We start from the raw sequence: 576,716 nt of genomic DNA on the forward strand, positions 1-576,716 counted from the left end.
CTCCTCCTCTCTTTATAACTCTGCCTTTCAAATAAAAAAGAAGAAGGATTGAAGTAGGAAGTGACAGGAGGTGATGCTGGGCATTGGAATCCCTTGGACAGGAAATCTATTATTTTGAAATAACCAGGAGCCACTGCAGGACTTTAACAAAGGAATAAAATAGTCACCATGCTCTTAAAGAAAGAGCTACATGGTGAAAGATAGCCTGGGGAAAGGCTAGATGAGAGAGTAAAGTATCATTTTCCAGGCAAAAAGTGAAGACAGCTTGGATCCTGGAGTCACAGGGAATGCATACAAATGTTAGAATTTCCTTTTACCTATTTATTTTTTAAACAACAAAATTGGAGTATAAATGAAATTTCCTTTTCAGTGGCTATTATACTGTCACCATGCATTTCTCAGGAGGGTAATGAGTACCAAGAGGCATTACATTCTAAACACCCTGGAATTAGCTCAGATAAGCTAACTTGCTGGAGGAAATAGGATGTGTAAGGCAAGTATATCATAATACAAGGATGATACCTGTTAATGAGAGTAGAGGAGGGCACTGTGGGAATTCAGAAGAGGAAAGGATCCTGAATATTAGTGAAATACAGGAAGCCCAAGCTTTATGTGATTCTCAGTTTGGATGAGTACTGATGAGATTAAGAATCCCCTTCCTGAGACCTGGAAGAAGCTCCTGGCTTCGGATCGGCGCAGCTTCAGCCATCGCAGCCAACTGGGGAGTGAACCAATGGATGGAAGACCTCTCTCTCTCTCTCTCTCTCTCTCTCTCTCTCTGCCTCTCCTTCTCTCTATGTAACTCTTACTTTCAAATAAATATTTAAAAAAAGAATCCCCTTCCTGAAAACCTTGCAGAAGATCCCCCACCCCCCACCCCAGGACTCCAATACACACTAGGAGAACAGGTAATGCAAAGTAAAACAAAGTAGAGAGAGATTCTTCCACACAACTTAAGTGTTTGAGATCTCAACTTCCAACAATATAAGCTCAAATTTCTCTTTCAAGAAATTTTATCATTGCTGGGTTTATATTTCTGCAAAAGGATATGGTTGGACATTCTTGAAAGATCTATTTATTTGAAAAAAAATACAGATATAGATATAGATTTACCATCCATTGGATCACTCCCTAAATGACTGCAACAGCTGGGGTAGACCAGGTTGAAGCTAGAAACCAGGAGCTCCATCTGGGTCTTTTACATGGGTGGCAAGAATTCAAGTACTTGAGTTATCATTTGCTGCTTCCCCAGAGTATTAGCAGGGAGCTGAATTGGAACCAGAGCAGTCAGGACTCAAACTGGCACTCCAATGTGGGAATGCAGTTATCCCAAGCCGTGGCTTAACCCACTATGTCACAATTCTCTCCTCTAAATGGGTGCATTTTAAGTGGACAGATTCTTCCTATGTGTTGATCCCAGGGATAGTATATTCAGAGAGGAAACAACATTTTACCAAAAGAAAATAATCTTACCTTCATTGAGTGCATTGCGCCAAGGCCTATTCTGAATGCCTCTCTGAGTACCCTTTCTTGAACCCTGGGTCCCAACCCCTCTCAAAACCACCCCGTTGCTATAGCTTTCCATGTTCTTGGCCCACTCTGAGAAAAATTTTCACGCAACAGTCACAGCTAATTAAACTACCAAATAGGCTTGGTCAGTGATCTGATCCTGATTAAGTTTCATTCTGGCTTCAGTGTTGTTCACCAACTGATTCTCTTCAGTGAGTAAATTGCCATCCGAACCTCAGTTTCCTGATCAAGAAAATAGGGTCGATGACATTCCCACCTTGTGGAGCTGTTGTGCAACTTGAAGTGCGACAGTAGCTATGATGAATACAGTATTTATACATATACACACAGAAGTAGGTGGTAGAATTTATTTTTTTTCTCTCCTAATAGAGTTAATATGAATAATAGCTTGAATCTAGGAAAGGGACTGGGAAAATTTGAGTTGGAACGGCCTAGAGAATTTTGATTAAGAGAAGGAATTAATAATGAACCGTTCTATGAGGTCTATCAATTGTAATAGTATCCAAAGTTTAACTCAGAAGTAGTCATGATGGTGTAATTTAACCGCATAGCAAGAGCCCCAAGGAGAAGTCTTGGCTTTCTCTGAAGCTGTCACAAACAGCTGTGACACCTGAGAGTATCTGCCATCAGACTGTCCTCACCTCATTCCCCAACCCGTGCCTCTCTTGCATCAGCTTCTTTATCTGGTTCTGTGGAGTCCATTTGCCCTTCTCAGTGCTCAGAAGATTCTCAAGAGCAGGAAGCCAGAAGCCTAGTAAGACAGGTTGTGTGTGTGTGTGTGTGTGTGAATGCCCTGCCATTGCAGGAAAGGAAGTTAGACCAATATTTGTTGAGGTGTTTTATTTAAAAAGGAAAAGAAAGTTTTTCAAGTGCAAATTATGCTGTTAAATTCGGTACCCTGGCTTCTGCATAGTCACTGATTCATGTCCTACCACAGAAAATGTCAGGAGAGCTCATGTCCCACTAGGCTGGAGAGGATGGGATGTCTAAAGTGGTCTCCAACTCCAACTCGGGTAAAGAAATTGTGCACACACATAGGTGTGTGTTATGGGTGCACAGGAAATCACCCATTTTCCTAAATGATTTATTGCTTCAATATGGCAAGAAGCATGTTCTGCATACGGGCTTCATGACAGAGTTCACCACACAGACAAATACTTATAACTAGCACTTAGGGAATCCTTATGGTGTCAGTGACTCCCCTTGTTTATATCACTTAACCATGTGCAAAATGGCTATGTATTGTCATGACTATAATGAGGAAAAAAAAACTGTTTCAGCAAACCAAATAACCTACCTTGAATGCTGCAGTTAGGAAGTAATCATGTTCCAATACAGAGCTTTAAATGGGGACAAAGTAGTTCAAACTGATGAAGACTGTGCTTCCAACTTCAGAGGATAGATGGGTGAAATGCCTCCTTTCTCCATCTCAAGTCAAAAGCTAAGTCTTACTTCCAACTTATACCTGAGTACTGAGTTCCATTTTGGGATACTGAGATGAAGAGAACCCAGCCCTTACTGCTAAGGAACTCCAATCACGTAGTCAGCTAAATATGTTGTGATAAAATTGAACATTTTGAAGTCAAACTGATTTGAATTTAAATATTGACTATGCAGTTCACAGCTAAGAAGGGCTAGACCACGTGAGACATTTCTAAGGCAAACTCAACAGCTCCCACTAATTAAAACATTCAAGTTAATTGACATTAACTTAACCTCTCTCAGCCTCACTTTCCTCTTCTGTGAAGAAGATAAACTGCTTAAAAATACTGTTGAGAAGAATAAATTCCATTATGTCTGTAAATTCATTGAGTTCTTTTTTTTTTTTTTGTGGAAGTAAAAGTAGCAAAGTTTATTAGGGTAGGGACATCTGTAAGGACGGATGGGCACCTCTCCAGACAGGACCTGAGAGAGAGTGCCCAGTCACTTGGACTGGGGGTGAGGGAGGCAGGAGCAAGGTTACATGGTTGAGTGGAGAGATTACACCTGGCCAGGCAGGCGGTGGCTCAGCAGAGAGGCAGAGGGCTGAGCGTGCAGTCCAGTTGAGGCCGGGGGTTTTTAAGATGGGTCTTTGTCTTCACACACTTCCTCCTGAAACAAAGGACTTTATGGATGCAAATGTTAAGAAGCTTCTCCCTAAGTTTTGCAAATGTTAAGAAGCTTCTCCCTGAGTTTTCTCTTCAAGGTCTGAAACAAAGGACTTTATGGATGCAAATGTTACCAGATAGGAGGAAGGGAGCAGGGTGTCTGAGATGCAGATACTGGGCTGCACCTGGGAGATTGTGGAAGATTTGTCAGACAGAACGGGTGGGGACCCCCCCACCTGGCAGGTTATCAGGTGGAAGGGGGCAGGGCAGGGCAGGATGTGAATACCGGGCTGCCCCTGAAACACCATCGGGATGACCTTGAGATGCAGCATATGCTGGACATAGATGTCTTCTCTTTAGGCCTTTATGTCACACACACATAAGCTCATAACTGTCTTCCTACCTAACATTCTCCCCTCAAGAGGAAATACCCAAAACTCTTCTTTGGGATTATGGATGGAGATGTGTTTTCTGTAACTTCTTCAAAGCTGGCATGTGGGCGTCGAGGGGGATTTGGGTATTTCCTCTTGCTATCTGTCTTATGGTGTGCAACAGTGGCCTTGGAAAGACTGTCCTGCTTGGTCCAGAGGGCTGCTCAGGTCGTCCAATGGAATGGGCTGGAAGCCTTGTCTGATGACAAAGTCTGTCAATAAGAAGTTACTAAACTGATTTACTTACACAAGTAAAGGTGGTAGCAATAGACTTTCTCATTGGAAGGCAAACTGTCACCAAAAAACTCTTTATAGTTGAAGGAAGGAAAAGAATTCAATAATTAGAGTAGTAGAAAAGGGGTATTATAGGCAGAGACCAATGTATCAGTGACATAGTGTGCCAAGTTTGAGGGTTGTTGAAGAACTGGGGTGGGCAGAGATGGAGTATATTTATAATGAGGTTGTCATTTTGGCTATTTGAAGACAATGCATTGAAAGAAGAGTTCTGACATGGACAGAAAAGCATTTTGAAATATTTGAGGGGCCAGCGCTGTGGCACAGCAGGTTAATACCCTGGCCTGAAGCGCCGGCATCTCATATGGGTGCCAGTTCAAGACCCGGCTACTCCACTTCCAATCCAGCTCTCTGCTATGGCCTAGGAAAACAGTGGAAGATGGCCCAAGTTCTTGGGCCCTTTCACCTGCGTGGGAGACCCGGAAGAAGCTCCTGGCTCCTGGCTTCGGATTGGCACAGCTCCGGCCGTTGCCGCCATCTGGGGAGTGAACCATCAGATGGAAGACCTCTCTCTCTCTGCCTCTCCTCTCTCTGTGTAACTCTGACTTTCAAATAAATAAATCTTTCAAAAAAAAAGAAGAAATATTTGAAAGGCAGAGTTACAGAGAGGGAGTGGGCAGGGAGGAAGATACAGAGAGAGAGTGAAATCTTCCATCTGCTGGTTCAATCCCTAGATGGCCACATTGGTCAGAGCTGGCCTGGTTTAAGATAGGAGCCAGGAGCTTCTTTCAGGTCTCCATTGTGGGTTCAGGAGCCCAAGAACTTGGGCCATCCTCCAATGCTTTCCCAGGTACATTACTAGGAAGCTGGATTAGAAGTGGAGCAGCCGGGACTTGAACCAGTGCCCATATGGGATATTGGCACTGCAGGTAGTGGCTTAACCAGCCACACCACAGTGTCAGGCACAGAAAAGCATTTTTAAAAGAACTTTCTGGCTTCAGAGTAGAAGACTTGGTGGAAGGGAGAGAACCTGAGACCATAGAAACTAGGTGAGGAATGGTAGGCATAGTTTAGAATGGAGATAAGGAACTTGAACCAGGGCCATTGCAATGGTGAGGCTGAGAGACCTAAAGAAGTTGACTCATCAGGAATTGCTAACAGCCCCAGTGATGTGGGTTTTGTCTTTCCCCACTGATGTCTGAGTATTAGGATGGACAGAACTAGCTGAGACATGAAGAGGATAATGAACCACATAGATTCAATGGACTGTGCATAAATGAGGCATGATTTCTACCAGGTAGTTTGAGTAATTAACATTAGAGAGACAAGAAATCACTTAGATTTTCTGGAACCATACCTGGACCCATATGTAAATATGTACAAATGTGACATGACTTCAAAATACAAGTATGTGAACCATAGTCAGGGCTTGTGGAGAGCCAGTGTAGAATTTTGTGGAAGAATGAAATGCTGGACTCAAGAAGAATCTTGGGTTTTCTTTTTCCTATTCTTCATCCTCTCCCTCCTCCTTTCTTCTTCCTTCTCCTCCTCCTTATACTCTTTCTTCTATTTTCTTCTTCCTCATCCTCATCAACATCATTACTTAATTGACTACTTACTGTATGTCAGATTCTTTACATATATATTGTTTCATATGCTCCTTACAACTAGCCTATGATGTATAAATTATAATCTCCATTTTATAGACAAAAGAAAAAAAAGAAATGAGCCTTAGGAAACTCAAGAAACTTTTAAATTTTCTTGTTTTATTTATTTGAGAAATAGAGAAAGAGAGAGAGGGAAGGGGAGAGAGAGAGAAAGATTTTCCATCCAGTAATTCACTCTCCAGATACTTGCAATAGATAGGGCTGGACCAAGCCGAAGCAAGGAGCCTTAAACTCAATTTTGTTTTCCAGCATGGGTGGCAGGGACTCAAATACTTTAGCCATCAACTTCTGCTTCCCACAAGGCACATTAGCAGGAACCTGGATTGGAAGATAAGTAGCTGGAATTCGAACTAGGCACTCGAATATGGAATGTGTGCATCCCAAGTGATGGCTTAACCCATTGCACCACTATTCTCACCCTGAGATACATTTTGGTCTCAGGCAGTTTGTATTTATTTAGCACAATCAAATTTCAGTGAAGATTTCATCTGGCTTCAGACTTTTAACTCCTGTACTTTGTTGTCTCCTACATTGGAGAGATCTGGGTTCTACTCTGGCCTGTCTAGTTGATTGACTGTGTGACCTTGAACAAACCATTAACTCTCTGCAGGCTCTAGGTTCTCCAGTGCCTTCACAATACTGCGAAGGAAATATATATATACACACATATATATGCATATATATATATAATAAAATATATATATATCTGTCATGAGGGATTTTACAAGATGATGATTCATGTACAAGCATGTTTTTTACTTCTCCTTCCTTTTTATCTTTTCTGCCTCCTTTTGTGCTTGACAATGGCAGAATTATTATCTTAATTTGGCCAATCTAGGCAGGGTCCTGTTCTCACTAAGGTTGAGGCAGGTCATGGAGGACTAGGGTTCCAGGACTCTGCTTTTTCACATCAACACATCCTTAGCCAAGTCTACTGCCCTAGAGACAACCTCAGCCCTAGTCATGGTCATACCCACCATTGGTTGCTAATGGTCCAATAGTCCTGGTTGAATGACAACCCCTTTGTGCCTTGATTTTCTCTTCTGCCAATGAGAAGAAACAGTAGTCCCTTTCATAATGTTTTTGTGAAGATTAAATGTATTAATATTATGTCAGATATTTAGAACAGTGCCAAGCATGTGGCAAGTACTATCTATCATTAATTGTTATTGTCATTCTTGCACTCAACACCCTACTTTCCAGTCATACAAAACTCTAAAACATTTCCTCTAATGCAGCCCTCTCCACCTGTGCATATGCTATTCTCTTCTTGGAATGGCCTTCCAGCTAGACACATCCAACTTAAATGTCATTCACTAGCTCCCTGAAATCTTTTGCCTCTCCCAGAAGGAATTGATAACTCTTTCCTTTGCAGTATCATATAAGCACTTTCCTCATTCAGTGTCATTTTCCACAACTCGACTATGAGCATTACAGGGACATGGTCTTGATATGGTTCTATTTAGGCCTTGGAGCCTTACACAATGCCCAGATCATAGCTAAATTCAAGAAAATGGAGCCTGATCCCTACACTGAGAGAACCCTGAGAAATATTCCCCAGTAGAATCTCGCATGTCCAGGATCCCTTGAGATCAATGTCCCTTCCAATTTGTGCCATCATTGCCATACACTGGGAGCCTGAAGAGAAGGCCTCAGCCAAACAAAACCCACAGGCTTTGTGTGGGGTGTGCTTTTTAATTGGCCTCTGCCCATAAAACTGCCAGGCCCTGAAAGGCATTCAGTGTCTGTCTCCCTTTGGAAACTCTGCTACATGTGTTTGTACCCATTACAGCCAAAGCCAAGCTGTTCTGTTTTCATGTTTTACAAGAGTTGGCAGCAGGGAAGGGTGAGGGGCCACAGGTGTGCTCTGCTGGACAAGCAGGCATATGTGCCTATGTGTATGAGAGACAAGAAGACTGGGGAGGTTGTCAGTTCAGGTAGCAGCATGCACCCCAAGAAGGTAATTAAGAATTCAGATTCCAAACCCAGCTTCTAGACCCATTCCTTTAGGAGTCTACTAGGAGACCCATTCATGGACTTGCTCAGGAACCATTGAAGGACTGAAGACAGTAACTAGAAAAGTCTATTCAAATGTAAGTCTTCAGCACTCTCCTCTTAGGGAGGCTAGCTGGGATCCAAATCAAAAGGACAAATTTTGCTAATAACAGAAGCATTAATTGTGATGAGCACTTTTCAGAGTCTGTGCCAAGCACCTTATAGCAGCATCTCAATTAGTCACCATACACACCACAAACAGTGGTTGTCAACAACTTAATTTCACAAAACAGGTCTTGAGGCTTTAGGTGATTGGTCTTGACTCGTGCCATTACTAAGGAGTCAGGACATAGTTTTAACTTAAGACACAGAAACTCCACAGCTGCATTCACATAACAATTTCAGAGGCCATAAATGCATATTGAGAGCCAGAAAGAAAAAAAATGTACCTGTCCAGGGTCATGCAGGTGGCAGAATCAAGAGTATAATATTCCCTGATTTTATTTCCAGTGCATTCTTACCCTGTGGTGTCACCAAGCCCATCCCTTTTCCTGACCTCTGGCAGGTAGGGAAAGGCAGAGAGAAAGCCTTACCTCTTCTCAGAATCAAAGCAAATGCCAAGTTGGGCCAGGATCCCAAGGCAGTTTCATAGCAAAAATACCAGCCTAGTTATGGTTTGCTAGGTTTTATGATCAAAAATGACATACTTTCTTCATTCACATGTAAGCTATTGAACTCCACAGTCAACAAATAGCCTTCCTGAAGCAGAACAAGAAGCAAGTGCTTAGACAGACTGTCTGTGGGGACCAGCAAAGCAGGCTTTGCTTTATCAGAAAATAAAAACATGACCACTTGGCTGTGTAGCTTCAGGCAGATTTCTTCCCTTCTTTGGATATTGATTGCCCATGCAATGTAACAGAGAATTGGAGTGAAACATGCAAATGGCCTGGGATCTTGGATGAAAATAGATTCTTGAGCGTCCGTCATTGAGATTCAAATCAGTAAGTCTTGGAAAAGACCCAGTAATCTGTATTTTTGCAAGTTTCCCAGTGTGGATTTGCTGCACACCATGTGTGAGGACCACTTATCTAGGTAATGTGCAACAGACTTGCCAACCAGAACTCCAAGTCTGTGAGTTTATATGGAGAATATGAGGAGGTGGAGGCCCAATCCCATTTTCAGATACTGCAATAGTAGGCATGCTGCTGAGTGGATGGACTCTTTTGTTAGGGTTTAAGAGAATAGAGGTGACTTACTTAGGAGAGTTTGTACTTTGTGGGGAGGGAGTCCTGATGAATGCTCCATCACTAAACAGGCACAAATTGAGAAGCGCCCAAGTTGAGATGCTGGTTCATATGAGAAGGAACAAAAGATCTGTAGAAAAAATTGTCAAGGGATAGAGTAATTCTGAGGGATGACTATTGATCTTTGGAGTCAGAAAAGCTTGAGTTCAAATCCCAGCTTTCTCAAACATGGGAACTTTACAGATTTGTAATTCAATTTTCCCACCAGAAAAACAGGAATCACCAGATTCATCTACCTCACTAGGGCATTGTAAGGAAGACATTATAAGTAAATAAGAAAGAGCCTGGCATGCAGTAAGTGCTTAAGGAAGGGTTGTGGTTTGCATTTTCTTTAGTTGTCTTTTGCCCATTCCCTTGGCATCACTATTATTTCCCACAAAATCTAACTTCAGGGAGAAAGAGCTTCTCACCCAACCTCTTGTTCTGTTACATAAGATACTGTGGCTTGTACTAAAAGCCAATTCAACAAACAAAAACAGAACAAAGGATAATTTGGGGGCAGTAGGGGTTTCCATGGTTGGCTGGGGCCATGGGGCATGGGCCACAGATGAAAATTGTCTGCCCTTGTTTCTTTCAAGTCTTCAAGTGAAACTTCCCAGTTGGGGATGGGCCAAGCTCAGAGCCTGCTCTGCACATCTGTAATTGGGTTAATGGTATTTGGACTTCTTTAATCTATTTATCCTACTGTCAGTGGGATGTAACAGTCACAGAACACACTGTAGCTCTTTATGCTGAGTAAAAAAAAAAAAAAAAAAACCACACAGTATTTCCAAACAGCAGTGACACAGGCAAGAGTGGCACTGGATTCCATAGCCTGCTTAATTATCCCAATCACACCACAATGAAGAATCAAGTATGGGTATTACCATTCTCTGTTCCTATCCATACCCTAAGACCTTTTGGACTTATGCCTTATACCCAAATAGCGCCAAGCTTCTTAAAATGTCCAGTCCACTATTTGTTTTGTCAGACTTCAGTACCATTGTTTCAATCTGTTGCTGTTTGCATGCATATTCTAGCCATCATATTTCCTTCTTCCTAACTCTTACTGTAGTGGACAGTAGCAATTTCTCTTACAGATATTCAGCAGCAGTTGTTCTTTTTTTTTTTTTTTTTTTTTTTTCAGCAACCCACTGACATTTAGAGGGCACAGGAGAACCATCTCTGCTCCACTGGGTATGGTCTTTATGGAACTTAAGGTGTTACATTCTCCCAATCCAGATGATTTCCCTATGAACTGCATGTGGGCAGCTGAAGTCTCACTCCCAGGAATCCTGAATCTTAAGCAAAGTGATGCAGGAAAGGAACAGTTGGAGTTTGTTGAGATGTAGAGCCTGCTAGGGAGTAGGGAGCTCTTCTGAATACTCAGCCTCTGAATCAACCTGACTTTACAACTCTTCCAAGTCTTGTTGTTTAGCCTCCCCCACCAGATGGAAACCTGTGAGCAAAGTTCCCCTAAATGCTTGCAGTAAGTCGCTTTTAAGGCCAAACTCTATTGCTGTCTCCTGCAACCTATGAACCTTGACACATACATTGAAACTCAATACAAGACTATTTTCCTGGGAAGCTTTCCTTGAACCCTCAGTTATAGGACTCACTTATTGTTAAGGAGGACCTACTATGTGCTTGTTTGGTGCAGGTTCAGGCAACACAAAGCCTAGATATCTTTTCCTACACCCCTTCTCTAAGATTCCCAAGTGCCAGGGATCACTTCTATGTTAGTCCTGAGATAACATATTGGAAAGCTCTGGGTTTATGGACTTGCCTCCTCCTAAGCCTCTGACCTTCAACAACAGCACAATGCTCTATTCCCCTCCAAATCTCTAGTACCCAGCATGGGCCCTGACAGATAATTGCTAGATAAATGTATGTTTTACTGAACTGGATTACCTTTTGGGAACTTCCTACAAAGTTGTCTCAGCCTTAAATCCTAAATTGCTTATAGAACTAACCCAGACACTTTAGTGTTTAGGAAAACAAAGAGAAAAAATGGTTGGAAAGAAAATTGCAGCGGTTGTGTGCTTTGATTCAATAAGACATTCTTTTGCTATTGGCTTGTTTTTGAAAAATTAACATCTAGCAGCAGCCATGACCCAGTAAGCTCCTTGGTGACTGGATGGAAAGATTTCATTTGAGGATGCTAGTAAAAATCCCAGTAAAGGAGATTCTCATTCTCTCTCTCCCCACCCTCCCCCTTTCCTCTAAGAAGCCTTACAGGACCCTCAGTCAAATTTGACATGGTGGAAACTGCAGAGATGGAATTTCCACACTGGATATGGAACAGAAGAATGTTATTCTTACTGTAACTTTGGAACTGGCAAGCTGCCCCTGGGTGGGAGACGGGGATATGAAGGAAAAGGAAAGTAGGGGATAACATGACGGCCTGCCAGAGTTCCAGATGCTTCTTGCGGATGAGCCTCAATGGCTGAGCCCATGCATATGAGAAATATCATGACCATGGCTCTCATGTGGGGAGCACCATGCAGGTTATGAAGTCCCATCATTGGCATATCTAATTGGAGTTCTTTAATAGATGTCATTGTCCTCATTTTACCAATGAGACTCCCAAAACTGCCACGTACCCTTGCTTAGGCAGTGATAATAGTGTAAATGACAATGATAATAATGATATCCAACATTAATGAATCACTCACTGTTGGCTAGGTACTGGTGTAAGCATTCTATACTATGAGATCATTTAATCTAAGTAAGAGGGATCTTTTTACCTCACTTTCTAAAAGAAGATAACAAATCACACAAGGATCACACAGGAAGCCAATGGAAAAGCCTGGATTCAAGTCCAGGTAGTTTGATTTCAGAATGTTCTTAACGTTTATTTTCTGCCTGCCTGCATCTTTATTGAGGTTGGGAATAGAAGCAAATCTGACTTGTAATCATACTTCACTGATTGTAGCATTATATAAAGGTAAAAGTGTGATTTTTGGTAGTGACATTTATTCATTTCAAACACATGTTGGGTGACCACATACCTGGCAATGGATTGGTCAGTGGAGATACAGGGTTGAGGGGTAATGGTTGTACCACCCTATTCTGTTTGGTGATAACTGCCATGAGCATGGTGACTATCCTACCTTCGTCTCCTGGTGTGTGCATGACAGATTTGGGGCACTTAATAAACATGACTTAAATGAAAGGATTATCCCTACTATTGAGCAGTCCATGGTCTACAGGAGGGAGACTTATAAGTGAATATACATTCATTTTTATTGTATGTCATATAGCAATAATGGTATAATTGGTATAACAGTGTTGAGAGCCACAATGTGGTCTGGAGATGGAAAGAATGAGTGTAAGAGTGTGAGACATTTCCTGGATCTGTCAACAGTTCAATATACCAGAAGTCAAGATTAATGTGGTAGAGTATTTTTTTAAGATTTATTTATTTGAAAGGCAGAGTTACAGAGAGGCAAAGGCAGAGAGAGCGAGATCTTCCATCTGCTGGTTCACTCCCCAGATGGCCACAATGGCTGGAGCTGCACCGATCCAAAGCTAGGAGCCAGGAGTTTTTTCCAGGTATCCCACATGGGTGTGTGGGCCCAAGAACTTAGGCCATCTCCCATTGCTTTCCCAGGCCATAGCAGAGAGCTATATATTGGAATTGGAGCAGCTAGTACTCGAAACTGCGCCCATATGGCATGCCAGTACTGTAGGCGATGGCTGTACCTGCTACACCAAGTGCCAGCCCCTGTGGTAGAGTATCTTATCAGATATACCTGAACAGGCAATCCAGGACATGTTCTGCAAGGTTAAACATTAACTTATAGGGAATGGGTCATGAAACTTTTTTCTTTAAAAGTCCACATAATAAGTCATTTGGGTTTTGTGTGTAAAAAGATCTCTGTCTCAACTATTCATCTCTGCTTCACAAAAGCAGTCACTGATAGTATGTAAACAAATGCATGTAGCTCTAATAAAACTTTATTTATAAACATAAACAGTGGGCCAGATATGGCCGGTGGCTATAGCTTATTGATCTCTTCTGTAGGATATCAGCTGCCATTAACAGTCTCTGATTAAATTAATTTTCCTTCTTTATGTGCTTATTAAAAACCTGTTATGCACCATGTAGAACAGCAATAACTTCACTCGTTGCTTATAGTCATGAGAGACAGAAGAAGTCAGTTACGGCAGTCTGATATGTGTGTGATGAATGGGAACAGAGGGAGTCATGAAAGCCAAAAAAAGGGCCCCTACACCAAATTTGAAAGGCTGAGGTACACATCATCCTATGTTAAGGAAGAAGTATCTGAACTCTGGCCTACCGGATTAGTAAAAGTAGATGAAATGAAAGAATGTTCCCCATACATAAAAGCTCGATAGTGATAAAGGTCTTGCTGGGTACTTATTTAAATTTTGGAAAATTGAAAAACATATATAAAATAAAAGCCTACTTGGAGCATTGATTGTGAGAGGGAGAGTGGCAGGAATTGAAGTGTAACGTTAATCATCTGTTAAATCAGTGCTGCCCACTAGAAGTAAAATGTGAGCTGCATGTGTAATTTTAAGTGATCTAGTAGTCAAATTTTGAAAATGAAAAAGAAACAAGTGAAATTAAATTTAATAATATATTTATTTATTCCAGAATGTCGTAACTTCAATACATAAAGAATATGATTGTTAGGATTTTACTTTTTCTTGTATGAAATCCTTGAACTCTATTGTGTTTTTTTCCATTTATCATGCATCTCAGTTCAAACTAAGCCACATTTCAACTGTTCAGTAGTCACATGTGGCCAATGACTACTGGACTGGACAGTGCCAGCCTAGGTCATCTAGGTCCAATGAAGACCACTTGTGGAGCTTGTGATTTGGCATCAGTGTAATGGGATTTTAAAACCTCATTCTGGTAGTAGGATAATCTATTATAAGTTAATAGTCTCCTTCTGGGTAATTATATTGGGGTGGGAAACTGAAAGAAGTAAAGCAAAAAAACACACACACACACAGAAGAAAGGAAGAAGAAGGAATTACCAATTTTGAATGGGAAGGAGAAGTATATCGCTTTATCAGAAAACCCATGAAAATTGGAAATAATGGAACCATATTTCTAACTGATCTAAGCAGGTGGCCGTTAAGAAGTTGGGTTTCTAAGTGATCCTGGTCATGCAGTGAATTCTAAGTCTAGAAGTCTGGCTAATCATCAGCCAACTTGTTAAACAGCAACCCAGTCATTCAGAACTTGTGGGTGTGAAGAGGAGACAGATAGGTCAACCCAGAAAGTGACCTCATTTTCCTTGCTGTCAGTTAGAGGTTCCAGTTATAGAAACCATCCCAGCCTGTGAAACAGTTTGGCAACCCCTCACCTCAACCCTGTGAAAGCTAAGGCCCATTTTCCACTTGTGATTCATTGGACTTACTAGGTGAGGATGCTAGTTTTGGTCATAGGTACCCTTTCTCAGGTGCTCAAATGTTCTCTCTGTTGCAATCTCCTGCCTGGCATCAAAACTTTAAATATTAGCACTTAATCACCAAAACTCTTCGTATTTGATTGTTATCCAAATATGGGCAATTAGGATGTACTAAGAATTATTATTTGTTTTTAGTTTTTTTTTTTTTTTTTTGACAGGCAGAGTGGATAGTGAGAGAGAGAGACAGAGAGGAAGGTCTTCCTTTTTGCCGTTGGTTCACCCTCCACGTACCACGTACCACGCCGATCTGAAGCCAGGAGCCAGGTGCTTCTCCTGGTCTCCCATGCGGGTGCAGGGCCCAAGGACTTGGGCCAGCCTCCACTGCCTTCCCGGGCCATAGCAGAGAGCTGGCCTGGAAGAGGGGCAACCGGGATAGGATCTGGCGCCCCGACCGGGACTAGAACCCGGTGTGCCGGCGCCGCAAGGTGGAGGATTAGCCTGTTAAGCCACGGCGCACGGCGCCGGCTAGTTGGATTTTCTATCTCTAAATACATGCTTATCTCAGGAAGCCTTAGCAATTGAAGTGTTTAGGAGAAAAATAATAAAGCTTGGTAATTGATAGATAATTTTTTGTGTGTGTTGATAGATGTTTCCAAAATGCTGAAAAACTTTGTTCTCTTTACTTTTTTACTTACTGCATGGAGTTTATATCATTAATTATATAAGCATGGATGTTCGTCATTGATGGTGCTTAACTTGGGCTCTGTCCAAATTTATTCCTATCTTCCTCAAATAATTGCAAAAGATCTCCTGCGTGCCAGGTGATACAAATTGAATGAGAGGCAGCTTCTGTGTATTTCTGAGGAATGGGAGAAGCAAACAATTATCCGAGTGCATTAAAGCAGTTGTGGAGGAAATGAGGGCTGATGGAGACTCACAGGACTTATGGGCTTGGGTAGTCTCAGAGAATGCTTTGAGGAGTATCAGACATAGCTGTGTTTAGGCATTCAGAATCTGATTGCCTGGGTTCAGATTCAGATTTCACCTCCTACTAGTAAAACGATATTGGGAAGGGTACTTAAAATGTCTTGCCTCAATTGCATCATTTATTAAATGAGAACACTGATCATTTTATCTACCATAATAGGTTATTTTGTATATTGAAGAAGTGAGTTATTTAAGTTGGAAAATGAAAACTGAATAAAGATGAGTTCTGCAAAGATAAGGAAGGTATTCCCAGTACGGGGAACAACCTTCATCCAATGCTCAGAATTAAGGGAACATGGCAGGCTCAGGTAAGTAAAGGAAATTCTGTTGGACAGGACCATAATATGAGCAGAGGGGAGGTAGCAAAAGATAGGTCTAGCAAGATAGTGAAATCTACATTGAAGAATTTAGGTCAGAGGAAATTTTGGACAGCAATATTCTTTTTTAAAAAATTATTTTAATTTCATTTGAAACAGAGAGAAATGGAGGTCTCCTATCCATTGGTTCATTCCCCAAATGCCTCTAACGGCCAGAGCTGTGTGAGACCCAAATCCAGGAGCCAGGAACTCAATCGCAGCCTCCCACATGGATGGCAAGGACTCAAGTGCTTGAGCCATCATCTTCTGCCTTTCCACGGTGCACATTAGCAGAAAGAGAGGACTTTTATCAGGCACTCTGATATGAGATGTGGGCATCTCGGTCAGCATCTTAACCACTGTACCCAGTGCCTGCCCCAGGACAGCAATTTTCTTGGAGAAGGGAGGCTATTTACAAATTTCTTGTTTTGAAGACAATTCAGATTTACAGGTGAAGGGGGTCCCAACAACTGGTACTTTGTAAGTGTTAACATGAGTTGCAGGAGAACTGCAGATGTTTGAGATGCAAGCATTTGGCAGGGAGCTTTGTGGAAAATTTTTAAAGTATCAACACAGGAATATTTATAACAACTGGAGGAAAAGCCATTCTATTAGTAGAAGAGAAACATCAAGGTTTGCATTTATGTCTTGGATGGTGCACTAAATGTCTGGAAACCAAGTTCTCTCTTTGTATCCTTGGAAAGAGATTTTGCAAATTGGTGCTTGGAAATTTCACCTCCCTGGTCTTTGCTGGTAGAGAGGATATGTGTGTGTGTATACCAATGAATAGGTGGATAGATGCATTGTGTATATCTCTGTTTCAGGGAATGGAGAAAATGGGACGTCTGGTCACTTCCCTTGCTCCATGTGGTCTGTGTTACCTTGACATGTTTTTAATCCTGGAAAGAAATGTGTTCCGTATGGTGCAAGGAAAACAAGGAGAAAGAGCTGCTCCTTTCTGTGCAAAGCCTGAACGGGCCTCTGGGAAGAGTCATACCAAGACCTTTGTAGACAAATCCATGTCAAAGGACGCCACTTCTAGGCTCCCTCAGACATTTGGAAGAGGAAGAGAAGTGAGGGATCCCTGTTCTTCAAGAATGATCTTAAGTGCTACCTCCATGAAGCCTCCTGGGCTTTTCTTCTCTAGAAGAAATCTCCTGCAATTACCTATGTATAGACAATGCTGTGAGCACACTTCATAACTTGGAGTTCTCTTAATGCTTTACCAAGTATTCTCCTACCCACCAGCTTTTGTCTAGGCTAGTCTCTCTGTCTGGAACACCCATCTCTCCCTTATTTATCTACCTAGTTTCTATTTATGTACAAACGCCTCTTAGCATCACATTCCTACCTCCAAGGCTGAGTCCTTGTCTGGCTTGGTCATTGGCATTGGACTTTAAATTTGTGTTCACTCTCATGTCTCTAACAGTATATAGAAAATTTCCCAAGGGCAGGGGTCATGCGGTTTTTTATTTTTTTAATTTCTTCGGGAATCACTATGACCTAGCTAGTATGTGTATGAGCACATGGTTTGTTGGAGGGACTGGAATCTAGTTTTCAAAGTGTCCCCATCATCTGCCAGATTATTAACAACCACATTGTGGAGAAAGTTTTTAGAAAGCAGATTCATGGGCCCCATTCCACAACTATTGAATCAGCAACTTTGGGATGGAGTCCATAAATCTATGTTTCAGTGAGCTATCCAGAGGGTTTGGATGCAAGCTAAAAGAGAACTACTGGTGTACAAGAAGGGGCTGAACAACTGTGATAAGAGGTTCTATTGAGAACAGCTTCAATAAAACCCCCAAACAACATAATCTATGGACACAAAGTTCTTTATTAAGGAATTAGATTCCCTTAAACTGTTACGACTCATGAAACCATACAGGTCTGTCATGGCATATGTTCCCTGAACTCATTTCCTCTTGACTATGAAAAAATAAATAAATTGGTATGGATTTGACCCATCATGTCTTATACCTTTCCTGGCTACTTTTTGGTCCCTAAACATTCTGAAATATATGGTTGTCCACTGCAAGTATGTGCATTTAACTAAATCATACCATTTATTTTTCCTTAGTATGCAATATCAAACCAACTACTAATTTGTACTATTTCCTATAACTCTCTTGATAACAACATCTTTTGTCCATCACTGCCCCAGCACCATGGGGCCATGTCTCACCTAGACTACCACACTAGCTTCCAATTTGGTGCTAATAAACCTTGGCTCACAACTGTGATGTTGGTCCCTACACAAAGGAATCTATCTAAAAATTGAAATTTGTCCCTGACATCCCATTCCCTGACAACTTCCATGGCTGTCCATCATTCTCAGCATTAGAGACCAATCACTTCATTGCTGCTGTAGAGCCACTGAATCCCTGCCCATATCTCTTACCACTCTATGTACTAATCTGACTTCCCATAGGCAGTATCCACATCACCCTGAGAGCTGTTTCTGGTGGCTTGAGCCCACCCTGTTCACCAACATGAAATGCAGATGTACTCGAGGATTAATACCCTAGTGGAATCCCTCAATTAGTGACTGATGGCAGTGATTGGATAAATTCCCTAACTCCCTAGAATCACAGGTGGTTGGTAAGCCTAGAGTGTTATCCACTGACTGACAGTGTTCCAAAGAGGATTAAGCTGCAGGTGCTCACTGTAGCAGTATGCTTGATATTACACCCTTATTTGTCTACCTTCCCATCCTCATTTTACATGCCATATCTTCTACTGGGTAAGTACTGGAATCATACCCCAGAAAAACTGCCTGCACTTGAATCTTTGTTTCCAAGTTGGCTTCAGAAGAAGCCTAAATGAAGGGATGCATTTACAAAGCTCTTGTCAATTTGTTCTCTATAAAACTTGGACAATACTTGGCATCTTTCTTCCCCCACAGTGGTTCCTCATTTCCCCTTCTTACCAATCCAGATCCCACTTGCCTGAATACTTTGAATTTCCCACACAAGCCATGTCCAACTTCACCCTCTTCATTTTCTCATGTGCTGTTATTGCTGCATGCAACATTTAACATTTTTCCTTCTGAGGTGGCTTTCTTCATTTATAACACCTCACAAATTGCATAATACTCTCTAAAACCAATGTCTGTGAATGTCTGTCTTGGTTACCACTTTTATCAGTGCTTAGACCAATGCATTGCACACAGTTATGCTCAATACTCAATTTATCAGCCAACAACTAAAGTTGTTTTATGTGTTTTGTGAAGTATAAAGTGGTGTATATGGAAAGAACTATTTGTAGTATGATTCATGGGCAAAGTGTGAATAGACAATAGAATGAGTACAAATTTATCCTTTTAAGTATATTGGAGTGATATCATTAATCAAGTTGGGCAAGAGGCTTTGTGATGAAGGAGTAAGAGTACTGGCCAGGAAGGCAGTATCAGGGTTCTCTGGCCCACATAGTGCATATCCTGGGGAATCCTTTCCCTAAGCCAAACTTCAACTAATCATTTGACAAAGAAATTATAATAAACACAGATGAGAAAGTATAATATCTGTACTACCAACTACTCTTTCCATTTCCAGTTATGCACACTATAGGAGGAAGAAAACTGCTTTTCCTTTTATACTCAAGCCCAATGCTTCTGTTACCAGACATACAAGAGTTTTTTGCACATTGACCAATGCTTTGAAAACAGCTTAGTATCCTGCAGATCAATTCAATTCTGACAATTAGCACAGGTCTCACAGGTAATGGGCTAAGTTCCATAAGCTGCCCTCTGCTTCAGATGTCAATTACAAATAATGAGTCTCCAGTTTTCTTGTATTCTGTCCAATTTGGCTATTGATTTCTTACACAGTCTCTATCATTTGTGAGTGTGGTTAACAGAACCCAGGAGTAGAGCTTAATTTACTCCAAAGGACATTTTATAGGATACATGTGAACAGTTCCATGAGCAGATAGACTGGGCAAGGTCTGGGAGGTCCCATGTGCAGAAGCCTTTTTTTTTTTTTTTAAAGTTATTTATTTATTTGAAAGTCAGAGTTATGCAGAGAGAGAAGGAGAGGCAGAGAGAGAGAGAGAGAGAGAGAGGTCTTCCATCCACTGGTTTACTCCCTAATTGGCCGCAACAGCCAGAACTGCACCAATCTAAAGCCAGGAGCCAGGAGCGTCTTCCAGTTCTCCCACATGGGTGCAGGGGCCGAAGGACTTGGGCCATCTTCTACTGCTTTCCCAGGCCATAGCAGAGAGCTGGATTGGAAGTGGAGCAGCCAGGACTTGAACTGGCACCCATATGGGATGCTGGTGCTGCAGGCAGAGGCTTTACCTGCTACACCACAATGCCAGCCCCCCAAGTACAGAAGCTTTAATCACCCATGGAGTTGGGATGTGCATACTCCTGCCACATAGTTGTGTTCACCAGTCTAGAAGTTCTCTAAAGTCTACCCTTTTAAGGATTTTTATGGAAACTGCACTATGGAAGCATCATTGGTTATTAACTCAATCTCCAGTTCTTCTGTTCTTGGAAGATGGAAAGTTCCCAGCTTCTATCATGACCTGGTCTTTCTGATGACCAATCCACAACTAGGAACCCATCACGAGTGACATCATTGGAACAAACGATGTGCCTATCCCCAGGAAATGCCAACAGATTTACTAGCTATATGTCAGAAATCAGGAGCTCTTAAAGGCCAAATATATATTTTATTATGTTACAGTCAGCTGTGGATGCAGAAACTAAAGTTCAGAGACTTGCCAAAAGTCACCTTGCCTCTTCCTCTGGAGATCGACTATGTCATAAAGATCTTTTTCAACTGAGCACTGCAACACTACCAGCCAATCCGTGTTGAGATGAAACAGTTTCCATTGCTTTAGGATTTACAAAATTGTGCCTTTAACTCAAGTAGGCTCAAGACAATCATAAAAAGACAGAATCAATGCAAAGTGTGCAGATTTTAGAAGTTGGGGTGTGATGCTTAGATCCTACACTACGAAAAAAATCACTGAATTCTGAGTCTCAGTCTCTCTTACCTGCAAAAGTAGCACTCCTGATCCATATAACACAGTATTTTTGTGAGAATCAAAAGAGAAACTGATCCACTTCCATGCCTTTAGGAAAGATATACCTCTCCTACCCCTGTTCTTATTGTTCTACTTCTGAATAATAAACCAAAAAATAGAATTGTGCATATTTTAATTTTAAAATTTGATTTAACTCTGAACTTGTTCAATATCTTGGATGTGCAACCAAGATTTATCTAGTTTGAGGAGATAGAAGATCAATGGATTGCAGAACCTCAGTCTTGGTGATGTAAGTGACACCATTGTTCCCATGTAAATACTAGAGGGCTAAACTTGGTGGTTGTATCTCCACCCCTACCACTCCATTTCTGCTACAGAATACAGCTTGCTATGGGAGTCAAAGGTAAGGTGAAGAGATGGAAGAGGGGAAAGTGGCCACAAACAACAGTTAATGTGCACCTGCATGTAACAGCCCTCTGCTGGGTGCTGTATTTAAATCATAACACATTTGGCTTAGAGCAACCCATTTCAGAGAATAATTTTGAACCTCAGTCTACAGAAAATGCTACTGAAACTCAAAAAGCTAAGGAACTGCTCAGGATAACACTAATGCATATGACTACGCTGCCAGACTCCACCTGACAGCATTCTAATCCCTTTCCTGGAGGCTTCCTATCTCTTCTTGATACTGTATCATAACAAAACCTGAACATAACAAAAACTGAAGAGGGATCAAGGATATTAGTGAATTTCCAATCCTACACATCTGATCACATGATCTTAGTTTATATATTTCCCTGATAGCTGGACTCAGAATATAACTAAGTTATTCTGTTTTGATATTATTTATAAATACATCCAATAGGAAGTTTATTGTCTGCTCTGCTTTTTCTGCAAACCCAAAACTACTCATGTCTGTTGATTAAAAGGAAATCTAAAATTAGTTAATAGCAGTAGTATGTGATGAGTTTTTAGAATTGCACAATGTTAGAGAATGTAATGATTATTCCATCAAATCTCTGCATTAAATAAGAATGAAAAAAATATCCTTTTCCCATCCACTATCACCACTTGCATCCAAAGAAGCATCATTATCTTTCTTGATGACACAATGTACCCTTAATACCTGAGATGTGTCTGATCATCCCTCCATTTTCTCCTTCACACAGCTATCTTATGGGTCTTTCCCAACCACAGATCTCACCAAGTAAGTTGAGTTCAGCAGCTGTTCAATGCTGTTAATACACAGTCTGAAATCTTTAGTATGACCAAACTCTCCCTCTTCTAGTAGAAACACTATTGCCCTCTCTACTGTCTAAGCGTGTTGGCCTTTGGTCAATTTCTTAAAAATGCCTTGCTTTTTCTTACTAAGGATAATGCAAGTTCTGGTTCCACTTGCTTGAACACACTGCATGCTTTTTCTTATTGCCAAATCCTCCTGTCTTAGCAGAGGTTAGTGACTTGTTCAAGGTTACACAGCAGATGGTATTTTCCTTCCATATTTCCTTCTATTCCGAACCCATGTCTTTGTAAAAAATTTCTATTTTTCACTCCAAACCTCATTCCTTTAGAATTTACAGCATTAACTCAAAGAATTGTGGCTTCTCCTCAGTTGTACTTTTGTCCTAGGTTCTTATTTCTATCTCTAAGGGTTAAGAACTGAGTAGATTTACCTATACTAGTACAGTATGATAGAATACTCTTCTCCAAGTTTTAAAATTTATTTTACTGAAGAGAGACAGAGAGACTGAATATATACAGAAAAAAAATCATCCATCCACTGGATCAGTCCACAAATGCCTGCAACACCCAGGGCTTGCCTAGGCCAAAGCTAAGAGCCTGGGATTCAGTATAGCTATAGATATTCTATGTGAGTGGCAGGAACCCAGCTACTGAGCTATCACCTGCTGCTTCTTAAGGTGCACATTAGCAGGAAATTGGATTAGGAAGGGACCCCAGACTTGAACCCAGGGCTTTTGATATGAAAGGTGGGGTATAGCAAGTGGTGGCTCAACTGCTGCACCAAATGCCTGGCCCTCCAATTATTGTTTACTTTAGTGTTATTTTGTTCATTTAGATAAACTCTAAAACTTTGATGATAAATAGATCTGAATGCAGAACATTTTTGCCTGCCTTGAAGTAACAACGCTGTTTATTTCACAGTTTATGCAACTAAAGCCTACTTTAAAATGAACAACTATTGTGTGTGCACAGATGACCCTGTGTGTATGTGTGTGTGTGTGTGTGTGTATGTTGGATAAAGGAAGAAGACACTATGACTAAGATCTTCCACAAGAAAGGTCTTTGTCCCCTGAGTTTCTGCAGACAAATATGAGTATAAAAAGCTATATTAAAACTCTCAATTTTTGTATGTATGAAATGTTTGACTCTTTTCCTGAGCCTATTCTTTAAATATTGTTTCTTCTCATCATTTATCTTACTTTGAAAACAACTAGAAGAATTTAGCAATGACTTTGGCGGGGCAGGGGGAGGGGTGATGGTTGTTTCCCTCATGTCTCTCAATGGGTTTTGTTTATAAAGAGTGCAAAAACCCATTATAGGAAGTTCTTGATTTCCTGTCCCTGCCCTTATATATTATTCACATTGATGTCCCCAAACTACCTTTTGGTTATTGTTGCAAAATTTAAAATTTCAGGGGACAGCAGATGGACACATATTTTCACCTGCCTTAGAGTTAGCACTGTCAGACAACACCACAGTGTATAACATTGCTAAGTTTATTCCATATAGATGCCTGAGTGCCTTAGCACATCTTATTCTTTTTCTTTACAAAAAGTAAATATCAGAACATTTAGTGGGGCTGGTGTTGTAGTGCATCAAGTTAAACAGTTGCCTGCAATGTCAACATCCCATATGAGCACTAACTGTTCCACTTCTGATTTAGCTCCTTGCTAACATGCCTGAAAAAGCAGCAGCAGATGAGTTAAGTACTTGGGCCCCTGCCACCTGTTTGGGAGACCTGGATGGAATTCCAGGCTCCTGGCTTCTGCTAGGCCCAGCCCCAGCCTTTGAGGAATGAACCAGCAGATGTAGGATCTCTCTCTCTCTCTCTCTCTCTCTCTCTCTCTCTCTCTCTCTCTCTTCTTTCTCCCTCCCTGTGGCTCTGCCTTTCAAATGAACAAATAAATCTTTTTAAAGCTTTTATAATTTTAAAAATATTTTATTTATTTGAAAGATAGAGTTACAAAGAGAGGGAGAGACAAAGAGAAAGAGGTCTTCTGTCTGCTGGTTCACTCCCCAGTTGGCTGCAATGGCTGGAGCTGAGCCAGGCCAAAGCCAGGGGTCAGGAGTTTCCTCTGGGTCTCCCACGTGGATGCAGGGGCCCAAACACTTCCACTGCTTTTCCAGGCCATTAGCAGAGAGCTGATCAGAAGAAGAGCAGCCAGGACACAAACTGGCACCCATATGGGATGCCAGCACCACAGTTAGAGGCTTAGCCAACTACATCACAATGCCAGCTCCTATCAATCATTTTTTAAAATAAAAATTACTCTATTACCAATACTTGTTGTAAGTAGGCCTAGTCACATAAGACTCATAATAAGAGCTAACATAATTTGTGTCCAGCACCATTATAAGCACTGCAAAGCCATCATTAGGTGGGTACTTTTATTATTTTCACTTCACAGATGGGCAAACTAAATCATGAGGAAATAAACTTCCCAAAGCTCACATAGTTACTAAATGGTGATAATATGAACAATGAGATCCAGACAGATCAGAGGCAGCAAAACTGCAGGTTCAGCTGCACATTCATTGGAGGAATGGGATCATTCAGTGTTCAAACAAGAAAAAACTAAAAACAAAGACTATTTTAAGAATATTCTAGAAATATATTGACGAGGACCGCTTCTAAAGGCAAGATATAACTGATATACATTTTAGCTCCTCAAAATGGAAATTTCTTATAACAAATAAATATGATTTTCAACGTTTGCATATGCAAAATGCTGATACCATTCAGGAATTAATTATGTAGAAGGTTGGATATATACTGGATTCAGTCTTGTGCTGTTATTAATCTTCTCATTCTTAGTCCTGGGGTTCTCCTCCATGTTAGTGTGTTGACATGACTATCCTGGCATGTTCCACGACAGACAAAAACCACACAAAGTCACATTGAAGCATACAAGCTATTATATATTTTCATAATATAGAACTTTAACATATAGTAATCAACAGTGGCAAAATATTTCTGTCTTTGACATTATTTTTGTGAGATCCAACCTGTAATTGAGACCAGAGAAAACAATATGGAAAAACAAATTCATGAGAACGGGATAAAAATATCATGAACAGCAAAATATGTCTGAGTATTTAAAACCGTATAGAAAAAATAAATTAGATGAACAATTGTGTAAATATAAATTAAAAAAGATGACATTCTTAATAAATAAAAGTTTACTATTTACATTTTTATATATTGCTGAAAGACTTAACTTAGATCCATAAAAACACATAAACAGGGGAGAAACATAAAACCAAAATAGGAGCAGCAAATTTATGCATGTGAGGTACAGAGAAAGGATTGGAATTGTGTTTGGTTTTTGGTGTTGTGTTGTTTCTCTTTGTTTTCCTTTTTTACAGTAGGCCAGTAGATTTCTTATGAGTACAGATTTTAAGCACTTCAATGAATTCATTTTTTGGTAGCTTCCAGAAGGTGCCAAACAGATTTCAACCTCAGAATAATTAGAAATACCCATAATAATTATAACAATAATAAAAAGGTATAATATGGTACATAAATATGGAAGAGCAGTTTGTAATATGATTACATTTTCTCTAGATGAGATCACAGTTTTATTTGTAAATATTACATTTAAGTATATATATACACACATATATGTACAACTATATATACATGTGCATATATATGTAAATTTATATTTATATATAATATCTTTATATAGATAGATATCTGCGGACAGGTTATTGATTACAGAGACCCAAGAAAGCAACTCAGTCATTGTTCAAAAGTCTCACTGACTGCTGGTGTGTGGTTTAAGAGGCCCCGAGCTGTCTGCACTCAGAATGCCATGTCTTCTTTTCATGGAACACTTGATATGGAATTTGAAGTCTGAGAAGTGAGGTGAAGAAGGGATTTCAGAGACTCCCTTCCTCTGAAAGTTGGAAATGGCCTGGAAGTCTTGAATAGATGACAGTAAACTGACTTTTATACTGTAGGAAAGAATTGGTTTTTAAGCAAATCATTAAACTAGGAAAGGCCAGAGTAAGGGGGGAAAATTGAACTGACATACAAAGTGAAATATCCCCCAGTACGGGACTTTCTCAAAGGGCGGACTCTCATCCAGGAGCTCCAGCATTATTCCTTGCAATATCAAATGAGCACTCCCTGTCTTTCTTGAAAGGCTACTATGCCTGTGCATTTTTGAGAAATAATTCATGTCAACCTTGGCCTTCACATATTGCCACAGGCCATTTGAACCTCAAGGCCTCACTATCCCCTGCCCTCCCACTGTGAGGTAGGTAAGTATTATTATCCCCGTTCTGCAGCTAAAGGAATTGAGTCAAATGTAGAGGCAATTTAATAACTTGTTTAAAATCATTGATCAAACTGCTGCCTGGAGTTAAAATTCTACATGCTGGGGACATAATTCCTTTCTTGGCTATCACACATTTACTCTGAAAAGAAAATCATTGATAGGAATTTGGCAAAACTGGAATAAATTACAATAGAGTTGTATTCATTTGCTATGTAGGTTCTTGCTTGATTTGCTTGTTCTTAGCTTGTTCTGTTTCTCAAAACTCATTGGAATTACCTGTCTGGTCATGTAGCAGCGTTGTAGGGAATTGGGCTGTGCAGTGTAGTTCTGAGTGCAGTCTTTATAAAACCCAGTGCTATACTGGTAAATAGAAGCATTTTATAACGTGAAAAGCACAACGACACAATATGTCCCCTTAATATTCGGAAAACAAATATCAAGCCCACCCACTCCCGACTACAACTGATTACCACCAAATAAACAAAATACCCCAACAACACCACCAACATATCAAGGGGAAAAATGTCATGTTTTCTGGACCTACCACAATGTACAGAAAATAACAGACAATGCTATAAAAATCTACTCTGTGTCCTCTAAGGAATTATTTATGCTTGTCTCTACCTACTCAGTCTGTAGAATAAGTAATTTCCTCTGGGAAACATAACAACAGATTTCTTATTCTTAATTTTAAATCATGCATTTTTATTTCATTTTAATCTCTTGGTCTTCCTATTACTCTGTATCTGTACACTTTTGTCACCACCAATTTCTTCTTTTTATTTTCCCACTTGAAGTAGTTCCAGAAAAAAAAAAAAAACATAAAAATCTCAAAACTGTTAACTTGATTTTTATTTCCTTCATTTCCTCTCCTTTCCGTCCTTCCTTCCTTCCTTCCTTCCTTCCTTCCTTCCTTCCTTCCTCTCTTTCTTCTTTCTTTTCTCTCTTTAAAACACAGGTAAGACCTATAACAAACTGACAGTTACAACCAAGTTAAATTGAACCTGGAAGGGAGGTAGCTGAGATCTGTCTCAAAGAATTATTTTCCACAACTAGCATGAATCAAGCCAAGGTGGGAATAAGACCAAGAGAACTGTCTAGGCAGTGAATCAATATGCTGAAGCCAGGAACAGCAGCTGATACCCTCCATCTTCAAAGACATACTATTCATGCCCATTAATCACTCCCTTCTTCAACACTCCAATTCACCCACAAAAACTGACTTCCCAAGGACTGTATTACTTAAACAATTGTTGGCACAAAATTTGAGGATAATGCAAATCCTCTGGGCAGGCAATGAGGGATGTGGCCTCAAAAGGCTTCCTAAGATGGGACTTTGAGAACTGCCCACCTCATCTTTTCCATTCTTGCTGCTAAATGGCTAATACTTCTTCAGATGCAGAACCCCCAAGTGTTTTAGGGCCCCTGAGCTGCCAATAAACAGTGGGCAGTCCATTGTTCTAAGCAGGAGATGACTGAAGAGATGAGACAATGAGTTAATTCCCAGGGATAAAAAAAGGATCTGGGAATCAGTGCATTGCCTGACTAGAGCTGACCCTTCTGCACTGTTTGGGAAGAGCTTCTTACTTAGACAGCTTCTCATGTGGGCATGAGGCTGGCTGCCAGTCAGGTAGCCTTTTTTGCCTAATATCCTTGGCAAACATGAAATTGTTGGTAAGAGGTTGGAATGATAATAAGAAGGAGACTGGGTAGGTCTTTACTCAGCAGGGCTCAATTCAATTTGTGAGTTAGGAGTTAGAAGTCAGTAGGGGAGGTAGAAAGATGATGAGGACTGATTTAAGGAGTGAGGTTCTATGGTCCCTGCAATCCCACCTTTTGTTATGTCATCTTTGGATTTTACAAAGCTTTTTTAAAATTATTACTTATGGGTTTTGATAGGCTACTAACAGGGCTGACACTGTTACTGTCCTTAGCTTGTACCCTCTCAGTAAGGGCAAAAGAAAGGCCTCACAAGTTATAAAGAATTCTAAGACATGGGAGAGAGATACAAAATTGGAACAATTCTAATTTCATTCTTATTTTTTGCTAAGGATTGGCCCTGGTTAACACAGGAAAAAAATGCCCTGAATATTAATAACATTATTTCATGAGGAAAAAACAAAAGATTTGAGCTGGGCTACAACCATGGTTGAAGTCTCCATTCTGTAATATGGTACAAGCTATAGGAACTATTTGTGCACTGCATCCTTGCATATGGGCACCTGTGTAAAAAGCACCTCGATATATTTCTTAATATAACTGATCACAGAGAGCCAACAAATGTCCTCAAGTGTCCTTGATCATCAGGTAAATGCTGTTTGGAATGATGCAGTAAAGTGGTTTCTGAAGTTGTTTTTGGTCCCAATAGGAAAAGGAGCTATGATGGACTAACAAGGACTGCCTTGGATGCAGGAATTTCTAGGGGCTGCACAGATGTCTGGTATTTTCCATTCCTATGCTAGACTGTTTCCTTGGTTGTCTTCACTAGACTTGAGATGACTTGATTTTCAGTAATCTTTATGTGATATCTCTAGTTTAGACCCTCCTACCTTCTCACTCCTAGCTTCAGATTTCAGAAAAGATGTCAAACTTAACCATTCTCCCCCCTTCATCCTGTCATATTCTTGTTCCATACTAATTCAAAGGGAATGAACAGGTGACTGACTGAAAACGGGTAAAGGGGCTCACAAAGAAGTTGGGGCTTCCATGCACAGCTGAATAGCTTCCACTTAGCTTATGGAGGCTGAACATGGAAGAGAGGGAAGAGTTTCCCAGCCACAGATGTGGGAGTGAGTACTGGCACCTGGAAAAATATATGGAAAACTTGATGATTATGTTGAGTACTGAGGCTGTGAACTCTAACTTCCCTCTGATGACTTCTAGGACACAATCCGTATTGATCATATCCAAGATGATTCTCTGTTTCAAAATTATGCCTAATAAGAGCAATGGTGAGGTTTCCAAGATTAAAGCCTACTACAGTCTGAAGGGCCAGGAAGAGTAGTATGAGGATAATAACCCAAGAGTCCTGACAAGTCCAGTGGCCTCTGGATGGCTCCAACATCGTAGAGATTTAACACTGTTCCATTTAGTTACCGAACCAAACACTGGCTTAGACACTGTGGACTCTCAGGAAGGGCCCCAGAGTCTGAAGTCCCTCAACTCCCTTTCAAGACAAGAAATCTACCCATGAGGGGTTTCCTCCTGTAGGAGGGATAAGAAGTGAGAAGTGGGGAAATGAGGGTTATTTGTAAGGCAGACTGATTGTGTGGGGTTTTTCCTAACCTAGTTCTATCATTTTGGGGTATTCAATGTATAGGGTAGAGCAGCAGGAAAAGTAGCAGCAAATGTGGTCCCAAGGCAAGATTTGAGGAATGGGTGTGTTCTGTAGGGATACTATGACCTCTCAAGCCTCAAGCAGGGGGCTGGTATAATACCTTGACATTGTAATCCTAAACCATTTCCATCTTGGCTTCAAACCCTGGAGTTAGGGTAAAGTTCCCAGGGTAGCAGAAGAATTTGAGGATCTTTGCGTACCTTGGAATCTTTACCTCTTCCTGGGCTTTAATTACCCAAAAGATAGGTGATCTTAGACCACTTCTCTTCCAATCCCAAAGGGCTGCACAACTGTGCATGCCCTACATATTCCAAGCCTCAGGGTGTGAATTATGTTGGCATCTCAATACTTGGTCTTAGCAGTTTCTGCAACTCTCTTTCTCCCCAGGTTGTGTTGGCTGGGAGCTTGGAAAAGGAAGGATTTCTTTCCAGTCTCTCTCTGCTCAGTCTCCAGAACTGCTTTCATACAAATGTCTGTATGGGTGCATATGCATGCATGTGTACTAACCGAAGATGTGCACACTCCTAGATATAGAACATGTTTCTCTCTGCAGTCGTGTGACAAGTGGCTAGGATTTTAGGAGGCTCCAGGACTGCTTGCTGTATATGCAATCCATTTCAGGCTTTGGGATGGAACTCCATTCCATCATTCAACGTGGTGATACTGGGTTCATTCGCCCCACTGTAAGTCCTTCCTAGATGAAATTAAAGGCAGACCGGTTGGGTGCTAAGGATCCCTGGTGTGGAGAGGCCATTCCATTGAGCAGCTGACTGTGAAATCAATACCAAAGGGATGCAGGTCCTGGCGTTGGGAATTCTCTGACAACTCTTTGTCCTTCCTTAGCCATGACTGTATCCCCGGAGGTCTTTCCGGCTGTGTTCTTGGGCATTGGGGTCCAGACAAGCACAGTCTCCTTGTAGGTCACAGGACATAGGGAAAGGAGTGACCTGCAGAGAAAGAGAAGGAATGAATCAGGTGATTTTTTTTTCTGAAGCAACAATTATGCAATATGCAATATTATGCAACGTGCAATAATTATGCAATAATTATGAGATAAGCGTGCAAGCCAGCAGCAAATCCCTGGGTTTGGGGAGCAGAAGTTTCACACTCAAGTCATGACTCTGCTTCCTGTCTGCACTGTGATAACTTTTACCAAGAACACGATGGTCATGATCACAGCCGTTTCTATTTGCAGAGCCACCTGTTATTGGCCAGCAATGTGCTGAACGCTTTCCAGAGGAAAATACTGAGTCCTTTTGACAACTCTGCAAGACAGGTTCTACAATAAGCACCCTTTTATTGATTGGGTAACAGAAGCTCATAAAGGAACAAGCATTTAGCCTTAAGTAGTAAGTGACATATATTGTGCTTAAAGTAAGATAAGCTACTTCTCTCTGAGCCTCAGGCTCCTGTGTGTAGAAATGACAGCAAAAGACTTTTTGTACACTGTTAGCTAAAAGAGTTGGATAAAATAGTAAGTGAAGAATTGCAGGGTACTATACCAAAGCTGGTTAATATAATCCTGCAAAGGAATATCTAACACATGAGATGTGGTGATAGTCAATAAAAGATATGAAGCTATTCTTTAAGAAAACACAACTCTGCACAGATGGGTAATTTCAGTTTTGGGAGTGCATATCTTAGGCAAGCTCGCTCTGCCTTCTGAGGGACCCAAAATTCTAGGTGTGGAATGTTTCCCATACAAGTTCAGTACAAAATTTGTACGAAGGGCCTTGGAACAGACTGTAGAATCCTAAGAAAAAGTGAGAGGCCTGTGGTCCAGTTCCCAGTCCAACCATTTATGTGCTCTGTGACCTTGGGCAAGCTTCCCTTTCTAGAAATGGATAGGAAGAGACCGACAGAGCAGCAGATGATCTATCTTTTCAAAGAGCACAGTACAGGCCCTGCTTGAGTCCCAGCCTGAACTAACGCAAGTAGATTTCACCTCATTGCATCATGTCATTTGCTTATAACTTTCCCCAGAGGGTCCCCCATCTGCGCAGATGAATTTAATGACCTCATTCGCCTCCTGCCTGGGCAGGGTCTCAAGTGTTCACACAATCTCAGAAAAAAGCATCTTCACTTCTCTCCCTCTCTCTTGTGTCCTTGTGAACTCATTCTCCATATCCGGCTATTTTCTTTTCTCACTGCCTCTTTGCCCTGCCCCTTCCCTCCCTTCCATCCTCCTTGCCTCCCTCCTTCCTTCCTTCCCTCCCCCTTTTCCTCCCTTTCTCTTTCCATCCTGAAATCTTGTAATAATTTAAAACATAGGCTTCAACAGCAGGAAGATTTAAATATGAACCTTGGCTCTTTCACCTACTTCAAGTGTGACCTAAGCATATGACAATTTCTCTGATATTCAGTGGACTCACTCATTAAATGGGAATAGTGTGAAAGGGCTCTTCTTTGAGGCCATAATGAGAGATAAGTGAAATAATTCATGAAAAATACCTAGCACAGTGCTTAACAGGTGAAAAGTGCTCCATTATAAACATACACATTATACACAGATGCATGGACTCATGAGTCTCTCTATATATTATTTTGGGGATCTATGTTCCCAACAATTCTGTGGTTAATAAGCAGAGATGTCTATTTTGTTCATTCTTATTTGTTCAAGGCCTAAACCATAGAATGAATGTTGTTCCATTCATTTCTCCATCTCTCTCTAACAGCTAACACCTTCTTGATTTCTCTTTTCAAATTAAATTCATAGGTGCTTGACGCTGGAGTCACCTAATAAAGATTCTTTTTCTATGCAGTACCTTTCTTCCTATTTGCTATCACTTGCTGTTCCCTGTTCAGCACACTTACTTTCTAGCCCCCACTAACTTTGTGGAATAAATCTAGAATATTCTATCCAGAATCTATAATATCTTTCCATAATCTCCAGGATACTTTCCTACAAAGTCTTCACCTTCAAAAGAAACACAGGATGTTAGAACTAAAAGAAACACAGAGAGAAACTCTACCAGTTCAAGTTGGGAAACTGATTGAGGAGCCAAGTGAAAAATTCCACAATTGGCCTAGTGGGTAAAGGAGCCACAATGGCAGCCAGGAGACCTGGGTGGGATTCTTGCTTCCCTCATATTGAAGAATTTTAGGAAAATACCTTCACTGTCATGGAGCTCCATTTCTTGATTTTTTTAAAAAACAAATAGTGTATTTCATATGGCTGTGAAGATCAAACAAGAAGAAACAGGCAAAAGTCCCAGCACACAGCTGAACACCTAGGAAGGCTCAATGCTGAATATGTATGTGCTGAATCAAATTTCTCACTGACTCATATTTCACTATCTTCCCTGTCTTTTGTCTCCTCTCTCCCACCTCCCAGACTTGGAAAAACTCTGTCCTTATTGCACCCATCTTTATATCCCTTTCTCCTACTCTGGCTCATATTCTACCATTAGAATGATCCAGTTACCTTTAATGTCTTCCCTATGACTTTTGTTTTAACTCTTTCCTATTCAGCTTTAGTGTCCGTCTTGGACGGTTTTACATCTGCTTTATCTCTTGTTCATTCTGATGCATGTTGCACAGGTAAATATCAAATGATTCTATCATAGAATAAAATTCAAAGTCTATTTTAGAATAAAATCCAAAACAAAATAAAATCCACAAGGCCTTACATGATCTGATCACTACACACTTTTCAGATCTTACCTTAATCCCTTCTTTCCCTCACTCTCTGTGGCTTATTATTTAGGTATTGGCCCCTCAAATACTCCAAGTGTTTTCTTCTTTCAAGTCTTTAGCTATTATTGTTCCTCTGCCCTAGCTGCTCTTCCTTGGCCAGTTCCTTTTCATTCTTCAGGTCTTAGATCAAGTATTAGCTGCTGCTTTGTTGGTATGGCCAAAGATGGCACCATCACCTTCACACCGTATCCCAACATGCTTTTTTATATCTTTCTAATACTAAATTACTTCTGCACTTGTATGCCAGCTCAGTCTGGACAGGGACCATGTCTGTGTTGAACTGAACCTTTGTGAATCAAACAATAGACATTCAATGGACTAACAAGTGGATGGACAAATGAATGCATGAAAAGCTCTGGCCAGAAAGGAACAGCAAGCATAGACTTTCCCTGTTACCCCTGTCCTGCATGTTCCTCTCTCTGCCTTCCCCGGTTTCACTGGCTTCTCCAACATCATGGCTAGCAGCTTCTTTCCACCAGTGGGCATCTCATGCTAGTCTGGCAACTCTATTTTTTGGGGTGATGTCACCTTTCTCTTTCTTCCCAGGGTAAGCCCAGGTAGCTTCATTATTTTCCAGAGAAACTACAAGAAGGGAACCCAACTGAAATATGATGAAGTCTAGAAGATTTGGTCTCAGGAGGCAAGAGTTCCCTTGTCTTCCTCACATGCCTAAAAGTGTCACTGCATTCACTGAACACTGGCAAGGAGTCCGAGGCTCACTTGTAGGCTCCACACAGGAACTGCACGATTTCCAGTAAGACTTTGGCACCCTGTAGACACCATTTTTCCCATTTGTAAAGCAGAGGTCTTCTTAAATGTCTCACAGCATTCTAGGGATCGGGATATGCAATCATGTCATCTCCAATCAGCACTAAGAGTGCCCAAGGTGCACAGTGTCTGATTCCCTCCACTTTGTGAACTGCCTCTTAGGAACCTGCCTTGAGGTCCTGTCATCACAAGCTCTCTCACTAATCAAGAGTCTAAAGCTGGGAGCAGAAGGGTGGAGATTCCCAGATGTTTCTAGTTCTGATCTGGAAGAGACTTGATGAAGTCTGTTCATGCAGATTCAAGCAGGGAACACCATGGTAAACAAACACGAGTGAGTCTGGAGGGCCTGCTCTGTGCCACATTTACATGTGCAGGCTTGTTGACTCTGCACAACCTTGCAAAGCTGCCATTTTTAGCTGCCCATCTTACAGACAAGGCAATAGAGGCTCCAGAATTTTAAAGAAAACAAACATGCCCCAAGCCTTGGTACCAGTCAATAAGTTGATGATACAGGTTTCTAAACCTCGCTGTAAACATTGAGAGCTTTTCAGCAGGTGAGAACAGAAGGAAGGCATTTTCTTCACAACCTGGCAGGGCTGACTGCTGCTTTGTCTTTCAATAGCCAATAGCTTTTATTCCTTATGATGCACCTGGCACCAGGCTAAGCTGTATGTGCATTATCTTACTCACTCTTTCCAGCAACGCTAAGCAGGCAGCTATTCGTACTGTGCCCATTTTATGTCTTAGAGTGAACTAAGATGCAAACAGGTGAGTCACTGGTTGGCAAGAGGCCTGGAATCTGCATTGGTGTTTGCAATCATCCCTCGATTGGTAATCAGCAGAGCAAGTCAGGGTTCTCTCTTCACAAAGATGCTGAGGCATGGTAAGGATATTCACATCCTGATAAACTCAGAGCTCTAAGCCCAATTCCCAGATCCCCTGACTCCCCAAGCTGCTTCCCACTTTCTCCCCCAGTCTTCCAAGAAAATGTACCTCCCACAGCACAAATGCTAGTGGCCAGTTTACATTTGGAAATTCCCAGAACCATGTGGCTAGGCTGTCCCATAAATGGCTTGGCCACCCACTCTAGCAATCTGTTAACAAGTGTTGGTCAATGACTAAATGCTAGGAGGCGCTCCCCATATTTTCCTCTTTGGATTTAAGATGATGCTTAAGCACAGGGGTTTTTCTCTCTCTGGGTGAGTTGCCCAGGCTAACACCTCCATCTGTGTGTGTAGTTCAGGAATGTAGTGGAGGCAAACATACCGCAAGCCCCTGGCTGCAAATCTTGTCTGGGGCTGGGAGACAGGCAAGGGCTGGATTCTGACTCAGAATCAACAGGGAGGTAATACGCAGAAAGTAGTGTGTGTTTGGCGGTGGTTGTGGTGGATAAACAAAAGGTATCCTGTGCTGAATGTCAGAAATCCTTGGCCAAACCACTCACTGGCTGTGGGACCCTGGGCAAGTCACTTCCCCCAACTGACTCTGGGTCTTTGCAGTGTTGATGGAAAGACTTAGTGAGGCTAAGTAGATGAAGGCGTCATGTCAAGTATGAGAACTCTCCTGTTAGCACCATGGTCTCAGTGTGGATCCATCGCCTCACATAAAGCATGGAGCAATGGATAAAAAGAGAGATTTATTTTTGGATAAATTTTTCATTTGGATCAATGGAGAATAAAGCTAAGGGAAATAAAGTGGGATTAAAGTGGAGAAAAGCACTGGCCTATAGGAGAAGCAGATTTGGGTTTGAGTCCTTGCCTTGTTGCTTGTTTAGTGTTTACAATGAGGCAATGTACTCCCCTTTTTTGTTTGTTTGTCTTTTTTTTTTTTTTTGCAAAATGGAAGAAATAATAGTCGTGCTACAGAGAAGTCTGAAGGTACTTCATAAAGTTTGGGGAAAATGGAATTAAAAGATGTTTGTTTTATTGCAAAAAGAATTAAAATCCAAGCCTATGAACCACCTACAAAAAGTTCATGGAAATTAAGTTTTTTTAAACCTGGAAACCTTTTATTTAAGGTGTACAAACTTCATGTATTTCACATATACAAATTTAAGGAACTATGTTCTATTAAAAATAAAACTACAAATGGATTTCAAAAGTTTTTATGCCAAAATAAACTGATTTTCATTTCCACTTTTCCACACACATTTTAAGTACCCTTGTATTTTGGATGAAGTATAAAACTTAATCCTACCAGTGCCAAAGTCTTTCTTGAGGTGGTGTTCAGCACAGCAGTTAAGTCACTGCTTTGGATGCCTACGTTACATGTCAGAATATGTGAGTTCAAGTCCCACATCCACCTCTGGTTCCATTTCCTGCTAATGTATACTCTGGAAGGCAGCAAGTGATGACTCAATCACCTGAGTGTCTATCCCTCTTGTGGGAGACCTGGTTTAGTTTCCAGGTTCAGTCCTGGCAGTTGTTGGCATTTGGGGAGTAAACCAGAGGAGGGAAGATCTCTTTCTCTGCCTTTCAAATAAATTAAAATAAAAAGTAGAAGTAAATAAAAATAAAATTCAGCATAATGTATAGCATGAAATATGTGTTCAATAAACGATGATGATGGTTCAAGTGTAAGTGGCTGCTCTCTGCAGCTCTGCTATCTTGTCTTGATAAGTAGAGAGGTATCTTGTTTGGAAAGACAGAGAATGTGTAGTATTCTCACAGTGAGGAATCATCCTTTTGGAATGTCTCATGAAAATGACCATCAATGGTTAGTTTATCTCTTCACAATCATCCTAGTTCAAAAAATTAAAATCAGATGACTGAATAGTGTAGCCACACTAACTCCAGCTGGTCTGGGATACAAAAAGAATGAAGGAGGAACCACATTTCCAGAGGTCTGACTGATGGAAATTTTCAGTGAAGAAGTGACAAAATAAAGAAGATTCCATGGGATAAGAACAGAGAAGAGACACTGCTGCAGCCAGCTACCAATGGGGGGCCGCCATCTTCCATGTCAATGTAGAAAGAAATTGCTGCGCACCCTACCATTTATAGTTTAAGCTGAAAGGAAATTCCACAGTCATCCAATGGCTTCAGCCAAGGGAGCTGACTGGAGTCTAAGGAACTGCTATGTTTGGAGCAGGGGAGCCGCCTTGCTTCCTTCACCTCCCCACTCCTGCAGACCACCATACTCTGCAGTGAAAAGTCTAACAGTCAGGAGATGCCAGCTTATTATAGAGAAGTATCTATATAGCCTATAGACTATATATAGTCTGCAGAAACCCAATATCACTGATGATATTGCCTCAGGAGAACCTTGCAGACCACACTGTCTTTGAGTACAGCCAGGAGCACTAGCTGGGGGTAGAGGCCTCACCTAACTCCCTGAATAGAGAACACATCACCTGCTTCCCATACTCCATGCAAGGGCTCACAGTGACAACCAGGGAAGTGGTACCGTCTTGATAAATCAAGTGCAGGCAGCCACAGCTCATGAACCTTCAAGTAAGGGACTTAATCTGAGAATAAATCCACAGTCCCTACTAACTTTGAGTCTTGCCTGGAGGGTTGGCAGGGGGTGGGGTGCCCACTTAAGCTTGTGAGAATTTCCCTCCACGAACACTAAGGGAGAACACAAACAGGCAGCAGAGTCTGGGAATGCCTCAGTTCTCTCCATGGAAGGAATAGGCTCATGGGGCTGAGAGTGGATATCCTGCTCCCACTGACTGTAGGAGCACTGCATGCTATGACTTTTGGAATTCTGTGACTGCACAATGGGGTGTGGGGTATAGCTGGGTCTTTGGAAAATCACTGTCTGGCTTTAGAGTCTCAAAGTTCTCTGAGTGCTTGGGGTAAGTCATTGCAGAAGGCTCTGGGCTCACATTGAGGGCTGTACAGATCATTTGTGTGGTTCATGTGCCTGTGTGGGTGGGGTGTGTAGCCACTGTGGGCTCTCCCTGGGCATTGATCACCTTGGCAGAGAGAAGGGAAGGCAGTAATCATACCAGATGATGTGATCATACCCTCCTCCCCTGCTGACATTAAAGGAGATCTACCACGCCCAACTTGGGTGTCAGCCTGGACTCTTGCACCACTCTGAAGCACTGACTGGAGCTCCCTGTCCTCACTCTGCACACATCTCTGAATATTCACTGAAGGAACAGACCTCCACTAAGGCACAGAGGCATATTTCAAAGATAAAAGCCATCAGAGGAGAAAAACAACAAGTAGTTCCAAAAATGCCTAAAAATAAATGTAGAAATATGAGAAACATGAGCAAGGAAGATAATATGACTCCCCTAAAGGAACACAACAATACTCTGATATTAAAATGTGAAGACAAAGAGATTAATGAAATGCCTGAAAAGGAATTCAAAAGGATGCTCATAGATTGCTCAACAACAATGAGGAGCAAATTCATGAGTTAAAGAAACCCATACATGACATGGATGAAAAATTATGCTGATAGAGATATTGAAGAGAAATCGATCTGAAATATTAGAAATGAAGAATTCAATATGTGAAATAAAAAATAAAGTGGAAAGCTTTAACAATAGGCTTGGAGAGGCAGAAGTAAAAATATCCAAGCTAGTAAACAAATCTTTGGAAATATATCAGACAGACCAAAAAGAAGAATGAGGAGGAGAAGGAGAAATAATTAGAAAAACTTAAAACAGTGTTAGAGATTTATAGGATACTATCAAATGACCCAACATACAGGTTGTAAGAGTTCCTGAAGGTGTGGAAAGAAAGAATTGATTAGAAGGGCTATTCAGTATATGCTAAGTAAAGATTTCATCAGTTTGCACCCACACAGAAACACAAAGTGTAAAAATACTGTTTCAGTACTAGTTATAGCATCACTTCACATTAGACAACACATTAAGGACAGATCCCACATGGGATGTAAGTACACAGTGACTCCTGTTGCTGACTTAACAATTTGACACTCCTGTTCATGGCGTCAGTAATCTCCCTAGGCTCTACTCATGAGTTGCCAGGGCTATGGAAGCCTTTAGAGTTCGTCAAAGTGGAAGTTCTCTCCTCCCTTCAGAGAAAAATACCTCCTTCTTTGATGGCCCCATTCTTTCCACTGGGAGGGTTGCGGGTGGGAGGGAAGTTATGGGGGTGGGGGAAGCCATTGTAATCCATAAGCTGTACTTTGGAAATTTATATTCATTAAATAAAAGTTAAAAAAAGAAGGGCTATTCAGTGAAATAATAGAAATTTTCAGAAATTTGGAGAAAGAAAGGGACATCCAAGTACAGGAAGTACATGGAACTCCTAATAGATATAACAGTAAAACATAAAGAAAAGATTCTGAAATGTGCATCAGAGAAATTCCAGATTACCTTCAGTGAATCCCCAATTAAACTGACAGCTGATTTATCATCAGAAATCCTACAGGCTAGGAAAGAGTGGAGTGACATAATCCAACTCCTAAAATAAAAAAAAAAATCTATCTACCCAGAATACAATACCCAGCAACGTGCTCATTTATAAATGAAGGTGAAATAAACAAATTTCCAAACAAACAGAAACTGAAAAATGTCACCATTTCCCCAGTCTTACATAAGCATGTGCTACACACAGAAAAATAGGCATCATTATGAAAAAATGTGAAGGCAGAAAATCTCCTAGTAAAGTAAAAAGGAAATCCACAGAAAACAACAGGAATAATTATGGGAAAATGACAGGAGCAAGTCATTACTTATCAACAATATCCTTGAATATAAAAGGCCTAAATTCTCCAATTAAAAGATACAGACTGACTCAATGGATTAAAAAACAGTACCCATCTATTTGCTGCCTACAAGAAACACATATTGCCAACAAAGACACACACAGACTGAAAGTGAAAAGATGAAAAAAGATATACCATTCTAACAAAAAGGGGAAAAAAGCAGGAGTATCCATCCTAATATCAGACAAAATAGACTTTACCATAAAAACTGTTAAAAAAGACAATGAAGGGTATTATGTATTGATTAAGGGAGAAATTCAATAGGAAGATGTGACTATAATAAATGTATATGCACCCAACACCAGGGTACCAGGCTATTTAAAACAAATGTTAATGGTTTAAAAGGGACACATAGATTCCAATACAATAATAATGGGGGATTTCAACACCCCACTTTTCTTCAGTGGACAGATCAACTTGACAAAAAATCAACATAGAACTAATCTACATTATAGACTAAATGAATTTAATTGATATTTACAGAACATTTCAACCACAGCTGTAGAATACGCATTTTTTTCATCAGTGCATGGGAGCTTTCTCTAGGATGGACCATATGTTATGCCACAAAGCAAGTCTCAACAAATCAAAAGAAAGTTGAAATCGTATCATGTGTCTTTCCTGACTATAATGGAATGAAGCTGGAAATTAACCACTTAAGAATCTCTAGAACATATGAAAACACATGGAGACTAAACAATATGCTCCTAAATGAACACTGGGTCATAGAAGAAATCAAAAGGGAAGTTAAAAAAAATTCCTAGAAGTGAATGAAGATAATAACACATTTATCAAAACTTACAGAAGGTGCTGGCACTGTGGTTCAGCAGGTTAAAGACCCAGCCTGCAGTGATGGCATCCAATATGGATACCAGTTTGAATCCTAGCTGCTCAACTTCCAATCCCACTCCCTGCTAAAGTGCCTCAGAAAACAGCATAGGATGGCTCAAGTCCTTGGGCTTCTGCACCCACATGGGAGATCCATAAGAAGCTCTTGGCTCCTGGCTTCGGATTGGCTCAGCTCTGGTCATTGTGGCCACTTGGGGAGTGGACCAGTGGATGGAAGACCTTATTATTTCTCTGTCTCTACCTCTCTCTGTAACTCTTTCAAATAAACTAGATAAATTAAAAAAAAAAAACTTTTGGGATACAACTAAAACAGCATTAAGAGGGAAGTTTATAGCAACTAGTGCCCACATCAAGAATTTGGAAATGCATCAAACAAATGATCTAATAATGAATCTCAAGGAACTCATGAAACAAGAACAAACCAAACCCAAAATTAGCAAGAGGAAAGAAATGATTAAATTTAGAGAAAAACTAAATTGTAACCAAAAAAAAAAAAAAAAGTCAGTGAAATGAAGAGCTGGGTTGTTTTTTTTTTTTCAAAAAATAAAAATAAAAAATCATATGCCATTGGCCCAACTAACCAAGAAAAAGAGGATGGAGGAGAAGACTCAAATTATAAAATCAGAGATGAAAAACGAGATGTTATCACATATACCAGAGAGCTCAAAAGAATCATCAGGAACTACTACAAACAGTTATATGACAACAAATTGGAAAATCAAGAAGAGATGAAAAAAATCTCTGGACACACAAGAAGCTCACCCACAACAGGGAGGGCAAAACCCAAGTCCATTGCAACAAGATGTTCAAAGGGGTTAAAAGCAGGTGTTATGACATTTTAACTCTCCAGGTTTGCATCTCATTTATACAACTTACTGGCCCTGTGGTCTCCTTTTCAGCTGCAGTTCCATCATCTAAAAATGAAGATAACAAGACAACACCTACAACAGAGCTGTTGTGCTAATGAAATGACATGTAAAAGCAGTTAACACTGTACTTGGTAGAGTCAGCTCTCAACAGATATTAGCTACTATGAGTTGTTTGGAGTTAGGAAACCCTATAGCCCACACAACACTCTGCTATCTTGTACAGATGACCCCACCTCCTTGCATCTCAATGTTTTACCTTACCAGACTGTCCTAGAGTAGAAGTGGGAATCCATGCACAGAGATCCTAGCCACAGTCCAGCACTCCATTAATGGAATCCATATGATTTTTTTTTTCTCTCTTTTTTTTTTTTTTTTTTTGGGCAGGCAGAGTGGATAGTGAGAGAGAGAGACAGAGAGAAAGGTCTTCCTTTTTGCCGTTGGTTCACTCTCCAATGGCCGCTGTGGCCAGCGCATCTCGCTGATCCAAAGGCAGCAGCCAGGTGCTTCTCCTGGTCTCCCATGCGGTGCAGGGCCCAAGGACTTGGGCCATCCTCCATTGCCTTCCCAGGCCATAGCAGAGAGCTGGCCTGGAAGAGGGGCAACCGGGATAGAATCCGGCACCCCAACCGGGACTAGAACCCGGTGTGCCAGCGCTGCAAGGTGGAGGATTAGCCTGTTAAGCCACGGCGCCGGCCGGAATCCATATGATTTAAGAAGGGGTTCGCATATTTATACTCTAAAGATGAATTTCTGAATGTCCACCTAGATGCTTAGGGGAAGAGGATTTCCCATGATATAGGACTAAGTGCAAGAGGACAGATGAGAACTAAACTGATACAATAGATAAGGGGAGGAGATGAAAGGAAGAAAAGCTCTCTGTTGGCTCTAAGTGGCTTCCCACCATAGAAACTCAAGACAGAAAGCAGAACTTCCTTCTGCCCTGTGGACGCCCAAGGGAAACTGCTGTCTGGACTGCCTGGGCTGAGATGACTGGCAAGCCTAGGAGTCTGAACTACTCCCCACCCTGTCTTTGCTGTTGGGAAAAATTGCTTTCCCATTTGCCAAGGGGAGGGTCCCACACCCAAGACTCCCTGGCAGTCTGGGCTCACAGGAAATGTCTCCAAACAGAACTGGTAGGGTCATTGCCAAGTGTGGTGAGGGCAAGGTCCTATCTCCATGAGCTTTCCTCTTCTGAGACTCAGCTTCATGTAGGAAAAGGAGCAGGATGTGGGAGTCAGAAAACTGGGTTCAAATTCAAGCCTTATGATTTACTAGCCTAGCCGACTTGGACAACTCCCAAAGGCACTCTGAGACCAACTGGGTCATCTGTGCAATGGGGATAGTAATCACAACCTGTGAGGGTTGACGGGAGGATTCTGGAAGATAAAAGAAGCCAAGCATCTGGCAGAGTGTATGACATAAGCTGTAATTCATTTAGGGGTATCTTGTGTTATTATGTATTTTTTCCACTTATTATTCATCACTCACTCTACTGCAAAGAGGAGTTGGGTTATACTAGAAAGAGGACAAAAGTTTCAAGATGTTGAATTTTATTTAGGTGCTAAACTGGGAGGTGTAAACTGTAGCAAATGTGACTTTGAGACACCTTTCCTTTCTAAAAATCAGACTTCCAGAAATCTTGAATCTGAAAGGCTGTAAACATCTGTGAATAACTGAAATAGTTATGATAAAGTTCTATCTGCCACAAGAGAGGTCTTTAGTCTCTCTGATTCACACTTCACATAGAGGTCTTACAGGATCTCCCTCTTCTGCTCCAGCCACTGTTCCTCTTCACCAAGAAGACTCCTACTCCTTCATTAGGTCTCAATGTCAATGATTCTTGACTTGCGGACTATTATCTATGAGACCCTTTCCTTCACTGCCCTTTCCATGGAGATGCAATGAATTTCATAGTTGTGGAGCCCACTGTTCAACAGAAGGCTCCCCTAACACCAGGGCAGTTGCTGCTTCTGTCAGATTCCCACTGTGTGCAGAAGGCCTAGTCCAGTGCTGGGCATGCAGAGATGCTAAATGACATTGACTTCTTTGAAGGAAGAAAACAGGAACCCCATCCAACACAGGCAATAATAATTTAAAACAGGAGAGAGTCTTTTAACACAAAAAGCCCAAACAAACTGCATTTATGATGTAGTTTCAGATTAGGCAACACATCCAGAACTGGCAACCAAACTGATTCTGGAGTTCCTTTGAGAAGATTCAGCACTTATCTCAGAGGCCTGGAGTCTGAAATTGCTGCAACTAAACCTGGTGTAGGAACACAGAGTCAAAAAGGAGACTTCCCTCACACATACACATATGTCTACATACAGAAACTAAAGTTAGTATAACAATTTGGAATCTGCACCTGAACTTTAATCTAATGTCTTCATCTCCATGCCATGTACTCTGTAGAAAGAGTCATACATTTAAGGAAGTCTCTCTAATCTCCTCCCAACTATGCCAAAAAAGAAAAGAAAAACCAAACCTTTTTTTTTTTAATGTTTCAGTACATAAGTTACAGTAGGTCAAAGAATCATTTTAATCAGAGATGCTCTATCTCCAAATGATAGTGCCAGATGATGTCACAATTCTACCTAAATTTTTCTTTAAAAGACAAACTTCATTGTCCATTCATTTTCAAAACTAGCATACTCCAGCAGTGTGAAATAGATATTGTTATAGACTGTGTTCATTTAGAAACAGGTATCAAAAGGCTTAAAAATGTTTACACCTGTTATTTCAGTAATTTTAATTCTGTCAACTTTAAAATAACTGAGGTATTAAAGTATTTATGTGCAAAGATGCTCATGATCATCATTATGTATAACTGTAAGACACTGAAGTAACCCAAATGTAAAAAATAAAAGTTGAGGTAAATGGCCACATAAATTATCAAACATCACATCCACATAATAAATAAGAATATAGCAAAAATATATAGCTAATATATCTGAGTTTATATCAGCATTAGATGATGCCTTTGCATAATATTTCCTGTACTAAGTAAACAAAGCCAAAGAAAATAAGATTCCAAACTGCAAATGCAGAGATACATACATAGAAACACATATGTTTGCACTGATCACAATACACAGGACAAAATACACCAAAAAGTGAAGCAGTGGTTATATTTTTATATGTAAGCAAAAGTGATTATTTTGTTCCCTTCTTTCTGGATTTTCCAAAGAATAGAAGATGTATTGTTTCACAATTAGGAAAAAGATAAATTTTATCAACAAAAAATGAGTTATATTCTCCTGTATTTAAGCAGTAATGTATGCCTTCAAAGTTGTATCAAAAAAAAATCAAAACCCAAAGTAAGTAAGCATGCTGCAAAGTGTTGTCTGTGCAGGACTGACTGATCCAGAGAACCTAGCACCCTTACTCATCCACAAAAAGCTGCATAAGAGTCCTTCAACGTGAGTGTATTGCATGGGCCTTTCCCTATTCGCCTCTGCATTTTAGGGTTTCAGTGTCTTTCTGGAATGAACTAACCCTCTTCAGGATGTTGTAATACAAAGGCATTTGGTTTGGTTCCTTGGAAACCAGGAACTTTGCTCTGCTTCCACCACTTACTCTGCTACAGATAATTCCAGAGGACTCATGAGCCATGGCTGACTGATTCTTTGCCTTTCCTGTCTCAAGAACTCAGTTTCCCTTTCTTGAAAAGAATTAGAATAAATAATCTTTAAAATCAACTGATTTTTCAGCTCTGATTGTAGATGCGGATAAAAATAAAAATTATTTCCTACTGGCTCATTCATCACCAAAATGCTTCTCAGCTAAGGTTAGATGAGAGTCCTATCCCTCTCCCAGTGCTGCTCCCTGCTCTGGACAGGAGGAAAATGGAGGTGATCACGTTTTGTAAGTGGTTGATGATCGTTGTAGTCGAATGCTATGACCATTACAAACACTTGGATCACTCCTCATACATCCTCCTTGTCTTCATTCCTCAAATCTCATGGCAGCTGCCACTTGCTCTGCAGAGCTTCCTCTGACAACTGAGCTGAGCCCTGACACTACTTTGCCCTCACTTCTAAAAGGACTTTATTGCACTTTTAGTGATCTGCTTGTATATTTGATCTAAACTTGGAGGACCACATCTGTAAAGATCATCTGGGGCGCTGCACATGATACTGGCTCAGTGGCTGACAAATTTTAACTATCAGCTTAGATTTTTAAAGATAGTAATGAAATTCAAAGTCAAAGCGTAAAGTGAAATTAAGCTTGGATACAGAGCACTGACACAATCAGGATGATGGGTCATGCAGCATGTGGGAGTGATTGTGCCCAGGAAGATGCAGAGGTATGTGGGAGGCAGTAGTTGAGGACTGCATACTGGCTTACCTTTTTGGTCTTCACCGTGGAGGTGCAGCAATCCCCTCCATCATAGTTGCAGAAGGCTCGGTTGTTGATGGCATCACAGTAATTGTCTCCCATGAAGGGCTATAAAGGGACAGAAGCAAGAAGGAAGCAAGACCTTGTTAGCATCCTGGAGTGAGTGGAGTAGACCCAACAATTCACTGAGATAGTATGCTATGGTTGTTGGGCTCTTTTTTCTCAAGGGTCTACAGTCAACCTATCTGGCTTCTACTTCAAATACTCCATTGAATAACTCACCACTGCCACAATTTACAAAGACTCTTACCTAGCCATGTTTTCCCCAACTAGAGCCTGAATATGCTGAGAGACAAACGGTGTATGTGAAGCCACAGGATAGATCACTTACATCCTCCTGAATAAAGGACCTATTTTATTTTTAAAAATAATCAGGGCCGGCGCTGCAGCTCACTAGGCTAATCCTCCGCCTGTGGCGCTGGCACACCGGGTTCTAGTCCCGGTTGGGGAGCCAGTTCTGTCCTGATTGTTCCTCTTCCAGTCCAACTCTCTGCTGTGGCCCGGGAAGGCAGTGGAGGATGGCCCAGGTCCTTGGGCCCTGCACCTGCATGGGAGACCAGGAGAAGCACCTGGCTCCTGGCTTCGGATCAGCGCAGCACGCTGGCCATAGTGGCCACTTGGGGGATGAACCAGTGGAAAAAGGAAGACCTTTCTCTCTGTCTCTCTCTCTCTCTCTCTCTCACTGTTTAACTCTACCTGTCAAAAAAAAAGAAAAAAATAATCAGAAAACTTGAACTCTCCTCTGTTAGTTTTTCTGGTACTGAGCAATTAAAAATATAATTTTAAATAAAATATATGCAAACATTAGAAACTTGAGTGTAAACTGACCATGAATTATAAAAATAAAACAGAAGTATTAGTAGGAATTTGCCCCAATGGTCTGTGTATAATGGTGCTGTCTTTTCTAAAAAGGAGTATGGATATATTTGATGTCACATATTTTATATGTTTGTTTTCTCCTTCTGTTCTTCAAACAACATGTGAAGTAGAAATTGTTATTCGCACTTTACAGAGTAAGAATAGAACTTGGCTAAAATCACACTGGCAGAAACAGAGTAGTGGTTTAAATCTAAGTTAGTTCCATGTTTTTTTTCTTCACGCTTGGCTGTTCTAGCTTACATTAACTTATTATTTTTGTCCTCACTGTGCTCCTCCAACATTGTGATGCTCCAAAGGTGAGGAAAGGATGATGGAGCCAAGTTATGAACCCAGAGCTATCTTAGTGGAGAGTCCAATAGCCTCTTGGTTCCCTACCACTTGTACTGCCCCATCCCAGCACTTCTCACACCCTATTTGATGGCGTGTTTATGTTCCTATAGTTGGTCCAAGATTGTACATTCCTCAAAGACATGAGCAATGTCCAGTTGATCTTTGTTTTACAGTCACCTAGTTTAATGCTGTGCACAACTTTGGCCCTTAGTAAAGTTTTTAAGATGGAAGGTAATTGTACTGGCACAGTGGAAAAAGAAATTGGCAGGGTTCTGGTCCTTCAAACGTCAGCCAACTGGCCAATTAATTGGTGATTTTGGTTAAGTGGCTTATCTCTCTGGCTCTCAAGACACCCAAGAGTGGAATAAAGAGACCAGATTCGTCCACGTTTTCTCAAGGCAATGAACACGTATCTCCCCCTTCAAATGCAACATTGCAAGACATTTTAACATAGAACAACAGATGAAAGTGAAACCAGTCCGATTAGAGTACTGATTCAGGTCTCTAATGCTTAGTGACTCATTCAAAAGAAGGAATATGTCATAATTTGTGGGACCATCATTGCCTTGAGAAAAAAGAGAGAGCCTAACCACTATAGTGTACTACCTCAGTGAATTGTTGAGTCTACTCCACTCACTCCAGGATGCACACCTTGATAAACCAATAGTCTCTCTTACCCATTCTACTGCTCTGAGAGAACAAAGCTCACAAACATCCTTGTATGTGGCATACCAAGCTTTTGCATATTATGCTCCAAATTCTTATTAATAGAACCTTTGTCCTTCTAACATTTATTTATTTATTTATTTATTTTGACAGGCAGAGTGGACAGTGAGAGAGAGAGACAGAGAGAAAGGTCTTCCTTTTCCATTGGTTCACCCTCCAATGGCTGCCGTGGCCCGCGCACCACATTGATCCGAAGGCAGGAGCCAGGTGTTTCTCCTGGTCTCCCATACGGATGCAGGACCCAAGCACTTGGGCTATCCTCCACTGCACTCCCAGGCCACAGCAGAGAGCTGGACTGGAAGAGGGGCAACAGGGACAGAATCCGGCACCCCGACCGGGACTAGAACCCGGTGTGCCAGCGCCGCAGGCGGAGGATTAGCCTATTGAGCCCCGTCACCGGCCTGTGCTTCTAACTTCTTATTCCAGATTCCATTATCACCACCTTATTGAAGTCTAAAAATTTCTTATCATAATGGAGCTAAGAACCAGTAAGAACCAAATGTGTGTGTGTGCTCACAGCTGTGACTAGCATATTGAGCACATTATCATAATTCATATTAGAGCAAAGGGACGAAAGCAATGAGCAAGTAAGCACTAAGCCCTTTCCTTTTCTCTATGCCTCGGGAGGTTTTTGCGAACTATGTTCTTTATGTTCTTCATCATATATGCCCAGAATAATGAGTTGACCAATCATCTCTCCCTTAGAATGAGAAGAACTGACTTGTTAAAGAAGTAGCTGGGAATAAGAAGAGAAAAAAAATAAATGAAAGTGATTCCTTTTTCTTTAACTCATGAAAAAACTCTCCTGTCTCATCACTGACTATTTTTCGCTTTCCTTCTCATCCACCCATCCATCCTCTATTCAACCCTAGTTATTGAATGTCTAGTACGTGTTACACATTGTGCAAAGAAAAGGGATACAACAGAGTCAATATAAATATAACCCTACCTTTAGACCTTCTACTCTACTGAAGAGAAAGACTTTATCAAATAAGCAAACATCTAAGTAGCCAATTTCAGCTATGATAAGAGGTATGGAGCAGAGCTACAGGATACTTTCAAAGAGTAGGAAGGTTTGATCTAATCAAGGAGCTCAATCAAGGTGTCCCTAAGGAAATGATATTTCAGGAGAGGTTAACAACAAGCAGCAGTTAGTTATATGGAGGAGGGGGAGTTTATAGAGATAGGGAAAGGGAATGGCATGAGAGAAGCCTTGTTACTTCAAGATTCTTCATTTCCGGTATTTCTTATGTTATTATTTCAACTAGCAATGCATTTAGGCAAACAACCTATTTTTTAAATATGTCAAAAGTCACCCATCCAAAATGCTGCACTAAAAGCTCTGAGATGTTCTGTGCTTATTCAGCTTCTTGTACTTGCTTTAGTTACAGCTCTTGATGCATTGTTTTAGAATTCTCTCTTTAATTGTCTACCTCCTTTACTTTACTGTGAATTCTTTATGGACAAGGGATATGTGTCACCCATATTTGTATCCCAGATTTCCTAAGATAAATGTCTGGCAACTTGAGAGAAAAATTATTCTATGTTCACTAAATGTTTATTTTGTGAGATGATGGATGGATGGATGGATGGATGGATGAGGGGCAAGATGATATAACAGATGACTCAGGAAAGCATAGTTACTATTTTCACTTGACTAAAACAAATCTAGAATAGTGACTGGTATACAAGGGTACTTCAAAAAGTCTGTGGTATTAATAGAAGTTTATATTGATTAAAAAGAATTTTGAAATATATGTATAGTTTTTCAGAATATACAAACTTTTAAAGTACCCCATGTAATAAGCATTCAGTGATGTTTTGATGAAAGCGAATAAATGATTGCTTTGGACACAGCCTAAGGTGATAGGGCAACATCTCAGGGATCCCAAACTCTATCTTAGCTTCTTAGACACTCAAGGCTGATGACTCCTCTCTAGTCCCAGATTTTGTTTCTCTTCTAAGCATGCTTTTCAGTTCCAGACAAAATGCAAGATATTAGCTCTTAGCTAAGGGAGAAGGTCAAGATGAGGGACACCTGCAAGGGAAAAGGTGATAAACATCATTGTCAGGATTCATATGCTGACAGGTGAGGGTCTCTGGGGCCTCACTGCTGAGTCAAAGGATGGATCAAATTCTGCTGTCACTAGTTACCCAGACTGACAACTCAGCAGAATGAGTGCCCAGGAAACTCAAGCTTCCTTTTCCCAAAATGTTGGACTGAACTAGGGCGATGGAAGGAAGCAACAGCCATGTTAGCCTTGGTTTTACCATTTCTAGCTGAAGTTTGGAAAAATGCAGATTATTCAAAGGCTAAAACATCACTAATAACCCTGATATTAGTGTCTCACGAGGGGTCCCTCACCATTGCAAAGAAATAACTGTGTGACCCAGGAATTGTTTTGGCCTACACACAGGCAGGAGAAAGCATAGGGCAAAGAAAAACTACTTGTTTGGAAGTCAGGAGACCTGGGCTGGTGCTTTGGCTCTGTGGCTTTCATACTGAGCAACCTTGGACCACTACATTCCCTCTCTGACTTTTATTTTCCAATCTATGCAACAAGAAGAAGAGCCAGATCCTTCTAGAGCCTTCCCAGTTTGGACATTCCATCCAGTTCTAGACCTGGCCACTGGCTGGATCCATTTCCAAATCTTTATTTATTTATTTATTTATTGGAGATTTATTTTTTTATTTGAAAGTCAGAGTTACAGACAGAGAGAAAGAGAGGCAGAGAGAGGTCTTCCATTCACTGGTTCATTCCCCAGTCACCACAATGGCCAGAGCTGTGCCAATCCAAAGCCAGGAGCCAGGAGCTTCTTCTGGGTCTCCCACACAGGTACAAGGGCCCAAAGACTTGGGACATCTTCTACTGCTTTCCCAGGCCATAGCAGAGAGCTGAATCAGAAGTGGAACAGCCAGGACTTGAACTGGCACCCATATGGGATGCCAGCATTGAAGGTGGCAGCTTTACCTGCTATGCCATAGCACTGGCCCACCAAATCTTTAAAATAAAAGGTTGGGGCCGGTGTTATGGTATAATGGGTAAAGATGCTGTATGCAAAACCAGCATCACATATGGCTGGCAGTTCACATCCCAGCTGCTGGACTTATGATCCAGCTCCCTGCTAATGTCCTGGGAAATACAATGGAAGATAGCCCAACTGCTGGGGTCCCTGCACCCACATGGTAGACGTGAGTGAAGCTCCTGACTCCAGGCTTTGGCCTGGCTGTGCCTGGGCTGTTGCTGCCATTTGGGGAGTAAACAAGTGGATGGAAGACCTATTTCTCTTTCCCTTACTCTCTGTAACTCTGGCTTGCAAATAAATATCTTAAAAAAATATTGCTTCTAGATTATCCAAAAGAGTCTTTCTGCTTTCCACATCCTAAGAGTTTTATCAAATACAAATCTTTCTAGGGTGTGATCTGGTCCTTTTCACCTGCATTTTCTTTGGTGGCCCTTGGGGTCCACAGAGATTTGAGCATCCACCTGCAATGGATTTGGCATCTCTTTCACTGACAGCTGAGAAGAACCACATGGGGCATAGTGATACATAGACATGTTCCATGGACAGCCTTTCCTAGGGAACACAGCTGATTTCCCAGGAACGCTGTTCCCTGCACACATATCTTCAAAAGCTTATCACTGACACACAGCCAGATTTTCATAATTCCATGCTCCAGAGAATGGTTCAACTGTGAAGTTAGAGAATTTAATGGTCAGAAAGTATCTCACACTTCAGCTCAATAGTAGAACTTAAGGCATCATTCTTACTTCTGAGGCTGAAGAAGAAGTAAATAATTAAATGCTGGGCAGATGGAAATGATCTGCAAGCAATGGGCATCAGTAAAGCAGCAAAAATTAAAACTGCCTAATGTAGCTTTATAGAGGGTAAATGTGATGATGCTGGTAAAATTCTTGGCATATGATAGGTGTTAAATCAATACAGCCTCCCCACCTCCCTCTTTCTTCTTGGAGATCCAATATTATGTACAGCACAGGTTTGCAGCCAGAGAAGCCTGGCTTGGAATCCCAACTGTTACCTAATAGATACATTTTTGAGTATGCTTCTTCATATCTCTTTAACTCAATTTGTTCATCTGTAAAATAGGATAGTTGATCTTTTTCTGGGAAGTTGTGTGTGTGTGTGTGTATATATATATATATATGTACATACATATATATATATAACATTTAGTAGATACAGTAAATGGTAACCACCATTAATATGACAATAAAAATAATAACGGTAATATCGCTTCTAGGAAGTTGTAGAGTTTCTTTGTGACTCACCTCACAGCCTTTGACACAGTGAATCAGAGCAGGGTTAGGATACCACTTGAGGCCAGCAGTGCAGACAACTCTCTGCAGAGAAATGGAGAGAGAGGGAGGTCAGATGAGTTTGGGGTTGCACCACTTTCAACCACCCCCTCTTCTTGGATCTTCCATGTTCTGACCTCATTCTGGCATTTACATAGAGAATTTGCCCATCTACTTGCAATAACAGGAGCCATATGATTAAAATAAAGTTTATGTTCACTGTATATGTCTTGATTCTGTACTTCTCTGGCAGTAACAATGGCTGGGGTAAAGCAGAATTGGGAAATGGAAACATGATCAGAAAGATCCTTCAGAAAATTCTTTCCTTGATCCATTGGTATAGTTGGGGATAAGATGGAAGGAAGAAAGCTAGGGGATATGTGTGTGTGTGTGCATGTAGACCATGTGTGCATACATGTGTGCATCTACACCAGGAAAATAGGACAAAGGTGTGGACCAGGTTGTTCTGAAAACATGAGCTGAGAACCACTTTCACCAAGATCCCTACAGGAGCACATTAAAAAAGCAGTTTCCTTGGACTTGCTTTGGACTTAATAAGTCTAAATCCTGGAGGGCAGACCTGAGACTCTGCCTTTAAAACCAAGGCTCTAAGATGATTCTTGTGCATGCTACAGTTTAAGAGCAAATGGGCTAGAGGAAGAATGAACTAACCTCTGGTTGGGAACTCTAGAGGGGCAGAGAACTCTCCCTGCTAACATCTGCCACCATGCCATACGAGTCTGCTCGCAATTCCCTGAGGTCACCCACACTTTTGAGTGTTCGTAAACTTTTTCTTGGTATGTTCCCCCTCAACAAAATTCCCTTTTGGTTAAGAAATGAACAGTCCCAAGTTGCTAAAATGTGTGAAACCCATGGAATCCATCTACAGTCACCAGGGGATTCCTAAGCTATCTTCTAAAGGTCTGCTCCTGACTTGTGCCCTCAGTAGTGCTCTGCCCAACCCCCTCTGGCAGAGCTTTAAGCTATGCTTATATGTACTTATTTATAGCCTCCTTTAGTAGTAATACCGGTGATGATGATAATGACAACTGAAATATATTGGGTGCATTTGTGGTGCTAATTACTTTATGCAATATCTTATTTATTTATTGCTGCCATTCTGTGAGATAGGCATTAATCTTGTGCCATAGGAGAATAAATCCCCCAAGCTCCTGAGCTGTTAAGTGGAGAAACCAAGATTTGAAACAATCAGTTGTTCCAGAAATGATTTAAAGCAGTTCATAACATAAAATTCAACAGGATGGTATTTTTTAAAAAATAAGTGAAGGAAGATAAAACTAGCAGGATAAAATAGTGTCAGGAATGGGCTACCACAAAAATTCTAGAAGCCTTCTTTTTTGTTCTCCATAGATGCCTTGGTTTTCATGCCAGGTTACAATTATTTCTTTGAGAAACACAACACAATGTAACAACAATGCTTAGATTTGCAGTGAGAAGTAATTGAGTAAGGGATCAGTCATGCAAATCCACACGATGAGGGGCTGCTCCCCTGGATGACTGCCATTGATTAATTTTAATTAAGAAATGAACAATTACATGGGCCAGAACATGGGAAATCCATGTGACCAGCCCATCGTCCTCCTGAGGGCAGATCGACGTAGAAGCCAAACCGTTAGGTTTCTTGGTGAGCTTGAGACAAGGGAATCAAATGTCTCCAGGCTAAAATTGGGTTGGGTGTCTTTCTTCACTGCTCTGGTTCATGTTGGATCCTACATGTCTAGAACAATGCCTGGCATAAAAGAAGATGCTCAACAAATAATTTATGAGAGAAAGGATCCATATCCAAAAAAGAGAAAATTTTACTAATGGTCAATAATTTCTTCATTTGTCCTCTCTTCTAGAGCATGAGAAGGGCTTCGAAAGCCAAGCACAATGTCTAGAGGAACAACTTAGTGTAGATTGAATTAAATTAAAGCTCTTGAACAAAGAACGTATTCTGATGATCTACCAATCAGTCTCACAATGGGAGATTGGCTATGTAGTCCATATTGCCTCTTGACCTGGTCTACCTAACCCCAAAATGCATACAGTGCATTCTATGTGCTTTGAGTGAGGACAGGTGTGGTTGCAATCCTGACTTGAAATTGCTTAAATACATTTCCACTGTGAGGCTTGGCTCTCACATGTGTAAAATGGGCACTGAAGATGCCTTAGGATTGTTGTGATAGTGCATTGAGATAAAGTGCGTGGAAATAGTTAAGGATGGATTCTTTAAGCTTCTTGAGAGCAGGTCCTGGTTTTCAGACACCTCTGTCTGTCTCCAGGATGAAGCACAGAGCACAGTATGGTAAAAGTACAAATGAAGAAATGTTAGTAGCTTCAGTATTTTTTCCTCCCAGCTAAGCTATGTTCTTCCCCTCTGCTTCACAGCCATGGGGCTAGAGTAGACAGGATTGCCTGCTTTCGTTCTCTGAGAAACTTTAACCAGGCTTTCATTTCAGATTCTGAGTTTGTTCCTGGCTAAAACCCAGGGGGTATTGGACGGCATTGGTAAAGTTTCAAGAAGTGTAAAAAAGCAAGGTTAGGATACACCAGGGATTTGATGCCATCCCCCTTCTGTTTATCTGAGAGCTAATTTAGTCCCTCCGTAGGAGTGTCTTGGTACGGTCACACAAGTATCTGTCAGTTGAAGCTTACCTGATGTGAATTCAGAAAAGAACTTTTATAGCATCTGCATGAGCCTATTTATCTTTCCAAAGCTTTTGGATTTTCCACTACTACTCAGGGCTGCAAACCCCACCTGTCTCACTACAGGGCCTCTCTGTGTGCAACAGGAACTGGGAAAGGGACAGGCAGTGGAAGCTGAAGGAAAGGCTGGGCTGTCTACACCACAGTTTAGGAGATCCAAATGGGGTCCTTCAAATGTCAGCCTGTACCTCTTGATGCCAGTGAAGCATGTAGCCCAGCCAGAGCTCATTCAAGTCAGGCTTTGTAAGAGGTCTTTCATTTCCTGCCTTGGTCAGTAAGAATAGACTGTCTTTTGTCTTGCATAAAATTACTACCCAACAGCATTACTACAACCTTCACCACCACCACCACCATCATCATTAAAACCATCAGCACTATCACCATCATGTCCACCGTGACTATCATTCTCTTCCTCTTTATCTTCATTATCATAGAACTATACTACCATCACCACCATCATCACCATCCTCATCCTCATCAGAACTAAACCCTCTATGAAATGAATATTAGGTCCAAGGTCTGTGCTCAGTGTTTTCATCTAATTTCATCCTTTCTAAAACTCTGATATAGACATTGTTCTTGATTCTGCTTTATATAAGAGGAAACTGAGGCACAGATAATTAAAACAACCCTCCCCAAATTGTACACACAGCTAGTGACAGTTAAACTTATACCAGCTGGAAATCAAGGTCTGTGCTTTGAAGATCACACTCTGCTTGGAAGGCTGATAGCCCTTGAAGTGTAAACATGAAGTATCTTACTCTTAGGCAAATGGGAAGTCCAAGGTTCAGAAAGATGGACAGGCTTTGTGACAAATGCAGGCAGGGGGAGAGATCTACAAGATGAAGCTCAGAGAAGATGGGCAGAGTCAGACAGAAGAAGGCATCTTAAGAAAACCTCCTCGTCCTGAATCCCAGATCAAACACCCTTCCGGATGTCTTCTACAAAGAGCCAACCTTTTTGCTTGATTGTAGGACCCGGTATAAGTGAATCTATCTATCTATCTATCTATCTATCTATCTATCTATCTATCTATATTTACCTTTTGCTATCAGTAATGGAGCTATTGACTTTCTTTTGGGTAAGCTATTTATAAACATAGGTACCCCTCTTGTATTGCTAGTGTTCAAAGAATACCTGCCATTTTGAGGTACATAATCAAAGTTTATTGAATGAGGGAATGAACAAATGAATAAATGAGTAAATATATGAGTGTGCCCATGAGTGAATGAGAGAGAAGTCAGTAGATTCTGCCCACCTCGCTTTGTCTTTGGGCTTCCCCTCAAGAGCACTTGTTATCTCCACTGATACATCTGATAAACTGGAGTTAACGGCCACCCAGAATTCTTCTACCCCTGACCATTAGACACTTGGCAGGATTTTCAATGATGTTGCTGCCATGGTTTGGCTGTGTTTTGTACCCCAAAGTTTCAGGTGTTGGAAGCTTGCTCCTCAGTGTGGTGATGGGACCTTTAACAGGTGAATCCTAGTGGGGAGAGGTCCTGAACTCAATTGAGAATGTGTCTTCCAACCACTAACATCCAAAAGTTGTACTTTCAAAATTTATATTTATTAAATAAAAGCTTTCTATTAAAAAAAGAGAGAATGTGCCTTCCAAAAGGATTATGGGCCCCATTACCTCCCTGGTTTCCTGTTTAGTAACCTGATCTCTTTCTCTTTCAACATGCCCTTGCTATCTGCCATGAGGTCCTTACTTGAGCCCAGGTGTTGCAGGTGTCATGTCCTTGAAATTCCAGAACTGTGAGCTAAATAATCCTTTTTGCTTTATAAAGTTAGCCTGCCTCAGATATATCACGACAGTAAAAGAAAATGGATGAATGTTGTTGCCTTGTTTTCAAGGAATAAATTCTGTATGTGCTATCTGCATGTGTCCCATTGTTCATTTTTCAGAATGTGTAGGCACTTCCTTTGTAGGATGGACTACAGAATTAGCTCATTCGACTACATTAGTTATGCAAATTGGACAGCGACAAACTCTCAAACTCAGCATTTTTTTGTCTTAAAATGATGATAACATTGACATTATTTGTATGCAAAGGAGACAAAATGAGGTGTCATATAGGTAAGGTGCCTCCCAAACAGTGCTTATATACCACACTAGTCTCATATGAAAATTCCCCATCCCTTTTTTCCTTAATTCATTACTTCCCTTTCTGTTTTCCTCTCTTTCCTTCTTCCATTCTTTTCTCAGAAGCCATTATAAAAGTCAAGACTGCAGCTACCTACAGAACCTATGTTTTGAGGCTGGAAGCTGCAATTTCTATTATGAAACTGTCCTGGCAACTCTGAGCAAGGGGGATCCCAGGGAAAGATGTGACACACTTCTTAGGAGATGGTAGGATTGGGCTGCTATCCCACACTTCTAGATACCCAGAATGGAGGAAGAGTCTTTTTAGCTGCAACCCAAGAGCTTCTGGGTTTACACCACCTACAAAAATGCTTGGTATGGCATACAAGTGCCGAGCAAAAGTCAAAAATAGTTGCCAATTAAAAAAAACGACATTTTAGGGCAGGCATCTAGCACAGTCACTAAGATGCCACTTGGGACACTGACATTCCATATCAGTGTGCCTGAGTTCAAGTCCCGATTCCAACTTCTTGTGAGTATACCCTGACAGGCAGCAAATGATGGCTCAACTAGCCAGGTGCCTGCCACCCACAAGGGAGACCTGAATCGAGTGTCAGTCTCCCAGGCATTTGTGAATGTGAGCTCTCTCTCCAGTGCTCACTCTTTCTCTCTCTCTCTCTCTCTCTCTCTCTCTCTCATAAAATACATTTTTACAAGTTTTAAATAGTTTTAAATTTTTTAAAAACTTCAAATTTCTTTTACCCAATGGGGAAAAAAACAGAGAAATGTGACCAGACTAGGTACACAGTTCCAAATTGCTGCACTTGGATAAAGTCATTCTCCTGTGGGAGCTGCCAAAAAATCTTATTTTTCATGGTCTCTACCATTGACTACAGTCTCTGCAACATCGAGTCATTTCTCACTGAGTCTGTATCACCTCACTTGTTAGACGAGAGGACGAGTTCTCTGTGCCTATATCTCTTTCAAAAGTGCATGTAGAGAGAGGAGATTTTCTTTATGGAAGTTAAAAATACGCCAATTAAAGAGCCTCATGAGACCTAAGCCTGATCGTTCCAGTTATGTGGAGTTCAGAAATAATAAAAACAAATCTATAGTGACAGAGACCAAAACACTGTGATGGAAGCATTGCCGGCCACAGGGAGGAGAAAGAAGGACTCTCCAGAGAAATGACAAAGCCCACATCCTGATGTGGGTAGTGGCTTCAAGAGTGTACAAAAGCATAAGCTATCTCTCGAGAAAAAGAAAAGAATCTCAACTCTGTAAAATTTTATTTCTTAAGTTGGGGAGTACGTACACTGTTGCTTTATTTTTCAGTGAGTCTATATTTCTGAAATATTTATAAGAAATACCATGACTACTAATAGTAGTAATAACATGGTTAGGTGTGTAATAGACAAAACAAATGATTGATCTGTTTCACCGACCTATGCCACTTGCCTGGTTTGAGGTATTTGAGGTTTGGGATCCCTGCTCTAGGCCCATCTCTCATCTCACAAATGTGGAAACTGCAGCCTGGTGCTGGAAGTACAATATACTGCAAGAAGGTGCCGGGGGTTGGGCAAGGGAGCTGGTCACCTGGCTCAGCAACTGTAAGTATTTAGTGAGCATCTACTGTGTGCTGGACAGGAAGGGAGATACCATGGTGAATAAGATGGTACTGTTTGTTGCATTAATCATGGCACATGGCCTTTATGTGGGCACTCCACTCTTCTATGTGGTCAGAATTCTCTCCATCCATGTCCAGATGTTTAAAATGCTTACAAAAGAGCTTGTCATGGCCACATGCTGCAGACTGAATAGACTCTTGAGAGCCAGCAGTGCCTGAATCTTCCCATCTTCCCAACCTTGTGTCCAGTGATTGCCATTTGGACACTTTCAAATTTGCCACAGAGGGGAGTATTTATACCATGAAAGCTGGCAAATGCTACCTATCGGAGTGAATTTCTTTGTGGGCAGCCAGTGGTTAAATGTTTGCCAGGACATCCCTGGTGATGGATCAGAAAACATTTTGCCTTTATTATTATTATTCTACATTCCATAGGGGCCTCAGGGGAAGCTGAAGTAAATCGTGGTGTCAGACTGACCTCGGTCGCCCTTGAATGCCTCTCAGGCAAGTGACGTCCATCTCTAATATTCTACTTCCTCTCTGGAAACATGAGCAGCCTGGTGCCCACCCACCTCATTGGATTGGATGCATGTGTGTGTGCACGCATGTGTGCACACAGAGGGAAAGGTGGATGGGAAGTGCCTGTCCCAGGGCCTGACCACTGTAGGTATCCACTAAATGCCATTTGTCACCTCTCACTCTTATCCTGATGCCAAAAGTGGCACGAGTTTGAGGAGAGCCTCCTCCCTGACCATCTACCTTGCCCAGTGCTCAGAGGCAGACCCATGGACCCTCAGAAAGCACCGGGGGCTCTCGAAGGCATCTTGGGGTCTGGGAAGGCCTGCACTGGCAGCTCTGTTTCTGCAGCTTTTTCCACACAAGGGGCAAGGGTGCAGCAGAGGCCAGCTTTTCTGCCTTATTCCTGGAAATCATCAGTCTCTGCCCTTCGCCCTCCTCCCTTTTTCTACGTTTTTTTTCCTCCTGGATAATGAGGCCTCCAGAGACTGGTGGAGGTCTGAACCTTGTTAGGCTCTCTTGGCAGGCCGGCATCAATAAAGGCAGGGAGGCCAGGGGACTGGGTGGGGGCTGGGGTGGGCAGGCAGCGGGTGGGCGACTGGGGGGAGGGTGGCTCACCGGCTTTCAAATCCCTGGATTTATTTCACAGTGAATTATAACTGAACTCTTTAGTGCCTGGGGCTCAGCAAGGGAAGGGTGGGAATTTATCCAGGGGGTGGATAAGGCCTCAGATGGGAGCTGGACCAGGCCAAGAACTGGGGTGAGAGAGGTCTCCTGTGTGTGCTCCCTGTGTGAACCTGCTTTTGGGTGTGTGGGATCTGAGATGGATAGAGGGAAGGAGGTGATAGGGAGGAAGAAGCTGTGGCTCAGGAACCTAGCTGGTAGGTCGAGATGTACTAACCTCATGACCCTGGGTCAATATCCTCCCTCTCTGATCCCTACAATGAGGGGCTTGCAATTGATGATGTACAACTGCTTAGAGAGTCTGAGAGGCCCTGTGCCTGCTCTTGGGTGTGTTCAGCACATCCCATACCCTGGATAGCTCTGGGGGAACCATGTGGGGAGTCTGGTTTGGCATGGGGAACAGCATGTTGTTGTTGGAGAAAGCAGATGAAGAAGATGAGGTTAGGGAAACCGGCCTGTCTTGTGGATGTACCTGGGAGTCTGAGTCACACAGCAGAGTGAGTGCAGAGTGAGTGAGGGAGTGAGTATGGAGGGAGGGAGGCAGAGCAAGCTGCAAGAGAGGTCAGGAGATGGAGGAGAGAGGGAGTGAAAACAGACAGGAAAAAAGGAAGTAAAGTTGGAGAGACAGGGATAGAGACAAGGAAATCGAGGGAAAAGAAAAGAAACAGGACTGAGAAAGGGGTGGGTGGAGGAATGCCACAGTGCCCCAGGAGGGGCAGGAGTCTAGCCAAGTCTTTCTGTCCAGAGCGCTGAGTGAGCCCTTGCAAGCGTACCCTCAGCTCATCTGAGAAACGGCACACCTGGAGTCGGGTTCCGCCCAACCCTTCGCAGTGGGATCTGCAACAAGTAGTCAGATGGCAGGGAAGCTCCTAGCACACAGGCAGAGAGGTTGGGGGAGAGACAGCGACAGCTGAAGCTCACTCTTACTTTCTCCAGCATAAGGAGTCAGTGCCCAGAGCCACACATGAGGCCCGAGAGCTACGCTGCTCTGGAGGACGAGAGTGGAGTCACAAGTCAACTTTGGGCCCCCTGACTGCTGAGTGACACATAGGAAAGTGGAACAGCCAATCTTAGTGAAATTCACACTGCCACAAGATGGGAGCCCCACAGTCATCTGGCCAGGGGCATGCCACTCCTGCATCATGGGAAGCACACAGGCTTGAACTCAGGTTTCGGTTTGAGTCCTCACTCTGGGTCCGTCAGGTAGCTTCTAACAGTGCCAATGACTAGAGAATGCAGACAATGGTTCCTCACTCACATCACTGATCATAGTCCTGTGTGCTGGGCACAAAGCCCAGGAACACAGCAGGTGCTCCATATTCAATAGGGATTCCCCATATCACACACATGGTTTGCTTTCCACCAAACAGGCACACTATGGAGAATGATATCAAAAACCTAGGCTATGGAAGGCCAAGAGGAGGGCATCTGAGAAGCTAAATAGCACCATATTTATGAGCATGGCCTTTCCATTTGGGCAAACATGGGACTGTGCCTGGCTCTACACCCATGATCCCAATGTCTCAGGTTCCCCATTTGTAAACAAGCCCCATTAGTATTCTTGGTCCCAGGCTGTCGTTAGCTTTTAGTAGTGAGGCAATAAGTGAAAGGCACTTAGCACAGTACCTGGCAGAAATAAAGAATCAAATAATTAAGAATTGAAGAAATGATTGTGAACAAGTCCCCACCCCCACAGAGTAGGTGTAATTGGTTAAATGAGGTAATAAATGCAAAAGGATTAACTTGGGATCAAGACATACTAAGTATTCAACAATGTCATTTCCTACCCCATTAGTGAAGGTGGTCACTCACCTGCACGCGTGTGGGGTTCAGCCAGTGGGGGATGTCACGCACAGACACATTTATTGGCAGGACGACAGACTCACTGTTGTGATCCAGGCATGAGGTGGCACACTCAGACCCTGAGGGAAAGCATAGAGTGAGGTATTGGCTTACTCCATAGTCTCCCAAAGCCCACAAGCTGCCCTTTCACTGGGTGGACTCTGCTGCTCCCTGGTCCCCAGTGGACTTGGCAGGACAGTGGAAAAGAAAGAGTTCTCTTGGTAGAGCCATCTCTGGTCTCCCCAACTCCACTCACCTCTTTCCAATCCAGCTGGCACCCACTGCCATGCTTTTGTCCCTGAACTTACTTTTGTCACGCTCATTCTGTGTTCAGATATCTTTCTAAGACTCTCTACAAGTGTAAAAAAAAGTACATTACCCTTTGCTACAATGCCTCCCATGGCCTGGACAATCTCCTCTACTAATAATGACTTTCATGCTTTTGTTGGTCTAATCACATTGAGTAAACTTAGTTTTCTATCCGTTTCTCTCTCACTCTTCCCCTCCTCCGTGCTCTGCTACTGTCACTCTGTCTCCTGAAACATGTACCCCCATGCCCCAGCCATCCGCCTTCCCATGATCAACTCCTATTCTTTCTACCATGGCCAGTTGGACTCTTTCAAGAAGCCTGCCCACCATTCTGCAGTTGAGTAAGCTCCCTCTATCTTCTGGATGCCTATTGAATTTGCTCTCTATCTATGCTGGGCACTCATGAGTCTCACTCTGCTGCTGACCTTATCCTCTGTGTCTCCTCTGGACATTCAGAGTGTTGCCCTAGAAGGGAAGGATATGGTCTATTCACCTCTAAACCTAATAAGTGCTTGAAACCTCATAGAGAGTTGGCAAACACTAGCCATAGATATGTATAGATTCTATTCAGTGCCCTTCCTGATGCCACCTTATCATCATCTTCAGTCTATGAGACTCACAGGTGGGATGGCCATCAGGAACAATGCCTAGAACCTCTTCTGGCCACTGAGTCCAGAAGGTGAGAGCTTCCTTCCTTTGCAGGTGGCTTTCCCATGTCACCTCATTTCCCTGCAAGTCCAGCCATGTGAGCAGATGGCATCACACCCATTACATAGATCAGGGACCCAAAGGGCACACATCCCAGGTTACAAAGCTGGTGAGAGGAGGACCATGGCTTAAAAACCACTTTTTCTGACTTGCAGGCCTAGGCATGGATAAGGGAGCTGTATGGAGAGCAGATAGGGGAAAGCAGGTGATGATGGAAAGGCGGAGGTTGGTGAAGGTCCAGAGGACAGAACAGAAATGCAGGAGACAAAAGACTAAAAGATGAGTGATGAGACAATGAGAAGGATCCCTACGCATTCTGGGAAACGCAGTCAGGGGTGCTTGTTTCATTGTGAGACCTGTTCCAAAGGCATTTCAGGCAGCAAAGATGAGACAGGTCTGGGATGATAAAATGCTTTTGCAAAGACAAAAACAAAAGATGCAGCCTCTGAGAGATAAACAAAGACTTTCTTATCCCAAGAGAGGGGGAAAAGGAAAGAAAAAAAAAAAGAAAGAAAAAACACACAGGGCACTGGTTGTCCTTGCAGCAGTCAGAGCTTCGTTTCTCCAGCTCTGCCTCTCCCCTCTTGGGGCTCCCTTCCCCCACGCCGGGGTTCTTGGGCTTCAGGATGAGGCTGCTGTGTTGTGATATATGAGCCATAATTGGCATCATTACAGAGTGGTGATCTCACCAGGCCCCCACCTCTCCTTCCTGGGAGGCAGGCACGGAGAGTGTGGCAGCCATGGAGGCGGCAGCAGCAGCAGTAGCAGCAGCAGCAGCAACTTCCTGAGGGCCAGTAAGCTGTTGTGCAAGCGTCCCCAGGCAGCATGACACCAGAATGCAACCTCCAGGCCCCATCAAAGCCCCATCCATGCCTCTCCCCTGCTTACAAAGCCTTGGTCCAGTCCCTCTCCTGAGTGAAGTGAGTTCTTCCCAGGGAGGGGTTTGGCCTGGGAGGTGGATGTGAGGAGCATTTGGAAGTGAGCTAAGGACTAGGGAGACAGGTGCTTTCCCCTCTTCCTTCTCTCTGTCCCCCTCAGCCTCCCTCTGTTGCTTTCCCTTTTCCTGTTCTCCTCCCATAAGCCACATCCACCCATCATCCACTCAGGATTACCAGACTGACAAGATGGGACATAGGGTGTGGGAGAGGGAAATGTGATTCAGTCCTAACAACATAGATTTCTTGCCCTTTCACCTCGAACCATGGAAAAGTCCAGTGAGTAGAGATAGCAGGGGTACTATGTCACGCCTCTTCCCCTGTCTCTTGATGGTTCTGCCAGCAGAGAGCTAGTAGGCATTGTGGCTCATTTACATGTATGAATGCAATATATGCATGATGTGGCCATGTGACAATTTGAATAAATGTGTGTGAGCTCTGTTTGCCTTTTGTGCCTCTTTCTTCCATGTGTCTGACTTGTTTTTGTGTCCATGGTGTATCTGTGCTTGTGCTTTGCATGTGTGCTATGTGAAGGTTTACCTGCTACCTGTGTGTGTGTGTGGGCAATGCGTAGGTTTAGGTGCTATGTGTGTGTATATGAGATGCATTTGAGTGATATTGGTCTGATGTACACGTACTAGCCATGATTGCACTGTATGATGTGTGTGCTTGATGCTATGTTAGATTATGAAGCATTTCTGCCTATTACGTGTTAATATAAGTATGTGTGAATATATGTGAATGTGCTAGTGGATATGCATATGCAGTAAATCTTTCTATAGGTTTTTAAATACAGGTCTCTTAATCAGAATTTTTCTCAGAGGGTGACTATGCCAGTCATTACTATGACTGAATATCCACTGGTACATTCTGGTTGGGTTGAGTGTAAGGGCCTATTACAGATACAAGTGTCCATAGTCATGCATGTCCAACAAGAATGATGGAGAGGACAAAGTCTTGGCCACTGCTGCTCACTGTGACAACAGCTGTTGCCCCAACATTCTAGAATAACTATACCTACAGGTCTTATAAGATCCCCTCTTTCTGCAACCTTCTTCCTTGCCAGGCCCCTTAGCTAGGTGGCTCTGTAAGACCTTAAGGTCCCTTCTGAGTCATTAGACAAAGCAACCACGTGCTTAAGTTTTTTCCAAGTCATGTGGGAGCAAGTGCCTTGACTAAATGCAAGAGTGTGGATTCCTACTCTATGTTCAGGTGAAGAACTTCTGCTCTCGAGGGTTACATGTTTCCATTCTCATAAGGAGGTGATCAGTCATCAAACACTTCTACTCTCCAACCACAGACCTTGCTTGTGGGAATGCTGTGATAACTTTTGGTGTGCTGGGTGAAGAACATATTGGCCCTGTGCACACTCAGACAATCTTCTGCACTAGATATCCCTGGCCATGGCCCCATAAATCATATTAGCCATGAGAAAGGACATTCAATTCCCTAGGCTTTTCATCATCGTCAATTAGGAAATCAGCCCAAGAGGTCAGCATCACTGCCCTTAAATGAGGTCAGACTCCAAGCACTCCAAGTTCCCCAGAAACCATGGAGCTTACGACTAATGCATTTGTCCAGACTCCTGGTTTCAACCAGGCAAATGTCTGGCATCACATCCCAGGTTGTCTCCCCTCACTGTGTGCATTTCTTGAGCTGTCCTTTCCCAACACAAACAATATTTAGGATGAGGATAACTAGGTGAAATGAGAAAAAAAAAAAAAAGCCAGGCTTTAGGTGAGACAGGATTTGGGAACATGGTTCACTGACCCTACAATTTGCAATTTCCCAATCTGCTAAGGATTACTGAGAGGGTAAGATACAATGCAGTTCAAGTGCTCGATGCAGAATGTGATGCATAGCAGGTGCTCATGAATGTTTACTATGATGCAAGTTTTAAGACTGGTAAGAACAGGCAGTCACACTGGGCAGCTGTGGCTCTCCTGAATGTGGCTTGTGCTTTCATGCTCTTTGGTCACACGGTTCTTTCTGTCTGCAATCCCATTCTGGCCTGACAAGCTTTTCCAAATCCTTGTGTAAGCATCCCTTCCCCTGGGAACCGTCAGTGTTTCCCTAGGCATCCCACAGCTTTTCCGTGCTTTCACTGTGCACACTCTCTCACTGTTGCTTCACCAGTAAGCCTGTCCCAGACTCTCTTTGGGGGCCAGGATCTCGTCTCACTCATCTCTGTTTCCTGACGCCTGTGAGGGCCTCACACAGCAGAGGTGCTCAACGGCCTGCTCAGGCACTAATCCCGGGTTCCTGGAAGCACTTTCCCCTCCCCACTGCTCCCTTCATGGGCCCATGGTACCTATGGCATAGCCGTCCGGACACTGCAGCTTTAGGTTGCTGTTGAGCTGGTTTGGGACTGAACACTGTCCTTGCATCTCCTGGCAGAGGTGGAAGGAGCCACTCCAGGTGCCATCTTTTCGGCAGTGAATGACATTGCTCCCACGTCCCTGAGTAACACAAACACACGATCAGGACCAAGAAGCACGCAGATCTCAACAGGGTAAGCCGTTCAGGGTAACAGAGCAAAAATTCTCTCATCTCCCCACACCTCTGAAAAGTGTTCCAAAATAATTTTTTTAACAATGGTCAAGACTCAAGCACCCTAAAGGAGAGGAAATATTATTAGTGTTTCCATTTTATAGATGGAGAGACTAAAAACTCAGAGCAGGATGAGCCTTGGTGAAGCCTTTCCAGACAGCCTAACTCTAAGTTTAAAGGATTTATAGAAATTTCAATGAGAGAAATTTTGGTTTTCACTTGTGCTGTTTGTTGTCGCAATTTTTTTTTTTAATTGAGAAGGTAGGACCCAGCATCAGATTCTGCACCCGTATGGAAGGACTTCCCATTGGAATCAGCCATGGGTATCCTCAGGGGACTTGGAGCAAGAACAGCTGTTAAGTGGCACTTGCCTGATGGAGGAGATTCCTTTCCCTTCCTCGTGCTTTTTGCTCCCTTCTCAGAAACAAGGGCACCAAAAGCACAATGTGTGGATACTTACATCTTTGCTTCTCCCCTCTAATTCTTTTTTTTTAAGATTTATTTATTTATTTGAAAGGCAGAGTTAAAGAGAGGCAGAAGCAGAGAGAGAGAAATCTCAGTAGATGGGCACTCTCTCATTTAAAAACATAAATTAAAAATGCCTTAAATAGTAATTTTATTTTGGTGCAAAAATCTTGAAACCCATGCATAGGTAATACACATTTCTGTGAACTCCTCGAAGAGCCAGCATATTTTTTCATGACAGTCTGTGCCCAGCTTTGTGGAGTACTAAAGAGAGCCTTATCTTCACCAGTGAGTGTGTGTGAAATGCAGTCGTGTGAACAGCCAGCCATGCTAGTGTGGCTGCTCTCACGCTCAAAAGGCAAAGGCTGTCCCAGTCCTTTGAGTCTTCTCGAAGAATAACTGATTGTGAGGAGGCAACCAGGGAAAGCCTCTTAGAGGAAATCATCTATGGAAAACGGTGTTGAAGGATGGAGAGAATCAGGCAGAAAAGGAACAGAAGCATGTTCCTGTCTTCCAGGCAGGCATGAACATAGGGAAGTACAGTGAGCACTGAGTAGGCTGGTGTGGCTCCAGTTCTGTGACTCAGGGAAGGGTGTAGGGGAAGATGAACCGGGAAAGCAAAGAAGTTGTGGGGCCTTAGACCCCAGCCTAAGGAGCTGGGACTGTACCCCAAAGGAAATGAAGAGCCATAGGTAGTGTTTCTATTTGGGGAAAATCTCTGAAAGTTCTGAGCAAAGCCATCTATGCTACCCCTTCTTTGAAACTTATAATGAGAAGTTCACAGTGAGGTTGGAGGCATGGACTGTGCTCTGTCAGGGCAAATGTCTACACAGCTCCCATTCAGATTCCTGTGCCCTGCAGCCCTCCCGGCCTTATCTCTGCCTAGTCTTCAGGTCCCTGCCTTCCATGGCACCATCAACCCTGAAATTTGGTCTCCGTTACCTGCAGTCTTGAAGGCACCATATGTCCTAACTTGGTGCTGGCTTCTCCTGTCTGCTGTGTTTCTTCCCCCTCACTTGTCTCCCTGGCAAACACCTTCTGTGGCATGACCCGTACTTCCTGATGCTACCCCATTCTGCGTGAGGCAGTACCTTAATGTCTCTGTCACTGCATTCCCTCTCGTTAACCATCTGTTCTCCAATAGATGATGAGCCCCTCAAGGCCCAGCAAGGTGCCCTGTTCATCTCTGTGTCCTCAGGGCCTTTTTTTTTTTTTTTTTTGAAAGGCAGAGTGGACAGTGAGAGAGAGAGAGACAGACAAAAAGGTCTTCCTTTGCCGTTGGTTCACCCTCCAATGGCCGCCATAGCCAGCGCACTGCGGCCGGCGCACTGCGCTGATCCGAAGCCAGGAGCCAGGTGCTTCCTCCTGGTCTCCAATGGGGTGCAGGGCCCAAGCACTTGGGCCATCCTCCACTGCCTTCCCGGGCCACAGCAGAGAGCTGGCCTGGAAGAGGGGCAACCGGGACAGAATCCGGCACCCTGACCGGGACTAGAACCCGGTGTGCCGGTGCCACAGGTGGAGGATTAGCCTAGTGAGCTGCGGCGCTGGCCCCTCAGGGCCTTTCATCACACTTGGCCACTTGGTCTATTCATGCACCACCCCACAGGGGTCTTTCTTTTTAATTGAAGAATTATTTGTTTCAGATAAGGTGAAGAAGTAGAAGGGGATGAAATCAATTTCTTTAATAAAAAATAAGTGAATGCATAGAAGAGGAAATAAAACGTGAGTAAACGAATAGATGACTGAATGATAGAATATAATGCGTACATGCATCGAGGAATGAGTAAACTGTACAAGGGCTGAATGGGGCTGGAGCTTCCCTGTCTCAGCGAACAGCTGCAGGAAGACAGGATTCAGTAGAGAAAATGGGCCCCCCTCTGGGTCTGCTTGGGCCAGCAGAAGAAAGGTTCAGTTACAGTGGAGGCCTCTCTGGCCATGTGCAAAGGGTGACCCATCCTGAACATGCAGCTGTGGGGTGCCTTGGAGAGTGCCCTCCTCGAGGCTCTGTGCAGGCTCATGACAAATTATACAGCTTCGTGTGTCTTTAGAGAACCCAGACTCTCCCTCTTGGAGCCCCAGGCTCCAGGCCCCATGATTCTGCTGAGCCCTCAAGGGAGCTGGAAATTGACCCCTATTTCCTGGAGCCTTGGCCTGGGTCTGTGATGCATTTGGCCTCCAGCCTCTGAGAGGGCTGCAGACCTCAGCACTATGTGGGCCAGTGCTGGCTGGAGAGCTTGGTCTGCAGTGGAAGATGTATTAGAACTAGCTGGAATCCGTTTGGGGAATTCAAAAGGGCAGGCCTCACCATACAAGGTGGGACAATAAATCACTCATCTTGCTGCCTCTGGTCTCTCTTCTCTCTCTTCTCTTTCTCTCTCTCTGTCTCCCTTAGCCAGGCCATCTGGAACTTTTTCATGCTAAATCTGCTTTAAAAAAAAATATGGTGCCTTGGGCTGGCACTGTGTCACAATGGGTCAAGCCATTGCCTGGGGCGCCAGCATACCATATAGGTGCACATTCTATTCAGCTCCCTGCTAATGTGCCTGGGAAAGTAGCAGAACACAGCTCAAGTCCTTGGGCACCTGCCACCCATGTGGGAGACTCAGAGAAAGCTCCTGACTCCTGGCTTCAGCCTGGCCCAGCCCTGGCTGTTGCAATCATTTGAGGAATGAACCAGCAGATGGAAGATTCTCTCTCTCTCTCTCTCTCTCTCTCTCTCTCTCTCTCTCTTTCAAGAAAATAAATAAACCTTTTAAAAAAAAATAGCACCCTTATGCTAGGTCACCTCAGGCTTCAGAACAAGGTATGGTCATGGGTTAGCACTCCAGGGCTTCCACAGTGGAATCCAGATGACCTCTTCTTATGCACATATCTTCCATCCTAGCCCAGTGATCTTCCTAGTCTCTCTTGCACATTTCTCTTCCATCCCCTTCCACTCCTCCACCCACACCATGCCCTCTGCACAGGTGTTCAGAAAACTCTGTATTTTCAAATCCTCCTTGGAACTGTTGTCGGTGCACTCAGTGTTTGCTTACCACCTGGCGCATACCCTCAGGGTGCATCTGTGCCAATTGAAAAGACCTGATGCTATTGAGGACCCAATTTAGAAAGAGCAGGGACTATTTTAGGGGTGGTGTTAGTGAACTGAGCCAATGAAGTGGGTTTGGCTTCAAATTCACAATGCTGTATGGGAAAGTTAAAATCTCTTACAAGAGAGCACTGGCACTGTTGCAGCAGGTTAGGCACCACCTGTGACACTGGCATCCTGTTTCAGAGTACAAGTTTGAATCCTGGCTGCTCTACTTCCAATCTAGCTCCCTCCCAATGTGCTTGGGAAAGAAGCAGCAGATGATCCTAGTACGTGGGCCTCTGCCATACACATGGAAAACCAGGATGGAGTTCCTGGCTCCTGGCTTTGGCCTGGCCTAGCCCCAGCCATCAAGGGCATTTGGAGAGTAACCTAGAGGATGAAAGATTTCTTTCTCTCTCTTTCTCTCCCTCTTTCTGTCACTCTGACTTTCAAAGAAATAAAATAAATATATATTATTAAAATACCTCACAAGCATCCTTCATCGATGCAGTTTGCCTTTCTATGCCTGCACACCTGTCTATGTAAAGGCATGCTACAAGGGCAGGCATTTGGTGCAGAGGCTAAGAAGTCACTTGGGATGCCTGCAGCCCATTTCAGAGAACCTGAGTTCCAGTCTCTGCTTCCGATCTCAGCCACGTGCTAACACACACCCTGAAAGGCAGCTGGCAATGGCTTAAGTACTTGGATCTCGACACCCAAGTGGGAGACCCAAATGGAGTTCCTGGATCTCAGCTTTGAGCCGACCCAGCTCTGGCTATTCTGGGCATTTGAAGAATGAGCCAGAGGATGGGAGATTTCTTTCTTTCTCCTCCCTTTTTTTCCCACCTTCTCTCTCTGGCTTTCAAACAAGTAAATACCCAAACAAATAGAGGGCTTAAGAAGGCATGGTGTGCTCTAACTCCCCTACCATTTTAGCTACACAGATCTATAGTGAGCTAAAGGTGTATCACAGTTACAATCACCTAATACATGCCCAGTTTTAAGATGTAACAGAGTAGAAATTGTCTCCTTTTAAGAGATTTAGACACTTAGGTTCAGTTGGAAAGTGAAAAAGTGAATTTTGAATGATTTAGTGTAATGATTAAAGGCATAGGCTTCAGTTATAATGCTTAGGTTCAAATCCCAGCTCTGCAGCTTGCTAGGAGTGTGGACTTGGGGAAGTTCCTTAGCTGCTCTGTCTCCATTTTCTTAGCTGTAAAAGGGTATGGAGTCCACAACGTGAGAGCATCATCATGAGAGCTTAGTGTTTTACACACACACACACACACATACACACACACACTGGGATAGCTAAGTGTTAGCTGAGGCTCTTACAGGTTCTACCGCACTGTCTCTAGGGGAAGTGCAGCTACAAAGAGAAGGCAGTGGCCTTCAGAGTCATAGAAGTTGCCTGTGCCAGAGCCACCTTTTTCCCTTTGTTATAATGGACAGAAAGAGAGAAAGAAGGGAGGGTGGGGAGAGGGAGGATTCTACTTCTCCTAGTCTAAGTGAAAATAAACTAAACAATGACAGAGGGAAGCATAGTGACATCCAAGCAAGTCAGAACCAAACCCTGTGTTACAGGAGATGGATGGTTCAGCCTGACTTCATCAGAAGCCTCAGCTCTGCCGCTTCCTAAGTATGTAACATGGCACAAACTGCTTTGCCTCACTGAGTGAATGTTAGCCTCCTCATCTGTAAAATAGGACAGCAGTGCCAGTTGTGAGTCTTAAACAAAGTGAACAGCGTAAAGCACTCAGCCCAGAGATGGACATGACCAAGTGCTTATTAAATTACCACTGCTGTTAATCATTTGCCTGTGTTTCTAGGCAATGCCTTCCTATGCATGCCTCTTGTGAAAACTCTGCTTTGTCCATGGCAGAGCCCACAGGCAGGGGCCAGCCCCATGTCACTGGCAGTAGAGATTTAGAATCATCCTCTACAGTCTGTGCAATGAATTGGCTGTGTTGCTGACTCTGCTTCGACGGTTCCTGCCTTGCTTTGCTACATTGCTGAAATCCACCACAAAGAAGATGACTTTGTCCACAGTGCACATCTAGCCTTTGTCCTCTCCAGCTGCAGGCGTCCTTTGTTGATACTGTCCCAGTTCTGAGGGTGGCTGCCCCCTATTCACCTGCCAAGCCCCCACAGTGTTCCTTACTGGAAGCCAGGCCTGAGTTATCACCTCAAACAGCTTAGGGGCATCAGAGCTGGATTGAATCCTGAGACAATTAGCACTTCTCCCCAGCCACCTGGGGATGGGATCCTTGTCCTCTTGAAAAATCTAGGAGCAATGGAAGGAGCAGGGCTTTGCAGTCAGACAGAATACCACCTGCTGACTTGGAAGCCAGGGCAAGAACCATCCACCCTGGACCTGGGTCCATCTCTGCAAAACTGGGACATTGTTTCTTTTTCGAAGGATTTTTAAGAGTTGTCAAAGTGAGAGGAAATCTGCAACACCAACTTGACACCCATCACTCAAATTATTATTATTATTATTATTAATGTTTTCTGATTGTTCAGAGCAACAAAAACACTGGAAATGCTAAAGCTGAATTGTCCAGTGTGGTAGGTGGAAGTGTGGCTATTAACATTTCAATAAGAATTATATAAAATCTCATATTTAGATGCTCAGTCACTGTAACTATGTTTCAGGTGCCACACAACCACACATGGGCAGCGACCATCAAATTGTACAGTGCAGATGTGGAACATTTTAATTACAGCAGATCCAGATGGATCAGAGGACTATCGATTCTCCTTGTTTATTTGATCAAGAGACCGGGCTTCACTATAGCTCCTTCTAGTGTCGCTACCCCATACCCAGGCCTCATGTAGCAGAGGTATCCCTGTCTCTGACTGTCTGGAGCTAGCCAGCAGACAGTGTCAATCTGCCACCTTAGTTTCCAAGTGCTTGAAGAGCCCAGAGAGTACATGAGATTCTCTCAACCGGAAGGACCTGAAAGGCAGGTCAGTTTACATGTGTCTTCCCCAGGGCTGCCATGCATGGTGGCATAGGTTGTGCACTACACAACTCCAGGGGGTACCCATAGACAAACCCTATTTTCATTACTTCACTTAGTCCTCACAAACTATGAGGTAGATAGTATTATTTCTACCCTCTCATTTTACAGACAAGGAAACTAAAACTCAAAAAGTGAAGTACTCCAGTTAACAAGTAGCAAAATCTGGATTTGAACTCAGGGCTTCAGATTCAGCATCAGACTAGCTCCCAAAGAACGAATGGAGTTGGAATTTTATTTGTTCATTTGCTTTCAGTGGCAGTGAGAGGGAGTGTATAAATTTCCCTATAAAAACCCCCATCCTGGGGCTAACTGTGGTGTAGCAGATGAAGCCACTGCCTGCAGCACCAGCATCCCATATGGGTGCCAGTTCAAGTCCTGGCTGCTCCACTCTCAATCCAGCTCTCTGTTATGGCCTGGGAAATCAGTGTAAGATGACCCAAGTGCTTGGGCCCCTGCAACCATGTGGGAGACTTGGAAGAAGCTCCTGGCTCCTGGCTTCGGATCAGTGCAGCTCCGGCCATTGCGGCCTTTTGGGGAGTGAACCAGCAAGTGGAAGAAGACTCTTTCTCTCTCTCTCTCTCACTCTCTCTCTCACTCTCTCTCACTCTCGCTCTCTCTCCTCTCTCTTTCTTCTTCTCCTCTCTCTGTGTAACTCTGACTTTCAAATAAATAAATAATTCTTTTTTAAAAAAAGCCCCCATCCTTCCTTGCCAAAATCTGGAAATTGCTTGGAAAGCAAAGAATTCCTGCTTCATACAAGCCATTTGATTCAAGATGCTCTGAGCCATGCATTCCTGCTGTGTTTACAGGCAGCAAGAGGGGATCTGAGGTGAATACTAGCTTTGGCTCTAGGGCCCCTGGTCTGAGGGTAGAGGAAATTCATTTTCAGTACAAACTAGAAACGTCAATTGTATTAGGAGCCCATTTGGCATGCACTTCCCGTTTCTCTGCACTGACAAGCAATACCCTGCTCCTTTGCGTCTAGCCTCCCTGCCAGTTGCCAAACAGAACTGCTCGAGTCGTCTGATGCATTTACATTTTCCTCCCCTTTAAATACAAACTGGCCATGAAAGTTACTTGGCAGGCCCCAGGCAGACTGGGTTTCAGTTTGATAACATATCCACAGCCAAAATATTATTTGGCTCAGCAGTTTGAATAACTGTTAGCAACAGTTTTATGTAAGGGAGTGAGAGGGAAGTTGATCAGCCTGCAAGAGGCCATGGTAATCTCTGGCATTTGCTTGTTCCGGCACTGGCTTCTGCTTCCCTGGCAATCAGAGATGGGAATGACTCCCCTCCTGAGTGTACACAGAGGACCATGTGTGTAGTAAACTACCAAGGATTTTCAGGTGGTGCTAATTGGGGTCAGTCTACCCACAGTTTGGAGGGACCCAGGTTCTGGTTTTGACTCAGCCAATGTCAGCTGTGCCACCCTTGGAGATTAAGTGACCACTCTTAGTCCTCATTTGTTCATCGGGAAAATGAGGAAACTGACTTTGATGTTCACTGACATCCTTTCCTGTGCCTTAGTGCAGCCATCATTTCCTGAGCACCTACTAGGTGCTTGGCACTGTCCAAAGTGCTGAAGTCACTGGGACGATTTCAGATCAATGAAGAATTTCACAGCCTACTGTAGGAACATGACATAGAAGCACATAATTGCACATAATGCAATGGGGGTAATCCTGGGGAGTGGTGCTGAGCCCAACAGTGGATGAGACATTGAGAAAGAGTTCCTGGAGAAAGAAATGCCTGTGCTGAAGAGTGAAGGGTGATGAGGAGTCAACCAGCTGGAAAGGTAAGTGAACTCTCTAAGGTAGAAAATGCAGAGGGCAGAGGGAGGTCAGTATTCCTGGTGATGGGGTAGAAGCCTTAAATTCCATCCTTACAAGCTGGAATTTTATCCTAGTGGAAATGGCACCTGCTAATTGATGAAGGGCTGTGAGCAGGAGGATTGTCATGATTAGAGTTATGTTTCAAACAAATCACTCTGGCTGAAATGTGAGAATCTACTTACTGCAGAGCAGTAAGGGAATTAGAGTAGGGAAACAATCAAGAAGCTGCAAACCTAGAAAGAGGAATGGTGGCCTGAGTTAGGGTGGTAGCACTGCAGACAGAAGATAATAGCTTTGGGTGTTTTGGAGGGAGGAAGGGTAAGACCTGGTGATTGCTTAGATGTGGGGAGAAGGAATAGGGGAGTTGAAGATTGTGGTTTGCTAATATCTGATGATTGGAAACGAGTACTAACTAATAAATACTGATTGACCATGAAGGATGCAGCAGGATCTGGGTAACTGAACTCTGGCCTCATGCAGCTGATGATTTTTATACATCTGAGAAACTTGGGCTTTGATTATCAACCTTAAATTGGTTGGTTCTATTAAGATAGAGTTTCTTGTGAACTTAAGGTATCCTTTGAAACAACTGTCTTTCATTTCACTTTTGCATACTTTATTGCTTTCCAGCCCTAGTGGATGGTGAGGGGTATGTGTAGGGATGAAAGAAAATTCATTCTCACAGCTCTGTCAGCAGAGATAGCAGTATTGTACTTTCTGCTAGTTGTGGCTTGAGATAAAATATAAACCCTGCTGGCTTCTTCTATTTTCCTTTTCTTCCAGTGTTCTCAAAACTAGTCCTTGTAATCAAAATATAGCCTCTTAGTTTTCAGGTACCAACTGATTTTTTTAAGCTAGTGGTACTCTTGTGATTTTAAAGACTTCAAGAACCAACATCAGCAGTGACGGTGGTAGAAAACTGGCAAAACAGCTCAGTGACTCCTACAAGAGTAACTTAACTTTCGTCAATTTCATACAATGGGATTCAATCTGTGATTTCCATTGTAAGGGTACCAATGATAAAGAAAGTTTGTAAGCCAAGAATCTCTGAACAAAATACAGTTATGAAGGAAAATGTGGATCAAAGAGCTTACAAAGGAAGGTAATTAGAGGCCATTTCTTAACTTCTGCTATGGTGATATAGCCCTTACAATCTGGGCATATGTAGACAATCTCCTGGAGAAAGTGGTTCTTAAGATACAGTGTTTGTTTTGGTAAGCAGAGAGGACAGGGACCAAAATATTAATCTCTAATTCCAGGGGGCTTACCTGGGAGGTGTCACTGTCTTCACACTTGATTCTACACTCGCTATTGAACTGGAAGCCATTAGTGCACTGGTAGAGCCCGTGGAATTTTGGTGGAGGTGGGTCACAGGTCACAGGAACACAAGCTCCCACCTGCCAGCTGCCATCTTGGGTACACTGTGTCTTGAAGGCTCTTCTTCGAGGAAGAGATGAAAGAAACGAAAGCTCTAGGACCAAATAGCTAGACCCATGCCCTTCCAAAACACAAACTTGTCCTTATATTTCTCTTTCCCAGTCTTGATTCCCTACTTGTCCTAGGTGGTGGTGAGTGTCATGTATAAGGGATTAAGAAGAATTCACTTACAGAACTTTTTCAGCAAGGGCAGGCAGGAATGTCATACTGTCTCTCAGTAACTTGTGGATTGATATAAAACACAAACCCTGCTATCCCCTTCTCCTCCTTCCATTCATAGTGTCCTGATAAGTGTTGGCACCATAATTATATTAATATCTGCCATATATTGAGCAACCACTATGTGCAAACACTTTGGAAGCACTTTGCATACACATCCTCACTGATTCTTCACAACAATCCTGTTATAGTAACTCTTAACATAATTTTCATCTTACTGCTGAAAAAGTCGAAACCCAGAGAAGTGAAATAATTTGCATGAGATCATGTAGCCAGTAGGCAGCCAACCTGGAACTTAAAGGCAGCTTTGTTTGATCAAAACTTCATATTATCAATAATGTCCAACAGGTTAGAAGAGATGAGAAAGAATGGCGAGTACTTTCTCCAAAGAAGAAATGAGTGCTGCCTTCCAATAAAGTATTCAGTCCCAACTCCTCTTCTTCCTGAAACCTGTGAGATTGTGTTTCCAGCCCCACTTACTTCTTTGACTTCCGGGAGGAGCCGGGCACATGGTATCCAGGTTTGCACTTGTACTTGCAGAAGGAGCCCACCTTGTGTTTGTTCTCTCTGCACCTGGCGGTCTGGAGTTCTGCATTGGGTACTGGGGGTGGAGCCAGGCACATGAGCTCACACAGGGCCTCTGGGAAGGACCACAGTCCATCCTCCATACAAGTAAGGAAGCTGTGGTTGCCTGGGGGACACAAGAATGCAGGATTAGCAGGGGTAGAAGTAGTATCTACCACTGACTTACTACATAGGTAACTAGATTTTACCTGACTTGAAGGACCAAGGGAACCCTCTGTGGCATTCTGACCCCTTCTACTTACAAGGAAGGAGCCAAGGATGTGGGGTGGGGGCTCAAGAGAGCTGCCACTGAGAAGAAGAAACTCCCATTTGGGAGTCAGCTTCCTTGTGTCTGTAGTGAATTGAAATCAATGCTTCTGATTCCTGACTCTGAACTGTAAAGACAGACCTTCACCATCCTTTAATCCAGCCTCCTTGCTTTTCAGGTGGGAAACCTTACCCAGAGATGAAGGGGCTTGCCTTCTGACAGTCAGCAGCATGGCTCCTCTCAGAAGCTATTCTATGCTCTGGTATCAATGTACTGTGTGACCTCAAGCTGCCATTTTCCCCTGGGCTCTGGGCTCCTGTATCTGTCCTGGCCTCCCAGTGCCTGGAAGTAACAGCATCATGTTATCAGGAGGTTTGATTTTCTGTTCAGGCCCCAGAGCTCAGTGAAGCTTTGCCAGAGCAGCTGAGAGAACAGCACTTCCCCGCAGCCCGTGCCAGCTCTGACAGAAGTGCTGATTGCCATCGGGAAGCTGGCCTGATGGGGAACATTGCAAATAAAAGTAAAACAAGGGAGTTAGGCTTTTCACTGCCAGCTCATATATTATCAAGGCACAGCCTGCCCCAAACCTCCCTGAGACAATTAGAGGAGGACCTGAAACTTGTGTTTCTCCACCAAACTCTCCTCTTCCTGGTGATTACTGAATGGTGTTGACAACCAGGCCTGGAAGTATGTGTGAGGTTTTGGGATTTGAAGGTTGGAAGGGCAGAGTGACAAGGAGGAACATGACATTTATTGAGCAGTTACTATGTACTGAGTGCTCCTGATATGCAATCTCATTTATTCTCATAACACAATGCACCTAATATAATTCTCTTCAGAATGGAGACTCAGAGGATGATGTCACCAGACCAGGTTGTTATAGTTAGTAAAAGACAAAACTGAGGTTCAGAACCAATTCTGTCCAACTACAGAGATGGTTGTTTTTAATGGGAAATTGTCTATGTATTCTCAGCAGAGGCCTTGCCATCCATTCTGGAAGTGTTAAATCTCCACTTTCCTTACAGGAACAAAACAGGTGCTCCTATCTTTCAGCATATTGAGATCAAATGCATGATATTTATGAAATGTTATGTCAATGTCCTGGTTTGCTCCCTAACTTCTTCCCTTTCTCCCTTCTCTCCTTCATCCCTTCTTCCCTTTCTTTAACCTTTAGCCTTCAAGAGCAGATCTGAGAGGACCCTGTGAGTAGCACAGAAGCCTTCACTCATTCAACAAGCTTCAATTTAGTGCTTACTATGAGCAGACACTTTTGTAGGTTAGGGTGAAAGCAGTGAACAAAACAAAACAACATTAAACAACAATCATCCTGTCATCTTGGAATTTATAATTTAACGAGATAGGGAGGACAATAATACATTAAATTAAAAAGTAATGTTTTTAATGTGATCCAGTTTCTCCAAGTACTATGGAGAAAAATAAAGCAGGATAAAAAAAGGAAAGGGGAGAGAAAACTTTGCAATTTTATGTAGGTGCCACTACTTTTTCTATCTTCATTCATCTTCTTCTCTTGTCCGTGTGATTCACCTCATTAGCATAAGAGAATAGGGTGTCTGTAAATCCCATGGAGTATTTCATGTTGATGAACTGTGAATGTGTAAGCTACCAGCATTTTCTCATGCAATAGAAGGAGTAAAGGGTGTGAAAGGGTGACTTATTTGTCTTCCATAGAAGCATAGAGGCTCCCAGAAAACCAGGGACTATCTAGTTATTTATTTTTTTCATTGCTCTTGTGTTTGGGGTAATCAGTGCTTTGGGCTACTGAAGCACAGAATAAGCTAGAGTGGGAAAGGGTTCAATCAAAGGGTCGATCAAAGATGGTGCAGGGAGCATACCGTTTTGCATGGCCTAAGAGAGAGAAAATAGCTATTAAAAAATGTTGGGATTCTTAAAATATACCTATCAACTGTGAAATTGGGAAGTCATGTTTCTTCTGTGACACAATAACATCAAAATTGCAAAATGTTAAGCAAAACAAAAACAAAACAGAAAATACATGCGGAGAGAGGGTAAACAGCAGTTAGCAGTGCACCTCGGACAAGGAAGAATCACAGTCATGCAGGAACTGGAGATTCAGGACCATGGATACGTCCTCCAACCCCACAGCAAACTAACTCCAGGAGATACAGATACTGTAAGGGGGCAGAATAAGTATTTCCATGTCCCAGCCAGAGCCACTCTATTGCATTCAACATGTGGCTTTGAAGGAAGTAGAGTATGACAGAGTCTATGCCCTTCCCTTAGCCCATTGGCACTGACCTTTATCTTCCATGCCTGAGGACTTAGTGCCCATGGAAACAGCACTTATCCAGTGATGGAGCTGGCAGATGCGTGTACCAGATTCTGGAGTTGCAATAATTCTGAGGCATGCACATCATTGGTTCTCGGCATTCCCCCCGAAAGACTATGCTCTAACAGCCCACAATAGTAACCAGCTTTAAAACAGACGCTTATTGACTCTTGTCAATTCTATTTCTCTTGTCCTCATCTCTCTACCCATGTTTCTTGGCAGGACACGAGTCAGAACACAAGGTAAGGGTGTTTAGACTTGGAGTTCCTGGAGGAAGGTAAGGGTGTTTATGCTAGAGATTAGGTTGTATTTTTATTTCTTTTAAGATTTATTTTATTTATTTGAAAGACAGAGTTACAAAGAGAGGTACAGACAGTCAGAGAGTGAGGTCTTTCATCCACTGGTTCACTCCCCAAATGGCCACAATGACTGGATCTGAGCCGATCCAAAGCCAGGAGCAGGGAGCTACTTCCAGATTTCCCATGTGGGTGCTGGGGTCCAGTGATTTGGGACACTCTCAGCTGTTTTCTCAGGAGCATTAGCAGGGAGCTGAATCAGAAGTGGAGCAAGCAGGACTCAAGTCTGTGCTGATATGGGATGCCATTGCTGCAAGTCAGGGCTTTAATCCACTGTGCCACAATGCTGACCACTTACTTGTATTTTTTAAATCAGGGAAATAAATCTTGCTTTTCCTATCTACAATCTGACTTTTGAAATTTCAGGCTCTAATGAGTATTCAAGTTTTTTAAAAAAGATTTATTTATTCATTTGAAAAAGAGAGACAGAGGTCTTTCATCCGAATGGATGCTGGGCCAGGCTGAAACCAGAAGCCTAGGTTTCCAAGCACTTGGGCTACCATCCACTGCTTTTCCAGGTACATTAGCAGGGAGATGAATTGGAAGCAGAGCAGCTAGGAGTTGAATTGGCACTCCAATATAGGATACCAGCATTGCAACTAGCCAGTTAACCTGATGCACCACAATTTTGTCCCCCAAAATAATTTTAAATCTGTAGTAATATCAAAAGCAATACCTGTTATTTCATTTAAAAGATTGCTCAGAAGACCAAGTCTCTTTGGGAGAGTCCTTAAGGAGAAACAAGTTCTAAGTAAATAGTAGGGTGGCTACAGTGAACAATAATGTAGTTTATATGTCAGATAACTAAAAGAGAAGATTATGCATGTTTTCATTACAAAAAAGAACAACTCTTTAAGGTGATGGATACCCTGGTTTCTCTGATTGTATCTTTATACAATATAAACACACATCAAAACATTACATTGTGCCCTATACATTTGTACAATTATTATATGTAAATTTAAAAATGACTTAAATTAGCATAGAGCAGAACCCAAAGAGAGGAATATCAGTCTGGTTAGTAATGTCTGGACCACAAGACAAGATGCTACATCTTGTTCACTCTTTGTTCCCATATGTCAGCTTATTGTCAAATGCACAATAGGTCTTTGACATCAATTTGTTGAATACATAAAGTATTATGAATCTTCTTGTGACCTTGAACAAGTCATCTAACAGGTCCAGACTTAAGCCACAGCTATCTCTGAGTTCCTTTCTAGTTTGTAGGATAGTAAAGGATATTGAGCACTATATTGTTTAGAAAAAAAATGCAGCTAGTGAGTCTGGAACGACAAGCAAGCACTTGGGGGCTATATTAGCCAAGGGCTTAGATAGGTGGGATTGCAAGGAGATTCAATTTCATCGTTCTGGGTAGTGAACAGATCTTAACATGAGTTACAGAAATAAGATTTTAAAGGGATAAGAGGGACAAACAGAGGAAATATCCAGGTGGGGCAAGAAGTGTGGGCAGAAAAGATTTCAGGCTGGTTGTTTCCCCAAAAATAAGCCACCAGAACGTTACCTAGTAATGGAAGTCAAGACAAAGATGATGCAGAAGAAATTGAGGCACCCACCAAGAGACACTTTTGATCCTCTACTGATTTTAGTTCTGAAAGCACATCGCTAGGCTCCTCAATCCTACAGAGTTAAAGAGCACATCTGGGCTGGGTATGGCAGGTCAGATGAATACCAACTACTTGGTCAAACTGCACTTTTCCAGCTTCAGCCAGTGTGACTTAGGTTATATTTTGTTTGTTTAGTTGCCCAATCATTTTCTAAATGTCTAAAACAAATTCTACCAAAGGGTGTCTGAAAATTGAATCCAGGGGGCTGACCTAAAAAGCATGAGCAGAGCCATTTTGATGATCCTTCCTAGCAACTCAATTCATTGTTAACCCAGTTTTGTAGGTGGAAAAACTGAGATCCTGAGAGGGTCAAACTGTTGTTGCTCAAACTAGAGTTAGGGGCTCAGTTCAGGTGACCCCTACTCCTGAGCATGGCCAAAGAACTGTTGTTCAGAGAAAATCTCTGGGCAGGAGTATCAACCAGCAGAGTATCAATGATCAGCCACATAATAACATATCACCCTCCTCATGACCTCTCCACTGTCCACTATGGTGTTCCCCACTTCCAGATGTCTTTACTAAGAAGCTTTATGTATCATCTCAACTGTTAGACCTGAAGAAAATAAAGTGTTCTAAGATGCACTCATTTTTAGGCTTAACTGATGCAGTACCTTCCTAAGAAAAGGAGGAAAGAGGCTTGAATGTTGACACTACCATGCAGGCAGGAACAGGAATAGTTAAATGATGAACACAAATTAGACTGTTCGAGGCAAGCAAGCAGGTTATTGTTATAGGATGTGGCCATTCTCCATCTCCATCCAGCTCTCACCCTATCTTCAGTAAAGTCTAAGAAATCAGAAAATGCTCAAAGGAATTGGACATCTAATAGAAACTAGTGAATACACCGAGATGTAAAATAGGCAAAGTTGAGATGGAAAAGGCAACAGTAAGAGCTAAAAGTAGAAAGCAGACCTTTTAAAAAGAGCTTTGTAAAATGGGGCATTCTTATTTTAGAAGTCCCACTTCATAATAAATATTAAATGCACTTGACATAGTTGAGTTCAGTTGGAGTTGACTAAGTGAAGGAAGTAATGTTTCATTCTTAGCTATTTACATTTCTGATTTTTATTTTGAAGTTGTCTTTTTTGAAAATTGGTCTTTTTTCCCTTTATGCATTTTTGTAGGTTCTGCCCCTGCTTATTGTGCTCATTTTATAAAGAAGCCTGGCATAAGTGATTTTAATAAGGTGAATTCTGGGACCAGTGTTGTGGCATAGTGAGTAAAGCTGCCTCCTATTATGCAGGCATCCCGTATGGGTGCTGGTTCATGTCCCAGCTGCTTTACTTATGATCCAGCTCCCTGTTAGTGGCCTGAGAAAAGCAGCAGAAGATGGACCAAGTGCTTGGGCCCCTTCCATCTATGGGGGAGACCTGGATGAAGCTCCTGTCTCCTGGTTTCAGCCTGGCTCAGTCCTGGCCATTGGGACTGTCTACAGGAGTAAACCAGCAGATGGAAGATCTTTCTCTCTCTCTCACTCTCTGAAATTTTGACTTTCAAGTAAATAAATCTTTGAAAAATATTGTGGATTCTCAGGATATTTTTCATACATCTTTAAGAGAGATTGGAGGCCAGCGCCGTGGCTCAACAGGCTAATCCTCCGCCTAGCGGTGCCGGCACACTGGTTCTAGTCCCGGTTGGGGCACAGGATTCTGTCCCAGTTGCCCCTCTTCCAGGCCAGCTCTCTGCTGTGGCCAGGGAGTGCAGTGGAGGATGGCCCAGGTGCTTGGGCCCTGCACCCCACGGGAGCCCAGGAGAAGCACCTGGCTGCTGCCTTCGGATCAGCACGGTGCGCCGGCCGCAGCGCGCCGGCCGCGGCGGCCATTGGAGGGTGAACCAACGGCAAAAGGAAGACCTTTCTCTCTGTCTCTCTCTCTCACTGTCCACTCTGCCTGTCAAAAAAAAGAGAGAGATTGGAATGTAAGTGAAAGTCAAGATAGGCAATAGATATTTGCCTGGAATATAGAGGGCAAGTGTGTTTGTGGAACTGCTTGTATTATGTTACATTTCTATGGAGTAAATGCAACTGATCATCCTGAGTGGTGATTGCTCTTTGAAAACACTGACATCTGTGGCTTGGGACTCCACAGCACAAAGAGCCTGGGCAAGCAGTCACTGCGCAGTTCTTTATGATAGTGCCTCTTGGAGGCAATGAGTATTTACTAATAAACACTGTCTCTTAGTCCTCAACATGACCCTTCAACATGGGCTCTTGTAAGTCTATTTTATAAATGACACTCCTGAGGCTCCTAGATATGAAATTGCTCATCTGAGTTCCAATAGTTGGTAGAGCAGAGCCAGGAGTGGAACCAGGTCTTTCTGATTCTAAAGCTATTTCTTTTTTGCTTATACCATACTGTGAGCAAAGGGAAAACAAAGAGTGGAAGAAAGAATAGGGAAGCAATCAAAAGAATGGGGAAAAGGTGTTTTCATCATCTCTTTACCTCCTGACTTGAGAAAAGAGACAAAGGAGATGGCATTAACAAGCTCAGAGAGAGTCAGCAGGAGCTTTGTCCAGTCCTTGCTGCCAGCAGGTCCAAGCAGAAGCCTCAGAAGAGGAATTTGAGTGCCAGAAGATGCTGACAACCAAGGGGCATGAATGTCAGTTGGTCCTGGTAGGGTCATTACAGCAAATGGAGAGACGCTTTCCTGCTTTGGAAGGGAAGAACAACACTGGGATCAACAACCATCAATATAATGATCGTCCTGAGGCCTCAACCTCCATGTGGGATCTGCTCCCCACAACCATACTCATCTGAGAAGCAGTGATAGAAGGATCGGCATCACTTTGATTAAAGATTATTATTAGCCACAATGCTATAATGATCAATGCTAATTTACACATTCCCCTTTCCCAAGGGCCTTTGATTGAGAAGAATGTGATTTCCTAGTGTTGAGTCATTGATACATCCCACATCTGGAAAAATGGGACCAAGTAGCAGTCTTTGGTTGTCTAGAAGTTAGAAGGTTTACAATTTCCACTGCTCTTCTCATCTCTCTCCAAACCAAATAATTTTTAAAAGATGTATTTATTTATTTGAAAGGCAGAGTTGAAAGAAAGAGAGAGAGAGAGAGAGAGAATCTTCCATTTGCTGGTTCACTCCCCAAATGGCCAAAAAGGCCACAATGGCCACAATGGTCAGGGCTAGGTCAGGCTGAAACCAAGAGCCTGGAACTCCATCCTTGTTATCCCAGTTCTCACAAGCTATTGGGTCATCTTCTGTTGCTTTCCTAGGCACATCAGCAGGGAGCTGGATTGAAAGTAAAGCAGCTGGGACCTGAACCAGTGTTAATATGGGATTCTGGCATAACAGCAGCAGCTTAACCTGCTGCATGACAACTCCCATCTGCAAATCATTTTTAACTCAAGAAAATATGATTTAAAAGTTACAGACATTTCATTTGAGTTACTATGAAGATTTATATTGGAGAGAGATGAAGAAGTTCATGTGAAATGTTTTTTTAGGTATTTGATAAAGGGGCACTATTTCCCTGGTGAACTAAGAAAAAGGCCCTAACATTTCAGAAAATTGGGTTAACGTCAAAATTCCATATGTACTCAACTAGAAGCCAGAAGCCTTTGTCTTGAGAGTGCTGCTAACTTGCTCTGTTGTTTTATACAAATTCCCTCCTTGGTATTGCTGGATGTAGGGTCCCCAATATTTTCAATAACACAGTCATTCCTGCTAAACTCTAAGAACCTTTCCAGTCCTGACTTTCCAGGATTCCCAGACCAGTCTCTTTCCTATTTCCAAAAGTTTTCCTCTTATCCAGTGTGCAAAACTTTCTCTTACTGCCCTGTACACCCTCACGTTTACAGTTCCATGCCCAGCAGGATGCCAGGTGGTTCCTGTTCACTCCTGCCCCCTCCACCGGACCCCGGCCAAGCCCTTCTTAAGGAGAAGCAGTTGGTGTTGAAGAAAGACAGACCCAGGCTCCAATATGGTTCCAACAACCAATAAAGATGCCTTGGGCAAGTTCTTCAAACACGCTGAGGCTGGATTTCCTCCTCTCTGAAGTAGAAATACTGACAACACCTCTTGAGGCTCCTTGAACCCTAATAATACTGAATAAACTACTCACATTAGTTCCAAATGTAACTCTCTTGTTTTTCCCTCCCTACCTGCCTCTCTTTTTCAGTTTTATCAAAGTATGCAAGGTCTTGGAGGAGATTTCACTACCATTCTTATCTATACCCTGGTTTATTTTTGTTGTTGCTGTTGTTTTTTTAGCTGCACATCAGGTGCAGTTTACTTAATTACAATTGATAGGGAAAAAATCAAGAGTACAAATGAAACCTGGCATAACCTTGGTGTCTGAGACCTCAAAGGAGGGACTGGAAGCAGCCTCTTGGTGTTCCCTAGACCAATGGGGGGTTGAGCTGTGGCAAGGACCCATGTTACCTTTCAACTGTGCAGGGTGACGGCACTGAAAAGAACATTTTCTGCCAAAGGTCGTGCCCTCGGGGCAGGAGAAGGAGGCAGCATAGACGTGATGGTGGTCTGGGAGCCCACAGTCCACCGGCTCGCATGCCACTTGCTTGTTCCACTTGCCCTCTGAGCAGGTTACTGTGACGCTGGGCCCCACCTGAAATGTAGAGATGGGCACTGTGAGGGACAGCAGACAGAGACCCAGGTGCGGGAAAAGCCCTCCTCACCCCAGCCAACAGCTGAGTCTTCTCCAGCTGTCAGAAGACAAATGCCTAATGTTTACCTTTGATTCACTTTTAATGATTCCAATAACTTTATAGGTTAGATAGCATATAGTAAATACTAATGTTTTAGTTCCCATTTGATGGCAGAGAAACTGAGGGTCAGAGCCCCAAGGTATCCAGTTGGAAAGAGAGTGAACCCAGTGATGGTGTCCTTAATTGCTTGATTGTAGTCTCTCAAGTCACTATGCCCGTTTTGCTCAGGAGAATCTTGAGATTCAGAGACCTCAAGTCATGTCACAGGGCATGAACTTCTTTCATAAGCAGACTTTGAAATGGTACAATGGTATGATAGCAAGTATTGATCCCTGTGTCTTTTCTTGGCTCCACAGGAGCCTACTATAGTGCTTGACCCACAGTTGGCACTACCTTGTGATATTTGCCCTCTACTTTATGAGACCACTGGGAGTCCCTTTTCTTACCTGAGTTCTCCCATTGGCAAAATGAATGGATTGGACCCAAAGACTGCTCCAGGAAGGACACCATTCCCTGAAATTTGATACCTCAAGAGTCAAGAAAGACATGATGAAGGGACAAGGCTGGGGAAAATGGAAGGTGTAGAGGGATTTAAACCAAACTAGAAGGTGGTGGGGCTGTGTAGCTGTGAGGGGCGAGGTCCTGCTGAGGAGCCAAGAGAAGGACCGTCATCCGCAGCCTGCAGGCTTCCATTCAAGGAGGAAGCTGCCAAATCCCAGGGGATTGGGACGCCCAATGTTGATCAGGAGTTTTAACACCAAAGGACAGTTTCTCTTCTCTTAAGCACACATCAAAGGGACCAGAGCTGTCTGCTGCCAAGGCAGTCTAATTGTTTCCACAGGAGTTCAGACCTGTCATGTCTGACACATGGAAAGTAGGTCTCCAACACAAGCAAGCCCAGGAGCTCTGGACAAACAGGCATTTCCAGCGGCAAAGATTGTGCCCTGAGTGCTGGCAGTACAAAAGCAAAGGCCACTGGTGGGGCACTAGAAAAAGCCACAGCTACTGACAGAGCTCTTGAGGCCTCAAATTCCAGAGCTGGAAAGACCCTCTAACTGCCGCCTTGTCCCACTCTCCCATGCCCCACTGGAGATCTCACGGTGACATGCGGATGAAGCAACATTCTGCCACATTGCTCAAATCCTCCATTCCCACTCATCTTGTGCAGGACACATTTATCTTTCAGGAGCTCCCTGATGACTTCCTGAGGGCCTCCCTTCTGCCGATCTTACTGCCAGGCTCCAAGTTACACCCATGTGGGCAGCCAGAGGAGCCTTTGTCAACCACGGTCTGACGATGTTACGCCCTTCCTCAGCTCCTTGTTACCCTAGATAAGCCCTAGGCATTCTGAGTAAGCTTGTAGGACCCTGCAGCCGTGAACTCCACTTGCCCTTCCAACCTCGTCATCTGAGCAGGCTTAGAGAAAGAAACGGCCAAGTTCTTTCTCCCCAGCAGGCCTCTTCTGAAAGTATATAAGTGTATTTTGAAAAGTTCATGGAAAAACGGAATTCAATAAGCTTCTTTTGGTACAAAAGTTTTCGAAATCATATATACAAGTACTTTTCCCTTCTCCCCAACACACATCCCTTTGCTTTTGTGTTTAGTTCTCATTTTGTGTGTTACTTCTTCCTAGGTACCTTCCCAGTGCTCCCCTCTGCTTCCATGACACCCTATAGCTCCCTTTACTGTGAATTATCTGCCCCACATCTCCCACTAGCCATTCAGATTCTTGAGAGGAGGGACAAGGTTACCTTAATGATTTCTTTTTCTCTAGCACCCAGTACAGCGTCTGATTTACAGTGAACAGAGGCTTTGCAGTGAATGAATGCAACCTCCACAAACACTATTGCATGGGATACTAGTCTGCAAAGGAACTGTCCTCTTGGAGGTTACGGATTGATTGCTTGGTTAATTGATTGATTCAATAAATATTTATTGAGCACCTACTATGTAACAACACAATTTTAAGTGCTGGGAATTGAGCAGAGACCATGGTCCCCATCCACTCAGACTTCTTGTGTTGAAGAGGGGTTCTGAGGTCATCACTTGTACATACCTGGCTCTTGATCAGCTCATCATCCCTCTGTATCTGGAGCACATAGCCTGTCTGGCAGCTCACAGTACACTGGGCACCATGGTAGCGGTCGCTGCTGGAGCAATTGAGGGATGCATTCTCCACAACCAGCTCTGGGCAGTCAGTGGCTTCGCATGCAAAATGCACACAGCTGAGGAGGCAAAAAAACAAGAGAGTGAGAGGGAGCTTTCTCACAGGACTACAGTACTCTGGCTAGAAGATAAAGACTAAGAATCTCTCTCCCAAAAAGTTCAAGAGGCTGAGACAAAGGAGAAGGCGGCATGCCGGCTGGAGGGAAGACGATTCTGGAGCCAATGGATAAAGTTGATCTTAAAGAGCACAAGCTGGAGCTGGCACTTTGGCACAGTGGGTTAATGCCCTGGCCTGAAGTGCCAGCATCCCATATGGGTGCTGGTTCAAGACCTGGCTGCTCCACTTCCGATCCAGCTCTCTGCTATGGCCTGGGAAACCAGTAGAACATGGCCCAAGTGCTTGGACCCATGCACCCACGTGGGAGACCCGGAGGAAGCTCTTGTCTCATGGCTTCAGATCGGCGCAGCTTGTACAACTGGGAGTAAACCACTGAATGGAAGACCTCTCTCTCTCTCTCTGCATGTCCTCTCTCTGTGTAACTCTGACTTTCAAATAAATAAATAGATCTTAAAAAAAAGAGCACAAGCTATGGAGACAGACAAATCAGGATTCAAATCTTGCTACTTAAAAAAGCTTTGTATGTTATCAAGTTTCTAATCTTGCTGTACTTCATTTCCCCACTTATGAAATGGAGAACATTATAATTATAACAAGTATTTTAAAAAAAAATTTCTTGAAAGGCATAGAAACGGAGAGAGAGAGAGAGAGAGAGAGAGAGGAGAAAGGGAGAGCGAGCGAGCAAGCACACTCATCTACTTGTTCACTCCCCAAATGCCATAAATGCTGGGATTAGGCTCAGTACAAAGTTGAGGGCTAAGAATGTGATCCAGGTCTTTCACATGGGTGGCAGGAACTCAATTACTTAAGCCATCATCTGCTGCTTTCCAGAGTCTGAATTGGCAGAAAACTGGAATGAGGAATTGTAGCCAGGCATTGAACTCAAGTATCCTGATATGGGATGCAAGCATGTTAACATCTGCTCTGCAAGAAGTATTTATTATTTCCTATCTGCCAGCACAAGGTTGAGTCTCTTCATAGTTTTTGAAAGTACCCCCTTCTGAAGGCCATTTTGTGAAATAAATCAGTTGACTCAGGAAAAGCATACAGCAGAATCAGAGAATGCTATGCACTCAATCAGTGTTACAATGCATGTAGGCCCTGCTACCTAGAAGCTGCGTGACTTTGAGCAAGGCATATTACCTGTCTGAGTTTCAGTGTAGTCAAATTTAGTCAACATCACAGAGCCATAAAATTCAACTGAAGTGATGGATGTGGAAGCCTTTTATGAACTGTAAAGTGCCTTACAGATTGTTAGTGAATTATACAGATACCTGCCTTGCATCTTACTGAAGCTGTTCTCCTCATTCATCAGACAATGTAAATTTGACCCATCCTTAAAACCTCAGCTGTATGTAAATTTCCATAGAAAGCTTTTCCTTGTACACCCAGGAGAGCACCCTCACTTTCTGGTGCCCAACTTTCTCTAATGCTTGTTCCCTTTTTCCTGAATATAATGAAAACACAGGTCCAAAGTACCTACTGTGGACTGCAATGCACACTATTTCTTAAGGATGCAAACAGAAACAACAGAAAACCCTGTGCTTCTAAGATCTTTCCCCTTATGTTATAGTTAAGCAGAAACCCAGTAACATGAGTTACTATTCATTGCTTATATGAATGAACTCACACCATCCTCACAACAACCCTATGAGGTAAGTGTTATTCATTTTACAGTTGGAAAATGGGGAACCAGGAAGGTTAAGTTACTTGTTTGTGTTCCTATCCAGATGTGTGAGCCCAGTGTTCTTGTGGTTAGCCTTGCCCCATGTTCTAAACTAGAACATCCTTGAGGATGGAGATAATGACTGTTTCATCTTGCTGTACTTTGCACAGCCCATAAACATGCTTTGCACAGCAGTTCTTTCCTAAATAGCAAGAAACAAACTACAGTAGTGCCTTGTAGTGGCTCCTAAGTGTTTTACAGAGGTAGGAATGTTGATTCCTAACACTGAAATCTCCTCAGGGGCTATTTTCTCCGACTTGCTTCTCTGACTGTGTCTACCCCAACACCTGGCCACAGTATGCACAGATGGATGGATGTGCATCTAGAACCTCAAGGCTTTTATTTACCTTCTTGTATGTGAGAGACAGGGAGAAATGTTAGCCTAACCAGTTTCAGAAGAACCTAACAATTTGTGTTCTTGGTGCCAGTCTCATGATACCGTGCTAAAGGTTTTACCAGGTCTCTCATTCCTACACTCCACTTTACTGATCTAAAGTAGAGTGGGAAATAAAGTGAGAGATATTGAACATTCAAAAGCCTCCAAATCATATCAAAGAATAATTCACTTTTAAAAATACCCAGGAAAGGGCAAGCACTTCATTCAGCTCTGAGCCCCTCACTGAGATGAGGACTTTGCACATCCCTGTCTTTGGGGATGCAGGGAGCCTGGTATTGGGACTTGCTGATGTGCTCCTATCCTCTGCCCTTCTTTCCACCCCTGCCAGCCTCAGTGTTGCACCACATGGAGGCCTGAAGAGGCTACAAGCACGCAGCCAACACCAGGGCTATGAACCCAAACAATACCTCTGTTCAGGTTGGGTAAGCACTGGGAGAATGAGCTACGTGGTTCCAATTTCAATGGATGCACTCTGTGAACTCAGCTCCCAAGCTGATCTTCTGACCTGCACCTTGCAGCTTGGCCATTCTCCCTTTGCACTCCCAGAAGGCACCTGAGCTCCCATCTTATGAAGACTTAGAGGGAAAGATAGTTTCCTTCTCTGTGCTGAAAAGCTATTAAGGTAAAATCGGTACCCTGTCCTATTGTTCTGTACTTGCTAAAGTTCTTCTTCACAGGAAAATGAAAAACAGAGACACTCATTTCTTAGAATGTAAAGAACACAGAGCTTATTGATTGGGGATATCTAAATTTAAGCTTCAGCTCTGCCACTTTTCAGCCATTTGAGTTTGAAAACGTATATAACATCCTGTGAGTCTCAGTTTCCTCATCTACAGATGAGGGGGAAAAATAATGATCTATCTCAGAATTATCAAAAGGGTAGAATGTCAACCACTCATGTAAATATTTAACAGATCTTGACTGCGGGACTTCTTGAATAGCAGGCATGTCTACACACCAGGGATATAGGCTGCCTCCCTATTTGAGGAAGTAGGAAATGTACCAAGGAAAAGTACCAAAACAGGCCATTTCAGACAGTGATGAGTGAAGTAAGGACACTGAAACAAGGTGAAATTATAGAGGGTTAGCTATTGGGCAGCACATGCATCCAAAGATCCACAGGTAAATGGCATCAGGATTAAGACCTGGATCAAACTAAAAGACGGGCTACATGCAGGTGTGGGCAGAGGGTGCCTCAGGTAGAGTGAGGAGCATCTGCAAAGGCCCAGGACAGGATGGAGTTTGATGTGTTTGTAGAATACAAAGTCCAATGTATGGACTTTGGAAACAACAAAGTTCCATAAGAAGATGTCTCCTTCCTTTCTCTCTCTCTCTCTCTCTCTCTCTCTTTTTCTCTCTCTCTCTCCTTCCCTCCCTCCCTTCCTCCCTCCCTCCCTCCGTCTCCTAGAAGAAAAACATTCACATGAATCACCTGACCAAAAGGTCCCATGATTAGATGAGAATGGGTATCACTGGGTTAATGAGACCAACAGCTTTCTCTATTGCAGGGCTTCTCTGAACCTTGAATGTTCTAGTGCACGGTGAAGATTTCCAAAAAGGGCTAAGATACTCATCTGATAAGACCATTCTAGTCTGAAATACACCGTTGGGGGTGAGACATTTCTGGTTTTTCAGCACATTTATCTGCACCCAGCTTTCAAACAGGAAAAAGTGAGGGAAGAGAGGCAATGTGTCTGAGGCATTGGCCACTATGTTTCACCTGCATCACCTTACTTGCCTCCACACAGTAACTCCTTGTGAGAGTGATAACATTCCCATTTTCAAGAATAGGAAACTTGAACTAAGAGTTTTAAATTGCTCCCCCAAGGGCACATAGCTTCAACAGAATTTCAGTGGAGATCTTCCAGTCTGTCTCTTAAGTTCCTGCTCTTTCCTTTGCTACCCTGTTGGTTGCAAAAGGTTGTGTGAACACACTGTCCGAAAATGAAAAACATTGCCCCAACTGACCCTCCCAAATAACTCCCTGACACAGCCCTGTCATTTCTGAAACACAAAAACAAAAATCAAAAGAAGAAAATGAAACAAAAGGCTCTGCTTTATGAAGACAGGAATGAGGGGAGGGGAGGGGAGGGGGGAGGAGGTGGAGAGGAGAGGAGAGGAGAGGAGAGGAGAGGAGAGGAGAGGAGAGAGGAAGGGAGAGGAGAAGATTTACAACCAACAATGGACTATCAATCAAAGTAACAACAGAAGGGAAAAAACTAAATACTTCTCTGAAGGGCGGAAGGTGATTGGATGGATGGCAAAGGACACAGGTGATTTTATCAGCCAAATTCTCACACCTGGAAAAAGGTGCAGGGCTTCCTGAATAAACAGCTTACTAGATATTAAAATGTTTTGCTTTTCTTGATCTATACATTATGTATATATGTTTAAGTTCTGACTGAAGGTAGAACCTTGGTGATCTGACAGCCAGTCTCAGAACTGGTGTCCCCATTGTCAGCTGAAATGGATTCCACGTAGGCTTTGTGGCACAGCTGGTTAAGCTGCTACTTGGGACACCAGCATTCTGTATTGGAGTGCTGTTTCAGGACCAAGCTGCTCTATCTCTAATCCAACTTCCTGATAATGCACCTGAAAAGGCAGCAGAAGATGGCCTAAGTACTTGAGTCCCTGGTCCTCATGTGGGATACCAGGATGGAGTTCGTGGCTCCTAGCATCAGCCATGGCCAGATCTAGCTGATACAGCCATTTGGGAAGTAAGTCAAAAGATAGATCTCTGTCTCTCCCATCCCCTCCTCTCTCCCTGTCTCTCTTTGTCACTTTGCCTTTCGAATAAATAAGGAACTCTTTAAAAAGAAAGAAACGGACCCTAATTGTGCACAACAGATGACTCCTGGGCAGTACTCAAGCCCGCATAGCTAGAAGTTAAAGGGTTGGGAGTTTTTCCTGGTTCTTTCCATGCACTCGTGGCTCAACTCCTGTGGCCCTGTACTTAGGGGCAATCACACCATGGAGAAGCAGAGATAATAACGGGCAGGTTGTTTATAAATCATTCTAAGTTACTCAGATGTGGACAACAAAAAAGATAGCATGCTCAACCCTGGAAAACAAAGGGTAAACTACTCTAAGCATCAACACATGGGCTGTGAAGAATCAGTTGGGAAGTGAGACGAAAGAATAGCCCAACTATCAGATCTCATTTCTGTGCAGAAACGAGGTTGTTGGGAAGTAACCCCAAATGACTAACTACTCTGTACTAAGGGTTTCCAGGAGCCAGTGTAGTAGGGAGGTGTAAACTGATTTTGAAGACTAGACAATGCAAAGTCAGGTCCCTGCAGGGTTCAAGCAGACAACCTGAATGTCAAGGTTTGCTGAGTGGGAGGTGTCTGGCAGGGAGCAAGCGCCCTGTGGGCCAGGGCAGCAGCCATCTTCCTGTACTGTCCCAGGCTGCCTACTGGGATGGGGGCCTCCCATTTGTCAATCCTCTGATTCATTTAGAGCTCCAAGAAGAAGAGTTCCAGTTTTTAATATGAACTCTCCTGATATTTAAATGTTAACAACTATTTTAAAAAGTTAAACAGAAATTGTTTGTGGGCCCATCTGTCCTACGGGATACCAGATTTGAAACTTCTGGTGAAGAGGGGAGAAAGGGATTCCTGAAAACTAGATTCAAATTATGGTTCTGCTCTCATTTGCTGGGTACCTCCAGGCAGCCTGGATCTACCTCTGTGTCCTGGACATTCGGTTTTCCATCCTCAGGTGAGGATGCAGAATGAGCAAGTCTTTGAGAGACTTCCCCACTTTCAGGTGTCATGGTTTTATGAAGACAAAACATCAGAAGTATATAATTTCAGAGTCCTTTACAATAGGAAAAATAGGCTTTATCAACCCAAGCTTTGACAAGGAAATGCAGCAAAAAAAGGTCCCAGACAGGTCCCAGAGGATTTGAGTTGGATAAAGTTTGGAAAACAGTCAGAGAGTATCCATTATGGTCAAAGGCACACACCCACTTAGCCACAGCAGTTCCGTTTTGCAAATATATCCCTCAGACTAGTGATTTCTAATCCATATGCTAAGATGTACTAATCCCTTTGTGTGTTGGGGAAATTGGATGAGGTTATGGGCAGCAATATGAGTCCTCTGGTCTTTGGCCACGAGCAGCTTCATTCAAGATTCTAAATCCATGGTGCTGGTGCTGTGGTGCAGCGGGTTAAAGTCCTGGCCTGAAGAGCCAGCATCCCATATGGGTGCCGGTTCGAGACCCGGCTGCTCCTTTTTTTTTTTTTATTTTATTTTTATTTTGTGACAGGCAGAGTGGACAGTGAGAGAGAGAGACAGAGAGAAAGGTCTTCGTTTTCCGTTGGTTCACCCCCCAATGGCCGCTGTGGCCTGCGCGCTGCAGCCAGCGCACCGTGCTGATCCGAAGCCAGCAGCCAGGTGCTTCTCCTAGTCTCCCATGCGGGTGCAGGGTTCAAGCACTTGGGCCATCCTCCACTGCACTCCCGGGCCTGGAAGAGGGGCAACCGGGACAGAATCCGGCACTCCGACCGGGACTAGAACCCGGTGTGCAAGCGCCGCAGGTGGAGGATTAGCCTATTCAGCCGCAGCTCCGGCCATTGCAGCCATCTGGGGAGTGAACCATCGGATGGAAGACCTCTCTCTCTCTGCCTCTCCTTCTCTCTCTGTGTAACTGACTTTCAAATAAATAAATAAATCTTCCAAAAAAAAAAAAGATTCTAAATCCTAGCCATGAATTCCTATATGGTTGTTTAATAGGACATTCCAAGCATGGAGTCCTATCTGTGCAGACTCTAGCGATGTTTAGCTCCATCCATCCTGTAGGCACATCCTGCAAACCAGTCTAAACCAACCCTGGCTGGAAAAAGTTAATCCAGGCACAGGAAGAAGTTATTTCCCTTCCCAAAGTTTGTCTTCTAAAAGTGAGCCATCCGAAAGGCCTGTCTCAAAAAACTAGTGTGTGAGAGGTAAAAGAAGAAAGGGAATACAAAGCAATAAAGTGGAGGGGATAGGGAAGGAGTGTAGGAGGGAGGGAGGGAAGGAGGGAGAGAGGATGAAGGAGAAGAAAGGAGGCAGGCAGGAGTGAAAGAAGTGAATTAACTGAGCACAAGTCTAAATTTGCTAATAAACTATTCAATTTCTGTTTAGAACCACAGGGATGGATGGATGTGGTGTGTGTATTGAATGTGCTGTGTGTGTGATAGGCACAAGAGGGCCTCAAAATCATAACTGTAATTTTTCTCACTGAAGAAGCCTCTTAAGAACCCTCCCCCCACCTTTTTTCTCCCCCTTTCTGCACTCGGTGTGGAGCTGTGATTTGGCTAGAATTCCACAACCGGACCTCTCATTTGAAACCTGATGCTGTTTTCTTGGGCCTCTGAATTTATACCAAGTACCACGGGGACCGAAGACCCTTGAATCTAGGTCAGAACACATGGCCTGAATTGATTTTCCTAAAGCAATGCTTCTCCCCTGGCAGACCCCTGGATATCACACTGCTCTCAGGAGAAGAGAAAGAAAATGAGGAAGAAAGAAGGGAGGGAGGAGGGAGGAGAAAGAGCGGAAAGGGGAGGAGGAGAAAGAATTAAGAAGGCAATAGATGGGGTGGAGGAGAGGGAGAGCTGGAGAGAGGAGAGGAAAGGATGTGGAAGGGAGGGGCAGAGGAGGGGAACAGCACCTTTCACTACTTGGCAGCTAGCTGAGCGTCAAGAGGGATGTTCCTACTGCAACCAGCTGAAATCCATGCTATAAAAAGTGATGCTGTTGACCTTGGTAATTTTGAGAATGAAGAAAAATACCCCGTGGCTTTTTAGAGTTGTTGCTTATTTTTCCTGCCTTTCCTACTTGTTGTTTGTGTGAATGCGTTTGCAGAGTTTGCAGAGTCCAGAGTGTTTTTGGGAAATGCCTCTGCAGCTCCCCATGAACAGCTGCTGTCCTTTCCCCCATGGGGGCATTCAGGAGGAGATCCTGCAGCCCAGCAGCCTCAGCCCCCGTCCTAGCCTTGTCCAAGCTCAGAGGCAAGACAGCCAAAGCCCCCAGGGCCACATCCTCATGCCTCCACTGTTTCCCAGAGTCAACACTCATGTGTGACATGTCTTGAAAATTCCTCTTCTCTCCTACACACGCTTTGCTCCAGTGGGCACAGCACTGCTTTCAGGGGAAGACAAAGCAGGATTTTGCCTCTTCCTGCTTTGATGTTCTTGACTCACTTACCCTGTTTCTCTGAGTCACATTTTCCCAGAACAGGAGTGATAATGAAATAAGACAATGCTCCTAACAGGGGCTCAACAAATGTTTGCCTGTCCCTCCCTCCACCCCGACCCCCAGCCTTGGGAATCAGAAAACTGAACAGAACTGGGGGGGGGGGGATGCAGATAACATGTAACACACCATCATCATTTTACAAATGGGGAAACTGAGGCCCAGAGGTGGGGAATGACTGATCCACAGTAAAATGACTCAGGACAAACGTCAACAATACATATCGATTGATTTGTTGCAGAGGTCAAACACTCCTTAATGTTTTCTTAGGGCACAGGAACTATTAATTAAAAATTCAAAGAAGTCAGGGCTGGCTCCCGTCAACTTGTGGATGGTTCGGATGGCTGGTGAAGGATGAGAAAACGTCGGGGGAAAGGTCTGATGGATTTGTAATTTCCATCGACATTGTTTTCCTGGGATCTGAGAATTAGCTTATTTTTTATAGAGTCTGGAGAGCTGGGGATAAAAAGCCCTCTTAGAGTGAAATATGACAATGAGTGATATTTAAGGAGTTCTTGCCTTGGAATGATTGCGACAGACTTTGCACAACAGAAGCTAGAGACAGTGGGTGCAAAACAATGTGGATTTTGCAACCACCTTTTGTGTCCTCTGTGGTAGCAGAGGCGTGGGAAAGGCTGGTGTCTCCCTGCACACCCCATCCCTCTCTTTGCCCCCAGGTGTACAAGGCAGGGTGAGTTGCATCTCAGAGGGCATCACTCTGCAGGAACCCACTCAGATGACAGCTCTTTCTTTGTCTGGATTCCATTAAGCACACTGGAAGATGCTATGCAACTCTGGACCAGTTTTTCTTCCCCTTTCTGGGCCCTGGGGTCCAGATGGTAGCACAGAAGTTTGGACAACTTGTGTATCCTAGGTCGTCTCTAAGGATTCTTCTAGCTCTGATGTGAAGAGATCTGCATAGAATTCTGTGCAGAAAAGCATCACTGTCCTAGATAGTGGCCATAATCTTTACTAATACATTATCTTCACACAGTGCCAAGAACACTTACAACCACGGCGAGATTCTTAACCTCACAGTCATCCTTTGGGACAGATACTATTATCTACTTGTTCCAAAATAAACAGAGACTCAGAAACATGAAGTGACGTGTGCAAGGACACAATTAGAGAGACTGTAATGTGGAGGTGCAAATCCAAGAGAGAATACTACCAGAGCTCTGCTTTCTGGAAAACACCATCCCCTTTTTAGCTCCAAAATGAGGTGCACTAACAGACGCAAGGTCAAAAGCATGGATGGAGTGAAGCGCCTAGACTGCTGGAGGCATCTCAGCAGCTGGGTTGCAGAGAATATAGACGTTTCGCCCATCACTGAAATCCACAGTAAACTGTGATGGAGTGAATACCAGCCCTAGTCCATCCCCCTCGATTTAGACAAGGTATTCTATAGAGCATAGCATTCCAATTGTACAGGGCTAAATAAGAACTCATCCATCTTCCCTCTCTGTTCAGCAGGGGACATTGAGCCCAGGAAAGGAAGTCAAATGCTTTCAGGATGACCCTACAAGCTACTGTCAACACCACAGGTAAAAGCCAGGTGTGAAGGTTCTCTTTCCACCTCCCATCCTTCCTTTCCTGAGTGGGCCAGCAATTCAGAGACCTAGTGGCCTCTCAAGTCCAAGGGCAGAGCCAGCCAGAGGTCAGAGGAAGGAGAAGAGAGAAACAAACAGACTTTCCACAACAACACGCATGGCTACCAGGCTTCACATCACATCACCTCCGCTTGGCTATAAATGGCCCGGGGCAAGTAGGCCCAGGGTCTCTTACCTCTGCTCGGCAGGGCTGTAGGTCTCTCCTCTCTGGCAGCTGCTCAGGGTGACAGGGTCAAAGTTGTCGAAGGAGCGGAGGGCCACCCCCGAGATGGCGACGAGGGGTGAACTGAAGCTCACACGCACCGCCTGGCTGTGGTAGAAGGGCTGGCTGAGGTCATGGACCACAGGGATAATCAGGGGATTGTTCCTGCAGCTCAGGACATGGAAGCCTGTCAGGGGAGACAGAGGGGCCGAGGGGCCAGGCTCATTACTCAAGGCCAGTCACGCCCTCCCCAACGGGCCCTTCCCGAAGCCCCCAAACTCTTTCATGTCACTGCACAAAAGCACCATTGGGCAGTCGGTGGGGATTTTGAGTTTGATTGAAAGATTCTTTGTCTGCCTTTTTTCCTTGGTTCCAAATCTTTCCAATCCCCCTGCCTCCCTGCCCCCTAAGCTTTCCCTTCACCTAGCGCCCACAGCCCCTTTCCCTCCCCCCATTGGCCACCCCTCAGTCAAGCATCCCTGGCCCCTGGCTCCCTCCCACGTTGCCTTAGGGCTTGATGGTCTGAGCCGCTAGTGTTCAGGCTGCCAGCCTGGCGAGTCGTAAAGGTGATGGAAATAATTCACAGCAACAGCCTCTTCCCAGGGGCTCTCATCTGTCCTCTGCAAACCCGGGGGTAGCCCTGAGAGGTGAGGACTTCGACTCCCCATGGACAGAAGGGAACCAAGTGTTGGTGGCAGGGGATGGCTCTTCAGAGGGACACAGCCCTGCCACTATACAAAGTCCTAGCAGAACACAAGCTCACCCCACTCAAGAGTTCTTAGCACTTTCTGGTATGGTCAACAGGTCCCCAGGCCTCAAGAGAGAAGGGAGAGGGAAGGGAATGATGGGGCTGCCGGGTTGGTGAGACAGATGCTGGCTTTGGTGCTTGGTAAACCTGGTTTAGCTACTTCCCATCATGAGACTTTAGCAAGCCCCAAAACTTGGTTTCCACATCTAAAAAGCTGGTCTAATCCTAACCATGTCCTGGCAGGCTTGCCTTGCTGGGAGAGTTCTCCCTATGGAGGCATGACACTCAGAACCCAGCAGGTGCCCCTCTTAGAGCAGTGGAGACTCTGTGGGTGATGCTGAGATGCTGAGGGACAGGGAGATGTGGAAGCCTGGGGCATCAGTGGCAGCATCCAAGGATCTTCTGTGGAGCTAGAATTGTCCTCACTCACTCTATTGAAGAATCACTCCTCAGAGCCAGGAAGACTATGAAAATATTTACTTCTCACTTAGGGAAGTTTCCCAGGAATCCAGATAAATCCAGAGGGGTTTTCTTTCTCTTCCTTATTAATATGTTCCCCTTTGCCTTGAAAACTAACTAAATAAATAAACATAGAAACAAAATGAAAATACGCTTGCTTCTCCCTGGGCTTCTATCTGACCCTGAAGTGACCCCTGGTCCACTTTCAGTGTAGGGACCTTTGAATTGGGCACTCTTTGGAATGGAGTGAACGCAGCTTTGAAGTGCAGGCTGCAGTGCTGGTGCCAAATTCCAAACATGCTGCACGGGTACCTGGCTCAATGTGGGGTAGAGTGGAAGTGACAGGGAATATGGGAATTTCTTACTGCCCTTGGGGATTTCGTGGGGCAGCTCTTGTGCTGAGTATGGTCACGATAGGTTTGGAATATCTCCCTCTGATTGTGAGATGATGAGATGGCATCATTGTCCTCATTATGCACATGAGGACACCAAACTGATGAGTGAGGCTTCTGAGAGGTTGAGAAAAGTGCGCACGCTCTTCACTGAATGAGTGGCAAGCACAGGATTCAACCTTGGCCATCAGCTACAGCTTTGGAGCCTGTGTACCGTGGCCTGGACATACAGAGGGGTGGTGTTTGTAAAACTCTGGCCCTTATCCTCCCATCTGGCCCCACACTCATCAATGCTTCTCAGTAGGTAGGATCCGATTCTTTTCCTGCCTCTCACTCCTGAAACTGATAGAATATTTTCTTATTCCTACTCCCACAGCATCTTCTCTGGAGGTTGCGTTGGAAACATAGTCAGTACTTTAAGGCTTTTTTGAACACCACAGAGTATAGGTTAAAGAGCAATGAACTGAGAGCTGGGTTACTCAGTCCTGGAATGCCATGAGATCTCTCCCAGTGCCTTTTTCTGGGTCTCAGGTTCTGGCACACACAATGGAGAAATGGCTCTTGCTAACTTCTTTCCAGGTATTCTGAGGATCCTATGGGGTATCTGAGGTTAAAGGCCTCCAACAAAAGGAAACTGGTGAAGGAAAGTTTGCCCATCGACCTCTTGTCTCTGTACCTGCCATATCTCACACCTTGATTTGAAGGTCACCAGAATCCCAAATAGAGAAGAAGCAAGACGGATAAGAAGGGAGGGAAGAGCCCATTCCAAGCCAGTTTTCACAACCACCTATACAACAGATGTGGAAGCAGGCACCAAGAGCAAGCCAGGCTCAAGAAAAATGCTTGCCTAGGTCGTGGCTCTGATCTTTGGTATCAACCAGCTGGACACTGATGGTCTCCTGCTTTTGGTCCCCATAGTATGTCCCATCGGTCACCAGGTGGACAATGACAGCTGCAGCAACCATTGGCTGAGAGAAATATGCCTGAAATGGAGAAGACATAGGAAGATAGATCAGTCATGTTGGGGAGGAGCAGCCACATTATGGTGGACTCTAGGAGAATCTTCCATTTCAGGAAATGGGCTGTTTAAGAGGGGTCCCAGATGGGAAGGAGAAGTTGGTAAAACCTAGCGGGGAAGAGCACAGGCTCTGAGGTCAGAAAGCTGCCCTAATACTGACCCTGTTCTTACCTACCTGCATGACAACAGAGTGGACAGCTAGACCACTTTGGGCCTAACTGCCCTTTATTCTAAATGGTGGCTAGTAAAATAATACCTGCATCACAGTATCACTGTGAGACTATAGTAAGATAATGGAAGTGAAGTGTCTAGCACAGGGTCTGGCACACAAGGAAATCATAAAAATGGCACTGTTACCTGTCATTTGTCCATGGCAGTCTCTGCACTGGGCACCAAGAAGACAAGGGTAAATAAATCACAGTCCTTGCTTTTGTAGAACTGTGCAACCCAAAGGTGGTCAATGACACACAAATCAAAAGCAATACAGCTTTCAGTCCTTAGTCAGAAACATGGGCTCATACACAGCTAATGTCATGTGACAAGCGTCATTCAACAGGTGAACAAAAATATGCAGAAGTAGGAAGGAAAGGATAGTCACTTCTTTCTATGAGGATCATTAAAGACTTCAAAGAAGGTAATTTTAAAAGATGTTGAATAATGAATAGGAGGTTCTAGGCAGACAAAAGGTATCCGAACCCTGACAAAACATAGTTGAGTGGGGACCTTCCAAGAGCAATTAAGGGATTTCATTTCAGGAAGCATTTCACTACTGTGTTGTTCCCTGTCCTACATGTTAGGGCCCCAGTGGGCAGACAGTCCATCTTGGGAAAGGGCCCTGGGAATTGGTGCTTCTTGGGGGCCACTGCCACAGATTTCAAGAACCACAAGTCTTGGGCTTACCTGGAGCCAGAAAGTGGTCTGAGACAGCTGGGAGTATGGGTAGCTGATGGTGCAAGGGTACCAGGCATGCTGGGAAATGCCTTCACTGAGATCTATCACTTTGGTTCGACACACCTGGAAAAAGACAAAGGAAAGTTGGGAGAATCTCAGAAGGTCCATGAAGTTCAGTTTGAAAACTTGGTTATCTATCCACCTAGTTTGTTCTTGGTGCAAGAGAAAACGGCGATGTACAGACAAAAATTAATTCCGGGACTCATAGCCTAGTGTGAAAGAGATAATCCTCAGTGCTGTTAAGGAAAGAAGAGAGCAGATATTTTGGTGATAGATATTCTCATTGGAACACATTCCGGAGGAGTGAACATTTGGGTTGCATCTGGAAGAGCAGGATAGATAAGAGGACAAGCACTGCAGACGGGGAAAAAGAAACAAACGTTCAGAGGAAAGCCAGAATGTTCAGGTCGTCATAAACTACCAATTATTAGATTTTGGGGAAATTGACAGGAAAGGCAAGTTCAGGAATTGAACGTCAACAGACCATTTGAGAACAAATCTTCAAATCGTGCTCAGAGCTATATTAATGACAAAGAAGACTCTGAGAGCATGAATATTTGCTTCACAATCATCAAATCAAAGAAATTCCATCCACGTCACCTCTCTCTCTCTCTCCCTCTCACACACATGCACACACGCACACATGCACACACACACGTACAACCTCTGTCTCTGTGTATCACTCTGCTTTTCAAATTAAATAAACAAATCATAAAAAGAAAAAATAGAGAAAAAATATGCATGTATTTTAAATGTTTTTTGCATAAAAATAATCTTTTCATTCCACTTTTTGACAAATATTTTAAAATTGCCTCATTATTGTAAACTGAGAAAATTTTGGTGAAGAGAAGGGATAGGAATAACTGAATTGTTCTTGGGGTTGGTGAGACAGCTGGCAGATGTTGTCTCAGAATTTGTGCTTTCTCTTTTCTCTCTAAGGTGGCTCACCTCTCAATACTTCCCTGTGAATTTGGGCCTGTCATTTCACACCTCCAGGTTGCAAGCTACTCATTTGCAAAGCAGGGTTGATCTAGAAAGCTCTAGGGATGTTGTAAGATATGGAGAAAAATGAGATGGTAAATTCTCAAACAGACTAAACAAACACATAAAGCAAACAAATGCAAAAGTGAAAGGAAAAAATAAAAAATGTAAAGATCAAGGTTATTTATTCCTGCAAAAAATGGTATATAAAGATTGGGAATAATCCACCTGTTCAGCTGTTGGAGAAAGGATACAGGAAATACCAAATATTCACCTGAAAAAATTCTATGCACCAAAAATATGAAGAGATATGAACTAGATTGCTAAACAAGGATGATACTAAAATATTGAACCCTTGTTTCAGTATGGATCCTGGCCAATCAAAACAGAAGACCCACTGGTAAGTTCTTAGGCTGCAACATGGAGAGATTTCAGGAACATAACAGAGTGAAAAAAAGAAACAATGTGCAAATGGAAATTTATATGCCATTTATAAAAATCACTCGAAGCAAAACTAATTACCCAGCGATTCACATGAATTAAAAATGGAGTTGGGGCCAGCATTGTGGTGCAGCAAGTTAGTTGTAACCTGTGACACCAGCATCCCATATCATAGTGTTAATTCAAGTCCGGGCTGCTCTGTTTTCAATCCAACTTCCTGCTAATGTGCCTGGGAAAGCAGTGGAAAATGCATGTGAGAGACCAGAATGGAGTTCCTGGTTCCCGGCATCTGTCTGGCTCAGACCTGGCTGTTGTGGTCATCTGTGGAGTGAACTAGCTGATGGAAAATCTCTTTCTGCCTCTCCCTCCTCTACTTGTCATTCTGAGTGTCAAATAAATAAATACATAAACATTTTTTTAAAGAAGCTAAAAATGGAGTAGAGGAGTGGATATTGGGTGCTGCAGTTAAGATACTGCTTGGGATGCCCGCATCTTACAACAGAGAGAGCCTGGGTTTAAGTCCTGACTCCAGCTTCCTTTTAATGCACAAGTGGTTGGATCCTTGCCATCCACATAGGAGTTCCTGGCTCCCAGGCATCTGGGGAATGAACCAGTGAGAGGAGCTCTTTCTGTCTAGCTATCTGCCTGCTGATCTCGATTTTGATCTCTCCCCTACCCCCAATAAAATAAATATCTTAAAGCAATGCTTCCATTAGAAAAAAATGGAATAGAAAAGTATACATCAAAATCAGCATGGTAGTTATCTCTGGATATCAAGGAAGAGGAATGATACTGAGAGTTAGGAACAACTAATATTTCAACCTTATCTGCAGGGTGTTATATTTCTTACAGAAAGAGATTTTAAGCAAATTTGACAAAATTTGCATACGTGTCAATTCCAGGTAGTGCATATACCTGGTATACATAAGTGTTTTGACTGACATTATCCTATGTAAGTTTATTAACTAAAGGAAAAAACTATGAAATATTGGCTTATAAACATTAAAAATAGATGTAAAACCATCAGCATCAATTCCCCTAAAAATGAGTTGCTAGACAGAGGGATTCAATGAGTTGCATCAGATTTGACTCTTCTATGACAGTCACCTTTCTTACTCTGGGCATCCTCAAGGGCTCCTTTTAACATGCCAATTATCCCATCTATAAATTTTTCTAAAGCTCAAATGCCCTTCTCTCTGCCACTTGTGGTACTTCTGGCTTCTAGAAACTCTCAGAAAATGCCAAGTCTCAGTTCTCTTAGCAACAATGAAGTATGAATCAAAGTCAAGTTGCATTGTGATTGAAAATCTCAAACACCAATTTTATTTTTAAATTAACCTTTTCATAAATTTAGACATTTTATGGTAAAATTGTAAAGATAATACAGAAAACTCCATACATCATTCACTCAATTTCCCTTCATGTAAACCTTTTCACTGATTCATTTTTGAAGCATCAACAGAGGAAAATAAAATTGCTTAACCAACTTTGGAAAATCTCCAAATGTCACCCAGGAAGTTTTATGGTGGTAACATGGCTTTGCACCATAGAGAGCTGGCTCTGGTCCTTGATCACTCAAATGTGATATGTAATTATGGACGAACTGCCTCTTCTCTTTGGATTTCAGCTTATGTTGTACATTGAATGTTGCCTGGGGTCATAGGTTTTTCAAGAAACTTTCATGGGTTCCTAGGATTCCACAGAGATGTCAGCTGGGGAGGGTTCAGATTGCAGAGAAGTTCTGCTTAGTTTTGGTTCTGCCATTTCTACCAGAGAATCTCCACTCATTTGTTATGGAGCTGCCTTGTAACATTTCACTTAAGCAAAGCACTTCACTACATTAACAACATTGAAAAGGGTCAATTGCCAAAGTCTCTCTCATCTTAGCTCTAGAAATCAGGTCCTGCAAATATGATATTAGACCCTGAATGTCACAGATAACTTTGTAAGGAGATCGAGGTCATAGATAATCAGCAATCCCATTGTCCAGGAATTAGATGATGGCTTCCATTATTCAAATTTTTAAGAAGCCTAATACCAAGGAGACAGAGTAAGATGTAGCCACTTCCATGGGCTGGAAGAGGTTTTCAAGTTTGTTTATTTTTCTGAAAAACAATGAGACTGAGCTTAGGCAGATCTGCCAATGGATTGTGTTACACTCTACAACACTGCAAGACTTTGCATAAACTATCTATGGCATTTGAAATCTGGGCCAGCAATTAGACATGTATCATTTTGGAATTCTTTCCCTTATGTTCTTAGCTGCCTGTCCCCCAGCAGAGCATGGTGGAGCTCACCTCTCAGCACTGACTGGAGGTCTTATCTCTGCATCTAAAGCATTCATGGTCAGAGAAGTCTCCAAAATGAACAAAGCCTCCTGATTGCTTAAATACAATTTCTTCTTATCTCTGTCAGCTCTATCAGCACTAGACAGGGCTTAGAGGAACATGCTGTTGTTATTTTATTCTTCTGTTTTTCTATTTAGTTTTGTGTTTGTTTCAGGCTGGCTGGGATCCTAACCAGGGACAGTCAAAGCAGATCAGAGAGGAATGAACAAATCCAGCTGAACCTTTGCCCAAAGCCCTAGTTGATCTTAAAAAGCATCTATGTTCCTGGGGAGATTGGAGGAGGAGGGAGCAAAGCCTCCTGCTTTTATAGACATTGCATAAATTTGTTCATTCAGCAGCTGTGTATTGAGGGCGTATGGCACTGGACTCCAGGGAGCTGAGAAAATGAACAGCCTTGCCAAAACCATGAGATTGGTCACTAAGGATACAAGTATGAACCACACACACCTGTATACTACGGGAATGCTCTGTTTCCAACACCCATTTGTTGTCTTTTCCAAAACAGCAAATCCAACTCCACAGAACGTCATGGAACATTGTTCTGGAGGGGACCCACAGGAGGGTCACATCACCTGCTCTGATGTGTTTGTTTTTTTTTCTGACAGGGAGAGTGGACAGTAGAGGACAGTAGAGGGAGACAGAGAGAAAGGTCTTCCTTTTTGCCATTGGTTCACCCTCCAATGGCTGCTGCAGTAGGCGTGCTGCAGCCGACGCACCGCGTTGTTCCAATGGCAGGAGCCAGGTGCTTCTCCTGGTCTCCCATGGGGTGCAGGGCCCAAGAACTTGGGCCATCCTCCACTGCACTCCCTGGCCACAGCAGAGAGCTGGCCTGGAAGAGGGGCAACCGGGACAGGATCGGTGCCCTGACCGGGACTAGAACCCGGTGTGTGTGCCGGCACCGCAAGGCGGAGGATTAGCCTAGTGAGCCACGGCACCGGCCTGATGTGTTCTTAAGCTCTCCATGCCATCACCCTGAGTTTCTCTTTGCTCATCACCTCCCTTTCTTCACCTTCTCTGGTGTCACTGGCTCAAGTCACCTTCTCAGTCTTTTCCAGCCTGCTACCTCTTCCCAAACTACACATTTTTCAATCTCCTATGGAGCCCTTCCAAGGCATCCAGCTCTAAGGGATGTCAGGGTCTAAATATGGCAAGCTTTTTCTCCCCTCTGTTCCACTGATTGACATGACAAGATCTGTTCTCTCCCTTCACATTGCTCACTGCCTGTGAAACACATCAAGGACACTCTGGAAACACTGCAGCCTCTAGGATTTGGCTTCTGTGGGAGATAAATGGGAGATTCCATATGGTTGAGTCCATTATTCTGTGCTGCTTACTCCCACGTTCACTGCCACATGATTCACACTATCCAAGAGCTGGGAAGAATCTATGCACCCATCAATGGATGAATGGATAAAGCAACTGTGGTATATACATGTAACAGAATATTACTCAGCTTTTAAAAAAGAAGGAAAACTGCATCAAGAAGAATGAATCTGTGGATATCATGCTAAATTGTTTTTAAAACTTGTCACCCAAGGACAGATAATGCATGGTTCCACTTATGTGAGGCATTGAAAACTGTCAGATTCATAAAAGCAAAGATGGAATGGTGGTTGCCAGAGCTTTCAGGAAAGTTGCCAAGTTAATGTGCACAAAGTTTCAGTGAAGCAAGATAAGCAAGTTCACCATGCATCCCTGGTCAACAGCACTGGGTGGTATGCTTGGAAAAGTTGTTGAAGATAGAGCTTGAGATATGTTCATTCTACAATAAAATTAAGTATTATTTTGAATGAATAAGATTTTGATATTAAGTGAATGGATAAATGATCAAATGAAAGGAGAAAAATAATATAATGCTGCTTGGCAAAGAGCAAATGCAGTTCGGCTGGCAAACATCCTAATTTAGGTCCTCTCATGTTTGGGGAAAGGAGTACCCAGCATCGTTTTGATTATGTCCTGGACAAAAAACTTACTTCCATTTATGGACAGCCTAATTTACTTCTGGGCCACCCTTTCCAACAGCCAGAGGGAGAGATGGTTGGCTATACTTTCTCGATCTCTTTCCTCTAAGTAGCTATGCCTATAAGCTATTTTATTTTAGTGTTACAGGGAACTTGAATAGGTTATCTATTGAGACCATGCCCTTTTCATTGGTCAAGATGGGGGAGGTGTCTTGCTCAATGACACATGGCCAGGAAGGGGCAAAATTATGAAAATGGAAAATTTCTGTCTCCCAGAATTAATGCACTTTTCTCCCAGAATTAATGTAATTTTCTCACCAATGTTTTATACCTTCACTGTATTTAACCATCTCCAGTGAAATTTCCCAATTTGCTCAAGAAATTATGACATAAGTAGCAGAAGAAATATTCATCTTTTCTTGAGGAATTCCAGCCCCATGTATTTTGGGGAATGTAGTGGTTTATTGCCTGTCACCTTCATCTCAGCACCTGTACTCAGTCACAAAACCACGTGATTGCTCCTTGGGTTTGATGGAAACCTTGGCTTCCAGAGATGGAGATGAGACACTGGTGACTACTCTTGCCCCAGATCCCTTCACAGTCATTCTGTGCTCCAAAGCAAAAACCAAACTGCATCACTCTGCTACTCATCAACCATTCCGCAGCTGCCCTTGGCTCTCCGGATGGAAAGGTCCCACAGCTTACAAAGGCTGTGGGCAGCTGGTTTCAGCCTCTTCCACCAACTTCCTTGCTGGCTGCTCTCCCTCCCCACTTAGCAGACAGGCATCAGTGGTGCTTCCTTCTTGTTGGACAAGGGTTTCTCCCATACATCACGGGCTCCCCTGCCACCAAGCTTGTGCCCAAATACATCCCACCCCCAACCCCTGCACTACTCATTTTGTGAAATACTACACACACTTCAAAGCCACTCTCAAATATCACCCCTATTCTGAAAGTCTTTGCTCACTCCCAGGGCATAATTAATTGCGCTCTCTTATATGTCTATATAGGTATTTATATATACCTTAGTTAGAATACTTGTCAAGTTGGATCATTGTTGTTTAGAGTCCAGTCCTATCCCTTTAAACTCTGAAGATTTCCAAGGTGAGAAGCATGCATTATGTAATCTTAAATAAATCCCTACAGATTTCTCAGCACATAAGAAATAAAAGGTACCCAGTGAATAAGACAATGGCAATACCAGGAAATTATATTGAGTGTTTATTCCATAGGTGGTGCTGTTTTAAAGCTTCTGGATTTACTGAATCTTGCAATTGTCATGGAAACTCTGCGAGAGAAGCATTGTTTTCATAGACATTTTACAAGCAAGGAAACTGAGGCCCAATAAACTTATCTAAGGTCACACAGCTGTTTTGTAGTAGAATCAAGATTCAAATCCAGGCACAAAATCAGCTTGTATACAGATTTTTTTTTTTTTTGACAGGCAGAGTGGACAGTGAGAGAGAGACAGAGAGAAAGGTCTTCCTTTTGCCGTTGGTTCACCCTCCAATGGCCGCTGCAGCCAGCGCACCATGCTGATCCGAAGGCAGCAGCCAGGTGCTTCTCCTGGTCTCCCATGGGGTGCAGGGCCCAAGCACTTGGGCCATCCTCCACTGCACTCCCTGGCCACAGCAGAGAGCTGGCCTGGAAGAGGGGCAACCGGGACAGAATCCAGTGCCCCGACCGGGACTAGAACCCGGTGTGCCCGGCGCCGCAAGGCGGAGGATTAGCCTAGTGAGCCGCGGTGCCGGCATGTATACAGATTTTAACATGTAAAGGGCCTGCAAACATATTGCTTAGGGCTGTTAAGAGGATCCAATAAGAAAATAGCACTATAAGGGTACTTCAAGATGTTCACAGAAAATGGAATTAAAAAATGTTTGTTTTGGGGCAAACAGAAAAGACATGCACAGATTTTTAATAATATGCATTTTCATGAAATTTGAAGACTTCTCAGGTGCATGGACTTCAAAACTTTTTGCACCAAAATAAGCTTTTCTTTTAATTCCATTTTCCACAAACTTTTTGAAGTGTCCTGGTATTTGTGCCGGAGGGATCTTCTATAGAGGGTGGACTCTGAGTTTCTCCTTGCAGCCTTCTCCTGGGGCTCCTAAAATAGCAGCTGACGCAGGTCTGCTCTAGGGCAAAGTGATATGGCATACAGAGCCCAGGATTGCAGGCAAGGGACCTGCTCCCAGGAACTGACTCAATTGCTCACTTTTTCTCTGATCCTCACCCTTCCCACTTTATGGGAAGACAGAGTAAGATGACTTCATCTCCACAAAGGATTTTCAGCTCTGACATTCTGTCAGTTCTTGGTTTTCAGTCTTTTCCAAGTGAATGCTACAGAAGAGAGGCTGCAGCTTATAACAACAACAACAACAAAAAACTCTTCTGTGTCCCAGGTGAACAGTTGACATCTGAGATTCCTGAGTGACATGTCACTCATACTCTAACTCTGAAGGCTAATTTCCCAGCAACCTTGTCTGGCAAAGACAATCAGAAGAGTAACATAGAAGTCTACTTGCTATAATTCCAGCAACGTGTTTTCTGGTTTATTTATTTACTTTTTTCTGCCTGCAATTGTGTGCTGCTAAAGAGGTGGGAAGGTTCTTCATCTGGAGCTTTGAGATCTTGGATGTCTGAGCTGGGAGGGACCTCAGAAATCCTGACTCCAACCATCACATTTGATATGTAGGGAAACAGAGCCAGACTGGCTTGAAGACACATAGTAATCTGCATGGCCTCTAGGGTATTGGTGACTGAGGTTGTCCGTCTATGTCTCCAGGACCTGGGGACTAGGATGCACTGCCAGCCACTACCTCCCGCGACTGCCTCCAACTCCCCCTCCTTTGCAAAAGGCTGCTTTCAATTAGAGGAGTTAACGATGTCTCGCTTTCAAAGGGTTTTTTAAATCCAGTTTATCTTCCACCCACACACGATGTACACAAAGGCAGGGAGACAGAAGGAGAACAGGAGAGCAGGGGTTCTGGTATTTTCCCACACAGGGACATGCCATGAGGTTTCTATTGATTTCAATTTTACAGATTTACATGCCCTTTGTCAATCAGGGGAGGGAGGAGGTGCTCCTCAAATCTCTTGCCCATCCTCTCCAATTTCCCCTTTCCATCCCGAGGGACTTGTGAATGGGTCCCCTAGAAAAACAAGGGAAAGGAGCAGGGAGGGGTTGTGTGGGAATGCACATAACAACACATAAAAGTTCAACTGCACACTCATACACATGCATGGATGTACCCATATTCATGCACGCACATGTACACACACACAACCAAGAAGTATTTCCCAATATTTCTCCTTAGGCCATCATTTAACTGCAGTCATGCAATTCCAATGCAAGTTATTTCCCTAAGAATTGCAAGGTAGCAAGAGGTGTAGATGCTGGTTCCTTGATATAAATCACCAAGATTTCAGGGTCTAAAAACTGCACAAGAGAAAACCTGTTAGGAGGCAGCCCGTTAGACTGTGGCTATAAAAGGCCTTGGGAAACCTGGATGCAGAGTGGCAGGGGTGGAAACACTGCCTCCATAAACTTAGTTTTGCTGTTCCTCTCAGGACATGTCGCTCTCTATTTGGTGTTCCCATGGAGGATGAGAAGGGCACTGATTCTTGAAAATGGTTTATTAGAACAAGGTACTGCCTGTGTCTAGTCCCATTTCACCTTCTTGATAACCCTGAGGAATAAGCACTTTCAATACCCTTTTGAGAGATATGAACTTTGGGGTTTGGACAGGGTTTGGTCATTCCCCAGGGGTTTGGGAGTCAAACCAATCTGGACTGACTCAAAGCTCATCCTCTTCCCACCCCATGACTTGACCTCCCACTTACTCCTAGTCTATATCCTTTTTATAATGCCATTGTATGTGGGTTCCTACCTGTCCATCTGTTTCTTGTGGATGAGCTCAAGAACAGTGCCTGGGGCTGATGCTGTGGCATAGTGGGTAAAGCCGCCGCCTGCAGTGCTGGGATCCCATATGGGCACCAGTTTGAGTCTCATCTGCTCTACTTCTGATCCAGCTCTCTGTTATGGCCTGGGAAAGCAGTAGAAGATGGCCCAAGTCCTTGGGCCCCCAAACTCACATGGGAGACCCAGAAGAAGCTCCTGGGTCCTGGCTTTGGATTAGTGCAGCTCTCTCATTGCGGCCATCTGGGAAGTGAATCAGCGGATGGAAGACCTCTCTCTCTCTCTCTCTCTCTCTCTCTCTCTCTCTGCCTCTGCCTCTCTGTAACACTGCTTTTTAAATCAACCAATCAATCAATAAATCTTTAAAAAAACAAAGAACAGTGCCTTCACTTCCTTTATTTTCCCTTTTCATCTGCATCAAATGAAGCTTACTGGACAGGGCTCAGCCCATGCTGAACTAATACGGCTTTTCCAAGGCTGTATATTTGGATCATTGGTGATGAATCTGATCTGGAAACTCAGGTCTGCATAGACTTAAACCAATGTGCAGAAGTGATGATAACCATGTGATACAGAGAAGGCTCCAGGAAACCCAGGGTTCATTCTGAGCTGTAAAGCATTGCTCCAGGCAACCCACTACTCCAGGACCAGGCAGAGTTGATATTTATTAATATGATGATGACAATGGTAACTGGTATACAGTATGGTTTCTCCAATTAGTATAATGTGCTCCAGAATCTGTTCAAATCCATTATTTTATTTAATTCTTAAAAACTACACTATGAGAAAGTTATTAGCATTACCCCTATTTTCCAGGTAAGAAATTGAGGCTGGTGGCTATAGGAAGTGCAAAGAACTCTTGAGCCCACTAGCTGCTGTTGAGTCAAATCTATGACATCAGTATTATCATTCTTGCCCAGGAAAGTTATAACCAATTAAACCTTGACTCCTTTCTCCTTGAATATAAGCCTCTAAATCCATCTCAAGAAAACACTAAATAGCCACTCACAATTGGTCAGAACATGCCTAGGAAATGAATCCTATTTTCAATCTTTGAACTTGACCAATTAGTTCACTGAGGACAAGAATGAAGTACTGCCTGTGAAACCTTCAGTATCAAAAGCTGAGAGCCCAAAGTAGGTGATGAGCAAATATTGGTGAAATTAAAGAACAAGCTAAGAACATTAACACTTTAAAAGCCTTTTCTGAATTACTGCACATAGAGAACAAATGCAAGGCAAATGTGCAAATTCAAGGTCAGGGCCTCTCCAATTGATTACAGAGTATCATAGACCTCTCCTACCTATATCCTCTCTGCTTCCCTCCTACGCCCCTTTTTCCAAACTGACCCTGAAAAACTTTAAGAGCAACCAAGGGTTAACTGATACACAGCACAAGCACAACATGTGCACACACATACAGGCACACACACACCTCCAACCCCTCCTCCAACCTCCTTTTTACACATTTAATAGCAATGAGGGGGGAGGACAAGAAGAAGGGGGAGCCGGGCTTTCTTTTCCCCACCATTAGAAACAATTATCACTTTCTCCAGGCCTCCAGAGCAGCTTTCCCTTTGATGCCTGCCTTAAAGAGATAGAGGGGAGGAGGAGGGGTGGGTTGTTTTTCTTTCAATTTGAGGATTTATTATTTGGCATGGACAGACAATCAAGCAAAGAAGCATTTCCTGTGTGCAGGAGAGATGCCTCTTTTTGCCTCCTAGAGTTCTGGAAATAGCAGCAGATCTCAGGACCTCCACCTCAGAGACACCAAGAGATAAGATAACCTGGCTTGGACATCCTCCAGCCTGGAGGCTCAGCTCTGGGTTGATTAGCACCTCATTGCCCACCCCATCCCCCACCCCCAGTCTCTAACCTGTTAGGCATTCCATACTCCTTAGGAGTCTAACATCTTGCAGAGCTCTGTACTTTCCCATGCAAATTTGAGATTAGGGTGCAAACCTCTGGACTGATTAAATGATCATGGGGGAACACTAGGCCTTCACGGGAAGGGAGTACAGACATCAAGCTGCCATATTTATAGGTGAGGGAAACTGGGCTTGTTAGAGGCTAAGTGGTTTAGAATCATAGACTGGATTCTTGGGGGCTACTCATTCAATGGCTTAGTTTTCCAGATAGAAGCTCGGGATCGCTGAGGGATGGAAACTGGGTGTCTCGGCCCTCTTTTTCAGGAGACCTAAGACAACCATCCATGAAGGTGGTGCCAGTATTGTCTTTCCCCTCATTTGTTGACTTCTATGGACAGGTACAGAATTCCCACCTTCCTGCAAAACCACCGGCAGTCCTCCTGCACAGGGTTCAGAGGAGACAAACAGCATGCCCAGGCTATCCCTGTCAGGAGAGCATGGTGAAGTCTGGGTCTGCATGACTCCAAGTCTGTCTCCTATTCCCAGCCCATTCTACAGATGAGGAAACTGAAGCCCACAGTGAATGTGATGATCACAATGAAGAGTGTGATAGCAGCAGCGATGGTGATACATGCCCATCATTGTGAAGGTGAAGGAAATAATCACAAAAGCTGTAGCAGGTGAGGATGCCAATGATGCTATTCACTATTATTTGCAGTGCTAGCTCTCTCCCCATTGCACAGATGGTAGAGCCAGGCACTGAGCTGAGCTTGTTCCTGGATCCTGGTGTATAGAAGGCGATGGGCAGGGTCTTGGGATCCTCCAGCTAGTAAATCCTCTAACAAGGGAGAGTGATTAGTGTCGGATGTGGAGGTCGGCTTTTGTGCTGCTGACAGCCGCTGCCATTAAAGGCCTGGCAGGGCTCATTTCACAGGGGCCCTCCACAGACCTGCTCCCGGGCTCCCTAATTATGCCATTGACTCAACACCCAGGCCCGCCTCTGAACTCCTGACCCAGCAGTGAAAGACTTGGGATCTCATTACTAATCTCTTAAGCCACCTAGTCCTCCAAAACACATCCATTTACGCTGGGGGCCAAGGCTTTGGGGGTGGGAGGCAGGCAGAAGAGAGTCCGGCACAAGGCCTTCTCACGACGCAGCCATCTTTCCTCTCCGGAACCTGAGGTCCAAGCCACCAGGCAGCGGGCACAGCTGGGCAGCTCAGCTCAGAGCAGGCCTGGCTGGGGGTCAGGCGCTGGGTCTGGAGAGGAGGAAGACCTTGGACGGGGAAGGCCAGGGCATCTGGGCCCACCTGTTTTTAATTTCAGGGGTGCGAGTGGGGGATGAGGCCTGTGTTTGTTTTAATTATTACTATTGTTGTTGAAAAGGGAGGGAAAAAATGAGCAGAAACTGCTAACATCTGGAGGCTGCCGTCCAGCTTACGCAATCTCCTGCAGCAGAGGAGGAGCACGGGATCCTGGCCAGATGGTCCGTGGGTGACTCCACGGCACAAGCGCCGCCTCCAGCGTGAGCGGCTGACGGGGTTGGGAGAGTGGGATGCAGGGCCTTCCTTGTATTCCTCAGAGCTGACGGGAAAGGGCTCCTAGGGACCTCAGTACTCTTTGGGAAGAGTTATTTTTTCTCACTTGCAGGTCTGATATTGCTTTTATGTCTCCATCATTCACTTATCCTTCCACTCATTTACTCAACAAACACCTACTTAGCACTTACTAGGTTCTTTATTCCCATGGTCCACGTGAGCAAAAGAGAGATCCCATAGGAAAGCAGCAATGCTGAGCTCCCAGACCCATGGGGGCAGGAAGGGAGAAAATTAAGCAAGGGATTGCCCATAGCAGAAATGTGCTAGGTTCTGTGTTCAAGTTTTGTGTGGGCTGAGAGAGAGGCATGGAGAAGGAAGTTTCTGAGGCAATCTGATTCTGAAGGCCAGGTCTGACACACAAAGTCTTCATGTCAAGTGGGCTCTGGAGAGTAGGAGCGGGAGAAAAGAAGGCCAGGGAAGGGGAAAAACTGGGCCACAGCTGAGCCGTGACAAGCCCAGCTTCCCAGATGATGTCACCAGCAGAGGCATGAAGGATAAACTTAGAGATGCTGAGACCTGCTACAAACACAGTTCTGAGCATGCTATTAAAAACTACATTGCTGAGTTTCTGCATTTTGAAGCATCTCTCTTTTTTACACTTGTACTGAAAGCAATGAATGGCATTTCATGAACTCTAAATCAGGATAAAACAGCAGTATAGATTCTAGATCCAATCAGGAGTGCAATGGCAGCATCCACCAGAATGTGCACTCAGCTTAAATAAGGACTCAGAGCTGCGCCAGCAGTGGATGGAGTTTTAGAGGCACTGTCAGCTCTGGGTCAGAATCCAGACACATCATAGATGCTCTTCTAGAATCCAGAGGCATTGTCAGTTCTAGAGCAGTTCATGGAGTACCAAAACACTTCCATTTCTAGGCCAGGCTCCCAAGGCACCATAATTCCAGATCAAGACTGGGCATTTCTATATCCCCAACACTCCAAAACCACCTGTTTGAGATCCAGACATTAATGACCAAAGCCACAAATCCAGATCACTTTCTCCAAAACCGGTTCCTTCATCTGGCTCTACAGTGGAACTGAGAACCACGATCAGCCCTGGAGAAAGCACTGGAACAGGGAGCCACTGTCTTCCAAAGCACCCTGACTGTTTACTGTGTTTTTTTCTGGGAGCCCTTGAGCCTTCATGGGTTAATAAGGAAGGCAGTGACCACATCCAAGCTGGGTGCCTGGTCACCTTGGTCAGGAATAATTGAGCAGTGGTTAATGGCAGTCTTGACCACAGTGGCCTATTCAAAAAGGTCAGATGAGTGATTTTTCACTTAAAAACATCTGTGGCTTGAAAGAACAAGACATTTTCAAGTTCATAAAATGAGAAGTTTGCAGGTTGTTGTTTTTGTTCTGTCCCCTCTCCCCCTTCCTCCTCTTCTCCAGCTTTCCGAATTGAGATGCGTGGGTTACAAAGTGTGTCCAGGATGACACATAAGGCACATTACCTGCAGGGAGCCCGACTAGAAACCAAGATGACCACACAGGACACAATGGTCCCAGGTCCTGCTGTCACCACAGATGTTAAGGGCTGGGAATCACTGTGTGATTGACCCCCTCCTATTTGCTTTTGAAGAGGAGACATCACTCCTGCCTTGGCTACCTTGTTTGGTTTCTCCAAGGAAGAGGCTCCAAAGGAAGTAATGCAATGTACAACAAGGAGCAAGAGGATAGAAGATGCTTATGTTTTCAGCAGTGATCTTCCAGCTCAGGCAAGGATTCTCATCCCTAAGGACAAAGGCGTCATTTCCCTCTTCTGCCCCTCCAGATGTCAGGTAGAGACAGCGACTGTGCTGTTCAAACGGCAGGGCTTTCTCCACCAGGTGTCCCACGGACATTGGTGATTTGTGTGTCCACCACCCCATCAGCAGAGTCCTCTGAGGGACAGGGACCTTCCAGAGTGATGCTTTCCCCCAAGTGGCAGACTTGGCCAGGGAAGCACACATCTGTGCAAAAGCAGGGTGTTGAAGCAGCTGTTCTGAGACGCAGTCCCTGGGAAAAACTTCAGCCAGACCTGTGATCCATGTCAACTCCCCAACAACCCCTACACCTGGCATTTCTCTGGACCTTCCATTGAGCTGTGGAAAATCACCAAATATTTTAAATTCAAAGGGACATAGACTGGCATCAAGTTGGCATGGCCTTGAAGCGTTCTGGGCTGCATTCCTTCCCTGGGGAATGGGATGATAGTGTCTGATCTGAAGGGCCTTTGGGAAGACCAAAAGGACTCTTGTGCATGCAAATGTTCATATACACCCTACACAGGAAAAACACACAGTACCTTCTTCCTTTTGTCTTCTTGGTGCTAGTGGGAGACACCCTTGAGTTCCAATTCTAAGCCTCCCTGGCCAGCCCCTGAACTAACTGCAGAAACTTGGATAAGTAGCCTATCCTTTGTGAGACTCAATTTACCCCAACTGAGCCAGTGAAAAAACTACATCTACCTTACAGAGTAGGTGACAGGTTGAAATGTGTGAAAACAGTGTAGAATTCCTGACATTAAGAGTCTTTACCCTGATAACCATGCCCTTCACTTTGCTCTAGCCATTATCATCGTTACTATTGTTATTGTGACTCTCATTTTTCATTATTGTATAGTCATTCCTTTTCCTCACTCCTTTATTTCTATATTCCGACTTCCTTTTTACTTCCTCTTCGACTTCCCCTCTTCCTTCCTTCTCATACTCCTTCACACTGTCCTGTGCTGGGCCCCTCACGACAAGATCTCTCTGAATGTGAACCACACTCTCAAGCCAGAAAGGTACCCCTTAATGTTTCCATTCATCCGTGTAGGAAGCTAATCACAGGGATACCACTGAGAGCCCAGATGTTCCCAAAGCAAGAGGCAAAAGGGAAAAGCCCTTTGCCCAGCTTCCAGAAGCTGTTGCCTACATTTTGTGTAAAGAAGTTGGCAGAGTGAAAGGAAGATTTATTCATGAATATTTAACATGAGCCTACACTGTGCCAGACCCTGTTCCTGGTGCTGGAATACACAACGGTGAGCACATAAACACAGGAACAATACTCAGGAGTGGGGCCAGCTTACAGAGGCCCAGAGCAGCAGAAAAAACACAGGTTGGGGCTCAGTGTGGGTTGGCAGGGGCCTATTCTTGCCCTGAATTGTACAGTGGGACTAGCTTCATTTAAATGCACAGAGATGAACAAGGGGCTTTCAGAAGGTCCTGCCTACTCTGGTCACCTACGGTATTAGCAGGGAACTATACTCTGGCAACATAAGGGGATCACTTGCTTTGCACATCTAATCCAATCATTAAGGAGATGTCACTCAGCACCTATCGTTTCTAACACCATTGTTCATGACTATCTAAACACCTTCTAAATATTCTCCTAGTAGCTAGGCACGGGAGATACCAAAAGGTAGAAAGGAGCCCAAACCCGCAGCCGGTTATAGATCATTTGGGATGAAAGCCGTGGACACAGGCAATGCAAGCTAAAAGCCAGCTGTGCTCAGGCCCAAAGGATGATTCCAGATGTGCACTGAGACAACAGTAGAGTGACGACTGCTCATGTGCTGAGGTTGTCAGAGGAGGTGCTATGGAAGGGGAGCCACTTGAGCTAGGCCCTAAAGGACGGTTAACACTTAAAGAGGCGAAAGGTCAAATGACAGTGTTTCCTGGCAGCAGAAAGGGAAACCCCAACGTGTGTGTGGGGTCTGCAAGCTGCTGCACTCTGCCTGCAACACACTCCTTAGCAGACGGGCTGTAAGGGGAAATTGCTACAGATTGCACAAAGCCCTGCCCATTAAAGATTCTGGATTTCACAGGCAATGGAGAATAACAAGGAAAGCTTCCCAGGTGAGTGATCACTGAGATCAATACTTCTCATGAATGATAAAGAATGTGCTCTAAAGGCAAAATCTCTTCAATGAGAATCCGTGAGACTTGAAAGGTATAAGACAGAGAATCACCAATTTATTTGTATATCAGATCTCAATCTGAGAAAGTGGGAAGTGTTATCAGAAAAAAATATTTCTGGATGGATGTTGTGGCACAGTGGGTTAAGCTTAGGACACCACATCCCATATGACAGTGAAAGCCAGTTTTGAGTCCTGGCTCCTCCACGTCAGATCCTGCTCCCTGCAAATGCACCTGAGAAAATGGCCCAAGTACTCAGGTCCCTGTCACCCACATGGGTCACTGGATGCTGTACCCGTTTGAAGAGTGAACCAGCAGATGGAAGGTGTCTTTCTGTCTTTGTCATTCTTCCTTTCAAATTAAAATAAAAATATTTTTAAAAACAAGGAAAAAAGAAATATACTTGGAACGAGTGATGTGGTGTAATAACAAGTCCATGGGCTTTGAAGCTAGAAGGAACTGAACATACTCCTTTCCCACCACTTATAGCAGGGGCCATTTTTGAACTTTTGCTTCCCTTTCTGGGAAATGGGCACACAGTTCCCATACACGTGTTAGTTATAGGGATTTAATGTGATGACTGAATCAAATGAATTTAGGAAGCACTGACTCTATGATGAACACTGTCCCAGGTGCTTCTAGGTACTATCTTATGAAATCTTCACAATAATTATCACATAATTATCCCTTTTTCTTTTTTTTTCTTTTTTTTTTTTTCTGACAGGCAGAGTGGACAGTGAGAGAGAGAGAGAGACAGAGAGAGAAAGGTCTTCCTTTACCATGGTTCACCCTCCAATGGCCACTGCGCCAGCGCGCTGTGGCCGGCACACTGCGCTGATCCGAAGCCAGGAGCCAGGTGCTTCTCCTGGTCTCCCAGGTGGGTGCAGGGCCCAAGCACTTGGGCTTTCCTCCACTGCACTCCCGGGCCACAGCAGAGAGCTGGACTGGAAGAGGGGCAACAGGGACAGAATCCGGCACCCCGACCAGGACTAGAACCTGGGGTGCTGGCGCTGCAGGCGGAGGATTAGCCTAGTGAGCTACAGTGCTGGCCATAATTATCCCATTTTCCAGATGAGGAGACTGTGATACAGAAAGGCTGAATGGTTTGCTGGAGATATCACTGAAAATGGCAGCACTGGGATATTTTAGACTCTAGAACTGCTTTGTCCATTAGGGCAGGCGCAGTCTTCACGTGTTATCTACATTTAAATGAGTCAAAATTTATAGGTGACTCAAGGCTAAAGTATGGGACCGTTCAGGTGCAGAACATTTTCATAATCCCACAAAATTCTACTGGGTGGCTGGTCTGCAGCCTGCCCTCTTAACATTGACACAGTTCTGCCTTCTCTGAACATAAGCTCCAGACCACCATTCCCTGGTGCATCTCAGTTTATATCCTCTGTCACATAGCACTGCATTGACATTCTGTGCCTGAATCCCTGGCTGGCAGGCACCCACACTGCAGATAGGATCATCACCTAAGTAGCATTCCTGTTCCTAAAAACAGTATCCTGCCAACGGACAGGATCCTTCCAAACTCTGCCTCCCCTAGGGCCCATCTCCAAGGAAAAAGAGAAATGCAGACATCAGCCAAATGTCCCCTTCTACCAGCTATACATACGATACCATTTGGGCAAGGGTCCCAGGGAGACAGAGACCCCAGGAAAATCTCTGTTGGGCTGCCCTGGCACAGAAATGTGCCTCCCAGCAGGAGCCCCTCACACAAGCCTCTCTCTGCCTCTTTCTTCTTAGAGAAGTAACAGGCACATGTGCCCAGGGCCTCCTGGCACTTGGGTTTGGCTGAAGAATTAGACAAGTTTTAAGAAATCCATGGCTGGGGTGGACAAAGCAGTAGAAAGCCTTTCTTAGCCCTGGTTCTGCAAGTAACACATCCAGACTAATTAAAAAAATAAGGAGGTAGAGGGATACAGAAAGGGGAATACAGGGCTTGAAAAGTAAACACAAACAAGTGAACGCCACACACAAACAAAACAACATCCTGTGCACAGCCAAACCCCAACTCCCCTCAAAACCCCCTGCTCTGGGCCTGGCTTGAGAAAGTTTACTTTCAGACTTGGAGAAATGAGCATGTGGTTTTGGGGACAGAATTCAATACTGCCGAAGCAGTGGGCTCAGCAAGCTTGAGTGACTTTTGCTTCCTACGTGCATTGCAGCCCCAGAGTGAACACTGTTTACATTTCTTACATGTTTTTTGGGCACAGAACATGAAACTAAATTACACAGCGAAGGCCATGCTGGCTACATGCCGGTGACCCCACTTAAAGCAAAGCAATAATAAAAAGAAAAAAGGAGGGGGAGGGAATTAAAGAGAAGAATGGAGAAGGGGCTTAAGGGAGCTGAGCGAATAGCAGGGATGGAAGGAAGGTGTCTGCTCTTGAGCCCAAGGAAAAGAGGACATGGAGGATTAAGCAATGAGATTGCCATAGCTCCGGTTGGGAGGACAGGGAAGAACAAGGCCAAGAACCATTCTGGATGGGCCGTGGAGAGGGTTGGCAGTGACAGGTCTGCTCTCCATGGAGAAATAGTTGTAGTAGTCCCAAACCACAACACCTTCCTTGCTCTTGGGCTTCAAGTCAAGAGTCAACTGGAAAATGAGCAATGAAGACTCACTCTTCAAACCATGCCCTCTCCACTCCACATGGCACCTCCCCTGATCAATCAACACATGTCTGTGGAACGCCCACAAATGTTAGACCCATCCCTCCCTCTTCCCCATTGCTTTCTTCTCTTACAAATTTTTGTTCTTCCCCCAGACTCAGTTCACATAAAGATAGCATGCTGTGGCAGGCGCCGCAGCTCACTAGGCTAATCCTCCGCCTGAGGCTCTAGCACCCCAGGTTCTAGTCCCTGTTGGGGCGCTGAAGTCTGTCCCGATTGCTCCTCTTCCAGTCCAGCTCTCTGCTGTGGCCTGGGAAGGCAGTGGAGGATGGCCGAAGTGCTTGGGCCCTGCGCCCACAAAGGAGACCATGAGGAAGCACCTGGCTCCTGGCTTCGGATTGGTGCAGCACGCCAGCTGTAGCAGACATTTGGGGGGTGAACCAACAGAAGGAAGACCTTTCTCTCTGTCTCTCTCTCACTCCCTAACTCTGCTTGTCAAAATAATAATAATAATAATAATAATAATAATAATAAGATAGCACACTGTGGTAGGAAGGTGAACTTGATGCCTAGTAAGAGGTAGGTATGCCTGGTACTCTATATATGTTAGCTCCCTGGAATCTCATGACCATCCCACAGATGATGGCCACCCATTATACAAATGGGGAAAACCAAAGCTCAGAAAAATGAAGTCATTTGCCAGGTGTCACACAGCCACTAAGAAACAGTACTCAAGCCTGGTCTTTCTGTCTCTAATATGCTTCTCTCTGCATGAAACAACAGGGCCACATTATAGTCTTATTGACCCAAAATGTCCAACTGAAAAAAAATAGTAATTTCATAGATAACCTCCCCCATTATGCTCATCCTGCCTCTTCAAAGTACATCACTCTAAGGTTAACTCCTTGTAGCACAGCTCTTTACCAACATTTGTGCTCTTACTAGAAAATCTGTTTCAAATTCCAAAACTTACTTCAGTTTTGTCTTTCCTGCAAGGGTACTCCTTGTCTGAAAATGATGGTTTTGATATAGCAGGTTCACAGTAACATTCTATTGACTTTGAATCTAAACAGTAGACCCATCCCATAATATACAGGACACCAAGGGGTTCAGGGAAGTTGTTTAATCAAAGTCAAATCTTAATTAAGTGAAGTAAGACCAAGAGACTCTCTCAGTGACTCTTTGCTTGGATTTTTGTGCCTCAAAAGCTACGCCTTAAGAAAAAAAAAAAAAACCACATATTGCTTCTAATTGGATTTATCTCTCAGTTGCCAAAACTTCACAGGCAAACAGAAGCACTTCCGAAGAAACTGTCAGTTGCTACCAGAAGCAAAACCACGTTTCTAGATCAACTATTTCATCCCTGATGAGCACTTGCCATGGAGATGTTCTTACCCCTACTGTACAGATAAAAAATTGGAGTGAGTTGAAGAGAACTGACTTGCCCAAAGTCATATAGCTAATCAGCGCTAGACTCTAGAACTGAGAACTACATGGATTTGTTCCCAAGTCTATTTCATTTCTCTTTCAATCACCCATCATTCAAAATTGTCAGGTTTAATCCCAGTTACAATTGCAGCTTCTGGAGTTTCATCACCTTCAATCACTGAAGAAGGAGTGAATGAGTGAAAGATGGAGGGAAGGGAGGATCAGGAGAAGAATCTGACAGATCCCTTTGTTGGGATCCTATAGATTTGGTAGGTTTAGTTATCCCAGCCCCAAGTTTCCATGACAAGTTTCAGGTGACTGCAGTGACAAACTTGTGGGGACTCAACTTTTCCTTTCCTGGAGGGACTTTTGGGTGCCCTATACCAATGGGTCAGGATGTAATAGAACATGGTACTTTCTGTTCTGTCTCCTTAGATGACTTGCATATGTGTTCTTGAAAAATTATCCGGAAACCACCAGGAGAAAGCAGATCCCTTGGGTATTTGGGAAAACTGCTTGGAATCTTCTCTGGCATTCCAGCAAGCTCCCTTTGTCTCTCCTCTATCACCATTGGCAGAGGCAGTCCCTTTCACTAATGAGGAGAGTTGAATGTTTTGGTGAACATAATGGGAGGCAGAACAGGTGGAGAAAGGACAAGTAGCCTTTAGATGTGACCTCAGCACTGGTATTGAGTCCATGTTTTCTTCCTGCTCTTTGCAAACAGTGTTACCTAAATTTCGCTGGAGAATTGTCAATACAAAATTTCCAAGTGGGGATGTTTTGAAGTGATACCAGTAGTCTGCTATATGATGAGAAGGAATGGAAGAAAAAGTGCAATAGATGAGGCAGTTCATCTCCATGAGACTTAGTTTCTTCCTTTTCAGAGATGATGAGTAAAATTTTCTCTGTAGAGTTGTTCTGAAATCAATGAGAAATCTTGTGCCTGCAACTTCTAGTACAAGGTCTGTCATGCAGAAGATTTCAATAGATGTCACTCTTCTTCCAGGGAACATTTGACCATGTGAGCACCCTGCTCAAAAACTCAGAAATGCTCTTCCTTGTCCTCAGGACAAGCAGGAAAGTCCATTTCCCCAATCATCTTTCCTAGCTCATCTCTTTCGACTTCTTTATCTCTTACTGGGATTTTTTTTGTATGTGTATTTGCATGTATCTGTGTGTGTCCATGTCTGTCTGTCTGTCTTTCTGTCTGTCTCTCTCTCTCTCTCTCTCTGACTCTTGCACTCACTCTCACCCTCTTTCTGTACACACACCCTTGTCTGTTCCCCAGCTTACCCTTCTGAAAAATCTTAGCAATCACTTCCCCAGGAAATACAAAAAGTACTTTAGAAAGTTTGTGGAAAATGGAATTAAGTAATTGGTGTAATTTGGTGAAGAAAGTTCTGAAATCCATGCATTGGTTTTCCATAACATATTTTCTAGGAACTTTTTGAAGATCTGGTGTATATAAAATTTCAAAAAAAATTCCACTAAAAGAAACTCATATTTCAATCCTAGTTTTCCTTGGGCATTTTGAAGTGTACTTGTATCTCTTTGGCCTCTTCTAGGTTCTCCTGTCTACCATGCATCATATCATTAATATACAGGAAGATTTCTAGGTCTTGTGTCCAGAGAGCCCTTTGGATGTCTGGTGCCTTGTTCTGAAGACAAGGATGAAAAAGACATGAATGAATGGCCCCTGCTCTCCTGCTTCAGACTCAGAGGTCATCAAAAAATGCACACGTCTTGCAATTCTCATTCATAGGCATTTTAAGGTTTCCTGTGTATAGCACATGGCTTGTGACAAAACCATAAATTGAGCTAAGTTTCCTCTTCCATCTATAATTATTCTATTTGTGCTTTTCTTCATTTTCTCCCATATCCCAGGAATAATTAGGTATACATTCCAGAATCTAAGAAATCTTTTTTACATGTGGTAGTTGGCAACTTATAACACTTCCTGTGTTTCTCTCATATTTCCATTTACTGTACATATTTTAGAAGACTCTCTGGAGAAAGCAATGCTCAGCCTAAATGAACAAGTGCCAAAAGGTGAAAGTCTGGGCACTGAGGCAGAAACAGTGGGGTGGTCTTTGGAGTACTGGAGAGGGGAAGCTCCTACTTTCTTGGTTTTTCTTCAGTGCACAGCACATATGAAAAAAGCTCCAAATGATGAAAAGACTCGAAAGATAGCATCTCTCCTAGCTTGGTCTCTCCATTAGCCACTGAAGTAGGCATCGGCTGACTCCACCTGGGCTTCTGTTATGATCACAGTGGCCTGCATCCTGACTTTGCCCTTCTTGCAGGCATGAGCCCCAAAGCAAGTTGCTCACCTATTTGAGTCTTTGTGTCTGAATCTGTAGTGAGAACACTGATGCCTATTTCTGTAGCAGCTTTAGTAGGATTCGAGGAATTTGGTGCAGAGCCTGGAGGGACTTGGTAAATGTTATTCTTATTATTTGCCCAGGTCCTTCTGGAAATGGGAAAAAGTCTTTTCCATCCTACACATTGGCTCTCATCCCTGCTCGCTGAGTAAACTAAGAGTAGCCTGATTTCTTCCTCAGGGGAACTCCCTCTGGATCTCACTTTTGGGTTTTGTTCTATTTCTAGTGTGTGCAGCTTTCTGAGGCAATGGTAAGCTCTCTGAGGGCAGGAAAAAAAAGACCAGTTTTTTTTTTTTTTTTTTAAGTTTCTCAAACTGCCTGAGCAGCCAGCAAACATTCGTTGATTTGATTATCTAACTCAAGGGACTATTGAGCTTCGGTATTGTGTGAGTCACTGTGGCCCGCTTTGGGGTGAGAGTGTAAAGGGGAGCCTCACATGAATGAGGCAAGGAATTAATATCTGCACTTCCCAATAAGTGACAAACAAAACAAAACCAACAGGACTGGAATTTTTTCTCTGAATCCTTATCTTTCACCAAGTAGATGTTATCCACCTCATTTCCACCAGGTACACGTTATCATTCCACATTCTAGAAGATGACATTGAGGTTCCCACTGGAGTTATTTATTCAAGGTCCCCAAGAAAAAATAGAAGTTGAGAGGGCGAAGCTGTATCTCCATGATTTCCCCTTTCCCTTCACATTCCTCAGCACAGGACTCAAATATATTTCTGTTTTATGAAATGGATAATGAGTCAATACATAAATTATTGTGACACATGACACATTATGTTTATAGAAAGAGTAGTATGGATATGTAAAAAATAGATAATAGCAACTCAAAGTGTAGTGCCAAAGGACTGAGACACTTGGTAATGGGTTAATGTAATATAAAGTCAGAGAATAAATTACAGATAAAGGACAGATGCCTAGGTCTCACCTGCCTTCTGATGCAGAAATCTCCTATTCAATTAATAACCCAACTTAAGGCCGGCGCCACGGCTCACTAGGCTAATCCTCCGCCTTGCGGCGCCAGCACACCGGGTTCTAGTCCCGGTCAGGGAACCGATCCTGTCCCGGTTGCCCCTCTTCCAGGCCAGCTCTCTGCTGTGGCTAGGGAGTGCAGTGGAGGATGGCCCAAGTCCTTGGGCCCTGTACCTGCATGGGAGACCAGGAGAAGCACCCGGCTCCTGCCATCGGATCAGCGCGGTGCGCCGGCTGCAGCGCGCCTACCGCGGCAGCCATTGGAGGGTGAACCAACGGCAAAAAGGAAGACCTTTCTCTCTGTCTCTCTCTCACTGTCCACTCTGCCTGTCAAAAAAAAAAAATTAAAAAAAAAATAACCCAACCTAAATGGCTCATCATGGGGAGCTTGCTTGATCACAAGGCCATCCATGCCACTGGAGATAGTTCTCTTTCTTATAAAGGTTTGCTATACTTTGGCCATTAAACAACTGCCCCAGAAATGCTTAGTCTTAAGTTTTGCCCTCGAAGGGTTAGCTAAATAAATTGGTTTGTTGCTTGAAGGTCTGAAGTCCTAGGCCAGCACTGTGAATTCCAGATAGTCTTAGTGTTTCCATGTCCTCCTCAGGCCACTGCAATGGGGGCAGGTGCTTGTTTTTACAGGAAGAAATGGGTTTCAGTGGAAACGTTAGGGGTGAAGGCTGAAGGAAGGAATATCTGCGTCTCATTTTGGCAGCCTTTGGTGTAAAGCATTAGAGAAATGCAAAACATGGAGACAAAACAAGACAAGATCTTTGCAAGCACTTAAAACCAAACCATGTCTGAGATTCCCAGAAGAGAGAGAACTTGATTCTTTCAGTTCATTTCCATTTTTGTTCTGTCTCAGGAACTTCTTGCTTCTAGCTGGGCCAGAAAGGTGCATGACCAAAACATCCAAAGAATGTCTCTTATTATAGAATGTTCAGCCCAATTTGCACAACAAGGAAGTTTTGATACTTCTGATAACGATTGGATACAAGACTGGATGTTCAGGGTTAGCTTTGCCTTAACCAAATTTGGGAATCTTGTTTGAGGGGGATGACCGAGAGAGACTGGAAACCATAGAAGTCATGAGCTACATGAAATCACAACTGAAGTGTTAATCAATATTGAATGAGTCTGTCTTCAAACTAGTCCCAAGAAGCTGTGGACTTGTTCTGTTAGGACCGTGCCACTTGACAGAGTTCTCACACCTAGGCCTTGCACATTTACTAGGTTAGAGACTGGGTCTTAAACTTGGGTTTCTTCCACAGGCTCTAGCACAGAGATAGGCACAAACCTCCAGCAAACACCTGCATTTATCAGTTTTACAGGCAAAGACAGAGAATGAGACAATACTGGATTTTAAAGAGGAAATGGGAAAACTTGTCATTCCACCATTCCCTAAGTTAACATTTTATCCTAATGAACCTAGGAGATGGCAGAATAAGGCCACCTTGGCAAGGAACAGAAATAGCCTGAATCTGAAGGTGCACTGAGTGACTACAAGTCTGCTACTGGAGAATACAAGCACCTCAGGGGTTCTGCTCACTGATACTCAACCCCACCATCTGTCCCTCCAGGGCTCCCTGCTTGTTTCCCCGTGAAGTCAACTAGGAATTCAATTACTTCCAACTTGTGTTGTGACCTCTGTTCCCAAACACTCAGTCATCTTCCATGAGATCCTTCTGTTCCTAGATTCCCTATTTACAGGTACTGTGACTTATTGGAGAAGCCACTGTAATTCATAGTTTCCCCAAGGTAGATAATGATCTCTACCATGATGTTGGGTGAAGGACCTGGCTATGAGGTGTCCAGCACAGTGTAGTGTGGCTGTTCTCTTCCATCTGTTTTCATACTCACTATCTGGATCCATACTCCTCCAGGTCCTGTTCATGTTTGAATTTTTGTGTGAATGCGTGCGTGCGTGTGTGTGTGTGTGTGAGAGAGAGAGAGAGAGAGAGAGGGAGGGAGGGAGGGAGGGAGGGAGAAAGAAAGAAGGGCAGAGTATAATTGTTCTGGGGGAATATGAGGGGTGCATGATAAATCGTCCCATATTATTCTTAACCCCAACTTCTAAGGACCTCCCAGCTCCTCATCTCAAGCCATCAACATCTTCACTGGAGATCCTGACAGGGTGAAAATTAACCACTAGTCTCCCTTAATCACTGCACAAAATAATGAAGGGCAGGGTTACACATCCTTCTCTGTTGTAGGAAGAGAACTGTATTTCCACTTCAAGAATAGCCTTTATGCCAAAATATAAAGGCTCTGTGTGTGTGTATGTGTGCATGTCTGTGCATGGTGGTGTGCTGTATATGCACATGCACATGTGAATGAGTGTCTGCATGTACATGTACACATGTGAATGGTGGGGTGTATGTGTGCATCCTATTGCGTATGTATGCATATATCCATGTGTATGCAAATTATGCATGGTGGTATGTGTGCATGGGGTATGTGTGCATGCCTGTGTATTTGGTGGTACATGTGTACATAGGCATGTAAATGGGTGCACAGTAGTGTTTGCGTGTAAATATGTGCATGGTTGTGTGCATGTATGTGCATTGCATGAACATGTGTGCATAACTTCCAGGCATTTGCTTTCAGATGAGGCACACACGAGACTTTTGTTCTGTGCCCTCTAGGCCACCCTTTGCCTGGTCCTGCACCCAGCCTGCATGCATATCCCCTCCTTTGACCCTGTATTCTCCAGGGAGCTGATCTCATTATGGCAAATTTAGTTACAGCTGAAGTCTCCTTGTAACAAAGATTATGTCCAAGCCCAGAGTAATGGAACCTAGTCGATTTCATTAAAATAAAATTGGTTACAATGAATAATTCAATAGGCTGATTTTGTTTCCTCATCTCCTCTTTGTAGATCGAAGAGCTAGTATTTATAATGATTTTTTTAATTGGATTTTTGTTTAGGAAGAGATAATCACCCATAATTCCTGATAGCCCCTCCCTACAAGATTGGAGTAATTGCCCCCATTGAAGCCTCCTTTCAAATATTAAGACCTGAAAATTCTCTCCCTCCTTTTCTCACATTAGTAGGAATAACCATTGGGTGATTTTTTTAAAGCACAGCTTCTACCTCAACTCTTGTTCACATGAGTTTCCAAGGGGTTAATAACTCCCTTTGATGCTTTAAAAACATTTCTAAGAACTGGATGCTAGCAGTGAGTTAGGAATTCCTGGTAACCCAAGCAAGACTTTCCTTGTGATAGAGAGGCTTGATCCTCCATGTTGCATTGCTGCTGTCCATGTAGCAATCTGTATGTTCTTGGATGTCAGGATTTCCAATCCTTCAAACCAAAGAAAGCTTATCCTTTTAATTTCATTTTCCACAAATTTTTGAAGTGCCTTCATATGTACGTTTGTGGTTGTACCCAGAGTAAATTAAATACACATTTCATGAGCACCTAGTTTTATCTAAATCGTGTTCTTGAAGGACAAAGATGAATAAAACTCAAACCTATCCACAAAGAGCTAGGAGCCTGATTTGAAAGCAAAACACACAAACAGATCCTTAGAGTGATAAATTGGACCATGCACATGAGTTCACTAAGTGCAGAGGAGGCACAGGGAAAATGAACACTAGTCAGACTCGCATGTAGTCATTCATTTACTCACCTGACTGGCACAATATGTACAGGGAGGCACCAGAGAATGCCATATTCCCATTTCTTTCCACTCTCCTCAGGGCATTCAGAAATAAATGCAAATGAATAAATAAAAGATCTAATCATACAAGCCTAAGCAAAAAGGTGAATGGAGAAATTATAAAATAAATGCTATAACTAACAAGTGAGGTGGTCCTTCTCATCTTGTGTCTCACCCAGTGATTCTTCCTGGGCCCTGCCCCTCTTTCATCCAGACACCAAGCTTACCCCAGTAAATCTGCATTAAGGAGTAACATGAATCAACACAGAACTGCATGGGATCACAGCTTATCTGCAAGGTCAGCAGGCAGGCTGGGCTCAGAAATGGCCACTGGGCCAGGCAGTCAGAGACGCTAAGGAGTGTCTCTGGGAAATGGGAGGCTCCAAAGAAGGCAGGTGCTTGCTCTGCAGAATAATTGGAAAGGAGGCTCTGGAGACTGCATGGCCATCCCTAGAATCACACAAGCTCTGGTGGCTCCAAAACTCCTGCTCCCACAACTAAGCTGTCAGTCCTCAGGGGAAGAACCACGGCACATAAATAGCACATTAGGAGACTGAAGAATAAGTTACAGCTTCTTAGAATTGGAAAAATCCTTGGAGACCATAAAACTTAACTACTCTCTCTTTTAAAAGATAGAGTCAGGAGGGATGGGGCCCAGAGAAGTAGGGAGAGTAGTCCAAGGCCACACAGCAAACTCATGGTAATTCTCCATTAATTCAGGCAGCACACAACTTGACATTCCCCCCAAAAGTAGAACTTCCCAAAATGAATTTGTTTTTACCCAATTAAATTTCAGTGTTACAGCCACAATGGACTTCTTGTCCCAAATAGGAGCTGCAGTCTCTACTCGACCAATGTTTCCTACCTTTAACTATTCCACGCCTAACCCATCACAAATGGTACTCACGAAGCCATAAAAATCACAGGTGGCTCAAAAGATGCTTCAGTGGCGCCATCCAGTGGTACTGGCTTTGAAGAGGGCAGCTTTGAGGGGCACAACAGAGATGCTGAGTGTCTGCAGGAAATGTCACACATGGCTGAGATCTTACCTGGGATGCTGCTGGCTGCCCGATGATGACCCAGCCTGGGCACTGCTGGTCTTGATGGGACACTGAAGCATTGGATGCCCACTGATCCAGGAAACCCTGGGGCGTGTAGACACCGCAGTCCTTGATGCTAGTTTTTTGTTCAAACTCTTCACATACCCCGTCACCATCATGGAAATAGCACCGACTGGGTTGATCTGCAGGAGATGGACATAGAAAGGAAGAGAAAAGATAGATATTTATTCCTTGAACTCAGCTATCAGCAGTAGCTATGGAACTATACTATCAAAAGCATCATCTTTAGTCACTATGGAATGTTAATCAGCCTTTAAAAACAAGGAAATCCCAGGGCTGGTGCTGTGGTGCAGTGGGCTAAAGCCTCTGCTTACAGTGCTGGCATCCTATATGGGTGTTGGTTTGTATCCTGGCTGCTTCTCTTCCAATCCAGGTCTCTGCTATGGCCTAGGAAAGCAATCAAAGATTGCCCAAATATTTGGGCCCCTGCACCCCTGTGGGAGACCCAGAAGAAGCTATTGGCTCCTGGCTTTGGATCAGCTCAGCTCTGGCCATTGTGGCCACCTGGGAAGTGAACCAGTGGATGGATGAGCTTTCTCTGTCTCTCCCTCTCTCTGTCTATAACTCTACCTCTCAAATAATAAATAAATAAATCTTTTAAAAAGAAGGAAATCCTGACATTTGCAACAATGTAGAGGAACCTCGAGGACAATATGCTGAGACAATTAAACCAGTTATTGACAAATAAGCCCATAATTCCACTTACATGAGTATTTATTTTGGAACTCATAGAAACAGAAAGTAGAAGGGTGCTTGCCAGGGTCTGTGGAAGGGGGAGGGAGAATTGCTGTTCAATGGGTAAGGAGTTTCAGCTATGAAAGATGAAAAAATTCTAGAAAATATACAATGCAAAATTGCTATAGTTAGCAGTACTTACTGTACATTTTAAAAATGTTCTCAGAAGGGTGGGTGTTTGGCCTATCAGTTAAAATGCCTGCATTCCACATCAGAGTACCTGGGTTCAATTCCTGGTTTTGATTGCTGACTCCAGCTTCCTGCTGAAGGAGACACTAGGAGGCAGTTGTGATGGCTTAAGTAATTGTGTTCCTGTCACCACATGGGAGACCTGGATTGAGTTCCTGGCCCCTGGTTCCAGTCTCAGCCCAGCCCTGGCCATGGCAGGCATTAGAGGAATGTACCCAGAGAATGGAGTGCTCTCTCTCTCTCTCTCGCTCTCTCTCTCACTCTTTCTGTATATCTCTCTCCATCTTAAATAATTTTTAAGGACTTTATTTATTTATCTGAGAGGTAGAGTTACAGACAGAGAGAAAGGTCTTCCATCCACTGGTTCACTCACCCAACTGGCCACAACGGCTATAACTAGGACTATCCAAAGCTAGGAGCCAGGAGCTTCTTCCAGGTATCCCATTCAGGTGTAGAGGCCCAAGCACCTGGGCCATATTCTGCTTTCCCAGGCCATAGCAGAGAGCTGGATCAGAAGAGGAGCAGCTGGACAGAAACCAGTGCCCCTGTGGGATGCCAGCACCACAAGCAGACGCTTAGTGTATTATGACACAGTGCTGGCCCCTTAAATAATTAAAAAAAAATTATTAGGAGGTTAGATCCCGTGTTGAACATATTTTTTTTACCACAATAAAGTTCCTAGACACTTCTGCCTTCATTACCTCAAGTGAACCTCATATCAATCTCATGAGAAAGGTATGTGCATCATTCTCATTATGGTTTTAATGTTCCAGATGAGGAACCTGAGATTGCACACCTCTTTAATAACCCACCCAAGGTCATGCAATGGGTTGATGCCAGATCCGGGTCTTCAAATCAGGCTTTCAATTTCTAAGTACTGGATACATTACTTGACACCACAGAGCTTCACAGTCACAAATGGGTTTGTTTAACTCCAAAGAGAATTTAAGTTTTGCATAAAGAGTGAACTGATACACAAGCTGGCTTCAGTCCCAGCTATGAAACTAAATTTCTCTGTTCCTTTAAACAAGTCTCTTTCCTTCTTAGAGCAGAGGAGGGGGTTAGATTACTGGGACTCCAGGAGCCCTTCCTGTCCAATGCCCTAGGCTTCTGAGGGCTTGTTGGATATCTTAGGAATTTTAGTTAAAGACCAAGTAAATTCAGGCTCCCATGTAATTCAAACCACAGCAAGGGTTTCTGGTTGGCATGATTTAAAGCTGCAGCTGGCTGCACTGATTCCCACTTTGCTGCAGGGATGAGGATCACAGAAGCACACAGCCAGTAGCAAGATGCCTACTAAGCAGGTGTGATCTATGCATGTTTCTCAGAATTTCAGCACCAAACAATACGAGAAGAAACCCGGATGTGGCATCTGAAAAAGATCACTCTGTCCACCTGTTAGCAACTGTCACCACTTCTTTACTATTTCCTCAACTTTTCTAGGCAAAGCTAAACACTCCCTCTATTGTGTGTACCTATTTCATAAAGACTTCCACCTTAAGATTTATCACATTGTGCTGCTATCATGCCTACATGATATAGCTCCTCTGAAAGATCTTAAACTCCTTGAAATATAGTCCCTTTCCAATATCTTACAGTTACATCGTAAACTGTCATCCAAACTACAGTACTTTGACAGTGATAGTGATGCTACTGAAAATTATATCCAGGGACCAGCATGATAGTGTAGTGGGTTAAGCCTCTGCTTTCAATGCCAGCATCCTATATTGGGACAACAATTTGAATCCTGGCTGTTCCACCTCTGATCCAGATCCCTGCTTATGTAACTAGGAAGGCAGCAGAAGATGATCCAAGTACCTAGGCCCCTAATACCAATGTAGGAGACTCAGATGGAGTTCCAGTTTGGACTAGCCCAGACCATTGTAGCCATTAAGGAAGTAAACCAGTGGAGAGATTCCCTCTCTCTCTCTCTCTCTCTCTCTCTCTCTCTCTCTCTGCCTGTTCAAATAAATAAACAATTAAACCTTTCAAAAAATATATTCAGACAATAGGCACATATCCTGGTAAAAAATCTTTTTGCCCTATGCAAATCAGAACATTTAGTCACCGTAAGCGTATTGTGTGTTGAAAGACATTCTTCTATAAACTCAAGTACAATGGAGTGGAAATCTGTGTAGGGCCAAAGGCCAGGGTCTGATTTCTGTCACATGTATTAGCTATATAATTTTGGACAATGAGTTTTATTTCTCAGCCTCTGGCTCCCCATTTGTAATGTAGAAATGACAGTCCCTACCAGGATACCCTCTCAGGATAACCACTGAATTCTCCCAGGAAATGAATGTAAGTGTGCTTTGTATATTCTAAAATAATCATCAAGAAAAAAAAATATTCTTCTGAGGGGCCAGTTTGTTCCTTGGTGGCTGCATTAAGTCAGCTTGTGAAGTCAGCACTCATTTCAAACAGCTTCAAGCAATATTCCCCCTCTAGAAAGAGCTGAGATCAAGGAGGAATGACTTGGATTTCTCTGTTGCTGACTGAAAAGGAGTCATTGAATTCGGGGCAACAGAATGTTGAGCTCCTTCCAAGCTCCAAAATCCCTTGTTTATTTCTGCAAACAGTTTACATAGTGAAATACTATCAAAAGAGCCAGAATAAATCAATTCATTATAATTCGATTATTTAAGGATGGGTTTGAGCCAGCTGAGGACTCCAGTGACCACTAGCATGCCTGGCAGTTCAAGTACAAAAGGAACACAAGCTCAGCACTTCTCAGTAGCTCCAACCTCTTGGTAAATATGGCCAACTTAGATATAACAAAGCTCACCCAATCCAAGAGTGACCTGCCATAAACCCTGACCTCTCTTTAGAAACCCAATAAAGGGAACTGCAAAGAGCAAAGGTTTTGAGCAGACAAAGGTAAGTTTTCAAACCTTAACTTTACCATATATAAGCTATATAGGACTCAAATAAAATAAAACAACCTGACCTTTCTGAACTTCACTTTCCTCATCCAAAGAAAAGCTGGAGAGATTTATTCACCTAGTGTTTTTGCAGTGGGTATGTGAGACAATGTGTACTATGCCAGAGCCTTCACCCATTTTACTTAATGGAAAACTGAGAGCTGCAGCAGGTAAGACATCTGCTTCCTGAGAACAGTAAGAGTTGGCAGCAGGGCTGGTAATAGGAGCTGTGCTCTTTATATGTAGCAGAGATTTTCCCCCTCCATGAAATTTCTTTAAAATGATGTAAACATATCCTCCTGAGGATACAATCTTGGGGTTGTCTGACTCTTGGTACCTCCTATTTCCTCCTTCAATATTATGAAAAACAGAGCAAGGTAACAGTAAGATTTGTTATCTATGACGATTAATTCATTTCTTCAGCAAAAAGCTATTAGGGTGTCAGAAATTTGGGAGTACAGTTGGATTCTCATGAAGACTAATTCCTTCTGATTATAATTATGATCATAATAAACCTATTTGCTTGATACTAGAGAGGAGGTAGACTACACATAGGTAGATAAATAGGTAGACGATACATAGATAGATGGGCAGAGATCAAAAAGAAAATAGAGAGAGGAGGACAAAGAGGGAGAGTGACAGAAAGAGAAGGAGAGGGAGAGGGATTGAGAGAGGGATTGGGAGAGGGATTGGGAGAGGGAGAGGGAGAGGGAGAGGGAGAGGGAGAGGGAGAGGGAGAGGGAGAGGGAGAGAGACCTGGTTTCTTATCCAAGATTCTGCTGACAAAGCTGTTGTGAGTTCCTTTTTCAAATAACATCCTTGGACTCTGCTATTCAGTTTCTTTTTCTACTAATGTCCCAAGGGCCCTTCAGCTACATCTGCCAGTCTTCGTCTGGGGATTTCTCTCTCTCCCTCCCCACTCCCTATGCCCCAAGCACTGAACAGAACAGGGTAAGGAATGGAATACAAATACATGGCCAGGAAAAACAAAGACAGCAATAACAAAACAATAAAACAAAACTGGCCTTCTTGTTTTCATTACATCAATTTGCTTGGTACTTTTTGAATGCTTTATCCTACGCATTGAACAGGTTGTAGTGAAAAGAGTTAGAAGTCAACAGCAAAGTCAAGCCATCATCCTATCATCCTACCTTACATGAAGTAACTAGGTGGCATTGATGATGTATTCTACTGGGAGGTTATTGTGAAATTACACATACTGTATATGTGTGAGCATGTGTGTGTGTGTGTGCATGTGTGTAAAAACATATTCTGAAGATCTAATCAACTTACAGCAGATATTGTTGTAACAAATGAACAAATGAATGACTAGAATTTGGCATCCCTGATGGACATACTTTTGTCCAAATATAGTTTAGACTCTGTACCCTTTGAAAACCTTCTTTAGACTTTGTTTTAGGGTGAAGAAAAAGTTGCAAGGGTGATACCGGTGTACTGTGGTACTGTGTACTGGTGGTGACTGGCTTCCATTGGGATTGCATGGGCAGTACGACTTCCCCATCTCACTCCATCTTCCCCTAGCATAAAGGAATTCCTCATTTCAGATCCTTTACCTTTCATGTTTCAATTAGAAATCTACTCTATTCAGTTAGAAGACTTGATGTGTGTGTGAAGGGGAAGTTATTAGCAAAATCCATCTTCCCCAGTTGAGTTTCCCATGCCAGAATTTTCTTTTCCTTTTGGAAGAAGTAAGCTTAACTCTACAAGCCCAAGACAGGTGGACATTCCGTAAGTGAACACACATAGCTAATGCTGTTTCTCATTGGCCTAATTTTTAACTGTCTGGAACATCAAGATTACATGTCATGCATTCCTGAGTACAACCAAAGGACACTGGATAGTAAAAGTAAGTATATAATAACCAAAATGCTTACTTAGTTGCTACTGTTTGCCAGGTACTATGATAAATAGTAATCCTAGAGTAGTAAATAGAACATCCATGACTTCTTCCTCCATGGGACTTACAATCTAGTGATAATCCAAATAAAGCATTAATATATGGTAGATGATCAATAGTCTATCATGATGCTAATGATTTTGGAAATGACACTAGTTACTTCACTGCCCCTCTGGGAAAACTGAGATTCATATAATTAAAGTCATTTTCTGAAGCCTTTAGAGAAAATTTCTAGTGCAGAATAGACTTTAATGTTGGTTCTTGAACTCATAATACAGTACCCTTTCTATTGCACCATGGTACCTTATCAGTGTGTAATTCTGGGAACAAAATAATTTCTTCCTCATTTGCAAATTTCAATATTACTTTTAAGAATCTCTGACTTAACTTTTTATGATGTCCACTTATGTGCTAAATATAACTAGTTTGAGAAGCTACTGTGGTTTCCAAGCTTCTAGTCCATTCAAAAACAAACAAAAAAGCACTTCCTGCAGATGGGGAAATGACAGCTTTCAGTCACAGGAGATGGAGCTGATTTAGGGCTCAAGGAGGAAGCAAGGAATCTGAACTCATACTCTACCGAAATGGACTGCCTTCTAAAGGAGGCGTAGATTGATGTGTGCTTCTAAATTTGTTTGTTTGTGAAGATCAGCTTTTGAGTATTCCTTGTTTCTATTTTTAGCTATTTTAGGAACAGTGATTGACATTATAATATTCCAATGATCAATATTTTTCACTTTTTTCTAAAGAACAGAAAAAATAGTATTTTTTTTTTTTTAAATTCAAGCAGTAACAACAAAAGAAAAAAATAGAAAATCTTTGTAACTAAATAATAGCTTCTTGGAACAAGGTAGTGGTGTTCTGACCTCTGAATTTTTATAAGGGGGAAGATTGGTGGTGGCAGGGGTGACTATGTTGGCATATGTTTCCTCTGGAAAAGGAATATCTTCATTTTGTATTGTCTGCCTTCCAAAGACTTCATATCAAACCCACATTGCTGACCTCATTTAATTCTATTTAAGCCAAGGTTTATTCTTAACCTCCCTCAACCAGATCAGCCTACCCAGAGCACAACAGTCAGGGAGGTAAAGGGCTCCTACAGAATCATGAACCCACTAACAAACTTCAGATGCTGATTGGGTCTACTGAAGCCAAGCAGCTTGCGTTGCTTTCTGGCTTCTTCAAGGATTGGCCACATACCAACATGGGCCACAAATTCCTTACTGTATGTCATTGGGACAACCAGGCATCAGCTAACAAAGTAAAAGCACTAGCAAAGAACAGCACCCCTGAACATAGTCTCACATTGTCACTCCAACTCCATACAGACCCATCATAGGCAGCAGGCACAGAATAGCCTACACCTACCTAGCCCTTACAACATTCTCATAGTGGATTTTGGATCTTTCCCTACTTCAATTCCTTGTCACAAAGCAGCCTATGAGTGACTAATCTAAAATGTAAATTTCATCCTGTTGAGAATATTTAATTGACTCCCACATAACTTATATAAATTATTTATTTATGTATTTATTTGATAGAGGAAGGAAGAGGGAGGGAGGGAGGGAGGGAGGGAGGGAGGGAGACAAAGCTCCCATTTGCCAGTTCACATACCAAGTGTGTGCCACAACTGCAAGGGAGTGGGGGTGGGGGAAAATCCACCTAAGTAAATGATAATACCACTGCCAAATAATGGTCAAATCACCAGGCCATTTCTCCTGTTTTTCAGCCCATGAAATCCATTAGTATATCCTACAGGCTCTTTTTAAATTTTTTTTAAAGATTTATTTATTTATTGGAAGGTGGAGTTACAGGAAGGAAGAGCAGAGACAGAGATCTTCTACCCACTGGTTCACTCTCCAAATGGCCATTCTACAAGCTCTTTTACCCCAGGAAATTCCAAATATATCCATGTTGCTCCATCAGTTCTACCCTAATCTGAGCCGTCATCACTATTGAAATGCTAACTTATAATGTCTCTGCTTGTTCTATATTAGTTCCTCTACCATCTCTCTCTCTTCTGGAACCTAGGAACAGACCTCTCTTAAAACAAACTACGCCATGCTGCCTCTCTACATAAAACTACTCAATGGCTTCTCATCTCACAAGGAGCAACATCCAAAGTGTATGTCGTGGCCAAGTCTACTTCTTTTGATCATGTACTACTACTATCCCTCTTGTTCCCTACCTTCTAATTCACTCATCCTGACAGACATGTATCCATTAACAAGTATCTAGTTCTTCAATAAGCCAAATTTGTTATTTATTCAAGATGTTTACTTTCCATAAAATGCATTTTTCCTGGCTTTTCTCATCACCTCTCATTATTGTCAGCTCAAATTATACTTCCCCAAATAACTATATTTTCATTGTTATATTTTATTTTTCCATTTCTATTACAGAGTTGCATGCCATTTTGTCTTGTTTTCTTCAGCGTTATTTATCATGTAAAAAATAATTTTTAAAAATATTTTTATTTGTTATTGTTCCCTGTCCCTATAGTGATATAAATCTCACAGAACCATGTGTAAAGTGTATCATTTTCTTTAGAATTATGAAGACTCCCTGGCTATATTCTGTGACTGATACTTAATATTAAATAAATGAATAGATAATTATATGCAGTTCTTGGATACTGAGATATTTTTGGACTGGCCCAAGTCTTACTTCTAGTTATAGTTCTAATTCCTAGGATGGAACCAAACTCATAACAGGTACTCAGTCAATGATGAATTAACAACATTCTTCTGTACTTTTAGAATTCCTGTTATTGATTGTATTGAAGATGTTTCAAATTTGATTTAAATCTGTTTTAGAAGATTTTACTATATATACTTTTATATTTTAATTGATATGTGATTTTAACTACAAGTTCAAGATAACATTTAGAGAGAAATCCAATTCTATGTAAACTAGCCCATAATAATATTTTCTTGCTATGAGATATCATGCCTCATCATCTGTCTTAAATACTGTTTTATTTTCTATCTTAACTGAATTTGAAAGAAATATAATATCTTGATAGAAAGAGTGGCATACACTACACTGAAATTTAATAAAACAATTTGACAATCTTATTAATTGGAACTTGAAATGAATTTACATCATTTTGAATTTAGGATAGTTATTTGAGTGGCCTGAAAAGATTATAAGCAAGGATAAGTATCCTTATAAATGACAATATACCCAATAAAGCAGAATATTCAAAACCCCAAGTGAGTTTCAGCCAGATCTTAGGGGGGGTGGTGCTAATGATCTCTCTCGATATGGAAGAGAGGGCAAAATTCAATATCACACAAATAACAGAACAGCTATGAAACAGGCACACAATCTAGGCACAAACAGGAGCAACAGTGATATTCAGGACATAGTGGTCTTTCTAAGCATCAGAAAGAAATAATAAATGAAATTTGGTTTGGTTTTTATAAGCTAATAAGTGGAGAAAATATTGATACGCAGAGGATATGCAAAACAAAGGGTAACAAAAGATAGTAAACTATAAAAGGAGGGATAGTAGTTTGTAGGTAATCTCATTTTTATACAAGAGAGAGAGAGAAGAAGAAGGAGAAAGAGGGAGAAGAGGAGGAAGAGGGGGAGGAAGAGGAGAAGGAGAAAAAACGAGATAGGGTACTTCCTCAAAATCCATAGTCTGGTACAATCATGAATAAGTGATTCAAGGGAACTGGAGACTATAATAGATGCCCACTAATCTACTAGGAGACTTTGGACAAGTCACTTTCCCTTTGTGGACTGCAGTTTAGAATGGCAGTTAAATCAAGTCGCTTTGTGATACTTTTCAATTATCACTCTCATATGTATTTGGTTCTTGATTTTCCCCCTTTAATCATTAAGCCAGGTCTAAGACTAAAAATGGCAAACCTGGTTGGCACAATGAAGAATGAGAAAGGTGCAGAAGAAGAGTTCATTCTCAAAAACATAGGCAAGGACCAGAATGAAAAGTAGATGGAATAATGAACCAGAAACCAAAATTTGAACCTCAAGTCCTTCACTAACTTACTCTTTGTTATCAGGCAATGTACATCATCATCATCTCACTCTTTAAGTATTAAAAACATTACAATATGACTTTTCCTACCAATTTTGGAAAGTAGCTGCAATGATTAGGTAAGACAATACTAGGGACATATTCAAACATGTGAAAACCTATAAGCAGTATTGTTTATACATTTTATTATATTAAATAATTCTTAGAACTTGTGGCCAGCATTGTGGTATAGCAGGTTAAGCCACCACCTGCAATGCTGGCATCCCATATGGGCATAAGTTCAAGTCTCAGCTGAAAAAAAAAAAAAAACACCTTAGAACTCATCTACCACATCATTACAGGCTCTTCCAATTCTTTGTTTAGGTCTCATTTCAACCATCACCTGCCCAGTGTGGCTTTTTCTTTTCTTTCTTTTTTTTTTTTTTTTAACTTTTATTTAATGAATATAAATTTCCAGTGTACAGCTTATGGATTACAATGGCTTCCCCCCCCCCCATAACTTCCCTCCCACCCGCAACCCTCCCCTCTCCCGCTCCCTCTCCCCTTCCATTTGCATCAAGATTCATTTTCAATTCTCTTTATATACAGAAGATCAATTTAGTATAAAGATTTCAACAGTTTGCACCCACATAGAAACACAAAGTGAAACATACTGTTTGAGTACTAGTTATAGCATTAAATCACAATGTACAGCACATTAAGGACAGAGATCCCACATGAGGAGCAAGTGCACAGTGGCTCCTGTTGTTGACCCAACAAATTGACACTCTAGTTTATGGCGCCAGTAACCATCCTAGGCTGTCGTCATGAGTTGCCAAGGCTATGGAAGCCTTCCAAGTTTGCCGACTCTGATCATATTTAGACAAGGTCATAAAAGACAGAGTGAGGATAGTAACCAATGATCCTAAGAGTGGCATTTACCAGGTTTGAACAATTATACAGCATTAAGTGGGGAAGAGGACCATCAGTACACACATGTTGGGAGTAGAGCCATTGGTGGTAGAGTAGAGGTTATGATTACAAAGGAATGAGGCCCAAGTGCACTAGACAGGGCTTTTTCTAACCATACTATTCAAAATATTGCTATCTTCATTCTACTTTTTCTCTACCCCATTAGTTTATTTTATTCCCTTCATAGCATTATCTTTCTTTGCAAATGTTTACATGGTCAGTGTATTTTCTCTAATATAGAATGGTAACTCCATGAGAGGAGAAACATAGGCTATTTTTGTCTATTCAGATTCTATTACATAGAAGACAATTGGCAAATATTTGTTGAATGGGTGAAAGAAGGTTTAGCACTGCCAGGATCTTTAGGAACAATTTAGTCTACATGTTTCTATTTTCCAATTTTTCAGTTGTGAAAAAGAAAGGTGAAATAACTCACTGAATGTTGAAAAATTAATTGTTGGAAGCCAAATTCTGACTGGCTAATTAGAGCTCATTATATATAAATATGGGAATGTAATGTCAAATAGAATTTGATATATGAAAAAATGCACGTATGTGAGCATAAAAAATAATCTGTGCATTTGAAAGTTGGTATATACACATATGAATATCTATTCTTCAACCCAGTAAAGCAAGCTGCCATTGTTCTGCTAAGTTATTCATAAAATTCCAACCAAGACAGTCTTTTTTTTTTTTTTTTTGACAGGCAGAGTTAGACAGTGAGAGACAGAGAGACAGAGAGAAAGGTCTTCCTTTTTCCGTTGGTTCACTCTCCAAATGGCCCTACAGCTGGGCGCGCTGCACCGATCCAAAACCAGGAGCCAGGTGCTTCCTCCTGGTCTCCAATGCAGGTGCAGGGCCCAAACACCTGGGCCATCCTCCACTGCACTCCCAGGCCACAGCAGAGAGCTGGACTGGAAGAGGAGCAACCGGGACAGAATCCGGTGCCCCGACCGGGACTAGAACCCCCGACACCACAGGCAGAGGATTAGCCTAGTGAGCTGCAGTGCCGGCCCAATACAGTCTTTAGCACAAGTGGATACTGTGCTACCAGTGGGCCAAGGACTTGAGGATAAATAAGGGTACCACATGAAAACCAAGCCAGTTAGCACAGTCTGGCATAGCTGGTCATGACTAAGATGACCTCAGTGTGCCTGGTTCTTCATTGGGTTGCCATGCAGAAGCCAGAGTGTCAAGATGGATCCCTCCCACCCCGTGCTCTGATTGGTTTGGCCTGCTACAAAGATCTCCTGCCATATGGTTCAGAGACGTTGGAAAAGATGAAGCATTCAAGTCACACAGCATCTTTAGTTTCCAAGTTGGTGTCATACATTGCAGTGCTGTGAAGGGCAGAAATCAGGCAATGGGCAGGATTACGCCTGGGTAAGTTTTCTTTCTCTTATAAGGTGACTTCAAAAAATTAATGAAAAATTTTAAAGAAGTCTGTTTTGGTGCAAAAATTTTCAAATCCATGGATCATTTTTTAAATGTGCATTTTCTATTAACATTTTGGAGATCCCTGGTTTGTGATTGGTAGGCTACATTTTTCAGCCCTTGGAATAGATTTTGAATCTCTGTGTTAGTTGGTTTGTATTCTGAAACTATATTTTGTTCTTTTAGGCATATGTTTATATGTCTCAACCATCTCCCCAACCCCCATGTATTTACTTTCTGCTAACAAGAAAAGGAGAAGGGAAGGAGAGGGGAAGAGGGCAGAGGCAAGGAAGGGAAGGAAGGAGGGAGGAAAAGGAGGTAAAATTGGTCCTAAATCTTTTGAGGTAAGCTGGGACATTTGAAAATTTCAATCCAAACCACTCTTTTGATCAGAGATGATAAATGTCATCATAACTTTTCATCTTCAAAAACAATTCCAAGGAACTGTGTCACTCTGAGGTCAGTTTCCAGCAACTGGAAGAGGTATTTGCCCAAACACAAGCTGGAGATTATAGATTGCACTCCTGGCTGTAGATCCTAGAACATAGGCTGGAGATGTCTCATTGGTCCTACCTGGACCAAACATGGCTGAGCAGATCAATACTGGGGAGCTAGAATATGTTCTAAAAGTGGAACCCTGGATAGGGTAGGGCCCTGGCTACCCACTAGCAATGCTCATACAGGTGTAGAGATGGTTAACTTGAAGGAGAAAAAGCTCAGAAACTATGGTTGATCGAAAAGGAAACTGGATGCCTCAGAAGCTAGTGAGTTTTTCATTCAACATTTTCCAGCAGAGGTTGGATGAGGATTTACAAGGTGTAATCTTGTCCCTGCTTGCCTTTGCCACCTGTTTTCTTCTTGTCTAAAACACTGTAGTCCAAGCTCCAGCCAAACTGAACGTTGTGGCTCTTCCTTAAATGTACCATATTCCCTCTCATCTCCCCTCCTTCCCACGTGCTTTCCCAGGACTATTACCCAATTACACTATATTCATAGCTTAACCAGATACTCCTGGAAAGCGCTCTGCAAATCCACCTCCAACAGAACTAGTTGCTCCTCCCTATGTGTATTCCTATAACCTCATTCAGTATTTGATACATGAATATGTGGATGACTTGTTACATGCTGGGTGCTGTGTTAAATGTTTCAAATCTGCTACATAAAATCATTTAATCCTAGAAGAGCCTTGTGTGTTTGATGCTATTATTATCCCCATTTTACAGACAAGAAACAGGTTAAGTCTTTGTTCAAGGTTTTGCAAGTGCCAACATCAAGAATCAAATCCGGAGTAGTTTGACCCCCAAATCCATACCTGTCTTCCTACCCATGCTGCCCTATTCACATCTTTTGTGTGGATGGAGACACTGAGGAGGCTCTAATGAGAGAAGTTGATCGGATTCTCTCTGGGATGCCTGGTGATTTTGTGCTACTTGGGGGCATAGGGGTCCGATGGAGCTGTCGTCACATCTTGACTTTCACTAATTAGCCGGGTGCCTCTGAGCAGCACACTTGCACCCGAGCCTCCAGTTTCCTATTCAGCAAACTGCTGAAATAACAACTACCTTCCCAGACATTAGGAGGCTGCGCGAAGCTGTATAGAAAGCACATAGCGTTATTCCTAGCATTGGAAATAATACGACACTGCTACCTTGAGCCACAGTTTACACTGCACGATCTTAGTAACTTCTGTTTTGGTTAAACGTTTTCAATTTTTTAGAAGTGGAATCCCAGTTGTTGTTAAGTGATTGAACATGAGGGGCCCAGCCTCCGGGCCCACAGTCCATTAGGGAGTTTACGAGGCGAGAGGGGGACCTTGAGCTCAAGTACTCCCTTCAGACACAATACTTACAAAGCCATCAATTTCCTTAACAAAGCGCATTGGCTTAAATGCCCCCTTAAAGCGGTGTTATTTACAGAGTGATCCACTTTCTTTTGAATTCTCAGCCTGGGGGGTAGCATACCTGCAGTTCTTCCCACTATTACTTAATTAGGCTCACGTCCCAAAAGGATGCTAGTCCTTCTGGACTGGTGCGTGCTATTCACAAGCAGCTCAATTTAGGGTGATAAGAGAGTTCTACAGGGGCGATCTAAATAACCACTGAAACCACTGGTTCTGCACACCCCTGCTTCTAGGATTCTAACGTGCCTGGTCCATGCCAAGGAGTTATGGCCACTGTCAGTACAGACAGACGAGGGTTACTATTTGAGACTGTCTCAATGCAGAGGTAAGATAAGGGTCAAAAGAGCATTAATGGCAAGCATTTGTACAGTACTTTCTAGCCCTGAGGTATATCAATGTAATAATGTTGTTGTTTTATTGATGAGGAAACCAAGGTAGTCCCCATCACTTTTGCTGCAGATCTAGGTTCTGGATGAAAGCAATCCAGCTCTGGCATCACTACCATCCTGAGGCGGCAGAGCTGGGATTTCCTGCCTACAATGATAGCTAGAAAAAAGCAAGTGTCATATTCAAACCGAGGTTTGTCTGCCTCTGACGACCAGTGAAGCTCGTCTACACTTAGTTGCCTGAAAAATAAAACTTTCTCTGAAGAAATATATCCATCTTTCACTCATTCTGTATTTTCTGAGCTGCAAATTATTTGCCACGTCTTGGCTAAATCCTAGGAAATCCGATGAATTTAAGGGAGTCTGAGCACTCCAGGACTCAGTCTTTAGTGACAAGGGAATACATAAAATATGACTGCACACTATTTTATTCTGACATACCAGAGGTTGCAGGAGCACACAGGATGGACCCCCAACGAAATCTTGTGCAGATTTGAGAAGGCTTCTCTTAGCAGGATTGAGCAGAATTTCTCAGAAGAGGAATGGGTACATGATGGGGAACATATTCCAGGCAGGGGGACTGAGAACAAATGAAAGGATGCTTTAGGGGCCATCGCTGTGGCAAAACGGGTAAAGCCGTCCCCTGCAGTGCCAGCATCCCATATGGGCACCGGTTATAGTCCCAGTTGCTCCACTTCCGATCCAGCTCTCTGCTATGGCCTGGGAAAGCAGCGGAAGATGGCCCAAGTCCTTGGACCCCTGCACCCACATGGGAGACCAGGAAAAACATCCTGGCTCCTGGCTTTGGATCATCGCAGAGAAAAACCTCTTTCTCTCTCTGCCTCTCCTTCTCTCTCTGTGTAACTCTTTCAAATAAATAAATAAACCTCTAAAAAAAAAAAAAGATGCTTTAAACAAGGAAGTAGGTGTAAACCACAGGAGATGCTGGAACACAAAATGCAAATTACAGGATCAGGCCATGAAAAGTTTGAATGACATAGTAAAGAATTTAGATTTATCTAAATGGCCCTGTGGAGCCACCTGGCACTTTCAAATAGAGAGTGACGAATGGCAGGCAAAGATGGTGAACCAGGAGCTTGTTAAGAGATTTCTTGCAATAATGTAGGCAGGAGCTGAAGGTAGCTTTGAGTATAATAATAGGAAGAGTTCAGAGCGAATGATTGGGGGAAAGGAGAATTGGAAGACTGGCGGTTGTTTGGATGTGGGGAATGACAAGGAAGGAAGTACTGAAGATGTTTTCCGCCCATCTTTCAATCTCAGGTCAATTGGTCGCACTGCCAGTTGCAGCAGATGTGGGGAGACAGATGGTTAGCTTCCTGTTCCATGTATTGCATGTGAATACCTGTGGGGCACCTATGGACAGCAGCAAGATACGCAAGTCCTTAGCTCAAGAGAGAGGTTCAGGGTGAAGACAGATATTTTGAAATCTTTAGTTTTAAATGATGAGCTCAGGGAGAGATCATAGAATGAGAAGTGTGCCCATTACATTTCTCTGGGGAGTGGTGATATTTAAAAGATGGGCAAAAGAAGGAGGTCGGTGAGCAATCCTCAGAGAAGTTAAGGAAAACAGGAGGAGGCTAACACTTCAGAGGCTCTGGGAGTTCAGAATTTCAAGCAAGAGCCAGACTAAATCAAGCAAGAAAAACACTGAAATATGTCTGCTTTGTCATGCTATTTAATAAAATCACCCTCACACTTTTCTTGAATGATGAGTCTCAAATTTTTGTCAGATCTCTTCCAGGGATGGGGTGCTCTCTACTTGTAAGAACTCAATTATTATTTTCAGTTACCGTCATAATTGATATTCATTATCTGAAGGGTAAGAAGCCTCTCAAGCATTACAAACATGGCATCCTCCGTGCCTACTATGAATCTGGCACAAAAGAGGTCTTCAATAAATAAAAGCTTATGTGATGAATAAATTCATAAATGAAGGGAAGGATATCTCGTAGCAATCCTATGATGTAAGAATTTTGCTTTCATTTCTCACATGGAGAAGGATTTATGATATTCAAGGAGGAAGTCTGGAGCAGAGAATTGGTCCCTGCACTTCAGGAGCAGGTCCACTGGCTTTTCTTCCCACTCTGTCCATTTAAGAGTTCTCTTGGCAAAAGGCATAAATGCAAATGGGAAAGTCGAGGGACTTCGGAAGCTCATGCAGCCCTTTTCTTGGTAATTAGGCTGAACTCAGCTTACATGCATGGTTTTGGACTCACAACTCGGGGCCAGCTCCAGCCAGAACCTTCTTAGTCCTGCCAATGGAGGCTGATAGTTTTATTGAACCTTATGGATAATTTGGACCTGGTTGCTGACTGGTGTTGAAAGCTAGAATCACTCTGATTTCTCTTCGGGTCAGTTTGCCAAGAGTACTTTTTTGGCCCTTGAAGAGCAGGGAGGTTGATCTTCTTAACAGTCTGCTCCCAGAACATCCTGCTTCTGCCCAGAAGCCACCATTTGTTACAGTATCAGATGCAGTCACTCATCTCTGCTTAACTGTACCTGTGAAAGAACCCTGAAGTGTTGCGCCTGGTCTTATCTGAGTCCAGCTGCCCAGAAAACATTTCACATACTCACCAACCTCACACCAGGGGTTTTACGGTGCCCCTGGCATCCTTTCACACTCATGCCTTCATATCTTTATTTTATTTTAAGATTTATTTTTATTTATCTGACAGAGTTACAGAGAGATGCAGAGACAGAGAAAGAGAAAGGTTTTCCATCCGCTGGTTCACTCCCCAAATGGCCACAACGGCCAGAGCTGAGCCAATCAGAAGCCAGGAGCCAAGAGCTTCCTCTGGGTCTCCCACACGGGTGCAGGGGCCCAAAGACTTGGGCCATCTTCTGCTGTTTTCCCAGGTGCATTAGCAGGGAGCTAGATTGGAAGTGGAGCAGCTGGGACTAGAACTGGTGCCCATATTGGATGCCGCTGCTGCAGGCCAGGGCTTTAACCCATTGAGCCACAGTGCTGGCCCTGCCTTCATATCTTTAATGATACTGTCTTTGGAAGCCCTCCAGTGAGGATATTCTACTGTCCTTTCCATCTGCATTCTGCACAGCCCAGAGCTTTGTATGCAGCAGGTGCTTTATAAGGACTAACACTAGCATGAGATGAGCAGGTTGCATTTATTTCCATAAGTCTGCTACATCACCATGGCCACTGCATGGAGGGCAGAGAAGGTGACCATGGCACTTCAGAACAGAGCTGCACACCCTGGCCAGGGGCATTTTGTTGGACTGGGAAATTAAAATAGAAAACCTAGTCCTTTAATAATCACTATAATTTTGGGTTTGCTTTATGCTAATTTCTCTTTGGTACTTCATCAGTATCAACCTAGAGATAGCTGGCTTTCAGTTTCTCCCTCTGTTAAGTATTTAATGATCTGTAAACAAACACTTCAGACAGTGTTTCTTAAAGAGACCCCAGGATTCTTTTGTTATGTGAAGATTTCCTTCATTCTTAAGCTGTTTCCTTTCTCATTATCTGTTTGCTGCCAGGCTGTTCAGCTCTTAAGAGTACACATTTTATTAGATAATCTTAATGGTAGAAATGTAGTAGCATAAATTAGTAGTTAAGCCTGAGGGCTTAACAGCCACACTTCCAGGGCTAGAGACCCTTACTAGCTTGAGTAAGTGTCTTAACATCTCTGTGCTGGATTTTCTTATCTGTAAAGCCTATATAATGGAAAGCCATCTCATAGATGCAATGTAATTAATCAAAGGAGTTAATAAAGAGCATTGAATTAGTAACTATTAATTTAAGTAAATGAATAGGGCGTTATTTGTAGCATTATGACTATTATCTGATTTGATGAGATAAAAAGCAGTGTGCATATAAATGTAAATATATAAACATATTTACACAAAAACACTCAAGTAGGCATATATATGTTTATTAGGGTACTTCAGAAAATTTGAGGAAAAAATGAACATTTTATTTTGGTGTAAAAAATTAAAATCGATGCATAGTTTTTATATAATATGCATTTCCATGAATATTTGAAGACCCCTCCTAAGCATGGATTTCAAGAAATTTTGCACTAGAATAAACTTATCTTAATTTCCATTCTCCTCAAGCTTTTTGAAACACCACTGTGTGTGCAATACCCTTGTGTATGTAATACTGGTCTTACTTGTTCTGAAGGCCTAATACTTGGAGGAGGGCATCCAGTTACTGTCATTTTGCAGTAGGGCATATAGATACTGGTCCAAATCACAACTCTGCCACTTAATAATCATCTACTTAGACTCTTCCTGTGTAGAATGAGGGCGGCGTCTCAACTTCCTGCAGCCTTGTTTGCATCAGGGAGGGAAGTGTCATGTGCTACGCTGGCCTGGCAGGGCATGTGCCACCCAGAGAAGGTTGTTTCTCCCCTGGTGGTTTCCCAGCTCAATACATACTTATTGAGTGGAGGCCACTTTTTCAAATGTCACTTGAGCCGTGATAGGGGTGGTGGTGGGAAGTGGGGTTCTGTTGTGTCAGGTGGAGAGTAGGGGTAACAAAACTTGGTTGCTGGGTGCTGTGGCTTCCCTGTAAGTATCAACGCACTCCTTCAGTAAGTGCAAGAAGCATTTGGGATGCTGCCTGTGCCTGCTAGAAGGTCAGATTTTTGCATTCTTCTAGGTACTCTGCACTCTGCCTAAGTGTCATTTGCTTCAGTGCATCAGACAATAGACAGACGTGATGACTGTTTGCTGGGGACATAGAGACGGACAAGATAACTTCCTTCCAGGGTGAAGAACACAGATGTGTAAATGGACGATGTGAGGAGTCAATAGAATTACCCTCATGATAGTATAGGCCCAGCAGTGAGAGAGAGAAGCACTCCCTGTCTCTCATGCCCTCCCATCTGACTTGATCTGTCTCATTGACTATTCCTTTATCCACCCATACTCTCATCCACCTAAGCCAATAATTTTGCAACATATCCCGTACAGGGTCAGTAAGTGTTCTGGGTTGGTGGGCCATACAAGGTCTCGGTTAGAACCATGTCATTCTGCCCTTACAGTGGCAAATATGTAAACAAAACGGCATAACTGTGTTTCAAGAAAACTTTTATCTACCAAAGCAAGCAGCAGGCTAGGTTTGGCTGTGAACAATAGTTTGCTGACTGGTATTGTGTGCCACAATGCTGACTTTGCTTTCCATCTTCCAAAGCTCATCCCTGTCTTGAAGAATGAACAGTCTGACTTCTTGCTGTTTCCACGCTGTCATCCTGCTCCACACACCCCTAATGTGTCCACTTCCTACTTAACCTTTGCATTTCAGGTTAAAGGAAGACTCTGTGTGCCCAGCATGTTAAAGAAGCTCTTGGGCTACACACTTCCAAGTATTTCTACTTAGTGGCATTTTCAATCACAACATTTAAACAATTATTGGTGTCAATTTCCCAATCTCTCTGTTCTTCCTTCTTCACTACTGTTTCCCTTGAAACCAGCACAGTGCTTGGCACACAGCAGGCATCAATAAATGTTGACTGACTGACCAACTGACAGAGCTCAGTAGCCAATTTGCACCATCTTCTGCTTGTGCCTGGCTGCACGTGTGAGAGCAAGCAACTGATTTTTCTTGCAGGCTCTCACAGTGAGTGAGGTTTTCACACAATCCTGACTGCCCATCCATCATTTTATTTTAAGCACATTACAGCTCTGTCCAAAAAAGAAAAGGAGGATACAATTAGGTCTATAGCCCTCACTTGCTTAATATTTCAATTTCCCCCAGGGCACTCCCTTCAAGTGGAGATCACAGCTCATGAATATTAAATATCTCTTCTAACCCAACATGGACTCCAAGAAACAGCAGAGAGCCAGGAGCTAGGAAAAGGCCCCAACACCCAGCCCAGAGGCCTCTTCCCTCTCCCAGTCTACCTCGGTCATAATTGGCACAGATACACACCAAGACACATGTATGTACAGATACATTTCTGGTTACTTCGAATGCCGTAAAGAAGTCCTTGGTGCTTGGCTACCCAAATTCACCTGCCTTGGACTCTGGCTGCCTTTTAAAGGTCCACATCAAAGTCTGGTCTTGATTCTTCATATTCAAGCAAGTTCCAAATGGGTTCCCTGAGCCTGACCCCTTCCTGACAGTCAGGAAGCTGACCTGGGCTGAGGGCTAGAATCCCTGCTTTCTGGCGTCAGAGGCCACCCCGTTCCTTTTCATTCCAGCCCTGACTCTCTGTGGGGTAGGCCTCCCAGGTTTGCAAAGGAGGTGGTAAACCCTTCGTCTGGGGCACGATGGGCAGCTTGATCCTAACGGTGCTGACTCAAGGGTGTTTGAATGCATCCATGAGACCTCCCTGCGGAGACCTCAGATCTTTGGTCCTGCCCGCACTTCAGCCTTCCGCCCCATCGCCTCCTTTTCCTGCTCTTTTGTCCCCTCTGTGACCCCCTTTGACCCCTCTGGGTGAATGGAATTCCTTTATCCTCCCCAAGCCCTCGTTTCTTTTAAAATGCACAGTTTTTAAAACAATAACAATCTGGGATTTAAATTCTAGAAATCAGAGCCCCAAAAAAGGCTCAGGGAGTGCTTCTAATTCACACACATCACTCTATCGCAGGAAACGGAGAACTACGAGGTGCAGTCACTTTGCAAAAGGCACTACAGGAATGTAGTGGCAGAACCCAGTGGAGAATCATTCTTGTCAGGGAAGGGTTTTGGCTCCTCTCTGGGTGCAGCAGGAGGGAGGGGAAGATGGCGTCCTAATGACAGAACTCCTTGAGTCTCCATTAATTACCGGGCTCTGTGCTAAACCTTCTAGAGGAAGAATAGACAGAACTACAGGTGTACAGAAGAGGAAACTGGGACGCAGAGAGCTTGGGAGACGTGCAAGACGGCCTGGGTAGTGACTGCAGCCGACAGACATCTGGACAAAGCAAGGCTCCTCTGTCCCCAGCACTCTGCCAAAAGTGTAGGAGTAAGTGCCAAACTCATTCTATGCTAAAAAGCAATGAGGCTCCTGCCAATGGTGATCTGTTAAAATTTAAAATACAGCCCCAAACACACAATGACTGCGTTGAGTGCATAGGCTTTATGCAGTAGAACCTTTATAGGGTGATAATAATGGGAACCTACTGCTTTTCATGATTCGTGAAAGGGCACAAGAAGGAAATATGTGCTCACTTTTGTTTCTTGCTGTGACTCAAGGGCACCAAACAGAAAGAGTGGAAAAGAGAACCTGTCTCTTGTGTTATGGAGAGTTTGGGGCAGGCAGATAGGATCTGAAGTCTTCCTCTCTGACCTACCAGGCTGCATCAATTTGAACTATGCACTTAAACCCTCAGCGCCTCAGCTTCCTGAGCAGCAAGGTTGGTATAATTATTCTGACTCTACAGAGTTGCTAGGAGAATGACTGGAATCATTTCTTTAAAGAAGAGTTCTTAGCCCAGAACTGGCATAGTCGGGTGCCTAGTAGAGAGAAACACTGCGCGGCTAAGCAAGCAGACTCTGCAGATGCACTGCAAATCCCACTTCTGCTGTTTTGAGCTGTGTGGCTTTGGGAAAGTCACTGAACCTCTCTGAATCACAGTCTTTTCCTCTACAAAACTGAGATTATACCATTATTTGTCTCATAGGATTGTCAAGAGGATTGATTATATTATTAATATAGATTATTAATGTAAATTAATTAACAATGTTAATGACAGCAGTAGTAGCAAACAGATACAACCCATTTTACTGATGGAAAAACTGAGCCCTCTAGGCCAAGCTTTCCACTTTGAATCCATTTTCTGAGCAAATGCCATCTATCACACTGCTGGTGCTGAGCACCACAACTATCCCAGTTGATTGATTATCACCATTGCTGCCTTTATCACTACCACCAAACCCCCCCACTCACGTTTCTCCCTCTTTTTTTAAAAGATTTATTTATTCATTTACTTATTTTAAAGCCAGAATTACAGAGAGAGGAGAGGCAGAGAGAGAGAGAGAGTGAGAGAGGGAGGGGAGGAGGGAGAGATACCATCCACTTTTTCTCTCCTCAAAAGGCCACAATGGCCAGGGCTGGGCCAGGCAAACCCAGAGGCCAGGAGCTTCATTTGGGTCTCCCACGTGAGCACAGGGGCCCAAGTACTTGAGCGATTTTCTGCAGCCTTCCCAGATGCAGTAGCAGGGAGCTGGATCTGAATGGGACAGCCAGGACTTCAATGGGCACCCGTATGGGATGCCAGCATCACAGGTGGCAGCTTAACCAGCCATACCACAGTACCAGTGCCTCTCCCTCTTTTTTTTTTTTTTTAAGTCTATCTTCAAGCCAAAGAAAGCTTTGTTTCATGAAAGTGTTTTGGGGAAAGTTACTATGTTTTCCACAGGGAAGGTCTGAATGAATGCATGCAGCCAAGGGAAGTTCTAATTTTTTTTATTAAATTTTAATTTTTTTGTAAGGTGAGAGGTGGATCATCTATTATGATTTCACATTGTTAGAAAGAAAAATAATAATAAATGCAGTTCCCATCAGAGCCCATTCTTCTCTACCCTCTCCCCCACCCCACCAGCAGATGCTGTTTTCCTTTTCAGCCACTGTTGTTCTAAAGTCTCCTTGGAACATGCACCAAGAAGGTCTGGCGATTCATCTTCTTGTTTTCCTTTCTCGCCTTGGCTCAGAGCAGCCAGGGCAGCCTGACAGAGGTGCCACTAGGCTTGGTGACCCCCCTGCCCTTTGCGGTAACTGGTGGGGAGGCAGATTGATCCCTGGTCCTCCCCCTTATCTGCCTCACACACTAGAAGGGAGGGAGCTGGCTGGAGGGGGTGCTAATTGAGTTACTGGCCCTGCCTGGCTCTAACACAGGGCTGAGGAAGCTGTGTCAAGGATCGGAGACAAAGTGATGCTGATGGCAGCAAATGGGGGAGCGGAGAAGCGCAGGGAGGGAGGGAGGAAGAGAAAGAGACAAGCAGGGACTGCTTGCAGGTCTGTGAAACACGGCGTGGGGGGCTCTCTTCCTTTGTTTTCCCAACTATATATCAGCATCAAGCAGGACTTGAAACCCTAGTGCCTTTACATAGCTGACAAATCAGGAACTCCTCGGTGTCCAAAGGCATAGAAGCCCAGTCAGCCTCGTTTCACAGAAAGAGAAACTGAGGCTGTAAAACTCTAAGCAGCAGGCAGGAGGAATCTACATTTAAATTGGCACCTGGTCCCAGCTGCTCCGAAAAACACAGTTGGTGAAATCTGAAGGGAGCATGGGTTTCCTGTAATGGGTTAAATGGACTCTCAGAGAGGAGCACGCTTCTAGTACTGGCTCGAGATATATGACCAAGTGTAACCCCTGTTGGGGATCCTTCACATTTTGTCTGACTAATTTGACCGTTACCTTCCCTCCTTCAGCTTTTATCAGCAGCCTGTCTGTGGTTCATGACTCAGTGCTTTGGCAACAGAGTTCCCAGCACTCTGAACAATGCCTCCAGCCAGTGCCTGTTGGGGGGGAATTATCATTTTACTGATACCACGTTTTTTAACTGGAATCTCAGGCCTGGTATATGTTATATTTTTAAAGGGGGCGGGGGGAAGGACAAGATAATTTCCACATTGCAAGGGGATGTAGCTGGCATTGCCTAATAATCCTTGTGGGTGGTGTTTGCTTGAATAAGCAACTTACTATACACTGTGAGCTGGGGGGCTGGGGGTGGTGAGGTGGGAAAGTAAAGTTCCCAGAGTGTTGTGTAATAACACACTGACACCTTGGGGATACTTCCCCATGAGTGGGCTTCTGAAAAGTGACTGGGAATGGCACCAAAAACATGCCCCTCCCTCCTCAGACTGCTGTTATTGACCTGGGGAAAACAGCCCTTCTCAATGGCCAGTAGTGATGATGAAGATGATGATGATGAGGGAGGAAGAAGGAGCGGTGGTGGGGGAAAGAGACTGAAGATGAGGAGGTGAAAAAAGGTGGAGGGGAAGAGGAAGAAAAAAAGAAGGGAGGAAGGTAGGGTAGGGAAGTGGAAAAGGGGGTAGGGAGGATGAGAGGAAGTGATTCTAATGGGGAAATAGAGTAGAAAAAACATTCAAATGGGGAGTAAAGTAGGTATCCTCCTTGGCCCATTATTCAGTATGGCTCACACTGCTTTGAGCTGTATGAAATTGGTCATGTTAATATACTAGTGGAAACAGAAAATAGGAGACCCACATATGGAAATAGGAGACCTCACATAAGCTCACCTTAAACAAAGGTGCACAATACAGAGCACACCACCTATGGGTGTTGACAAAGGGTGGTGGTTGTTCATACCTTGCCTCCCCGTCTCAACCCCTTCAACACACACACTGAGAAAAGCAAGAATTAATGTGCATCCAGAACACCCAACCTGCTAGGAATGAGGCTAGCCTAACAGTATCTTAGAATGATACTTTTATCTCGGATTCTAAGTGACAATGAACAGAAACCAGCTTGACAGAACTTCACCAAACGCACATGCATACACATGGACACACAACCCAAACCCCCTCAAACACATAAAATCTATACAAAGAATATTGGGTGCCTATGGGAGACTATGTGGGAAGGCTGAGAGGCCAGGCTCACAGACAGGGTCTGAAGCCCAATTTCAAGCGCACATTGAGGCCACACAGTGGTCTTGTGAGAAGATCCAGAGTGCTCTCTGTACACTTAGCTATGATTCTAGGTCTGTCCCTGGGACTGTCTCTGTAGTGCCAGGTCTGTCCTTGGTACTGTACCCATGGTGCTAGGTCTGTCCCTGAAAGCTGACATAGATTGCAGCCACTCCCAGCACCTTCATAAAAAATGGTTTCTATAGGGTCTCCATGTCTTATCCCCCTTAGCTACTGCTGCAAAGACTTGGATTGGTACGCCTGATTGGGAGGCATAGGGAAAGTCTAGACCAGGTGCCACTCAGGAAAAGGGGAGACTGGGAGAATGGATGCTTGCATTCTCAACAGCTGTAATGGGGACAGGTTGGGTTCTGTTTCACTAGGTAACTGCTCCCTAGATGTAGGAAGGAGAGTTGACTAGTAAGCATCCCAAAATATTGGTAAAGATCACCCACAGTTGGTTCCTGGGACTTTATTTTCTATATGAGAACATTCAGGCTTAGCCATTGGCACAGGAGCCAGGTCTATTCTCTGGACCACTGTCCCAGCAAATGTGATAACAAGAACAACATTCACCTCAGCAAAGCCTCCCACATTCAGTCGTCATTTCTCTGACTCATTAAAGTGGGATCTGCTGGGAGCCAACACCCACTGTCAGTTCTTCAGCTGTCCCCCCTAGAGGAACAGAGTTTTGTAGAGTGCAGCTATTGAGTTTGTCCTTGGAACGGAGTCCCAGAAACTCAAATCTCTGAACAGACCCCATTCTTCCTGGAATACCTATGTCTCTGTGTATGCACATAATGGGATTCTGATTGGACAGCAAATGACATAGTTGAGGTCATTCTTCCTATACAAATACCACTCATTACCCAGGGAGAGTAAAGAGGAATCTCCTGTCTATACCACCAACAGTTTTGTATCTTTTTTTTTTTTTTTTTTTGGACAGGCAGAGTGGACAGTGAGAGAGAGAGAGAGAGAAAGGTCTTCCTTTGCCGTTGGTTCACCCTCCAATGGTCACTGCGGCCAGCGCGCTGCGGCCAGCGCACTGCGCTGATCCGAAGCCAGGAGCCAGGTGCTTCTCCTGGTCTCCCATGGGGTGCAGGCCCCAAGGACCTGGGCCATCCTCCACTGCACTCCCAGGCCACAGCAGAGAGCTGGCCTGGAAGAGGGGCAACCGGGACAGAATCCAGTGCCCCGACCAGGACTAGAACCAGTGTGCAAGGCGGAGAATTAGCCTACTGAGCTGTGGCGTCGGCCAGTTTTGTATCTTATTCCATTAATTGGTTACATGAAAGTTCTTCATTTATGACCCGCCCCCGCCCCCAGCTCTTACAAAACCAGGTAACTTTATCTAGTGAGTTCTGGAATCAATCTGTTGGTTTTATTTACCATATTTATTTTTATTTTATTTGAAAGACAGAGACGGGGGTGGGGAGGAAGGGAAGGAAGGAGAGAGAGAGAGAGAGAGAGAGAATCTTCCATCTGTTGGTTCCCTTCTCAAATGCCTGCAATTGTCATGGTTGGGCCAGACTGAAGCCAGAAGCCTGGAACTCAATGTGGTTTTCCCAGGTGGATGGCAGGGACCCAAATACTTGAACTCTTACTTGCTGCTTCCCAGAGTGTGTACTTACAGGAAGCTGGGTCAGAAGTGGAGGCAGGACTCGAACCCAGGAACTCCACTATGAGATGAGGGCATCAAAATAGTGCCAAGCACCCACCCCTAGTGTCAGTCTCTTTGGGTTTAAGTTCAAGCTCTACTACTTAAGTTAGTATTCTTAACTTACCACCCACATGCCTCAGCTTCCTCTTTTGCAAAAGCAGTTCAACAAAAGAATTATTATGAGAATAAGATGTTATAAATATGCTTGGTATATTATAGGTGTTCAGTAAATAGCAGTATCAGAACACTTAAAATCTGGTAGAGAGTAACAGACTATACACAAATGGATCTATGGGTCCCATCCTCTTGCTAATACCCTCAGCTTTTCTCTTTTCCTCTAAACACTCCAGTTAACACAGTTTGAAAAACCACTCATCTGGTCAAATACAGTCATTTTCACCAAAACACAATACAAGAAGCAAGGTCTGAGGAAGAAGTAAGGCATACTGGGGCTGGACTTGCAGTCTGGTGGTATTTCCTACAGCCCCCAGGACTAAATGCTGAGAATTCAGTTCTTTTCCCAAGATTTGGTGAACAACATCCTGATTTTTACCTATTCTTTTCTTCAGGTTCCAAAAGGCCAGGGTAGGAATATCCCCCACATCCGTGGACCAACGATTAACTACATTGTAGGGAAAGGGACAGACAGTAAATATTTTAGGTTTTTAGGACCACAGGGCTTCTGTTTCAAGCACTCCATTTTACTGAGAAAGTAGCGATTGACAATGTCAATGGATGAGTGGAGAGCTATTTTCCAAGAAAACTTTGCTTACAAATACAGGTAGTAGATGGGTTCTGGCCCATGGACTACTGTTTGCAGGTGATTTCCATGGATGATGACCTTCTATCTGTAAGGGACTTTTATTGTTGCGAAGTTCTAAAGCTACATAGCACATAGGTATCAGAGCCAAGGTATCTCTTGTGGGGTACCATATCCTACCTTCACCACAGCCTACCTTCTTCCCTGAAGTCCTTGCTTACGTGCCACATTAGCGTGAGTAACATAGGCATGCATTTTCTAATATGGTGGTGTGGGAGTAACGTTATTTGCCAGGAGGATTATGGTGAGGGCTGGGATTTGGTTCAAACTGAGCTCAAAACTAAGAAATTTGGTCACATGCCTTGGAGATCACACAACAGAAAGGCAGGTTCCTAGAGACCACCTAATCCAATCATTTCCATTTGCAGAAGGTAAACTGTAGGTCAGGTGAGGAAGGCAACTTGAACAGCTTTAAGCAAGTTCTGAGCACAGCTGGGACCTGACTCTGGTTTTGTTAATATTAGTCCAAGGTACTTTCTACCGGAATACTAGACTAGTATCAAGATTTTTTCAAATCAACATAGAAGTGGAGGGTGATCTCCTTTAATTAAAACTTCCAAGCCGTGTCTAGAAACTCCCCTGTCCTTCCTCTGTCTGCCTCTTCCCGTTTTCCAATCCCCATTTTCAGAGAATCTCTATGGTGTTGCTCTGTCCTCACTCCTTGCCAAGGAGATAGTAGGTTCTCAATAAATGTGCAGTGGGAATTGAATGAAAATGAAATGGCTAATGATCTTTACCTTCTCGGAGCTCACAATCTTTTGGGAAAAGAGAGGGGCTAACACCGCACCCCTGTAATGCGCTGCAGATGGGAGGATGCAATGACATATCCTTCCCTTTAGTCCTCCTAGAAAATTGCCTTTCAGTGAGAAATCTTCCCACCAGGGTTTTCATCCCCTCTGTAGCTGCCCCTTCCTTTTTTCAGATAGAGCACCTCTGTCTTTTGTACTTGCAAATGAATTGCGATTAGTTTTCACCTCCAGCCCTAGGGATTAGCTGGAGGACCTTTGATCTTCAGGTATCGATTTGCATCTTAAAGGAAGTATGATCTCATCTGGGCCAGCTCAAAATTCCATCCCTGCCCCCCAACCCCTGTCTGTTTACCAGCCCCGGGCTGGCCTGGGCCTCCCAAGTGGGGCTGAAACAGCCAGATCAGCCAGACTCTGAGAAGGCAGAGGAAACATTTCCCATCTGACTCCGGAAAGGTGGGAAAAGGACGTTTTCTTTCTAAACACAGGCTGGTCTGCTATTTCTCCTTCTTCACATCAGAGAGACTGGCCAAGGTTCTGAGCCTGCCGAGGTGACCTTGGAGGTTCCTGGGTCCTGGTTAGAGGTTATGCCAAAAAATGGGCTTGAGAATCAGATAAAATCAGGTTCAAGTCCCACTTCTGTCTTCAATCACTTCTGACCTGTGCAACTCTGAAGTTGTATAATCTCTCTGACTTTTGCTTTTTCTTTTAACACAGGCAAAAAAAAAAAAAAAAAAAAAAAAAAGAAAAAAGAAAAAAGCCTTGCACCTCTATAGGAATAGGCATCCTAGGGAGTTGGTGTGATGAAGAGCAATAATGATGCCTATAAGACAACGCTTAATTTTAAAAAACTTCCATGGCATGGTCATCCTCTATAAGAACCTAAGCTTTCGGTGGTAGTTATATCTGCTAGCTTTTTGGTGTTGTTTGGTTTTTTTCATTGCTGCATTTCATGCAGTCTGAAACAGCATTTGGCACATAGGAGGCATTCTATGCACATGTGCAACATCAAGGAGTAAATCATCACCTAGTTGTAACTGTTGTTGTTATTGTAATTGTCCAACCACATGACTGCAGACATGACAAAGACTTACCAATGCAGTTGAAGGAGACTTCTTGTTGGCAGAAGAGAGAGCAGCCATCACCATTGATCTTATTCATATCATCACATTCCTCACCTTGATCTCTGCAGAACAGATGTAGAAGAGAAATTTGCCAGATCAGCTTCAGCATCATGACTGGACATGGAAAACTCCCTTCTCCTCCAACCCAGGCCATGAACTTTCTGTGAGACCTCAGGCAAGTCCCTCTCCTGCTTGAGTCTGTATCTTCATTTTTAAAACTGAGGTTAAGAAGAGGTGTAATTTTGTAGAAATTATTTATGCATTTATTTTAGAGGCAGACACACACACATACAAACAAAGAAAGAGACAGATAGCGAGACAGAAAGCCAATCTGCCAGTTCACTCTCCTGATGCCTAAAATTGCCAATGCTGGGCCAGGGCTGAAGTCGGGCATCAGAACTCAATCTGGGTATCCCATGGGGTGGTAGGTGCCTAATAACATGAGCCATCACTACTGCCTCCCAGGGTCTGCATTAGCAGGAAACTGCAATCAGGAGCCAGAGTTCCTGATTTAATGTGAGGTGCCAACATCTTAATTGATATGCTGGATGCCTACCCCTAAAGCTTTAGACTTATAAGATACTATTCCATTTGCCTTATGTTGTGTTGGTGATGACAAAGTAGAATTCCTATTTCAAGAGCAGTATATGAGATCTCAAGTCAGTTAACAAGTCAGATGCAAGTGAGAAATGGATGAATGAATGAACACATACATGAAAAGGCCATGTTCCCTCTGTGTCTTAAGAAATCTCATGTCACTTTCATGTTTTTGATTTTAAGATGGTGGAGTTGAAGGAAAATTTGGAAGTTCTATAAAATAACTGATATTCTTTACTTGGCACCCTCCCTACTCCGCTGATAGCCTACATGGGGAGGATTTTTCACTTGTTCCAGTATAGTGGTCTTTTTCATTGGAAAGTTTTGCTTTCTCCAGTGGGTGTGTCATTTCATAGCATCAAGAACTCCAAGGCCTGTGGCATTCTGCTGTTAAGAAATAAAAATGTCAGGGCCAGCACTGTGGTGTAAGCAGAAAAAGCCGCTGCCTTCAGTGCCATCATCCCATATGGGCGCCGGTTCTAGTCCCTACGGCTCCATTTCCAATCCAGCTCTCTGCTATGACCTGGGAAAGCACTGGAAGATGACATAAGTGCTTGGGCCCCTGCACCCATGTGGGAGTCCCAGAAGAAGCTTCTGGCTCCTGGCTTCTCTCTGGCCCACGTCTGGCTCAGCTCCGGCCATTGTGGCCATTTGGGGAGTGAACCAATGGATGGAGGGTCTCTCTCTCTCTCTCTCGCCTTTCTTTTTCTGGTTCTGCCTCTCTGTAACTCTGAGTTTCAAATAAATAAATAAATCTTTAAAAAAATAAAAGTGTCTCCATCTTGCTTTTGTTGGAATTATTTGCATTATATAAGGGGGATTTTGCAGAGGTTGGGATAAGCAGAGAATGAGCAATGCTCTCTGAGTTGGGCTTAAGCAAGGAGGGGGCAAAAACAGCAAGACTGGATGGATCATTGCCTCCTGGAAAATTCCTATCCTTTTAGAACTAGAAAACTTGGAATTAGAATCCATCTCCAAATATGCTGCATGATCATGGGTAAGCCATCTGACCTTTGTATCTGATCTTTCTATCCATGACAATATAAATTTAAATCAATTAAAATGAAACAGATTAAAATTCCATTCCCCAGTCACAGTGGCCACATTTCAAATACGCAAAACGCACATGTGGCTAGTGGCTACTGTATTGGAAAGCACAGAATACATTTCCATCATTGCAGAAAATTCCATTGAACAGTACTGAGCCTCAGCCTCCTCCTAAACAGGAGGTGATTAAGCCTACTCCTGAGAGTTTGGTGCAAGAATATAATTAATGTGGCTGGAACAGTGTGTGACCCATAGTAGATGCTCAGGGATTAACAGTTCCCATTCCAACTTAGCCCTGGGAGGTCTCCCCAGGGTGTGTGGCAGTGGTCCCTCCCTCCCTAGAGACCAGTTAGGAACTGTCACAGCATGGAGGAGGTCTCAGACTTTTCCTTTCACCCAGGCAATTCACACTAGGCAATGTTTGTTGCTTTTAGGAGGTGTCAGAGTAGCAGTTGGGTGCCTCATAATCAATCTCTAAGATGGTTAGGACATTGCATTGATCTCTAAAGAGCCATCCAAGTTCCTCTCCTGTCTGCAAACCCATGGCAAAGAAGTCCACATTTTAGTTTGTCCCATCAATCTCTGCCAGTGAACCTTACAGACTGGAAATTGCTGGTGACCTTCTGCTTCTTAGCTATTTCATGGGTTATCTGGGGAGAGACATTTTTTTCCCCCTTAAACCTGGGCTGATTGCCTAAGCCACAAAGAATATTTCCAACCTGCCTTCCACCACCACCCAAACAGTATGTTCTAATGGTTTAACCAAAACATTAGGGTCACCACAAATATCTTCTAGGCATGACAGATCTATCATTAGATAGTGAGGTTCTGAGAAACCTTCTTTGACCTCAGACTGGGGTGGGTGGCCGTTCTTCTTTGTGCTCATAGATACCTAGCTCCATTCATCACAGCACTTGTCAAACTGATTGGTTTTGATTGTTCCTTGAAAATCTCCCATACCAGGCAGTTAGATGCCAAAGGAAGTGACAGAATTTTCATCATCCCAGCATCCCCCGCCTGACATAAGCTTGGGATTCAGTAGACAGCATGCAGTCATTCTTCTACCAGTCAGTTTTGCAGGTTGTCAGGTTGCAATGCATTGCTGCATTCAGATGAGATCTGGGCCCTCAGTTCACACATTGGTTCTACTCCTTAGGGGTGTGTAAACCTGAGGAAACCTCTTTAATCTCTTTTGCATTAGTTGTCTTTTCAGTAAAGAATGACAATACTTCTTAAGTTCTCCTACTTTATAAGGAGGACTCAAGGAGATAATGTAGCATAGTGTCATATGCATAGCAGAGGCTTAGGAAATACTTATAATCCTATAGTAGTTACGATAATATTCACCCAGTGCTTTCACATTTACGCTACATATGAAATCGGAACAATTTGCTGCTGTGAATCACTCATCCACTAGGGGCCTCATTGAGTGTGGGTTGGTTTTTCTTTGCAAATTCTCCTACATAGATACCAAATGAGCAAGTATTGCCCCAAGAAAAATCCTAGTAGCTGTTATCTCTCTTTCCTCCCCCAAAGTTTCCCTTTTCTTCTCTTTTTTCTTTAGGGAAACATTCAAAAGCTACATTCAGTTTTGCATAAAATATGTCAATAAGTACTCAGTGTCTGCAGGCAAATTATCAAATATTTGAACTCTATTTAGGATATTGATTCTAAGTAAAAATAATTTAAAAAATACTAAATTAATAATTCTGTTTAAAATTAATGGTGATAATAATGGTATTAATAATTTTAGATCAGAGAGAAGGATAGTATGGTTGTCAGTATTTTAACCATGCATCTATACATCAGGCTCCAAAATGAGTAGACTGATTTGTATACCAGGCTTCAAATCTCGTGAGTTTCTTTTTTATTTTTCTTTGTGCTAACTTGAAAAATTATGGGTGGTCAGTAATGACTGCTCATCTTCCCTGGATATGCAGCCCAGTCTTGGACTAGCAAATGAAGGGCACATTCTCCCTAGAGACAGCTGCATTGCTTAGTGTTCCTTCAGACAACAGTTGCACCAAAAGGTGTTAAGTTGGTGTTTAAACAAGGGAGAGAACAGTAAATGGCTTCATTTCCCCCTGATTTTGCTGCACTGGAAGCTATATCTCTACTTTCTGCTGTGGCATTTCAGTGTGGATCTCGGACACACACAAGAACACATATCAATTTCATTCTCTAACAAATGAGGGGCTCTATAGTCAAGGTCTGAGAAGTCAAATTTTTGGCAATTAGCTGATTTGTACCTTGTCTCACTTAAAAACTTAAACCTTTTGCATTATCTCTTCAATGTTAAAATCTTGACAATTTGGATGTGAAATTATAGGTACAGGAAATTTAAGACATAAATATATATCCCTGAGATACGATTCTTCAGTAAGTCACTTAAAATGCTGCAGATAATTATTAGTGGCCTCCCCAGTGCCAATGATTTTAATGTCATTCCTTCTCTCAAGCATTTGCATTGGTACAATTTCACTGGAATACTTCAGTGGGGCAGGGGGATGGACTCTTATATGCACTACTACCTTTTTGTAGAGTAATTTGAAAAGATGTAACCCACTGGGCCTCCTTCGATCATATTTGCAACACTTACTATTTTGTTCAATGCTAAGTCATGATCAGAAAATGTATTTCTGGATAATTCCTGATGTCTATGTGCACAGATATTCATGTGTGCAAACTCTTTTTTACTTGCAGAACTGAATCACCCTTGTTGTATTCCAACTTAGTCCCTTCACCTTGAAACAGAGGTTCCAGTTTACATTATGCACACTAAATCATCAGTAACAAATTAAATTGCTCTTCCTCTCAAGCATCAGTGTTAGTGATGAATAAAAAGAGTCACCAATCACTTCTTTTTCAGATATGGCCTACACCAATGAGCTGATTCATATTCTGCACATCAGTGGATTCATCCAACTTTGAAGCAAATTCTCTCTTTATACAGCCCCTCCCCATACAGAAATAGTAATTGCAATTCCACATAGCACAGATATTATGTGACACCCAACAGTGCATTTAATGAAAGAATTTTGCCAATAGCTTGTTTTATCATCTCTGCACATAATGTTTATCATGGAATCTGTCAATAGCTTTAAAGTCTCTTAGCAATAATGTGACTTGCAAACAAATACTCTAGCAATCGAGAATATAATTTTAGCAATAAGGAACTTAATTTCGAATGACTACTTTTTCTTATATCCATATCTGTGGACAAATCTCTTAATTTTTTTTGCCAGAAAGCATTTTGTGCTTATTCTGGAGGAAAAGAACTCAAAAGCTTTCTTATTTATGTTTTTTTAAACAATGCAAAAGTCTTCATGACTTCTTGTCCCTGTCTGGCAGTTGCATAACATCTTGCCCTGAGGACAAGGGCATGAATGCACTGATAATCCAATAGAATCCATTTTTTCAGACATGCACCTTTCTATTTTCTAGTTATCATTTTCCTTTTGGACTGAAGTATTTATACTCACTGATTTATTTTCCTCAGACTCATAGTCATATTCAGCACCCGTTCTGAATTACTGTTTACTATTTATAGTTTCAACACTACAGTGAAATACCTTGCTATTTCTGTGAGCCTTTGCTGCATTTTTTTACATTGTGATATAACACAATACACAGAAATAACAAATAAGCATGCAGTTTTAACAAATGTAGATAGTAACTGGCATGGAATGTTGAAGTGGTTTAACCTAGATGGACTGTTCCCTAACTACTGAGTGTAGGGTATTGCAGAAGAGACTAGTGGAATCCATGTGGCATGCATAAAACAATTAAGAACAGTAGCAAAGTGGTAGTAAGTAGCAAAGTGGTAATAAGTACATTATGATAACTCTGTTTAATTCATCTGCTGTATTATATACTTGAGAAATGTATGTGTCCAAAAAGAGTTATTGTTTTTCTTCTGAAGCCAGGAAACTGCTAGAAGACCAGTTGAGAAACTGCTGTGGTTCCCTGGCAATTCATAGCTCATACATTGAAGGATCTATCATAAACTCTTCTCTTCAATAAGCACACTGAATATCCCCATCCTAGTTAGCATCGTCTCTCCTCCTTTTTTCCTGAGCTAGATCTACTTACTTCTGAATAATGCCATCACCACAATACCCATCTCCGTGGATATATTTGACAGAAGGTGATGGCTCACTCTCTTCAGTTCCCGAAATGGTGATGACCTGGTACTGGTACATACTGCCATGTTTTACATCCCTGGAAAGCAAAAAGAAGACTGTTAGCTCTACAAATATAATGCTGGCAAGGCAGACAAGAATAGCATGAAAAATTGATCCTTTTGGGTATATCCTATCAGTCTTGCTCATTTTTGAAATTGAAGCACATTTATTCCAATAATTATTATTATCTACTGTGGTTAAGTTACTCTGGTAAACATGATGGACTGCACTAGAATGTATTGCAATAAAAAGCAGCACCAATGGACTGATAACTACATACAGCACTGGATGATTTTTATCTTTAATTTTTAAAAAGATTTATTTATTTGCTTGAAAGGCAGAGTCACAGACACACACACACACACACATACAGAGATCTTTCCTCTGGTTCACTCCCCAAATGGCCACAATGGCTGGAGCTGGGCTGATCTGACACCAGGAGCTTCTTCTGGGGCTTTCACATGAGTGCAGGGCCCAAGCACTTGGATCATCTTCCACTGCTTTCCCAGGCCCATTAGCAGAGAGCTGAATCAGAAGTGGAGCAAACAGGACTTGAACCAGAGGTCGTATGGGATGCTAGCACAGCAGGTGGTGGTTAACCAGCTATGCCACAGTATTGGCCCCTACCTTTAATTTTTATAACAAAATTTTCCTGGTGGAAAAGTATCATACATCATGTGACCCACAATAAAGGTGTCTGGGAGAAGCCATATAATAAAAATAAATAGAAAAAGCAAAGTTTAAAGGTGGGAAAATATCTCTTCAGATTCTCTTAGGATTATCTGAGTGAGTCCCCTTGTTTAAGGACCTAGACAGAAACTCTTTCCTTACACTACCTGTGCAGTGATTCCCATCTTCCCACCACCTGGTCCTGCCTATATCCCTCACTCTTGACTGAAATAATAACAGCAGCATCCATTACTTGAACATTGGACGTGCATGGATAAGCACTTTGCATAAATTCTGTCATTTGAGAGTCAAAACAATCCTACACAGAAACTAGCATTTTCACGTTGATTTTGCATATGTTGAGCTTGAGGCAGAGAGAGGTTAAGCAACTTGTGTACAGTCATATGCTGTTGAGCAATATCCTCTATCTTGTTTCTCTTATCCCTGTTTTAGTCCTGATACAGTGTTCACATCCCTTGCACTGTGGGTTTGCTACCAACTAGATGTTTTCTGATACACTAGTAATACAAATTGACAAGTGGTCACACTTTAACCCAGACAATGTTTATTGAGGGCTTAATGCTCTAGCACAGGGGAGACAGAACAGCAAAGAGAGGTTTCACTGGCGGGCTCTCCAAAGAAAGCTGAGCCATGGTTTTTATTGGATTGGGGAGGTGTTGCTGTCCTCTGACTTAGCCCTTTTGCCACATGGCACTTTAGTTTGCACTCAGTTCATGTTCTGCACAGGTGATGTTGCTCCTTCTGCACATGGCATGCTCAAAATAGCAGTGTGCTCATCGCTGTCTCCCCAGGAAGGTCATAGATTGGTCATATGAGGCTATTCTGGACATGCCCTTGGGTTCGGGAAGTCCCTAACAGCCCTGATGAGGGCCTTTTGGGCTTGCAGTTTAGGAATTTCTTGCTCCTAATTGGCTGGTAGTTGAGTGGGATGGTCTGTGGTTGCAGCAGGTCCAGTCAGGGACGGAAATATGGTCTGGAATGGAGGAGCTTGATTTCTCAGCCAAATCCTGTTTGTATCCTGTCTCAGGGTGTTGTCCTGGAATTGCAATACCAGGGGTTTGTCCCTGTCAGGAATTTAATTTTCCTAGATTGCATATCTTTTCTGTCCTGAAGAATTCCTGAAACCACAAAATTAATATGGTGACTGCTAGTTACCCTTCAAGGCAAAGATACGTGGAGGCATTGGGGCTGGTGAGTTTAAGCCCCTGCCTATAGCACCGTCATCCCATATGGGCACCAGTTCGAGTCCTGGCTGCCCCACTTCCGATCCAGCTCCCTGCTAATAAGCCTAGAAAAGCAGTAGAATATGACCCAAATCCTTGGGCCCCTGCACCCATGTGGGAGACCCAGAAAAAGCTCCTGGCTTCAGAATGGCTCAGCTCCGGCATTGTGGGCATTTGAGAGTGAACATGTGGATGGAAGAACTCTCGTTCTCTGTCTACTTCTCTCTGTAACTCTTTCAGATAAATAAAATAAATCTTAAAAAAGTATGCCAATTCCACATGACCAAATCTCTACCGTTAATTTTTTGACTATTTTCTTTTTTTTTTATTTGACAGGTAGAGTTATAGACCGTGAGAGAGACGAGAGAAAGGTCTTCCTTCCATTGGTTCACTCCCCAAATGGCCTCCACGGCTGGCGCTGCACCGATCCGAAGCCAGGAACCAGGTGCTTCCTTCTGGTCTCCCATGCGGGTGCAGGGGCCCAAGCACTTGGGCCATCCTCCACTGCCTTCCCGGGCCACAGCAGAGAGCTGGACTGGAAGAGGAGCAACCAGGACTAAAACATGGCGCCCATATGGGCAGGCAGAGGATTATACTAGTGCGCCACGACACCAGCCCCCATTGACCATTTTCAAAGAGAGATGTCATTTCTTTCATTTATCTCTCTATATACCAATTATTTATTTTTTAATAATAAAAAAATATTACGGAAAAACCCACACAATGATAATGAAGAGAATTCCAATCAGATACCAGAGTTGAGATGGGGGGAGGATTTCATAAACAAAAGGATGATGTAAAATAAAATCTCATGTTCTGCTGTCCATCTGTTATTACAGCTGCTGTTAAGGCTGAGGCTGTTTGGATAAGACCAAGATAACAGGTGCAGGCGCAATGGACAGAGAATGTCTTTTGATTTGCAATGCAATAATGAGTTGCAGTTTATGAGTGCTGAAGGCCTCTGTTGAGAATGTTGGATGCGTTACCCCCAAAGTGAGTTTGTTTTAGTACTACTGGAGCAACTACTAATATCAGAGGTAGACCAGAAATCCATAGATATTCAGCTAGTGTTTTATCAATAGACTAATTAAGTGAATGCATAACAAATGACATATTGTATTTATGAATGATGGTTATCTTGTAAACCCTTAGAATGCTAATTTATTGAAAGAATTACAGGCTTCACAATGTCTTCAAGCTTACTGGCTATCTTATCTACTTCTAGAATAATGAGTTTAAACTTTGGTGATGTTTCTAAACTGGCACAGGATGAGGGAGGAGTATTTTCAGGGGACACATGAAGGCACAAGATAAATGTTACATGCATTTTTAATTTTTGACAGGCAGAGTGGACAGTGAGAGAGAGAGAGACAGAGAGAAAGGTCTTCCTTTGCTGTTGGTTCACCCTCCAATGGCCACTGCGGCCGGCGCGCTGCGGCCGGCGCACCGCGCTGATCCGAAGCCAGGAGCCAGGTGCTTCTCCTGGTCTCCCATGGGGTGCAGGGCCCAAGGACCTGGGCCATCCTCCATTGCACTGCCGGGCCACAGCAGAGAGCTGGCCTGGAAGAGAGGCAACCGGGACAGAATCCGGCGCCCCGACCGGGACTAGAACCCTGAGTGCCGGCACCGCAAGGCGGAGGATTAGCCTGTTGAGGCACAGCGCCGGCCTGTTACATGCATTTTATTACACACCCATTTTGCTCTAAAATATGGAGGTCTACTTTATATTAAGAATAGTATTGGGTCCAGCATTATGATGCATTAGATTAAGTCACCTCTAGTGATGCTTGCATCCCATATTGGTGTGCAATTTGAGTCCTGTCTGTGCTGCTTTTAATCCAGCTTTTTGCTAGTGCCCCTGGGAAAACAGAAAAAAATGGCATAATTGCTTGGGTCCTTGTTAGCCATGTTGGAAACCAGGATGAAGTTCCTGGCTCCTGGCATTAGCCTGGCCCAGACCTGGCTATGGCAATCATTTGAGGAGGGGACCGGGAAATGAAGAATCTCTCTCCTCTGTTCTCTATCTGTGTGTGTGTGTGTGTCTCCTTCTACCTCCATTGCTCTGCCTTTCAAATAGATAAACCTTTAAAAATAATAATATTATGGTCATCTTATAGAATAAAATAAGAAATTTGCTTCAGGTGACATTCTAGGGTATGAGGTACCTAGGGTCAGGAGGTGGATGGGGCACTTCTGTGGAAAACCATGCATGTGTAAAAACTACTTCTCTATACTTGGTTTTTCATTTGTGGTGTGTGTCACAGTGATTTGTGGCCAATAATATTTAAGGTGGTTGGCTAATGTTTGTGAATATTTTCTCCCTTCCACCCTACGGTGACCCCCATCCTCCCCTCTTCTTCTATCTCCTCCTCCTCAGTAAACACTAACTGAGAGGCGAGCAAACGTTTCTGTCCTGGATTCATCACATACTAGCTGGAGAGTCATGGACCAGTGCTTTACCTTCCTGAGCCTAATTTCAAATCACTTGTAAACTTGGTCTCAGACACTTTCCTACAAGTGGAATGCAAGAACATATCCAATTCACTTCAACAGGTTTCCTTTTTGGTGCTCAGTTAGTTGTCACCGATCAGGGAGAACATATCTCAGCCTATGAACAATAGTTAATAAGTGTTAACCTATTCCTAGTAATGGCGAATTGTCAACCTTCTCATTCAATGGAGTGATGCCACAATCTTTAAGACAAACTGGAGTGACGGATAACTACATGTAACTTTGGTTATGTAAATTCATGAAGATGGGGCCACAAACAACCGTGTGTGTCAGGGTTTGATGCTAAATTTTTGTACCACATTACTTGCCCAGGGTGCCCAGGGTGCCTAAAATTTGTTCTCTCCCTATATGGCCCATTCCAATTTCTGAAAATTCTGGATCCCAGAAGTCTGGCTTTACCCTGTGGCAAAATCTTTCCCCCAGGAACGTCCATCCTACCACATGGATGCCTCTGATTGGTGGATACACCATGATGATCCTTCTTCCAACTCTGGGTGCAAGGCTTATTTCCCATTATTTTACAGAAGGCTGACAGCAGCTTTTGGGTAAGGAGTTGTTATTCCAAGTTTTCAGATAGGAAAAGGGAATCCCAAGTCACTCTGTTAGTAAAAAGATGACTAAGGGGGAGTGGTGCAACCGCTACTAAAAAGATGACACTTATCCACTGAAATATTTGTGATAAAACATTTTCTCCAAGTTAAAGTTGAAATGAATGCTAAATAAGGGTACTTTTCTCAAGAACCTAAGTAGAACAGAATTCTTTCAGTGCAACCAGCCAATGCCTCCCAAGGTTTTGCTGGAGGTTAGAATTGGTTTCATGGTTGGTCTAAAAGTAGGACATTTATGTCAGGCTGCTCTTTTTAGCTACTCCTAAAGCCAATTAGAAAGCCTTTCACTGTCACTCTGTCCCTATGTCAAGACAGACCCAAAACCCTCTTAGTGAGACTAAGCTACCTGCATATAACTACGCTGCTTTCAACATGGGACAGAGGCTTGAACTAGTTCTAACTCTATACCAAGACAGTGCTTTCCATAGCTGGGAACCTCAGCTGTTATGACTAGAAAGTGCAGCAGAACACAAACCAAAACACCTAGTTTTGGACCAAGAAGAGTCTACATACAAAGAGGAGTTAGAGAAGGAGGCATTTGCAGTTAAGATGCTAGTTAGGATTCTCACATACCGTATCTGAGTGCCTGAGTTTAAGTACTGACTGTATTTCCTATCCTGGCTTCCTGATAATGCACACCCTGGGGTAGCAGGTGATTGTTCAGGTACTTGAATCCCTGCCACCCAAATGCGAGACCTGCAGTGAGTTTCAGGATTGTGGATTCAGTCTAGCCCAGCTGTTGTGGGCATTTGGGGAGAGAATCAGCAGATGGAAGTCATTGTGTCTGGTTCTGTCTTTCACATAAAATGAAAATAAATAAAATTTTTAAGAGACTAGTTGGAAAGGTCTAGAAGATAAGAACGACAAGTTCTCTATTATTTATTTTTAAAGTTATTTATTTATTTGTTTTCATTTTACTTGAAAGAGAGGGAGACAGAGAGAGCTTCCATCTGTTAGTTCACTTCTAAAATGTCCACAACAGCCAAGGCTGGGTCTCCCACATGAGTAGCAGCGACTCAGGTACTGGAGCTGTCACCTCCTGCCTCCCTGGATGTGCGTTAGCAGGAAGCTGAATCTGAAGCCAAACAGTCAGCACTTTCTTAAACCAGGTACTCCAAAATGGGATGCTGGCAAGCCAAGCAGCAACCTGACCACTGTACCAAATGCCCACACCACAAGTTCACTTTTAAATACCACCACTGAATTAGTGAGCATGGCTAAGCCATTTCCTCTCTCCGTCCTTGTATTTCTCCCTCCATGCAATGGAGGTAAGGGAAATATAAGAGGATCATCTCGGCAATTCATAGTTGTGAGCAATGCACTGTTGTTTCTTTCTGTTTTGAGTTTTTTCTGCAGGTTGGAAGCAGAAGAACTCTGCGCTGAAAATGTGGATAGGTCAAGACCTACCACCCAGTTTGTCAGAGCTAGCAGATACCATGATGAGACCATGTAAGATGACTCTGGCCCAGTAAGACCCAGTATTCCAGTCCAGCCTTGGCCTAGAAGTCAGAGGGTTATATCTGGGCACTCTGTATACCAGCTTCCAGTCAGTAGTTGGTAGGAAAGGGAACATCAATTTCTGAGACTGAGTGATGTGCTAGACACACATGCAGACTATTGTTATTATTGTTTAATTAGATAATGTTATAATTATGTAGAAAAATACAAGAGCATCATACTAGATGTTCATAGATTTATGGCTCAGCTTTGTCAAATGATAGTATTATTCTGTATTTTCTTCATATTATTTTGTTGGTATGAGGAAAAAAAAAATCCTAGTAATGTGTGAATCTACCTGTGTACCCTTCCTGAAACCATTTCCCTTCAATGCACATTTTAACACTTTTTTTTATACATATATGTCATCTTGCATATTTTAAATTTTATGTTTTGGTAGTATGCCTCTCATTATGCAGCTGAGTTTTTCCCCTCAGGATTGTTTTGAGATCATACATATTGATGCAAGTATGCCTAGCTCATTAATTTTCATTTACATATGTAATTTACCAAATGAATACATCACACTTTAATTAGCCATTCTTCTTTTGACAGACACTTGGGTCAATCCTTTATTATTGCTATTATTTTTATTTCATCTTTTGTTATTTCCAACAATATTGTTTTAAACATTTGTGTTCATGTTCCTTTGAAACATGAACTGGGTTTTCTCAAGGAGATATAGCTAAAATAGTATTTTTAGGAGGAGCATATTTGCATTTTCAATGTAATTACCTATTGCCACATTATATTCCAAAATAGTTGTACCAATTAACAAGTCTACCAATAGATTTCCCCATTACTTCAGGTCATTGCTGGCAGTTGATTCTGCTGAATATTTAATTTTTTTTGCCAATATGATGGCTATGAAGTGATATTTAAATATTTTGTTATTTTACATTTCCTTGACTAGTAACATGCTTGCATGTCTTCTCAGACATTTTTGACCACATACCTGTCTAGCTATTGAATTGCCTGTTCATGATTTACAAGTAACTGTTGGCTCTACTTTCCTTACAATATACCTCCTACACCATTTAAAAGGCTATTTTACAGCAAACCATTCTTTTGCCTATTTTAAATTGGATTACTTTTATTTTTCTGGTCAAACACCTGCCCAAATACAAAAACTGTTTACTTCATGTTTTGTGGATTTTAGGTCTTGCTGAATAAATGTTTCCTTACTTTGAGGTCATAAAATAGTCTCTTTTATTTCCTTATAATATGAAGATTTAAGACTTAAGATTTTAAACAAATGTACGATTTAAATAACTTGCAGTATAGTTTAAAAAATAGGTAAGGATTGGTTTTCCCCAAACATAACTGAACTGTTTGTATAGCAAGAAAATATAGCTAATCATTTCACTACTAAATTGTAATACTGCCTTTGTCACTTTAGTGTTTCCATGAGTTCTTTTCCTGGATTAATTTGTTTCATTGGTCAGTTTTGTTTTCTATCATCTCATCAAGAGCAGTCTTTTTTTTTTTTGGCAGGCAGATTGGACAGTAGAGGGAGACAGAGAGAAAGGTCTTCCCTTTTGCCGTTGGTTCACCCTCCAATGGCCGCCGCGGTAGGTGCGCTGCGGCCAGCGCACTGCGCCGTTCCGATGGCAGGAGCCAGGTGCTTCTCCTGGTCTCCCATGGGGTGCAGGGCCCAAGGACTTGGGCCATCCTCCACTGCACTCCCTGGCCACAGCAGAGAGCTGGCCTGGAAGAGGGGCAACCGGGACAGGATCAGTGCCCCAACCGGGACTAGAACCCGGTGTGCTGGCGCCGCAAGGCAGAGGATTAGCTTACTGAGCCGCAGTCTATCTTAATTCCCATGTCCATATCAATGTTCTGGTTTATGTTATGAGTTCATTCTGTATTTTGGTTTTCTCCTTCAAAAGAATCCTTTGTTCTACCACGTGAATTTTCAGTTTCATTTTTTAAGAAAGCCTTTTGGGATTTTAATGCCAATTTCACTGAATGTACAGATATATCTGAGGAGAAATGGCATCTTTATGTATTACTTCCACCAATTTATACACAGTTTATCTTTCTATTTATTTAGGTCTTCTTTTATGGTTCAGTAAAGTTTTAAAGCCATCTTCATAAAAATTATGATAATTTTATTAGGAATATATTTCTAACTCTAAGCATTTTATAAGTGTCAGTGTTGTAAATGGTACTGTCTCCCTACAAACACACACACAGATACACACACATTTGTGCGTGTATATGTATAGCTTGAGGCTGATAAAAAATTAACATATATCTAGAAATCCTAGGCTGCTTTATTAGTTATAATAATTTATAGATACTAATTTTTCTTTTTTTAAATAACTTTTAAATTTGTTTATTTGAAAGTCAGTATTACAAAGAAAAAGGGAGAGACACAGAGAGAGAGAGAGAGAGATCTTCCATCCACTGTTTCACTCCCCAAATGGCTACAATGACCAGGGCTGGGCCAGACTGAAGCCAAGAGCTACCCCCTGCATGGGCATATGTGGGTGCAGGGGCATCTTTTGCTGCTTTCCAAGTACATTAGCAAGGAGCTAGAAGTGGAGCAGCTGGGACAATAACTGATGCCCATATATGATGCCGGTGCTACAGATGGCAGCTTAACCTACTGCGCCACAGCACCAGCCCCAAAATTAATTTTTCTGTTTTACAATGAGGAATGAGGATAATTTTGTTTCTGCCTTTTTAATCTTCAATTATTTTTAAATCTCTGTTTCTTGCCCAGCTACACTAGGTAGAAACAGTTATACTGCTGTGGTCTCTTGGTTTTACCCTGGGATTAAAAAGAATATATTTTTGCATTTTACCCACCCCCAACTTTTTTTCCACATGAGGGGATCTAGCTTGGGATCCAGTTTTTTTTTTTTTTTTCTTTTCTATTCTGCGTCTAGTAAAAAAAATTCTGCACAAAAATCATTTACTAAGCCAAGATTGTGAATTACATTCATAGATCTCATGTGGGAGTCACTTACTCTCAGGTATTTTAGGTTTGGCTCAATGTTTATGTTTGTGTGAGTGTGTGGGTTTTACACATTACTGAATTATTGGTAATATTTTATGTAAGGTTTTTTTTGGTCATAAATTCTATTGATTGAAAAGTGATATTTTTATGTACTTATATGCATTTTGTTTGTGGATGTGATACAGAGTGGGTAGAAATCATGTTCTTTGTGATGTTGATTCTTTGATATTTGTTGATATAACCTTTATGTCCTAGGGCATGATAGAAAACTTTTAAAGTATTCTACATATCTGTCTAGAAAAATTCATGTTTTCTCTATATTTTACCAGATCAAATATTTTCATGTAGTTTACCATTTTCTAGGTCATTACTATATTTATTTGGTTTGACCCATGAAATTGAGAAAGGTGAGTTACAATACCAAATGTATGGTATACATTTATGATATACAAATTATACAGTTTGCCAATTCTTTTAAGGTAGGAGTTATCATTTGATTTTCATGTTTTCAGGTCATATTATTTGGTGTACTTTTTTAAATTAAAAAGTTGTTTTTTTTTTTGACAGGCAGAGTGGACAGTGAGAGAGAGAGAGACAGAGAGAAAGGTTTTCCTTTGCCGTTGGTTCACCCTCCAATGGCCGCCGCAGCCGGCGCACCGTGCTGATCCGAAGACAGGAGCCAGGTGCTTCTCCTGGTCTCCAATGCGGGTGCAGGGCCCAAGGACTTGGGCCATCCTCCACTGCACGCCCGGGCCATAGCAGAGAGGGGGCCTGGAAGAGGGGCAACCAAGACAGAATCCGGCGCCCCGAAGGGGACTAGAACCCGGGTGCTGGCGCCGCAAGGCAGAGGATTAGCCTATTGAGCCGCAGTGCCGGCAATTAAAAAGTTTTTAATTGACATATAAAAGTTGTATATATTTTGGGGTATTATGTGATAATTCAAGATATTTATACATGTATCCAATCAGGGTAAATGTTATCTGTTTCCTCATTTGTCATTTACTTATGAAGAAGACAGGCATTCAAACTTATTTCTCCTTTTTTTTCCATAAAAATATACAGTACATTAGCATTATCTATGTTGACCCTAATGTGCAAGAGAACACCAGAACTTCTTACTCTTGTCTCACTATGATTTAGTACCCTTCAGTAATCTTTCCCAACTCCATCTCTCCTGTACTTTGCCCGCATTTTGGTAACCACCATTATCTTCTCAACTTCCATGGGATTACCTTTTTTAGATTTGATGAGATCATTCGGTAATTGTCTTTTTGCACCTGACTTATTTCACTTAGCAGTGTTCTAAGTAGGATTTCATTCTTTCTTGTGGCTAAATAGTATTCCATTGTGCATATTTTTATCCCTTCACCAATGGATGATGCTTAGGTTGTTTCCACATCTTGGCTACTGTAAAAACTGCTACAGTAACACAGATGGGCAGATGTCTTATTGACAGAATTCTTTAATTTCCTTTGGAGATACATTCATAGTTGTCAAACTGCTAGATCATATGGTAGTTCTATTTTTAATTTTTTGAGATCCCTTCATACTCTCCATAATTTAGAAAGGTTCTCAGGGGCCGGCGCCATGGCTCACTTGGCTAATCCTCTGCCTGCGGTACCAGCATCCCATATGGGCGCCATGTTTTAGTCCTGGTTGCTCCTCTTCCAGTCCAGCTCTCTGCTGTGGCCCGGGAAGGCAGTGGAGGATGGCCCAAGTCCTTGGGCCCCTGCAGCTGCATGGGAGACCAGAAGGAAGCACCTGGCTCCTGGCTTGGGATCGGTGTGGCGCACCAGCCGTAGCGGCCATTTGGGGGGTGAACCAACAGAAGGAAGACCTTTATCTCTATTTCCCTCTCTCACTGTCTAACTCTATCTGTCAAAAATAAAATAAGCAAACAAACAAACAACAAAAAAACCCTGATGCTGCTTGTTGACCCAAGATGCCTTGTTCACATTTTTAATGTTTTAAATTTTGACATGTCAATTTATATTCAGTGTGCTTTAATCTGTGGCAATCATATGTCCCCTCAGCCCAGCCCATGCTCCTCTGAGTGGTTTTATGCAACTTTCTAGGTAGCTTTGGAGCATCTCTAACCTGGGACCATCATTTTTGTTCCCCTTAATTTCTTAGCTCAGGTATTCCCAACTCATGGTGAGCAGTACAAACACAAACCTTAAATCTTTGTGAGGTATAAGGCAGTGTTTTTTTTTTTTTTTTTTTTTTTTTTTTTTTTTTTTTTGGCAGGCAGAGTGGATAGTGAGAGAGAGAGACAGAGAGAAAGGTCTTCCTTTTGCAGTTGGTTCACCCTTCAATGGCCGCTGCGGCCAGCGCATCTCGCTGATCCGAAGCCAGGAGCCAGGTGCTTCTCCTGGGTTCCCATGCGGGTGCAGGGCCCAAGGACTTGGGCCATCCTCCACTGCCTTCCCGGGCCATAGCAGAGAGCTGGCCTGGAAGAGGGGCAACCGGGACAGAATCCGGTGCCCCAACCGGGACTAGAACCCGGTGTGCTGGTGCCGCAAGGTGGAGGATTAGCCTGTTAAGCCACGGCGCCGGCCTCAAGGCAGTGGTTTTAAAACTACACTAAAATCCTTCATAATAGATTTAGTTTCCTATCTTGAAGAGAATAGAGAAATGAAAGAACAAGTTGGGCTTAGAATAGAGAAATGAGGGAGCAAGTCCTAGATCGCTTGCTGACAATAGCAATATCACATGAATACTTAGCAAACAGTTTCAACCATTAGATAACAACTTAAGAAAACATTTACCAGAAGGTCCAATGCCTTCTATAAATTTTAAGAATCATGTATTTGAAAATACCTCTTAAATATCTAACATGGTGTAGTTTGTTTAACCAGCAAACTTAAGCACAACCATATAAAATGTTTTTAGTTTCTTTCTACCTACAAGTTTAAAACATATGATACATAGATTCAGGTCACTCAAATTAAAATGTATCTTTGATTGATTTTAGCAGCTTAAATTTATGGACAATCTTATCTATAAGCCATTTAAAATAAGACTCTTAATAAAATTTCCCCATGTGGACATACAATATGTACACACATTTAACATAGCATAATAGACCAATATAGCATTTTTAATAATAGCTTTTAAAATCTTTAACTCTTTTTGTAGATTGCCAATTGATTTGAATTGCTTTTTTAGTAACCTCAGTTAACCATACTTTCTCTCAGTTGGTACTGTTAATACATTATTGGCTTCATCTGTTTACAGAGCCATCCCAAAGTACTGAATACAATGGAAGTGGCTGGAAAAAGTCCATAGGAACCCATAGGAGGACAGCTACACACAGAACCAACAACGCTTTAGTTTTATGAGCAGCAAATCATATATAACTGTGGATGACAAAAGACTTTAAGTCGCCATGTTTAAAATTAAAATCCTAGATAAGGAAAGTGGATCTTAATTATCATGCTAATAAGACAAGCAGCTAAGCATAAACATATGTACACACTTTCCTCCCTGGCAAACTCTGACTAAGCATACAGACTTTCAGGATTCCTAACCTTATTTTTTGAAAGTGCCTGTTCCAATTCATCATCTATCTGAGTTGCAGGACCAAATATCCTTCCTTGGACCAAGCATGAATACTGAAACCACTTGTTTGTCAAACCTATGGCTCTCCCTTTCCCAAACTATACCAACAAAACATTAGATCCAAGGCTTATCTGTTTAGCTCACTATTCTATTTTATTTCTTGCATGTCTTGCCCCTGGCAATGTCCTTTTTTTGTTTTTCTGACTTCATTCATATATTTTTTAAAGGAGGCTAGTTATATCTGTTATGTTTTAACTAGAACGTCTCAATAGACCTCATATTGGAAATGTTTTTAGAGTTAGTTCACCAAATTTTCATATATTATTTCTAACATAAACCTCAAAGTTAGAATTTATTTCCACTGTTCATTGGAGGCTCAGTGTAGTTCAGTGATCTGCTTGAGATTATGGAGACAATAAGTGCTGTTTGAAATCCTTGATTTTCCATGATAATGAGCTTGAATGAGCACACACCAGTGAGCCAAGCATTAACTACCAATCAAATGCAGAATCCTAAAACTACATGAAGACAAGGCAAGCTCCTCTTCATAATTCTAAAGTCTTTGGGGGAGTTTTAATTAGGCTAAGGTATATTTATTTTTTATATGGAAATGTAGAAAAACTAGTTTCAACTCTAATGTCCTTACAGTGGGAGATAATTTAAAAAAAAAAAATTGAGAGGAGCTGGCACTGTGACGTAGTTGGCTAAGCCTTCACCAGTGGCACAGGCATCCCATATGGGTGCTAGTTCATGTCCCAGATGCTTCTCTTCTGATCCAGCTCTCTGTTGATGGCCTGGGAAAGCAGAGGAAGATGGCCCAAGTCCTTGGGCCCCCACAGCTGGGTGGGAAACCTGGAAGAAGCTTCTGGCTTCCAACTGGCCCAGCTCTGGCCACTGCTGCCATTTTGGAAGTAAGCCAGTGGATGGAAGACCTCTTGCTGTCTGTAACTCTACCTTTCAAATAAATAAATAAAATCTTGAAAAAAAAATTATTTGAGAGGTAGGCAGATGAGAAAGATCCATCCACTGATTCATTCCCCAAATGCCTACAATAGTCTGAGTTGGGCCAGTCAGAAACTGAGAACTCAACTCAGGTCTCCCGTGTAGGTGGCAGGGATTCAATTACTTGGATCATTACCACTTTCTTCCAGGGTGGCCATTAGCAACAAGCTGGAGTCAGGAGCTGAAGCTGGGTCTTGAACCCAAGTACCAGTGTGGGATGTGGACATCATAACCTCTAGATTAAATGCCTCCTCTAGGAAGCTGAGTTTGTTTCTTAATTAGGAGAAGATAGCAATTATCACAGCTGCTTAAATTTTTTTCTAATCACAAAAATCATCCATGTTTATTATAACAAATTCAATAACTATATAAAATAATTGAAAATAAACTTAAATCATCTTAAAATTCTGCCACCCTGAGATAGCTTTCAAACCAGTATCTTTTCATGTATATATTTATGTATAATCACACACACATGCTTTTGTTAAATTTAAGATTGCAAATCTGAAATAGTCTCATCTTTAGTGTTCATGGTAAAAGAGTATAAGAGAAGTAAATCAAGTTAGTTTATGATTCTTGACTTTTTGAAAATTCTGAATAAATATATTTATGTCATTTCATTGGTTCGTTCACTTGTTCTTCTAGATAGCATTCAGTCATTCCAGATTCTCCTAGGTGTCTGGGGATGTGAAAATGAAGATAATATAGGTCTACCTTTGGTAAGCTCATAAGTTAATAGGGAAGAGAAGACATTAAGACGATGGCTTCAACACAGACTAAAGTATGTCTGGGCTGTGGAGGCACGAAAGATTGGTACCTTTCCCTGGCTGATGAAGAGAGTTTGCGATTTCCTAAAGGAGTTGCATTGGGCAGACTGGAGAAAGGTAAGGAGAAGTGAAGCCAAGAGAAGGAGGAGAGAATTGACTTTCTAGGCAAATAGCACATGTTGGTTATGGGAAAGCAGTTTGGTAGAAAAACAGATAACCAGTTTTAGGGGGAAATCAGTCCTTGACAACAGAGAGGTTGAATATTCTCTGTGAGATACAGAATGCAGGAATAAATAGAGTATCTACCAAGGTTTGGCAATATCTTAAATGTTTCCCTATTCTATTTTCTTCTTAAATAACTAAAACTTACAACAAAATATCCTTCCACAATGAATGACTTGGAATTGTGATTAGTCTTGAAATATTTTATGTCTTATTATTCATACATTAAGGTCACATATACTGTTTTTTCCTACACATGATAACCTTAGATTCTTTAAATTCAATTTTGTCCATTATCCTGAATTCTTAAGGAAACCCCTTATTTCTGTTTTAAGCTTAATTGTTATTTGTGGTGGTGATGATGATGTGCTTGCTCAGGATTTGGGACAAAAAGTGTTGTATATCCTTGAAAAGCAGTATCTTGGAAGGCAGGCCAACATAGCAACACTTGTCAGGAAAAGGCTTTGGTGCGTCCTTTAACTTTCATTGTGATTTTAGACAGATTAGTCATTCTCCTCTTTGGACTCACCTTCAATACTCTTTTTATAAATGTGTAGAGTTAGGACAAAGAGAAAGGTGAGCTTATAAGTGGTCTTAAACAGTTTAAAGATAAAAGGAAGGATAAGCCAAGTACAGAATGGCTGGGCTACAAGGTCGATTTTGAAGGGCAATAGCAGAAAGGAGGTGAAAATAGGTTGAAAGGATGAGAAAGATTAGAGAAACTTTGGTTTTTGGCATCTGTATTAGGATCATTTCCTTGTACAGGTGTCTTTAGCATCTCCTACTTTATTATAAAACTAAGAACACTTTCTGCAATCAGATGTTGAATGCTCATCTACCCTGGTATATGCTAAGTGCTTCAAGAATAGAGAATACATTAGCCCTTATTACTATTTCTGTGCCTAGCACAACACCTGACATATACAAGGTTTTAAGTAAAATCTCTTAAAAAATATTTATTTGAAAGGAAAACACTCACAGACATAACACACCCAGAGAGAGATCTTCCCTTTAGTGGTTTACTTTCCAAATTTCTATAACAGCTGGAGCTGGGCCAGGTTGAAGCCAGGAGATCAGAACTCAATCCAGTTCTCCCACATAGGTGGTATGGACCCAGGTGTTTTAGCCATCACCTGCTGACTCCAAATGGTGTGTAGTAACAGGAAACTGGAACTGGAAGGGACTCAGCCAAGGACTTTAATATGTGATATGGGTGTCCCAAATGGTGTCTTAACTGCTGTACCAAGTCCCACCTTTTCCCTAACAAAATCTCTTGAATGAGTAGTTTGAGACAGTAGGCATGGGGAAAGTGTCAAATAGTTCAGTTATGAGTATGGTGTTCTAGCCTGAAGAGCACAAAACTGAGCATAGGTGAATATTTAGATACGGAACAGGTCATTTAGACTGAACATCTGGGTAAGCAAAGTATGTGGTAAAATTTTTACTAAAATGGTCCAGATAGAGAGTGTGAAGTAGATGAAGCAAGATGTTTGGAGCTTGAATCATCAGGTGTGAGAGAACCATTTTAAAAAGCACAGACCAGATGCAACAATTTCTCAAGCCTCTTCCCTACCTCTAGCTGTGGAGTTAGAACTTAAATGTTGCTAACCAGTTGAGATACTGCATTATCATTTAGTCTTTGCTCAGCCCAGGCACTCTCTACATCATCTTCCCTCCTTCTAGTGTCTTTCAACTTCAGATGCAAAGTGATAAGGCTGAGGTCCCATTGCCACGAAAGGATCTCTGGGAAAATTGTCATTTATCTTGCAATAGCCATCACTTACTTCCTTGTCCACTGTGTGCTTAACACAAAGCCTAGATTAAACAATAGCAGAATGAGATGGCAGGGACCTGAGAATCCACTGGGCATTTGGATTCCTTTCCACTAGGATTAGGGTGTGTCCCTCTCACACACTGCAAAACTCAATCTTTTCACACTGACAACATCACCCTCACTCTGTATAAGGCTCAGAAAGGAACAACTGTATACATGCAACTGATTAATTCCAGCAGCCTTTGATATATAATTGTGCAAAGATTTGCCCTGGTACCAATTTAAAACACAGTAGCAAATTTAATAAAACTAACAGTTTGCAGCCAAGGCCTTTGTTATTTTGTTTCAATCATCTTTTACCACCAATTGAAATGATTTTCTACTTTCTTGGTGCAATGAATAGAAATGCAAGGGAAAGAACAGAGAGACAATGTGAAAATTGTAAAAGGTCCAGAACTTCAAATCCCAGCATAAGGTAACAGCAGTCCTGAGATTTAACTGGCTATCTGTGTCAGGCTGAGATTTGAAGGAAAGACATTTACCAGTTCAGAGGAAACTCCACACCTGGATAGCATTAAAGAAAGGGGAGAGGAAAAGATCGACAAGGGACTCTTGTTTTTCCTTAATGCAACCAAAGGAGATGTGTGACAGCTTCCCCAAACATTCTACTGGTGATGGACAGGTCACTTGATTATAGAGCAGGGGCTTGTGACAAGCTGACCGGTCGCCAAGGAATCTGGGAGCCAAAACACCAGATACAGTTGGAGGTAAACAAGGCATGCTGCACAGTGTGAAAATCGAGGCCAAGTCGGGGCCAATGAGTTGAGTGGAGGGACCCAGTGACAGCTGGTGATTGAGCGGTACTAACTGAACCCAGTTGTTGAGGACGGGGCCAGTGGGGAAAGCAATCTCCTTTCTCCTCCCTGTGGCCTCTCTGGGTGGCCAGCAATTTTATTACTGGCAGAGGGTGAGCCCAACAGCATTTCTGAATTTGGCACCACATCTAAAACCATTTGGGGGCTGGGCTTCTCTTTCTTCTCTGCCCCCACCCTCCCCATGAATGCTTTGGGTTCGGTGAAAGCCGGCATGCAGTTAGCAAACTACGTTTCCCCTCAATTTTGAAACCCATGTGCACTTGGGGAAAATGTAATCCTTATGTTTCTGATTCATTTACACTTAACTCATCAAAACACGATTTTGTAAGAGCTATTTGATGTTCACGAAGCCTTCTGAGCCCTTTTGTAAGTCTTGCTTCTTAGAAGCAGGAAGTCACATTTCTGATGAAACGGAGAACTTGAACCTGAAAGGTTGAGTTTGTTTTGAAATGAGGGCTTTTGGAGGGTCACATGGACCCTGAGATTGGCCAAATGCATTCTCTCATTTCCTATTGCACACCCTCACCCATACCAGCTCTGTATGACTTCACTTTGAGAAAATGAAGGGCACTTCTCCATGATCAGAGACAGCAGAGTCCAAACTTGAGTACCAAGGTCTTGATAAACTTTAGCATGCTGTTAAGTGGAGGAAGCAACACCTTGGTTAGAAGTCAGATGCCTCATGTTGAATTCTTTGCTCTGTCATCAAATGGCTGTGTGATTCAAAAGAAGTGGCCTCCCCTTTCTGGGCTCATTTCTCTCATTTGTAAAATATCACTGCTTGCCTAAATGATCGTCAATGTTCCATCCAGATCTGAGAACTTCTATGTCTAACTCTTTAACACTGGGAGGTTTTAGGCATCTCAGAATTTTCTCCACTTACAAAGTTTTTAGACTGAGTTTGCACATAAGGAGCTTAGCTCAGGAAGGAGACAAAAATGTAGAAATCAGAGCTGGATGACTTCAGATATCATTGACTCCAAGTTTCTCATTGTGGGATGAACACTAAAGCCCAGAGAAGGGGAATAAATTGCCCCAAGTTAATTTGCCACAGCAAATTAATGGCAGAGTCTAGCTTTCCAACATTTTTGAGTAACATCTTTGGACTGAAGTTTCCAAACTTTGCAGTTCATAGGCTATTGAAGCCGGAGGGGGAAAAATCTTACTTCCCTCTCTGACAACAAGAATGTGAAGGCAGCATTAGAAGGGAAAGAGAGCTGGCACTGGGTTGCATGAGGCACAGTGAGGTGGTGTCTGGCTTGTATTAAAAGTCCATGAGTGAATGATTAATCCCGGGTAGAAAACAAAGCCAATGCCTTGTAACGTTATAGGTATTAGTGCCATAGAAGATTAACCCCACTGCCCCCCATGGGATCTTTTCAGAAAACTGGATTACATTTTGAGAATCAATGACTGACAAAAACAGGTGGTCTCAGAGGTCCTGTCTTCCCACCCCCAACATGCATGCATACATGTAGGCACACATGCACATGCAGATGGTCATGCAGGCATACATGTGTATATGCACACACACAAGTACAAATTCATTTGACTCATATCTTCATTCAGCAAAAAAAAAAGTTTTAGTTCAAAGTGAAGCTGTATGTCTGCAAGTGATTCAAAACAGCAACTGGAAGGCACTCTGGAACTCCTACTCCTCCTCTCATCCCGAACTATGCCTCTGTCACTGCATTTATTCTGTTTCAATGATGCTGGTAACTTGGGCATCTTCTTTGACCCACTCCTCTGCCTCTCTTTCTGACTGATAATCAAGGACTTCTGTCTCCTTAGTATCACTCAGTCCCATCCCATCCTGACGATTCTAAACCAGTGTCATTATCTCTTCAGTTTTGGCAACATTGTCTTACTTCCTGACCATTTATGCTCTATGCCTCCATCTTTACATCTAGACACATCAATATCAACAGATAGACTAGGATGTCCTAACACCAAATATACTCAAGATCTTCACATTCTCAAAGACATTTGATGGCTCTCTGCAACCCTCAGGTGTTGAACTCTAGTTGCCACTATGGAACCATCATGACCTGCCTTCTCTATCCTGTTTGTTTCCTCTCTCCTCCTTAAATGTTACCCCTTAGTCAAAATAAACAGGGAGCCTCATTTTGTTTGACTAAGTCCTTTTGTCCTTCTCCTAGACATCACCTCTTCCAAGAGTTTCCCAGGGACCTTTTAAGCTGAGCAAGGAACTCCTAGTACATGCACTTCCCTTACAAAAACATCTTTTTCACTACTTTGTTATCACTTCTTGTTTTGTCCACTTTTTATAGCAACTAATTTAGCTCTCCAAAGGCTGGTACTCTGCCTTATTCTCTAGTTTATCTCCACTGTCTGGTACCATGCTAATTAAACACCTGCTGAATGAATGAAACACCGATTACATCTTCTGGTCCAGTCCCTTCACCTTAAAGAGAAGATTACTGAGGCCCCCAAGAGGAGACAGGAGTACTATTCTTCAAGATTCTAAGTTTTTCTTTTAATCCTCTAATAACTAGCCCATTTTAGAATTCACAAGACAGACCTCCAATGCACCAGATATCACCTGCATTACCATGACTTTCTGATTACCCACTGATGTGTCAGTGGGTTCACTGATTCATTCAAGGATGTTGTATGAATTTACCTGGATTTATTGACCATTTACATGATGCCTCGTCTTGCATGAGAAGCTGAGGATACAGGATAATGTGGCAAACATAACCTCAGCCCCCACTTCTGCTGCCTCATTGTCAAGTCAAAATGCGACTCAGGAAAAACACAGCAGAATATTCAGAAATTATCACAAAGGCAGAGTTTTGTTAGCCCCAACAGAGAGCAGAGTTCTAGCAGGAACCTTGAGAATCACACTGTTCCTAGAAGGCTCTGTTTAGATCCGGATGGCCAGTCCCCAAGCTTGGAGTATAGAGTAACTGACAAAGTTGCATGCTATCTGTTGCCTCTATCCTTACCGAATTAGATGCACTCAGAGTAGGGGGAGCTCAAGGACATTGTGAAGAGGATGTCAGACCTGGAAATGACCTTCAAGGGCATTTACTTATACATTCATTTTTATTGACAAGGAACTTGGGCTCACAAGGGAAGAGCCAACTGACCAGGAGCACAGCAAAATTTCAGGATACCACTACTGTTATTCAAGTACCTCGATCCAGGGATAGCACCTAGTGAGTTTTATTTGCTTGTTTCTCCATTTCTCTGTCTCTCTGCTGCAAGTACTACAATGCACTTTATCTTTTCTATGTTCTAATCCAAACCTGTGTAGAGTTTATGGGAAAATGTTTCATGTGTGTATGTGCATGTCAGCTTCTGACTCTTATAGACACTCTCTGGGGTGCTGTTGGCTAGGAACAAGCCTAATGGAAACTAAGCAACAGAAAGAATCATGAACACTTACATTCTTTATAGCTCTCCAGATTGTGTCATGTTCTTGCAGTTTGGTTTTCCCCACCACCTCTTGTGGAACTGTATGGACAAGAATCGAGACCCACTCTATCTGGAGGAAGGAGCTTAGAATAAAACAACTGAAATTGGTCAAGGTTGCCTGGCAAGGCACTTGTGTACTGTTCTGGGAGTCAGATCTCTGGTTTCTAAACTCAGCATCCCTAAAGTGATGTCTGAGGTTTTCTGTTTTAACAGACACAACATAAACCTACCAAGACTTGCCCTCATGATTCTCAGTGTCTCCAGGCACAGACTGAATGGATTTTGTCCACTTTTCCTGCCAATGCCCAGTGTGAGATAAATTCCTCCATTCTTCTCACATCTGTAATTGCGCTGACAGCTGTTATTTTCTTTCTCTTCCCTTTTCATTTATTTGTTTTCTTAAAAAGTCAGGAATTAGAGCAGCACAAGCAAGTCCAATCCATCCTATCTATCCCTAGGGTGACAGAAAATAACAAAGAAGTAGGTGACACCAGGACATTCAGGACATCCATTGCAACCTTGTTTCATGAACTCATCATTTCTCAAAGCAGCTTCTCAGGAATCTTAGTCCTCTGATATGTGACAAGAAAACAGGGTTCCTTTATCATACAATGTCAGCGTAAATTGCATAAAATTTTCTGAAACCTTTGGGAGATTCACAATAAATGGTTGCATGTCCTGTTAAGGTCTGCAGAACAATACCTCTTAAAGGTGTTTAAACTAGTATTCCATGAAAACTCATAGACCCTTCCTTTCCTCCTTAAAACTGCTGTTGGTATTTCATGAAACTATTATACTATAAGAAAATGTGCACACAGAACAGTACTCTTATTTGTTTTTTCTGCTATCAGTTGTAGACATTTTTCTCCAGCAACATGGCATTGCTGCTCTGTTGGGCCCATCATCCCCTTTCCCAAGATAATAACATACATTTTCTCTCCAAATTATAATGCTGCATGTTAAGCTTGATTTGAATGGCTAGGATCAGATCATCTCTGAGGAAGGCTATCTTAACTCTAAAAAAGGGTCCTGCTTGATGGTAAGTTTCTTTCCACCCCATTTGTTCACACAGTGAGAAGCACATATTTGCAGTGAAGGATCTTGCCTCTTGGGCAGTCATTTGGCCTAAACAGATGAGATGTTCGTGCCTCATATCGGAGTGCCTGAGTTCAGCCCAGGGTCCCTACTCCAGCCTCCTGCTAATGTGAACTCTGGGAGACAGCATGTGATGGCTTAGCTAGATAGATCCTGCTACTCACATGGAAGACCTGGTTTTGGCCTGGCCCAGCTCTGGTTGTTATGGAAATTTGTGGAGTGAACCATTGCATGGGAGATCTCTGCTTGTCTGCCTTTCTCTGTCTCTGTATCTTTGCCAAATAGATTAAAAAAATACATAAAAATTTTAACAGATGTTTATTTTGGGGCAAACATTTTTGAAACCTATGCTGGTTTTGTAATAATATATATTTCCATGAACTTCTTGAAGATCCCTTGCTATGCATGAATTTCAAAATATACTTATCTCTTAATTCCATTTTCCGAGAAGGTTTTGAAGTATTTCCAATTCATTCACTTCCTTAAGCAAGTAACTATAATCTCTCATGTGGATCTTAGCAATAATCCATAACTAGACTCTTTCACCTTTTCTCAATTATTTTTTTCACAGAGCACCCACAGATATATTATAAAAAATCATAGATCTGATTGATTCCATTCCTCTATTTCAAAATGAGTAAGTCTAAACTTCTTAACACAAACCACACACTCCTGCAAATATGGCCCCTACTTATGTCTGTAGTCTCATCTTCCATATACTCTCCCTTAATTTTAAAGAGGAATTAAACGCTAATATAGTCTCTTGTAATAATACTCTTTAGTTTGCAATTCTATTTTTATATGTGCTATTATTCAGTCCAGTTCTCCTACCAGAACATAGGATTCATAATTACTGTGGCAGCAGAGATTGACATGCAGTAGGCATTTCTTATGAAGTGGATGTATTAATGAATGAGTGGATGCATATACAAATGAATACATTTATCAACAGAGCTATAGACTTGTCATTTAACTTCTGTGAGCATCAGTTTCCCCACTTGTAAAAGAAAGACTAATAACCTATTCACGTTATAGTATAGTGGTCCATCAGACTGATCCACCAAAATTTAGATAAATGATTTTGGTGGTGTGAGTGCTCAACAGAGGCCCTTCATGTTTTCAAAATTCTGAACCTCTTGGGAGACAGTCAGCACTTCTATTGCTGCAGCTGACCCTGGAGATTCATGGCCAAGCCTTATGCTTATCCTAATATTCCCAGAACCCATATTTCATTCTGAGAGGTACTTGGCCTAAGACTGGGGAGAGGGTCATAGGTGGATGATGCCCAGCTCCCAGAAATAGAGTGAGGTTGTGCTGACTATGTGTCCTCCTGATCTTAACTAAAAACAGTAGTGTCCATACTGGGCTTTGAGAAATCGCTCTCTACTGATGCTACTTATCTTCCCTGATGGGCAGGACATCAGAATGCAGGCAAAACCATGCCAGGCAGGGGTGGGAGAAGACTGCCCAGGAAGGGGTCCAACCTTTGTCATGAATTTCAGCAACAGGATACTGGAAACCATGTGGATCTCACAATGTCCACCTCTTCCTAAGTCTCTCCCTCCTCCTCATCTGCTGAAATATTAAAAAAATGAGGAAAAAAACCTTGGTACCTCTTTTCTATGTTTATTTCATTGCTTTTGGAAACAAGAAAAATATGTTTTAGAATCCATTTTCTCTATCAATCAAGATACTACGTTGTCCTTTTGGTCATAGCAATGATTATAACTTACCAGGCATACCTACGGGGCTCAAGAAAATATGTAAAGCTTGGCTCTAATATCAGTTATCTCTGAGACATTACATGAATGACTTTTATCTCTTTGAGTCTCAGCTCCCCCATCTGAAAACCAGGCATATTGATATTTACACCTCACTTATAGACATAAAATACGAAGCATGTATGAGATATCAATTACATGGTACTTATTAGTAGTACTGATTTTAATACTACTATGAGTAGATACAAATAGCATTAATTAACACACATGGGGATAGTTATCTTAGTAACTAACTTTAGGTTCTATTGAAGGCATAGACCAGGTTATTTTTGTTACCTATCATATCTTCAGAGGTGGCATGGTTCCCAGCACAGGGAGGGTACTGAGTTAGCACTTGATAAATATGTCAATTTTAATGATGACTCAGAATAACTTTGTAAATGCCAGTTCCCTCTTGACTCTGTTTTTCCTTGGATTCCAAGAACTTTGATGAGTATGCAAGAGGACTGACATTAAAATCTCATTTTCACAAAGGGGAAAATCGAGGTGTGAAGAGAAGACCTGAATTCCTGAAGACCAGATCTATTTTAAGGATATTAAGAGATAAACTATACAACAGAAGATGTAAATACCCAGTAAATATTTGAAAAGATGTTTATGCAAGAACATATCTTAAGAATATCAATGTGGAGTCATGTCTCACCCATCAAATGGACTAAGAGAAACACTTCCAATGTGAGAAATAGTAAGTAATGGTAATGTGGAATAGCAAATATTGTTACAGACTTTTTGTGGGGTCAAAGCTAATTTACCATTTCAGAATGTCAATGTTGTGTCCACTTCAGTGAAAAAGGCCACTGAAGGCCAGCCAGCATTGTAGCATAGTGGGTAAAGCCGCTGCCCATGCATCCCATGTGGGCACTGGTTCTAGTCCAGGTTGCTCCACTTCTGTTTTAGCTCCTTGCTAACGTGTAAAGAAAGCAACAGAGCATGGCCCAAGTGCTTGGGTTCCTGTACCCAAGTGGGAGACCTAGATGAATCTCCTGGCTCCTGGCTTCCCCCTGGCCCAGTCCTGGCAGATTGCAGCTATTTGGGGAGTGGATCAAAGAATGGAGAAGATATTCTCTCTCTCTCTCTCTCTCTCTCTCTCTCTCTCTCTTTCTCTCTTTCTCTCCTCTCTCTCCCTTCCCTTCCTGTAACTTGGCCTTTCAAATAAATAAAATAAATCTTTTTAAAAAGAAAAGAAAAAGACCATAGCTAATAGCTAATGATCCAACCATTCCATTCCTCAGCATCAACCTTGGAGTAACGTTTGCACACATGTGCCCACAAGAGATTTGTAAAAAAATGCTTGCTACTGGTATATTTTTTTGTAATAGGAAAAATGTGTGAAATTACCTTATATGCTCTTCATTGAGGACCTGACTAAATAATCTGTATCAATTCATTCTATGGAATAGTGTATAGTTGTTAAAAAAAATGAAATATATTTAAGAAGTAAAGTAGGTAAATATCCCAAATTACTAAATTTCTCATCTACAAGCTCTATATTTGGTCTGGGGACTGAGAATGTATTCTTGTTATGAAATACAGCATATGCATTATCTATTCATCCATTTATCAATGTTTACAAACAGCCACTTAATTTCAGCCATCTTCATGGTGGAAAGCTTCTTCTGTGATCAATTCTTCTGAAGGTTACTTCCTCCTAGAAGCCTTCCTTATCCACTCAAAGAGGTTACACACTCTTCCTATGTTTCCTCTTTTGTTTTTTAGGATTTATTTATTTATTTATTTATTTGAAAGGCAGAGCCACAGAGAGAGGCAGAGGCAGAGAGAGAGAGAGAGAGAGAGAGAGAGAGAGAGAGAGAAAGGTCTTCCATCCACTGGTTCACTCCTCAAATAGCTATAACGGCTGGAGCTGAGCCAATCCGAAGCCAGGAGCCAGGAGCTTCCTCCAGGTCTCCCACACAGTTGCAGGGAATAAACACTTGGACCATCTTCTACAGCTTTCCCAGGCCATAATAGAGAGCTAGATTGGAAGTGGAGCAGCTGGGTCTTGAACTGGCACCCATATAGGATGCCAGCACTGAAGGCAGTGGCTTTACCCGCTATGCCACAGTGCTGGCCACCCTATGCTTTATTACAGCCCCCTTCTGTTTCTCACACCATGGTACTTCTCATGCTGTAGTGTAAGCACCTGATTCCTCATCTGTTTCCCATCTTTTAACTGTGTTTATGAGACCAGGGATCACGTCTGCATTAATCAGAGCTATATGCTTAGTCCCAACACAGTGCATGGCAGACACTTGTTAAAAAGAAACAAGTATCACTGAAAATTCTTGTATTATATTATCACTTTTTGGTTGATGAGTGAATGAACAAATTTACATATACAAGAAGAAAGACTGGGTAACTGGGGGAGGCATAGAAAAAGCCACAAAAAAGAAATGGGGCTCAGAAAAAAACATATGACGTTGTGACTCAGCTTAAGATCCATAGAAACAGCAGGTAAGAGCCAACTGTGCTTTCAGCTGACCCTGATTTGGGTAAACCTTTCCAAAACCTCTGAGGCTCAATATGGCATCAGATATCAATCCTACCCAAAGAGCATATTATCCAATTAACATATTTCATTTTAGTCTCCTCCATCTACATTGTAAGAATCAGTGAAAACAAGGACTTTTTCCTGTTCTGTTCATTACTGCATTCTCATTACTAAAAAGTAGTTGGGTTCATGGTAGGAATCAATAAATATCTGCTGAACAAATGAGCTGATGAATGAGCTGATGTTTTTGGTTGAATGAGGTCCTTTGTGTTTGCAGTCCAGAGGAAAAGATCTGGACACCAAGAATGTCCATCTAGAGCATATGAATATATCCTTTTCTTTCTTTCTTTTTTTTTTTTTTTTTGACAGGCAGAGTGGACAGTGAGAGAGAGAGAGACAGAGAGAAAGGTCTTCCTTTTGCCGTTGGTTCACCCTCCAATGGCCGCCGCGGTAGCGCGCTGCGGCCGGCGCACCGCGCTGTTCCGATGGCAGGAGCCAGGTGCTTCTCCTGGTCTCCCATGGGGTGCAGAGCCCAAACACTTGGGCTATCCTCCACTGCACTCCCTGGCCACGGCATCCTTTTCTACACTTGATCTTAGCCAAAAGGCCGAGAAGTGATAATATATCCTTTTCTTACATTTCATTTTCCCCAAGCATTTTTAAAATTTTTTTTTGACAGGCAGAGTGGACGGTGAGAGAAGGAGAGACAGAGAGAAAGGTCTTCCTTTTGTCGTTGGTTCACCCTCATTGGCTGCCGCAGCTGGCGCGCTGTGGCCGGCGCATCGCGCTGATCCGAAGACAGGAGCCAGGTGCTTCTCCTGGTCTCCCTTGTGGGTGCAGGGCCCCACTGCACTCCCTGGCCTCAGCAGAGAGCTGGCCTGGAAGAGGGGCAACCGGGACAGAGTCTGGTGCCCCAAGCGGGACTAGAACCCGGTGTGCTGGCGCCGCAAGGCAGAGGATTAGCCTATTGAACCACGGCACTGGCTCCCCAAGCATTTTAGAAAAATAGTTATTTTGAAAGAGTTACACAGAGACACACACACACACACAGGAAGAGGGAGGGAGGGAGGGATGGGGAGAGAGAGAGAGTGAGATCGATCTCCATCTACTGGTTCACATCCCAGATGGCCTCAATGGCCAGCCCTGGGCCAGGCCAAAGCCAAGAGCCAGATGCTTCTTCCCAGTCTCCCATGTGGGTGGGAGGAGACCAAACACTGGGCCATCTTTTGCTATTTTTCCCATGCCATTAACAGGGAGCTGGATGGGAGGTACAGCAGCCAGAACATGAGCCGGTGCACACATGGGATGCAGGCATCAAAGGAACAGCTTTATCCACTGTGGAATGACAGTCTCTTCCCCCAAGAATTTTATTGAGGATGCCAAGGAAGTAAGGTAAAATAGATTGAGATTGTGTTGGTAGCTACAAGGTGTGAAAGTGAGAGACAAACTAAAAGGATAACAAGTTGGGATACACAAAGTGTTGTAAGATACGACTAATAGAAATGCATAAGGTGGGCAGCACAAACACACTTGCTTAATTGGAGGATGAATGAACAAGAACCCTAACTTAGGAGGTGATGGATCCAGGTATAAACCCCAGATTTGCCACTTGAAATTGTGTAAACTCTGTCACTCTCCTCACTTCTCTGAGTTTTAAGTCATCATATATAATCTGGAGATATGGTCACCTACCTCAGGGGTTAATGTCAATGTCCATGGACTACAGGTTTCAGGAGGGCATCCAGAGGCAGTGATGATTCCTTGGGAACTGATTTTATTAGACAATCCCTATTGAATTCCTTTTACGACAAAAAATAAATCAACTGTCATCTAAGACACTTCTGTGTCTATCAACAGAGAAGAGTTTAATGTGTTGTCCTTTCATGTTACAATTATAGAAACAAAGGCCCAAATAGGGGATGCGACATGTCTTGACATCATGTGTTGCTTTAGTTATGAGAGAATTGGTCTCCTTTTTTTTTGAAGGTGTCAGTTCTGATTCAATGGGAGGGATTTCCACTTAAGGGAGATGGAGATACTCCACATTTCTTCCTTGTCTTGGCCTAAAGTAATCAGTCTACTCCAAGCTTCCATGGGTAAGCACAGAAGACTCTCCCTTCATCAATGTCATACCTTGGGAAACTATCTCCAGTGCAGATAACAGAAAGAATAAATATTTTTGTTGAGAGAAAAAAATGAAGACAAAGGTCAAAGGGAATCATGTAATGGGTTGAGTAAGGCAAGAAAAAGAAAGCATTTTTTCCTCTATCCTCTTTTCCTCCAAAACAGTCTTTATATAGAACTTGTATAGGAGCCAACTTATTTGATATGGAAAAAATGTGAAAGCAGCAAAACACACACACACACACACAGAGCACTACTTATAGTGGGGTTCAGAACTCAAAATACCAGTAGATAAAGAAGTTGAAATGGTAGGCTGACTTAGAATGATATTTTTCCCTTTTTCAGAGCCTCCGAGGACATTCAGAGCAGGAACCCTAGCCCAGCTCAGCTCAGGCCAAGTCTCCAATAATCTTCTTGGGATTCAAGAAACAAAGAAGAAAGTAAATTAATGCTCCAGTCTAGCACTTGTAGGGACTAAACACATATTTGTTGGGTAAATGAAAGAAAAAATGGTGCACAAAAGTATGGACCTGAATAGCAATGATTTTGTAAGCAAACTGGCATAGTATTTTGCATTTCTCCCAAGTGGGTAATGTCTTCAGCCAAAGTTAAGAACTTTTAGGTAAGGGATTTGACTGGGTCATCTTTATAATCCTCAGTTCCTAGTGCAGACTCTGACATATAGAATGTTCTCAGGACATACTTGTAAATTGAGTCACTTAATAGGTGAGTGAAAGACCTTGGCATCATGTACAGCAGTGGCTACTAAGCCTTAGCCAATGGCAGAATTAGCAGGAGAGGACCTGCACTCACAGTTTCTGATTCAACAGGCTGGTTTTAGGGCAGCAATTCTTGAATTTTGGTTGTACACTATAATCAACTGGTAAGATTGTACAAGTCCTGATGATCAGGCCTTCTTCTTACCAATTAAATCAATACCTGGGGGTAGAAGGATGGAGCATAGAGGGGAGGTGAACTTCAGATTTGGGCCACTTTAAACTGTTCCAGGTTTCTGTAGTGTATAATTGAGTATGAGAACCCCTACCCTAGTGTAATTTCATTCTTGTAGAGTTGAGACATTTGAAGACCAGAAAGGGTAAGTGAGTCACTTAAGATCACAGAGAAAGTGACTACCTTAGCTGAGAATAAGGCTCAGGGCATTTGTTACTCATTGGCTTGAAAGTCAGCTAATTTCCATCATTCTACATTTATCAACCCATGTCAGCTCTCACAGACCAACAACTTTCACAAAATGAAAGCTGTGTTTAAACAGAGGTTTTAAAACAACTATTATTTCTTCTCTCCATTGTTTTATGAAGAAAATTTAAGTAGATGCATATTTATAGAATGTTACCACTTTAGACAAGTGAGGAGACGGAAGAGACAGGGTTATGGAATATTTTCAAGGCAAGATGATCCTTTAAATTTTAAGTACATTCTCAAACACAAACCAAGTGCTCCTTTTGAGTTCTTAAACAGATGTTCTTCATCTCTGATTCAATGAATGGGCAAGAGTTTGCTTGTGATGTGCACATTAATTGCTGGCATGTAAAAGGAAGTGCTGGTAAAGTGTTTGAAAGTGGTTCTGTCTCTTAAAAAGATTAAAAGTTTCCTCCAGAACTTGGTTTCCATTAATGATGGGCTTAGTAAATATTTTCAAGTCGACAGAGCAGAGATTGTGCCTTATATCATCTTAGAACCAAATAAAGAGTCACAAAAGGCTTATAGAAATCATGGACTTAAAAATTTTTGCCATGCAGAGGAAAAAATTGAGGCTCAAAGACACCGAGTGATTTATCTAATGTAAGTAAGTGTACTGGTTAGGGCTAGACACAAAGGATCATCACTACCAATGGCCCTTGCACATATTAGGCATTGACAATGTTCAATGATTGACTACACAGATTCCTGGTATCCAAATTATTTGGCTAAAGCTCCATCATTTTTCTGATTAAAGCAGAAGTTTCATCACATCTTTAACTGAACATTGTCTGAGAATTCTGGCTTAGGATTCAGGACAGAATTCCAACCCTGATCTCATCTCATCAAGACTGCATGATCTTAGACGTTTCACATTCTAAGCCTCAGTTTCCTTCTTTGTAAAATGAGAATAGTAATAGTGCTGTGGTTGTGGAGAGGATGGAGCAAGTAAAAGATGCAAAGACAGCCTATTTTATTATACGTGGAAAAGACACTCATGAATTATTATAAGGTAGTCTTCTTTGGGAAACAAATCCTGTCAATGTTTTGGGAAAAAGGGATAGAGAAGGGACTTGGAAATTAAATATTAAAGATAGTCACTACCTCACAGAATGCAGCTAAAAGGACTCCGGGAGACTTAGAGCTAAAAAGACACCTAAGGTTCAAAAGGGTTTTAACTTCTCCTCTGCCTCAGGAAAGAAGACAAAAAACAATGACTGTGGCTGGTGATGTTCACCTTCCAACAAACTTTTCATGCAAATGCTTAAGAGCATGCATAATTCCCAGCCAACCTGCTGAACTTCATCCCCTTTTCATTCACTGAAAACACAACCAGCATGCAGGAATCTTCTTCAACTAAATCAAAATGGAGATCTTATCATTCATTTATTCTGCTTTCATTAAGGAAATTCTGGGCAGCAGATAAAGCCGCCCAGCGATGCTGGCATCCCATATGGGCACTGGTTCGAGTATTCGTTGCTCCACTTCCAATCCATCTCCCTGCTAATGTGTTTGCTAAAGCAGTGGAAGATGCTCCAAGTGCTTGGGCCCTTGAAACCATATGGGAGACATGGAAGAAGCTCCTGGTTCTGGCATTCCAACTGGCCTAATTCTGGCCATTGCAGCCATCTGGGAAGTGAATCAGCACATGGAAGATCTCTCTCTCTCTCTCTCTCTCTCTCTCTCTCTCTCTCTCTCCCTCTTCCTCTTTTTCTCTCTCTCCCTCTGTCTCTTTCTCTATCTGTAACTCTGCCTTTCAAATAAATAAATCCATCTTAAATGAAGAAAATTCTACAGTCAAAACTGAGCTAAAATCCCTAGGAGTGAATTTGGGGGTGTTGAACCTTCTCTTTCCAGTCCAGGCCCTTCTGACTCATGCAAAGGCCTCCCCAGATCACCCAATTCATCATCACCATACCCAGAGAGTCCACTTACGTGTCCACAAATCTCCTGTTGAAGTAGAAGTTGGAGGCCTTGTCCACTTGGAGAGGAGGGTCTCGGATCACCTTATACTGCAGGAGCTTGCACTCTAGGCAGAGTGGACAGTCTGCAACTGAGGTCAACATAGCTGCATCAATCTCCAGGTGCTCATCCAGTGTGTAGATCTGGATGCCATACACTTTTTCACCCACATCTCGGAGTCTGACGGTCAATGGGATGTCGCAGAAGATGTTCTGAGGGCCCAACGAGATGTTCTTCCCACTGACTGTCAATAGTTTAATATCATTGACAGCTCCACTAGAGTCCCAGTCAGAGGAGACGAAGGTCACCCAGATGGTCAGAGACTCAGGGACCAAAGGGTAGCGGAATTCCAGCTCGAGGTAGCAGCCTTGTGGCTCAGGGCAGGCTGGAGGGACTGTGTGTGGGTTGACAGCTGAATTTGGGCTCCAAGTGCGGACACTGGACTTACAGGGCTGTTCAACATCTGGATGACCTATGGAAAAGAGAGGGAGTGAGCATGGAAAGGTTTTTGAGGAAACACCTTCATCTGATTCTCAGAGTTTCCTACAAACATCAGAAGAGATTGGTCTAATGAGAACTTAGAAGGGAAAAGGGCAGGGACATTCTCATTGTCTTAGAGATTTTGTTGCATACACAGCACCAAGACCTCAGATGAATCACAAGACATTTTGTCAAAACTACATTCAACTAAGTGTCTTGCTTTTGAGTTGATGGTGAACCTTTCCTTACTCATCTTCCATTTGAAGATTTGGTTGTGAAAAATGTTAAGAAGGAAGCAATATAGACCATAAAAAAAGTTTATGGAAAATTTGCATTATCTTTTAATTCAACTTTTCCACAAACTTTTTGAAGCCCTTTGGACCTGCTAAGCACTCCCTATATCCCATGAACTTGTTTTTAATTCTTGCAAGAACTTATTTTACAGAGGAGAAGATGAAAGCTGAGAAATATAGAATGAACTGATCAAAGTCAGGCAGTTTTGAAGTATAAAGGTTGCCTTAGAACCCACTTTTTTCTGATTCTGAAATCCCTACTTTTTGTTCTTAATCCCATTGGATGCAATAGCCACAAACATAAATTAGAAATCTTGTGGTATCTTTGCTGGTGCAACCTGCTTAGACTGACAGAAGCACTAGTAAACCTCTGACAAAGAGGAGGTGAGCATGGTTAGCAGTGCCCTTGTATGGAGGATCTGGAAGAAAACTGAATCGTTAGAAACAGAGCTGGAAGAGCAGCTCTGGAGCCATCTTATCTCTCTCTCCTCCTCCCCTTTCCTACATGATGTCACTGCATACCACTGAGATTCTCCGTGCTCTGTCCAGTCTGATTCAGGAAGGGGAGGGCTGGGTAAGGAGCAGGGAGAATGAAGGAGGGATTCTTTTAGTCTGTCCCCAGGGAGATGATGCCTCTTCCCTACTGATCTCAGCCTGAAGTGACTTCTGAATTTTTCTCTGCTGAGATCACATTTAGTCCCTCGAAGAGCTCTCTCTTGCACTGCATAGAAAAGTAATCAGGATGCCATGTAGTAGTTGGCTCCAATGTGTTTAAAGGAGTCTAGGGAGAGACGCAGCTCATCTAGTGAGGGTAGGTTGGAGAAGCTCAAATTGTGTCATTAGCCTCATGCTTTTATTCTTCATAATCAGTGATTGGCAGGGGGCAAGCGGGACATGTGTAAAGGAAAAAGCTATCTTTGTAAATGCATCATGGTAATGTTAACAAGGTAACAGGAACACTAGAAAGCCATTTGGAGAGGAGAAGCCATTCCACTGAAGACTGTACATGTCTCTAAGCTCCATACTTCTGCCCAGCCAAGCAAGGGAGAACAGAGAAGCCACCTAAAGAAGATAGAGAATAGAAAAGGAAAAGAAAAAAGGAGGCGGTAAGGAGGAATTTCCCAGACATTTTAGATACATGTCAGAATAGGAGAGATGGATATAATCACAAGATTCCTCCAATCCTTCTTGGGTAATTTCATTCAACACTCACAGCAACTGCTGGCTCAACCTGATCCTCATTTTAAGTAAAAAATACAAATAAGAGTCCTCACCTAGACATCTACTCTCCATCCACTGAGTTCCAACCCTCTTTGTAGGCTGCTGTACACATGTATCACTTATATTTATTCAGCAACTGAGTGCAGCACTTTACAGTATATGAGGCATATTCTTGAATCATTAGTTAACCCATCTGATTGTCAGCAAAATCTTGTAAGACAGTTAATTATTTTTGTTTCTAATTCAGAACTCTGTTTCACACAATGTTATATGGCCTTTACCTAATGCAATGCCTAGTCTATAAAGATTGCACATAGTAGACACCCAATAATTACTTGTTAAATGAAGAAATTTCTATCTTGTTACCACAGAATTGAAAAAGCAGTTATAGCCTGGGATATTGGAGCCTGAAACCTGATGGTTGGTGCCAGGTGAACACTCTACCCCTCATGGACTTTCTCCTGAAGTTGGCAAGGAAGTAACCCATCTTTCTCTCTTCCTTGGAGAAACCGATTGTCAGCAGTGAGAAGCCACGGGACAGCAAAAATGACAAATCTGTTTGGCTCATCCTTGCTCCCTGGTTTCTTGTTAATCAACAGAGAGATCAAACCCTTTCCAGAGGACAGGAAGGTGAGTCTGGCCAATACATTGAAGTCAGCAAACAGTAGCAGAAATTTTAGCAAAGCTGTACATATCTGGTTATTAGAAATAACTCTTAGACACAGAAAGACCTCCAGCGGTCATTGAGTGCAGCCCATCACCAAAGCAGCAGTCCCTTTAGAGCAGCAGGCTTCATGAACTGACCACTCTTTATGTGCAGGCAGTGTGCCAAGCACATTACATGCCTCAGCTCTTTTTATCCTGGCAGTTAGTCTATGATGCAGGTCTTATGAAACTCATTTTACAGAAGAGGAAACTGAGACTCGGATGGTTAAGTAATTCCCTGGTGGGGAGTAGAATATTATGTGATACTGTTAGTCCAGGCAGTGTGCCAGGCTTTGAAGCAATGAAAGTTGGGTTAAAATGTCAGCCATACAGCTTCTCATTATGTCATCTACTGTAATGTTACCTACCTCATAGTGTCGCTGTAAAATGAAAATGAGATGAAATCTCTAATGGATTTTCACAAATATATTAGCTCTGTTTCAAAAAGCAAGAAGGATTAACAAGGAAAATTTTAGTAGGAGGCATTTCAAGTGAAAAGAACAGTTGAGAGAGAAGGTGGGTTAAGATGTTTTTGAGGGTAGTGGGAACCCATCAAACACTGGGGCTTGGAAGATTATGAAGTATCTTCTATGAAAGTAAGGAAACTGAAACTTTTTAAAGACTTATTTTATTTATTTGAAAGACAGAGTTACAGAGAGAGGTAGAGAGAGAGAGAGAGAGAGAGATGTCTTTCATCCACTGGTTCACTCCCCAGATGGCAGCAACGGCTGGAACTGTGCTAATCTGAAGCCAGGAGCTTCTTCCAGGTCTTCCACTTGGGTGCAGGGGCCCAAGGTCTTGGGCCACCTTCTACTGCTTTCCCAGGCTGTAGCAGAGAGCTGGATCAGAAGAGGAGCAGCCAGGACTAGAACTGGTGCCCATATGGGATGCCAGTGCTTCAGGCCAGGGTTTTAACCCACTGTGCCACAGCACTGGCCCCTAGGAAACCAAACTTTGTACTGAGATAGTTGGAGAGCTACTGAAGATTTTCTGGCAAATAAGTGGCATAGATTTGTCTTTTAGAAAAATCACTGTTCCATGACAGATAGATATCATCAATCTATCTGTTCATCTATCTATCCATCTATCCACTGATTCATCCACCAATTCATCCATTCATCCACCCATGCATTCAAAGGCTATTTAATGAATTGCAGATCTGTGTCCACAGTTGAGGCAATTCCCTAGGAAACAGGTTCCCAGACATGGTCTCAGGTCTCATGAAACATTTAGCTTTATATGATCAGCAAGCAGATAGTTTTATATGTGTGTAGAAATAGATTTAGACATTCTTATGTTAATCTAATTTACATTTATGAAGATCTATATGGACAGCTATCATGTATCTACATGTGTATACATTGCAGCTATTGACTTGAATATAGTTCTGAAATTTTGTGCCAAGCTTTTTTCCATATAAATGTTTCAGCACACCTGAAGTATTCTGGGCAGGAAAATGGAGAAGACACTCATACAAATAAAAGAAAATGAAAACAGCTAGTGTCATGTGGTAATCTCTCAGAAAACCCAACAATTGGAATATAATATATGCTTGCATACATGTTCTAAACTGGAGTTTGAGGTGGTCAGATTCAGCTATCTAATCCGGATTATGCTATGCTCATAATCTAGGTTATAATCCTTTGAAATCTCATTTTTGCTCAACAGATAAGAGCACACTACTTCATGTGAGCAAAGGCAAGAAGTTCTTTTTTGAAATCAAGTTAATGAAACATAGTGGATGTCCAATAAACATGTGTTAAATGAAGAATATTCTGTCTTGTAAATATGGAGTTGCAAAAAGAAGTTATGGCTCCATGGAAGAACAGGCTAGGAAGGATAATAGTTCTAATGTCCATATTGTGGATTACATGCCATCTTTAGAGAGGCTGAGCACCTTGGGCAAGGGCACAGAGTCAACTGATGGCAGTTCTGGGATTGAGGTCCAATTGTACTCATCTGCCCCACCCCACACTGTGCTCTTTCCCCAACCCCACAGACATGTCTGGCATCGCTCATGAAGTTGGGAGTTTTATGTTAGTTTGGGAAGTCCAACAACTTAAACACACAAAGATAAATAGGATGAAAATGAGTTGAGAAATAAATTTCAGAGTTTGGTTCATGGAAAAGTTTATTTCTTCAAGGATATTAAAAGGGTCTGAGCCAAAAGGATCACAGAGTCTGTAATAGGATGCTCCAAAAAAAGAACAGTGTCTTTTCCTGGCCTCTGTGTGCTCAGTTTACATAGGAGGGAAACCCGGAGTGGGTGGATATCCTTGGCATGCCTGAGTCATCCCAGAGAATGGGCTCAGTGACTCTCATTGAACTCCATACTGCATATTGTACTTTAGGAGGGTCAGGGACAAATCAGGAACAGACTTCACCAACTGGCATTGGGATAGAGGAAGGTATTGGGAAATGTCTGGAAATTAGGTCATTCAAACAAATGACAGAACAAACCAAGAAGATTTTAGCCAGAGAATTCTCAAGCAGAAGTCCTACCTTACCCTACCTTCCAAATATAACTCAGATCTACCAAGTCCTCTCCCTTCTTCTTACTCTGATCTCACCCAGGCCACCACCACCCTTCATCTGGATTATGGCAACAGTTACCTGGCTGCTGCTTTTCCATTAGTATCCACCTGCCCAATCTCTTTTCTACAGAAAAGTTCATGCAGTCTCTATAACAACCACATCTTATCACATACCATACCCCCACCAAGCACATGACGTCTTCCCACTACATTCAGCATAAATCCAAATCCACACTCACCTGGTCATTATCCACCTCACCTGTCCAACCTTTCCCACTTCCATCTTCATGTTCTAAACCCATTTAAACTTGTACAGCATTATTGAGTAGTTTGTGCTTAGTGAAGCTGTATCTATTGGTAGTTAATATACTGTGCCCCAATTGTTACAATATGTAAATTGTAAACTAAATATGTAAATTGCAACCACAACTAAAACAAAGAAATTTTAAACTTCAAGAATAAATAAGAGTGTGATCTGTTAGCTACCAGAGCATTAACATAACACGTCATACACCTGATGGAAAATTCCACTGTACTCTCAGGAGAGAATGAGGGTGAAAAGGGCAAATGATCTCACATTATGAGGCTACCTCAAAAAGTTCATGGAAAACTTGAATTAAAAGATACATTTATGCTGGTACAAAAATTTTGGAAATTACATTTGACCTGCACAGGAGAAAGAACAACAAAAAGGTTGCTGAAAATTTGTATTCTGAAAATACTATGCAGAGATTTCAAAATTTGGGGCACCCAAATAAACTTATCTTTGCTTTTTAAAATTTTTATTTACTTACTTGAGAGAGAGGGAGAAAATGAATGAATGTCTTATTGCAGGTTCACTCTCCAAATGTTTTAAACATTCAGGGCTGAACCAGGTTGAAGCTGGGACCTGAAAATTCAATTCAGGTCTTCCACATGAGCCATCACCTGCTGCCTCCCAGGGTTTGCATTAGCCAGAATTTAAGATTAGTAGCAGAGCCAGGAACCAAACCCAGGAACTCCAGTACAGGGTATGGGCATCCCAAGTGGTGTCTTAACAACATCCTCCCCATAAACTTATCATTTAAAAACAGTTTATTTGAAAGGAGAGAGAGAGAGAGATCTCCCATCCACTGGTTTACTCCCCAAATGGCCACAATATTTAAGACTGGATCTGACCCAGGCTGAAGCCAGGAACCAGAAACTCCATCCTGGTCTCCTACATTGGTGGCAAGCGCTCAGACACTAGCACCATAATCCACTGACTTCCCAGACACAGGGAGCTGGATAGAAGCAGAATAGTTAGGGCTTGAAATCTTGGTGTGCTGTAATCAATATGGCATGTTGGAATTGCGGACAACGGCTTAACCTGCTGTGCCACAATGCTGGTCCCTAAACTCATTTTTTAATTCTGTTTTCCACTAACATTTGAAGTATCCTCTTAATATTATGAAAATAATTTTCACTTTAAAGATACATTGAAAAACCCTCAAGAAGCCCCGTTATTTCCTGGAACATAATTAGAAAACCACTGCTGTAAACATATTAAAGTCTTCTCACATTCTGAAAAGCACCTTGCTCACTGATGTTCAGACGTTTTGTGGGAAGCTAGAGTCTGCAGTTAGGAGAGGGGTCCTTTTTCTACTGATTCCCAACACACTATACTTCTATTCAATTGTGTCTCTTCATGCTGAAAGACAACTGTTCATTTATTTATCCACAATGGCCTACCAGATGGCCATGCATCTCCAGGAAAGTGCCCAGCACATAGTCCCTACAGGGGGTCACAGATGAGATGAGTTTACTCTACTTCAGTGTGCAAGGTGTTGTCAGGTGGAAGAGACAGATTTCTTTTATGAAAACTGAAAGCAGATCCAGTTTGGGTGGGAAAATTATGATTGCAAATCTCAGGAAGAACTTTCTAAACAATGGCGATGGAACAGGGTGCCAGGACACCTCAGTGAGGAAGTGCATAGAGGGGATTCCTGCCCTGGGTGTGACCCAGGGCTGCCTGACCCTAGGCATTCCTTCCAAGTCTGACAGCTTGTGATCCTGTGAGGCCGAATTGAGGGTTTCTCCCAGACATCCCTCTCGCTTTACATTCCAGATGGATTTGTTTAGAGTTCCCAAGTTTGACTCTCATTTTTATTTTAAGCTACTTTAGAAAATAAAGTACAGTACTATCATTTTTCAAATTCACTCTCCCCTCTGATCCCTATTCCTTACTTTAGTCTATCTCTGGCCTTTTTCTCTCTAACCTTCTTTCTAAAAATAAAGAGGATAGCAGAGTTCACTCTGAAGCTCAATGAGGGGACTGATTCCACTCCCTCCAGTGAGCTAGTGTAACAGTGTCCTCACCCAGTGACTATGGGCATGAGCAGACCTGCACAGGAGAAAAAGCACTGGGCAAGGGCATGGTGTATGTGTATGTCTCTTAGGTCCAATGGAGAGAGGATGAAAGACAAGGCTTGGGGTGCCTGTTCATCTGGCTTCAGGACCAACTGATAAAGTACAACAATAAGCATTTAGCAAAAGGTGATCTCTTAATTTCTACAGAAAACAATAATGCTGTAGGAAGCACAGGATTGTTGGCTTCTTGGGGGCGCTGGTAGACATCCTCTAGACAGAGAAAGGTATGATTGTGGATAGAGTCCACAAAATGATTACTGTGAAGTGCTTTCCTCAAGTGTCTTGCAGTTAAATGGATATTAAAAAGGAACATGTATGGAAGAAATGAAAGGAATAGTGTGATACATATGAGAGTGCTGTGGATAGGCTCGGGAATAACTAAAGAAGAATCAAAGACTACTGATGATTTGGAGACTCAAGTTGCTTAAGTGGACTCTAGCTGTGGTCTGGAGGTTACATGCACCCTTACACACTGTGTCCTTAGAAGGAGAGGCTTTGGGTACTTAATGGATATTTGTTGCCTTTGTTTGTGTGGGAATAACATCCCCAGCACAGTGCAATCACTGAAAACAAATCTTTCAAATGACTGCACGAACATTGTCCTTCCAGAGTACTCTTCAGATCAATGGAGACAGAAAGACAAGTAAAAATCATCAAACTCCAGAGACACTGAAAGAGTGGTTCCTCTGCACATGCAACCTGGGAAAATGCTTCCAGAAGAGCAGCTTACCTTCTGCTTCCCGAGGGCTCCAGTGTCCTGATGGGCCACAGGGCATTGGGGAGGAGGCGTTGAAAGCATACTGCACCAAGATTCTCCCTTCCAGGCACAGGTCACATGCTGATCCCAATTCTCTAGGAGGCCAAGGAAAGAGGGAACATGCACCGACTTAGGAACAGTTGAATGAGCAATTGACAGGAGTAGGCATTGGCATCTGCTACAGTGGCCCATCTCCTCCCTCCACATGCCAAGCCTTCTGAAAAACGTCTGTAGGTGAAATTCTTCCCTGTTGCTCAGCAAGGACATGGCCCATGCCTAAGCATCTTCTGCTCTGATGGTACACACTTCTTTGATTTCAAGCAGCACGGGAACAATAGGCCAAAGACTAACCACCTGCAATAGTTTAAATTTCACCACATGAAAAATTCCACTAAGTGGTTGTGAACAAACTGTTTACCCCATTTTATCTTCTCCTTTAGCAATATTGATCAGATGGATACTAAGAGCTGGGTGCCATTCTGTATCCTAGGCATTGACTATGAAGAAGGCACATCTCTTTCATCTGAAAATGAACGGGCTGGATTAGATGATGCCTAAGGAACTGCCCAGTCCTGACGTTCTGGGGATAGATGAGTCAGTCCTTAATTTTAACAGTCAAAAGCAGTTTCCTTACCATGCCATCTAATTCATTTTAGCAGCTTTCCAAGGGGTTAGCCAATCCCTCAATGGGGCCAGCCCCAGAAGTGGAATATTATGGTGGCTTCCCCTTCTGTCTTGTGTATCTGGATTCAATCTCCCCTTGGCCATAACAGCATCTGGGATCCTACTTGTTCTCTGGATTTGGCATCTGCTTAGGAGGCAGTTGTGGGTAAGGGAGAGTGATGAGTCCTTTTCTCCTGTACTAATGTGGAACCCCAAACTCTGCAAATCTGAGCAATCTTTGTAGGAGGACTGGAAAATGAATCATGAGAAGGTGTCAAGAAAGGTACCAATCCCAAACCATGATTTCACAAAATGTAATGTCCCTGTTGAAACATTATGAATTATTCCTAGAAGAATCTATATGCTTTGGCTATCTGAAGGCAGATGACTCCAATCTCAAATCTCAGGAGTCTATCCTTAAAGGGGAGCTTTCTTATACCTCTGAGCTCACATGGTCAGGATAAGTATGCTCATAATATGCCTACTATCAAAATATGCTGACATGTCCCATTCTCCTTCCACACAGCTGCAGGAAATGATCAAATCTCTGTCTGAATAGACCATGCCCTGCTGACCTGCTGTAGTGGCTCTAGCCCCTAATGTCCTGTGATATGGCATTCATAGGACTTGTAAAGTATCCCTCTTGTCATGCCAATTTTGGTTCTCTTCACTCTGGGCTTTACCTAGTGATTGTGGTGTGTTATGTTAACCTCATATTCCACAATTTTCACCTGTTTGATGTTTCTCACCCTTCCAGCTACATTTCAGAAATTATTTCCTCTACAAAGACTCTTTTTTGTACACAGGTGAGTTTCTGTCCACAGATTGTGAGATTTTTAAAGACAATGTCTGTGTCTTATGATGCTTTCTTTTCTCTTAGGGTCCAACACATACCCTGTTTCACAGTGTTAGTCAGTATCTATCACTGGGTGAATGGATGGATGGATGGTTGATTGGGTGGGTGGACAATGAATGAATAACTGTCACTCAGACACATTGCTAATATCCATGACTAACCTAGTCCAAACCTTTTAATTGCAGATTTTTCATCATTAGCCTTATCATTGTAAATGTGAAAGCATACGCATATAAAAATTTGCAAGAACACTAACATTCAATGGTATGAGAATAATTAAATAGCTCATGGTTAAACTGCTTTCTGGAGTGGTAAGCAGTTATTACAAAAAATAACAATAAACATTATACAACTTCATGGAAAAAATGTAAGCTATAACATTGTTTAAAAAGTAATATCAAACACTGAGTATATAATAATACCTCAATGTTGGCCAAATAACTTTAGTGATGAAATATTATTGGCAATGATTTCTGAGAGGTGGAACCTATGATAACTGATTTTACTCTCTATGTTTACTTTTCCTGGTTTTCTGAATTTTCTACATATTTTAAATAAATATGAGATACTGCTGAAGTTATTAATAATTACACAAATATTCTTGTAGGTAGGTCATCCTGGACAGAAAGAGATTTCCTTAGCATTGCTGTTGTGGGAAGAGATCTTTTCCAAAGAACACAATCCCTGAACTGCAGCTCTGAGCCTCATGACCAGCTTCGTAATAACAATGAGATTACAACTGTCACGATGGATTTAGGAACCACACTGACCTTAATAGCCACAGTGTAATTCTTTATGCTTCCTTTAAATGTTTAGTTTTGAGTGACAAGACATGAAGTCACCTGAGCTTCACAAAACTCCTGACATTCTTAGTAAATGCTTCATTAATGAGCAAATAAATAATCCCCAGTAAATACTTTGATGAATGAACAAATCTTTATCCACCTGACAGCAAATGTGTTGTATGTTATACATCTTGGGAATGTATAATATGTGTCTCCTACCTTTGGTATTTATTTCATTTTCATGGGCACTTGTATGTACCACACACACACACACACACATACAATGAAATCATAGACACACAGAATTCTAATGCTAGGAGAGATTATCTTTCTTACTCAGTTTAAAATTTGAAGTCTGCGCTGTCCAATATGGTAGCTTTCATCCATATGTAGCTATTTAAATGTAAAATAATTAGAATTAAATAAACTTAAAAATTTGGTTCCTAACACATATGTTGTCTCTTTTTAAGTGTTCTACAGCCATAGTTGGCAAGTGGCTGCCATCTTGGACAGTACAGATATAAGATATTTCTACTGTTGCAGAAAATCCAATTGGACAGTGCTGCTAAGGCATCCACTGTGCAGCATATATTACCTTCTGCCCTATGCAAAAATATATGCACCATCTTTAAGAGAATTGAGAAGACAGTCACTCAAATTATTTTCAGTGTTCTGGAATTTGGAAAAGGGACTTTGGTTGAAAAAGTTTTGGAAAATTGAGGCCCAAGAGAAAGAGGGAATTGATAAGGTCACAAAGATTTCAGACCCAGGTCTCGGTTCACAGTCCAGTACTCTTGACAATAATACTCCATAGCTACTTGTTCAGATAACTGAAACCATCCAGTCAACACATGTTTGCAAGGCTGATAAAAAATAAAGAAGTTAGAAAAACCAGGGGTGGCCTTGAATTATTTATTCAGTTGCCCATGTGTGAAGATACAGACTGTGGGAGGATCTGAATATGTTTTTTTAAGGGAAACCCTTGTATTCTCTTAGACCACAGATGTGAGAACAGCAGGAGGACATGAGCATGGCCAGGGGCAAGATGTTGGCATTGATGGATGTAGTGGAAAACACTGGAGGTTTTTCAGGGAAAGGGAATTTTCAAGTAGCTATAAAGCTCTGGAAAACATTGCAAAAATGGGAGAGAATATTTCGTGAACATATAGCCTGTGTGCTTGGCTTATTACAGATGTTATTTTGTTGAATTCCCCACAAACCCAGTGGGGCATAATTAACACCTTTACATGAAAGAAGACTTAGAGGGTCAGAAAGGTGAGATGGCTGGGCTAAGATCCCATCGACTCAAGTTATAAAACTGAGAATGGAAAATGGATGTCCAGCATCAAAGCTTGTACACGTTATATTAAGCCAATTTGCAGGAATATAAAATCCATGTGCATGGAAGAGTGGTATACATAAAATGTTGCTCTATTTCTTTACAACAGTTTATTGAACTTGTGCACTGGCTTCCTCTAGCTATAGACTATGGTCTCTATAGCTGTTAACCCTAATTAGACATGTTTCAAAAATGTCAGTTTTAATTTAACATATGATAACTCCATTATGAAATCTTAGACTGAACAGAATAGCTATTGTATGAGCCTAAAGTACTAACTGACTATAAGTTATTAAAAACATATTGATTGAAGCTGAGAGCACTATGTAATAGAGACATATATCATTACACAACAATTAACCCTCCAATAGGTTTCCAACAATCAGATGGTATCTATTTAATGGACAATAACTGCTTTATGAAATACAAATTGAATACATACACAGGAAGCTTCATTTAAAAAACTTCCATTTTTAAGTGGAATTGAGGCCAAGGCTTGACCAAAAGTCTGATACTTCTCATCACCACAGAAAAAATAAATAAACCCACAGGCTGCTGGAAAGCCTGCTCTGAAGTGTCACATGAGGTTTCCCAAACTGAGCTCTGAGCTCACAGTGAGGGTGGCTTGGGCAGGGGAGGGGAGTTTCTACAGAGAGACTCAGGAATGCATTTCTTCCTCAGTGATCAGGTTGATCCAGATGCCAGATGGAGGTTCTAGATTCTAGGACCGAGGGTAATGTGGAAAATTAGAGTCCAGATTTAAGGTGAAACCATGATCTACTATGCTTTAGGAAAATTTAAAATTTTTCATTTTTAATGGAATACAATATTTTTATGTATTTATGGGAAACAATGTGACATTTTGATACATGATTACAATGTGAAAGGATTAAATCCAGCTAATTAACAAATTTGTCACCTCTCATACTGATTTTTGTTGTGATGAAACATTTAAAATCTACTTCCTTAGCAATTTGGAACTATATGATGCATTATTTTTATTTTTAAAGGTTTATTTATTTATTTGAAAGAGTTACAGAAAGAGATGGACAGGGGAGACAGAGAGACAGAGAGAGAGAGAGGGAGAGACTGGTCTTCCATGCACTTGTTCACTCTCCAAATGGCTGCAACAGCTGGAACTATGCCAGGCTGAAGTCCAGAGCCTGGAGCCTCTTCCAGGTCTCCTATGTCAATGCAGGGGTCCAAGCACTTGGAGCATCTTCTGCTGCTTTCCCAAGCACATTATCAGGGAGCTGGACTGCAAAGGGTGCAGCCAGGTCTTGAACTGGCACCCATATGGGACACTGGCATGGCAGGGGGTGGCTTTACCAACTACACCACAGTGCCAGTCTCTCATTATTATTTGGTATAGTGACCATCTATTAAATAGATCACTAAAGCGTATACTCCCTGTCTAAATGAGACTTTCTATTCTTAGATTAACATCTTGCCTTTTGCCATCTACTGCCCTCCCTCAGCCTCTTGCAGCTCTCATTTTACCCAATATTCCAATGACTTAACTACTTTGGATTTCATATATGAAAGAGATCATGTAATATTTGTCTTTCTGTGCCTAGCTGATTTAATTTAGTAGTGTTCTTTGGGTTCACTCATTTGGTTTCAAACAAGAGGATTTCCCCTTTTTATAAGGCCAAATAGTATTCCATTGTGTGTATATATCACACTGTCCTCATCCATTCATCTGGTGGTTAGATACCTAAGTATTTTCTACATCTTAACTGCTGTGAACAATTCCACAGTGACCATGGGAGTGAAGATGTCTCTCTGGCATGCAATTTCAATTCTTTTGGAAATACACATAAAAGTGAACTCTCTGGATCATACAGTAAGTCTAGTTTTAGTTTTCTGAGGGCTCTCCATGCTGTTTTCCATGCTGGCTTTATTAATTTATATTCCCACCAACAGTGCACCACGGTTCCCTTTTGCTCCTCATCCTCGCCAACACTTATCTTTATCCTTTTGATAATGTTCATTTCTAGCAGGTGTGAAGTAACATCTCAATGTGGTTTTCATTTGCATTTTCAGATAATTAATGATGTTGAACATGTTTTTTATATTTGTTGGTCTTTCTCTGTCCTTAATGTGTTGTACTATGCAAATTAACGGTAAAACTAGTATTCAAACAGCATTTTATACTTTGTGTGTCTGTGTGGGTGCAATCTGTTGAAATCTTTACTTAGTAAATACTAAGTTGATCTTCTATATATAAAGATAATTAAAAATGAACCTTAATGAAAAATGGGATGAGAGAAGGAGTAGGATATGGGATGCTTGGCCTGTGGGAGGGTGGTTATGGGGGAAAAACTGCTATAATCCAAAAGTTGTACTTTCGAAATTTATATTTATTAAATAAAAGTTTTCTAAAAAAAAGAAGTGTCTGTTTTAGTCCTCTGTCTAAATGTTTTAACACACACACTAATATAGTCAAACACACACACACACACACACTTGTAATTAGAGCTCCTTGTCATCTTTTTGTGGCAATTTTGGGAGGAGGTGTAACACCTCCCTTGTAACTCTAGTTCTGGAACAGCTTAATGAAAGCATGTGTGGCCGGCGCCATGGATCAATAGGCTAATCCTTCGCCTTGTGGTGCCGGCACACCGGGTTCTAGTCCCGGTCGGGGCACCGGATTCTGTCCCGGTTGCCCCTCTTCCAGGCCAGCTCTCTGCTATGGCCCGGGAGTGCAGTGGAGGATGGCCCAAGTGCGTGGGCCCTGCACCCCATGGGAGACCAGGAGAAGCACCTGGCTCCTGCCTTTAGATCAGCGCGGTGCACCGGCCGCAGCGCACTGGCCGCGGCGGACATTGGAGGGTGAACCAACGGCAAAAGGAAGACCTTTCTCTCTGTCTCTCTCTCACTGTCTACTCTGCCTGTCAAAGAAAAAAAAAAAAAGAAAAAAAAGAAAAAAGAAAGCATGTGAGATTCTGAGACTAGACATTCCTGAATATCAGTTGGAGCCTAGCCTCTACCACTTTCTTTGGGCTTTGGGTCAAATCTCTTAGCCACTTTCAGCTCCACTTCTCTCCTTTTCTGGAAGATGAGGGAGGCAATCCCTTTTTGACAGGGTTAGTGGAAAGATTAAACAAGGCTCTGTACTTTTACAGAATTCATCCACATAGCAAGCACTTGATCCACAGCAGCAACCACAAGAGAGTACCACTAATTAGTTATTAGCATGGTTTTTATTTTCAACGTCATCAATGTTCTGTCACTGTTATTGAATGAAATGTCCCCATGAAAGGCTAGACTGGTTTTTCCTGAATTATATCAAAGCTCCACAATAGATGTAGACACCTTGTTCTTTCTTCATGATCCCCTGAAAGTTTGAGTTCCCTAAGGAGTCTTGCTGAAAGGTCCCATAAAAGATCATGTAATTCAGGTTTCCATCTTTAAGCCACTGTGGTATCCTTAAATTTACTTTTCAGGGGAGAAGAATAAGACACAGGGAGGGAAAACAAACTGCCTAAGGTAATATAAGTAATTAGTGACAGGCATAGGAGCAGAATTGAGGTACCTTGTGCTTTAGTTATCATTCCCTTGTCTTCTACCTTCAATTCTACAAAGAAACACTAGGTACAGTCATGACTGTGATTATATATTGTATATATGAGGATGCTTAAAAAATGTATGAAAAAAATGGAAGTAAAAAATTTTATTTCAGTGTAAAAATCTTTTGGAAAGCTATGAATACTTTTCTATAGTACTCATTTCTCATCAAGTTTTTGAAGAACTCTCATATGCATGTATTTCAAAATTTAGCACACTAAAATAGACTTATTATTAAATGCATTTCCCATAAGCCTTTGAATTATCCTTAGATATGTGTATGCATCCACATGTGTAGAACTATATGCACATGTATACCTTTTCATAAATAATATGAATTATATACAAAAAAATAGGAAGGTTGCTACTCACTAACCAGAGGCAATTTCAACTTCTGAGCTCTTAAAGATGAGAACAGTACCTCCATCTAAGCAATTTCTAGTAATAGAGTTTCCAAATTTCTAATAAAAAAGCAAATCTAAACATCCAATCATTAAAAATATGTATCAATCATTATTCATTTGTAATTGGCAAACATTCATTTAGTCCCTGAATCAAAATTTGCAAGGTTCCTATATATACAAGCTACTGTGCTGAGTGATAAGAACAAGAACTGAGCAAGAACAAGAAACACTGCATAAACCCTTTCCAAGATTGTTTCCCTTCCAAGTTTCCCTCTTGTTGGCAGGAGAGAAAGGGATGGAATCAACACTTCATAGGACACACTCACCTTTCAAAGAAGCGGCCATCGATGGGTGGGAACCACTCCAGCGTCACAGAGTCTGTAGTGTGGCCCACAACCTGGGGTGCAAGGGCAACAGGCGCCGGCTTCCTGGAGGGCTGCCAGCCCTGGTACACCAGGTCCAAGTAGCAGTGCATTCTGGCGACTTGATTGGGCGTGAAGGAGTCCGTACAGTCGTCATCTGCAAGCAGGCAGAGGGAGAGATAAGCAAGGAGCTTGTGCTCGGGCGGGCATGTGAGAGAATGATGACGTCTTCCAACAGCTGAGCACCAGCACCTCAGCCCTTCCTTGCCAACCCAAGGCTGCCTGTTCCAGTGCTCAAGAGTTAATGGTCTGTGAACAAATTAGTGTAGTCATCACTTGTGGAGACAGGTGAGAGGAGACAGGAGGAAGGGGAGGGTGCATGGAACTGGAAAATTATGCCTGCGACTGTGGAGAGGGTAGTCCAGAGGTCATGGCTAAAGACAATGTCAAGACAGCTGCCTTCCATGAGCTCCAATCCATTGTTCACTAAATCAACAATTCCTTTACTGCTTCCCTCCTTCACCAATCACTTGATAGCTCTCTCTCATTCATTCAGTTGTTTACCTGCCCATTTATTCATTTATAGCCTCACTGATCCCCTAACTCATTTTTTCACATTCATTCACCCTCTCACTCATTAATTCCACTTTTCACCAATGTGGCAATACTGCCCTTCAAAAAAGCCTTCTGCATGTCTACTACATATTCTCTGCTATGTGTCGAGTGATGTAGAAGAATAAAATTTAACAAGTCCATACCCTTGAAAAGCTACTTCTAGTTATGAAGTCGAGGCCAGCTCATTCTGAATTAAGGTTGTTCCAAGTCTGCTAAAGTCTGTGAAGTCCAACACTGATGAATGGAGAGAGAAAGTATGTGAGGATAGGAGTGTGAACCAAAAAGGCTTTCAAAGATGGAGGTACTTGAGGTCAACCAGATTACACAGCTAAGACAGGGAAAGGCAGTTGTGGGATCGGAGAGAAAGAGCTCTGCAACCACAGAGACACAGTGTCCTATACAGACCGAGCAAGTCAGAGGCTCAGGCAGACCCTGGAGCAATCCAACCTCAAAGTACTTGATAGCAGGATGAGAAGTAACATCCCCCACACTGCACTGTCATTGAGACATTCACCAAGTGCTTAGTACAAGCAAGACAGATTGGAACATGCCCTGATCACATTTAAATCTCTCTCCACCTGTTATTTGTGGAATGCATGCTACTATTCCCCCCATCTTATAGAGTAGTAAACAAGCTCGTGGAGGTGGGGTGGCTTTGCCAAGATCACAGAACTAAGAGTACTGATCCAGTGCCCTGGACTTTAACCTAGGCTGTGATGATGCCACGACAGTGATTCTAATCAAGAGAACTTCTGTGTGAGCACAAATGAGACCTTGGATGGATAAAGACTCCCACAGGTGTTGAAAAATGGGAATTCCACTTGAATCTGAGGGGGCTCAGTACACAATCTCAGGTGTTTTCTGATCCAGTGATCTTCAGTCCTATCCCCTCTTGACTTGGCTCCCAGGGTAGAAGCTGGCCTTCTATTTCTCCCTTCAACTGTTTTATTCAGCTTCTCCAGGGATAGGGAAAGGCACATTTTGGCTTGGATTCCCAAAACACCTCTTTTTGGAGGTGTCCTCCTGGTCAGGGTTTCTTCAGCTAGGCTCTAAACAGACGAGCTCAGGGCTTGCCAGATCTTAAAATAAACACACTACTGGGAATCCTGCAGCACAAATCTGCTTCTCCTCATCAAATAGAAAGTAAGTTTGGGCAGGTGCTGGATGGTTGGATACAACCTTGAGAATCCAGCTTAGGGAAGGGACTAGGGTGCAAGAGATTGCTACACAGAAGCTTCCTCAGATCCCCTTAGTAACTTTTGACAGCCTCCATTACAGCTCCCTGGGGAAAGTCTTTACTATGTCTGGAGGAAGCAGAAGAGCCTGATGTCCCTTAACAAGCACTGCATAAGAGTGACTAATCAAGTAAATCTCTCTCAAGCCCAGATGCACAATGTAACTCCTTGAATACCAAGTATTCTGTAGCTCTGCATTGCCTGGAGTCCAAGCACCTCAGTCTGAGAATGGTCAGATCATCAGGTAAATATTACATTGTTGATATGAACTTTGCACTTCACCCCTGAAAGCCTGAAAGAGCCATGGAATAGATGCAGGAGAGGGATATGATGGCTAAGAAAGAAAGTATTGCCCTGTGATTAAGTTAGTGCACGCGCGATCTGGAGGTGGTTTTATGCCATCAGTGCTTCAGTTTCCTTATCTGTAAAGTGGAGATGATGATAATAACAAGAATGCTTATCTAAGAATGGGGTTGAAATGAAGGCACATATCAAGAACGATGTCAGGGGCCGATGTTGCGGCGTGGTGAGTAAAGCTGCCTCCTGCAGTGCTGACACCCCATACGGGTGCTGGTTTGAGTCCCGGCTGCTGCATTTCTAAATTCAGCTCCCTGCTAATGTGCCTGGGAAAGCAATAGAGGATTGCCCAAGTGCTTTGGCCCCTGCACCTACAGGAAGCAGCTCCTGACTTCAGATCGGCCCAGCTCCAGCCGTTATGGCCATCTGGGGAGTGAACCAGTGGATGGAAGATCTCTCTCTCTCTCTCTCTCATTCTTTTTGGTCTACTAATACCACATTCAAGGATTCAATAGCTGCTCATGGACAAATACAGGGAAAAATACATGTGAAGGATGTTTCTTGAAATATCCCTTGTCATAGTAAAAATGTTAGAAATAATACAGCCATTCATTAACCAGGGGATGGTTGTAAATACAAAATAACTGGATATTACTTAGAAATGACCTAACTTTAAGACTTAGCTCCCTCATGTATAAATTGGGGGGGCATTTATATAAAATCTAACCAATAGAGTTGTGGAGATTCAATGAGCTGGGTCACATAAAGCATTTATCAAGATAAACAAGGTTATAAACAGCAAGATTTTTTCCTCTATAAACTTCTGACATATTCTTTTGTCTCCTGAGAAGATTTGCCCTTTATAATCTACCATTTCCATGTTTGTCATTAAAAATATTGGAAAACTGACAGGTGATAGAATTTATTAGGGGATCAGAAATGAATTTGAATTTGAAAGATTAAAGTCAGAAAATGTCTGTTCCAGAGCACATCTCCTAGAGACTCAGCTGCTATCAGAATCTTAGGTGAAATCCCAAATGATTTCCATGTATCACAAATGCTCTGTCTCAATTAGCTAATGTCTAGAGTCGGCCCCACTTGGCTTCCTGCCTCCAATTTCCTCCTCTCTCTCTCTCTCTCTCTCTCTCTCTCTCTCTCTCTCTCTCTCTCTCTTTGACAGGCAGAGTTAGAGAGTGACAGAGAGAGAGTCAGAGAGAAAGGTCTTCCTTTTTCTGTTGGTTCACCCCCCAAATGGCCGCCATGGCTGGCACGCTGCACTGATCCGAAGCTAGGAGCCAGGTGCTTCCTCCTGGTCTTCCATGAAGGTGCAGGGCCCAAGCACTTGGGCCATCCTCCACTGCACTCCCGGGCCACAGTAGAGAGCTGGACTGGAAGAGGAGCAACCGGGACAGAATCCGGCACCCCAACTGGAACTAGAACCCGGGGTGCCAGCGCCGCAGGCAGAGGACTAGCCAAGTGAGCCACAGCGCCGGCCACAATTGCCTCCTCTTGATATCTGACTGCTTCTTCCTGTCTCCACAATTAGCCAGCTCATCTCATTCCTCTGTCCCCATCTTGTTCCTAAGTGGAGAGGACTTTGTGCAGTTCACTGGGAGCAAGGGGAGGAGCCCATGCTGTTGATCAGTGCCCCGAACTTGCTATCTGGACTTTGTTTTCAAGAACAAGTCTCCACCTGTAGCTGGAAAGCCACCTTGCACAGAGGTTAAGACATGCAACACGGCTTCCACTCCCAATAGGACCTTGGGCAACAAGCTGATCTCTAATAGCCTCATTTTTACCCACTGTAAAATGAGGAATAATGATTGTTACTTGTCTTAAAATCTGATGACTACAATTACCAACCTAATTCATGTTTCTAACCCATGAAAACTAAGTGACGTTTTGGAAAAGTCTCTTTTTGTTGCTTTTTAAAATATTGATAATGGTAATGATAAATGATTATGAGAGTTACATATATTCACTGCAGAACACTAGAATATGCCAAGAACACAGAAAGATGATCAGTTTCCTGCATTCTTTAGGAGGCCTTGACTGGAGGGTCCCCCCTGAGGAGTCCCTATGGCCTATGCTCTTCAGGAAGTGGAGTTGGACTTGCTGCCTGACTACATGCCAAGGGCATAGCCAATAGCACAGCACTGCATGCTCTCTGGTGCTTTCTCTGGCTTGCTGGCCTCTGCTTGCCCCCATCATTTGTCTGATGCTTGCTTAAATTGAACACTCACATTTTCTTAGTCTTCCCAGAACTGGAAAGCCACTGGTTAATAACACACACTCTGCAGTAAGAAAGACTTGGTTTTAAGTCTCATCTTTGTCTTGATTTGTATGTGTATCCTCGGACAGTTACTTGAGCTATCTGAACCATACTTTCTGCATCTGTAACTCTTATCTCCTTAGAAGATTCAATGAGAGAAGCTGATGAAGAGTTTCACACAGGGCCAGGCATGTAAAATTCATCCAAGAATTACCGTAGGCAAGCACTAAGTAATAGGGAGAAAGCCACATATATTAAAATTAAAAAATTAAGGCTGGTGCCGCAGCTCAATAGGCTAATCCTCCGCCTAGTGGTGCTGGCACACCGGGTTCTAGTCCTGGTCGGGGTGCCGGATTCTGTCCCGGTTGCCACTCTTCCAGGCCAGCTCTCTGCTGTGGCCAGGGAGTGCAGTAGAGGATGGCCCAAATGCTTGGGCCCTGCACCCCATGGGAGACCAGGATAAGCACCTGGCTCCTGGCTTCGGATCCGCGTGGTGTGCCAGCTGCAGTGCACCAGCTGCAGTGCGCCGGCCATGGTGGCCATTTGGGGGGTGAACCAACGGCAAAAGGAAGACCTTTCTCTCTCTCTCTCTCTCACTGTCCACTCTGCCTGTAAAAAAAATAATTAAAAATTAAAATAATTTAAGGTCTCAGTCAGACTAGTTGCTCAATAGCCACATTTGGCTAGTAGCTATGCTACTGTGACAACACAGACAGAGACTATGGTCATATTTGAGCAAGTTCTATTGGACAGGGCTACACTAACTAGACTTTTTTTTTTTTTTTTGACAGGCAGAGTGGACAGTGAGAGAGAGAGAGACAGAGAGAAAGGTCTTCCTTTTGCCGTTGGTTCACCCTCCAATGGCCGCCGCGGCCGGCGCGCTGCGGCCGGCACACCGCGCGGATCCAAAGGCAGGAGCCAGGTGCTTATCCTGGTCTCCCATGGGGTGCAGGGCCCAAGCACTTGGGCCATCCTCCACTGCACTCCCGGGCCACAGCAGAGAGCTGGCCTGGAAGAGGGGCAACCGGGACAGAATCCGGTGCCCTGACTGGGACTAGAACCCGGTGTGCCAGCACCGCAAGGCGGAGGATTAGCCTATTGAGCTGTGGCGCCGGCCCTAACTAGGCCTTTTATGCAACTAGTGACAGGCTCAAGGAAGAAGCATCCAGGAAGGAAAAGCAACAGGAGGAAGTTGGCCAAGCAATATCTCCACCCTCCTTTCCTGATGGAGGGAGCCCCAAAGCATGGCTCTCCCTAGTCCTGAGAACCCAGTTCTGTTGTGCATTTTGGATTTCATCCAGCTGCTTTTGTCACCTCATCTATCAGAGATCCTAAGGAAAACAAACATTTCAAAGCTCATGGTTGCCTTGAATATGCTTTTGCGGGTGTAAGTTTGTTATCGTTGCTCAGTGAATTAGTTCTGCTGTTAATGGGTCACTGAGCTGAGGGGTTCCTTTAAAAAAACAACAGTAAATCAATCACCCCTTAGATCTGTACAAAGAGGAACAAAAAAAATCTTTTAGTTTATGGGGGTCTGGTAGCTAGTGGCAGCTTCTAGGCCCCTAAGAGGCCGGCAAACGTCCAAACTCATGTTATTGTTTATTTTCCATGTGTGCTGAGCTGGCCAAGGAAAGGTGCTATAGAAATGGAACGTAAGCAGGGCTGTTTGAGGGGATGGAGCACCGGATGTGAGTGTCAGCACTGGCTGGGAATGGGAGCCCAGTGGGAATCTGCATTTGAGGAAATACCCAGCACCCTGGTCTTTTTTTAGAGACCCAAACATAAAGACTTTCTGGTACCAGAGCTGGGCTTATGACCTTTCAAGAAGTGTCAAGTACGGGCTGTGTGAACCCTATCCCAGAGAAGCCCCAGAAGACATCAGCCCAAATAGGAAGCAAGAACCCCAAGGATCATCAAATCTTTTGTTTCAGTAACAAAATGCAATGGAGGCAAAACCCCATCAGAAAGCCAAAACAGCTGGAAGGAAACTTCCCTGGTTCCTGCAAGAATGGGTGCCTGGAACCCGCTCCCACAGCCACGAAGGCTCTCAGAGTACACACTCCATCCATGTTGGTCATTTTCCCCATGCAATCAACAGCTAGGTCTCTTCTGAAGAATGGCATAAGAGAAGAAAAGAAACTTCTAGGAGTCAGACTTCTGAACTGTGGCAAATGATGTCAGTAGTCTCAGCATTTTTATCTATAAAATAGGGATAGCACAGGTCTCAGAGATTTAGTGAGAATTAAATAAGATGGAGCATATTTAAGTCCTTTAAGTCAATAAATTGTTCTGTGGTGGAAAAAGTGTTATTGATAAGAATCAATTGTATATTCCTATAATGAGAATTTATTCTTTTTTCCCCCCTTTCTTTCTCCCCTCCTTTCTTTCCTTTCACCTTCCTAGTAGACATATAGGGAGAAACATGCCCTTTGCTAGGTTCTGGGAATATGCATGTAATAATGTATTAGATGCAATCTATACTTTCACGCAGTTCGCTAGTTCTCAGTGGAGAAAAGTAAGTTATTGAAATAGAATTTGATGCTGGACCACCACCTGCAATTGTTTCTTGTGTGCCTTACACAAGGACTCTTGACTAAACTGGCCAGTGGAGAGGTCTTTAACTAGTTTGAGAAAGGAGGGTTTTGATTTAGTTTTTCAAAGTGCTAACAGAGCAAAAAGTGGCCTTGAGTATCATGTATTAAAGAAGGGCAGGAAACCCTAGAGCCCAGAGGAAGAGCCCTTCACACTGTTGCTAATGGTATAAAAAGGCTATAATAGGGTATACACAGTTAGGGAAAAACATATCCAATATCATGTAATAATTTTCTATTTGCAATACCAAAGCATCATTTTGTTTTTTTGTGAAAAAAAAAAAAAAGCTGCAAAGGAGAGGATGACAATTTCACATTTATGTAAAGGAGACCTAAGTTAAATTAAAAATGGTTCAATAATGACCAGCTTAGAAAAATACAGCTGTAAAACTAGAAAGAACCTATACTGGGAGATCAAGTCCACACATTCGATTTTCCTGTGAAAAGTGACCCAGGGAGGGAATGATTCAGAAGTATTAGGGGCCCCAGTAGCAGAGTGTGGTCTTCTACCTGGGTTTTCTGTATTTGGATCACAGCCATTTTCTTAAAGTTTGTTTTTCTGAGGAGTTTTGAGAGAAAAACATCTTCCCTGAACTCCTCAGATTCCCATGGAAAGAATAATATTCTGAATATTTAGGACCAGTCTTAGAAAAAGTAAGCAGCTTACTCAAGACTACTATGAATCAGGACTGCAGCCCACAACAGGCATCCAGTGCCAGGCACTCTGTGGAGTGTAGAGCCCTACCTGCATAGCTCATGAAGTTGTTGTAAGGAGTGTTGAAGAAGCTATGAAAGCCACAGGTGTCATTCTCTGGCCCAGGGTCACCGCAGAACTTGTGTTTGGGAGCTGGGTTGGTGTCATTGCAGAGGTCTCCAGTCTCGAAAGAGGGCTCTGTCTCCATGCAGGGGTCACTGCAGGACTGGATTTCTGAAATGCCTCGGAAGATGTGGTAGAGACCCAAACTGTGACCGATCTCATGGATCATGGTATTGGTGTGCCCAGGAATGCCATAGAAAGATGGGTTCAAGACAATGCCACCTGCAAGAGGAAAATCAGAGTGTTAAATAAGCTGGGCATTCGGGTTCCTCGTATAAGAATCCCCAAATCAGTTAAGAATGAAGGGGTGGTGCCCCAAAATCAAAAGGTGTCTCTTCTCTATCACTTCACTTCCCTGAAGGCTATTATAACCTGTGACATAAAATCAAGGATTATCAGTGCAGAAAGGAGTTTCAAAAGTCATTTTGCGCAATCCCTTCATTTTTCATTTTTTTAAAATACCCATGTTTAAATAAGTAAAGCCACTTACCCATGATAATTTCCAACTATTTAAAAGAAGAGACATTAGGACCCAGGGACTCAGATTTCTGGGGAGTAAGCATTTCTGCTGCGATCCTTTCTTTAGAAAGCAAGGCAGGCTTTGCATGTTCTTGTTTAAATGAAGCCTTAGAGCTCAGGCACCTTGGTTCCAGTTCTTATTCTCCCCCCACTAATTCTATGACATTTAGTGAGTTCTATATCCTGTTTTTTCATCTTTGATGCTCTGTGAACATGTTTGAAGGCCAATACCATGGTGTGCTTACCATTTTAACAGTGATCCTGTGAGCTAGGGCTTCCTGAGTAATTGCTATGTATCCTCAAACTGCGTGCTGAGTATTTTATGGATAAAATCACTGTTATCAGCTCAAAACTCAATGGGAGAGGCTCCGATTCACAGAGAGGCAAGATATCTATGATGAAGAGTTAAGTGTAGAACTAGAATTTCAGACCAAGATCTTTGGATTCCAAAGCCAGGGCTCTTAATCTGCATCCTACTGCTAATTCCTATCACAGATACCAGAGTATAGTATTTCATTAAGCATGTGATGACTATTTGCTGACTGCTGATTCATCTGAAGAGTTTGTGAGGTCTAACTAAGCAATTGGAATACCACCTTATCTACCCAAGACTAAACAGCATAAACATCACCTGGTAACTCTGAGTACAAATGCAAAATCTCAGGCCCGTCCCCAGGCCTAGAGAATCACGAACTATTTTATTAAGAGCTTGAATGACTTTTCTGGTACATTCTCATTTGAGAAGCAATGGTCCTGTACATCCCAGAAGACGAGGCATTGATTAACTTGGAGAACTGGATGGAATAGATTTCAGCAGGATCAATGGGCAATATTTGTTCCATGTTCACTTAGGCAACAGAAAGACACATGCAGGCTAGGAGAAGACACTTAAATTTTAAAATACAAACTTTTTTAAAAAAAAATTGACAGGTAGAGTTATAGACAGTGAGTGAAAGAGAGACAGAGAGAAAGGTCTTCCTTCCGTTGGTTCACTTCCCAAATGGCCGCTACAGCCAGCACTGCGCCGATCTGAAGCCAAGAGCCAGGTGCTTCTTCCTGGTCTCCATTCGGGTGCAGGGGCCCAAACACTTGCGCCATCCTCCACTGCCCTCCCGGGCCACAGCAGAGACTGGACTGGAAGAGGAGCAACTGGGACTAGAACCCGGCGCCCTTAAAATACAAACTTTTAAGGAAAGGTTACAATTCAGATGTGGGAACCTTGCAAACAGGGACTTAGAGTGCAGAGTAGCTGCTTATAAAGGAATCATGAGGATATGGGGCCTTGTTGATTTGGACTGGCTTGCCCAGAACAGGTGTAGGGGGGAACTTTTATCATTCACTGCACAGACAGGGTAGTGAGCTTGCTCAGTCAAGGGGGTCACAAAATCTATTAATTCTGAATTACTAAAAGTCTTCTAACACAAAGATAAGATGTATGGGGGGGGGGGAGAATGTGTGGGTATGAGAAGAGGCAGGCAGAGAGAGGAAGAAAAGTTGAGACAGGAAATCTTTCTCAATTATTTTCTGTCAATCATAATATGAAACATAATCCTCTTTCCACCCAAGGCTTTTTTCAGGGATCATGGTGTAACATAGGAAAAAAAGGTAAAAAATATGGTTCTAATAAATTGGGTTCGATTGGGGCTACTGCAGAATTGCTTATGATCAACATCTTCCAGGATGGGGAGGAGACAGCCGGGAGGTCAGCTTCAGCAAGCCTGACATGGGTTGCAATTCTCTTTCTGCTTCATATTGGTCCTGTAATCTTGGAACATGGACTTTGCATCTATAGCATGCTCTAAAATAAGGAGTTACAATAGTGTCAGTGATTCTCTGTCTCTCCAGGAAGCTTCCACACTGAAGTAACAGGGGGCAGGACCCTGTTGTATCCCCATTTCAGGGATGATGTTAAGATTCCAGACTTAATGTGCAGGCTGGTCCTGTTTGTTTTTCCTCATCCCTTCCTATCTCACCACTTTCCACAGAGTGGCAACTCTGCACCCGAGTCCTGTTTCACTGTTTCTCTTACAAGATGAAATAGCTTGAGCCTGACATCATGCTGAAATACTATAACATGCTATGGATTTATAGCCTCCTATATTCCTGGCCCTCGGCCAGTCCGTGAAATTCATGGAATTATCAGGAGTATTTTTTTTCTAATTTTAGAAACCTGCTGTTCAACACTTCTCAGACTCTGATCATGGTATTTTTGGTTGCTTTTCCAATAGGATAGAATTTCAGAACAGAGAAGGATCCTAGGAGACCATCTAGTCAAACCTGCTTATTTTGAGGAAGCTGGGAGCTGAGTGGAAAAAGAGACTTTCCTAGAGCCATGCTCCTAAGTCAAGTCACAGCTGAGCACTCCCATGTTTTCGGGCTTTGGTCTGGGGTGATTCCCGTGTGACACAAGCCCTCATCTTCAAGTTTGTCCGAGTTGCACACTCTATTTTGCCCAACGCCTGTCTGTCTGAGTCTCTCTGTCTACTCATCCATCATCTATGTTAGCATTTCCCAACTTCAGCAAAATTCTTTGCTGTGTCCATTACAGAACATTCAGCAGCATCGCTGGCTTCTATCCACTAGATGCCAGTAGCATTCCCCCATCTGTAACAACAACAAAAAAATGTCTCTAGACATTGGCAAATGCCTCCTAAAGAACAGAATCCTCCACTTGAGAACAATTGGATGTTTATCTTTGTATTTAGCTTTATAAAAGCACACAAACACATATAAAAATTGTTTTCATTCCCTAAAAACATGTGAGAAATGAGAGCAGTTTGGAGGAACAAAGTCTGGTTTGACTCAGCATGACTTCTATGCAGAACCTCTTTTCTCCAAGATACCATAGATTTAGAGCAAACACTGAAGTCTGGACCAGGCAGACCCTGACAGTACATTCAGCACTGACACTCTGCTGAGCCCTAGCATTCTAGATGAAGATGTTCACTGAGTCATCAGTATTCATTGTTGTAAATAATGAGAACATTACACCAAGAGGAGAATGGTTAAGTGAATTGTGGAGCCCTGGTTCAATGGAGTATTATGTGGTTATTAAAAATCTTCTCTTTGGAGAGGAGGAAATAACCCAGAGGGATGGTTTTCTCTTGTGATTTCAAGTGGAAAAAACTGCATGGGAAGTAATTATAAGACTTCTGCGACATGGAAAAATGAGATAGCATAATAGTAAGTGAAAAGAGAACACAAAATTACATCTATGTTATGATTTAAAATATGCACAAGTAAAAACATCCCTGTCTACATATAGACATGGACTGGAGGAGATCATGGAAAAATCAAAATTAAAGAACTAAACTGTTTGTTTGGAGACTCTAGTTCAGAAACTGTTGTCATTTCTGACCTTTGGTGATTGGTTTGCATAAACTTATGTCTCGTTTATAGATATATATAATTTGAGTGTAAGAAGAGTTCCTGGTGTTGTCATTGGGTGGAACCTAGAGGAGCAAGGGGTTCTTACAAACAAACTCTCTCCTGCGTCTTTGATGTCTTTCAAGCCAGCTCATGACTGGTTACACCAATACAGTGTGGTTACCAGGCTGAGATGATATTTGCATGAACTGGGAGACAAGGGGTATAAGGAGAAAGCAATCAATGAGCAGATTTAAAAATCTGAATTCCAGTGTAGCTCTTCCACTGACTTATGTGTGATTTTGAATAAGCCTCAGTTCTTCTCTGGGTCTCAGCTTTCCAATTGGTTAAAAAAAAAGTTAATATTATGGTGCTATTTCCTTTAGAAAATAGCCTGGTGATCAAAATGAGAAAGGAGTGCTACAGTTCTGTCCACTAGAAAGTGACCATACATGGGCTGTTCACCCCACCCCCACTATGAGGATGGTGATGATCATTATTACTACTAAGTTTATTTCTATTCTATTTCAATTTCCTCCTGAAGGAGTTCCTAAGACTTACCCAAGTGCATTAAGGCTTCCTTGTCCCATGGCCAAGTTGCTACTCCTGCCAATTCTTCCTCTGAGGAATTTGCAAAGAAAATATTGAGATGTGTTGATCCATCCAATCTCAGAATGTTCTTCAGCTCATTAACATCCAGATAAGCTCTAAAATAGAAAGAGACCTTGCTATTATCATCATCCCCCAAAAGTACTGTTCAAATAATAGGTATGCCATTCCCCAGATAATTAAGAGCTACCATTATGTGACAGACATTTTGCAAATCTCTTTCTAAATAGCACTTTATTGTATTCCCCTGATAATGTTATAAGTAAAATAATCCCATTTTACAGGCAAGAGAAATAAGTCCTTTTGATTTTAAGAGACTTGTCAATATTGTTCAGTTTATAAATAGTGGGTTTTCAGTTTTGAAGAACAATTTATCCATAGTCAACATTTGTAGACCTTAGGATATTTCTATATTGACAGGGCCACAAAACATGAATATAGATGAAGAACACAGACCATGAAAAATATCATGTATTATAACCTTAGGCTCTTCTATCATTCATTAATTATGGGTACCTTGGACTACCTATTTGGAGAATACAGAGCTGCACTAGAAACCCTACTTTTCCTGTCTACATTAACCAGGCAAGAGGCATTTACTCTGCTGTCCAGATGAGTACAGGTGTCCAAGTGTTATTAAATAGGTAGCTTAAAGTTGCAGAATTGGGATTCAAGGCTAATAGTGGCTAACTTGGAAGTCTATCCTTTTTTCCTTTCAGGCATCATGCTGTTTCCCATAGATAATTCTGCTTTCTTTAAGACTCTATTTCTTAAACTGTAAAATAGACCAGAGAGGGATATTGCATTTGGGGTTGCTGCTTTTGTAGGCTGACATATCTTCAAAATGAATTAATTACCTCTCTCTCTCTCTCTCTCTCTCTCTCTCTCTCTGTGTGTGTGTGTGTGTGAGAGAGAGAGAGAGAGAGAGAGAGAGAGAGATAGACAGAGCCTTGAGAAATATGAGTCTCTCATCAGAACAAAAACACTAAATGTGAGCCACTGCCCTGTGCTTTGGATCAGACAATGGCATATTATTCACCAGTTCATTTTCTAAATAGAGAGGCACCTTGCTCCTCTGTCATGCTTACTTCAGCCCCTATTTTGTTGCTGTTTTGTTAAAATATTATGGGTCCTTGTGAGAAACTGGCAATAATTCTTGAGTAAGTTTAGACATGAATCAATGAATAAAATCATAAATAAGCAAGTTGTAGGCAAGTTGATGCAGTAGATGAGATAAAGTCAATGAATAATGACATTTAATGTTTGTTGGGTTCTTCTATGCAGCTGGACTTCACATGATTATGTCCATTTATTTTTTATTAACGAGTAGGGAGGTAGTATTGGTATCTACACTTTCTGGAGGAGGAAGCAGAAATAGTTTTAGCAAGTCTTCACACCTTGCTAAGGTCACACAGCTAGCTAGCAGTGTTTTCTACTCTTTCTCCCTAGGAATTCTCCCTTACAAGACATATACAGAAGTATCCATTAGCAATGGTTCCCTTTATTTCCCCTCTTGTAGTAACAAAAGGGCTTCCTCATTTATAAAAGAGTAAACTCATAAGTTCCCTCCAAACATGACCTACAAGAATGTGCCTGTTCTTCAATCTCATCTCTTTGCAGCCTCTTTAGGATTTTCCTCTGGGAATAGGCAGGATTTCCTATATTCAATGTGATGCAATATCCTTTCATACTCTTTCCTCTACTGAGGCTCTGCTTAGCACTTTGTCCTCTGGTAAACAAATTTGAGTCCATTCTGGTATCATTACTTCAGGAAGACTCCCTTGATTCCCATCACACTCCCACCCCTTTATCATTTCTGCACTTGTCTACTCAAGACATTTACGTCCCAATTTCAGCTTCAACAATTCCTCATTATGATGCTTCAGTTTTCTTATCAATACACTGGGATTAGTTAACAACTGCCTGGTTATCCACAGAGTATTTATGTAGGTTGCACACTGATACCTCTACCCCAATATGAATAGGGTAGGACAGATATCTAGAGTGTTCTTTTGGAGACCAATGTCATGGAGAGCCCCAAGACCATGAGACCAAATGTTTACATAATTTTTATGGCATTTAACAAAAATGTTAACTTGCATTAGAGACATAAAGTTGGGAGAGATTGCAGACATGTTCAGGTTAAGCTGATTTTTCCAGGGATGGCTACACAACTCGATCCCAAATGTGGAGGCCCAGTACTGAGGCTTTCTTTCTCTTAAGAACCCACATTCAGCTTCTTAGACTGGAAGCCTCATGAGGAGTCCTAATCAGAGATGGGGAAAGAGAATAGAGAAATCCAACATTTATTAGGAACTTCCTGTATGCCAGATCCTGTGTTAGGTACCCATGTGGTCTTGTGTCTGTTCAGCATTTGAAGCACTGCAGAAAAGTGGGTAAGCAGGCTCATTCCCAAGTTAGAGTCTAAGGTTTGAATATGGCATTTCCTCTTGATGTTTGGGCCACAGTAAGCATTTCATTTAACTTCCTGTGCCCCAGTTGCTTTTTAAATAAGATAAAAGTACCTGACACATAGAGTTGTTCAGAGGATTGGAAGGTTAATAATGGCTGTGTAAAGAGTTTAGAATATGTAGAAAACCCTCAGAGCATGCTTAGCTATTCTATCATTTATCCCCATATTACATATGAAGGAACAGCGGTTCAGAAATCGTACTACCGGGATAAGGCCAAGTACAAATCTTGATGTGTCCAACTCTTACAGCAACCTAATTTCCAAGCTCACCCAGGCCTGTGGTGAAAAAGGAAACAATTCATGGGAGGAGAAAAAAAACACAGAGGAGCCTAGATTGTCTTGGATCAAACCTTTCCACATTATTTATTATTTTCTAATTGATTCGTCCATTTCCATCAAATGTTCTCTAAGGCAAAGAACACAAATGTTATTAGAGAAAGCCACCTCTGCCCCATTGCTCTGGGATGAGAAGGTTTCATGATAGGAAGAGGCAGGGTGGGGCAGGGATAGGGGAGAGGTTTTAATTGGTTGTTTATTCAGGGTTAATTGCAGAAGCCAATCTTTTCAGGGGGTGGCATTCATCCTAGCCCAAAGCAGAGATGTGGGATGTTGGAGCCTCTCTCTGGCTTGTATGTGGGTTTTGTTTCATACTTTGGGAAGCCTCCATTTCCCAAAGGGGGAAGAATCCACGGCAGCTAGCCAGGTCCCTGGCCCCACTGGCTTCTCTCCTCCCCATCTCTCTGGGGGAATCCACCCAAAGGGAAAAAACAGCTCTAAGCCTAAAAGTTTCCCTTATACTGCCTGAGGTCTTCCCACCAACTCAGAGCCAAGCTGGGTGTCTCCCAAGTGTATAAGAGGGGAAATCTTGGAGGCAGAAATTCATGTGGGTATTTGTCTCTCCCCTCCATCCTTTGAAAGTTGTGTTTTGTTTTTTTTCCTCTCTTGTCAATGGATGGAGGAGGAAGCACAAATATCAAAGCCAGAAGGAACATGAGATTCTAGGGATATTGATAAAGGAAAGAAAAGGGCTTGCTTAGGGCCACTTGACTTTCATTTTACAACTGTGGGAAGGCTGGCTCTGTATACACATGGTCTTCAAAAGGTTTGTGAAAAATGGAATTAAAAGGCAATTTATTTTTATGCAAAAATTGTGAAATCCACACAGTTTTTTTTTTCATAATGTGCAGTTTCCCCAAACTTTTTGAAGACCCTTTGTATGAATGAATTGCAAAAACTTTTTGCACCAAAATATTTACTTTTAATTTCATTGTCCAAGAACTTTTGAAGAACTCTCATATAAATTGTAAATTAGTCAAATTTATTTTAGAAAATCATTAGTCATCCACCCACCCCCAGAAAAATCTATCCAAATCCAAAGTGCCATATGTTTATTAATTTATATATCAGTACAACTCAAGAGTGGGACAGACAGACCTATATCCATAGACAAGTTGCTTATGTTTCTGAGGATTAGAGGAGACAGCTGAGCAGTGTCTGCACACACCCAGAAAAATGTGAGTGCCTCTCCATGTCTCCATGACTCTGATTTCCTCTTATTGGGAAAAAATCTGAACTGACAGTCTGTCTCCACGTGGCTCTACAAGTCTCAGCTTTCAATGTCTCTTCCCCATCATCCAATTTTCTTTCTCCTAAAGCTTCAGCCACTTGTGTTCTTATGGTTTTCTGATCCTAAGAAGCCCAGATTTCCCCAGTTAGACACTTTAGCTACCCATGCCCATTAGTTTCCTTCCTCTGCCTCACAATCTCTGTTCTTGAATTGTAAGCTTTTCAAATCTGAACTCCCTGAAAAGTCTAGCTTTTATGTGATATATTCTGTGTATCCTCTCCTGACCACTTCTCCTGTGAGACAGGGATGGTACTGACTACCCCTTGGAGGGTGTTAGGAGGATGAGAGACAATACAGACATATGTCTAGCATGGTGGCTGTTACAGAGAAAGCACTCACTGATTCATGTAGGCTACCTGTATTACATTGCTGCATGGGCAATGATAAGTATCAACAACCTGAAAATTTTCATAACCTGTGTCTGAAAATGAGCCTTCTCACCCTGTGCCTCCTATTTTTAATTGCAATTCTTATCACTCTGCTCATGGGTTCTTAAAATTATGTACTTATTTGGGGAACAGAGAGACAGAGAAAATTAAACTGAGAGAGACAGAGAGACTGAGATAGCTTCCCTTGGGTAGTTCACTCCCTTATCACCTGAAACAGCTAGAGTTGGGTTGGGTTGAAACTGGCATTCAAGAACTCAAACTAGGTCTCTCACATGGGTGACAGGGACCCAACTACTTGAGCTATCATCACTGTCTCCCAAGGGCTGCACTGACAGGAAGCTGCAGTCAGTATCTTGGAGCTGCGTATTGAACCTAGGTAGTCTGATGTGTGACTGGCAACTTAACTGCTGGGTTAAACATTTGCTCTTGCTTTGTGTTTTATTTACAGTGCAAGCACATGTCTTCTCCATCAGGCTATGGATTTAGCTTTGTTCCTTGAAAGTTTCCTTGAAGAGAGCTCCCACTGGTTGGCAGCTATTGAGCATGCCTCTACCAAATGCTATAATTTCAAAACAGGAAGAATCCCAAGACTCAAGGACATAACTCAAGGTCATATACTGAATAATGGGCACAAATAGGCATGATGATGAACCTCTGTAGCTATGTGACTTGTGTATCATAGCACTTTTGCATCAGTTAGTAAAGTCACCATTTCCTTCTGGTGGACACATGTCCCTGCAAGAGTGCAGAGCTTAGTGAGCTAAGCACGGGGAAGGTGGCAGCCTCCACTCTCTTCCTCCACTGAGCAGCCCAGCACAGAATCTGTGATACCTGGATATCTACCCTCTTCCCACTACTCTCCTTTGTCTGTGCTGCAGCTCACAATCCCTATTTGTTCATTGAGCTTGTTAACTAGCCCAGTGTTTTGCTGATCTTAATCTATAGAAGGCTAAGAAGCAGATGAATATTTAAATGAAAAAGGTTTCCAAGGAACATGGGTTTATTACATGTGCTCCTAAACAAACTTAAATACATTTCTTAATTGCAAGAAATTTCGGAGTCCTAAATATGCAAAATGGGAATAAAACATATGGTACAATAAATGATCCCAAACATATTTGACCATAATTCCCAGTCCTCTCCCCACCTCGACCTTTCAAAAACCTAGTAAAAGCACACAGTTTGAGAAATGTCAAGCTAGATTGGAATGTTCCTCCTAATTTAGATCCTCTTCTCAGGTCTGCCTCTCAAGACTGGTGTCTCAGTCTCTCTTTTCTTCCTGTGCAATCCATGCACCTGGATTCTACTTTGGAGGTTGTGGGTCCCCTGGAATGTCTATTTCAGGGGGCCCAGCCCTATTGCCAAGGCGCCCAGACTTTACCCCTTTGCCAGAACTGCATTTCAAAGCCATGAGTGCAGTTCTGGAGGGAGATCAAAGCTCTCTCAACTCCACTGTCATTAGAATATTTTCTTTATGCATCTCACTCACTGGTGAGTGCCAACAACATATTTCCTAAATGCACTGGCCTGAGATGGTACAACTCTGTAATAATCTGAATGAGAGGGCTGTCAGGGCCTGTTTTATTGAAAGAGAAGCAAAAGGGAACCACATTCAAAATTCAAAACAACAACAACAAAACCCTTAAATGAAATCATGTGGAAAGGGTGGGAAGATATGAGTTTTCCCAATTCTTAGAAGCAGAGTGCACTGTTTCTCCCGTCTTAAAGAAGTTTGGTCAGAGGTAGGGCTTGCAGTGAGTCCAGTTCAAAGGTTGATGAGTCTCTGCTCTCAGCCAAAGCAGGTCTCCATTCAGCTATTTCCTTGATGCAGAAAGTGAGAATGTTGTGCCAAACTCCCTAGGCTCTTGATGAGTGAAGGCTGGTTACAGGTGTGCTGCTGGCTATGTGTGCAGGCCTTCAACTTCAGAAGGGTTTGTCTGAGCAAAACACTGACCAAGAGTGAGCCACTTCTAGGCTACAAGCTGTGCCAATTCTGTTAGGTTAAAGGAAAAGCCAGCACAGTGCTGTTTAAGAGACTCAAATCTGAGGTTCCAATCCTCTCTCTTTCACCAAGTGGCTCTGTAACTTTGGCCAAATGACTCAGTCTCAGTCTCTGTCTCTGTCTCTCTTTAAAATTTTATTTTTATTTATTTGAAAGGCAGAGTTGGGTTCACTTACCAAATGGCTGCAACAGCCAGGGCTGGGCCAGGCCAAAGCAAGGAACCAGGAGCTTCAACCAGGTCTCCCATGTCCTTGGCAGGGGCCCAAGGACTTGGGCTATGTTCTGCTGCTTTCCCAGTTGCATTAGCAGGGAGCTAGATAGGAAATGGGGCAGCTGGGACTAGAACTGGCACCCACATGGGTTGCCAGCATTGTAGGCAGCAGATTAACCTACTATGTCACAATGTTAGTTCTCAGTCTCTCCTGAGCTCATCTGTAAAATGGGGGTTATAAAATTCAACCTAGAAAGGAGGATATAAAAATTCCAAGAAGCAATGCATGAGAAGAGTATCTAACTCATGAAAAAGTTCCAAGATGCATCAATCTTTTAAGTTTGATCTTGAAGCTAGAAGAAACTGACCTGAGATCCCCCTCCTTTTGGATTCTCTAGTCCTCACTGAATCCTTCCCCTTGCTTGGCCAATGTGTTTATCTTCCACTCATAGGGTGGGAGGAAGTTTGCCCTGTTTCTACAGCTCATGGAACAAGTCCTCTAACGTTGCCCGTTTCCAAATTCTGATTTCAGCTTGTCATTCCCAAGGAGGCTCTCAAGTCCATGAACCACGACTCCATGTTCAGAACACACTAGACCATTTGAAAATGATTATCAAATATAAAGATCAAAGTCACTCAAGGCAAATCATTAAAGCAAGATAAACCTCAGAATGTTTATTGCATACATATCCTTGTTCCAAATAACAAGCTTCCTCCAAGCTGTGACCAGTACTAAAACCTGAATTTTGTATTTTATCCCAAGGGCGCTGAAGATCTGGACTTTATTCTCTTGCTTAGTTTCATTATCTGAAATGCCTAAATCTGCCTCTCTTCTCTGTAAAAAGAGACACAGAAAAATTGTTTGGATGGTTATTAAATTCTTAGAATACTGAATGTTTAGTTTCTGAAATAACAGTTTGTGTATGGAAGTTTCACACATGGGAAAGATCAACTGAAAAATTGGTCTTTCTTTCATTTATTGAATAAGTCATTCTTATATTATCTCCCATCTTTCCTCCCTCCCTCACTCCTTCACTCCCTCCTGCCTGCCTTCACCCTTTCCTTCCTTCCTAACTTCTTCCTTCCCACATATCATTCATTCATTGATTCTTTTCTGTTTTCATTCATCAACATTTATTGAGATTCTACCACATAGAACTAGCCATACAAATATTAAGAGAAATACTTTTCATTACAAAAGAATTATAAATTTTATGAAGGTGGTGAAATAAGTAAATAACGACAAATCACAAATAACAACAAATCACAACACAATGTGATAACACTAATAACATATGCATTTAGAGGACTTTATTAGATACTAGTACTGCTAAGGTACTTTTTAATATTTTTATTGTCTCTTTGAAGCTCAACAAACTCCCTCAGGGTTATGTATGAGCAGCTCTAATTTACAAGGGAAGAAGATGGTTTAAGTGAGGTGACACAGTTTTCCAAGATTCTTCATTCTTAGGCATCAGAGGTCAGACATATCATTGAATATGATCCCTGGTCTGTTGGATGCTGCAGACCATATCCTTAACTCTTAGTCTCTTGTATTATCTAACAATATGTGTATTATAAAGAGGGTGCCAATTGTGGCAGAGTGTAGAGAAATGACACTTTTCAGCTGAAGATGGGTAATATACCACTGAGGCCTTCACATAAAGAATGGACTGTGGTTCCATCAGAAAAACGAGAAAGTATCAAAAGTTCCAGGAAGTCCAGAGGCCTCGAAAAGAATGAGAAATATGAGAAAATGCAAGTTCCCACCTGAAATGTTGCAAAGTTAGAAATATGGGAGGAGCTTCAGAAGATGATCTAGACGGGTCAGCAAGGGTGCCCCCAGGAAGGGTCCTTCACATCAGCTTATGGAGAAAACAAAGAGCAGACCCTGGTAGGTTATGTGGGAAAAAAATAAAATGATATGGTGTATTTCTCCCAGAGAAGTTTCTGGAGGAATTTGGGAGATGGACTATAGGAGGTAGGAAAGTTGGGAAGGAGGCATTGACACTGACATACATAAAAAGGAGGTGGATTAAAGAATATCTAAGAGGTAATGGTATTCATTCATAGGGAACAATTTGAGGCTAGTGGGGGTTAGAGTGAGAGAGGCTGAAATGGTTTCCAATTTGGTGCACTGTAGTAGACACCCCTTATCCACCTCAGACGTTCACAACAAAGCGTCCTTAATGCTGTTATAAACCCAGAAAGAGATGCGTCTCCCAAGGTTGTGCCTCATGCTGAGTTACTTAGAGGGCCAATCTTTAGGAAAGTCATGGGTCTGCAGCTCTCTGCAGATGGAGAGCAGGTGATGTTTGGGATAGAAGATCCCGAGGATTTGGATTAGAGCAGAAGAAGGAGGGATTCCAAAAGCAGGAGATGCCAGTAGAGATGCCTCAAGCCTTTGGGTCATTAAAAAAACTGAGGTGGAAGTGAATAGAAACTTTTAATTTTGGTGGAAAAAAAAAACATTCAAAAGGGGAAAAGACCCGCCATGTATTATATCCCTCATATCATAAAAGGTTCTTGAATAGTATTCAAAAGGAAAGAATAAAATAATCTCAGAATTCAGGACTCTATTTTAAAATGACTACAATTTGATAGGAAATATGTTGCTGCTATTTTTCTCATTTGCAGTTCTGAAAATGGATTTTAGACAGTGCTGGGGCAGAAGGAAAGTATCAGAACATCTGGTTCCTGGCATGCTCAGCTACACCACTTGCACAAGATGACTTATCCTTCAGGACTCAGGTTGAAGGTGATTCTGACCCCTTACGTCTGAGTTACGTAGCCATCCTCTGAGGCTCCTCAACACCTTGTACTTTTCCTTGGCAACACTTATCCAACTAGTTACTTATTTTGTGCAGCAAATGCTGAAAGGCAGAATCACATGTGCCCTGTTGAATGTGCAGTGTTGTACTCCAGCACCTTGTACTATGCCTGGCATATAGTTTATAGACACATACATATGCACTCTCAAACACACCATCACAAACTTTTGAATGAACAGTCACTTCTCTAATCTCTTTACTTGGAGTTCTACAATCTCTGTTTTGATAGCCTCAGGGACACAGAGTTCATTTATTTTCAGAGCAATCATTAAGGCATGAGGAACCTCTTGCTGAATAATAAAGTACAGTAATTGAAATGTGATATTGTGGTCAGAAGTCCTAATGTGACAATCTCGTGGCAAACCATTGCTTTCATAACAGAATCATGGCGTTCAAGGGTCCACAGTATTCTCTTCCCACCATCTCACTTCTTCTATGGAACATCAAAATCACAATCAATAAATAATACAACTGACCACATTGAGTGCAATACACACAGCTCACCAACAGTCCTGTGGCTTATTTTATGTATGAAACACAATTAAACAAAGACAAGTCACATCTATACTATAAGTAGTAACATTCATGGAAGCCTGTAGTTTGATCTTAGTTTCAGACATGTAGGTCATATAATGCATGTGAATACTAAACACTAAGCTTGAGAAAGATTGATCAAGAAGTATATCATCATCAAATGTATCAAAATGGCAACACCTGGATGTTAGCCTGGATCACAGCTCCATAAAATCATCACCTAACTTAAGGCAAATATCATGTTTACTTGAAGTTAGAACAATAGAAGCACCACAGTAGGTGTAGATATCTGTAGATGACCTAACACAAGTCTAACGACTTTTCCAAACTTTTGACTTTCATGGGTTAAAATGGACATAGCTCTTAGAGAGTTATGTGACAATCAATGAATTCAAGTGTGCCGACATGATGCTGGAAAGTATGACACTGTTATGTCAGGCTATGGAAAGCAGAATTAAATTCAGATTGATTTTTGTGACAGAATGGCAAGTTCAAAGCTCCAGGGAATGAAAATAGCACACAGGCAGACTCCTCAAGTATAGCGTACCATCACTAGGCCACTCAGATCTGAGTAATGTGAGTAGGGCTTTCTCCTTCATTGCTACACTGAAACACTGTACCCAGTTAGATGTATGGACTGGTACAACCTTTGGAGACAGAGATTCTGTCTTATTTTTCTGGCTATCCCCAGAGCTAATGCAAGGCTTTATTTGTTCCTTTTAAGTATATCAAGTTCTCCATTGGTACTCTAGCTCTAGTCCCCTCAAGCTTGGAGCCAGGATTACCATTGTCTGTTCTGAGAATATATGAATAGGAAAACAGTTCAGAGTTGTCACATTTTACAAAAAAAGAATTTGAAGTAAGAGAAGGGAAGTGGCTTATTCCATGCTGACCATTAAGTGACTGGAATAATTCAGTGACTTCCTTATGCTTGGTCAAACCACAAGCAAACTATGTTTTTCTACCATGGATCCTCATGGGAAAGGGATCTCCTTGTGTCTCTTCTTCCCTCTGCAAGATTCTGAGATACTTTGTGCTTCTGTGGAGTTATAGTCACCATTGCCTTCCGTGGTCTTAAAAATAGTTCAGTAGTCAAAAGTCAAACTCAAGGCTAAGAGCTGTGGTTGGCCACCTGAACTCACAAAAGTCTGAAATCACAAACATCAGTAGCTTGAAATGGAGACAGTACTTCCCCCATGCTCAACTCATCGCCAGCAGATTGCTAAAACAACCAAGACCACACAGCAGAGAAGCAAAAGAGTAAAGAGAAAGATAGAAAGCACACTCCCAACCCCCAAAAGAATCCCAGGAAAACATGAGCCTGGTCTACTTATACAAACAAAATGTGAACAAAACATGTTGCTGTTCACACGCCAGTTTTTGTGTTTCCAGAAAGTGAGAGCAGAGGTGTGGAGGTTCCCTCTCAGGAGATGGAAAACTGCCCAGTTGTGAGTTTGAAGGAACAAGCTGAGCTGTAATTGATTTAGAGAAATGTATTTCACTAAAACAAAATGTACTGCTGTCTGTCAGTTCAACCCTCCCACACACCTGCACTGGCTTTGTTTTCTAACCTGGAAGGGAATTTAACCAAGTGTGGAGGCTGTCTTGAGTGGTCTGGGTCACTAGCAGTAGGAAAGGGAGAACAAGGGTGCTGAATATATCAAACATAGGGTGGAGAAACCCAGCTGCTTCTTGCTAAGACCTTCCAAAGGATACCCAGTGCTCTTGCCCATCCATCCAGGGAATGGGTACTGGGAATGCACATCAAGGAAAGGAGGGCAGAGGGAGCATGATGAGGGCATGCTCCCCGGCGTTTCCTCCAAAGTTCCCTAACACTTGCTTGCCAATTTTGAGGATATGGGGTGTTCCAGGCCAGGAGAGAACTTGCTCAGTGTGTTCCTAAGCACCTCATGGACACCTCTTCATCTTCTGGTTCTTTTCCTATTAGCTCACCATTCAATGAGTTCCAACTAGGGATCTCAGACATGCCTTTGCTTCTTGCTGAAAAAGCACAATCTTAGTGTGGCATGCTGTTCATCCCTTGGGAAAATGAATACATTAGCATTTCAACTCTATATGGCTTTTTTTTTTTTTTTTGACAGGCAGAGTGGATAGTGAGAGAGAGAGACAGAGAGAAAGGTCTTCCTTTTTGCCATTGCCGTTGGTTCACCCTCCAATGGCCGCTGCGGACTGTGCATCTCGCTGATCCGAAGCCAGGAGCCAGGTGCCTCCTCCTGGTCTCCCATGGGGTGCAGGGCCCAAGGACTTGGGCCATCCTCCACTGCCTTCCCGGGCCATAGCAGAGAGCTGGCCTGGAAGAGGGGCAACCGGGACAGAATCCAGCGCCCCAACCGGGACTAGAACCTGGTGTGCCTGCACCGCAAGACGGAGGATTAGCCTGTTAAGCCACGGCGCCGGCCTCTATATGGCTTTTGAAATCTAATTTTTTAAAAGTAAAGATGGAATGTGTGAGAGTGAAAATAAATGGACTCTTGATAATAGAGTGATTGATTAGGTCATCTTTGACTCTTTCTCCAGCCCAGTGAGTGGGCTCAGGTTTGAGAAGTGGCTAGGAAGTCAGAGACATGGGATATAAGAGGTCAGAAGACTTCAGAGAGAAGGGAAATCCCCAAACAACAATGTCGATAACAAGTGCTATTTTTCAGTGCTTTCGATGTACCAAGTATTGTTCTAAAAGGTTGACTATGTATTATTTTGTCAAATCCTCTAAAGCACTCAGTGCAGTCGACTGTTACTTTCATTCTTGACCTCACAGAACAGGCAAATGAGTCTTTGCCAAAGGCTGAGACTTGTGCAAGGTCACAAGCTCTACTGAAATACATCCTGTCTCCAAAACTTTTATTCTTATTTATTTGCTTGACTGCACTGATCCTCCACCACTTCTTATAGGCCACTGCTGTGAACACCTTATTAGCCTCATCTTTAGGGGTCATGAACAATTCTTCACTTGATTCCAGTCATCCCTAAATTCTACTCTCAAAGATCAAGGTGGCATGGGCACAAGGTTCCTGGCTAGAACATATGAGTCAAAGTGTACTTTGTTCAGAAGAAAAAAGTGTAAAGGAAAACCAGGCTCAATAGGAGAAAATAGGACCACATGTATAAATATGCCTGGATATGTCTCTTTGTGTATCAACACTGAAGCAGACATGAGGGCTGAAGAGGGTCAAAAACTCCAGTGGCTTCAACCAAACTGGCCCCTCCTCCATGTGATTAATCCCAACACTGCCTGGGATGGTTCCATGAGGAAACATGTCCTCTAACACAATCAGACATTTGGGTCATTTTAAAAATAAACTAGTGAGCAAACTCAATAAGTTGATATTCTATGTGATCTTTATTTAAAAATACCAATTCTGTGACCAGTTCTAAGGGGGAACAAAAAGAGCTAGTATTTTAAGAATGAGTATAATCTGGGTAAAGCTCTCAATTTGTATATTGCAGTTTCATCCAGGCCTTTTTTAAGAGGCTGGAGAAAGACAGTTTCATAAAACAAGGCTGACAGGGAGGTGATGGTATCCACGTGTGCATGTGAGAAGGGAGGGCACTTTGCTCCAGCACCTACTATGTGCCAGACACCAGAGACCAGGTGTTTCACACAGATGACTCTGGTTAAGTTTCATGATGTGCCACAGGATAGCTGTTATCACCCAATTTTTACAGATGAGAAACCGACAACTCTTACTGAGCAACATGCCAAGGTCAGACAGCTAGTGCATAGTGGAGCCAAAATTCAAACCCTGGTCAGTCTCCAACATGCATAATTTTTCCACTACACCAGGCCTGACTCCTGTTATTGCTTTAATGAATATTAGTCACGTTAAATAAACCCTGATATTCTGATTATAAAATTCCAAGCAGTTTCTCTTACATGATTACTGGAAAAGAATGAAGAAAGTTACTGAAAAAACAATGTCCCTTTCATCTGCATGCTGGTTAACTCTTCCCAGAACCCTTCCCTGGGATATTATTTTATGTGACCCTCATGGCCACATAAAACAATATGTGTTCCAGACAGTCAGATATTATTATCATTCCCTTTTGATAGATGTGGAAATGAAGGTTCAGTCAGATTAAAAGACTTACTCAAGATTGTATAGCTAAGAAACAGCCGAGTCAAAGCTAGGCTCTATTTCCCCTCAACTCCTCCACTCTAACTCAGTATGAGACTTTGAAGTCTATAACCTGAAGAACAATTCATGACACCGATCTGCATGGAGTCCAAACCAGACTTATCTTTTTTTACACACACACCGTCAACACTTTCCAACCTCAAGTCCCATGTCTGACCTGCAGAGGTAACTTTTCACTTTCAATATAAAGCATGCCCATGGTAGAAGCCTGTTTGCACCCCTTCTCTACCACTATACCTTTCCTAATTTTTCTAAACCACAGTGAGCTTGCCTTTTCTCATAATGCATATGGACCTTACAGTTTGTGTGGTTTACTTGGAAATTAGTCATCTCCCTTCTTGCCATTTCTTGAATGGCTGTGACAAAATGCCATTAAACCAGAGCATGCAAACTCTCTGAAACAAAAGTTCTGGAATCCTGGGCCTCTATAGCATTTACCACAGTGCTCTGGATACTAAGTGTCTTAACAAAGTATGGATGATGACTAAGAACATGACTATACTAAACATTACTTTGCCAGGTTCCAAAATGCCAGCTTCAAAGATTCTTAGGCAATGGCTATGCGACTGACATGGAACATGAGTAATGGAAGCAGGAGGTGAGCCTTGGTCTCAGCTTGGCCTCTGTCTTCCTGTGTGGCCAACATCAGTGCTAACCTCTTCTTGACAGCTTGATCTCTCCTCCACAGCAGGAGGAAGGCAGATCCAGCCTCTGCTCCTTTCAACTTTGAAATCTCTGATTCCATGCAACTTTTTCAGATATATATATAAGCATCTGGGGAGTATGAAGTATATATTCCATAAGATGATCCGATGAAAGAAGTAGGACACCTCACTTAATGGGCTCTGCACAGCAGCAGAGGAAGACACTGCGGAGAGTTGTAGCTGCCAGCTCTCTCTCTCTCTCTCTCTCTCTCTCTCTCTCTCTCTCTCTGCCTTTCCCTCTCTCTCTCTCTCTATAGTTCTGACTTTCAAAATGAATAAGTCTTTAAAAAAAAGAGACTTATTACTTCCCCTTTTGGAGATATCTAGCAATGTTAACATGGTGGTCCAAAACAACAATAAACCCCACAGTAACAAACATAGCAAAACCCAAAAGCTAACTTCAGGAAATGCCCTTTTTACATTTTGAATAATAATAGTAGTAGTGATGGTAATAATAATAATAAAGACAAAGAAAATGTCTCCTTAGGAGATAATGAGACAACATGGGTAGGGGAAGTTTCTGGTTTTCCCATCCTTTCTATTCCAAATGAATAGTTCTCTATGGACAAAGGTGAAGTTCACTTGATAGCGCCCAGGCTTGCAGTTTGGAGGGGTCCAAACAGGAACTCAGTGGGTTTGCTGCAATATCCTCTTACAGTAAAGTAGTTACATCCCAGAGTGTCAGCTATCCCTGGATTTCCTGACACTAGGACTTTCTATTAATATCTAGGTTTTCATTTCTATTATGAAAGGGCATGTGAAGTGCATTCTACTTGTGTGTAGACAACTCTGATGGCTGCATATGAAGTTCTGCCTACCTGACTCATCTCCACCACTGTAGAGAATCACCAAGACTCACCTGGAAAACTTTTTCTAAATGGCCACTTGCATAGAAAGGCTTTTACTGCTCATACAGACTACTCGTCCTGGCAGGTATTATGGACACTTCCTTCACATCAGTGTTGGCAATGGATGTTGAACTTGTCTGTCTTACCTGCTAGAAGGTGAGCTTCAAATTGGCAGTGATTGGGCTGATACAGAATGAGTATTCAACAAATGTTTACCAATTTGGGCCAGCGCTGTGGTGTAGTGGGTAAAGCTGCAGCCTGCAGTGCCAGTATCCCATATAGGCACTGGTTTGAGTCCTGGCAGCTCCACTTCCAATCCAGCACTCTGCTATGGCCTGGGAAAGCAGTAAAGGATGGCCCAAGTCCTTGGGACCTTATACCTGAGTGGGAGACCCAGAAGAAGCTCCTGGCTCCTGGCTTTGGATTGGCCCAGCTCTGGCTGTTGTGGCCATTTGGGGAGTGAACCAATGGATGGAAGACCTCTCTCTCTCTCCTTCTCTTTCTCTCTCTCTCTGCCTCTGCCTCTCTGCAGCTCTGCCTTCTAAATAAACAAATACATTAAAAAATAATTATCAAGACAAAGACATAGGAAATTAGAAACAAGGGAATCTGGGATGAGATGAGGGAAGGAAGGAGAGAGGGAGGATTAAATCTGCTATTAAAGTTTCCTGTGAGATACACTGTGGGTCTCCCTGCTCACAGTTTTGATTCCAGCCACACAGCTTAACTCCTTATTCTCCATGTCCTTCCTTACCCTAGTCCTTACCTTTCCTTATGCCCTTGCTATGCCCTTCCATTTGCATGTCCTGGCTTTCTCTGTGCTCTGAACACCCTCTGCTTACTCATCCACTTGCACTCTACCCTGCATTCTGCCCTAAGAAGGCTAGCCTCTATGAATGGCATCCATGAGATTCTTTGCCTTGTGACTTACAGTTTGGTACACCTAAAGGGAAGCACTGATGAGAGACTGGAAGGCAGAAGGGAGTGACAATACAGAATTTAGTCTCCTGGTCCTCTTCTGGTCAGGAGGCTGTAGGTTGGCTGTTTCCATCTGCTGAGGGGCCACAGCTGCTGCCAGGAAACCATCCCTATACAGCCACTGTCTTTGGGTTTCTAACCACTCCCTCTTCTTGCCTCTAGAGGCCATGGCTTCGGATCCGCCATGTATGGAAATGGCTCCCATAGTTGCCTGCACTAGAGTATAGGGGTAGCTCTTGTTGGTTGTACTAAACAATGCTGCCTAAATGAATGCAAATAGCCTCTCCTTCAAAACAGCACCCCCTTCAACTCTCCTCTCATTCTGTTTGAAAGAGCTATCTGCTTCCTGCCAAGACCTTGACTGATGCAGTCTGCATCTCTACCTCGCAATAGGCTGCCTATTCCTGGATGCCCACTCAATTTCTGCCTCCTCCAGCTGGTTTGCCTTGCTTTCCTTTGTCAGAATAAATCCTGCTCTTTGGGACTCTTGCCTCACTTTGTGTTTCTAGACCCTCAGTTTAGGGTTTCTTCTGTTTGTGTATGACTTTCTCAGTAAGGGGGAAGAACATCAATGGTGCAGAACATGACCAAATCATTACAACACTCCCAGTGAATAGTAGAGGGACTGGTGGATGTAGATATGCCCAATAAATGCCTATTAGAGAGAAGAGAAACAGTCACTATGTAGCTTCCTAAAAGGACACGGAAAGAGATCAGTGAAAAGTTGGGTTGTGCAGTGCTCAATCTGAACAACTCCATCAGTGTTATAACCCCAGCTATAGCTTCACTGTGCATAGTCATCAGCATTGATTGCATAGCTTTGGTAACGGTGAGCTCCCTCACCCACAGAGAAACACTCTCCAGAAGGACTCTACTTACTGGAAATGTAATCTTCCGTTACTCAGTTCAAAGCTACCTCCTGTAATTGCAACAGTCTGATTCCAGCCAAAGCTTGGAAAGTATATAGAATCACTCAGCTCTTTGTTCCACAAGATAAGTCTTCAAAGATGTGAAGTGCATGCATCATGATCCTGTGGTCTTGGTCCTGTGAGAATCTTCTCTCCCAGGCTAAGCATATTTGAATGGTTACATGACACAGCTCTCAGACCCTCACTGGCATAGCCTCCTCCAACAATCTCCATTGGCTGACCTGATCAGTGCCTCTCAAAAAAGACACCCACTGCCAGTGTAGCTCTGATAGTTCTGAAGTGGCTCATGGAAACCCAAGGCCATTATCCAATTCTCTTCCAAACTCCCCCACTCAGCACTTCACAAACTCCCCCACTTGCTGGGAATGAGACAGCAAGGACAGAATGTGAGGAAGCCAGAGTTTGTGGCTGACAAAAATGTCAGGGAGGTGCTGGGGAACTGAGTCACAGCAGGATAACTAGGGGTCAGAAATCTGGAGCCTCGGCCGGCTCACTAGGCTAATCCTCCGCCTTGCGGCGCCGGCATACCGGGTTCTAGTCCCGGTCGGGGCACCGATCCTGTCCCGGTTGCCCCTCTTCCAGGCCAGCTCTCTGCTGTGGCCCGGGAGTGCAGTGGAGGATGGCCCAAGAGCTTGGGCCCTGCACCCCAAGGAAGACCAGGAGAAGCACCTGGCTCCTGCCATCGGATCAGCGCGGTGCGCTGGCCGCAGCGCGCCAACCGCGGCAGCCATTGGAGGGTGAACCAACGGCAAAGGAAGACCTTTCTCTCTGTCTCTCTCTCTCTCACTGTCCACTCTGCCTGTCAAAAATAAAAAAATAAAAAAAAACAAAAACAAAACAAAAACAAAACAAAAACAAAAAAGAAATCTGGAGCCTCTACCACTAACAGGCTGTGTGAACTTTGGCCTCAATTTCCCTCTAGAAGAGATAAGGAGGTTGTACTGCACAATCTCTGCAGATGTTTCCATGTCTGCCAGTTGACACCATTTTGCTGTCTTCTGCAATGTCCCTGCTAGGACTGAGTACTTTTGTGCAACACACACATTCCTGAAAGCATGAGCCACCAGGCCCAAGGACCAGTAGGTACAAAATAAGAGGCTCAATGTGCCAAAAAGAGATGGTACTTCTTGGAGAGAATCTGCCAATTTGCCAAGTTGCACTACCTGTGGATCTTACTATACTCAAAGGAATCAAAGGAATAGCTACAGAAGTGGTCAGAATAATGAATTTTAACTGGTGCTACTCAAGGTGGGAACTCCACAACTGTTTCTTACTCCTCCATGGCAGAGTAAGTGTGGAAATGGAGAGTCAGCATGTGGAACCTTTTAGAGAACTTCGTGCTGCACCATTCCTGAGCCATTTCATGTTTACATCAATTCATTTTTGTTGCTGATATAGGTTTTCAAGGAATAGGAAAAAGCAAAACTAAAGTGGCCCTTTGCTATAGACTGAGAAGTAGTGATTTAAATACTGTCTTTATGCTTAAGAAAGATATGCACAGGGGCCGGTGCTGTGGCACAGTGGGTTAATGCCCTGGCCTGAAGCGCCGGCATCCCATATGGGCGCTGGTTCTAGTCTCGGCTGTTCCTCTTCCAATCCAGCTCTCTGCTATGGCCTGGGAAAGCGGTAGAGAATGGCCCAAGTCCTTGGGCCCCTGAACCCATGTGGGAGACCCAGAAGAAGCTCCTGGCTCCTGGCTTTGGATTGGCCCAGCTCTGGCCATTGCGGCCATCTGGGGAGTGAATCATCGGATGGAAGACCTCTCTCTCTGCCTCTCCTCTCTCTGTGTAACTCTGACTTTTAAATAAATAAATAAATCTTTTTTTTTAAAGAAAGATATACATAGATGATAGACAATAGAGTGACAAAATGAACCTTGGCTCTTTATTAAAAACAATCTAGATAATGTAAACCTTTTTTTCCTCCCTCCCTCCTTCCCTCCCTTCCTTCTTTCCCTCTTCGCTTACTCCCTCCTCTTTTTTGTTTAAAGTCACAAAGCATTTCTCTGCAACCTTCCACAGGTTTCTCTCTGCATATAGGAGTGCTGATTCGGCCAGAACCCAGTAACCCCTAGCCTCATCAGGAGACAGCATGGACTGATGGGGCTCATTCAGGGCACACAGCTTTCCCAGCCAGCAAATAAACAGGCCCTGGCATGAGTGGTCACAGTGCTGGCACAAGGCCGCTCACAGACATTCTGGGCATGCAGTCCCGTGACTTAGAAAAGAGGAGGGCTTTCGAGCCTGCCAGCATTGTCTGCTGATTGAGTGGTGTCTGGAACCTGGGGCCCCACAGCCTCTCCACACCAGCACGCCGCTCCACAAACCAACTACCCTTGATTCTGATCCAATCAAACTCATCTCTCTTCTCTCTAACCTCTGGTAAAACTACCCTGTCAGCCCTATCATTTAACTCTGCCTCTGACTGTTTTCAGGTTTAAAAACATCAGTAAGAGTTTTGGAGTCAGTAAGGCTGGGTTTAAATCCAAGCTATCTGCTTACTAGCAGGATGACCTTGGACAAATCCCTTTACCTATCTGAGTGCTGCATGTTCCTCAGCAAAATAGGGTTGAGGGCATTTGACAGGTGTTGTATAAACATTTGTTGCATGAATGAGTGAATGAGCAAATGAATGGATCTACAAATGGATGACTGACTCCCAGCTATGCCCCTCTTTCTCCGTGCCTACTCTGCCTGGGCTCATAGGTATCTTCAAAGAGGCTAGCTCAGTACACCACATGCTACACTGGTAATAGATTTGTTGCATTTGTGATTTAGCCTAATGGTGTTCCTGACCTGTGAACCTAGCTAAGTCACTTCACTCCCTAGGATTTTTCGCCCCTATCTTGTCTCTCTTGCCAAACTCTGGCAAAACCCAACGGAAAGAGCTACTAATGCACTGTGACCTTTCTCACATGGGCTGCTCATGTCTCTGCGCCAAGGTGAGAGTCCACGGCCTCTCCTAGAGCAAGGAGGCTGAGCTGACGTGCTTTCTGGCTTGCTGCCAAGCATGACAGTCTCCTGCCAGCATCGTCGTTCCCTTATACATAGGTATTTTTTCTGTGCACGGGAGCCCCTTGCTCTTTTGGGAGAGACATAAAGAGGACAGTCAGCAGAAAACCTGCAGAGCTTGGCAAATGTGCTCGAGCCATCAGCAAGTTCAGGGTCCTGTGTGGTGGACAGAATGGAAAAGTTCAATGTGAATCTGGGAAAAACAGGAAAATGGATGTTGACTGTCTCTCTGGTTGTTCCAGGTCCCACATCTAATGTAGTTCATTCCTGAGTTCACCTTTGGGTTACACTATGGGATTACTGGTTCTAGCTGACAGCTACAGCAGAGGCTAAGTGAGGCATTAGACCCTCTGCCTTGAGGGTCTCCTCCTCATCCCAAATCAATCTTGGATGTCTACATTTTACCTATTCCTTCTTAAAAATAAATTTTATTGTGTATATTTAAGGTATACAACCTGATGTTTTAGTAGACATATAGTAAAAGGGTTACTACTGTGAAACAAATTAACATATCCATCATCACGCATAATTACCCCTTTTTGTTAGTTTTCATGACAATAGCAACTAAAGCTCTCTCATTTAGCATAAATCTCAAATAAAATATAATGGTATTATCTGTAGCTCTCATGCACATTAGATTCCTAGACTTGTTCAATCACACTCCAAGTTATACCGTAAGTTACACCTATCCTTGAAGACCTGGCTCAAACGCCACCTATCTCAAAGGTATCTTTCTGATATATTTAAACTAAAAGTCAACTTCATCTCTCCTATCTCTTGTGGCACTCCCTAAACACCACACACTGTCTTTGTTACTCAAGGAACAATAAATGTACTTACTAAGAGTTAATTACATGCTTATTCTCACCATAGTAAGAGAAAGTACACTTTCTCAATCTCCAGAACAACTCAACAGAGCAGGTACTCTCATTATTCCCATGTTACAGATGAAGAAATAGCTTTTAAGAGTTCACAGAGTGAGGAGGTAGTAGATATGAGATCTGGGCTCGGGTTATCTGATTCCAGCTGACCCCAGTTTTGCCAGCAGTGCCCAACTGAACTTTCTGCAAAGAAGTTTTCCATATTGCTGTGTCCAGTAGGATAGCCATTAGCCCCATGTGGCTAGGTACTTGAAAACAGTTATCACAATGGAGTTTAAATTTTATTTAATTTTAACAGATTTAAGTGGAAACATCACATGTAGCCAGGGTCTATTATGTTGGACAATGCTGCCCTAGCCTGCTGGACTACATACAAGACACCAATACATCAAGCTCTGCTCATCTACACACTGTAAGCTCTGAGCCCTTTAAGACAAGGTTCTGAGTCTTCCTTCACAGCCCATAGTAGGTACTCATTAAATATTTTTAAAATGAATAGTGCTTGTAAGTGTTCCCCTTGATTACTTGAGTGATAGACTTGTCTCGGTCCTAAAGTCACTGCATGAACTGTAAAAATCCCAGAATCCCTATGGACTTCCACTGCCTTAGCTATAAAATGAGAGACATTCAAAGGAAATGAAAGCAGTACATGAAAGTACATGAAAATCAGAAATCAGTATCTGTACCACCATGTTTACTGCAGCTCAGTTCACAATAGCTAAGATATGGAATCAACCCAGATGTTCACTAACTGATGACTGGACAAAGAGTACTATTCAGCCATAAAAAAATAATGAAACCTTGTCTTTTGCGACAAATTGCATGCAAGTAGAAACCATCATACTTAGTGAAATAAGCCAGTCCCAAAAAGACAAATACTATATGTTTTCCTTGATCCGTAGTAATGAAAAGAGTAGTAAAAATATAATGTATAGGAGTGAAACTGACATTTTGAGATTCAATGATTGTTTAAAGTCCTTTTCTCTACTGTTGAGGAACAGTGTTTTTTACTTCTTACTATTTGTTGAACTCTTCACTTAGAGTAGGGTTAATCTTGTGAGTATAAAGTAAACTACAAGTAGATCATTGTAAAAATTAAGAGAGGGAATAACAGAGGAAGGAGGAGGAAGGGTGGGAGTGTGGGTGGGAGGGAGGGTAAGGGTGAGAAATATCACTATGTTCCTAAATCTGCATATATGAATTACATGAAATTTGTTTATGTTAAATAAAAAACATTAAAAATGAGGGACACTGACTTTACCTTTAAGTGGGAATATTTTGATGAAGATGGTCTTACCTGTGTGGAGAGTCGGGATCAAAGCAAGTCTTAGTGACATCAGTGATTTCGGGGTCGCAGCACTCTCCACCATCAAAGCTGAACCATTCATAATTGCAGTCCATGTCACACACACCATTCTGTTCATTCTTCATGAAACTGGGGTGGTGCAGGTGGCGGCAGTCCCCGCCATCATAACCCGTCAGTGTGTGGTTGCACTCGGGGTCACAGTTCTCATCCCCAATCTTGCTGATGTCACAGTTGGCCAGGATGAGGCGCTGGCGCAGGGAGGAGTTTCTCACCTCCAGCACCTCCAGCTCCCAGGAAATGTTGTAGTGCTTAAAGGCCTCAGCCAGCTGCTGGTGCTGGAAGTCCACCTGCTGGCGGCTCACCGTTGGGTTCTCATGGTTATCATCATAGAGGTTGACCACGCGGTAGCGTACCACCTTGGGCTGGCGGAAATTCGGGAGCTGGTTATAGTTTGCAATGACCTCTGCTTTGTCACATAGGGTCTGTCCACACAGAGGGGGCTCCAAATTTGTGTCCAGCAGGACGCCATGGGCATTGCTGATTTCCACATGGGGGCTGTTGCCATCCTTCATGGGGGACCAGGTGCGTTTCACATTGTCCCAGTTCTCCTGGAGGAGGAGTTCAGGTGCAGGAGTGTGGAAGCCATGGGATTCCATGTCTGACAGTATCTCCCTCTGAGTCCTGGCCACCTTCCATAGACTGAAGTGCTCGATGTAGCCCCGGTAGTTGTGACTTAGAGCACTGCCCCCCAACATGAGCACTTTGCACTTCTGGGTCAGGGGGCTGAAGATGCCACCCACCTGCTCCCCTGATGTTGCCACCTGGGCACCATTCACATAGAGCTTCATCAGCCGCCCATCATAGGTAGCAGCTAGGAATGCCCACTGTCCTGGCACATAGCTGCGATGGGCACTGATGGTGGTCACTTGCCGAGCACGGTCTGTCTTCAAGGAGAAAAAGTAGCGTGGGTCTCTGCTGCCTTGGTCACTGACGGTGTGAATGCCCATGACCCATCCTCGGTCACGCGAGGTATAAGAACATTTGTCATACAGCCCTATGTGACCCCAAAAGAGAAAAATGAATGAATAAAGGATGGAAGAAGATGGAGTTAAGTAATTTTACTCTGATAAAATTTGTATCAGGATGTTCTAGACTAGTGGTTTTCAAACTGCTCTGTGGAATCCCAACAGTTACCAATGGTGCCTCTGGGACCACCCCAAGGGAAGACAAAGTCTAAAGGAATTGACAGGACCAGTTGGTAGGTTTTGGAACATTCTTACCACCACTTTAATCCAAGTACTTTGACTTTTATTGATATGGAATATGGAGCACACAAAAAAGATTCTGTGGAATAGCACCTCAGCTAAAGAAAATGTAATAGGAACAGCAGTAATAATAAAGGCATGAAAACTAGTGGATTTGTAAGGCTTTTGGATGAGGAAGAAGGCTTTCTAATTAAGAGCATATTTGAGGGGCTGGTGCTGTGGCATAGTGGGTAAAGCTGCCGCCTGCAGTGCTGGCATCCCATATGCACACCAGTTCGAGTCCCAGCTGCTCTACTGCCACTCCAGCTCCTTGCTGTGGCCTGGGATAGCAGTAAAAGATAGCTCAAGTCCTTAGGCCCCTGCAACGTGCACTCCTGGAGCTATGCTCCAGACTCCTGGCTTTGGATCGGCCTAGCTTCAGCCATTGCAGCCATTTGGGAAGTGAGAGACCTCTCTCGCTCTGTGCCTTGGCCTCTGTAAGTCTACCTTTCAAATATATATATATATATATATATATATATATATATATATATTTCTTTAAAAAAGAGTGTATTTGCCATTGGTTGAACTCTTTAATTAACACACAATTATTCTTAGGTGTTTAAATTTAACTGAAAAGTGATCTCTGTTAAATGTAAGAGTGGGAATAAGAGAGGGGAAATGTACAGTTTGGCACATGCTCACTTGGAATTACCCCTAATGGTAGAGCTAGAAACATGCCAGGAGATTCCAAATCAATCCCATCAAGGTGGCATGTACCAATGCCATCTTACTAGTCAAAGTGATCAGTTTCAGTTCATAATTGATCATAATGATAGGATTAAGTGCCAAAGGGATCACATAAACAAGACTAGTGTCTACTAATAATAACTGATAGAATTAAGAAGGAAGGGCTGGCGCCTGCGGTGCTGGCATCCCATATGGGCACCAAGTTCTAGTCCCAGTTGCTCCTCTTCCAGTCCAGCTCTCTGCTGTGGCCTGTGAGGGCAATGGAGGACGGCCCAGGTGCTTGGGCCTCTGCACTTGCATGGGAGACCAAGGAGAAGAACCTGGCTCCTGGCTTTGGATCGGTGCAGCGCCAGCCGTAGTGGCCATTTAGGGAATGAACCAATGAGAGGAAGACCTTTCTCTCTCTCTCTCTCACTGTCTATAACCCTACCTGTCAAATTAAAAAAAAATAATAATTAAAAAGGAGAGAACGGGGGCCGGTGCTGTGGTGCAGCGGGTTAACGCCCTGGTCTGAAGCGCCGGCATCCCATATGGGCACTAGTTCTAGTCTCAGCTGCTCCACTTCCAACCCAGCTCTCTGCTATGGCCTGGGAAAGCAGTAAAGGATGGCCCAAGTCCTTGGGCCCCTGCACCCATGTGGGAGACCAGGAAAAAGCTCCTAGCTTCAGATCGGCGCAGCTCCGGCCATTGAGGCCAACTGGGGAGTGAATCAATGGATGGAAGACCTCTCTCTCTCTCTCTCTCTCTCTGCCTCTCCTCTCTGTAAAAAAAAAAGAAAAGAAAAGAAAAAAAAGGAGAAAGCAATCCAACATGGGAAGTGAGATACACAGCAGACTCATAGAATGGCAGATGCCCTAAACAGCACTCTGGCCTCAGAATCAGCCCTTAAGGCATTCAGATCCTGCTAAAAAGCCCATGAGAGTTTCTCAGGCATGGAAAACCAAGACACTGTGGCAAAAAAATGACCTAAATGAAAGATCTCTGTGAGCAAGATCCCAGCAGAAAGAACAGGCCATCGAAGAAGGAGGTACCTTTCTCTGAAGGGAGGAGAGAACTTCCATTTTGACTATGGCCTTGTCTAAATAAGGTTTGATGGGAGGGAGGTTATAGGGGGAAAAGCTGCTACAATCTAAAAGTTGTAATTTTGAAATTTATATTTATTAAATAAAATATTTTTTTAAAAAAAGAGTGTATTTGAAGTGTAGGTTTATCTGGGAGCTGAAAGGAGAAACAGTAGGAGAGAACAACAAATGGAAGATGTTCATGTAAAGGGCAATTCCCTATTATAGCTAACATATCACTGAGTGTCTATCTGTCATGAACAGTTACTAAGTGGTCTGTGGTGTTGAATTGCCTAGAAAAACTGGCCTAGAAAAATGAGAGTCAAGGAATGAAAAGTTAGTCCTTCTGTCTCTTACAGGAACCTTGGCTGGCCCGGATATGGAATGGCAGATATGCTTCATTGCCATGCTGGAAAAGTTTTCAAAGGTCATTATATCCAATTCCTTCACTTAGCAGGTGAGTCTCAGAGAATTGAAGGCATTTGTCATGTTAAATAGCTACTGGTAAATATACAAGGAGCCAATTCATTTTGTCTCCTCTAACATGAAATGTGTAACAAGGAGACTTCAAAAGTTCATGAAAAATAAAATTAAGAGATAAGTTTATTTTGGCACAAAAATTTTGAAATCTATGCATTTTTTCATAGTATGTATTTTCATAGTATGCATTATGCATATTTATAAAACATGTACCTTATTAATATAAAAATGTTAGGGATTCCTGCATAATTGTTAATAATAATAAACAAAATCTACCAAACTTCCATGTCAGATCACGAAGTATGCTATAGTCTGTACCTGCATTAACTCATTTAATCCACATTACACTCCATGATGCTAATACAAGGGGTCTTCAGAAAGTTCATAAAAATGTGTATTATGAAATATCTATATTTAGATTTCATTTTATGGTACTAGAATAAATATATCCTTTTAAATATGTATTTATTTATTTAAAAGGCAGTGACAGAGAGAAATAGAGACAGAGACAGAGATCTTCTATTCATTGGTTCACTCCACAAATTGCTGCAACAACCTTATCTGGACCAGGCTGAAGCCAGGAGCCAGGAGCTCCATCCTAGTCTCCCAAGTGGCTTATAGGGACCCAACATAGGCTACCTTTTGAGGTGCATTAGCAGGAAGCTAGATCAGAAGCAGAGTAGCTGGGACTTGAACCAGCACTCTGATATGATATTGCTGTTATTGCCAGCAATGTCTTAACCTGCTGCACTACAATGCCAACCCTAAACAATCTTTCAATTCCATTTTTCCATGAACTTTTTCAAGTACCCTTGCATTAAGTTTCTTATTTAATTGAGGAAGATATGGAAATTCAAGCAGTTGAAAAGACAAGCTCAAGGTCAACTGATTGGACAGTAGATCCTAGATCAACCATCCCCTGAGGTTCATTGTCCTGTATACTAATTTACAGCACTTTCCTTTCTCTAACACAAATCACCAGGGATCTAGAGCACACCATCTACCTGGGAGGCAAGAGGTGAGGAGGGATGGTGTCACAAGTTTGGGGAATTCCAAGCCAGGCAGCTCTAGATTTACTCTGAGAACTTCAGAAAGTAGCTTAGTGGATCCTCTCTGGATCTCATTATCTTCCTGCTCATCAATTCATATTCTCTAGCCTTTCTGGAATATATCCAGTGTCCTTGGCATAGAATAAACTCTTGGGTGGGGAAAAAGACTTTCTAATTAAAAGTATATTTTAAGAGTTAATGATGTATGAGGCCAGGTGGGAGGAGAAAGTGGGAGAGACAAGAATGAATAAAAGATGATAATTTAGAAGGACAGTCCCTACTCTGAGCTGGTGAATCACTGCGGTCACCATAACTCTGAGCATGCATCTATCATTAGTGCTCATTAAATGAGCATGGAGAGCTTCCAGCAAAATCAATAGAAGAGCTCCACACAGTTTTTACTTGTTTGTGGGCACTGGGACCTGAAAATTTATGTAAATATCTCTGTTCACAGCTGATGTGGCCAGCAGTATTGGCCAAACATCTGAAGCTCACCTACACCTCTCTTCCTACTCTGTGCCAAGCAGCTTTTCAGGTAATTGCCAGAATCTCCTTACAATGCCATCCTATCCTACTCTTAGAGTCTAGGTGACCTTAGCAAAACATCAACTACTCCTTTGGGTCTTGGTTCTCAATCTGGTGAAGCAGGGAACTGGATGACATTGCCCATGATAAATTCAGTCCAAGTCTCATTTTCTTCATTACAGGTTCCCAATGACACACACAAGGTATCTTTTCCAAGAAGCTTTCCTTGATAGCTCTATGAGTAGTGATCATTCTCTTGTATGACACTGGTTTACTTTTAGGAGACTTGGCATTGACTCTCTGGTTTTGTAGTTGCTTGTGTCCTTGTCTTTGTCTCCTCTCAACTATGAGCCACAACCTGCATCCTGGACATCTCTGTAACTGAACCAGCACCTTACTACAGCTCACACTTAGTGTCTCATGAATGTGCACAGGAATGATAATAAATAGAGCAGAGAGAGAGAAAAGGTAGAGACTTTGAGGATAAACACTATTAAAGCTTTTAATTTATGTCTGTGACTAAAAGACAGAGAGATTTATAGAATAGAATGTATTCTTGGTAGGGTAGAAACTGCAGGATCTTTGAACTTGGAGTAGTCTGCTTTGACAGCAATTACTAGCAGTATATTTGGGGTGAATCACTTCACCTCAGGGAACCAGAATCCCCTGCTCTCTGTCTCTCTTTAAACATGTTGTCATACTTAAAAGATCTAGTGGATATAGCATCCTCGATGTACAATGGCTATCCAAATGGGAGTTCATTTGTACAATGCCGGAGGGACCAGGAGTCATGTCAAGGATGAAAAGTAGGAAATGACTGAAAACAATATACAGAAAAGCCAAAGAGAGAAGGTACCCTGAAGGCATCTTGCCTAATGTATCAAGAGTTAGTAGGATGAAGGCTCAAAAAAAGCACAAGCCATCCTCAAACCTGCTTGCAAATGCTGCTTAGAAATCATGACTCCCTGTCAGCTTAGATATTAAGAGACCACAGATTAAAAGCTGCCACCCCATTGGGTCCCTCCAAAGCCAAATATCTGACTCCAGATTTCATGAGTTGCCAGAGACTGGTGAAGCAGGGAACTGGATGACATTGCCCATGATAAATTCAGTCCAAGTCTGATTTTCTTTATTACATATCTTTCAGTACCTATTATAAGAATTACAAGAGTGAAAGCTCCTGGAACCACCATATCCCTGCTTGCTCCATCTCTTCTTAGCTCTTCTTCTCTGCCCCCTCCATCTAGTTCTTTCATCCATAAAAAAGAAAATGATGGGTCTTCTAATGAGAAAATTAACATCTGAAAAAAGATCCTTTTACCTCTCACTTTTTCTCTCTCCTGACCTGCAGGTTTTATTTTGCCAGGGGCTCCCAGTCTTTGGTTTTCCTGTTGCCTTTGGAAGGCAGCTGGCCTTGGTTAGCAAGGTAAGATGTTTACACAACTGCAGGATGCTCTCAGATCTGAACTTTCCCGGGGCTTGGGACCCTGGCTCAGGCCAATTCTGTTTGCAGTTTAGAGAAAAGGGGGAAGGAATGAGAAAGCCCCAGACCCTGCAATATATTGCTAAGGAATAAGGGGTGGCTTAGCCACAGGAGACAGAAGGGAAGTGCAAAGAGGTTTTCAGTGGAACCAAGAGGAAACACATGAAGGGAAATGAGAACCTTGAAGCAGTGGCTTTAGAAGCTCAGAGGGAAATATTTACCTGGAGAGTAAGTGGCAAAAGGAAATTGCTGAGCTTCAATAGGAATGGGGGAGCAGAGTGTTTGGTGATGGGGTTTATTTCTGTCTGAAAATAACTTAACAGTAATCACACTCCAGGGGCTTGGAGGGTAAGCACCCCTGTGCCACCATCCCAGAACTGGGGATTTGGCACCAGAGATCTGAGCATGGCTTGCCAGGCAACTTTGCCAGGGACAAATCACACCACCCCCCTTCGTGAGTCTCATTTCCCTTCTCTGCAAAAGGAAAGGTCTGGATAAAATGATCCCCTGATAGAATTTAAAAGCTCTTTTGTTCACTGTTAGAATGGTTCCTTGTAAATAGAAGGTTCCCAAAAAACATGTGTTGATTTGAACCGGATGCCTTATGTCATTCACAATTTCTGCATGCTTAGGTTCTTTCTGCTCTGGTTCTTGCCACACAGGACACAGAACAGTATTCTCTAGAGGACACAAGAGTACCCTCACACCTCCGCACTGCCCTTCCTCACAGTTCCTCAGCACAACAGACACAGGAAAAGAAAACAGTACAAGTTAGTCTGAAGTCTGCACTATCTGCGTGGAAATAGAGGATGATCCAAGGGACACCTCCCCGTATGGTAGGAGGGAAGGCCACAAGCAATTCTGCACACAATCTACATATAAATTACATATATCTGCCTCAATGCTATAAAATATAGTTAGACAATGAAGGTGCAAGAGCACTATGGTTGGCCACTAAGGTGTGCAGCACTGTTCAGGGAGAGTGGTTGAGGGTGTCTTTCTGCAGCAAAGGTTTGATGTAAAAAGGGTTTCAGAGGCCCCCAGAGGCTTCAAAATTATTTACACTCATTGTCTCATCTCATCTACCCATTCACTCTCACCACAAAGAGGAAGAACAACCATGAGGGAGGAAGAACAGCCTTGAGAGAGAAAAGCACAAAGGCAGAAGGCAGTCAGGGATGCTCTGAAAATCCTGGCCAGAGCTGCAGAGGGAGAAAACTCTGGGTTTGGGGGATTACTTCCAATGTGCCAACCTTGGGCCAGTGTTGTGGTACAGAGTTAAGCCACTACCTGCTACATCAGCATAATATATCAGAATGCAAGTTTGAGTTCTAGCTGTCCCCCTGGGAAGGCAATGGAAGATGGCCCTAGCGCTGGAGCCCCTGCCACCCATGTGAGAGACCAGGATGGAGTTTCAGGCTCCTGGCTTCAGCCTGGTCCACGCTGGCTGCTGTGACCATTTGGGGAGTGAACCAGTAGATACATTTCTTTGTCTTTCTGTCTCTCCCTCTCTATCACACTGCCTAGCAAACAAGTAAAAATAAACATTTTAAAATAGAAAAAGGCACTAGCCCCAGAAGGCATGGCAACCAGGCATAACAAATCTTCCTCTTATAGTACTCATCATACTTGTCTCTGTCCAAACACTCTTCACTCAAATAATTACTCATTCAATGTCTGTGTTTCCCTCATCTGTGTCTATTTTAATTTATAAATGCTCAATATCCAGCATGGTGCCTGCTATATTGCAGGTGTTCCATAAAGTTTGTCATTGAAAAAGAAAAATAAAGGAAGAAAAGGATGGGGGACACTTCCCTATCTTTGCTGTCTCTGTCAGAGCATGCTATCCTTTATTTAGTACTTACTGAATACCATGCACGGTATTCTCAATATGGTAGTTCTCTCAGTCTTCACAAGGGAGCTATCAGCATTATCTATTTGTCAGAGTAAACTGAGGTTCAGGAAGGAGAGTGGCTAAATAAGCCATTCTCAAAAAGACAAATATTTTCTCTGAAATGTGGAAGTTAATATAGAATACAAGTAATGTATAGGAATGAAACAAACATCTTGTGATATCATTGTCATTTTAGCCCTTGTTTATACTCCTTTAGATCTGTGGTCTTCCCACTTTTTACTTGGTGAATATTACGGTTAGTGGTAAACTAAACCTATGATTATAGAATGGATTAAAATTATGTCTTTGCAAAAATTAATGAAAAGAAAAGCAGGGAGGGAAGAAGGGATTTGGAAGAGAGGGGGAAGAATAGTTATCTTCTTAGAACTGTAGCTATGAAATAAATGAAATCTTTTCTCTTTACATTAATAAAAAAAAGAACTCAGAGCTGTAGGATTTATGCTCATGTCCTTAGTTTTGTCACTTCTTAAGGTGCCAAGTACCAAACATTTTATTGTAGGCTGTTTAAAGTTATGACACTCTCCAGAAATATTTCTGTAAGTCTTATAGCACCAATACAAGCAAACTGAATTAAATTGTAGTCTCAGAGGCAGCTTCCCATGCTATTCTTCTGCCTAGGACTTAAACATTGAAAAACAGGCTGTGGTGTAGTGGATTAAGCATCCACCTGAAAACTGGCACTGGCATTCATGTGGGCACTGGTGTTCCAATGCTGATCCAGCTCCCTGCTGATGGCCTGGGAAACCAGCAGAACATGGCCCAAATCCTTGGGCCCTGCACCTATGTGAGAGATCTGGAAGAATCTCCTGACTCCTGGCTTTTGGATAGGCCTAGCTCCAGCTGTTGTAGCCATTTGGGAGTGAACCAGCGGATGGAAGATCTCTCTCTCTCTCTCTCTCTCTCTCCTTCCCTCCCTCCCTCACTTCCTCTCTCTCTCTCTCTCTCTTTGTCTCTCTGTAACTCTGCCTCTCAAATAAATAAGTTTTCAAAAATTGAAAAACAAAGAAACAAACCCAATGATTCCTATTACCAGTGCCTAACCTGTTTTAACAGGCTCACTGTAGTCCACAAGAACCTCGGGTTGTCTTGTGCCACGCTGTCTATCTAGAGTTTAGAATGGCTTCCCAAGCTCTCCCTTCAACACCTACACTTCCATCCCTAGCTTCTGTGCCTGTTGGTTTCTGATCCCGGTTTGTTACAACTTTCAGTGTTTGCACTGAGTCCCCTGCCCCTGCCTCCAAGATTACTGTCATACCCTTGTTTTTTCCCTCCCTTCCTTTCCATCTGTTGTGTTCTGAATTGTGTCTTTCCAAAATGTCTAGGTTAAAGTTGTAACCCCTGTACCTCAGCACATGACTATATTTGGAAATAGGGCATTTAAAGTAGTGATTAAACTAAAGTGAAGTCATTAGGTGGGTCCAAATCCAGTATGGCTGTCATTACTAGAAGAGAAAATTAGGACACAGATAATGTACAGCGGGAGGACCATGTGGAGACTCAGAAGATTTCATCTATAAGCCTAGGAGAGAGACAACTCTCAGAATAAACCAACTCTTTGGACACTTTGACCATGGACTTCTGATTGCCAAAATAGTAAAAATTAAGTAAATAAATAGATTTCTGCCATTAATTCCACCCAGACTGAAGTCCTTTCTTATGGCAACCCTGACAACTATTACACAACCATTCAACAAATTTTTGAAGCTTCCTCACTGAAATTCTCTAAAATCTATCCCATCTTCCACTACCTTGTTCCCCAGTTAGAATCATTCACTTGAAATGATACGGTGCTTCCATTGACTCAATTCTTATTATGAGCATAGCAAGGTATATTAACTAGGAGGATATGAAATCTGGTGTCATGGTCACCACATACAGGAAACATTCCCTACTGGGCAGGAGTACTTCTGTGTTTCCATGTGAATGCACCTTTATGAAGCACTTATTGATATCAAGTACTAAGGTAGCTGCTTCCATCCAAAGTGTCTCATGTAATCCTCACAGCAACCATGCACAATTACAGATGAGAAAACTCACACCGCAGAAAAGTAAGGTCCTTTTTCCAAGGTCACACAACACTAACTATTAGAAAGAACTGGAATTCAAGTCTTCTGATTTTAGATTCAATTCCTCTACAGCTGACAGAAGTCCCAACCATGTCTCCATCCTGTAGACTTTTTTCCTAGGATGTTGTCTTAGGATGGTTTTAACTCAATACAAAATTAGCTCTGAAATCATCCCTGACTAAGGAGGAGGATTAGCAATGGATGACAATTTATATCTATTTTCTATTAGTGTTTGTTTTCTCTCATTGGGAGAGTGGATATAGGAGGAAACTGTACCCAGATATTTCTGTCTTTTAAAAATTTAAATAATGATAATAATAAACAGGTTTTGAAAGCCTGAGGAAACCACAATACTAAGTTTCATCTGTTTGACCCCAGAGGCAGAGCTCAACCCCAGGATGCTTTCTTTCAATTGGAGAAGCCATCAGGCCATAGTCAAGTTGCTTATGTCCAGCTCTGCTGCTGCTGTGCCATGGGCCACTGGATAAACAGCTTCCATCTCTGTTCTTCTTCACTCCCCCTCCCTGTAAAATGGGGGAGTCCTATCAGGCCGTAAAGGAAGCCCCTTCCATTTCAAACTCTGTGACTCTAGGATTGTGGTTTATTACACATCCCAGCCTTGGTTCCCACTGCAGGACACATAAGGTCATGAATGGGAGGGGGGTGGTGGTGCAGGGAGGAAGGCAGTTTCAGGTCTTCCAACTGAAGAATGCCTACTAGCTGTGGGGCATCAGCCAGCAAAGTATAAGTAGAGGTGAGAGGATACGGGGATGAAAGGGGCGAATTTAGGTCAACAATCTAGTTTCTTTCGGGAGGCTAAAAGAATTAAAAGCTAAAGGTTGAAGCTAGTCCCTTTTCTGTTTTGTTTTGTTTTCTCTTCCATGATTTAATCGCTGGTATCAAAGCCACAGAGGAATGCTTGAGAGAGCAATCCTATGGAAAGCTTTTATCTGTCCAGAGGAGAGTGATTAAAACAGACAGATTTGGGTTAAGTACACCCGTGGTCCCTGTACTTGGTGCAGTCGGGGGGGAGACCCACCAAAATGACCTGGAGGATTCCACAGCACCCGGCACTCAGAGGAAGGCTGGGATGTCACTGAGGAGGGCACCTAAGGGAAGGTCCCTCAGCATCTTCATCCTTGTAGGCCCACCCTGGCTCAAAGGATCCCCTCAGGCTCAGTGGGAGCTGAAGGCTAAACGTCAATCACAGTGGCTGGAGGGTCAATCCAAGTTGTACTGAATTCCAGAGAGCCCTGTCTCCTACAAGAGAGGAAAGGGCATCAGAGGTAACTATGTTGGGCACTTCACAGGGTCAAGGTGAGCTTAAGTGTTTCATATATGTTAGGCATACAGGTGTAGAGGCAAGACCAGATTTCCCTTTGTAAGGCTGTATGGAGCAGTAGAATGAGCATCCAAACTGGCAACTGTGTCTGCTCTTCTGTCTTTTTCCTTGCCAAGAGCTCTTATCTGAAAGCCCCCTGACTCCAATAGTCTCACACTCTTATTTTACTTTACTAGCTGTGTGGCCTCTGGCAATGTAACTCACCTCTCTGAACCTTATTTTTCTCCACGTGTACTCTAGGGATGAAAAAACCTTATCTTGTATATGACATAGAGCTCTTTTGAGGGAGAAAGGAGATAAATATATGCATATTTTCTTGTAAACTATTGGAGGCTATCCAGATGGGAGGCAAATTTGAAAGGATTATGCATAAGGGTTCCTACAATCCAAAACTTTTATTAACACACAGACTTATGTCGTGCCTTTGGATGCTGTTGAAAGGTGGAGGGGCACCTGTGTTCTCCTCTGGCTCTTGACTCTCCATCCTATCTCCTTTCCTCATATGTAAGTAGCCTGTGTGGACATGGAAAGGTCAGGGTGTTGCAGGTCCACAAATATGAACACAGATGTTAGCTCCATCATGTCCTAGCTATGTGAGTTGGGAAAGCAAGGGCCTCTCTCCTAGTACTGCTCTTCTCATCTGTAAAGTGGGGATGATACATCTACCTCCAACAGTTGTAGTGGGACTCATGAGATAATGAAGTTCCAGGACTTGGCAAGTGTTCACTAGCAACCTAACAAGTGTTAAAAGACACTGACTGTTCAGACAGGTCTGTTTTGAACCCCGATTTGCTACATGGTTGCTGCTTTGCCTTAGGCACATTCTCTTCAACCTCTTTGACACTTTCCTTACATGTAAGCTGATGATAACAAGTACTTAGCACATAGTGCCTTTTTGATGATCTAGTGAGAGAATACAGATACTCATTTGTATAATTACAATTTTTATTGCCTTTCATTAAAAAACTATCCCTTTCCTCAGAATTGGGATGATGTGTTTTTTTCCCTTCTTCTGTGCTGTTACACTCTATTCTTTCTGGAGATCTACTTTCATTGTTCTTGTCCATACACTGTCAATGAAATTGTTGCACAGAAGAGAAAGATGATAAAGAGAATTGTTTTTATAGCACAAATTGGATCCCAGTGGACCAAGGGGTGCTGACACTGTATCTATCCTGAAGGAGAAGCCCTAACTTTGGTCATTTGATGACTTAGGGACTTATGAGCTTCTCTTTTCAGCCACTAAACAAATCTCAGAGTTAAAGACCACTTCCCAGGAAATTGTCAAAGATTCCGACATTCTGTAGTCTCCACAGCCTTCAAATAGCCCCCAAGCCATTCCCCTTCACCATTCATGGAGTCAGGCATGGAAGTTCCCTTAATGATCATTTAGTCATCCCTTTAACACCTAACTTCATGTTTGAATCATCACAACATCTCAACCAGTGACTGATTGCACCTGCAGAATCAGAGAATCCCTCCCTGCGAGAAGATACTTTGAGCATTTCTCAGTGCTCTCTTAAATAGAACCTAAATCATTTTTCTTTCCTTTCTACCCAGTGACTCAGGAGCTGATTTCTGGAATCCTTAGATAGATGCTGTGCCCTTTTACCCAAGACAGCCCTTGAGAAGTCTGAGGCTTTTGATGTGTCCTCCTTGATCTCTTAAATGCCCCACATTATTGTCCTTAATTCCTGCCTGACTCGTGCATCTATCCATCCACTGATTGATTAAATATTTATGGAGCATCTATTCTATAGGTTCTGGATAGACATCCAGGGATTGACCATGACCAAACATAGGCTGTACCTTTATTCCATAATGCTAGTGCCAGTCCTCCTGCTCATGCAATATAGATATGATAGGAGTTGATAGTATACAATTAGGAAGATCTATTATCACTTTGTCCTCCTCCTCACACAGTCCCCAGAATTTCTACTTTGATTTGTTCTAATGGCACTCATAGCCACATGAACCTATTGAGAAAAAAACATAGCCACCATTTATGAGGTGTCAAGTACAAGGCCAAGAACTTCATATGTGTTGGCCGGCGCCATGGCTCAACAGGCTAATCCTCCGCCTTGCGGCGCCGGCACACCGGGTTCTAGTCCCGGTCGGGGCACCGATCCTGTCCCGGTTGCCCCTCTTCCAGGCCAGCTCTCTGCTGTGGCCAGGGAGTGCAGTGGAGGATGGCCCAAGTGTTTGGGCTCTGCACCCCATGGGAGACCAGGAGAAGCACCTGGCTCCTGCCATCGGAACAGCGCGGTGCGCCGGCCGCAGCGCGCTACCGCGGCGGCCATTGGAGGGTGAACCAACGGCAAAAGGAAGACCTTTCTCTCTGTCTCTCTCTCACTGTCCACTCTGCCTGTCAAAAATAAAAAAAAAAAAGAACTTCATATGTGTTATCTCACTAAATTATTATAATTACTCCATGAAATAAGCTATCCTGACCCCATTTTACAGGTGAGGAAATTAAAAGTCAGAGAGTTGCAGTGACTTGGCAAAGATCAGCAGATTTGTTAATAATACAAGTGGGATTAGACCTGACTCTGAATCTAAAATGAAGATTTCACCAATGCCATACATTTTCCCCAGGAAATATAAGCCAGGGTTCTTTTTAAGTTAATTGACTATTTCTTCAAATAGTACATCATAAAATTTCTCCAATACTGATTGTATGCTGTTGCTTATAACAACATAGAAGCGTCTTAACTTTCCCTGAAATTTTAAAGAGTACAAACCATCTTAATTGTTTCATTTGCTTCTCCCAACAATCTTTAAATGAGGAAAAAGAGAGGTTATGATTTTGTTCACACAAAGGGGGCAAACTGAGGCTTCACAATGGACATTGACTTGGCCAGGTTCACCAAGTTTGTGAGAGATAAAGGAAAGAAGAAAGAAAGGGGAGCTTCCATTCCTGATCTCCTATACTGGTCTAAGTAAGATCATTGTTTTGTAAAATCCATTATCATAGGTTCGGAAGGACCCAGAGGGCAAGGAACATTTTTGATATCTCTAGGGTTAGCACAATAACTGGTAAGTAAAAAACACTGATTAATGTTGATGAAATACTTATATACACATAAGTATGAAAGAGGAAATAAATGAGTGCTTGTGAGGGCATTTGCATGATTGAAAGCACAATGAAGACTCTGGTGCTTAAGACCACGATTTGGGAACAAACACAGCTGTGTTAAGTCTTGGCTCCAAAATAACCTCAACACAGCTCTGGCTAGGAGGTTTGTCTTATTACACCACTCAGGGACTATTTAGCAAAGTGTCTGGTGTAAATAAGCACCCAAGAAATGTACATCGTTATGTATGTATGTGAGGGCAGGAAATACTAAATGCACATGAGAAGTGCCACAAAAAAGGAGACAGAATTGGAAGAGAAGAAGAAAAAGAAATGAGCTAATAAACTCAGAAGTATATTTTTACATGTCCCTTCAGATTCACAGAGATATGTCAATTTGAGGCCACCAACAATAATATTGTTATTCTCAGTACTTCAGAGAGGGAGATAGTGGTGGTTCTTTGCACTGCTGGAGAAGGAAAAGAAGTTCCTTGAAATGAGAGTTTCCCCCTCAGTTTTGTTATAATCAGATCTTGGCTCCTCTTGACAACTTTAATTTTATCCTTGTGAGTAACTGTGTATCTGTGTGCCTACGTGTGAGTTTATGTGTGTGTGCATACATGCTTAGAGTTTCAAAGAATATCTTCTATATCGCTTAACATAATGGCAGCATGTAAGGGGTATACTCAACAAACTTTTAGTGAGTGAACGATCTTTTTGCAGTTATGTGGACACTATAGTATTTGATCCAGAAGTGCACAAGGAGAGGGGCATTTATTTTTCCAAGATGTGCAGGCAAGTTGTGATTTTAAATCTCAGCTCTGCTCCCATGTAACGTGAAACTGGGGCAAGTCACCACACATGTCTGATATTTTCTTTTCTTACTTTGTAAAATGATCGTACCATTAACTCACCATAAAGTGTTAGTGATATCATGCATGGGAAAGCATGCCATTGCCACTTGGTATATCCTCATCAACATACTTGGAACACTCTCTTAACTAACTCATGTCCCCACACTATCATCTCCTTGATACAGACTCTAGAGTATAACTAGCTTCATCTTCCTAAAATGTTGCTTCCCTGTATTTTCCCAAATAGACAAACTTTTCTCTGATGTCCTAAGGGTCAAGGCCAACCCCGACTTTGTATCTCAGACATTGGTTTCAAACTATCCTTCTTTGCACAGACTCTCACTTTGGCTCACACTGTTTCTAGTGTGAAATGCCTTCCAATTGTGGCTGTCTTTCCTCTTTTCTGGGTTTTTAGACAAATATGAGTATTATTTCTTCTGATAGAACTTCAGTATTCTTGTCCATAATCTTTGATGGACATCTGCCATCTATCATCCTCTAAAACAGATGTGGTCTTTGGCCACAGCATCAGCAAAGGAAACTTGGATTGTTTCTTGATAGTCTACACAGATAGTTTTGAGGGAAGGGCCTTTATTCTCCTGAGTATTTTTTCAGGTCCTGGTACTGTTTTGGGTTATTTGGTTTCTGGTCTGCTTTCTCCTTCATGGAGAATATCACTGTTGACAGTATGATTCACTTCTAAGATCACCCTCAAACTATCTCCCTTACTCTTCTGAACGTTTCATGAAGGCAAAGAGCCTGCCTGATGCCACTCTGTATATTGGCCTTACCATATGGTGCCTAGGACATAAGTACTCAATAAACATTTGTTGAGTGGATGAATGAAAAAAAAAATTTTATGGGCCTAAGGTTTGTGCAGAAACTTGGTTTGAGAGAATTTGGGGGGTTTCAAATAATCCTTGATGTTCTGAATCAGTACTTGGATGAATAATTGGATGTTCGTTTAACACTGGCTAAGCTCTTTGCATTCTGGCTCTCAATTTTTTTTTATCTATACGATGGGAGGTTGGCATTGAATGTTATTTGTGGTTGGTTATGTAGTATAGTTAAACTAACAACAGGAAGTCAGGAAAACAAACTGGGTTGTGCATTGGTATGATGGAGTTATATGATCTTAGGCAATCCATATTCCTTCTCTACTGTCCTTTTTCTCATCCTTGAAAGGAGAATACTATGATGAAGTAATTTCTAGAAATTTTCTTGACAATGAAGGAAAACATTTCTAAGTTGGAGGTAATAAGATATATAGAATTGATCTTTGGCAAAATATCCCTTTTCATCCATGTTTGGAATATGACTTTTATGGGCAATATGCTCTTTTGCCTTCAGGGCTTCCTTCCTTCCTTCCTTCCTTCCTTCCTTCCTTCCTTCCTTCCCTCCCTCCCTCCCTCCCTCCCTCCCTCCCTCCCTCCCTCCTTCCTTCCTTCCTTCCTTCCTTCCTTCCTTCCTTCCTTCCTATCTAACATCAATCATGATTGCATTGGTATAAAAGCAAATGGAATTATGTGGCTAGAATCATGTTTCTTTTTTTTTTTTTTTGACAGGCAGAGTGGATAGTGAGAGAGAAACAGAAAGAAAGGTCTTCCTTTTTGCCATTGGTTCACCCTCCAATGGCCACTGCGGCCAGCGCATCTCGCTGATCCGAAGCCAGGAGCCAGGTGCTTCTCCTGGTCTCCCATGCAGGTGCAGGGCCCAAGGACTTGGGCCATCCTCCACTGCACTCCCGGGCCATAGCAGAGAGCTGGCCTGGAAGAGGGGCAACCGGGATAGAATCCGGCACCCCAACTGGGACTAGAACCTGGTGTGCCGGTGCCGCAAGGTGGAGGATTAGCCTTTTAAGCCACGGCGCTGGCCCTAGAATCATGTTTATGTATAGTATTATTATATTATTTTTTCTTATGATTTGAAAAGTTACTTAACAATTTTAAGGGCCCCTAAAAGAAAGGAGACCTCCCACATTGTGCCCGCAGTTCCTAATGGATGAGCCAGGTTGCTTCCATCTCTGGACCTCTGTTTCTCATCTGCCAAAGAACATCAGGAGAGGCCATGAGCACCTGCAGCCCAACTAGGGAGACAAGAGGAAAGAGGATGGTTCCCACATGGGTAAGCCAAGTGATGTAAATTTCATACTTGATGCAGACCCACAGCAAGCTATATAAAAATGCACACCAGACAGTGTGGGCTGAGCTCTGGAGACAAAAGCTCTTCTCTTGGATGAGCCTCATCACCTCATCTTGGCCCACACAGCCAGGGGTGAGCCTTTCAGGGAGAGAGATGGCAAAGGGAGATATAGAAGGACAAGGCCAGACAAGCAGATCACTACTTTGTAGGGCTGGTGCCATCCAGAATTACTCTCCTAGGAAGAGAGAGCAAGGATAGCTGACATTTACCAAGTGTTTACTGAGTGCTAGGCATTGTGCTGAACACTTTGCGTAGACCAACTCAGGCAGCCCTTGCACTAATCCAATCAGGAAGACATTGTTATTCTTTCCATTTTTAAGATGAAGAAACTGAGACTCAGAGAGCTTGAAACACTTGCCTAAACTTGAGTAGTTTGTTGGCAAGTGACAGATTTTAGGACCAATCTCAGGCAATAGGACTCCAGGGTTCATGTACTTAACTTCTGAATATGCTGTCCAACCAAGGAAGAACTAATACATGAGGATAAGGGACTGTTCTTAATTATACATTTTAAAAATGTAGTAAAGCAAGTTCTATATTACAGGTACAAGGAAACAGACCTCAGTGGGAGTTTCCCTGGATGAGTCTCAAAGGGCTGAGCCTTGAAGAGGTGTAGAATTTGGGTGGAGAAAAGCTGAGCAAAGACTACATCTATGTAGGAGAATGGAATCATGAGCAAAGGTGAGAGCTGTGAAGTCACCTAAAGATAACTCCAGAGATGAGGAAGATATCTTCTTTTGATAGAATTGAGTCTACACCGAAGATTAGAGGGAATGAAATAACAATGGTCATCTGAGGCTAGAGCATGAAGGGCCACAAATGACAAACCAAGAGATCTGAAATTTATTCCACAATGATAGGGAATCTTTGGTATTTCTTGAAGATGGGATTCGATGAGGAGCGGGATTATTAGCTGGTGATGACAAGGCTCTAGATGAATTTATATGCTCATTAGAACTTCATAAGATAAATTTTGTTCTTCTAGGTAAAGGATGATAAGTTTAGCTTTGATCCTGATTTCTAGTTGACCTTGATCAAATGTGATCTGCCTTCAGTCTCTTGATTAATCCATTTATTCAACTAGGAGAAGATGGAGAGTTAATCTCAAAGTCCCTTTCCAACTTTGGTTGTTTATCATATAAACTCCTTAAAGGGAAGAAAATGTATACCTTTTGATTTTACACCTAGTGTTTAGCTTGGAACTTGATACATGCTAGACTCAATAAAAAGTGTTGAATGCATAGAATGGATTGAGTTTTTAGCTAAAGACTCTTATGGAATCTTCAGAGTATTTTAAATGGAAAATTTGCAAGTGATGACCACTTGTTAAACAGGAAACACAAAAACAAACACTTCACTAATCCAGACAAACTAATACTGCATTTTTTGCTGTAAAAGATGCTTAGGAGGGGGCAGGGTATCTGGCAGAGTGGTTAGGCCATCCCTTGGGATGCCCTTATCTCATATCAGAATCCCTGGGTTTAAGTCCCAGCTCTGCTTCTAATTCCAGATTCCAGTTTACATCCTTGGAGGTGGTGGGTTATGGCCGAAGTAGTTAGATCCCTGCCAAACACATGGGAGACCCAGATTGAGTTTGAGGCTCCTGGTGGTTGTCAGCATTTGGGAAATGAACCTGTGGCTAGAAGATTCCCTCTCTCTCTCCCTCTCTCTCTCTCTCTCTCTCTCTCTCAATAAAATAAACAAATAAATAATTGTCTCAAAGATGATGAGTAATTAAAGACTATGGAATAGAGGAGACTGATGGGGAGCAGAACAAGGAGGAAGGAGAGATCAAGGGGGAAATTAAACATGAAAGAGCTAGGAGAAAGGAATATGTGTTCTGGGAATATCAACTACTTTAGTCAGAGAAATTCATTTAAGCCAATGGTTCTCAATCACTGAGGCTTTTGCCCTCTGTGGGACATTTGTCAATGTTTGCATACACTTGTGATCATAACAATAGGGGAGAAGGTGGGGACTACAAACTAATTTGTAGAGGCCAGTGATGCTGGCAAAGATCCTACAGCACAAAAGAAAAAGTCCATGACAAGGGATTATACATTTCAGCGTGTCAACACTGCAAAGAGTATTATGGTAGGAAATGCTGTTTGAAGAGCAAGTTGAACATAAGACTAAGAAATTTAGACTTATCTAGAGAGGTCTGTGTTGGAGTGGCTAGTATATCCACCCTAGGGACTGATTCAACAACTTGTATGCTGTTGACCTTGGAAAACTCACAATTTCTCATCAGGAAAAGAGACACTACTAGTGACTACAGAGGATTGTTATCAGGATTAAAGAATTAATGCATGCAAAAGACTTAGAACAATGCCTGGCACACATTACATGTTAAATACATGAGGCATTATTACAACTATGGGTAGGTCACAGGGAGCAAGAGTGTCCTCTTGGTTGCTGACAATTCTAGGAAAATGATTTAGAGCTCACAATCATGGTGTGGCTATTACATCTACACAGTTATATCCCTTCAATCAGCTTCTGCCTTGACACTGTAGACTGAATGTGTTTTGGTTTATTTTGTTTGCAAGCAACTGTATGAGCTTTGTCTCCTAGATATCCATGAATCCCAGGCCAACATCAGACTGCTTCTCCTGTCTAGGATCCTCATGGTTTTAATGAATAAGTGGAAGGAAATAGAGAAAGCCAGACATGTGCACAGATGGAAAGATGGAAGCCTTCCGCAAAAACTGCTGCCAATGATACACACTGTTCATGGGGATTCCAAGGACAAAATTGGGGGCATATTTTAGAGGCTTGTTTGAACTACTGATACTGTTCTTTTGGAGCTCTTGTTTGTAAATAGATATTTCTACTGACATTGGGCTTTGTAAGAGTGGACAGAGTGGGGGCTGGGGATGAGGGTTGGAGAAAAATGCAGGTTGTGTCCGAGAGCCTTAGACCATGTGTTTGTTGTTGAGAATACAAAGACCTCACTGTATTAAATGAAAATGCTTGTTTTACAAGGCGAGTGGGAATATGATAGGTACATGTTGAAAATGCTTCAGAAACTGAAACAACCCCATGCCACGAGGACTTCCTGCTACATCATACATCTAGAGGCACACATGGGTTGTGAAAGCTCAGCACCACTAAACAAGGACCTTGGGAGGCTGTGGACAAAGAGAGTCCCTGGAGCTGAGTGACTGGCAGTTCTCTTCTCTGTTCCCACCTATGAAGCTTGCCCTTTTCCTAAGAGCAGGGCTCTGTTTCACATTTTCTATTGGTTTTCCATCACCTGCTGATTTAAGGGTAAAAAATGTTATTGACCTAAAATATTACTGTTGATAAAGGAACCACTGGCAGTCTAGATCCAGATTTGGAGAACTACTGGGAATACTTATAATTATATAACAAGGCAGGCAGAGTACTTTATTTTTTTCAAAATAGTTTTCAGCTTCTCAAGTGAGTGTTTTCAAACTGTATTCTTTGAAAGTTCAGGGTTTGGTGGAATGTTTCAGATTTTTTTTTTTTTTTTGACAGGCAGAGTGGACAGTGAGAGGGAGAGACAGAGAGAAAGGTCTTCCTTTGCCGTTGGTTCACCCTCCAATGGCTGCCGCGGCTGGCACACTGCGGCCAGCGCACCGCACTGATCCGATGGCAGGAGCCAGGTGCTTCTCCTGGTCTCCCATGGGGTGCAGGGCCCAAGTACTTGGGCCATCCTCCTCTGCACTCCCTGGCCACAGCAGAGAGCTGGCTTGGAAGAGGGGCAACCGGGACAGAATCCGGAGCCCCGACCGGGACTAGAACCCAGTGTGCCGGCGCCGCAAGGTGGAGGATTAGCCTGTTGAGCCACAGCGCCGGCTGGAATGTTTCAGATTTTTACAGAGACTCACAGTGGCTTAAATTAAGAATTTGAGTCTACTAAATCTTACTCTGACCCTAGCATATAACTTGCTAAATGGAAGATTAAATGAATGGAAGATGGGTGAAAGAAAGGATAGAAAGAAAATAAGATGGAAAAAAGTAAGAGTTGTTAGCTGGATGGATGGATAAAGAGGTGGATTAATGGAAGGGTAGATGTATGAAAGTATGCAATGAAGGGTGAAAGGGATGGAGGGGGAGGGGAATATGGTTGGATGAATGGAAAGATGGATATGGAAGGGTGGTTGGATAGTTGGGTTCATGGATTTGTGGGTGAATAACTATGGACAGGTCCATGCCTGTCTATATTTGAAATAAACTTGCCTCTATAAACATTCAGAATAATTCAGAGACCAGATTTGAATAAATAAACTTATAGACTATATATCTAGGGAACAAAATTGTCCCTCCTAAGAGGGAAAAATTTCTGATTCTATCGACTCCAGCAAGGATAGAGATGAAAGAAAAGGTGCCCTTAGCCTGATTTGACAATTCAACATCAACAGTCTTACTTCCACAGACTCCATATGACAACTCAGAACCAACACTCTCACTTCCATAGGCTCTCTGGGACAACTCAGCATCAACACCCTCACTTCCACAGACTCCCTGTTACAACTCAGCATCAACAATCTCACTTTCACAGACTCCCTGTTACAACTCAACACCAACACCCTCACTTCCACAGACTCTGTGACAACTCAGCATCAACACCCTCACTTCCACAGACTCCCTGTGACAACTTAGTACCAACACTCTTAATTCCACAGACACCAAAGGGCAACTGAACATCAACACTATCATTTCCACTGACCCTTATGACAACTCAACAGCAACATTCTCACTTCTACAGACCCCTTGTGGCAACTCAACATCAGCACTCACTTTCATAGACTCCCCAAGGCAACTCAGTATCAACACTCTCACTTCCATAGACTTCCTACAGCATTAAGATATTGGAAATTTATCAGTTAGTATTAGCAGACACTAGTCTTGTTTATGTGATCCCTTTGACTCTTAGATCTATCAGTGTAATCAATTGTGAACTGAAATTGATCACTTGGACTAGTGAGATGGCATTGGTACATGCCACCTTGATGGGATTGTATTGGAATCCCCTGGCACATTTCTAACTCCACCATTTGGGACAAGTCCGATTGAGCATGTCTCCAATTGTACATCACCTCCCTCTCTTATTCTCACTCTTATATTTAACAGGGATCACTTTTCAGTTAAAATTTAAACACCTAAGAATAACTGTGTGTTAATTACAGAGTTCAACCACTAGTACTAGAACAAAACAAAACAAAACAAAATAATACTGAAATGTATAAAGTATTACATTGTACATCAACAGTCAGGACAAGAGCTGATCAAGTCACTGTTTCTCATAGTGACCATTTCACTTCAACAGGTTTCCCCTTTGGTGCTCAGTTAGTTGTCACTGATCAGGGAGAACATATGATATTTGTCTCTTTGGGCCTGGCTTAATTCACTCAGCACAATGTTTTCCAGATTCCTCCATCTTGTTGCAAATGACCAGATTTCATTGTTTTTGACTGCTGTATAGTATTCTATAGAGCACATGTCCCATAATTTCTTTATCCAGTCTACTGTTGATGGGCATTTGGGTTGGTTCCAGGTCTTAGCTATTGTGAATTGAGCTGCAATAAACATTAATGTGCAGATAGCTCTTTTGTTTGCCAATTTAATTTCCTTTGGGTAAATCCCAAGGAGTAGTATGGCTGGGTTGTATGGTAGGGTTATATTCAGGTTTTTGAGGAATCTCGAGACTGACTTCCATAGTGGCTTAAGCAGTTTGCATTCCCACCAACAGTGGGTTAGTGTCCCTTTTTCCCCACATCCTCTCCAGCATCTATTGTTGGTAGATTTCTGAATGTGAGCCATTCTAATACTAACTGATAGTCAAAAAGGGAGAGAACGATCCATCATGGGAAGCGGGATACACAGCAGACTCATAGAATGGCAGATGTCCTAAATAGACTCTGGCCTCAGAGTCAGCCCTTAAGGCATTTGGATATGGCTGAAGAGCCCATGAGAGTATTTTAGGCATGGAAGGCCAAGACACTCTGGAAAAAAAAAAAAAAAAAGAAGAAGACCTAAATGAAAGATCTCTGCGAGTGAGATCCCAGTGGAAAGAACGGGGCCATCAAAGAAGGAGGTACCTTTCTCCGAAGGGAGGAGAGAACTTCCACTTTGACTATGGCCCTGTCTGAATAAGATCAAAGTTGGCGAACTCTAAAGGCTTCCATAGCCTTGGCAACTCATGACTAGAGCCTAGGGAGATTACTGACGCCATAAACAAGAGTTTCAAATTGTTAAGTCAACAACAGGAGTCACTCTGCACTTACTTCTCATGTGGGATCTGTCCTTAATGTGTTGTCCAATGTGAAGTAATGCTATAACTAGTACTGAAACAGTATTTTACACTTTGTGCTTCTGTGTGGGTGCAAACTGATGAAATCTTTACTTAATATATACTAAATGGATCTTCTGTATATAAAGATAATTGAAAATGAATCTTGATGTGAATGGAATGGGAGAGGGAGTGGGAGATGGGAGGGGTGTGAGTGGGAGGGAAATTATGGGAGGGGGAGAAGCCATTGTAATCCATAAACTGTACTTTGGAAATTTATATTTACTAAATAAAATAAAGATATTGGAAATTTAAACAGGTTCAGGAACTGAACTGATATGCCTCCTGCCAGCATGTTGGGACAATTGATCCCTTTAAGAAACTGATAAAAACTTTGGAGTGCATAAAAATTGTGCCACCTCAAATTTTTACAGAAAATGTCTTAGGGTTCACAAATGTCATAATGTTCCCCTTAACATCCTATTTGTCTGTTGGTGTAAAATATGAGTGCTGTATAGGCCTTTTAGTTGGTAATAGTATTAGTAAGGTAATAAGTAATATTGACCAAAACACTAAGACTTAAATAAAATGTCAATAATCAATTCACATCATGATAATTCTACAGTTGAGGTGTTGCTTTAGGACTCCTGCAATTCATTGTCACAGTGATTTTTGAAACATGTATACCAGATCCTATAGCTCCATTGTTTGCAGCTCTTCAAGAACTTCTCAGCACACCTAGATTAAAATCTAGACTCTGTGATTTGAGGTGTCTTTAATCTCAATCTGACAAAGATTTTTCTACATCTTACACATCTGCTCCTTCAATGTGCTGGACTTGCCCTGTGTCGTGGTTTATTCACTAGCTCTTCTGTCTGTCTCTTTTTCTTTAACCTCAGTCACTCATCTTTTCACATGGCTTTGTCTTTATCCTCTGTCATTTAAGTTTTAGCCTGGCTACACAAACCAATGTCCTTGTATTCCAGTCATTCTCCATAGCATCCTCTTTTAAATTCTTATAGGACTTATTACAATTAGTATATAATTCCTTACAACTGTTTATTTGTTCATTGCTTATTATGAAACTATCAATCCACATGAGCAGAGGCTCATTCTGTCTTGTTCTTTACTAAATCTAAAAGTGCTGGGTACATGGTATACATTTATTAATAGATAAAGACTTACAGGGATTTTTTTTTGGAAGTTTGGTATTATTACTACTTCGCTGTGGGAGCCTGAACAAATCTCTTTCCTCTGTGGACTTCAGGTTTCCTAAATGTAAAAGGAGAATTTAAGTACTATCCAATTATAGGATCCAATGATCAGAAATCTTCATGTCTAAGTTCAAGAGAACTGAATTAAAATCCTGGGACAACATGGAAGAATAGAAGGAATGGTCAAAAAAAAAAAAAAAACTGAGCCCTAGTCCTTCTTTGGTCCTAACCTAGGTAGAACCTGAGATCATTGATTTATATTTTTTGGATAATATTCTCCATCTGTGAACTGAACAGACTGGACTACATAAGCTCTAAATTTACATCATTCATCCATCAAGGTATCGACTCACAAATATTAACTGAACCCTGCAATGTGACAAGCCCCCCAAAAGGTGTCTCTGATCATGGAAGATATTATCCTGCTCTCAGATTCTCTGTGGAGATTATTGAACCACTTATGAAGGTTGCAGGAGGAGCATGGATATGTCCCACACAATCACACCAAGTTCTTTAGCAGCTCTTTTCAGTGATGGGATTGGAAGACTGAGGAAGGACCATGGGGAAAAGATTTAGGGTTAACAGGGATAGTAGACTGGCTAACCAGAAGAAGAGGAGGCATAGTGAGGGGAAAAGTTAGCAATAATATATGTTTCCTTTTTTAAAAAAAAAAATATTTTCTTTATTTGAAAGACAGAGTTACAGAGAGAGGAGAGGCAGAGAGAGGTCTTCCATCTACTGGTTCACTCCCCAGATGGCTACAATGGCGAGAGCTGTGCCAATCTGAAGCCAGGAGCCAGGAGCTTCTTCCAGGTCTCCCACATGGATGCAGGGGCCCAAGGATTTGGGCCATCCTTTACTGCTTTCCCAGGCCATAGCAGAGTTCTGGATTGGAAGAGGAGCAGCCGGGACTAGAACCAGCACCCATATGGGATGCAAGCGCTTCAGGCCAGGGCTTTAACCTGCTGTGCCACAGCACCGGCCCCTAGTATATGTTTCAACACACTATTTTTTTTTATTTTTTATTTTCATTTTTTTTTTTTTTTGACAGGCAGAGTGGACAGTGAGAGAGAGAGAGACAGAGAGAAAGGTCTTCTTTTGCCGTTGGTTCACCCTCCAATGGCCGGCCGCGGCGGCTGGCACACCGCGCTGAGCCGAAGGCAGGGGCCAGGTGCTTATCCTGGTCTCCCATGGGGTGCAGGGCCCAAGCACTTGGGCCATCCTCCACTGTACTCCGGGCCATAGCAGAGAGCTGGCCTGGAAGAGGGGCAACCGGGACAGAACCCGGCGCCCCGACTCAACACACTATTGATCAGCTCAGGCAAAACAGAGTCATATCTAATAGTCAATATCATTCATAATGTGTTTGCTTTCACTTTTTGGTCTTTCTTAAGACCCATGTTGTGAACCCTCAAAGCACTTTTTATTCACTGCAATCATTTTTTAAATATTGATTTTACTTATTTGAAAGACAGAGTTACAGAGAGAGAGAGAGACAGAGAGAGAGAGACAGAGAGACAGAGAGAGAGAGGTCTTCCATCTACTGGTTCACTTCCTAAATGGTCATAACAGCTGGATCTGGGCAGATTTAAAGCCAAGAGCCAGAAGGTTCTTCTGGGTTTCCCATGCGGGTGCAGGGGCCCAAGAACGGCCATCCTCCATTGCTTTCCCAGCACATTAGCAGGGAGCTGGATTGGAAGTAGAGCAGCCAGGACTCGAACTAGCGCCCATATGGGATGCTGGCATTTCAGACTGGGGCTTTGACCCACTGTGCCACAGTGCTGGCCCCCACTGCAATCATTTTTAATCACCCTGTCCTCACTCGTATTTAGAGCTATCTCAAATCCATTCTTTCACTTAACAAAGCTTACACTAGTACTGTGCTAAATGGTAGGAATAATGCAGAAGTAAAGACTGAAATGGCCCCTGCTCCTAAAGAGCTCAGACAAGTGAGGAGAGCCCAATAGGTATGAAGACAATCAGCAGCACGTGATACATGTTATGCGGGTGAACACAAGAAACTACCTGGACTCGATTCAGATAGTGATGGAATGAATTATCCATTCATTTCCTAGCATCATACTCCTAAAAGCTACTTACAATAAGCATCCACAGCTGAGGCATGAATCTAGAAGTGTAGACTATTCTCCTTTGACTGATGATTATGTGGTTAAAATGACATGCATGACTATACACACAAGGAAAGCAGAGCATGCACACCACATACATATACATGCCATCTACTTCACAAACAAATGTCACAATGCTTCCAGGTGGAAAAGGACTCTTATGCCCTTGAAATCATCTCAGAGCACTTTCTAGTCTGCTGATAAACATGCCTCTGTGTTCCCCAAGACACTATTAATTGCTTGGTTATAATAGTTACCATGATGTCATATATGTTTACCAGTACACTTCCACCACTAGGGAGCTCCTTGGGGGAATGGAACTGTGTGTGCCTTGTTCTTTGTAATCACCAACTCCTAGCTAAATGTATTATACATAAAAACTGCTCAATATCTACCTATTAAATACTCGAATAGATGAATAGAGAGATTTAAGGAAGGAAGGAAGATTTACCTCTCATAATAAACTTTCACTTCCTATTTATCCTCACGTAATGCCTCAAATGAAGGTTTGCCACATAAATGCTTATGAAGAGTTATTGAACAGCTGCACAATGTTTTCTAACAAGCTCACCAATGTGAACCCACAATTATAACTATTATTCCACACTGTAAAGGAAAACAAAGAGACCCAGTGGAAAGGGCACTGATTTGGGAGGCAAGAGACCTGAATTTTCTAATTTCAATTTTACTGCCAATTTGCTGCTTAACCTTACTCAACTTAGCTTACCAACAAATTAATTTGCTTGGACTGCAGTTTCTCCATCTGTATTCTGAGACGATTTGATAAAGTAGATCCTAACATCGTTCCACTTTCAGAATTTGGGAAAGAAATGCATGGGTTTTTAGGAGATTGGGTCTAATCAGCCCACTGGGCTGTGTAAAGGGATCACTTTGTGTGCTTCCTATGGTCTCTATCAAGGCTTAGTGAGTTCCAATGATACCCACAACACAAGTCAGCCTTGTTGCTCTACAGTCGGTCTTCTAGAACTGCTTTGTTTACTCAGTATGACCTATCCACCTGTAGTTTGATTCAAAATGCACCACAGCCCTCGTCACAAGGTGATAATGTGTCTGCACTGAGCATAAGTGGGGGAACATGTCTCAGGCTCTGATCCCCAAAAGAGGAGTCTAAAAACATTTTGACAAAGACAGCAAGTTTTAATTAAGTATATATGCCCCAGAAGATCACTTACTGAGATGTGAGAAATGCTCTGGTGGATGTTAAGTGATCTTTCTGTTCAAATAAAATATACTTTGCATATCAAAGATATTTCTTAGTCAATCTCTTTGAAATCTTTTTTTAAAGATTTATTTATTTGAAAGTTAGAGTTACAAAGAGGGACACATACACACACACAGAGGAAAAGGGAGAGGGAGAGGGAGAGGCGAGAGAGAAGGGGGGAGAGGGGAGACACAGAGAGAGAGATATCTTCCATCTACTGGTTCACTTCCCAGATGGTTACAACAGCTGGGGCTGGGCCAGGCTGAAGCCAGGAGCCAGGGGCTCTATCATGGTCTCTTACAATGGCGGCAGGGGCCCAAATACTTAGCCCATCTTCCATTGTTTTTCCCAGGCTATTAGCAGAGAATTGGATTCCAAACAGATCAACCACACATGAACTGGTGTTCACATGAGATGCCAGTGGCACAGGTGGCAGCTTTACCTGCCACACCACATTCCCAGCCCCTCTTTGAAATCATTGAGATTTTGCTCTCATTTCTCCCTCCCTCGCTCTAACTTATCCTCTTTTCCTTATTTCCATTTTTCACTCTGCAGTCTTTAAATGCTTGTATTAACCACTGGAGGCACATTCATTCATTCATTCATTCACTCATTCATTCATTCATATATTCACCCTCACATAAAAATTTGATGGATAACTAGGGTATGCCAAGCAATGTGGCAGGCCATTCAAAGGAATACAGATAAAATTAAATGGGGCTGGGTTTGGATTCCAGTTCCACCCACCACTCATTAGCTGTGGGCCTTTCAGTGAATCATGTAACTTTCTAACCCAATTTCAGGAGTTCCAAGTGTAGCAGTCAGCACAGTTCCAGCACATAGTAAGTGCTCATTATAAGCTAGCCACTTTTATTACTGTCATTACTGCAGAGAATGTGTATTCTCCCCCAAGGGTATATAAACAGCAGACAGAGAATTCCAGATCCTGAGGTCACCAAAAGGTCTCACAAGATCAAGGGAGGTGCATGCGAAGGTCCCCTATCAGAGAAGGGAAAAGGATGAGAACCCAAGCAACAGAAATGATTGCTGGGACTTGGGGCCAGTGGGACAGAGCAGGAGAATCTAGGAGACAGCTGTAGTGTACACACAAAAGAAACACTTTGTAAACAGGCAAAGGGCCCAGAAGGGAAGACCAGGGCCAGAATGTGGCTTGGATTAGAAAGGCTTCAATATGAGTTCGAGAGGCCCTTCGAAACACTGCTCCCCACCCCCACCCTCTTTGGTTTGGAAAGCCAGATTTCTTTTCCCTTCTAACTTCTTTGCTCACTGGGAAATGGAATTAACCACTGTGTAATGTTGCTGACTGTGACGCACATGCCAGGTCATGTGCTCTAGTTACGTAATGGGACATGCCTGAGGTTCGTGAGCTCTTTCTCCCAGAATCATTAGAAATTCAGCTGGTTCTTTTACTTAGTCATCCGTTCACTAAACACACAGATAGCTCCTTTATATGCAGGGCACTGTGTTGAGCAATGGAGAAGTTAAGATGGCATAACCCTAAATAACACACAGTGAAACATGATGAAGAATTCCAAGGGTTTTGAAATAAACATGCAGAAGATATAGTGGAGACAGGTGGATAATGGAGATGGAGAGCAAGTTACACTTGGGAAGGTAGGGAGGGCTTCACATAGGAGAGGGACCTTGAGAAAAACCCTGTAGAAGTGGGATGCCGGTGTTGTGGCATAGTGAATAAAGCCACTGCCTGCAGTGCCAGCATCCCATATGGGTGCCAGGTCATATCCTGGCTGCTGTTCTTCAAATCCAGCTCTCTGCTAATGACTGGAAAAGCAGCGGAAGATGGTCCAAGTGCTTGGGCCCCTGCACCCTCACGGGAGACCTGCAAGAGGCTCCTCCTGGCTTCAGAGCAGCCCAGCTTTGGCTGTTGCAGCCATTAGGGGAGTGAACTAGTGATTGGACAATATCTCTCTCGTCTCTCTGTATCTCTGTCTCTCCCTCTCTCTATCTGTAACTCTGCCTGCTTATTTATTTCAAATAAATAAATAAACCCTATAGAAGCATAAACATTATGCAATGTTAAACACAGAAATGCAAGAGACATGCCAAGTAAAAGAAGTGATATTTTAAGAGTCTTTCACTCTAGGGACTGGCACCGTGGCACAATAGGTTAATCTTCTGCCTGCGGCACTGGTATCTCATGTGGGCCCCAGTTTGTGTTCTGGCTGCCCCTCCTCTAATCCAGCTCTCTGCTGTGGCCTGGGAAAGCAGTAGAAGATGGCCCAAGTGCTTGGGCCCCTGCACCTATGTGGGAGACTGGGAAGAAACACCTGGCTCCTGGCTTCAGAGTGGCGCAGCTCAGGCTGTTGAGGCCATTTGGGGAGTGAACCAATGGAAGGAAGACCTCTCTTTCTGTCTCTCCCTCTGTCTGTAACTCTACCTCTCAAGTAAATAAATAAAATTTTATTTAAAAAATAGTATTTCACTCTGAAAAGTGATGTCTAAAAAGATATGTTGTGAGGAACTTAAAATAATTCAGTTGTTAATGAAGAATCTTTAGCTAGGGGTGATAGAATCAAATTGGCACTTTAGGAAGATCTGACTGTGGAGGATCAGTCAAAGGGATGCAAGTGTTGGGATTGAGAGAAGTGGCCAATACTATAACAGGGAAATATTCGTAACAATGAATGAAGAGGGCTTACGTTAAGAAGATGACAAGTGGGGCTGGTGTTGTGGCATAGCAGGCAAAGCTGCCGCCTGCAGTGCCGGCATCTCACATGGGCACCAGTTTGAGTCCTGGCTGCTCCACTTCCAATCCGGCTCTCTGCTATGGCCTGGGAAAGCAATAGAAGGTGGCCCAAGTCCTTGGGCTCCTGCACTCACATGGGAAACCCAAAAGAAGCTCCCGGTTCCTGGCTTCGGTTTGGCACAGCTCCAGCCGTTGCAGCTAATTGGGGAGTGAATCAGCAGATGGAAGACATTTCTCTCCCCTTCTCTCTCGTTCTCTCTCTCTCTGCCTCTCCTCTCTGTGTGTAACTCTGACTTTCAAATAAATAAATAAATCTTTTTTAAAAAAAGAAGACGACAGGTTAGCTACAAAAATACTAAGGAAGCAAGACAGGCAGGAATCGATGACAAACTGAATATGGTGAATGAGATATCTGGAGTCCTTCAAGAGGATCCAAGAAATTTTGGGGAAAAGATGGTTCTGTTTTGTATGTGTTGAGTTAGTTTTACATGATGGATCTATGAGCCTAGAGATAAATGACTGTCACCAGAAGACAGGTGGTAATTAATCTTTAGGCGAGGCTATAAAGTCAGTGGACAAGTGGCCCTCGTTCACCTGGCAGGGTCACTGACTTGGACAAGCCACTTTCCTCATCTATCCTTAGTTCCTCTTCTATGGAATGAACAGCTCAGCTGAGTCCTTCTAACCTTCACACACCTTGGTTCTTTGTCCTTAACATGGATTTTACTTCATAAAACTGAGTGCAGCATGTATTCATTTTTTTTACATTTTCTGGCTGTGTGGTTTGCACCTGTTAGAGCAAGGCTGTTTTGTGCCTGTTAGCACACCCTTTGCTTTTCTCTCATTAGCCACTGTTGCTGAATAAACTACAATGTCATTAGAAAAAATAATCCCCTCTATACAAACACATTTGGTCACATTCTTCCCAGCCACACTTCATGAGGCAACAGGAATTAAGGAAAGACAAATGTGGGATAGAGGAATAACTTCTTGTTACAAGGGTGACAGGTACAGGTTAGACCACCACTCTCCAAAGGCAAAAGGCTGGACCAGCTCTCTGGATTTAGTCACAAGCTGATCTACTCACATGCTCAGATGTCCCAAGCTGTGACCTCTCATATTTTCTGACTCTGTTTTCTCCACATAGGCTGGAACCTTGAACCTTACCAGGTTCTCTACAACTGAAAGAGGGCAACTTCTACTCCTCTAAATTCTACAGACCCTGGATTTGTAACAAACAATGTTGGAAATGAAACACATCTTCTTTGTCTTCTTTGAAGAAAAATCTAACTGGCCAAAATAAATGTGGTGAGCATGTAGAGTAGGAAGCGAGAGGGGTGGGATGGGAATAAGAGGACGCGAGATGAGCTTCAGAGATTACAGAACTGAAAAGTTCCAGGAAGGAAAATAGGCTATAGACTCAAGAGTTTAAGCATTTTTATTCATGAAATGATATGATTAAAATGATAAGATTAAAAACGCAATGACCTATTGTGACGTACACAAATTTATCCGAAGTGGAATTTGTTAAGTAAGAAATTATGAAATTTGAGAATTGTAACCACTAGCATGGTAAGGATCATTTGGACTGTAATTTAATGAGGCTTTGAATCTGATGGAAGTTATATTTGGCTATATTACTAATTAGATGACTTCTAGCCTTTAGGATGTCTCAATATTTCTTAAATAATGTTTTTAGTCAGTCTTTGAAATTCTGCTGCTGTTATTTTGCTTTTGATTTATTTATTCTAAGGGTGGAACCATACCTCCTCCCCAACATACACACACAGGTCTTCCATCAACTGGTTCCTTCCCTAAATGACTGCAACAACTGGGGCTGGGCCAAGCCCAAGGCAGGAACCTCAAATTCCATCCATGTTTCCCACAGGAGTAGCAGGGACCCAAGCACTTGAGCCATCACTTGCTCTCTCCCAAGGTGTACATTAGCAGGAAGATGGATTGGAAGCAGAGAATTCAGGATTTGAACCAAGAACTCCAATATGGGATATAGGCATCCCAAGTAACAACTTAACTGCTATACCACAACAGCTTCCGCTGTTGTTTTACTTTGTGACTTGAGTAATCGTAAAGTGTATATGTCAATGGAAGAGTCATTTTCTAAGGCATTATCAGTCAATTCTACCTTAGCAAGAAGGCAAGTCATGTCCTTTTCCCAAGAAGTGTGTTGCAAGGGGTGGGGAAAAGCAGAAAGTGGGTAGGCGCTTGGCCCCTGAGGGTGACAGGCACAAGCACCACCTAGTGGAGAAAAATGAACCGAAAAGGGAAGAAAACTGGAACTATTGCCAACTTCAGAATTTTGTTTTAGGATAGTCCTGATTAGGATAACAGAATCCTAGGAACTGTCGTTAGATAAACTCCATTTTTCAGAGAGATAAAGTAACTTACCTAGCAAGCTAATGACTACACTGGCCTGAACAGACACCTGCCAGCTCAGAGTGAAGTGTTTGTCCTCTGATATGCCATGGCTTTCTCAAGACAGCCTCAGGTGCGCTCTTGAGTCTCTTTCTTTCCTTATGGCACCGCTCCGGTCAACCACCCCAACCACCCTATTCAATCCTTACTCACATGCTTGCCTTCCACACGGTGCTCCTCAACTCTGTTCCTGACTTAATTTTTCTCATAAATAGTCACCTGAACCCATGTATGAAGTATATGCTCATTTGTGTGTAGTCTGTCCTCAACCCCTATCTAGCCCCTGTCCAGAATATAAATTCCTGAGGGCAGGAGTGTTTTTTTCTCTCTGTTCTCTGCTCTGTTTTCAGGGTTCAGAACTATACCTGGCACATAGAAAGAACAAAAGCAAACAAACAAAAACACCAAAAACAAAAACAAAAACAAAAAACAAAAAACCTTGTCATATGCTTGGGAAGGACAAATTTTGCTTTGTCACTTATTTTTATCTGTATTCCTTTTATTTCATCCAATGAGCACACATTGCTTCTGTACAAGGAAAGGATAACAACCTGTTCATTTTGTTTGCCTTTCATTTGAGTTTACATTTTTTTTGTGTTAAAATTATGGCAATAAATCTTTCCTGAGTGGTCAGGGAGGAAAAGGCAGTCCCTTGCTTTGCCAAAGGAGGTAAGCAAGTCCAATTTCTAGTTGTTAAGAGAATCAGAAATTTCGTGTGGCAAGGGCTGGACACACAAATCACCAGTGTGAGTTGACTTTTGTTGGGCTACCCATGATCTTGATTCCGTTACTAAGCATTTTATACATGAAGGCCCAATTAATCTTCAAAAACAATCCTGGGAAGTAAAAGCTAATATTATCTACACTTTACAGATGGTAAAGTGAATCTGGAAGACATTAAATAATCTGTCCAAGGTCATGGAATTAGCAAGTACGACACTCAGGAAAACAAACCCAATCAATTGAGTTCCTGAATATTATGATCAACAACTGTCAAAGAGCTCAGAAAACACATACTCCTGCAGGTCATTCCTCTTGAGCCCTAAAATGTTCTAGAAGGTGTCCTGGGCAGTTGTAAACGGAGGAAATGATGATCCAGAGAAATAAGAACTAGTGTTACATGTAAGTGTGCGTGTGTGTGTGTGTGTTGTCACAATATGTTTTGTATTGTCACAATGATCAGCAGATCCTGTGGGACTCTTACACACAGGGGCCAAGGATTCTAAACATTTCACAATGTGTGGGGCAGACCCATAGCAAAGATTTTTTTTTTAATCATAAGCTTCTTTTGCAAGTTTCCACTTATCCCTTTTACATATCCTTCCAAAGCCTTCCTTCTTTATTTTCCTTCCCCTCAAGCTCTCCCTGCATGGTCATTTTAACCTGAGTTTGCAAGTGTGCAGACTGGCAGGGAGAGGTGGCTCCTGATGCCTGCAGCCTGGGGGTATCAGACTTTCAGTAAATCTTCGAGTGCCCTTGGGAGAGTCCCTGACCACCTTCAAGCTGCAGCGTCTCCATTTGCAAACCTGTCAGCTTACAGAACACACAGGGATTTGAGACGTCACCTCCTCCTGTGGCTCTCAAACCCTTTTAATTTTTTCAAACTTTTTATTACGGAAATCTTCAATCACACACAAAAGGACTTACAAAAATGTATTGAAGCCCCGTGCTTCCATAACCTGATCTCAGCAATTATCAGTTTACCAATCTTCTTCTAACCCCCTTCCTCAACTTTTTTCCTGGACATTTCTAAAAAATAACGAACCAAACAAACAAATGGCATAATATGATTTTGCCCATGAATACTTTAGAATAGATTTCTAATAGGTTAGGGACTTTCAGAATTAAACCGAATAATACCATTATCATACCTCACAAAATTAACAATAACCCCCTTAATGTCACATAATGTACATTCAAGCTCTCTACAAGGGAGAAACCCCACTCAAATTCTATAAAATCACATTTGAGGTGACTTTTTAAAAGCAGAATAAGGTAAAGGGAGAATGGGTCAGGTTGAGTTCTGCCTGCTACCTTTCCCCCAGAGGCTTCCTAAGGTTAGGGGGGTACAGTCTGGAATTCCCCATTCTACCACCCTGTACCTCCCTTTTGCATCATGAGAACCCTGGGGGCCCTGAGAGGAGCAAAGTAAGCTGTCAAGGTCATATAGCAGTAAGTGGCAGTGTTTGGCAGACTTGTGAAGTCCCACATCAAAGGACTCCAGTGAGGTCACAAGGCATGAAAAGGTTTGCTAACTCCATCACTAGTTATCATCCCCAGTGTGACGATGATAATAAAGGCATCTTTCCAGGAATGACCTTGATTGCCAAGTCCCTCACATCTCTCACCTTCTGGCTCCTCTAAGCCATGCCTGACATGTATTCTGGGTTCTGATCTCATCCAAATGTTTCCTCTGCCCTTGTCTCACCTGGTCCCTAGGACAACCCATGAGACAGGACTGTAATCACACCTGAAATCCTGTTCCTCAGGTGCCAAGCAACACAGCTCAGTCAGAGGAAGCAAAAACAGGATCTGAACTCTGATCTCATGTTTGCTAACATCATGTCTTTAAGCGAATCAGGGAGCTGAATCTTGCCAGTGAGTTCCCAGCTGCAGGTGCCAGAATCACAGGTGAGAATTCCCAGTAAGTGCATCAAGTCATGCCACAGAGATTCTCTGCATGGCAAGAAGGGAGATGAGGGGACACTGAGGGAAAGGGAACTATAAATTAGAGAAGGGGAAGGTGTGAATGGGTAAATGGGTGCCTGCTGGATTCCCAAGCCCTTGGCTCTAGGTAGACCATGTACAATCTGCCCACCGAGGGGACCCTCCCTCCTGCAGCATCTGGGGGCCATCTGTGTTCCTTATCAGAGACACCTGCAGTCAGTGCTGGGTTTAAGAGGAATGTCAAGATACAGGTTTTGAAATAATAGGGACACTGATCTGCTACAGGAATAGTCCGGGGAGAAGCAGTGAGACTCAGATCTGATTCTTGCACCCCTTATTCCTGCTGAGAGGAGGCTCCTTTCCCAATGCTCTGAATGATTCATTTGAAATCAGGTGCAGCAGAATTGAATGCATGACCTCCTTACTGGAGTGTCCACACTTTAAAGAGCCATCAGAAGGCGAGGATATAGCTTCCTTACAGGAATGATTCTGAAAACTAGGAATGTTAGGGCTCTTGGCACCCAGTGTAAAATTGAGCAGTGGAGGATGGACGAGGGGTCTCTCCTGGTGTCTGGGGACTCAGAGTTGGGACAGTTGAATTTCTGTAAAGACCCAGCTGGAAATGTCAGAGCTTTGGGTCTCATTTTCCCCACCTGCAGAACCAGGGGAAGTCAGACTGAGTCAGTGATTGTCCCCCTGGGTGGCCCTCCAACACTACCTGAAAAGCTTTAGAAAAACACCTTGACAGGGCTAACCTCAGACTTATGACATCAAACTCCCTGGGGTGTATCCCGGGGGGCAGGGTGTTTGAAAAGCTGGCGATTCAAGGTGCAGCCAGGAATGGGAACCACTGGACCAAATGATCTCCCAGGTTCTTTGAGAGAGGGCAGTCTATGAGCAAAATTTAATTCTGTATGACCCTGGTCCTCAGTTTCCCCTACTGAGCTTCTTGATTCAGATGACCCACCAAGTCCATGTTCAGGCTGTCATGTACCACCCACACTCCTGAGCTCCACATCTGCTGGCCTCAGGTTTGCCTTCCCTTGTGCAAAGATGAGAAGTGTTCCTTCAGGTCCCACAGCCTCTGTCACCTCTTCTCTGTCCCTGCATAGTAATTCAGGGGAAATGGAGACCAGGGAGGGCAGCTGAGGAATGAGCAAGAGACATGTCGCAGCAGATCTGGGACTGCCATTTGGTCTCCATTCCCAGGAGTGCACATGTCCCGTCAATGCAAACTGTTTTTTCCTACTTAAAGAGAAGTCCACTGGCAGGGGCCAGTGCTGTGGCTCACTTGATCAATCCTCTGCCTGCAGCGCGGCATCTCATATGGGCATCAGGTTCTAGGTCCCAGTTGCTCCTCTTCCAGTCCAGCTCTCTGCTGTGGCCCAGGAGGACAGTGGAGGATGGCCCAAGTGCTTGGGCCCCTGCACCCGCATGGGAGACCAGGAAGAAGCACCTGGCTCCTGGCTTCGGATCAGCGCAGCACCGCCATAGCAGCCATTTGGGAGTGAACCAACGGAAGGAAGACCTTTCTCTCTGTCTCTCTCTCTCACTGTCTATAATTCTACCTGTCAAATAAATTAAAAAAAGAAAAAGAAAAGTCCACTGGCTCTGGACTTCTTTTGGCTCTTGCCACCAAGAAACTATCCAGCAGGTCAAAAAAGAAGATACCAAAATGAAAGGAAGGAACTGAAGGCATCTAAGATACACTGTCTTATCCAGAGAGATGATCCACACAACTGGAGAAAACAAAGCCCATAAAGTACAACAGGGCCTCACTTTCAGAAGGCCGCACTACCAAACTGGAAGAAGGAGATATGATTACTTGCTAAGTACAGCTACCTTGACTGGAGTCCCTCATATGAGCTGGCGCTGTAGTAGGTACTACCTTCATATCTATTTTATTGAAATTTCCTGATACCATCATACCCATTTTACAAGAAGAACACAAGGGATGCAGTGAGTGACTTGACTAGAAAGCATGCAGCAAAAACTGGCGAGAGAAATTCCAACCTTGGTCTGGGTTGCTAATTTGATGTGAAAAGAAAACCAAAACCAGATAGGGTAGGTGAAATCCAGGCTTCAGCTGCGATTTGCACCCATTTTTTACCCTCTTTAATCTGTGAGTGTACAGTCAGCATACAGAGACACAAAGGAACAGGCATATCCTGCCACAAGATTGAGGAGGGGAAAGTGAGTCATTGCCTCTCTCTCCAAAAAGGCTGCAGACAGAGGAAACAGGCACTTGGGACTTGAGTTCACATCTGGGCTCTGTCCACTTGAGGACCTGTGGGAATTTGGGTCAGGTCATTAAACCCCATAGAAGACTCCATTTCTTATTTTATCAAGTATGCATGAGGAGGCCCACCTCCCAGGATTGTTGTGAAGGCAAAATGCACACAGAGGCAAGTACCTGGCACCATCCTGGACCTCTTGGAGGCACCCAGGGCACAGGTTGCTATTGCACTTTAAGTTTTCTCAGAATAGAAGGTCGAGAAGGTGATCTTTGGGAAATCATGTCTCATAATGAGGGGAAGTTTTTGAGCACTTGCTCTACACCAAATCCCAGTTCCAAGCATTTACTTGATGTCCATGCTACCCTACAGGACAGGTACTTGTGCCATCATCATTTTGTAGATGAGGAGGCTGAAGCCCAGAGGGGTCAGCTAGCTCCAAGGAAGCACAGGTAGTTAGAGGAAGAGGTGGACTCACACTCAGGTGATACGGGCTATTACAGCTGGGTTTTGTGTAGCCATGTTCTAGATCCCAGGTGGGACTGTGAACGTTAGCAAACACCATGTTCATATAAGGACTCCTTACATCCCAGCCTTCCTTGTTGCAGCCACTCTGGAGTGGGGAAAAGGTGGCAATCTTTGTAGGGGTTGAGTGGGTGGCAGAAAGCAGAGATTGCAGAAGGGAGGGAGAAAAGGACTCCTGGGAGCAACCAGCAAACTCAATCCAGCCCCACAGTTACAACAAAGAAAAAAAAAAGGCTGGCAAGGGGAGGAGCTGGGCGGGATTCAGGTAAATCCCTTTTCCCTTCTGAACAGTCCAGGAATCACTAAGGGAAGGGGAGTGGGGTCTGGGGTGGAGGAGGGCAGCACTTGTGGGGTCCACATTTCACTTATCTAACAGGTCAGGAGAAACTTTAACAAGATTAACTGCTGCTCAGGGACTCTGCTCAATGGAGCAAATTGAGTCTATTGTTTTCTTTTTCTTTCTTTCAAACTGCACGGGTGGGGGAGGAGGTTGGAGATGAGGAGCAGGGGTCTAGATCCTGCCTGGTGTGCCACAAAGGCACAGGGATGTGTCAGAACCCCCGCCATCCATTCCACAGACTTGAAAGGGAGCCCACTGTGCGGAGCTGGAAGGCTGAAGGCTGTGCCTGGGTGGTGGGTGTGCATGGGGTGAGGGGTGACGGTGTTTATGAGACAAGCTCTCTCCATGGTGCAGGGGAAAGGCCTGGAAGGCGGGATGCCAGGAATTACATCCCAGTTCCTGCCGCTGAGGTCCTGTGTCAGCCAGCACACACCCCTGCCCTCTGAGTCTCTTCCTTCCCATTTGGCCAAGGGGAGAATGGCTGGGGTAACTCCCTTCTCAAAGCAGCCCCTCGAGCCTACAGAGCCTACAGAGCATCCAGTGTTGGTGGGCCCTCCCGAGAATCCTGCACTCAGGCACTTTCTAACTCTGGCTTTGTTTTTCCCTGCGTAAGCTTTTCCTTTATTTTTTTTTTTATATTTATTAATGTATTTTTTCTCCTTGCCCTTCAGAAAAATACAAGGCGTGTTTTCTGAGCTTCAGAAGCGAACGGCTTCTTCGGTCCTTCCCCTGCCTCTTCAAGCGCCTGTCTGAACTGGTGTCAGTGAAGTTTGAACCGGGCAGAAATAGCATTCCGGGCGGATCTGGGAGCACAGCCCGCCTACCAGGAGCGGCAAAGCCTGCCTCTGCCAGACGACAGACCCGGTTAACAGCACCGTAAAATTAGACCTTTACGAAACCCAATTGAATCCTGCAGCAAAGAATGATGTAAGGCAGCCTGGCCTGACAGCAAGGCAGCAGCCCTCTGCCTGAAATAGCAGTGCAGTCCCCGCTGAGCGATGACTGCTCTCAAGATAGGTGACCAGGGATTCCTCTGAAAGTGGCGACGCCCAGCCGGAGGAAAGCCAGGGAAAGCCAGCAGAGGTCAGGCAGCAAACCGGGCACCTGAGGTCGCCGCGACACGGTGAGCCTGGGCACCAGATCCTCGATGATGGCCCTCTCGGTCCTGCCTCTCCCAGCCCGAACTTACACGAAGGAGGGAGCTGAAAAAGTACTTCTGCAAAGGACCTCTGTTTGTTTGCTTTTTAATTCAAGGGGAAGCAGGTTCTTTTTAGTCCAACACTCCGTACCGTGTGGAGGATACTGCGGAATGAGTCTTTTCTGGCTCAGGGCCAGGTGTTTACACACCGCCAAATCTGGCTCCGACTCAACTAGGGGAGAGAAAAAAATCCACCCGAACCCTCCAGAGAAAAGCTCCTGGCTTTCTGGTGCTACAGGACAGCAATGCCTTTTCTTTTTCTTTCTCGTTTTGAGAGGAATGCTATTTCCACACATAAAATAGACCAGGCATTTTATACAAGCAATAATAACCTAACGTCCCCCATCCAATTACAGTATTTTACGGCAACAATCTTTGTGCGAGAGAGTGAGTGCTCAGCCAAACGCATGTGAAGAGGCTTCTGAATTATAGACACTTGGAAAGCAGTCTCCCGTGGAATTCCAGGAGTCGCACAGATATATTTTTAAAGATGCATTCGATACCTCTTCCATTAATGATACCTGTACAGCCCTGGGCTGTCCTCTGTGGAGGGGAAACCCTCTACATCACCAGCTGGACAGGTACACATTAGGAAAGCCCAGACCTACTCATTTTTGCCCCCGTATCATCTCCAAACAACAGACTGTGCTTTTCACATGTTTGAAAAGAGAAGTAAACATACCACAGCCCTGAATTATCACCACCATCATTACTATTTCGAATACCATCTCCTCTGCTCCATATTATAGCCTCCTCCGTGTGAGTAGGGCTTGGGAGCTAAAAGTGAATGAGCTCCTTCGCCCCCTCCTTCCCGAGGAAAAAGGAAAAATAGCACGCAATGACGTCAGCTGTGTGTGCGTGTGAGTGTGAGTGTGTGTGTGTGTGTTTGGGGGGGGGGGTCGCTCTACTGCTCTCCTGGGGTAGCCGGAAAGTGGGGGCTTTGGCAGGCATATTATTGGTATAGCAGCGAGTTTGGGTCCCAAAAGGTGACTGTCAGGTAAACAGGGCAAGCAGCGCAACGTTTACAAAGTCCCAGGCAAGGAGAGAGAGAGAGAGATGGAGAGAGGGAGAGAGGGAGAGAGAGAGAGAGGGAGAGAGAGAGAGGGAGAGGGAGAGGGAGAGAGAGGAGAGGGAGAGAGAGAGAGGGAGAGAGGAAGAGGGAGAGAGAGGGAGAGAGGGAGAGAGGGAGAGAGAGCGAGCGAAACGGCACCGCCAGAAGAGCGGCGAGCTTTCCCTTCGAAGAACGTGTGTGTAAGGGGGTGGGATCGCAAAACGCCTCGCACGTTTTCTGACTGCAGCCAAGGGGGAACCCCTACTCTCACTTTAAGACGGACCGGAGCATGGCAAGGCTGTTTGTGCAGGGAGGGAATCTCCCACACAGCAGAGGAAAACTTTCCTTCTCCCCGCCAGCGCCGCCCCCTCCGCCCCCAAGTTTGTCAAAGGCATTTCCACAGCCGCGTTTGGGGGCTGGAGGGGCAAGGATGGGGGTGCGTTTCTAAGGCTCGCAACCCTCGCGCAGTGTCCGGTTTCACTAAGGGCTTCGCGGTGGAACAGCGAAGTGGGGAGTGGGGTGGGGGGCGCAGGGAGAACGCAAATTCATCCCGGGCTCTTAAAAGTCCCAAACGGGAAAGGCGCCCCGTTTCGCAGCTGAAACTCGGGGGTGCTGGAGGGGGTTTGCTTTAGGGAGGTCTCGCTCCGGCTCCGAGTGACAAGCTACGGGTTTTGTCAGAAAGCGAGCACAGGATGGGGTGAATCCCAGAGGCAGGCTTCCAGCAGAGAGCAACTTTGGGGCAGTCCCAGTACTTCGAAGCCCAGGGCATGACAACGACCGTGTCCTCTCTGGCTCTCAGGGTAACGGGGAAAACTGAAAGAGGGGTCACCCCCCACTGAAAACTCCAGGAAGTCTGTGGTCCCCTAGGCTCCTTACACATGCATCCCTGTCAGATCATCCTCCCCTCCCTCCCAAAGGGAGACCGTAAGTCCACCCTCCGCAGGGGCACCGCTGCGCGCACGCGGCTCCCCGGGGACCAGCCGTCACTGGCTGAGGGTCTCCGGGCCACCAGGAGCGCGCCCCACGTTCCCCCCGGGAGTCCAGGCAGCCACACCTTCCAAGCGCGCCCATTCCGCAGATGGGACAAAGTAAGGTCCGCTGTCAGCCCCGGGTGTCTCCGCGTCGCGCACGGGGCAGCTCCGGCGCAGACACACCCGCAACCCCCCGGCCCGCCCGCCACCCGCACTCAGGTACCCGCGCGCCCGGGACGCCCTCGCCTACCTGTGATCACCGCCGGGGACCTCTGGCCCCCCTCCGCTCGCAGCCACACTTGCAACGTGAACGCGTCCCGGGGCAGCTCGAGGTCGGCCCGCAGGCGCAGCTGCTCGCCTCGCCCGCTGAAATAGAGCGCCCGGCTCGGCGGGCTCGGCTCCTCGGCGGCGCCCCTCGCCTCCCGCTGCTGCCGCCGCCGGGGGACGCGCACGGCTTCCCAGGCACCGCCCGGCGGCGGCGGCGGCGGCGGCGGCGGCGAGGCGCGGCGGCCGCGGGCCGCCCGGGTGGCGCAGGTGGCCGGGCCGGCGGCGGGGCGCGGGGGGCGGCCGGCCCGCGGGTCTCTCCGGGCCCGGCGGGGGCGCTCGGCCAGCCCGCAGCCCAGCGCGGCGCTCAGCAGCCCCAGGCGCAGCACCCAACTCCAGAGCCGCATGTCCGACGGTCCCCCCCGCCCCCCCTTCGCCCCTGCACCGCCGCCCGGAGCTGCCAGCTTTGGGAGCCTCGGCGCCTCGACTTTCTTCGCTTCTTCACCCTTCTTGGGCGAGCCCCCCCTTCCACTTGCTTTTTTCTGTTCTTTCTCGCTTTCCTCCTCAAGGTGTTTGCCTCACTGCCCCCACCTTTGGAAAATACAGTCCAACTCCTCCTGGTTGGCGATTAATTTCCCTCCCCGCTCCTTTATCTGCCTTGTTTCCCCCTTCCAACAGCTGGTTGCCTTCCTCCTTGTTTTATTTCATTTTATTTTATATGATTTCTCGCTCTTAAAAAAAAAAAAAAAAGCTCCTCCAAGACACTGATCCGCTGAATTCCCGCCCCCCAAAAAGATGCTCTAATTTATTTATTTTTTGCGTCCTTTATAACACAAGCCACAGCCCCCTTCTCCCCCCCAGTCCCCCTCCCCTCCCTCCTTCTTCACAAAATGAAAGGAAAGAGGGGGGAAAAATCCCTCAGAAGATGAGTAAACAAGCGTATGCTAATCTGCTCCCGAGCGCTCCACCTTCCCAATTGAATGAGTCCCTGTTAAAACTGCGCGGATCATGACTAATCAATCAGTTTGGAGAGGCCGAGCAGCCCAGCCTTCCTCCACTTTGCCGCTAGCCTCCTTGCCCGCGCTCCCGCCTCTCCACCCCCTCCTTTTTTTTTTTTTTTTTTTAAGAAGACAATCTTAAAGTAACAATTTAATGAAATTCTGTACACACCCCCTTACGGTCCTCCCAGCTCTCCTCATTTCTGCTCAAAACACACATTCCTGTTTTTTTGTTTTGTTTTGCTTGCTTTTTTTTTTCTCCCCTACTTCACCTCACGCGCACACACACACCTCCTTATATATATATATATATATATTTTTTTTCCTCCTGACGGGAGAAAAATCTCTCTTCTCTCAGTGTCCCCTTTGAACGTTGATGGTAAGTCTCATCCTCTCCTGTAGCACATAAAGTCCTGAAACTTGATTCTCAGATTTTTAAAAATGTTTCTCTCCCTCTCTCTCTCCCCCTCTTTCTCTCCTTCCCTCCTTCCCTCCCTCCTTTCTTTCTCCTCACTCTCTCCTCTTCCTCCTTCTCCCTCTCTCTCCCTCTTTTTTCTTCTTCCCCTCCTCCTTTCTCTTCTCCTTTGGCTTCTCTGTCCCTTCTCCCTTTCTTCTGCTTAGAGTTCCCTTAAAGTTGTGCCATGATGTGGGCTCCTCTTCCCTGAGCCCCCGTGCTCCCGGCTTCAGCTAACCCAAATGCTGTTTGCAAAGCCGTCATGGAATCAGCAGAAGGAAACAGAGAAAAGGCATTTTCCAAGGCATGTGTCTTTCAGGGCTGTAGACCTAGCAAAACTGGGTCTCTGGATTTCCCCGAATGTGCTTCAAAATGTTCTATGGGGTGCAAGAAATTATTTTAATAAATCATGAGAGAAAAAGCTTAAGCCACCTACTTTTTTCAATCTAAGAAATTGAGGTCCTCTGACACTGTTCAACTCACAGGTAAGGATCTGACCACTGCTGCTTTGTAGATTTGTTTTGAACAGGGACATGTATGTAATATATTTTTTTTTCTCCCTTTTCCCCCTCTTTATAGAACTCAAAGGCTCCCCCTTATGGCAAAACAGTTCTCCTTCTTCTTTTTCCCCTCCCAAGTATTTAATAAGTCAAAATGCATTAGCAGCAGTGGATTACAAATTATTAGTTCAAATAATGTAGCGATAAAAATGTACTATGTGAGGTTTACATGTGGATAATGAACTGGATGTCTGAGCTGAAACTGCCTTCCTTCATTTGCAACTTTCTTTCCCATGTGCTCCTGTCCTCAAGGCTGCCCCAGATCCTTCTTGAGAGCTGGGATCATTGCTACATGCCTCAGGGAGAGGGAGTTTTTCAGTGGAGAATGTGGGCCAGTGAAAGTGCATGTGAAGATCTGTAGGATGAGCAAATCTATAAAAGTCTGACAGTGCTTTGTCCAGATTGTAGAGTCCTACTGGAAATGGGAGATCCCAGATTCAGATCTTCCTGGTCTGGGAAGGACTTCCTATATGGTCTCTGGCCAAGAATATTTGAACTCAGTTTGTCCTGTTATAAAATGAAAATTTCACTGTATCTTAAATCTGTTTCCAGAGACCGACTGGAAAGAGGAGGATCTTGGATGCACAATGCCACGGATGAGGAATTCGCCTCAGGAAATCTTTCACTGTCTGCAAATCCAAGTTGCCTATAAAAGTCTGCAGGTTTCCATTCAATAAAGAGAGAACTATGCTGAACCACTTAAATGATATCATTCACGATTCCCCCCTCCTTTCCTTCAATGAAACTTGGTACATGACTACTGATTCTCTTCAATTGTGACGATTAGACACTTGGAAATTGTCTGTCTTTTGGGGAACTTTTAAGTGTTTGCATGAAATAGTTTTTAAATACTTTATTTGGAAAGGAGAGAGTGAGAAAGAGAGAGGAGGAGAGAGAGACCCTGATATCCCATCTTCTGGTTTACTTCCTAAATGCTTAAAACAGCTGAGTCTTAACTCAGGAGCAGGGATCTCAATCTGGGTTTCCCACATGGATGGAAGTGAACTACTTAAGCTGTCACCTGCTGCTTCCCAGGGTACACATTAGCAGGAGGCTGGAATCAGGAGCAGAGTTGGGACTCGAACCCAGGCGCTCTGATGTGGACTCCCAAACAGTTTTTACTTCTACACCAAATGGCCACCTCTATGATAGTTTTCAATGTTTCTAGATGTTTGGGATTTTATCAGCTCCACTACCGGGAATCAGAACACAAGACTTTTAGTTCTAGTCACCCCTCAAACACATACCAGAACTTTGACCATGAGTGAGTCACTTCACTACTCTCCCTTCCACATCCTTCCCTTTAAAATGGGTTTATCTATTTCACAAATTTATTTTCAGGATAAAATATGCTCTGGGGCATCCTACTTTGTAAATGATGCCATATAAATACCATTTATTCTACTGTTGCTGTCAAGAACAAAATGCTCCTTAGGTTTGTTACAGAAAAAGAAAATTGAGGAGGCAGAGTTATTTCTTTCCTGTGTCAGGCAGGGAAAGGAAAAGCCAAGGATCCTTAAGCACCTTTGATTTCCGTTCCTCAATGCATTGGAGGCATTTGGCAACACCTCTTTCTCACCTGTTCATTGATCATACATTTACTACTCTGTCCCCTATGTCTTAGAAGCACAAATTCCTTGTGCATGTATGGGTGTATTTTCTTGTATTTAATTGTGCGTAAGATTAAATGAATTGTAACCATTGGCTCACCCATCCTAGTCCATTCATGCTTGATCTTATTTATATATAACATAGTGATACAGCATATGCTGCTCATTGTACTCTATCATGTAATCTTTCATGAATTATTTACCTTTTATTTTAAAGTCTTATTTATTTGTTTATGAGAGAGAGAGAGAGAGAAAGAGAGAGAGAGAGAGAGATGTTGCTGGTCCTCCAAATGTCCATAACAGTGGGGCTGGAACTGCCTCAAATGGAGCTAGGCATCAAACCCAAGAACTCTGATGTGGGATACAGGTATCACAATGAGTTCTGAACTGTAGGTTAAATGTGTGCCCCTCCTTTCTTTCATCATCTGTAATAGAGGAGCAATCAGCTGAGAGTCAGTTGACTGGAGGTTTAATTCTGAGCTGTGTGGGATCTTTGAATCTCACTTGGCTTATGTAAAATGAAAGGACACGAGTCCAAGAAACCTAAGAACTTCCAAATCTGAAATTGAATGGAGCCCAAATTATCAGAGTATGTCGGCATCTTCTATATGATCACCCCATGTTTGACTGGTTCCATCCTACCCACTCCCACTCCCTCTTAAGTTTCTGAATATTGTCATCCTCAAAACTACTTTTACTCTCTCTCATCTCTCTGGATTATACTATTTCTTTCTTTCCTTTTTTTTTTTTAAGATTTATTTATTTATTTGAAAGTCAGAGTTACACAGAGAGAGGAGAGGCAGAGAGAGAGGTCTTCCATCCGATGGTTCACTCCCCAATTGTCCACAACGGCCGGAGCTGTGCTGATCCGAAGCCAGGAGCCAGGAGTTTCCTCTGGTGAAGGGGCCCAAGGACTTGGGCCATCCTCCACTGCTTTCCCAGGCCATAGCAGAGCTGGGTTGGAAGTGGAGCAGCTTGGTCTCGAACCGGCGCCTAAATGGGATGCTGGCGCTTCAGGCCAGGGTATTAACCCGCTGAGCCACAGCACCGGCCCCCTGGAATATACTATTTCAACATTCATTTTCTTTGGTAATAACTAAAAGCTAAGTGTTTTGCCAGTATATAAGGTCTACAGGAATGTAGTAGAGTAACATCAAAGTAGAGCCCTAAAGAATTGAATGGGAGAAGATGGTTCGAAGTACACATTTCCAAGTCATCATGACCTGGGTTCTTGTGACCTTCGGCAACTTGCTTAATTATTCTGAGTCTCAGTGACCTTACCATTGAGTTTTCATAAGGTTTAAATTAGTGTGCTACGTGACTTAGTAGGTGCTCAATAAATGAGCCTCCTTTTTTTCCCACAGATTTAAATTTTTGTGGTCCTCTGGGCTTCTTTGTCAGTTTTCCTCTGGAGTAGAATCCAAATTACTGTTACTCGGAGTCACACAGATCATTCCCATCTTAGCATTCCAGGGCAATCATTGTCTGTCTGGCAGAATCTGGTACTGTGTGAGATAGGATCTTGCATTGTTCTTGGTGTCCTGTTTACATCTTTCCTCCCAGATTAGAACCTTCACAGGAGAGGGTCTTCAAGGCCATTTGTTCAGAGAACCTCCCCCTAATTGTAATCCTCCACCAGCAGCCTGAAGGGCTCCCTCCACTGGGCTCTCATAGAATTTCCTCTGAAGTTCCATCACCACATCCCCAAAGTAAACAATCACTTAATTACATATCTGCCCAAATTCCATTTCCACTGGAATGGAGGCTCTGTTACATTCACATTTGTGTTTCCCCATGTGCCTAGCTCAGCACTTTGCATATAGCTTCTGGTCCATGACCACTGTTGCATTCAAATATGCAGTTTTGTCTGCATTACACTTCTTCAGTTTATACAGTTTCTCCTGTAGTGCTAATCACAATGCTACGGACGTTTTAGGTTTTTTGTTTTGATTTGGTTTTTTCCAATTTTTATTTATTTATTTGAAAGGCAGAGTTACAGAGAAAGAAGAAGTAAGTACAGAGACAGAGAGAGGTATTTTCCATCTGCTGGTTCACTCCCCAAATGTCCACAATGGCTGGGGATGGGCCAGGGTGAAGTCAGGAGCCAGGAGGTTCATCCAGGTCTCCCACTGGAGTGCAGCTGCCTGAGTATTTGACTATCTTCTGCTGCTTTTCCAGGCACATTAGCAGGGAGCTGGGTCAGAAGTGGAGCAGCCTGAACTTGAACTGTTGAATTGGTACTCATATGGGATGCCAGTGTTGCAGTCACCAGCTTAACATGTTACTCCACAATGCCAGCCCCTGTTTTAGGTTCTTATTAAATACTGTTTAATTTCTTAGTTTCCTTAGCCTTGGCTCTCTCAGATGATGGATATGTGGACATCCCGACAGACCTAGTGCAATTCACTGGCTACTCACACAGAAGTTCTAGAAGGGTTGTGGATTTCAGAATGGAATACACTGAGTTCAAATCCTATCTTTGCTAAATAACAGTTATAGTAACAGTTTATATTTGTTGAATATACACTGTTTTCTAAGTAATATTTAAGTCTGTTCTATTGGAAAAATCCCATCCAACATTTATAACAAGCCTACAGAGGAGGTCTAATAATTAGCCCATTTTAGTAGAGGAAAAAAAAAAAAAGCAGAATCAAAGAGACTAAATAAATTGTTGAGAAGCCAGCCAATCTAGATATAGTAGTCTGTGTACTAGCTCCAGGGGCTAGGAAAATTACTTAGCCATTTGAGCCTTGTTTTGAGTTTTATAGATTTCATAGGGATATCTAGGAGATTAAATAAGATGATGAACATCATGTTGCACAGTGAAGAGTACATATGTCAGTGTGTGTTGGATAAACATTAGCTTCTTTGCTCCAGCTCCTATCTCTGTCTAAATTCAGGGTAGGATTGAGGTGGGCAGTGAGGATTGGTGCCAAAACTCATCCTCCCTCTGTGACTTCAAGCACCCAGTTTGCTGCCTAACCTCTGCTGGCTTTCACTGAATGGACATCATCACTTTCCTAGTAGTTGGGTTGTATTAATGTAACACATTAAGCAGAGTGACAATTCTAATAATCATGCCAGTAGTGATAACTCCCCCATGTTGAACTCATACTTTGTGCTCAATACCATACCAGGCCTTAAACTTTTCTCATCACAAGACTAGGAGGTAGGTTTGAATTCAGTGCATCTGAATTGTTCAATAGTTTTTCTTTTTTCTCTAAAGTCCATACTTTAATCTTCTTAAGTCATATTAAAAATATATTTATTCCCAACCCAGAGTAGTTCTTAGCATTTCCAAGATCCTTCCAAAAATAATCTGGGATTGAATAATGGCTGCTCTGAGTCCAGAGCCACAAAGAAAGGGAGCCAGTGATCATATTTTTTACCCAAGGTGGAGATGGGGATTTGGGATTGCTGACTGAAGCTGGCAGGCTCGTATTTTCCTCGGTACAAGAGAGTTTGAACCTTGAAGTTCATGGCAAAATGGAAGTAAAAAACAAATTTTATTCAGTACAAACAAATTCACCAAATAAATGCAGTCATTCTTCAAAAAGTTTGTGGAAAATGTGTACTGCCCCCAAATAAGCTTATCTTGTAATTCCATTTTCTGTGAACTCTTAAGTTTCCTGTATATTTTGAGTCTTTTGTGTCCAGTAATGACTGGCTCTAAAATCAACTGAGGTCCTGTCACACTCTTCCTGCAGCTATATGACGGGAAAGCTGAAACAGAAACTTCTAGATTCTAACCATCGTTCTTTGACTCATACATAAAAGCCCCATTTTGATTATCTCAGTAGTCCAAAGCATTTCTTAAGCTTAGAATTTTACTTGAAGGTGAAGGCCACTGCAGCTTATTTTTGTTTTTCAGTGATTCCTAAAAATGAATATCACTGTGATTTTTATGATTTTTGAATTTTCTTTAAGAATGACAATTAGGTAGAATTTATTATGACAGACATTATCTTGAATAATTATATACATTATTTAATAAATCATCAGAACTATAATTACAGCTTTTTATTATTATTACCACTTCGCAGATTTAAAGGCAAATAGAGGCTTAAAATAATGAGGTAAAAAAAAGTTGGTTGGATTCTATGACACATTTGAACCCAAGTCTATCTCACTCCAAAGTTCAGATTCTTAACTATTTGGCTGGGCTGCCTTTAATCACCTTTAATCTTTCTATTGTTTTACATTGGAAACAGGAAAATATCTCAATAATCTTGTGGAAGAGGAGGCTTTGTGAGCAATCAGAAGAGGCAATGGTGGGCGTTTTCTTGGTTCAGTATGTATCGGCTGGTTTTGTCAAGTGGAAAACAAAACGTTTGATAACCCCTTCCGCTTAATTCCAGGACAATTGTATCTTGTGGCATATTTGAGAAGAGGCCTTGAGTCACATAATGGACAATGCTTTCTACTCTGGTTTTTTTTTTTTTTTTCAGAAATTACAGAATCACTTTTCAATTGCCCCCCCCCCCTTTATTTTTTAATCAACTGAGATTGAAAATGTGCAATTAACTGTTCTCCAGAGAAGACTGTTCCATAAGAAACTAATCTAGCAATGCTTTCTGACGAATTCAGCCTGTATCAGTGGAGAATGATATGACTTTAGAGGGTCTTCTACATGCCCTGCATGGACCTAACCTACAGTCTCACAACATCTCAATTAGGTTGATTTTGCTCTGATTGAAAACATGATGAACTTAAGTTCAGAAAAGAGTAGCAATTTACCTTACATCACCTAGCAATATATGTCTGAACTAGAACTATAACGTATGTTTTTATGCCAATGTAGTGTCATCTCCGTAACATTGCTCTTGATTAAACATTAAAATAAATCATCCCTAGAGGAATATTTAGCTGTTTTTTTTTCTTTCTCCTATAGTGTTGGATTTATCTCCATCTTCCTTTCTATGCTAGACTTTAAGCTTCTTGAAGATGAGACCTGAGTTGTTAACCTTCTGTGTTCCTCTGTGGAGGTCACCTTCTGTGTTTTCTGGAAAATAGGAGCTCAGTGAGCATTTGGTGAACTCCACAGGCCTTCCATAACCGCTGTTATGTGTGACTCCCATCTCACCTGATCTTGTGTCCTTTGAATTCTTAAAACTCATGATTTCCCTGATCCAAGGTAACTAATAGAGTACCTGAAATGTAGTGTAATAGAGTGAAATAGACATTTTGAGATTTGATGATTGTTTACAGCCCTTGTCTCTTTTGTTGAGCAACAGTGTCTTGTTTTTGTTCTTTTTTCTTCATACTGTTTGTTGGAATCATTTACTTAGTATAGGGTCAACTCTATAATAATTAAGTAAACTGAAAATAGATCTTTGTAAAAATGAAGTGTGGGAATGTGAGAGGGAGGAGGAGGATGGGTTGAAGTGTGAGTGGGAGGGAGGGTGAGGGGGAAGTGTCACTATGTTCCTAATTCTGTATATATGAGATACATGAAGTTTGTATAACTTAAATAAAGTTTTAAAAAAAGAAAAAAAAAAGAACAAAATGCAAAATAAAAAAAATTTGGAGAAAGGCTTAGATTTTTCAGAGAGCCCCCCTCATGCCCTCCAGCAGTTGGAATCAATCTCTTCCTTCTCTGAAACTCTCAGGCTTAGACCCCCAGATGTCCAGCCAGTGCTATCAAGCACAGCCTTATATTTCCACTTATCTTGTCATGTGGTCATAACCCAAGCTAGGGCACATGGGGGCTGGGGAAGTGATGTTAGTGTGCTCCACATCAGCCTACTTTTTTTAAACATGAAATACTTTTCAAACCATTGAATCTTGCACTCTTCTCTTTATAAATTAAGACCCACAAAGAGGAAATGATAGACCTAAAGTGATGCATCCAAACGTTCCCAAAATGCAAATTCCACAGCTTTCTGGATCACAAACCAATATGCTTTCTAGCAAAATGCTGCTTCTCTTATTGCGGGTGATGATAATTTATTGTACATTTTACAATTTTTTAAATCAATTTTGTGCCTGATATTGTGCTATGTCTGTCTGCTGTCTTGCATGATTTTTATTGTTCAATTGTCATTATTGTTATTAATAATTAACATTTATAATTTGCTTTTGTGTAGTGTTTATGTATTATATTATTGAATCTTTATGGTAACACTAAAGGACAGGTAATATGACTATATTATTTTATACAGGAGAAAGAAAACTTTAGGACAGTGTATTGATTTGTAACAACCAAAAACTAGATGTGACTGGCTGCAAAGTCTGTGTTCTTAACCTTTAGGATAAACTAAAGCAGTGAGAAATGTGTAAGTTCCTTCAAGATAACTGGAGATTTACTGTACAGTGTTCCAAACCAGTCCTTCAATTCATTGCTATGAAGAACCAGAAGAGACCAGCCCTGTACACAGAGGTCAATGGGCAACATTTAATCCTGGGAGAATACAGACACTGGACTGATTTAGATCACATAGAAAAGCACTAAACAATCAATAAATAATAACAATAACCTTAGCATACTGGATGCCTTGGCCCTCCTCAGAACAAAGAGATATTTAAACTTACTGTGCAGTGTCCTATTTCTATTCAGAAATAACCAGCTCACACCTAGATTTGCTCTTGTAGTGTGCAGTAAGGACCACAGGGTAGACTAGACCGACTGAGTAGCTCTTGGCTTGTTCTCATTTCTGCCACTTAATTTCTGCATTGCCTTAGGCAAGTTCTTCGCTATTAAGACTCCACCAACATGCTGGAGGCTGAAAACTCTTCAGCCCATGGTCTGGTATCCAATAGGTAATTTTTGGTACAGCTGTTCTCTAGGACCATTGTTCTTTCTGTTCTGCAGCATCAACGTCCTTTCTGGTTGGGGACCTCCTTCAATCTGCCAGTTGTTAAGTGATTCTGAATATTATCCCAGGTTTATATATTATTTCACATTTAATATCATAGAATTGATAATCACTATCTTGATTCTATGAGCAGCCCACAAAGACCCTGGATGTACGAGTCCTTCCATTTAATTCTTCCCTGTTTATCAATATCACTCTAGAGTCATTACATATTCCTGTTTAGCACAGTTCAGAATGATGAGCTAAGTCTTCAACTCAAGTGATCCATAAGATTGGAACTGATTTTTAGGACAGCAGCCTCACTCATCCAGACAGGCTTCAATCACCAAATGACGTCAAGACATTTTTGACACAGTCTGGACCACTCCTACACATACGTTCTCAAAAGCATTTTACAGTGGCTTGACTTACTATTTTTTAACTTTATGATGATGCCTGTGCAACCAGTATTTTTCTCTTTCAGTATAGTATTCAATACATTTCAAGAGACATTTGATACTTTATTATAAAACTGGGCTTTTCCATCTTGCATTACATGATTTTGCCCAACTGTGCTTGGTAAACACTTAAGGTAGGCTACACTAAGCTTTGAGGTTCAGTAGTTTAGGTGGATTAAGTGCATTGTCTTATAGAATCTTCAACTTAGAATGTTTTTATCAGAATGTATGTCTAAGACCATCTATAACAGCTTATTTTCATGTCCAACACCATGATATTCATGATTCAGAGGGGAGATAGCAAACACTGACAGCTCAGAAAGATAAATGTGGAAACAATAGAGTGCTGTCACTGGCTCAAATTACTCAGAGCCTTCTTGGGAACCCAGGTAACAAACTTTTGTTACTAAAGAAGCAAAGGGGTTGCACAGAAAGGAAATGTGCCCCTCCCCAATTTCCATGGCCCACTCTGGCTGAGTTGGAATCCCTGCTGTATGATTCTGTGCAGGACACTTACCTTGCCCTTATTCCAGTTCATTCACTGGTAAAATGAGGGCAATAATGACAAGATCTATTGTTTACAGTTTCTGTGAGGATTAAAAGAATATGCATTGAGTGTGTGTTCAAGTAGCGTAAGCTATTAGTATTTCAATATTCTTTCTACTGAATTTCCCCCATCCCTTAGAGATATCATTGGGTAAAAATGAACGTAGCATTCTTTAACTAATTTAAGAAATATTTATCCATCAACCTTGGTGCCTAGGATTCAAGTATCACACACCTTCACAAGCTCGCTTGTCTAATAATACTCATGAACATGCATGGATGAACATTAAGTGTTGGGTACTGTGTTAGCCTATTTCATCTTAACAAAGTCCTGAATTAGTGCCCCCACATTACAGAGAAGGAAATTAACCTAAAGAGGATAAACAGTTTATTCACATTGTTAAAATATGATAAAGCAATAATTCAAACTCAAGTTGTTTGGGTCCTGAACCCAACCCTTAACCACTCTGCCATATATTTCACTGGAAAAGCAAAACATTAGCAACAACAAACCAAGGATAATAAAAATGGGGGTTGGGAGTTGTGCACACTAAGTGACCTCTGGGGGAAGAGATTGAGAGAGCCCAGGGCAAACAAACAGGAATGAATCAAGCAACATTTTTAAAAAGATTAATTAATCAATTAATTTTGTTTATTTGAAAAGCAAATACACACACACACACACACGTACACACATGAGAGGGGAAAGAGAAGAGAGGGAGGGAATGAGACTGAGAGAGCTTCCATCTACTGGTTCATTCTCAAAATGCCCAAAGCAGCCAGCAGGGCTGAATCAGGCTCAACCCAGGAACCAGGAACTTGATTTGGGACTCCCAAGTGGGTGACAGCGACCCAAGTGCTTAAGCCATCACCTGCTGCCTCACATAATGGGCAATAACGGAAGTTGGAATCGTGAGTGGAGTCAGAACTTTCACCCATACACTCTGTTATGGAATGTGGGCAGCCCAGGTAGGGTCTTACCTGTAGGAACAAATGTCCAAATCTGAAAGTTTTCCTTTGTCTATTTTGTTTTGTCTTTTGCTTTACAATGATTGTGTATTTATGCAATAACTTTAGTTACTAAAAAAAGAGGCAAATACTAAAGGTGAATTAACAACACCACTCTACACACTCAATCCCCTTTAGAGTATGCAAAAAGGCTTTCTTTTCCACTATCTTACTTGAAAATCAGGATTCCTCTGCAAGACTATGGAAACAGCAGGAGTCTTTAGTACCTCTACTTTAGGGAAGAGTGTTTTGAATCTTCTTGGGGACAGGGAGATTCAGGGCACAGTCCAGTGACTCACTTAGGGTAAAGCAGATAAGCAATGGTGAGCCTGAGCTTTCTCGTGGGCACCTCGACTCATGAGTCTAAACTGTCTTGGCTGGCTACTGCAGGTCCCCATCACTGCTAGATGGCAAAAAGCACAGCGCAGTGACAACGGTGACGGGAATGACCATGATGATGGGATAACCAAATTTTATGGTAGTTACTGAAACACTGGCGTTCACTAAGCTTTAAAACATCAAACTTCTTCAGAAGTCATTGGCAAAAGCTGGATACTTGGCCACACTTTCTGGTGGGGATCGCGAGGCTTACCAACAGAGGCTGACTGACTCACTGAGGGAGATGAGGGTTGCAACTAAAGTCGTTTGACTGCGGAGATTCTGTTTTAACTCCTCTCCACTAATGTCTGTCTCTGTCAGTCACCAGAAAGGAGAAAACAGACTCACGCTACCTCAATCTCAAAGCCAAGACCTGAGGAAAACTTTGAACACACAAGCAGCTTTTCTGCCATTACCTTCGTGCCAAGCACTCTTTCCAGCAGCACCTCAGTTTGCCATCAGAGAAATGGAAATAACAACACCTCACTCATTGCACAGGCATGGCCATAAGGATGATGTCATCCAATAAACACTCAAGGTGCCTGCCCAAAGGAGTCTCCCCATGAAGCAGCTCTTTACATAAACATCCTTTCTAGCCAAATCGGATGTGAGGATCTAGAGAAGATGTTTTGTGTCTTAGAAACAGGATTGAGAGCACAATGTAGGCTTAAATTCTGGCTCTGTCACTTACAAGATGGCACGCCCCTGGGCACATGACCTCAGCTCTCTTGGTCTTCCTCATCTGTAAATACCTACTTTGCAGTGCTATTGTGAGGCATGAATGAGGTACTGCAGTAAAGCCTCTGGCACAATGCCTGGCACTGGGTACGTGCTCAGAGATGTAACTGTCTGCATAAGGTGTCTGTATCTCCTGCCACACCCAGTCCATTGCCAGTGTTCAAAACCCACTGAATGATAGACAGACAGTTACACAACTTTTACAGGAGCAAGTCCAACCACAGATATCCGTTCCAAGGGATTCCATTCTACTCAAAAGGACGCACTTATCCTCAGTCCATATTTCATGATGAAAAGTGGCATTCTTTTTTATTATTTTAAAAAAATTTTTGACAGAGTTATAAGACAGTGAGAGAGAGAGAGAGAGAGAGAGAGAGAGAAAGATCTTCCTTCTGTTGGTTCACTCCCCAAATGGCAGCTACGGCCAACGCTGCGCTGATCTGAAGCCAGAAGCCAGGTGCTTCCTTCTGGTCTCCCATGTGGGTGCAGGGCCCCAAGCACTTGGGCCATCCTCCACTGCCCTCCCGGGCCACAGCAGAGAGCTGGACCGGAAGAGGAGCACCCGGGACTAGAACCTGGTGCCCATATGGGATGCCAGCGTGGCAGGTGGAGGATTAACCAAGTGAACCATGGCGCTGACCGAAAAGTGGCATTCTTTATTTTCATTGGACCCTTCCTTTCCTCTCTTCATTCTCCCCACCCCTCCTCTCTTTTTTTTGCTTCACTTCTCCCCTCCTCCCCTCCCCTTTCCTATTCCCTTCCCCTCCTCTCCCCTCTTCTCCTCTCCTCTTCCCCTTCTCCCCCTCCTCCCCCCTCCTCCTTTTCTTCTTCTTCTTCTTCTTCTTCTTCTTCTTCTTCTTCTCCTTCTTCTTCTTCTTCTTCTTCTTCTTCTTCTTCTTCTCTCTCTCTCTCTCTCTCTCTCTCTCTCTCTCTCTCTCTCTCTCTCTCTCTCTCTCTTCTCCCTTGCCTTAACTTTAGTTTTAGAGTACTTAAAGACTAAGGAAGATTACCTAAAGTAGGTAATAAATATTTCATTGATGGATCTCTAGCTGTCATTTTCTCAGTGCCATATTGTGTGTATCTGCCATGCCAGGCAAGCAGAAATAAGACAGAGTGGCCACCTAGCAATGGTGCTCAGTGTATGTACTTGTCTGTTGAAGTTACTCACAAATGCCCTGCCCAGGCCTTGATGCATGGTCTGGCATCATACTATCACATAAATACAGGTCTGGGGTTCTTTTTTTAAAAGTTACTTAGGAGGTTAAGTATTAGTTTGATAATAGCGATAGAATCTTTGCAATTGGTGCTGACATTCAGACAAGAAGAATGAATTGGTGCTTACTTGTGACCATAACAAGGTGAATAGCAAGGGAGAGTTACTAGACTCAAAGATTCTCTTTGTTTTCTCTCCTCCCTTCTTCCATTTCTCCTCCCTCCGTTTCCTTCCTTCCTTCGTTCTCTCATTCCTTCCTTCCTTTTCAAATAATATAAAAATACAGAAACAAAATCTAGGAATAAAGAGAACTAGGTTCTGAAGCAGACCTGGTGAATAGGCTACTTGTGACATGTATCTAACTATTCCTCCTCCTGCATACCTCACAGGTCTCAGGCAAATAGTCACAATTAATCCTATATCGACCAAGTACTCACCTTGTGCCATATACCATGCTGCAGAATCAACAATCATTATGCCTTAAAGTCATCCAACTCTTATTTGGCAGACAATACTCAACCCTATTCCCTGTACCCACCGAGTGACAACATGTATGGATTTAAGAGTTTTCTGAAGTGGAAGTTGTGATGCAGTAGGTTAAGCCATTACTTGCAATGCCTGCCACATCCATTTCGGAGTACCGTTTGTTGGTTTGTTTGTTTATTTATTTATTTTTACATTTTGATATTCAGTGATTATTTACAGCCCTTGTCTCTACAGTTGAGGAAAGTGCTTTTTTTAAAAAAAATATTTTATTTACTTATTTTACTTATTTGAGAGATAGAGCTAAGACGGGGGGGGGGGGGGAGAGAGAGAGAGAGAGAGAGAGAGAGAGAGAGAGAGAGTCATCCATCTGCTGGTTTACTCCCTAAATGGCCACAACACAACAGCTGGAGCTGGGCTGATCCAAAGACATGAACCAGGAGCTTTCTTTGGGTCTCCCATGTGGATGCAGGGGCCCTCTTCTACTGCTTTCCCAGGCTATAGCAGAGAGTGGGACTGGAAGAGGAGCAGCCAGGACATGTACTGGTGCCCATATGGGATGCAGCCTCAACAGACAGAGGCTCATCCCACTACACCACAGCTCTGGCAAAGCTGGAACCCAAAGCCATAGCTCGCTCCTTCCTTCCTTCCTTCCTTCCTTCCTTCCTTCCTTCCTTCCTTCCTTCCTTCCTTCCTTTTCTTTCTATCCTTCCTTTATTTCTTTACCTCTTTCTAAACTTTTATTTATTTGAAAGTTAGAGTTCCAGAGAGAGAGAGGAAGAGACAGAGACAGAGACAGAGACAGAGAGATCTTCCATCAGTTGATTCACTCCCCAGATGGCTGAAATGGCCAAGGCTGAACAAGACTGAAGCCAGGAGCCAGGAGTTGCTGCTGCTGCTGCTGCTGCTGCTGCTGCTGCTGTTGCTTCTTCTTCTTCTTTTAAGATTTTATTTATTTATTTGAGAGGTAGAGTTACAGACAGTGAGAGAGAGAGACAGTGAGAAAGCTCTTCCTTCCATTGGTTCACTCCCCAGGTGGCCACAGTGGCAGGAGCTATGCCAATCCGAAGCCAGGATCCAGGTGCTTCTTCCTGGTTTCCCATGTGGATGCAGGGGCCCAAGCACCTGGGCCTTCTTTTACTGCTTTCCAGGGCCATAGCAGAGAGCTGGATTGGAGGAGGGGCAGCCAGAACACAAACTGGTGCCCACATGGGTTGTCAACGTTGCAGGCAGCAGTTTTATAGGCTATGCCTCAACGCCGACCTCTCAGAGTAGCATTTAGGAAACAAGCTACTCAGTGTTGAGTATGATCTGAAAAATACTAGTTGGATAACAGTTGTCAAGTTTACTATTTGATATCTGGATCTCACATAAGGGAAACCTGGATGAAGTTCCAGACTCCTGCCTTCAGTCTGGCCCAGATCTGACTATTGCAAGTACTTGGGGAGTGAAGCAGCCTATGAAAGTTCTCTTTCTCTCTGCGTCTCTCGTGTCTCTCCCTGTAACTCTATCTTTCAAATTAATAAATCAATAAATTAACAAATCTTTTCAAAAATTTTTCTGAATGTATTGTAAAGCCAGTTAGCAATAACAGTAACAATTATTATTTCCAGTACTAAGTACTGACACAGAACTTGATGGCAACTGGTCTACTTAAGTACAATTAGTGTACTTGATGTAATATGTTATTTTCATAGTACTTGTGAAATGAACATTTTCATCAGCTGGTGTGATGTGGCTATCTGCCGTCATTTTTAGGAATGTTATCAGTACTCGAATGAACATCAAGCCTCACCAAGAGTTGATTATAAGGCCTTCTTGTTAGTGTTCCATAATTCAGAACTGTGTATCCCTGATCTCAACTACTTTGGAAATCTTGATGTTCTAATAAAAGTTTACTGTTTTTTTTCCTTAGTATTTCCTATTATAGTTCCATTACTGAGAAAGGGTTAGTAGAGCTAATTAAATCTATGGAAAAATGCACACCAAGATATGCAAAACTAGAAAGAAGTTTATTTTGTCCAATAGCTACCATTCCATTTTAGAGTTAGGAAAATAAAGGAACAGAGAATGTAAACTAATTCTGGGCTTTGCTGAGACAAAATCCTAGGTCTTCCAAGTCCTATACAAGTGCTCAGCTTACTCCATCAGAATTCCTGTGGATACCACTAGTCCAGCTAAACTGTTTTGGAATGACGTGTGAATGAAGCACTTTCAGGATCTAGAAATTTCAATAAGACATTGAAGAAGCATAATTTTCTGTGACTAACATATTGCCACAATCAGGGATTAACATGATGGTTAGGAATAATGTCCTTCTGCCATAAGTGATTCCAATCTAAGGAGTGTACATCTGGACAACGAAGAAAAGAGGTTGGCACAAAAACAAATGCACTGGTTGTAAAGTACTCATTGCTGTGGATATTCCTCGTCCTTGAGGAGTGGCTACTGTACCCTTCAACATTCCCGAATAGATGGTCATGTTCTCAGGAAAATGATGCCCACACACTGCAACCCCCACTACACCTAGGTAAATTCTTGAGGTAATTATATGTATTTGTTGTTGTTGTTTTTCTGGATTAATAAACTCCAAACAACACCTTCTTTGCCTGAGGGAAAGAAGTATGACAGGGCCAGATGGTGACCCATCAAAGGCTGAATATGGTCCTTGAGTCCTCTTCCTTTGTGATGATAAGGTCCCTGATGAGACAGAGCTACTGGCTAGCAGCTTCCACAGGGGAGAGTGGATATGCTGGGGAGTGCCTTGTGTGTGCCACTTGAGCCTGGATGGAGAGATTTGAGATTTTGTTAAGGATTGGCAGCCCTGGGCCTTTGTCCCATAGAAACATAAACAGGGCTGTATCTTGCTGGAATAAATGTTTTGTTCATGATGTGGTATCTGATAGTGATGCTTTCTATGTCCCCAGATGGCACAGGGAAATGAAAAATCTCACCTCACTTGATTATTCTTCAGATCTTCATGATAGCACTAATTATATAGTCTAATTAGCAGGTTCCTATCTGGAGGTTGTAAGCTACCTGAAGAATGGTGGCAAATTTTGAAATTTTCTTGATTTTATCTTTGGGTCAATGCATAGTGTTTGGAGTTTCTTGTAGTATGAAAGAGACTAAGAATGAATGTATAAATTTGGTGATTATTTTAAACATCAAGTCATAGTTTGGAAAAATTCAGTTTCTTAAATTAAGAAATATTCCATGTCCAGCAATGGGTTGCAGCCCTTGCTCTCAAAGACTTCACAATCTATATGTAAAGCAATACTTCCAATAAAGCATTACTTGTAACACTGTTCTAGGAGAGGTGTATGCGTAGTCTCGGGGGGGTCTGCAAGGGATAAAGGGTTAATTCTAATTTAAGTAAGAGGTATAGAGTGCACAAGTTAATGAGAGTTCTGAAGGCAGAATTCAGCCAAACAGGAAGAGGGTAACTTTTTCAGGCACAGGGGCCATCATGTGTAATGATGTTGGTCCTAAGGAAGGAATCAGAGAGACAATTTTGAGAAGTATAACTTACTTGGCTGACCAGATCATAATGCACATATTCATAAAAAATATGTAGACTTGATCTGGAAGCCAGTGGGAGGTAGCAAATATTTTATATAAAGGACTGATAGGCGATTTTCCTTTTTGAAGGATTGCTCTTGAAGAAGGGTGAAGGCTGACCTAAATGAATGATCTCTGTGAGTGAGATCCCAGTGGAAAGAACGGGGCCATCAAAGAAGGAGGTACCTTTCTCCGAAGGGAGGAGAGAACTTCCACTTTGACTATGACCCTATCGGAATAAGATCAAAGTCAGCGAACTCTAAAGGCTTCCATAGCCCTGGCAACTCATGACTAGAGCCTAGGGAGATTACTGACGCCATGAACAGGAGTGTCAAATTGTTAAGTCAGCAACAGGAGTCACTGTGTACTTACACCCCATGTGGGATCTATCCTTAATGTGTTGTCTAATGTGAAGTGATGCTATAACTAGTACTGAAACAGTATTTTTTATACTTTGTGTTTCTGTATGGGTACAAACTGATGAGGTCTTCACTAATTATATACTGAATTGATCTACTGTATATAAAGAGAATTGGAAATGAAAAAAAAAAACAACCTGGTGTTAAATTGGAAATGGCATAGAAAATTAATTAATTTTTAAAAAAAACTATTATGTAGGATCTCTGTCTTTAATGTGCTGTACATTGTTATTTAATGCTATAATTAGTACTCCAATGGTAGTTTTTTCACTTTATGTTGCTATATGGGCAAACTGTTGAAATCTTTACCTAATATGTACTAAACTGATCTTCTGTATATAAAGAGAATTGAAAATGAATCTTTATGTGAATGGAAGGGGAGAGGGAGCGGGAGAGGGAAATTTCTAATCTTGTTTTACCCTTTCAAGTCATAGGAAATAAATCTTCATCTTTCACCTGAAAATCTTTCAGTCATGGCATGTTACTAAAATATTCATTACCCACAGCTTTACATATGGCTTCCAATTTTCCCTTCCAGTCACAAACTTTCCTCTTCTTCCTCTGCTTTCTAAAATGTTACTAATTAATATTGGGTGCAACAAATAAATCTCCTACCACAACCAGCTGTTCCCTGATTAAAAAAGTCTTACCCATGTATACAAGCCCTTGATGATTTCAAGAGACCAGAGGGAAATTGTCACGGCATCAGGGATTTGGTGCCCGACCTTCTGGCATTGCCTAAGTAGAGCCAAGTCATGTAGATGAAAAGAAAACCAAGATGAGTCAGTTGCCCAGATGTTTGGTTGTCAGGTCACCAAGGATCTTGGCGTTGGGAGGGCGACATGCCAGGGTTTGTGCGGCCATGTGTAGCTGTGGCTTCAAAGTGAAAATAGGCCTAATAAAATAAGACAGATTCCCAGAACCAACACACAGTGGTGGAAGGAGAAATAAGAGAGAGGGAGGAAAGTTTGGGTAGAAAAGGGGGGCCCTACTAGAGGGAAATTGAGAGGCTCAAAGGAGACTGGGGGTGGAGGACAGAGCTGGATTTATCAGGGATTTTGGTACTAAGGATTTCATGTAGCCTTTGGTTTCCATTCCTATCAAGAGTGCTTCATCAAACTTTAACTAAGCACTAATCCTATGCTATAGATTATGTGACATGCTAGCATGTGCCTGATGTGGTTCAAGGGAACAATGAGGATAGTTTGAAATGTTTGTGGGAAATGGAATTAAAAGATAGGTTTATTTTGGTACAAAAAAGTTTTAAATACATGCATAGCTTTTTCATAGTATACATTTCTATGAGCTTTTTGAAGAATAAAAATAATTCATTTTATGATTTTCTTTGTACCAAAATAATCTTTTAGTTCTATTTTTTGCCATGAAAGCTTTGAAATATCTCATTGGAGAGTCATCTTATCCAGACCTGTGAGTGTTTGTCCTTGTACTTGTATGTGTGTGTGTTGGGGTGGTAGGGTGAGGGTGGGCGGCATCCTAGAAGGCTTCCTGGAAGAAGTGAAATGTAATCCGAGGCTTGAAGAATGAGTAAGATTTGTCCAAGTTGTGTCATGAGAAGACTGTTCCCATAGAGGGAAAGGTATTGTGAAAGTCTGGAGTTGAGATAATGAGAGTTCCAAGAAACAAAAGGAAGTTCAGTTTTGGGGGGAATGGTGAATAGTGAGTCAAGAGGCAGAGCTGGGGTGACCAGAAGTGAGCCTGGCTTGTAAAGAAAGAGTTGAAAACACTGGAAAACCTGTAAACTGTGTTAACACTAAGTAAGCAGTGGAGTGTTGTCCAACTTTCTGTTTCTAAAGGTTTCTGCTGGGCAATGAGGAGAATGGGTTGGGAGGGACATGAAGAAAAAGAGGGAGATCAACAAAGTCTGTTTTGGGAATTGAAGTGACAGATGACAGGTGCTGGGACACATCTCAGGTGGAAATAATTGACCTTTCTCAATGCCACGTTAGTCTCTCCCAATTTCCTTTTGTGTTAGCATTTCTCCTCCCTCTAAATCCTTCAGGTATCCCAGCACCTAGGACAACTCCAGGCATATCAGAGGTGCTCAGGAAATGGTTGAAGAACCAGATGAACAAACTAATTCTGGTTTTTCAAATTGGAAATTTTCACCTGTCTTTCCCTTTCTATTTTCCAATTTTTCATACAAATAACACTTAACTTCTCTAAAGGACTGGAAGTCCATTGAAAGCAGAAATGGAAGTGTCTCCCAAGGGCTGCTTGCTCACTTGCTTTTGACTTTTAATTTCATTCTCCCATTCATCCATTCTTGCTGTAAATATATGTACAATCATCGCAATCAGACCTCTTCACCTCTTTATTTAAAGATCTCCTGTGGAGCCACATAAACCCAGCATTGGAAGAGACTTTAAAGATCACTGAACCACTCTCTCTAATGGTTACAAAGGTGAGAATATTAGATACCAGGTGCCAGGCCCTGTTCCAACTGATTTTGTGATTCTATAGTTTAATCTTCACAGCAACAGTGTTATCAGATATCTTTAGATACTATTATGATTTTTACTCCAGAAGGAAAAAGTTAAAAGCACAAAGTAATCAACTTACTCAAACAGGAACCATATACTGAGAGTTTCTCTCCAGAGTTTAACATTGTCAACCATGACAGCAATTTTTAAAAAATATTTTATTTATTTATTTGAGAGGTAGAGTTACAGACAGTGAGAGGGGGAGACAGAGAGAAATGTCTTCCATCTGCTGGTTCACTCCCCAAATGGCCGCAATGGCCAGAGGTGCACTCATCCAAAGCCAGGATGCTTCTTCCAGGTTCCCACATGGGTGCAGGGGTCCAAGCACTTGGGCTTTCTTCCACTGACTTCCCAGGCCATATCTGAAAGCTGGATTGGAAGAGGAGCAGCAGGGACTAGAACCAACGCCCACATGGGATGTGGGAGCTGCAGGCAGAGAATTAACCTGCTGCGCCACAGCGCCAGCCTCATGACAACAATTTGAATTCAATTTGTAATTAGAGGGTAAGACACTTGGTTCTCATATCAGAGTTCCTGAGTTCGATTTCTGGCTTTGGCTTCTGACTTCAGCAATCCTAGAAAGGTGATGATGATGACTCAAGTAATTGGGTTTCTGCCACTCACATGAGAGACCTGGATTGAATTCTCCATTTTTGGCTTAACAGCAGTAAACCAGTGGATGGGAGCTCTCTCTGTCTCTGTCTCTTAAATAAAACAAAATAAAAACCAATTTCAACAAAGGATCTTTTCGTTTCTCCAATGTATTTAAGGTTAGTAAGATTGGAAATAATAAGCCATGGAGGGAAGTCTCTTTTTAAGAAATACAACTGTCATTCACGACATGTTACTGTGACCCCAAAAGCGTAAGTTCCAGGAAAAATTGTGCCTCAGTCAGGGGCTCACTATAAATCTAAATTTGCCTAAGTAAAATAACAAAATCAGATCCACTGCATTTTAAAAAGGTTCTAGTGTACTATGTGTGACTGTTTTTTGAAACTGTATAACAAAATTTAATATGACTTTTTGGGATTGATGGAAGATAGCCTTTCTTTTCCTCCTGGGACTGATTATGTAAGTCACACACTCCAGGGAATATTGTGCTCTTTGTCATTCATAAATCCATTATTCTTAGTAATTCCCTTCCTCAGGCTTGGGAGACTTTGTGACCGTAAGACTGGATTGGGATCCCCATCAATGTGCTTTTCACAAATGCTCTCACTCTTTAATCCTGGCTCTCACGACATGGTTTCACAACCGCTTAAACAATTGAAATTCTTTCCCTTTAGGGAGAGATGTCCACATGGGCAGGAATCTTTTCTGTCTTGTTTGCCATGCTGTCCTCCGTGGGTAGTGTAGTGTCAACAGATTGCATTTGTTCAAAATTGCATTGAATTGATGAGTTTTAAAAAGGGTATCCCGTTTTCTATCACAGGCACTCCCTTTGTTTTTGCTTTCCTGTTCTATGAGCATTTCATCGTCTCTCTTTCCCCTTCCTTCCAAATGGAGTAATGGAATAATTAAGACCAAATAGTTGGAGGGGAGGACTCTAAATCAGGCTCAGAACCGAGTTTTCATTTCAGTTCTGCCAAGGCTATTCAATGTGACTTTGGAAAATTAATTTCTACTTCCTAGGTCTCTGTCAAGTGAGCAATTTGGACAGTCACAAATTACAAAATGATAGCTCCTGAACTATGTATAAATTTTATGTTTGGTCTATGTAATATGTTTAGTACACTTGCATTTAGTGCCAACATTAATATTTTAAAAAGTATTAATTTCAAACATATCAAACTCTGGATGTGTTAGAGCACTGCTGGAAGCACATAGGATATCAACCTTGGGACCTCGTAGCAGCTGTGCCTTCAGATGAAGCCTGGCCTCTCCAGTTTGCTCTCCAGACTGGTAGCATCCTTTTGCTTTTCCTTGATGGCCTTGGTGAACATGTAAATTCAAAGGTCTTTTCCACATTTAAAACACTTGGAGGCCAGTCCTTGGTTATGTGACGGAATGAGGATCAAATATCATGGATGGGTACTTTTTCTCCAGTATAATAAACAATTCTAAAATGAACATTTAAAAATTATCCTGTAAGGATACCAGGTATAAGTAAGGAAAGGAAGAGCTCTAGGAGACCCGAAGCATCATTCAGTGTCACCTAGTCCTAGTTAGACCTCCAACAGCCATCCTGCCCCAGGTGTGGTTTAAAATTCACCAGACAAGTTAGAGTGGAAAGAAGTCATGGGGAAATCTCAAAAACATTCATGCATCAGAAGTAAAAACTGGTATTAGAGCTAAGAAGTACAAATCAGCATGACCTCCAGCACAGAGTAAGCATTCCATAACATGGTGACATACTTGGGGGAAAATGAGTGGTGCAATCCTTCACATGTAAGAATCATGGATGTTCGTTGGGGAAGAGACCAGTATACACTTGTAGAACTGAATTCTTGATGAATGCCAGAATCAGGGAGCTAACATTTGTAGGCATCTATAGCAAATTGTACATTTAATATTTTGTCGTTCCATTGACAATGCATCATAATTTGGTGGGGTAATGTGTTCTTCTTACAAATAATCTTCCTGCAACTCAGAGACATGAAGAGAAATTCCTCAAATCCAAGAGAAAGTCCAACTCAGTGTCCTTTCTGTAGCATTTGTATGCCCTACCTGTCTTACAATCCATTACATTGGTTTCTGATGATACCTCCCATTTTTTCAGATGATCCGTCTTTTAGTGCCATCTCAGCAGAATCAGGTTCCTGAGCTCTTACTGTACAGTAGGCTTCTCCAGTTTCTAACTGAAAGTGGTTAACTTAGGCCACTGGGATGCATCAGTTTGCAGGTGTTCCCTCTCCTTGTCCTTGGAAATGTCTAGGGCCTTGGTCTGAAGCCAAATAGGAAGAATGTAAGACAGACAGTCTTCAAGCAGATTGTTCCTCTACTTGAAGCCTTTTCTGTGTGGCCACATGCCATTAGAAGGATGAAACTCCCCTAAATCAGTAGAACATATTGGATAAGAGCTGGACAAGGTATACCTCTTGGTACAAACCAGAAATGTGAGGTGTCTGAAATGATTTCACAAGCTTCCTGGTCATTTTGACTTTGATGAACAGTGGAACTGCTCTGTTTTATATGGGCCAGAAGAAGACAAACATCACATTTTAAGGAGAAAAGTATAGCTTGGAAGGAATCCAGAGGAAAATGTGATAAGATAGTGACCACACAAGTATCAACCAGCTGGAGGTTATGGGTTACCACCCCAGGATTCTAATAGAACTGCATTTGAAGTCTGCCTCTTTTTACACATACACAAATATATATATGTACATATAATTTGTTGTATATATTTACATGTATTATTTGTCATATATATTTATGTATATAGAGACAACCTAGAATTTACCTTTTTAACCATTTTTAAGAGTATAGTTTTGCAGCATTAAGTACATTCTCATTGTTGTGTAACCATCTCCCTCATCCATCTCCAGAGCCTTTTTGTCTTCCCCCAGTTGAAAACTTGGTGCCCATTAAACACTAATTTCCCATTTCTCCCTTCTCCCAGACTCTTGGCAAACACTTTTCTACTTTATCTCCATGAATTTGACTGATCTAGGTTTCTTAAATAATTGAAATTTTGCTATTTGCTTTTTGCAACTGGTGTATTTTGCTTAACATAAGTCCTCAAGATCTAACCACTTCATAACAGGTGTCATAATTTCCTTCCTTCTAAAAACAGAATAATATTCATTGTATGGATAGAACTTAGTTTATGCATTCATTCACTGATGGTGACATGGGTCTCCCACATGAGTGGCAGGGGCCCAAGGACTTGGGCCATCTTCCTCTGCTTTCCCAGGTACATTAGCAGAGAGGTAGATTTTTTGGAAGGTTTTTATTTAACGAATACAAATTTTCATATGTACAGCTTTTAGAGATATAGTGTTTCTTCCTCCCATTCCCGCCCTCTCACCCCCACTCCCATTCCACTTCTCACTCCCTCTCCATTTTCCATTAATATTCATTTTTAATTGACTTTATATACAGAAGACTAACTCTATACTAAGTAGGGATTTCAACTATTTGCACCCACACAGACACACAAAGTACAAAGTACAGTTTGAAGATTATTTTACTGTTAATTCTCATAGTACAACTCATTAAGGACAGAGGTCCAACATGGGGAGCAAGTGCGCAGTGACTTCTCTTGTTGATTTAACAACTGACACTCTTATTTATAATGTCAGTGATCACCCGAGGTGCTTGACACGAGCTGCCAAGACTCTGGAAGCCTTTTGAGTTCACAAACTCCTTCAGTTTTTAGACAGGGCCATATGCAAAGCAGAAGTTCTCTCCTCCCTTCAGAGAAAAGTACAATCCTTCTTTGATGGTCCCTTCTTTCCAGTGGGGTCTCACTCACAGAGATCCTTCATGCAGAACTGTTTTTGCCACTATGTCTTGGCTTTCCATGCCTGTAATGCTCTCATAGAAAGAGCATAGGCCTTAGGGGCTGATTCGGAGTTCAGAGTGCTGTTTAGGGTGTTTGTCATTTTATGAGTCTGCTATGTGGACTGCTTCCCATGTTGGAACTTTCAGTGAGGTGGATTTGAAGTGGAATAGGCAGGACTTGAACTGATGCCCATATGTGATATCAGTACTGAAGACAGTGGCTTAACCCTCAATGCCACAGTGCTGGTCCCATAAAGGGATATTAAGAAGTTCATAGAAAGGAACAGGTATTGTGGTGCAGCAAGTTAAGTTGCTGCCTATAGCACCAAGATCCCATATCTGGGTGCTGGTTTGAGTTTCAGCTGCTCTGCTTCTAAACCATCTTCCTGCCAAGGCACCTGGGAAGGCAGTTGAAGATGGCCAAGTACCTGGGCCCCTGACATCTCTGTGAGAGAGTTTTTGACTACTTGTTCATCTAGGACTAGATTTGACTGTTGTGGCCATTTGGGGAGTAAACTAGCAGACAAAAGATCCCTCTTTGTCTCTCCCTCTCTCTTTGTCATATTGCCTTTCAAATAAATAAATAAATCTTTTGAAAAAGTTCATAGAAAAAATGAAATTAAAAGATAAGTTTAATCACTAGCAATCAGAGAAATGCAAATCAAAACCACAATGAAGTTTCACCTTACCTTGGCTAGAATGGCTTACATACAGAAATCTACCAACAACAGATGCTGGTGAGGATGTGGGGAAAAAGGGACACTAACCCATTGATGGTGGGAATGCAAACTGGTAAAGCCACTATGGAAGACAATTTGGAGATTCCTCAGAGACCTGAATATAACCCTACCATACAACCCAGCCATCCCACTCCTTGGAATTTACCCAAAGGAAATTAAATTGGCAAATAAAAGAGCTGTCTGCACCTCAATGTTTATGGCAGCTCAATTCATAATAGCTAAGACATGGAATCAACCTAAATGCCCATCAACAGAAGACTGGATAAATAAATTATGGGATATGTGCTCTATAGAATACTATACAGTAGTAAAAATAATGAGATCCAGTCATTTGCAACAAAATGGAGGAATCTGGAAAACATCATGCTGAGTGAAATAAGCCAGTCCCCAAGGGACAAACATCATATGTTCTCCCTGATTGGTGACAACTAACTGTGCACCTAAAAGGAAACCTGTTGATGTGAAATGGACACGATGAGAAACAATGACTTGATCAGCCCTTGTCCTGTCTAGGAACAACTTACTACTTTATTCCTTTTAGTATTTTTTTGTTCTACTTAATACCATTGGTTGAACTCTTTAATCAACACACAATTATTCTTAGGTGTTTAAATTTAACTGAAAAGTGATCCCTGTTAAATATAAGAGTGGGAATAAGAGAGGGAGGAGATGCACAGTTTAGCACATGCTCAATCAGACTTACCCCTGATGGTAGAGTTAGAAACATGTCAGGGGATTCCAATGCAATCTCATTAAGGTGGCATGTACCAATGCCATCTCACTAGTCAAAGTGATCACTTTCAGTTCATAATTGATCATAATGATATGATTAAGTGTCAAAGGGATCACAGAAACAAGACTAGTGTCTGCTAATACTAACTGATAGAATTAAAAAGGGGAGAACGATCCAACATGGGAAGGGGGATACACAGCAGATTCACAGAATGGAAAATGCCCTAAGCAGCACTTTGGCCTCAGAATCAGCCCTTAAGGCCTGACTGAAAACACTATGAGAGTATTTCAGGCCTGGAAAGCCAAGACACTGTGGCAAAAAAAATGACTAAATGAAATATCTCTGTGAGTGAGATCCCGGTGGAAAGAATGGGCCATCAAAGAAGGAGGTACCTTTCTCTGAAGGGAGGAGAGAACTTCCACTTTGACTATGACCTTGTCTAAATGAGATCAGAGTTGGTGAGCTCAAGAGGCTTCCATAGCCTTGGCAGCTAATGACAAGAGCCTCGGGTGATTACTGATGCCATAAATAAGAGCGTCAATTGTTAAATCAACAACAGAAGTCACTGTACACTTACTCCCCACGTAGGATCTCTCTCCTTAATGTGTTGTACTATGTGAATTAATGGTATAACTAGTACTCAAACAGTACTTTATACTTTGTGTTTCTGTGTGAGTGCAAACTGTTGAAATCTTTACTTAATATACACTAAATTAATCTTCTGTATATCAAGATAATTGAAAATGATTCTTGATGAAGAATGGGATGGGAGTGGGAATGGGAGATGGAATGGTTGCAGGTGGGAGGGTGGTTATGGGGGGAAAAAGCCACTATAATCCAAAAGTTGTACTTTGGAAATTTATATTTATTAAATAAAGTTAAAAAAATAAAAGATAAGTTTAGGGGCTGGTGCTGTGGCGTAGCGGGTTAACGCCTTGGCCTGAAGTGCCAGCACTCCTACATATGTGCAGCAGCTCAAGGACTTGGGTCATCTTCTGCTTTTATCAGGTGCATTAGCAGGGAATTGCATCAGAGGTGGAGTAACCGGGACTTGAGCCGGCACCCATATGGGATGCTGACACAGCAGATGGCAGCTTAACTCGTTGTGCCACAGTTCTGGCCTGGTCAAGATGAATTTTAGGGTTCTTTTCTGTGTGAAAAATTTTCATTGGTATTTTAATAAGGGTTACATTGAATCTGTAGATAATTTGGTATTGTGGATATTTAATATTAATCTTCCAACCCTTGAACATGGGATAGCTTTCCATATAGTTATTTTTTTCAATTTATTTTATCAATATTTTATAGTTTTTAGGATACAGACCAACAAGAAAAATTTGACTTTTTACTTTCTAATTTGAATGCTTCCCCCATCCCCTTCTCTTGTTCTAATTGCTCTGGATAGTACTTCATGTTGAACAAGCGTGGTAAGGATTGCCATCCTTGTTTTACACCAGATGTTGTAGGAAGTGTTTTCAAATTTCCCTACTGAGCATCATGTTGGAGTTTGTTATATGTAGCCGTTATGTATTGATATACATCCCTTCTGTATCTGATTTGTTGAGAAAGTTTTTTTATTGTTGTGAAAAGATGTTGAATTTCGCCAAATGTATTTAATGAGATGATCATGCAGAATTTGTAAAATAAAAATAATTTAAACATAATTTCATGGTGATAGGGCTTTAAAAGATGTGATGAAGATTTGGCGGGGGTGGGGGGGGCTGTAATTGCTGTTAATTTGGCCAGGCTTTTCAAATGCACAGCATTCTAAACTTAAGCATTTCCAAAGGCAGTCCTGAAAACCTTTTATGGCTAGTACATTTCCCTTGGCAGTCAGCTGTAGTAACGGCAATCTGTTTCTTCAACACTCTGAGAGCCTAGTAGACATGTCTTTCTTGACATGTTTTTTCTCTAGGAAAAATGGCTCCCAACTTCCCTTGTTTCATAATTTCCAGACTCTTTTCAATGTTGGATACTCCCCATTCTGTCCTTACCATCTTTCAATGTGGGGCAAGGAGTGGATCCCAGGACTTCAGGGGAACCAATGTGCTACAATCAGAGCTAGACTGGCTTTTGAGCCTTATGTCAGGTCAGCAGTCACAGGAGCTGAGAGTAATTTGAATCCTATGATTTGTATTACTTAACGGAAGGATGAAAAGTTCTAAGAGAAGGGAAGCTTAAGGCATTCGGATCTGGCTGAAGAGCCCATGAGAGTATTGTAGGCATGGAAGGCCAAGACATCATGGAAAAGAAAAAAAAAGAAGAAGACCTAAATGAAAGATCTCTGTGAGTGAGATCCCAGTGGAAAGAACGGGGCCATCAAAGAAGGAGGTACCTTCCTCTGAAGGGAGGAGAGAACTTCCACTTTGACTATGACCCTATCGGAATAAGATCAAAGTCAGCGAACTCTAAAGGCTTCCATAGCCCTGGCAACTCATGACTAGAGCCTAGGGAGATTACTGACGCCATGAACAGGAGTGTCAAATTGTTAAGTCAGCAACAGGAGTCACTGTGTACTTACATCCCATGTGGGATCTATCCTTAATGTGTTGTCTAATGTGAAGTGATGCTATAACTAGTACTGAAACAGTATTTTTACACTTTGTGTTTCTGTGTGGGTACAAACTGATGAGATCTTTACTAATTATATACTGAATTGATCTACTGTATATAAAGAGAATTGGAAATGAAAAAAAAAAAACCTGGTGTTAAATTGGAAATGGCATAGAAAATTAATTAATTTTTTAAAAAAATATTATGTAGGATCTCTGTCTTTAATGTGCTGTACACTGTTATTTAATGCTATAACTAGTACTCCAACAGTATTTTTTTCACTTTGTGTTGCTATATGGGGGCAAACTGTTGAAATCTTTACCTAATATATACTAAACTGATCTTCTGTATATAAAGAGAATTGAAAATGAATCTTGATGTGAATGGAAGGGGAGAGGGAGCAGGAAAGGGGAGGATTGCGGGTGGGAGGGAAGTTATGGGAGGGGGGAAGCCATTGTAACCCATAAGCTGTACTTTGGAAACTTATATTCATTAAATAAAAGTTTAATAAATGAAAAAAAAAAAGAAAAAAAAGGAGAAGGGAAGCAGTTATGAGGTGGAAGGAGGCCGGCGATGCGACTCAATAGGCTAATTTTCCGCCTGCGGCGCTGGCACCCAAGGTTCTAGTCCCAGTTGGGATGCCGGATTCTGTCCCAGTTGCTCCTCTTCCAGGCCAGCTCTCTGCTGTGGACCGGGAGTGCAGTGGAGGATGGCCCAAGTGCTTGGGCCCTGCACCCACATGGGAGACCAGAAGGAAGCACCTGGCTCCTGGCTTCGGATCAGCGAGATATGCCGGCCGCAGCGGCCATTGTGGGGTGAACCAACAGAAAAGGAAGACCTTTCTCTCTGTCTCTCTCTCATTGTCCACTCTGCCTGTCAAAAAAAAGAAAAAGAAAAAGAAAGGAGGTGGAAGGAGAATGGGAATTTCTTTCTTCAGAGTCTTCCCAGATGTGCTCTATCACTTGCTGTTTTAGTTTTCTGTTGTTGCTGTGAAGAAAAAAGTCGCTACTACATTAGTAGCTTTAAACAGACACACACACACACACAATCTTATAATCTTGTAGAGCTTAAGTCCAGTTTGGCTTGGCAGGGTCTCACAAGAAGTCCAGCAGGCTCTGCTTATGTTCTCACACTGTCAAAATCCAGATGTCATAAGTGACAGTGTTCTTTTACCTAGTCTCTTGGGTGATAATTCACTTCCAGGCTTATTCTGCTTGCTGGGAACATTCAGTGCCCTGTGATTGTAAGACTAAAGCCCTATTTTCCTGTTGGATATCAGCCTGGGAGAGTGATGAGAGATGAGACTGGTGATGTAGGCAAGGGCCAGTTTGAGCCTGGTAGGTGTTTGCATTCTATTGTCATGTGAATGAAACATGATTGGAGTGCTTATGAAGAAAGGAACACGAGCTAATTTGTGTTTAGAAACATTGTTCTGGAACCTATGTGGGGAATTAATTGTAGTAGTGAAGAATGGAAACTGGAAAACAAAATAGGAATCGATTGCAGTGATCCATGCAAAAATCAGTGTCCTGGCAAGGATTGTAATAGTAAAGTCTAAGATCTAAACCTTCAAACAGTACAGTTACAAGCTTTGTGGTAGTGTTTGAGAATTTTGGGATTGACTCATGTAGTATTTGAAGCTAGATATAGTCCTAAAGAACATTCAATACAGCTCTGCATTTCAAAGGCACTAAAACAAAAACCCAAACTGGTGTAACTTGTCCAAGTTTACAAAGTAAGTTGAGGACAGAGTTGTGATTAGAGTCTGTGCCTTTTGACACCTGATCCAGTGTTCCTTGTACTGCACTCACATGCTGAGCATTGGTCTTTGCCAAGTATTTCACAAAGGAAGTTTTGCTCACAAAATGCAGGATTTTATTCATTCATTTTTGCTAAGAGAAGAAGGAAGATACATTTTTCTTGATATGGGGGATCATAATAGGTAAAATAAGAACATGAGTCAAAGGAAAAAGAAGACTTAATATGTGAGTGTCTGGGAGATGGGACTAAAATGAAAGAAATTAGAATCCTGCCATCAAGAACAGAACTGATTTGCTCTGATGCCATCAGGTTAGCCTGGCAAGGCTGAGGCTAGTTTCTTACATGTAAAAGTGCTAGGTTTCTGGAAGGTCGGAGTCTAAAATGCCCTTGGCAAAACCTCAAATACGTTGTCAATTCATGCTCTTCAAATTTAAAATCTTCTATAAGTAATAAAGTCTATATTTGCTATTAATATATGATAGAGGTGAAAATAAATATCATCTGCTCTTAGTTGTAACAACGTATTATTACATAATGCAATCTTCTCTGACTTCACTCTTCATAATCATTTATTTTTTAAAAGTTTTCCCCCAGAAACCTTTTATTTAAAGTATACAGACTTCATTAATTTTATAAATACAACTTTAGGAACATAGTGATAGTGATTGTTCGCACTGTACCCACCTTTCCAGCCCTAATCCTACCCTTCTTCTTCCTCCCTCTCCTATTCCCATTCTTATTTTTTACTATAATCTATTTCCAATTAATTTAAAAATAGAAGATTAACTCTATACTAAGTAAAGAGCAAAAACAAATAGTATGAAAAAAAAAAGCTGTTCCTCAATAGTTTTTTGATTTCTCTTTTGATTTCTTCTTGACTCACTGTTCATTCAGGAAGCATGTATCTCCATGTGTTTGCATATGTTCTAGAGATTTTTGAATTGTTGTTTTCTAGCTTTATTCCATTGCGGTCAGAGAAGATGCATGGTATGCTTTTGATTTTTTTTGAATTTGCTGAGACTTGCTTTATTGGCCTGACCTGTGGTCTATCTATCCTAGAGAAAGTTCCATGCAGTGGTGAGAAGAATGTGTATTCTGCAACTGTAGGATGAAAAGTTCTGTATATCCATTAGGTCCATTTGGTCTATAGTGTCAATTAACTGTTGTTTCCTTGCTGGTTTTCCATCTGGTTGATCTGTCCATTGCTGAAGGTGGGGTATTGAAGAACCCCATTACTATTGTATGGGAGTCTATGTCTTCCTTTAGATCCATTAACATTTCTTTTAAATAGTCCTGTAATTAGATGTGTATACATTTATTATAGTCATATCTTCCCATTGAATTGATCCTTTAATCATTGCATAGTGCCCTCCTTTGTCTCTTTTAACAGTTTTTGTGTTAAAGACCCATATGTTGAGTCTCTATTTTGTCTGATCTTAGGATACCTACATCAACTCTTTTTTGGTTTCTGTTAGCATGGAATATTTTTTCCATTCCTTCACTTTCATTGTTGTTTCATTTCTTTGTTGGTGAGATGTGTTTCTTGCAGTCAGCAAATAGATGGGTTTTGTTTTATTTGTTAGTTTGTTTTCACCATTCAGTCAGTATGTATTTTTTAACTGGAGAGTTGAAGCCATTTACATTCAAGGTGACTATTGATAAGTAATGACTTGGCCCCTGCCATTTCTCCATAAATATTCCTATTTTGAACTTTGAATTTCCTTTGTACTTTTACTGGGAGATTTTCTGCCTTTACCTTTTTTTTTCATAGTGATGGCCATGTTTCTGTGGGTAGCACATCCTTAAGCATCTTTTGTAAGGCTGGATGAATGGTGACAAATTCTTTGAATTTTTGCTTGCTATGGAAGATCTTAATTTCAGCTTCATTTATAAATGAGAGCTTTGCAGGGTACTGTATTCTAGGTTGACAGTTTTTTTTTTTTTTTTCTATTAAGACTTGGAATATATCTTGCTATTCTCTCCTAGACTGTAGGGTTTCTGATGAGAGGTCAGCTGCAAGTCTAATTGGAGATCCTCTGAAAGTAATCTGGTATTTCTCTTGTTCACATTTTAGAATCTTTTCTTTATATTTTACTGTGAAGAATTTAACTCCAATGTGTCATGGTGAAGATCTTTTCTGGTCATATCTATTAGGAGTTCTATGTGCTTCCTGTACTTGGATGTAATTTTCTTTCTCCAAATTAGGGAAATTTTCTGTTATTTCACTAAAAAAGGCCTACTAATAAATTCTCTCTTTTTAGGCCTTCAGGAACTCTTAAGACCCATATGTTGGGTCGTTTGATATTACCACTGTTTTTTGGTTTTCTAATTTCTTCTTTTTGGTCTGACTATAAAATTTCCAAAGATTTGTCTTCTAACCTGGATATTCTTCCTTCTGTCTCACCAATTCTGTTGTTTAAGGTTTTCCAGGGCATTTTAATTTTTCTATTGAATTCTTCATTTCCAATATTTTATTTTTATTTTTTTAAATCTTAATTTCATGAGAAAAATTTTATTTCATGTCATTTATGGATTTTTTTAGTTAGTGCTTCAGATTACTTCTAAGTAATCCTACGACCAATATTTTTAATTCTGTTTCTGACGTTTCTTCAATCTCTTCATTTTCACATTCTAGTATTGAAGTGTATTGTGTTCCTTTAGGATGTCATATTGTCTTCCTTATTCTTGTTTCTTGAATTGCTGCATTTATTTTTAAGCACTTGTGGAGATATTTGTTGGTTTATTATTTTTTTCCCTGTGATGGCTTTTATCTTTGGACTATGCCTCTGGATTAGTGGAGTGTCTGTTCTTTCAGTGAATACTCTGAGGTATGTGCTGGGTGTGGCCAGGGTGAGGAGAGTGTCCAGGGTGACAACCGAATTGTGTGTGGCAAATCTCATCTTTTTATTGCTGTTGTTTTAATCTGAGGGGTGGTTTGCTCAGCTCTGTTGGCTGAACCTCCTCTTCTCAAAGGAGACCAATGCCTGGGCGCTAGCCCCAGGGGGTATAATACTCAACAACGCTGCCACAAGAATCACACAAAGGATCCATGCAGGCCTTGCTGTGAGCACGCACCCTGCAGCAATGGCTCTCACCAGAGAATCAGGGAGCCTAACCAAGTGTAGCTTCCCATATTGTCTGCCCAAAGACTCAGCCACACCCTGCACCCTCACTCAAAGCCACAGTGTTTTCATAGTTCCAGAACACAAGGCTCCCACAGTCAAAAGCACTCAGTCCCCTGTCAATTCTCCAAGCCAGACTTTGGCATATCATCCTGGCTAGTTGCTGGATGCTTAGACTTGAGTTGTCCAAAATGTCTAAAATGGTGCCTACACTTCATGTGGATCAACAGTATCTCTCTAATTTGTGTGGACTTTCCTTTGCCATTTTATCCCTAACTCTTCCCTGAGATTGCACTCTCTCTACTTTTTTTTTTTTTTTTTTTTTTTGACAGGCAGAGTTAGAGAGTGAGAGAGAGAGACAGAGACAGAGAGAAAGGTCTTCTTTTTCCATTGGTTCACCCCGCAATGGTGGCTGCGGCCGGTGCACCGCGCTGATCCGAAGCCAGGAGCCAGGTGCTTCTCCTGGTCTCCCATGTGGGCGCAGGGCCCAAGCACTTGGGCCATCCTCCACTGCCTTCCCGGGCCACAGTAGAGAGCCGGACTGGAAGAGGAGCAACTGGGACAGAATCCAGTGCTCTGACCTGGACTAGAACCCGGGGTGCCGGCACCGCAGGTGGAGGATTAGCCTTGTGAGCCATGGCACTGGCCCTCTACATTTTTTTTAAACTATTTCCCCTTGGACTAGAGCAGTAAGTTCCTTCCCTATTCCGCCATCTTGGTGCCTCTGTGGACATCTTTCATAACCTTTTATTTATCCATATTGATTTAATTTTATTGTTTCTGTGTTTGCTATAAGTCACACTCAAGTGTTTGTGTGAGTGTGTGTGTGTATAATACACTAGTGTTTATCAATTACATTTACACATATTGTTTTTATTTTTGAGTGAACTCCTTGTTTAGTTTAAAGGGAATTTAGCATTGTCTGTGTATGTCTAATAAAATGATAGATTTGGTAGACTATAGGCTTTTATCCAAATGCATTAATTTACATGAGAGCCTTGTGTTTTTTCTGATTATTTAAAGGGGAAGAGAACTTGTGTGGGCAGAAGGGAAAGAAATGAAGTATAAAAGCACAAAACAAATAACAGTTCTTGGTTATCTGCTTTTTGAAAGCACCATAGATTAGTTTTGTAAAGAGATTCTTGGGGGAGCAGGTGGAGAGCAAAGGGAAAATACAGAAGGAAAAAGGGAGGGTGATGTTTCTTTCTCAGGTGCATTCTGACCCTTTGGAAAGAAATGTTAGCTGTAAGAGCTAAACAATCTGTTTTTGTGGGATAATTTGTGAGACAAGTTACAATGTATCAGTTAGCTAAAATTGTATACAAACTGCTCCCAATAACCTAGTAGTTTAAAACAACCACATGATATTTTTCACAACTCTGCAACTTGAATGGGGGATTGTGCTGAGTCAGTCTGGTTTTTGTTGGACAGTTTGGTCTTCCTGGGACTCACATGATCAGCTGAGTGTTGGTGAATCTAAAATTGCCTTGGTAGAGACAGCTACTTCTGCCTCACATGTTTCACGCTCTAGCAGTCTGGTCCAGGCATTTTATTACAAATAATCTTTCAAGTCTTTGCTTACATCAAATTTGCTATTATCCCATTGGACAAAGTCAGCCATATGGCCTAAGCTATGTCCATAGGTTTCTTATCAATGGAATATGAATTCAAGTAAGAGAGAAAAATCTTTTAAAAATTATTTAATTTCAGAATAATTTTAAACTTACAAAACAAAAATTGCAGAGTTGTGCAAAGATTCCACAGATTCCCATACCAATCTTCGCCTATTATTAACATCTTATATTAGACACTTGATCTTAGCCAAAAGGCAGAGAAGTGATAATATCTTATATTAGTATATTTGTCACAAACCTTAGACAACCAATCTGTCTTGGTCTATTTTCTGTTGCTATGGAAGGATGCCTTGGCATGGGTATTTGATAAAGGGAACAAATTTGTTTTGGTTTATAGTTCTTGAGGTTCAAGAACATGGCTGGAGGCTCTAAACCTCCAACATGGCTATACTGACAACCAAATTGCAATGTGAGATTTTATGGGGGCAAACTATCCAACCAATGATACAATCTATATCATATAAGCACAGTTTCTTTCTTTTCTTTAAACATGTTTTCCCTTTTTAAAAATATTTATTTTTTTATTTGAAAGACAGAGTTAGAGAGAGAGAGGTAGAGACATGGAGAGAGGTCTTCCATCTGCTGGTTCACTCCCCAAATGGCCGAAATAACAGGAGATGAACTGATCTGAAACCAGAAGCCAGGAGCTTCTTCTGGGTCTCCTGTGTGGGTGCAGGGGCCCAAGGCATATTAGCAGTGAGCTGAATTGGAAGTGGAGTAGGCAGAACTCAAACTAGCACCCACATGGGATGCTGGTGGTGCAGACTGGGGCTTTAACCTGCTGCACCACAGCACCAGCCTCATAAGCACATATTGTTTAGACCTGGGTTATAAAGAGTCACGCAGAATTGAGGAGAGGAGCAGTCTTCCCATTTCTGCCTCTAATAAAGCTTGGTTCTGATGCAATGTGTACTGCACAAAAGCAACAGGGTTTGGGCATTCAATGAGTTCTCACTGTTGTGGTGGTGGGAGCTTGTGGTGAGCAAGTTACATCATGATCAGAGCCTTATTCATCCACCTTGGATTTTGTTTAAATTTTTTTTTATTTATTTGAGAGGTAGAGTTACAGAGAAAGGGAGAGACAGAGAGGACTTCTATCCACTGGTTCACTCCTCAAACGGCCGTAATGGCAAGAGCTGAGCTCCAATACAAAGGCAGGAGGCAGGAGCTTCTTCCCGGTCTACCACATGGGTGTAGGGGCTGAAGCACTTGGGCCATCTTCCACTGCTTTCCCAGGCCACAACAGAGAGCTGGATTGGAAGAGGAGCAGTCGGGATATCAATAGGCAGGGGCCTATTTGAACTGCCAGCCCTGTTGCTGGAGGCTTAATCTACTACACCACAGTACCGACTCCAGCCTTGGCTGTTTAATAGGAGTGACAAATAAACCTTTGGAAGTGTATTTTGGATGAGTGTGGAATAACTCTCTGCAGGAGGGAGCACAGCATTCTATTCCAGGGTCCTGAGTGCCAGTTTGAGGATGATAATTTCTCCAAGTGACTTTGTACAGGGAACACCAATAACAGGATCAAGACTGAAGAACAACAGTTTACTTAGTGTATGTGGATACAAAAAAAATGAAAATAATTTCAACTGGAGGATTATAAGGTTGTATAATCTTGCACATAGGGACCTCTGGAATAGAAATATTTTTAAGTATTCATGCTAAGTAGAACTCAAGCTGGAATATAATAGAGAATTGCCAGCTGTACTCATGTTTGTATATTTATTTGTAAAGATTCATGTGTTACAACGTGTGCTAAACTTTAGACTTACTACCAGTTAGAACAATTGGTTCTTTCTTAAATTAGAAAGGCTTGGTTTATAAATTTTGACTGAACAGCATCTAGTGGTTTCTATTCACATATTTTTGTTAAAAAACAGCATGGAGGAGTAGGAAAATAATCAGCACTGGCATCAGGCCGACTTGAATCAGCATTTTCATTTTACATTTTAGTGGTGTTTACCATTGGCAAGCTGCCCAACCTCTCTGTGTCTCTTTTCCTCATCCGCAAAGTGGGATTAGATGTATTTTTGTTACAAAACTGGGAAAAGGATTAACAATAAAACACGTGTAATACCTGACACATCACAGGTGTTCTAATAAATGTACTTGTTTTTATTGTTAAATATTTATTGTATGTCAGCTAGAGGCCAGGCACGGTCCTACATGTTACAGATTAAGAAAATAGTCAATAGTCCTAGCATTTCACCTTGTAAACAAAGGAATAGAGATATATCTGTGTCTCTCTACATAACAATGGGTTTTTTGAGGTCACAGTGCTGTGTTTATCATTTTTGATTCAGCATCTGTAATGTCTAGCAAAGCACTTGATAAGTCAATGTTTTTAAAGATATTTATTTATGTATGTATGTCAGAGTTGAGCGAGAGAGAGAGCGAGAGAGAGAGAGCGAGCTCTTATCTACTTACTGGTTTAGTCCCCAAATGTCTGCAATGGTTGGAGCAGGACTGGGGTCTGATACAGGAGCTGGGAACAAAGTCCAGGTTTCCTACCAGTGTGGTTGAAATCCAGTGTCTTGAGACCTCACTGCTGAATACCAGGGTCTGGCCAGATTCAGGAGGCAGAGCTGGGAATCAAATCCAGGTATTGTGTTGTGAGAAGTGGGCTTTTTAAACAGCAGGATAAATGTCTGCTCTAATGAGTGCTTTTTAAATTAAATTGTGTCTTTCAGGCATGGAAAGCCAACACACTATAGCAAGAAATTATCTACACGATGGATCTCTGTGAATGAGATCCCAGAGGAAAGAAGGAGCCAGCAAAGAAGGATGTACTTTTCTCTGAAGGGAGGAGAGAACTTCCACTTTGCTTATGGCCCTGTCTAAATAGTGACAGAGTTTGTGAACTCAAAAGGCTTCCATAGCCTTGGAAGCTTATGACAAGAGCCTCGGGTGATCCCTGACGTCATAAATAAGAGTGTCAATTGTTAAATCAACAATGGGAGTCACTGCACACTTGCTCCACATGTAGGACCTCTGTCTTTAATGAGTTGTATCATGATAATTAATGGTAAAACTTGTCTTCAAATTGAAAATGAATCATGATGTGATTGGAAGGGGAGAGGGAGCGGGAAAGGGGAGGGTTGTGGGTGGGAGGGAAGTTTTGGGAGGGGGAAGCCATTGTAACCCATAAGCTGTACTTTGGAAATTTATATTCATTAAATAAAAGTTTAATAAAAAAAAACAAACAAACTTGTCTTCAAAAAGTACTTTATACTTTGTGTGTGTGTGTGGGTGCAATCTGTTGAAATCTTTACTTAGCATAGAGTTGATCTTCTGTATATAAAGATGACTAAAAATGTATCTTAATGAAGAATGGGATGGGAGAGGGAGTAGGAGGTGGGATGGTTTGGGGGTGGGAGGGTGGGCATTGGAGGAAGAACTGCTGTATTCAAAAATTGTGCCTATGAAATTTATATTTATTAAAAATAAAAACTTTCTAAAATAAATTAGATTGTGTCATATCTTAGAAGTCTTGCATTTTATTTCACAATTAACCTAGAATCTCATATGGATTTACTGTTTGGTTCATTTAGAAATAATTCATGGCTGGATGATCAAGAGAAAGAACGTAAAACAGAAAGAAGGAGGAAGGCAGGAGGAAAGGGAGGAAAGAAAAAGGAAGGAGGGAAGGAAGGAAGGAAGGAAGGAAGGAAGGAAGGAAGGAGGGAAGGAGGGAAGGAGGGAAGGAGGGAAGGAGGGAAGGAGGGAAGGAGGGAAGGAAGGAAGGAAGGAAGGAAGGAAGGAAGGAAGGAAGGAAGAGAGGGAAGGAGGGAGGGAAACAAAGGCTCCTTTTTCAGTGTTTTCCATAATTGTTGAGTATTTGCTCCAGAGAAACACCATTTCCCACCGTGTGTGGAGATGCAGCTGCAGGAGTAAATGGACAAGCAACAACATGTAATTACGGCTTCAGGTAACTCAGGACAGGGTGGAAGCAGGCAGGGAGGTGAACCCTGCTAATTCGTCAATTCATTATGTTTTCAGGGTGAAGTTGTTTTTTCTTTTTATATTTTTTCACCTTCTGATTGACAGCCAGCTTCCCCTCCCCCAGTGCTCACGTGTGCTCATCTCAGATACCACACTCTCTCCCAGTTGTTTTCTCTCAACACCAAGCACAGGGGTAATTTATCTTCCCCTGGCTAAACCCCTCTAGGGAGCTCTGATATCCTGCTCTCCTCACCCCCTGCTAAACACTAACTTCTCACTACCCAACCATTGCTCCCTCTCAGCCTTTGCTCCCAATCCCTCAGATGTCAGAATGTGCAGAAATTGATTGATTCAAGGGTCTTTAGGAAATCAAAACATTCCAGTCATACTGCCCCAGTTTTCAAGGAGAATAAGAGATTCTTTTTTTTTAAATAAGGAAGAGGAAATAGCCTTCAGGAGGTTGGGGTTTGGGAAGGAAAACCCAAGGAAGACAAAGAGTTCTGAAAAATTAGATTTAGGGTTCATATATTAGCAATTTGGCCTGTGTGCTTCTTGGGGTAATGCCACTGTATGAAATAAATACCTTCTTGAATGTTTAGCCAAACTACTGCCATATGTTCTAGGACTGGAAAATTCCCCAATTCTTTCCTACACCCCTAACTGCCCTCCTAACCCTATCCCAGTTGATTCACTTAGAGATATGATTCAGTTTGGTGAAATCTGTGTCTTTGCCATCACTTTCTATGTGTTACAGATGGGCTGGGCAAAAGTCTTCCTGCTGACCAATGGAAAGGAAACCCTGTCCTTATTAGGCACCAAAAGGCACAGTTCAAATGATTGTGATGGTTCTTGCTTAATTGTCTAAGTCACACTGAGAAACCACAACAGGATCTGGAGGCCGCCTTGAAAGATTTATGGGACAAAATATCTCCTGAATTGAAGAGTGGAAGTTTCAAGAAGGCAAATTTCAGCACAATAGAAGGGAAAAGCAGAAATATTCATATAAATTAGAAACATCCTGAAATAATCTAGTCCTCTCTAGAAGGTGGATCTTTCACTGGGCATGCTTAAGTACAGAGGTCAAGATTCTGTGAAGGAACATTATAAATTAGTTAAAAGATTGACCTAAATCTATGGTTGCACAAACTTTTATGGGCACTGGAGAATTTCTGTTTGTTTGTATATTTTAAAAAATATTTATTTATTTGCAAGGCAAAAAGATACAGAGAGAGGGAGTGACAAAGAGAGAAATCCTCCAACTGCTGATTGACTTCCAAAATGTACTCAACAGCCAGGTCTGGGCCAGGCCAAAACCAGGATCCAAGAACTCCATCTTCATCTCTCACGTGAGTAGTGGGGGCCCAAGTCTTTGGGCCATCTTTCCCTCCCTTCTCAGGCAGATTAGCAGGATTGGTAGCATGGTAGCTGGGATTCTGGCACACCAATATGGGTTGCCAGCATGATAAACAATGGCTTAACCCACTGTGTCATAACACAGCTCCTGTTTATATTTAATAAAACTTAACTAGAAACCCCAGAGTGTATAAAAGAATAAAAGGAGTAATAAGTTTGGAGGGCTGGCACTGTGGCTTAGCAGGTAGAACCATCTTCTGCAGTACCGGCATCCCATATGGTCACTGGTTCAAGTCCTAGCTGTTCTTTTTCTGATCTAGCTCTCTGCTATGGCCTGGGAAAGCAGCAGAAGATGGCCCAAGTCCTTGGGCCCCTACACGCAAGTAGGAGACCTGGAAGAAGCTCCTGGCTCCTGACTTTGGATTGGCATAGCTCCGGCCATTGAGGCCATCTGGGGAGTAAACAAGCAGATGGAAGACCTCTTTCTCTCTCTGCCTCCACCTCTGCCTCTCTGTAACTCAGTCTTTCAAATAAAATAAATAAATCTTTAAAAAGAAATACCACATTCAACAAAGCAGAATGAATATTTAAAAAAATAAATTTTGGGGGAAATGAGTTAATATTTTCATTTTCTTTATTAGTATAAAAGTAAGAAAATTTGGGTCATGACATAATGGGACAGTATTGATAAAATCCTGATTGACATAGATGTAACTGTGTATGACAACATGCAAAAAAAATATTACTTCCCTTGCAGACTTTGGACACTTTTGAATGAATAGAGATAATCAGAAAAAATGTGACGAGAGTTCTGTATCAAAACTAATGAATGGGACAATTCCAGTATTCCCACTTGAAATGTCTTAATATTTGGTGTACAACCAATTCTCCCTGGCATACTAAACATGTGCAGAGTCTCTGAAAAATTGGGAGTTCATAGAAAATAGTTTTGAAACAACTTCTCTGGAGATACCTGGGCTTCCATCTACCATTCACATTGTATAGTTTGTAAAGATTGAAAGATTTATTATATATGGGATGGGTTAAAGGAATCCTCTGTCTTTAACAGTGTAGATTATGCTCATGAAGATAATTAGCAAATCACTGACTCTTTGCTGCTTTGAGAACAGATAACTTTTTGTAAAGTGTGGCCAGAAAGTAATTTATTCTAACATAACAAATCAAGGTAGGTGCTCTCAACAATTACCATAAGAGGTAAAGAATAATCTCAAATATGTATCTTGGATCAAGATCCCCAGAAACAGACCTTGAGGTTAAAGTTCTAATGTCATAATTTATTTAGGAGATAGTATAAGGAAATAGGAACATATGACAAGAAGGAAGGACATCAACTCGAACTCTTATCCTGTCGGGGAACTATGGAAACCAGTGTTGAGTATGCATTTAAAATTATCTTTTGGGGAACCTCCCAACACATACATGTGCACACATATTAGGATGCACATCTATTAAAATGGAAAGTCTAAAAATATAAACAAAAAGCAGAGAACAATTATTGGCAAGGATGTAAAGAAATTAGAACACTGATGCACTCTTAGTGGTTTTGTAAAAATGATAGAGCCACTATAAAAAGCAGTATGACAATTCCTCAAACAGTGGACATTTCTAATTCTAGTTCTATACCCTAAAGGGAGACACTCAGATTATTGTGCAATTATGTTCATAGTGGTATCATCCACAACAACCAAAAAAGGAAGTAACAAAGTGTCAGTGATTTGATAAACAGAGTGTGGTATATAAATGCAATGGAATATTGTTTAGTGTAAAAAAGAAAGGAAATTCTGACTATAACACCATGAGTGAGCTTGAAGATGTTATGCTATGCAAAAGAAGCCAGTCACAAAAGGACAAATAGTGTATAATTCCACTTAAATGAAGGGCCTAGAGTGATCAAATTCTGAGTCAGAAACTAGAATGGTACTTGTCAAGGGGTGGAGGAAGGGATGATGGGACAGTTAGAGTCCCACGGGTACAGTTTCAATTTTGTAAGTTGAAAAATTCTGGACACTGGGCATCAATGAACGTGTTAAATATACTATTGAATTGAAACCTTAAGATGGTTAAGGGACTAAATTGTATATCACGTATGTTTTCCTTAGTCAAAAAATTAACCTATGAGAGGAATGTGAAAGTTAGCTTATTTATATACCAAAGTTTCAGTCACTGGCTTAAGAAAACTCTCAAAAGGTTAATTTCTCTTACTGTACTTTTGGTCTGCAGGTGGATTCTGGCAGCCAGAGAAAACCCTTATACATATATTGGGAGGCTAGCAGTGATGAAAGTTGAAAAATCAGGTCACTGTCCATGGAAAAAAGTAAAAGCAAAAGGATAAATGTGAGGCCACAAGATATTGTCATCTTCCTCAGTGTGCAAAGGAGGGAAATTTAAGAAGCACCATAATAGATATAAATAAGATCTTTGGTGTGGAAATCATGGTTGGAAGACTTTGCATTTTGTGGTCAGACTCAGTTTCTTGTCTAGTATCCTTAAAATTGTCCATGTAGTCTTTGGACAATATTTGTATTTCTCTGAGCCTTCAAACCTACATCTACAAAATTCGGATGATAATACCTATCATAGATAACTACCATTTTGGTATTACTCCCAATTTGGAGGACTTCATCATTATGAGTCTTAGGATGCATATTCCCACATTAGCTTCCCTGCTTCCTTCCTTGTCTGAAAGGTATTAGGTCGGGTGGACCTGAATGGGTGATCCTACCTTCGAATTTGCGGGTTGAGTGAATTGTTCAGATATGAAGAGATGAGGGAGTGGGGATTCTCATGTGCTAGAGGTATCCAGGTATTTTTATCCCAATGGTGGGGGCCTACAAGCAAATCTCTCTGTCTCATAGCATCAGTTTCTTGCTGAAGGCAGGCAAAGGTGAATTGTCTTGTTGTTGACACAATCTCAGCTCTTAAGGTTCTTTTGGGGATTAAATGAAATTAGATATGTAGGGCATCTTGTCAGCATCTGGCAGCAAATCATATGTGTGTTTCCTTACTCTCCTTAACAAAACAGAAATTTAAAAATTGGACTGCCAAAAAAGAAAAAAAAATATTAAAAAAAATTGGACTGCCATCTCTTATTTCTAAATTGAGATTATTGGCTTTTCTCCTTCTTGCATTCACCCTTCATGCCTTGTCCCCCATGTATACTTCATTCATTTTTCTAGAAAAGACAAAAAGGTGAGCATTCATACACATTTGCTATGTAAATTAATTCTATCCAGAAGAAGAGCTATGGATGTTCAAAGTTTGGCTGTAGTTCATTGGCATCATTTATCACAGTGAATTTTGACCCTTTTGTTGTTCTATTATTAGTTGACACTTTTCTCTTGGTGAAACTCTAGATGAATTAAAAATTATGTCATTACTTTGTCTCTGCCTTGCAATGTATTTTTATCCTTTGCCAAAAATGATTTCTGCTTTTTGGATTACAATAATTTGTGTTCTTATCCCACTTCCTTGGTTCTCCAACTGCATACTCCCTCTCTGCCTCCACTCTCAGCTTTGCCTATACTGTAACATTATGTACATAATAGATATCCAATGAACATTTATCAAAGGAAGCGATCTACTACTAGTAGGAGGCAATGTTCTGAACTTTAGCTTAGCTAATACCAAATTTTAACTCAAAGTAGCATTTTTTGTTATTGTTAAAAATGTCTCTATTTCAGCAAATAGAGTTGGGCACTGCTGAGATCATCAGTACACAGAAGTTTATTGTCTCAGATGCAGAGAAATAAGAAAAAAATCAATAAGGAAATATCAAAAACATCAATTAAATGGCAATGAGTAGGATGTTCACATTTCTTTTGTTCTTTTATTTTAGGAGTTGTGATAATAGCACAGAGAGTTCCAATGTACCATTCACCTAGTCTCCTTAGTAATAAACACAGAACAAATAAAAACCGGGAAATTGACAGTACAGCTATCCTAAACTATTGACCTTACTCATATTTCACCAGTTTTTATACACACCTATTTTGGTATGAAATTTTAACATTTGTATAGATTACTTTAAGTTCTACAGTAATCAGGATACAGAACTGTGTCTTCCTCCAAAAAACTTCCTCTTGCTACCCCTTAGTAGTCACACCCCTGCCCTTGATAACCACGCACCTGTTTTCTATCATATAATTTTGTCATTTCAAGGCTGTTATATAGTTACATATTAATGTAATATTTTAATATGTTTTATGTTTTTTAAAGTTTTCTTTTTTTCAAATATTTATTTATTTTACTTGAAAGTCATAGTTACACACAGAGAGGAGGAGAGGAAGAGAGAGAGAGAGAGAGAGAGAGAGAGAGAGAGGTCTTCCATTCTTCCATTGCTGGTTCACTCCCCAGATTGCTGCAACGGCTGGAGCTGTGCTGATCTGAAGCCAGGAGCCAGGAGCTTCTTCCGGGTCTCTCACGTGGGTGCAAGGGCTCAAGGACTAGGGCCATCCTCTACTGCTTTTCCAGGCCATAGCAGAGAGCTGGGTTAGAAGTGGAGCAGCCAGGTCTTTAACCGGTGCTCAAATGGGATGACAGCACTACAGGCGGCAGCTTTACCCACTAGACCACAGTGCCGGCCCCGTAACATTTTAATATTAAAATTCAAGTTAATGTCTTCAGATTGACCCAAGTTGTGCTTTGTTTCAATAGCTTGATCTGTTTTTTTTTTAATTATTTGATTAGTAGTATTCCATTGTATGGATGTACTACAGTTTGTTTATCTGTTTTGTTGGAGAATACATAAGTTTTTTTTTTCAATTTGTTGAAATTGCAAGTACAGATATGTCTTAGTTCAGACCACTATAACAGGATATAGTGGACTGGGCTTGAAAAACAGAAGTGTATATGTCTCACCATTTTGAAGGGTATGTTCAAGATCAGTGTGCCAACATCATCAAGTTTTTATGAGAGCTGTCTTTCAGGTTGCAGACTTCTGATTCCTCCCCATACTCCCACATGGAGGAAAGGGAGAACTCTGGTCTCCTAATCTCTTATGACAACATTAGCTCTATTCCTCAAGGTTCCAGTCTCATGACTTAATTAACTCCCAAAGTCCTCACCTTTAGTGCCATTACATTGGGGGTTAGTGTTTTAACATATGTATTTATGGAGGAACATAAACATCCATTTGATAAAATGGTCATGCAAACCTTCACTGATAGGCTCTTGTAACATTTCTCTAGGGCAAATACCTTAAATTGCCATTGTTGGGTCACATGATAAGTATATGTTTAACTTTGTAATAAACTGCTAAGCTGTTTTTCAATGTGTCTGTAACATATTACATTCCCTCCAGCAATGGATGAGATATCCATCAGCACTTGGTAATGCAAAAATCTTTGTTTTAGGCATTTTGTTAATTGTGTGCTGGCATCTTACTGTGACTTTAATTTGTATTTCCCTAATGGAAAATTATTTTTGAAAAACATTTATTTATTTATTTAAAATGCAGAGTTGGAGAGAGAGAGAGGGAGAGAGAGAGGGAGGGAGGGAGAGAGGGAGGGAGGGAGAGAGAGAAGAGAGATCCTCCATTTGTTGCTTCGCTCCCAAAATGGCTGTAAGGTATGGAGCTAGGCTGATCTGAAGCCAGGAGCCAGGAACCTCCTTTGGGTCTCCCTCATGAGTGCAGGGGCCCAAGCACTTGGGCCATCCTCTGCTGCCTTCCTAGGCATATTATCAGGGATTTGGATCAGAAGTGAAGCAGTAGGGATTTGACCTGGTGCCCACATAGGATGCCAGAGCTTCAGGTGGTGGCTTTACCTGTGGCACCACAGCACCAGACCCTGGAAAATGATGTTGAACATCTTTTGATGTATTATTTGTCTTCTCTGTATATATTCTGTGCACATTTGTTTTTGCCATTTTCTAATGGCACTGATTATTTTCTTATAGATATGTTCTAGATAAGAATCTTTTGTCAGATTGATTTCCAAATATTTTCTCATACTCTACAGCTAGTATTTTTGTTGTCTTAACAATGCCTTTAACAGAACAAATATTTTAAAATGTTGTGATGTAAAATTTAATTTTTTTATGGATCATGCTTTTGGTCTTACACATAAGAACTCTCCATTTAACCTTATATTACAAAGATTTTATCCTGTGTGCTCTTTTAAAAGTTTCATGATTAAAAGTTTTATATTTAGATATATATGATCCACTTTGAGTTAATTTTTGTGCAAGCTGTCACTTAGTTCAAGGTAATTTTTTTCCAGGCCTATTGATGTTCAATTACTTCAAAACTGTTTGAAAGGATAGCTTTTCTGTTTTACATTGCTCTATATTTTGTCCCAGATAAATTGAGCATATTTGTGTTTGTCCATTTCAGGATTCTGGGTTCTGTTCCATTGACCTCTATAGCTATATGGTCACTTGTGCTACACTGTATCCATTATGCGACTACATAGTAAGTCTGAAAATCATGTGGTGTGGAACTGGTGCTATGGCATAATGGATTGAGCCACCTGTGATGCCAACATCCCATCTGAACAACAATTCAAGTCCTAACGGCTCCACTTCTGACTTAGCTCCCTCTTAATGTGCCTAGAAAAGCAGCAGCAGATGACCCAAGTGGAGGCCTGCCACCCACATCAGACACACAGATAAAATTTTGGGCTCCTGGCTCTGGACCTAGTCACTGCAGCTATTTGGAGAATGAACCAGTGGGTGGAAAATCTCTCTTTACTTTTTTCTTTCTGTAATTCTGCCTTTCAAATAAAGAAATATATCTTTTTTTTTTTTTTTTTTTTTTTTTTTTTTTTTTTTTTACAGGCAGAGTTAGACAGTGAGAAAGAGAGAGAGAGAGACAAAGAGAAAGGTCTTCCTTCCATTGATTCATTCCCCAAGTGGCCACTAAGGCTGGTGTGCTGCAGCCGGCGTGCTGCGCTGATCCGAAGCCAGGAGCCAGGTGCCTCCTCCTGGCCTCCCATGGGGGTGCAGGGCCCAAGGACTTGGGCCATCCTCCACTGCCTTCCCGGGGGCCACAGCAGAGAGCTGGACTGGAAGAGAAGTAACCAGGACAGAATCCGGCGCTCCAACCAGGACTAGAACCCAGGGTGCCGGCGCCGCAGGCAGAGGATTAGCCAAATGAACTACGGTGCCGGCCAAGAAATATATCTTTAAAAAATTAAAATCAGGTGGTGTAATCTCTCCACTATTATTACTCTTTTTCCAAATTATTTTGGCTATTCTAATTCTTTAACCTTCTATATAATTTTAGAATCAGGTTGCACATACCTATAAAAATTTCTGCTGGGGTAAAAAAATCAGTTTGATTAAATTAAGAATTAGCACTACAGATCGATTTTGGGAGAATTGACGTTTTTATTTTGTTGAGTTTTCCAATCCATGAATATGGTATCTTTCCACTGAAGTATATTTTTGTTGTATTTCATAAGTGTTTTATAGTTTTCAGGAACTATTAAACATCCTTCACATATTTTATTGGATTTCAGCTAAGACTTGTAACTAAAACTTCAGCTTCTTTTTGACCTATTATAAGTAATCATTTGTTTTTAGCTTGGTCTTCAAATTGTTCATTGATAAATATAGAAATATTATTGATTTTTCCCTTGACACTGTATTCTGCAACTTTGCTAAACTCTCTTTATAGTTCTAGGAGTTTTTGTTGTCAATAAATTTTGTTTTCAATATCTTCTGTCAATGCATTTCTCAAGAAAGTAAGGATCAAACTGCACCTGGTGTCATCATTATGCATTTCTAGATAGACAGCTATCTAGAATTTGGAGAAACATCTAGCTAGTAGAATACATTTTACTCAGACTTAGTATGAGATAAAGGACTAATAAACTCAGTAACACCTGGATTATTAAACAAAGAAATGAATAAACTCTGTAAAAATGAGTCCTTCTAACTCTTGTTAATGCCTATTCTATTCAGTGATTTTCTTCCAGATTGGGCCATTAGAAGTGGGCAGCTACCACACTGTACTCAAGCATCACAAACTAAAACATTCAAGGTACCTCATATAGCAGTGTTCTTACTAGTGCTTGCTTGCAATCTTACACTTAAAAATATATCTTCTTGGAGTGGGCAATGTGGTGCAGTGGGTTAAGCTGTCAACTGCAGTGCTGACATCCCAAATGGGCACTGCCTTGAGTCTTGAGTGCTCCACTTCTGATCCAGCTCCCTGCTAATATGCTTGAGGAAGCAGTGGAGGATGGCCCAAGTGCTTGGGCTCCTGCATCCATGTGGGAGACCTGGAAGAAGCTCCTGGTTCCTGGCTTCTGGCTTTGGTCTGGCCCAATCCTGGCCATTTCGACCATGTGAGGGAGTGAACCAGAGGACAGAATACCTCTCTCTTGCTCACTCTTTCTTTCTCTCTGTAATTCTGACTTATAAATAAATAAAATAAATCTTCAAAAATACGTATCTTCTTAATATATTATAGAAAGTTAGCACACATGGTGTGGGAAAATACTTGGTTTTAGTCCTTACTAAGTAAACTTTTTTATTTCTTAAATATTTGTTTATTTATTTGAAAGTCAGAGTTACACAGAGAGCAAAGGAGAAGCAGAGAGAGAGAGTGGTCTTCCATATGCTGGTTCACTCCCCAATTGTCCTCAAGGGGCAGAGCTGCGCCCATCCAAAGCTAGGAGCCAAGAGCTTCCTCTGGGTCTTTCCCCATGGGTGCAGGGGCCCAAGGACTTGGGTCATCATCAACTGCTTTCCCAGGCCACAGCAGAGAGCTGGATCAACAGTGGAGCAGTCGGGACTCAAACTGGCATGCAAATGGGATGCCAGCACTGTAGGTGGCAGCTTTACCCGCTCTGCCACAGCAGCAGCCCCCTAAGTATCCTTGAGGAAGGTACTTGATCTCTGAATCTCAGTTTCCTCATCTGGAAAACAGAAATGATTTAAAATATTTTATTTCATGCATGTGTTTTACAGATATTCATCATGCAAAGAGGTAGGAGTCATTGTCCCAATTTGACAACTGATGACCACTTGGCCTGTGAGTGCATCATGCCCAAGACCATCCTGCTAATGAGAGACCAAGTGGAGACTTGTATCTAAGGACTGTTGTGCTGTAAAGCTGATTCATTTAACTATTAAGCTAGAGAAATTCCCAAGGGGCAGAATAAAGAAGCTAATAAAGTATATCAGGACCACAAAGGAGACATGAGAGGAGCCAGGTATTACAAAGCCATATTCTAACCTTGGAGGAAAGAGAATTTCTTCTGGTAATAGCAGACCAATTTATTGCAAACATCATTATTAATAGCAGAAACATACAGAGACAACTTGATGCATTTATATAAATAACTGTTAATTTAATTTTAGGACTCATAGAATTTGATTTTTAATTAACAATATAGTTTTCCCCAAACTGTACTGAGATTCTACTGAAGAGGAATAATGATAGACACATACAAATACCCAGAGGGAATAGACAAATGAAAATTTCACTCCCTGTCTCTGGGAAGTAGGCTTGGAAAAAATTAAGAGACACTTTTAGCCACCTTTAATTTTCATTTTGTTTTATCATTTTGTGAAAAATACTGAGAAACCAAAAGGAAGCATTGAGGTAATAATGTATGCCACCAACAAGTCTGAAAAGAAGAGGCTTATCTAATCTTGAAGGTCAGGCTTAAAGAGGTGATTGGACTTATTTATGGTTGCACAGCCAGTAAACTACATACCTGGGACCCAATGCCTTTCTCTTTTCTTTTTTAAAGATTTTATTTATTTACTTGAGAGGTAGAGCAACAGACAGTGAGAGGGAGAGACAGAGAGAGTTTTGGATTACATATTTATTCATCATTAAAATATTAATGCAACCTCACTGTTTTTGTAACAAATATTAATTTCTTATGGCATTTCCCATCAATGCATAAGTTATAGATTTCATATCCCACAGGAAACTGCTCCTGTGGCCATCTGCTGATTCACTCCCCAAACGGCCACAATGGTCGGAGCTAAGCCGATCCGGAACCAGGAGCCAGAAGGTTCTTCCAAGTCTCCCACACGTGTGCAGGGGCCCGAGGACTTGGGCCATCTTCCACTGCATTCTCAGGCCATAGCAGAGAGCTGGATCAGAAGAGGAGCAGCTGGTATACAAAGTGGTGCCCATGTGGAATGCTGGCGTCAATGGCGGAAGCTTAGCCTACTATGCCTCAGCACTGGCCCCAGGACTTTCTTATTTCAAAGACTTGATCCAGGCAGTGCTTCTTGGTTCCTCTTGGATAGCAGACTTGTCCTGATTTTTGATTTCGAGGAGTGACTTACCAATATTTCAAAGGAGCACATAAAATGGCTACATTGTATGGCATGATTACTACCAACAAAATCAATGAATCATTATCATCTCTAACTGGGTGATGTAATTGTGCTTGCCATTGTTGTATTGTTACTTTCCACCAGAGTTTTGGATTACATATTTATTCATCATTAAAATATTAATGCAACCTCACTGTTTTTGTAAAAATATTAATTTCTTATGGCATTTCCAATTAATGCATAAGTTATAGATTTCATATCCCACAGGAAACTGCTCCTCCTTTGGCCAGTTTCATTCATGGTTTTGTCTACTCCCCTGGGGTTCAGGGACCTGGGAAGGGGAGAGGCAACGGACTTGGAAACCAAGCCCTTGGCCCATCATTGCTTTCCTATCTTTGGGTGCTTTGTTGTTTCTGGTCAAAGGAGAGCTTCAATTAGCATTTCAGTAAGCCTGTGGGATTAAGCACAGGAAGTCAGTGGGACTAGAACCCATTAGGCAAGCTAAATACTCAGAAAGCACTGAGTGTTACGATTTCAAGGTTGATTATTTTATCGACTTTCATTGTCCCAGCCTCATTCACTTTTCTTCGTTCCAGACATGGATGCATTTAGTTTTTCAGTTTTGAAGTTTCTGATTAGAAGCACACATAGATTCACACTTTGGAGAAAGGAGATGATCCATAAAAAGGAAAAATAGCCTAAGAAAGTTTTCTTTGCAAAACGTAGATTGCCAAAATGTAGATTCAAGATGTAGATTGGTGGACACATATCCATTAAGTCAGAATCTGGGCTGCGTGTGTGTGTGTATGTGTGTGTGTGCGCGTGTGTGTGTTTAAGAACTAGGCAGTAACAATGCATCTGATGTCTGGGAAGCTTCTTGTATGTGTTGGGCTAAATAGTCTTTGTTTTCAGAAACACTTAGATTCAAATTTTGCTGTCAATCCTTATTCATGGTGGCATCTGGACACGTTGACTTTGTAGTATATCTGTCAATAAAATGGGCTTAGTAATACTTCAAGGGATGATTTGATACCTGAAAAACATATTGTATACAAAACGTTCAACAGATCATAATTGTACAATAATGCTACCTACCAGTACTGTTGATAATGTCAAATTCATAGATAAATAACTTGGCAAATCCTACACACAGGAGAATGAGAGACTAGATTCTAGACCAAACCACTGAAGTTCAAGGCAGCCTAATAGGAGGCCTCCAGCATGTGGTTTCGAAGGCTTCTGGTTTCCAGAATTGATTTGAGAGCTCCTATTTGATAGGCCTAGAAGAGGCTGATTTAATTTGCAATTACCCATGATTACTGTATTCTCTGGAAGTTGCTTCTTTTACAGCTTTCCTCTTTGCACATCTCAGGAGCAGACTTCAATGGGCTTTTCTGCTCTACCTCCGCATGATCAGGATCCATAGAGTGATTTTAAGGGAAAGGGTTTGGAAATCTAGAGTTCCAAAACTTAGTCAAGTTACTTAGGTTATCTATCATCTCAAACATTTATCATTTCTTTGAGATGAGAACATTCAGAATTCTGTCTTCCAGTTATTTTTGATTATATTATACAAAATTGTAAACTATAATTACCTTCTATGTAATAAAACACCTCATACCTGACTGTATCCTTGTACCCGTGAACCAATCCCTCCTAATCCTTCTTCCTCTCCTGTCCTTGGCTCCTGGTAGTTACTATTTTGCTCACTAGTTCTGTGAGCTCAGCATTTTTAAAAAAGATTTATTTATTTATTTGAAAAGCAGAGCTACAGAGAGTCAGAGGCAGAGAAAGAGGCAGGTCTTCCATCCGTTGTTTCATTCCCCAAATGGCTGCAACGGCCAGAGCTAGACTGATCCAAAACCAGGAGCCTGGAGCTTCTTCCGGGTCTCCCATGTAGGTGCAGGGGCCCAAGGACTTGGGTCATCTTCCACTGATTTTCCAGGCACATAGGCAGAGAGCTGGATCAGAAGTGGAGCAGTTGGGTCTTGAACCGGTACCCATATGGGATGCCAGCACTGCAGGTGACAGCTTTACTTGCTGTGCCACAGCCCTGGCCCCAAGCTCAGCATTTTGTACTCCATATATAAATGAAATTATGTAGGAAATTATTTCTGTATCTGTCTTATTTTATTCAGCATTATTATCTACATTTCTCTTCATGTTACCACATAATAAGGATCTTATCTTTTTATGTGGCTGAACAGTATTCCATTGTGTGTGTATACTACATTGTCAAATCCATTCATCTGTCTATGGGTACATTGGTTGGTTTTATATCTTGGCTTTTATCTTGCAATAAATATGGGAAAGCAGATGTTGATATATGAATTTCGTTTTCTTTGGACAAATACTTAGTTGTGGGATTGCTGGATCATATGGTAGTTCTGTTTATATTTTCTTGAAAAACTTAGTTTCAAGATTTTTATCTTCCTTGTAAAGTTTGTGAAACTAATTGTGATAATTTATTCTGTGCTTTTCTCTCCCTCCTCTCCCAATTTAACTTATCAACCTCACTGAATATAGAGAATATTCCCCCTTTTTTAAATAAAAAGATTTATTTAATTATTTGAAAGGCAGAATGGGAGAAACAGAAGGAGGGGGACAAATAGAGAGAGAGAGAGAGATCTTCTGTTTGCTGGTTCACTACACCAATGGCTGCAATGGCTGGATCTAGTTCAGGCTGCAGTCAGGAGCCCAGAACTACATCTGGGTCTCCCACTTGGGTAATTGGGACTCAAGTACTTGAGCCATCCTCCACGGATTCCCCGGCACATCAGCAAATAGTTGGCTCAGAAGTGGAGCAACCATGGCTCTAACAAGAGTTTGGATATGGGCTGCTGCTGTTTTAAGTGACAGTTTAGCCCTCTGCACCACAATACCAGTCCCTAGAGGAAACTTTTAGGCAGGATATCACAAAGTTAAATATGAATATGTCTTTAGGTTCAGAGATATGCTGAAGAAGTTTCATTATCACTTATTATCTGCTTTCTTCTTTTTTTTTTCTAAGATTTACATATTTATTTGAAAGGCAAGGTTAGAGAGAGAGAGAGAGAGAGAGAGAGAGGTCTTCCATTTGCTGGTTCACTCCCCAGATGGCCACAAGGGCAGGAGCTGAGTCCACCTGAAGCCAGAAGTCAGGAATTTCTTCTGGATCTCCCATGTGGGTGAAGGGGCCCAAGCACTTGGGCCATCTTCTACTGATTTCCCAGCCATAGCAGAGAGCTGGGTTGGAAATGGGGCAGCTGGGACTAGAACTGGTGCCGACATGGGGTGACGGCACCACAGGCGGTGGCTTTACCACTCTGCTAGAGAACTGACCTTATTTTCTTTATAAGTTGCCACATTCAACGTTTTCAAAGTGACAACTATTCAGGGATTGAATTGCTATTAAGGTCAATGGTCATTTCCTGTGTGCTGGAGCTATAAAACTAACTTGTTCTTAACTAGGATGTATTAACAGAAATGGAATTCTGAAAGAAAGGAGGAATCGAGTTTTGTCTTGATATGTGCTAGTGAATCCACAGCCAGAATGGCGTCTAGTTCTAGGCATTACACTTCTCCAGCAATACAGAAAAATCACAGCATCTTAGAGTGTCATTTTGACAGTGAGTTGATTAAAAAAAAACAAAGCAAGTAAGAACAGGTAAAAAAATTGGGCCATGAGGGGCTGACATTGTGGCATAGTGAGTTAAGGGGCTGCCTGAGATGCTGGCATCCCGTATGGAGGCTGGTTGTCCTGGCTGTGCCACTGCTGATCCAGCTCCCTGCTAATGTACCTGGGAAATCAGCAGAAGATAGCCCAAGTGCTTGGGTCCCTGCCACTCATGTGAGAGACCCTGAAGAATCTCTTGGTTCTTGGTTCCTGGCCCAGCCCTGGCTGTTGCAGCCATCTGGGGAGTGAACTAGCAAAAAGATCTCTCTCTTTCTCTCTCTCTCTCTCTCTCTCTCTGTGTGTGTATATATATCTTTCTGTAACTCTGACTTTCAAATAAATAAATCTTAAAAAATGGATCATGAAATGTGAGGATTAGATGATGAAGAATGTACTAAAATTTGGTCATTGCCTCCAGAATCATGAAAAGTGGGATTCAATGTTTTCTGTGTACTACAATGGATAGAATTAAAGCCAATGATTAAATTTCACATGTGTATAGGGTTGCCTCTATGAAACAACTTTATAACAACAGAGGAATTCTAAGAGAATTTCCTGATTCATAAGGTAGTCTTTCAACAAAGCCTGAAGAGAGGGAGCTATCCATGTCAATATTTTAGTGTAGGTGACGTTAAACAATCTTAACTCTGTGGCTGCATCATAGAGATTCTGTTTAATCAGAACAGCTTTTCTCAGTCTGTTTCCTGTAATATGTACATTGTAATGCAAGAGTGTCACAATGAAATAAATTTGAGAAATTCTTGTTTGTTTTTTTTTTTACCTTCTTAGAACATGTATTTAGTAAATGAGTACTGTGAATCTCCAAAATTCTACAGGCTGTGTAAAAAGTTTCCCAAATATGTTTGGTCATAGAACTCTTTTATTTATCATGCAATTTTTCCTAGTGGAACATCTTATAATTCAAATATAGGGCAAACTCTTGAGTAGTGTTGAAGTGGTAAAATAGATTTTAGAGTCAAAAGGAAGAGAGCCCATATCCTGGCCCTAACATTTGCTAGCCATCCATTTTTGGGTAAGTCACCTCACTTTCTTTAAATACCCACGAGTCTGAAAGGTATAGAACATAATACATGGTGCATAATGAGAATGTAATATATGTTAACCAAAACAATCATTTATTATCCTCATAATTCTCATCACCATTATCATCATCATCACCAATCATTGATATTGAAGATAAAATCTGGTAGGACTTCTGATTCTACAACAATTTTTAAAGTAATTTGAGACTTCATAGAATAACATTTTCAGGACATTGGCATTCAGAAGGTGAATTTGCCAGAATCAGTGCAATATTAAAAAAAAATGCACAGGTTCTTACTCCTCCAATCTGCTCTAAGGAAGCTAAGTTAGAAAATATTTGCACATATGCACAAATATGCAAGTACACCAGAACATTGTGTGTAATATCAAAAGATTAATAGCAAAGTAAATGTCTATCACTAGGGGATTTTCACCAAAACAAAACAGAACAAAACAAAATTTTCCACGGTGGAATTCAATGTGGTCATTAAAAAGAACGATATAGATCTGATAGTGTTGACAGGAAAAGAATCTTCAGGGCCGTATCCAAGTGCTTGGCTCATATTAGACAACAACTAAATATTTTTAAAATAGCATGAATCAATACAATGATATATTGCTAAGTGAACAAAGCATGTTGCAAAACATGAGCATATGTATTTTATGTGTATATATATTATATGTGCATATACTTACATATATATATAACACATATATATTTATATATATACATATATGTAATACATAAAACTTTTGAACCCTGATACTTGAAGCATAGATAACCATGGCCAAATTCCAGGGCTTAATATTTAAAGTCTTCTCACGGTGCTTGCAAGCTCTGAATACTTTTCCTTTCACATTTTTCTTGTGTCCAAATTTCTGCATATACTCACGTTGCTTCCATTTCACTCTGTGAATTTGGGAAATATAACTCATTCCTGTATCTGTGTGTCTGAGAGTAAAGGAACACTCAACCCTTACCTCATTTTTGTGTCAATTGCTGCAAATTTGTTGATCTATTATTGAGCCAATAGGGATGGCACTGAAACTAACATGGCCTTCCACTGTCCTGATGGCTTCAATGTTACTTCTTTCCCATTCCTCCAGCCCTCTCTTCTCCTCTCTGCCCCCTCCAGACTCACAATTTATTCTTGCTTTTGTAACCTTAAAACTTGTCTAGGTAGACTAGAGTCCCCATATCTTACTTGGTAACTCATTTTGATGCATATCCTCAAAAATATCCTGGATACAATAAATAAATAAACACACACTTCTTTTACATTTGTTATCAGTCAGCTTTTCATCACTCTAACTAAAACACCCAAGAGGAGCTTCTTGGGAAAGAAAAGTTTATTGCAGCTCACAGTTTGAGGGTCACAGTTCAAAATTAGATGTTTCATTAGTCTTGCATCTGGTTGAGGTTGGCCATACTGGAGTCGATGTGGAGGGATGAAGCCATGGTGAGCCAGGAGGCAGAGGGGGAAGTAAGGCCCAATTCAGATTAAATAACTGACCCTAACATGAGATCTACCTTCTGTGGACAAGTCTCCAATGACCTAAATACCTCCCACCTCTCCATCCTTAATCCATCAACCCCTAGAATAAAGCTTCAGAGTTTAAACATCTGCATGTATTTGTGAAGCCAAGTCCCATTCAGTCTGCAACACCATTTAATAATAATGATAAATTGATAGACAAAACAAGGAGGAATGCACATCACACCCTTAATAGTCATGATCTTCAGAATATGAACTTGTACTGCACTGAGTATACCGTCAACTAAAGGTTCCACATTTTTGTGAATATACTTTTTTACGACTGCCTGAATTTCCTGAAGAGCTGTACATGTATTTAAGTCTGTAATCGAATGAATAAAGGAGAGACACAGTCTCAGCTCACTATTTCCACCTCTGAAAGAAGGACATATGACAAGTGAGAAACTGAGACTGGTGCAAAAATGAGGCAAAATGAGAGAAAACACTAAACAAAAGTGAACTTGGCTCTGTTCCAGAGTTGTTGATAGAATATTGTACCCCCATGTTTTGTTTGTGGCAAAACTGAACCTTTGTGGAAAAAATATTGGCAGAGACTTAAGAGCAGTCAAAAATCAACTTTTCTATATTAAGCAGCTATTGCACCCTGAAAGTAAAAGTCCTTCAACTTAGCTATGAGAAGAGCATGTTTTTCAAATAAAGTCCCATCTAATACTGTGGTTATACACCTGCACGTGAGGGCTCTACTGAGCAGCTTGTCAGCAACTATCCATTATGCTAAGTAACTGTAGAAGCACTGGATACCTGGCTGCTGAGATAATAACACTGATGGCGTTTGAGCATTTTAGGGCTATGACTAATCATTGTTTCCTTGCCTTTTATTATGCTTGAAAATAAATGCTTCTCTTTCTTTTGGGAAATGATTTCCATAATTCCATATAAAATGTTAATTGGTGGCACTCAGGATATGAAGAATTCTTTTTTCTTGGAGGCCCAAGAAGTCCATAAGTATGCTATTTTATATTGTATTTTACTTTGGTTTCACAAACTCATGTGTTAGCAGAAAAGGAACAAAACCCAGAATAAAGACACATCAATAAAGATAGCAATAGCAGTTAAAATTTGGGACTGTCCGCTAAGTCCCACCCACAATAAAGAATTTTACATGAAAGAGCTGCTTTTATCATTTCTACAGCCCATGAGATTAAAGGTCAACTTTTTATGCTCATTTAACAGATTAAGAGACTGAGTTTCAGTTAGGTTAATATGCCCAAAATGGGTCGTACAACTAGATTGTCTAATCCAAAAGAATTCTGACAAGAGCTGTGTTCTTTGATCAATGACCTTGAAATTCGGGAATTCAAATGGAGTTCATTGCCAGAAATCTAGCCCTCTTCTTTTAAAAGGAAGATGCTGACATCTGAAACATAATTTGACATGACAAAATCATGATGTGAGATAGCTGTAGAGAAGTCAAGAATCTCTAATATATCTCTGCTGCTCTGGGATATAATAAAGGATCCAAAAGGAGAGAAGTTTTCAAGTTTCTTGATAACTCCTTTATCCTTGCCAACATCCATGCAACTCTTCTCCCAGTATTTGCACTGAGTTTCTAAGAAAGCAAACTATTTGTTAGAGGGGACTCTACCTTCTAGGAATAACCCTCATTAGTACCCATGCTGCCCAAATGGACCAGACGAAGGACTCCTGGCTCAGTGGCCATTTGGTATGGGATGGAAACAGATTGCTGACATATTCTGAAAAGTCCATTACTGTTCACTGAATTATTCAGTCCCTTCCTTGCTGTTTCACAGAGTAATCTGTCTTCTCTGGTTTCATTCAGTTCTTTCCAGTTATCTCATTCTCAAGAAGAAAAACATTTTTTATAACTTTTTATTTTAAAGACTTATTTAGTTATTTGAAAGGCAGAGTTACAGAGAGGCAGAGAGAGAGAGAGAGAGAGAGAGAGAGAGTCTTCAGTCTGCTGGTTCACTTCCCAGATGACTGCAATGGCCAGAGCTGAGCCAATCCAAAGACAGGAGCCAGGAGTTTCTTCCTGGTCTCCTATGCAGGTGCAGGGGTCCAAGGTTTCAGGCCATCTTCCATTGCTTTCCCAGGCCATAGCAGAGATCTGTATCAGCAGTGGGGCAACTGGGACTCAAACCAGCACCCATATGTGATGCTGGCACTGCAGGCGGTGGCTTTACCTGCTGTGTCATGGCACCAGCCCCATTCTTTATAACTCTTGCCACGTAGCTTAAGATGTAAGGAAATTCCTTGATCAGGCTAGCTTTGTACCTATTATTTTTTTGCCTTTTAATTTATTTTTAAATTTTGTAAAGGTGAACAAATTTCATATATTTATATATGTGGATTTAGGAGCATAATAAGACTTTCGACCCTACCCTCCCTCCCACCAATGCAACCATTCTCCTTCCTCCTTTCTTTCCCATTTCTTCCTTTACTTTTTATAATAATCTACTCTCAGTCTATTTTATACTAATAAGATTAACCCTAAACTAAATAAATAATTCGACAAATAGTAAGAAGAAAAAAACCACACTGTTCCTCAACAGTAGAGATAAGGGCTGTAAAAAATAATCAATTTTCAAAATGTCAATTTCACTCTTATACATCACATATTTTGTACTCTACTAGTTACCACAGATCGGTGAAAATATATGATATTTGTCTTCTTAGGACTGGCTTATTTCACTAAGTATGACAGTTTCCAGTTACATTCATTTTGTTGCAAAAGATAGAATTTCATTCTTTTTTATGGCTGAGTAGTATTCCATAGTGTATATACACCACATTTTTTTTAGTCAATAGTTGATGGACATCTGGGTTGATTCCATATCACAGCTGTTGTGAATTGAGCTACGGAAAACATGGGGGTACTGATGACTCTTTCATATACTGATTTCATTTCACTTGGGTAAATTCCCGGGAGTGGGATTGCTGGGTTATATGGTAGATCTATTTTCAGATTTCTAAGGAATCTCCATAAAGTCTTTCACAATGGCTATGCTAGTTTCCATTCCCACCAACAGAGAATTAGGGTGCATTTTTCCCCACATTCTTGCTAACATTTATTGTTAGTTGATTTCTGTATGACAGCCATTCTAACTGAGATGAAGTGAAAATTCACTGTGATTTTGATTTGCATTTCCCTTAATGGCTAATGATTCCGAGCATTTTTTCATGTGTCAGTCATTTGAATTTCATCCTTTGAAAAATGCCTGTTCAAGTTATTTGCCCATTTCTTATTTTTCATTTTTATTTATTTATTTTTTAAAGATTTATTTATTTGAAAGTCAGAGTTACAGAGAAAGAGAGGCAGAGAGAGAGAGAGGGAGATAGAGAGAGAGAGAGAGAGAGAGAGAGAAAGTCTTCTGTTTTCTGGTTCACTCCCCAGTTGGCTGCAATGGCCGCAGCTGTATGGATCTGAAGCTAGGAGCCAGCAGCCAGCAGCCAGCAGCCAGCAGCCAGCAGCTTCTTCTAGGTTTCCCATGTGGGTGCAGGTGCTCAAGCACTTGAGCCATCTTATATTGCTTTTGCAAGCACATTATCAGAGAGCTGGATCAGAAGTAGGGTAGCTTGGACTTGAATCGGTGCTCATATGGGATGCCAGCCCTGCAGGTGGTGGCTTTACCCATTAAGCCAAAGCATCAGCCCCAATTCACCCATTTCTTAAGTTGATTGTTTCATTGTTGTTGAGTTCATTGAGCTCTTTATAGGTTCTGGATATTAGTCCTTTATCAGTTGCATAGTTTGCACATATTTTCTCCCATTCTGTTGAGTGCCTCTTCACTTTACCAGGTGTTTCCTTTGCAGAGCATAAGCTTCTTAGCTTGATATAATCATATTTGTCTATTTTTGCGTTGATTGCCTGTGCTTCTGGGATGTTTTTCAAGAAATCTTTGCCTATACCAATGTCTTCCAGATTTTCCCCAATGTTCTGCTTTAGTAATTTAATAGTATCAGGTTGTAGATATAGATTCTTGATCCATTTTCAGAGGATTTTTATATAAGTTGTTAAATAGGGGGTCTTTTTCATACTTTTGTGATCGGAGAGCCAATCTTTTCTGCACTGTTTGTTGAAAAGACTATATTTTCTCCAGGGATTGATTTTAGCTCCTTTGTCAAAGACGGTTGGTTGTAGATGTGTGGATTGATTTGTGGAGTTTCTATTCTATTCCACTGACCTGTCTATTTTTGTGACAGTACCAGATATTTTGTTAATAACTGCCCTGTAGCATGTTTTGAAATCTGGTTTTGTAGTATATTTTGAACCTTTGGGTTTGTTTTTGTTATTTAAGATTGCTTTTTAGCATAGTTTCTTCTAGACCTGAAAGAAATGATGTTGATATTTTGGTTTGGGGTAACACTGAAATACTTTCAGTAGTATGGACATTTTGCTAATATTAATTCTTTCAATCCATGAGCATGAGCTATTTTTTCCATTTTTTGTGGTTTCCTCTATTTCTTTTTTTCATGTTTTGTAATTTTCATTGTAGAGATCTTACACCTCCTTGATTAAATTTATTTCAAGTTATTTACATTTTTTGTAGCTATTGTGAATGAAACTGATATTACAGTTATTTCTCAGCCATGGCATTGTCTGTGTACACAAAGCTATTGCTTGTTTTGTGTTTTATATCCTGCTGTTTTACTAAACTCTCTTATGAGTTCCAACACTCTCTTAGAAAAGTCTTTGGTTCTCTTATACATAGAATCATGTCATATGAAAACAGGGATAATTTGGCTTCCTCCTTTCCAATTTGTATGCCTTTGATTTATTTTTCTTACCCTTTGGTTGTGGCTAAAACTTCCAGTACTATATTGAATAGCAATAGTAAAAGTGGGCATTCTTGTCTGGTGTGGACCTTAGAATGAAATACTACCAACTTTTCCCACTCAGTAGGATGCTGGCTGCAGGTGTGTTATAAATTGCCTTGATTGTGTTGAGAAATGTTCCTTCTACATCCAGTTTGCTTAAAGTTTATATCATGAAAGGGTGTTGTATTTTTATCAAATGCTTTCTCTGCATTAATTGAGACAATCATGTGGTTTTTACTTAAATTGTTTTTTTTTTGCATAATTTGAAGAGTTTATTTATAATACTCCAACAGGTCAATTGTAAATGAGACATCTGTGGCTGTATTTGAGATCAGGGTGTTCTCTGTGATCTTATTCAGTACTGAAGACATCTGTGTGATCATAATAACTGGAAAAGTCATAATAGGAATATTGGAGAAGGGACATATTGCGCTGCTCAACTGGATTGACTGCATTAAGAACAAAAAGTCTCATCCGTTGAATATATCTTCATCAGTTTAGCTATCCCCAGAATTTGTTTTGTTCTTGGTACATGGAATTTTAATGGTGCTGTACCCAGATATCGCTGAAAGTAATAAACTGAGGGTAGTCATTTTTAGCTTCTGATTACTTAAATATGCAGTTGGCCATTTGCCTTAATGTCTTATATTAATTACCTCAAGAGATCCAACTACTCCCACTCACTTCTTGTCTAGCTAAAGTAGAGAATTGACAGAGTAATTCACATCTTGTTGATGTGCTTTGCCATCTCCTTATTGGTCAGTCCTACACTTGCAATAGAAGTGAGTTGTGGTAATGGGTTTCATAAAATTGCAAACCACAAAAGAAATGCCAATGAAATGTTCTTCTTGAGTGAAATTCAATATATATTTATATATATATATATATTTACAGAAGATCAGTTTAGTATATATTAAGTAAAGATTTCAACAGTTTGCCCCCATATAGCAACACAAAGTGAGAAAATACTGTTGGAGTACTAGTTATAGCATTAAATAAGAGTGTACAGCACATTAAAGACAGAGATCCTACATAATATTTTTTAAAAAATTAATTAATTTTCTATGCCATTTCCAATTTAACACCAGGTGTTTTTTTTTTCATTTCAAATTATCTTTATATACAGAAGATCGATTCTGTATATAATTAGTAAAGATCTCATCAGTTTGCACCCACACAGAAACTGTTAATGTGATGTATCACATTTATTGAATTGAAAATGTTGAATTATCCCTATGTACCAGGGATAAATCCCATTTGGTCCAGGTGAATGATATTTCTTATGTGTTATTGTATTTGATTAATATATTTTGTTGAGGAATTTCGCATATATGTTATTGGGAATTTTGATCTATTCTTTCTTTGTTGTATCTTTTTTTTGGTTTTGGAATTAAGATGTGCTGGCCTCATAGAAGGAGTTTGGGAGGAATGCCTCCCTTTCAATGGTTTTGAATAGCTTGAGAAGAATTCTTTAAAATCTGGTAGAATTCAGCAGTGAAGCCACCTGCTCCTGGGGTTTTAGTTTTGGAAGGGTCTTTATTACTGATTCAATCTCCATCTTGGTTACTAGTCATTAGGTTTTTTTATATCTTCATGACTCAATTGTGGTAGATTGTATGTGCCCAGGACTATTCATTTCTTCTATATTTTCCAATTTGTTGGCACATAGGTGTTTGTAGTAGTTACTGATGATTTTTTTAAAAAAATTTTCTGTGGTATCCATTGTTACATCTTTTTTTTGTCTCTGATTTTTATTAATTTGCATTTTCTTCTATTTTTTGTTAGTTGGGCTAATAGTGTATTAATTTTGTTTATTTTTTTTAAATATCAGCTCTTCATTTCACTGATTTTTAAAAATTTGTTTCAAGTTTTTTATTTCTTCTCTAATTTTAATTATTTTAGTTCCCCTACTAATTTTCAGTTTGATTTGTTGTTTTCCTATGTTCTGGAGATGCATTGGTAGGTCATTTATTTGATACCTTTCCAATTTCTTGATGTAGGGACCAGTTGCTATAAACTTCCCTCTTAGCACTTCTTTTGCTGTATCCCATAAGTTTTGATATGTTGTATCGTCATCTTCATTCATTTACACAATTTTTTTTATTTACCTCTTTTATTTCTTCTATAACTCAAGTATATTCAGAACCATGATGCTCAGTCTCCATGAGTCAATATTATCTTCTAGAGATTCTTATGTTAATTTCCAGCTTCTTCCATTTTGGTTATTCATGGAGTGATTTCAATTTTTTTGAATTTACTGAGACTTGCTTTATATCCTATCATATGGTATATCCTGGAGAAATTTCCATGCCCCTATCAAAAGAATGTATATTCTTCAATTGTGGGATGAAATGTTCTGTTGATATTTGTTAGGTCCATAGTGTTGATTAGCTCTGTTGTTTCTTTGTTGATTTTCTGTCTAGTTGATAAGTCCATTGATGAAAGCAGGATGTTGAAGTCCTCTATTACTATTGTATTGGAGTCTATGTCTCCTTTTAGATCCATTAACATTTGCTTTAAATAGCCAGGCACTCTAACATTATGTGTATATGACTTATTATAGAAAAATCTTCCTGTTGAAGTGATCCCTTAATTACTACATAATGCCTTTCTTTGTCTATTTTAACAGTTTTTATGTTAAAGTTTGTTTGATATTAAGATGGATGTACCTCATTATTTTTTTAAAGATTTATTTTATTTTTATTTGAAAGAGTTACCGAGAGAGGTAGAGATAGAGGGAAAGGTCTTCCATCCGCTGGTTCACTCTCCAAATGGCCGCAATGGCCAGAGCTGTGCTGATCCAAAGTCAGGAGCCAGAAGCTTCTTCCGGGTCTCCCATGTGGGTGCAGTGGCCCAAGCACTTGGGCCAACTTGTACTGCTATCTCAGGTCATAGCAGAGAGCTGGATTGGAAGAGGAACAGCTGGGACTAGAACTGGCGCCCATATGGGATGCCGGCACTTCAGGCCAGGTCTTTAACCCACCACACCACAGCACCAGCCCCTGATTGTTTTTTTTTCTTTCTGTTACCATGGACTATCTTTTCCCATCCTTTTTTTTTTTTCCATCTGTGTATCTTTGTTGGTGAGATGTGTTTTCCATAGACAGCAAATAGATGGGTCTTTTCTTTAAACCATTCAACCAGTCTGTATCTTTTAATGGGAGAGTTTAGACCATTTATATGCAAGGTTACTACTGATAAGTAATAAATTGGCCCTACCATTTTTCCATAAGTATTCATATTATTTGCTTTGGGTTTGCTTTGTACTTTTTCTAGATTTTCTGCCTTCACATTCTTTCATAATTATGATTGTCATTGTCTGTTTCTGTGTGTAACACATCCTTAAACATCATATGTAAGGCTGGGCTAGAGGTGTCTAATTTCTGTTTGTTATGGAAGGTCTTTATTTCACCTTCATTTGTAAGAGGAAGCTTTGCATGATACAGTACTCTGGGTTGACTTTTTTTTTTCCCATTTAAAACTTGGACTAAGTCAATTCTCTCCTAGCTTATAGGGTTTCTTAAGGAAAATCAGCTGTGAGTCTAATTGGAGATCCTCTGAAAGTAACCTGGCATTTTTCTCGTGCACATTTTACAATCTTTTCTTAATGTTTTACTGTTGAAATTTTACTACAATGTGTCATGGTGAAGATCTTTTTTGTTCAGTTCTATTAGGAGTTCTATGTGCTTCCTGTGTTTGTCCCCCTTTTTCTCTCCAAATTAAGGAAGTTTTTGTTATTATTTCACTGAATAGGCCTTTTAATCCATTCCCTCGTTCAACACCTTCCAGAACCCCTAAAACCTGTATGTTGGTTTGCTTGATAGTATCCTATAAATCTCAAATATTATTTTTAATTTTTCTAATTTATCCTTTTGATTTGTGATATTTCCAAAGATTTGTCTTCTAGCTCAGATATTCTTTGTTCTGCATCACCAAGACTGTTGTTAAGACTTTCCACTTTTTTTTTATTTGACATTTTGAATTTTTCATTTCTAATATTTCAGTTTGATATCTCTTCAAAATCTCAATGTCATGGGAAAGCTTTTCTTCCATATCATGTATGGATTTCTTTAACACATGAATTTGCTTCTCATTGTTTCTGAGTAATCCTATGATCATTTTTTAAAAATTTCATTTCCAGCATTTCATCAAACTCTTCCTCTTTACCTTCTAATATTGAAGTGTTTTTGTGTTGCTTTGAGACAGTCATGATGTTTTCCACATTCTTGTTTCTTGAATTTCTTTGTTTATTTTTAGTCATTTGGAAATACTTGTTGGTTTACTCCCTTATGGCTTTTTTCTTTGGATTATGCCTCTACGTCTTAGTGGAGTGTTTACTCTTTCAGTAAATACCCAGGGGTGTGCGTTGGGTGTGGCTAGGGAGCTCTGGTCAATGCTCCAGGGTGGGGTGAGAATCCAGGGTACACCCAAGTTGTGTGTAGTAGATTTCTTCTATTGTCAACAGGGGAGAGGTTATGATCATACCTGTTGGTGTAATCACAACCTTACCTCTTTTCTTCCAAGGTGATCAATCACTAGGGTTAGCCCACATTGTGTACAACCTCCGTTCTTGCTGGTGCATGAACCGCACAAAACATCTGTTGGTCCTCAATGTGAGTATGGAACATTCTACAATGGTCCACCTTAGGCTGTAGGAAATTTGAGGCTCTGATGCCAGACACAATGATTGTCCAGAGACCCAGGAACATCCTGTGCCTTTTCATGCAGTCACAGAATTCCCACAGTCACAGCACCCAATGCTTCCACAGGGTACAGGGCATCTGCTCAGCCCTGTAAGGTTGCCCTATCCACTGAAAGAGCAGAGACATTCCCAAAGCCAGCTACCTGTTGGTACTATACCTTGGCAGTTTGGATCTCAGAGTCTGTGGTATGTTGAGAGGATGGAGGCACCTCATATTCCTTTATGAGTATCCAGTCTCCTGTCAATCCTCCCAGCCAGACTCAAAGTCAGTGCAGAACATAGCTTTTTTCCTCTGGCAAAATCCCCTGGTCACAGGCATGCATAAGAACCACGACAGTCTCTTCTGTTGTCAAATGGTGCTTTCTCCCCACAAATCTCTGGGTGCCTTTTTTTAGGGGATGGAGAGAAAGAATCATGCTTTTCTTTTGCTACAATAGGCAGGTACCCTGCCCCACACTAGAACTCCAAGCCCCAAGGCTCTCTCTAAGGTAATAGCACTAGTGGCACAGGCTACTGCAGTCTGTCCTCAATCCACTCTCCAAAGATGTTGTCTCCTCCAGGTCCTAGCTGCAGGGATTGTGTACAGTGTCCATGCTCATTGCTACATGACTGCATCTTACATGCTGCTCCATGGCGTCCCTCTTCCTTCTGTAGAATTTCCACTGCAAATTTCTCTCCACTCTCTCCTGGAAATGGCCTTCCTTCATTTAACTTCTGCTATTTTCCCCCATTCAAAAGCACCATATCTTTTATCTATTCAGTCATCATGGAAAGTCCCAAGAGCACGGGTCCCACTCTTCAGGACACACGAGGAGCAGAGTGTGTGGCAGGAAAAGTCCCTGGGATGTGGGTCCCAAAGCAGTGGCAGATTCATGGGTGTGGAAGCAGTGGGTGGTAGATTCCAGGGTGTGTGCTTGCAAATTGCCTGCGATTGTACGTGCAGATCAAGAGACTCAGTGTGGGAGAAGGAGCAGCCCGGCTTTGCAGGGCTTACTGATCAGTGAATGAATGTCTTCTCCCCAGGTTGGAGGCACATGTGCCGGCATGTGCATGTGCACTGTACCCATTCTACCTTATTCCAACTCATAGACTGGGGTAGAGAGGTGTCTGGGGTAGAGTGGACATGCACTGGTGTCAGGCTGCATGAATTCAACTTCCAACTCTTGCATCACTAACTCCATAACCTTGGACATGCCACTTTACCTCTCTGCATCCAATTTCTTCTCCAACTGTGCAGATGAGCTATAATAATGAATTTATCTAACCCATATGGGTGTTGAGGGAACTAAATATAAAGAAATATATGAAGACCTGCTTGTAAATAAAGAAGCACAAATATAATTATACCTACATCTCTATATAAATCTTTTCATATATCTAATATGTATTACAGCATAGAAACACTGGAGGGAAAGACTTATCATTTGTCTAAATTTATCATTAACTTCAGTGAGTTCTGTTACACCCAAAACAATTTAAAAAGCTTCAATACATATGAAATTGACCAAAAAAAACTGAGATTGGGAACATTTGATCAGATTGTTCTCCTAAGCACTCTAGTTGAGGTGGCTGTGTTTACTATTCAGAAACTAAGTTATATAAAGATCCAGGGATCAAGGTCTCTGGATTGTGTCTGTAGATTTTTAAGATATCAGTGTTTTCATAAGCTGCCATTCACTCTGGTTCATAGTCACCTTTACATAGGGGAAGAATCACTCAATGGAATGAATATATCACAAAATATCCCTCTGAGCTAGAAGGGTTGTCCCAGAATTTGGCATGTAAGACAAAAAAGTTTATATTTTAACAGACAAACATGAAATGAATAACAGGGACATAAATGTGATGAAGGTTGGACAGGGGAGGTTTGAGCAACTACCATGACTCATTCTTACCTCATTCATATTTATTAACAATAATAATAATAGCTTGCAAAATGACTCCAATGTGTCAGAGTCTTATTTGCATCATCTCATTTAACCTTCCTAATAAATCTGTGGTGTGAAGGTTAATTACCACTTCAAGGAATTGACAAACTGAAGATTGAACAAATTATGCAATTTATCCAAGATCTCAAAGTGATCAAGGGATAGAGACACAGAAACCAGGGCTGCCTACACACAAAGCATTGTCATATCCAACACACCAGTGTTTTTCCTTAGGTCGGCAGACTCCACATGCTTTCACTTTTCAATTGTATGCATAATATTCAGTTGAAGTCTACTAGATTGTCACTGATTATATTGAGTTAGCATTGCTGCACAACAGAATGAAAAGCTAGAGAAAAGTAAGAAACTTTGAAATAGTTTACCACTGCGTCTTATAAATCATACAATTTGAGTATTCTCATCCTTAACACCAATGTATTGTGTTATTTTGGGCAAACTACTGAACCTCTCCATGCTTTGGTATTGACGCCTAGAAGTTATTATTCATACCTGCTTCTCATATCAAGCAGGGTAGTTTCAGAAATCAAATGAAGTATCAAGACAAGTACTTGGAAATACAAAGATATTGCTTTTATCAATGCTGTCTATGACTAAGAATAAGGGGTATGGTAGTTCTCTGAAAATTATCTGTGATAAACCCACATAAGTGAAGGGCTGGGAGCATTGTGGGCAAAGTTGTGAATGGAGCACAGTAGGAGGTGTGTGGGTGACCAAGATGAGTAATATGGACACTGGGGAGCATGAGAAGTATTATAAGAGGTTGTGGGAGGCTGAATTAAATCCTGGATAACAAGTCTGTTGGGTGAATTGGAGGTGAGATGGGTGAGGCACAGAAACGGGTTTCTGAGAAGTCAAATATGGGAATGATTGACTCATCATTTCATTTCTGGTCCCATCTCCTAGAACCACAAAACAGATGCTAACTCCACAAAATATCTTGGGCACTTAGAAAAGACTCCTTTAATAGATTTTTTGGGAGGAATAACTGATAGGTGTAGGGAAATGGAATATGGTCAAAATAGCAAATACATTGAGAAGAGAGTTGTAGTGACAAGGTGATTATTTAAAAAAATTATTAAAGCAGATACTCAGATATACAAGGGTTCATGGAAAATGAAATGAAATTCTAAGTTTATCTTGGTAAAAAAAATTTGAAATCCATACACATACATGGTAAACTGTTAAAGCTATTAAATAATCAATAAATATGATTAAAGTTTTTTTATGATGCACATTTTTCATGAATTTTCACAGGCCCCTCCTATTCAGTATTTAATAAATAATAATGATGATAGAGGGAGTCATTATTAGATACCCAGGAAATGTGGGATATAGAAACACATAAAATGCATTCCCTGCCTTGAGGAAGGTCACAATCCATCAGACCAGTACCAAAGCAGGAGAGGAAAGACTCGAGAGGGGAAGACAAAATGGAACTATTGTAGAATGACCCCAATGCCTTATTCATTTCTGTATCTATAGCCTTTCAATGCCACTTGACAGCTACCCAACTCCATCAAGGGGAGTTTATCTCACTAACTCTCAAATCTGGTGTAGCCTTGTTACTTGCTATGCCAATAGAATGTGGCAGAGCAACTTTGCGCCAGTTTTAAACCCAGGTCCAAGAGGCCTTACATACTTTGGTTTTATCTCTTAGATTTGTGCCAGCTGCCATGAGGACAGCACAAGCTAGCTAGATGGTGAAAAGTGCATGGTCCAGCCACCTCTAGTGCTTGAGTTGACAGTAATTGCCAAACAGTGAGTGAGGCTGTCCTAGATTAGCCAGCCTCAGGTGATCCAAGAGCAGACTACAAACACACGTAGGATCGTCGCTGAGATCCTCCAAGCTTAGATCAGAACTTCCCAACAGGCCTGAAGACTTGCGGGCAATGGTAAATTGTTCATGTCTTCTGTTTTACTTTGTTACAAGATTATTTATTTGAAAGAGAGAGTGAGAGTGAGAGCGAGAGTGAGAGAGAGAGAGAGAAAGAGAAAAAAAGAAACAAGAAAGAAAATGAGCTAGCGATGTATCTTCCATCTGCTGGTTTACTCCCTAAAAGCCCACAATAGCTGTGGCAAGACCAGGCTGAAGCCGTGAGGTAGGAACTCCACTGGGGTTTCTCAAGTGGGTAGCAGGAACCTGAATACTTGAGCCACTGTTTGCTGCCCCCCAGGTGCATTAATAAGAAGCTGGGTCAGAAGTAGATGTGGGCCTCAATCCCAGACAGTCCAGTAAGGAATGTGGGCATCCGAAGCTGAAGCTTCACCCCTGAGCCAAAACACCTTGCCCCTATTTTTGTCTTAAACGATTAAGTGTTTGGGTGGTTTGGTATGCAGTCATAGACAACTGATACAGGAACTGATATTCACTTCCTATGGGTCATCTTCTCCTATGATTATCACAGCAGTTTAGTAAGATTTTGCACCATTGATTGCATTTTATAGATGAGGAAAATAAGTTCAGTGAGGTAAGAAGCTCACCCAGAGTCCCAGGACTAGAAGTGGTAGAACTAAAATTATACTTGACTGCTTGAGTCCAAACACTATGTATTTTACACATGTCACACTACCTTAAGAAAGGTGACTGAAAAATGGTTAATGAGTTGATCAGAGTCTTTGGTTTTGGAACAATATTTGAGGGTAGTGGAGATAGGAGAACAGGTCATTAAGGGTGGAACTCCTTGAAGGCATGCACCAAAGTTTGAGCAAGAGAACAACAAGATTGAAACCCGTAAAGGTCAAGTGGAGTGATTCTTCTTCAACCTCTATAGATCACAAGAGAAAGAAAAAGTTAATCACCAAGCAGATGCAAGTCAGGAAACAAGGAGGGATTTCTGGAAGAAAGAGTGTCACAGGTAAAGGCTGGGGACATGATGAATCAACACAACCCTAAATGGAAAGGAAGAGAAATAGTTTAAAATTAGAATAATGTGACCAAACTTAAGCTAGCACAGAATTTCCAGTTCTTCCTACACATCTCAATCCAAGTAGAAAGGCTTTTCAAATAGAAGTCTGGAAAGAATGTGTTAATGATGAGAGCCCAGGAATATCTGTGTCTTGAACTATATCTTGAAATCCTTTTTTGTCTTGTCATTGTCCAAATGTTCAGGATTTGTTTTTTATTGTTTTATAAGTAAAGGAATTACTCAAGGTTTCTGCTTTTTTAAAAGAAAACATTTATTTATTTGAAAGTATATATATATATATATATAGAGAGAGAGAGAGAGAGAGAGAGAGAGAGAATCTTCTATATATATAGAGAATATATATATATGTATATATACATACATTATATATATATATATATATATATATATATATATAGAGAGAGAGAGAGAGAGAGAGAGAGAGAGAGAGAATCTTCCATCCACTGGTTCACTCCCCAAATGCATGCAATTCGCCAGGACTGGACCAAGTTGATTGGCCAGGACTGGACCAAGTTGAATCTAGGAACCTAGAACTCCATCTGGTCTTTCATATGGTTGGTAGGGGCTCAAGCACTTAGGTAATCTTCCACTGCTTTCTGAGGCACGTTGACAAGGAACTGGATTGGAAGTGGAGCAGTTGGGACTGGAACTAGGACTCACACAGGATGCTACTAGCATCAGAAGCAGCCCCAAAGATTTTCTCCTTGGACTTGATGTTATTCTGCTCACGAAATAGTTCTGACTCTATGCTAAACTTTTGTGCATATAGGTGGATCACATGTCCAATATTCAGAGAACATGAGGCTAGTCCTAGCCAATTTACTGTAAAAATAAATAATGTGTTTAATTTAATATTGGTGTCCAAATTCTTTTTTCTTAAACAGTTAACTATCTTTTAATTACTGTTGGTAGAATTTGAGTTGTTAATTTTCTGGATTTAAAGCAGAAGCTCTATGAAAATTATCCTCAACATATCTTAGAAAAATCTCATTGTGATCAAGACATGACATTGACTTTAATATTTTTTAATACTTTCTGACTCTATCCACGTCTTTCTGTCTCCAGTGTGTTTGCCTCATTTTTGGTCATCATCATCCACCATTCACCATCTTCACTGTTACTATTCCTTATGCCATTGATCTTTCTAAAACCAATATTCTATGCTTCTTCCTGGATGATCTTCCAAAACGGCAAAGAACTCTTTTCCTGAGAACCTTTGAATGACACTCCACTGCTCTTAGAAGAAACACCACACTCTGTTGCTGGCTCAAGTAACCAGAAAGACATTTCATATTGTTCCTCTCTTCCTACCTCAGCCTTCTGTCTTACCATTCTCCCCTTCAAATCCAACATTTGAATTACTTGAACTGACCATGCTCACTCACCTGACCGTGACTTTGCTGATGTTAGGCCCTCCACTTGGGACACCACATCTTAACCCTTATTCTAGTTAAATTCTACTCATCTTTCAAGATTTGCTAATGTAGCACCTGCCAAGAAAACCCGCCCTCATTCCCATGCACCTTGCTACACTCCTGGAAGAGCTCTGCTTCCTTGAGCAGACTAGTATCTGGCTACTAGTCTTTCTCTCTCACTGAAAGTTCTAGAACCATAGTAGGACCTAAGTAGAGAGACTTTTGAAAAATAAGTTATTAATTATTTTAGGAGAACTGATGATCATTCATTTTATTCAAAGAATGTTAATTGCTCTATGCTTCTGATTCATATGGGAAAATGTATTTTCTTGGTCCCTTGTAGGGAAGTGAGCTAAATAATTAGTTCTGGCTAATGAACTTTTGAGTCTCATTTTTTGGTTGAGAATGAATTGCCACCATGAGACCCTCCAGAACCATTTATACTCTGATTCAGAGACAAGAACGTTAAAGTTGGTGGTTGCTTTCTCAACCTAATGTCACTTTAGGGGCTCATGAGTAAGAAATAACTGTCTGTCATTTTAAACATAGCCCATCCTAACTGACACAAGAGGGATGTAGAAAGTGTTACCTAGTACAATGAAGCAAGTGTAGAGTCGAGGGAAAGTGATGATGGTAATAAGGTGTCTCTTGTTGAGCCTAAGCACTCTCATGAGACATTAAGCACGAACTGCCTTTATCTTAAGTGACACCTAAGAGGTCCAAGACAAAGCCAACGGTTTGGCCGGTGTCTATAAGCACCTTTAAAATGTAGCTACCATTTGTGATGAGCCTAGAGTTATGGCTGGGGAAGAGAAAATTATAAAGATATGATGTCACTGGAATAAAACTCTCTGCACACTGAGTCATCTCTGTGGCTCCACTCCTGGTAGACTAGTTTGTAGCAGATTTTTATCCAGGATTTCACCTAAAAGTTTCCGTGGGGGCTGGTGTTATGGTACAGCAGGTTAAACTGTAGCTTACATATCTGAGTGCTGGTTCAAGTCCCAGCTGCTCTACTTCCAATTCATCTCCCTGATAATGCATCTGGGAAGGCAGCAGAATATGGCCAAAGTGCTTGGGTCTCTGTCATACATGTGAGAGACCAGGATGGAGTTTTAGGCCCCTCAATTTAGCTTGGACCAGAGATGGCTACTCTGGCTATTTGAGAAGTGAACCAGAGAAAGGAATCGATCTCTTTCTCTCTCTTTCTGTAACTCTACCTTTTAAATAAATAATATTTGTATAAATAAATATTTATAAATAGATGAATATTTATAAAAACTAAAAAAGAAAGTTTCTATTTATCCATTAAGCAAAGCCAAGACACCTTGACTATTAGCTATGTGTGATCATAACATATAATTAATGCATTCTGTCTTGAGAAGGAAGTGTATTCCATTTGCGTGTTTTCATGAGTTCATTCCTATTGGTGGCATGCAAATATACAAGGATTATTCTTTGCACAAGGGATAATTTGCTTGCAATCCCTTTTATGTAGATAAAATATGGAGCTGAAAATTTACCTAAATAATTCCAGAAGGGAAAGAGAAGATAAAACATCAAAATTTGTATAAAATCAAAATAAATCTTGAAATATGCTGTCTTTGGCTAGGCACTGTGAATATTTCCCATGAGCTGTGACATTTGCTCCTCCCAATAACCCTATCAAATAGGTAAAGTTGAAATAAGATTTTAAAAAAATGATTTATTTATTTATTTGATAGACAGGGTTACAGAGAGAGGGAGAGACAGATAATTCTTCTATCCACAAGTTCACTCCCCAAACGGCTGCAACAGCTGGGGCTGGGCTGATCTGAAGCTAAGAGCCAGAAACTTCTTCTGGGTCTCCCACATGGGCTCAGAGTCCTAAATACTTGGGCCATCTTCCACTGCTTTCCCAGGTCAGAGAATGGGATGGGAAGAAGAGCTGTCGGGACATGAACTGGTGCCCATATGGGACACTGAGGCTGCAGGTGGAGGCTTAAGCTATCACACCACAGTGCTGGCCTCTGAATTCAGATTTTAAAAATAAAAGAGCGAAGGCTCAGAGAGATAAAGGAACTTTCTCAAGTTTACACTGTAAAGAAGTGTGGAGCCAGAACTAAATTGGGGCAATCTGACTTGATAACTTTGCTCTTGGCTACTCACTTTGTTGTACTATCTCTCCAAGGAATGAACATTTATTGTCTCTCTCTCATTGTGTTAAGCATAAAAGAGGTAGATGCACTATTTTATAAAAAAAAAATATTTTCATTGAGAAGTGTTAACTTGCTAAAGCTTCCCAAGTAGTAGAGTCTTCTTAGGTTGGTTGCTTTTCTTTATTGGGTTCCTTCATTTATTGGGAGTCCTCTAATTTCATCTCCCACTTTTGATCTGGAAGAAAGTCAATATAATTTTCTTTTAGGAACAGTTCTAGACTATTTTGTAAATTACAAAAATTATGCTTCTTTTGAAGCCTATCCACAATTCATTTACTCGACAAATTTATTGAAATTCTCCTACATTCCAGTCCTTCATTGTAGTCTCTGGTGGGGTGTAGATGGAACCTGTTTGATAATGTCCTGAGAGAAATGAAGAAGAATTAAACTAACATTTACTAAGGTCCTCTCAAACTTTCTATTACATGTTTGACATATATACTTTCACTTATCTTTTTAGCAACTCAGTGAAGTAATTATTGTTTTCCACATTTCACAAGTTAGGCAAGCAAGGCTTAGGATAACTCAATAAGAGGATCTGAAAATCAAGTCTTGCTGGCTCAAGTATGAGAAATAAGTCTCACGAGGGGTGAGCTAATTAAAATCAGAGAGCTAGTAAATGCTCTGAATCCTGGAATGTGTGACTCCAAATTTTATCACCTTGCTTTTTTTTTTTTCTTTTAGTCTTTTGTAGATTGCTGATGTTTTCCCATTATTGAGTTCAACCTATGGTTAAGATTAATTTCAGTTATATAGTTGGAGTCACAGACATATACTTAATTGAATATTTTATTCTTCCAATTGCAAAATATAACACCAACACAGAAAACTACACAGAACAATGTGTAGTGTAATGAGTTATTTTAAAACACTTTTGTGACTACCACTCTGGTTAAGACAAAGAGCCTCACTCACTATTCAAGAAGCCTGGCCATACATCCTGTTCCGAATCCAAACTGTTGATGGGAAAGCACTTATAGCAAGAAAAAGCTGAAAGGGAAAGCATTTTATAGGAATTTGAGGATACAAGCAAAATGAAATCAGCATAAGAGTTATCTGTACTCCCATATTCATTGCAGAACAATTCACAATAGCTAAGCTGGAAACAATCCAGATGTCCATCAACCAATGACTGGATAAAGAAAACGTGACATAATATATATATATATATATATATATATATATATATATATAATAGAATACTACTCAACCACAAAAAATAATGAAATTCTGTGGTTTTTTTTGTAACAAAATGGATACAACTGGAAATCACTATACTTAGTGAAATAAGCAAGTCCCAAAAAGACAAATATCATATGCTTTCTCCAATCTGTGGTAACTAATAGAGTACAAAATATGTAATCCATACGAGTGAAACAGACATTTTGAGAATTGATTATTATTTACAACCCTTGGGTCTACTGTTGAGGAACAGTGTTTTTTCTTCTTATTAATTTTCTGAATTATTTACTTAGTGGATGGTTAAGTTTGTGACTATAAAATAAGCTGAAAAATGTCATTGTAAAAATTAAAAGAAAGAATGAGAAAGGAAGGGGGTGGGTGGGAGCATGGGGAGTAGGGAAGGTAGGGTGGAAAGTATCAGTATGTTCCCAAATTTGTATATATGAAATACATGAAATTTATGCTCCTTTTATAAGTAAAAAATAATTTGGGGATAGAGTACACTGTTCTACTCAGCCATCATTTCCTCTTCTTCCTCATCTTCTTCCTTCTCCTCTTTCTGAAACTTCTCTGCCTCCTTCTTTCCTACTCTTCTTTATTCTTTTCCCCCTTCCCCTCTTCCTCTTCCTCCTCCACCTTTTTCATCTACTTATGGAGTGTTAAAAATTAATTTAGGATTTAACCTAACATGAGATTCCAAAGTGATAGACAGAGAGGGAGATGATTTTCAAGGTCTCCTATGGGCATTAAATTGACCAACATCTGAAGTTGTGTGTGTTCAACTCAAGAGAGACAATAAAGCTAGTGAGATGGCTGACTTGTCAACCAGCTCTGGTATGTCATGTAGGGATTATACAGATCCTAACGTCTATGAATCCAAGGACAGATAATGCAGTTCATATGGAAATTGAGAGTCAAATATGTTGCATTTCCCTTTTCTTTGAAAATCCTATGAATTTTTGTGTTTTTAGCTTATTCAGTGAAAGAAGTTGAATATAACAGTCCTGAGAATTGTGAAGGTACAAAGTCAAATAAGTTTTATTCCAAATCCTATACCCTACCACTTATTTCATGACAGAGAAAGTTTCAGAAAAATTCCTCAAACTCTTCGAGTCTTATGTCTTCTAATTATTAAGTAGAAAAAAACCCATCAGTTTATTCCACTGCATTCATGAGCATTTAATAAGTATTGAAGATCTGTAAAGCACATGATGCAGCACAGAGTACAGAGAGCACTCCAAACCGAAGATATTTTCATCCTGCTTTCTTATCTTCTGATTTTCAACAAATTGGGACCAACATTGTGGCCCAGTTTGTTAAGTTTTCACTTGTGGTGCTGCCATACCATATCAGAGTGCTGATTTTTGTCCTGGCTGCTCTGCTTCCAATCCAACTTCCTGATAATGCCCCTGGGAAAGCAGCATAAGATGCTGCAAGTACTTGGGGCCATGCCACCCATATGGGAGACCAGAACAGAGCTCTTGGAACCTGGCTTCAGCCTGGCACAGCCTTGGCTGTGAAAGCCATTTGGGGAGTGAACCAGTGGATAGACATCGCTCTCTCTCTCACCCCTCTCCCCCTTCTCTTTATGTTGCTATGCCTTTCAAGTAAATAAATAAATCATTTTTAGAAACTTCATGGAATTGAAAGAATTTAGGTAAATGAGCATTTATAACCATGTTTCAAGTAAAAATTTATTAAGCAAAAATACTAATAAATATCAGTAGTTTTCCAGAAGGCAAAACAGAGGGAAGATGAAGAGATTTTCTTTGGTGACTATGGAGCCAAGAAAATTGGTAAGGGAATATGGAGATAAAGATGTAGTGATACAAGCCATATGTAGGGATCAGTTGGCAGCTGGAGGCGTGATAGTAGAAGGTACACATAAGAATGTAGGGGTATCTGACACAGAAAGCTAGACCCAGGGATGGGTGGAGGCACTAATGTGACCCTGAGAAAAGATGACTAAGCTCTCAGAGGGTAATGACATGTCTGTATCTAAACATAAAACATTAAAAATCAAAATAGGTATTTGGTGACTCAAACTTGGGAAGGGAGCCCTCAAACACTGGTAAGAACAAAAACACCAAGGAAGGAAGAATATTTTGGGGAAGATTAATTATGTTTGAATAAAGTTGTTTATTTTTATGGCTATAAAACAGCCACACATTTTGGCTTTCTTCTGGCAAATGATGTCTCCACCAAGAAACACCCATGGATTTCTGTGCCTCATCTGGAGGCCCATCTGTCGCTATGCTACTCAAAGGCAAATGGCACCCATGTTTTCTCCTGTGAAGACAAATTTATTTCTTGGTATATACAAAGTCAGAAGAATGTTTCTTTTGATTTGTTTGATTTTTTTAAAGAGGTAATCACAGTGCATTTTTGAAGATTTATTTATTTATTTGAAAGGCAGTGTTACAGAGAGGCAGAGGCAGAGCGAGAGAGTGAGAGAGCGAGCGAGAGAGAGAGGTTTTCCATCTGCTGGTTCACTCTCCAAATGGCCGCAACAGCCAAAGCTGGGCAGATCTGAAGCCAGGAGCCAGGAGCTTCTTCCGGGTCTCCCACGTGGGTGCAGGGGCTCAAGGACTTGGGCCATCTTCCACTGCTTTCCCAGGCTATAGCAGAGAACTGGATCAGAAGTGGAGCAGCCAGAACTTGAACCAGCGCCGATATGGGATGCTATCTCTGCAGGCGGCGGCTTTACCTGCTATGCCACAGCACCGGCACCCACAGTGAATATTAAATATTTGAAATCTGATTGATTCAGTTAAAAAGTGCTGTTTTCACTGATAAGAGATGTAGGTGGAAACTATTGTTATATTCTGGATGACTGGGAAACTACTGAAAGGAAAGCAGATCATCAGACTCTGGGGAAGGCAGCGTGGGGAAGTAAGAGAGAAGCTGGGCGAGGAGTCAGCACTTTCGTATTTTCTCTGTGCTTTATGGCAGGCTGCTTCTGTGATACTGAAGATGCTAGACGGTGTGTTCAGTTGGGTGCAGATTTTGGAGACACCATGGCTCAAATTAAATTTCTAACTGTAATTTATCAGCTATGTGAGCTTGGCTCCTGCTCTGAGTATCAATGTCCTCATTTGAAACGTTTTAACAATGTTAACTACTTGTATTACCAGAGACACTTTGAATGAAGCACTTACTTGGTGACTGGGCTCACACACAATGCTCACACAGAAAAGAGCATCTGTCCCTAAGTTTTCTGAGTTTCTGTAACTGCAAATGAATACTAATTCCATGCCAATTTTAGGGAGTTGCAAAATCCAAATAAATAGATTTTTTTTTTACCTATTGATGAGAAGCTTTATTAATTACAATCATATTACTGTTGGAAAATGTCCTTATTTTGACACTTTGTGGTGTTAAATAAATGGGAAGGAAAACAAGGATGTAGGCAGTTACAGATTGCTTAATACATTCCAGATGCCATGAGAGGTTCATTTGTTAGCTGTATTAAGTCAGGACAAGAAAAGCTAGATTCTATAATAAAAAATCCACAAGAAAACATTTATGTACGGCTGTTAGCATGGTTCAATGGGGGTAGAAGTAGTATTCCTCTCTCTGACTTGTGTCTTTCATCTCAGGCTTTTTGTAGGACCTGAGTCCTTTATAGGATTTAAATTTTTTTTTCTTTTTACATTCCGCTGAACATTATGAAAGAATCAGCACAGAGGTTCTGTGGTTCAGGGAAGAACACAGCCTATATCACATGCACCTTATTCTTGTGAATAGATTTAGTCATCAATGCCCTCACTTTGATACAAAGAGGCTTGGGAATGAAGATCACTTCTCTGCCACAAATGAATATACAACATTGTGTCTATGTTTGTATTACTTCATTTACATTTCAAAAAGTTGTTGCAAGACAGGCTTTATCTTACATTGTCCACAAATAGGACAACTAAGTCTTAATGCTGTTAATGGTTCAAAGTCATATAATTAGCAAAAGACAAGCTCAGGTCCTTTAATATTTCAAAGTCATATAATTAGCAAAAGACAGCTCATGTCCCTTAAAGTACCTTTAGTTGTCCAATTTTTGAATTGGTAGTACAGAAAGATGAACATTGAAGGAGGCTTCTTTGCATGTACAGACTGGGTGAATAGGTTAAGATTCACTCAGAAAAATATAAAAATATTTATTTTTGTGGATAGTATGCTTTTGATGCCTAGTATTGAACAGTTATAAATAAGAATTAAAAGGAATCATCTTCTCTTGAAATAAATTTGAAGCAGAGTTCCACTGTGTCCTGGATGCTCCACTTCTGATCCAGCTCCCTGCTAATACGCCTGGGAAAACAGTGGGAGATGGCCCAAGTGCTTGGATTCCTTCACCCACGTGGAAGACTTGACTGGAGATTTTGGCTTCTGGCTTCGGTCTGGCCCAGCCCTGACTATTGCAGCCACGTGGGGAATAAACCAGCAAATGGAAGATCTTTCTCCCTCTCTCTCTCACACACTTTCACTCTGCCTTTGAAATAAATGAAATAAACCTTTTTTTTTTTTACAAAAAGGAAATACTGAGATCATGTCTGCAATTAAAGACTATTAGAGACACAGAGCTAAAACAGAACATGAATTCAGTCCCTGTCCCACAGAGGTTTAGCCTGGTGGGGGAAATAACAAATTGTGTAACACTAAGCAAAAATGACCATGTTGGGATAAAAAGCCATACTTATAGAAGCCCAGCTAAGTTTATTTTTAAGAGATTGGACTCTTGGATCAGAATATCTGGACCTCTCCACGAGCACTTACAAGGTATGACTTTGGGTGAATTATTTCCACTCTGTGAGCACCAGTTTGTTTATTTCATAAAGGGCAACTTTAATAATTAATTACTAATCACAGGACTAGATCATATAAGGGGAAAGAAGCTTACTATATTTTTAGAGTTTTGACTCAATGTACACATATGTGTTTTGACTCAAGGCAGCTGTTCAGAAAATGTTAATTATTCTCTTCCTGTTATGGAATAATATTAGAAATAATAACAGAAAGAGTTATCATTTATGATGGCATTTCAAGCATGGAAAACCAGACACTGTGGCAAAAAAATGTCCTACATGAAGGACCTCTGTGGGTGAGACCCCAGTGGAAAGAAGCAGCCACCAAAGAAGGATGTACTTTTCTCTGAAGAGTGGAGAGGGCTTCCACTTTGCTTATGGCCTTGTCTGAATACTGACGGAGTTTGTGGATTTAAAAGTCTTCTACTGGGGTTGGTGCTGTGGAGAAGCAGATAAAGCTGCCACCTGTGGTACTGGCATCCCATATGGGCACGGGTTTGAGTCCTGGATTGGCTGCTCCGCTTCCAATCCATTGCTCTCGCTATGGCCTGGGAAATCAGTAGAAGATGGCCAAAGTTCTTGGGCCCTTGCACCCATGTGGGAGACCCAGAAGAAGCTCCTGACTCCTGGCTTCAGGTCAGCACAGCTCTGGCAGTTGTGGCCATTTGGGAAGTGAACCAGCAGATGGAAGCCTCTCTCTCTCTCTGTCCCTCCCTCTCTCTGCCTCTGTGTAATTTTGCCTTTCAAATAAATAAAATAATTTAAAAAAAAAAGGTTTCCAGGGGCTGGGGCTGTGGTGCAGTGGGTTGAGGCCCTGGCTGAAGCACCTGCATCCCATATAGCCACAAGTTCAAGTCCCAGATGCCTCTTCCTATCCAGCTCTCTGCTATCGCCTGAGAAAGCAGTAGAAGATGGCCCAAGTGCTTGGAACCCTGCACCCATGTGTGAGACCCAGAAGAAGCTCCTGGCTCCTGGCTCCTGGCTTCAGATTGGCATAGCTCCAGCCATTGTGGCCATCTAGGGAGTGAACCAGTGGATGGAAGACCTCTCTCTGTCTCTACCTCTCTCTGTAACTCTGTCTTTCAGATAAATAAAGCAAATCTTTTTTTTTAAAAAAAAGTTTCCATGGTCTAGGCAGCTCATGTCAAGCACCTTGGAAGAGCGTTAATTGTTAAATTAACAACAGGAGTCACTGTGCACTAACTTCCCATGCAGGACATTGGTCCTAAAAGAGTTGTATGATGAGACTTAATAGTAAAACTTGATCTCAAAGAATAACTTCGTTTTAGTATATTAAGTGGAGGATATTATTATGTCTCATGAGCCATAGTTAAGTCTAAGTGCTTGCAAAAGATTATCATTCTTACATTTTTTTTGTTTCTAATCTATTTATGAGATGCATGCAAATAAATTAAAAAAAAAGAAGTATATGATGTCTCCACTTGATGTGCTAAGTACTTACATGCATGCTTTAATTTCATTCTCACAAGCCTCTTCTTGAAAAGGTGGCAGAGGTGCAATGGGAACCCTGCTACTCTGACTTCAAATTCATTAATACCACCCAGCATCACACTTTAGCAGTTCTCATCAAGTACAGGTATTGATTGAGTTTCGATACTTCTTTTAGCATCTATATTTATGTTCAAAGACTTTCCTTGAGTACCTCTGGTATATAAGGATTCATACATCTTCCAAACTTTATAGAATTTATCAGGCAGCTCCTCAGTTAGAAATTTCTTTCTAATGGACAGAAGTTTCATGTAAATTTCCTAGTTCTGCCCTCTAAAGTTCACATAGAACAAGTCTTCTACCTTGAGGCTACAATGTGAACATTTAAATATCTTTATTAAGAGTTTAAGTCTGCTTTATTCAATTTTTTATGACATGTAGAACTGTTACTTCACCTACCCGTGAGTGGTTCCTGATAGCTGGTAACTCGTCAATATCTTCCTAGAAGTGCTGTGCCCATCGAGGTGGCATGTACCAATGCCATCTCACTAGTCCAAGTGATCAGTTTCAGTTCACAATTGATGGCTCTGATAGGTCTAAGAGTCAAAGGGATCACACAAACAAGACAAGTGTCTGCTAATACTAACTGATAGAATCAAAAAGGGAGAGAAGGATCCAACATGGGAAGCAGGATACACAGCAGACTCATAGAATGGCAGATGTCCTAAACAACACTCTGGCCTCAGAATCAGCCCTTAAGGCATTCAGATCTGGCTGAAGAGCCCATGAGAGTATTGTAGGCATGGAAAGCCAAGACACCCTGGAAAAGAAAAAGAAGAAGAAGACCTAAATGAAAGATCTCTGCGAGTGAGATCCCAGTGGAAAGAATGGGGCCATCAAAGATGGAGGTACCTTTCTCCGAAGGGAGGAGAGAACTTCCACTTTGACTATGACCCTATTGGAATAAGATCGAAATCGGTGAACTCAAGAGGCTTCCATAGCCTTGGAAACTCATGACTAGAGCCTAGGGAGATTTCTGATGCCATAAACAAGAGTGTCAAATTGTTAAGTCAGCAACAGGAGTCACTGTGTACTTACATCTCATGTGGGATCTGTCCTTAATGTGTTGTCTAATGTGAAGTGATGCTATAACTAGTACTGAAACAGTATTTTTACACTTTGTGTTTCTGTGTAGGTACAAACTGATGAAATCTTTACTAATTATATACAGAATCGATCTTCTGTATATAAAGGGAATTGGAAATGAAAAAAAAAAACTGGTGTTAAATTGGAAATGAAATAGAAAATTAATTAATTTTTTAAAAATATCATGTAGGATCTCTGTCTTTAATGTTCTGTACACTGTTATTTAATGCTATAACTAGTACTCCAACAGTATGTTCTCACTTTGTGTTGCTATATGGGGGCAAACTGTTGAAATCTTTACTTAATATATACTAAACTGATCTTCTGTATATAAAGAGAATTGAAAATGAATCTTGATGTGAATGGAAGGGGAGAGCGAGTGGGAAAGGGGAGGGTTGCAGGTGGGAGGGAAGTTATGGGAGGGGGGAAGCCATTGTAATCCATAAGCTGTACTTTGGAAATTTATATTCATTAAATAAAAGTTTAATAAAAAAAAAAAGAAGTGCTGTGCCCAGAAGAAGCAGAGGTGTTTACCAGATAGGGACTCTGCAGAAGAATTTCTTGGACTCAGGTGCCATTATTTTTTTAGTAGCCTTATTCCATCATTGATTCATGTTTTCCTTTCAGTCACCTTATGTACCTAAATTGGTGAATTATAATATGTCAGAGCTAGAAGAAAGCCTGAAGATGATTTTTGACAAAAGGGTGAATTGAGATAAAGCCATCTCATTCTGTGAGTGGCTGAACCATTCATACATGCTTTTCAGCATTTATTTATCCATCCAAAAATATGTCTTAAGTTACCATTGAGTGTAAATCTCTGCCAAATACAGAGTATACAGTGGAATATAGAAAAGAAATACTCATGGGGCCGACGCTGTGGTGCAGTGGGTTAAAGCCCTGGCCTGAAGCTCTGGTGTCCCATATGGACACTGGTTTGAGTCCCAGTTGCTCCTCTTCCAATTCAGCTCTCTGCTATGGCCTGGGATAGCAATAGAGGATGGCCCAAGTCCTTGGGTCCCTGCACTCATGTAGGAGACCTGAAGGAAGCTCCTGGTTCCTGGCTTCAGCCATCTGGGGAGTGAACCGTCAGATGGAAGACCTCTCTCTCTCTCTCTCTTCCACTCTGTAATTCTGTCTTCCAAATAAATAAATAAATATTTTAAAAAAAGAAGTATTCCCTGCTCTCTTAGGGCTAACTATTCAGAGTAGGAAATAGACTTTAATCCAGTTATGTAAAGGAAAGTATCATTATCTAAAAAATAGTCAAAGTGTTGGGATAGAATATAATGGGGAAACTGCTTTTCTCTTTTTAATGGTCAACACTACTTTTGTCAACTAATTTACTGTATGTAGTGAAATAAAGATGGCCACCAATTCTTTGACACCCCCTCCCTCTGAGATTCATGTATTATTATGCCCATAAAAAACCCAGGCTTGAAGATGACCAATAGATTCTATTTTGGTCTCTTGGCCCTGAACTACCATGTGAGAAATCTCACTATCCTGCTTGAGAGACTATGTGTAGAAGCCTTGAGACTTCATAGGAGAAAGAGCGGGCCCTAGCTGATCAAAGTCTTCACCAACAATCTGACTGCAGACCAGACCAGTCACCAGCTGAACATCACCCACTCCCCCAGGTGATACCATGTGGAGTGGAAGAATTGCCCAACTGAATGTTGCTTAAATTTTTGATCCACAAAATTGGGAAATATAATAAAAAGTTGGTTTTTAAAGTTTGGGAGTAGTTTCATACATGGTAGTATATAACAGAATATTATATTTTTGCTGTTCTAATTTGACAAGATCCACTATTTCAGCACTCAGGAGTTCCTATAGATTTATTCACTAAATATGCATTTTATATCTATGTGGGTATGGAAGATATATAGTGCATTATTAAGAACAAAAGCTTTATAGATAATTCTTGGTTCAGGTCCTAGATCTGCTAATTAACAATGAAATCATCTTGAAAAAGTTTCTTGATCTCTCTGAGTCTCCTTTTTATCATCTTTAATGTGAAGCTACAAGTGCCTTATTTTGGAAGGTTGTCATCAGTCATAAAAGATAAAATATAAGTGAAAAAATTCCTTCAGGTTTCTGGCATACAGTGGGTGCTCATTATTGTGTCTATTTTAAAATGAAAAGAATTTAATCTCTCTCCTTAAGAATTTTGCTGAGTAATGGGAGAGATACAAAACATCAGTGAGCTTAGTGACTATCATGATGGAATAAAGCATAGGATGTTATGGGGTCATAGCAAAAGGATGTACATGCCCATCTCAGGGACAGTAAACAGGAAATGACTTTGAGATTTAGACCTAAAGGATCAGCAGCATTAACTAAGTTAATGTGCAGTTGGACAAGGAAAGCAAGTGGGTGCCAAATGCCACAGGGAGAAATGCAATTGGAAAGTTCAGTAAATTGAATGCAGCCTTTCACTGCTGGAGCTTGGTAGCCTGTTGTCTTACATCTTGTTGAACTTAACCAGTTGAATCTTTTGGGACCTTGACTATAGCCCAGTGTATTTAATATGCTTCCTATCAAATCCACGGTTCAGAACCAAATAAGCATCATGAATAAATCCTCTTCTAAATTGCTGTTGGAAATTTTGGGCAAAACTAGGCTTGGTACCTGTGTGCTGAGCTCCACCATTAGAATTCTTTCCCTACCTAGACCCAGAAATAAAACCTCCATAAGCAATGAGGCCAACCAGAATATTAATTATGAATAGAAATAACTCAATACCAAGGACAACAAACAGATGAGGTAACAACTCCAAGTATATGAAACCATAAAATTCACACAGTTTGAATTATATATATATATACATATAAAGATTTATACATAAAATATACATATATTTTATATCAGCACATACATATACATATATATTACGGTGATACTTAAAAAAGATAAATTTATTTTGGTGCAAAAACTTTTTGAGGATTTGGGTATTTGGTGTTTAGGACTGCACTTGGGATACCTACATGCCATATGGAATGCTCAAGTTTGAGTCCTGGCTCCACAACCAAGTCCAGCTTTCTACTAATGAGCACCCTGGGAGGCAGCAGGAAATGGCCCAAGTGCTTGGGTCTCTGCCACCCACACAGGAGATGTGGAGAGCCTGGCCTATGGCTGCTTGTCGACATTTGAGGAGTGAACCGTCTCTCTGCCTTTTAAAGAAACTAACATTTTGACATATATGCCAAATTTTTTCATAATACACATTTTCCATAAACCTTTTGAAGATCTCTCCTTAGTTCAAAATTTTTTACATCTAGATAAATTTAGCTTTAGTTCTATTTTCTATGAACTTTTTGAAGTCCATTCATATATATAAACATACATATCTTCAAAGAGGTAAAAAGACAGGTAGGCATTTGGCCTGGTGGTTAAGGTTGCAGTTAAGATGCCTGCATCTCATGTTAGAATGCCTCAGTTAAATACCTTGCTCTAGCTTCCGATTCAGTCTTCCAGTTAATGTGGAGCCCAGGGGGCAGCAATGATAGTTCAAGTGACTGGGTTCTTGCCACTCACGTGGGAGATATGGATAGTGCTTCCAGCTTTTGGCTTTAACCCCAGCCTGTTCTAGATTTTGCAGGAATTTGGAATGTGAGTCAGTGGATGGAAGCTCTCTCTGTCTCTCTCTCCTTCTGCCTCTCTAATAACAAATATAAGTAAAATAAATAAATTGATAATCTGAAATTTATAAAGACCACAGATAGTTTCAAGCAGCAGCTTAGACGCAACTGAAGAAAGAATTGCAAAAACAGAAAGCAATTTTAGAAAGCTGCCCAGGATGTAACACAGTGATTTAAAGATTTAAAAAAAATGAAAGCAAAGTTGTACCCTCTGAGGGTACCCTATCATGAAACCCTGTTTCCAGCGCTTCACTTTGAAGGTGGATTATCTGCTAGGTCCGGGAAACTTCACTCTTCCTCAGCCTTCTTAACCCCTATACTCTCTCCTGCTTTTTGCCATTCTTTTTCATATCAAACTGCCTTTATTGCTCTTTTAATCCATTGTGTTCTTCCTGTCAAAAAGTGGCAGACCCTCCAGTGCAGAGGTGGTGAATCTGATGCTAGGAAAGCCAGAGGAAATTCCAAGAACTACTTGAACAACTCAAATAATAGTGCATGTTCTAAGAAAGCACGCCAACACGTTTCTGGAATATTCTGAACAGCATACAGCTATAAATCTTTAACTTCAAAATGTCCCCAGTTCTGTTCTTATATTTAAAATAAGGGGTTTTTTGCATAGTTAGCAATTATTCAAGTTAAAGATGATCTAACTAAATAATTCTTTCTCTTTCAACCTGCCAGAATCCACAGACAACTTCCACCAGTGAATTAAACATGTGGTCATCCCTCAGTTAAAGTTATTTCTGGAGTTGTTGTAATTTAAATCATTTTTACAGGAATTTATGGGCACTTAAACTTAGGTACTGTCTGTAACTGTGCTTTATAGGCAACATAAATGATTCTGAGCTGTTCTCCCCTTCTCGCTGTCTATTCACATCACAGATAGCCATATATCATAACAAGAGATGTCTTGCACATATTAAACTTTTTGTGTCTGATGCTATAGGTAGGGGATGGATAGGAGAGAGTGTGCTGTCATCAGACAAAGATGAATGATAGGAAGATTTTGTTATCTCTTGTGGGAGCAAATACTGTTAAGTTGCATAAATAGCTATGTAAACTGTCTTCTTATGGACACTAGTAATGGTTTTATTTCCAATGCAATGTTCCAAGGTAAAAGTCATCTGAAAGAGACTACAAAAATTTCTAGTTGTGGTCCTTGGGCTGAATTTTGTTCTTAGTCCTACCAAATGCACATATTGAGGTCCTGTGTTTTCTCCCTCCCCAGTACCTCAGTATATGACTGTGTTTGGATATACAGTCTTTCACAGGATAATTAAAATGAGGTCCTATGAGTGGGTCTTAATGTTACACGAATGGTAGGATTAAGCATGGTGTTTGTATAAGAAGAGGAGAGCACGGTTCAGACAACAGACTGAGAGACAACCACATTAGTACACAGCTAGAAGATGACCAAAGAGAGCAGCCTCAGGAGAAACTGAGCCTGCCAACACTGTGATCTTGGACTTCCAGCTTCCCTATATGTGGGAAACCAAATTGTCAATCTTGAAGCCACCAGTTTGTGGTATTTTGTTATGGTTAGCCCTAGCAGATGAAGCTGGAGGCTCGTAGCATCCCTCAGATGCTGGGGTGGTGGGAAAGGTGAGGCTCTCAGTCTCTTGATGACGAGGGCAGCGTCAGTACTTGGAGGACCTGGGAATGAAAGGGCTTAAGTGCTTTGTCTTAGTCTTGGCCTTCTCTTAGGCAACTGCCAAGAGACAGCCCAGCAACAAGTTCCTGCTCAAGCCTCTCCACAGGGGCATATGAACTGAGGTTATAAGTTTCTGGAAATTCCCTGCAGTTTCTCAATAAAAGGATCTGTGTTTAGCCTGACGAATACTTCTACCAATAACCTATTCAAAAACTTCTATTGAGTGCCTACCACATTTGGGAAATTGTGTTAGATTATAAAGGGGAATAGCAACCGAAGCACATTCATTAAGGATCCACTATATGCCAGTGCTATGTCAAAGCATGAGGTAGGAAAGCACTCCCATAGGGTATTTTGAAAGTCCCTTTTTTTTCGAGGAAGTGCTGAGCTCATGGCTGTGGGAGGGATATAGATTTAAATAGGAATAAACTTTGTTCACCATTGGCTCCCAATCTTTTTGTGGGAAAAGATAAATCAACACCATTCTAGCACAAGGCTGGGGTTATAATAGAGAAGCTTGAATTCTTTATAGGAGCATAGGGAAGGACAAAACCCTAATTTTAACTGATGGGAATTGGAAAGACCTTGTAGGTACTGCAGGTTTTCTGTAAATCTTTAAGCATTCAAGTTGAGCTTCCTAAGAGGGAGGGAGAAGGAACCTGGGCTGTAAGTGTTGTAACAGCACCTGCTGCTCCTCTCTATGTGATGACACATGGCAAGGTAGGGCCTGCTCATGTTCTCAGGGAGATGAGAGGCAGAAGGTAAATAATTCTGAACAAACTGACACTCAGTAAAGTGACATTCCTCTGCTAGCAGAAGAGCCCTGTTGTACTTATTGTTTGGCCTGAGCGGGTTAGAAATCTTGGATCATTCTCTTCTTTTGCATAAAATGAAAGGTTATTCTCAATCATTGGTTTCCAGACATTTGGATTTTATGGACTAGAGAAATGTAAGAAAATTAAGAGTGGGGTGCAACATATCTTTCATTTTGCAAAGTTAGAATATAAAAAATGTCAACTACAGGAGCAGGGGTTTGGCCTAATGGTTAAGGTGCTGGTTGATGTGTACATTTCATATCAGTTGCCTGCAATCTATTCCTGGCTCTTACTGCTGACTCCAGCTTCCTGCCAATGTGGACCCTGGGAGGCAGTGGTGGCGGTTAAAATAAGTGTGTTTCTGCCAGCCACTTGGATTGAGTTTCCAATTTCTGGCTTTGGCCCTGGCTGAGTCCTGGCTGTTGTAGCCATTTTGGCAGAGAATCAGTGGGTGGGAGATTTCTCTCTGTTTCTCTCTGTGTGTCTCTTTCTGTGGTTTTCTGTCTCTCTCTTTGTCTCTCTCACACACACACATACACACACAAAAAAGCATTGACAAAATTTCTACTATATTTCATCCTATTTTACTGGTCAATGGACCACATCTATAAGTCACCTACAAGATCCGAGGATGCCCAGCTCTGATAGTCTACTTTCTGGGGATGGCAATGCATACTATTTTTGAAGATTCTGAAATTTAGGTTGGATCTTCCAGTTGGTGGTCCATGGGTTGAATCTGACCTGTGGCCATGTTTTGTTTGGACACTATAATGTGTTTTAAAAGAATTTAAATACGATGCCAATATTAAAAGGTGGTGAAATTCATCAAAAAATCCAGATTTCTTGTTGTGTGTGTGTGTGCTTTTTTTAAGTTGAGTATCTGGCAACATTGCCTGCCAGCGGTTGATGGGAACCATGCGCCTTTAAATGTGGAAGCGCCAGTCCTTCCACAGCACACTGCATTCAAATAAGTGATCCTCAAGGGCAATTATGATTGGAGATTAAAATTTAAATCTTTTGCCACAAGAATTTGTATGGGCATTCCATTTTCACCAATAATTCTCAGATTCTCTATCGACAAAATGGTCCTAATGTGAAGATGAATGTGTATGATTGTTTGGAAGCAATGAAATTTTAGGCAAGCACAAGGGTATAGTAGATTGTAATTGATGTGAATTTGGGTAACTCAGACTCACTGTCATAAGTGTACTGAGACATGCACTGGAAATATTGGAACATAGAGGATGGTCTCTGTCTTGAGGGAATTGAGGGTCTATCCTACACAGAATAGGTTGGGTAGGATTACCCAGTAAAAACTGGGGATGTTCAGGGAGTGCTTGCCTACAAGAAGTTGGAACCTTCAAGAGAAATGTGAGCTATCATCATGAACTTATGTAAAGATTACCCTTTATTGTTGTTGAAAAAGATTTTTGTTATGTAATATTCTATCACATTATTGAAATCACTGATATCAATTAATGTAACAAGAATAGCTTCATTTACTTGAGGGCCTACACTGTACCAGGCAAGTGTTAAGGACTTTGTTCAATATTCATTCCAAACATATTGAGGCTCTATTTCATGTTTAAAATCAAGGGTGTGGGGTCCAGTGTTGTGGCACAGTGGGTTAAATCCCTGGTCTACAGTACTGGCATAGCATATGGGCATGGGTTCGAGTCCTGGCTTCTACACTTCCTATCCAGTTCTCTGCTGTGGCCAAGTCCTTGGGCCCCTGCACCTGCATGGGACACCCAGAGGAAACCCCCAGCTCCTGGTTTCAGCCCAGCTCAGCTCTGGCTTTTGCAGCTGTTTGGGGAGTAAACCAGTACATGGAAAGACCTCTCTCTCTCATTCTCACTCTCTCTGTAACACTGTCAAATAAATAAAATAAATCTTAAAAAAATCTGTTTAAAACCAAGGTTTACTGTTGAAGTGAAATAGACACTATGAGAAACAATGACTTGATCAGTCCTTGTCCTGACTGTCTAGGAACAACTTACTACTTTATTTCTTTTAGTATTTTTTTGTTCTACATAATCCATTGGTTGAACTCTTTAATCAACACACAATTATTCTTAGGCATTTAAATTTAACTGAAAAGTGATCCCTGTTAAATATAAGAGTGGGAATGAGAGAAAGAGGAGATGTACAGTTTGGAACATGCTCAATCGGACTTGCCCCAAATGGTAGGGTAAGAAATGTGTCAGGGGATTCCAAATCAATCCCAACAAGGTGGCATGTACCAATGCCATCTCACTAGTCAAAGTGATCAGTTTCAGTTCATAACTGATCATAATGATAGGATTAAGAGTCAAAGGGATCACATAAACAAGAGTAGTGTCTGCTAATACTAACTGGTAGAATTAAAAAAGGAGAGAGAACAATCCAACATGGGAAGCGGGATACACAGTAGACTCATAGAATGGCAGATGTCCTAAACAGCACTCTGGCCACAGAATCAGCCCTTAAGGTATTCGGATCTGGCTAAAAAGCCCATGAGAGTTTCTCAGGCATGGAAAGCCAAGACATTGTGGCAAAAAAAAAAAAAAAAAAAAAAAAACAAACCTAAATGAAAGATCTCTGTGAGTGAGATCTCAGCGGAAAGAATGGGCCATCAAAGAAGAAGGAGGTACCTTTTTCTGAAGGGAGGAGAGAACTTCCACTTTGACTATGATCTTGTCTAAATAAGATCAGAGGTGGCAAACTCAAGAGGCTTCCATAGCCTTGGCAGCTCATGACAAGAGCCTCGGGTGATTACTGACGTCATAAATAAGAGTGTCAATTGTTAAATCAACAACAGGAGTCACTGTGCACTTACTCCCCATGTAGGATCTCTGTCCTTAATGTGTTGTACTATGTGAATTAACAGTAAAACTACTACTCAAACAGTACTCTATACTTTGTGTGTCTGTGTGGGTATAAACTGTTGAATTCTTTACTTAGTAAATACTAAGTTGATCTTCTATATATAAAGATAATTTAAAATGAATCTTTTTTTATTTTTTTGAATTTGTGACAGGCAGAGTGGACAGTGAGAGAGAGACAGAGAGAAAGGTCTTCCTTTGCCGTTGGTTCACCCTGCAATGGTGGCTGCGGCTGGCGCACCGCGCTGATCCGAAGCCAGGAGCCAGGTGCTTCTCCTGGTCTTCCATGGGGTGCAGGGCCCAAGGACTTGGGCCATCTTCCACTGCCTTCCCAGGCCATAGTAGAGAGCTGGCCTGGAAGAGGGGCAACTGGGACAGAATCTGGCGGCCCAACCGGGACTAGAACCCGGTGTGCCGGTGCCACAAGGCGGAGGATTAGCCTGTTGAGCCACGGCGCCGGCCTAAAATGAATCTTGATGAAGAGTAGAATGGGAGATGGAGTAGGAGATGGGATGATTGCGGGTGGGAGGGAGGTTATGGGGGGACAAAGCCACTATAATCCAAAAGTTGTACTTTGGAAATTTATATTTATTAATAAAAGTTAATGCAAAATACTTAGTAAGAAAAACTTTAAACTTTTTCTTTTTACAAAAATAACCTTATCTTTTGATTTCACTTTTCCATTTACTTAATCCATCATGAAATACTATTATCAGTGTAATACGTGCCAGAAAGCCTAAGTGAGTGGAGCTGTCAGAATGTGTCACACAGGGCTCTAGACTAGACTGAGAACATCAGAAGAGACTTTCCCGAGATAAAGTCAGTTAGAATAAAATCTCACAGGTATACAAGAGTTAAAAAGGCAGCAGAAATGTGGAGAGATAGGAAAGATGTGTAGATAAAAAAAAATAGATTGGGGCCAGCCCTGTGGCATAGTGGGTAAAGCCACCGCCTGCAGTGCTGGCATCCCATATGGGCACTCGTTCAAGTCTCAGCTGCTCCACTTCCAATCCAGCTCTCTGCTATGGCCTGGGAAAGCAGTAGAAGATGGCCCAAATACTTGGGCCCCTGCACCCGCGTGGGAGACCCAGAAGAAGCTCCTGGCTCCCGGCTTCGGATCGGCACAGCTCCGGACATTGCAGCCAATTGGGGAGTGAACCATCAGATGGATGATCTCTCTCTCTCTGCCTCTCTTTCTCTGTGTAGCTCTGACTTTCAAATAAAGAATAAAATACATCTTTAAAAAAAACTAGATTTATGTGTGTTATTTATTTTGGGTCAAGAGAGAATGTTTCCTATTTAAGAAATCACAAAACGATAGTTTAGAGAGATTGGATTAAACTAAAATTGACAATGTTGGGACTCGATCCCAGGTCAGTTGTCAAAACCCTAGTTCCTTCCTGACGTTTATAACTTTTCCTTAGTGTGTCAGTCTTTTTTTCTTCCCAGGATTTGTATCATTTCTTCTTATTAGGAGACCGAATAGATGCATTTACTGTGACTGGAACATTTCCCCTCCTTTCTTCACCTACTTAAATCCTGCTTGTCCTTTTCATCCTAGTTCCAATCATATCTTTCAATGAATATTTAATTCATATTCATCTCCCAACCCTGTGGACTATAAAGTTCACAAAGACAGCTGCAGATATGTTTTATTCAATGTTATATTTTGATGAATAGACTCATGCCTGGAACATAATAAATGTTCAATAAATATTTGTGGGGGAAAAAAAAATCAAAGCAGGAAGCTTTTGCCAGAATTTGCAAGCAAGGATTTGGACTTCATTTTCTCCCAGCATAGACAAGAGTGAACTGTGTATGATTTCCCACAAACAGAAGATTAATTTTTGCTGTGACAGCACAAGTCCATCCTGGTGGAAGAAAATAAAGTCACATGTTTGCCCCTGGCATAAAGTTATATATTTTTGGCAGATGCATTCTGCCATTTGGCTGTTAAGTGTGTGTGTGTGTGTGTGTATTTTTTCTCTGACGGTTTCCTTCTGCTCTGTCAAAAGATACCAGAGATGTCAGGGAGGAGATGATCAAAAAAAGAGATGTTTAATTTTTATTAGAAGCCATCCACAGAATTTATGACAGCAAACAAAGACCCCTTTAGGAACAAAAAAAATAACATTGGCAGGGGAAATAGTGGCAACAACAATAGCAATAATATAACCATTATTAAATTCTGTCAACATCATTGAAATCACTTGGCATTTATTGAGTACTTTCTGTATGCCAGACCATGGTACTGGGTATTTAACTTTTACAAAATTCTTCCATTTAATTCTAATGACTGATGTATCAGGTAAGAAATATCCCTATCTTATAGGTAAAATAACTGAGTTAAGAGTGGACAAACTATAATGCAATTGAGATCACCCAACTTATATATTTTCAAAAGACCTTGTTATTTGAGATACAGAAAGACAGTGAGAGAGGAACAAGCAGAGAAAGAGAAATCTCATCAACTGATTCACTTCTCAAATGCTTACAATGGTTAGAGCTGAGTCAGGGTCAGAATTGGAAGCCAGAAACTCAATCCAGATCTCACTTGTGTGTTAGGGACCAAAATTTTTGAGCTGTCACCATAGACTACCAGGTTCTGCATTGCAGCCAGGGGTAGAAGCCAGAATCATAACCAAGTGCTGTGATGTGAGATGTGGGTATCTTAACCATTAGGCTAAATGCCTGCCACTAATCCAGGTTTAAAATGGAAGAGATATGACTTAAACTCAGGACAATATGACATTCTACTTCTGTATTGTACTTGCTCTTTCAAAAGATGAGATTGATAATTCCTGGGCTGTTTTTCATTATTTTGTGGTGAAGAGTCTTTGGGATGAATGGTTTGATTTCCCTCCTGTCTTCATTCCCCAGTGATATTTCTTTTTTTATTCGGTCAAACTCCAGGGTAAGTACCAAAGTCCTGATTAAACAATGACAATGGCACTAAAACTATTAAGATCAGATGTATCAGATTACATGGTCCAACCACAAAAACAGTTCATTTGCTTATATGGTAAGTTCAAGAACAAGAAGTTGGGAGTCTAACAGACATGAAATCAAAACCCACCTGCACCATTTAATATAACTATGTGAGTTTGAAGTAATAATATAACTCCTCTGAGTTTCAGTTTCTCCTCCATAAATAGGATTAATGATATTTACCTCACGATATTATTATGAGGAATAAGAGAATCAAGGCATACACAACTCCTCATCTGCAGGCAGTACCTATCAGTTATTCTCTCTTCTCTGAATTCTGTCTTCAATCATCTGTACTACCTTGTCTGATGTTTCCACAGGCTGTTCTCCAAACATGCAAATTTTCTTTTTGTTTTCTTTAAGTATTTGTCCAACCATACACACAACAGTTCATTTAACCTTTCTCTGCCCAAAGATCCCAAAGATCAATCACAGAAGCTCCCTTTTACAGAGTGATTTATATTCTGTATTTCTTCCATTATTGGATGAAAAGCAGGATGCAAAACTTTGCCACATGCATAGGAGTTGTGTGAAAAGAAAGACGTAAGCTCAGGGAAAACATGGGGAGTTTATCCCATCAGAGTGGGAGGAAGCTTGTCTAGGGTCTTCCAATGATGTGCAATGATCTTTACTTACATTCCTGGCATCAGGACGAATTCCAGCAGGCCAGTTTTCTGGATCAGTACAGAATATTGTAATGCAGAGGAAGGCACCTCATCGTTCATGTCCCTTCTGACACGCTGCCTTCAAGTACTGGGGTATTTTCCTCCTTGCACTTTGTCAAATGTGGTTTTAATCATCTGAGACCACAAAAAACCAAACTTTAGGATTTTTTTCAGTTTCCATGCCTGAATAACTTTGCAGGGATCCACAGGGGACTAATCTAAAAATCCAAGGTGCAAAAAGCAGATGGAAAACAAGTGGGTTATGAAATAAGCTGGCCATGTGTACCAATTCTTAAACAAGCAATATGCCCATTGATGCCAAAAGCAAAAGTGAAGGCATGCTTATCTAGCTCCTAAATGGGTTAGGACCCTCAGTTCATCACTGCCAACCCAAGACACAAAGCAAAGTGCTACAAGGAAGAATTTTCAAATAGAAGCTATCATATTTCTCCAAATACACTCCTTCCCTGGATTCCTATTGCATAATGTAAGTTCAAGCTTTTCTGTATTACTTGCAAGATTTCTATTTTTCCTACATATACCAAAATTTTGGTTCATTTTGTTTTGATCACTCCATTCTTACTTCACTCCAATGACTAAGCCCTATCCAACATTCAAAATTCTACTTAGAGTTACCTCTGCCAGGAAACCTTCTCTCTATGCTGAATTAGTTGTCTTTCATCAGTGTTTTCACAGCCTTGCAACATTTGCCTACATTATTCATCTGTGATTGTAGTTATTTACTTATTTTTCTGCCAGGCTATGAGAAATTTGAAGATAGAAACATGATTAATATTGGGTCTGACCCACATGCAAGGTCTTCATATTACCTAACAAGAAAAAGACACAGCATTGGAATTAAATAAACTTGTTTGGAATCTACTCACTGCCATTCATTCTCCTAGTAGCTGTGAGAAATTTCATAATTTGCAAAGCCCCAATTTGCTCATCTGTAAATTAGGGGTAATACGAGCTACTCATAGTATTGTTTCAAAGATTACATGAGATAATGTAAGCAAAATACCTGGTGCAGTTTTTTTGGCCAATGGTGAATATTATTATACTTACTATAAATACCCTTTTTAGTGCTCTGCAAATGTTTCATAGATGAGTGGTTGACATGAACCATGATGGTAAATGGCTCTAACAAAATGTTCTGATGCCAGAGTTTTGCCTTAAACTCCATTGACCCAAGAATAACTCTGAGGCTTTGAGCTGTTCATTAAGACTTTATTAAAATTATTTTAACCTTTGGTGGTTGCCAGAGCCAGACATGCCGGGGAGCTGAGGTTTGCCACAATGAGCTGTGTCCTCCCACGCATCTCCACCTCTGGCAGAGCCATAGAGGGGCTGGGCTGATGGCCAAAGGAACAGATTCCTCACTCAAACCTGTACACTGACGTGTCTTCTGGAAACTTGAAGAAAGGTTCAGCTGTTTGGCTCATTTGGTGACATTGAGTCTCATAGCTTAAAAATATCTATATACCCCACCTGACTCCAAAAATCTAGAGTATGACCTTGTGTTACCATACAGAGAAGGCATCCCTAATTTTTGTTACTTTCCATGTTGGTGGAGGTTTCCTCAGAGCCGCCACTGACCCTATACTCTAGTAAAAGAGATTTCCCAGCTGTTTCTTCTGGAACAAGAGCACAAGTCTCACCAAGTGTTCACTTTCACAGGAGAGTAGATCTTCTGCTCCACAGTTGCATTCCTAAGACTTTACTGAGGAGTCTGTAGTTACCCATTTAGAGGATTAGCTGGTTCCATTTTTGGGGTGACTTGTCCTTCTCTTTCAATGTCTATGTTTACCTTCCAGTATCGCCCCTTCCTCACTCATAATTCTGGTTGTCTCCTCTTGATACATCATTAACACAGATCAGCCACAAATTCTCGTGAGGATTGTTTTTCAGTAAGGGTTCTGACTGTAAGAACCCAAGGAATTACATGCACACAGGTTTCTGCCATTGGCTTTGTGCATCTCAAAGTCTTTGTTTTTCTAGATTTATAGGTTAGTAACTTCATTTAGATTTGATTTCAAGATTAATGTTCATGGTTTGATCCATAGTTTAGCCCTGAGAGGCATAGAGTACACTATAAGAAAAGCAAAAAGAGAAGTTTACTGTGAGTGGGAAAAGGGAGGTATGATGTAGTGACACAGATTAAGATGGTTTTCCAACTCATGACAACCATACCAATGTCCATGTCCATGTCGTCACCCCCCTTTCCTTGGGCAACTATTGAGCTATTCTTCCTGTGTCCCAACTCTCGCCTCCCTCCCCTTACTAATAACTATTCTATGAAACAATATCTCTGAGCACAGTGACTTCTGCAGTGCTGTGAGAACCAGAATCCATCAAGCAATGATTGGTTTCGAGAGTGAACATATGACCTAATATCTACCCATCACAATCTGGATTATGATTTTTTTTTCAATTGAAACCAGGAGGAAAGGACCTTTAACACCTTTCCTTGGTGTTAAAACTAGAAACAGTAGGTCCTGAAAGTGGCTAGTATCTTCATGGAGAAACCATTCTTCATTTTCCCAGTTCAATTCCCATTTTTCTCAATTAAATCACACAAGAACAAAGTAATACCCTCCTCCTTTTTCATAAGCCAATTCAAGCTTGTCCTGTCCCTGGATAAATAGTGTCCTCATTGATTATGTAGGTGAAGTGGACTGAAAATGGAGTGAGGAGACTCTGGTTCTAGAGTGAATTTTGCAGAAACAAAGGCAAGAGGGTAGCTGCAATTAATGAGGGCAACAAAGTCTCACGGAAATCCAAGAGCCAGTTGAGATAGTGGAAGTTGTCAGAATGTTTGAAAGGCTAATTACAGAGTGAGAAATCCATCCTTTTTCTCTTTCTCATAACTTCTCCCATACATGTGACTTCTTATGATAGGTACCTGCTTGGATGCTCCTGGAATTCACTAGACTGCTTTAACATTTGTATCTTTGTTCATATGGTTTCCAGATTCAGTGATCACCTCTATTGGGAAGCCTTCTTGGATTCCTTCTGTCCCTTCTCTGTTCTTCCCCAGTGCCATCTCTATGTCTTTATGTTGTGATTATTGCTTTCTTGCCTGTCTTCATTCTTAAATCGTGAGCTCCTTCAAGTCAATGGCAGTACTTCATTTCTTTCCATGTCTTAGGAATTCTGCAGAGGATGATGAATGGAAAAGGAATAGAGAAATCTCCCAAGTGGGACTTTTTCACATGTAGTCTTCTACCCTATATCTTATTACAGTGTAGTCACAGAGTTAACAAATACCTGGGCAGAAGTGGAATAGATTAATGGGGAGACAAAGAAATGAATGCAAGATGACACAGTTATTATTTTAGTTTCTTAGTGAAAATGTGGATTTTATATTATTTTGGACTTTTTGATATCTACTTCTAGGAGTAAAAAAAAATACAAATTCATCTTGCTTAACTGATTTTATAAGTACACTTATTTTAATTTAAAGATTCTTAAAGAATATTGAGTTCAATGATCTCATTCTACTGAAAAGAAAAATTCAGATCTTCAATTGTCAAAGTGACTTATTCCAAAGCACTTTCTCTTCGGGAGCCAGTTCACACTTATCTGACAGGAGCTCATTTCTCACACTCCATTATGTGACCTAGATTTCTTGTAGTTCTCTACCAAGACCCTTGCCACTAAAATTTTGCAGTGCTAGTCCTCATCTCAGATACTTACTGTTTTAATTTCCTATGGATGCTGTAACAATTTCCTATAAAATTCTATGGCTTAAAATAATGTAAATTTATTCTTTCACAGGTTAGGAGTCCAGATGTCTAAAATCAAGGTGTCAGCAGGATTGTTTTTTCTAGTCCTCTGGGGGAGAGTTCATTCTGTGCCTTTATCTTGGATTCTGGTGGCTACTGGCATCCTTGGCCTTACTTGGTTTGTAGACACATTACTACAATCCCCAGCTTTGACTTCATATTTTTATTCTTTCTGAAGGTCCTTGTGTCTTCTCTTTTTCCCTCTAACTGGTGCCTCTAACTTATCATCGGATAGAAGGCCCATCTTAGTCCCAGAAATTCTCATCTTTAGATGCTTACCTTAGTTATGCTTGCAAAGATTCTTAGAATAATTAGAATTAGGATAAACCTAAATAGAATACACAATTCTAAATAAGGACAGATTCAGGATGCTGGTGAATACATTTCTGGGTAAGTGCTATTCAGTCCACCATATTTACTTCTCAGTACCTTCACCTACATGTCTCCACTTGTGTCTCAAATCTCTTTAGAAATTACCCCATCCTGGACTGCTCACCCCATCCTAAATCCTTGTTAACCATCCTTTGTCCATATACCAACAGAGCGTCCAATTTCTTTTTGTTATAGTCTCAAACAACCTACCTTTCCAAATCTTTCCAAATGATAAGACAGTCACATCTAAGGTGTATCAGTGCAGACCAGGGCTATCCTGAGATATCTCATGTCATCACCTATTATGGATTGAAGTGTATCCCCTCAAATTCATACATTGAACTCTTAATCCTCAGTTCGTTGGGATACCACTGTATTTGGAGATAGAGTTTCAAAAAGTAGCTAAATTAAAATGATGCAAATAAATTGGTTCTAAACGCAAAATCAGTGGTGACCTTATTCAAAGAAATATGCGTAGATAGCTGCAGAGGAATCATAAGGAGACGTAAGGAGAAGTCAGCTTTCTGCAGTCAAAAGAGAAGGGCAAGGAAGAAATCAACCCTATCAACACTTTCATCTCAGACCTCTAGCTTCAAGAGCACTGAGAAAATAAATTTGTTTTTTTATGGCAGACTTGGCAAACTAACTTTCCAAGAGGAGAACCATTCACAATGTGCTATAAAACACAGGGGATAAGGAGTCAGACTAGTTTTTTTTTCTTCTACCTGAGTGAGAGATTTAAGTTCTCTGTGTCTTATCTGTGCAATAGAAATATGAAGTTCTTCCTTTAGACATTCTAGTGCCCTAAAAATTCCAGTCTATTTGTGCATGTGTTTATCCCATAATCACATGTGAGGTGCTGACTCTGTGACCATAACTATTTCAGGCACTGAAGAAAAAGCATTGAACATGATAGACAGGCTTACCACGTATGTGGCAGTCATTCTAGTGCAGGGAAACAAACACGGCCAAAGGATAAATAAGAAATTTCAAGCAGCCTTATAATGAAAATCAAGGAGTAATATGATAGGGAGCTTCTTAGGGTTGGTTACATTTAATTTGTTGTTGACAAATTTTTATGAATGTGATTATTAACAGTAATTAATAGTACCCTCAGGTCAAAACAAGCTCCTTTTTTTTTTTTTTAACAAAACAAGCAGTTTCGTTTTGTATCAGTTGTACTGTCTCACTGCTGTGTTAACATTTCACGTTGTACAAAGTAGTTTTACAAACAGGATGATATTAAATCTTATCAATAATCCTGAGAAATGTGGGTCAGATAATTATTTTCCAGGTGTATCAGTGGAGACTTGTAGGGTTTAATTGCCACACCTACCATCAATGACCCTCCAAGGACAGAGCTGGCACCAAATCCATTTTTTTTTAACTAGATTGTTTTCATTTTTATTGTAATGTAGTGTGAATTCCACATCATCAACCTTAAGTAAAGGAGAAACACTATTTTTGGAAAGGTTCCATGGAGTTATTTGTTTGGTATGGATACTGTTTGCATCTGTTTTGAGGTGTTGGGCAGAAATACACTCACTTTCATTTAAATAGCAGCAAGTTTTCTCCAGCCAACACTATAACCAGTCACCTACTAATAAGAGACAGAGATAGGACTGGAACCATTATCTGTTTGACCCTCTCCTGACTGCCATGTTTGAGTCACCATGGAAGTCACCTCTTTGCGACATATGATTCTTCTCTGTGTTACCTTGGTCTTTATAACACAACCTTTGTTCATCATAGTCATAGCAACATCCCTCTGGTAGGGCCTGAGACAACATTTTATAGACCTTGGATTTACTATTTTTCACAGATCTTTTATGTATTGTGTGTGTGGGGGGCTGTTGACTTGTTCTTTCCCTGGAGGTGTGAGCTCCTTGAGAGAGGAGCCACTCCACACAATTTCTTTACTCAGAGTTGTAGCACATAGCAGACCCTCAACCCTAGGAGAAAAATGAATTTCCAGGGGTTTGGGGAAACCCAACAATGCTTTAAAAGAAATGATGACTAAGAAGAATACATGATTCCAAATTGTGTTACCAAAGGATTCCGTGGGAATTTGTGATTTTCTATTACAAATAGATTTCACCAAATGCAGAGTTCTCCTTCTGTGATGATTTAATTTCATTTCCACAAGAATATGGGATTAGAATACATTGTGTCAGGTGACAGAAGCAATATTTGTGCAGTTGGGTATAATGCTACCTTTGAGTACTGAATAATGTTGTCTACCATAGGCCAGTTACTTTTGGTTTACTCCATTGAAGACTCCAAAGCGATCGCTTGGATAGCTCTCTGAGATTCTGTAGTAACTAAGAATTTTGGAGTTAAATGTGTCCATTCTTTCTCTCAATGAAAATGTTTGTCTCGGTATCCTTATAAGTGATTCTCTAGCCTTCAGTGTCTGCCTGTGGAGGCCACCTGGGTGATTGCCCCATGACTGTGAGAGATGGAGAACTCATCTTGAATAGCAACCCTTCCTACAATGTCCAACTTGTCTGTCTTGAGTAATTATTTTCTTCACTTGCAAGTTCTTCTGAAATTAAAGGACAATTGTCACATCTGCCCTGAATCTTCCCTTTTTGATTTTACAGTTTGAACCTGTGGTCATATATGTTAAAGACTATTTCAAGAGAAAACAGCACATCAGGTTCAATATTGTTGTCTTGAGCCAGAAATCCTTCATTAGAATATAGATTTAAATATGTCAGTCATTTGCAGCTTTCCAAATTAATTTGTTCTCTGTGCCTATTTCTTTACCCTCCTCCATAATATAGAATTAGTAATATCACCTAATAAGGCTATTTTGAAGAGTACTTGAGAATTTACAGATACGTTCTTATGGCAGTTTCTTTCATGTGGCAATCTTATACAATGTTAGCTATCTTATAAACTCTCATTCTTTGAGGCATTCCTATTTATCACAGAAGATTTGCCTTTCTGTGATACAAACATGATTTAAATCCACGTTTTGTTTTTGCTTTGTATTCTAGAGAAAGTCAAAAGTCCCTAAGTGGAATTCTAGACAGCTTCATTTTTTGTTTAGTTTTAAATATTTATATAAAGGGGGAAAGTTTCACATATTTAATATATACAGTTTTAAGAGCATAATGATATTTCCCACCCAAACTCCTTCCCTTTGTGACTATAGATAATGATGCCTTTTATGTGAATCCCAGCACTGGGAAAAGATGCCTTCTTTCTGAAGAGTCATGAGTCAATTTTGTGGGAAGGCTGAGGATTTTTTTTTAAAAAAGATTTATTTATTTATTTGAAAGGTAGAGTTACAGAGAAGCAGAAGCAGAAGCAGAGAGCAAGGTCTTCCATCTGTTGGTTCACTCCCCAAATGGCCACAATAGCCAGAGCTGGGGTGATCTGAAGCCAGGAGCCAGGAGCTTCTTCCAGGTCTCCTACACAGCTTCAGGGGCCCAAGCACTTGGGCCATCTTCCACTGCTTCCCCAGGCCATAGCAGAGAGCTGGATCAGAAGTGGAACAGCCAGGACTCAAACCTCTGCCTGTATGGGATGTCTGCACTGTAGGCAGGGGCTTTACCCACTACATCACAGTGCCGGCCCCAGTCTGAGGGTTGTGTTGCATTCAGATGAAATCCAAAGGCTATGGAGAATAAGGTTGGTCGTTCCCTTTGAATGAGTTTATGGACCTGTAAAGGAGACATTGCTTTACAAAAGAAACAGCCAGATTTCTCCATCTATCTTTGTCTCCATATCACAGAGCAATAGTGTCTCCCCCAAGTGCCCCTTCCTTCTTTCCTTTCACCCCACACCTGTACCCTTCAGCATCACTTTCTGTCTTCTTTCTTTGTCCAATGATTTGACCCATGCTGTTTCTATTCTAAAGATCACTCAATCTTCTTTCCCTCTAAATACTTTCATTACAAAAATCATTCTCCCCCACTACAGCTGAAATTTTAGTTGAATAATGCTGTCTTCATTTTACCTCCAAATCTCATCTTCAACGTCCCCTATAAATAGGGTAAAAATATAATTTATCATACAAATTGGGACACTTCTGACAGTGGAAGAGGAATTATTAATAATTAAATTGGTGTGACAAAGAGACTAGGACTGTCTCAGCAAGCCGGATGGACAGCCTACTTCTGAGATCTCCCATCCTCTGTCTGAACAACCAAAAAGTGTACCTTTTAGAACAAACCTCAAAGCTATCTTGTGCAATAGATATAGTCCCATATCAAATGAAGAGATAAATGGGAGAGTGGAAGGACGGAGGGATGAGGGGAGAGAAAGTGAAGAGAGGAAGAGAGACTATGAATGACGAAGGTTACTCAGATAGTAAGCAGAGGTTTATTCTGCAAGTATCACATACTTGTCGCTACACCACACACCCCTCAAATAATAGTCTTCCATGGTCAAAATGTGTCTTTACACAGTAATTCTTTGTGTGTCCAAATGATAAATTTGATATAACTTATCAGGAGAAACGTTCCCTCACCCTCTTTGTAAGATTCCAGTTCTCTGGTGTAATTATTTGATTTAAGTCTACTTCAAAAATGGCTGCTGATTTTTATATATTTGGGGTACATATTGTGAGACTTCATTAATTTTAAAAATGTTCCTAGATGGCACAGGTAATCTTATATGTGCCAGAAATCAGATGCTGGTGGTTGAAATGTAACCTAATAATTTAAAGGCCTAAACAGTGCTTTGGCAATGCAAGCGTGGTTTTCTCTTAACCATCCTTTCAAAAACCACCACTGTGTTCATCCTCATGATGATTGACATCACTATTATATTTTATTATCATCACCATCATCTTCATTCCATGCTTTCTTTTGTAATGAAGTAAATGCATATCCTGATATAAATGGGATTACTCTAGGGTAAAGTGTTGTTTTCCATTTCATTTTGGGAGAGGGTACATTTGCCAATTTTCCTTTTTTTTTTCATTTAAAATATGTTTACTTTTCCTTTTCTAGTGGTTTAGTTTTACACTGGTAGATTTGCTGGATGTTCTGCAAGAGTGAGAAACAGATGTATCTGCAACTCTCATTTAAACCTTAGTAGAACTCTTCATTTAAAAACTTGTGTAACATTTATCTATGAGCTATATGAAGAACATAAAGGGTTTCATTTCATTGCTGCTGTTAACGGCCTAATAAAGGATGAAAAAAGAGAGAAGTTCTTAATATGATGAATGAGAGGATGACTAGGTTCTAGTTTGGACTTCAGCACTAACGTTATGATGTAACTTCTCCCCAGGAAATTCTATTCTTATCTGAGAAAAATGAAAGAATGTTATGACAATAGTGCTCTTCAAATCATTTTCCAAAATGCCTTAGGAGTTTCATGAAAGTGTCCATCTAGACAGGAGAGATTCCTAAAGAAGACTGGGTTTATAATCTTATTCGCCAGGAATTGTCTCTATTATACGAGTGTTCTTCAAAAAGTTTATGAAAAATTGAATTCAACGATGTTTATTTGGAGCTAGAATGGCTGTTCAGAGTCATCTTGAGTTATGGCTGAGGGCTAGTCTTTTGTACTCCTGCACAGATAAGTCACTAGATGCACATTGCCAGAGGAGAGGAACTTCCTGCACAGCTAAGGACAGTTTCTTCAGAAAGATAAGTCAGGCTGCCAGTCAGTAGCACTTTCAGCATCTGGGAAGCAAGTCATTGAGTTCTAAAAGAATTTGGGCAGCACAGCAAAGTGTCCTGCTATAAGCTCACTCTATCTGTGTCCTAACATCTTTCTGTAATGAAAACATGACCTCCAAAGGATTACATCAGATATATGCAGTGTGAGGATTTGGCTGGAGTTCATGATTGTTTATATGGAAAGCTCTAAGGGCAAATCCGTCACAGCCTTCTCTCTCTGGCCTCTGGTGGGTGCTGGCAAACCGTGGCATTCCTTTTCTTGGAGGTTCATGCTCCAATCTGTACCACCACCTTCACTTGGCCTTCTTTTCTGTGTGTCTCTGTGTTCTCTCTTTTTCTACCTCTTACAATATTATTGATCATTGGACTTAGAGCTCATTCTAATAACCTAAATTTAAGTTGATTATAACTGCACAGATCCTTAGTATAAGGTCACATGCTGATGTATTGGGTGTTAAAACCTCAATGTATTTTTCTAAAGGGATATAATTCAACGAAAAACACATGGAACTGATGTTTTCCAGAAATTCCTCTATAATATGAATTTCCCACCATCACTGTCAGTGCCAGTCTTGTGTGCTCCAGTGCAGATGGTTATAATTGCCCCTTAGATGCCTTTCATGCCCCAACCTCTTCTTCCTCCAATTACTCTGGCATGTATTTTTACAAAATGCTCTAGTGTCTACTCAATTAAACTCAAACTTCATTAGAAGGAAGCACTTCCACAGCCACATTTGAACCATTGTCTTTAGTTCATTTATGCCACATTCTTCTGTCCTCTAACTCCCAAGCTGGGTTGCCTCAAATAATTTTTTTTAAAAAAACAGGTTTCCTGAGGACTAATTTAAAAAAAAAACTGCATGTATAAATATAGATGACTTGATATGTTTGAACAAGTTCAGGCACCCTTGATATCACCACCACAGTCAAGGTGTTGCACATATCCAACATGTTTCAATATGTTTTTCTGTCTCTTCATTTTTGAATAATTTTTGGCATTTTCCCCTTTTGTGGTAAGAACATTTAACATAAGATTTACTTTCTTAGCAAATTCTGAAGTGTATTATGCCATATTGTTAACTATAGGTGCAATGTTGTACAGTAGATTTCTAGAATTCATTTATCTAGAATTGAAACTTTATACTTAATTAAAACTATTCCTCATGGGCCGGCGCCGTGGCTCAACAGGCTAATCCTCCACCTTGCGGCACCGGCACACCGGGTTCTAGTCCCGGTTGGGGCGCCGGATTCTGTCCCGGTTGCCCCTCTTCCAGGCCAGCTCTCTGCTATGGCCTGGGAAGGCAGTGGAGGATGGCCCAAGTCCTTGGGCCCTGCACCCCATGGGAGATCAGGAGAAGCACCTGGCTCCAAGCTTCTGATCAGCGTGATGCGCCGGCCGCAGTGGCCATTGGAGGGTGAACCAACGGCCAAAAGGAAGACCTTTCTCTCTGTCTTGCTCTCTCTCTCACTATCCACTCTGCCTGTCAAAAAACAAACAAACAAACAAACAAACAAACAAAAAACAAAAAAACTATTCCTCATTTATTTGAAATATCCTACAGGTACAGATCATGTACATGGTATAATTCACTGAAGCAATATTTACAGCTATGTACCAAATAATATACGACAGTTCTGTCTCCACCATACTATTCTAAAAATAAGGATGATGATACATTTTTCCCTATTTACCTTGCAAACTCAAGCATTTATTTTTTGTTGAATTTACTTATTGTTAATAAATATCACCAACAACTAAGATTACAATGTATTTTTGCTACTAGAAAAAATTATTTTCTTAAATTTTTTTTTGAAAATTTTTTTTTTCATTTATTAAACTTTCATTTAATGAATATAAATTTCCAAAGTACAGCTTATGGGTTACAATGGCTTCCCCCCTCCCATAACTTCCCTCCCACCCACAACCCTCCCCTTTCCCACTCGCTCTCCCCTTCCATTCACATCAAGATTCATTTTCAATTCTCTTTATATACAGAAGGTCAGTTTAGTATATATTAGGTAAAGATTTCAACAGTTTGCCCCATATAGCAACACAAAGTGAAAAAACTACCGTTGGAGTACTAGTTATAGCATTAAATAACAGTGTACAGCACATTAAAGACAGAGATCCTACATAATATTTTTTTTAAATTAATTAATTTTCTATGCCATTTCTGGCCTCAGAATCAGCCTTAAGGCATTCGGATCTGGCTGAAGAGCCCATGACAGTATTTTAGGCATGGAAAGCCAAGATACCATGGAAAAAAAAAAAAAAGACCTAAAGGAAAGATCTCTGTGAGTGAGATCCCAGAGGAAAGAACGGGGCCATCAAAGAAGGAGGTACCTTTCTTGGAAGGGAGGAGAGAACTTCCACTTTGACTATGACCCTATCGGAATAAGATCAAAGTCAGCGAACTCTAAAGGCTTCCATAGCCCTGGCAACTCATGACTAGAGCCTAGGGAGATTACTGACGCCATGAACAGGAGTGTCAAATTGTTAAGTCAGCAACAGGAGTCACTGTGTACTTACATCTCATGTGGGATCTGTCCTTAATGTGTTGTCTAAAGCCAAGTGATGCTATAACTAGTACTGAAACAGTATTTTTATACTTTCCTTAAATTTGTTTTGTAAATCTGGATGATCTAAACACAGAGTTAAGATGCTTACTATAATACATATTTTCTGCCAAATAGATAATCCTGCTCCACCCTTTCTTTCCTAGAAGCAATGTAGATTTTAAATCATCACCTATCTGAAGAATGGGGGTTGTTTGGGGTTGGTAGAAAGAAAGAATTAAAGAATTTTGTTAGATAGAGCAATCCAGGGTTATTCTATATCATGTATTCAAATTAGTTTTTACAAAACGAACAGTATTATGCCCACCCAATAAAATTGATTAATAGCTAAACATTAGGAAACTATTAAGATGGTCTTTGCAAAGTAGAGTACTCAAGGGGTGTGTTAATAAGATGTTTTTGGTGGGGGTGGAATAGTGTGGAACCGTTGCAATTGCAAAATCACTTATGGTAAGTTGAAAGGATAAGATCTTTTCATGGAAAAGCCTTATTTAATTAATATAATATAAACAAATTATTTAAAAACTATATTTATAAATATAGAATAATCAAGGAAAAGGAAATAAAACCATGCAGATAGCCTTATCTCAGTACAAAAAAGTGATATGTTGTTATATAAATGTTTTTCCTCAATCAAAATATGAAACAATCTTTCATGTCAGCATGTCGATGAATCTATCCATACTTTCATTTTCCTTCATTTAGTAGTTTAAATGAGAGCTCTTATTTTGGGCATTTCCATTTCTATTTTTCTCTTTAAAAATATATATTGTGATGTAAGCTTCAATCACTTGTGTCTGAACACTAGAACTGTCCCCTTATTTCATTCCCCTACCTCATACAAAACTTTCATTAGAATGAAAACTGATTTGCTAATATACTTACTTGACATAAGAATATCAACCTATTTCACAAATTACTTTATTAAAAAAAGTTCCCAAGCAACTATTTTATGAGAGACTTCTTGTTCAAGTTACTTGTTAGAGTACATTGAAGAATATATGTACTCTTTCCATCTTTACAAAACATTCTTTTGGAAGTAAAGACTTGTAAAAACCATATAACTCTGAAATATTTCATTTTATCTCTCTAGATGTATCCAGTGGCTAAGAAAAAGCATCAGAAAAAATAAAATATAAAAACAAAAAAATGTATCCAGTGGCTAAGAAAAAGCATCAGAAAAAATAAAAGATAAAAACAAAAAAATTCACTTCCAGAGTTGCTGAATGCAAACTCTTTCTGGGCATTAATTCTTTCCAAAGGGAGAAAGATGAAAGTTTCCTTCCCTTTCTAAAGAATAAGGTTAAATGAAGCATTTACAAATTTGCAGAAACTCATTTTATTTACCTCAGAATTTCCTCATGTAACCTATCATCTGAGTATCCTGTAAAATATCCTGACAGCTGAATAATCATAGCAATAACATTTGCAGTCTTGTATTTCACACACCAGAATCACTTGATTATGTATCTCTAAGGGGGTGTTAGCTAGATTTCAGAAGCAAGATGCCAAACTTTATAGCTAATACACATACATACATGAGACCAGAAATGCCATGCAAAGGTAAGATCTTAACAGGTATTTTGCAAACGAGAGCATTATTCAGTTCAAGGAATTAACATTAGTGTTGGCTTACTGTGTGTCAGTTGTGGTGCTAAACATTTGTAAGTATCTCTTTGTTTGCTGGTAGTTTAACCCTATAAATTAGGGTTTGTTTTGAATATATAGGTGAGGAACAAATATAAAGGTAAGTTAATAGTAATATATTCTGATGATCAACACATTGCAAAGGGGGTTTTTAACATGCATCATTTTACATTTTTTAAAGGTTTATTTATTTATTTGAAAGTCAGAGTTACACAGAGAGAGGAGAGGTAGAGAGAGCGAGGTCTTCCTTCTGCTGGTTCCCTCCCCAGATGGCTGCAATGGCCAGAGCTGCGCCAATCAGAAGTCAGGAGCCAGGAGCTTCTTCCAGGTCTCCCGTGTGGGTGTAGGGTCCCAAGGACTTGGGCCATCTTCCATTGCTTTCCCAGGCTACAACACAGAGCTGGATTGGAAGAGAAGCAGCTGGGACTAGAACCGGCGCCCATATGGGATGCTGGCACTTCAGGCCAGGGTGTTAACCAGCTGCGCCATAGCGCCGGCCCTGCATCATTATACATTTTAAACCCTACCCTTGTTCTTTAAATTTGGGGGTGGAAATTTATAGGGAATGTTTAAATAGAGATTGGAAGACAGCATATTTTGAATATTAATGAGAATAAAGTATTTGTTGATGAATAATGAAGATGAGTTTCAAGTTCTGATCTGTTTTCAAGATTTTCTATTTTTGTAACTGTCAAAAACAAAGAAAGACAGAAATAGATATAGAAATGATAAGAAGATGGAAGAAAGGAAGGAAAGAAGTGAGGGAGGAAGGAAGGGAGGATGGAAGGGAGGGAGGATGGAAGGAATGATGGAAGAAAGGAACAGACTTTTAACAAGCACCTTTGCTACAATTGCATATACTGCGATCATGGGCCAATGTTCCCAGTTGCTACTTTAGCAAGCAGACATTCATCTTGGGCATGTAAGAACAACCTTAACTCAGACTTGTGAAGTCTTTAACATCTACTTCCTGCTTCTTTGCTTCTTGGCTTTCTTTATTCAGAAAAGAAGATTTCTTTATCCACCGTAATTGTTTTCCTTCATGTACTCTCCTTTTTCCAGCTTTCCACCCATCATCATGATTTCTGTTCTCCTCTTCTACACTGTGGCCCTTGAAGCAAAAGGATGGTGTCTGATCCTTTATCCGAATACTTAACATAGTGTTTCATGTGAAGGAGGCACCCAGTAATCATATAATTAACACCTTGAGCAAGTCAGCATTTGGGGATAATAAGATTGGCTTATCTGGACAGTGTCCCAAAGAAAAATAAACTGCATACAAAGGTATGACTTCATTTTATGAGAGTTCAACTACATTTCCAACTCCACTTCAATTGTTTGAAAAAATTTCAGAAGCAAACCACAGCATGAAATATGATTTAAAATTTTGAACTCAGAAAGCAGAAAAGGAAATCTTAAATCCAATATGGTGTGCAAGGGGTAAATACAAAGCACAAATAGTATTAGAATGTCCATAGAGAAAGGGGAAAAGAGGAAATGGTGAACATGTGTCATAACAGATCACCCACATCCAACAAGATAAAGATAAAATTGGAGAAGGGCCAAGCAAGACTTGCAAACAGCTCTAAGATTGCAAAAACCAGCTGGAGAATCCCAAGGTTCTGTGACCAGCATGGACTCAAACTTCAGAAACACTCAAGAAATCTACCCTTGTTGTGTTGCTCAACCCCTGTCCCCAACATCAACAGAAAGCCCCAGTTAGAAAATGTTGGCTTGTAAAACGGTGATCCAAGTGTATTACAAAGCCAAAAACATTTGGTGAGCAATGGGTGTGGGAAGCTACTTTGACAAGCAGTGTGGAGCTGGGCCCCACAGGAGTGCGACTGGAAACGGTAGTTTTTATTGGCACACTTGAGTTTTAAGCCCCTTGTGTCTTGAATGCTGGGATTGGGGGTGGAAAAATTTCCCAATGTGATAGAGTAATGTAAAAGAAGCTATATACTTTGGCAAGCCCAAAGTATTTTGTTTTCCCCTTGAGACCAACAAGTTTCTGTACACACATACACTCTTCACACACTTCAGCTATTTACACATCTTTCTGGACGATTTTGGTCCCTTCTCTCTCTTCTTCTGGCGTTAAGTCCATAAAAGAATATTTAAGTATGTGATTCTGTGGAATTTGGATTGTGTGGTCAGTGGAAACCACTGTTTTAAATTCCCTGGAAACATGGGTCATGGATACTATATTTAAATAAAATTAAGAGTCATCAGGTGGCTGGATTTTTCCACCAATATTTTCACCTTGTGTTGAGTAATTCACATACACACCTCTTTCCTCTTAACTTTCTGCACGCAAATGCAACACAACCCACATCACTGATATACACACTGTCCATAATGATGTCTCATTTTTTCTGAGAAAAAATTCCATTTAGGTTAAAAAAAAGTAAAAGAAAGGGAGCAGAGCCAGATGTAGTCACTGTATCTTAGCATGGACAGTGTAGGTTGAAATGTAGTTCTTAAATTATCACTGGGGTGTTAGTGAGGGCTGGAGTGGGGGCCACGTGGCTGGACTGAATCTGAAGAATACATCCAAGGCAACAAGCAGGATGTGACCATCCCTGATGTTGAGCTTTTAAGATTTCCCTTGGCAGCTGAAGATGTGGCTTTCTTTCCCTTTCAAAGCATCAGCAGAAGATACTTTGGATGTAAAGGGGGAATCACTACATGAGGACTAAGATGTTTTTCCTTCCCTTGCCAGGGTTTAGCTAACCAAAGATTGCAGCTGCATGTGCTCCTCACTTAGTCTCATGGGACACGTCATTGGTGAGTCAAACCCCAGGTTGCTCCGTCACCACAAAAAAAGTAAGCACTCTGGTCTTCAATTCAGGAGTTTTAAAGGTCTGTTTGTGGTTGGATTGTTGAATCATCTTCACCTTGGTTCTCATTTGCTCACCTTCCTGTGACCAACTCTTTAACCTTTAGTAAAAACTCCACAGAACCAAGCTTCTACCTCTCAAATAATGGCTGTAAAGTGTTTTTGAAATGCTTTTTTAAATTTATTCCCATATATAGAATAAATAAAGCATGCTACCCATAAAATGTTTTCATAGATTTAAAAAGTACATGTGTTTAGTTCAATAAATACATCTGCAGAAAGAAAATAAGGTAAGAAGGTAAGACTTCTTTTACTTATATTTCAAGTATAATTCAATAGGTAAAGAAATAAATTATTTTATAATATTCTATACAAATGCAAACTTCACCCAGTGTTAAGTATGACTTATTGAAAAAAGCTATGTTCCTTAGTTTCCTTTGCTGTCTCTTGCTAGTTATGTACCATGATATAGATTAATTACAACTTATGAAACACAAGTGATTCACAAATCCATAAAATGGAGTTAGGCCCATCCTTAGATTTCTTGGCTATTTTAACATATAAACATTATATTGTGCTTCTTTTTAAAAGAAGTTTAATCGAGGTATCATTTTTGTACAAAAAGCTGTAGATATAATGTATATAGTTTCATGTGTTTGTAGATAAGCACACATCCCTGAAATAATCATGATTGTAAATGTTGTAAACTTACCGATTATATCCAAAAGTTTCCTCCTGCTCACTCCTTTATTCTTTTGTGGTTAGAGTAGTTCATATAAAATCTTCTAGCTTGGCAAATTTTTAAGTTTACAATTCAGTATTGCTAATCATAGGTCCTATGTTATATAGCAGCTCTCCAAAATTTATTTTGCATTATTAAATGTAAGTTTTAACCAATATCTTTCCATTTCACCACCCCTGTAAGCCTCTTGCAATCATTATTCTATGTACTGCTATCATGAATCTGGCTATTTTAGATTTCACAAATAAGTGAGATCATATAATATTTGTCTTTCTGTGTCTGGCTTATTTAACTTAATATAATATCCTATAGGCCTTGCCACATTGTCTCAGATGGTAGGATTTCCTTCTTTTGTAACCTGAATAATATTCCACTATATTTACATACCATGTTTACTTTATTCAATAATTGTCAGTAGATATTTAGGTTTTCTTCCCTTTTCTTGGCTATAGTTCTGCAGAATACACAGGCATGCAGATATCTTTTTGAGATACAAATTTCAATTCCTTTTGTTATATACCTGGAATAGGGATTGCTTCATCAAACAATAATTCTTATTTATTTATTTTGAAGAATATATATGTGGTTTTTCCATAGTGCTGCAACCAATTCACATTTCCACCAAAGTGGAAATATCCTCACCAACATTTGCTGTTGTTTGATCTTTCGATAGTGGTCATTCCAAAGGGTGTGAGGTGATTGCTCCTTGTAGTGCTAATTTCCATTTCCCTAATGATTAGGAATGTTGGGCACTTTTTCATATATATGTTGGTTATTTATATGTCTTCTTTTGAGAAATGTCTACTCAAGTTCTTTGCCCATTTAAAGAAATTGAATTACTTGTGTTTTGCTTTTGAGTTGGAGGAATTAGATACATATTTTGGATATGAATCCCTTATTTGTATGTATGATCTGTGAATATGTAGTCCCATTCCACGGGTTGCCTTTTGATTTTGTTAGTTGTCTCCTTTGTTGGGAAGAAGCATTTTATTTTGATGCCATTCCATTTGTTTATTTTACATTTGTTGCTTGAGCATTAGGCATCACAACTAAGAAATCATTGCTGAGCTCAATAACTATTCAATATCTAGAACCATTTTCTATATATTTTCTTTAAGAGTTTTATTTTTTATGTTTCATAGTTAGGTCTTAAATCATTTTTGAGTGGGTTTTTGCTTATTTTGTGTGGTAAAGGACTGATTTCATTGTTTCGCTTTCTAGCTGTGCAGTTTTCCCAACACCATTTGTTAAGGAGACTTTTACCTCCCATCATGTATTCCTGGCACTTTGTTGAAAATCAGTTTGCTTTATATTCATGGCTCTATTTCTAAGCTTTTTATTCTGTCCTGTAGAATTATTTTTTTAGCCTAGATCCTTCTGGTTTTATTGCTATGTTATGATAAATTATGAAATCAGGTAATATGATACAACTTTTTTTCTTCTTCTTCAAAATTAACTTGCTTCTTGGAATCTTTTGTGGTCTTAAATGAATTTAGGGTTGATGTTTTCTATTTCTATAAAAAATCCCTTGGGATTTCAATAGAGATTGCATTGGATCCATAAATAGCTTTGGGAACATAGGATGTTCTTACATTTATTCCTGTTCTAAATTTCTTATTTTATCAATACTTTATAATTTTGGTGTACAAGTCTTTAATCTCCTTGGTTAAACGTATTCCTAAGCATTTTACTTTTTTAGATGCTATTATACATGTAATTTTCTTAATTTTCTTTTCATATGGATCATTATTAGTGTAAGGAAACACGATTGAACTGTGTATATTTTGATTTTATAGCCTGAAAAAATTATTGAATTTGCTTATTAGTTCTAATAGTTTCCTTGTGAAGTTTATATGATATTCTGCATATAGAATCATGTCATCTACTAAAAGAGGTAGTTTTACTTTTGCCTCTGTAATGTGTATATTGTGTCACTGAATATTATTTGGGATTCCATTATATATATATATATATTGCTTAACTGATAGAAAAATATATATGGATTTTTTTCACTCTTTTAAACAGTTTTTTCTTCATATTCCTCTGATTAATTTAAATAACTCTCTTTCTAGTTTACTGATTCTTTTGCTTGTTCAAGTCAGTTTATGAATTTTTAGTTCATTGTATTCAGCTCCAGGATTTCTTCTTTGTTCCTTTTTATGGTTTCCATATTGCTTTTCTGAATTTGATTAGTTATCTTTGTTCTATTTTAGCTCACTGAGCTCCTTTAAGACAATTTGTTTTGTTTTGTTAAGCAGTTCATGGATGTCTATTTCTTTAGAATTGGTTACTGGGACATTACTAGCTTCCTTTGTGGAATCATTTTTGCCTGGTACTAATGGTCATTTTGCCTGCTCTTTGTAGTTTTGCAGTGGTACATTTTAAGGAGCAGTATCCTTGTGTTCAAGCAATTTTCCTTGGTGGATGGTCTTCCAGTGCTACAGCCAAGTGGGATTGGAGTCACCCATAGGATTTCTTTTGGATTAATCATTATGTCTGCAATGGGTAAGCCTGCTACTAGAGTAGACATACAGCTTCCTGGCTTTGTGTTGTCTTGGGCTCAACCATGGTATTGCAACCACTCATCTAGATCCTAATTCTCCTAAAAAGACACTTCTGTCCATCAGTGGATGCCCTGTCAGTGTTTCTGTTGTAGGATATGGACTAGAGACTTCCTATTTGGCTTGCTGTTGATGATGTGCTTTTCTATGTTCTGTAATCATCAATATCACATAGCTGCATCCAAATTTCATAATGATTATATATCATTATGTAGTCATAGATTTGAAAAGAACCTACCCTTTTCACTAGTGAAAGATGTTTCTCTTGATGATAGGGATCTTACCACCTTAAGAATTCTGGTCTACACAAATTTCCAGTTATTCATTTATTAAATATTTTGTTTATTTATTCATTAACTACTTATGGAGTGTATAACAAATATTAAAGTCTGTTTTTGGTATTGAGGAAGTATCCCTGTTACCCACTTGGAATTTATATTCCCAGTGGAAAGCCAAATAGTACATGAGATAAGAAAGCACATAATGTATGTGATATAAAAAATATTGAAAACAAAATATAGCAGGAAAGCAGGAGATGAATTGTTGGAGATGGTGTGCAGTAAATAGCTATAGAAGGTGAAATTGAGGTGACACCATTGATTTAATATCTAAAGTTCATCCATAAAACTCTTTAGAGGAAATGTTTTCAAAATATATGGAACAATGAATGCAAACAAAGGCCAGAAAATAACTCATGTTTCAAAGAAGTTGGTTGAAGTAGAAAGAGAAAAGGAATAGAGTATTAGGATAGAAGACCAAAGGATCATTGCAGGAGAATACAATACAGAACCCTGTGGGTCATGATTTGGCCATTGGCCTCTTTCTCTTTTTGAAGATTTATTTATTTATTTGAAAGGGAGAGAGAGAGAGAGAGAGATCTTCCATCCATTGGTTCACTCCTTGAATGTCTTCAATAGCCAAGCCAAAGCCAAGAGCCTGGATATCAATGTTAGTCTTCCACATAGTTGTTAGTCACCCAACTATTTGAGCCATATCTGCTGCTTTCCATTGTGCATTAGTAGTGAGCTGGATTATAAGCAGATCAACTGGGACTTGAACTGGCACACAGATATGGGATGTTGACATTGTAAGTACTGACTTAACCCACTGTGCAACAGTGCCAGTCCCTGACCATTGACTTTCATAGTCTGAAAGAGAGGGGTCATCTCTGGAGGGTTCTGAGTAAGGAGTAATATGATTTGATATATTTTTTTCAAAAATGTTATTTATTTGAAAAGCAGAGTTAGAGAGAGATAGGAAGGGAGAGAAAGAGAATCTTTCGTCTGCTAGTTCATTCTCTAAATGGCCACAACAGTCAGAAGGAGCCAAGAGCTTCTTTTAGCTCTCCCACATGGGTGCAGGGGCCAAAGAACTTGGGCTATCTTCTTCTGCCTTCCCAGGCACATTAGCAGGAAGCTGAATCAGAAGTAGAGCAGCCAGAACCCAAACCAATGCCCATATGGAATGTAGGCACTGCAGGCTGGGGCTTTAACTCACTAAGCCACAGCTCCAGCTCCTTGAATTATGTTTTAAAAAAACATTATGTTAGTTTTAACAATACTAAAAAAAAAAAAAAAAAAAAAACAAGACAAAACTAAACCTGAAGCAGGCTACTCTATAAAGGAAAGAGGTTTATTTTGGCTCATGGATCTTGAGGTTCACAGTCTAAGATCAAGTTACCCTCATTGGCTCAGCCTCTGGTGAAGTTGTGCTTGCTGACAGAGTCTTGAAGTGGTATAGGCATTATATAGCAAGAAACTGGGAGAAAATGCAGAGAGACAAACACATTGCTAAGCCAAGAATCAAAGAGGAAGGCTGGGCTCAAACTCAGGCTTTTATAGCATCCTGTTTGTGAGAACTACTTTCCAAGGGTATTTTCCCAATCACCTAAGGCCTATTTGGCCACACCTATTTGGCCACACCTCCTAAAGAGTATAATTAGATTACATTCCCACCCTGCTAGTACTATTAATTTATGACTTTAGGGATTAACATTCTGCATTAGTTCAGGAACCAAATCATATCCAGACCATGGTAAACTATTTTTCAAAAAGTTTTATTTATTTATTTATTTGATGGGCAGAGTTACAGAGAGGTAGAGGCAGAGGCAGAGAGAGAGAGAGAGAGAGAGAGAGAGAGAGATATCTTCCATCCTCTGGTTTACTCCCCAGATGGCCGCGACGGCCAGAGCTGCTTTCCCATCCCGTAGCAGAGAGCTGGAGCAGAAGTGGAGCAGTCAGGACTTGAACTGGCACCCATAGGGGATGTCAGCACTGTAGGCAGCAGCCTTACCTGCTACACCACAGTGCCAGCTCCCATAGTAGACTACTTTGTGCTATCATGTTGACTGCAACATTAATCATGATAGCCATGATATGGAATCAACCTAAGTGTCTATTAGTGGATTCATGGGTAAAGAAAACATGGTATGTATAAAGACATAGAATAATATCCAGCCTTCAGAAAGGAGGAAATTCTCATTTGCTAACACATGGAAGAACCTGTTTGTGTGTGTGTGGGGTGGGGGGGTGGTGATAGAAATGGTAGTATGCTAAGAGATACAAGTCAGTCACAGAAAGGCAAATACTGCATGATCTTACTTATATGTAGACTCTAAAAATTTTAAATCATAGAAGTAGAGAGTTGAAGGGTGATTACTAAGTGCTGGAGGGGACAGGAGCAGGGGGTTGGTTGAAAGACAAAAAATTTAAGTTACATAGCAGCGTTATCAAGAGATTTATTATACACATGATGTTGATATTTAATAATAATGAATTGTATTATTTAAAATTGCTTAGGTAGTAGATTTTAGGTGTTCTTATCTCAAAAATGATGATAAATTTGTGAGGTGATTTATATGCTAATTTCTTCCACATACCTATCACATGACATTTTACAAAACATCATGTTGTATACAGCCAATATATACAATCAGTGTTTATTAACAAGAAAAGTTTTATTTTACTCTTTTTTTATAAATTTTAAGTTACACAAGTTTCATGTATTTCATATATATAGATTTAGGAACAAAGTGGGACTTCCCTCCCTCCAACCCAATTTCAACCTTCCTCCCCCAACTCCCCAGTGATTCTTTGAGTGTATATTGAAAGAGATAAAGATTGAGGCAGGATAAACAGATGAAGAATCATTCAGGTGAGAGTATGGCAGCTTGGAACAAGGATACAGGACAGGTAATGGTGAGACATGATGTCATATTTTAAAGATAAAGTCAATACAACTGATTAGAAAGTGAGGGGAGGTACACATAGAGAAAAGATGGACATCTGTATGAAACAACTATATAAGTTCTTTTGGCTTACAAAAGAAAAAGATATGGTTTCCATGCATTGCAACGTGGAAAATTATGGATAGGTGGTTTTAGTACAAGGATAGTGGAGCAATATTATGAGTTGAGTTCTGAAAAGCTTATATTATTTATTTATTTTAAATGTAGATTTTGCATTTATTTATTATATTTGTGCTATTTACTTTCCTGAGGGTCAGAGAGAAAAGAGAGAGGGAAGTAGATGGGAAGAGGGGAGAGAAAGAGAGAGAGAGAGTTCTAGCTCCCCTATTTAGTAGTTCACTACTCAGTGTCCACAACAACTGGGACTGGAACAGATTGAAGGCAAAAACCAGGGACTTGATCCAGGTCCTGTACAAGTGTCAGGAACCCAATTGCCTGAGCCATCACTGCTGCCGTCAGAGTCCACATCAGCTTGAATTTGGACTCATGTGTTGGAGTCAGATAGCCAGCCTCAGAACTTTGATATGGGATACAGGTGTCTTAACTGGAGTCTTAACCAGCATCTTAATTGTTAGGCTAAATGACCACTCCTGAAAAGCTTATTTTAAATCCAAAATGAGACATCTTTGTTAAGATGTTGGATTGGCAATTGGTTATAAAAGTTTGTCATTCAGGTGTAACATTGCCAGCCTGCAAGTACAAGTTTTCATGGACATGACATTTTACAGGTTGAAATAGCATACACTTAAGAAGTGAGTGAGTATAGATAAAGAGAGACTCCCAGAATTGAGCCCTGGGTTATACAATGATTAGAAATCAGAGTGATTCAGAAAATCTTCAAAGGAGGCTAAGGAGTGGCAAAAAAGGAAGGAAGAAAACCAGATGAATAGAATCCCTTGGTATACAATGAAGAAAGTGTTGGGATGAGAGATCAGCATTATCAAGTTCTGCTGATAAGCAAACTAAGATGAGTAGGGCTAATCCTCAGAGTTCTGGCATGACAATCATTGATCATTTTGTTAAGAGTTGTTTTTGTAGAGTAGTATAGGTAAAAGTTTGACTAAGGTGAGTTCAAGTGAGAATGAGTGGAGAGAAACTGGTTACTTTCAAATTTTTCATTAAGGGAAACAGACAAATGGATAGTTGACTGAAGAAAGAATATGGTAAAACAGCCTTTTTCTTTCTTCCTTTAATGAGAGTGGCACTTTTGAGTGCTTAATGGAAATTTCAGAGAATGACAAAAGTAATGGTACAGGAGAAAGGAAGGAACAATTATTTGAGAAATGTCTTTTACTAGATGAAATAGAAAATAGAGTCTATTGGATAGGTGAAAATCTTTGAGTTGGCTAAGATCTCTGATGACAGACAACCTGTTCATCATGGGCTAGAACATAACTTATTTTATACCTTTTATTGGTACATTTGTGGAGAGGAAGAAGGATGTGAAAATCATCTCCTGATTGGTTTTATTTTATCAATAAAGTAGCAAGAAAGAATACGAGTTGAGAATGAGAAAGAATGAAGACAGCCTGGAGATTTTAGAAGAGAAAATAGGATATGGAGGATGTTTTGTATTTATTCCAAATGTGTTGCTAAAAGTGCCTCTTCTTGTTCTTTAATTGTCTGCATAGATACTTCCCAAAACTTGGAGAAGATTTTCATGTACCCCATGAATCATCTGCTTTCCCTGATAAAGCTTGTCTAGCAACTATTTCAGGCAAAATGATTTTCATAATTTTTTTTAAATTTTCTTTTGGGGGTTCTTTGTTTTCAATATGTCTTTTAAAATGAGACATTGAAAGTTAAAATCAATTATGTGAGCATATTCTGACTGCATAATGGTCAGGCACCCTATTAATGTAATCAAGTGACTGTGGCATTGGAAATGTGACTTTGACTTAGGTTTCTTATTTCACTATCTATACCCAAATCTACAGAACCATTGTGACCTTGTGATATTGATTTATTTCACATTAAATCTAGGATCTGGCTCAGGTGTTCGACATAGCAGTTAAGACTCCGCTTAGGACACTTGCATCCCAGATTGGAGCGCTTGGGTTTGAGTCTAGACTCTGTTCTCTACTACTACACATTGAGGAAGCCAACAAGTGACGACTCAGGTACTTGAGTCCTTACAACTTCATCAGCTTTTGTTAATTTTTGATTCTTGGGTAATAACCATTCTAACAAGAGTAAGGTGATACATCATTGTAGTTTTTATTTGCATTTTTCTGAAGGCTAGAGATCCCTGGGTCTGTTAGCCAAATATATTTCATCCTTTGAAAAACTGTCTGTTAATATCATTTGACCATTTCTTAACTGGATTCTTTATTATTGTTGAGTGTTTTGAGCTCCTCATATTCTGGATATTAAATACATGATGGAATATTACTCAGCCATAAAAAGAATAAAATGCTGACATTTGTAACAAATTGGGTAGATTGGAAATTATTAGGCTAAGTGAAAGAAGTCAGACTCAGAGAGGACAAACATCATATTTTTATTTTATTTATGGAAGTTCACATATATATACAGTATAAAAATTGTGTGAAGTTATATCATTTGGAACACAGTTACAAAAATTGCTTCCCTGAATCATACCATATATATGGCAATATACCCTTCCTTCCCCATGTTATGATCATTGTCACTAATCCCTTACTTTATGATATTAATATTTGTTTTTGAAAATAGTATGTGTATGTATATAATGTATACATTATAAATGAAGGAAGTAAAATGTTAAATGTTAAGAATTGTTAAATTTTAAAACAAAAAATCTTAATAATTAAAAAAATGTACTTGAGCCCCTGTTATAAATGTGGGATATCTGATTTAAGTTCTGAAGCTTTTCATTCAGAACATCCATATTTTGTGCTTTTTTTTGGATTCAAGAAGCATTTAAACAAACAAATGGTCGGGAATTAGAGAGAGTTGAGACATCTATTGAAAGCTAACAGTTGCTCCATATGAACCAACTTTATCTATATCTTATCACCATAGGCATGTTTTATTATGTATTTAAAAAAATATTTTGAGGGCCGGCGCCGTGCCTTAACAGGTTAACCCTCCGCCTTGCGGCGCCGGCACACCGGGTTCTAGTCCCGGTTGGGGCGCCGGATTCTATCCCGGTTGCCCCTCTTCCAGGCCAGCTCTCTGCTATGGCCCGGGAAGGCAGTGGAAGATGGCCCAAGTCCTTGGGCCCTGCACCCGCGTGGGAGACCAGGAGAAGCACCTGGCTCCTGGCTTCGGATCAGTGCGATGCGCCGGCTGCAGCGGCCATTGGAGGGTGAACCAACGGCAAAAAGGAAGACCTTTCTCTCTGTCTCTCTCTCACTATCCACTCTGCCTGTCAAAAAAAAACCAAAAACCAAAAAACAAAAAATTTTGATGGTGTTCTTTTTTTTCTACAAAGGCCATCCACATTTAATTACAATGAAAAGTATCCCTCTATTTTTCTCTTTATCATGCACATTGTTGCTTTGTTATGATTTCTGAGGTGAGCAGCATATTTCAAAGGCAATGCTTGTTTACAAAGACTCTGATACCCTTAACAACTTCATCCAACTTGAAGCTTCGTGTGGAATACCCAATCGTCCAGTGATTTAACTTGTCAGATTGCTGGAATCAAGTCACTCATACATGTTACCCCTTGACCTCCAACTGGCAGCCAGGGCCTTCTTCTTTGCAAAGAACGACACTTCTCGTGCTTGACAATTCTAAACTGTCTGCTCACCATTTGTGCACAGCTGTGACAGCTGAAAGCATCTGGCAAGCAACATATGGAATGTAATTTCCTGATATTTACATGGATTGAAACTGTTTCACCCAGACTTCAGTCAATCTTTTGCACCAGACTTTAAGGCAAAGGTTTTCAGATAATTTCATGCCCACCTTCTATTCTCTCCTGCTGAAGTTTATTCAACAAACAAGATAAGAATATGAATGCAAAGTCTGCCAGTGCTTCATCATCTGCAAAACCTTTAAAAGCGCTTTATTTACTGGCTTTGCTATGTGGTTGGCTTATGTGATTGTGTTAGCAAGTGAAAAACTCAGCATTTTAAGTATATATGGCTCCTTAAATATTTAAAAAATAAAATGAGCTGGACCCAGAAAGACAAATACCTCATATTCTCCCTTGTATGTTGGAGCTAAAATTTAAAAACAAAAAAGAAAGATAAAATAAGAAAGAAATGCCTGTGTATATCAGTATTGCTGCAAATACAGTTTTATAAAACTGTTCCATAACTTTGTCAAACCAATGGTTGAAAATGTTATACTATTATTGTTTTAATGATCTGTGATTACTTTAAAATTTACTGTATATGGGTAAAATTCTCATTTTTCCATTCAATTATTGTTTATAGCTATTGTCTACATTCCCACTATCCTGGTTTTTTTTTCTGCTATTTACTCGTTAAATTTCTTATTTGGCAAAGCCTGTTTATTGTGATGTAATTTTAAAATATGCTATTTCAAAAACTAAAAAAAAAAAAAGAATGAGAAGAAAAGAGTGTGAGGAGGAAAGGGAGAGGGAAGGAGACAGAAGAAGAGAATATTGTTATGTTCTCAGAATTGTATCTATCTATTACATTCAATCCGTTAAAAACTGATTAAAATTAAAATAAAAATTTAAAAAAAGGTTTCCCAGATATCAAAATATTAATTTTAGAAGTTTTATAAAAAATTGGAAATACAGTACAGAGGTGTCATATATCACTCAACCAGTTTCTCCTATTATTAACATCTTACATTGGTATAGCTGACTTATATTAATTATATATATATTTAATATATATTTAATTTAATTTAATTTAATTTAATAATATTTAATTATATATATATAATTAATGAACCAATATTAATACATAATTACAATCTAAAGTACATACTTTATTCAGATTTCTGTAGTTCTTACTTAATGTGTGTTTTCTGTTCCAGGTTCCTATGCAGGACTTGTGATGTCATTTAGTCCTCATGTCTCCTTAGGCTCCTCTTGACTATGACACTTTTTCACTTTCTTTGTTTTAGATGATCCTGACAGTTTTGAGGATTGATGGTTAGGAGTTTTGTGAAATGTCTCTCAATTTGGCTTTGTGCCAGGTTTTTTTTTTTTTTTTTCCATGATTTGTCTCAAGATGTATCACTTTGGGAGGAAACTCACAGAAGTAAGGGGCCATTTTCATCACATCACATCAAGAGTACATACTCTTAATATGATATTACTATTGATATTATCCTTGATGTACCATTTGTCAGGTTTCATCAAGAGAAAGTTATTCTCTTGTTTACACCCTTTTCATATGCACTCTTTGGAAGGAAGTCACTTTGCACAGGACACTTTTTTTTTTTTAGCACACATTTAAAAAGAAGGAATTACACATCATCTCCTTGAGAGCAGTTCTACATAAATTATTTGAAATTCTTCTCTCCAATTTATTTATTTATATGATAAAATATTTACACCAATATATAGTCATGGATATTTATGTTAAACTTGGGTTATGCTCCAGTACTACATTTTTTGGTTTGTTGCTCATATTTTTTTTTAAAGATTTATTTTATTTATTTGAAAGACAGAGTTAGAGAGAGAGGTAGAGACGGAGAGAGAGGTTTTCCATCCGCTGGTTCACTCCCCAGATGGCCGCAATGGCTGGAGCTATGCTGATCCAAAGCCAGGAGCTAGGAGCTTCTTCCACGTCTCCCATGTGGGTGCAGGGGCCCAAGGACTTGGGCCATCTTCTACTGCTATCCCAGGCCATAGCAGAGCTGGATCGGAAGTAGAGCTTCCGGGACTAGAACTGGCACCCACATGGGATGCTGGCGCTCCAGGCCAGGGCTTTAACCCTCTGAGCCACAGCACCGGCCCCTGTTGCTCATATTGTTACAGCTTTGATCATTGCAATTGACTTCTGTATCCATTTTACATACCTGCATCATTGTGAGATTTGAATTTTGAATGCTTCCGTACTTTCTGGCATTCCAGAATATTCCAAAATAATCTTATATACTATTTGTGCTTGTTATAGAATCAGCTATTATTTCCCTTGAAATTTTGATGATTTTGATAGTCCTAGTGGGAAAATATTCACCGGGCATATGCTAGTCATGGCTAGTAGAACTTGGATCCAAAAGTTAGTGGCAAAAGATAGCAAGATGTAATATTTACCATTATTTCAAAAGTTTAATGTTAAAAATATCCTGTAATTATTTAGCAAATATTTATTAAATACCACTGTCTTTTAAGCAATCTGATAATTAGATGTTGACGATCTAGTATTTTGTAAGACCTAGGCCCTGCATTCAGAGAGCTCGTAGGCTGATGGAGAAGGAAAATGAATTAGAAGCCAATCACAATGTGTTGGGTACATGCTTTGGTACTTCTAAGTTTAGTGAGTGGCATAGAATTGAGCCCTCTAATCCATGCTGAGAAGATTTCCTGAAGATGAATTTGATGTATCTACGGTAATGCCTTTTGGCCTATTAACATTTCAGAATTCCTCAAGTATATATTCTCATGGAAACTCATCTTTTAATTTGAATAGTTGCTTTCTTTCAGGAGCTATGATAGAAAGAGTCCATTGTCCTAGTGTGTCATCAAGACTACTGAGACAGACCTTCGTGATCCTTTTTCAGGAAGGGCCTCTATTACTGACTGGACTTGAACTCTGCCTCTCAAGGAAATCTGGAACAGAGAGATACAGAAACTCTCAAATCTCTAAGTGGTTTCAGCATCTGAGTGATTTTAAATCACACAATTAAGGACTTAAATTATATTTCCTATTTTTGAACATCTAAATACAACAGTACTTTGATATATGTTTTAAAATGTTATGTTTTTCAAAGATGATTGTAATAACGTCCCCCCCATCTCCCCCACAATATAACTTTGACATAACTCAGATCAAGATTTTGCACTTGATTTGTCTGTGTGATTCTTCTGCTTCACTTTGTAATGGCTGAGGATGGTTCAAAATGTCCTTATTTATGTGGCTGGGAGTTGGTGTTGGCTTCTGGCTAGAAGCTCATCTGGAACTATCAGCTAAGAATCATTAATGTCTTCTGTGTGGGATATTATATGTGGCCATATAGGTTTTTTCACAGGATGGTGGCTATTTTCTTAGAAAAAATAATTTAAAACCATAATGGTAGATGCTATAGAGCTCTTCAAAGAGATTTGAAAGTTACACTACATCAGTTGGTAAATCAAATGAAAAGGCCAGCTCAGCTTTAAATGAAGGGGAATGAGCATTACCTATTGATAAGGGAATGATACTCTAAGATAGCATTAAGGATGGACACTATTGTAGCCAGAAGTGATTTTGACTGATTGATTGTTGATTTACTTGCAGCCTGCCTATTTGGAACACTACTTCAATTCCCAAATGTTTCCATTCTCTGGCCGTGCATGCAAAAATTGTGCATTCCATCAAGTCCTTTGAGTACAGTGTTAAATTTCAAGTCACAGGATAAGAATTTGAATGCTGTTTTTATCGTGTAACTGTTATCTTTCTTGGCTTATTGCTTAACCTCCTGAAAAAAACTGACCTAATTTATCAAGTCTTAGTAATAACCAATGTATTATTGAATATCATTGTTGTCTTGAAAATAAATTGAGCCAATTATCACAAAAAAGCTTTGAACTCTGCTATACCATACAGTGATTACAGATCCTGGTTGTTGTATGCCTCCTATATGCTTGACAATGAGCCATTTGCAATATACATAATCAGCTCCTTTAATCCTCAGAAACTGAGGCTTTAGAATTAGAAGTCCCATTTTACAGAAGAAATCAGTCTAAAGTCAGACAAATATTATTGGCAATATTACATACAAACTTAGAACTGAATCCATAGCTCACAAATCAAAAGAATAAGAATAATTCATTTTTCTTTCAGTAATTCATGGCAGAAAGTTACATAAAAAAAAAACCCTTCCACACAGACAAATGCCAAATTTATGAATTTAGAGGTGGCTATTCTTTTTTGGGTGTCAGCTCTAAACAATTTAGGAAGTCTTTCTTAACCACTGGGATAAATACTATATATATACACACATGTGTATATTTGCATGTGACATATTATTATATATATACATTATATATATTTATAAAACTTATAAATATATAAGTTTATATATTATTATAAATTATGAATGTCTTCACTTTACATAATAATCTACCCTTATTGCCTTATTTAATGAACTTTTTCTGAAAAAAAATCAAAGGTGACTAAAATAAATGTCAAGATGTTACATGTCGATAGATCAGAAGACACACTACTTTTATAATGGCAATACTCCTCAAGCTGATCTACAGATACGACACCCCAGCAGCAGACAATAATATAAAATGTGGAACTGAAAGGATTTAGAAAAGTCAAGCAATGTTTAAAAAGAAAATATTTGAGTTGGAAGATTGATACTAATCAATTTTGAAACTTAGAAAGCTATAGCAAATAAGACATTGTAGTACTGGCATGAAAATAGGCATACAGACCAATAAAAATGAAATTTAAAATACAGAATAAAGCTTTTGTATTTATAGTCATTTTGGTTTTGATAGAGGTATCATGACAATTCAATAGCCTTTCCAATAAATGCACTAGGGTAATAACTGGATATCAAATTAGAGAAGAAAGAAGTTGGACCCTTTCTTCACAACATACACAAAACTTAGTTAGAAGTAAGTTATACACATAAGTGGAATTCTTAAAACTGTAAAAATTCTTAGAAGAAAATATAGGAGCAAATCTTCATGACTTTGGGTTAGACAATGATTTCTGAGCTATGACAAAAGAAAAAGATGCATAAACTGGACTTAATTTTTTTATTTAGTAAATATAAATTTACAAAGTACAGTTTATGGATTGCAATAGCTCCCCCCCTCCCATAATTTCCCTCCCACTCACACCCCTCCCATCTCCCGCTCCCTCTCCCATTCCATTCACATCAAGATTCATTTTCAATTATCTTTATATACAGAAGATCCATTTAGTATATATTAAGTAAAGATTTCATCAGTTTGCACCCACACAGAAGAACCAAGTGTAAAATACTGTTTCAGTACTAATTATAGCATTACCTCACATTGGACAACACATTAAGGACAGATCCCACATGAGAAGTAAGTACACAGTGACTCCTGTTGTTGACTTAACAATTTGACACTCTTGTTTATGGCGTCAGTAATCTCCCTAGGCTCTAGTCATGAGTTGCCAAGGCTATGGAAGCCTTTTGAGTTCGCCGATTTTGATCTTATTCCAACAGGGTCATAGTCAAAGTGGAAGTTCTATCCTCCCTTCAGAGAAAGGTATCTCCTTCTTTTATGGCCCCGTTCTTTCCACTGGGATCTCACTCACAAAGATCTTTCATTTAGGTCTTCTTCTTTTTTTTTTTCTTTTTCATGGTGTCTTGGCTTTCCATGCCTAAAATACTGTCATGGGCTCTTCAGCCAGATCTGAATGCCTTAAGGGTTGATTCTGAGGCCAGAGTGCTGTTTAGGACATCTGTCATTCTATGGGTCTGCTGTGTATCACGCTTCCCATGATGTATTGTTCTCTCCCTTTTTGATTCTATCAGTTAGTATTAGCAGACACTAGCTTTGTTTGTGTGATCCCTTTGACTCTTAGACCTATCAGTGTGATCAATTGTGAACTGAAGTAGATCACATGGACTAGTGAGATGGCATTGGTACATGCCTCCTTGATGGGATTGTATTGGAATCCCCTGTCACGTTTCTAACTCCACCATTTGGGACAAGTCCAATTGAGCATGTCCCAAATTGTATATCTCCTCCCTCTCTTATTCCCACTCTTATATTTAAACACCTAAGAATAATTGTGTGTTAATTACAGAGTTCAACGAATAGTACTAGAACAAAAAAAAATACTAAAATGGATAAAGTATTACACTGAACATCAACAGTCAGGACAAGAGCTGATCAAGTCATTGTTTCTCATAGTGTCCATTTCACTTCAAAAGGTTTCCCCTTTGGTGCTCAGTTAGTTGTCGCCGATCAGGGAGAACATATGATATTTGTCCCTTTGGGACTGGCTTAATTCACTCAGCAAAATGTTTTGCAGATTGCTCCATCTTGTTGCAAATGACCAGATTTCATTGTTTTTGACTGCTGTATAGTATTCTATAATGCACATGTCCCATAATTTCTTTATCCAGTCTACTGTTGATGGGCATTTGGGTTGGTTCCAGGTCTTAGCTATTGGGAATTGAGCTGCAATAAACATTAATGTGCAGATTACTTTTTTGTTTGCCAAATTAATTTCCTTTGGGTAAATTCCAAGCAGTGGGATGGCTGGGTTGTATGGTAGGATTATATTCAGGTTTCTGAGGAATCTCCAGACTGACTTCCATAGTGGCTTAACCAGTTTGCATTCCCACCAACAGTGGGTTAGTGTCCCTTTTTCCCCACATCCTCTCCAGCATCTATTGTTGGTAGATTTCTGAATGTGAGCCATTCTCACCGGGGTGAGGTGAAACCTCATGGTGGTTTCAATTTGCATTTCCCTGATTGCTAGTGATCTTGCATATTTTTTCATGTGTGTGTTGGCCATTTCGATTTCCTCTTTTGAAAAATGTCTATTGAGGTCCTTGGCCCATCTCTTAAGTGGGTTGTTTGTTTTGTTGTTGTGGATTTTCTTGATTTCTTTGTAGATTCTGGTTATCAACCCTTTATCTGTAGCATATGCTTCCAACTTTTCCCCATTCACTAGGGTTTTTCATAAATTGCTTTGATTGTATTGAGGAATGTTCCTTCCATACCCAGTTTGTTTAGAGTTTTCATCATGAAAGGGTGTTGTATTTTATCAAATGCTTTCTCTGCATCTATTGAGATAATCATAAGGTTTTTCTTCTGCAGTCTGTTAATGTGGTGTATCACATTGATTGTTGTGTGAACATTCAACCATCCCTGCATACCAGGGATAAATCCCACTTGGTCTGGGTGGATGATCTTTCTGATGTGTTGTTGCATTCTTTTGGCCAGAATTTTATTGAGTATTTTTGCATCTATGTTCATCAGGGATATTGGTCTGTAATTCTCTTTCAATGCTGCATCTTTTTCCGGCTTAGGAATTAAGGTGATGCTGGCTTCATAGAAAGAATTTGGGAGGACTCCCTCTTTTTCGATTGTTTTGAATAGTTTGAGAAGAATTGGAGTTAGTTCTTCTCTAAATGTCTGGTAGAATTCAGCGGTGAATCCAGCTGGTCCTGGGCTTTGTTGGGAGGGCCTTTATTACTTTTTCAATTTCTGTCTCAGTTATGGGTCTGTTTAGGTTTTCTATGTCTTCCTGGCTCAATTTAGGTAGGTTATATGTGTCCAGGAATCTGTCCATTTCTGTTAGATTTCCCTGTTTGCTGGCGTACAAGTCCTTGTAGTAATTTTTGATGATTCTTTTTATTTCTGTAGTGTCTGTTGTTACGTTTCCTTTTTCATCTTTGATTTTATTGATTTGGGTCTTTTCTCTTCTTTTTTTAGTTAGTTGGTCCAATGGGGTGTCAATTTTGTTTATTTTTTCAAAAAACCAGCTCCTCGTTTGGCTGATTTTTTGTAATTTTTTTTGGATTCAATACTGTTGATTTCTTCCCTGATTTTAATCGTTTCTCTTCTCCTACTAGATTTGGGTTTGGTTTTCTGCAGATTTTCTAGATCCTTGAGATGACTTGAAAACTCATTTATTTGATGCCTTTCCAATATCTTGATGTAGGCACCTATTGATATAAACTTTCCTCTTAACACTGCTTTTGTTGTATCCCATAGGTTTTGGTATGTTGTGCTGTTATCCTCATTTACTTCCAGAAAATTTTTGATTTCTCTTTTAATTTCTTCTATGACCCATTGTTCATTCAGGAGCATGTTGTTCAATCTCCATGTGTTTGCATATGCTCTATTGATTCCCGAGTTGCTAATTTCCAGTTTCATCCCTTTGTGGTCTGAGAAGCTGCATGTTATGATTCTAATTCTTTTGAATTTGCTAAGACTTGCTTTATGGCCTAGTATGTGGTCAATCCTAGAGAAGGTTCCATTTACTGCTGAGAAGAATGTAAATTCTTTATGTGTAGGATGAAAAGTTCTGTAGATATCTGTTAGATCCATTTGGGCTATAGTGTCGTTTAAATCTACTGTCTCCTTGTTGATCTTCTGTCCTGTTGATCTGTCTATCTCTGAGAGTGGAGTATTGAAGTCCCCCAGTACTACTGTATTGGGGTCCAAGTCTCCCTTTAAGTCCCTTAACAAATCTTTTAAATAAAGTGGTGCCCTGTAATTAGGTGCATATACATTGATAATCGTTATATCTTCCTGTTGAATGGATCCCTTAATCATTATATAGTGCCCCTCTTTGTCTCTCTTAATAGTTTTTGTGTTAAAGTTTATGTTGTCCGATATTAAGATTGCTACACCTGCTCTTTTTTCATTTCTGTTGGCATGGTATATCTTTCACTTTCAGTCTGTAAACATCATTGTTGGAAAGATGTGTGTCTTGTAAGCAGCAAAAAGATGGGTTTTGTTCCTTAACCCAATCAGGCAATCTGTGTCTTTTAACTGGACAGTTCAGGCCATTAACATTCAATATGACTATTGATAAGTAGTAACTTTGCCCTGCCATTTGCCAAAGATATTTTCTAATATATGCTTTGAGCTTCCTGTGATCTTTTGCTTTACCTTCTTTCATACTGGTAACCGTGTTTCTGTGTTTCTGTGTGTAACACATCTTTAAGCATCTTTTGCAGGGCTGGATGAGTGGCGACAAATTCTTTCAATTTCTGTTTGCTCTGAAAGGTCTTTATTTCACCTTCATTCACAAATGAGAGCTTTGCAGGATATAATATTCTGGGCTGGCAGTTTTTCTCTCTTAGTACCTGGGCTATATCTCGCCATTCCCTCCTAACTTGTAGGGTTTCTGATGAGAAGTCAGCTGTGAGTCTAATTGGAGATCCTCTGAGAGTAATCTGATGTTTCTCTCTTGCACATTTTAGGATCTTTTTTTTATGTTTCACTGTGGTGAGTTTGATTACGACGTGTTGTGGTGACGATCTCTTTTGGTCATGTTTACTAGGAGTTCTATGAGCTTCCTGTACTAGGATGTCTCTGTCCTTCTCCAAACCCAGGAAGTTCTCTGCAAGTATCTCACTAAAAAGGCCCTCTAATCCTTTCTCTCTCTCCATGCCTTCAGGAACTCCTAGAACCCGAATGTTGAGTTTTTTAATAGTATCCTGTAGATTCCTGACAATATTATTTAGATTTCTAATTTCCTCTTCTTTTCTTTTGTTTGACTGTATGCTTTCCTGTTCTCTGTCTTCTAAGTCTGATATTCTCTCTTCTGCTTCACCCATTCTGTTTTTAAGGCTAATGTGTTTGTCATTTGATCTATTGAATTCTTCATTTCATTTTGATTTCTCTTCACTATCACACTTTCCTGTTCTACTAGTTTCTGCGTTTCATTTTGATTCCTCCTTAAAATTTCATTTTCTCAAAGGAGATTTTCTATCCTGTCCAGTAAGTAATTCCGTACCTCAAGCATTTGTTTTTGAAAACTTCTAATTGTTCTTACCATAAATTTTTTGAAATCCATATCTTCCATTTCTTCTATCTCATCATCTTCATAATCTTGGCTTGGGGGTATCTTCATTTGGGGGTGTCATAATGTCTTCCTTATTCTTGTTTCCTCGGTTTTTGCGTTTGTTGCTTGGCATTGTGGAGATATCTTTGGATTCTTCTTCCCTTGCTGTCGTGTTTTTTCTTGTTATACTATGACTGTATTAAGTAGACTGTCTGCTTTTGATGGAGCCTTAGAGGCTTGAGATGGGTGTGGCCTGAGAGCTCTGTTTGGTTCCTCAGGGTTAAGGGTGTGCCAAAGGTGACACTCCCAGGTTAGGCATGGTACATCTCTCTTTCTTTCTTTCTTTTTTTGATTTAAAAGGAAAGTAATTCCGCACAGCTGAACGGCATTGGAGGTAGTTAGCAGGCAAATGATATACCCACAGGAGCCAGAGATCAGAGCTCTTTCCCAAGGACCACACAGGTAATCTGTGCTGCCCTCAGTGTGGACTCCAATTCTCCTGCAGTCTCCCACTGGGTTGCCAAGGTTACCGAATTGTAGCGTCTCTGGAGAGTACTCACGTGAATTCTGTGAGTTCTCTTCCCCACCGTCTCTTTTTTCACAGTCTCAGTTCATTAGCACCACAAATTCACTAGGTCCTAATCTCCTGTTATTTTACCACCACCCCCCCAGAGTCAGGTTTTTCTGCTAGGCTGAGGGCCAGTGCATACCTGAGGTCACCCTACTTATGACGTATGTCCAAAATGGTGCCTGCTCTTTGTCTTGCTCGCATTTGAGAGGTGAGCAGAGAGAGAGAAACTCGTGTCTGCATTGGTCACTTTTTTTTTTTCCTCTCTCTTCTAGTTAGCCTGGTGAACTTTTTCCCACAGGGTTTCAAGCCTCGTTCCCTCTAGTCTCCTCTTTCCGCTTGCCCACCGGTGTCTCAGGCTATTGAAGTTTGGCTCACCTCGCGTTCCAGTGGTGGTGTGTTGATTCTGCCGCTGGTGTCCCGAATTGTGGACTCCCATGCTCTCCACGCAGTTCCACTGTGAACCACTAGTTCTGGAAGAGTTTCTTCTTCTGTTTCTTCTACTTTTCCTTGAACCTGCAGTATCTCCACTTTTATTAAACTGTCTTCCCGGACTATCAGTGTGCTCCCTTCCTATTCCGCCATCTTGCTGCTCTCAGGCCTAAATTGGACTTAATTAAAAATAAAAATAAAAATTTTGATTGGGAGTGGGGTTTAGAGGGAAGAATCACTATGTTCCTACGGTTGTATTTACGCAATGCTTGAAGTTTGTATACCTTGAATAAAAGATTTCTCGAAAAAAAAAAGAAAAAGAAAACCAAAAGAATGTGGAAACATTCCAAACAATTGAATAAAATATTTACAAACTGTGAATATTATAAGGACTTATATGTATAATTAATAAAAACTCTTATGGTAGATCTATTTTCAGAATTCTGAGGAATCTCCATACTGTCTCCCACAATGATTGTACTAGTTTATATTCCTAGCAGCAGTGTATTTGGGTATATTTTTCTCTGCATCCCCACAAGCATTTGTTATTTTTTGAGTTTTGGATGATAGCAATTCTAACTGGATTGAAGTGAAATTTCATTGTGGTTGTCATTTGCATTTGCCTGAGGGTTAGTGATCCTGAGCATTTTCTCACGTGTCTGTTGGCCATTTGTATTTCATCCTTTGAAAAATGCCTGTTCATGTCATTTGCCCATTTCTTAGCTCTATTGTTTGCTCTGTTGTTGTTGAGTTTCTTCAGTTTGTTATATATTCTGGATATTAATCCTTTATGAGATGCATAGTTTGCAAATATTTTCTCCCATTCTCTCAGCTGCCTCTTCATTTTGTTGAGTGTATACTTTGTTGTGCAGAAATGTCTTAGCTTGATGTAATTTTATTTGTTTATTTGTGTTTTTATTGTCTATGTTTCTGGGATCTTATCTAGGAAGTATTTTCCTAAACCAGTGTCTTACAGTGCTTCTCACATGTTTCCCTTTTTCCATTTTAGCTGATTTCTTTACAGAGTGCAAGGTAGAGGTCTTGTTTCATACTTCTGTATGCAGATACAATTTTCCCAGCACCATTTGTTAGACAGTTTGGAGATTCTTCAGAAATCTGAGAGTAGATCTAGGTTATAACTCAGTCATCCTACTCCTGATAATGTACCCAAAGGAAAACAAATCAGCACATGAAAGAGTTACATGTACCCCATGTTTATAGCGCTCAATTAATGATAGCTAAGATGTGAGATCAACCCAGATGTTCCAGATGTATCCAGATGACTGGATAAAGAAAATATGGTATAAATACACAATGGAATACCACTCGCCATAAAAAAGAATGAAATCCTGTCTTTTGCAACAAAATAGAAGCAAATGGAGACAATTTGGTTTGGTGAAATAAACCAGACTGAAAAAGACAAATATCACATGTTTTCTCTGATTTGTTACAGCTAATTAATGAATTAACACAAAAAACCATAATGTATATAAGTGAATTGACATCTTGCTATTTTGTTGTTCATAGCCCTTGTGTATATTCCTGTGGAACAGTGGTCTTTCTACTTTTTATTTGTTGAATTCTTTATTTAGTGGAGATTTAAGCCTGTCATTATAAAGTAGAGTGAAATATGCTATCCCAAAAATAGAAATAAAGAAAGGGAGTAGGGAAGGACAGAAAAATCAGTATATTCTTAGAATTTTATCTATGAAATACATGAAATCTTTTGTCTTTATATTAATAAAAATTAAAACAAAAACATAAAAAGTTATTACACTTCAAAAATAACAACAACTCAAAACATGTGGGTATCTAAATATACATTACATTAGAGAAGGTATAAAAATAACTCATAAGGCCATGAACATATCTTCAACATTATTAACAAAAAATGCAAATCAGAACCACAATTAGCTTTCCCTCCCTTCTCTCCAAACTGATATGTCTAAAATAAAAGAAACAGCAATAACAAGTGTTGATAAGGATGTGTATAAATTGGAGCCCCCATATATTACTGATAGGAAGTTGTTAATTTATATACGAAAACAGTCTAGTAGCTGGCGCCATGGCTCAATAGGCTAATCTTCCACTTTACGGCTCCGGCACACCAGGTTCTAGTCCCGGTTGGGGCACCGGATTCTGTCCCGGTTGCCCCTCTTCCAGGCCAGCTCTCTGCCGTGGCCAGGGAGTACAGTGGAGGATGGCCCAAGTTCTTGGGCCCTGCACCCCATGGGAGACCAGGAGAAGCACCTGGCTCCTGCCATCGGATCAGCGCAGTGCGCCAGCCGCAGTGCGCCGGCCGCTGAGGCCATTGGAGGGTGAACCAATGGCAAAGGAAGACCTTTCTCTCTGTCTCTCTCTCTCTCACTGTCCACTTTGCCTGTCAAATATATATATATATATATATATATATTTATATATAAAAGAAAACAGTCTAGTAGCTCCTCTTGAATTTAGGATTAGAGTTGCTGTATGACCAAGTAGTTCCCTGCACCAGTTCAAACCCCAGCTGCTCCACTTCTAATCCATTCCCTGCTAATGCATCTGGAAAAGCAGTGGAGGATGGTCCAAGTGCTTGGGCCCCTGCACCCATGTAGGTGATCTGAAAGAAACTCCTGGCTCCTGACTTTGACCTGGCCTGGTCCCAACCATTACAGCCATTTGGGGAATAAATCAGCAGATCGGAGATTCTCTCTTTCTCTCTCTCTCTCTAATTCTGACTTATAAATAAAAAAATCTTTAAAAGACAAAACATTTTTTAAAAATCACAAAAAACTTGGATGCAAACATTCAAAGCTGTATTATTTATAATAACCCCAAATGCTATCCAAATACCCATCAACATCTACAGAGTGGAATATGATTTGATAATAAGAAAGAAGTAGTAAGACATACTACAACATGGATAAGTTTTGAAGAAATTATTTTAAATGAAAGGAGCCAATATAAAATAAACACATTGTAGGATTCTGTTTATATGAACATCCAGAACAGACTGATCTGTAGAGACAGAATGTAATTTGTTTTTGTCTAGGGCAAGAAGTTGTGAAAAATAGGCAATAACTACTAATGAAAGCAGTTTTTCCTTAGAGTGATGAGAATGTTCTAAAACTGTTTTTGATGAAAATCTGAATACTAGCATACTAAACAACATTGAATTTTTACAATTCGCATGGGTGATCTATATGGAATATAAATTACACATCAATAAAAATATTTAAAATAATATGCACATAGAATTAAATATGTGTCAAGTACTTTTAAAAACTCTTTATAAATATAAAATTATTTAGTTTTCATTACAACTCTGTTAGCTAGCAATATTTTTGTTTCTTCATCCTGAATAAGGAGAGGATGAAAGACTAGATATTGGCACAAGTTATTTGAGTAGAAATGAGGCTGAGATTCCAATCCTGTTATACTGGTGCAGGATCTCCGTGCTTAATTACCACGTTGAATCATCTCTTATCAATTACAAAATGCTACATGTAATTCCTCTATTGTGTCCCCTTTTCCTCTCTGGTTGTTCAATTCCTTCTGCCAAATAGCTTGTGGTAGTAGTTTTTATTTATTATGAGTGCTAACGTCATTCTGAAAATTTGTGAATTGTCCCACTTCCAAGATCAAATAACTATAAAACTAATGTCTTCTTTGTGGCAAGTTTGTTCTTTTTTGGTTGTCCTCATGGGTACAGACAATACTCGGAAGGAAGCTAGAGGTGATATTGTCATGTGACTGAAAAGAAGAGCTGTTTTTGTCATGCACTCTAGAGTTTTAATCATGGGTCCATCTTTACTAGCAGCATGATTTTAGATTAGTTACTTTGTTTGTCGGAGCCTCAGTCCCTTCATCTTTTAGTTGGGGATGGAGACAATACATACCTTATGGAAGGTTGGCATTGCTGTGGAAATTAACAGGTGTAGCCCATGCTCAGAAAACAGGAGCCATCCTCCACATTTACTCTTACAGCCCAACAGCATCTCAGCTTTCTCAGCATGGTTAGCATAACAGACTGGCAGACTAAATTCCTCTTACTCTCAGAATGCTTTCTTTTCGTTGAGTCCAGGAAGCGCTCTCCCCTCCAAATGCCAACTTAAACCAGATTCAAAACCTGGGGCAAAAACATACTATGACTGGGAAGAGAGTGCATGATGAGAGTTGGCTTGGTCTCTCTGGCTTCTCTAGAGAAATTAGAGCGGCTAAGATGTTTAAATCCCCAGCCAGAACCCATGATTTAATTTGATTTTATAGTTCCAAGGATTGCCTTTTTGTGGTTTCCTTATATCACATACAGAGCCAGCCTTTCCCCCCTGTGGAGAGGGAAGCCAGTCTGTGTAAACGTGTGCTGGCACAGCAGCCCACTGCAAAGACTTTTCATGCAGTCTCCTTAGGCAGCTGCGTCTGCATGGAGGCTGGACCTGGACTGAATAGGGGAGGCTTTGTGCTACCCTGGAAGGAGCCAGAGCTCTGGTTTGCATCCTCACTCTTTGACTTTCCTGTGCAGCCTCTATCAAGTCTCCTGCTTGAGCTTCCGTCTATCCACAGGTAACTGGGAAATAATAATCTATACTACTCAGTATTGGTGTAGGAATGTGGGTACCGAGCAAGTCTTCAACAAATGTTATTAGAAGCCCACTAGGAAATATAAGCAGATAAACAGGGTGCTGGACCAGCTTTGCTGATCTCATGTTTATCACTCTAGGCAAATTGGATTGAATGAACAGAAGGAAAATATCCCTTCTGTATGAATCTGAGCAGACATCCTGCAAAATTCCTTGATATGTCCTTTTCATTCCACATTTAGTTCCATAATCCTAGAATATCAGATATGGAAAGAAAATCAGAGATGATAATAGTCACATTAATTCATGTAAGAACTAGGGAATTTGAGGCCCAGAGAAGGAAATTGACCTGCTGACGAGTACCCAGCAGAATGAGGCGCAGAGCCTGGACCTGATATTTGTGGTTTTATTTTTCACTTCACCAAATAGTATGTGGGAAGTCATCTGGGACAAATTCCACAAAAGACATGATTTCAGTGACTGTAAAGGACAACTCCTTTGTTTGGAGAGGAAGAAGAGGAAGTGGAAGCGTGAAGGTGGAATAGAGGCAGCCTGGAAAGGGCCTCCTGGGCTTCACTCAGTGGTTCGAGCTGTAGCTTGAACCATGGGAAGCCATGTTTCCTGGAATGTAAACGGCTTGAAGGTAGATTTCTAACTCATATAATCTCTGTAACCGCTCCCTGGCATTGTATTACCTGGCACGTAATAGGATTTGAGAAGTGGTTGCTTGATGATCCTAGATTTCCAAAGTTGAGAACCTACATGTCTAGAGAAAGTTCTAAATGCCTTTGGAGCTTACACAAGGTGGAAGAACTTCTGAATTCTATCATTAATCACTCATATTTTTTTTTTTTTTTTTTTGGAATTCTTGAACATGAGGAAGCAAATGCAAGATGTGACTACAAAGATGGCTTTGTTTGGAAATGCTGTGCCTCTGGTTCAGGCACAGAGCTGGTAATAAGTGAACTTTGCTGATAACTAGAATAGAGTGCATGATCCTGCATAATTCCATTTCCAGTAAGTAAGCTAAATAGATGCTGCGTAAACAGCAATGATGAACCAAATTTCTTCATCTGCTGGTTACTTCAGCCTCAGCTTCTACCCTGAGTGCACGTGTGTATCACTGCTCTTGGCTATCAGTACCCAGGATGTCTGATGACTTGCTGACCATAGGTCACCCTCCTTATATTTCCAACTTTTTAATTAAATTCTTTTTAAATAAAGGATTAGTTTATTTTACTTGAAAGTCAGAGTTAGAGAAGGAGAGGCAGAGAGAGAGAGAGAGAGAGAGGTCTTCTATCCGCTGGTTCACTCCCAGATGGCTGCAATGGCTGAAGCTGGGCCAATCTGAAGCCAGGAGCCAGGAGCTTCTTCTGGGTCTCCTACGCAGGTACAGGGTCCCAAGGGCTTGGGGCATCTTCTATTGCTTTTCCAGGCCATAGCAGAGAGCTGGATTGGAAGTGGAGCAGCTGGGACTCAAACTGGCATCCATATGGGATGCTGGCACTGCAGGTGGCGGCTTTACCCACTACACCACAGTGCCCGCCCCTGTAATTAAATTCTTAAAATCAGAATTAAGATGATCATGTCCTCGGTTTGAATTGGATTATCATCCATTGGAACTCAAGGAGGGTAAGAAAAGTACCAATGTATCAGTGTATTATTTCATCAATTGGGGGATTTGTTATTGAAAATTTAATTGAGCTGAGCTAAGATACCACTAGCTAAAAATAGAAAAAGCCTCAGGCTGGCCTCATGAATGATGATTTCATCATGGAAGGCAGAAGCACTCAACATTTATTGAAAATTTTCTAAGCACCAGGCACTGAAGTAGGTATCTGACTCTTGTCATTTGTCTTATCTGTCCGATCATTATAACATCTTTATATAATTATCATCAATATAATTTTTGGTGAACATCCCAGTCTTCAGAGAAACAAGTCTCCATGGACAAACAAACAGTGCCTGTTTTCTTCATTACTGTATCTCTAGCACCAGTAGTAAGCTGGTGTGTAGCAGATATACAAGGTGATTTTCTCATCATAAACCTGGGAAATAGGCGCCGGTGTTGTAGCCTAGCAGGTAAGCCTCTGCCTGCTATGCCACCATCCAATATGTGCTCTGGTTTGAAGCTTGGCTGCTCCACTTAATGTCCAGATCCCTGCCAATGTGCTGGGAAAGGAGTGAAAAATGGTGTAAGTGCCTGGGCCCCTGCACCCACCTGGGAAACCTAAAAGAATCTCTTGGCTCCTGGCTTTGTCCTAGCCCAGCCCTGATAATTGTAGTCATTTGGGGAGTGAAGCAGTGGATGAAAGACTCTCTCTCTGTCTCTCCTCTTCTCTCTATAATTCTTCTTTTCAAATAAAAAAAAAAGCTAGGAAATGGTGCAATGGGGGAATGGAATGTTGGTTTCTGAGGCTCTATATGACTCTGTATATCTGTATGCCTAAAACGCCTTAGTTTGGATCACTCCTTCACTAATAACCTTTAAATAACTTTCCATTGTATAAGGCTTATGTATCTAGTTCGTCTTTGCAGCTTCATATCTTTCTCCTCTCCTTCTCATTTCCTATCTTTCCGCATCACTGATTTTGTTCCTATCCCCTCATCATACTGAGCTTGCGCTTATCTTACTCCTGCTATTCCCCATGCTTGAAGTAATCTTCCACTATCTTAGTACAGTTCCATTTTTCTCATTTTTCTGGTTGCTGGTCACATGATTATTCTTCAGATAAGCTTTTTCTGACAATCCAATCCATGCTTGCTACCCACCCATGTACTGTCATGTCTATCATTTTATTTTTGTGGTATATTTATTCCTATCTGAAATGAATCCCTTTACTTACATATGAGGTTACTTAAACAAGTGCAGAAAATGGATTTAAAAGATAAGTTTATTTTGCTGCCCCTAATCTGAAATCAGTATATGTGATGGTATCACCAAAAAGTTGATGAAAAATATATATAATGGAATATCTATGCATGAATTTCAATCTTGTTGCACCAAAATAAACTTGCATGTAGTTCAATTTTTTCCACAAGCTTTTGAAAATTTCTCTTCATTTACCCATTCTTTGTCAGACCCCTGAGAATATGATCTTTGTCTCTTTCTTGTCTGCTATTGTATTACCAACTTCTAAAAGAGTGACTGCATATAGTAAATGCTCAATAAATAGCTATTTAATGAGTAAATGAAAGAGTGATTATCACCTTGCAAATAAAATTCCCAACCTTCCATTTCCACTATTCCTCCTAATCCTTGCCTTTTCTAGAATGGATAGCAATTTGCTCATCAAACATTCATTCACCCCCACTATTTCCCTCTGCAACTGACCAAGGTGTTGGTATCACAGTGCTTCCCTTATCCCATGTCCCGGCAATGACTGAGTCACACTGTACTTTTCTCTCTGAGACATTATACTTGTTATTCCCTCTACCTGGCTCACCCTGTCCTTCTGGCCACCATTCAATCCTTTCTACTATACAGGTTCATAGGAGCTGGTATACCCAGTACAATATACTCTTTTCTGGGAAACTGCATTTGATCTTCCAAAATGGAGATGCTTCCCCAGGGTACTAGAGTGCCTGTCACATATTTGTTTTGTAGTACTTATCCCACAATGGAACTAGGCTTTACCGCTATTTTCTTATTGTATACTATTAACCTAGGTAAGGAAGGAGGTGCATTTTTCACCTCTATCTGAATCTCCGCTGGACAACTTAGTGATCAGGCATGAATGAAAGAATGAGTGCATAAACATGAAAGAATAAATTAATTTATAAATGATGAAACATATCGGTGAATCCAGGTTTTACTGCTTAAAAACCTAGGGTGACCAGCTGTCCTGAGTTGCCCAGGACAGAGAGGTTATAGAGTACAAGATTTTCAGTGCCAAAACTGGGAAACTCCTGGAAAAATGGGAATGGTTTGATCATGCTGTATGCACTCAATTTCTTGATATTGGCCATACCAACAAGAAAAGATCAATCCGGTGAACTTCTTAGGTTAGATTAGGTCTCAGATGAAGATCTACAGAGAGGAGCCAAGAAATGTACCATAGACCAAGACCAAAGTCTGAATGCAGGGACAGGGGTCTGAGATCATAATGGCATTTCCTCCAATAGGCAAACATTTGGTTTGTGTGTGAGCAGGGCAGAGGGGTGATGCAGTGGTACACAGGCAAGCATGGGCCCCACTCTGACTGCCTCTCACTGTCTCTTTAATATTGTCAAGTCACATGACCTATCAGTTTCCTGATTATTACATTTTTCCATTGCCAAATAGTATAGAATTAATCATATATGTATAAAGTTAATTGAAAATAGATTGTAGTAAAAAATAAGAATGTGAATAGGAGAGGGAGGCGGAAGGGGGTGGGAGTGTGTGTGGGAGGGTGGGTATGGTGGGAAGAATCACTATATTCCTAAATTTGTATTGATGAAACACATGAAGTTTGTATTCCTTAAATAAAAGTCTTCTGGGGAAAAAAATACAAGACCAAGGAGAATCTACTTCAGTGCCTGACATATAGTAATTCCTCAGTAAAGCACTATTTTCTTCACCATGCTACGAGCCCGATTGCCTGCAGACCCTGCCATAGCATTGATAGGACATTTAGGGTTAAGTAGTTGTTAAATTTTCTGACCACGAATTAGCAAGAAGTCTGGTCTAATGAACAACTGGTTTTATATATAACAAATACTGGGTTATATGTAATGTGTGTGTTCTAACTCTGGTTCTGTGAATTTTAATAGTTCCCTTGGCAAAGTAATTCTCTTGCTTGATGTGATAAGTTTCCAGAATGATCCATAATTTCTCAAAAAAATCAAACAAAAACAACCAATATCCACACAAAATGCGTCATATTCTTTTGACTGACCAATTCTATTTCTATGAATTTATCCAAAGGAAACAACCAGATAATGCATGATGTTCATCTCAGCATTGTTTATTACAGAAAAATATTAGAAACATCTGAAATGCTCAACAATAGAGATTTGGCTAAGTTAATTACATTTTAAGCATTCAATTGAATCCCGGGCAAACATAAAAAAAACGTTTCTCTAAAAGTATTTAATTACTTGGAAGCATATTGTTAAATGAAGAATACAGATAACGAAGCAACATGTTCAGTATGTTTCAAATTTCATACAATAAAAAACTATGAAGGAAGCAATAATAATACTGAATAATACCAGAAGTAATATCATGAATGGTTGAGAACATAGGCTGTGGATTCAGAACTCCTGACTTTGAATTCCAACTCTCTGGTTTTGTTGCTATGTGGTTTTGGGAATTACTTCTGTTTGTCTCCATTTCCTCATCAGTGAATGAGGGATAACTTTTATACACATCTTAAAGGGCTTTATGAAGATTGAATGAAATTTTCTAGGTAAATTATTAGAAAATTATCTGGCACAGAGTAAATGTTATAGAAGTATTGACTATTAATTTATTTTTTAAAGTGAGGTAATCTTTAGGGTATCTGTTTAAAAGAAACTGAACAAAAGATAAATGCTTTCTGTGCAAATCTGTTCAGCTACTAATCACCTGAGCTAGGATTTGAACCTAAGCCTGTCAGATTCCAGAATTTGAATACCTATCCATTATATAATTCAGGAAAATAAATAGTAGCCATAGTTCATTCATAGTTGTAGGATGAGAGATAACTTTAACTTTCTTCTCTGTGATTTTTGGATTTCCCCAAATTTTATCAATGAGTACATATTGCTTGTATAACCACAAATATTATTTATATATTACATTTTAAGTTGTTCAAGTGAAACAAAACTTTCCAGATGGAATTTCTGTCTTTATCAATCAAATGTCCAATAACTTTATTTTTGCCTCATTTCTAAGTGAACAGCTGGCCTCAATGGATGATGCCTTGAGTCATATGTGGAGTCAAATTCATAGCCGCAGAAAAGAGCATTCTGCAGTGAATGGCACTGAGTTCCACAATCACCATTATTTCCAGAATTGGAAAGAACTGAGTTCAAATCTCAAATTTATCATTATAGGCTCTTGGATGGATACATTAACTACTTGGAGTCTCATTGTCCTCTTCTATGAAACAAGGTAGTAATAGCTATCCATGATGTCCCAAGGAGTGAGAGGTCTACAGGAAAAGGCCACCATTATTCCAGATAAATAGTAGGTGTTCAATTATTGGTTTATAATACTAGAACTATAAATTTTTTGAACTGTTTCTAAGAGCTATTGAATTGCCCTGCACTGACATGAGGTTGGGGAGTCTTAATTTCTAGATAATAATCTTAAATAGGGGCCAGCACTATGGCATAGTGGGTAAAGCCATCGCCTAAAGTGCCGTCATGCCATATGGGCGCCAGTTCAAGTCCCAGATGCTCCACTTCTGATCCAGCTCTCTGCTATGGCCTGGGAAAGTAGTGGAGGATGGCTCAAGTCCTTGGGCCTCTGCACCCACGTGGGAGATCTGGAAGAAGCTCCTGGCTCCTGGCTTCAGATCGGCGCAGCTCAGGCTGCTGCAGTCAACTAGGGAGTAAACCAGCAGAAGGAAGACCTCTCTTTCTCTCTCTGCCTCTCTTTCTCTTTATGTGTAACTCTGACTTTCTAATAAAAATAAATACATCTTTAGAAATAATAATAATAATCTTAAATAGCAGCAATAAAAGGCAAAACTAACTACTAGTTGTATGTACCAGCATCAGAAATCTCTTTGTAACTTATTTCCACATTGGAGAAAAATTTTGCCCTTGCTTGTGTGTCTATAATTCCCCCTCCTTTTTAAAGATTTATTTATTTATTTGAAAGGCAGAGTTACAGAGACAGAGGCAGACAGAGAGGTCTTCCATCTACTGGTTCACTCCCCAAATGGCTGCAATGGCTGGAGGTGGGCCAATCTGAAGCCAGGAGCCAGGAGCTTCTTCTGGGTCTCCCATGTGGTTGCAGGGGCCCAAGACTTAGACCATCCTCTACTGCTTTCCCAGGCCATATTAGAGGACTGGATCAGAAGTAGAGCAGCCAAGACTGGATCAAGTGCCCATATGGTATGTTAGCACTGCAGGTGGTGGCGTTACCTGCAATGCCACAGTGCCAGTTCCTAAACTTTCTTTTAATTTTGAATTATTTCCATTTAACATTATTTATTTATTTATTTGCATGCATTTCATAAATACAACTTGAAGTACATAGTAATCTGCCCTACCACCCACACTCCTACCCCCTCCCTCTTCCCTCTCCTGTTTCCAGTCTTGTTTTTTTTAAATTTTAAAAAAAATTAAATTTTTAAAAATTTTAATTTAACTTTATACACAAAGTGTACATCCATTCTTTAAAAAACAACTGAAATACCAAATGCAACAGATTTTTATAAGATGTTAAAAATACATCAAGGATTGAACTCTGCCTGCATGTTTCTGACTTGGAATTGAGCTTAAATGCATTCCTTAAGTCCAGATTGGATTACTCTTATTTTTACTCTGCAATATTGCCAGTACTTTTTATTTATTTATTTATTTTATTAGTAAGACTTGCTCTGGGTCCAGAACTTGGTAATAAGAATTAACTCTGGTAGCTCTGCATCTCAGTCTGCTCACCAGACCCTAAGAAACATCCTAAATTTCAGTTGGAATGGATTGGATAATTGACTGTATAATTCACAAGGGTTCAGCTTTAAGATTAGTTACAACCAGACTTTGGGAAACATGGGCTTTGTTTTTGGGCCACTGAGTAGTGAAGTTATTCTCCTTGAAAACAGAGCTGAAAGTCATTCCTTTCTTCCTTATTCTTGGTAATTATGGACTTTGCATCCTGCTGAGAGTTGTTCTGGGTTCAGAGGCCTTATACAGAAGAAAACATTTGTAAAGAGGTTTTTGTAGGACACATGCTATTGATTTATAGGTGGTAAAGTTGAGCTCCAGAAAGAAGGCAGGAGTTGACAACGGCTATGAATTGAAGTGTATTCCTCTCAAATTCACAAGTTGAAGCTCAACCCCACAGTGCAATGGCCTTTGGAGACAGGAGTCTTTGGGAGGTGATTAGATTTATAATTGGTATGAGGTGAGACTGGCAATGGTGTTAGTGTCCTCATAAGAAGACCAAGACAAGAGGATCCAACAAGAAGGTGACCACTCACAAGTAGGAACTGAGTACTCACCAGATGTAAGTTTTCTGGCATCTTGTACCCCACTGGAATTCCCAACCACTGGAATTGTAAGAAATAAATGTCTGTTGTTAAGGCCACTCACTATATTATACTTTATTACAAAAGCCTGAGATGACTAAGCTACAGGTATTATAGAAGGAGTTATGGCAGACTAAAATTCATAAGACTCCTGATTCTTTTTCCATACTTTACCATGTCTCATTTATTATAATTATTTAAAATTATTTATTTATTATTGCATTTATTTAAAAGGGAGAGAAAGAAAGAGAAAGAGAGAAAAAGAGAGAATCTTCCTAGCTCTGCTGGTTCACTACCCAAATGTTTGTAATGTTTGGGACCAAGCCAGGCTAAAATTAGGAGCTAGAAACAATCTGGGTCTCTCATGATTCAACTACTTGAGCCATTGTCTGTTGCCTCCCATGGTACACATTAGCAGGAAGCTGGAATTGGGAGCAGAGCTGAGAGTTGAACTCACACACTCTGATATGGGATGCAGGCATCCCAAACAGCATCTTAACTGCTGTGTTTTCCTCCCCTTACAGTCCTTGTAGAAACATGTAACATACCCAATAATTAACAGGAAGGCAGTATATGTTCACCATCTTCCAAACCCTGGTTTCCTCCTGGGCCCTTTGGGTTCCTTGCTAAGCCATATTGCCCTGTAGAGCAAGAACAAATGCCTCTTGGAAGTTGCAAGCCCACTTTGGAATGTTTGTCTCTTGTTCCAGTTGGACTGACTTCTGAATGTGGAACTATTTAAAAGTCAGAATAGTGTTTTCCTGGAAATGGGAGAAACATATGAGAAGATGTATGCTGGCGTGTTTCCTGTAAAGCAGGATCTGACCCATGCTGAACTTATCCTTTCAAACCCTGTACCCATTTTAAGCATGACCGTTGAACAGAGAAGGGCATCTATCTGGAATTAAAGATCAAAACAGTATGTATGAAGTAGGCAGGGGGAGCGTCATCTAAATTTGATTTCTGACATACATTGGAAGGCCTTTTAATTACACGATCAATGTTATTTCAAAGAAAGTTCAAAGCTTCAGCCACATCACTTGTAAGATAAAGTAAAATATGATGGAAAGAAAACCTGAGCACACTGTAACAAGAATCTAATCAATAGCCACTAGATTTTATCTGTGTCAAATTGAAGAGCCTTTGACATCTGTGCCAAAACAGTGCAAAGGCAGTTACATGAACTCTCCAGCTGCTTTCCAGAACCCAGAATTTCACTGAGGATCATCTGTAAGGAACACACAGAAGACAGCCAGTGAAGAGGCTCAACAACCCTTCTCATAAAAGCTTGCAAACAAACAGATTTCCATACTGGCAAGCCAAGTCCCAAATGTTGCTTACAGCTGGGCAAATTTGACCTGCCCAAGTGTTTGCTCTTCTTTGTCACCCATTTTGAAAACAAAAGACTCAACTCAAGATTACATGGAAGAACGTTTGGCATGCCAACTTGTTTGAGATACCTGTCTGTGGAACTACACTGCCTCAGTTGGAACCTTATTGCTGCTACTTACTAAATGCATAACCTTGGGGAAGCTGCTTAGATTCTTCCATCCTTTGTTTTACCATCTGTAAAATGGAGAATGATAACTTCTGTGTCGACCTCAGAGGGTGTGGTGAGGATTAAGTGTGTTAATCTACCTGAAGCACTCAGCACATTGTCTGGCCCATTGTAAGGGTTCAGTTAACATAAGACTACCATTAAAATAGTTTCTTGTTTTTTACAAATAAATCACTCTACATGAAAATTGGTGCTTCTCATATATTTGTGTGTATGGCAGCAGAGAAAGTGTCTAGGAGTTGAGAAGGAGAAAAGCAAAGATAGCTTAGCTATGAATAATTATGATAGTTGTTACCTTTTATTCAGAGCTCAGTAAGTACCAGTCTCTTTGTTAAGGGCTTTATGACTATAATCTCAATTATGCTCCATGGATTATTATAAGATATGTACAATTCTCATTTCTAATACAAGGCAACCAAAGCATGTGAGGTAAAGTGATTTATGCAGAGTAAGACATCTGTATCAGGAATCTAATAGACTCAGAAAATAGACTCAGGTGTAGGAGCTTCTGATTCTACAGCCTTTGCTGTTCTAAAGTCTGTTATAATGATCTTTAAGTTTCCTGAGACATCTTGGTGAAATTTTGGCATGACATAATTGACATAATTGTTCACCCCTAGATATTCAGACTTTTTTTTTTTTAAAAGATCTATTTATTTATTTGAAAGGCAGAGTTACAGAGAGAGAGAGAGAGAGAGAGAGAGAGAGAGAAATTTTTTCCATCTACTGGTTCACTCCTCAAATAGCTGCAATGGCTGGATCTAGGCCAGTCCAAAGCCACTAGCCTGGAGCTCCAAGTGGGTCTCCCACATGAGTGTACTGGCCCAAGCACTTAAGCCATCTTTTACTGCTTTCCCTCGTGCACTAGCAGAGAGCTGAATAAGAAGTGGGGCAGCCAGGGCTTGAACCAGCACCCATATGGGATGCTGGTGCTGCAGGCAGAAGCTTCATCTGCTGTGCCAGAGGTCAGTCCCAAGAGACTTCTCTGTTACACCACAGGAGTCTCGTCCTGTAAGTATATGATGGAGCACTGTTACACACTCTCATGGGAGCAGAAGAGATGTTCATAAAGGTGGAGAGAGAAAACACATAGATAAAGCTAAAATAAATAGTCTCCTATCCTTTAAAGTTCTCTTTCCCTTGATGAGATAAATTTACAGGGTTAAGTCTCAAAATACATTCAGTCGTGGTGAGTATATGTAGCATTTATAAAAAGTGGCACATTGTAGGTATTGTGCAGAGGAGTCAGCACAGGAGGACGAATTATATTGTAAACAAGTACATCCCACAAGTACATCCCAGGGGAAAAGAGATGAGCAACTCCAAAGCTGTATACTAAGACACAGTGAGGAAGAGACTGGGCTCTGGCAACAGAGAGCCCCGATTTTGAATCCTGGCTTTAGGATGGTTCAGTATATGGTTTCAAGCAAATTATTTTATGTTTTTGCCTGTAAAATGGGTCTATTATTTAATCTCTGATGCACAAATGTGCTAGGAAAATGAAATGAGATAAAGAACACAAACAACGTAACAATTGTTCAGAATCAGCACTCAGCAGCCTTATTTTTATGAGTGAATGAGGTTGCCTGCGTGAGTCCAGTCCACGCTCCAGCACCCACCGACTGCATGTTCCTGAGCAAGTTACTGGACTACTCTCAGTCTCCATTTCCCCACATATAAATTGGGTTAATAAATTGGTTTGAGGAACTTTTTTTTTTCATACTACCCATTGAACTCTTTATTTAGTATACAGTTAATCTTATGTGTATAAAGTTAATTGAAAATAGATCTTAGTAAAAAATAAGAATGGGGATAGGAAAGGGAGGAGGAAGAAGAGTAAGAGTGTGGTTGGCAGGGCGGGTTCGGTAGGAAGAATCACTATGTTCCTAAAGTTGTATTTATGAGATGCATGAAGTTTATAAAATATCTTAAATAAAAAGTTTTCTGGGAAAATAAACTAAAAAAAAATTACCACCTTGTAGGATCATTCAAGTAAATTAATATTTATCTGGCACTTACAAGAGTGCCTGGGACATCATAGGGAATCTATGCTAGCTGCTAGTGTTGTGATTGTTTGTGGTAGAGGTGAGCACAATGTGATGAAAGAAAACAAAGAGACACATAACTAAACCTGTGGCAGGTGCTCAAGGAAAGCCTCCTAGAATGCAAGGTGAAAGGTAAACGTGTGCCACAGCAGGTGAGGGGGTCCAGGGGAGAAGGGACGAAGCCAGTAGGGGGCAGCAAAGGAAGTGGGAGAGGCACACACAGCTTGTCCAGGATTTTCTTTCTGTTTAGTCTTCAGTGAAGATCTTGCGTCTTGCATCCCTTGCTTTTGCCCATGTCAGTTCATGGGTTCTGCAATTGGTTTGAAGGCGAATTCCAGACCAGCAGTAGAGTTGGATGAAGGATGTGGATAAGAGGAGAAGGCAGCATTTTTTTTTTTTTTTGTAAAAAAGCTGCAACTATTTAGCGGATTATTTAACATTGTGGAATGCAGAAACGTCAGAGATTGGTTCATTTTTCAATGTAACTACAGCCCCAAAGAGAAATCTCTAAAATTGTTAGACATCGTTTATGCCAGTGAATGCATATACATTAGCACTTGGTTAAAGGTTTACAGGATAAGCTGATTAATAGAATTAATTGGATGCATCTAGTATAATTCAGTGGAACTTGGGAGAGATCTTCAGAACCCAAAACTAATAGGAGAGGAACAAATCCTTGCACCAGCCATTAAAGAAGATAAGCTTCCTCCTGAAGAAGTAAGCCAGTGATTTTCATTCCTTTCTTTTTGTTGTTGTTTTTAAAGATTTATTTTATGTATTTGAGAGTTTTACAGAGAAAGAGAGAGAGAGAGAGAGAGAGAGAGAGAGAGGTCTTCCATCTGCTGGTTCACTCCCCAAATGGCTGCAAAGGCTGGAGCTGAGCTGATCCAAAGCCAGGAGCCAGGAGCTTCTTCTGGGTCTCCCACGTAAATGCAGGAGCCCAAGGACTTGGGCCATCCTCTGCTGCTTTCCCAGGCACATTAGCAGGGAGCTGGATTGGAAAGGAAGCAGCTGGAGCTTGAACCAGCACCCATATGGGATGCTGACACTGCAGACCAGGGCTTAAATTGCTCTGCCACTGTGCCAGCTCCAATTTTCATTTCTTTCTAGCAATATGTGTAATGGATCTCTTGATAAGTGGCAACGCTATAATTTAAATTTTTTAAAGGTTTATTTATTTATTCAAAAGACAGAGTTACAGGAAGGAAGAGAGAGAGAGAGAGAGATACAGAGAGAGATCTTCCATCTGGTTGTTCACTCCCCAGATGGCTGTAACAGCCAAGCTGGGCCAGGCCAAACCAGAAGCCAAGAGCTTCTTCCTGGTCTCCAACATGGGTGCAAGGGCCCAAGGACTTGGGCCATCCTCTGTTGCTTTCCCAGGTTCATTATCAGGAAGCTGGATTGGAAGTGGGGAGGATGGGACTCAAGCTGGTGCCCATACGGTGCCAGTGCTGCATGCCGTGGCTTTAACCAGCTGCACCACAGCACTGGCCCCATGATGCTATAATTTACCAGAAATTTGGACTGTTGTTCTTTTCTCTTTCTTTATTTCATTCCTCCTGCCTCCCTTCTTCCTCCTTCTCTCTCTCTCTCTCCCTTCCTTCCTTTGGCCATTTCACATGTATGCCATGGTTATATCTAATCCCTTGCCTTATTTATGAAGTCAAGAGGGAATGCACAGGGTATTACACACTCACCATAGGTGTTATCCTTTGCGGGATTGGGTGGGTAGTGTAGTCTGAGTGGGGACTCTGGAGGGAACAGTGGCCGACAGCCTTAGATTAAAATATGGCTTGGCCCAGGACTGGGGCTGCTGGTGGGAGTTGAGAAGCAAGGCAGTGCTTTACCAAGATGGTGACATCCTTGCATTTCTCAGTTGAAACACAACTTTGTAGGACCAAAATTCCCGTTTTTTAAAGTGAGTCAAAACATCAGTAGACCATATTTTGCTATGAGAAATAAAAGTTTCTTCCTCCATCTGTGTTCATTTTGTGATGCCAAATTAGGGAAACCTTTTGGCTCAGGAATAGGGAAAGCATTGGAGAAATGTTTTAAGATGATATGAAAAGTTCTTTTTGTGTCATTTTCAGTGATACAACTTTAAAAAAAATCATTTTTGCCTGATATTTTTAGGTGTTAGATTGGAATAGTAGAGAGTTTTTCCAATATGGGAAAAGTAATTTGGGAATAAGCACTGGTTATTCTTTTAGGATATGCTTGTCTAAGGTCATCCTGATCATGAATATAATCTATGATGCTGAGAAGGACATTTGAGGGGAACTTAATGAAAAGAAAAGAATGAAATCATAAGGAAGAAAGTATACATTTTCTTTTTACATGAAATAATCACACAGCAATGTTCTTTTGACTTTCAGGCATCATACAATATATCCAGCATAGAACCTAGTATATACGAACCGTCTATTGAAAAAAAAAAAATAGAAGGATGTACTTGAATTCTATTTCAGCCAAAATAGTAATATGTGTTACATCTTATATTATTTCATATATTTAAATAAATTTTCCCTCTGGAGGCTATTTTGTCATAGTAGGGAGCATTTTGTCATAGTAGGGAAAAGCTGCCACCAGGGATGCTGACGTACCACATCAGCACTGGTTTGTGCCCCAGCTGTTTCACTTCCAATTCAGCTCCCTACTAATGGGCTGGGAAAAGCAGTGGAAGATGGCCAACATTAGGTAGCCCCCGCTACCCAGATGGGAGACTCAGATGAAGTTTCTGACTCCTGGCTTCCACCTGGTCCAGTGTTGGCCATTGCAACCATCTGGGGAATCAATCAACAGTTAGAAGATCTTTTTTTCTCTGTACTCCCTCTCTCTCTGCAACTCTGACTCTCAAATAAATAAATAAATCTTTTAAAAAATTCTTCTAAAATATGAGAAGTCTTCAAAATGTTCCTGGAGGGGCCAGTGCTGTGGCACAGCAGGTTAATGCCCTGGCCTGAAGCACCAGCATCCCATATGGGTGCTGGTTCGAGACCCAGTTGCTCCACTTCTGATCCAGCTCTCTGCTATGGCCTGGGAAAGCAATGGAGGATGGCCCAAGTCCTTGAGCCCCTGCACCTGCATGGGAAACCCAGAGGAGGCTCTCAGCTCCTGGCTTCAGATTGGCACAGCCCTGGCCATTGCAGCCAATTGGGGAGTGAACAGTGAACCATCGGATGGAAGACCTCTCTCTCTCTGTCTTTCCTCTCTCTGTGTAACTTTGACTTTCAAATAAATAAGTAAATCTTTAAAAAATGTTCCTGGAAATTTTGTAATAAGAAAATCCTGTACTTATCTTTTAATATCATTTTTTCCTTATGAACTTCATGAAGTATCCTGTGCATGTTCTTGGAAGAGAGCAATTATTTTCCTCCTCTCTATTTTGTATAGGGCAGCATAAGTGGAAACACTGAGCCACAGAGAAGAAAAGACCTAGGATGATGGGTCTGATTGATTTTGGACAAGTCCCTTCACCACCATATGCCTCCATGTCTTTAACTCTAAAATGGGGCTAATGGTGCTTAAACTACCTTTCAGAGTGCTTTTAAGGGTTCAATAAGAATGGTCCTACAGCAATCCATGTGGAAATTTGGGTATTATATTTTCAACAATTGTCCAGCCCCTTTCCTTTGATCCTCAGCAAAGATCCTGTCTCACCATAGCTGTTTGTATACAATTTGTATTCAGTTACACTGGCCTTCTCCACGTTGAATCCAACAGGTAAAAAAATAAAGAAGGAGAGAGTGAGGAAAGAAAACAGAGGGCCACAGAAGGATGAAAAAGAAGCATATGAATAAAAATGTTTTTAAAATACTTTTCTACTTCCTTGGTAAGAAAACACAGCAGCGTTGAGCTAATGCCCCCAAAATAGATCAGAGCAAACATTTGCCAACGATCTGGGAAAGAAAAATCTTTCCTGACAGTTTTCTTTAAGTAAGAGTGGAACTTGGGGCTTTGGGAAAAGAGAGTAGCACTGAGGTGAGGCAAGGTCTTGCCCACTCTTTATGAAGTCTTCTTGGGTACCTCTGCCAAGGTTCAGACCTGGTTTGTGGCAAGAAAACCTTTGAGTGCTGTGGTTTGGATTTTGTTTGTGGCTTAATTTTTATATGTGAGATCGTCTCATCCCCAACAGAGCAGGCCTTGCCTAATCGAAATCAGACAGAAAAGCCACACGTATTTGCAAGAAGGCAAAACATCTTTTTTATAATTTTCCCTGGGTCTCTTTTATGAATAGTAGAAAAAGAAAAGTGGAAATGGAAGTTAAAGGTAATCAGTTCTTCCCTTTATCTTATATCTAGACCAACATTTTACACACTGAATATTCTCAGGAACAACAATTGATATTAATAAGAAAAAATTCTAATAACTCTTGGAAATGGATATAAGAAAGTAAAAACTTTTTTTTATTTTTATTTTTTATTTTTGACAGGCAGAGTGGACAGTGAGAGAGAGACAGAGAGAAAGGTCTTCCTTTTGCCGTTGGTTCACCCTCCAATGGCCGCCGCGGTAGCACGCTGCGGCCGGCGCACCACGCTGATCCGATGGCAGGAGCCAGGTGCTTCTCCTGGTCTCCCATGGGGTGCAGGGCCCAAGCACTTGGGCCATCCTCCACTGCCCTCCCTGGCCACAGCAGAGAGCTGACCTGGAAGAGGGGCAACCGGGACAGGATCGGTGCCCCGACTGGGACTAGAACCCTGTGTGCCGGTCGCCGCAAGGCGGAGGATTAGCCTATTGAGCCGCGGCGCCGGCCAGTAAAAACGGTTTTTATTTTTTCCCCCGATGGGCATATTTCTTGGCTATATGAATATTATCCAACTCCAGTCTTTCTTTCATTTGTTCTATCATCATCATTTGACATCGTCACTCACTCCCTCCTTGAAATAATGTCTCCAGTTAGAACCTCTGTTCCTTCCTCCTTCCTTGGCCACCATCTCTGAGCATCCTTCATTAGCTTTGTCTTCCTCTTCCACATCTGGAGAGACAGGACCTTGATCTCAGTCCCTCCTCTAAACTAGGAGCACAATTCACTGGGGGGTCACCTTGGCTTGATGGGCCTTAAATGCTCTGTATATGCTGATGACTCCATGTTTTTCCTCTTTCTGTGATCTCACCAATTATCTCCAGATTAATTCTTCATTATGTAAATGACATGTATTTACATAAATATAAAATATATACATAATGTGTAACAGACACTGCCAGTGGACTGTCTCTATGGGCAAACATCTGATTTCTACTCACTCCCTCCATGCCCTCCCCTCCTAGCCCCTCATGGTTTCTTCATAGTTTTTCTACTTTCAATGAATGTACCACTGTTTTCCTCGTTACTCAGTCCTAAAATATCATACTTGATTCCTCTAATTCCCTAATACTCTATGTCCAATTCAACTCCATTACCTTCAAAATATGTCCTTGAACTGACCATTTTTACCACCAAAGTGCTATTCCAAGCTGTCATTGTCTTTCACATAGATGATTGTGATTGCCTTGTAACTGGTCTCTCTGGGAGATATTCACTCTCCGCAGTCAATTAACAACAGTGCATGATATAAAAAACAGAAATCAGATCATGCAACTCCCCTCTTCAGAAACCTTCTAAGATTTCTCATTTTAAAAAGAAAAAATGAACTTTTTCTTATATCCTAAAAAGTCCTATATAATCTAACCCCTGAAGACTTCTCTGGCTCAACTATTATCATTGCCTCTTTGCTCACTTGCTTAGAGACATCAGAGTTTGTGCTATTCTGAACAGAACTAGGTCTGCTTTAGGATCTTACACAAGCTACACCATTGGCCAGTACTGCTTAGCCTCAGATCCTCATCTGGCTTTTTGCCACCAGTTCACTGAATCAATTAAGTGCTTTTCTCTCTCTGAACCTCAGTTTTCCCCTTCTGTAAATTGATCTCCAAGAAAATTTGCTACACTTTTATTATAAAGGGGAATGGCTACCTAGACAAGTGTGGAGAGGATCCAGAATTATAGACTGCAAAAAGGTCAGCACACAGAATAGCATTTTGTTTCCATATAATAGAAGTGATTCATATCGTCAAATAATGAGATGAAACACATTAGACATTTAGCACTATAATTTACCATGGCCTTTGTCATTTCTATAAGGAATATCTTCGTCATTTCATAGTGAAGACATAAGTTATTGTGAATCTGGCCTCTATTTCCATGTTCACTGTGAAAATGTTCCACTGTTTAGACAGAGGTTTAAACTAAAGTTGAATCATTTATTCAAACAAAGCAATATTTCTGGGGCTTTTCCAAACTCTTCATGAGTAAACAATTTTTCACCTCATGACAACTTTCTGGTATAAGTCTCCTTACCCTAACTTATCGGTGAAGAGACTGAGGTGTAGTGAGTGAAACTGACTTCTCCAGAGACACACACCTGACAAGTGACATAGCCAAACCTGAACTCAGCTTGCTTAATTAGTTTTCTTTGTTTCAAAATGAGGCATTATGGCCTGTTTAGTTATGAGCTTTTATGTAAATTGACAAAGAGGATTCCATCAAGGGTAAGAACATTTGTGTTTGTGTGGTTTACTTACAGGTCCTGGGGCATTAATATAAGTATTAAAAAGAAACATTTTAGATTGCATTGTTTTCTGTTCTCTAAATCTCAGAGCACTTATAAGGAAGAATATATGACATAATGGGTTCATTATATGCTGCTTACATGGTTAATTGAGGGGCAAAGAGAACATTTGCCAAGGAAGCAAATTTTCTTACAAGCTGTCCTACATTAGAATTGTATGCCTCCTGAGAAAATGATTTCTCCAGCCCTGAAGGTACATAAGCAGGGACTAGACAATCACTGGGAAGAGATGTTACAGACTAGGGAACTCTCTTGTATAATACAAACTGGACCAGATATGCCTGTAGAAGTTGGGCTAAATGTCTTTTTTTTTCATTTATTAAACTTTTATTTAATGAATAAAAATTTCCAAAGTACAGCTTATGGGTTACAATGGCTTCCCCGCTCCCATAAATTCCCTCCCACCCACAACCCTCCCCTTTCCTGCTCCCTCTCCCCTTCCATTCACATCAAATTCATTTTCAATTCTCTTTATATACAGAACATCAGTTTAGTAAATATTAAGTAAAGATTTCAACAGTTTGCCCCCATATAGCAACACAAAGTGAAAAAAATACTGTTGGAGTACTAGTTATAGCATTACATAACAGTGTACAGCACATTAAAGACAGAAATGGAGAAATCTTCCATGCTCATGGATTGGAAGAATCAATATCATCAAAATGTCTATTCTCCCAAAAGCAATTTATACATTCAATGCAATACCAATCAAGATACCAAAGACATTCTTCTCAGATCTGGAAAAAAAATGATGCTGAAATTCATATGGAGACACAGAAGACCTCGAATAGCCAAAGCAAGCTTGTACAACAAAAACAAAGCCGGAGGCATCACAATACCAGATTTCAGGACATACTACAGGGCAGTTGTTATCAAAACAGCATGGTACTGGTACAGAAACAGATGGATAGACCAATGGAACAGAATAGAAACACCAGAAATCAATCCAAACATCTACAGCCAACTTATATTTGACCAAAGATCCAAATCTAATCCCTGGAATAAGGACAGCCTATTCAATAAATGATGCTGGGAAAATTGGATTTCCACGTGCAGAAGCTTGAAGCAAGACCGTACCTTTCACCTTACACAAAAATTCACTCAACATGGGTTAAAGACTTAAATCTATGACCCGAAACCATCAAATTATTAGAGAGCATTGGAGAAACCCTCCAAGATATAGGTACAGGCAAAGACTTCTTGGAAAAGACCCCAGGAGCACAGGCAGTCAAAACCAAAATTAACATTTGGGATTGCATCAAATTGAGAAGTTTCTGTACTTCAAAAGAAACAGTTAAGAAAGTGAAGAGGCAACCGACAGAATGGGAAAAATATTTGCAAACTATACTACAGATAAAGGGTTGATAACCAGAATCTACAAAGAAATCAAGAAACTCCACAACAACAAAACAAGCAACCCACTTAAGAGATGGGCCAAGGACCTCAATAGACATTTTTCGAAAGAGGAAATCGAAATGGCCAACAGACACATGAAAAAATGTTCAAGATCACTAGCAATCAGGGAAATGCAAATCAAAACCACAATGAGGTTTCACCTCACCCCAGTGAGAATGGCTCACATTCAGAAATCTACCAACAACAGATGCTGGAGAGGATGTGGGGAAAAAGGGACACTAACCCACTGTTGGTGGGAATGCAAACTGGTTAAGCCATTATGGAAGTCAGTCTGGAGATTCCTCAGAAACCTGAACATAACACTACCATACAACCCAGCCATCCCACTCCTTGGAATTTACCCAAAGCAAATTAATTTGGCTAATAAAAAAGCCATCTGCACATTAATGTTTATTGCAGCTCAATTCACAATAGCTAAGACCTGGAACCAACCCAAATGCCCATCAACAGTAGACTGGATAAAGAAATTATGGGACATGTACTCCATAGAATACTATACAGCAGTAAGAAACAATGAAATCTGGTCATTTGCAACAAGATGGAGGAATCTGGAAAACATTGTGCTGAGTGAATTAAGCCAGTCCCAAAGAGACAAATATCATTTGTTTTCCCTAATCGGTGACAACTGAGCACCAAAGGGGAAACCTTTTGAAGTGAAATGGATGCTATAAGAAACAATGACCTGATTAGCTCTTGTCCTGACTCTTGATGTACATTGTAATACTTTATCCTTTTTAGTATTTGTTGTTGTTGTTGTTGTTCTAGTACTATTCGTTGAACTCTGTAATTAACACACAATTATTCTTAGGTGTTTAAATTATATGTCTTTTTTTAAAGATATTAAAGATATTTATTTATTTTGGAAGAGTTACATAGGTAGACACAGACACACAGAGAGAGAGAGAGAGAGAAAGAAAGAGAGAGAAAGAGAGAGAGAGAGAGAGAGAAAGAAGGAAAGAAAGAAAGAAAGAAAGAAAGAAAGAAAGAAAGAAAGAAAGAAAGAAAGAGAGAGGTCTTCCATCCGCAGGTTCACTCCCCAGATGGCCGCAAAGGCCGGAGCTGAGCCGATCTGAAGCCTGAAGTCAGGAGCCTCTTCCGGGTCTCCCATGTGGGCACAGGGACCCAAGAATTTGGGACATTCTCTGCTACCTTCCTAGGTGCATCAGCAGGAAGCTGTACCTGAATTGGAGCAGCTGGGACCTGAATCAGCACCGATATGGGATGCTGGCACTGCAGGCTGGAGCTTTAATCCACTGTACCACAGTGCTGGCCCCTAGATGTCTTTTTTTTTTTTTTTTTTTTTTTTTTTTTTTTTTTTTTTCTTTTTTTTTTTTTTAAATTAAACTTTTATTTAATGAATATAAATTTCCAAAGTATAGCTTATGGGTTACAATGGCTTCCCCCCTCCCATAACTTCCCTCCCGCCCGCTACCCTCCCCTTTCCCGCTCCCTTTCCCCTTCCATTCATGTAAAGATTCATTTTCAATTCTCTTTGTATACAGAAGATCAGTTTAGTATATATTAGGTAAAGATTTCAACTTTTTGCCCATATAGCAACATCAAGTGAAAAAACTACCATTGGATTACTAATTATAGCATTAAATAGCAATGTACAGCACATTAAAGACAGAGATCCTACATAATTTTTTTTTTTCAAATTAATTAATTTTCTATGCCATTTCCATTTTAACACCAGGTTGTTTTTTTTTTTTTTCATTTCCAATTCTCTTTATATACAGAAGATCACTTCAGTATATAATTAGCAAAGACCTCATCAGTCTGCGCCCACACAGAAACGCAAAGTATAAAAATACCGTTTCAGTACCAGTCATAGCATCACTTGGCTTTAGACGACACATTAGGGACAGATCCCACATGGGGTGTAAGTACACAGTGACTCCTGTTGCTGATTTAACAATTTGACACTCCTGTTCATGGCGTCAGTAATCTCCCTAGGCTCTAGTCATGAGTTGCCAGGGCTATGGAAGCCTTTAGAGTTCGCTGACTTTGATCTTATTCCGATAGGGTCATAGTCAAAGTGGAGGTTCTCTCCTCCCTTCGGAGAAGGGTACCTCCTTCTTTGATGGCCCCGTTCTTTCCACTGGGATCTCACTCACAGAGATCATTCATTTAGGTCTTTTTTTTTTTTTTCCATGATATCTTGGCTTTCCATGCCTGCTATACTCTCATGGGCTCTTCAGCCAGATCTGAATGCCTTGAGGGCTGATTCTGAGGCCAGAGTGTTGTTTAGGACATCTGCCATCCTATGAGTCTGCTGTGTATCCCACTTCCCATGTTGGATCTTTCTCTCCCTTTTTGATTCTATCAGTTAGTATTAGCAGATACTTGTCTTGTTTGTGTGATCTCTTTGAGTCTTAGACCTATCAGAGCTATCAATTGTGAGCTGAAATTGGTCACTTGGACTAGTGCGATGGCATTGGTACATGCCATCTTGATGGAATTGTGTTGGAATCCCCTGGCACGTTTCTAACTCCACCATTTGCGGCCAGTCCGATTGAGCATGTTCCAAATTGTTCATCTCCTCCCTCTCTTTTTCCACTCTTAGATTTAACAGGGATCACTTTTCAGTTAAAATTTAAACACCTAAGAATAATTGTGTGTTAATTACTGAGTTCAACCAATAGTACTAGAACAACAACAATAACAACAAATACTAAAATGGATAAAGTATTACATTGTACATCTAAAGTCAGGACAGGAGCTGATCAGTTCATTGTTGCTTATAGTGTCCATTTCACTTAACAGGTTTCCCCTTTGGCACTCAGTTGTCACCGATCAGGGAAAACAAATGATATTTTTCTCTTTGGGTCTGGCTTAATTCACTCAGCATGATGTTTTCCAGATTGCTCCATCTTGTTGCAAATGACTGGGTTTCGTTGTTTCTTACTGCTGTATAGTATTCTATGGAGTACATATCCCATAATTTCTTTATCCAGTCTACTGTTGATGGGCATTTGGGTTGGTTCCAGGTCTTAGCTATTGTGAATTGAGCTGCAATAAACATTAATGTGCAGATGGCTTTTTTATTAGCCAAATTAATTTCCTTTGGGTAAATTCCAAGGAGTGGGATGGCTGGGTTGTATGGTAGGGTTATGTTCAGGTTTCTGAGGAATCTCCAGACAGACTTCCATAGTGGCTTAACCAGTTTGCATTCCCACCAACAGTGGGTTAGTGTCCCTTTTTCCCCACATCCTCTCCAGCATCTGTTGTTGGTAGATTTCTGAATGTGAGCCATTCTCACCGGGGTGAGGTGGAACCTCATTGTGGTTTTGATTTGCATTTCTCTGATTGCTAGTGATCTTGAACATTTTTTCATGTGTCTGTTGGCCATTTGTATTTCCTCTTTCGAAAAATGTCTATTGAGGTCCTTGGCCCATCTCTTTAGTGGGTTGTTTGTTTTGTTGTTGTGGATTTTCTTGATTTCTTTGTAGATTCTGGTTATCAATCCTTTATCTGTAGTATAGTTTGCGAATATTTTTTCCCATTCTGTTGGTTGCCTCTTCACTTTCCTGACTGTTTCTTTTGAAGTACAGAAACTTCTCAATTTGATGCAATCCCAAATGTTAATTTTGGTTTTGACTGCCTGTGCTGTTGGAGTATTTTCCAGGAAGTCTTTGCCTGTGCCTATATCTTGCAGGGTTTCTCCAATGCTCTCTAATAATTTGATGGTTTCGGGTCGTAGATTTAAGTCTTTAATCCATGTTGAGTGGATTTTTGTGTAAGGTGATAGGTATGGGTCTTGCTTCAAGCTTCTGCACGTGGAAATCCAATTTTCCCAGCACCATTTATTGAATAGACTGTCCTTATTCCAGGGATTAGATTTGGATCTTTGGTCAAATATAAGTTGGCTGTAGATGTTTGGATTGATTTCTGGTGTTTCTATTCTGTTCCATTGGTCTATCCATCTGTTTCTGTACCAGTACCATGCTGTTTTGATAACAACTGCCCTGTAGTATGTCCTGAAATCAGGTATTGTGATGCCTCCGGCTTTGTTTTTGTTGTACAGGATTGCTTTGGCTATTCGAGGTCTTCTGTGTCTCCATATGAATTTCAGCATCGTTTTTTCTAGGTCTGAGAAGAAGGTCTTCGGGATCTTAATGGGTATTGCATTGAATGTATAAATTGCTTTTGGGAGAATAGACATTTTGATGATATTGATTCTTCCAATCCATGAGCATGGAAGATTTCTCCATTTTTTGGTATCCTCTTCTATTTCTTTCTTTAAGGTTTTGTAGTTTTCATCGTAGAGATCTTTAACGTCTTTGGTTAAGTTTATTCCAAGATATTTGATTGTTTTTGTAGCTATTGTGAATGGGATTGATTTTAGAAGTTCTTCCTCAGCCGTGGCATTGCCTGTGTATACAAAGGCTGTTGATTTTTGTGGATTGATTTTATATCCTGCTACTTTGCCAAACTCTTCGATGAGTTCCAGCAGTCTCTTAGTAGAGTTCTTTCGGTCCCCTAAATAAAGAATCATATCATCTGCAAAGAGGGATAGTTTGAGTTCGTCCTTCCCGATTTGTATCCCTTTAATTTCTTTTTCTTGCCTAATAGCTCTGGCCAAAACTTCCAGAACTATATTGAATAGCAGTGGTGAGAGAGGGCATCCCTGTCTGGTACCAGATTTCAGTGGAAATGCTTCCAACTTTTCCCCATTCAATAGGATGTTGGCCGTGGGTTTTTCATATATTGCTTTGATTGTATTGAGGAATGTTCCTTCCATACCCAGTTTGCTTAGAGTTTTCATCATGAAAGGGTGTTGTATTTTATCAAATGCTTTCTCTGCGTCTATTGAGAGAATCATATGGTTTTTCTTCTGCAGTCTGTTAATGTAGTGTATTACGTTGATTGTTTTGCGAATGTTGAACCATCCCTGCATACCGGGGATGAATCCCACTTGGTCTGGGTGGATGATCTTTCTGATGTGTTGTTGCATTCTATTGGCCAGAATTTTATTGAGGATTTTTGCATCTATGTTCATCAGGGATATTGGTCTGTAATTCTCTTTCAATGTTGCGTCTCTTTCTGGCTTAGGAATTAAGGTGATGGTGGCTTCATAGAAAGAATTTGGGAGGATTCCCTCTTTTTCGATTGCTCTGAATAGTTTGAGAAGAATTGGAGTTAGTTCTTCTCTAAATGCCTGGTAGAACTCAGCAGTGAATCCATCTGGCCCTGGGCTTTTCTTTGTTGGGAGGGCCTTTATTACTGTTTCAATTTCTGTGTCAGTTATTGGTCTGTTTAGGTTTTCTATGTCTTCCTGGCTCAATTTAGGGAGGTTGTATGTGTCCAAGAATCTGTCCATTTCTGATAGATTTCCCTGTTTGCTGGCATACAAGTCCTTGTAGTAATTTCTGATGATTCTTTTTATTTCTGTGGCGTCTGTTGTTACGTTTCCCATTTCATCTCTGATCCTATTGATTTGGGTCTTTTCTCTTCTTTTTTTAGTTAGTTGGGCCAATGGGGTGTCAATTTTGTTTATTTTTTCAAAAAACCAGCTCCTCGTTTGGCTGATTTTTTGTAATGTTTTTTTGGATTCAATCCTGTTGATTTCTTCTCTGATTTTAATTATTTCTCTTCTCCTACTGGGTTTGGGTTTGGCTTGCTGCAGATTTTCTAGATCCTTGAGATGACTTGAAAGCTCATCTATTTGGTGCCTTTCCAATTTCTTGATGTAGGCACCTATTGATATAAACTTTCCTCTTAACACTGCTTTTGTTGTATCCCATAGGTTTTGGTATGTTGTGCTGTTATCCTCATTTACTTCCAGAAAATTTTTGATTTCTCTTTTAATTTCTTCTATGACCCATTGTTCATTCAGGAGCATGTTGTTCAATCTCCATGTGTTTGCACGTGCTCTAGGGATTCCTGAGTTGCCAATTTCCAATTTCATTCCTTTGTGGTCTGAGAAGCTGCATGGTATGATTCTAATTCTTTTGAATTTGCTGAGACTTGCTTTATGGCCTAGTATGTGGTCAATCCTAGAGAGGGTTCCATGTACTGCTGAGAAGAATGTAAAGTCCTTAGATGTAGGATGAAATGTTCTGTAGATATCTGTTAGATCCATTTGGGCTATAGTGTCATTTAAATCTACTGTCTCCTTGTTGATCTTCTGTCCTGTTGATCTGTCTATCTCTGAGAGTGGAGTATTGAAGTCCCCCAGTACTATTGTATTGGGGTCTAAGTCTCCCTTTAAGTCCCTTAACAAGTCTTTTAAATAAGCTGGTGCCCTATGATTAGGTGCATATATGTTGATAATCGTTATATCTTCCTGTTGAATGGATCCCTTAATCATTATATAGTGCCCCTCTTTGTCTCTCCTAACAGTATTTGTGGTAAAGTTTATGTTGTCCGATATTAAGATGGCTACGCCCGCTCTCTTTTCATTTCTGTTGGCGTGGTATATCTTTTTCCAGCCTTTCACTCTCAGCTTGTATGGATCATTGTTGGATAGATGGGTTTCTTGTAAGCAGCAAAAGGATGGGTTTTGTTCCTTAACCCAGTCAGCCAATCGGTGTCTTTTAACTGGACAGTTCAAGCCATTAACATTCAATGTGACTATTGAGAAGGAGTAACTTTGCCCTGCCATTTGCCAAAGATATTTTCTAATATCTGGTTTGAGATTCCTGTGATCTTTTGCTGTGAGGTTTCCTTCCTTTAACTTCTTTCATATTGGTGACCGTGTTTCTGTGTTTCTGTATGTAACACATCTTTAAGCATCTTTTGCAGGGCTGGACGAGTGGCGACAAATTCTTTCAATTTCTGTTTGCTGTGAAAGGTCTTAATTTCACCTTCATTCACAAATGAGAGCTTTGCAGGATATAATATTCTGGGCTGGCAGTTTTTCTCTCTTAGTACCTGGGCTATATCTCGCCATTCTCTCCTGGCTTGTAGGGTTTCTGATGAGAAATCAGCTGTAAGTCTAATTGGAGATCCTCTGAGAGTAATCTGGCGTTTCTCTCTTGCACATTTTAGGATCTTTTCTTTGTGTTTCACTGTGGTGAGTTTGATTACGACGTGTCGTGGTGAGGATCTCTTTTGATCATGTTTATTAGGGGTTCTCTGAGCTTCCTGTACTAGGATGTCTCTGTCCTTCTCCAAACTTGGGAAATTTTCTGCTAGTATCTCACTAAAAAGGCCTTCTAATCCTTTCTCCCTTTCCATGCCTTCAGGAACTCCTAGAACCCGAATGTTAGGTTTTTTAATAGTATCCTGTAGGTTCCTGACAGTATTTTTTAGATTTCTGATTTCTTCTTCTTTTCTTTGATTTGACTGTTTCCTTTCCTGTTCTCTGTCTTCTAATTCCGATATTCTCTCTTCTGCTTCACCCATTCTGTTTTTAAGGCTCTCTAATGTGTTTGCCATTTGATCTATTGTGTTCTTCATTTCATTGTGGTTTTTTGTCAGTATCACGAATTCCTGCTCCATTAGTTTTTTCATTTCATTTTGATTCCTCCTTAATATTTCATTTTCACGGGAGAGATTTTCTATCTTGTCCATTAAGGATTTCTGTAGTTCAAGAATTTGTTTTTGAGAACTTCTTAATGTTCTTATCATAAATTTTTTGAAATCTGTATCTTTCATTTCTTCTATCTCATAATCTTCATAATCTTGCATTGGCGTGTCTTGTTCACTTGGGGGCGTCATAGTGCCTTCCCTGTCCTTGGTACCTCCGCTTCTATGTTTCTTGCTTGGCATGTTAGAGATAATTTGTGGTGTTTTTGTTTTTGTTTTTTTTTCTCTTGTTATACTATGCCTCTAAGTGAGCTGTCTGCTTTGTTGGAGCCTTAGGGGCTGTGATGGGTGTGGCCAGAGAGCTATGCTTGTTTCTTCAGGTTTAAGGCTGTGTAAAGAGCAACTCTCCCAGATTTCTCACTCACTTGCTCCTTGCTGGCTCGCTCTCTCTCTCTCTCTTTTTTTTTTTTTTTTGACTCAGTTGGGAGTGGGGTTGAGTGTAGTTGAAATCTGGCCTTTGTGAGTATTCGTTTGATCTACCCCTGGGACCATCCACAGAGATTATGCAGCCCTCAATGTGTTCTCCAGTTTCGCTAAAGATACTGAGTTTGGCTGAGCTTTACATATGTAAATTCGCAGTGTTCTTTGTTTTGCTTGGTGAGTGAAGGGAGAGGCCTCTGTTCCCCCTCCCCCCAATGTCTCGGACTTCTCAGGTCTTTGTCTTACCCTCCTCCTCCGTTCCCGCGCTGGCGAGATTCTGAGGCTCTGGCTCCTCTCTCGCCACTGCCACTCGGCTCCTCTCGGTTGGTTTTCCACGCGGTGGGTTCCCTGTAAGTCCTCTGTGTCTCATCCACGAGATCCGGAAGCGTTTCCTCTGCAGTTTTTTTCTTGAGTCTTTTCCTGAGGCTACAGTAATTCCACTTTTATGAAAGTTTATTTTCCCAAACTAAGGCACACGTCCTCACTATCCGCCATCTTGGCTCCGCCCCCCCCTAGATGTCTTAAGACATGGTTGAGGCGATGTTTTGGCACAGCGAGTTAAGCTATCACCTGCAAACCTGTCATGCCATATTGGCACCTGCTCATGTCCTGGCTATTGCACTTCCAATCCAGTTCTCTACTAATGCTCTTGGGAAATCATCAGAAGATGGCTCAAGTGCCTGGGCCCCTGCTACCCACATGGGAGACCCAGATGAAGCTCCTGGATCCTGGCTTCCTGTAAATAGCAAGTGTTTTGAGTGTTAGCTTGATTTCCTTCAAAGGCAGTGTCGGAGATAAGTATGAGTGTCAGGTAATTTAATGAGGAAGTGATTCCTGGAAGTAAGAGTTAGCGTTGTGAGAGACAGGAAATGAAGAAGAGGTCCTGATGGTATCGTGAAGGAGCAATGTAAACCAAGCCTCCATCCAAGCCCTCTCACCACTGGGGCATTTGTTGATCAGATAAGATTCCACCCAACTGGTTACGATTGTATCCACATAGGAGCTGAGCAGGTATCTGCAGGAACAAAGACCATCAGGAACAAAAGTTGAAAGCTACTGAGGTGCACCTTTACAGGTGCCTTTTGATTATGTGTTGCATTTTGAGTGTATTTTAAACTTCCATCACAGCTGCACTAAGGAAAGAAATAGACTGAACCATACAATGTGAGATACTTAACGAATTTTCTGTGTCTGGCTTGGTTTGATTTATAGCCTGGGTTCTGAAGAAATGAGCAGAAGCCCCAAAATAAATACTTCTTCCACTCTAGTCTTTCCAGGAGTTACATGGTTCCTCTGTGAGTAGAATAATAGATGCCCCTCCCCCCAAAAAAACTTGTCTACCTTCCAATTGCTCAAACCTATGAATGAGTTAAGTTATACACAAAGAAGTATTTTTTTAAAAAAAGATTTATTTATTTATTTGAAAGAGTTACACACAGAGGGAAGGAGAGGCAGAGAGAGAGAGAGAGAGAGAGAAGTCTTCCACCCGCTGGTTCACTCCTCAATTGGCTGCAACTACCAGAGCTGTGCTGTTCCGAAGCCAGGAGCCAGGAGCCAGGAGCCAGGAGCCAGGAGCCAGGAGCTTGCAGGTCTCCCACACAGGTGCAGGGACCCAAAGACTTGGACCATCTTCCACTGCTTTACTAGGCCATAGCAGAGAGCAAAAAGCCAGAGACTCAAACTGGCACCCATATGGGATGCCGGCACTGCTGGTGGTGGCTATACCCACTACGCTGCAGCACTGGCCCCACAAAGAAGTATTGATGTTATAGATGAAACTAAGGTTATTGGTAGCTGATCTTGTGATGCAATAATTATTGAACCATCCACATAATCAGGGGTGTTCTCATATCTGAGAGACAAAGACAGAAGAAAATTAGATGGTAAGTTGAAAAGGAAGCTTATTTATTTTTATATAAATATTATATTTGGAAGCTAAAAATTATATTTGGAAGCTAAAAATCCTCAAATCTGAACATACAGTAATCATTACTAGAGGCTGGGAGAGATGACAGGGGGTAGATAGCGGTTGGATAACAGGTATCAAATCAAAGTCCGTTGGAATAAGTTCCTAGTGTCACACAGCATAGTGGAAAAATTACACTCCACAATAATCTATTATGCATTTTCCGAGCAAATTGAAGAGAGGATTTCCAAGGCTTCATCCTAACATGACAAAGGAGGTTGAATGTTACCTATTCTGATTTGATCAGTACACATTGTATACATGTCTAGAAATGTTGCACTGTACTCCATTTATATGTACAATTATAGCTAATAATATTTTTAAGTTTTGAAAAGTAAATTAAACCATATATCTATATCTAGCCATTTATATACCTACCTATATAAAGAAAAGGACTTTACTGTACTTTAAGATGGAAAGAAGGGAGCCAAGAAATGCAGGTAGTTTATAGAGGTTGGAAAATTCAAGGAAATGCATTCGCCATTGGAAACTATTGAAGGAATGCAGCTCTGTGAAAACCTTATTTTCACCCAGTGAGACCAGTTTCAAACCTCTGGCCTCCAGAACTCTAATAAAATAGCTTTAAGTTGGTTAAGTCATGAGTTTGCAGTGATTTGTTTTAGCTGCAATAGAAAATTAATCTTGTGCCTTATTTCATAAGACTATAGGGTAATTAATCTATAGAGTCTAATCCAAAAAGGATTACTGCCTCAATCTGCACTTCACTAAAATAATTCTGCTTCTTCACAGACAACCCTCAACTCTCTATGATTCACAGCAATGAAAATACATGTTAGGCACCAAGGTTTCTGTAATTCTGTTGCAAAATATACCAGTGTGCATGTCATCACATGGCTCAGCTGGTGTGGCTGCACTATCCTGGGCTCTGTGCTTAGGGATGGGCTCAGGTAAGCTTCACAAGTCTTCATTCCAGGATCCAGGTTGAAGAAGCAATAGGTACCTAGAGGCAAGCTGTTCTCTTGGAGGACAAAACTCAAAAAATGCTAACATAAATTAGCCATATCACTTAAGGTCTCAGGTTGAAGTTGACAGATTCCTACCTCTGCCTACATTCTACTGGTCCAAATAAGACACCAGACTCAATCCTAGTGATTGGAACAAGAGCCACACTCTGAACAGGGAGGGAAAGAATTGTGAACAAATAATGCAATCTAATATCAGTGCCTGGGAGCTCAGCAGTCTCCTGTACAGCCAGGACACATCATGGTCTGACCAAAATGATTGGATCTCCTAGTGAATACTTCTGCAATGCACCCAGACTTCTAGAATCCTAGTTTAAATAATCATGCAAGGCACAGGGGTGTTGAGTGTTTGCACAGCGTGGGACATCCACATCCCATATTGGAGTAATGGGTTTGAGTTCTGACTCCATTGCTGCTTCCAGCCTCCTGCTGTTGTGTACCCTGGGAGGCAGCAAGTGACGAGCCAATTATTAGGTCCCTCGTACTCATGTGGGAAGCCCAGATTGAGTTCCAGGCTCTGGGTTTTAGCCTTGCACAGACCCAGCTACTGTGGGCATTTGAAGAGTTAAGCAGTTGTGAAGATCTCTTCACCTTCCCTACCCCAACTACCCTTCCAAATAAATAAAAACCTAAAAAGAATCACGCAAGGAAGTATAAGCCATTTTTGAAATAGAAAATGATGTTTAGAGAAAATGTTAACCAACATCAAAATAAAGACCTCCAAAATCTCAGTTTAGGGATCAACCCACAGCTTTCCTAATTCTGGAATCCTGCTTCTGGGAAGGTCACCAGCTACACTACTCTCCTTTGAAATCGGTGTACTAACAGTACCACTGAATTGAAAAAGGTGAGGTTGATTATAGCAGCACCAAACATACAAAGTCTTCATTTTTCCTCTTTGAAGTTTAGGTTTGAACAAGCCTTTATTTTGGCTCAGGCTAGGGAAACCCCATGTGCGTCTGTCTGAGGTTCTGCTTGGGTGTTGTGGAGCGGTGACTCAGCAGAAAAGCACCTTCCAAACCCATGTTAGCTCCTTATTTTTATTCCCGAACAGCTGTACGTCCTGGACTTGTGTGAGACACCCAGATGGAGAATGCTGGAAACATAGGGGCTCCCTTTTAGGTCATGGGTCTGGAGGCTATCTTCAGGGGCTTTCTCAGATTTTCTCTCCCCAGAGTTTCACCCCCCAGAGAAAAGCAGATCTGTTTCCTTTGCCTGAAAAGCTCTTTGTTATCTTTCTGTCCCTCCTAACCTCCTGGGACAACAAAGACCAGTTGTCACCTGCTCCAGAAAGCTTTCCCTAATTTCCCCAAGCAGAGGTAATTCCTCATTAATCTGTTCACCCAGCATGTTGTGCAGCCTCTGTTCTATCACTTACCACATTGTATTATGCTTTTTTCTTTGCATAGCCGCCTCGCTCTCCAGATTATGCCCTCTTCCATTGCTGGAACTCTTATTTACCATTATATCCTGAATCTAGTGCAACATCTGTCATGTAGAGAGTGATCAGCAAAAGCTTGTTTCATTAATATGGGGATTATTCAATGGCTTTTTAAAATTTTTTTAAAGATTTATTTATTTTATTTGAAAGTCAGAGTTACACAGAGAGAGGAGAGGCAGAGAGAGAGGTCTTCTGTCCGATGGTTCACTCCCCAGATGGCCGCAATGGCCGGAGCTGCGCCATTCCGAAGCCAAGAGCCAGGAGCTTCTTCCAGGTCTCCCACACAGGTGCAGGGGCCCAAGGACTTGGGCCAACTTCTACTGCTTTCCCAGGCCATAGCAGAGAGCTGGGTTGGAAGAGGAGCTGCCGGAACTAGAACCGGCGCCCATATGGGATGCCAGTGCTTCAGGCCAAGGAGTTAACCCACTGCGCCACAGAGCCGGCCCTATGGGTTTTTAAATTTTATTTTAGCCAATGTCTCTTGATTACCTCATGTAGAGAAATGCATATAAAGGATTTGGCATTGTGACACAGTTAATTGCCACAGTTAAATCCCACCTGGGATGCTGGCATTTCATAGGAATGTCAGTTTGAGGATCAGTTTCTCCACTTCTGGCCCAAATTCCCTGCTAATGCACTTGGGAAAACAGCAGAGAATTGTCCATGTAGGTGGGACCCTGTCACCCATGTGGGAGTTACATATGGAATTTCAGGCTTCTGTCTATGCTCCCAGCCACTGTGGCCATTTTTGGAGTGAACCAGTGGATAGAGGATCTCTTTCTGTCTCTCCCTCTCTTTCTATAACTCTGTATTTCAAATAAATAAAATAAACCTTTTTGAAAAAGAAATGAACATAGTAGTCATTTATTAAATAAGTGAATGAATGCAAGAGATATAGGCATCTCTCTTCTCTGTGCATCATCTCAACCTGCTGAAGAAGGCCAGGGTTCACATACAAAGGTTCACATCACAGGTGTTTCTTTTGGAAAATACAACAGAAAATACAGGTCAGGGAACGCTATGATGTGAATACTTGTTTCCCTCCAAAATTCCTATGCTGAAATTTTATCCCTAGTAAGATGGTATTAAGAAATGGCTGTAGGTTTTATTAAGAATTTTATTTTAATTGGCTTACACATAAGATTGTCCATAAATTTAAGCTGCTAAAATTAATCAAAGATACATTTTAATTCGTGTGACCTGAATCTCTGCATCATATGTTTTATACTTGTTGGTAGAAAGAAACTAAAAACATTTTATATGGTTGTGCTTAAGTTTACTGGTTAAACAAACTACACCATGTTAGATGTTTAAGAGATGTTTTTAAATACATGGTTCTTAAAATTTATAGAAGGCATTGGACCTTCTTGTAAATTTTTTCTTAAGTTGTTATCTAATGGTTGAAACGGTTTGCTAAGTATTCATGTAATATTGCTATTGTCAGCAAGCGATCTAGGACTTGCTCCCTCATTTCTCTATTCTAAGCCCAACTTGTTCTTTCATTTCTCTATTCTCTTCAAGGTAGGAAACTAATTCTATTATGAAGGAATCTGTAGGACGCACAATTTAATCTTTAGACCTTATAAAAGAGATGGCTAACATTTTTCTGTAATAGCATGGCCAAAATAAGAGCTCAGATAATAATCTCATAGCTAGATTTACTTTGCCATCAGCAAAGTAAACAGGAAGTAGAAAAAACCTCCCTTTCAGACCAAAGGGAAAGAAAGCTTTTATGTGAAAATATAATTTTCCTCATGGGCATTGTCTACCTTAGAAAAACTACTACAGAACATGCCTGTGACTATAGACTTGTAGTTCAGGCCACTGAAGATTAGATATGGGACTTGGGCACTCCCTTGACTTGCATCCTCTGGTCTGCTTTAACACAAACCAGGAGGAAAAGAAAGCTAGGCATCAGAAGCAATGGGTGGCAGGCCTATTAATGGCTGATCTATACAGTGATCTGCCCTCAAGGAGACCCAACAGGCCAGTCCACTGCAGTGGCTTTCAATGTGGCTTCAGCAGAAGTCAGCTTGTGAAGAGCCCTGGCAGCTCTGCCAAGAGTTGGATCACTGGAAATGGACCTGCCCTGGAGTCGAAGGATGCCCAGGTCAGAGCCACAGATCTTACTGGCTCTAAGCTGAAAAGCCCTTCACTCAGCCCGACTTCCAAAGTGACCACTGCGGCTGAGGGGACAGCCAAGTAGCATCAGCAACATTGAAGGCAGAACTGTAAATTTCTTGTTAGAGATGCCCCCTGCCTTTACCTGGCCAGCTCTCCTCCCAGGCCAGCCAAGTAATGAAAGTCAACAGAGTGCCTTCCCCTAGGAGGTTCACACCTCCCTTAGGATGTACCCCATGTGAAGAGATAGATAGGTCTGGGCCTCTTAACTTACAAGGCCTAAAGCCCAACAGATTATTATCAAGCCCCTTCTGTCAGGTTCTATTTGCCTCTCAATCAGAAAACTTAATTGTAGCTTAGACAGCACCTTTCTTAGCTCTAATAATGACTCTGTCCTTTGTTCTAGATCCTGTCTAGTGCACTTGGGCCTCATTCCTTCGTAATCATAACCTCTACTCTACCTCCAATGGCTCTACTCCCAACCTGTGTGTACTGATGGTCTTCTTCCCTACTTAATGCTGTATAATTGTTCAGACCTGGTTAATGCCACTCTTAAGATCATTGGTTACTATCCTCACCCTGTCTTTTATGACCTTGTCTAAATATGATCAGAGTTGGCAAACTTGGAAGGCTTCCATAGCCTTGGCAACTCATGATGAGAGCCTAGGGTGGTTACTGGCACCATAAACTAGAGTGTCAATTTGTTGGGTCAACAACAGGAGTCACTGTGCACTTGCTCCTCATGTGGGATCTCTGTCCTTAATGTGCTGTACATTGTGATTCAATGCTATAACTAGTACTCAAACAGTATGTTTCACTTTGTGTTTCTATGTGGGTGCAAACTATTGAAATCTTTACTTAATATATACTAAATTGATCTTCTGTATATAAAGAGAATTGAAAATGAATATTGATGTGAATGGAATGGGAGAGGGAGCAGGAGAGGGGAGGGTTGCTGGTGGGAGGGAAGTTATGGGAGGGGGAAGCCATTGTAATCCATAAGCTGTACATTGGAAATTTATATTCATTAAATAAAAGTTATAAAAAAAAAAAGAAATGGCTGTAGGGATGTGAGGGCAATCTGGCTGCATCATCTGTCACCCTGTTGATTGGCTGATCTGACTGGCCATGGGGGTGTCCTGTTCCTCCCTCACTTCTCCATGCACATCCCTCCAGAGTCTGCACAGTCAGTTGAAGATGACAACCTTCCCTCTAGAGGATGACAGATTTTTGGTCAAGGGTAAATGAGTAGCTGCGCATGCCTGCTAGAACTTCCAATCAAACTCTCACGAAGTGGCTCTAGGAGGTGATTAGGTCAGAGGGCACAGACGTTTTTGTCAGTGCCTGTGCAACAGAGTCCTGGGATAGTTTACTTATACAATCCACAGAGACATTTCCATCCGTGAACCAGCCAGGGTCCCCTCCAGAGACTGAATCTGCTGGATCCCTAGACTTCTGTCCTCCAGAATGTTTTTAGATTCTCCAAGCTAAGGCATTTTGTTCAGGCATTCCCAATGGACTAAGACAGGAAACATAACTTTCTTTTTAATTACTAATTATATTATAACTTAAGGATAATTCTTTCATAGTTTATTGAAATTCATTTCAGACTTTTTGAAATGCTGCATTTTTATTTTATAATTGTGATATTTTTGAGTGTTGCTTCTTAATTTTAATCAGTAGTAGCTACTTGTTGTCTTTGAAGTATGTTGAGGACAGTTTGTATTTTCATAGCAATAAAGAAAATTAAATTTTATATGGCCATATCTATCATGCTTTCCTTTTATGATTTCTACCGCTGGTGTCACAGAAAAATGTCTTAGAATGCAAACATCGTAAGAATCATTCATCTCTTCATTGCCCGCCCCCTTCCAGTCTCCCTCCTGTTTTCATTCTTCCCTTCCTCTGTCATGCTCATATTTTTTCAGTGAAATCTTAAATCCAAGTGGAATTAATTCTATTTTATTAAATAGTACAGCCAGAATCTAACTCTATTTTTTTCTAATAGTTAAACAAACTGAGTTTTATGAAAGGGGGCCAACTTACTACTAACATGATAATTTGAATTTTCTAAGTTAGCCATCGTATTAATGTATGAAAAACATTTTTTGGTCATCTTAATAGTTCGTTATATATTTTAAAGGCTGCAAAAATGTTAGCAGTAGTGTTTACAATGGGTATATCCTTTGAAGTTAAAATAATGATTCTATTAACACTGCAGCATTGAATGTGATATTGGCTGTGTGAATTACATAAAATTAATCATTTTAATACATGCCCATATTTTTCCATTGTACTAAGTTTTCAGAAAATACATAAGCATTAAAGAACATAAAATTTTAGGGGCTGGCACCATGGCTCACTTGGTTAATCCTCTGCCTGCGGCGCCGGCATCCCACATGGGCGCTGGTTCTAGTCCCTGTTGCTCCTCTTCCAGTCCAGCTCTCTGCTATGGCCCAGGAGAGCAGTGGAGGATGGCCCAAATGCTTGGGCCCCTGAACCCACGTGGGAGACCAGGAGGAAGCACCTGGCTCCTGGCTTCGGATCGGCACAACGCCGGCCGTGGTGGCCATTTGGGGAGTGAACCAACGGAGGGAAGACCTTTCTCTCTGTCTCTCTCTCTCACTGTCTATACCTCTACCTGTCAAATAAATAATAATAATAAAATCTTAAAGAAATATAGAAACAAAAATGTGACAGTGGTACAGCTTGAATAAATTCTTTTTAAAAAAGATTTATTTGTTTATTTGAAAGGCAGAGTTACAGAGAGAAAGAGAGGGAGGGAAGCTGAGAGAGAGAGAGAGAGAGATCTTCTATCTGCAGCTTCCTCTGGGTAACCCACATAGGTGCAAGGGACCCAGGACTTGGACCATCTTCCACTGCTTTCCCAGGTGCATTAGCAGGGAGCTGGATCAGACATGGAGCAGCTGGGATATGAACTAGTGCCCATATGGAATGCCGTAGCAGGTGGCAGCTTTACCTGTTATGCCACAGCCTCAAAAATTATTTTAAAAAGTCAAAGCACTATCAAGTTGACTTAAAAAGAGGAGAACTTATTAATATACTGTTTACAAGAGTTAGCCCTAACTAATTTCTTTATTATTAAATGAACCACTCATTATCTATTAAGTTATCATCTAAGTTCCTAGACTTGGCATCTAAGAACATTTCCAAAACATCACTACTTGCTGCTCCCTAAGCACAGAGTGGAACTTCTTTTCCTGCTTCCCCTGCTTGTAATGTGCTCTCAGTGCCCTCTGTTCCCTTGCTTCATGAGGTCCATGCTAGCATCTCTCTGCCAGCAAGCTTCCCCAGTTTCTCTTCCCTCTCTCTGGTCTTAATCTTCTTCTTTGAAGCTGGCTTCTTCCTGTCTGAGTGGCTCTGAAGGAACCCTGGAGGTGTCATCCTCCCTGTATGCCTGGTCCCAGGGGGTTCTGCCTGACATTTCTCTCCCTGGTGACTGCAGGGGCTCCTAACTGGTGTCCTTTGCTGGACAGTTTAAACTCTCCCTGCAGTTCAACTGACCTTTGCATAATGAACATTCTACTGCTCAAACTTCTAATCATTTCGTTCGTGTGTGTGTGTGTGTGTGTATAGAGAGAGAGAGGGAGGGGGAGGGGGAGGGGGAGGGGGAGGGGGAGGGGGAGAGGGAGAGGGAGAGGGAGAAAGGAACAAAAGCTCCATCCAGGCCTCCCAAGTAGGTGGCAGAACCCAAGTACTTGAGTACCTGCTGCTTCCCAAGAAGTAGAAGTGGAGTCAGGACTCAAACACAGAACCCAAGCATTCTGAAATGAGTTGTGGGCTTACCAAGTGGTATTGTTATTACTACACCACAAGCCCCATGCCTCACTTCACCTTTAGAGTTAGTCAAAAGTTAGTCTTTAGAGTTAGTCAAAAGTTTCTAGTGTGACCTTCGAGGTTTCATTCAATCTGGTACCTGCTTATTCAGTTCCCCAAATTTTCAGGTCTTTTCTCACCTTCGAATTTTTAAAATTTTTTGTTTTTTATATCCCGTCCCCCAAGATGAAACATTCCTTTCCACACTCTTTACTTAACTCTCCCCTGCAGGTTTTATACTGGGTATTATTTTCATGATAATATCTCCACCACCCTCTAGAATAGTTGGTAATCCTACTGTGTGTTCTCATCTCTCATGGCACTGCCATGATCCCCTCTTCATAGACCATAGAACAGAACTGCATTATCAAAGATCCATCTCCACAATATACATAGAAGGGACTGAATATGATCTTCTTATATATACTAACATCTAGCAAAGTGTCTGGCAAATTGAATATAATTCAACAAATTCAAGGGCATGTCAAAAAGCTTTACTCATAATATGCAATTTTATGGACTTTCTGAACACTTCTTATATGAATGGATTTCAATTTTTTGCATGAAAATAAATTTATCTTTTAATTTCATGTTCCACGAACTTTCTACAGTAGCTTTGTTATTTGTGGAGCAAAATATTTGTGGAGCACAGTTGGTGGGTATACTAATCTCTTTTTAAAATAATGTAAATAAGGACAAATTAATGAGCATTCATTTGGAAGACCTCTTTAGAGCTGTAGCTTCTAAATGTGTGTGTGCCCAGCAGTCAATCAATGACTTTTCTTTTATTGATCTAAAAATAAATAAGGAGTATTACTGTGCCAGAAATGATCTCAGCTCACCTCCGGGTGAGGCATTTTTGTTGCTCAGCTGAAAAATGGAGGTCCTCTCCAGAAATTTCCAATTAGCTAAAGGGGTTTCGAGATGATTTTGGCAAATTTGACCCAGGTTTGGGCATCAATTTGCTTCATTCCTTACTGTGCACATCTTGTCATTTCGGAAGCTGTGAGTCAGACTGATGGCAGCCAAGCAAGTAGCTGAACAAGCATATCCAAGTAGATCAGAGGTGTCCTTGGCTAGGATCTCAAACACTTCCCACTAGAGGAAGATGTGCTAGAGGTGACATCACTTTTTCCTATCCAGGTCATGATAATACAACAGGCTTTGTATAAAGACAGTGTAAAGTAAAACTGTGGCTGCCCTACGAGTGCTCTCTTGGAGAATGGTTATGTATGTGTGCATGTCTGTGTTTATGCATATTCAGTTACTAAGACCCAAGGGATATGAATTCTAGCTCTTGCTCTGTCATGATTCATTAGGTGACCTTGGACGAGTTATATCTCTCCTCTAGACTTCAGTTCTCCCATCTACACCGGGACTGTGTAATAATCTCTGATTCTTTTTAGCAACTTAGTTTTCTTAATTATCATGGGTGAAAGTAACATTGACTTCATTCGTTTTAAGGGACTGATGAATCCTTCTGAAAGCATGACTAGTTATTGAATGGACCTATTCAGTCTTTCATTAGCACTGCCTAAGACAGGTCTGCATCAATCAAAGTTTGACACTGATGCCAATCTGTACTGGAATTGAGAAGAAAGGAAGCTGGGTTACCTTCTGCTGGTTGATTATGGCCAGGTTGAAGCAGCATGGAATGAGGAACCAAAATCCAATGGTGAAGAATTTTTCAGGTGGCAATTTTTATCCAAGATATTAATTTTCAATCAAGTCTTTGGTCACTGTAGATCTTCTGAAAGTGAACTGTCAAGAAAATTATGACACCATTAATCTCTTAGAGCTAAGTTTTCATGAGCTTTACCCTTTAACAGCTGATGAACTTAAGCAAGTTAGCTCCATTCTCTGAGGCTGTGGAGATGGCTTCTCCATCAGAGATTCTCTAAGATCCCCACTGGATGATGACTAACATTCATGGAAACTTTACAAAGCACATTCATGCTGATTACTTTGTTTCCATCAGGAGCCATTAGACTATCTTCAGCCTCACTTGTTGCTACTGAGATTCAAAGAGCATTTTTGGTTGGAACATTGAAATGAACAGAAATGAATACAACAAAAACACTGACACTAACATTGACTGAAGACCTCTGTGAACCAGGCCTAACGCAGTGTGCTTCAAATCATTTATCTTCTCTAACCCTCACAGTAGCATTGTGGTATAGGAATTTTATGGATGAGAAAAACTAGAACCAAAATTATATTTAGGGAGGTTGTAATGAATAAGATCATGATTGGAAAAAGATTACCCAAATGATTTAATGACCATAACATTTTAGTATCTTGGATTTGTTTTAAATATTTTACTTTTGCTTGTTTTCTTTTAAAAAAGAAAACTTTGAATATTTTTGCCTCACATTGCTTTGGGGACTTTAGTAAATAGATCTTAGTTTTTAATGTGTCCTTAATAACTTATTTTTAAATTTATTTTAAAGGCAGAATGAGAGAAAAGGAGAGACAGAGGAAGAGATATCTTCCACCTGCTGATTGACTCTCAAAATAGCCACAATGGCTGGGGGAGGGGCAGGGGCGATGGATCAAGCCAAAACAGGAATCTGGGATTTCCATTTGTGTCTCCCACATGGATCCTAGCGGTTCCAGTGCTTGGGCAAGCTTCTGTTGCTTTCTCAGGCTCAATAGCAAGGGACAGGATGGGATGCAGAGCAATTGGGACTTGAACCAGCCTTCTGATATGTGGTGCCAGCGTCTAAGGCAGCAGCTTAACCTGGCTGTGCCACAACATCACCCTTGGTTCTTTCTTAACTTCTGAGGGCTGTTCAATGAATCAGATGCAATGTAAAACTGCAAAGGCAACTGTTATTCATTTCAGCAAGTGCCTTAGATATTGGAGCAAAGGAAGTGAAGCTCAAAACAGGAAATTTTAGTCATTCTTTTGCTTAGCTTTTACTTTCCCTTTACATTGCATTTCTAGTTAGTCCCCACTAATGAAAACTTAGGTAAAAGGTGAGTAGGTTGGTCTTTGCAGCTTGGGAGAACTGGTATGGGTTGTGCTTGAATTCTTCCTAGCTGTATGGCTTTCACTGTGTCCTTTTGCAGCACTGATGAACTTCATAAAGTTATAATGTGAATAACCAGGGTGACCTACAGAGACATAGCTAGAACTCAATGAAGGAATGCAGTCCACATTCTCAAAACCAGGAATAAGTGTTCCCTCAAAATGAAGCCTATAAGGTAGAATAATCTTTCAACAACCCACAATTCAAGTAAAAAATTTAGTTTGGGGAAGAAACATTATCCCCAAATTTTCTCCATCAGTTTTAGGATTGAATGCTCACAGAAGTCATCAAAGAGAAATAGGTTTCTAAAGGCAATTAAATGCACCAAATATTTAATAACAAGCCCACATCTGTGGTGGGATAGGGGGAAAAAGGTGGAAGAAGACTTGCAATAAAAATGCTTTAAAAATCAATCAATCTAAAAATACACTAAGTGGTGCCACTGTGCAAAAGTTGAATAATCACTCTTTCATAATCACACATATATGCATGTTTTTGGCTTAGGAAAAAATCACAGTGAACAGTATTATATACACTTTGAAAAAGTATTGTATTTCAAACAACTAAGATTCAAAGTATTTAAAAAGATGATTCACTGAAGATCAACTGGTATTGAAAATATGCATAATATTGAATAAAATAAAGGAATGTTTATATATTACTTTATAGAAAATATAACTATACATTTATGTAACTAAGCAAATAAATTATATTCATATAAGTAGAAATTTAACTATTTGATCTAGATCACTAGAATTAATATTTTCAGTTGGTTAAATTTATTTTAATTTTCTCACTGTGAATAGAGAGAGTTGCTCCCTATCTGGGATTTCTTTATATGAGGATGAAAATGATATAAAGTACCTGGCAAATAGTTACTTCCAACTGAAGGTATTAGCCGTTATCATGGAAGATGTAATAAGAACAGTGTTCTGGAATTAAGCCTTATACAAAAAGGAATCTCTTACACTAGTTTTTGGATGACAGAATATTGACTAGTGTTCCTACTTTCTTTGCCTTACCCACTTACTGAATCATTCATAGATCAACTGAACACCTAATAGTTGCTTACATATGCAGAATTCTTTATGTAACTCTGTTGGTTCAAAGGAAGACCACAAAGAGCCCACTCTTAAAGATACCATATTTTTGTGAATTTATATCTGTACCTATATCTAAGTTTCTCAACCTAAGCACTCTTTGATAGTTTGGGTTACATAACTCTTTGCTGTTGGGTGAGGGAAGATTCATCCTGGCAATTGTAGGACGTTGGGCAGTACCTTTAGCTGCTATCTGTTAATTGCCAGTATACCTCTCTTTAAATTGAGGCAATCAAAGAGTGTCTACAGACATTGCCAAATCTCCCTGGGAGGCAAAATCCCCACTTATTTATATCCATATACATAGTAATATCTTGTTTCCCTGTTAAAAGTAAGATTTTAAAAATGTAGAGACATTATATTTTCTATATCTCTCTTCAGTGGCAAAAAGTAGGATGTACAGCTTACCACTACATCCTGATAAGATTTTTAAAATGATAATCCATTTTTTTAGAACTTAAAAATTGAGCTGTAAGACATGAAATGTTGATCATGTTATAACAGTGTATTAAAGCATTTATTAACTATGGTAAATAAAATAATTAAGGCTTAAAAAAAGAAGACATGATATGTGCTTTAGAAAGGAAACAGAAAATTTCAAAAAAGAGCTTTCAGAGTCACAGCACTAATTAGACTCCCAAATAGAAGGCATTGTGAAAACACTCTGAAGCTTTCCTAATTTTGACAAATGCAGATCTATTGCTATAAATCTGTAATGCTTTGAATTACTCAAGATAAAAATAAATGTAAATTATCTTTTAAAGAAGACAAATTGACTCAAACTATAGCTGCCAAGTAGGTGTCTCTAGGGAAATATCTTAGTAAATAAAGAGGAGTGATTCGTAATAAGTTTATCAGTAGTTGGTATGTAAAGTGCTTGAGAGTAACTTGTTCTTTTATGGTTTTTAACATTCTTTCCAATAATATCAAGGTTAAGCAAATTCTGTGTCTCTAAAGGGTGTGGTGATAAACTTCATTCATTCACAAGTCTTCATTGAACACCTCATGTACATATTTTAGATTAAAAATTGAAAAAATAAATTAATGAAGTTCTCTTTTAGAGGAATAAAAATAGACTAGAAGGAAGGTTATTGTTTTATTTTCAAATACTTGATTTCTCCCCAATTTTGGACATTGGGAGGAACTTTGCTGACTCTGGATGGGAGTGGTTAGTGGAGGGCTACAAATGAGAGGAAAGTTCCACCAGATGTTTGCCTTCAGCTAGATTTTTCTTCACCAGTCATTTGGCAAGATTCTCAAAAGATAGATATCTATCCCTTTCTTACAAACTACACTCTTTTTATAACATTTCTAAATATTAACACACCATCATAACTCGAGGTTCTTTTTATTATGAGCACCATGTTTACTCCTAGGCATCAGAGGGAAAGCAATATCACAGAGGAACTTCTTTCTCCTGTGATATTTTCCTACTCATGACTTTCTCTTCTTCATCCACAAGAATCCTTTCTCTACCATATATTCATGGAGTATAGATTATGCCTGTTATGTTCTTGTTCTATTCCAAGCAACAAAGAAACTACTGCTAGAGTCAGAAGGGTATATCCTTTAGTGAACTACAGAAGAGGCAGATTGTGGAGTTGGGAAGATCTGGTTCTAAATCAAAATTCTGACATTTTCTAGTTATATGACCTAAAATAGCCCACTCAACTTCTCTGAACCTCCATTTTCTCTGCAGTTTTTGGCAGTTAGTTGAGAAATACATAACAACCTCCTTAGTTCCTAATGCTTAGTAGGGGCTCAAGAAATTATAAGTGGTCATCATCATCATTATCATCACACCATCTTTGTTTTGTGATAACATCTGGGATGCACCAAGTTTTGCCAGAATTGAATTCATGTCTTTGACTTCTCAGGATCATAAAAATGGAGGTAAATATTCTTTTTTTTAAGATTTATTTATTTGAAAGTCAGAGGTACACAGAGAGAGGAGAGGCAGAGAGAGAGAGAGAGAGAGGTCTTCCACACTGGCCGGAGTTGCACTGATCTGAAGCCAGGAGCCTGGAGCTTTTTCCAGGTCTCCAATGCAGGTGCAGGGGCCCAAGAACTTGGGTCATCTACTGCATTCACCAGGCCATAACAGAGAGCTGGAATGGAAGTGGAGTAGCCAGGACTCGAACCAGCACCCATATGGGATGCAGGCACTGTAGGCCAGGGCTTTAACCCGCTGGGCCACAGCGCTGGCCCCGGTAAATATTCTTAAACTTATTTAATCAGTGTTTGCTGACCATATCCTCTTCTCTCATCTCTAAGAATAAATAATGTCCATAAAATGAACATGACACTCTTTTGACCAAACAATTAACGGGACAACTAGTTATAGAAACTAACGTATGGCTATAGATCCAAAATGTTCTATCATGTGGAAGGTGGGTGCTAGGTTGCTACAAGAAAGGATACTGTGTGTGTGTGTGTGTGTGTGGTTTACCTCTCTGATTTTGACAGAGTGTGTTAAGAGACTTCGCTGAGATAATAACTTTTAATTAAAGCCTGAAACATGAATTAATCAGGTTTGAGTGAGGAGGTGAAAGGAGGGAACAGTAAATGTAAAGGCTCAGAGGTTAAAAGTACATGGAATTAGGGCTGCACTGAGGAATAGCAGTTTAAGCCAACTCCTGACAAACAGGCATCTCATAGGTACAAATTTGAGTCCTACCGGCTCCACTTCTGAACCAGCTCCCTGCTAATGTACCTGGGAAGTGATGGAGTATGGCCCAAGTAGTTGAGCCCCTGCACCCACACTGGGGACTTGGAAGAAGCTTCTGGCTCTTGGCTTTTTTATCTGGCCCAGTCCTGATCTTTGTGGCCATTTGGGGAGTGAATCAGTAGATGGAAGTTATCTCTCGGTCTCTTGCTTTCTCTCTGTAACTCTGTGTTTGAAATAAAATAAATCCTTCTTTAAAAAAAGTACGTGGCATTTTCAAGACAATGTAAGGACAATGCAACTAAAGAAAGTGAAAAAGGTGTGCGAGTGTAAGGGGAGATTGGAAAAGTGGGAGATTCAGAATACACAGGATTTTGTAGGCCACTCATGGAAAGATCTTGGTTTTCATCCAAAAACCAGTGGGCAATTATTTAAGTGTTTAGGAAAGGAAGCAGAAAAAAATGATTGTTTCTAAACATCAAATTGGTTATAGGAAATGTTTTGGCGGAAACCAAATATGGCAGTGGGAAAACTGTCCTAAGGTTATTTACACTGGCCAGGAGGAAAGTGACAGTGACTTGGACAAAGATGACAATAGAGAAAGGTAAACTTTGTCAGTATCCCCTTAGGCAGTGTTCAGCTAAGACCAAATCTCCAACTTAGCTTATGTATCTGCTGTCTTCCAGTCTATCTTTGGGGTTGGTAAAGCCCAGAGAACGTTGCAGTAAACATGAAGGAGGGAATGATATGTGCTTCAGTGTTAATTACATCACCTCACTCATTTATTCAGCCTTGCAGATTTATCAACTCCTTCTTTTACTCATTAAAGTTATAATTATGAGGATCTATGAGAAAGCCTAGATAGTGATGCATGTGAGTGGTTTCTAGAGAAAATAATCCTCTCATTTTCCTCCTTTAAAACTATAAGTTTGTACAAAACTGATACAAAATGGAGATGGGTCCATTTGTCACTTGCTTGTTCTGTTGGGCTGGGAACATCTATACTCTCAGAATTAGAGATGAATGTACTTTATTTCTAAATCAGCTAGGTTTAAAAAATTCCTTCCTTTAGGTTCACTGCTACCGACTTCTTCGGATTATTGGAATTGTGTCCCATCTCTTTCAGCCACATTGTTACCAATTTATTATCTAGACAAATGATGACATCATCTGGAGAGGGACCAGGACTGTGGTCATTCAGCTCCTCTTTCTGCATTACATAGGCGGCTTCTTCTCTCCCCTTTCAGGCCATTAATTTTTAAAAAGAGGGCTTGCTTTAAATATCCAGAGTGGTGCTTTCAGCTGTGACACAGAGCAGGTTTCCCCTTTCAGAGCCCGCAGTGCTTGCCCGCTTCAGATTGAAGGCTGCTTGCCCAAGTGGGCATTTGAGATCCCTCAGAATGTCTCCTGAGAAGACCTTGGTCAAAGTCATACTAAAGGCACTTGTTAACTTTGTTTCCAAACTAGACACAAGCTGGAGACACAGCATGAGACCTGGCCTGGGTTTATAGATGAAGAGCAACAAGTCAGGAGACTAGAAAAGCTTCTACCCAGATTCATTGCAGTATGTTAATTCCTTTGCTGCTCAGCATCTTTCTGTGTGAAATACAAATGTCTCTGTCTCTTATTTCCATTTACAAGGAATAGAACAAGGCAACAAGTTTTATAAAAGTATCTTGAAGCTTATGCATCCTATACATGCTTATATACATTAAACACTAACTGTAAGACAAGCACTATGCAAACCACTACACATACAGTGAAGAATAAAAGATCCCTATGTGTTACCACAGGAGTTACAGTACAACTGGGGAGACAGATAGTATATAATTGAGCCCTAAATTGACTATATATTTGTTAACCAAAAAGTGTATTGAAGAGGTTTGAGTGTCATGGCACTGGGTAGTACAATAGTGTGGGGAATCTGTATAGAGCAATCGAGAAAGGCCTACCATAGGAGTTGGCACCTAAATTAAAATTTGAAGGCTAAGGAAGCCAGCATGCAGAAGGGATGTGTGTGTTGTGTGTGTGTGTGTGGTGTGTATGTGCGCATTTGTACACACCATGGAAAAGGACTGATGTTTCAGGAGGAAGAACTAATTTGTGTGAAAAATATCAAGTAAATAAAGTGTTTGGTGTATTTGAGGAACCAAACAGAGGCTGATGTGGCTGAAGACTGATAAGGAGGGGACTGGGAAGCCTTATCCATGTAAAAGGAATAATAGTTCTGCATTTTGCAGCGTTGATGAAAGAGTTAAGCTAAAATGCATCCAAATAATAGACTAGATTTTCCAATCTAATTATGGAATGTGAAGGAAATGTTGCCAGGTGGTGCAAAACATAAATGAGTCCTGTCCCTGTCCTCAGACAGCTCACAGTATGCAAAAGGATATAAGGACAAGAAGGGGCCATGAATTAACTAACACAAGATAATAATAAATAAATGATAAAATAAAAACAGATATAAATAATGTGCAGGACAAAGAGGCAGGAGAAATCACAACATTTTGGAGTGGGATGGTGTATGAAGGAAGGTTTCCTGGAAGAGGTGACACTTAAAGCTATCCTTTAAAATGGAACGGGTTTCTACTAGTTATTTTGCCATTTATAATCAGACCATTGTCCGCTTTTTAAGTTTTTAAGTATTTTTTCTTTATTCATATTATGTATTATTTGGAAGGCAGTGGTTCCCATTTGCTGATTCACTTCCCAAATGCCCCTATCAGCTGGGACTGGACTAGGCTGAAGCTGGAATAAAGAGCTCAATCCAGATCTCCCACATGGGTGACAGGGATCCCACCAAATGATCCATCACCTGCTGCCTCTTAAAGTGTACATTAGCAAGATTCTAGAACTAGGAACGGAGTCAAAGTACCAAACCCAGGCATTCTTACATGGGATGTGTATATCCAAAGTTGCATCACTGTTATGCCAAATTCCCATTCCAGAACCAATGTAAGGATGATTTAATGATATGAGATCAGGACCACTTTCTGACTTTAGTTTTTGTCCTTTTCTCCTGTGATAAACTGAAATACAGGATGCCAAAGTGTTGAGGGGATGAGGGAGGGAATCTCTGAGTCTGATTCTATGCAGTTCATTCATGCGATCTCATTTACATTGGATGATGTGCCTCGCCCCACTATATTTCTGAAGATTCTTTAAATTGGTCCAAGTGCCTCATTCATCCATTTATGTATTTACTTATTAAAAACATGAGTGGGGCCGGCACTGTGGTGCAGTGGGTTAATGCCCTGGCCTGAAGCACTGGCATCCTATATGGGCGCTGGTTCTAGTCCCAGCTGCACCTCTTCTAATCCAGCTCTCTGCTATGGTTTGGGATAGCAGTTGAAGATGGCCCATGTCTTTGGGCCCCTGCACCTGTGTGGCAGACCTGGAAGAAGCTCCTGGCTTTGGATCGGCGCAGCTCCGGCCATTGCGGCCAATTGGGGAGTAAACCAGTGGATGGAATACCTCTCTCTCTCTCTCTCTCTCTCTCTCTCTCTCTCCCTCTGCCTCTCCTCTCTCTGTGTAACTCTGACTTTCAAATAAATAAGTAAATCTTTAAAAAAAACCATATTAGCCCATTATACTTCAGGTACTGTATGGGCACTGCAGAAACAGAGGTGTGTTAGGATGCCTAGCAGAGGATCTGAAGTATCAGAGACACTCAACAAATATTTGAGCTAAAGCAGTTTTTCAGCAAAGCAAGCAGCACACCCAAAGTCACATAGGCATGGGCATACAATAGAAAGAACAACCATTCTAGGCTGGAAGAATGACTATTAAGGAGAGGCCTGGGAAGATAAGCCTAGATTGATAACTAGGAATGGATCATGGCAGATTTTGAGAAACAAGATGAAGACTTTGAATAAGGACCTTAAAATCATGGAACATCCTTTGAATGATTTTTAAACATCTTAAATAACAATGAAATCTGATAAAACAGCATACAAATACAAAAAACACTAGCAGGAGTAATGTGATCTGTACCTCAGCCTGCTTCTGTTGTGCAGTTGTACAAAGAGGAGATTCATTCTTCTTTTCTATGTACATTCTTATACATGTAAAATGTGCGTGAAAGATGGTCTCATTTTGGTTTTGAATGCAAACATCTTATAGCTCCTGATATTTTTGGTAATTTAAACTTTTTTCTTATCTTTTAAAATCTGATTAAATATGAGTATTTTTGATTGAGATCTTTAAATCAAATTCCATTTCTATGTTTGAATATGACTGCAAGAAAATAAATAAGTTAAAGTTAGGACACTCAGTTTTCCTGGGACATATAGTCCTATTGTCCCATCCTTTGTTAAAGTTTTTTTTTTTTTCATTTTAGGAAGTATCATTGTTCTTGGCATTTAAATGGATTGCAATGGTGTGGAAGACCTCCACATTGTCTTCTGGATTTCACCATAGCCTCATCTAGTGTAGAGTAAAACGTGTTATATGTTGAAGTCTTCCTCTATCTTAGAATTAAATTTGAATGACAATCTTCAATAGCTCATTTGCTTTTCAAACTCTTTCTTCACTTAAAATAACCAACATGGGGTTGCCACCTGCAGCACTGGCATCCCATAAGGACACCAGTTCTGCTCTCAGCTGCTCCATTTCCAATCCAACTCCCTGCTGAAAGTCAGAAGAAGATGGTCCCAGTCCTTTGGACCCTGCCACCCACAAAGGAGACCCAGAAGAAGCTCCTATCTCCTGGCTTCAGCCTGGCCCAGCCCTGGCCGTTGTGGCCATTTGAGGAGTGAACCAGTGGATGGAAGATCTCTCTCTCTCTCTCTCTCTCTCACTGTGTGTGTGTGTGTGTCCTCTCTTTCTGTAATTCTGCCCTTCAAATAAATAAATAATAAAGCCTCTCTCTCTCTCTAAAAACAACAACAACAACAAAAACACGTCCCTTTCAGAACCAGCACACAGAAAGGACTGGCTAGGAAAATCCTAACCCTTCTTGTATCTGTAAGTGTTGAAAAGATAATTCCACAATGCTGCCACAAAACTGGCCGCTTGGTGAACCATATAATAATGTCATGATCCCTGCCTGACTAGAAGGTGGAGAAAATGGCCATGCAGGTCTGAGAAATAGAAGTGAAGTATATGTGAAACGTGGATAAGAAATAAAGTAGTTCTTCCACAGTCTCTCTGTAGAGAATATTTGAGATGTCTTTTCTACAGGGGATTTTGTCACTCGTTGTTTGAAATGAATCTAGAGCTATCTATTACTTAAATGGTTGGGCAACAATTTTTAATTTTGTATAAATTATTCCAGCATCAACAAAATTTTAAAAGAAAGTATATCTTGAATAACTCAAAGATTAGGGGCTGGTGCTGTGAAGTAGTAGGCTGGGCCTCTGCCTGCAGCTCCAGCATCCCAAATAGGCACTGGTTCATGTCCTGGCTGCTCCTCTTCCGATCCAGCCCTATGGCCAAGGAAAACAGTAGAAGATGGCCCAAGTGCTTGAGTCCCTGCACCCACATGAAAGACCTGGAAGAAGCTTCTGGCTCCTGACTTCAGATCTGCCCAGCTCTGGCAGTTGCAGCCATCTGGGAAGTGAACCAGTGGATGGAAGACCTCTCTTTCTGTCTCTTCTTCTCACTGTAACCTACCTCTCAAATAGATAAATTAAATTTTAAAAACTAAAGGAAAATATAAAAAACAAAGATTAAAGAATTGACTTCAAAGAATTTTTAAAGATTGTTTTGAAAAGATTGTTTTCACTCGATGGTGACGACTGAACATGGACAATTGCTGAGGATGAAGTTAAGTATCGTTTTGGAGCACACAGACTTGTAATAGCACTCTGTTGAAGCTGAGGCTATTGTTATTGGGTAAGTTTATATTCTGTCCTGGATTGGATTGAAGAAGATGTACAGTTTTGTAGCATCTACATTTAGCATCCTAAATAGGATTTTATGAGTTTTTTTCTTGTAAAGATATTTGTTAAAATACATCTGATTAAGCTCAGGGAAAACAGTAGACAGAAAGATATTTGGGCTGGAAAACTTATACATTTTAATGTGAAAAAAGTAGACTTGATGATTTCTACTGTTTACATTCATTACTCTGAGCTTCCCAGATACCTTAGCATCTGAAAAGAGTATTGTCTTAATCCGTGGTCTATAAGATTCAATTGTAGGCTTAAGCAATTATGAATTTCTTGACTATATTGCAGAATTTTGAGAATGATTGCAAACAATTTAGTAAATATACCAAAACTAGGAGGAGGCATTGGACTCAGTGGTTAAGATTCTATTTTGGATTCCCATGTCTCATTATTGGAGTGCCTGGTTCAAGTCCTACCTCTACTTCTGATCCAGCTTCCTGCTGATGTGCACCCTGGAGGTAACAGATAATGGCTTCAGTACTTGAGCCACCGCTGCCTGTAAGAAACCTGGATTGAGTTTCTTCCACCTAGATTGGCCTGGTCCTACCCTAGCTGGGCATTTGGGGAATGAACAAGTGAATAGATGTTCTTTCTTTCTGTTTGTCTTTCTCTCTGTGTGTATTCTTCCTTTCCAATAAAATAAAAATGAAAAAAAAAATTTTTAAAAGGATAAAAATGTCATACTGAGAACAAAAACTTTTTTAAAAAACCCATGATATTAAGTTAAATCTAGATATGACTGAAAAAGTTGTTATGCTAGCAAAATATTTATTGATAAAAGTTAGTTTTCTTTTTTCAGATGAACAACACATAAAACTTTAAAAATTTTCTCTATTATATATATATATATATAGTTCTATATATAGCTTATGTATATTTCTATTAATAGCTTATTGGTAAAACTAATTAGTTTTTGAACCAACTTACATATAGAACAATTTGTTTCACCAATGTAACAAAATCAATTTGCTAGACAATAAATAAATATTTTAAAATTTATACAATTGTTTTAATGTTCCTTTTGTTCCCAGAAGTGTCCTAGAGAGCACTGTAAACAATGTGGTTATTGCCATTCAAAGGCTCCTTGCCTTTTGTCTTGGTCCATTCTGTGCTGCTCTAACAGAATTTCTGAGACTGTGTAATTTATTAAGAACAGAGATTTATCTCTTAAAGTTTGGCAGACTGGAAAGTCCAAAATCTAGGGACCAGCATTTGGCTAAGATCTTCTTGTTGCATCATCCCATGATGAGAGAGAACAAGAAGACTGAATTCACTTTTATAATGAAACTACAGTCGTGATAAAAGCATTAGTCCACTCATGAATGTAGAGCCCTGTGACCTGTTCTCCTTGTATAGATCCCAATTCTCAACACTGCTGCATTAAGGGTTAAGTTCTCTACATATGCACTTTGGGGGACACATTCATATAATACTCCTTTCTTCAATCTTTTTGACCAGCTTATGCTATATCTTAAGGCCAGACTTATTTATGGTCCATCTGTGGTGACAAATGTGGATGTAATTAAACATGTTTTTCCCCAAGTCGATTCTAGATGTTGTCTCCTGCCCTATTTCAACCTGTGTTTGTAGACTCCTGGATGAATAGAATCTCTGAAATGAGGGTTTCATTGAATGCTAACCACAATGGTCCTACATAAATAACTTGCTATGGTGACTTCCCAACAGCAAAATGGGGCTGCTTTTCCAGACTAATCCACCTACTTAGCCTGACCATGAACATGATGCAATAGTTGCAAATCGTGCTTTTTCATTAAAAAATTGCATGTTTCTCCAATTTGCCATAAAAAATGTCTTAGATTAAGTATTCCCCCTTTCATGCAGGTGATATGCTGTTTTTTTTTAACTTTTATTTAATGAATATAAATTTCCAGTGTACAGCTTATGGATTACAATGGCTTCCCCCTCCCATAACTTCCCTCCCACCCACAACCCTCCCCTCTCCCACTCCCTCTCCACTTCCATTCACATCAAGATTCATTTTCAATTCTCTTTATCTACAGAAGATCAATTTAGTATAAAGATTTCAACAGTTTGCACCCACATAGAAACACAAAGTGAAACATACTGTTTGAGTACTAGTTATAGCATTATATCAAAATGTACAGTACATTAAGGACAGAGATCCCACATGAGGAGCAAGTGCACAGTGGCTCTTGTTGTTGACCCAACAAATTGACATTCTAGTTTATGGCGCCAGTAACCACCCTAGGCTGTTGTCATGAGTTGCCAAGGCTATGGAAGCCTTCCAAGTTCGCCGACTCTGATCATATTTAGACAAGGTCATAAAAGACAGGGTGAGGATAGTAACCAATGATCCTAAGAGTGGCATTTACCAGGTTTGAACAATTATACAGCATTAAGTGGGGAAGAGGACCATCAGTACACACAGGTTGGGAGTAGAGCCATTGGTGGTAGAGTAGAGGTTATGATTACAAAGGAATGAGGCCCAAGTGCTCTAGACAGGGTCTAGAACAAAGGACAGAGTCATTATTAGAGGAGCTAAGAAAGGTGCTGTCTAAGCTACAATTAAGTTTTCTGATTGAGAGGCAAATAGAACCTGATAGAAGGGGCTTGATAATAATCTGTTGGGCTTTAGGCCTTGTAAGTTAAGAGGCCCAGACCTATCTATCTCTTCACATGGGGTATATCCTAAGGGAGGTGTGAACCTCCTAGGGGAAAGCACTCTGTTGACTTTCATTACTTGGCTGGCCTGGGAGGAGAGCTGGCCAGGTAAAGGCAGGGGGCATCTCTAACAAGAAATTTACAGTTCTGCCTGCAATGTTGCTGACCCTACTTGACCATACCCTCAGCTGCAGTGGTCACTTTGGAAGTTGGGCTGAGTGAAGGGCTTTTCAGCTTAGAGCCAATCAGATCTGTGGCTCTGACCTGGGCATCCTTCGACTCCAGGGCAGGTCCATTTCCAGTGATCCAACTCTTGGCAGAGCTGCCAGGGCTCTTCACAAGCTGACTTCTGCTGAAGCCCAGGCTTACCACATTGAAAGCCACTGCAGTGGACTGGCCTGTTGGGTCTCCTTGAGGGCAGATCACTGTACAGTTCAGCCATTAATAGGCCTGCCACCCATTGCTTCTGATGCCGAGCTTTCTTTTCCTCCTGGTTTGTGTTAAAGCAGACCAGAGGATGCAAGTCAAGGGAGTGCCCAAGTCCCATCTCTAATCTTCGGTGGCCTGAACTACAATCTATAGTCACAGGCATGTTCTGTAGTAGTTTTTCTAAGGTAGACAATGCCCATGAGGAAAATTATATTCTCACTTTAAAACTTTCTTTCCCTTTGGTCTGAAAGGGAGGTTTTTTCTACTTACTGTATACTTCGCTGATGGCAAAGTGAATCTAGCTATGAGATTATTATTTAAGTTCTTATTTTGGCTATGCTATTACAGAAAAATGTTAGCCATCTCTTTTATAAGGTCTAAAGATTAAATTGTGCATCCTACAGATTCCTTCATAATAGAATTAGTTTCCTACCTTGAAGAGAATAGAGAAATGAAAGAATAAGTTGGGCTTAGAATAGAGAAATGAGGGAGCAAGTCCTAGATCGCTTGCTGACAATAGCAATATTACATGAATACTTAGCAAACCGTTTCAACCATTAGATAACAACTTAAGAAAACATTTACCAGAAGGTCCAATGCCTTCTATAAATTTTAAGAATCATGTATTTGAAAACATCTCTTAAACATCTAACATGGTGTAGTTTGTTTAACCAGTAAACTTAAGCACAACCATATAAAATGTTTTTAGTTTCTTTCTACCAACAAGTTTAAAACATATGATACACAGATTCAGGTCACACAAATTATAATGTATCTTTGATTGATTTTAGCAGCTTAAATTTATGGACAATCTTATCTATAAGCCATTTAAAATAAAACTCTTAATAAAATTTCCTATGTGGACATACAATATGTACACACATATAACATAGCATAATAGACCAATATAGCAATTTTAATAATAGCTTTTAAAATCTTTAACTCTTTTTGTAGATTGCCAATTGATTTGAATTGCTTTTTGTTTTTAGATTACTTTAACACATTGCTTTAACAGAGCATCAGAGTTTAATTCTATGTCAAAGAGAAATTGAGCTTCCTGTGATCTTTTGCTGTGAGGTTTCCCAGGTACTAAGAGAGAAAAACTGCCAGCCCAGAATATTATATCCTGCAAAGCTCTCATTTGTGAATGAAGGTGAAATTAAGACTTTTCATAGCAAACAGAAACTGAAAGAATTTGTTGCCACTCATCCTGCCCTGCAAAAGATGCTTAAAGATGTGTTACACACAGAAACACAGAAACATGGTCACCAATATGAAAGAAGGTAAAGGAAGGAAACCTCACAGTGATATGCTGTTAAAAGCACTTTTGAGGCCTCTGCTATTAATTATTATACTTACTCACTTTTTATTGGATAAAGTGATTTGCAGTTTGGCCAAGCTCAAAATCAATAGGTGGAGAAACAAACCATTTTTTTAAAGATTTATTTATTTATTTGAAAGTCAGAGTTATACAGAGAGAGAAGGAAAGGAAGAGAGAGAGAGAGAGAGAGAGAGAGAGAGAGAGAGAGAGAGAGGTCTTCTGTTTGATGGTTTACTCCCTAGATGGCTGCAGTGGCCGGAGCTGTGCCAACCCAAAACCAGGAGCCAGGAGCTTCTTCCGGGTCTTTCACATGGGTGTAGGGGCCCAAGAATTTGGGCCATCTTCTACTACTTTCCCAGCCTATTGCAGAGAGCTGGATTGGAAGCGGAGCACCCGGAGACTAGAACCGGCACCCATATGGGATGCCGGCACTTCAGGGTATTAACCCGCTACACCACAGCACTGGCCCCTGAAACAAACCACTTCTTCAAGAGAGCAGTGGCAAAGGCACTGTGAATAAGCCAGACCCAAAAGACACTTACCACATGTTTTCTCTCTTTCGTTATGGTTAGTATATAGAAAGAGCATAAAAATTGTGTGATGTCATATCATTAGGTAACAGTGATTTACAGTGCTTCACTGAATCATACCATGTAAATGGTAATATACTCTTGTTTCACAGGTTAAAAAAAAAAAAAAAACAAATGGAATGGGGGAATAATGAAGGGCTCGTGGGGTAATAGTAATGCTTTGTTCCTAATTCGGGTGTTGGTTATGAGAGTGATCAGACAACAAAAAACCTGATTTATCTGTACACTTATGTGCATTTCTTGGTATGTACACTGTATTTCCACAAAATATTTTTTTTTGACAGGCAGAGTGGACAGTGAGAGAGAGAGACAGAGAGAAAGGTCTTCCTTTGCCGTTGGTTCACCCTCCAATGGCCGCCGCGGCCGGTGCACCGTGCTGATCCAAAGCCAGGAGCCAGGTGCTTCTCCTGGTCTCCCATGGGATGCAGGGCCCAAGGACTTGGGTCATTCTCCACTGCACTCCCTGGCCACAGCAGAGAGCTGGCCTGGAAGGGGGGCAACTGGGACAGAATCCGGTGCCCTGACCGGGACTAGAACGCGGTGTGCCGGTGCCGCAAGGCAGAGGATTAGCCTATTGAGCTGCGGCGCCAGCCTCCACAAAATATTTTTTAAAAAGGGCACTTTGAAAAGGGGGAGCATACAAGGGTGGTAGGGTTATCATGACTATTTTTGCAAGCTCTTTACTACATTGTCTGGTATTTGTTCAATTTCAAACTTTTAAGAATATAAAGGAAAGGACCATGTCTTTAATGAATGGTGCCAGGAAAACTGGATATCTACCTGAAAAGAAATGAAACTAAACCTATACCTTTAGCCATGTGTGAATATTAGTTTAAAGGATTAAAAACTTATGAAACTACTAGAATACTACATAAGGGAAATGCTACATGACATCAATTTGGGCAAAAATTATTTTAGACAAGATCTCAAAAACATGAGCAACAAAAGCAAAAATAAATAGAATTGCTTAAATTAAAAAGTTTCTAAATAGCATATGAAACAGATTAAAGAGACAACAACTAGAATGGAGGAAATTAGTCACAAGCTATGTATTTGACAAAGGGTTCACATATAGATTCTACAAGAAACTCAACTCAATAGCAAAAAACAATTTAAATGAACACAACATCTGGATAGTTATTTTTAAATTTATTTTATTTTTAATATTTCTTTTAGTTTTAAATTTTAACCTTTTTTCAAAATTTGTAAAGATTTATTTGTTTTATTTGGGAGGTAGAATTTCAGAAAGAGAGGGATGGAGAGAGTTTTTTTTTTTGACAGGCAGAGTTAGACAGTGAGAGAGAGAGACCGAGAGAAAGATCTTCCTTCCATTGGTTCAGCCCCCAAATGGCCGCCACAGGCATGCTGCGCCAATCCCCTGAAGCCAGGAGCCAGGCATTTCCTCCCTGTCTCCCATGTGGGTGCAGGGGCCCAAGCACTTGGGCCATCCTCCACTGCCTTTCTGGGCCACAGCAGAGAGCTGGACTGGAAGAGGAGCAACTGGGACAGAACCGGCACCCCAACCAGGACTAGAACCCGGACAGCCGGTGCTGCAGGCGGAGGATTAGCCTAGTGAGCCGCGGCGCTGGCATGGAGAGAGATCTCTCATCTGCTGATTCACTCCCCAAATGACCTCAAAGGTCAGAGCTCGGCCAGACCTAAGCCAGGAGCCCAGAGCTTCTTTAGGTTCTCTCAGATGGGAGCAGGGACCCAAGCACCTGGACCATCTTCCACTGCTTTCCCAGAAGCACAAGCAGGGAGCTGGATCAGAAGTGAAGCAGTGGGAACTCAAACTGTTGTCATAAGGGAAGCTGTGCTGCAGATGGCAGCTTAAACCACTACACTACAGTGCCAGCCCCTAACTATTATTATTATTATTATTATTTAACATCTTTTCCACATTCATTTCAAATGTAGACATTATGTACATGCACATATGTATTGCTTTTTCTTGAAAACAGAGTATATGGGGGGTGGGGTGGGGAGACTTAAACATCACTGGCTATCAGGGAATAGCAAATCAAAATCACCATGAAAATGACTTCGTTTCTGTTAGAATGGCTGTTATTAAAAGACATAAAAATGATGAATGCTAAGGAGGATATGGAAAAAAGGGAGCTCTTAAATACTATTGGGGGGAATATAAATTAGTATAGTCATTGTGGAAAGCAATATGGGGGTGTTAAAATTTTGAAAAAAGAAAAACATTGAAACCAGTTTAATTGAACGTTCTCTTGAGAAAGAAAAAGGTTCTATAACTGGTAGAATCCAGTCTAAAGATGGTTCAGAATCCATTTCTTGCAATGTGGTGAAATATTTTTCTAGTGAGAAAGAAAGGACACAACATACAGAAATTTTCTGATTGGTACAGTTCAGTGTCTGCTTTACTTGTGTGTAAGTTGAGAGTTTTCAGCTCGTGATTGGCTGAGAAGTCTGCTACTGTGATTGGCTATGGCTCAGTTCTTTGTTATAAGGATTAGGATCTGTCTGCATATTTAATTAGGTTACAGTTCACTTTGGAGTTCACATATGGAGGTCCTTCTCATCTAAATTTTACCGCTCAAGTATGGAGGATGGTTTAGGTTAAATTTATTTTAGTTCAGCAGACATTTCCCGAGAAATTAAAAATAGAGCTTCTTTGTGATCCAGTAATCCCACTTCTGGATATATATCCAAAAGTTGAGAAAGTATATTGAAGATACATCTGCACTCCCATGTTTATTGAAGCATTGTTCATAACAACCAAGATATGTAATCAAGCTAAATGCCCCTCAATAGATGAATGAATAAAGAAAAATGTGGTAAAAAAAGTTGGAATACTATTCAACTATAAAAGGATGACACTCTGTCATTTGTGACAAAAATGGAACTGGAAGACATTATGCTAAGTAAGCCAGGAACAGAAAGACAAATGAACTATAACCTCACTCATTTGTGAAATCTAGAAACATTGATCTCATAAAAGTTAAGAATAGAATAGTTGTTACCAGAGGCTGGGGGTTGGGGTGGGAATAGGAGAAAGGGGAAGATGGGGCCAGGCTAGTAAATGGGTGCAATGTTATGATTAGATGGGAAGAATAAACTCTTGTTTCTTATTGCACATTAGAGTGCATATAGCTAACAATAATATATCACATATTTCAGGTAGCTATATTTCAGGTAGCTGGAAGGCTACCTACACAATACACAACAAAGAAATTACAAATGTTTAAGATAATAATGATGTTAATTACCTTGATTCTATCATTATACAGAATACACATGAATCAAAGTCCCTTATTGCTCCTCATAGTCATGAATGATTATATATATATATATATATATATATATATATATAAACTGCATTAAATTAATTCCTGAATGGAAAATTTTATCTCTAGTGTACTTTTGATTAGCCAATAAAATATGAAACTAAAAAAAGAAATAATATATTAATGGCATAGCTCTTGTGAAAGGACAAATAATTCTGCAGTGAGGCACATGTATGGGTGAATCATTTCAAGGATCACTTGCCCCCAATAGAGGAGTAAGGAATAACCCCAGCCCACTTCACAGTATGTGAGCTAGACTGACACTGTGGATACAGAAATGCATTATAAATCACCAAAGAGATGAGAAGGGTCATCGTGAGTGAAAATCTGGCACAAACCCTACCCCTTCCAAGACATCACTCTTGATTTTTCCATCCCTCAATAAGTTTTTGAGTCTGCCTTTTATACACATTTGAAGTCTAAAACACGTATGTTGGGCATTCAACTCTGAAATAAAACAATGGTAGGTATATAATATCGGCTTTTAAATTTTATGTATTTTTTATTTGAAAGAAGGGGAAAGAGAGAGAGAGATTTCCCATTTGCTGGTTCACTTCTTAAATGCAAGGGAACCAGGAATTTAATCCAGGTCTCCCATGTAGGCCTCCGCTATTTGAGTCATCACCTGCTACCTCCCAGAGTGTGCTTTAGCAGGGTGTGCTGGAATGAGGAATGGAGCAGGGACTTAAAATCCAGATATTTGGATATGGAATGTGGGCTTTCTGAGTGACATCTTAATCATTATACTGGATGCTTGTTCCAAGATATTTAACATACGTTGAATAGATGAAGAGAAAAATTGATCAATATATCACACTGCCATTGGATCTTCTCTCAAATTAACTATTTTTCTGTACTTGCATTATTTAGTTCTGACCTCTTGTTTGAGACTTTCAATGAAATATCAAGAAATAACTCTATTGGTCACATCAGTATAGAAACTGGAAGCTTCCAGTGGGTGTTAAGTTCTACCCTTGGAGATAAGTAAGCCATGTTTAATATGTACCAGATGGTGACTTAGAATAAATAACCTTGACTTTTGTCCTTTGTGAGGACGAGAGTCTATGATTCTGAACCCCTATATGGTGGCCTGGTTGTTGACTCCAGAGTGATTTAAGACAGTATTATTAGAGACTGTGTGTAAGAGTGTGAGAGATGAGTTCAAAAATCATTATAAACTTTATTTTTGGAAGGAAATTTACTGCAAGTATCATATAACTGGATTTTTAAATAAAGAATGCAAGTCATATGCTATTTTGAAAATCTTATAACTAGAGGCACATTAGTGAAGCAAACTCCTGTAATCTGAGAATGCAGACTTGGGTTATACTTGACACAGCTTTAAGACTATTAAAGTCACACAGTTGTGTAACTTTAAGCAAAGCAGTTTCCACATCTGGGTCCCAGTTTTATCATCTATTACTCTGTAGACAAATTCTTAAAGGAGACATTGTCCTCTCCAAATCCAGAAGCCTGCATTGTGCCTACCAGTAGGTGAATGAGGGCACCAAGTTTTCTATGACTTACATGGTCTTAGGCTCTCCAAATAACCATTGACAAAATTGACCAGGATAAGATTGTGTCAACTCTGTTCTTAATATCACTTCCAGTAATAAATTTGGAGACATCTCCAGTAATGGGTGTGAGCTCAGTTTACTGGACCTGTATTTCTCAGAATGGCTCCTCACAGACGCCTGCTTTTATCACACCATATATTAGTGAATGGATGGCTGTGAAATCCCTCCTTACTGTGCCAGCCAAATGGATAAACAGGAAAATACAATCATCTTACAGCCAAATCACCATTGGCCTAATAATGCTTAAGGAGGAAAGGGACCAAAAGCTTGCATATTGCTTCAGGATCCATTCCTTCAAGCATCTCCTGTAATTGGGGGTGGGAGGTAGTAAAGTAAAATGATGCATTAGCTGTGGATTAAGTCCTCAATGAGCTTATAGACAAGTGGGAAGAGTAAGATGTACACAAAAACAAAGTTTGTTTTATATTTTGATTAAATCACTTTGTGTCATTATCTATTCATTTGTTAATTGATCTACTTGCTCTGCTGGAAAATTATGACTTAATTGGCAGAGAAAGTGACTTGCTTCTTTGCTCTGGCTGTCCTGATTTGAATTGGTTGCCTCTTGTTTCCTACCAGAATACTTGGTTTTGAGTCAGTCACATCCACTTGGTGATCCAAGAGCAACAAGAAGAGGGTAGAGACTTAGCATATCTAGCTTGACTTTGAATTTGGTTATTGATTCAAGAAATATTGATAGGTATCCTATTATGCATAGTATACTTTTCTAGCCAAGAGGGGTTCAGCAATGAACAAAACAAACCATACTTTAGAGGAAGAATCAGACAAAAAATAAATAGGCAAAATCTAGAATAAATCAGAAGACAATAGACATTATGGAGGAAAGGAAATCAAATATAAGATAGGGAATATCAGGTTGGGAGGTGACTAAAATTGGACCTTGTGTAGTCAGGACCTCAAGGGGCATTTAGGGGAAAACTTGAAGTAGTTGAGGGATGAGGCAGTTTTGGGTACTAGATGATGATTATCCTGTGTAGGAGGTGCAAGTACAAAACAGAATGGGGAGCATGACATGAGCATTCAGGGAACAAAAAGGAATCCCTGTGGCTAGATAAATCACAGCAGGTAATACTCAGATCACACAGGGAAACAGTGACATTGTAGGACAGCATAGGTCCTTGGGCTTTTAGTCTAAGGGGAATTAGCAGGCTCTAGAACAGCTCTTGGTACTCAATAAGTATGTATTGAATGAATGTTAAGTAGATATCCCTGATACAGGGATAGCAACAACAAAATTTATATGTCCTATGTCCAGTTTACCTGGATGCTATCATGGTCTCTTTTCTACCTTGGGTGTGGGAGGGGACTGCAGCTAGATGGAGAATTAGGGCACACACAGGCTATAAGAGCTATGTCAAGAGAACTAGCCAAGTGGACTGGGAAACAGAATATTGAGAGATGGACTCAGTGGCAGAGCCTATGCAAGGGACCATATAAGGGACAGCACTCTTAGAGGGCTCTCTCAGGGAGAGAAACAGTATATACCAAACGTAAAGGATAAATAACATGTTAGATGAACAGAGAAGACCAAGTTTTGCTGGAGAAAAGAATAGGTAAAGAAAAAAAAATAGGTAGACATTACATATAGACTGTTAACTTGGGACTAGATCACAAATACCTTGCGTGTCAAAGATCAAGCATTTATAGAGAATGGGGAATGTGGCTGTTTCTGGAACAAATAATTGACAACCAAGGATTCAACAGCAACCAATGTTGGCCTAGTAAGGGAGGGAAAAACCAATCATGAGGGCATTGTGATGAAGACTAATTCTAAATCTTTGGCTGGGGCAGCCGGGAAACCAAAAGAAGGGTACATAGCAAATAGAAAGGAAAGCCAACTTCCATGACTGAAACACAATGGATGAGGCAAAGGTGTTCTCCAGGTCAAATTCACTGCCTGCTTTCCTAATAATTGTTTATGTTCAAATATTAATCATAACAACTTGTTCATTTCCTCTGTCTTCTTCCCTTAGGAAACTGATTTAGAATATTTTAAAAGCACCCACATATTCAGAAATGCACATTGAATGTGTGCCATGACTCAAGCAGATACTTCTTTTTAAATATTTATTTTGAAAGGCTGAGTTACACACACACACACACAGAGAGAGAGAGAGAGAGAGAGAGAGAGAGAGAGAGAATCTTCCATCTACTGGCTCACTCTCCAGGTGGCCACAGCAGTCAGCTTTGGGCCAGGTTGAAACCAGGAATGAGGAACCCCATCTGGATCTCTCATATGGGTGGCAGGGCCCATACACCAGGTGACATATTTCACTGCTTTTCTCAGACCATTAACAGGGAGTTGGATCAGAAGTGGTGTAGCCAGGACATGAATGGTGCCCGTATGGCATGTTGGTGGTGGGTTAAACTGCTATGCCAAAATGCGTCCCCTCAAGCAGGTGCTTCTTAAATGCAAATGCCAATCCAGCATGATTCCAAAGTGGATGGAGTGTGAATACTTTTCAGAAAGATCTGGAATAGCATGAGTGTCAAGATAGTTGATGTTTGTTTCCTCACAACAAATTATCCTTGATTTCCAATGCATTTTATTCAGAAGATAAAGTGCAACATGGTAGTTAGGAACAAGGGATTTGGAAAAAAAAAATCCAGTTTTATGTTCATGAGCTGTGTGACTTTGGAGCAATTCATTTATCTTTGTGTGCATTACTTAGTTGATGAGTTAGAATGACTCCTACAGGAGTATTCACAGGCAGGTCTATATTTAATGCCCATGGTCACCTGCAATTTGTAGGCTCCGTTTACCCAAATACACATGAAAAGTGTCAATGCTAAGAATGTGTCAACACCATAAGTAAGACATAAAAATATTCATAGTTGTGTGAAGGGTGTTTCTGTGAACACATACACCTGCAGTGAACCAGGCTCCACGCCTGACCTTCCTCTTTAAGCAAGAGGACTAACTCTAGAACATGCAGCCAATAAGTGACACAGCTGGGAGACAAAGTCCATTAGGATTTTCTCTCTACAAGATATATCTTGAAATTTTTCAGTTTAATCTTTTCCCTTTATAGAGGAAACAGAAGTTCAGGAGATTAAATTATTTTCATACAACTCGAGAGCTTAATGCAGATGTGGAACTAGCACAGTTGTATTTGATTTACTGGTGAGGCTTCTTCTTATCCACTCTTCTCCATATTCTCTCCAAAATAAATCCATAACCAAGCCAACTCTCCATAGCTCACTTTCCATCCACTACAAAGCATAGCGTAATTGAGGAAGGCTCCTCTTCCTCTGCATAGTCATTTTCCCCAAAACAGTTCCAGGATTCCCACTGTGAACTTCATGTCACATCAGTGACAAAGTCAAGATGAGGGAGGTGCCACAGCTGCCCCTTAAACTACCATCGGATGTGATTCACCAACCATAACATCCTTCCTCCCAGCTGAGTGCCACCTCTCATTTTCCACCTGAGTCCTGATTTTCCTGTGTCTGGTTTCCTGGTTAGACAAACTTGTGTGCAATGTGTGGGATGGATGCAGGAGAGTTAAAATAGTCAAACCACAAAAGGTTACTTCTAAGCTTAGTCTCCTTAAGTCTCAAACTCCTCATCCTTTCTTTTATATTAAAAAATACACTCTGTCCAGAAAAATAGCCGGAGAGTGGGTTGCCAGGTTGTGGGAGTAATTATCTTTCCAGAATTAACCTGAAGCCAGAATACACCTTGTTGGGAGCCTGGCATATGATATATTCATCTTAAATTAGAATCTCAGCTCCTCAAACTTGGCAAGTGATAGCCATCATCAACCTGCTCTGGTCAGGCTATATCTAAAGTTTTGCACCTCACTTCAAGCTCTGCATTATTTTGTTTTCAAAAGAAAAATATATTTATATTGATTGTTCCTTAATATAAGAAGTAATTTATGTTCATTTTAGGACATTCAAAGAGGACCAAATATAAAAAGTAGAACCTAAAAGTCCATCATCTATAATTTCACCCCAGAAACAACCATGATTAATGTATTGAATTTACAGATTTTTCTTCTGGGTATGTTTCACTATCTAATTTTCTTTCCTTAGGATAATAGGTTTCCATTAACGTATACAATGCACATAGTCTAGTTATGACTTTAAAATTAATTGTGTTTTCCTTCTGTTCAATATTTATAAACTCACTTTTATTCTTTATTGCTTTATCAGTTTTGAGTTTTTCATTTTCTTTTTCTAAAATATGTATTTATTTATTTAAAAGGCAGCATTATAGAGAGGCAAAGGCAGAGAGATAGACATCCCCCATCTGCTGGTTCACTCCCCAAAGGCTGTAACTACCGGAGCTGGAGTGTTCTGAAGACAGGACCCAGGAGCCTCTTCTGGACCTCCTATGTGGGTCAAAGTCCCAAGCATCCTCCACTGTTTTCCCGGACCATAGGAAAGAGCCGGTTCAGAAGCAGAGCAGCTGGGTCTCGAACTGGTGCCCACATGGGATGCTGGCTCCGCAGGTGGCTGGCTTCACCTGCTACGCCACAGTGCCAGCCTGGATTTTCTCATTTTCAACAGTATTTATTCAGCGCCTGCTATGCACCAACCTTTATATGTGCTGATTCAAAAGGGGCATTTTTATACATACACACATATATATGGTAACATTAAGTGCATATATACTTTGTGAAATCACAAACACCATCTCTGACACTCTGTAACCTCAGCCCCTGAAAACAACAAATCTGATTGTTGCCTCCATGAGCTTTATTACTCAAGATATCTCCTGGAAGTGAAATCACACAGTATTTGTCCTTTTGTTTCTAGTTTATTTCACTTAGGTTAATGTCTTCAAGTTCATCCATGTTGTAGCGTGTGTCAGAATTTCTTTTCAAAAGGGCCAGCATTGTGGTATAGCAGAGAAAGCCTCCTCCTACAATGCCCACATCCCATATGGACAACGGTTTGTGTTCTGGCAGCTTCATTTCAATCCAGCTCCCTGCTGATGGCCTGAGAAATGCAGTGGGTGGCAAAAATGCTTTGGACTCTGCTATCTACATGGGAGACCAGAAAGAAACTCCTGTCTCCTGGCTTCAGCCTGGCTCAGTTCCAACTGTGTGGCCACCTGGGGAGTGAACCAGTGGATAGAAGATGTCTCTGTCCCTTCCTCTCTCTGTAGCTTTAACTTCCAAATAAATAAGTTAATCTTTTTTAAAAGAATTTCTTGTCAAGGATGACTATTACCCTATTATTCTTATATACTTCTAAGTTGTTTATCCATTTATTAACTGATGGACGTTGGAGACGCTTCCACAATTTGGCTGTTATGAATAATGCTGCTAGGACATGAGTGTATGGATATCTGTTCCATTCTCTGCTTTCAATACTTTGGGGGTATATATCCAGAAATAGGATTACTGAATAATAGGTTTATTCTATGTTCAATTTTTAAGGAAGTCATTTTGTTTTCCACTGTAGCTGTAGCATTTTTATCCTCACCAGTAATCTCCACATCTTCACCATCTCTTGTTTTCTATTATTTTTAAATAATTGTCATCTTAATAGGGATGGTTTTTATTTGTATTTTCTTAAAGATTAGGAAAGTTGAACATCTTTCCACATGCTTATTGATACTTGCATACTTTCTTTGGAGAAATCATTCAAATATTTACCCATTTTTTAATAAAGTTATTTCTTTGTTGTTGAGTTGTAGTTCTTTATATAGCTAAATACTAATTCCCATACTAATGTCTAATCAAATATATGGTTGTTAAATATTCTCTCTAGTTATGTGGTTGTGCCTTTTTATCTTTTTTTAAAAGATTTTACTTATTTATTTGAGAGGTAGATTCACAGAGAGAGGGAGAGACAGAAAGATCTTCCATCTGCTGGCTCACTCCCCAAAGGGTAGCAAGGGCCAGAGCTGAGTGGATCTGAAACCAGGAGCCAGGAGCTTCTTCTGGCTTTCCCATGCAAGTACAGGAGCCCAAGCACTTAGGCCATCTTCTATTACCTTCCCAGGTAATGAGAGCTGGATTAAAAGAAGAGCAGCCAGGACAGGAACTGGTACCCATACGGGATGCTGGTACCGCAGGCAGAAGATTAGCCTACTATGACACAGAACTGGCCCCTGTTGCCTTTTTAAAACATTTGCTTTAATTTCTAATTAGTTTTTAGCAGATTCAACTTTAACTGTTGGTACTGTTCTTTGAATCAAAAATTTTGCTGAACTACATTTTATCTATTTTTTTCAGATTGAATTTTAAAAACGTTGTAAGATTGGTGGCTGTGTACAATATTCATTCTAGTGGAAGATGTGTAATTTAAGTAATTGCATAAATTATTATCTTCTTGTGTGATAATTAAAGCTAATGGTGTTGGTGCATAGAACAAACATATTTTGTCTCTTTGGAGAGGGACGACCACCCAAGGATACAAAGGTTAGTTAAGCAGGAGTCAAGTAGGCATAGGTATAAGGGATTTTGGGGGAGAGGTTTTCAGGACAAACACACAGATATGTGAAGACCATGAAGGAGGTGAAGGAGATAGGAAAGGCTTCCGAATTTGGATGGAACAAAGTGGGCTAGGTCCTGAACAGATCAGCCATGTATTCAACAACAAAGCAAAAATGTTGGAATTATAAAAGAAAACATAGGTGCAACACTAGCCTTGGGTTTAACTAGATGTAAGACTCCACTTCTTTTTACCTAGTATCTCAACTCTCACATCTGCTTTTCTTTTTACTTAGCCATGTTAACTCATTCTACACATGGAATTTTTCAGATGTTAGGGGTTGAGAGACTTTGGCCATTGTTGGCTCTAAAATTCACCTGTTACAGATTCCAAAGGAAGGAAAAACTTCTCTCTTCTCTAGCGTGGACATGTAAACCTCAGTGCCTGGCCTCTGACCTATACTTGATCATCAGAATCAACATCAGCAGGGAAGTCTCACCTTGAAAACTGTTGTTCATGTCAATTATCCAGCCCCCTGCCATGCTTACTAGGTGAGAAACTCTGAGGTGAAGACCGGCTAGAGTTTGAAACCATTGTTTTAGATAAACCATTAAGGACAGGCTTACTGTGTCACCTGGAAAGCAAAGTCCCACATCTGATAGAGCCCCCATGATGTTCAGAAGTATTTGAAAAAAATGTTCTTCAAAGGCCCAGCTAGATAAAGAGGTTGCTATCTTTAGAGCTGAGGAATGGATACAAGACAGACTAAAATCTCAGATGTTCATGACATCATGGAACATTCTGGGGATTTCATGATGAATGCAATGGGAAGAGTTTGTGACAGGAGAGAGATCTAATCAGAGTTTCACATGAATTCAAACTATGGCTTCTTGTGGCAATCTGGGGAGCCAGGACTGCATGCAGAAACAGTAGTTAGGAAGCACTGAAGTCTAGAAATGGCAATGGACAAGTGGACAAATTGGGAACTATTTAGAAAATAGGTTCAACAGTATACTTTGTGATCACTTGGATTGACGTGGCAGGGGAGTGTCTAGTTCCCTACAAAGGTCTTGTATATGCTGTTTCTTTGGCCTAAAATTCCTTTATCTCCTCTTTTTTTTTTTTTTTTGACAGGCCGAGTGGACAGTGAGAGAGAGTGAGAGACAGAGAGAAAGGTCTTCCTTTTGCCGTTGGTTCACCCTCCAATGGCCGCTGCGGTTGGCGTGCTGCGGCCGGCGCACCGCGCTGATCCGATGGCAGGAGCCAGGTGCTTCTCCTGGTCTCCCATGGGGTGCAGGGCCCAAGCACTTGGGCCATCCTCCACTGCACTCCCTGGCCATAGCAGAGAGCTGGCCTGGAAGAGGGGCAACCTGGACAGGATCGGTGCCCCGACCGGGACTAGAACCCAGTGTGCCGGCGCCGCAAGGTGGAGGATTAGCCTAGTGAGCCACGGCGCTGGCCTATCTCCTCTTTTTAGCAGGCAAAATATTACTGCCTCATCAGAGCTCAGCTTGAATGTCTCTTCTCCAGGGAAACCCAATCCTCTGACCTCTCCCCTAATGCTGTTTAATTTCCTCGTATCACTTATCACAGTTTATGGCATTATATTCATTCCCACTTAAAGTACTTTCTTTAATATTTTAGATACCCTACAGTGCCATATAATGCTTACAACAGGAACTATTTTATCCCAAGAGACAGGAAATCTCAACCACGAAGTACACGGACTCTGGAGTCACAATTCTTGTGTTCAAACCTTGATTCTACTACTGGCCTCCTTTGTGATGACATGAAAATTACTGAATTTCTGTGTGCCTCAGTTCCTTAACTCATCACATGGATATAGTATTAGTCCTACCACATGGGGTCTTCGTGAGAAATATGCTATGTAATATATGGAAAGTTCTTAAAAGAAAACCATTTATAGCAAACATTGCTATAGTGATATCTACTTTGATTCTTCTCTCCTTTGTCCCTAGTACTTCTCCCAGTGATTAGTACATAAAAATCACCCAATGAATGAACATGAATGGAAAGTAAATGACAGTCTTCTACGTGTGGGTAACTGTGAATGTTGGCACCATGTACTGAGCAGAGGTGGGGCAGGTGGGCAAGGTGGTGAAGTCAGCAGAGAACATGCAAAATGGTATCTCTCTAGGAGGCTGTCAGATAAAGGTGTTGAGGAATGGTAGGAAATGTGAAATGGAAGCTCTGAGTTGAGCTTCATGGGTTATATTAATCTCCCAGAGTTACCATAATAAAGCATCGTACACTGAGTGACTTACAAATGACCTTTATTTTATCACAGTGACTTCATTTATTTATAATTGTATAATATATTTATTTATAATGTGACTTCATTTTGACTGATTACATCTGCAACAATTCTATTTCCAAATAAAGTCCCATCCTACAATACTGTGATGGGCCGGCGCTACGGCTCAATAGGCTAATCCTCTGCCTGTGGCGCTGGCACCACGGGTTCTAGTCCCTGTCAGGGTGCTGGATTCTGTCCCGGTTGCTCCTCTTCCAGTCCAACTCTCTGCTGTGGCCTGGGAGTGTAGTGGAGGATGGCCCAGGTCCTCGGGCCCTGCACCCACATAGGTGACCAAGAGAAGCACCTGGCTCCTGGCTTCAGATCAGCGCAGTGAGCCGGCTGCAGCGCGCCGGCCGCAGTGGCCATTGGAGGGTGAACCAACGGAAAAGGAAGACCTTTTTCTCTGTCTCTCTCTCTCCCTCACTGTCCACTCTGCCTGTCAAAAAAAAAAAAAAATACCGTGATGTTAATGTTAAGACATCTTTGGATGCACCTAATTCAACTCATAACAAGAGAGATCTATAGCTGGAGGTTCCTTATATTTGGATGTTATTTGAAGATATGACAACACAGCAGTATAACCTTGTGGTTAAGAGTACAGTTTCTGAATCAAACAGAGAAGTGATAGACTCTCCACTCCACCACTAATGGCTAAGAAATTGGGAAAATTGCCTAAGCTTTCAGGACTTAGATTCCTCACTTGTTAAAAAGAGATGACAAAGGTACTCACCACAGGTTTTTTATAAATATTAAATGATGAATTATTGTAAAGTGCTTAATGTAGCACCTTTTATAGGTAGACCTTCACATATCTGTTGGCTAAGCTTTTCTATAAAGAGAATGAGTGTGAAAAGGAATAAGTGCTCACCAAGAGGAAGCACCCTATTTAGCTAGAAATGATACAAGAGAACAACTGGCATCATGGAAACACTAGAAACTGGTTCCTGATACTTGAGTATATATGTGGGAACTTCAAGACATTTGTGGACAATAGAATTGAAAAGATAAGTTTATCTTGGTGCAAACAATTCCTAAATCCATGAATATCTTTTTCATGAAATGCATATTTTCCATAAACTTTTTGAAATAACTATATATATTCCAAAAATTTAACCCTGCGTTTAGGCTAGGGCAGATGACTCAATATTGGGTTGGTTGACTAAATGTAATGAGTAGGGAGGACACATTTAGGTAACAGAAGAAGAATATTGAGGGTAGGTAAAGAAAATGGACTGAACATTATGTATATATCTGAAAAATACTCTTGTAAAAGAGAAATTATCCTTATCTGGGACTATGTAGCTAGAACCAGGTGACAGAAATTGTAGGGAGAACTATTTGTACTCAATACAACAAAACATTGGCTGATGTCTTCACTCTTTCATCATGCAAGGAGAGATGGGTAACTCTCATCAAATCATTTACATACTAATCACCTCCAAAAGGTGTTTTCCTTTGTAATTGAAAAGAATGTTTTATATACCATGTACATACAACTGAAAAGTTGGGCAGGAAAAAAGTCTCTTTATGCCACAGCAAGTTAAGCTGCCATTTTTGACGTTGGCATCCCATATCAAAATGCCAGCAGCAGATCCAAGTACTTGGGCCCCTGCCACCCACGTGGGAGACCAGGATGGAATTTCTGTCTCCTGGCTTTGGCCTGATCCAGAGCCAGCCATTACAACCATTTTGAGGGTGAACTAGTAGATGGAAGATCTCTCTTCGTCTCTTTGTCTCTATCCTGTCACTCTGCCTTTCAAATAAATGAATGAATAAATAAATAAATAAGCTTGAAAATCAATAAATTTATTCGAAAGGTTACCAAAGAAGATTTTTCCTTGCATTATTTTGTTATTATTAATTCTAAACGCTTTCTTTAGGTATAGTGGACATGGAATGAACTGCAGCCGTAACCAGGTGATTTTGGATATATACGTATAAACATGAAGCCATCACCCCAATAGACAAACATATCAACCGCCTCCAAAAGTGTATTTTCCTTTGTAATTGCAAAGAGTGTTTTTATATGCCATGTAGATGGAAATGAAAAGTCAGGCGGGAAAAAAATCTTTATGAAAATGTGAAAAAAAATTGAGGTGTATCAATTAAAACATGTCTAAATCAATTGCACCTTTTAAAAATTTTATAGATAAGCTCAGTAGCCACTGTCATTTTAGAATGTTCACACCTTACTTTTGATGTGGATCAGTAACAATCCAGTAAAACTGGATACTTTCAGCTTTTCTCCAAATCCAGTAAAATTCCACTAACTGTGTTTATTGTGTGCATTTGGGGATGGAAGATCTTTTGCTGCCTCCCTCTCTGTATTTCACATTAAGAAACAAAGTTTTTTAAAACATAAAGAGACTATCAATTCCTAATTGCGTGTTCTTGGTACCATTGTCAAAAATTAGTTGACCATATTTGTTTTTTGTTTCAACTTATTTTTAGGTTTTTTATTTTATTCCACCAATTACTATGTTCATTTTTATGCCAGTCTCATATGATTTTGTAATATTATTTAATTTTATTAATTCTTTATTTCAACAATTTATAGACATGAAATTATACACATTTATGTGAAACTCTGTGGTGTTTCATTACATGTATACATTATATAATGTCCAATTGGGGTAAATATAGTTATCTGTTCAAGCAGTTAATATGTCTTTATAATAAAAACATTCAAAAATCCCATATCCCAATTTTTATAGAGAAGTTTGTAGTAAACTAACCATATCTTTACCCTAGTTTTCAGTGGAACCCTAGAACTTCTTATTTGTATCTAGCTATAACCTAGCATCATAGGTCAACATTTCCCCAACTCCCCCTCCCCATTTCCCTCCCTGTCTCTGCAACCATCCCTATATTTTTAACATCTATGAGATCACCTATCATTTTTGTTAAGTTTAGAATAGTTCAGGGTTCTGACCTTTCACAATCCCCAGAAAGAGAGATGGAAAAATGGGATGAAGCTATCCTCAACAGAGACAGGTCGCTTTATTGCAGCAAGGAGGAGCAACAGTCTATTCTTGCGAAGAGACTGAACACAGGGTGCATGTAGGGCTGGGTTTTTATCTGGTCTGGTTGCCAAGGGAACTTGGCACCAGGGGCTCTCTCCAGAAGCCTTGGAGGCCTATTGCTTATCCAGTTTTGCAAGCTGTTTTGCAGGCAAGAGAAAGAGAGAGAGAGAGAAAAAAAGAGAAAGAGAGAGAGAGGGAGAGAGAGAGAGAGAGAAGGAGAGAGAGAGAGAGAGAGAGAGAGAGAGAGAGAGAGAGAAAGCATGAGCAGCACTCCTATGGTGGGGGGTGTGGGAGGGAAGGGTGACATTCTTGTGAGCTGTATTGTCCTTTAATTTTACTCTCCAAATATGAAAGAGAGCATGCTGTATTTTCTTTCTGTAGTTGGCTTATTGCACTTAACGTAATGACCTCCAGTTCCAGCAACATTGTTGCAAATGATAAGATTTCATCCATTTTTATGGCTGAGTAATATTCCATGGTATATGTGTACCACACTTTCTTTATCCATTCATCAGTTTATGGACACTTAGGTTGATTCCATTTCCTAGCTATTGTGTTACAGGTAGCAGTTTTACTTGCTGTGTCACAATAATGGCTCTAACTTGATTTATTTTTTTTTAAATGTTTTATTTATTTGAAAGGCAGAGTTACAAAGAGGAGAGAGAAAGTGAGAGAGAGAGAGAGAGAGAGAGAGAGAGAGAGAGAGAGAGATCTGCTGGCTCACTCCTCAAATGGCTACAATGGTCAAGGTTGGAGTGGTCCAAAACAAGCAGTCTGGAACCCCATCTGAGTCTCCCATGTGTATAGTTGTGGCCAAGCCCTTGGGCTATCTTTTGTTGCTTTCTCAGGTACATTAGCAGGGATCTGGTTTGGAGGTGGAGCAGTCATACTGGAACTTGTGTTCATATGGGATACTAACCTTGCAAGCGGCTTCGGCTGCTTAACCCCATGTGCTACAATGTTGAAACCTTGAATGATTTCTAAATATGGTGAAAGATAGGAGTCTAGCTTCATTCTTCCATATGTATATATCCAGTTATTAAAACTTTTTACCAATTGCTTTTACCAATGCACGATCTTAACATTTTTGTCAAAGATAAATTGGCTGCAGATGCATGGATTCTGCTCCACTGGTCTTTGAGTCTATTTTAAAATTTTTATTGTTATAAAGACAACAGATGCATACATATGATTCTTTTTTTTGAATCTTTTTAAAGATTTTATTTATTTATTTGAGAGGTAGAATTACAGACAGAAGCAGAGAGAGAGAGACAGAGAGAGAAGTCTTCCATACATTAGGTCACTCCCAAAATGGCTGCAACAGCTGGAGCTGAGCCAATATGAAGCCAGCAGTCAGGAGCTTCTTCTGGGTCTCCCATGAGGATGGAGAGGCCTAAGCAATTGGGCCATCCTCTACTGCTTTCACAGCCCATAGTAGAGATCTGGATCATAAAGAGGAGCAGCCGGGACTCCAACCAGTGCCCATACTGGATGGCAGCACCGCAGGCAGAGGCTTAGCCCACTATGCCACAGCACCGGCCCCACATACATACTAATCTAAGAAGACAGCCATACTTCTCTCCCCCCTTCAAGCCCTCTCCTTCTTTCATTTCTTTTTTTCCTTATTTTTTGCAAAAGCATAATTTTAATTTACTTTATAATTGCAGGCTTAGTGCACCATTAATCATAATATTCAACAAGTAAAAAATAGAAATTCAGTAGTGTAATTCCTTTTGCTTTGTACTCTTTGCTCAAGATCATTTGAGCTATTTGGAGTTTTTCATGGTTCCAGACAAATTTTAGCAATGCCCTTTCTATTTCTGTGAAGAATATTACTGAGATTTTCATAGGAATTCCACTGAATCTATACATTGTTTTGGGTAATATGAACTTTTGATTTACTTATTTGAAAGGCAGAGTTGCAAAGAGTGGGGAGGAGACAGAGAGAGAGAGGTCTTCCAATGGCTGGTTCACTTCCCAAATGGCTGCAATGGCTGGAGCTGGGCTAATCTGAAGCCAGGAGCTGATAGCTTCTTCCAGGTCTCCCACTTGGGCGATCTTCTGCTGCTTTCCTTAGCATATTAGCAGGGAGCTGGATCAGAAGTGGAGTAGCAGGAACTTGATTCAGCTCCCACATGGGATTCTGGCACCACAAGCCGCAGTACCGGCCCCAGTATTGATTCCTCTAATCCGTGAACATAGGTTGTCCATTCACTTATCTGTGTCCTATTCAATTTAGTTTTTCAGTGATTTATGGTTTTCATTGTAGAGAAATCGCACCTATATGGTTAAATTTATTTCAAGTATTTTTTGTACCTGTTGTTAATAGAATTGCCTTCTTGATTTCTTTTTTTCAGATGATTCACTCAGTTTATAATAATGTTACTGATTTTGTACATTGAATTTGTATCCTGCAACTTTGCTGATTTTTTTTAGTTCCAATAGCTGTTGGTGACGTCTTTGTGGTTTTCCATATAAACGATTACGTAGACTTCAAAAATTTATGATTTGACTTCTTCCTTTTCAATTTGGATGACCTTCATTTCTTTCTGTTGCTTTATTGCTCTAGTTTGGACTTCCACTCTTGTATTGAATACAACCAGAGAAAATGGATATCCTTTTCTTGTTCCAGAGGCTTAGAGAGAAAGCCTTCAATTTTGTCCCTATTCAATATGATGCCAACTATTGCCTTGTTACATATGAATTTTGTTATGCTGAAGCATGTTCTTTCTATATTTAATTTGGTCTGAGTTTCTCTCATGAATCATTGTTCAATTTTACCAAGAGCCTTTTCTACATCTATTGAGATGATGATACACTATTTCCTTTGTTCTGTTGATGAGTGTATTAGATTTATTGATTTGCATATATAAAACTATCCTTGAATAATTGGGATACAAACTATTTGATTGATTCAATTAACTAGTATTTTGTTGAGGATTTTGCATCTATGTTCATCAAAGATATTGGCTCATTGCTTCCTTTTTTGTTGATCCTTGTCTTTTTTTTTTTTTAATAAAGGTAATCTTAGCCTCATAGAATGAAATTGGAAAAATTCCTTCCTCTTCAACTTTTTTTGAAATAATTTATGAAGGATTGGTATAAATTCTTCTCTAAATATTGGATACAGTTCGTAAGTAAGGCCATCGTGTTATGGGCTTTTCTTTGTTGGAAGATCATTCACTACTGATTGAATCTTATTACTCATTGTTGGTCTGTGTAGGTATTCTGTTTTCTTATGAATCTGGACAAGGTGTGTGTTTCTAAGAATTTTTCTTTCTTCTAAGTTATTGAGTTTATTGCTATATTGTTGTTCACAGTAATGTCTAACAAATCTTTGTGTTTCTGTTATGTTAGTCGCAATGCCTCCAATTTCATCTCTAATTCTATTTGGAACATTTCTTTCATTCTTAGTGTAGCTGAGAGCTTGTCCATTTTTTTTAAACAGCTCAATGTTTCATTGCCTTTGTATTTTTTAATCTTTTTCACTTATCTATATTCTGAAATTAGTTATTTCTTTCCTTCTACCAATTTAGCATTTGATTTATTTTTGTTGTATAGCTCATTGAGGTGCAGTGATGAATTATTTATTTTCAATCTTTCTATTTAGTTTTATTTTTGTTGGTGCAAGCACTGTTATAAACTTGCTTCTTATATTGCTTTTGCTGTATCCCATAGGTTTGATGTATGTTGTGTTTCATGTTTCAAGAAACTTTTACAGTTACTCTTGATTTCTTCCTTGATTCGTTGGTTATTCTGGAGCAAGTTGTTTAATTTCTATGTAGGTGTATAATTTTGAGATTTTTCTCGTTCATGTCTAGTTTTATTGCTTTGTGGTCAGGAAAGATATTTGACATTATTTCTGTTCTTTTAAATTTGTTGAGACTCATTTTGTGACCTACCATATGATCAATCATGGAAAATATCTCATGCGCTTTGATAAGAAAGTGTGCTGCAGCTGCTCTATGGAAAGTTCTCTAGGTAGATATCTGTTAGGTCCACTTAATTTAAGGTGCAATTCAACAATGCTGTTTTTAAATTGATTTTCTGTTTATATTCTGTCCATTATAAAAACGGATGTTAAAATCCCAAACTGTTTGAGTCTATCTTTCCCTTTGTGTCTATTAATATTTGCTTTATGCATGTTGGTGCTTCAGCATTATGTGCACATATATTTATAAGTGTTATATCCTCTGGCTTGATTAAACCCTTTATTTTACATAATGACTTTCCTGGTCTCTTTTATTGATTTTTTAAAAAATAGTTTTTATCTTATCTGATAAAAGTAGAGCTACTCTTGATTTCTTTTAGGTTCAATTTGCATGGATTATCTTGTTACATCCTTTTATCTTCATCCTATCAATGTCTTATGAGTATCCTGAGATGAAGTTAATTTCTTTCAAGTAACATATAGTTGGGCCATAGTCTTTAATTTATTTATTCACTCTATGATTCCTTACTTATTCATTTTGGTAATTGCATAAATGTAGGTTTTGCTTTGTGGTTACTTTGAGACTTAGAAAATAAAAACGTTTTTTGACTATAATTAGCTTGAAATGATAACAACTTAACATTAATTATAAAAATATGAAAAGAGATATACAAAAGGCAAAGAGAGAAGAAATCCTCATAAAATACTCTATATTTGTGCTCTTTTCCTCATATTTTGAAATTTTCTTGTTACATTAGACCTCCTTCCATATTGCTAGATTCTTATCATTTTAGTGTAGCAATTACAATGTTTTTAGGCTTCACAGTAAAGTTATAAATTATTTGTAAATAATTTTTACAATATAATAGAATTCTAAACTTTTTGGCAGAGTTAACCATACCAGTGAGTTTTCCACCGTTTGATTATTTTTCACTTGTTAGTGTCTCCTTCCCTCTGTTTGAAGATCCTCTTTAACATTTTTTGTAAGATAGGTTAGGTGGTGGTAGATTTTCTCAACTTGTTTGTCTAGGAACAATTTTATCTTTGCCTCATCTCTGGAGAGTGCTTTTCTGTATACAATGTCTTGGCGTTTTTATTTCATTCAGTCCTCTCAAAGTCCCATTCCATTCCCTCGTGGCCTGTAAGGTTTTTCTTGAGAAGTTTGCAGCCAAGAAAATTGGGACCTCTTTGTGTGCTACTTGCCTGTTTCCTCTTGCAGCTTTGAGGTTCCTCAGTTTACCTTTAGCCTTGGAGAGCCTGACCATAATATGTTTTCAGGTAGACTTGGCTGGGTTGAAATTTACTGGTGACTTTTACCTTACTATTTCAGGATAGTTGTATCTTTCTTTAGATTTGGGAAGTTTTCTATCATTTTCTTTCAATATTCTTTCCATCTTTTTGGCATTCTCAAATCCATCTTGAATTTCTGTAACTTATTTATTTCCTCATTTCATGCTATCACATATTTCCCATAAGCTTTCTTCATTCCTCTTGATTTTTTTCTTTTTCTCCTCTGACTGCGTATTTTCAAGTAGCTATCTTTAAGGACACTAATTCTATTTAATCTGTTCTGCTATTGATGTATTCTATTCTATTTTAAATTTCACATAGTGTATTTTTTCATTTGAAGGATTTCTGCTTGATTTTGTTTAATTACTTTCATCTGTATCACATCTCTGTTAGAATACTGAATTGTTCCTCTGTATTCTCTTGAATTTTGTTTAGCTTTTTTTTAAATAGCTATTTTGAAATATTCATCTAGTATTTGGAAATTTCAAGTCCTTTAGGGTTGCTCTCTGGCACTTTAATTTTCTCTCTAGGTGATGTCATGAATCCATGGGACTTCCTGATGCTTGTTAGAGTAAAATGTCATATGCACATTGAAGGATTAGTTTTAGTAATCTGGCTTACTTTGTGGCTATACTTCTAGAAATTCTAAGGACTCTGTTCTACTATGGAGGTGGGCTCATTTCACAACTATGCACTTATCAGCCACTAACAATGCTGATTACTGAATAAGACTGCTCACCTGGGACCATGGAACTTCACCAGACACTGAGGTAGGTTCCTGCTTTTTCTGCAGGAACTGTTCTCAGGACAGGGACCATTAGACTTAATGCTTGGTTTCATTAGCTTGGAACTGAGTTCCTAAACAGTTCTGTGACTCCTTGTTGCCTCCCAGTGTTGTAGGAGGAATGTGATAGAATTAGCTCTTTCTACCATTCAGCAGACCCTAGGTGGGCCACATCTGGTATGGGCTGGAGATACGACATACACAAAGTTGTCTAACTAGGTCACATGCCTCTGCTTGACATTGGAGCAAGTCCAGAGAGTGTCCACAGGCAATGGCCTAGGGATAGAAACTCTTAGGATCTACCATGTAAGGATCTACCATGTTTTTGGTTTTAGCAACCTGGAAATTATTTCTAGTATGGTAGCATTTCCTTTGCCCTTTGCTGTATCCTCAAATTTGGAATAGGATGATAAAAGCTGTTCTTGACCACTCAGATTGGCTCCAAGCTGGTTATATGTGGATTCCTAGTCTTTGCCACAAAGTCCTGGAGTTGCCCTCTGTGCCCACCAAGGCTGGCAGTGACACACACCAAAATGAACATTTCCCATAGGAGTGCACATGTCCATCCTCTGCCATGCAAGTATAGGGCTTCAGTGTGTGAGCAGTGGCTTAGTGGTAGAGGACTTTGGGCTTTATAGGATGCTGGGTTCCAGCAAAGTAGGCCTTACTTTGATTCCAATTCATCATCCTATGCTCCTTCACTTGGCCTCTCTACAGGTGTAAAGTTTTGTTTTTGGCTAGCTGTTGGGGGAGAAGTGGCAGAGGCTACCTGACTGTCAATGTTATAAATATCCACTTCACAGGTAAGGGTTTGCAAGGCAGGAACCAGTGGAGTTGGCCCTACTGAATTTTTATCTTGGCAGTAGGTTTGGAATTGGAATTCAGTTTACCCCCCTTTCCCAAGCAGGAGCCATCATTCCACATTATATTCTTTGGAGCTTTGGGAGAAGTGACAAGGACAACTCTTTCATTCTTGCATTCTTCAATACAACTTGTTTTATGATTATAAAGCAAAAGGTACTGTGGTCTCTCACCTAACTTTTGTAGCTCATGTGAAGGTGACTTAGTGTATGAACAGCTGCTCAAATTGGTGTCTCTGCAGAGAGTTGTTCATTGGATATACTACTTAGCTACTATCTTGGCTGCCTGTAATGATTTTAATCAATAAGTGTACTGCCCCAAATGCCATATTTCTTCCTCAAAATTTCTTGTCTATTCAGGGTCTTTTGTAGTCTCAAACATGCTTTAGAATTTTTTTCTGTTTCTCTGAATAAATTATTGTAATTTTGTTAGGGATTGCAATGAATATGCATGTAGTTTGGATACTATGGATTTTTATCAGTATTGATTCTCTGATCCATGAACATGGGATATTTTTCTCTTTATTTTTTTCTTCTTCAATTTCTTTCATCAGTGTTTTCAAGTTTTTGGTGTATAGACCTTTCCCTTCTTTGCTCATTGTTTCCCTAAGCATTTCAGTATTTGATGGAATTGTAAGTGGAATACTGATTCATGTTTCAGCTAGGTCATTAAATATTTATAAAAAGCCCACTAATTTTGTATGTTGGTTTGTATCCTGCAGCTTTATTGAATTCTTATATTAATTCTTGTAGTTTTTTGGTGTAGTCTTCGGGATTTTCTACATATAATATCACGTCATTTGAAAACAAATAATTTTACTTCTTTTTCAGTTTTTATACCTTTTTCTCTTGATTGCACTTCTAGCACTATGTTGAACAGAAGTGGCAAGAATAGGTACCCTTGTCTTATACTGGGTCGTGGTAGATAGACTTTCCATTTTCCCCATTGATTGTAAGGTCAGAAGTGGTTTTTAAAAATGCCTTCTTACATGGAGAAACTTTCCTTTTATACTTAAACCCAAGAGATAGTGTTGAACTTTGTTGGATGCTTTCTCTGCGTCAAATGCCAATTAAAATGATCATGTGGCTATTACCTTTCATTCTCCTAATGTGATATATTATATTATTTGATTTGAATATGTTAAACTAGACTTGCATGCTAAGGATAAATTCCATTCAGTCATGACATGTAATATTTTTTATGTGAATTTGGATTCAGCTTGCTAATATTATGTTGGGTATTTCTGCATCAATGATCATCGGAGAACTTTGTAGTTTTATTTTCTTGTGTGTTGTTCATCAGGGTTGGCTCTCAAAGATATTTTGGCTTCATGAATTTGTTTGGAATTGTTCCCATTAGCTTTATTTTTTTTTTTTTTAGAAATGGTTTCAAGAGTATTGATATTAATTCTTTTACTGTTTGGTAGAATTAATCTGTTAATCTGAGCTTTTCTTTGTTGAGAGGAAGTTGATAATTTTTTCAATCTCTTTCTTTCTTTCTTTCTTTCTTTGACAGGCAGAGTGGACAGTGAGAGAGAGAGACAGAGAGAAAGGTCTTCCTTTGCCATTGGTTCACCCTCCAATGGCCGCCGTGCTGGCCGGCGCACTGTGCTGATCTGAAGGCAGGAGCCAGGTGCTTCTCCTGGTCTCCCATGGGGTGCAGGGCCCAAGCACTTGGGCCATCCTCCACTGCACTCCCAGGCCACAGCAGAGAGCTGGCCTGGAAGAGGGGCAACCGGGACAGAATCCGGCGCCCCGACCGGGACTAGAACCCTGTGTGCCAGCGCCGCAAGGCGGAGGATTAGCCTGTTGAGCCACGGCGCCGTCCCAATCTCTTTATTCCTTACTGTTCCATTCATATTTTCTACTTCTTATAGATTTGATTTCTTTTTAAACTTCTATTTATTTGAAGGGGAGAGAGAGAGAGAGAGAGAGATTGTGCATCCCTTTGGGTTCACTCCTAACAGGCTACAATAGCAGAAGCTGGTCCAGATTGAATCCAGAAGTCTAGAGCTCCATCGGGGGTCTCCTATCCTCTGCTGTCTTTCCAGGCACATTAGCAGGGAACTGGATTGGAAGCAGAACAACTGGGACTCAAACCAGTGCTCGGGTATGGGATGCCAACATTGTATGCAGCAACTTAACTCACTGTACCACAACACCAGCCCTTGGTTCTTTTTTGGTGGGTTTTATTTTTCTAGGAAATTATCCATATACTCTAGGTTACTCAACTTGTTGGCATATAATTGTTCATAATAGTCACGATTCTTTTAAATTCTGAGACATCTATTATAATATCTCCATTTTTATTGTTGATTTTATTTATTTCGGTCCTCTTTTTTTTTTTCCACAGTGGGTACAGGTAAGGCTTTATCATTTTTTTTTCAAAACATATCTGTTAGTTTCATGGATATTTTCTGTGTTTTTACTACTCCCTACTTGATTTAATTCTTATCTGATTTTATTATTTCCTTCCTTCTGATAACTTTCAGTTTAACTTGTTTTTCCTTTTCTAGTTATTTGAAGTGTAATGTTGGTCTATTAATTTGAGAACTTTATTCTTTTTATATATGGCAATTTATCGCTATACAGTTACCTCTTACATGTACTTTTGCTGCATCTCATAGGTTTTCGTATATTGTGATTCTATTGGTGTTTGTCTCAAGATATTTTTTCAATTCCATTATGATTTTTTCTTTGACACATTAGATCTTGCTCTTTCCAATCTTACATTCCCGTCCACAATGTTTATTCTAAAATCACATCCTAATAAACTTCCTACACGCCAATCTCTATCTGAATGTCTGCTTCCTGGCAAACTAAATCGTGCCACCTTCTTTGACCATTTGCTTCCTTCAGTTATCAACTGATTTTTTAATATTTCTTTAAAGAAAATTCTCAAAAGATTATTAACATTCACTATTTTCACTTACTTACCTTCTATCTTCTAAGAGCCTAAACCAATTAGACTTTGATCTTGCTGTTTTGAACATCAATTAAGTTTATTTTTGCCACAGGTCCTCTGTGTTTGTTGATCTTTCTAAATGGAAATATGTTTCCCTGATTTCCAACTTGCCTCATTTCCTAACATAATTTGGGCATTTAAAAATATCACTTCCTCACAGAAAGGTTTTCTGATCACTTTTCTACATAGAGTCTGTTATCAGTTACCTTGTTACTTCCCACCTTGCTTTGTCTTTTTTAGTAATATTTATTGTTACCTAAGATCCCTTTGTGCATTTGTTTCTTAATTTACGAATTATTTCTCATTAATATAATAGGTATTTGAAAAGAAATTGAATATATGTCATTTGCTCCTTCCTTATTTATGATGTGTATAAAAATATGTGGGATACAGAGGGAAAAAGTGTGTTATTGTTTTCTATTTAAGCATAGTATATTAAGATTATATATTCTTTGAGGGAAGTTATGGGAGTGGGAAGCCATTGTAATCCATAAGCTGTACACTGGAAATTTATATTCATTAAATAAAAGTTAAAAAAAAGAAAAAAAGAAAAAAAAAGATTATATATTCTTTGGTTCTTCTGAAATTCATTTATTATTACTGTAAATTAATAGCATTTTGTAAGTAGAGAAGTACCCGAAGAGAAGGTGTAAATAAGTAGTAGGACACATCGGCAAAATTTTGGAGGCTGGGAAGCAGATAGACAAATGAAAATGTGTCACCCATGGGGAGGATGCTGAACCCAAATGCTTTAGAGAATGCAAGTATTACAATTTAAATTCCTTCAGGATAAAAACCACACTTACAGTAATATACTGTAAATATACTGTAAATATATATATATATACTGTAATGTACTATAAATATATATACTGGAGCCAAGATGGCAGAATAGTGAGGGTGTGCACTGATAGTCCGGGAAAAGATAGTTCAATAAAAGTGGAGTCTCAGGAAAAGTCTCGGGAAAAGGCTCGGGAAAAAATTGCAGAGGAAACTCTTCCGGATCTAGTGGATGTGACACGGAGGACCTTCGGGGAGAACAAGGACGCCCATGGTGTTGAAGACCAGCCGCCGAGTCTGCGCGCCAGCGCTGGAAGGGGAGGTGAGACAAAAACCTCAGTAACCCGAGACATTGGCGGGAGAAAGGCAGAAAGAGCCTAGAGGGAAGGAGGCTTGAAGCCCTTTGCTGGGGAAAGTTCACCAGGCTGACTGGAGGAGAGAAAAAAAAAAACAAATAAATAAGGGGAACTGGCACGGACACTATTCTGTGTGTTTCTGAGAGGGTGTTTTGGATGAGACTAACATTTTAATCAGTGAAATTAACTTATCTGCCTAATGTGTACAGGCTTCATCCAAGTAATCAAAGGCCTGAATAACACAAAAAGTACTGATCCTTCCCAAAGTAAAAAAAAAAAAAAAAAAAAAAAAAAATCAGTAGACTGCCTTTACACATCATCTGCATCATTGACTTCTCTAAGTCTGCCGTGCTTCAGACTGAAACTGCAAAATCAACTCTCCTAAGTCCGGTGCCTACTATCCTGCATTGCATATCTGATCAACAGATGATAGATGATGGATAGATAGATGATAGATGGATCAATAGATGCAGATGCACACCGTACTGATTGCTTCGTTGAAGAACCTTATTAATACATCTGAAGAAATAGAAGAGTAAATATATAAAAACATGAAAAAGAAAAGTAAATAAAATCAATCTATACACCATTATCTGTTCAGTAGTAATTCCAGAAAGAGTGGACAAACCAAAAGAAAGAAAGAAAAATATAGAAAGACCACAACTCTTCCTAATTTGAAAAACTGTCATGTTAAAAGGGATGCTGGATCTATAATACATTAGTTTAGGTATGGCAAGTTATGGTCTGTAGATCAGATATAGGCTACCATCTATTTTTCCAAATGAAGTTTCATTGGAAACTTTACACTTTAGTTTAATATTATCTATGGGCATTTTCACACTACAATGGCAGAGTTGAGTAATTGAGAACAAGGATTTATGGTTTACAGAAGATGTAGTATGTATTGTCCAGGAAAGGAAAAACTTGCTGACTCTTGTAATAAACCAAGAGACCCCCAGATAAAAAAGATCATTATAAAAGTTCCAGCAAATAAAGAGTATATACAAAATATAGGGAAAGATAATTTCATCAACATATTTCTTTTATTTTTAACAACACTAGACATTAGAAGACAATTATGTAATGCTTTAAAAATCTTAGAAGACGTGTTTGCAACCTGAATGTCTATATACGAATTATATATGCATGTTCTTTGTTATAAAGGCATGATTTGGCAGTCATTATCTTGAAGAATTTTACCTTTTATCCATATTTTTCTAAAAATATTTTGGAGAATATTCTGCAAAATGAGGAATTAAGCCAAGGAATAGGAAACCAAAAACTCATGGAACTTGAATTCCAAAAATAGAAGAGAATTTAAATCACCAGAGTCATGGAGATTAAAAATCTCAGAGTAACAAATAATTTAAAAACTTAGGAAACAGCAGAGAATGTGAAAAAAATGAGAAATACAATCGATTGGGTTACAATTTAAGGATTTATTTATTTACTTATTTACTTGAAGACATAGAAACAGACAGAGAGAGACACAGAGGCATTGTCTATCCCTTGATTTACTCATTCAATGTTTTCAACAGCCAGGTATGGGCCAGGCTAAACCAGGGAGGAATGCCATATCCTCACACGATGGGAGGCAAAAGCATAAGAGATCACAGTAGTGCATAAACTCTTGTTAAAGTGTTTTACCATTATTGAAAGACTCATTTTTGAATAATGTTGACAACACCAATATTTTGGATGGGACACATTCAAATCATAGCATTGAATGAAAGATGATATTCATATAGCTATAACTATGTAAGTAGTGGACACAATTTTATCCAGCAGAGTAAAGCTTGTTCAGTGGTAAGATCTTTTATCAGGATATACCAGGGACTCATTTGAATGTTTTAGGCATTTAAATTAGAATTCATAATATAGCTATCCTTATATCGTGATTAGAGGATATATGTGTTTGTGTGTAGGTAAAAAAGATACAATTCCTATTTTCTGTAAAGAAATGTGTCAAAAGAAAATTCTACAACCAAAACATAAAACAAAAATGATGGGTTAAAAAATGGCTGCCATTCCAGTAGTGATACTCCAATACTAAAATGGATTGCTGCCTTATAAAAATGTTTTTTGATATTTTCTTTTTGCAAAAATTTCTGAGACAATGTATTTTTAATATATACATTATAGTTAAAGGCTTAATGTTTCTATTAAATAAAAGAGTTCAATAAATAAAAACTACAAAGACTATATTCTAGGATGAAAATAGGCAAGGGTTATAAACAATAATCAAATGAAAAGATGTTTGACTTCACTCATATAAAGTAAATTTTGAAATACAAAATCTTTGTATACAATGTAGTGCTTTATAATAATCTTTTAAAATTAAAGAATGGTATACCTGTATCAATTAAATGGAATAATTCAGATTTTTTATGAATTATGCTAAATCTTTTTCTTCCCATCCTTCATCACTCTCTCTATCTCTCATTTTAAAGATTTTACTTATGTATTTGAGAAAGAGAGCTACAAACAGAGAGGGAGAGACAGAAAGATCTTCCATTCGCTGGTTCATTTCCCAGATGGCTCCAACAGCCATTCTAGGATGATCCAAAGGCAGGAGCCAGGAGCTTCCCCTTGCCGCTCACATGGATGCAGGGGCCCAACCACTTGGGCCATCCTCTCCTATCCTCCCAGGCCCTAGCAGAGAGCTGGAATGAAAGAGGAGCAGCTAGGACAATGAACCAGCACACACATGGGATGCAGGTGTCTCAGGTGGAGGCTCAGCCTACTGCCACAGCGCTGGAACCACAACTGTCTCTTTTAAAATAAAAATGAATTGCAAAGTTCCCAGGGCATAATAAACCTTCATAGAATCACAACACATTTCTTCATTGTGATAAACAATGGTAGGAGCCAGTGCTGTGGCTTAGTGGCTAAAGCCACCTCCTGCAGTGCTGGCATCCCATATGGGAGCCAGTTCGAGTTCTGGCTGCTCTGCTTCCGATAAAGCTCTCTGCTATGGCCTGGGAAAGCAGTAGAAGATGGCTCAAGTCTTTGGACCTCTGCACCCATGTGGGAAGACCCGGAGAAAGCTCCTGGCTCCTGGCTTTGGATTGGCACAGCTCCAGCCATTGTGGCCAATTGGAGAGTGAACCAGTGGATGGAAGACTCTCTCTGCCTCTCCTTCTCTCTCTGTGTAACTCTAACTTTCAAATAAAATAAATAAATCTTTAAAAGAAAATAAAATAAACAATGGGTGATATAGCACGTTGGAATCTTTATTTTAGTTAGTACAATCTGATTTGATCACAGGAATAGATTTGCAGACACAGATTCTGGCTTGCGTAAAAGATTTTGTAGAGTTCAACAATGGCAGTAGTACTTCTGCCAGCTTCAGTAAAACAGCAACTACACTAACAGTAGACACTCCCCCTCTCATTCCTCAGTCATCAACTTTCTAGCCATTGTCACTCAATGTGCTCCTGAGAGAGATCCCTTTAGGAGTCCAGAAAACAATTGTCAACTGACTGTCTTGCTAGGCTGAACCATGGCACTATTAACAATAAGGAAGTGAAATTGATTTGTAGGAGGCCAATATTTACAAAGCACAATCCATTGGGTTAGTTACAACTATTCAATTTCTGAATAAAATAAAGGACTTAGTAAGTAAGAAATTATTCTTTGAAAGGACCAAAAAAAAAAAAAAACTGGCTACTGGATGATAATGAAGTTTTGCTTTATTTTATATATTCTAAGTCTGTTTTTCTAAGATGCTGTATAACACTTCTGTGTCTCTCCTATGATAGAATGTATTCTTTCATGGATTAAAGACACTTTCTCATTTTTTTTTTTTGAAACTGGTTGAAAAGATGAAGACAATTGTGACTCACCAAAACATGATAGCTTGTGACTCTTGCTCATAGAAGCCTGCATGTCTGAGAGACAAGCTCTCCCAAATATGGGCATAACTGGGCTGTTGCTGTTACTGTTGGCCCTCTCTGTTTAATCCAAAGATCAAAAGCAAAGCTCAGCTTAGTTATAACCTTCAGAAAAGGGATAGGGAGGGCTATTTGCATCCCCATGATGATGGATATGACCTGTAATTGGGAATTAATTATTTTATTCATTCCAAATGTATGAAAAACTTATTGTGACCAGACATTGGTAGAGATGAGGATAAAACCGCACAGTCCATGACCTGCTGGAGGTACGAGCACAGGATTAGAAAAGGACCATAACAAAGAGAAACAAAATTTACAATGGAAAGACTAAGATGAGAGAACAACCAAGCCTGGAAGCAAGTGGGAGCTTCCTCAGGAAATATCTAGACCAAATCAGGTCTGTCAGTCCCACATTTATTAACTATTCCATCAAGTATTACCATTATTATTCTCATTTTTAAAATGTAGAAGTAGATGTTTAGTGGTTAGAGCTGCCTTTTCATCACTTCTCTGCCTTTTGGCTAAGATCAAGTGTAGTACCTGTTCTTATCAGAACTGACTTTCCCACATTGGTTATTTCCAAAGCATTAAAGGACAACTGGGGGGCCAGCACTGTGGAGTAGTAGGCTAAGCCTCTGCCTTCAGTTTCAGCATTCCATATGGGTGCTGACCAGTTTGTGTCCTGGCTGCTGCTCTTCTCATCCAGCTCTCTGCTATGGCCTGGGAAAGCAGTGGAAGATGGCTCTGGCACTTGGGCCCCTGCACCTGCGTGGGAGACCCAGAACAAGCTCCTAGCTCCTGGCTTCGGATCAGTGTAGCTCCAGCCAATGAACCAGTAGATGGAAGACCTTTCTGACTGTTGTGCTCTCTCTCTCTCTCTCTGTGTGTAACTCCACCTCTCAAATAAACAAACAAATAAATAAAAGATCTTTTTTTTAAAAAAGAGACAATTAGGAAAACAGATATAAAATATCTTGCAGAAAATCTTATGAAGAAGGTCTAATACAAATCCCTCCAGTTGTGACCTGAGCTGCTGATAAAAGGAAACAAAAAATATTTAATTCTGGACAATAGTTTAACTAGAATTAAACGATGCTTTCTTGCATGGCTTCAATAATCATGTAGTATTATCTGCTTGGTGACTGATCTAGGTGTTTGGAAATTTAAAGATGGGTAGACAAAATTGCAGACTTTGAAAACGTCCGTCTGTTGGAGGTAGAGCCTGGAACAATGATCAAGTCTTGTCGATTTTACTTCCATACTCTTCGCTCTATCTGCAATGCCAGCAGCCATCATTTAAAACAGTTTTGTAATATATACTTTTTAGCTTCATCATCTCATATCTCACTTCCTTTCAACATATTCCATGTAGCCAGATATCGTTTTTTAAAATCCACAGTTGCACATGTGGCTTTTCTAAAATACACTTATTTATTTATTTGAAAATCAGAGTTAGAAAGAGATACAGAGAGACAGAGAGAGAGATTTTCCATCTGCTAGTTCACTCCCCAGATGGCCTCAGTGGTTAGGGCTGAACCAGATTGAAACCAGGACCCAGGAACTTCATCACATTGGTGGCAGGTGTTCAAGAATTTAGGCCATCTTCTGCTTCTTTTTCTAGGCCATTAGCAGGGAGCTTGATTAGAAGTAGAACAGCCAGGACATGAACCAGCATCCACATGTGAAGCTGGCATTGCAGGTAGCAGGTTTGCCCACTTTGCCACAATGCCAGTCCCGTATATGAGTTCATGTCCTAGCTGTTCCAATTCTGATACAGCTCCCTGTTGATGGCATGAGAAGGCAGTGGAAAATGGCCCAAGTGCTTGGGCCCCTGCCCCCATGTGGGAGATGTGGATGAAGCTCTTGTTTCTGGCTTTTGCCAGGCCCAGCCCTGGCCATTATGGCCATCTGGAGATGGAAGATGTTTCTGTGTGTGTGTGTGTGTGTCTTTCTCTCTGTAGCTCTTTCAAATAAATAAATCTTTAGAAATTCCGAAAAATAATTAGCTCTTTTTGAATATATATGGGCTTCTTTTCTTTTCATCATTCCCTAAATGCACAACAGCTATTTACATAGAATTTACATTGTATTGGATAGTGTAAATAATCTATGTATGTCTTAAAGTATATGGTTGGATATGCATAAGATGTATACAAATACTATGTCATTTTATATAAAAGATTTCAATATCCATAGGATTTTGGTTCCCATGCTACCAATACCCATGGATATTGATAGACATCTGTACTAGAAAATAGAAAAGTTGTCCTTTTAATGAGAAACTACTATTAAGTTTTAATTTAAGGTGGCAGGAAGAATGTTTATAAAAAGATAACAGGGCTACTGTCAATTTCATTCCTCTTTCTGATGAAAAATTATGTATCAGAAAATAAACAAGTGAGAGAGACAACATACACATGGTGATAAGCAGGTGTGATAGTGATTTTGAGAGTCAGCTTGATTGGATTAAGGATTACCCAGAAAGCTGGTAGAGCATTAATCATGTACAATGCTTCATTAAGCAAGAACAACTTTTTCTGCTCAGAGAGAAATCCAGGTAGCTGGAATTTCATCAAATTATTGGACTGACCCATGTTTTGCTATGAAGGTGTTTCTAGAGGATATTGGCATTTGAGAATGTGGGTTAACAGTCAAAGAGTCATCTTCAGTCTGCACAAAGGCAGATCATTCAATTAGCCGGGGACACAGATGGAACACAAATGAGGATGATGAACAACTTCTTTATCTCTCTAATGGAGTCAGAATTCCTTTCTTCAGTTGTTGGATGTCAGGATTCCAGGTTCTTTCTAGACACAAAGATTCCAAGCCTTTGTGTCCAGAACTCATATCAGTGGTGCCCTGGACTCTCTGAACTTGAGCCTTGGACTGAGAACTACACCACTTGTTTACTACACCTTCTGATGGATCTATCTTACCAACTTCCTTGGTCCTACTGCTTTCAGGTAGCCCCTCGTGAGATTTCTCATCCTCTGTGATTGAGTGAAACAATTACTCTAAATAATTTCTTCTCTCTCTCTCTCTCTCTCTCCACATACACAAAGCCAATTCATGGGAATTGCAAAAAGTTCATGGTAACAAGTAATTAAGATAAGTTTATGTTTGCAAAAATTTAAATAAATACATGTATAGTTTTTCTAATATGCATTTTCCATGAGCTTTTTGAGATCCCTCATATGTGTGTATGCATGATATCAATTATGCCTCTCCAGAGAAGCTTAACTAGAACAGACGTCAAGTGTCAGAACTTTGATGGATAGGAATTCCTATATGATGTATTTAGTTCTGCAAACATCTTCATATGAACATGATGCATTCTATTATCCTAGTTAACACTGATGGACATCTGGCCTTAAATGAACTTTGAGCTTACCTAGGGCCTTTTGGAGTCTTGCCATGAACCATAAAGCACAGAATGCTGCACAGAGTGGAAAGATAACATAATGAAATTTATTTCTGAATAATTCCTCTCTCAGTAGTTCTTAATGCTTTATTTCACCTACAAAATATAGCCAGATTCTCCTCTTCACTCTACCCTGGTTCTAAACCTTGCTGAATTATTTTACTATGCTCAATTCAACAACTTCCTTCTTTGAAAAACACTGAACTTCAATTGTGTTCCTGTTGGCTCAGTTACATGAACTCCTGAATAAGTCTAGATTAATTTCCACCAGCATTCCTAAGTTCTAGGCCCTTAGCTATGTTTTCACAAACCCAAATAAATGGAATCAGATTGATGTAATTATGTGTGCTCTTTGAGCAATCACATAAACGGGAACACCGATCTAATTCAATATGCCCATATGTGATCTCATATTTAATGCCAATATTTTACAAAAACTCAAAAATTTTACCAAATACCTAGTGTTTACCACAGCAGTTCTTATTGTCTTCTTGGAATTTATTGATGAAAAGCTGTACCAGTCCTCCAGATTCTGCATATTTTCGAGAGGAGTATTTAATCCACAGGAAATGACAAAGATCATTAAATGTTTAACAAGATGCCCTTGGGGTCTCATTCGTTAATTCAACAAATATTTATTGCATGCCTACAATATGCCTGGCACTGAATTAGGGCTGTAATGATAAACAAAACACAAGCCTGGTCTTTGGTCTCACAGACTTTACAGTTTAATGGGGTAAAGAAAATTAATCAGGAACTTGCAATATAGCATGCTAAGTGCTAAAATAGATGTCAGGACAAGTCTTTATGGGAAGGCATGGTTGGGCCTTCCAGCTTTGTCAATATGCAGGAGGAAGAGGACTTAGGGAATGCTTTCCAGAGAAGATAACTCTTAATTTGAGGTATGAGGAATAGGCATAATTTAGCCAAGCAAGTGCAGGACGAGTGTTGGAGATGAAGGGAAGGAGACTCCACTGACAGTGAGGGAGAAGCCTCACAGTGAGGAATGGTATGCAGCAAAATAAACTAGAGAGCTACATGAGGGCCAGAGCATGAGATTAGAATGGTTTAAAGCAGAAATATAATGTGATTGGATTTACAGTTCAGAAATTTCTTTGTTATTTTAAAATGAGATGTGAAACTCCAGTTTTCAAAGGAAGATGATGAACCAAGAAAGACTCATAGGAGGTGCTCCCTGGATTTTCTTTCAGGTCATAGGTTCTCTTAGATCTACTTGGTTTCCAGTCTCTGGATAGTTTTTAGACGCCATTCCTGAGTGTCAGGCCCACACACAAACCCAGCTGTGCAACCTTGTCCTTCTTCAGTTTGGAAGAGATATTGTCATCAGCTTGCAATGTATCTTTGTATGGTTCTCCAATGTATAAGTCAAAAAGTCTTAAATCAACAGATATGTTGGACAGAGAAGGTTGAGACTACCTTATTTCATGAATGGGAGGAACATGAACTTTTCATTTGGGTAGTAGTATGGTCAGTTTCTTTTGGAGTTCTATGTAGTAAGGTAGGTGGACACCTGTCTGAATTGAGTGACCGGTCTACAGAGGAGCCCTGTGGCTGACAACAAATGCCCTGAATATTAGCTGGCTCTGTTCCAAAAGCTCCAAAGTCATTTTCTATCCAAGGGAGGCCACATCTCTCCCTGGGATAGCGATTTCCAATTACTTTAAGAGGAGGAAGGAATAAGGGAAGTTTCACAAACCGACAGCCAGGCCCCTCTGGGAGGCTTGTCCTGAACGCTCCTCACCTCTGAGCTCCTTGTACCCTGCCCACCCACAGACTCCTTTATGAAGTTTAGCCAGCAGAGCTCCCAGGCCCCAGAGGGAAATGGCCTAATTAAAATCACACTTCACACTGCCAAATTGGATATGCTAGCCTCAGCTCCAAGAATGTCTTGGAAAAGTATCTGGAGTTGAGTGAGTCTTTCCCAGAAGGGACTTTTTCTTGTAAAAAAAAAAAAAAAAAAAAAAAAAGCTAATTCAGCAGGTGGGGGAGGCAGGGATCTTGGTTTTAAATTTTCTGCTAGACCATGGCACTTTACTTGTTTTCTGTCTGTGCCTCTGTGTCTTGTTAAACATGAAGGGGCTTCCATCTCCTCTCTTCACATGAATACTGCCAGGATGACAAGACAGGGATTTAAGCATGACCACTGCTTACAGATTATAACATCAGATAAAGTGAGATTTGTGTTTGATTTCTGACTCTATGTTTCAATAACTGTGCAGGGCACTTCATCGCTTGAAACCATAGTTTCCCTCTGTGTTAAATGGGCATAGTTCACAGATGTGCAAAGTAGTTGACACATTCTATGTACTACAGAAATGATATCTCTTAGAGCGGGTTAAGCCACTGTTTGGGATGCCTGCATTCCCCATTGGAGTGCCTGGTTCAAGTCCCAGCTCCTCTACTTCCAACCCACTTTCCTAGTCATGCGCATCCTGGGAGGCAGTGGATGATGGCTCAAGTACTTGGGTCCCTCCCTTTGCATGAGAGACTCAGATGGAGTTTCTCTATCTGGCATTGGTCTAGCCCAACTCTGACTGTTGTGGGCATTTGGGGTGTGAAATAGTAGACAGAAGTTGTATCTCTCTTCTCTCTCTCTCACTGTCACTATGTATTTCAAGTAGATAAAAACAGACAATTTTCAGAAATGATGCCTTCTATCACTATCATTTATCATATTCTTTGTATTACTAAAATATTATCAATAGAGGATTAGATTAAAGAATTAAGAAATTATTAATCCCCATTGAATTCAAGCTATTAGTTGATTGTTGGATATTAGAAATGTAATTTTGTCTCCATGAGCCTCAATGTTGCTTTCTATGAAAAGAGGAATTTGGAGTAGCCAGTCTCTAAAATTTCTTCCAGATCTAATATTCTAGAATTTTAGATTCATCAAAGATTGACTTTCATTGTTCACTTAACCATTCAATCAACAAATATTTCAAGTATAACCCAGTGCTTATTCAGTGCTTCCTTTGTACCATGCACTGTACTCCACAGTACATACAGATGGTCTCACGCAGACCTCATGTCCATACACTTTGTAATCCCAATACACCTTATGTTTATTTTAATATTTGCAGAGAGATTCATTATCCTCCATCCAATCTAATTTCTTTTGCATGGAGATAATAATTTTATAAACTTTGATAACAAAGAGGAATTTAATAAATAAGTGCTTTTCATAAGACAGATACTGTGCTTAATTCTGGGCATGCTGTTTTGGACTTCTGTATCGCATTAGACTTTCTCAGTGTTACTTTCTCCTGGACCTCAATTGCTGGTACAAACTCCATCATCACTATTCCTCCACAAGGGTGGTTCATGAGTTTGCTTCCATGATTAATTTTTGTCTACCTTATTTAGTTAAGAAAGTTGCCAAGTTAACTAGTAAAACGTTATTTATGGGTATGTCCTTGAGGGTGCTGCATTTGAATTAACGAAGATCTCACCTCTGTGGTTGGGGATCATCAACATATTGAAGGACCAATAGAACAAAATAGTAGAGAAATAAAATTTCTTCTATCTTCTTCAACTAAAATACACATTTTCTTTTGCACTGGACATTATAGATACTTATTCTTGGGCTTTTGGACTACAGTACTTCAATCAATGCCACCTCTGTTCTCCAGCTCCCTACTCCATTTCACTGGTTTTATGGGCTTCAGACTTGGATTGGGAGTTACACCACTGGATCCTTTGGTTTTTTAGGTATTTGGTTGTTACTGAATTATACTACCGGCTTTCCTTACAGCTTACAAATGCCAGATAGCAAGACATTTTATCCTCCATAATCAAGAATTACCTTTACAATACAATGGTCAATCTCATTTTCTGAGGTCTTCATGACTTCTCCGGGGCTGACTAGCATATTTTCTAGGAAGTTCAGTCGCCCATCCCTCAGATGCAAAGCCAAACTGATAAACTACATGTCATTTTTTTTCTTCATTTTTTCCACGTCCAAGCATTCAATGTGAAAAACAGAAGGCAGCAAATGAAATCTTTTCCTTTCTCTGTCTCATGTTCTGAAGGCTGAATTCTCTATACAACCTGCCTGGAGTGTTGCATATGACCAAGTGAGTCCCTGTCATAGTATAACTATGGATCTCTATGTTTCATCAGAAAACAGTGGGCAATATAGCAACTGATAACTTTGCATTGTGTACTCTCCCACCCCTCACTTTCCTTCTCAGCATTCATAATTCCCTGGGATTGCTTCTGCCCAAATTAAGTATTGGCACTTAGCCTTTGGAACAAGCACTGTTTTTTTGGGAACTAGGGTTAAGATCATACAATATCATATTGACTTCTCACTGTATCCATAAAGATGGGAACTATTTGAATTTACTCTTCAGAATCCACTTGAGGATACAAATTGTTTTGTATATCAAGTCTCAGATTCTTAATTACTTCATTTTGTAGGTCCTCTATGTCCAGATTACTTCTGTAAGCTCTTTTCATATGACTTCTCTATCTATTCTACTCCAGCACAATTTAACTGCTTGACAATCAAAATTTGTAGAAAAATTTTTGTGAAACACTTTTGCCTTATATTTACTTTAATCATTTCCTTTATTTAAGATACTTTTCCTCCCTATTCATATATTTTCATATTTTTCTCATTTAAGTGCTAATTTCAATGCCAATTTTCAGATTTCCATGATTCCTCCCGTTGATGATTTCTCCCTTCTCCTGGCTTTTCTAGTAATTTTTCTCTCTGTTGCTTTTGTTTGTTTATAAAACACGGATTTTCTTTTGTTATTTTTTAAAACATGGATTCTTTTTACCAAAAAAAATTTTAAGGTAAAATACATGCACATAGAAAACTAGTCAAAGTATTCATAAAAGCAAAAACGTTTTCCCATGCCTTCCTTCAACTTCTCTTCTTTGTATGTTTCCATTATTATAACTTCCTTTTATATGCCTTGGGGCAAATACAAGTATGTATGCCACAACTTTCTATGCATATGATTTTTATAAGTCACAAATATTGATGGTACTAACAATGCCGTTTTAGTTCATTTTAAATTAAGTTAGTTTCCAGAGTTCTTGGCACAGTATTACATTTAGTTCTACCTATTTTGTTTTGTTTTATTTTTTTCTTTCAGTTTAAGCAAAGATAGATTTTAAAATTCATTTTGCTTTGGAAAAAAATCAGGGAATTGGTTTTTTTTTGCTTTATATTATATTTAGTTATTTTCTATGTTTATCTTGTCCAAGATAGAAGCCACACTCACACATCTTTGTTGTCTTTGTAATATTTTGCATAAGACTACTCACTTAGCAGGTGTAAAGTACGCTTGTGTTATTTCGTGTCAGGACCTTCTGCATACTTTCTTTTTCTCCTTTACCCATCCTTAGCCAAAATTCTTGACCTGATTGTACTTGGCTACATAATACTGAATGAATCCCTTTGATCTTAGTATCCCCAGTGCCTAGGAACATTGTTGGCATAAATCAAAGAATAAATTTCTCTATCCTTGTGCTTGTAACCATCAATTCTAAATTGTCTTTCAATAGGTTTCAACACCAGTGTAGCTGTCACTGTTGTTGCCAAAATAAATTCCCTTCCATCCACCAGCAATTGTCAGTCTAGGCTGCTAACAACTTGCAGCACTCACAGCCAGACAATCTCCCTTGATCAATGGTGAGTCACAATGCTACAATAGCCTGAGAGGCAGCCCTTGCCTTCAAACTCCTTGAGAATCCTGCAGTAAATAACTGAATTATACTGGGACATAAAACCAGGTCCATCTGCCTCTGGATAGGGCAAGTGTATGGCACCAATTATGCTTCACTGTGCCTGTTGGACTAAAATTAAGCTTTGCCTGACTTCTTTTGCGCTATTGACAAAAGTGTCTGTATCTTTCTCACAAAGGATATTTTCTAGTTGGTAGGGATTTTAGAAAGCAGAGTAAATTGTTGGAAAAATACACATGCACAAACACACACAAAAGCAGCATTTCAATGTAGCATAAGCACAAACAAAAATGTTTATCATCCAAGCTTTGTGCAGTATCAACCTGTCTACTCAGCAATGTTCTCCCATTGATTACTCTTGCTTTCCACAACCCCAAAGAACAAGTGCAAATTTCAGTTTTCTGCCAAAACTAATTGCACATCCTTCTTAAAATCAGAAATTTATTCTTTGTCCTTGTATACCTCTGCATCAAATGCCATAACACTATGTATATTGCATTTTTCAAAGAATTTCTTATTCATGCAGCAGCCTAGATGTCTTTCCTTTTTTTCACTTCATACTTTGTTTTGTGAACTCACAGCTGAATCTTCTACTGGCTCTTAGGGACCAAGAGCAATAATTTGAAGTGGCTTGGTAGAAAGTTCCATGGCAGAGGGCCAATTACCCTTCCAACTGTTCAACCCAAAGAGAATGGAGGGAGAAAAATAGAGCACTCTGGAGGCAAGAATCCTTGAAAATCCCCTTCTCATTTAGTGAGAGTGAAAAAGTTCTATTCATGACTTTTACCACCAGGTTTAGGCATCTGTTGAAAAACAACAAGGAATTTGGAATATCTGCTTAAAATGAGTGTAAATATTTACCCACATATGCTGAAATATTCTTGTGACATTTAGTCTGATGCATACTGCCAGGAGAGAAGGAAGCTCCTGAGCCAAACACAGGATTTTTTTTTTTATTTTTAATCTGTCCTAGGAATCGAGCAAACATTTGCAATGATATAAAATGTATTAAATTCACTGACCCTGGAATTCATAACTGGTCAAGAACAGAGTACTATCTTCTTGCTCAGAACTCCAGTGTTTGCAAACTTTACATTCCATACTGTTCTCAATATTCAAGAACGTGAAAAGTCTTATTCATATAATCATTGTTATAATTAAACAGAAATGTTACAAACATGTCTTGATACTGTAAAAATCACATTATGATTAGTAAATTTATGACACTATGTATAGAACATGTATACTAGATGAAATATTTTTATATAGATGATCCAGAACATACTAGGCAATCAAATGTTTGTTGACCCAACCACTCATTCATACTTACTTGGCATAGGCTCTGTGCTAAGCATTGTGCTTTTGATGTGTCATTTACTAGGAGGATTGAAGAACTCAGTACTGAATGTAATTTTTTAAAAATGTTAATCATGTCTTTTTTTAAAAGATTTATTTATTTACTTGAAAGTCAGAGTTACACAGTGAGAAGGTGAGGCAGAGAGAGAGAGAGAGAGAGAGAGAGAGAGAGAGAGAGGTCTTCCATCCCCTGGTTCACTCCCCAACAGGTGGATCTGTGCCGATCTGAAGCCAGGAGCCAGGAGCTTCTTCAGGGTATTAAACCAGTGCCCACTTGGAATGCCAGCATTGCAGGCAGCAGCTTTACCCACTATGCCACAGTGCTGGTCAGTATTGAATGTATTTTTTTTTTAATTTCAACATGGAGAAAAACTGACCATCAAACTGGACAAATCATTAGAAAAGATATTTTATTACTTAATAATCATGTGTCAGATCCTAGACCTAGTAGGAGTTGAGCTAAGTGTGTTGGGACTGGAGGCAAGGGGCAAGGGGCAAGGGGCAAGGATAGAGGCCTATGATTATGGACAGCACCTTACATAGTGGATGTCCACTTCATGAGGGAAACCTGAATTGAGTTCCTGGCTCCAAGCTTTGGCCTGGATCAGGCCAATTTGGGGATTGAAACAACAGGTGGGAGCTCTCTCTCTCTGTCTCTTCTTTCTTTCTCTCTCTCTCTCTCTATCTATCTCAAATCAAGAAAACAACTTAATAATTAATGCAAAATGGAAATGCCAGAGATTTACAGGTGATATCTCTGGCTGTAACAGAGGGCACATGCAGGGGTGAATGATGGAAAGAACTCAGCTGTCTCACTTTTGCAGGTTCCAGATCATAGACGGATTCTAATGCTGTGCTAAAGAGTTCAGATCAGGCCAGCGCCGTGGCTCAACAGGCTAATCCTCCACCTTGCGGCGCTGGCACACCGGGTTCTAGTCCCAGTTGGGGCGCCAGATTCTATCCCGGTTGCCCCTCTTCCAGGCCAGCTCTCTGCTATGGCCCGGGAAGGCAGTGGAGGATGGCCCAAGTCCTTGGGCCCTGCACCCGCATGGGAGACCAGGAGAAGCACCTGGCCCCAAGCTTTGGATCAGCACAATGCGCTGGCCACAGTGGCCATTGGAGGGTGAACCAACGGCAAAAAGGAAAACCTTTCTCTCTGTCTCTCTCTCTCTCTCACTATCCACTCTGCCTGTAAAAAAAAAAAAAAAAAAAAAAAAAAGATTTAAAAAAGAGTTCAGATCATTCAGCAAGTGGTAGAACCAGTGTCAGAATTCCAGAGGAGTACTTGGTTCTCTTACCTCTCCAGTGATACACCACTATGTCTTATGTGTTCGCATGTGTGTGTGCACATGTGCATGTGCTGAGGAATCTATTTGCTATGGTCGCATTTTGAGAGCCGTGGGGGAGTTGATGAGGACTGGATATTCATCTAAGGGCAGTGTAAATCACAAAAACATTTCCAATCCAAGCACATTTAATGGCTTGAATCAGACTGAAAAAAGTTATATGAACAGAAAAATTGTTTGAACATTCCAAAGAAGAGAAAAAACAATGTTTGTAATTGGATAAGAACATTTGTGACTTCCTTGGGGCTACTAAAGTGCTTGAATGTTATATGTGTTCTTTGTAAGTTGTGAATGTTCCTTGTGGACACTTTACAGGATGCTTTTATTTATTTATATTTTAAGCTGATGATGCTTTGGAACATTCCATCTGGTCTGCTGTTCAAGCTGAATGTTCCCTAGAACTGCATTAGTGGGAGAGGAGGCTCACATCCTTTCCTTCAGCCTAAAATATGTTCCCTATTTCTTTACTTGGCCGATTTCCATGAATTCTTCAGGTCTCAGTAAAACTTTCTTGAATTCCTCAGCCTAGGTCAGCCCTCCAGTTACATTCTTTTTGTTGTGCTTTGTATTTTTCTTTTTGTGTAAAGTAAAAATTTTACCTTAGGTATATTATATAATTATATATTAAATATTATACAAAAATTATATAACTCTATGCATGTTCATACTCATTTTCTCCACCATTACATAAAACACCTGGGCTTAGGGAGGATATGCTTCACTCAATTCATGCGGGTGCTTAATAAATGTGTGTTAAATGAGTTAATGAAAAACAGATTAAAATCAGGATAGATCATCATGATAGGCAATTTGCTGCTTAAAATATATAATTACTGTTATCAGAGGATTAAATTTATCTTGTAGTTTTATGAATTATGGCTTAAGTGAGTTATTGATCATTTACTCTGTATCAGGCTCTGCACTGATATGTAGATTTTTTACTTAATCTTCACAACTTCATAACAGTAGATGAGATGCATACTTGTACACAGGAAGTAGTACAGGAAGTAGTTTCCTCTGCCACAGACTTTTTCCAAGCTCCTTGAAAAAAGTAGAGCAGTATGAGTGGTTCTGTCCACTTCTGAGTAGAGGCACTGAGTCTCTGATATTTCATTTCCATGGTCCCCCTTCCTTTTCTACAATAAGCTTTGAGATAAGGCATTGAAAATAGAGCCAGATGAAAGGAACCTAATACCTGTAAGACTGAATGTTAGATAAACAACTCCTAAACACAGCCAAATAGTATTTGAATAGGACATGACTAAGCAATGATCTTTTACTGCAATAGAATGACATGAGGATGTCAAAGTATATCTGGTACAAAACTGAGCATTACTTACCCTGACAGTACAATTATGGCCATTGTACCGAGAAGGAAAGTGGAGCTTAAGTGTTACACTTAAGTCTTCAAAATTACAGAGGTGTTAAATTATAAATTATTACTGCCAGTAGTGACTCCAATCATTTCATTGCCTGAATGGGTTTAGGGAATGTATGTAGCTGACTGTTTGGATATTGGTAGCTTGGGAACTTGAAGGTTAGCTGACATGGAATATTACACATGACTGAAGAAACTTCAGTTTTTCACAAGTTAATAATGATGGCTAAGGAAGGCTATGAGAGGCTTTAGTAATTACAATCTCAAGTCAGTTTGTGGCATTCTCAATGCTTTTATGAATTGGGATACACATGTGCTAAGTACATTATATAAATGGCTTTAATATAGAAGCTATAGGAAACAGGTGATTTGTGTTCATTTTAAAGATTAAAATGTTGAGTCTTAGGAAAACTAAGTGATTTGTCTAAGCTTCTGTAGCCAATAAGCAATAGAATTGAGAATTCAGTACAAGTCTGTCCAACTCACTGTATCTTGGTCTTATGACCTCTTCCCTCAAGAAGGTTTAATTTTGTTAGTCTCAAATAAAAGGGCATATAGCTAAGTCATTGTCCCATACTTTGTTAAGTTACATGTTTCAGGTCCATGAAACTGTTGTGAGTCTCCACCATGTCACAGAAATTTCATTGTAAATCTATTTGAGAAACTAGCCTTGTATACATTGTTTCCTTAATTTTACAAATAAAGAAAAATGATATTAAAAATGAGTAAATGGCTGACTGATGCAAAATCTGAACCTGATTCTAAGGACAGAGGTGTTTTTTTTAAAGATTTATTTATTTATTTGAAAGTCAGTACAGAAAGAAAGAGAGGCAGAGAGAGAGAGAGAGAGAGAGAGAATGTCTTTTACCCGCTGGTTCACTCCCCAATTGGCTGCAACGGCTGGAGCTGTGTTGATTCGAAGCCAGGAGCCAGGAGCTTCTTTTGGGTCTTCCACGCAGGTGCAGGGTCCAAGGACTTAGGCCATCTTTCACTGCTTTCCCAGGCCATAGCAGAGAGCTGGATTGGAAGTGGAGCAGCTGGGAAAGGAACCAGTGCCCATATGGGACACCGACACTGCAGGCAGCAGTTTTAACCATAACGCCACAGCGCCAGTGCCAGGACAGAGGTGTTTTACGGTAGCATTAAGGCAGGGAACTCCTAAGAATAATTAAAGAGTTCAACCAATGATATTAAATAAAACAAAAAATACTAAAAATAATAAAATAGTAGAGAAAAGCAGTGAAATATAGCCCAAGTGCTTTGAAGAAGCTTCAGCTTGGCCCATGCAGGACATGTGGGGAGTGAACCAGCAGATGGAAGCTCTTCCTCCTTCTCTTTATGTAATGCTGTTTTTCAAATAAACAAATAAATCTTAAAAAAAAGCAGGGAACTGAGGAAGATTTCACAAGTAGAAGGCGATAGATATTTTCAGCGATGGTCCTCAAACATCACTGCATGTAAGAAGCAGCTGGCAGCCTGCTAGAAGTACTAATGAATGGAATCAACTTCAGATTCTAACTCATATGTTTGAAATGATAATTAGGAATCCATATCTTTACCAGCCCCCAGATTAATATGCTGTAGGTAAGCTTAAATTTTAGAGTCTAACAGTAATCATTCAGGACTCTCAGCCTGGACAGTAAGTAAGGTTCAACTTTTGAAATCCTTTATTGCTGTTCCCAGCACTGAGGGAGAAAATGACACATCTTCTTCTGGAAGGAGGCGGGGGCCTGGAGCTTCTAGTCCTGAGCATTCTGCACTTGGCTTCCGTTCTCTGTGTCGATTAGGCCTTTCAAACCAATTACCATTATACATTGCTGAGATTTATAGTCCTCGGTATTTGAGGTTACAAGACTTCCGTTCTCAGGAAGATGCTCCATGCCATCACTTCTAATCAGCTTAGCACAACGTCTGACTTCCCTTCTGCAAGAGGGCACAACAGTTCCATTAGAGTATTAATAGCCTGGCAGAACAGCTTCAATTGCAGTGCTTGGGGAAACATAAAAATCAGCTTTAGGGGTACAAATTTTCCAAGAAATGGCCTCCCTGTAATCAAAATAAAGTCAATGATGCAACAAAAATGACCAAGAAAAAAATCATTAACTTCCAATACATAGAATATAGCACATAAAAATTAGTCTTTCTGTGGAGTGGGCAAGCTGGGCTTCCTAGTGCTTGCTATGGTAAAGAGAGAATTATTTCCAAGTTAAAATAATAAAATAATATGTTAGACTGTCAATTTATTTAATGTTTACTAAATGCTATGAATGGATGAAGAAGTAGATGAGTCTTAAACCGCTGGATATGTATCTTCCACAACCATTATTTGATTCATTTGTGCAGCCATCCATTCATCCATCCCACCACTTAATCAGACCATTATTGAGTGCTATTTGCTAGTCATTATATAATAATCTTGAGATATTAAAATGCTTGCTTTTAGACAATTTATAGTCCAGCCAGGAAACAAAAAATAATGCTTCTCCATTTCCTATAGAATTAAGAGCATCCTAAGTTCTTGTCTCTCCAAGCAGACATTTTCAGCTTATTTTCCCATGTATACACCTAAAAATGTATGCATCTTTGCATTTTGTGCTTCCTCAGACTAAAATGTCCTTCCTTCTTCACTCATTCCTGTTTTTGTTTAAACTTAATGCTTTCCTCCAGAGCTATCATCCTTCTCTTTACATGAAGTCAATCCTGTTCATCTCATTAAGCAAAGTAATTCCCCACTTTGAGTGACCAAAAGAATTCTTAATATTTACAGTTATATTCATGCTTTACTTTACTCATGGAGATTTCTGTTAATTTGTCTTTTCATCTCATGGATTTTCATCCCTATGACTAAAATATAAGAAAACCTCCACAGTCTTTATAACCCTTATAATGACATCACTTTTGAAGACTTGGAAATTTCAGTGAATTAAATGGAGGCATCTATCAGTAATGTAAGATTATGCCCTGGTAAGGATTACCCTCTTGCTGCTGAACTTCTACTATAAGTAAAGCTCTGTTGGCAACAGCCATCACAATAATAATAGTATTTTTATTATTAACATTCCATTGAGAGTATATTCTTGCTAGTTTGGGGGCTAAATACTATGTATTTCTAATTTCACATATACTTAATATCACTTGGATGAAGTAGCTATGGTTATCACCATTTTAGAGATTGGAGTCTGCTGCCTAAAGCAATCCATGTCTTGCCTGAGGCCACACTGCTGTATGACCTGGCCCCCATGTATAATTAATGCTTGAGAGCTCATGCTCTTGGTCATTTTGGGATGCCACTTGCTTGCTAGTTCCCTTGACTAGATTTCACAGACTGCAAGTTATACATAGAAAAGCATCCTCTCTTAAGAGAGCTAGTTTCTCAGATCATCCTCATTTTGGAAAAACTGATGGGCTATGGGAAAGTTGTTTTCACTTCCCTGCAGAAATGTGCACTCCATGAAGCCATGGAGAAAACCAACACAATTAATTAATGCTCCATATATTTTTTGATCTAGGCAAATGCCACATATTAATGACAAAATGCTATCAGATCCTTTTTCTGTAAAGAATATACATGTTGCCCTTCCAGGCAGTGAATCCTATTCTAGTCCCAGCAAAATTTTTATTCCACTTTAAGATTTTCTACATCCACATTCCTTTTCTCACTCCTTAGAAAAGTAGCTGGTCTGGTGGAGTATAAAATTATATGGCTCCTGTCCCCAGAGAAGCATACAAACTCTACATCAATAAGTTAAGGATCAGCAGTGCAGAAGTCCTGTTCACATTCCACACTACCTTCTGCAACTTAGGTTAGAAAAAAAATAACATAATTACATTAAATTAGCTTCTAACACAATATGCATAGTAAACAACACATGAGTCTCTTCTACCTTTTACCTTGTACTTCTTTCCCATCCTAATAATATTTGGCATCCTCAAATGTTGTCTTAGGTGTCTATTAATCAGCTCTGACTACTCACCATGAACTATTGGCTTCTACCAACAAGACGCTTGATAGAGCATTGTCCCTGGTGTCTGTACTGTGGAGTTAGCAAAAGTTTTCCTAATAAACATCTTCTGTAGACCAGGTATAGAATTCTACATACTCATCCTAGTGGTCATGTTCCCAATTCTATGTTACAGCCTATCACTTTCCTGCAATTGGAGATTATGACTTCCCTTGTATGGAAGATTCTCCCAGCAAGGCTGCTTACTTTTGACCCAAAGATACAGAGCTTAGTTAAACAATTCTTTTTACTCTACCCATCATTTTCCTCCCTATATCCTTTTGTCATTCAGCTCCTTTTTTATGACAATTTGCTTAGCCTACCCATGGTCCAATCCATCCTTGTAATCCAGTTTTCAGCGTTCTTTTCTGCTCATCCCTCCCATACAAAGTTCTATGGAATATGTTTGTATATGTCTGTACCCAAATTGTGGTGCTTTTTTTCTACTTCTTCTAAGTAGACTCCAAAGCCCTTGATTTATTAGGTTATCTAAACAGGGACTTGGGACTAGCAACACGGCACAACATCACATGCCAGATCTTGGCTCAGTCATCAGGATCCTTATTGTATTTACAAAGCACTTTCACATTCAACATTTTATCAGAGTTTCATAAAATCTTTATAGAGTAAAGCACAGCATTACCCTAATTTTAAAGATTAGTCAGAAAATACTAATTGATCAGTTGTAATATGTTAATATCATAACTAAGGGTTCAGTATAGAAACATGAGTATGTTGCAGACTGCATCCCAAGAACGGATGCATGATTAATGCCATTTTCTCTACCTGTATATTTTCTTCTTTATTTCCTTCCTTACCACCTTCCTTCTTTTATTCTGTCCTCCCCTCTCCTCCCCTCCCCTTCCTTATCCTCTTCTCTTCTCCTCTCCTCTTTCCTTTCCTTCCTTTCTTGTCTCTTCTTTCTCCTTCCTTCTTCTCTATCTCCTGTTCCTTCCTCTCTCAAACTGGAATTTGTAGAAAAGCCACCATATGGTTGGCTTAGGCTTAGAATTAAGGAAATATGAGAAAAAGTAAAATGTATTGAATCTAAAAATTATACATAGATAGGTATTTTCATATGTGCTCTTATTTCTGACTTTCAAAATAACTTTACTGAGTAGACATTATAATCACCATATTTGTTCCTTAGGCATGGCTAAATGATTGATCTATGATCATATATTTGCAGGTGGTATCAGCAATCTGATCATAATCTTCAGAAACAATGATATAATGGACGTTAACACAGATTTCTGTAGGAGCAACTGTTACTTGGGACAAGATGCTGGAGAACAGGAGGAATGCGTGTTGGAGGAATTCAGACCCAGAAAAGACAATGCCTCACCAAAACACATGTAATGTTTTATGTGGCCCATCACTGATCACATACTTTCTACCATTTTAATCTTATAATCTAAATTTTAAGACATTCCCATACAAGCTTGGGTTTCACCATTACCCCCTCCTTGGAAAAGACAGAGGATCCTGGATATTGGAGTTAAATTGCCGCTTTTAAATTTTTTCAAATTAGATGTTTATTTTAGTGCATGCACATGTGTAGGGAGGTGTATTTATCTAAAAGCCTCAAATATGCTCTGAATTAGCACAGGGAAAGCTCAGAGCCATTTGGCTCATATTCTACTAAGTGAGAAAGAGGGGTTGAGACAGCCAGCAGCAGAAGGAATGGGGAGTTTTCTGTCCAGTTGTGGCTTTGATGCTAAGAAGTGTTTGGGTCTGAGCAGTTGGGAGGATCAGAAAATGGAAGGGGGATTCTATTTTTTAAACCTTCCTAGTCTGTTCACTGGCTCAGAAATAATCACACCTGCTGTAGACCATTCCTGTGTTATAAGTGTCTATGGTCTGGCTGGCTCCATCCTGAGTTAATGTAGGGTTCCTGCTTCTAAAACTTCCCTTTATATTATAGGAGGAATTAGTTACCTACGTACACACAAAATGAATACAAAGTTGGGTCTTATTTGCTCTTTTTGAAAATAAGCATTATTTAAAGAAAACTAAGAAGGGTTGGGTTTTGCCTTGTAACTTAAGAACATCTATGAGGAACTCACAAATTCTTCTTGTGGAGTGTGGATAACAGTTGAGATGTTGTGACAAGACCACATTGACATCTAGAGACCCAGCCTTGGCCAATGCTTCTGGAATAGAAGGAAACTTTATTCTATTGGATTTAGGATTTTTGCTTCATGGGAGAAAAAAAAAACAATTGGAGATATTACTGGGTAGGTAGGGAAGCTCCTCTCTATCAAACTGGAAAATGCCACGTTTGAAGTCGAACTAGAATGATAAAAGCCATGAAAGTGATGTCAGGATATCTAGTTCCTCTGTCTGGTCACATTCACTGTCTACAATAGAAGAGGGTTGCATTAGGTTAGATCAGAGATGGGATATTTCTGGTCTATGTTTTGCCACCAACAACTTCCATGCTCATAGCAGATATCAATCTACTGTGATCTTTCATGCTTTATGAGTTCAGCTTCAGGATTCCTCTTAACAGTCCTTATGAAGAGCAGCCGTCTACTAAAATCTATTGTTCATCACCAGAAAACATCATTGTTTACATCCTTCCTAGATTTTTTTTTTGCAAATTTTATTGCCAGGATAGAATTATTTATCTTCATCCTACCTACACATTTTCCTTTGGAAGCCATTTCTCAGTCCTACCCAAAAAGTGGAAACAGATTTCAGTTGTGTCTTTTTCAAGTATGTATGAATTTGTCCACAATAAGCTTTCGGCAACTTTATAAAACTTGGAATTAGTGTAGATAAAAAAGCCAAATGTTTGGATACTGAGCTGAAAGCATTTTGAAGTGTTGCATGTGATCGATTTGAATCCAAACATTCAGTTGGCGATCTCACAATAGACTTTCGGAAACCCTCTCTTCTGTTGTTTCAGATACAGTCATCCAAATGAACAAGAAACATGCTTCAAACAAGATGCAGAATTTTACAGCCTTGTTGATCTTCATAAAATGTGACACTAAGAGGGATCAAGATTCAGGAGGTGTCAGATAAAACATATTTGCTTTTTAAAACAATATTCTCTTTCACAAACCCGGACAAAGTGGGATTAGATGCAGGGACCAAGAGATGGGGAGAGACCTGGTGTACAGACAAGGCAAGAACAATGGACACGGAGTCAGGAATATGGTGGGTTTTGATCCACATTCTGCTGTTACCGTCTAATGCTGGATCTTTCTCTTCTCTTCTTCAGATGTGCATCTTTGGAGTCTATTCTTCCTATGATTTATGATTCTATAAATCTGAATCACAGCTATGGAGCAGTGAAGGGGTAATCCTGCATTTCCCTAGAGCTCACCCTGTTTATATTGCTGTACTTTCAACTGCTTGAAATTTGAAAAATCAAAGAAATGCTCTAAATATGGGCTTTCATTCTTTTATCTTTATAATAATCCAAGAAATTAACTTTTTAGCTTGTTCCCAGTAGCCCTCAGTTTAATAGGCAAGGACATTCAGAATTTTTATTATTGTAGTATGTATTGGTATGCTTTTGTTCATATATGTGCAATCTTTCTTTGGATTTTCTCACTTCACTCTTTCCTGCTAAAGTCTTCCCATCCAGCACATTCCTTTCTATTCTTTATATATTATATAATCCCATGCATTCTTGAAAGGCGATTGTTATGTCTTCTCTTTGAAGACATTTCCAGCTATCCAAAGTCAAATTCTTGTCATCTGCTACACACTCTATCATGACAATACTATTGCCTTTGTTATTATTTCTTCATAATTCTGCTCATACATTTATTTCCCACTTTTCAATAGGACTTGTTGAGGCACAAATACAATAGAAAAAGACCCTTTTTAAAATTATAATCAATGTGGTGAGTATTCTTACATATGCGTTTTTATATACAATCTTTATAACCACACCTGAAGTGTACCATTTTCTGTTCTTGAGGTAGGATAATTGAGTCTAGAGGCAATTGAGGTTACGCATCTAGTAACTGACCGAAATGACATTGAAACTTAGTGTTGTGTGATTCTAAAATGCATGATACTTTTACTACCACATGCTTCATCCTCTTTTCCACAGATTCTTTAACTAGTAGGTGAGGAAAACTTCATATCAAGTGCTAGAAGGGGACTATAGTAATAGATAGGTAAAATAAAAGCACACCTAAAAAGAATCTTGCTGAATAAACCCATAGTAATTCAATTCCAAAATTACTACTGAGTTTCCTGGAAACCTAGGCAAACTGAGGATATCCATTTTTTGGCATCTAGAACGAGAAAGCACAGGTAGATAGCTGTCTGGGGTCCTACTTCTGAGATAATACATTGAAGACATTGAGGAATACATTGGAAGTTGTTCTCAGTGATACTTTGATAATGAGTCCAAAAATGTTTTGCAAGATAATTGCATCCACTCTGGATGAACACTGAAAGAATAGTGCTAAATCATGGTTCCATAAAGACAATTTTCTGGGGGCCTCAGTGATCACGGTTAAAGGATGTAACTTTCTTCTTAAAATGCCTAACCTAGGGATAAAATGTAGTACATTTTAAGATTTGAGATGTTAGTATGTATTAACCCAGTATTTCCTTGAAATAGTAAATGTTTTGTTTTGTTTTTTTTTTTGTAAACAATGAGATGTATTTTTGCTTAGATTTTAATAGGAGAAAGTCTGTTATATAGTTATATAACTATGGATATACTAAAAGAAATAATTTTTAGGATATAGTAATCTATATTTGCAAACGGCAGAAAGTTGCAAGAAAATAATATGTGGAAATCTGTGACTTTTGGATTCTTTGGGAGGAGAGAGTTGTCAACAATGTTTTCCCAGAGGAGGCAGCACTTGAGCTGATCGTCAGTGAATAATTTCAAAAGAAAATGGTGGTAAATTCTGATGTAGACATAGGTTCTAGGCGTAGAGATAGCTCAGAAGATGAAGTGATCAACACTTTGAGGATAAGCAATGGTAGTGGTGAAATTTGAAATAAATTTTGGAGGGCAAATTTTCCCTGAAGGCAACAAGGATGGGCTTTATGGGAAAAGAAAACTACATATGCAATGGCACAGAGGAACGAAACATGAACTAGCATTCGCTTTACCAGCTTGCATTCCCACCAACAGTGGATTAGTGTGCCTTTTTCCCCACATCCTCTCCAGTGTGGGTGCCAACTGTTGAACTCTTTACTTAGTATATACTAAGTTGATCTTCTGTATATAAAGATAATTGAAAATGAATCTTGATGAAGAATGGGATGGGAGAGGGAGTGGGAAATGGGATGGTTGTGGGTGGGAGGGAGGTTATGGGGGGAAAAGTCGCTATAATCCAAAAGTTGTACTTTGGAAATTTATATTTATTAAATAAAAGTTGAAAAAAAAAGAAATAGCATTCACATACTAGGTAATTTTAAGTTGGCTTGTGTGACCACCAATTTCCCTTGAAGAAAAGAATTCAAAAATCAGGTTAGAGGTCTACAGAGTCAGATGATGAAAGAAACAACAAGTAGTTTGAAATACTAAAGAGTTTGAGTATTGTTCTGGGCGGCAAAATATCTGTATTTTAGTGAAACAATAGTAGTGATTAATTATGAAGAGTGACAACAGGAATGTAAGGCTGGAATCTGGGAAAATAAGGACCTTGGTATGATTTTTTCAGGTAACAGATGCAGCACTTGAGGATGAAGAATTGAGGAGTTGGTTAGAGTGTGATAGAAAGAAAGGATAACGTGAGATCAAGGGTACTGAGGCAATAGAATTGACTGTGGCTGGGTAGGAGTATCAGGCAGGAAAGAATCCAAGATGACTCTGTAAGTGTTAAGAACCATAGGAGGAAGAAATAGTCTGTCCTGTTCTCAGAGTATCCCAATAATTTGCTCAATGTCTGACTCATAACAAGAATCCAAATTACTCATTGTTAAAGGCATAGCCATTTCTGGTTTGAGTGACTGGCAGAACACTGGTGGTGCAACTAGAGATCCAACAAATAATGCGGAATATAAGATACTAGCTGATATCCATAGGGCTCTTCTAGAATTAGGATGTATTTATCTAATTATTATAATAATGGACTATTTCTTGAGCTCTTACAAAGTAGGAGGCAATTGGTTAAGCACTGTGCATATGGTATTGCAATTAATGGTCATGAATTATGACTTCAATGGTCATAGAGGAATTCTTCTAAGAGAATGAATGATTGCTGTAATAGCTTTCTTAGGAGTGAAGAAACTCAAACTCTGAAAGGTTAAGGAAACAAGCCAATGTCACAGTTAGTGAGTAGCAGAGTCAGGTTTAGGACCCAGAACAGTGTGATTCAAAGCCTACAATGTTAACCATGATGCTTCGAGATGGAGAAAGAGCAATCTGCTCAAGTTACACAGTAAGCAAGGGCTTTACATGGGCTAAAGCATGTTTCTCTTAAACTGGATGTTTTGCCTAAAAAGGCTAGGTAAATCTTGGTGATATCTTACTACATCACTCAGACTATAGATACTTGCAAGCTATTTTGGGGAATAGCCAACATACAAACTGTTTACTGGACAGGTACCAGTAAGTTCTCTGCTTCTATTAAGTCTCCAGGCAATGAGATGCCTAGTGCAATGACCTCATACTAATGATAGTGAGGACCAGAGCACAAGAAGTGATTTTATTCTTACTATTATTTGCTAAAACCAGAAGTCTTAGCAGCTGTAATTAATATTAGTAAGCAAAAATTTCACAGAAAACTGGTATTTTTCACATGCCTGGCCAAATCTTAAAATATTAAGAAAGAATGTTGGGTTCATAACCTGTCATATTTGCATGTGAACACCCAGAATCAAGTTTCTATATCAATGGAGGAGACTGATCAAGCAATATGGTCTGAGTGACCATAGAAAAATTTCCCCTTAAATATTTATCATTATTAAGCAACATAGAGGTTCATTGACAAAGGACATTCAAGCATCACAACATCACAATCCAGGATTGAATCTTATCTATTGTTGTTTGTCCTATTTTTTCTTGAAGATTTGTAGTATATTATCCTCCCTGTTTTCCATACCATACTTGCTGGTTGAGTCAATTTCCTTCATTGACCAACATCTGATAAACAGTAACTTTACTATTTCCCTGAGCACACTCCCTTTTTCTGTGAAGTATTTCTTCCCATATTGAAAGAGGTGTTTTGGTTTTTTTTAATTCCACATCCCCTTTCTTGCAAGGCTTCAGAGTAAACTACAACAGTCATCAATATAAGAATGCAAATAAAAATAGCTTTGAGGGGTGGGCATTGTAGAACCCATGGTAACCTCATTTTGGAATGCTGTTCAAGACCTGTTTTCTCTGCTTCCAATCCAGCTTCCTGCTTATGTGCCAGAAGAGGCAGCAGATGAATGCCAAAATACTTGGGCCCCTGCCACCCATGTTTGAGGCCCAGATGGAGTCCAGCTGCTGATTTAGGCTAGACCCAGCTCTGGCTGTTGTAGTAATTTAGGGAGTAAACCAGTAGAAGGAAGATCTCTCCTTTCCTGCCAATCCGCCTATCAGACAAATAAGTAAATATTTTTTAAAAATAGCTATGATTTACTAAGACCCTGTACTGAATAATTTTATGCCTGGAGTTTTATTTTTAAAATTTCTTTTATTTCATTTATTTTAAAGGCTCAGTGACAGAGAGAGAGGGGAGTGGCAGAGAAAGCTCTTCCATATGCTGGTTCATTCTCCAAATGCCAGCAACAGCTGGGGCTGGGCTGGCTGAAGCCAAGGTTCAGAAAACCATCCAAGTTTACTATGTGGGTAGCAGAGGTCTAAGTACTTGGCCCATAATCTGCTGCCTCCCAGGGAGCACATTACCAGCAAGCAGGATCAGAAGCAGAGATGTGACTGAATCTCAGGTACTCTGATACATGTACCAAAGATCAGCTTAGCCTGCTAAGCCACAATTCCTCTTCCTTGGCATGTATTTAATCCCAATGAAACTCAGACAAGGTAATGATGATTATATTATAGATCTTTCTGGACTGGCCAGCTGGGCTTCCTTCCTCCATCCCTAGTTCCTCTCTCTATCTCTCTCTCCCTTTTTCTTTCCTCTTTTTTGTTTATCTGAATTTTTAAATACTTTAAAATGAAGCTGGTTTATTTTGTAAAAGGAAAAAAAAAACTCAATGTTATTTTTGAAAAGTAAACTTGTCCTTATTTGACTGCATTTCTGCAAAGCAGGGGCCACTGACTTTGAACTTGAAATGTATTGCAAGTCCTCAGTCTAGTTGGACATTTCTGTGAAGACTTCACAAGTACTGATAGATTTACTGCGTAGGAATATGAGACCAGACTGAGACTGACACTGGGGTTCATACTAGTTTATTTACTTGTGTAGTTTTGCATCGGTTGAAGGGGATGGCATGAGGAAGGCTTCCGAGAAGAAGGAAGGGGCGGAGGGAAAGGTGAGGACAACTGGGTGCCTATGACATGTCTGGCATAATCCAGGAACAGAGGTTGAAGGAGTTGTTTATACAACAGTCTCTGTGAGGCCCAAAAGTACGAAGAGGGCATCGTTGGTGTTCAGGAGACAGAACCCAGTACAAAACTAATACAAATAAGCTCCTACTCACTCTAGAGTGAGAATATAATCAAATTTCAGCATTTGGAGGATACCTGAGAGTGAAGAATGTCTGGAGGGACTAGTTCTGGGACAATCCTTATAAGAGAGTGAATTGTAAGTGCTGAGAGCCACTCCCCAAATGTATTCTTTGTCATCTAACATGGAAGGTGGGGAGGGGGCACAAATGGGGAAGTTAAAGAATAACATGATCAATGCCACAAGGTTCCTGGAGTGAATGTACAACATTTGAACTCCTGTATGACACCTGCCATTTGTAAAGAGTTAACGTGCTGAGATTGGAATGAGAGTCTTTTATGTGGAATAAAGAGGTTATGATCTTTAATGTGACCCTTTGTATACACAAAGTACAGTATAGTGTCCAGAAATTGACATTGTAAGAAAATAGCCTTAGCTTCCAATCCTAGAGATGGAGAAAACTGGGAGGTATCTAATACCTTCTGTCAACTCCACAGTCACCCAAAGAGAAAAGTTCTTAGTCTCTGAATGACTCCTTTGATGGGACCCACAAGCTCCACCTTTGTTTTATTAAAGTTGTTTGATTTCTCAGTCAATAATGTTTGTAGACATGGACAGGAATATTTTATATGTGAGGTAGAGTGAGGGCTTAAGCCCAATCTATGCTATTCTCAATATTTAAAATCACTTTTCTCCAAAGATTGGATTTCTTCTTTTTTCATTAGTCACTCATATGTACCATTTGGCCACATCTATGACTTCTGGACACGACAAATGCTCATCAGGTTCAATAGAAATCCTCACAATTCTATATTCTTTAGGCTAAAATAACCCAAGTGCAGAAAACAAACAAAATTGTAATCAAGTTCTCTGAAACACGTGCTATGCTAAACATGTTTCATTTAGCATCTCATTTAACCCATCCAATGTCCCTTGAGAGGAAACTTCATTCTAATTTTATAGCTTACAAAACTGTACTGTATAAAATTGGAGTTCTGCCACAAGAATCAGGACATTGACTTGAGTTCATTCCACACAGTTTCTTGTGTGTTCTGCCAATTGTTCTTTCAGTTTTTGAAATTATTGGGTTCTTCCAGTTGCATCTCCCTTTTGTAACTTCATGGAAGTCCATGAATTTTAGTTCCTTGTTTATTACCTCTACATCAATTAACTGAGATTGCCACTAATCTCTGACCGATTAGATCACATGGAAGGTTGCTAAATTTCAGCTGTAGGAATTCGAGAAAATAACTTACCTCTAAAAGATATCCATCTGTCTAATATCAAATCTATCCTTGCAATAATCATTTCCGGTTGTAAAGTCATTGACTCCCTTGTCCAGTCCCTTCACATGTTCTCAGATATTTTAACAATTGCCCAACATAATCTAATCCTCCCTTTAAAATAAGCCTTCTTAGGGCCAGCACTGTTGTGTATCCACTAAAGCCACTTCTTGCAATGCTGGCATCCCATGTGGACATTGATTTGTGTCCCAGCTGCTCCAGTTACACAAAGAGAGAAGGGGAGGCAGAGAGAGAGAGAGAGAGAGAGAGAGAGAGGAAAGAGAGAGAGAGAGAGAGAGAGAGTCTTCCATCTGGTGGTTCACTCCTCAATTGGCCATAATGGCTGGAGCTGCATGGATCGAAAGCCAGGAGCCAGGAGCTTCTTCTGGAGCTCCTACAGGGGTGCAGGGAATTCAAGCACTTGGGTCATCTTCTACTGCTTTCCCAGGCCATAGCAGAGAGCTGGATTGGAAGTGGAGCAGCCAGTACTCAAACCAGCGCCTATATGGGATGCTGGCACTGCCGGCACTAGCTTTACCCTTACACCAGCCTCGCTGCTCCACTTCTGATCCTGTTCCCTGCTAGTATGCTTGGGAAATTGTTCTCTTGCATTCAAGTGGGAGATGAAAAAAGCCCCTGACTCCTGGCTTCAGCCTGGCCCAGCCCTGACCATTTTAGCCATTTGGGGAATGACCCAGTGGTTAGAAGGTCTCTCTCTCTCTCTCTCTCTCTCTCTCTCTCTCTCTCTCTCTCTCTTCTCTACCTCCCCTTTTCTGTAAATCTGACACTAAAATAAATAAATAAATCTTTAAAAATAGTAATAATAAATGATCTTTTAATTCCTCCACTAGAACATAGCCTTGGATCTAACCAATTCTCATTTACAGCCCAATTTGTTTCCAGTAGAAACAAATCCTGCAAGCAGCCTTGTTCTCCATCTCTTTGGCAGACATTTACACAAATGGTTCTATGGGACTACATAAACATTTTACTTGCTTCCTCCTCCATAGCTGACCTTCAGTTTGTTTCTTGTGCTCTGCTTTATTCCCCCAATTTGAATATAAACTCCTGATGAAAATTCTGTGTTCACAGAAGTTATATAATAAATGTCTGTTGACTGATGTAATTCTTTTGTTACTCAGTACCCCCAATCCACTCCGCCCTACCTCTCTCTTGGTCACCTGGTTAAATAGGCTCTTGATGAATGCTTGCTAAAAGGAATAATGAACCAGCAACAACTAAATATAAGGTGCTGTTGTAATAATTGGCTTGGTCAGACAGATATTTGGATACCATGTGGAATTCTGTGGCAGCAGTGGAATGCCATTGGGTATATGGAGGTCTGGCAGAGACCAAACTGTGGTTATATCTGGGCACAAGAGGGTGAGGGTGGGAGTAGGAAAAATCGAGCAGGAGTCATTGTGTCTGGGATGAAATGGAAGGTTTGAGAAAGGAAGACAGAAGCTGAATAGCAGACTGGTTTGTAAGATTGGGAAATCAGGTGTGAATAATGGACAACAGCACTAACAATCATAATAAATGGGTAATATTACATAGCTAAATGGACAATTTCAAATTTGGATGGCAGCTTAATTGTTTTTGGAGGTTTCCAAATCTTCATTGTCAATAGGAAACCTAAAGTGAATTTTGCAGAAGAAAAAAAAAAAGAAAATACAATGCAGTATTTTTTAAGATTTATTTTATTTATTTGAAAGACAGAGTTACAGAGAGAGAAGAGGCAGAGAGAGAGAGGGAGGTCTTTCATCTGATGGTTCACTCCTTAGATGGCCACAACGGCTGGAGCTGCACCGATCCAAAGCCAGGAGCTTCTTCTGGGTCTCCCACGTGAGTGCAAGGGCCCAAGGACTTGGGCCATTTTCCACTGCTATCCCAGGCCATAGCAGAGAGCTGGATCGGAAGAGGAGCAGTCAGGACTAGAATTGGTGCCCACATGGGATGCCGGCACTTCAGGCCAGGGTGTTAACCCGCTGCACCACAGCGCCAGCCCCACAATGAAATATTTTTAAAGTATAAGTAAAGATATGATGGTGGAGTGTCTGGGTGAAGCACAGTGACGTCTGGAACTGATTTTGAAATGGATTGCATATAAGATAGATTGATAGAGCTCTGGAGATGGCTATGCATATGGTAAGACAAGTAAAAGTAAAATGTTAATTATAGAATTTAGGTGGTAGCTATACATATGTTCACAATGAAATATAGTTAAACTTTACTGTTTGAAAAATGCATTGTGAGGAAATTGCCTCAGTTCCCTTGAAAAGAATCATGTTATACAATGAGCAGAGAAGAATTAGTTCACTAAGTGGATATTTCAGGATAGTACTAAATCTGTATATTTCCACAGGGCTATTTCATCCATTCACTACAGTGTGATGGCATAGAGGCAAGATTTCAGAGACAGACTAACTCGTCCCCAATTTTTAGCTTTTGATAAGTCACTAACTTCCCTGTCCCACAATTGCTTCATCAATCAACAATAAAATAATGATTTTGTTTGATAATTCTCCTAGGGTTATTGTGAAAATCAAATTAGTAAACGTAAAATGCTTAGAAAGTACTACGAAACAAGTAAGCTCTGTGTCAATGTCACCAGTTCTAGTCAGAATAACAATAATTATGGCCGGCGCCGCGGCTCACTAGGCTAATCCTCCGCCTTGCGGCGCCGGCACACCGGGTTCTAGTCCCGGTCGGGGCACCGATCCTGTCCCGGTTGCCCCTTTTCCAGGCCAGCTCTCTGCTGTGGTCAGGGAGTGCAGTGGAGGATGGCCCAAGTCATTGGGCCCTGCACCCCATGGGAGACCAGGAGAAGCCCCTGGCTCCTGCCATCGGATCACCGCGGTGCGCCGGCCGCAGCGCGCTACCGCGGCGGCCATTGGAGGGTGAACCAACGGCAAAAGGAAGACCTTTCTCTCTGTCTCTCTCTCTCACTGTCCACTCTGCCTGTCAAAAAAAAAAAAAGAAAAAAAAAAACAATCATTAAATCTTCCCACTTGCCATTTTGGAATGGGAATAATTAGTCTGCTTTAACATAGAAGAAACTGAGGATTTCTCTAATTTTTTTAAAAGATTTCATTTATTTATTTGAGAGGTAGAGTTACAGATAGCAAGAGGGAGAGACAGAGAGAAAGGTCTTCCGCCTGCTGGTTCACTCCCCAGTGGTTGCAAGGGCCAGAGCTAAGCCAATCCAAAGCCAGGAGCCAGGATCTTCCACTAGGTCTCCCACGTGGGTGCAGACGCACAAGTGCTTGGGCCATCTTCTACTGCTTTTCCAGGCCACAGCAGAGAGCTGGATCAGAAGAGGAGCTGCTGAGACTAGAAGCAGTGCCCATATGGGATACTGGCGCCACTGACCGAGGATTAACATACTCTGCCACAGCGCTGGCCCTGAAACTGAGGTTTGGAAAGACATGTCTTGCCTAAATTCATGTAGATTAGTCAGGGAGTGATACTGAGTCTCAACTCAAGCCTTCTCTGCCTCTTTCAAATTTTGCTTCTCTTTGTCTCCCAACTCCGGATCCAATGTTTGCCACCTCCAGATTGGAAAGGAATGCAAAGTGTTCAGCTGAGTACCTGGTGCATGGTAGGTATTTAAAAAGTAGATTAATGATAAAAGTTCATTTATAGCACTTACTGTGTCTGTTATCCTGCTAAACACTACACATTATCTCAAAGAATCCTTGTAAAAGCTCTACCAGTTTAATTTTACAGCTTTTACTCCCTTATTTTCCAGATGAGAACAGAGGCTTTAGAAAGGGTATATTGCCCAACATCCCACAGAAAGCAAGTCTGAGTCATCAACCCATCTGGTTCCAAAGCCCATGCATTTTTAACAACCCTGCAACACTTTCATGAATGAAGGGAAGACTGCTTCAAAGCTTAGCCGAATGGTAAAAATTAGGAGACATGAGCCATTTTACCCTTAATCCAAAGCTCCCCATGAGTCCTTCTCATCATAGATGCGTTGTATTACTAGCAAATGTGAATGTTTTGATGAATGAGACAAACACTCCAATTGCCTGTACATTGCAACATCTTCCCTTCAAAGGCCAGGGAGTGTAGACTGTACGTTCTTTGTCCAGCTTGTCTGAATGCGTCAACGCTGTCTGGGAGGCACAGAGGTGGATGCTTTCCTAGCAGGGGTGAGACCCCCCCTCCTGAAAGTCCAGCTCCTGTATTTGTAATGTTGCCATGTGCTGTACCACTGGGCCAAGGAATGAAGGGGCCCTTGGTCCCAGCCACCTCAGATTACGCAAGCCAAGAAAAATGTGCAAATCGCATGAGAAAAGCAGGCAGTCCCCAAACATCTTTATTTGTTCATTTCTGTGCCCTGACGCTTTGATTGCAGTTTTGTACTTAGAAATTTCAAGATAAGTATCAGCAGCTGGACACTGGGTAAATCAGAGGCACTGACTCTGTGTAAATACTGGTTTCGAAAGCATGAATTTATATCCAACAGCTTGGAGCACAGGACCCACTGAGAAGGGAGGGGGTTAGTATTCTGGCTTTGGCAGTGTCAACCTTCTGCGGAACTAATGGACATGTCTGTACATGCCTGAACTTGCCTGCAAAGCCAAGTGGAGATTTCAGGAGCTGCCAGATCCAGACACAAGCAGTCTGCTTGCTCGGAACCAAAATGGAACAATCAGAGGAAGCGAAGGATTAGGAAGGAGAAGCCGAAGATTACAGGCTGAAGTCTGTTAACAGAGCAGAGGCTGCATGGTGAGTGACAACACTGATGACAATAAACTAAATTGTCACCTATTGAGTAGCCACCATTTACAAGATCCCATGTACATTAACTTCCCCAACAATATTGAGGTTTGGGTGGGATTTCACACATTTTTGAAATTGAAAAAAAAAATGAGATTGGATGATACAGCAAGTCACTCAAAGTCAGAAATTAATAAGAGGAAACAGGTTTGCTACACTTGCCTGTCAGATTCAAACACCAAGTTTTACCTTGAACTGCCCTGATGAACCAATAATAAATCCAGAACCTAAATCCTCTCATAGTTGGGAAAAATAATAAACATTGTATACAAATTCCAATTTCAGTTTCTCCTATACATACTGGATATAGAAGACATAAAGATGCCAAAGAGGGTGTTGCTTTGAAGACAGTGACAGTTCATATACTGATTCTAAATTTTAGTTAGTATACACCCAGTTTTTCCCTCATGACAGAACAATCAGATGGTGATTTTATTTGTGAAGAGAGATAGGGTGAGTAGACAGAGAAGGTGGGGGGAGAGAATAAGGGGGTGAGGGAGAGGAGAAGAAGTGGGAGGGATTCTTCTGGCTCTAAATTAATAGGCAGAAATGAATTGTTGGCATAGTATGAACTCAGAGGAGAGTTTGTTGGTAAGATCTTGCAAGAACACACCGAGAAGAATATGATCTGGAAAAGGATGAACAACACTGGGTCTGACAGCAGCCTGGTCATTTGAGCTAAGAATGGATACATCACTGTAAAAAAAATTAGAATAATGCATAGAGGAAAGAAAATTATGCAGCTATACAGATGTTTAGGTCCTTTGCTTACAAGTGACAGAATCCAGCATAAAGCAGCATAAGCAAAAATATATATATATAAAATATATAAGGAATTTCTCTTGGAACAGTAGGAACAGTAAATACAAAAATAGGGAAGTAACATTGCTAAGTTCAGGAAAAAAGATGATCAGATAAAAGCATCACTCAAGCAGCTATATGGATCAGAGAAAGGAATAGTGCAGGCTAAAATACCACAAAACTCTGTTGTTTTTACTGAGATTTGGCTACTTTTCTTCAACAAAGTTGTTGGTTCTCTTAGCTATGCCATTTACTGTGCCATTTACTGTGATAGGGGACATTGGCCAAGGGCAAATATGAGACAGGAGAAATAGATGAATGATATCTTTAATTCTGAACAAATTGGATTTGAGATGCCTGTGGATCTTCCAAGAGATGTCCATAAACACGTAGATGGATTCAAGTGGATTTCAGAAGAAATATATTGGATAGAGTCATGAATGAGAAGTCATTAGCACAAAGATGTCAACTGGAGGTGTAGTAGTGGTAAGGACACCCAAACAGAACAGGGAAAGGAATCAAATATATAAACTTAAAAAAAAAAAAAAAGCAAGAGTGATGAGTCAAAAAAATTAAAAAAAAACTTTCTGATTTCATAAAAGTAGTCAGAGAGAAGAGGAAATTAGGAGGAGGAGCACTTTCATAATGGGGTGTAAGAATATCTGAAAATCTACTTTTCCATAAAAGGTAAGGAGAATACTGGAAAATCATCAAAATAAACTTTTCAGAATCTTAGAATTTAATCTAAAGCTTGAAAAAAATCTGAAGAATCTTTAATGAAAAATAGCTAAATGTCAGTAAGAACAGCATAGAGTGTTGTGGCATTTTAGCATGCATTATTACTATTTCCTTCTACTCACATGGCAGCCATGGAAACCAATAGTTTTACAAACATGGTAGCTGCAAAGACTGCAAAACTAGGAGCCTCTGAAAGGGACAGAAAGTGATTGAAATCTAGAGATTTCCCAAAAGTCCAATTCCCAACTTCTACTATATGTTTTGTGTAGCAACTCAGTGGAATACTCCCTAGGCATTGTCTGTATTTGACCCAAGGTGGATCTTGGTGACTGGAAAAAGCTATGTGGCCAAGGTGTTTGCCAAAAACAACCAGTGGATATTATGTAAATTGAGATTGCCTAAGGTAGTGACAGCAATTGTAACAGTTGGGATAAATAAGAGGCTGGCTAAAAATCTTAAAAAGAAAATGCAAAAATGATACATTCATAGGCATTGTTAAAAACTCCAACATAATCCTTGTCATCTATAAAGTTATGTATATGCTTAGGGCTGGGAGCATGCTTAGGAAAGACTTGAGACAGTACTAATCTCTAACGGTGGCTAACACTGAGGCTCTGCACAATTAGGAAGTGCAGGCTAGGGCAGAGTTGACACCTACAAAAGTATTGAAACCATGTTTCAACTCATACATCTAGAGCCCCTTAGCAAAAGGTGAGAAACTTGTTGGCTAAAATTTTTTATGGAAATATCTATCCAAACCTTGGCTTACTCCAAGCTAACTGAGCAGAGACTTTAATGGCTGCACAAAACAGAATATTTTTTGAAGAAAAAAGTTAAGGAAACAAACTAAATGAGACAGAAGCAGCAAAAACAAGCACAAATATTATAAGAACCTGGGGAAGAGGGGATTATTTCAGAGTTGTTATGCTAGATTATGAAAAATTTCCAGGTTTCAACAAAAATTGCAGTACACACAAAGAAAGAGGAAGATATAGCACAAACATCAAAAGGTGAATAGTAACTATCCCCAATGAATCCCAGAGTTTGAGTCAATTAGATAAAAATTTTAAAATAATTGTGTTAAGTAGCTTTAAAGGAAAAAGGAAACCATGTCTAAACAAAGAAAGTATAAAAACTACATAATAAAAATATTATAAATAGAAATGCATGAATTATTTTCAAAAAATTTGGGAAGTGAAATATTGAATATCTTTGCTTGTTTCTTTCTCCCTCTCTCTCTTTCTCTCTCTGTTTTTTTGTCTTTCAAATAAAGAAAAATTAAGAAAAAACATACTGAGACATGACTTCACACCCACCAGAATGACTGTGACTTAAAAAGACAAAATAATGAACATGAACTTAGACGAAAAAACTTCTATGTGAATGCTTATAACAGCATTATTCATAGTATACAAACATTGGGGTTGACTCAATTTTCCATCAACAAGTAAATGTATAAACCAAATGTGATATATCTGTATGAAGGAATATTATTTGGCCATTAAAAGGAATATAATACATGCTACAAAATGAATGAACCTTGAAAACATTATGGTCACTGAAAGAAGCCAGTCACAAAAGGTCACATTCTGAATTACTTCATTCACATGAAATGTCCAGAATAGCCAAATCCACAGAGACAGAAAATAGATTAGTGGTTGCCCAGGACATGATGGAAGAGGGGGATTGGGAATAACTGCTATAGGGTATGAGGTTTCTTTGAAGTGATGTAAATGTTCTGGAATCAGATAGTGGTTAACATTGCGCAACTTTGTGAATATGCTATGAACCATTGAACTCTACATTTCCAAAAGGTGAATTTCATGGCATGTGAATTTTATCTGAATAAGAGTTTTTACAGGAAAAAATAGAAATAAAGAGGAAGCTAAGAGACATGGTGAAAACATATGCTGTAAGTCCATTTAGATAAGGAATGAGAAACATTTGTTGAATTTAACAACATTGAGGACTTTGATGAAGTTGGCTAAGGATACAGGGGAGATGGAGAAAAGCAGTTGGATTCTTCAACAAATATTGTGTATCACATATACCAAATTAACATGTGCTATTGGGAAGGGGAACGAATGAAGAAATCCAGATGGTAATAGGTTAATTTGAAAATAAGAAATTAGAAACGGGAGACTTACCAAAGTTTGGCTGCAAAGGACAGAAAATAAATATGTTTGTACCTGGAAGAGGACATTTATTCAGTTTTATATATACTTAACTAAACTGGGAAAAAACATCGGTATCTTAACATGGGTAAACTAATCTCAAGTGCGATGGGAAGGATTCAAGGGAGACAGAGTAAGGGATTTGATGATGTGCCATAGGAAGTGGCTAGCTGAAGGGACAAAGCTGTGGAGAAGTTCACCAAAACACTGATGGAGTAATAACCTTTGGATAGATAATTTATTGTGATAGGAAGGAAGGGGGGAGACAGAGATAGATGCCAGTTATCTGCAGGAGGAGAACATTGAAGAACTCTGCTTCTGTTGGATTCTATTAGAAGAGAGGGCTTATTGGCAGAGTCACAGAAGAATTGGTGGAACTGCCATACCGAAGTGGAATGGGTACAATAGCTATGAGGGAGGAAGCACGGCAGTAATGTGTAGAGGAAACACAAAAGTTTTCTCTTAGTGTTGTTGAGGGCTCAAGTGGGTTTTGAGATCACCAATTTGTTGTAGCCCCAATCCACAAAGTTACACATTATTTTTATTCTTTTTTTTAAGTAACAATGTTCAAATTATAACACCAATAATGCAAGTAAGAGGATCAGAAAATATTCTGTAGTAAAGGAAATGAAAGTATTCTACAGTAGATTCCTCTTATTCCTGGGGGATATGTTGCATGATCTCCAGAGAATGGCTAGTCCTGGATGGTATCAAACTCTATAGATACTGTTTTATCCTGTACATACAGACCCATGCAGGTTTAATTTAAATAAGTTACACACAATAATTCAACTCTTCTGGAAATGTGGCAGCAGTTTCTTCATCAGCAAAAGCAGTCAAAATCCATTCCGAACCTGAGAAACCATCTCTCACTTGGAGTAAATGGCTTAGTGTCACTTGATTCGGGGATCTCTTGCTGAGGTTTCATACAGGCACAATTTTTTTTTAGCATAGCATGTTTCTGCTAACTGGGACATACATTCTGTTTACATACGTACATGAGTGTGTGTTGCCATACACAGAGAAACACCTGTTTTAAGTGGGCAATAGGCCAGAGGATTGCCCAAAGGGCAGATGAATGAGACAAAGGAGAGAGCGCCTGTCAACACCTCCAGTCATGGTCTGCAGTGAAAGAGCCCTCCCAGTTTTGGGCCACTTAATGTTGTAGGGGGTGGTGCCTCTATAGGTGTGAAGCCACCTGGGAGTTATATGGCAAATCCACAAGTTCTACATGGAGCTTAGCATCCATATTTTCATGGTGTCTTGGATGAAGCAGAAGCATCCTGGGAAAGGAGTTGTTCTGATTGATAAGTAGGAGGATAAAATTACATATAGGGGCTGGCAGTAACTTCCAACTCAGCACACCTAAACTAACTACCTGCCTGCTTATCCTGCATCAGTTTGAGGTGTGATAGCAAAACTGGCGAAGATTTCTTTTTCCTCTGCCAGAAACTACACAGACGGAAGATTTGTTCTCACCATGGATCTTAGTAACTTTGTTGAATGCCTACCTCCCTTTTTTTGAGAAAATATTTTATTTATTTATTTATTTATTTATTTATTTATTTGAAAGAGAGAATTAGAGAGAGAGAGAGAGAGAGAGAGAGAATGAATCTTCCATCTGCTGGTCCACCTCCTAGATGCCTGCATTACTAGGCGATGGCTAAAGCTAGGAGCAACGACCTTCTTCTAGGTGTCCAACATGGGTAGCAAGGACCCAAGCACTTAAAGCATCCACTGATTTTTCCCAGCCCATTAGCAGGGAGCTAGATCAGAAGTGGAACAGCTGCGACAGGAACTGCTGCCCATATGGGAGTTTGGCTTTGCAGGAGGCAGCTTTACCCACTAAACTGAAATCCTGGCCCCTTACTTTCCCATTTAAGTTGAGAATTTATGCATTTTCACATAAAGGAAGCACTTGATAGCTTCTGTTAGGCATATGTGTATTGCTAACATCACTCTTCTTGTCCTTTGGGGCCATTATTCAGTTAAATAAAAGTTAATCAAATACAAGTATTATGATGCCACAACAGTTCTGATATCTAAGGTGGCTAATAACAACCAATGAGAGGGTAGATATGTAGTAAGTGTATGCTGGAGAAAGGTGTGACTTGCATTCCGGGGAAGGTAGAGTGGGATGCTGTGAGGTTTCCTCGTGCTACTCAGAAAGGTGAAAGACTAGTTTTTATGTCTGGTGCATGGGTTGTGGAAGATTTCACTAGATCCAAGGACTTTGTAAAGATAGGCATTGTTCTATATCCAAGGGAGGGAAGGCACAGGTACCACCTGAATGTTCATGGGGTAAGCACTTAAAAGGGTTAGGGATGAACAGTTTTTTGTTTGTTTTCCCTTCTTTTTTGTGGTCAGAATGAAGCAGATGTTGCTGTCTGAGGGACCTTTTAGCTACTATGTAGGTTGGGACCAAGGCACTTGGATGTTGTTCTAATAATTAGGAAGTTTTAATAACTATTCTGGTAGTTGAATGCCCTGTTGTTGGCTGGTACATGGCCAAACTTCTGACCTAGGAAAAAACACAGTAGGGGGAAGGGCTTCCCTCTAGAGAGTAAAATGGAGTTACTTAGAAAATGGAGTAGTTTTTGAACTTATAAAATGTATGCATTTTTTATTTCACTATTGGAAGAGACCGGTACCTGAGATGGCTGGATCAGAGATCCTTATCTCCATGTAAGAAAATAATTTCAGACATGAGAGAGAGAATAGCAGTAAGCATGCTAGCAAAACAAAGAGAGTATACCTAACAGAGGAAGCAGACCGTAAACAACCGATTGTCTAGTCTTCATTGAGACTGGAGTTTTTATAGATATGGATATAGCCTGCCATTTCTCCTTTCCCCATCCTCTTCTGGGATTCTGGTGTGTAGAGGGTTTTCTGAGTATGGGATTTGTGAAATTCTTCCCAGTAATCTGTCAGTATGGTGTCATTGGACCTAATAGCCCCACTAGCATAGAGAGGGGAAGATTCCCCTAAACTGCATCAAGAAGAGGGCTGGTACCCAAGTATCAAGGATGTGGGATATGGGCAGGACTTTTTAAAATTTAATTTAATTTTAAAAAATTTATATAAAGTGAAAAAATTCCATATCCACAACTTTAAGAACATAATCATACTTCCCACCCTACCTTCTTTGCTCCCTCCTTCACTACCATCTTTCCTTCTTTTTTTTTTCTTTTAATTTTTACAATAAAATGCTTTCACTTTATTTTTTAATCACAAGCTTAGCCCTCCACTAAATAAAGAATTCAACAACTAGTAAGTAGAAAAAAAAAAAAAAACACTATTCTTCAAAATGTTTCCAAGGTGTGTGTTTATACTCCCTCCCTCATTCAATGCATACACTCGCAATTTTGTTCCACAGCCCCTCTAACATACCTAGGCTAACACACAACTTGCTATCTAATGAACTAAAGCCTGAACAAGACTGATAGGGAGAAATAAAGGGAACAAAAGATTAGAGGTTTTTTTCCTCCCTTCCTGTTCTGTTTTATATTCCTGCCTTTTCCATGATGTTTCTTCTACTTCTGTTCTTTCCTAAAGAGATGCCTATTTAAAATTGTTTTTTGAGCCCAGTTGATTATATTATTGATGAATGAGTAGCTCAATTGTCAATTCTGGGATAGCTGTTAATTACCAGGCACTTGGATGAGGTTGAGGCTAGTTTAGGATACCACTGCTGTTATTCCATGGTTCAGTTTTTGCAGGGTGGTTTTTATTTGATTGTCATAGCAAACCCTTTTTACAAGTAAAACAAAGAGACAAAATCTATTCCAATGTGGCATGGGATAAGTGAATAAAATTCTAAGTATAGGGACAATCCTCAACAATGAAGTACATGGTTGAAATTCAGATTGACTTATTACTCTTTTCTATTCTGTGTTGACAGATAATATAATTCGTACATGAGAATGTATGAATAATGTTCTTTTGATTCAGTGGGGAGTCTTATTTTCTTAGAAAGATAATATTAATCATAAGAACACTTGAAGAATATTTATCTACCATACATTTAAAACAGTTATTATTCTATCAAGGTATTCTGTCATTGGTTTTTATAGGCCATCTTTTCAATATATTCATTCATTTCACCCCAGCCCTTCCAAACTTTTTTTTAAAATTAGGAATCAAATATGAGCCAGTAGAAAGATCTACTACTTTCAAGTCATAAGTATTTATGTATGCATATTTGAGTATATGACATGCTATTTTGGATGGAGTTAATTATTTGCATTGTTTTTAATTAACATGCATGTGTTTACATAGCTTTCCTAGAAAACTCATGTAAATTTTAATAATGCTTATTCTAGTAATTTTTATTTGCCTGGAACTGTGTTTTAACTCTGAAAGTCGTCAATCCCAGGAAACTTATAGTCCAGAGGTAAATTTAACCGTGGTTTAACTGACAAGTACTCTCAGAATCCTGCAGAAGTTTGAAGGTGGGAATAGAATCCTCAAATTAGTATAGAACAGGCCGGCACTGCGGCTCAATAGGCTAATCCTCCGCATGTGGCGCCAGCACACCAGGTTCTAGTCCCAGTCAGGGCGCCGGATTCTGTCCCAGTTGCTCCTCTTCCAGGCCAGCTCTCTGCTATGGCCCGGGAGTGCAGTGGAGGATGGCCCAAGTCCTTGGGCCCTGCACCCGCATGGGAGACCAGGAGAAGCACCTGGCTCCTGGCTTCGGATCAGCGCAGCATGGTGGCCACAGCACGCCAGCGGTAGCGGCCACTTAAGGGGTAAACCAATGGACAAAGGAAGACCTTTCTCTCTGCCTCTCTCTCTCACTAACTCTGCCTGTCAAAAATAAAAAATAAAAAATAAAAATAGTATAGAACAATTGATTCCTTGACACCAGCCCAGGAAGATAAATACCAGAATGGGAAATCATTTATTTTTGGTAATATATTCCTAAGAAATCAACAGAAGAAAGGGAGAAGAAGAGGGAGATGGAAAAGGAGAGGGAGAAGAATAAAGTAATGGAGAATGAAAAGGAGAAGGAGAGGGAGAGGGAGAAGAGGAAAGAAAATGAGTTTTCCACACCAAACACAGGGGATTTAGTAGTTGGACAAGTCTATATTTCTCGTCACATCTTATGTGGATACATGAGGAATTTTTTTATTGTGAATTCTAATTTAGAGTTAAAAATACATACACATATTATTCTCAAAATAGATCTGAACTATACAAAAAAGAAGTATCAGTATCTCCAGTTTAGAGACAAACAATTCAAGAACCATTTGAGGAAATTGCCTGGGGATACACAGCCATTTAATGGCACAATCAGGCTTTTAATTGAGATCTGTTTGATTCTAAATTACTGTTTCTTCCTCTTGTCTCCTATCCCTAACTCTGGAGCTGACATCCAGAAGTTTTTATCATCCCAAGGTAACAGGCAGCTCTTAAAGCTCTTAAGTTCTCTGAAGGAAAAAGAAGGGCCATACAATAGGTTTTTCTACTTAATTCAGTTCACATGCAATTCAATTAATATTTATTGAGGGTCTTCAGAGGACTTGAAACTACACAGTATTCCTAATGAGGTGAAGTTTGAAAATTTCAGTCTTCCTGGTGTTAGAAATGAAGACTTTTTCTCCTGGCTTTTGAGAAACTCACTCCTTCAGTGCATATCAAAGAGCATTTGAGGGCAAAGGGGCTTCTTCTCCTCTATCTAAAATACTCATGGTGTTTTAAGGAGTCACTATTAACAGAGTGTTATTATTATATCCATCGCCAATACTTCTAGACAGATGTGCAACATTATTAGAGCAATCTGCCTTGTGTGTGACTATTCTGACCTCAGGAGGCAAATGTCCAATAATGACAGTCACTAATAATATTAGTAACTTTCATGCAAGTTTTAATTCCCTCTTTGTTAGCCATTTTATATTTCAAACTTCCCAGAATCTTTGGAACACAAGGGAAACAATGCCATGGGATTCTAGTTTCCATGATTTTCAGTTCAAGTTTCTCTCATCTGTTCTTTTATTTGTTGCTTCATTTATTCAACAAATATAATGGAGCTAGAGACAGTTGACATAATAATGAATAAAGACACACTCCTACAATGGGGCAATCTGGTGAGGCAAACAATGGAATAATAATGTGGATCCAGGAGAGATGGTGTGATGGTCAGGAAAGCATGGAGTTAGAAGCACATAGGAGAGGCTCCTAATCTGGGTAAGCAGTACTCAGGGGGAGACGTCTTTTAGAGGTGGTGTCCATGCATCTCATCCAAAGGTGAAGGATAAAAATAATAATCTCAGGTGGATACATTGAGGTTGGAGCACAATGAGGTAGAGGGACCTGTTACAGGATCAAGGGGTAACTATGTCACTTAATAGAGGCAGCGCAAGTTTATTGTGAGTAGTGACTAGAGTGTAAAAAAACAAAATAGTGGCCATGGGCAAGGCTGAAGGGGTTGACAGGACTGGACTGTGGAAGGCTTGCCTTACATGTTAAAGGGAATATGCTTAATAGACCACTGATGAGTTTAAGTCAAGGTTAAATGTGTTGTCAGTGTTTGTTTGGGGGAAGAGTCCATGTGCTACGATATGGAAAATGTGTTGGCAAAAGACAGCCTCACAGTGTCCATTACAGTAGAAGGGCTGTTAAAAATGTAAAACTTGGTTGCATTATTTGTGGAGGCTCAAACTTATGAAGGTTAAATACCATAATTTTTCCATTTGTTATGCATTTTGATTCTGAAAAGAAAGCTGGCTTTGTCCATTTCTTATTAAAAAAAAAAAAAACAACTTGTTGTAAAAAAAAAAAGTAGTTGGGCCAGTTTGAATCTGGTTTGTGCTCCTTCCATTCAGTTGTTCCTCCATCTTCTAGTGAGAGATGTGGGGAAGACAACTTCATCCTGAGTGATTCTTTCTCTGGGCCTTTTTAAAAGCCTGTACTTTTTATAAATACAGATGGAACCAAAGTTTGGTGTTGCCTTATTAGAGTTTACCTGGGAAAGACAAGGAACACATCTTGCTCTTTGAAATTGACTTTAATTTTGGCTAAAGACAGGTTGAAGATAGGACCCAGGAGGTTGGAAATGGTGGGAAAACATCACCAAGGTGAGTGAATGTCTCCTCTGCATGATGCCCTGTGACAAAAGGAAATTATGCAGAGGCAAGGCTCTTCCTCATTGCGCCTCCTAGTCTCTGTGTGACAAGGACCCTTAAGGTTAAAGGACATTCGCACATTTCTATACTTAGAACACACTGAAATAAAGAAGAGATCAGTTCATGCCAGTCTTGGGAAGACCTTAATAAATAATGTCATTCAGGCCTCCAAATTCATACCAAATATTGATAAAAGGAAAATAAAACAAATTTCTCCCTCATTGAAAACAATGCATATTTATGCTTGCTGCGAACCGATTTTCCTCTGCAATTTGTCTGACTTCCACCTGTGGTGCATTTCTTTCCTACCCAGTTATGTAAATATGTATGCGTTTTTCTTTTTTCAAATCACTGGTGTAGTAAATCCCTGGGGATACTTTTTTCACCTCTGCTTTATCCCCAGTCCTACATGCAGAAGTTTGCATCTGGAAAATGGTCAATAGTTATTGATTGGCCTTCAGTAGTGGAGACTAGATAGAGAATGCTACATAAACTCACATCATGAGGAAGAACCTCTAAAATTTGGCCTGGAAACATACCAGGAGCACTATATCAATCATTTGATCCATATTATTTTCTATGAACCTTGTTGTGATTTTGGGGTACCTCTCAAGTTCTGATCTTGGGGAACCCAATCACAGAAGGAGTAGAGTTGATGGAACAGTATCGACCTTATCAGCACTGAAAGAGTTGGATGAGAATGTGCATCAGAGTTCATCCAGACTTAGAAGTACCCAGATGATCACGGTAGCCTGGTATGCCCAGAGCACTTATTTCCTGGGAAAACCAGAGCGTATATTCTCTGAAGACAGGTTTAAAAAAGGAAAGAAATGGTGCTGAGCTATGAATGCCACATTCCTTGTCCCAATTAGGTAAATGAGCAGTGGAGAGAACCTAGAAGTCTTTGCTTATACAGGTCCTACATAGAAACACACAACCTTCTCTTCAGCAGTCCTTTCAATTTTCAAAGGAAATAGATGCAATTAATTTACCTTTTTATGAAGGAGAAAATGAAGGTTCTGCAAGTAGACTTGCTCTAGGTCACAGGGCTAGCAAGCAGCAGGTCCAGATTTGAAACAAGGGTTGTTAGCAGGTCCTGTAGCTCTGTATTACATGACTTGACTTCCTCCCTCTCTAAGGTGTCCATTCCAATTCCCTTAGTCAGTTCCAAGGAACTTCTTTAAATGGATGCTGATTTATTAGCACACTAACTTCATTTGTTAGGGTATTTTCCTGGCATTTGAATGGAGATTGATGAAGGCCAAGTATTTGGCAGTGCTCTGCTATTTCAATTGCAGGTGAGATTTTCCTTGTAGCTGAAAAAGTGATAGAGAATATAAATCATGAGAGCTAGAAGAAAATGATTCAGGACAGCCATGATCAACCATGTTCCCCCAGAGAGTGTCCTTATTGTGTGTTACTGAACCAGATGGGCTGGGTGAAATCTGTTCCACTGAAAGACTTCTCCCATAGGCCACTGGATCACCTTAAAAGTAAAACTGCAGCTTTGTGCAAGAATACATAGAAAGTTGTATCTTTTTTGATAGCTTAGGGTCAGGGGTTGTAACTAAACCACTCTGCCTGGCATTTTCTAGGTTTATCTGAAAATATCTTGAGTCCATAAGAGGGCAGGGACATAAGAATCTCTGTTCTAAGTTCATGTCAACCTGTATTAGATCTGACAAAGCAGAACATAATAAAATTATAGCTGAAAGGGGCTGGACATATGGCATCTGGCATCAAAAAAAAAAAAAAACAACTCAAGAGACTCTCAGAAATTCATTTCATCTTTTAGAACTTCTTTTTCCTTATTGATAACATCAATTGATTTCTGTTTTATCTACTCAAATTGGAAACTATGTTTACAAAATAGTAGTCAAACTCTAGAGAGGTGCAGTGTTAATAATGGAGAACTTAGAAGTGAGTAGATTTAGTTTTCAATCTTGGCGGTATTGCTTATTGGTGATTTGACTTGGATAGCCACTCAGCCTCTTGGAGCCTCCGATTATCTACCTAAAAAACATGGATAATAATAAAATCCCCCTTCTGGGGATGTATAGGAATGATGTAAATAAAACATTACGTATAGTGCTTGACACATAATAAACACGCATTTAAGGGTAGCTGATTTCATTCTTACTATAATATTGGACACCATTGTTATCATCTGGACGTTAGCAAAGACACATTTATAGAATAGTGTAAACAGAAACATTTCTTGAGAAGTAACATAATTTGCACAGGCTTTTTGGAGATATTCAAGATGGTATGTCCCTCCCTACTACAATTATTACTTGAATTAGGACCAAGAAAAAAATGATTTCTAGCCTTAAAACAAACATATTCCTGTTTTCTCTTCAGAAGTGATATTTTTCAATCTTGTAAATACATTTCTCTATTTGTTTTCAATTCCAGAAACTCAAAAAGTAGGCCAGTGAGCTAATATTTGTGCAAATCCTGTTTTATTCAAAGGCTCATATTCAATGAAGCCTAAAATGATTTATTTAATTTGACACAATTGGTCATTCTTGAAAATTTTGAACTTTTTTATTTTTGGAAAAACTACTCTTTTTGAAAATTCTATTTCTCTTCTTGTTTCTTGCACTCTGGGTGCCTCATTTATTCCACATTTTTATTGCCATATTAGTCAGCTTTTCCTCAATGCTCTTGACAAAGATCTGAGAGAAGCTACTCATGAAGGGAGGAGGCATGGTTTGCACTATGTTCTGGGAAGCTTGCAATCCAAGATTGAGGTGCTTCATTAGTTTAGCACCTCATAAAGGTGGCAATGGTAGACTGTGGGTCATAGGTGGATGAAACATCATACGGTAAGCCAGGAAGCAGAGAAGACAGACTTATACAGTCCTACATAAGCCACACTTTCACTAGAATTACTCTCCATTGACATCCTCCTAATGACCCAAAGGACTCCCACCTGGTCCATCCTCCAGCTATCGCAAATGAATCCGCACTCTACTCTATTAGTAATACCAATCCATAATTTTGAGACTTAACCATTTGCATGCATGACTTGAAGAAATAAATCATATTCAAATTGTAGTAAATGTGTTGTACCCACAAATAAGCAAAAATATCATTTACTATCATCTATACAAAAAAAAAACTGAGGCATAGAATCACTTGAAGATTACTGACAAACAAAATTTCCCCCACTGGTCTTACTATACCATCCTATTGAATGATCTAGTTTATCTATTGATCTGAACAGCAATGTTGGCATAGAAGAATACCAAATTTATACTTGGATCTCTAAACTATCTCTTGAACATTCAAATGTTATTTCAAAATGAATAGTCAATATCCTAAATTCAACATGTTCAGAATCAAACCTAATATGCCTTATTTGAAAATCATTCTTTTTCCTGTAGACTTTATTTTTCCAACACAATTAAATAATTAATGAAGTAATTTTTAGCATTCATTAGGGTCTTAGCACTGTGTTATGTATGTTTTACATACATTATCTTACTTAAATCTTAGAATAACTCTGTAGGATAAGTTTACCATTATTTCTATCTGAAAAACATCTTATTTGCCCAAGGTTATTTATCAATAGCAATTGTAGCCCTCCTACAGATAAGACATTGAATTAAATGGCATGTCCTAACACATGTGTGCCAGAAAATTTGTTAGACTCCTCTTTCTTCTTCCCTTGTCACATTCAATTAGTCATCCATACCTGATAATTCATAAACCAGTAGTTCTCATATACTGCCATGGATTTGAATCACCTGTGGACATTAAAAATTGAATGATTTGTCCCACATTCAGAAATGTTAACTTAATTGATTTGGGCTGTATCCTGGTTATAAGAGCTTCTTAAATCCACATAATTCAATGGATAGCCAAATTTCAAAAGGTTTAATTCTCTATGTATATATACTTAGGTCATCATCTCCACTTCCTCTACCTCAGCACAGTTTCATGATCTCTGAGAAATGGCAATATCCTTAATCTGTATCCTGTTCCTCCATTTTAATTCTTTGCCATCCATCCTTCTTGATGACTGTCAAAATTATCTTAATGTAGTGCAGATCTGACCAGCTCACTGGATTAACTCTGCCCATAGCTTCCTATGGCCCTTAAGGCAAAGTCCCAGATCCCCTTTCATCCACTTCTAATTGTGCTTGCTAAGCTCCTTCCTCAGAGTAGAGATGCCTCAGTGACAAAACTCTTTGCTAGAATGCACATTCCTCATTTAGCAAAGTCTTACCCTACTCTGTAGGACTGTGCTTAGATGTCATTTTTTTTTTTTTTTTTACAGGCAGAGTGGACAGTGAGAGAGAGAGAGAGACAGAAAGGTCTTCCTTTGTCCATTGGTTCACACCCCAAGTGGCTGCTACGGCCGGCACGCTGTGGCCGGCGCACCGCACTGATCCGAAGCCAGGAGCCAGGTGCTTCTCCTGGTCTCCCATGCGGGTGCAGGGCCCAAGGACTTGGGCCATCCTCCACTGCACTCCCGGGCCATAGCAGAAAGCTGGCCTGGAAGAGGAGCAACCGGGACAGAATCCGGTGCCCCGACTGGGACTAGAACCTGGTGTGCTGATGCTGCAGGCGGAGGATTAGCCTATTGAGCCACAGCGCCAGCTTTCATCTGTTTCTGAGGTCTTCTTTATGGACTCCATCCCTGATGGAATCATCTGCTCCCTCCTCTGTTCTCCTAATGCATAATGTTGTTAAAACACAATTCTGAAGTAACAAAGTCTACTAGAGTGTGTGCTCATTGAGAGCAGGAAATGCTTCTCTCATTTTTCTGTCTTGTTGATGTACCATGCCTTATAACATAATTATTATGTGTAAATAATGATAATAGCTAGAGAATTAAAAAACACATACAATTGTAGTTGTTTTTAATGTAACATCCTTTGATTTTTTTATTTTTTTCTTTCATTTAAATGAAGTAGGATAGTTCCATGCCCAAAAGAGATTTATGAAATTGTACACTATTGTTGGGTACCAGAACACAAAAGAGTCCTGCACTCCAGCACAGACAGTTGTGTTGATCTTGAGAAAGTCAGTTAGCCTCTTGATGTGACAGTTTTCTATTTTGTAAAATGGAGACAATAATTTTTGAATTTACTTCATGAGCTAAGTAAAAGATTTTAATGTGGCCCTGGCTATATGATGCTTAGCATGGTATCCTGAACAGAGACTATTCAATATGTATTTTATTTTACTTCTCCATTAAGCCTCCCTTGTTGTGCCAATCTTCAGTGATGCCTCCTTTTTCTTGTTTGGACTTATTTGCTTAATAAATATTATTGAAGTTCCAATATATGACGCAAACTTATCTGAAGTGTTGTGCATTTAATAGTTATTAACTTTCAATCAACATTTATTATTTACATGCCATTGTGTATGTAATGAAGTCTTATTATGCATGAGGAAGCTTCAAAAACTTTTAATAATAGGATTAAGGGATAATTTTGTTAGGACTGACATTGTGGTGTAGCAGGCTTTATCTGCTACACCACAGCATCCGATATGGGCTCTGATTCATGTCCCAGCTGCTCCATTTCTAATCCAGCTCCCTGCTAATGACCTTGGAAATGTAGTAAAAGATGGCCCAAGTCCTTGGGCCCTATTATGCATGTAAGGGACCCGGTTGAAGCGCCTGGTTCCTGGCTTTGGCCTGTCTCTGCCCTAGCTATTGCAGTCATCTGGAGAGTGAACCAACAGATGAAGATCTCTCTCTCTTTCTCTCTCTCCCTCTCCCTCTGTAACTCTGAATTTCAAATAACTAAACACATGTTTTTTTAAAAGGATAAGTTCATCTTGGTGAAAATTTTTTTTGAGGTTAAAACATAGTGTTTCCCAATTTGCTTTCATTTTCCAATCTTTGTATGCATACATTTAACAGATCTATTTTTCAATTCCATTTTTCATACTTCAAGCATTTTGATGTATGCTCATGTGTATGTGGTGTGTCTTTGTGTTTAAGTATCAGCAGGGGAAGCAGCAGAAAGTCCTGCCTCAAAGAACTTAACTTTATAGTGTGGAAAGAGCGAGAATAAACAAATCAGATATATAGAATACATGATGGAGGCAAGTGCTATGGGGAAAAAAAGAGAAAACAACCAAAAAGTTCTGGGGCATGATTGCATATTTTAGAAGAGTGGTTAGCTGTGTACTTGCTGAGAAAGTCCCATTTGATGAAGACACACATATGATAAAGAAATCAATCATTTATGTATTGGGGAGCCATAATTCCAGGCAGGGGAATAGCAAGGAAAGCAATGCAGTCATAGCAGAATGGCAGTGTGGATAGAGGTGGGGATGGAGTCTAGAAGACACAGGGGAACATGAGACTGGATGGAATAGGTTATGCCAATGGTTTTAAGGATTTTGAATTTTACTCTTGCATGAGATGAGAAGCGACTAAGGAGTTGTGAGTTTAGGAGTGACATTACCTGACTTGCTTGCCAGGTTCAGTCTAGTCAGAGGGTCAAGGACAGCCTGGATAAATAAATACAAAAGAAGGGAGACTTGGGAGCAATCTGGATGAGAGAAAATAGAGCCTTGCACTGAAATGGTAACAGTGAAGATAGTGATGAGTAGCTGGCTCCGGCATGTGTTTAGAGGTAATGTAAATCAATCTGTTGCTAACTTGGATGTGAACAAAATATTTTTTGCACTAAGTAACAGGAAAAATGGAGTTCCCATGAACTGTGACCAGGGAGTCTATGGGAGGAGAAAATTTGATGGGGAAAAATGGGGAGGTTAAATTTGAAAATAAGATTGAGACAAACAAGGAGAAATATCAAGTACACCGTAGTATACGCCAAGCTGAAGTTTAGAGAATTGGTCCAGAATAGAGGAAAATAGAGCTTTTGGTGTATAGGTAGCACTAGAAGAAAGGAAAGGGAATGAGATCACCAAGAGAATGAATGCCAATTTAGAAAAGAGAGAGTCCAAGGGTTAAGCTGTGAAATACTCTAATCTCAAGGCACTATATTGACAAGAGGATGTAGACAAGACATCTGGTGGGGAGCAAGGAAGAGTAGCAGTGAGGAACCAGGAAAACCAGGATGCAGTGGAGAAAATATTTCAAGGATGAGGATGTGATCCACTGTATACTAAGGTGCTGGACAATAAGCCAAGACAAAGTCTGAAACTTGACTATTAGGTTTAGCCGTATGAGCAACAATGGCAACCATGACAATGAAAATTTTGGTGGAGAGATGAAGATGAAAGCTTGATTTAAAGGTGCTGGAGGGAAAATGTATGAGCTGCTCACTTACCAACTGTGTATCTTTGTCCAAGTTGCCGAACTTCAGATCTTTCCTCTCTCCCTCTCTGCTCCCTTCCTTCTTTTTCTAGGTCTGTAAAGCAGGGTAATAATGTCTATTTAATCAGGAATTTATAATGTCATGTATGTGAAGCATGGCAATATATGATGTGTCCTAAATACGATAGTTCTTTTCTGCCCTGTCAGGATCCAACATTTGAGTCACCAGTGGCTGGGTTAAGATTTGCACAAGTAGATATTCATTAAATGTCCATTGATGCAGATGAATTAAGTCCATTTCTCATTATGGTCCAGATGCTTGATTATTTGTTTAGCAAACAAACAAGTGTTCCTATTAAAGGTGAGAGCACAGTGCTGGAGGCCACCATCAGCTTTTCAGGAAAGAAGACTTTTGGCTCAGAACTCCATGGAGCTTCTGACTGTAAATAAAAATTGCAGTGACTTCTGCTTGGAAGTGAGGATGAGAGGTCTGAGAGTAAGTGCACTCTGTCCAGGGCAGCCTCCTGCGGAAATGATTTCCAGAGCAGAGTGCCAAAGTGCTTTCGTAAATGACTCTGGCTCACCCCTTTTCCTATCTCCTGCCCTGCATATGCAACATTTATAAAAATAAACATTTGCAGGAGGCATTTGGGAGGAGGCCAAATTGGAGCACCCTGCAAAGAAAATAGATACAGCAGAGAACTTAGAACTCCCAAGAAGAATGGGAGTTTTCAGGAGAGGGAAAAGAGGGATCAGTGGATATTAAGGAAGGTGATGGAAGGAGAGGTATGTATGAATTTCAAGCTTCAATCTTTCCAAGCTTAGCTTTTTCTGTCATTCCCTATACTGTGTCTCATCCCTTCAAATATAATGCATGGTCATTGGAGTAGAGTGCCTCAAATGTGTACTCATTTTTTTTTTTTTAATTTGGATTACTTATCCAGGAATGACATGCTTATAGAGCACCCATTTTGAACTAAGAGCTCTGCTCCTACCATCACATCAATTGTGTGTTAGATGGTCTATAGCTAAGCAACCCTTTCTTCATGTTTACAATTTATTTCAGAAATAACATCTTCTGATGATAAGGATTTCTGCATCACCATTCCGGTAGAACCAGATTCTTCCTCTTGTACACTGCAGTACTCTTCAGAGTTCTCTCACTTATCACCTGTGACAGAAGTGTAAGATTTTGTTTCACTCTCCTGTGTGTCTACTGCCTAGAGCAGTGCCCGGGCTGTTGTTGGTACTATGTTCTGAATCTCAGCAGCCATGCCCAGATTCACATTTTGGAACCTAATATGCAATAGTACTAGAAGGTGTGCTTTTTGAAAAATGACTAAGTTGTGAGAGTGCTAGCTTCCTGAGTGGGATTTGCATCCTTACGAAAGAGATTGAAGGGGACATCTTTGCCTCCATCTGTGAGGAACAGGCTTCCTTTATCACACAATGAATCCCCTGGCACCTTGATCTTGGATTTCTCATCCACGAGGACTATCAATGATAAATTATGTTGATTATGAATTATCCAATGTAAGAATTTTTGTTACAGTGGCATAAACAGATTAAGAGAGCAGTTATTCAAATAACATTAATAGATTTCGAAAATCATGGAAAATGGAATTTAAAGATCAGTTTATTTACTTTTTTAAAGATTTATTTATTTCTTTGAAAGGCAGAGTTTCAGGCAGAGGCAGAGGCAGAGAGAGAGAGAGAGAGACAGAGAGAGAGAGAGAGAGGTCTTCTATCTGCTGGTTTACTCCCCAGATATCTGCAATAGCCAGAGCTGAACTGATCTGAAGCCAGGAGCCAGGAGCTTCCTCCAGGTCTCCCATGCAGGTGCAGGGGCCCAAGGACTTGGGCCATCTTCTGGTGCCCTCCTAGGCCATAGCAGAGAACTGGATCAGAAGTGGAGCAGCCGGAACTCGAACTGGCACCCATATGGGAGGCCAGCACTACCGGTGGTGGCTTTAACTACTACGCCATAGTGCCAGGCCCAGTTAAGTTCTTTTTTGATGCAACTTTTTTTGAAATCCAAGCATATTTTTTTCATAGTATATATTTTCCATGAGTTATTTTGAAGACCTATCATATGAATAAATGATTAGCATGACCACTAATCAATTATTTTATGTATGTCTTCACTATTGGACTGTGAATAGTTTTATGGAAAAAGTGGGGCTTCATCTCCATTTTTCTGTTTTCCAGCATATAGAAGTTGCTTAGAAAATGTTAATGGGATAAGGATATAACCAAGCGCTTTCATCTTTAGATTTCTTTTAAATTATTTTCTAATTTCTTATATAAAATACATGATTTTATGACTCAAATGTGTATTACAGAAAATAGAGAATGAGGTAGAAAACACTTGAAGGAGCCGGCGCCGTGGCTCAATAGGCTAATCGTCTGCCTTGCGGCGCCGGCACACCAGGTTCTAGTCCTGGTCGGGGCACCGGATTCTGTCCCGGTTGCCCCTCTTCCAGGCCAGCTCTCTGCTATGGCCCGGGAGTGCAGTGGAGGATGGCCCAAGTGCTTGGGCCCTGCACCCCATGGGAGACCAGGAGAAGCACCTGGCTGCTGCCTTTGGATCAGCACGGTGCGCTGGCTGCAGCGCGCAGGCCATTGGAGGGTGAACCAACAGCAAAGGAAGACTTTTCTCTCTGTCTCTCTTTCTCACTGTCCACTCTGCCTGTCAAAAAAAAAAAAAAAAAAAAAAAAAAAAAAGAAAGAAAACACTTGAAGGGAGATCACAAAAGTAAGACAGTAATAACCGTTATGGTTATCATATTTGACAACTATTTGCTGTTGCACTCATCGACTCACAATTATTTGTTGAGCAGCCACTCTGTGCAGGCACCATTCTAACAATGTGAGGCACTGTAGGGAGAATGGATATGAAGAGGTACAGTTAAAGACCAATGGCAAGATAAGAGTACTAGAGAGGGCTGTGGAAGGGCATAGTAGAATCCAGCTTGATGTTGCCTGAGAAAAACTGAAAAATAATATTGAAGCTAAGGATGTGTTGGAATAAATTGTTTAATCAAGTGATAAGTAGCCTGGAATGTGACAAGGAGTGAAGAAAAGGTGAAGAGGGTACGGAGAAGTTTACCAAGGCAAAGGGATTAACATTTACTTTTTTTTTTTTTTTAATGCAGAGTGGACAGTGAGAGAGAGAGAGACAGAGAGAAAGGTCTTCCTTTTGCCGTTGGTTCACCCTCCAATGGCCGCCACAGCCAGCGTGCTGTGGCCAGCACACCACGCTGATCCGAAGGCAGGAGCCAGGTGCTTCTCCTGGTCTCCCATGCGGGTACAGGGCCCAAGCACCTGGGCCATCCTCCACTGCCTTCCCGGGCCATAGCAGAGAGCTGGCCTGGAAGAAGGGCAACCGGGACAGAATCCTCCGGCACCCTGACTGGGAATAGAACCCGGAGTGCTGGCGCTACAGGCGGAGGATTAGCCTGTTGAGCCGTGGCACCGGCCAACATTTACTTTCATATTAAAGCATGTATGTAACAAAGCTGAGGACCATTCGGTAAAAAGATAGAAGCTCAACATGGCCAGATGGAAGCTTGCAAGTGGATGGAGGCAGCAGGTGGTGAGAGAAACACAAGGTTGAGGAATGTAGGATATATTTCAAGTAAAGATCCGTTATTTATGAGCAGTTTAGATTTTGTCCGTTTTATTTCTTCCATGTTGATCTCCATATAGAGATAAAATTATTAGTAAAATAGGCTATCCAGAACTAGTAAAACAAGTACAGAGAAATAAATTAGCTAAAAATCTCTTGTTGATAGAAGACTTCAAAACTTCAGCACTCTCAAATCCAAACCATGGCACTTGGGATGGAAACTATGTAACAACTTTCATAGCAGTTATAATTAACTGGTTGGGTATGTCTGGATTCAATGTTTTCAGAAATATTCTATGGATCTAACTGTACTGTACAAGAAAGAGAGCAAGGACTGATTCATGCTGTCTTCCTAGGGAGGTTGAGAAGAAAGAGCAGGCAGCCCCACCTGTCAAGGATCTGGCATTTCCTGCAAACACATTGTGCAATTCTCAGTTACACTACACAGACCTCTATTTCTTGGTGAATTTGTTCTAAATGATTATGATTCTTCATTTATTCCTTTTCCTTGTTGGAACATTTCTTTGCCATTACACATAACAGAGATTTTCCTAGAAATCCAGAAAACTGCTACTGCATGCCAATAAGAGTAGTGATTATGAAATTCTCCAAATTCAAACACAGTTCATTTAAGTTAAGTAAACCAGAAGGAAATCTTACACTGGCCTGTACCTCTCAATTTGTAAACTAACATGAATTATGCTGGTGTAATAGCAAATGCCTTATCAGTGACTGTCACCTACAGATGATGGCTTGTTTACTGCCATATGTAGCATTTGAATTAATCAAGACTTAGGTATTGAAAACTATATGGAAGTTAATGTCAATCTTCCCATAGTAGGATATTCATACTACTTTGTTGGTGCTTATCATATATTTTCTTGCCATGATTATAGGAAATTTCACTATGTACTTAGTACATGTTTGTTAAATGCATAAAGAACTAAATTAATTGATTAATATAATAAATAGGTAAATAAGTAAAAGCAGATAGAATTAATTCTTATGTAGCTCTAATTAAGTATTTTGAGCAGAGGAACTACATATTTTACCTGCATGTTGCCATTAAGTCTAGCATGGTATTTGATGTGTAATGGTTTGTAAATTAATGTATGTACGTTAATTAGGAATATTATTACTCCTAGGAGAGTCTATGCCTATATTCTGTGGACATAGTCCACAGGTACAGAGTATATTCAATGTATAGTTTAAAAATTCTCCACAGTGCCTAGAATATTATTTGGTGCACAGTAAGGTTAGACCAAGCAATACATATTTAAATCATCTTTGGGATTTGTGTGTCTTCAAAAGTGAGTCATGAATCACTAATATCAAAATTTTAGAATCAAGTTGGAATAGTTCCTAGGTCTCATTCCAAGACCAAGCATTTTTTTTTACAAGTTCTTTGGGTGGTTCTGATGCACAGTATTTAGAGGATCATCTTCTATCCCAAAAGCTACTTGAGAATGGAATTGGGTTATGCATCAGTGACTCTTGTAATGAAGTATAACACCCAGCTTATAGTTATTCTTGTTTATTTGGTGGAGGATGTCTCAAGCCATTCCTGACTGGCTGTGATGATTGTCAAACCAGTGGTATTTCAAACCAAGGAGATCAGGAAACAGATGATCCCATAAGCATGAGCTTATATATCATAGACATTTTCACTAACAGGTTTCTGGATGTTAAGAGAGAGTCCCTAAAACTTGGACTGTGCTTTTCCAACACTGCCTACTGTTTGAGGAATCTATATTTTTTAAGCAGGCATATTTTTAAAGGAGGAGTTGAATAATAAATACGTACATAAATAAATTTGATATTGATAAGTCTGGAGGAAACAAGGAAGGTTTGAGAGAGGATACAAGTTGCATTTTGGAGTAGGATGGTCAGATTAACCTCCCAGAGACAATGTCATCTGAATGAGAGTTGAAGAAGGTGCCTGAGTCAGCTTTGAAGAAAATCATTACAAGTGGAGACAGTAGCCAGTGCAGTGTCCCAAGGCAGAAGGATGTCTGTCGTATTGGAAGAGCAGCAAAAATCAGACTGTGAGATGAGTAGAAGATTTAACCAAGGTAGACCACTTTAATTGTCCTAGCATCCCCACCCACACAGATTTGGGTTTACTCTTCCTAACCCTCTCCCTTAGCATCTGCTCTGTTAGAACTACCTTGATGTTCAATTCCCTACATAGAAGAGCAAACTACACATACCATAGGATTTCATTCCAGCCATTCTCTTTTTCTATAGAAACCACAATAGTGGATTCAGTCTGGAAAAAATCACTAAGATAGAATAAAAAAACATCCCCCACACACACACACAAATTCTAAGTTACAAACAAGTCTGGAACTGACATCTCAAAATTCTACGTTTCAAACACAGGCTTGGAATTGACATCCCAAATGGGTTTCTGTGAGAACACTCAGGGCTAGGTCCTCATCTTGTTTCAGTATGT

At 40.8% G+C, this 576,716-nt stretch overlaps 1 protein-coding gene and 1 pseudogene across 1 annotated transcript; one reads left to right on the plus strand and one right to left on the minus strand.

The window, feature by feature from the left end:
* Positions 1–25,401: 25,401 nt before the first annotated feature.
* On the minus strand, positions 25,402–293,596 carry PAPPA (pappalysin 1). The gene is made up of 22 exons (XM_062207691.1): positions 293,176–293,596; positions 249,902–250,964; positions 226,985–227,130; positions 222,467–222,760; positions 214,676–214,868; positions 206,706–206,827; positions 198,328–198,826; positions 166,477–166,605; positions 160,711–160,802; positions 131,314–131,507; positions 102,141–102,254; positions 101,070–101,205; positions 98,597–98,810; positions 88,221–88,389; positions 85,881–86,064; positions 76,840–77,050; positions 75,972–76,143; positions 66,070–66,217; positions 61,777–61,886; positions 52,313–52,384; positions 46,035–46,133; positions 25,402–30,761 (listed from the first exon to the last, which is right to left on the minus strand). The coding sequence occupies exons 1-22, from the start codon at positions 293,594–293,596 to the stop codon at positions 30,654–30,656; spliced, it is 4,890 nt and encodes a 1,629-aa protein (XP_062063675.1). The 3' UTR covers positions 25,402–30,653.
* Positions 293,597–521,205: 227,609 nt separating this feature from the next.
* On the plus strand, positions 521,206–521,380 carry LOC133772125 (U2 spliceosomal RNA; annotated as a pseudogene).
* The last annotated feature ends 55,336 nt before the right edge of the window (positions 521,381–576,716 follow it).

Source organism: Lepus europaeus, chromosome 12 (genome assembly GCF_033115175.1).
Source record: "Lepus europaeus isolate LE1 chromosome 12, mLepTim1.pri, whole genome shotgun sequence".
Lineage (NCBI taxonomy): Eukaryota > Metazoa > Chordata > Mammalia > Lagomorpha > Leporidae > Lepus > Lepus europaeus.

Bases quoted from the DNA above. Each gene is read 5' to 3' on its own strand.
- PAPPA (XM_062207691.1), bottom strand. From the start codon at position 293,596: ATGCGGCTCTGGAGTTGGGTGCTGCGCCTGGGGCTGCTGAGCGCCGCG. The intron at 102,255-131,313 runs GTAAGATCTCAG...GTCTTTTTCCAG, and splicing joins GGCAGCCAGCAGCATCCCAG to GTGTGTCGAACCAAAGTGAT. The intron at 46,134-52,312 runs GTGAGTCACAAA...GTCCCTTTATAG, and splicing joins ACTGTGTCAAAGGCTGTGAG to CCCTTCATGGGAGACAATTA.